This window comes from Antedon mediterranea, chromosome 4 (assembly GCF_964355755.1).
Source record: "Antedon mediterranea chromosome 4, ecAntMedi1.1, whole genome shotgun sequence".
NCBI classification, from domain to species: domain Eukaryota; kingdom Metazoa; phylum Echinodermata; class Crinoidea; order Comatulida; family Antedonidae; genus Antedon; species Antedon mediterranea.
Window position 1 is genome coordinate 23,823,543 of NC_092673.1, and position 562,105 is coordinate 24,385,647.

A 562,105-nucleotide genomic window follows, 5' to 3' on the forward strand; every position below is an offset into this window, starting at 1 on the left:
TGTATGTCGAGTCTAAAAAGATATCAAGACGTGGATCAAGATTATATAACTTATACTTTGTATTGCCTATCTTCTCTTTGTGCTTTGCATGTAACGAGAGGACCCACCAGCATCGCAGGGACTTCCTCAAGGGAGTGGTCTCCCTGCTGCCCAGGAAAGCCTCGAAGGGAGCGGTTAGCCTGGTCAACAGGAAGTCACACACACATGCCTCCCATCGCCTATCCAGCAGGTGGATAGCGATCTTAAGGACAGCAGCACGGGCGGTGGGAGCTAAAGACCTCGTGCTGCGAGCATCAGAAATGCAGAAAACCCAGATGCAAAACAAGAGAACTGAATCCATTTTTCACAATATGAGAGCAAAAAAAAATCTATTTTCTACTGAAACTCTACTCTACGGTAGTTTATGATGAAACTTACAGTGTGATTCGACCTCATGCAAACTCGGGCACTACTATTCAAGGCAGGAACACAAAAACAGGAAGACATATTCTTTTATACATGGGGGTAGGAGAACAACGATATAATTGATGGAACAGTTGCTTCAAGATGGCGTAGAAAGAGATGACAATAAACATCATCACTGTCTCTTCATTTATTGGAGATGACAGTTTATACCTCTTATGCCAAGAACAGCAATAAACAGGAAATTTGCCAACATGAACAGCAGGTTAATTTTTTTCAACATCTTATTGTAGATACCAAAGAAAAAAATACAGACGACTTCACGGGCAATTACACACTTTGTGGGAGAAGTTCAGAGCGGGAACCAGAACTGCTAAGCAATTGCTTCACGCTTGTTCCCATCTGTATGGAAACATTCCCGTGTAAAACATGGTGGGTCGATAAAAGAACGAGTCCTTTCAGGTCGAGCCATACATACACATAAAATTATATTTGAGACATTTGAACAACTGAGATTTCATGCCTATCTTGATTCACTTAAAGGAGGTCAATATGACACTACCATTTCTCAATTGGAAAGAATTGATTGGAAAGATGATAGATCCAACTTTTGACTATAGAAGAAACCTTAAACCGAGATATCAAAAGGTTCACATTGAACAGATCTGCAGTTCAACGTTGGTTGCTAGCCCAACCTGAACGTGCAGAGATTGCCATGTCCTGTGAAAGGATGTGCGAATTTGAAACTGAATTTCTGAATTCAAAAGAAAGATGGCACATGAATCAAAATGATCAGGGACATAAGTTCAGGTGCAGTGGCTATTCAAAAACGTTACAAAACAATTAAAATAGATATGAGACTCCAAAAGAAAAAAATACAGACGACTTCACAGGCAATTACACACTTTGTGGGAGAAGTTCAGAGCGGGAACCAGAATTGCTAAGCAATTGCTTGATTGTTTTTAACTCCAGGACAATTACCTGTCCTCAATTCACCGCACGTCCAAAAACTGGCTTAGAGCCCCCAAAATTTTAGGTTCAACATGTCCTCTACCTATGTAGCTGGGACCGCAAGTCCCTTGTTTTAATTATGATTTGAATAGAAAGAAATAATCAAGAATCGAGAACACAGATAGATTGTCAGTGCAGTCTGTTTTAAAATTATTAGTCTAGTCGAAACTAAATGAAATGTTTTTTCATAAAACAGAAAGTGGTTTAAATGGTCAAAAAAGTGAACTGCCTCTAAAAACGTGAAAAAAGAATGCGTTTTCATGTGAACTGCGATTAAAAAGAATCCGGTATAATAAGGGTTTTAAGATGATTAAGAAGAAAAAAATAACACATATTATCGAGATGGGAACATTAGCATGGTAGAACTAGAAGAAGTGACCGAAGAGTATTTGTAAACTTTATTATTTATTGATACCCAAAAAGAAACACTACAATTACAAGAGGTTATCAGGACGGCACCGGCTGGTGACCAGCGACAAGACCACAGCCCGTCACCACCCAAGCAAAGGCGAATGATGACTGATAAGAACTACCACTGCCCGATAGCGGCATGCACCATGAGGCAGGGCACCGCCAAGGACCATCTGTTGGTGCACGCTCCAGATTTCATGGATGACGCCTATTGTAAGTGAGAGGACCCACCAGGGTCGCTGGGATTTCCTCATGGGAGTGGCGTAGTAAGAGATGACAATAACATCATCACTGTCTCTTCATTTATTGGAGATGACAGTTTATACCTCTTACGCCAGAAACAGCAATAAACAGGAAATTCGCCAACATGAACAAAAGGTCAATTTTATTTATCTTATTGTAGTGCTGTGCATTTTAAGGATTTTTCCGGGCTTACGATCGAAGACCTCCGTAAGCCTCAGTATTACACAATATTGACAGCCATGACGTTATTGATATACTGTAGGGTCAAACGATCTTTACATCATCATCTAATCCACCACTGGACGTGGCTACACAACATATAACAACGGTACGGGTTGACATGTTTACCTTTATAGCACCCACGTGAGGTTATACTACTATGTTCAGCCCTTTACAGAGCATACCACACTGGTGAGCATATTGAAGATTCCAATGATGCAATGATGATGATGATTTAAAAAAAATCAAGATGCATGAGACGCTATTAAAGATACCACATCACCTAAAACCAGAAAACTTCAACAAGTTAAAAGGAAGTTGATACATCATCAGTAACAATCAGAACATATTCAAGTTCAATTATATCATTTATACATAAAATCAACAAATGCCCCGAACATTGCAATTATTAAAAGAGGTGACCAGCAAGCTAAAAGAACTGCTGATAGAGAGCTGTCGGCAAATGGAACAACCAAAACATATGTACTGTATTTAAAAAGTTTTAAACTACTTTTAAACAATTTTAAAGGCTTAATATGGAAAAGAAAGTAAGAAATCCAGTAGGGGCAAGTAAACTATCCATCAAATTGTAAGTATAATTTTCAGTGACATGGTGTAGTTGGGATTTTAAGATTAGAAAGAGATATTAGCATCTACTAAAGAGAATGCTGGGAAATACAAATGAGTATAAACATGGAAAACAGGATTAGCTTTCTTTCTTTCAGATTTTCCTATTTTTTTTTTTTTAATTTGTTTGTATGTAAATTTATTGAAGCTTTATTCAAGCTCCCTACTTTAACAGTTCCAAAATAATAAACTGTCATAATAAATATACTATACAGTTGTCATTTAGTAATTGAGCATTGACTTCTACTCGAGCACTATAATATTACTTTCTAGAGAAAATAAACTAAATGAATGTGTTCCACTAGGTACATTTTTTTTTGTGTAAATCAAAAGCGTCGGCAATCAATTCTAGTTCATTGAGTTTTTAACTCATCAAAATTAGTAGTATGAACATTTCCTACAATTTGGAAGATAGTATATGGGTAACAAATTTGTTTTCTTTGCAAGTGAAAATTAAAAGTCTTAACATTGATGATTGTCATTGCAAATTAAATTAGATACCTCAAGGAACCAATTTTATGAAATTCTAATGTCAGTCAGCAGTTCAGTTTTTTGCAGTTCAGCTGGTTGCATTGTTTTAAATCAAAGTTGACACTGTAATTCCATTGTTGAACAAGACTATCATAGTAACATGGCTTTGTTATTTCATCATATTTGTTTACATTGTCATATATCCAGGTAGTCTGTCAACCTTAAGAAGGTACTGTAGCTGGTATAAGATGTGAAATATTTGCAATTCTGGTTCCATTGTTTTAAATCAAAGTTGGTGCTGTAATTCTATTGTAACATTATAAAACATGGTTTTGTTATTTCATCATATTTGTTTACATTGTCATATATCCAGGTAGCGAGTCAACCTGAGGTACTGTAGCTGGTATAAGATGTGAAATATGTGCAATTTCTGGTTCCATTGTTTAAAATCAAAGTTGGTGCTCTATTATAACATCATAGTAACATGGTTTTGTTATTCTCATCGTATTTGTTTACATTGTCATATATCCAGGTAGTGAGTCAAGCCTTAAGAAGGTACTGTAGCTGGTATAAGATGTGAAATATGTGCAATTCTGGTTCCATTGTTTTAAATCAAAGTTGGTGCTGTAATTCCATTGTAACATCATAGTAACATGGCTTCATTTTTATTTTCATCATGCATTGTGAAATGACGTTTCTCATGAATATTTGCGATAAACCTTATCAGTTGGCCTGTTCCATTCCAATTCCATTGTTTAACATCTGTAGGTCAGTTGGCCTCATGATGCTTCTTGGACAAGACATGAAACAGTGCCATAATAATGAATGTTTAGTACTGTAGATTTAAATCAAAGTTCCTTCTGATCTCCAAATTACTACTTCATGTGTAGGCTTTATTTTCAGCAAATTAGCCCTGTCAAAAGGATGTCTGAAGGAATGGTAACTTAATCCAATACAGCCAAGTCAAGATGATAATCACAGATGTATTTGCTTGAGAGAAAATTGGATAACGCAATTCCATTATTACATTCCTTGAAAAAGTCCTGCTGGCATTAATAACATCTTCTGTGTACTGCTACCATATTTATTAGTCGAGTAGAGTAAGGAATGCAGACAATTTGTAGAAAATGTTGTGTTTTTTTTAAAACATAAAATGGTTCCTTGAGGAATTCATATTAATTTTGCGTGCATCATCATTTTGTTTTAAATTTTGTCAATATTATACAAATAAACCAATTAGTAGAACATTTGATTAACAGGTTCAAGAAAGTAATATTATGCTACTGAGAAGGAGGCAAGGAAAATTTCAGGTAATTCGTCATGCATCCCAACTTTAAACTAAAGGAAAATGATACACTTGCACATTGCTGGGAGGAATGAAAGAAAAGACTCTTCATGTTATAAATCCTATACAGTTATATTAAATTACAGTCATATATTCCACTTGTTACATCTTCTCCAATTTGGCGTTTAAAAAATGAGGTTTAAGACCTAATCGACATTTGAACAGAGCCTGAAATATTGGATCACGTAGAAGACAAAAACTAGAAGTGATAAAAAGATCACAAAATATTAACAAGTAGGGCAACAAAAATGGGCTACAAAGATACCACAAGCAAACATATACGCAATACCTAAGAATGTTCTTTTGGAAGGAAAGATGTCAAGAAACAACAAATATTACTAAAGGTCTAACAGCAGAGGCCACTTCTACTTTTCTGTGCCGGGGTAATTGCTGTAATATTATTATGGCCTAAATGTACCGGTTGCCTATTACAGAAGAATCAAAGCTTGTCTGAGCTGTAATTCTTTCGTTTTATTAGAATCGCTTTCTTCGCCTTTATTTTTCTTGCCGAGATCTTCTCCCGGTAGGTGGAATTAGAAGGATAAATCTGTATTTCTTTCTAAACTCCCATAAGGCATTGCATCACCTAATATATTAAAAAAGAATTTAATAGCCTTAATATTTTGTGTATATATCCCAAAGATAAAGAAGGGTTTTCAGTTCTATTTTATGAATATATAGGAAATACACACATTATCTGATCTCATTTTAGAATAATCAAGATAAGCACTAACACTATGGGTGTTTGGTATGGTTGACAGCTATATGGAGGCAGATTTATTACGACTAGTTTTATTATCGACTGCACCCCAAATTGATAGATTTCGATGCACCAACAAATGACTAAAGATGACCATTTCAATGCAGAGAGAGTGGGACAAGGTTACATTTCAGTAGATTCACTTGCTATATTTATGACTATCATAATTTATTCCAAACTATATTTTCTTTTAAAAAAGACACTGAGAAGAGCTCAAAGAAGTGACCAATCGTTCAGTTTACCCCACCTTTTATAATTGCCTGAAACAATTATAATTATTTGCAGAAATAGATGGGAACATCATGAGTTCTAAGTATTGGCAGACTCTTTTTGGTTTTTCTGCTATTAAGGGAAACACTTTTTGTTTGATAAATTGAAAGAAACCTTTCTATTCTGTCATCTAACATTTAAAATAATGTAATTTTTATCAGCGAGAATCTGAACTGCAAAGAACAAGTGTGTGGAAAAGAATCAGCAAACAATTCAAATGGCCAAGACGTTGGGAAGAAAGGAAACCATAAATCAAAGAAATCTAACTTACAATATTGATGCTGATGCATTTCACAGCATTTGAAAACTATGCAAAAAAGGGCACGATGAGAGTAAATGAAATGGGCTACAAAGATACCACAAGCAAACATGTGCGCAATCAATAAAAATACCACCTAAGAATGTTCTTTTGGAAGGAAACAACAAAAACTGTAATCATTCAAGCTAAAATTAATAAGCAATTGAATATGAATTTTACCTCTTCTTTTGATCTTATTACTAAGGTCTAACAGGAGAGGCAGTTAGAATTATGTTGACCTTGGTCACCATGCATCTTAAGTGATGTTTCTTTTGTTTTTCCACTGGATTAAATGTTATGGAATCACTTCTACGTTTCTGTGCCGGGGTAATTGCTGTAATGTTATTGCTCTTGCTTCTTTTATGGCCTAAATGTACCTATTGCCTAACAAAAGAATCAAAGCTTGTCTGAGCTGTAATTCCTAACAAGGGAAACAGTTTTTGATTGATAAATTGAAAGAAACTTTTCTATTCTGTCGTCTGACATTTAAACAATGTCATTTTTATCAGCGAGAATCTGAGCTGCAAAAGAACAACCTGAAATGAAAAGTTGATGAAATATAGACCAAATCTGTGGCAAACAAAATTTGTTGAACATGCCAAAACATTTGAATAAACTTAAATAGACAATACGCACTACACATCCCGATTTTTGGTATCCATTATGAGTGCCTTAAATTCCTTTTTTTCAAATTCAGTTCCATTATTGGAAAAACTTAAATATCTCCAAATAGAGCAGAATCTTTTAAAAATGTTTGCATTGCTTTAATAGCTGTATATCTACGCCAAAAGTGGCATGCAAATCCTTATTATAAGTGAAACAATAAAAAAATAAATAAGTGTTTACTTTTATTCACAGATTACAAAATACAAACAATGCAGCAAAGTACAGCAACATGCCAAAATGGCATTGTAATCAAAGTGAGTCTGATATGTATTTTGAGGAAATAAGGAGTAGTACTTCCATACACCCATTGAATGAACGAACATTTAAATTGGGTTGTCGTAAAGAATTAGGGCTTTCATTTCAGCAGGGCTTGTTTTTTGTTTTTGTTGTGACTACACTAGCTCACTGGGCTAGATAACTGTTCGTACAACTTTCTCCCAATAACATCTGAACCATAGAAAAATTCCTGTAAAATTCTGTTTTCAGTACAGTATATAGCTTTCGTACAGTGTACATTTGGTACATGCATGCTAAGGTTAATTTTTTTCTTCTCCAAATTGGCGAAATGTTCTCGGTTTCTCCACCAAATTGTAAACCCTTGCAATCACATTTCAGACCATGGAATTCTGGCAAAATGACATTTTTTTGCCACAAGCCATGATGAGAATCCATGGCACTACCAAGCGGCTAGTAGCCAGAGCCAGTCTGCAAGCTACAGAGGAAAACCAAAAATTGAATGCAAAACAGATGGAATTAAGTTCTTCTTCAAAAATCGAAAAATAGAAACTCATTGAGCGGTTTTCAAAATCGAAGACTACTACAGGCACACAGTCCTATCATAGTTTTTTCCCTATTAATGAAGGACAATTAGAGATGAGACGACTCTCAAACGATAATGTAGCCTAGTTTCATTCGGAGATGCAGTGCAATTGGTGGAGATGCAGTGCAATTGGTTCAGCCTCAGAAACTGAAAACATTATTAACAGCCAGAAAAATACATCGCATGACAATGACTGGTATATCGGTACTATAATGGAGAGATCAGAGAAGCAACATGATGTACTAGTTAGGTCTATGAGTAGGGCAAAGGGCTCAAATGAAGCTAAGCAGATGATGGGTATGTTTTCCGCACGACAGACCATGAAATCGAACGCGACATTAGATTTTCTTGCGTGTGGCATCAAGGCTAGAAAAAAAATAAGACAACAGAATTTCTGGCGAACCTTGATCTTCCATTCAAAATCAATCTTCTAAAATTGACTGTGAAAGTTGGAAGGAATCAAAGAACCACAAGAGAAGTGGAGGAAGGAACAAACAGTCTGGTGAAACATATGTATTATTAGGTGGGCTTAGAGGTAGATTTTTATATAATTATAAATCATTTAAATATGTAGGCCTACTTCATGAAGTTGTATTATTATATTATATAATGCACTGCTGGCTGCCGTGGGTCCGTAGAGGGCCTAATCTGAATTGCCACACTTTTTCTAGAATTGTGCAACAATAAAAATTAAGATTTTCATATTATTTATTGTCATACTGTACCAGTAGTTACTATAGTTCCTGTTTATGCTATTTACAAAACATTTCTAATATAGATGATGAATGCACCACATCCTTTGAAGACATTTTGATGTTCGCGACAGGACTCCGGACCCTCCCTCCTATGGGATTCCAAGCCGGAAAGCATGAAATTCATTTCCTCCATGGTGATGCAAGCAAGTGAACGAAAGCAAATACATGCAGCTCTGTGCTACTACTACCTGTAGTACACATGTCATTTGCCCCATTTAAAGAGGCCATGTCTTTTGGCATTGGCAATGCCCAAGGCTTTGGTTTTGCCTAAAGTTGGTTCTACTTTTTATCTTTTACCCAAGTGGTACAATACAAGGTGATAGCGTTTTTTTAATGAACCATCTTTCTCCTCTATGTCAAGGGTGATTGATACACATCTTTAGACATTTAGACTGCAGGAAAGATGGGAGAACAATCAGTTCGAAAGCTAGACTGCTTGTGTATTTTATGTTGGACTGTGGTGTACAAGCTGTACAATATCCTCAAAGAAAGAGCCACTGTAGAAAATATTTCTTGAGAACTAGGCATTGTCAACTGCATGGCAATAGCCGAGTTGTGAAAAATGTTCACAGAAGAAAAACACTCTGTTAGTGCGAAATTAATATGTTACAGAACGTAAATTATGTCTTTGGATAAAGAAGAAATGTATAGTACTCATAATGACAAGGTCAAAAAGAGAAATATTACAGATATAAGTGTAGAAAATAGTTTTACTAATTCAGGCTTACTGAATCAGTCACTACCATGAGTTCAACAAGAAGACAGTAGATCGGAATTGCACCTCCACTTGGGTCGCAATTCAAAGACGATCTCCCACCCACGATCTGATCATTGCTGACATTATTATTGGTGGAAAACATGTAAATGAAATACATACAAGTACTTCATCAAAGGAATCGAAGGTTGTTGCAGTTGATGAATTACTAGGCGGTACTGCCATTGACTATAGTCACATAACAAGGTCCATCAAACACCTTGCAGATGAAGAGTGTTCGGTCAATATGATACATCCTGTTTGTTCATCCCAGTTTTTCTAAATTAAAAGAAAACCTTTTTATTCAAACGTCTGAAAATTTAGTAGATGACCTGCAATTTAAGAACATTATTATGGAGCGACTAATTCTACGATCAACTATTACTTCAATACTGGTGTTGCAGTAATATTATACTTCGTACTGTTGAGGTTCTGACAGTACGACTCGTACTTCAAACTGGACATTGATGAGAAATTGAAACCTGAAACCAAGTCTGCAAAACTGCACAACATTTATGCCGAACAAATTATGGGTATGTTAAGTTAGCAATTAAATGCCCATTTACACTAGGACGATAACGATCGACGATAAATAGATAAATATGTATTTTTCATACATCTAAATCTAAACAATTTTTAACTTTGAATTATAGGAGAACCATGCTGCCTTTGATGAAAATTACATTTTCACAAGTCTAATAAAATGACGTCATGATCAGTAAAGAGCAATAATATTGTAGCAATACAACGATGTCATTTGATTGGATTTTTAAAAATAATATTTTTATCAATAAAAGCATAAATGATTTTCCTATACTTCGTTATCGTTATAGTCCTAGTGTAAGTTGGCCTATTAACCAATGCGACTGTGGACTCCATATCTTGTGGGATCAGAGGTAGAAAAAATCATGCTGTTGATTATTTAATGGACAAAGGTCTGTGAAAAGGAAGACGAAAAACAACTGGAGGAAAAAATCTTGATAGGCACGAGATAAAAGCACAGAAAGGTGTCGATGCCGCAGAGGTTGGTGACCCAATTAAGGAAAGGATCACAGAAAATAGATGATTTCCCTGAAAGTAAGTAAATGATGGACTGTATCATAGAAGGAATGCTTGTTGGGAAATCAATCATGCTTACTTTATAGACAAATGAGACAAACAAACTGTCCTGTATCTTAATAGGGTGGAAGTATGTGATTGGCTATTGGAAACCACATGATTGGGATAATTATTATGAAATAAATAAAAATAGAAACATTTTACAAAAATGTATATTAAAAGAGTTTGAAACGGATTTTGAAAAAAAGTTATTGGGCCATGAATGTCTACAGTCTACTGTCCACCATTTGAGCCTTTACATAAGGCCTCTCTGTACAACCTTTCGCTTAAGACGGCGTTCTTGCTGGCGGTGGCGTCATGCAAACGCCGAGGCGAATTACACGCTCTCTCCTTAGAACCAGGCCATATCAGGTTTGAGCGTGGTGGCGTTCGGTTAGTTTTTAGGAAGGACTTCCTAGCTAAGACGCAGACGTTGAATATCTCGCCGCCCGCCGTTTTCGTCCCCACCATTGCCTCGATTTCAGGGGTTGAGGAAGACATGTTCTGGTGTCCTGTTAGAGCGATTAAGATCTACATCAACAGAACCAGAGCTTTGCGAGATGGTGTTTCACACCTGTTTATCGCTTCAGTGTCCCCATTCCGTCCGGCAGCGAAGTCAACGATCGCAAATTGGATTGTTGCAGCAATTCGCGCTGGATACGAATCCTCGGACACTCCCCCTCCTGCTCATATGCACCAGGCGTGGCGTCTCCACATCTTGGGCGTTGTTCACGGGAGTCCCTCTCCTTGACATTCTGAAGGCGGCTTGGTGGCGGACGCAATCAAGGTTCACTTCGTTTTATCTATCGGATGTATCCGCTAACCAGGCACCAGTGGCGACCTCAATTCTGAAGCCTCGTCTTTAGGTACGTATTCTTCACTTGTCGCCCGCCGCCGACTAGGTTTAGTCCGGTGCTAGACTGGCTATATTGTCGGTTTATCCAGGTAAGCAGGCACGAAATAGACTACACAAACCAACAGTGGTGTTGGTAGTCTATGAGTGCTGCTCACCTGGATAAACGCCCTCCCGCCGTCCCCACTGACAAGTGTACTCATGAATCATGAAATGATGTTGGATGGCTCCCTCTTGAGGGCGTGGTTACGGATGCGTGCATTATCCGATAGGGGTGCTATGTTTATATATACGGATTTTTCTTTTTCGTAAATTGTATCCTCTCTTCGGATTGCAGTCGGCATTATTACACGACTATCAGTCCAAAATGGCAAAAATAGAACTCCATGTTTTGGGACTCATCGGCAAGCTATTAACAGGGCCATGAATGGCAACCTTTTACACTTCAACCACCATTAGATTTCATTTACACTTTAGCTTTTAGCGAGCCCGAGGCCGGCTCCGAGCCAGCAGTGTACAAGTGTAAAAACTCTGGGAACAACAGAGCCGGCCTCGAGCCAGCGCAATTTTGATCCTAGTCTAGAGTAGGCTTTGAGCCGGCAATTGCGGGCTTCGGGCCGGCAATTCATATAGTGTAAACACTCCTGGTCATAAAATTAACGTTCTGGGTCAACTATATTTTAAATTTTACGAAAATTACTGCCGAACAGGAAATGCATGTATGTAAAATATAAACAAACCAAGTTTCCACAAAAATGGCCGAAAAACGAGGAGTAACATGGGGGAAGGAAGAGGTCTTGGCCTTGCTGGCAATCTGGAAGAGAAAATACAAAGCCGGGTGGACGGTAGCGTTAGAAATGCTACAATCTACCGCGAGATCAGCAGTCAGTTAATTGCCCAAGGCATATCGATCCTCTGATACCGTTAAGAGAAAATTGTAGGCCCTGTGTGCATGTTACAAAAAGTGTGCGGACAACAAACACAGTGGTGTAGGGTGGAAGTGAAATCATATCATCGAGCACTCTTCCGCGAGAGCAAGTGTACACTAAACACAATAGTAGGGGCCCCGAGGCCGGCTTTTTGGGTAAGTGTAAACACAATGCAGGCTAAAAAGAAAGCCGACGTTGGGCCGGCTAATAAATAGTCGATGAAGTGTAAATGGGGTCTTAGTCACATTGATGGCATAGCCATCATAAAAGACATCAACAAATTGTCCGACGATGTAATTCGAAAGTTTTTACAACAGAAACCAGTGGACAAGAACTTCAAACGCTTGACTGCCAAACACGAAGATCTTAGTGTTTTGCGTTTTTTTACGAAATCCGGTAGATAGCTTAATTATTGGTATGTACTATAAATATGAACACTATATTCGGTCTGGACCGTCAATATTTTACAATTTGAAAGTAACTAATCTGGTTACGAACGACTGTCAAAATGGTACCTGTCGAAATAACACCGCGCATCACAGTAGCGCGTAGAGCGATGGCTTGGCGCATTGTGTATCGGTCGCGCGCTAGCTATGCCGCCGAAGCATTAAAAAGGTTTTTGTGGATTGACATGTTTGTTTGTTATCTGAATAAAAAATACATTTTCAATATGAAGTCTTTAATTTTATTATTGTATGTATACCCTAATTGTTTTGGTGTTTTACTGAAAGTGACCGAGTTTCACGCAGCAAACTTGTTTTGAAATGGTATGGATATTATCATCAGTTTACTATCTAGGCTAGTAGTACTAGGCTAGCCTAGGCCTAGTCGTAAAACAGTTCCGGACCAACTTTAGGCCTGGTTAACTAGGCCTGGTGTCTTTACTATGTGGATTTTGGCGAAACATCGATGTAAGATTTATGATTTATAAAATGTAATACATTTTTCGATGGTGATAACTTGTTTTTATAGGCCTATCGGTGCCGTGTAAGTAACTTTTTCGTTGTTTGTTGATCTCACCGGGCGATATTTTCATATTGTGATGTCTTGCACAAAATCGCGAATATCTCGACTTTCTTGCGCGAAACTACGAAAAACTAAAAAAGTGGGTTACTTTCATTTTACTATTACGATTTACATATTGCGATTTAAAAATCAGTGTTAATGAAAATAATCTTATTGCTCTTCTCAATCTGGTTTCAGACCCTAACATTCTACGCTTACTGCTCTTACTAGTACCTATGATAACTGGCTTAATGCAACTAACCAAAGAAAACTCACTGGCTCCATCTTCATAGATCTTAGAAAAGCCTTCGACACAGTTAATCATAACATTCTTCTCTCCAAACTTCCCCTCTATGGTTTCTCTTCTCTTGCTTCTACCTGGTTTAAATCTTACTTAACATCACGTAGTCAGCAAGTGCTATATGGCAACACTCTCTCCGACACTAGTTCTGTTTATGCGAGAGTCCCGCAAGGCTCCATTCTTGGACCTCTCTTATTCTCCTTATATATTAATGATCTTTCCTCTGCTCTTTCTAATCTAGATAGTAACATACACACTGACATGTATGCCGATGACACTATTATATATTACAGTAACACATCTCTTTCTACCCCTCATCGAGCAAAAACTAAATATGACTTTTACTCACCTTTCTTTGTGGCTCAATGCTAACAAACTTTCACTTAATGTCCAAAAAAACTAAATCTATGTTAACTGGTTCCTCACACAAACTAAAAACAACTACTAATAGCATAAATCTCAACATTGAAAATACTCCTGTCAGCTCAGTCACATCTTTCAAACACCTTGGAATTATAATTGACTAGCAATTATACCCGCCCCAGGGCGGGTTTCAAAATTAGTTTAAAGCCTTCTCAACACCCGACGCCAGTATCTGTCTATACTCACCAATCTCCACCCTTCTTAAATAACACCCCATACTCTTTTTTAAAAACCAATTCTTCCCAGTGATGGACAAATTCAATTCAACGTAAGCTTCAAATTGAGAGGAGTATACATAGCTATGATGGGTCTAATAATGGTTGAAGTACGTTGTAAATTGTGTAAATGAATAGGTGTCATATTGGCTGATAATTAAAATATCTAATTTAGATACTGCGGGGCCCCAGCCACAATCAACAAACCTTAACTCCTCCCCATGACAGTTCAAATATAGTAACTTTTCCTAGTACAATTCCAAGCATATAGGCTACTTCATTACGACAATATTTTCGCTCTTCCACCTCCCCCTACAAACACACCCCAGATACACTGGGTGATTTGTTGAAGTTATGTTATTATCACTCCCAACCCATAATCCCTCAGTGGCAGTTTTCAAATGTAGTTTAAAACAAACCAAATACAGTTTCGGTCATGGTGATAGGCCCACCCCAAACTCCCAGCCGCTTCCCAGGAATAATTAAATACTTTTTTTCCTTGGAGGCATCGTGATGTAGTTGAACACAGTAACGGTAAACAACGTGTGTATGTTCACACAGGAATGGATATCTGTAATGAGAAAATCCAAGAGACCGATACATAGCTGGATATGGTTAAAGTACTTTGCTAAATGTGTAATTGAATAGGTGTCATATTGGTTAATGAATAAAATATGTATATCTATATACGCCTTGCTGAGGATAATTAAAATACTGTCAAACTTTTGTAGTATAATTTTACAATTCGATAGCCTACAACCCCGAGCCCTAGCAAAAAATGACATCACAAACCACCACACCACCCCCCGCCCCCACCCCTCCCACAAAAACCCCAGGAGTCGGGGGAATTTTTTTAAATGTAGTTTAAAACCTTCCGGGTACAATTGCCATCATTTTGATACCCCATACGTATGGTTACGTGCAGAAACGGAAATTTGTATAACGAACAAACATCGAAAGTGGGGGTTTTGACCACATTTTGGTCCCTAACATGGATCCTAGGTGGCGGATGATGTTGAAATATAGCTTAGAACATTCCCGGTACAATTGCGGTCATTTTGATACCCCATATGTAAGATTACGTGCAGTAACAAAAATTTGTATAACGAACAAACAGACAAACAAACAAACAGACAAACTCTCTCACTTATAATATAGATAACACTCTTACATGGAAATCGCACACTTCTGCTTTATGTAAAAAACTCAACTCAACTCAACTAACTTCCTTCTTGCACGCACCTCTAAATTTGTCAACCAGTCGACATGTCTTCTCCTCTATAATGCTTTATTTCTTTCCCGCTTTGATTACTGCTGCTCAGTCTGGGGTTCCAACTCTAATACTAACCTCTCTAGTAAACTAAAAAAAATCCAAAACAGAGCCCTACGCATTATTCTCAAACTTAATCCTATGTCACACCTCTCTGATGATCACTTTAGACTAGCCCATACCATTCCTCTTCAGAAAAGACTCCACTACCAACTTGGTTGTCTTACTTTCAAAACCCTAAATCTTCTTGCTCCTCAAGGCTTATGCCATCTCCTCACTAAAATTACGGCCAATGGGAGGATGACCACTCGTCAAATCTCAAAAAGGAAATCTTCACATTCCTAAACCTACTCTTGAAATTTTCAAACTCTTTCAGCTACAAGGCCCCTCATTTCTACAATGATCTTCCTCTATCTATCCGCAATTCCTCATCCTTTTCCTCTTTCAAAACTAGACTTATGACTTTTCTCAAAACTATGTAATCCTTTTCCAGATTTTAATTGTAAAATTGTAGATCTAAATTTTTATTTATATATATATATTATATTTTGGTTAATTTAACATATCTGTTATTTTCTATTTGTCAAGAATTTTTAGTCTTGTGTAATTAATTTTTTTTTTTTTTTTTTTTCTTAAGTTTTACTTTTCTGTTTTTGTTGTTTTTTTGTATATTGTATCTGTTCTGAGGGTCCCAAATGATCAGCAAATGCTGGATGGATCACCCTCATTAAATATGGTTAAAATAAAAATAAATCTCTGTACCCACTTGGCCTACCTTACTTTGACCTTTGTCTTTTGGCGCGAAACGCTCTCTAGGCCTAGTAGGCCTAGCAGCCTGGCCCTAGCCTCTAGTCTAGGAAAATAACATTCAGTTTGTGTTTTATCTTTTCTATTTATAGTTACTTTAAAATATATCCCTAACATAATAATGACATTATATATATCATTGATAATCAATTATTTGAATGAATGATACTTTACCAAATGGTATAATCAACTGCTCGAATGTGCTAAGTATAGTACAGTGTGTGACCACCACTCTCTTCTCTCTATCTCTCTCGAGCTAAAAAAACAGGTGGTAACTTTATACCTACCGAGTCACGTGATCGTTTCGTCAATGTCAGGTGATCTAGGGTAGTAGGCCGGCTGCGATTTTTTTTTTCGTACATAAGTTGGGGACCCCTCATGAAACGTCACAAAATAAACATGAATAATTCATCAGTTAAATTTTCCTGTTCCGTGTGCACCCAAGCGTATTGCGGTACGATTCTAGGCCTATCATCTCAGACTCCGCTGTTGTTGCGGCGTGCGATTTCATAGAAGAATAGCTGCGTTTTGTGTGGATTGTCGAAATAATCAGCCTTTAGTTTATGGTGTTTTTAATATAATGTATTACTAAAGAATTACGTGTTAAAACTATAGTTTCTATTAATACTATTAGGCCTAATTATTTGTCTCTAAACCCATGTCTATTCTAGTAGTAGCTGTGTGGGTATGTGTGACGTGTGTGTGTTGGTATGACACAATCCGAGTAATAAGTCCGCAAAATTAAACAATAAACTTACACAAAAATAAATTTTTTATTCTCGTGGGTCTAATCTTCCCATCTTCATGTGTTCATATAAATATACGCGCATTTTTAAAGTTCCTTTGAGTACATGCATATTGTTTGATAATAAAATAGCAGAATTAAAAAAATAAGTACACAAATCATACACATTCTTTATTCTTGTGGGTCTAAGGTTTCTTTGGGCTATGTCCAATGAATTACTACTTAGTGTAATTAAATGTCTTGCCTAGTTGTCGGATTAGCCTCGACTCGACACATTTTGCAATGTGGTGTGTGTGTGAAGAAGAGTGCGCAAAGGCAATCACGTGATTTGACTTAGAATCCTAGGCCTACTGTAGAAAGTATCGTATCGCAGTTGTGTAATCACTTCTTGTTGCTATACGCTTGGGTGCACACGGAACAAGATAATTTAACTGATGAATTATTCATGTTTATTTTGTGACGTTTCATGAGGGGCCCCCAACTTATGTACGAAAAAAAAAATCGCAGGCCGGCTGGCTACAAAGTAAAAATAGTGCTACGGCGGTAGAGTACGGAGGAGTTTGTTGTTCATTGTTTTTGATCAGCAAATTTCAGTAGGTAAGCCCTACTTCCAAACCTACATTATTTGTAGTAGTAGGTAGTGGGTTCGTAGGTAGTAGCCTAGTAATAGTATAGTAGTAGCCTAGGCCTAGGCCTATGATATTACTGTATCTAGACTAGGCAATTAGCCTACTAGGCCTAGAGGTCCTACTACTAGGGCTAGGCAGTATCCTATTTATATAGGCTAGAATAGGCCTAGGCTACCGGCCTACCTAGCTAGGCTAGCTAGGAGGGCCTTACTAGGCCTAGCCTAGTAGTAGTTAGGTTAGGGCCAGCAGAGGCCCCTAATTATAATTATTTTTAATCAATGATTGAGCACCCTTCAGAAATCCATTACCAGCTAGCTTAGCTTTGTGAAATCATTGCTAGGCCTGCCGATAAAAGTATGGAGACCTCTAAGTCTTAGAGTTAGTTAGGACATAATTAATGTTGGCGATATTAGAGGACGCTGTTATGGTCATATTATATGGCTATAACAAATCATATTTTTTACATGTTCCTCGTGTTTTTTTATAACAAAATATTTTTGTGTTTAATTATATTGCTAATTTAAAATGTTGAATTGTATTGCTTATGTTATTGTCTTGTCAAATTATTTTTTTTGTGAGGGTACCTAATGATCAGCTTCGGCTGGATGGACCACCCTCGTAAAGTATTGTTAAAATAAAAATTCAGTGTCAGCAGAAGTAAAATAAATTCTAGTAATATACTTCATATCACGTTTTAATTATAATTATATATCACTGTATTACTGTACATTACATTTTTTTTGCATTTCTTATTTCCATGTACTGTATTTGAAGAGGTATTTCATAGGTGAATAAAAAATGTTACATTAGCTTTAGCTTTTCTAGTACAGTGAACATTACTAAACAATTAAGTTGTCATAAGCTTCTTGTTTATTGTGATATAACATTAACAATGTAGCTCAGGACTGAAGTACTATAATTCTTTTAATTTCATTTATTTATTTGACCTACAAACCATAATGTAAAATAAACTAAAACAGAGGAAACTTAGTCAGTACTGTATGTCAGCAGTCTCATATTTATCTTCTTTCCTGTGTTTGAAATTCTACTATTTAAATAAAAGAATAAATTAAAAATACTAGAAAGCCACTCCGAGAGTGAATACCTCCGCCTACTGTAAAATTCTCCTACATAAGATTTCTCCGGGGAAAAAAAAAATATATATATATATTTGTGTGTGTCTTAATGCTGTTTGTGATTTAGGCTAATTTCACTACAAGCATGTGTATGCGAGTTTGGTGTAATGGTTTGTAACAAGACAATAGCTTCAGTTGACTAACAATAGAACAGCAACGCGAAAATCAAACGAGTGAATTTGAAAAGAAATAGGTTTTTTAAACTACTCGCATCAAAAAAGGTGCACATTAAATCAAATTATGTTTTAAAATTACAAAGCAAAAATTAGAACTATTGCCTCTTGTACAAAAATGAAGTTTTTTGGACAAGTAGTGCAATTTTGAGAAAATGCAATTTTAGTTTACTTGTTACTTCAAGACTGCTCACCGGCTTTTGAAAAATTCTGTCCTATCTTTTAACATTAGCAGGTCTGAAAAGTTTACTAAAAAGTGGTCCAGAATTGGGACGATGTTCCCAAATGGTCCTAACATTTTATGGAATGGACCACATATCTGTATGTATCTATTTTGGTATTAAAGATCTTGTAATTACTTTTTGAGTAATCCTGCTAACAAACAAACAAACCGATTACATATACCTCCTTGGCGGTGGTAAATAACATGATGATGATACCCACAATGATGAATACAACAATTGTATATTATTTCTTTATTAAAAATATGAAATTTATGTCGGACTTTGAGAAATAATGCAAATTATTATTTAGTTTACCGTTTACTCTATCAATAGAGTCATTTGAGGCCTCCGTACTTTTGATTTTCGCGAAGCTAAGCTGGCGATGTATTTCTGAAAGGTGCTCAATATTAATTGACTAAAAATAGTGCTCATGAGTAGTATTGAATTTTGGGTATTTTTTAAGGGGTGGGTACGAAACTGCAATATAGGTCTTGGTAGGTCTAGGTATTTAGGAGGACCCCATCATAGGCTATGGCCATATAGACTATGAGAGGCCTATCTTCTTAGTTAGGCCTAGCCTAGAGTAACTATATAGTTATTAATTATCTACTAGCCTTGTAAGTGGGTATTGTATACAGTAGGACAGGTACAGCAGTAAGCCCCAGGCAGGGAGGGCCTACATTTAGCTGCCACTCAGCACACACCTATACGGCTACATACTGTCTGTGTACAAGCGCAGCAACTTTATCCTGTGTAAAGCTTGGTTACCACTAACGACGCAACGTAAGTGATTTGACCAATCACACGCGATTATTCGAACAGTGCTTGTTATTGAACTTGCTTACATCCTTGTGTTGTGTCTCTAGTGGGAACCATGCTTTAGTGTAAGTTGTGACCGCTACAAAATGATGTTAATCATGTCAAGACTAGTCGACACAGCTAATTCATTTTGCATTGTAACTACTGTACCCTTTGGAATATACCATTGACAGCAATTTGATCCTGTCAATTTCTCCAAACAGTAGCCCAAAAATGCTTGGTGCTCCTTACCAGGTTTAATCACACAAAGAGCCCAATATACTGTAGATACTGTATGATAATTATTTGAAAACATACAGCATTAGATCTGACCATACAGCATACATTGCATTAGAACTGTGTTGTTACAGATTAATCCTAAAAATATCCGTCCTCCTGAATAGATGCCTAAATTATTTAAGGTGTTGAATACTAAATGTCTTCATTGTTATCGTCTTCTTCTTGATCACTTTATTGTCATCACTCCATGGTTGGTTATCATAGTCTATATCCATAGTATTCACTCTTCATAACTATCTTTATTAGAATCAAAATTTAACTCCAAAGTCTACAAAGCACAAATCCCTGTCATACTTTAGTACACACAAGGCACCATAAGAACATTATGAAGTTGGAAAAAGTGTTTGACCCTTTGCTAAATTGTACATTCCTGAATCCAACCTTGAGGAATGGTATTTTTACAGATCTTGTAATTAGTTACGCACTTTAAGTAGTTAATATTCCATTATAAAAAGTATTTATAGTTTTTTAAATATAATCTTGTTATTATTTTAGAAATGGCACTTTTATCACTGGTAAAGATGTTCATCATATCTACACTCATTACCTTTTCATACGCAAGATTTGAAGAGATCAGGAGTCAACATGATGCCTTAAAATACCTTGCAAAACAGAGATATGCAAGCCCAGACCTAGTTGAGGTCAGCCCGATTCTTCAACCTCTTATAAAAAGTGTCATTGACAAATGGGAGTCACAAGATTTATTTCAGCAAGACACTACAATTCAGAATGAAACAACTCAAGAACCAATGCAAAATGATACAACCCCAGAGCCAATACATAATGGTACCACCCCAGAGCCAATGCCTAATGGTACTACCCCAGAGCCAATACACATTGAAACAACCCAGATACCTGTCACAAACTCATATCAACAGTGCAAAGCTGATTTAAGTCAAATGGTTGAAGACTTCTTGATGTACACTACTGATAAAAATTCCTCATATTATTATGCAATAATGAGTAAGTATCTATTTGTTTCACAAAACAAAGCGTCTTTACTAATGGTCTTAACGATTGGTCTTGCGATTAAAGCCATCTTTATTAGATAGACAGTCATTTACCAAAGTCATCCCTGTTAGACCGGTAATCAGTCTTCAGCTCTTTCTACACTTTATTTGACAAAAAATGGACACGATGACATCATATCACTACTATATTTGGACACATCACACATGTTTTTTCAAACTAGTTTGATTGTGTAGACAGAACTTTAGCTAAGACTGCGATCAGTAAACAAGCACATAGAATACCAAATATGGATTCCACAATCATAACAGTATACTATGCACAATGAAATCTATTATTAAATTCTATTAAAGATCATTGTCATATGTGATCTATCTTCCTGTCTTTTATGATCAATAATACCAAGGTACATTATTTGGTGAAGCCAATAAGTGGGCTATGCTTGGCGCTGAATAAGCTGGCCTTGGATAGTGTTAATTTTCATTTTATTGGGTTTATATGTTTCATGGTTTTTCACAAGCGCCTTGAGCACTTTAGTGGATATGTGCGCTGTATAAATCTTATTATTATTATTATTATTATCGGCAACACCATTTGATAAACAATAAGACTTTTAATATTCGAGTACGCTTTTTTGGAAGCTATAATTTTTGGCATGCAGATATCATAACATTCTATAACACTCCTTTGCCATTGTGTCAAACAATTACAATACAAGTTCATATCAAAATACTCCTTAACAGAAACCAAGCTGTTTAAACAAATCAAAGTTCAATAAAGTAATTTAATAATAAAATATCGTGTAGGCTTGTAGATTGAAAGTAGTAAGCTAACATTGCAGTTTCTATAGATTCAGACAAGCATTTATTTGGACAAAAGAACAAGAACAGAACAAAGCAACATTAATAATGATCATGAGAACCACATTAACTAACGTTGCCATCATGTAGTTAATCCATTGATTAATCAGTTAACTCTCCGAATACCGAAACTCTGATAAACTATCTCAAAACTTTTTCTTGCGGTACAAAAGACTAATTTCTGGGAAACTTGTCATATATCATCCAATAAAGTCTCTGGAGAATTGACTATACCATTTTCACACCTTACAACAAGCTGTAACCAGGTTTGTTGTGTGAAGGCAATTTTCTGGAAATTCTACCGAGATTTCACAGCTGACCCAGTGAAATCTCGGTAAAAAAACACACCTGTGAGAGGTCTGTTTTTAGTCCCGGGTTGTTACTGTTAGGTGTGTATTGCCATTGTATTAAACTGACCTGCCTGACCCCAAACCGTGTTTCAATTAACTAGGATAGGAGATAGGAACACTAAAAATTGTCACCATGTTTGTTTTTCTTGCAGTGGTGGATTCATATGGAAAGCTTCCTCCAGGGGTTATGCAAGGTCATACACAATGGATAGGACTGTTTGATCAGTGTCTGAATCAGACACAAGAATACACGCAAAAGAATTTCGGTGCCCAATATTGTATTGCACATACTATAACGGAAGACACGGTAAAATTTAGTAGTCTATTTATAATCAATTGATTATAGTAAAGTATTGTAATTTCAATTTTTTTTTCCAAATTATTGGAACTGTTGAACCAGGTTTGCATAGTGTGAAGAAAAAAACACCAACAAGAGGTCTGTGTTTTTGTTCCGAGTTCTTACTGCACACACATGCATTGCCCTGGTATTAACTGACTATAATCATACAGTAGTAATCGAATAGTACGCAACTGTTCTTTCCTCCCGAGATTTTACAAGGTTCACGTATGCGTGTGTGAAAACATGTAATAAGTCGGTAACCTGGTTACAACTTGTAAATAATTGTTATCCTTATGTTAAAACATAACTTTGTCAATGAAATTGACAGCATTAAAGGTTTACAGTATATTTGAAGTACTGTACTGACAAAAGTTATTCTTCAAAAAGAGATTTGGCTGATACATAGTACTGTACAATATATTGTATTTTGTTTCTTTTCAATTTCAGAAGGCACCACTTCTATCTGTTGGAATATGTGTTCCTGATTCTTGCACTGAATCTGATTTATATGTTCTAATGGAACAAGGTAATGTAACAAAAACTAAATTAATGACAATTTTAAATGTCTTAAAACATCTAGCATACATCAAATTGGATGTTAAAACATTAAATTCATATCTGATGCTTAAGCAATGAAACTGCTTCTACAGGTGTAGTGCAGTTGTAGTGTGTAGTGATGCTGTAGCTTTATGGTTATAATATGCTTGCCCTCCAATCCTGACTACTTCACTCGCTAAGCTTCGAAATGAGACTTACTGTAATGTGAGCCTCTATCGCACAGGTCTAATTAACTAAATCGTCGGCTAAATTGACTTAAACTGGTTACAGTTCCCTCATGGTAAATTGACCAAGTCCAGTAGTTACTTTTACTGCCCACTGCCTGCCCAGAACTTAACCATGGTCTTAGTAAAACTAACCACTCTTGCTAGAAAGTCCTATCCCAACGTGTGACCCTTGTAAAACTGTGGAACAACCTTCCCAATTCGATTCAAAGCCTCTTTAAAAACTCAACTTTTAATTTTGTTGTAATTCAATCTGTTCTCGCTCATCCCAATCTGTTGATTGTTGAAAGTGCTACTGTATATAAATTCGACAACAATAACATTAATGCATAAAGGTGAAGTACTTTAAAACATGTATTTCTTCAAAATCTTTCAGGTATTTTGGAACTGAATATGAAAAATGTCGTGGCATATGCATCCTGTAACAAAGAGATTGAATACAACGCTGGAGCAATATCATGTTTGTAAGTTGTGTCATAATTATGTTTGATATACCTGTGACAGGTTGTTTTTGGTTTTTTTTAATCTCTGTTGTCTGTGGTTAATACGTACACATTTCTCTGGTGTTAAGTTTAGAAAGAGATAAAATCTAATCCACTGGACTTGTTTAGTATTAAACAGAGACGTTTCAGGACCTATCCAGGTCGTATCATTAGGCCGAATGATGGAATTGTGGCATTTGGTCAGTGACCCGTGACGGGGTTAAGGAGCTAGGAATTTTGTTGACAGCTGAATTGAAAGTTCCAGTAAGTAAGTCCAGTGGATTAGATTTTATCTGTTTCTAAACTTAATACTACCTGGATGACTGACAATATACTGATACATATCAGTGTTTCTTCAGTGTTCTTCACTAGATCACATTAAGGTAAAGCTGATCACATTATTTTATAATGTTAAGTTTACATAACATGACTTAATCATGAATGGCTTGACCAACAATGAGTGTGAACCTATACCCTTTCTGGTCAATAATTTATCATACATTTTTCTACAGAGTGTTTCTGTCAATAATTGGAGCATTTATTGTAGCTGGGACAGGATATGAGCTGTTAACGATTTACGGCGTGAGCAAAGACGATCCACTTGGGTTTAAAACCTTGACAGAAGAACCAGATATGACAAATCATGAGAATGGAGTTCAAATTCGACCAACAACAGGGGCTCGGGGGGTGCACATGATGCATACAGAGCCAGGAAATAACTCTTGTAAGAATTCACATATTCACTGTTATTATTTAGTTGAATATTTCATATATGTAAATGAAAATTATGAAGACTAATTTTAAATGTAGCCGAATAATCTGGATTGTGCATACAGTTGTGTGGTTGAATTTCATCTTCCTTAAGGGGTCATGTTGACCAGCACCATACATGTGCTTATTTGTCAGTCTGTCTGTTAATCCTGAGATGGACAATCACTGTACACCATATAAGACATTATCTACTACCACATTGTATGTAATATTATATTTATTCATTTTAGATATTAATTCATCTACTACATTATATAATCCTGTATCATCTTCAGCTAACCCATCCATCAATGGATCAGCTCCACTTATTGAGCCAATCGGAATTCACGATCCACCAGGTATAACCGCATCATCATCAAAATCAACATTTATAACTGCGCCTCCTTTGGATACCTACTATTAATTTAGAATGAATCTGCTTTTATGAAACATCACATTTTTAATTATCACATTGATAGTGTATTTGATGATAATAAAATTCCATCCAAACGAAATGAGGAAATAGATATTTCAAACTTGTACTGCACGCTCTATTAAAAAAGCATGAATATTTATTTATCATATATTTATACTGAATGACACTTTCAGTTCTAAAGCTAAAGATTTCCAAGGTTGTTCAGTAGAGAACATCACCAATATAATAATAAGATAAAATAAAATATAAAACAGTAATTTTTCATTAAAAATAATTTAATAATAAAAATTAATTTTAGTTAAAAATGGAATTGAAGGCATATAACATGAAGCCTAAGTTTATTGTACAGGTAATAAACATTAAAGTCAACACTCAACGTTGTTATCCAAAGTGGTCCATGGTACATAATGTGTATTTATTGACCAAGTGGTTATTGTCTTGAATCCGTGACTATTATAGGCCCATCGTTGATTCAGCATGTGGCAATATATGTTGGGATGGTTTGGCCTGAGAGGAATATTGTTCCTGGGTAAAATGCCGCTACCATTGCCTTGGGTGGTTAATATCTGATTACCAAATTTCTTTCATGTCAGTGCATTACAAAGAATCATTCCTTCCATTAATATTACACTTATAATATATGTTAATTTTACTAGTATTTTGCTGTACTGTATCTGATAATTAATGTTTGTTTTTTCAGTTACCTGTTCAGGTTTTTTCAAGAAATTTATACTGTGTTTTTCACTCGTTACTAATGGCTCCAAGATATTGAGTCCCAAACAGGGACAGGGAAGTCTGCATGCCCTCAATGGAATCCGAGTTCTCAGTTTGTTCTGGGTTATTCTTGGCCACACATACTTCTTTCCACTGACGCTATTCTGTAAGTATTATCACTTAGCTTCTCTATTTAGTAATAGTCTGGTGTCTGTAAAGTCTATCATTTATCCCCTCTCCAGACGCCTTAAGCCCTGTCTACACACCACACCATTAAATATGGTAGTGATATGCCCAAATATGGTAGTGAAATGATGTCATGTCCATATATGGAGTTTTTTGTTTTTTTATATATAACTTTAGGCAATTTGCGAAGAATAACCATAAGCGAATTTATTCATTAAACGCCTGCAACTCATCCAAAATAATGCCGACCCGTGTATGCACGCTCACCCCTGCTCTCCTTAGTCTTCATTGGCTACCAGTTGAAAAGCACATAATTTTTTAAATACTTCTCTTAACCTATAAAGCTCTCTTATTCAAATCCCCTTCATATCTCTCTGACCTTCTTCCTCTTCACATACCTTCCCGTCTCCTTTCAATTCCGACTTTTAACACTAAAACGTATGGCTTACTGTACTTACTCTACATGAATAAAGGAGTTATAATTTGTCATTAGAAAAAATCCTAACATATGACAGGACTTAAACCCTGGACCTTTAGATCGGTAGCCAAGCCTCATAACCACCAAGCCACAACTGTAGGCAGAGATTTATAATGTCCCAATATACCTATAATATAACTTGTTTTAACATTTCTTTAGTGTATTCTTGTTCCATTGCTTATCATATATTTGATCATCATTCTCTATCTCTACAGCAAATCCGATACAAATCCCTGATATCCTGGGAAGATTCTCCTTCCAAGCCGTTGGTAATGCAACATTTTCTGTGGATTCTTTCTTCTTTATGAGGTCAGTAATAAATGCATTGTTTAAACAAAGATTTGCGGTTTGAAAGAATGGTTAAAAATTTGTGGACCAGGTGATAGTAGTCTAGTTTCTTTGTTTGTTTTAAACTATTTAAATTTATTACCCAAGTGACTTTTTAAAAGTGTATTGTTTTTGTTAAAAGTGCCATAGAAAAAAAAAAAAAATACTAGTGTTCTTAAGTGTCTTTGTTCAGAGGATAGTAAAAGTCAGTCAGTAAGTAATAAATGATTGTTAAAGCGTGGTTCCCACTAGAACGTAACACAAGGACGTAAACGCAACGCAAGCGTTTTAACCAATGACAAGCGAAGTTATAGACAGTTAGCAATCAAAAGCGAATAAGCCATCGCTTGTGATTGGTCAGTTCACTTGCGTAGCGTTACGTTCTTGCGTTGCGTCGCTAGTTGGAAACCCCCGCTTTAGCAAAGACATTTCCTGATAAACGATAACACTCTGACAGTCTCTTGGTTGGTTGAAAGAATGGTTAAACGTCAATGGGGCTTTCTAGTTTCCTGATTGGTTGAGAGAATTGTAAAAGTCAGTGTGAAATCACACAAGATACAATACAATCATATGTCACCTTGATCCTGTTTACTGCTGCATATATTAAAGATGTAAAGAATATTTGAAGATAAAATTAACTTTTTCTCTCTGATTTTAGTGGCCTGTTGATCACATACCTTACGCTGAATTACTTGAAAAAGAAGGATGGAAAATTAAATTGGGGAATGTTTTACTTACACAGATTTCTCAGGTAAACCTTGAAATAGTGATCATTAAACAGATTGTTATTGACTGGCAAAATGGCGTAGGAAATATCATGTATCATGTATAACTACCATGTTATGAGCTGTTTGTGTCATTATTTGAATGGGAACTTTCGTTGTCAATGTAAAGATTCGTCGAGTACTTCTTGTATTCAAATTGTAAATTTGTGCTCAACAGAACGTCATTCGAATAGAAAACGTTGACAATGCAAGAAGAACAAGAACAATCTCAATGCTTAAAAAACTCCATTAAATAAGTACTCAACGGAAAACTGTACTCAACGGTAAAAGTCCCAGTCGAATACGACAATTGCTTGTACCCTTATAGCAAATACCTTTCTCTCATTTCCTTGTCCTTCCGATAGGACGTAAAGCTGTTGGTTATGTGTGCAATAAAAAAAAACTTACACGATAAAGTGTATAGAATTTTTTTGCAGTGTGCAGATCATGGTAGTGGAGGTGTTCCTAATCTGTTAACGTAGTAAAATACACAAGTTTCGGCTTGTAAAAAGATGTTTTTCCATTTTTACAGATTGACACCTGTGTATATGATTGTAATTTACATCTATACAACGTTGACTCCTCATTTTGCCACTGGACCTATGTACTCAGCTGTGTTTAATCCAAATCCAGTCGGATATGAAACAGGAATATCTTATTGCCAAAAATATTGGTGGACCAACCTTCTATACATTAATAATGTGTACCCAAATGATTTAATGCAAGAGGTTTGTGTTTTTTTATTTGCGTGTTCACATCGCATGACACTTTTTCACATTAGTTATTGTGATTTCTTAATGAACCTGAGCAATATTTAATTATATAATTGAATCAAACCAAAGTTAACATTATTTTTTTTATTTTATAGTGTTTAGGTTGGTCTTGGTATCTAGCTAATGACATGCAGTTTTTTATCATCAGCCCATTTATCATCTATTTCTTGTACCAGTAAGTTGCAGATATCTGATTGTGATCTTTTACTCTTAAATTGTGAGAAGTTGTGATTAGGCAGAAAATGTTCAGTCATTACATATGAGTTTCAAACATACTAGCAGACGTTCCCAAATTGTTTTGGACACATTTATGATGCCTGTTAACACATGGAGTCTGCAAAGACTGCCATTACAATGTTGCATTCACAAACCTCAGTAGCAGCAAATTAGTTTGTCAAGAAGGTGGATGACCTAATTTTTGGGAACTGGCTTTAGTCAACTGTCTGTCAAGCTAAAGTTTTCTCTAGTTTACCAACTACAGTATTCCTTATGTAATTTTTAAAAAGAAGAAGTTTATTTAAGAAATGAAACAAGCTTTACATTTGTTTTAAATAAATATAGTATTTTTATATTGTCAATTATATAAAATATTTTCTCTCTATAGTAAAGCTCCAGTTGGCATAGGCATATGCATTGGTTTATTGCTAACATGCTTTGGCAGTTTGATTGGTCTGACCATTTCCAAGGATCTTGAAGCAACCCCATTTCCTCAGTATGTGGTTTATTTTGATTGCCTTGCTCTACACTAACAAACTTTATGTGACAAAAATATGTGATGTGTCCATATATGGACATGATGATGTCATATCACTACCATATTTTGGAATATCATTTCCATATTTGGGCACATCACATTTTTTTTGTCAAACTAGTTTGATAGCATAGACAGAGCTAATTTGTACTCAAGTACAATTGAGGAAATAACATTGCCTGGAATTCATACCTTCAGGCCCCTGAGCTTGCCCTGACTGCTAAGGTTAGATCCAAGCCCAAGGCAGCAGCAGGTTTTCACTATATTTTATAAATATACTAGATTGTTAGCTCCAACACAATAACAACCAATCATATAAGCAAGTTTGAAGTAATTTCTCTTAATCACGCTTAACTTATTTGCAATAATACAACTTTGTTTTTATCCACAGAAATGCCTCTCGTGAAAACTTTCTCGGTAACTCAGTTTACACCAAACCTTACGCACGTATCAGTACATATTTAGTTGGTATGGTTTTGGGATACATTTTGTATTTGTGCCAAGGAAAAGTTAAAATGTCAAGGGTAGGTAGTACATTCATGGCAAATATCTTTATCGCACATTTTACATGAGTCTAATTTATTTATTTCACTCCAAACCAACAGCGAATCATCGCCATCGCTGGTTAAAATCTTAATAAAAAACTAATTTGGATAAAAAATATAATTCATACAGATACATTCATACCGTGTAATTCATACAGACAGAAAAACAAGATGACATCGAACATAGAAAAATGTAGTGAATAAATAAAACATGACCATCAACAAACAAACATTAAGATGTTGAGGAAAAGGCTTCCATGATTAATATCCGACATTGTCGTTTGCAACAGACGTCTACCATACTACTAACAATATGAATATTTGAATGAAATTTCATACTGAATATGTGTGTAAAAGCATTTTTTAAAAAACACTTTATAATGTGAATACAGGTATTAGAATAGATTAGAAAAAAGTAAACGTAATTGTTTGTTTATTATTCAGTTTGTTGCACTGTTGGGGTGGTTAGTTGCAACCGTCATTGGTTTATCAGTTGTGTACGGGCTGTATGGAACACTCCATGGAAACGAGCTGAACAAAGGAGCAACCGTAATGTACATCACATTCTGTCGTTTTGCCTGGGCTGTGGCGCTAGGATGGGTTTCGTTTGCGTGCATAACTGGTTATGGAGGTACTTATTTCTTTCTTTATCATCGTCTATATTTTGTTGAATGACTTTCGCAAAAGGTTTAATTTATTCTTCCATAGGCCCATTGCAATCGCCTAGCCCACAAAGCCATACTGACTGTGCTAGTTAGTTGGCCTAGTTCGAACAGGGTACTCCTTATTTTGGGTGGCGGCTCACGCATGGTCAGCTGTGCCAATAGAAAGTAGCATATACTCACTGTCTATAAATTACATGTATGGTTGACATTGCTGACAGTCTGTCTATAAACAAAAACAAGACAATCTTATACCATATGAACAATTGTCTGAAATAAAAGTTAAATTGAATTAAAAAAACAGATTTTACTGTCTACACTAGTTTGACCAAAAAAAAGTGATGTGCCCAAATATGGTAGTCATATTAGACATTATCATCACATCACATAAAATTTGATAGTGTAGACAGAGCTTTAAATGAGACTTTTAACAGTGACTACTCACTAACTTAAGCTCTCTTCCCACTGAAATCATATATAAATTATATATTCGTGGTGCTATGCTATTACTCCATACCAATATACTGTATTGATCTTTTATCATTTCAGGTCCAGTAAATACTTTGCTGTCATGGCCAGTTTGGATCCCACTGTCGCGCATAAATTACTGTGCGTATCTTCTCCACCCGATAATCATGATGGTGTTTCAGTACTCTCTTCCAACTCTGATATACTTCTCTGACTTTTTGTTGGTAGGTATAAAATAGCCTTGTAACTAAAATATTGTAATACTCGCCAGACTACTGTAGCGTGTCGTACAACAATCTTGCAATGTTCACAAAAATCTGAACATGCAATAGCATACAATTAATGAATGCAATAGTACAAATATGTTTACCAAATGAAAATATTTATTATTATAAAATGTTTAAAAAACATTCTTTTTAAATAACATAGATCTGTTTGATTTGAAGTTAGCATAAACAAGAATGAATGCACATAGCAATTAAACTCTCTCCTGATATAGACCAACATCTTTCCCACCTTAAAACAAACAAAACAATGTTTAGTACTGTATTTAAAAATGTAATTGTTTAAAAAAACAGCTATGACTATTATTTATGCATTAGAATATTAAATCCAAAATACACATTGAAATCTTTTTTACTTATTACTTGCCACATTGTGTTATGTTATATTGTATTTTTCCCTACTGTACACAAACTCAATGGGAGTAGCATATGAAAGAAACTTTTTCTTTTTTTATGTTTACAGATTTACTTCTTTTTGGGCAACATTGTCTTATCATACAGTGCAGCTTTCATCTTTTCTGTTTGTGTGGAGGCTCCATTCATGGCACTTGAAAAACTCATTTTTCAGCGGGATAGGAGTGTCTAACTCATACTTTAGCGGGATAAGAGTGTCTGACTCGTATTTCAGCGGGATAAGAAGTGTCTAACTTTACTTCAACGGTATAAGAGTGTCTGACTCAAACTTCAATGGGATAAGAATGTCAAATTTTTACTTTAACGGGATAAGAGTGTCTGACTTACACTTCAGTGGGAACTCGTACTTTAGTTGGATAGTGTCAAACTAATACTTCAGCAGGATGAGAGTGTCTGACTCAAACTTCAATGGGATAAGAGTGTCTGACTCAAACTTCAATGGGATAAGAGTGTCTAACTTACACTTCAGTGGGATAAGAGTGTCTAACCCATACTTTAGCGGGATAAGAGTGTCTATCTCATATTTCAGCAGGATAAGAGTGTCTAACTCATACTTTAGCAGGATAACAGTGTCTAACTCAAACTTCAGCAGGATGAGAGTGCCTGACTCATACTTCAGCAGAATAATACTGTAGTGAGTAACTCATACTTCAGTGGGATAAGAGTGTCTAACTCATACTTCAGCAGGATCAGAGTGTCTGACTCGTATTGGAGAAAGTTAAGTGTTTTTTAAGTGTGTCTTAAATAGTAGGTTATTCTGAATATCTTCTAATAAGAATATTACCAGGTAGATCAAATGATTGTATTGCTTATTTTATATGCCTATCACACATTTATTTCAATCAATTATACCTCATTTTGATGTGTAATTAAATGACTATTATATCATATTTCAATTAACAACATTTTATGTGAATAAAGTATAGAAAAGGATATTGTACACTTTACTTTTCCTTTAGTTACTTTATATAATATTGTCATCCATTTTACATTCCAATTTTACATTACTCTAAACAATATGTTTTTTTGTTGTAAAAATTAAAATTTTTAACTAAATAACTCTAGATGCAATAATTAGTATATACAGTTATTACTGTAATTACAATACAGTTGGGTTTTTTTATATAAATTTTAAAAGTTGATTTATATAGTGTATATTTTTATACAAATTATAGACATAGTTTAAAGGGTAACAAATGTGTGGCTTAACAATTGTATGTATATACTGTCCATAACCTAGCGGCTATACCGGTCAAAAGATTCACCTTTACTTTTGTGACCCTGCCATACCATGAAGAAACGGCTGTTATTGAAGCGGTTCTATTTGATTGGTTTAAAAATAAGAGGAAAAGCGCTTTTACTGAATGTCGTGTATTACCTCTACTATTTGTTAGGAACGGTTGAATACATGTGCTAAAGCTATGAAATGTTTAGTGAACCTTGACATTCACCCTAAGATTATTATTATTATAATGATATAGTTAATCATATAATGATTATATATATATAAAAGATTGTTTTATTCTTATTTTAATGGTTACAAATATTATTTTCATAATTTCGAATTGAAATTTATTGATGTTTATCTATAGTTGTCACAAATATTATTTTATAATACCTCCATTGGTCTTGCATTATTTTTTTCTTAATATTACAGGTATGACACTCCATGTGTGCCAAAAATGTTTTTTTTTACAAATATTAAGACATTTGAGTTTGTAACTGCATAGACACTATAGTTTTACTAAGGGTGTATCAAGACATGAAATAAAAATAACCTTTTTTCTGATAACAGAAATAGTGATAATGCAATAGTGAGGCAATATACTGGAAGTACTAAATTGTTTCAGGGATACTATAGGAAACGAATAATATTATGATAATAATTAGTACCTCTTTTGATCTTGTAATCATTATAAATAAGACCATCATTGAATGAAACATTGAAATTACTATTACACAGTATGTACGCAATATATAGATATTATGTAAATAATTTAAGATAAATATATAACTTGGAAAAACATTTTACATTCTGTAGATTATAGTTCTGTTTTCTTGTGTTTCTTGGTTGTTGCCGAACAAATATGAAATGCAATGAAGAAACCAATCTATGTAAGTAGGAGAAAAACAACCAAGAAAACAAAAAAACAACAAACTCAAATCCTAAAGTTTCTGAAAATATATAAGTGATGGTAACTGAATTGATATAAGATAAAAAATTGGTGAAGACAATACAAATACTGTATATAAATACCCAATTATTACTCATATACCATATATATACCATATACCGTAGTAGATAAGAACATCTGCTTTATTTCATTTTGCATGTTTTGATCACTTTTTTTTATAATTAAAATTACAATAAATACTAATACCAATTTTTTTTATATAAAAAAAGTAAATTGTTATTAAAATCGTTTATATATAATACATAAATCATGTTCCGAATATGAGCACTGTTTCTATAATTTACAGTATAATTTATATATATATATATTATTGCATAGTTAAGTGTGCGTGCTTCTTTGTTCACTACAAAACATGTATTGTTCCCTGCATTTTTTTCCATATGAATGCTGTTTTTATTGAAGGTCATTTTATTGAATAAATTTTGATAATTATAATCACGGATATATTAACTATGTATAACAATGTTTATATATCTGATTTTATTAAAGTCATTTATCATTGCAATCAGTTTTTGCCCTTTCATTATTTTTAAGATACATTTTTAAGAGTATGTTTAAATTTTGTGATATGATATTAAATATATATCGTAATAACTACCGGTATTAAAAAAGAAAGTTAGTAAGAAGATAACATTTCTTTGTATAAAATGTGAGGAACATCTGCAATATCTGCAACAGATAGACCACCAACAAAACAAAGTGACTTGAAGAGGCAACATGAACCTGCTTAAGACTTGATGGAGAGTTAAATAACAGACAAAGTGTCATTCAACACACATACAAGCTAATAGTTAATGGTAGGCATCACCTATAAAAGTAAAGAAAACTACATTAGGATACATATACAAAGAAACACGGCAAAGACATTAAATCACCATGATGGTCTGGTTGAGTTTAGCCTTGACGTGTGTTATTGGTCTCTTCTTGGAACCTATTCAAACACATGGAGCACCTGAAATCCAGGTAAGACTGTAGATATAATAGGATGCATACAATGTTAGGCCTTTATGGGATGCTCAATTAAAAGAGGGGCCTATTATTATTATTATTATTATTTTATTTATATAGCGCTTTTCCAAATTAGTATAAAATGATCAAAGCGCTTTACATCAGCGCACCCAACAATGAGTTACTTCTTAGGAAATAGATGTGTTTTGAGGGCTTATGAAAATAGAATCTGATTGGTCAAAATGGCATAACATGACATGTTATATTTCCCTACCAGGGCAATATAATAATAATAAAAATAATATAATAATGCTATATTGCCCAGGTAGTAGTGCAATATAATCACATAAGAAAAATATACTATAATTGCCTCAGGAATGTCAAATGTTGTATGTCACCATAAACAGCACTGAATATTTTCATATTAAAAAAAAAATCCATTGGAACCCCTTTTTACAATCAATTATACTGTAAAAAGAATACTAATACTGTAGTTTGAATCTTATTAACCAGATATTCTGTAAAGTGCAAAAACAAAAATAATTGTACCTCCATCTTAATGGCAGTAAAATCATTAAGAACAATGTATATTGTGTAATATATATGTATTTTGAATTGCTTTTGTATGTATTATGTATGTTTGTTTATGTTTTACTATATTATTGTTTTTTTCTTTCCCTTCTCTCCATTTTTAGCAGCTTGATTTATTTTTAAAAAAAAACTTTCTTTCATAGAGTTTAGAGAGAGGACATGGTAAAAAAGGAAGCTTCAAGGGAACAGAGGGAGGAAACCACATAAACCAACCAGTAATCGCACTCAAGTACCATGATGATCCTATCATTCACACCGATCCTTTAAAAATTGAAAACAAACATCAAAGTGAATCCTCATACACAAGCAATGAGAGTGGTTTCTCTGAGGGAAGTAGTGAAAGTGGTGGCTCTTTCTCCGGTAGCGAGGATTCATCTGACGGCAGTAATGGCAGTGGTTCCTCCTCAGAAAACAATGAGAGCGGTGGTTCCTACTCTGGTTCATCCTCTGGAGGAAATAGCTACAGTGGTGGATCTTCTGGTGAAAATGATGGTTCTGGAGGAAGTAATAGTGATGGGTCATTTTCTGGTTCAATGTCAGAAGGAAGAAGTGATAGTGATGGTTCCTTCTCTCAAGAAAGTAATAGTGAATCTTTCTCTGGTTCCACATCAGATGAAAGAAGTGAAAGTGACAACTCCTCTGAGGAAAATGGTTCTTCCAATTCAGGCAGTAATTCTTTCTCTGAGAGTGCCGGTAGTGATAGTGGTGGTTCAAATAGTGAAAGTTCCTCTGGTGAGAGTAGCATGTCTTTTATGAAGTCTGACATTAATCACATATCACCAGTAAAAAAATATGAAAAACATCTCGTAAAGCTCTTAAAACCAGTATCGACCAAATAACTAGAGAAGTTCTTGATGTTAATCAAATATCATAACATGATTTGAAATAATAATTTTAAAGAAAATTCATTTGATACCTGCAGCAAATGTTTACTTAAGAACTGTTCATCTTGATAAAATTCAATGGAATTGACTGTTGAAATTGTTACAAATTTGAATAATAATTGAAGTTTATTATCATCTAATTATTAGCGTAGTTCAATATTGTTGTATTAATAATGTGTATACCAATAAATATGTGCATAGTGAAAAATAATTGTATTCATTGTTAATATTGTTTATTGCTAAATCCATTCATGGCAGCTGCACTGTTTTCATAGTGCAAATGGTCAATTTGAGCTTACAAACAATACACAGCATCTGTAATTTTTTCAATTACTTCAAATGATCAAAATGATGAATGACGCTCAAAGCAACGTATGAATTAATGAATTAATGAATTAATGAAAAGAAGATCTGAGGTCACACAATCAGTCAGTCAGTCAGACTTTCTTACAAGGGTGTCTTTTATGAAAGGCGATTGTATATTTGGAGGTTTTAGGGTTAGTTATTTACCCAGGCAAGTTGATGACCTACACACCAAAGTTAATACTAACTGGTCCATGAAGCCAACTTTCCCGCGTAGATAACTAAAGCCTTTATATAAAAAATCTGTGATATATATCAAACCAACAAAATACAATACTGTAATGTAATCAAACATTTTATGGCAGACATTCAATGAACAAGTCATTAATTAACAATTTAATTTTTAAATAATTTATTTTACTATTTATTATCAACAAAATCAAAACATATTTAATACATAATGTCAGTATTTAATAATCATTTGTCTGATTTATTTAATGTCTTCAGAAGTTCTAACCCTTTGTCCAGTGTACTCTCCTCCTGCAAAAAAAAAGTATTTTAAAATCTATTAAAGAAAATAAAGAACAGAAATCTCCCTTTTACACTCCAACGAATAAAATAAAACTGTTCCATGTTCTTTTTACACTGATATAAATGTACAGTATCTGTAATGTTAATCATGGGCTGCTGGTTCTGGCTTAGTCGATGTACCCAGGAAAGTTGGTTCTTACCACCAAAGTCAGCAAATAGCTGAAACTACTTACCTGGGTAAATGAAAAGCCTGAACATAGTCAAAATGTCACTACTTGTATGCATAATAGTACAGGAGAAACATACTAAAGTACAAATGAGTAAGGGTAAATGGGCAGTGAGGGAAGATGAGGGGAGAGAAGCAGCTAATATAAAATGCTTTCTTGTCGTTATATCTCATAATTTATTTTAATAGCACTAGAAAAACATAATCACATCGCAACAAAATAAATCATCATTTTACACAGCATTTTTGTAATTATTTTTATTTGTATTGCAATGTGTAAAATGTTTCCATATTTATGTTTATTTTGCGAACTTGAATTAACAGTTTATACATACCCTGACAAAACAAATTCTAATATATTTCTCTCCAATATATTTATGATCGTCACTAAAAAATGAGCTGGTAGGAATTGTAGCTACACCCTGCGAAATAAAAAAAAACAAGATTTAGATGATGATCCAGAAACCTACATATTTTTAAGTCTTTAAATATAAATTTATGGCAACATTTCAACTTATATCAATTGAAATGTCGAGAAACTCAACAGTTCTATTCAGAACTATATATATGTGTTGTACCGCAAACTTTATATCGACATATTGATTTCGCCATGCAAACCTTCAAACAATATATTATTATTATTATCAACTTGAGGATGCATATTGTCTCCTTTAAACACATATTAAATACCCTATACAACATTGCTATACTTTCAATACCTTGTTTATTAAAATGTTTTGGTAATTTTTGCTTGTAAATGTGTAATAAATAATAAATTGAAAAAATACCAAGGAAGCCAATAATTCTTTTTTATAAACCTGTTCTAAAAATTATTTTGAATGTCATTTTTAATATTTTTATGCAAATTCACATTGATTTTGGTTTAAAAACGTGTATGAGCATTAAAAAAATTGTTCTGAAATAAAACCCCAACATTCTCTGCTTTCTAATTTTCATGTTTGCACAATATTGGGCACAATTCAGAAAAAATTAATCTACAAGCTTTTAAAAGAATAACCATGATAAATAAAATATTTAAGACATACCACATTTTTTGTTAGCCATCGAACAAATTTATAGTCCCTTTTGTCAGAGGTTCCATCATCAAAATCAATATCTAGATTTGTTGAAAATAATGAAAAGGGGAGGTAGAAAGTTTTGAAAAATTAAAGGTGTACATCTATATATAAATTTACGAAGGGCAAAATTCGGTAAATTGCGCCTTACTTCTAGAATTTTTACTCGATGGTATATAAAGTTGGTTCGTACTTTTGGTACTGATTTTAACCACCTGATGTAACCCTGTTTACTAATTAAATTAAGTTAGATAATTAGTTATTGACAATTAAAACGAATTTAGGTTCAACGATTTGCCCCAAATAGGGGTGTTTTCCGATCGTGGTATACACTGTCTAATGGATGTCCATCTTGAAAAATACCCGCCACAAAAATGCGAGGAGGCTTCGCATTTTCCTATCTTCTCCTACGATAATTGTTTTTAATAGCTGAAAACTGGTTGAACAACTAGAGTACAGCATCATAATGTTGAAGACAGGCCGATTTTCTTTAAAAAAATACTATTTTGATAGATTTAATATGATTATACAAATGTATTGATTTGCGATGAATGGAACATCCCAGAGTTTGGTTTAACACAAGTAGGTAAATTTATGAGCCCTTGGTTTAATACATACGGTAGGTAAATATATGGGCCCTTTGAGAATAAACTTGCAATACTTTGACAATACTGTAAATACCTATTAACTATTTTTGGTCCTCATTTGAATCGAACATTTCTTACTGTGAATGTTCGTACTGTTAGATGTAATATAAAAATATATACAAATAACCTTTATTACTGAGATTGTGGTTAGGCTCTACTGTTAAATATATAAACACATTATTATATATTATAGTCCTGCGGTACGTACATTTGAAATCGCCAGTTTTGTTACGCTGAAATTACTGTGTATTCGAGAACCATCTGTGCGCACGACCTAGATATATACACAAATAAATAGTTTGCGTGTAATTTAAACTTACTTATTTTAGACACATCAGCAAGGACAAAATATCCTCCATCAGGAACTATAGGTTCTAATCCGATTTCTTTCAAAACTAAGCAAATTTTGTCTCGTTTCTTTTCCATTTCTTCTGCCAATGACGTCAAATAACAGTCAGGTTGGTCAAACCTTGCTAGTTCCATTTCTAAACCAACTGCTATTGCTTCCTAAAATAATAATTAAAATTCTTTTACTAAACTTCTTTAAGCAGGTTTATTTATAAACATGGTTGTCATATCATTGCAAAAATAACCTCCTAAATGGGCCAAAACCTTCCAGAATCGTCTTCTGCTATGATATCCATTGCAAAAATAAGTAGGCCACTTCCAGCCTGTTAGTAGTTGTTACCTGCAGTGGTGTGGGACAGGAACAAACTGAATGATGATTAACTACACGTAACCCCTCCATTAGGTTCTCTGGTCCAATGGCCCATCCAAGCTAAATTGAATCGAGATAGGTAATTATATGGGTATGATTTCTATATAAAAATAAAAAGTAGTATTATTAATTTGTCTCAGAAGTGAAATTTTTTTTAAACAAATCATGATTTGGGTGCTGGCATGAACTTTCATTTTCTCCATTTAAAACAACTATCTTTCACTTGTTTTTCAGTGATTCAAGACTTTCAATCTTTTGCGCTTTTACAAAACAAACTATTAGTATGATATTTTGTTTAGTGAAACTAATGAATCTAAAAAAGTGCATACAACTAATTATATTAAGATGATTTGCTTGGAATAGTGTAACTAAAACTAAAATTGTTTGTAATTTAAGAATGTATCGTACATTTGATATTAGGCTAAAGGTTAGATCATGTGATAAATGTGAGAGTGGACCACAAAATATGACTCCTTTCTCATTGGTACCTCTTAAGTTCTGTTTACACTATCCAACTAGTTTGACAAGTATGATGTGCCCATATATGACATAATGTTGGCATATGGGCACAGCACATTTTGTTGTCACATAAAGTTTGACAGTGAGACAGAGCTTTACCTTCCAACCTGTTGCACAGAAAATTTTCCCTGCACTGCTTATAGTAATAGTTCGTTCCCACATGCCTGGTAAAGATGCTAAAAACAAGAAAAAAACACATATTTTATTTGCTTGTTTTCATCATTATACCATTCAAGAGTCCTGTTCCCACTTCTGTGTTAGGCCCTTGGCCCATACTGTAGATTCCTCTTGCACAAATTACTAACTTATCTTATGTAACTCTTTCACAATTACTGAACAGTGTCTAGACATTGTCGTTTTAATGGATAATAATAACAATAAAAAAAAAATTATACTAATAACAATAACAACATTAAAAACAATAATAATAATTACAGTATAAACATTTATATTGTGGTAATTCCTGAAATGTGTTAATGACATAAATGTATAAGGTCTCATTGTCATTATAGCTAGGATTTGTTACGATTCATTGTAGCACTCCCTCATCAGTCATTACACCGCTCGGGAATCACAAGTATGAAGACGCTATAGTTCTTAAAATTATACCGATTAATAGATCATGTATGTAGTGTTTGATTCTTTACCAATTCTTTCATGTTTATTTCCTGTGTATATCATCCATTCGTAGACTTCATCGCTGATGCAGATGACATCATGTTTCTTGCATAATCCAGCTATCATTGTTAATTCATCTTTTGTAAAAACCTGAAGAAGAAACAAGAAATATTATATTACTATCACACAATATATTCTTATTTTACTCTAGGAAATATACCCACCCAGCCTATGTGTTGAAAATTGGTAGTGATATGCCCAAATATGGTAGTGATATGCCCAAATATGGTAGTGATATGACATCACCATGTCCATATATGGGCAAATCACATTTTTTTGTCACATAAAGTTTGATAGTGTAGACAAGGCTTTAGGAGATTACTTGACTGTCAAAAAAGACATTGATTCCAAAACTACAACAACTTGTCAGCTTGTACACAAAAAACATTTTCAACCCAAGAAAATATGTAAAATATAAAAAATAAAATATTATACTTCATTAATATTCTTAGACTTGTGGTGGCTTCTAAATGATTTTGAACCCTTAAAAAAAGCCTCAAAACATAGCTGTATTGTGAAAAATTTCAAATAATGTAAAGTACATCTATACAATTAACATCTGCACTCTACATGTATTGTGGACAGTGTAGTGTAGTTCAGTGAAAAATACAGATATTTCAGTAAATATTACCTTGCCTATTGGATTATGTGGATTATTCAAAATAATCATTTTTGTTTTATCAGTAAACAGAGCTGAAAATTCAATTTGATCCAATATCCAGTTTTGTGCACTTTTGGCATTTTCTTTCTATATTGAAAAAAAAAACAACATCATCTGTATTTTTAGTAACATTTAATAAACCAGAAATGTATTTAAAAAAAGACACATATTTTATACATATTACATTTTGGCGTAATTATTTTACATAATTGTATTAAATATCATTATTTTATTTAATACATAAATTATATATCACATATATTATCCACTTATATAAAATACGGTATATTGAGTACGATATTCAGTACTTACTGGCTTTAATGGGATATACTTTGGAACACCACCAGCCAGTAAAACCATTGGTTTGTAGCAATCAAAGAAGGGCTCAATGATAATTACCTATAAGAAAAAAGATATTCATTTTAATACTTTGTGTGTTAAACCATGGAACAAATTTCTGTTAATTTCAGTTTAAATAACTGACAAATAAATATACTATGACTATAAATGAGAGATAAAGATTTGGTATCAGTGATAACATTAAAGAACATTCTAATCTGCTAGTCTATGATAAAGCACTGTTGTTTTCAAACAAACACGCTCTTTGAACATCATGTCTCTTGGGAATAAACTAGTAGTATCATAAGTCATGGAGGAAATCCTCCATGTATAAATCAAGGATAAAACATACCCATGTATAAATTGTATGATCGGTCTGATTGAAATGTATGTTCTTTAAGTTAAGTACACATGAGCCAGACGTGGACCTCCAAGTCCTATCCAAGAATACCTTTTTTTTTATTACATTAAATAGTACAATCAATACTCTTGCTAGCAGATAGGTTTTTTTTATAAATATTTGTACTGTATAATAAATCAAATCTTATATAACTGTTTCTAATTAAAATTATGTTGCTCTTTTGATATAAAACAGTTTATCTAAATAATTAGTATTTTGTTGGATTTTAACTTAGTGAGTTACGTCAAACACATTACACGCTACTTGCCTCATCTCCTGGGTTTACAAGACCCATGATGGAGTTAAAGAGCGAACCATAAGCACCAATTGTTACTAATATTTCTTTTGTTGGCTCAATAGTACGGTTCTGAATGTTACCATACAACGCAGCTATCGCATTGATAAGTCTTGGATGACCCTGAATGAATGAGACAAACAGATAGACCTGTCGAGAGTTCAACTTTTAGTTTTACACATAAAAATAACAAAGTTGAATGTACTCACACATGTATACTGTATATAGCCTACTGGTGGACAAAAGGGTCAACATTATAAATCAAATTCCTACAGTATGTATACTGGTACATAAAGAAAAAATGTAAAATAAAGAAATATTATACTGACAAACGCCCGTGTAGCCTGGTTCATGTAGGGGTTATCATGAGCCGTAGCGTACTTTAAGGCCTCTACAACATGGTCTGGTGGTGCAATATCTGGAATCCCCTAAAAATATTAGTACATTTCTTTATTTCTATAAACATATACTAGAACAGAAATGTAAAGCAGCAATCCAGCCAGTTAGTGTATTTAACTAAAAGCTGCATTAGGTTGAATGTTATTTTGAATAAGTAGCTGACTTATTTGCTGTTTAAGGTCAAGGTCAATATTGATCTAGCTTTTTAAGCACAGTTTATACATGGAGTTTTATATATATTGAAGACTTATGGTTTATTTGACTAAAATCGTATATGAATGTTATCCAATATAAATAATTATTTGCCGTAGAAGTACTGTAACTAGGTCAACATGGGTCCAGTTTGTCAACCATATACAGTAGTTCATATTTTTTTTTAAAGTTGTTTAATTTAATTTTGATATGGAACAATGAACTATACGATGGCGGTTTATTTGAATAAAATAACTCGTATCTAACTCTCCTATTATTACTTTTGTTCAAGTAAATGTACATTTATAGGTATGTATTATAAATATTTGTTTCTTGGGGTTTTCTAAATATCATTTTATTATCGTTTTTATACGATTTTTTTAAAGAAATTTTATTTAAAAATTTTATTTTTTTTAATTCATACATTTCATAAATAAAAATAAATCATACAAATATTCATTATACATCATTTTACAGGAAATTTAATAAGGAATATTTGTTTTTAGAAACATATTTTCATACATTTATAATAAAATGATGAAATTACTGTTTTAAAAATGTCAACTCCCTGGAGTACTATAAAAATGCTGTTCTGAAAAGAATTCGGTTGAGGGGAAATGGCTCTCTCTAGGGAATTCGGTACTAAGAGGGTTAAGACTAGGACACAGTGACTGTAGCAGTTTACATTAGGCGCAGGAGCCCCGGATAGCGTTACGTTTGAAAACCCCAAAAAGTGAGGTTTTCAACCATTAGCGGCATGACTGATGTGAGTGATTAATGTGTTTTATGGACGGTTTCAAGGACTATCCTACCAGTGGGCTGTTCACTGGTCAAATGATTGACACTTTGTATCACCGTTTGTAACTGGAGCTGTGACGACCTTTGTAACTGGAGCTGTGACGACCTTGCAAGAATACTAGGCCAGAATTTTTAATTGAAAAGTGCCTTGGTATTAACATGGAGATGGAAACACATTTTTCTATCTTTCTTTCTAAAATAAATGGTCACTATAGTTTCAAACTAGGCTTCTAGTCCACCACATTAGTAATTACGAATCGAAACCTAAATTAAAATTGTTGGTATTCTTTGGCCGTTGTTTGATTAATTACATCTTCATGCCATGTTTTTTTTTCTAATGATTTGGCGACGCTCCTATATTAATTAGGCCTACTAGCAGAGGGTTCGATGAGTTTTGAAAAGTTATGGAAAAGTGGTCTAACATATAGCAATTCAGTTTTTTAAGGCCCTTCTTCCATGTCCGAGCCTTTGGAAATATTAAAAAGTTATATTAATATAATATATTCTGTGTTTTCATGTTTTGAGAAATTGTATATCATTTCAGATGTTTCGCGCTGCGTTTTTATTTGTTTCGCGCTTCGTCTTGTTGGCAAAAGTAACCTCGACTTCCGCTCGAGCTTTCTCCGTACATACCGATGATTATTCATTTCATTTTTTGTACATTATTAAAAAATAGCATACAGAACCCTATACGGAACATACCCTGCTCTGAGAAAACACTTGTGGGCGATTCCCCGAATACGACATGATGGAATAGCTTTGGAGACTTTGACTTTGGAGTAAATCGAAACGTCGAGCAACTCAACAGTTCTTTTCAGAACTAATATACGTGGTGTACCGCAAATTTATATCAACAAATATGTAACTTGTTTAGCACGTCTAAAATGGATAGCAAAACATATTCAAAATAAAAAACCTGAATTATTTCAAACAGACAGCACATTAGTTCAAACAGATAGCACAATAGATAGCACAATCAAATGGATATAACTGTACTGTACATTATTCTATAAGAATTATCGGGTAGCACATTCTTTCAAATGGATAGCACATTATTTCAAATGGATAGCACATTGGGTAGCACAATCAAATGGATATAATTGTACTGTACATTATTCTATAAGGATTATCGGGTAGCACATTCTTTCAAATGGATAGCACATTATTTCAAATGGATAGCACATTATTTCAAATGGATAGCACATTGGGTAGCACAATCAAATGGATATAGTACTGTACATTATTCTATAAGGATTATCGGGTAGCACATTCTTTCAAATGGATAGCACATTATTTCAAATGGATAGCACATCAGGTAGCACAATCAAATGGATATAATTGTACTGTACATTATTCTATACGGATTATCGGGTAGCATTATTTCAAATGGATAGTCACATTATTTCAAATGGAAGGCACATTAGGTAGCACAATCAAATGGATATAGTACTGTAAATTATTCTATAAGGATTATCGGGTAGCACATTCTTTCAAATGGATAGCACATTCTTTCAAATGGATAGCACATCAGGTAGCACAATTAAATGGATATAATTGTACTGTACATTATTCTATACGGATTATCGGGTAGCATTATTTCAAATGGATAGTCACATTATTTCAAATGGAAGGCACATTAGGTAGCACAATCAAATGGATATAATTGTACTGTACATTATTCTATACGGATTATCGGGTAGCACATTCTTTCAAATGGATAGTCACATTATTTCAAATGGATAGCACATTCTTTCAAATGGATAGCACATTCTTTCAAATGGATAGCACATTCTTTCAAATGGATAGCACATTATTTCAAATGGATAGCACATTAGGTAGCATAATCAAATGGATATAATTGTACTGTACATTATTCTATAAGGATTATCGGGTAGCACATTCTTTCAAATGGATAGTCACATTATTTCAAATGGATAGCACATTATTTCAAATGGATAGCACATTGGGTAGCACAATCAAATGGATATAGTACTGTACATTATTCTATAAGGATTATCGGGTAGCACATTCTTTCAAATGGATAGCACATTAGGTAGCATAATCAAATGGATATAATTGTACTGTACATTATTCTATACGGATTATCGGGTAGCACATTCTTTCAAATGGATAGCACATTAGGTAGCATAATCAAATGGATGTAATTGTACTGTACATTATTCTATAAGGATTATCGGGTAGCACATTCTTTCAAATGGATAGTCACATTATTTCAAATGGATATCACATTATTTCAAATGGGTAGCACAGTCAAATGGATATAGTACTGTACATTATTCTATACGGATTATCGGGTAGCACATTCTTTCAAATGGATAGCACATTATTTCAAATGGATAGCACATTGGGTAGCACAATCAAATTGAGCACATTGGGTAACACATGGGAGCCTACTGTACAGTTATTCTATTCATTCATTCATTCATTCATCTTTTATTTCGGAAAAAAAAAAATCTCCATAGTTCAGTAACAAATTAGTGTACATTATTGTAGCAAATATATAAATATATATATATGTGTGTGTGTGTGTGTGTGTGGATATATTAAAAAAAAAAAAAAACCTACGCCACATAGTCACGTGGTTAGAACAATAGCTTCATCCATCTACTATGTAGATTGGATGAAGGAAAAGCAAATTAATGAATACATTTTATGACAATATTGTCTGACCTCCCTATCCTGCACAACATGCCAAACACCACCTTACGTTGAATTGAATTGAATTGAATTGAAATATATATTTATACTGGGTAACCTCTTCAGACACAGACTGGTCTCCCATAGGGCCCAGTTGATGATCAGTGGCTGTGATGTACTAATACACCGGGGTAACCCCCTGCTCGTCTCGAAAGATTTACTAGGTTTTTTAAAGTGCACACGAGCTAGATGTGTATTCTATTATCGGGTGTAGCACATTAAAATTGAGAGGACATAAGATGGACACCATCATTTATTATTAAGGGGCGAAACAGTCAATCCTTACTGAGGGGACACTCTTATAAAGGGGACATTAAGGGGACGGGGAACATTTAAGCTCAGTGCCAATGTTCACTCAATATTTTTTCCATCACAAAATAACAAAAAAGACGAAATATTTATATCCATTTATCGTTATTAAATAAAAATGGATATCATAATAATTATGAAACGTTGCCTGCTACATTTTAAATTTCCGAGTCCAGATCAGTATATTGGTTTTTTTCTGCGAAACCTCTATGAAGAGGACATGTTTTTTTAGGAATTGTTCCAGGGGCAGTAGAACCCCTATTAAGGGGACACTTTCTACTGTATTTTTAACGGAGGATATCACAAATCAAGTACGTGTTTCCAAGTACAGTACAGTGTTTAAAAAGAATTATTTCATTTCAATCTTTTTAAAAACAGAAATAGGTCTGTTTTGAAAGGTTTTTGTTTTTTATTTGTTCTTTTCCCGTGTGTTACTTGGCAATACAGAGATATGAAGGACAATTTTGGCGGGATGTTTGCATTGTCGCCCCTGAAACTTGTGACCTGAACTGAAGAATATGGTATGTTGTTAGTGCTGAATTCTGTAAATTTTGTGTCATATCAACTGAGAATTTGTATCATTTCTGTAGGCCCAACAGTTAACATCATCATTTTTCAATCACATTGTCAGAAAATGAAATTCTTAATGAAATATTACGTGTAAAACCAAATATAAATATATGTGATGTGAATATAACAATGGAGAAACTTTCATGGAGAAATAACTTACTTATTTATAACTAACTTATTTTTCCGTGATATAACTAATGAAACAATGTTTAGAAAATGATATATCTGATAGATATCATCTAAGTGATGTTTTACATATAACGTTTAACAATTGTTTTTTTTCATTCTCCATACATTCAATTCTTTTAATATAGTTGTTGTATAACACCATATCAAGTAGTAGTAGAAATTATTGTAGGGTTTTCTTATTCAGTCAATTCAGTGTTTCTATACAGAAAAGAGTAGTCAGTGGCCTTAACATCAATTAATTGTATAATTTGCACCCAAGGTCGAATAGCAAGTAACTCAGGTCCAGTTACATTGGTGTTCATTGGTCAATAGGAAATGAACAGCACACTTATGGGTGGTGACAAAGTTTAGTTATTGATAAGTTGTCCTTGGGAAAAACACATTAGTTGGGCTGACCATGGGTTGACAGAGTTAACGACTTCGTAACGCTATCCGGGGCTCCTGCGCCTAATGATTTTACAGATACAGTATATGCTTACCGGTCCTAAATTTACAGCCTTCGTTTCTGTTGCCAATTTAGCAAACTCAACCCACATAATCTTGTCCAAGTTGAGAATCCTTTTTGCTGGGCCATAATTAGACATTTTAACCTGTAAAATAAACAATTAAATCCTAATATGAATGAAAAAAGGTACATTAGAATTGGCGACATTGCTGTAATTGAAATTAAGAAATCATCAACACGTAGTTGTAAAGTAGACTTAATTGACAATGCAATGCAACAGAGATAAGACTGGTTTTCTGTTTAATGCGAACGATAAGGATATGACATCTATTAACTGTAAGTTAATCAACAACACATGCATTAAAAGTATGAAGCAAGCAAATTGAAATACATCAGCAAACATATCAAATAAACTCTACTATAATAGCTTAAATAAATTATTAAACAATGTAAATGTTAATATTATATAATTAATTAATTATGTAATTAACAGCCCATCTAAATAGTCAAGTTTATTTACCGTACAGTTGATCCTTATTATCTCTGTGAAACTGAACATCTACATTGATTATTTCTTCTGTAATTTCTCTTACAAATATTGTAGGGTTTTTATAGCAGTGATGTGGATATCACCAAACACCAGAAATATCAAATTTAACACTGTGAGTATCAACCATGTGTCTTTCAACATTACTAATCTTGATACTAATTTTACTAGAGAGGGTGCAATACCCAAATAACTGACATTGAAAATAAATGGCATCAACAAACGCTGTGGTTCATTTAGAAAAATAAAATTTGTTCTGTCCTATTTTTTTAGCATATAAATCGCCCAACGGTAACAGCCTTTTACAGTGCATATCCTCTACTGCATCTACTGCTTACAGCGGACCACATTACTTGCAGATACTCAGAGAGATTAGAACTGGATATAATGTATATGTGGAAAAATGAACAACAATATTAAACATCTTATCTATCTATAATTTTGCAGCATTTACTACTTGGATTTTTTTTAAAACTCAACCTATTTTTTAAAATAAATTTTTTTTTAATAAAGTAAAAATAATTTCAACATTAACATAGCATAATGCAACAAAAAAACTATTAAATAATAATTTCAGTTATGCGTACTTAAAACATAGGCCTACAATACAAACCTTATCATTATAAAACTATACATTGTAGAGTACATGATATATTTAAGAGAGTAATTGTATCTTTTTTCAATCATTACGATACTTGAATATTCTTTGGTTATTGCAACTCAAATGAAGATCCTGCACAGCCTCAGGCCCCCTTAACTGCTTGTATGTACATGCTAGGAGCAGGGACCTTTTGACTGCCAAATGGAAATATTCTACTTGCAATCAGTGTGGAAGTTTATATAATGTAAAAAGTTGGGCAACATTATTCGCGATATCACCTTAAACACTTCGGTGTAAATCAAGGACTTACAAATTTGGAAAAGCTCTCGAAAAAATCTGTAAAAACAGCAGCTGATATAAACTACTTTAAAAATAATGTAAAAGAAATTACCTTCCTTCTTCCAACTGTTATAATTGAAAGTTCTTTCAATGTTGACAGGAGATATAATTATAATCAAGTGTAGATAACCTTCTACTGTACTTGCAATCAGCTGAATATGGGTGTTTTCTGATAATACTTCTCTTATATAGAAGTTTGTATTCTGGAAAACCAGGGTAGTAAATTATTAACAAACAAACTTCTTGTTTGCTCTTTTGTGATAAGATATTAACCTTTGACACGATGCAAGTAACAACTTTTCAATATACAAATACAAATATTTATTCTTGAGAATATTTTGGCTTTATTGCGGAATTCAAGGAAGACTTTCCAATATAAAAATTATTTAACATCAACATACACTTATTAATTATCTAATAATTCAATAATTTCATAATTACTTTTAGAACCACAAACATTATTTTTCTATTGCATGCAAATTCTTAAATATTTAACCATAATAAAATATTAGTTTTACCAATATGTAACAATATATTTCAGATTCGTATAAAAATCAAAAGAAAATTGAAAATGATGAAAAGGGCTACAAAAAAAACCAGAATTAATGTAGATTTGGGAAATTGGGTGAAGACCTGAAGTTCATATTATTATCAATCAATCACGACTGTATTGTAATAAATAAACTTCATATACAACTAGTTTGTTGCGTCGTGAGGTAATTTCCCGATTGATCGTAATCCAAACGGTACTGGGTTTGGTCTACTAGCGTTCCTGCTCCCAACCAGTACATCCATTCATAGAAGCTTTAATGAAGTAAGCCTACCTGGTGGTAACCATAGAACGGTCCCGAGGTAACGACTATACTTCGGCTTTAGTCGATAGAAGATTGAATAGAGTATACGATGTTTGATTACCGGTATGTGTAGATGTGTGCTTTGTTCTTTTATTCAAATGATGTTATTTATTTAATACATCTTTTATATAAATTAATTAAATTATCGTAGATTGTATATTATGCGATAAATATTATTTAACCAATTTTTGATATATTTATTATTATAATATTAATAAAAAGATATTTGTTAGTATAAATTAAAAAAATGTAGATATGAGGAAGAAAAGCAAAGAGATTATGGAGCGGCTGTACCAGAATATACAACACTAAGTATTGTAAAGTTAATATACCAAAAAATGTTAGACGATCTTGTCAAAGGTCAAGCGCCTTCAGCCTGCCACGTTTCGATATTCAATATTGAACTTGACCTATAAGGATCAATTTCTATGTGTATAGTTTCCTAGAATCAGGTATTAGAATTAAATTATGAATACTGTTTATGTGTACATGACATACCAGAAAAATAGTTTGTGATATCCCATAATCTTTTGGCAATTTATAACATAGTATCATTTAAAAAGGAAAATGTACGTAATTTTGTACCCTAAACCAAATTAAAAGTTTTCTTCCGAAAAATAGACACCAATTTAAAATATATTTATTTTTAAAATACCTAGTAATAATTATTTGGAGAGTTAATAGTTGCTTTTGAAAATACTTAATATTTGTCTTTTTTATTTATTTAATGTCTTCAGAAGTTCTAACCCTTTTTCCAGTGTACTCTCCTCCTGTAAAAAAAAAAAATTTTCTTTTAAAATCTTTCCTGTTAAATTTAAAGGCCGATGCATATTAAACATTTACATACATGCGTGTCGCTTCCTGTGCATGTTGTTCAGCATGCACCCGCCTTAAACTGGGAAGAAATTAAAAAATCAAGTTTGTGAAAAGACCATTTATACGTACCTTAATAATACAAATCCTAATATATTTCTCTCCAATATATTTATGATCATCACTAAAAAATGCACTGGGAGGGATTGTTGCTACTCCCTAAGAAATTAATAAATAATAAATCAGAAATTAATTGTAAGTTAAGAGACGAGACTTAAACTATTCAAATTGTTAATTTTTAACTTAAGTAAAACAATGTTTAAGACATACCACATTTTTTGTTAGCCATCGAACAAACTTATAGTCCCTTGTGTCAGAAGTTCCATCATCAAAATCAACATCTAGTGAGAGATTACACAAAAAAACAATCAAAATCTAATGACAAAATCTGAATTCATAAATTTAATTTTCGTCTTTTTAAAAAGTGAACTATTAAAAAAAAAAACTTTTGTTTTCATGATTAACAATTAAACCTCATAATTATTCTTTAATAATAGCTTACTTATTTTAGACACATCAGCAAGGATAAAGTAGCCTCCATCAGGCACTATAGGCTCCAATCCGATTTCATGTAAAACCTTGCAGACTTTGTTTCGTTTCTCTTCTAGTTCTTCTGCCAAAGACGTCAAATAACAGTCAGGTTGGCCAAACCTTGCTAATTCTGTTTCTAAACCAACTGCTACTGCTTCCTGAAATAATATTTAAAATGCTGTTATTAAACTTCTTTAAACTAATTTGAAAGAAAATTTGAATGGAAATGTTCAATTGATGTATGCCAGCAATAATAAAAAAAAAAGTATTGGAAGCAAATAGACAGAACTTGCAGATAGACGACAATAATAGTGTTATTTTTTTACAATATTAAATAGGTGGTTGTTACCTGCAGTGGTGTTGGACAGCAGTATACTGAATGCTGGTGAACTACACGTAGCCCCTTCATTAGGTTCTCTGGTCCAATGCCCCATCCAAGCTAAATAGAAATAAATGTAAATACGATAGTTTAAAGATGTAATTTCTATACTTAAAAAGTTGCTGCATATGTATGTAGTTTTTATAGACTAATTCTTCATTCTTACCTTCCAACCTGTTGCACTAAAGGTCTTTCCTGCACTGCCTATTGTAATAGTTCGTTCCCACATGCCTGGATACGAGGCTACAAGGAAAAAAAGTTGATCAAGAGCGAGTGGGCAGAGCGGTTATGACAGTGGAACCGTAGTATGTAGCCATTACATCGGCAAGCGTTCAAGGCTCACTCGCTCCATGGTTCTTGTGGTAGAACAAGTCTTCTCGGATAAGGACTATAAACCATACTATAGGTCCAGTGTACACATCATGTGTACTTTAAAGAACCTACTACATCTTTCGAGACGAGTAGGGGGTTACCCTTGTGTACTAGTTCACACACAGCCACTGATCATAACTGGGCCCTCTGGGAGACCAGTCTTTGACTGAAGAGGTTACCCAGTATAAATATATAAGAAATTCAAAGTATTACAACACTTGCAGCACTTTTTATCCAAGCCCTGTCAGTGATGCAGCCAAAAACATGAATGTACACTCAATGCTATGCACACCCATGTTTATGCACTATGATCTCCAATGTCGTAAGCTACAGTACGACCCTATTAACACCCATCTGTCATTACACACAGGTAATGCCAAACATATATAAAAGTATGACAATTACAATAATACTCATTATCATGACAATGTTTATGGATTCTTTACCAATTCTTTCATGTTTATTTCCTGTGTATATCATCCATTCGTAGACTTCATCGCTGATGCAGATCACATTATGTTTCTTGCATAATTCTGCTATCATTGTTAATTCATCTTTTGTAAAAACCTGAAGAAGAAACAAGAAATATTCTATTTTCAATCAAACATGTTCGGTTTCCTTCCTAACAATCGGCATCTGATGGTGTTTTTTTCCTAAGAAATGTAATTTCCATTTTATAGATCAAATATTTGCAAATCTACTGACTACCGCACATGCACAAGTAAATTGATAGTACAGTGTGTGAAAGACAACGACTACAGTACAATATCTAACAAAAGCTACCAAAACAGCAACAAGATAGGAGACAGTGGCTAGACATTATGAAGCTGAAGCCATCCCACATCCATAGTTTTTTTTTTTTTAATGCTTGCAAAAGACAGATAATTCAGTAATAAAAATTAGTGTCTCTCAATCCATTTCAAGTGTGTAGTCTGTCTGTAGTTATTTTAGTGTCACTACATGCATCAGTGGCGATAGGCGTGAACAGGGCCAGATATATATTTAGGTAATTTTACCTTGCCTAGTGGATTGTTTGGGTTGTTGACAATAATCATTTTTGTTTTATCATTAAACATGGCTGCAAATTCAATTGGATCCAATATCCAGTCTTTTGTACTCTCGGCATTTTCTCTCTAGATAGAAAAAATAGATATATTTTAGCAGTAAAAGTAAAACTTTATTAATCCCTTACTGTGGGTAAACTAATATACTCTCAATTTAAAATTATTATATAAATATTAAAAATATAGTATTAATTAAATTAATATTTCACATCACCATGGTGTTTAATGTGAAAGGGATATTAGATTCTTTAAAAGTCAGTGTCTTTAAAGAATTTATTCATTTGGTTATGTGCTTTAAAACCTTTAAAAATACAAATGTTAAAAACTTACATGGTCAACATAATAACATGGATAAATATATATTATTTTATATTTACAATATTGCATAAGTAACAGAAAAAATACAAATCTACTTACTGGTTTTAATGGGATATACTTTGGAACACCACCAGCCAGTAAAACCATTGGTTTGTAGCAATCAAAGAAGGGCTCAATGATAATTACCTATAAAATAATAATAATAATAGATTTGTCACAATTTTTCTTTTACTTTCTGTATCATCAAAACGGCAAAGTATCTAGCAAAAATAAAAACAATTGCACAGAATAGAAACAAAAGGAAAAATCTTGTGAGGTCCTAGGCAGCACAGGCGGAGAAGTACATGGACCTCTCGGCGATGAGGCTGTAAAGTGAAGCAAGTAGTTTCTGTATTATCTATTCAAAGTCATAGAACAAGAACAGTGTTTGGTTTTAATGTACATACTATAAACAGGAAAACGTACATGCAACAATTAAATAAAAAAATATTTATATGAGTATTAATCAATTATTACACAACTAGTTGTGTTATCCTTGTCATTTAATTGGTTGATTTCGTATTACATGCAATACATTATATTCCAACATTGGATATTAAGGTTTTTGTCAAAATTGTGAGAATATTGTGAGGCTGGTTCTTGAAAACCAATCTGTAGTGTGCACCATCTATAAACTGTATACAGACTGTGCGGCCAAAATTTTGTCATATTCGAGTGTACCGTTTAGTAGTTTTTCCGTTGAGTACTTCTTTAACGGAGTATTTTGAGCGTTGAGATTGTTCTTAACGAAAAAGCTTTCGTTGTCAACGTTTTCTATTCGAATGACTTTCTGTTGAGCACAAATTTACAATTCGAATACAAAAGTATCAAAACGAATCTTTACGTTGAGTGTAATAAATTACCATTCCCTAACATATAGAGTAACATAGTATTTACATGAACATTCTAGAATAAGATGTTTTGATTTAAGAAACCATATATAATTAATAAGAACAATCAAGAACATTCCAGAAGTGCTATTAATAGAAACTGTAATCATGTAATAATGAGAAGTATAAAGAATGATCTAGAAGGATAGGAGCATCTTGTATATAAAGGGATGTAAACTATTGTAAGGTTGTTGGATTAGAGGTTGGATTAGAGGTTGGATGTTATATTGTAAAGTCATTGTGAAGCTGTTGTTTAAAGTGCTTACTGGATTGTTAAAAGTTGAAGTTGATTGAAATTAAAGCTTTGTTTTTGAGTTATTTTACAACTTTGTGGATTTTGTGTGTATACTTTTATGTCACAAGGGAGTTCCTAAAGTATTTTCAACCGCTCGGAAACATACGTAAGAGGAGTTCGTGACATAATTTGGTGGCAGCGATGTTCAGCCTAATTTGGTGGCAGCGGTGTTCAGCCTAATTTGGTGGCAGCGGTTATTTCGATCTACTGTTCGACTTAACTGTGTATTTATCTACGGTTGTGATATTTTGTGGTAGCAGTTTGATCTACTGTATTTTGCCATAGATTGGTGGCTGTTTTAGGATCAACTGTACTTTATTGATATTTTGTGAAAGCGGTACTTACGATACTGTGATATTTTACGGAAGCCGTGGTGCTACGTTTTGTTTAATCGTAAGTACACAAACATTGTTTTAAGAACAGTACATTATTTATTTGGAACAGTAGACTTGTGAACGTCTCGGTAACTACGATTAACTAGTAACAAGACCCTCATCCAGATTTAAAATATGGCTGATAAACAATCAACAACAAGATCCGGTAGAGAATACCGCTTCCTCAAAATATCAATAAAGTACAGTTGATCCTAAAACAGCCACCAATCTATGGCAAAATACAGTAGATCAAACTGCTACACCACAAAATATCACAACCGTAGATAAATACACAGTTAAGTCGAACAGTAGATCGAAATAACCACTGCCACCAAATTAGGCTGAACACCGCTGCCACCAAATTATGTCACGAACTCCTCTCACGTATGTTTCCGAGCGGTTGAAAATACTTTAGGAACTCCCTTGTGACATAAAAGTATACACACAAAATCCACAAAGTTGTAAAATAACTCAAAAACAAAGCTTTAATTTCAATCAACTTCAACTTTCAACAATCCAGTAAGCACTTTAAACAACAGTTTCACAATAACTTTACAATATAATATCCAACCTCTAATCCAACCTCTAATCCAACAACCTTCTTCAAAATAAATGCTTCAATCAAAATCCTTCTCCCACTTACAATTGTCATAGTTGGCAACAAAAGTTCCCAATCGAATACGCAATTTGAGTGGCAACTTTTGTAGTTCAGCCAATAGCAATAATAAATGATCTTGCTACCTGCTGTATAGATCTTTCATTGTCATTGTTATTATTAAAGTCAACTCTTCCAATACTGGACACCTTTGGGCAGGACAAATATGTCTGATTTTACAGAATGTCTGGTATTCAGAATGTGTTTTTAATAAAAGAGGAATTTGGGAGCTTTTGGACTTCAAGAAAAGTCTGGTTTTGGTTAAGTTTCCGGTTTTCAGGGATTCCAGTATTGGGAGAGGTGACTGTATAAAGTATTTGTTGAATTTTAATTCGGTGAGTTATAATAATAATATATAAAGTGTACTTGCCTCATCTCCTGGGTTTACAAGACCCATGATGGAGTTAAAGAGCGAACCATAAGCACCAATTGTCACTAATATTTCTTTTGTTGGCTCAATAGTTCGGTTCTGAAATTTACCATACAGTGCAGCTAACGCATTGACGAGTCTTGTATGACCCTGAATGAAGGAAACAAAAAGAATTGTGACAAGTTATGTTTGAATGAGAAACGGATACAAACGGTTGTTAAAGAAGATTAACGTCAGAAATGTATACAAGTTCAAAAGGGTATTAACATGAGAAACTAATACTTACAAACGCCCTTGTATACTGGTTCATGAGAGGATTAGCATGAGTGGTAGCTTCCTTCAAGGCCTCTATCATATAGCCTGGTGTTGCAAAGTCTGGAAAACCCTACAAAAATTGGAGTAAATCACTATAATACCACTTTTATCTCACACCGGATTCATTAACCCGATAATAAACAAACAAAACCAGTATTTTCTCATTGTATGAAGATTAAATACTATAGCAACGAACTGGAAAAACATAGGCGGGACTGTGCAATCATGCAAGTACATTGTGTATGTCCAGGATTTGATTGGTTCAGCGGCTTTTACGTTGTTTATACCGGCATACTACTACTACGTCCCACGTAATATTAAGAATTAGATGATGTCCAATAATTAAGCAAAAAAGGGTTTACCTGTCCCAAGTTTACAGCCTTCGTCTCAGCAGCCAATGCAGAAAACTCAACCCACACGTTCTTGTCTAAGCCGACAATCCTTTTAGCTGGGCCATAACTCGACATTTTAACCTGTTCATAGAATTTAAAATATCATTCAGGGAAGTAGCTAGAAAAGTATAGAAATAGGTAGGAAAAATTGTTTTGGGCGGTTGTGCTACTGTATGTTCAAATTAATAACACTAATGTTTTGTTTCCACAAAATACATTACAGCATTTCACATATGAGTCTTCCTAACTAAGCTCTATCAATCTCTACCAGTATAAAGTATAAATTATTCAAAATAGAATATTTGGAGTGCTAATTATGATTTTTTTCAAATTTATTGTCATATGTCATGTAATTATAATGCAATACAGACATTATTGACGCATTGTGCATTCTCAAAACTAAATACATAGATTTATACAACATTTAAAAAAAAATCAGTCTAAAAGAATTGTATTGAAGAAAATTCGGATCAACTGCCGTTTTGGCTCCGGAGTTTTTTTTTAGGGTTATTCCATTATTAAAGTGGGGGGTGTGTGGTTATGAATATTGTGTGCAGGTACGTCAATAGAAATGACATTGAGAGCCCTCTTCTGTCAGTTGACTGGTTCCCGGTCTACCGCCTTGTAATTGACTTAATCATGATCGAATTCCAACAACTTAAAAATATACAAAATGTTTACATAATTATATAACAATGTAGATCTATCTAATAATGTTTTTATTTTTTTGCAGATAAAGGAGGATCATCAATAAGATAAAATGATAAAAATTCCAGGCATTTAATATACGGTTTACTGATAAAATATAATGTACCAATGAAATAAACCTGGTGTTCTGAAACATATTTTAATAACTTTTGCCGGCCTAGCGCCTTTGTGTATCTAAATCTATCTAAATAATTAAGTTAGTACAGTATTAACAAATAAAGGGTTAGGGTTATGTATAATAAAATGATAGAAATGAGGCATTATCTAATAATGTTTTTATTGATTTTTTTTTCTGATTTTTATAGTTTTAAAATTCAAGTACCGTTTTTATAGCGTTATGTATCCTGTAAATGCTAACCTAAAAACGTTATCTGAATGTTTCTTTTGACGTTATAGAAATGTAATAAAATAACGGTTATAGTGAACCTAAACATTAACCAAACACTAACATTAGAAAACCACTATGTGTTTGCTGGACTGCCACAATGGAACAATAGACCTAGGTATGTTAAACAAAGAAATCACATCAAAGCAGGGTGGAGACGGAATTTTAAGACAAAGGCGTTCTATACAAATGCAAATCATTCATGTATACTTTTTACAAATTTTGTTTAGTTTCTTTATTAAAAGATTTTGATATGCTGTTATATATAAATATTCTAATACATAGAATAGCAAAATTATCATAATACATAGGATAGCAAAAAATAAACCAAACATAACAACAAAATTTAATTGACAATGTATTTTTATTTAGAAATTCATTTCAATAATATAAATATTTTTTATTAAATTACATCATTATTTACTTACAATTAATTAATTACTTAACTTACATTACAGTAACTGAATAAATGGTACATAAAATTACTAAATAATTGCACATAAAATGCAGGTTATAATAAAGACATAAGTATACATATAATGGTACAGGTTATAAATATTAAAATTACGTTTTTTAAATGTAATTATAATAATTAATGATGAGAACACTTACGGTTACGAGTAGACATGTACATTGGTACATTACAGTACGAGCAATCCTTGGCAGTTGGATAAAAACCCCTTCGTTGGAAAAAGTCCAGGTAGTCATCAAATCCATTAAACAAATGTGGTCCTATCTTCGGCAGCATGGTCCTTGGTTTAAATCACAGTAAAATCAAATCGAGAACGCAGTAAAATATTGGAGTTGTAGGCCTATAATATAGTTGAAAGTTTTTCGAAAAATGAGTGATTTGAAGACAACTGATCTTGGTTTATATACATGTGCCATATTTTAGTTTGTATACATAGCTCCATGTCGGCATGAGTGATATTGTTATATGCTTTATTATGTAATATTGTAAGCTTCAATGAGACACCTTTGTGCAGCGATAAAAAAAAGTAAAACTATGCTACAGCGGTTTTTGTTTCTTAACCTGATTACATATATTTTATTAATATTTATTCTTCCCAACAATTTTTTTTTATACTCAAAATTTGAAACACTACCGTTTAGCCTTTTCATTCAAATTGAAGATTGAATTTAATGAAATTTTATGTACTGTACTGTTTAACAAATCAACATAACGGTACAATAGGTTATGATTATTTCAAACCAAAATAGCTAGGTTTTTAAGGACTGATTTATCTTTAAAAAACGCCTAGAAATAAAAGAGAAAGAGAGAGAGAGAATAGCAATTACGTGTTGGAATAATACAGTAGTAACGGTACAATATATAATCATTTTGGTAAAGAAAATCAAATACTAGGTTTTTTAAGGTCTGATTAAACCGAAGTGTGACGTCGTCTGGAAGCAGGAATTTAATATTCATAATTAGGTGATCATTTAGAATAAAATGATCACCTATTGTTATTGTATCAAATCTTTATTGGTTATCTGCAACGAAGTTGCTGATAACCTCTTGTGATTGTACGAAATCATCATCAACATCAACTTTTTATTTCTCTTCTTTCTTTCTGTATGATTTTTGTGTAACGCTTTTCTCTGAAACTTGCAAACATAACATTTTGTGAACTATGTTAACATTTTGACATTTGTGTAACGTTCATATAAAAATTAAGCCTATTGGATGTTTTGATGTTACCGTATGGCCAGTTGAAGTTAAAAAGTATTTTTTTCATCACTTTCGTAAAAGTTATACAATTTTTAAATAGCGCGCACCGCCCTTCTACGTGCCAAATTTTCTTCCAATTGTTATATTTTATTACTCAATTCATTATCTTTCGATATTGTTATCTTCAAGTTTATTTTGACAACGTCATCATACCAAAAAATTAGAACATGATGTGGGTCCCGTAATTTCACCTATGCTACACTGTATATAGATATACACAGTACAGTATATACTGTACATATTGTATATGGCATATAATAGGCACAACTCAGCACTATAAGCGTATAATAGGATGGCATACATCAACATTTTCCGATTGTATGTTAACGTAGGTGCATGTTTAAAAAATATGAATGTCAATAAAATGATAAAAATGATCACCTATAATTCGTCAAAGTGACGAATTAAATTCTAGTTACAAGTTGTACTTGGATATCAAACTGTCTCTATTTGGTCGTCTTGAGCCTCAAGAGAATAGCAACTATGTATGAGCTGTAATAAACAGTAAGTACAGTATAGAAATCATATATCGACTAGCATTAAAATTAAAAGTAGGAGTCTGTAGTACAGTGAAAAATTTCATTTCAAAATTTTAGCAAAATTGCTAATCAAACTGATTTAGTCGAGAAACATAGTTTTGTATTGTATTTTTTGCTACACAATTTTCGAAATGTGTAGCAATAAGGTTGTTTTGTATAGGTTTTTGCTATGCCACACTGGCGAAATTATTCCTTGTAGTAGATAAAAGAGACGTTCAAAACAGGTTAAAAAAGAAAATCATAGTACGGTTATTATTGTACAGTATATTAATTAAACAAGCTGAACATTTTATATAGTGATTTAATACGCAAATAATGTTTCTTTTTTACTGCAGAGTTTACGTGAATTTCTGTCAGCATTGATCATGTTGTATTCCACCACCAGATTTGCATTTGTAAAGAACGCCTTTGTCTTAAAATTCCGTCTCCACCCTGCTTTGACGTGATTTCTTTGTTTACCATACCTAGGTCTATTGTTCCATTGTGGCAGTCCAGCAATCACATAGTGGTTTTCTAACGTTAGTGTTTGGTTAATGTTTAGGTTCACTAATAACCGTTATTTTATTACATTTCTATAACGTCAAAAGAAACATTCAGACAACGTTTTTAGGTTAGCATTTACAGGATACATAACGCTATAAAAACGGTACTTGAACTTTAAAACTATAAAAATTTGAAAAAAAAATCAATAAAAACATTATTAGATAATGCCTCATTTCTATCATTTTATTATACATAACCCTAACCCTTTATTTGTTAATACTGTACTAACTTAGTTATTTAGATAGATTTAGATACACATAGGCGCTAGGCCGGCAAAAGTTATTAAAATATGTTTCAGAACACCAGGTTTATTTCATTGGTACATTATATTTTATCAGTAAACCGTATATTAAATGCCTGGAATTTTTATCATTTTATTTTATTGATGATCCTCCTATCTGCAAAAAAATAAAAACATTATTAGATAGATATACATTGTTATATAATTATGTAAACATTTTGTATATTCTTAAGTTGTTGGAATTCAATCATGATTAAGTCAATTACAAGGCGGTAGACCGGGAACCAGTCAACTGACAGAAGAGGGCTCTCAATGTCATTTCTATTGACGTACCTGCACACAATATTCATAACCACACACCCCCACTTTAATAATGGAATAACCCTAAAAAAAAACTCCGGAACCAAAACGGCAGTTGATCCGAAAATTCAACTGCAGTACAGTTAGTATATTCTTCAATACTTTTATTACCCTTGCCAATACTTTTATCTCCTGTAAGTGTGATTAGTTTATTAGTAATACCTTTTGATCATGTACTGAATTAACTTGATGTTTTACTTGAATATGATTTCTGGTTAAATATGGAAAGCATGAAACTATTTTGCAATTAAATCTACAGTTGCTGAGGAAATTTACAGTAGATCTGCTAAGCATACCCTAAATGGAAGAACAATTATAAAGTAACTAAGGACAAATATTTTATTAATATTTCAGTAATGATTTTAGAACAGGATAATTTTAACATTATATCTGAATATAACTAGAAAAAGGCTGTTCTAAACTTCATTCCGTCTTGGCAAATGGTAAGAAAAGATGATGATGATAAAGACGATGAGTAAAAAAATGAATGATGAAAGATGCTGTCATCAATGGGTTTTGAACCTGGTGCGTGAGCACTGACCACTCACGATATGGAGAGATGTCATAATCAATATTAGTATTTATCAAACATTTATTGAGCATGCATTATAAGGTTTATCGTAAATAGCTTGATTTTATGAGGAATGTCCTTTCAAAATGCTTGTGGGAAGGAGCAGACGTCATGACGCGTACATATACAATACAAACAACAAAACCCTTCCCACCATGCGTCGTGCACGCTATTTGCGATTTAGGGTCCTACTAAACACCACCAGATACCTACTAGAGCAATAAATCCTACCACCAGAGAGCAGCCACCTGTTTGGAATTGATTATTAAGGGTATACTGCAAATTTCAAAGCTTAATTCTTTCAGAAACTGATAAAATTGAAGTTTAAAGTTGAATTTCTCGCCGTCGTATTCCAGAACCGAATGCGTTTGATAAACATTATAGCAACGAAACGAACGCATTCATCCGTGTCTCTTGTGTATTGTATTCAACGGTCAACTATGATTTTTGCAATTTGCAATATAGGCTAGGCCTACCCTTAATAATCAGGTGGCTGCTCTCTGGTGAGTGTTGACAAAGTGCGAGGCAGCGAGGCACGCGAGGCAAGCGCGGCATGCCAAATATTTGTGCGAGGCATCATTTTATCATTTCCAAAAGTGCGAGGCATGCGAGGCATATAGTTTACAATTTCAAAAAGGTGCGAGGCATATCTTAACGTGCTATTATGCTATATTATAGGCCTAATAATCAATCGATACAAGCGTATCTAAATAGATTCGAGTGTTGACAAAGTGCGAGGCAGCGAGGCACGCGAGGCAAGCGCGGCATGCCAAATATTTGTGCGAGGCATCATTTTATCATTTCCAAAAGTGCGAGGCATGCGAGGCATATAGTTTACAATTTCAAAAAGGTGCGAGGCATATCTTAACGTGCTATTATGCTATATTATAGGCCTAATAATCAATCGATACAAGCGTATCTAAATAGATTCGTGTATACACTCATCATGTTGTTTATTTTATTTTACTCACATGTCTCTCGAACATAGCAGAGTGAAAATAATATTTTGTCACACCCCTGCGCCTAGATCCGGTAGACCCGAGAGATGGAAAATCCCTCTTTACTATTTAGCAGGTAGCGGAATGATTCAGCCCTCAGCTCAGAGGATTGTGGTGCATTCCCCTCCTATAGCACGTGGTTTCAGCAGCAACGCACAGACTTCTCTCTGAGCAGCGTGCCAAAGACATTTTTTGACATTCCATTCTCTAGGAACAACACGTGTACCTCTCTCGCAAATAAAGTGAACAGCGATTGCCAGGACAAGTTCAATAACTGGCGTTAACTGATATGCCGATCCAATAACATGCCGCAAAGAAAAAAATTGCAACAGAATTCTGGAGCGCGTGTGAAAAAAGACTTGTAATACTAGGCCTAAAATTAAACTTTAGCTAATATGCTTAGCCCTAACCTAGATAAGAGGCCTATGTAGAAAATAATCTAATCAATTTTGATAAAATAGTAATTGGTGTAATATTTAATAATGATACACTATTCCTGTTTTAGTAAGCTAGGTATATTACGAACGATTTTTATTTATTGTTGTCCATGTACGTACTAATAAACCTGGCGCTAGTTTCCTTAGCTTGTATTTTTACTCCAAATTTGATAAATAACTAACTTTATCGTGTATATACCACACCTTAGAAGTATACCTCATGAGTACTTTAATGAAAGAATCACATAAAAAGTAACAAATAAATCCTTAAATTAATGATTTTACAGTCGTGTTTCTCGCACACTGTTCGCGAATTTCACTTATTCAATGTTCAATATTTTTGTTTCTATGGAGCGCCAAAAGAGCAACGATAATAGAGGACTAAAACTCAGTGGAATGCGTCAATTTCTCATGCATTTATTGGTGAAAAACACGTTTTATTTCAATATATTTGTTAATTTGTCAATAAAAATGTTGTAATATGTTACTGCTGATACTTTTCTGTTTTCAAAGAATAATAATCGATCCTAAATCAACATCACTACCTAGTCTAGACCTAGGACATCCTACTAAGGATATTATGATGAATTTTTCTATTTTATTCTTTAAAAGGTAACGAAACCGTGTACATTATCAACAGTAACATTTTTCCTTACTGACAGTGACAAAATCTATTGAAATTGTACTTGATTTTCACCAAATAATGCGTTAAATATAAATGGATTCCACAGAGTTTTTAGCCCTCTAATTAATTTTGCTCTTTTGGCGTTCCATAGAAACCAAAATATTGAACATTGAGTGTGCGAAATGCGAGAAAAACAACGTCTGTAAAATCACCAATTTAATGGATTTATTGTTACTTTTATGTGATTTTTCTTCATTAAAGTAGGCCTACTAATTCTAATAAGCTGTGGTATTCAGGATAAAGTTGGTTAAAATACAAGGCAGGTGCAAAAGGAAACTAGCCTAGCGGGCCTAGGCCTAGGGTAGGCTACTTCAATTTCGGTGATTTCCTGCCTTGCAATTTTGAGAAATGATAAAATGATGCCTCGCATTTTTTGATGATGGTAAAACGATGCCTCGCATAAATTTCTGACTTGCCTCGCATGCCTTCCCTGCCTCGCGTGCCTCGTTGCCTCGCACTTTGTTGGTAGAATTTATTGCTCTAGCCTAGTTGGTATGGCTGGTGGTATCTGGTGGTGTTTAGTAGGACCGGCGATTTATTATTGATTGTTGTATTGAAAGGATAGAAACTATTAACTATGATGAATTAATTATTTAATATCAACGGTAGGCCTGGCTGGTGGTCATACTAAACAACTAGCTAGCTAGGGCCTAGGCTAGTAGGCCTAGCTAGCTAGGCCTACCCTCTAACTAGTTTAGTAGTAGGCCTAGCAGGCCTACTACTAGCCTAGCCTGGCCTGCCCTAGCCTAGCTAGAGAAGTTGCAATTTTTATATAACAGAAAGTAAAATAATTAATAAAATTACAGTATATTTACGTAGCAGGCTAGGCCTAGTAGTAGTGTAGACTGCAATCCGCCGGTGGTGGTGGTGTGCGAGAGATCGGTGAGGAGGTTTATTTGGTGACGTTTCATGAGGGGGTCCCCAACTTATGTACGAAAAAAAAAATCGCGGCCGGCCGGTCGGAGAGAGAGGGGAGAGAGAGGAGATATATTAGTCCATGGGCTGGAGGGGGGTTACCGTGCACCCCCCCCCTCCCCCACAGTTAAACTTCTTTGGTATCATTTTCTTCCCACGGACATATAGAGTGAAAAAATCGATGTTAACAAGAAAAATATAGGGATGCATTGTATGTACTTGCGTCATTTGTAATGATCATCAGTGTTTTATCTTCAAATATTTTTTGGGGTAGGGGGTAACATTTATCCTAATAACCCAAGAATCCAACATCTAATTAGTATTATCTTAGTAACATTGTGTAGCATACATCTTTTAAAATCTTTTAAAATTTCAATAAAATTAATCGGAAGATTATTAAGGTCAGTAGAGGTGAAAAGGTCATTGACCTTTTGCAAAATGCAAATTTTCCCCAAAATATAGATAAATTTCAATATCGTATCTACAATTTTCAATATTTTTTATCTTAATTGTGTTTTACTTGTGCTTACTGACATATTGAATAAGAAAATATATGTTAACAAGATAAAAATTGCAGTTCATTATATACAAATTGTTATTTTTTATTGTTAAAAATTGCAATAAAAATACATTTTTTGGGGTAGGGGATAACAATAATAGCAATAACCCAAGAATCAAACATCTAATTAGTATGATCTAGGTGTCGTTGTGTAGCATTCATGTTTTTTAATCATATAAAATTTGAATAAAATTAATCGAACCAATTTTAAGGTCAGTAGAGGTCAAAAGGTCACTGACCTTTTGCAAAATTGCAAATATTTGCCATAATGAGATACATTTCAATATCAAATCTCCAATTTTCAATATTTTTTATTTTAATTGTGTTTTACTTGTGTTTAGTGACATATTGAATAACAAAATATGTGTTAACATGAAAAAAATTGCACTGCATTAATACCAATTGTCATGTAATTTTGTTATTCTTCAAAATTACAACAAAAAGACATTTTTGGGGTAGGGGGTAACAATTATCCCAATAACCCAAGAATCCAACACCTAATTAGTATTATCTTGGTACCATTGTGTAGCATACATCTTTTAAAATCTTATAAAATTTTAATAAAATTAATCGGACTATTAGTAGGGTCAGTAGAGGTCAAAAGGTCATTGACCTTTTACAAAAATGCACATTTTTGCCAAAATATAGATAAATTTCAACATAGTATCTATAATTTTCAATATGTTTTATCTTAATTGTGTTTTACTTGTGCTTACTGACATATTGAATAAGAAAATATATGTTAACAAGATTAAAATTGCAGTTCATTATACACAAATTATCATTTTTTATTCTTAAAAATTGCAATAAAAATACATTTTTTGGGGTAGGGTGTAACATTAATAGCAATAACCCAAGAATCAAACATCTAATTAGTATGGTCTTGGTGTCGTTGTGTAGCATTCGTGTTTTTTAATCATATAGAATTTTAATAAAATTAATCGAACCATTTTTAAGGTCAGTAGAGGTCAAAAAGGTCACTGACCTTTTGCAAAATTGCAAATATTTGCTATAATGAGATACATTTCAATATCTAATCTCCAATTTTTTCAATACTTTTCATTTTAATTGTGTTTTACTTGTGTTTAGTGACATATTGAATAACAAAATATGTGTTAACATGAAAAAAATTGTACTGCATTAATACCAATTGTCATGTAATTTTGTTATTCTTCAAAATTACAACAAAAAGACATTTTTGGGGTAGGGGGTAACAATTATCCCAATAACCCAAGAATCCAACACCTAATTAGTATTATCTTGGTACCATTGTGTAGCATACATCTTTTAAAATCTTATAAAATTTTAATAAAATTAATCGGACTATTAGTAGGGTCAGTAGAGGTCAAAAGGTCATTGACCTTTTACAAAAATGCACATTTTTGCCAAAATATAGATAAATTTCAACATAGTATCTATAATTTTCAATATGTTTTATCTTAATTGTGTTTTACTTGTGCTTACTGACATATTGAATAAGAAAATATATGTTAACAAGATTAAAATTGCAGTTCATTATACACAAATTATCATTTTTTATTCTAAAAAATTGTAATAAAAATACATTTTTTGGGGTAGGGTGTAACATTAATAGCAATAACCCAAGAATCAAACATCTAATTAGTATGATCTTTGTGTCGTTGTGTAGCATTCGTGTTTTTTAACCATATAGAATTTTAATAAAATTAATTGAACCATGTTTAAGGTGAGTAGAGGTCAAAAAGGTCACTGACCTTTTGCAAAATTGCAAATATTTGCCATAATGAGATACATTTCAATATCAAATCTCCAATTTTTTCAATACTTTTCATTTTAATTGTGTTTTACTTGTGTTTACTGACATTGAATAACAAAATGTGTGTTAACATGAAAATAATTGCACTGCATTAATACCAATTGTCATGTAATTTTGTTATTCTTCAAAATTACAATAAAAAGACATTTTTGGGGTAGGGGGTAGCATTAATACCAATAACCCAAGAATCAAACATCTAATTAGTACGATCTTGGTATCGATGTGTAGCATACAGTATATTTTTTTGTAATCATGTTGAATTTAAATGAAATTAATCGAACGATTATTAAGGTCAATGGATGTTTGATTCTTGGATTATTGGTATTAATGCTACCCCCTACCCCAAAAATGTCTTTTTATTGTAATTTTGAAGAATAACAAAATTACATGACAATTGGTATTAATGCAGTGCAATTTTTTTCATGTTAACACATATTTTGTTATTCAATATGTCAGTAAACACAAGTAAAACACAATTAAAATAAAAAGTATTGAAAAAATTGGAGATTTGATATTGAAATGTATCTCATTATAGCAAATATTTGCAATTTTGCAAAAGGTCAGTGACCTTTTTGACCTCTACTGACCTTAAACATGGTTCAATTAATTTTATTAAAATTCTATATGATTAAAAAACACGAATGCTACACAACGACACCAAGATCATACTAATTAGATGTTTGATTCTTGGGTTATTGCTATTAATGTTACACCCTACCCCAAAAAATGTATTTTTATTGCAATTTTTAAGAATAAAAAATGATAATTGGTGTATAATGAACTGCAATTTTAATCTTGTTAACATATATTTTCTTATTCAATATGTCAGTAAGCACAAGTAAAACACAATTAAGATAAAACATATTGAAAATTATAGATACTATGTTGAAATTTATCTATATTTTGGCAAAAATGTCTTTTTTTGTAAAAGGTCAATGACCTTTTGACCTCTACTGACCCTACTAATAGTCCGATTAATTTTTATTTAAATTTTATAAGATTTTAAAAGATGTATGCTACACAATGGTACCAAGATAATACTAATTAGGTGTTGGATTCTTGGGTTATTGGGATAATTGTTACCCCCTACCCCAAAAATGTCTTTTTATTGTAATTTTGAAGAATAACAAAATTACATGACAATTGGTATTAATGCAGTGCAATTTTTTTCATGTTAACACATATTTTGTTATTCAATATGTCACTAAACACAAGTAAAACACAATTAAAATAAAAAATATTGAAAATTGGAGATTTGATATTGAAATGTATCTCATTATGGCAAATATTTGCAATTTTGCAAAAGGTCAGTGACCTTTTGACCTCTACTGACCTTAAAAATGGTTCGATTAATTTTATTCAAATTTTATATGATTAAAAAACATAAATGCTACACAACGACACCAAGATCATACTAATTAGATGTTTGATTCTTGGGTTATTGCTATTATTGTTACCCCCTACCCCAAAAAATGTATTTTTATTGCAATTTTTAACAATAAAAAATAACAATTTGTATATAATGAACTGCAATTTTTATCTTGTTAACATATATTTTCTTATTCAATATGTCAGTAAGCACAAGTAAAACACAATTAAGATAAAAAATATTGAAAATTGTAGAAACGATATTGAAATTTATCTATATTTTGGGAAAAATTTGCATTTTGCAAAAGGTCAATGACCTTTTGACCTCTACTGACCTTAACAATCTTCCGATTAATTTTATTTAAATTTTAAAAGATTTTAAAAGATGTATGCTACACAATGTTACTAAGATAATACTAATTAGATGTTGGATTCTTGGGTTATTAGGATAAATGTTACCCCCTACCCCAAAAAATATTTGAAGATAAAACACTGATGATCATTACAAATGACGCAAGTACATACAATGCATCCCTATATTTTTCTTGTTAACATCGATTTTTTTACTCTATATGTCCGTGGGAAGAAAATGATACCAAAGAAGTTTAACTGTGGGGTGGGGGGGGGGGGTGCACGGTAACCCCCCTCCAGCCCATGGACTATATAGAGAAAAGTGAAGTTGATATAATAGATAGGCCTAGGTATGAGAGGCCAAGCATGTCGTCAACCCGTGGTAAGTATGGAACGCGAAAAAAATACCCAATTGCCTAATTACTATTCCGTGACTCAAAATAAAATGTTAACGCGCCACCATTCAATATTATCAAACATTGAACACATCCAGATAATAAATAATATTCGACATTATCATCTGTCATCAATAACTGTCCTGTTGTGCCTTTATTAGCTGTATGTAAATTAGTATATAATTTATAATGTCTTCATTAGAACAGACTGGATTGATTGATTATTCACTCATTACGAATACGAATGATCATCTGTATTATGTTTTTTTTATTAGCGTTCCAGCTCCATCACCGTTATATTTATTCTCAACTTGTTTTCCTCTCGTTGGTGGAGATTTCACCCACTTTTATTTCTTGTATAAAAATGCATATTTAATTAAACATATTTGTATATAATAAATATATTTTTTTCGTTATATGCATTCTTCATAATGCAACGTGTTCATTAAAAATGTTTCTCTACTTTAATACACTCATACAAGTGTATATAACTTTCTCTTACACATCATTAGCCTATGACAATACAATAATAATAATTATAAAATAACTACAGTATTTATATTTTTATAAATCATTTTTCAAATCAATTATTTAAACTCATTTCTCACCTATAAACTTAGACATCATATTATATTTATTAATTTGTCTAAGCATCATAGCATGTGTTTCACTTTCTTCTTACACAAACATAATTTTCTTATCGTATATTATATTACAACGTCGACTGGAAAACAGGCTTTAGGTGTTTCACTCGAGAAATACATGCAATAATCGGCGATTTTGTTTAAATCATCATTGTTAAAGGACACATTTATTCGTAACCCTTCTAAAATATTTTTCTTCGTTCATCTCCACAATAAAACAAATCGTGCCGCAATAACAACGACGCAACGATAAGAAAATACTCTTCAATTTCTAATCGCCGTCTTTACGAGAAGTTTAATCATCAGCTTACGTCGTTTGGTTCCGTTTTGTTTAAATCATCATTGTTAAAGGACACATTTATTCGTAACCATTCTAAAATATTTTCCTTCGTTCATCTCCACAAGTTTCTTATGTTCACCTGGCATTTTATGAGAGTTATTAAACGAATGTCTTGATTTACCATCATAGTGAAATTTAATTTTTCTTCCATCAGGTGAAATTCCAAAAGGATAAAATCCATACAGTGATATCATATCGCAAAACGGCACGGCTGCAGTGTACAAATACAGGCCGGATGAAGGCTTATCTGTCATGTTCCAGAATCTAAAGGGAACAAAAAGATGACAGTAGAATCCCTATAATAGGATAGGGGTTCCCGTTTACGCGGGAAGTACCGGTATGATGTTCCCTCTAAATAGGTGTGTCAGATGGAAGGGATTCTGCTGTAATTTTTCTTTTTTTCGTATTTATATGGTGTTTGGTTATTTTGTAATATCACGAACTTGTGTAAAAACAATCAATGTTGATTAAACACGTTGTACCGTACACATCAGTCACAGAACATTAATTCTAAACCGCCCGGTGATATACTGAAATTTAATTTAATTTGAAACGATAAAGATGAGGAAATGTCAGAATGAGAGGCGCCCCGACCGAGACTCGAACTCGGAACCTTCTGCTTGATATGCAGATGTCCTAACCATTAGACCACTGGGGCTATCATGGTATTGTTTAAACTCGATTGGATAAAGCGACTCTTTAACATTCTCGGCATGGTACGACCGAACAGCACTTGTCCCTCAATTGTACATAATGCAGTAACGAGGCATACTTTATAAACGTTTGTATTCCATAATTCGGTACGTAGCAACGTCGCTACCTTAGCATCATAAATATAGTAGGCTATGGTCGCCAATTCAATCGCAATTTTTGGTTGCGCAGGTTTTCTAAAGCTCTGTCTATAATATCAAACTAGTTTGACAAACAAGTTTGATGTTCCCAAATATGGTAGTAATGTGACATCATCGTGTCCATGGATGGGCACATCATATTTTTTTGTCACATAAAGTTTTTAGACAGAGCTTTAACGGTTTAAGAAGAAAGCTTTCAGTAAAAAAACTTATCCTTTTAATTTAATCACAAGTAAAAGAATTAAAGTAGGCCCAACTCTGGTGATCTATTTATTTGTCAGTAGGCTTAGCTTACTGCTTCCCTGCAACAGTTGGGTGTTCTGCAAACTACATCGTCATCGTCGTCAAAAATGTACCATCACACCAATATGGGAACATCTTACCTTTGTAGATTATCCGCCAAACGCGTAAACGGATAAGCAATTGAAATATTCAAGTTGTTTCTGTCAAAATAATTAATAAGCTCAAAATGGTCAAAAACTTGTGGTCTAGATTGCTTAGAAAACCACAAAATGACATTTTCAAACTCTCTTAATCTTTCCAAATCAAACCTTGCATCACATGGATTAGTTTTTCTAATGCATGTTTGCAAAAAACGCATTGACTCCTGATTGGCAGACATAATGTTTGTTTTTTTCCCAACATCATTTAAAAACCCCTTTAAAGGAGCCATGTTTGATCTCATCACAAAGTCGTGAGCGTCTATTTCAGATCCACATCCACTGTTTAGAAGAATTCCGCCATTGCCGACTACTGCGCATGTGCGATGCTGAGAAATTGTCTTTCCTGTCTTTCTTAGGTATCTGGTGTAATCAGTAGCTTTTCTGAATTGTTTCAAATTCGTAAATTGGTCACGTTGATAATAAGGTATTAGCATACTTGTTTCGAATTCCTTTGTTTTATTCCTGTGAACGAAATAGAAATATATTACCTGGGTACATTAGTAAATTGGCCATGTTGAGACGACAATGTTAAAATAATGTTCATCCGGGCCTATTCTTAATGTATTACCCAAGACATATAAGAAATTAATTGAGTCACGTGATTGTCTAATTACACAGTAAACCGCCTGGCAGCCTATTTAGTGCTGAAAAAGAACCTTCGGAAATTTGTGACGTGATACCTGAAATTCTTTGCTTGTGTGAATACGGTAATACAATTAAATTACTATTTTTTTTAATTATTTATTAATACGCAAAAAATGCAGGTTGACTATAAAATTCACAATTAAAATACAACAAAGTTAAAATAATCATTTAATTTCATTATATCGGCAAGGGTTCGAGGCTCACACATTAATACGACTACAAAATTTAACACAAAAAAGGAGTTTACAAAGAATTAAGATTATGAAGAGAGAAATTAAAGTAAAATTACGAAACAAGATCACAAGGAAACTTAGAACAACACATTTATATGAAAATTAAGGCCTGTTTGCACAGTCTTCTTGACGTTCGGAGAAAAAGACAAAAGGCCGATCAGCTACTTGGCGAATTTAAAAGGCGTATTGTGAAAAAGACTTGAGAGGGAGAGAGAGAGAGTGATTTGTAGGCCTATTGGTGTAGAAATCAAAGCAAAGTTGGATGGGTACTGCGAGTTTGATGTGTGGGGAAGAAGCTGTTACGTCGCAACAAACCCAGCAGGTCTACATGTAAAACTTGGTTGTTGCCACTACTGTAGTATAGGACATAACGCAAAGACGGTACAGTAGTTCGCTTTTGATTGGTCAACTGCGTTGTGTCCTAGATGGGAATTAAGCATCGTGCAAACATTAATGTTCTTTACAAAAACAAGGCCATATACATGGCTGCAGTCGCATGCTCAAATTTGAGTTAGTGTTTACCGACCGACCAACCGACCGACATAGAGCTGTTTGCACGCGACTAAAAACTGAACTTTGCATATTTCAGACAGAGATATTTCAAGGAAATTTTCCAGAGACCCGACCATCGAATCAATGCAGATCCTCCCAAAAGGCAATTGAATCCTCGATGGTAATAATTTTATTTATATTTTGAACAACAAATAATATTATTATATAATATTGGTATATTTTGATATCCCGTAAACAAATTTTGTCAGCTGGTTACAAATGGACAAACTTACCTTAAGTTGAATACTTTGGTTAAATCAATGGTTTTAGTAAATTCTTTTTCAAGTAATTCCTTCATGATGTCTCTTTTTGAGAACAATCTGTGAGTAAAAAATCTTAATTGTACCATATTGTATTTCTTAACAAGCAGCATGAAACCATTTTAAAATTAGGCCAAGCATGATTGTGTCGCAATGTTCCACAAACAAATATGCCTGTAAGCCGCTTGGTTTTCACTAGAGCCCCTTTCTCACAGATGTGCCTGCAATATACCGGTACAGTGCTGGCGTCGTGCCGGTATCGTTACCGGCATATACCCATTCTCATCGGACTATCGTGCCGGAAATATAACTGGTATATACCGGCTTTCTGTGAGAAAGGAGTCGGGCATATTCGGCCAATAAAAAGTCTCTGACAAAATAATTATTGAGGGCGCCCTTTATTGTTATTATTTTTGTCTAGCGATGATATGGCGGCGAATGTTAAGTTACAGATTATTATCTTCCTTTATAGCATATTTATGCAATACATGCTATGTACAGTATATTGTGCATATATTATACAGGTATAGCAATTAATTTGCCGTCATCGGCAATCTGTAAAACACCTTAGAAGGCTGTAGGCCTACAATTTACAAGGCGACGAAAGGTCAGGCACCAACAAACAAAGAGCTAATGCTAATGGCCTAGCCTAGCGGCCTATATAGATTATGCTACAAATTTCTTCTTGTCCCCTTATTTTAAGCAGCTCTCTTATCTCATTATCCCTCCAGTTCGACATTATTATTGTTAATTGAATTGAATAGGCGCCAAAGTGATACACTTGACTGCGCAAGGTGTCAAAGCCTCGACGGGGAACCCCGGAATATAACGGCAATACGTTCTCACAGAATGCCCGTCTGGCATTGCGGGGAATATCCCTAGAATATTACTAGGTCTAAAGCAGGTCATGTCGATGCCGGCATGGTGCCGGCATGATGCCAAGACGACCCGTTCTCACAGAAAACCATACCGGCATGGTAATGGTATATTCCCGCAATATTCCTGGCACACAACTCTGTGAGAAAGGGGCTTAGGACGCAACCCGATGACGTAGAGGCAAACAAGTTGACCAATGGCAACCGACAGTTCGAATAATTCATATCGTCGTGATTGATCAAATCTACATCCTGGGACGCTCGCTGTAACGTAAGGACGTAAGCGCAACGCAAACAAGTTGACCAATGGCAACCGATAGTTTGAATAATATCGCATGTGATTGATCAAATCACTAGCGTTGTGCTTACGTCCTTGTGTTGCGTCTCTAGTGGTAAACCAACCTTTAAATAAGATCACTCATGTACTAAAACTGATATTTTGTACTAACCTTGGACAATACAGTATGTTTGTGTCTTTACTGCGTTTTGATAAAGATAGTAGAGAAAATGTTACCAGTATAGATAATGTTGTTATAAACATGAACACGGTAATCTTTTGATCTCTATCCATGTCTTCTATAAACATAATATACGGTATTTATGGTAATAGTATATAATTAAAAAATGAATACAAGACGGATAGAGGCATGTGAGCCATGATTTTCAAGGAGAATTCTAAAGTAGAGGGGGTTGTAGAGATGTTCAACATATGCAATTATTACCAAAGTGCGAAATATTTCGCACACACATTTAGGAAAAGGGGAAAATACAACTGCTGACACTATGCGGAAAATTAGAGGGATGAAGAAGTCATGGTCGTGTTATACCCCTACCAACCAAACTCATCTCTTAGTTCGCTTTTTAGGCTACTTTGTTTTTTTCCTATGGAATTTAGGGCAGAAATCATGACATGACATAATATGGAAAATTATAGAGGGCGATATAAACAACCGAAATGTTTTGGTCTAGTGGCTTTAAAATTACACTGGAGCCCTCGGTTCAAGGTCTTTTAAAAACATTTTTTTTAATAGTTGAGAGATATTATTTAGAGGGTTAGGTTTAGTATATTTAGGAAGTGGATCAGCTATCTTGCAATTATTTATAATAGAAAATAATTAGGGTATAAATTATTCATGATTTCTGCCTTTATTGTATAGAAAAAAAATAAGGCGTCCGGCTCTTCAGTCATTGATTGTTCTATTGTACGATACCTTTATAATCTATATATAAATTTACGTAAGGGCAAAATTCGGTAAATCGCGCGTTATTTCTAGAATGTTTACTCGATGGTATATAAAGTTGGTTCGTACTTTCGGTACTGATTTTAACCGCCTGATGTAACCCTGTTTACTAATTAAATTGAGTTCGATAATTAGTTATTGACGATTAAAACGAATTTAGGTTCAACGATTTGCCCCAAATAGGGGTGTTTTCCGATCGTGGTATACACTGTCTAATGGATGTCCATCTTGAAAAATACCCGCCACAAAAATTCGAGGAGGCTTCGCATTTTCCTATCTCCTCCTACGATAATTGTTTTTAATAGCTGAAAACCGGTTGAACAGCTCGAGTACAGTATCATAATGTTGAAGACAGGCCGATTTTCTTTAAAAAATACTATTTTGATAGATTTAATATACGTTTATGCAAATGTATTGATTTGAAATGAATGGAACATTCCAATCTCTGTTCCACAAGTGTCTATTCCCTCAGGCGTCGTAAAGGCAAGTACTGTATACCATGGAGGTCCATGTGTATACTCATAACAGAAATTCGATCCATTTTTTTTTTCAATCTGTGCTGCAGAGGTTGGATATAGATTTTTTTTAACGGATAATGAGCTAGCGTTTTCAGTCGCCGTATATTATGTACAAATCTTTATTATTGCAGTTAAACCACCCACGTGACATCATCACCCTTCCCTCACTGACATGAGTAGCGTTGTAAAGCCAGTAGAGGATAGGCCTACGGTGCATCACATGCCCTAAACGCAGAACAACTTCGGTGGGTAGGGTTAGGAACCAACTTAAGTATGAATTGGCTCTAAGAAACAATTGAAAACCATTAGGCCTACTAATTAAGTTGAGTTAGATAATTTAATATTTATTGACGATTAAATCGAATTTATGATTTGCCACGAATAGGGGTGGTTTTCACAAATTGTTTTACATTATATAAACATATTATACACGTCGTAGTGATGTATCGGTACATGTACTATACTATTTCAATCGACTAGGACGGTGATAGTTTCAACAAAGTATTACATCGCAATGTTTTACTGTGTTTAGTGGTATATTATTTGTAAAACATGAAAACAATTAATATTTCGTTACTACATGGATAAAGAATATATTTAAAAATTGTTCCTCTTTGCACCCATCCTCTTTCCCATCCCTCAACCCTAACGTTACATACAAAACACAAATTAAGTTTGTTTAAATTTGACTTAAACAATTGGTCTCATTTTGTGACAAGCTTCTCTTTCGGAAGTAATTCCCAGGGTGCTAATTTTAGTTCAGTACATAAATCACAGTGTCTATTTATTCGTTCCTGTAAACTACATGTATTATTGTCCTGCAATTTGAAATCGCCAGTTTTTTAACGCTGAAATTATTATGTATTCGAGAACCATCTGTGGGCACGACCTAGATGGTACGCGAGCGAAGCGAGCGTTCCATCTAGTGCTACTAACTATGCATCCTCCATGTACATGTACGTGGAAATAAAAACTAATTGAACTGATTTGTCAATAACGGCCGTATGTCATTTCAGAACACCTATACGAACACAGCTAATACAATGCTGCTGAAATGTATTGGCTTTAGAAAGAATACAGATAAATAGAATATAAAAACACAACACTTATCTATAATTTAGCATATTTCATACCGTAATCCATGGAATATGCCTGCGTATAGTCTTAACAATAAAGAAGAAATATACTCTTATATGTTTGTTATTTTATTAGAAATGTGATTTAACGCCTTTCCCGAGAGGAAATAAATAAATAAATGGCATGTATAATCAAATGGGGCGATGATGACTAGAGGGTTATAAAAAGCAATACAAAATGCGTACTTACCGTCAATGTTTTGAAGAATAAACTTACAACAAAATAAACTCACTGACATTGAAATAAAGTGGTGTGTTGACCACACGTTACAACAATATAATTATAAAGAATAGTGGAAAGCCATCGGAGCTTACAATCTATACAATTCTTATTGAATTCTCGTAATGCAAACACAAAGGGGGATTTTGGCAGTGTTTTTTCATAACACATCACATGTATACTGCCGTACTTTTTTTTTCAAATTCGAAATTGAGATTGTTGTCTTATTCGACTCTTGGCGGTATACTCTGTTATCCCAAAATATAAATATGAAATTTATGATAATAATTATTATCATTGGGGCTTATCTACAAACACCAATAGAAATAATTTGACAAAAGGCCTCAACTACAGTAATTGACCAATCAGATAACAGTATGATGAATATATAAGGAGGCAAAATGCTTATAGAAGAAAAGCCTTTTTCCTATATTTTGTAAAAAAAATTACCTGGTCTAAATTACAGTTATAATTTATTTTAACTAAAATTATAAAATGTTTTTTTTATCAAAAATCAAACAAGTGCAAAAGTGCCTTGTTTTCGAAGTATTCCCTGCCATTTTTAAGTACAATTAATTTGAGAAAAGGCTTTATCTGCAATGTGACCCCCCCCCCCCCCCCCCGAAAATACAAAAATAAAAATTGAAAATTATGTCAGATATTTTTTAATAATGTACTTTTGAAATATATTTACTTGAAAATAAAATACTACATTAACTTTTATAATGAAAAACAAAACCACGTTTTTTGGTCAATTACTCAAAAGTAGCTTTTTATAGATAAGCCCTTTTCTCAAAGTACGGCAGTACTGTTATTATTACAATCATCACGCGATGCGCAATGGATCATCCGAACGGTCACCGCCTGCGTTGTGCCCATTGTCCTAGTGAGAACAAAGCTGTAAACAAATAATATATGGTTCTGTATAGTGATTAGTTTCTAAATATTTTATTTTTCTTGTTAGTTTGTTTGAATTGTTTTGACCTTACTAGAGATACTATTATTTTGCTTGTACAGCTGTGCTTTTTTCCTTCTATTTTTTTCATGTAGGCCTACTTTTCGTTGTCTTTCCACACCACCAAAGTGAATTTGTCATTTCAAACAATTTCTTTATTAATTTTTACGCACCTCGGTTAACTTACGTGCGCCATTCGTTCGTATGTTTAAAGAAAATGATTAAAAACGGTGTTTGTTTTTTTCTAAATTAGCCTATATTATTTCTATTAAGGCCAGCTTTTGATAATCTAGTTTGTTTTGTTCAGAGTTAGTTGATAATGATATCTTATCATTTTGTATTACCATGACCATTGTATTTATCATTGAAGGCGACAAGTGTTTGCCATTATTAGGTTATTGTTTGAACAGGTATTTGACGTTTTTACGTAAACACAAGGAGAATATAATATACACTATATAACACAGTATACAATTGCATTGCAATAGGTATTCTTTATACAACCAATAGGTTTTCTTCAACTAGTATAATGTATTTCAATATATTGTATAATAACTACTGTACCCCGATATAATTACTCCCGATTCTGTAAAGTTCGGATTCAACATCAGCAAAATACTTTCTGCAATCTACATTTGAATCTATCAAGATCTGTATCTCATCTTTCAGTACTACGTCGAATTCCAGAGTCCAAAATGGGTTGATGGTCAATTTAAAGGGTGGGTATGATAAGATACGGTAAGCTCAGCGGTAACACATGCGGACACGTACACAGATCGTCATGGTAGTAAAGATGCGAGTTAATAGTGGTACCGTTAAAACTTGAGTCAGAACCCAACTTCTTCAGAAGGTGGATTCCAAATTGAGTCCCAGACACTTCCCTCCTTACATCTACGACTTCCACGATTAATGCTGCAAATAAATGCGATTGATTAATGCTGCAAATAAATGCGATTTCAAAGTAATATTTTTCTGTTAAATTAATCAAGTAAAGCATCTTTAATATCACGACAACATTCTCGTGCATTCAGTAATAATAATATAATTATTATTATATAAATACATTTTCTCTAAAGCGCTATGATCACAATTCTCGAACGGCTACGAAGAACCTACAAAAACATAGTGTGTTGGATGAGTTCAGTCTTGCAAAATGGGATATGTTTTCTTATTGATAGTCGTTAAAATTGGATTCAATAGAGCTAAAATTAATGAACAAATTCAACACACCTTCTAAATGTAAGCGACATGCAATAAGTAACGACATCACGGTCTCACAGTTTCCACACATATCTAATAATAAAAGTGAACAATTATTCAAAATATACATTATTAGTTTTACATACCACCAGGAACATGGTACATTTCGGAAATTCACAAAAGGACAACCGTCTGTTAGCCTCCATCGACAGGGGTAATGCATCAGGGAAGACAGGAGAATCTTTATTTATACCAGAGCTCAGAGTAGCCTAACATGGTCTGGTGGTAGAATATGAGTTGGAACTTTATCTCAGTTTTCTGCTATTAAAGTTAAGGTTAAATAAAAACGAAGCAACTACAATAATACAACAAAATAATTGTTATAGTGAACAAAAAACTACTAATTTACCTGGACATGTTTTTATACATCGAGACTCCAGCGCCATAATTATTCAAATGACATACACTTACTCTCTTGCTGATCGTAGTAAAAACGAAGATAACTAAATGGTCCAAATCCACTGTCTACTGCTTGAGAACACGTTTCATCTATAATAAAAATAGATCTATGTATAAATATTGGTTGTCACTGTAGTGGTTTACTTGCAGTAGGCCTACATGTGATTGTAGAGAGAGAGTTAAAAAGGTAGTAAAACTAAATTGAAAGGTAGAGTTAGCTAAACCAGATGGAGCAAAAACAGAGGTAGCAAAACTACTGGCAGAAAAACCAGTGGCAAAAAAACTAGAGGCAGCAAAGCAAGATACAGCAAAACCAGTGGCAGAATAACCAGGGGCAGCAAAGAAAGATACAGGAACGCAAGAGAAAGCAAAATCAGTGGCAGAAAAGCTAGGGGCAGCAAAGCCAGAGGCAAGGAAATCAAACTTAATGAAACCATCACCAAATGATGATCTAGGCCTACTTTTATTGGATGTTTGATTAAAATAAAGAGAGTTGAATATAGGTTGTACGTAGGTATAAACGATCAAATGAACACATCAGTGTTGAAGAACAAAGAACGCCTTTGATATTTACCGTAATCACCCATACACTGATCTTCGCATTCATCCACAGTTCTAAATCCTTCATCAGATTGCATGCAAAACCCGTCTGCCACTTGTACGCATACCTTTATGTCCGATCTAAAGTAAATTTGGTTCACGCATTGCACATCGCTACGTACGGGATTTGCGTGGCATGATATACCTATACAGAGAAGATAAACAAACGTTTATTTATAATTATATGAAATAGTATTGTCATAAATTAAAAAAAACATGAGCATAAAGAGGCCGCACTGATTTGTAAATTTTTAAAAGATTTTAAGAATCAGCTTATGCCTAACAAATTGTTGCCAAAAATATCTTAATTCACTCAATGCAGTGGGGTAGAAGAAATATTCCTAGGCTTATTGTTTGCTTTTTGTTTTATCATTTGCACATTTCATAATATTATAATTTTCACACATTTTTTTATTGTAGTTATTTCAGAAAATTCATACTTTTGTGTCGATGCTTGTAACTATTAAATACCGGTACCGTGTGATCTTCAATTCTTCATAAAATGACAAGGTGTTATTATAAATGAAGTTTATGAACACGGTTAAAAAATAGGAATACCATTTATGCATCTTCCATTGTGCATGACGTCAATTACTTTTTCTGTACTGCATGCTGTCACTTTTAGTAAGCACTTATTTGAATAAGTCACTGCGTCACTTCCGCAAACTAGCTCTCCAATCAGTGGACAGTCGTCAGACGTTTTGGATATACACGTAGCTTCGCGTTGTCTTACCACGCATTTCTTGTCATCGGTGCATGTGTTATTAGCACATATATCTAAATAAACATCGGTTAGAAAAACATTCAAAATGTTATGAGTCACTTTCGCAAACTAGTTGGTGGGCAGTCTTGGTATTTTACTGTAGATAGATACGTGGCTACTTCAAGTTATCTTACCACGCACATCTGGTCACTGATGGGGATATAATTTAGTAGGCTACAGAAGAACCCATTCAGACGCGCTGTATTAAAGGGAAACTTTGTTGTGTCAGTGTCCTCTTAATATGGTTTCTACTGCATCAAATATTTTGATAAACATCGGATAGATAGATAATTATAAGCAAACAGAATGTGGTTCAACAGACCTTCACATGTTGGTAACGATCCATTCCACATTCCACTTTTTGCACATTCTAAGACAGATTCCCCGACCAGTTGGAAATCTGGTGCACAAGAGTATCTAAGTAAACCACCAATTAAATGTTCTCCTTCTATCTCAACAGTGCCATTCCCGAACGCTTCAAACTTGTCACATCCAAGAACTATACAAGAAATGAAATCATTAAAGTATGCACCGTTCCTTGTGGATTGGCTATGACATTTTCAGTATCTTAGTGGACCATGTACATATTATATCGATACGAACATTGGTTAATAATAGGGGCCTAAGGAACGCAATATGGGAGTGGCGTCAGAACACATTCTATCGCCCACTTACCAACGCAACTGCATTCTTCACCAGTCCATTCTCCATTAGGCAAGCAGTGACGTATTGCTGAACAATTGATGACATAATTCTCACCACACTCGCATGTTACTGTGGCACCCGCACGCCAATTACTGCCTTGTAGAAAGCCGTTAGAAGGTGGTTGGATAATAGAACACGGAACTGTACATATAGAATAACATGCAATTCCAAAAATTAGAGAAACATAACCAAACAAAAATTGCAATACAAATCCATATATTGAAAACGTTTGCAAAACTTTGGTGGAGAACAAAAAAAAAACAAATGTGATGTTGCAAAACAAGAAACATGCAGTTGCTACATTAAAGACTAAAGATTGCCATAAATTGAGAAATGTCATCAGAATAGTCACGAGTACTTAACTGTTAACCTGGATGAACACAGATTTTGATATAATAGGCGATGCACATGTGTACCATCCCTGACTGCCACTTTGTATATTCAAGATCGCCAAGCGAAGGTACTGGCCATCTTCAATTATAAATTCATTAAATCCATCCATCACTCTAAAATTTAAAAAACGACACATGATTGAAACGATTGGATCAATGTTATCAATTGTTAGTTTATACTTTAATGGGCTGTATGCTGAAGAGTCAAGCCTTACACATGGAATTGAGGATGTCATCAAAAGATGAACAAGCAAGGTCAAGGAAAGAAAGTAGTGGAGAGTCACCACGGTTAAACGCGAGTATAGTGCCTGAATGTGAATGCTTCGCACGAAGCTCTTTAAAATCACTAATAGACGGGCCATCTTCTTGTAGAAGGAATTATAAATTACAATCAGGTACAGTGGAAAATACTGTTAATTGTTAATTGTGTTATTATTATTGTTTTTATGGTGCTGCAATATATTAAATCTAAGACAATCATAAGTGCACTAACCTTTGTAACATATGGGTGCTTCAGCCGTCCACTGTGCAGCGCCATTCAAGTACGTACAACGAATAATACTTCGTCCACTTGGAATACGTACTGTTCCTGATTCACACGCGAACACAACGATTCTGCCAACGGTGAAATCATCACATTTTCGAAAGCCGTTTTCTGGAGTCCCAGGATCTTCACATGTTGCTTTAACATACACAAGATCACAATTACAATATTATAATATTTTGTCTCATTTATACATTCATTGTTTCTAAAGTGTGAAATTACAACAGAAATGGATCTCATACATCTTACTGTAGTTCAAATACTCGTCATTGAAACGGATCCTTTAAAAATCGTTTGGAATTAAATAATTCCTCTGAAGCAATGGTCATTCCAATGGTCATTCCAACGAAATTCAAACACATTTGAAACCAACAATTTTAAAGGGTAGCTTTTAAGTTTATAATAACTAAACGACCGGGAAGTCACCAATCTCTCATTAATGTGAATGTGTGACATTTTCTTATTATTGTCGTTACAAAGGTATAATTAACAATATGAATTTTAAACCCGGAACTGCTGATTAAAGATACATCTATATCACTTACCAATAACTTGAATCTCGACTTTTCCTCTGTTCGAATCAAACGCTGAAAGACAAACATAAGTTCCCGCGTCTTCCTCCTTGATGTCCGTCAATTCCATTCGATATACATTAGCTATGAGAGATAGAAGATAGAAGGTACGTTAGTGGGTTGTCGATACAAGATCCTTATAAGCCTGGTTTCCTTAAAATGTCTAGTGCATGTGTGTGGACGATGTCTACACACATGCACTACATTAGAAGTATTTACAGTATATTATCTGGTTAGCTGAATAATTCTGTAATGTATATTCAGCCTCGTATAATCCGGTAGTCTTCACTGGCATAGTCATATTAACATTCTATTTCCGATAAGCTGGTATAACATTTAACAAAAGTTTTTGCCAGGATGGTATGGTATGATCATTGATTTAACAATGTAACATTGGACAATTACCACCCTTAACGGGTATATTTCTTGATTTTGGATACTCAATATTTTTTCAGACAAAAATCGAAATAAAAACAAATAAAAAAAAAAGACAATGAATACAGACTTGGGGCAAGTGTAACTTACCATGATAAATGCAACGCATCCCGCACCGACCATCACAAAGACATTCGCCGTCGCCTGGACAGTACCCATCGCTTTCACACGAGATGAAGCAGACGTGATTATAGGCATAATATCGATCTCGTGTTTCACATTCTTAAATAATAATAACAAAATAATAATAACGGATGTCGTCAGTAATAGAAGATGTTGATATACAAACATGTTGCCTAGACTTTTTATATAAAGCGTTATAGAAACAGACTTGATATTTCATCGATCGAAACTAGAGATAACATGTATTTCTACAGTATAACTCCTTTTAAGGGGACACTTTCTGGACCCCACAAAGTAACCGCTTCATTAGGGGTTGGTCCTCGTTCTTTTTCAAGACAATCCTCAATTTCCAATATATAATTCCAGGGAACTTCCTTGATAATACATTGACGCCAGATTTATTTAAGATACATTAGGTCGTGTTTGATGAATTCCTGATCTTCTTTATCTTTTACTAGTGTTAGTTGTATGCATTTTTTAACTGAATGAATATGATATAAGATGATAAAAGAACAACTCTACTATGTTTATGTTGACCATCTTGTGTATAATACGTTTGTCATGTGAACAGGTAATTACCACCTTTATGGAGTGAATGAATTATGGTTACCGTTGGCGATTTACTTAAATACTTACATATAACGAACATATTTACATTGTTGACAAATCACAGCTACCTTACCTACTAATGAATCCCCATAGCACAGTTGCACTATAGCAATAAAAAACACAATCACTTTACACATCATGTTAACAGCAAAACTAGCACAATAAAAGTGATATGTGTTTGAACTACAGCAACAGATATGTAAAGCACCTGCTCATTTGCATAAACACGTAGATACGATACTAGAGCTAGCGCCCTCTACACATATAAAATACACTCTCTAATCTGTTTTAAAAATGTATTGGATTTGATAAACAGAGAAACTTTGATTTTTTTTTTCGAACGACTTATAACAAAATATATAATAAATTAATAAATCCAAAGGCAAAATATTGAAAAATGACAATGCTGTGGGTATCAGTGGCTGGATCTCAATGAAGATACAAAATAAAATAAGCAAAAAGCTAAATCAAGACAATAAAGTAAAACTGCCAGAAAAAAATAGCCGAGATCAAATATTGAGACAATTTACAAAATGAATTATTTCTGAAACCTGATTTCATTTGTATTTGATGATGATAACTTTAGTAACAGTGACCTTTTTATTATTCTGATATCAACTAGAACGAACCTGTATAATTTTAAATATTTTTTCTTATTATACACCGTACCGGTGAAGAGTCACATTTCTTAATTTAATACCGATAATTTGTTTTACTTAATGTCCCTACACCCCTTTCACATTCACTCAATCCGTCCTTGTTTTCCGTATCGTAAACCATCAAACCGGCACGTGGAGACAAAGGTATTAACACGGAGGAAATAAATAAGAGATTTCCTCCACAGTACTATTAAAATAATTGTCAATACCCATAGGTTTTGTTAGATTTTATAACTAAAAGATGACAAAGTGTATTTTCTTGTGACGATGTTAACAGCCTGGGGCGCATCACTATTTATCATATCTCATCACTAGATGAGGCATACGCTCGTCTCGTCGTCTATCTGTAGCATCTGTAGACCAAAAAAAGAAATCCTAAAATAATAAGTCGACACATTTAATTTCCGGAAATTGACATCAAGATTAAACATAAAACAAGACAACTATTTTAAAATGTTTAAAACTAGATGTATTACAACTGTCCAATTTCCATGTTTGCATCTCCATTTCCTTCGACATTCTACTAGGGTCTATTTAATTAGACGTTCCATTAAAACAACTAAAAGGCGGCGTTTCGATAATAGCTGTCTTAAGATGTGCTAAATTGCTTAGTAATTTAGAAAATTACTTAGTGCATGGTTTTTGAAATTTATGCCCGAAATTTATCTAAAATTTGATGAGATAATGATTAGATTACCGGACTGAATTGAAAATGTCTTGCTTCAGATTGTGCATTTCAAGGCATCAGAAAATTGCAAAAACGTCATTCGATGTTTCAATTTGGTAACTTGAAATAGTTGAATAAATTATCTTTATAATAGGCCTAGTTCATCGATGATTATATTGTTTACTGTCATTTATATTAATAATAAAGATGCTCCGTTGCTTATGTGGGTTATTCATTTCACTAAAAATATCGTCATTGTCACCATTATCAACAACACAAACATTGCCATTATCACCATCAACAAAAACATCGTCATTGTCCCCATTATCATCACCATTAACGTCGTCATTGTCACCATCAACAAAAACATCGTCATTATCATGAATAAAAGCATCGTCATTGTCACCGTCAACAAAAACATCGTCATTGTCACCATCAACAAAAACATCGTTATTATCATCAACAAAAGCATCGTCATTGTCACCATCAACAAAAACATCGTCATTGTCATCATCAACAAAAACATCGTGATTATCACCATCAATAAAAACATCGTCATTATCACCATCAACAAAAACATCGTCATTATCACCATCAACAAAAACATCGTCATTACCACCATCAACACAAACATCGTCATTGTCACAAACTTCCTCATTGGCTTTGAATTTAAAGTTTTGAATTGTTGTATCTTGTGTAGCCTATAGTAACCTTTTATTTTTAAATCTCAGTAGGCCTTTTTAATTGTCACATAAAAACATTAAGTGTAACCACACGCATAACATAAACAAAGCTACAAAGAAAAACATGGCTTTACACATCTAATGTAGTATAATATCCATAAAATACCATCAATAGAATATATTATCTTAAATATCACTACTAGATTGCGAAGGCGGTATTCATTAAATACCTAATCTCTCATGATTTCGACTGCCCACTCTGAATGAAAATTCAATAAATGTCACGAGAATCTCTAAAAAGGTCTCATTCATTCATGTTAACATTAGATGCGACAAAAGTATGTTTGTCATTGGCCTAAAATGTGTAGGCCTATTATACGTAAGGTTAAGCCAACGAAGAAAACAAGATTTCAAGCCCCTCGAATGCCTTTCACATCGCCTGGCAAAACTTGGGAGTTTACACACACCAGCACCAGTACCGGCGTTGCAAATAATTACTTTTAAATATCAAATATGAAACGACAACATTAGAATCCATAGAATTGTATAGAATATATAATTCCTGGTGATGTTATTGATACAAATATATTGAATCTCGTCACGTTACCTGGTACAGTAGGTTCGTACGACAAACTTAGTAATGGCCATTCGTTACGATGCCTCGAAACGCCAGGAACACCATATAGTTCAATGTTGAAATATATAGGCCTACTCTTGAAAGAGGAAAATCTCAGCGTTATGTCTCGAACGGCAAAACCCCATCCTTAGTAGTTTGTTAGGACAGTAAACTCGATATCCGAAATCTTCTATAAAACCTTTGCCAAACATTATTATTAAGTCACAACGATCCTTGTGAAAATTACTGGTTACTTTACATAATTATGTAGGCTTTGTAGGCCCTTTAGTACCAAATCTCTTATAAACGGTTATGGAACAGTGCGTTTACTTAATAAAGGTATCTCATCAAATCAAAGATAAAGTACTATTTAAGAGATTTAATTGGTCGAACAAAGTATAAAGGGCGCAGATAACTCGTCATCATTCAATGGTGAAATGATAAAGAAATGTTTGCTTGGGATTCCAAGCATTCGACACTTTGGGAATTCCATAAATGATAAGGCATTGTAATTGTACTAATTGTACTATTATTATTATTGTATTATTATTTCGTCACCACAGTTGCATAGTTATGTTAGTTACATCAAGGGGTAAGTGTAATTGATCTATCTATTCCTGTTCATAAACTGCACACCATTATATGAATAAGTACAAAATAAATAACAAATATAGGCCAATAAAGAAACGGTTAAAGTTTGGTTGACCACAAAATGGCTCTTTTTATAAAATTTGATTGAATTTGTTAGATTATAATAGTGAACAATTAGTATGAATAATAAAGTAATATGGTTATGACGGCATTTATCTGATCAGATTTTAAAAAGTAGAACAAGTCAGAGTCGGTCGTTCTCGATTTGATATCGGTTGCTGTCGGCCAATCTTTGTTGACTGTCGGTTATTGTCGGAAGAGTACGAGCGATTGACAGAGATCTCTTAACATCATAAGATTCATTCATCTTATGGGCCAAACCTTGAAAAACATGGAATCATCGTGACGCACAACATAATGCATGTGCATTTATTATGTGTATTTATAGTCTGAAAACGTTTACAACACGATAACTCCACATAGGCCTAGTTAAATAACGGGATATTTATTTAACTTCATAACTTAAATAATATAAAAAAAATTGCAATAAATATATTAAATTTATAATTTTCAAAAGATGGAAGATTGTCTAAATGCATTATATACATTATATAAATACTTTATTAAATATTAAATATATATTATAGTTGTTAAATAAAATTTCAAAACATTCATTATATTGCTTCACTAAGTTTAAATATTACATTGTGAAATATAGATATTTATAAAATTGATATAAGTATCTAAAATAAATAATATATAATAAATAACTAATTAACTTTCTCATGTTTTCTCTCTTCAAATACTTAAATTAATATTTTTTGTGGTTTATAAAACCAAACATTGTTGTTTTTAATGCCAGAATGCATTGTACTCCTAAAGTTTACGTATATAGGCCTATTACATATTTTTACTTTTATAATGCTATAAATAATGTTCACATACTTTTTAGCGAATATCGCATACTTATAAAACGTAATTATCTTAAATAGCCATTACCGGCTACGAGTTTTTATCCATACAAAATATAGAAAGTTATTGCAGTTGACTATGATTAGAGGTATTGTAAATATGTCTGAGAACACTTTGCATCCATGTCAAATAATGTTGCATTCCTACAATGACACGCTTTACTCCAGCAGTAGCCGAATGGCAGGATGATATGTCTATTTGCACTCCTTTGGTTTCGTTATCAGAGTCTTCTTGAATGTTGTGGTCTTTCATCTGTAATAAAAGAACACAAACATTTAAAATAGAAAAAAAATAAGGAAATACAATAAGGCGGTATCATGTCTAGTGACACCAAACACAATGCAGTATTGCGTCTTATGACAACAACCCTCATTCCTCTCACTATAATATTAAACAAGTTACCGTACTTACCAACAGTTTGAAACGGTGTAGTAGAACTGTTGTATAATCGGACAGTTCTTCCAGCTTTGTTTTATACTCGTCACTGATGTTAACGTTTGAGGTAATGTTGTTTAAAAAGTTCAGGTAAACTTGCAAATCTTGTATGTGTTTGTTGGCAAGAAATTTTTCCTAAATATACAAAAGTTAATATTTTTATTTATCATTAAAAAAACTTCACATATGTTAACTTGATCTATTTATCTATTTTTAAATAATTAGGCCTATACATTAGATCTTTAATTAGAATCACCACATTTTAATTAAAGAAATATATAATAATACAATATAGATTTTCATGAGAGTATTAACTCGTTAACTTACCGATGAGAAATGTGTTTCCAATCGTGTGAGTCTGTTTGGAATTCCATTAACATGATGACACCTGATTACTTTATTTTTTTCCTATAAATTAAATTCAAAATAAAGGTTAGTCACGTCTGAAGGTGAATATACAGTTGTACAATACTCTGTGTAAAGTAGTAACAAGTTTATAGCTCTGAGAATCAGACAATGAGAAGTAAGAATGGCAGGCAGCATAAATGGTTATCTTAGTTTTTTGAATGAATAAGCTTTACTTATTATACTGTTTTCTGTTCGTTAATGTCCATGGAATAAACGGCCCCTTTGGCTTACAAATTCATATATAATGCCTGGTTTGCGATGTGAAAGCAGTAAGCAAAACTTATATGTTCAGAAAAATCGGATATAAATGTATTCAGCCCCAATGGAGTGAGATTACACCACCGTAAATTAAAAAGACACAGATTTTGCTTGCCGTGTATTTTGTGCAAAGTTCTGTCTACAGTGTGATGTGCCCAAATATGTTACTGCCATGCAAATTTCTTCTAATAAAAATACTAATTGCATAACTTACCAATATCTGTTCAAAGTTGTTCAGTCGATGTTTAAGATGCTTAGCTTCATTTTTTACCGCTGTTGTGGTAGAATGCGTCTGGCTGTATGCTGTTGTTGCAATAATACTTATGACAAGAAGTGTACGCAATCCTAAAATAAAAAAGAAATATATATATAAATATAAATATTCGAATTTAACTTTTGCCGTTTGTAAAAGAAATAGTTTAACATGCACAATTAAAAAATTACAAGAACTTTTCTGTGTACGACAATACATCGTTGGGGGAGAAGGAGAATACCGAATATACCTGTCATAATAATATACGAGATTTGGTTAACGATTTCGATTATCGTTCGCCAGATAGATACGTGAATAAATAATTTGAACTTTATGGTGTAAATTAAGAAACAACATATACATATTATTCGCTCATAATGAAAATGGCTAGAAAAAACAATAACATCCCGTCTAACTGAAGCGTCGTACTAAATTTCTTTTACATTGCTCTCGTGGCTAAAGCTCTGTCTACACTACCTAAACTTTAAAAAAATGTGCATGATGATGATGGTGATATCACTTCCATATTTGGGAATATTACTACCATATTTGGGTACATCACACTTTTCTTGTCAAACTAGTTTGATAGTGTAGACAGAGCTTAACACCAGAAGGACAGCACAATGGTAGAATTCAATACAGAAGAGAAAAAAACAAAATTCGGCGAAGCATCCACATGCAACCATAAGTTCGGGAAAACAACAGCAACTGTGATTTTCAATTTAGGCCTATTACTAATCGGACTGTCTAATATGCAACCCAAAAAATAGAAACATAACCAGATAGGGTATCAGCAATAAAACAAGAAATGCCTACGAAAATAATGATACATATTAAGAATATTAGTTAATATCAAATTAATGCTACGCACTATGTGCTAAACCTGTATAAATATAATATGAAGGGGAAAAGTAAATGCGAGACAGCGGCTAAGGAGAAAACAAAGTAGGGTCCAAGTTAAAATCATAAATATTATCTCAGTCGTACATACCAGCGGTTTTCATCTTTCCTGTAGATTTGTTCACGTATAATTTAAATTGGTCTTTCCTTATAGGATTCAGTTCAGTAATAAATGTTAACTAAAAGCCATAGCTTATATAGATATGTAAAGTGTAGGCCTAACTTTAGGTGAAAATAGATTTCATATTTTGTAAAATAAATTTTCGTTAGATAAAATTTTCGAAACTTTTTTTTCAAATATCTCCAAACCAGGACTAACTATTGCGAAATAGTTGAGCGGAACCCCTTTGTTGTATGTCATTGTACCAAGTTATTTTTAGTGAATTACTATTCAATGAACCATATTACTATTGTGTTTGTTTACAAATTACAAAGATCTAAGATCTGATAAGAATATCGATCAAATATGTAACAGAGGAATACATCAGGTCAGCTACATCTATCGTAACCCACTATATTTTAATGAGGGTGATCCATCCAGCAATTGCTGATCATTAGGGACCCTCAGAGGTTCACAAGATGCATATACACATGATGCTCGACATAAACAAAGTCTTATTACAAGTCTTTGGGAGTGGAGTTGTAATTTTGTCCTTAGAAAAAATCCTGACATGTGACGGGACTTGAACCCAGGACCCTTGGAGTGGTAGCCAAGCATCATAACCACCAAGCCACAACTCCACCATCGTAGTGAAGTGTATTGACAAAATGGAACACTGTATTGAACTGTTTTAAATGGACGCTAGGTTTATTCGGGAAAATTTAATACCATTAAGAGAACGAAAATCTAAGTAAGGTATGCAGCATTGTTCAACACTCGACCTCATCTTCTCTAATATATTGTTAAAAAAGTTGATGTTCTAATCTTAATCTGTGACACATAAATAAGGCATTGCTAAGTATGGTGTTAATGTTGAACATTTGAAAGAAACAAAATTTAAGTTGGATTTTATATTATTTTGATAATAATCTTAATATCTTTATTTTTTTAATGTATTTTTAACGTACGTAGACATTTTTTTTGCCAGAAAAGTATAATAGTTAAATAGGCTATACCAAAATAGTTTTTAAATAATATTTTAAAAAGGCATTTCTAGCCTTAGATAGGTTATGTTTCCTAAAAAGATGTAAACCTAATAACTGACAAGAATATTGCACAATAGGTAGACCTAAAATAATTGGGCTTATAATTATTTTAAAAAAAATACAATTCTTCAGTAAAGAATCAGTTTCGCAGTATAAATTCTGATAAAAAACTGTCTTTACAATCGTGAATGTTTCAGATTTTAACGTATTTTAGTATGTCTATAAATGTATCTATACATTAACTTTTGAAATTATAGACATAGTATTTTCCTCTCATTACCGGAGCTGAAGTTGGTCACTTAATTTACAGCATGTATATATTAATTTACATTGCAAATATACAATAGTATATTACTAAAATCATAACTCTTTTTAGTTGTACTTACCCATATATTTCATATTGATCGACAGAGATTCTTCCAAGTTCTGACTTTAATTGAGGCTTTACGGCAAATAAATGTTCTACTGCCATTATGGCTCCTTTCTTGATATAGGCTACGCTTTCAAAATTCGAAAAATAGAATTATTTATTTTGCAAAATAAGTTTCGTTCGATAAAATTTCTGAAACTTTTTCAAAACAAACTTTGCAAGCGCTGAGCTAAACATTGCGCAATAGTTTACAGTAAATCCCTTGTTATGAGTCATTGTATTCATCCCTTGAAATGTATTTTTAGTAACTAGTGAATTACTATTTATTCAACCATATCATCTGTGTGTGTTTGTTTAAAAATCAGACAGATCTAGAATAAGTACAAAATAAACTAGAAAGCCACTCCGAGAGTGCATACCTCCGCCCACTGTAAAATGTTCGTACATAAGATTTCTCCAGAAAAAAAGAAAATATATATCTTTGTGTGTATCTTAATGCTGTGTGTGATTTAGGCTAATTTTACTACAAGCATGTGTATTCGAGTTTGGTGTAAAGGTTATGTAACAAGCTCAACTAATAATAGTTTCAGTTGACTAACAATAGAACAGCAACGCGAAAATCAAACGGATGAATTTGAAAAGAAATAGGTTTTGTAAACTACTCGTTTAAAAAAACACCTGTACATTAAATCAAATTATGTTTTAAAATTACAAATTACTAATTTTAACTCTTGCTTCTTGTACAAAACTGTTTTGGACAAGTAGTTATTAAAAAATGCAATTAAAGTATACATGTTACCGCTCGCCGGCTTTTGAAAATTCTGTCCTATACTTTAACACTAGCAGGTCTGTAAATGATATTAAAAAGTGGTCCAAAATTAGGACCGTGGTTCGGATTGCCTCCAAAATGTAATGGTGTGGTTCACATATCTATCTGTATTTTCATTTTGGTAAAGATATTGGAATAACTTGTTGAGTAATCCTGCTAACAAGCAAACAAATAGACACACGCGATCGACTACATATACCTCCTTGGCGGAGGTAAATATCAAGTATAGGCCAATAAAGAAATGAAAGTTTCGTTGACCACAAAATGGCTCTTTTTGTATTGCATTTCTCGATTATAATAGTGAACCTTAGTACAAATAGTAAAGTAATATGGTTATGACGGCTTTTATCTTCTCTTCAGATTTCAAAAAGTAGTAAAAAGTAAGTCAGAGAGGGGTTGTGCTTTCGGTTGTTCTCGATTTGTTATCGGTTGCTACCGGCCGATTTTTGGTTTGCTTTACAGGTGATTGACAGAAATCTCTTCAGATCATAAGAGATTCGTCTATCTTATGAGCCAAATCTTGAGAAGCATGGAATTCTCGCGACGCAGGGCATCAGATTATGCATGTGTATTTATTATGTGTATTGGTAGTCTGAAAACGTTTAGGCCTACAACACGATAATAACCACATAGTTAATAAATAACGTTTATTATTTATTTAACTTCATAACTTAAATAATATATAAAAATTGCAATAAATATATTGGATTAATAATTTTTAAAAGATAGAAGATTGTCCAAATACATTAGATACATTATATAAATACTTTATTTATTCATTATGTTGCTTTACTAAGTTTAAATATTACAATGTGAAATATAGATATTTATAAAATTGATACAAGTATCTAAAAGAAATAATATATAATAACTAACTACTTAACTTGTTTTCTCTCTTCAAATAAAAAACAGTACTTAAATTAATATTTTTTGTGGTTTATAAAACCAAACATTGTTGTTTTTAATGCTAGAATGCATTGTACTCCTAAAGTTTACGTATATAGGCCTATTACATATTTTTACTTTTATAATGCTATAAATAATGTTCACATACTTTTTAGCGAATATCGCATACTTATACAACGTAATTATCTTAAATAGCCATTACCGGCTACGAGTTTTTATCCATACAAAATATAGAAAGTTATTGCAGTTGACTAGAGGTATTGTGAATATGTCTGAGAACACTTTGCATCCATGTCAAATAATGTTGCATTCCTACAATGACACGCTTTACTCCAGCAGTAGCCGAATGGCAGGATGATATGTCTATTTGCACTCCTTTGGTTTCGTTATCAGAGTCTTCTTGAATGTTGTGGTCTTTCATCTGTAATAAAAGAACACAAACATTTAAAATAGGAAAAAATAACGAAGTACAATAAGGCGGTATCATGAGCGGTATCATGTCTAGTGACAACAAAAAACATGCAGTATTGCGTCTTCTGACGACAACCCTCATTCCATGGAATACTGTACAGCCTCTCACTACAATATTAAATAAGTCACCGTACTTACCAACAGTTTGAAACGGTGTAGTAGAACTGTTGTATAATCGGACAGTTCTTCCAGCTTTGTTTTATACTCGTCACTGATGTTAACGTTTGAGGTAATGTTGTTTAAGAAGTTCAGGTAAACTTGCAAATCTTGTATGTGTTTGTTGGCACGAAATGTTTCCTAAATATACAAAAGTTAATATTATTATTTATCATTATGTAAACGTTACGTGTTTTAACTTTATCTATTTTAAAATAATTATAGGCCTAAATTAGATCTTTAATTAGAACCCCATTTTGATTAGAGAAATATATAATAATATAAAATAGATTTTCATGAGAGTTTTAGCTCGTTAACTTACCTTTGTTTCCAATAGTGTGAGTCTGTTTGGAATTCCATTAACATGATGACACCTGATGCCTTTACTTTGTTCCTATAAATTAAATTCAAAATAACGGTTAGTCACGTCGGAAGGGGAATAAACAGTTGTACAATATTGTAGTAACAAGTTTATAGCTCTAAGAAGCAGACAATGAGAAATGAGAATGCAAGGCAGCATAAATGGTTATCCTAGTTTTATGAATAAACTTTCCTACTTATTATTCTGTTTTCTGTTCGTTGTTGTCCACAGAATAAACAGGCCTTTTGTCATGTGCCCAAATTTGGTTAATATTATTAATATATGGGCACATCAGGGTTTTTTTGTCACATAAACTTTGATAGTGTAGACAAAGGTTTAAGCTTGGTTCCCACTAGAACGTAACGCAAGGACGTAAACGCAACGCAAGCGTTTTAACCAATGACAAGCGAAATTATAGACAGTTAGCAATCACAAGCGAATAAGCCATCGCTTGTGATTGGTCAATTCACTTGCGTTGCGTTACGTCCTTGTATTGCGTCGCTAGTGGGAACCACGCTTTAGACGCTTGATCTCTTTTGTAAATGGTTATAATCTATAATTTCCTCTAATCAAAATACTAATAGAACTTACTAATATCTGTTCAAAGTTGTTCAGTCGATGTTTAAGATGCTTAGCTTCATTTTTTACCGCTGCTGTGGTAGTATTCGTCTGGCTGTATGCTGTTGTTGCAATAATACTTATGACAAGAAGTGTATGTAATCCTACAATAAAAAAGGAAAAGGTAAATAAGTAAACAATTGGAATTAAACTTTTGCCGTTTGTAAAAGAAAAAGTTTAACATGCACAATTAAACAGTTTTAAACATGCTCGTGTGTACGACACTACATCGTTGATGGAGAATGAGAATACTGAAATGGCCTACCTTTCATAATTTATAAATGCATTTTTGTTTATTAGTATTTTTTAAATTTTGATTTGTGGGAAAAAATCTATCATTACTTGTATTACATTTATGGTATACTGTATAACTGAAATAGGATCGCCTCTCGCAGGAGATTAGGTTAAAGATTTCTATGGAACATTAATAAGGCATTGTTAAGTATGTTATATAATGTTGAACACTTGAATGCAAGAAAATTTAGGTAAAAACTTGCTTTACTTACATTATTAGTTTACATTGCACATATATAATAGTAGGCTATACTACTAAAACTCGTTTTAGCTGTACTTACTTATATATTCCATATTGATCGACAGAGATTCTTTCAAGTTCTGACTTCAACTTAAGCTTTGCAGAAAATAAATGTTCTACTGCCATTGTGGCTCCTTAATATAGGCTATACGCTTTCAAATTTCGAAAAAATAAATATATGTATTTTGCAAAATAAGTTTTCGTTCGATAAATTTTCTGAAACTTTTTTTTAAAACAAACTTTGCAAAGCGCTGAGCTAAACATTGCACAATAGTTGACAGTAAATCCCTTGTTTTGAGTCATTGTATTCATCCCTTGAAATGTATTTTTAGTAACTAGTGAATTACTATTTATTCAACCATATCATCTGTGTGTGTTTGTTTGTTTAAAAATCAGATAGATCTAGAATCTGATAGGACTAATGTACAGGGTACTGGTATCAATGCATGGTCTTTCATTATTTATAAAATGCAATAATTCTTTTCTCAGATATTTAGACAATGTATACATGAATTTCATAGTTTGCGGATATCGTATATTTATGTATGATTATTTATAGTTAATTTAATACCAATACCAGGCTACTTCGAAGCAAAAGTTTAGTTACATTCTAGTAGAAGTGTGAGCATGAGTTCTACAACCGCTTTTACATTCCTTCTGGTCCCGGTGAATATATAAAAGGAAACTAAATCTAACAAGAACACCCCAATCCTACGAGAGGAGCACACAAGCCTCTACCAATAATTGGAAAGTTAAACATTGTATATTTGTTTTGTTCTTTAAATGTTTTAACCAAAATATTTGTCCAGGATTACACAATCAGGTAAAGAAAAAAAAGTTTTACATTGTGGTCCTGTCTAAATTCAAAATATATTAAGAAAAAAAAAGTTTCAGTTTCATGAAAAGAAATGAGATCTAGCTTTAAATGAACCAATTGTTGGCAAAAAGTACCAGGTACCAGGTATTAAAAGTTAGGCCGTAGACCTACATCTTGAAAAACTGGTTTGCTGAGATTTTGAAAAACTCAGCAGTGTATCAAATGCAGTAGAAATGGACACAAATGCAGCCTTCAGTGGGGCTAACAGGAGGAAAGAGAATTAAATTTATAAGTATAGTAAATGAAAAGTATTCATATCTTTCCAATACAACACAGCAGTGTTTCACATTTATACTTAATTTCCATATTTTCTGACAACATACATGAACGTTTCCAAAATATGACATAACTCCGTTCGGTGGTGTATGCTAGTGTTTACTAGTGTTTGTAACAAAGGTGGGTTTTCCAAAATAGATTTCCAAATTACGGACTTGACATTTTAGGCTTGCGACCCACTTTATTGTACGTCACTACATACCATTATTTCCGAAAGTGAAAGAAAAATAAGAAAACAAACAACCGAAACCAGATTATCAATACTATTTACAGTTCAATTGTTATCCATTCATGTATTATTATCTACTATTAATCTACAGCACAGTAAAGTCTTGATAAGATAATGGCATATACATGGCTGCAGTCGCGTGCTCAAGTTAGTGTTTTCCGACCAACCGACCGACCAACTGACCGACATAGTGAGCTCTAGAGTCGCGTTGCACGCGAATAAAAAGAATTATAGTTGCGGCGGTTACAACATAAAGTTACTAAATTGAGGAAAATCGGAATTTATAGCACACATCGCATGTATCGGGTGCTCAGTAGAGCTGAAGTATTCGAGTCAGAATTGGTGACCAAACAGTGTCTGATAACTGAAGAAATGACTATCGAGGTTGGCTGACAGATTAAAGAATAGATTGATTCACTCTAAAGAATGGATTTATTGATTGATAAAGTACAATCTGGATTATTAATAAACATTCACACTATTACCCATTTCAAGTCGTGCAAAAGTGCACAGCTTCGAAGATTTGCAACGTATTGCGGAATATAGAATGAATATAAAAATTGTTTGAAAAGTTTACATTTCTCTCAATTTAAAGTAGGTACTTGGTATACAAATATTGACAAACAACACCATTTATACCTAAAATAATATATTGTATATATATATTCACTTTGACCAAAAATTGGATCGACAAAAAAAATAGTTACCTGAAAAATTTTACAGCAAAAAATAGTCAAATTGTCTGTTAGACAATGGGGGTCTGGTTAAATGTAACAGTTTATTGTGTCTTTAAAGTAAAGTAAAAAAAATGTCTGATTTAGTTTTTTTTAATGAGTTTGGGAAACAATAATAAAAGCAATCAAGAACAATTATTTTAATTGTTTGTACAATCTCTTGAAAACAGTTTCTGGAAATAAACGTCACCTTGGATTGCTAAATTCAGAACATTCTTTTACTAAATTTAGACAAACAATTATCCATAATTATTATAAAATATTTAATATAAAACATTTTCTGAGAGTAATTCAGCACTAAAATATATTTAAACTCATTAAAATAAGTAATGATACACTATAACGAATAACCATTATATTATTAAATAACATATTCTATCACACATGTACTTTATTGATTCGGCGCGCGGGTATATGTATTTAAAATGTATGACCTTACATAGAATAAGATGCTTCTTTTACTTTCTAAGTTACTAAAACTCAATTCTAAGATTGATCCGTGATCAACATTTGGCGTCTGCAAGAAAGAGTTTGTGAAAGGGAAACAACACGACGCATGAATGTTCTGGGGGTGGGGACGATTTCAGAGAGTTTATAACCACAACTACAGTATGAATGGTAGATGGTGATACAGATATGTATTTATATATAATAGTATCGGTATTCTTTCTCAGTTTCAAATGATATAAACGAATAATAAACAAACACAAGACTGAAGAAATTGAAGAAGTCATCCATAATGCCAATAATGTGTGTTTAAGATATTTTTTTAAACTATGCAATCCTTTACACTGAATGCTATATTATTTTATGTTGGTGTTTATTTATCTCCAATTCAAGTGGTTCTTCAATAATAGATTGTTGTATCAATTATGTTGATAAGTAAACATTCAAGTTAAATAGTATTTTGTATCCTGCAATGAACGGGGCGCGTTGACAAAACGGTACAGTACTGTAGGTGACACAGACAAGCAGACAATTACAAAGAAGGGATAGACGCAAATATGATAAACAATTATATTTATTTATTTATGACGCAATAAACACTATAATTTTACAATAGTACAGTTAAACTTAATTAAAATGTCTGCATTGTGAACTCTTACTTATTTTAATGATTATTAGTACATACTGTAATAATATATAACATTCTATTTGAAATCTAAAATATTTAGTTACATGTTTTTGTTATATTAGTTGAAACATTTTTGTAATATAATATTTACTTAATATGAATCTTTCAAGTTTATAATTGACCGATTGAATCCAAGCGGTAGGATGAGACTCTTTAAACCCAAAAACAAATAGATTCGTTAACTCGATCCTTTGTTCCCTTCATTATTATCCAGCAAAACCGCAAGTAGGTAGATAATTCCTATGATTATTTAGTACTGTATACTGTTATAATATATAACATTCTAATATTTAAAAATCTAAAATATTTAGATACATGTTTTGTCATCAATTGACTAGTTTTTATAATACATAATATTTTCTTCTAAATGCATCGATTCTTATATTTCAAAATCGCTAATTTTGAATTACCCTGTTTAAAACACCGTTTTTCTAACATCCGCTATAACCAATAACATTAGTAAATATATGTAATACTGTATTAAAATGACTATTATATAATAATAAAATATGTGTAATCACAGATTACAAACATGTTAAGTTAGAGACGTTCCAGCAAGCTGAGGCAATTCTATGGTTTTACATGACGTAAGTAATCCTCAAACCAGACCGTGTAAGGGACCATCCTTTCAGCAACGTACAGCACGCTGCAGATTGTCTGTGTTTGGTTGGCAGCAGAATCGATTACCGTTTGTGAGGAAGAGTCATTCTGGTATCCATTTTCTGAAAACTAAAAAATGATACTAATATTTATGCACCGTCACAAAAAAACAAAAACATTTTACCGATACAGATTTTCTGCTTTTTAAAATAAATTATTTATACTCTTTTAGATATTAATAAAGTTATGATTACTGATTATAATATGTGAGAACTACTTTCTCGCACCACTTGTATCGTGAGACAGTATTCTTCAGCCAATATTGACAGGTCTTTTCATAATCATGTAATTAAAAATCAGCTTTTCATGTTTGTAAATTTGTTTGAGCAATTTATTAATTTATTTATTTCTCTTGTAGAGATTAATAAGGTTTTAATGATTATAATATCCGATAACTACTTTCTCGCACCACTTGTAGTATAGAAAGTATTCTTCCGCCAATATGGTAGTATAAAGGTATAAATAATATAATAACATGATTTGTTACATTATTTTCTAGTTGTTCCGCTTCCCATAACACAATTAAATCATGAATGGCTTACTATATCAGATATCCTAGATAATACAACTAGAACCTGGTTCCGAAGTTGTCGCAGCATGTTCTTTAAGTTGTCTGCAATTTGGAAAGTTGTCTGGTTTTCAATTCGTCCAAGATAATCTTCATATGCCGTAAAACTACGTCTGTGATAGTTCATTACAACCTAGAGATCATTAAGCAGAAATACCATACAAGCTTCTTATGAGTTTTTAATGTTCTAGTAGATTAATACTTGGATTATATGTCCGGTAGTGATTGATCATTTCTATATAGCCATTAACGACTGAAGGAATTAATTCCCATTAATTATGTAAATCATTTGCATATTGCTAATCAGGCGGTTTTTGAAAAAAAATTTGGGGGGGGGGGGGGAGGGTGGGTTGGTACGGGCATGGTAAGATGCATATTATCTTAGGGGTTAGGAATATCAGATGGTGCAGAGGCAAAAGCTTGGTTTCCACTATAGGACGCAGTGCAATTTGATTATCCGAACTGTCGCTTGTCGTTGGTCAACTCGGCTTCGAAAAAGTTGGTGCCTTTGTATTTCAGCGTACGTATTTTTCGGCTGTACATACGACAGAGATGCATTCACTTAAACTGCATGTTACATTTGACTTTGTTACAATACAACATTATAAGTCTACTGATGTAAAAGCCAAATCAAAATACAGTGTAACTTATATATATATCAGTTTCAATTTAAAAAAAAAGATTAGTGCCAGAAATTGATTGTAAGTAGTTTATAAGCAAAAAAGGCAACTATAATTATTATGTTAAAGTAATATTTTAAAGATCTAGGCACGTCACAACTACTCAAGCTTGCTTCCCAGCTAGGGCGCAGTGCAAGGACGTAAGCGCAACGCAAGTTGAGGGATGGATTATTCGATATGTCGCTTGCCATTGGCAAAATCGCTGGCGTTGCGTTTACGTCCTTGAGTTGTGTCCTAGTATGATCCAAGCTTAATAAGGACAAACTACTTAATAACTGGATTTTATATTAGTCTTCAGCTGCGATACTATATCTAACATATTATACAAAATAATAATTAATATAACTTAGTATGGTGATCATCAACATATACTCGGCAATTATTATCACCGTCATTATAACAATTATTCTTCATAATATACTACTGGACATATTTCATTGACGTAATATCGTAATAACACACTGCTTTAGGGGCTAGTTGAAGTTATATTAATACAACTGTAATGTTCAATGTAATTTAATAACTTAACTTTGCATAATTACCAAAACATGTAGTATTTTCGTAATCAGCCCAGGATTAGGTTCACCTAATATTTAGGTGCTGAACGTCTAACGTGTGCAATGATAAAGAGAAAAGCGTTTGGTTTCCACTAGGACTCAACGTAACGAAGCGTACCAACTTGACCAATCAAAAGTGTCACTTGCTAGAACTTATTATGTATTAAATAACTTCATTTACCCAATGATAGGGTTAGGTTCAGTATGAACATGAAACAGTCTCGCAGTTGATCGACACAGTACGAGATGGAAACAAAACATTATCTGTAGGGCAAATATAATATGTAGGCCTATTACCGAATTTACATTCAATGACATGTGTTTCTTACCTCTTGATCAAGAAAAAAGAATAAAGTACTACTCTTTATTCTCGGAACTCCAGACACCGGCGGTGCTCCTAAGGCATTTCTGCTACAATTGTTTGTCTGTGGATATGCGATAAATGTTTGTTTGTGATACAGTATTATTCTTATCAACGATTCGTTGAGCAAGTTAGTTATACAATTGACAGGTTTAACTGTATATAATGTACATAATAAAAACGTATATTTGTATTAATCAATTGGCTAGATACAACACGTCTTTCTAAAACGAGGTGAATGCAATAAAACACGATCTCAATAGTCGTTCATTATTCGCTGAATGCGGTTAAACATAATCGTCATTTTATAAATGATGGTATTTTTATACAATAGTTATAAAAACCCTAAACCGCTGTATTATGTATAGTTCCAAAAAATCGTATTAATCATGGTAGTCTACTTACAAGATGTGTTGTAAAGTTATTAAGTTGACTTCTCAGGTATATTGAGTGATTTTCAGCATCGTCGTACACATTGGTCGCTCGCACTGTCAAGTTCATTCCAACTAATACGAGTACCACCAGTGCGAGGTTTATTGCTTTGTAACAAACAGGTTAAAATTAAGCTTTATTTTTGTTGTCCAAATCAAACGATTTGTAAAAAAATAATTTATATTAGGAACATGTTCGAGAAGGAGCTCCTTTTCGACAAACGACTCAAAAGTAAATGCAATTGACAAATTTGTGATTAGGGAGAAATATAACCGATATTATATTGTTTTAATATTTAGGTAAAAAAGTATTAGTAAAGTACTAGAAAAACCTAATTAATAGAATAGATTTCACCGGCGGATTTATCGTTGCTAGACATACAACCGTGTACTGGGCGTTTTTACTTACCATAGTTTGGCTTCATATCTGCTCGGCTGTAGAAAATACTTAAATTTAAAATAGACCTACTACTTTTTGTCGCAAAATGATTTTGTGTTATATTTAACGTTAAAGATTCGGCTTATATACTTTTCTGTGTTACCACGTTTCTAATTTTATTATTTTTAAAAATCTGAATGAAATTGTAATATCATTCATTTTCCGGTATCGAAGGAAATGTAATACGAAATAGTAAGATGTGACATAATTGTTACGTTTGAAACTGTTTAATTCCGTATTTCATGCATAAGTTGTATACAATTGTTGACAATTGTGTTAAGTCAGCGTGTTCATAATATATTGCACGTTTACACACACTAACCCAATCAAGATATCAATACTACATGAAACGGAAATGTCATATTGACAAATCAAAACAAGTGACAGCCGAATTTCTACTTTTCTTTGAACTCACTTTATTACCGTTACGAACACACAATACTGTTTAGTATCTTATCATTTTATTAATACAGGTATATGATTATCAAATCAAGGTCTAACGCATGGTTCCCACTTAAAAAATGCAATAGGAAAAAGTACAACGCAAATTATTTGACCAATCAAAAGTGATTGATTATTCGAACTGCCGTTTGTCATTGGTGAACTTGTTTGCGTTGTATTCTAGTGTAAACCAAGGTTAAGAAAGATGCCGTCTGGGTAACGCCATCCATTTAATAATATTAATACTTTTTTTGTAATGTACGAAGAAAAATCAAGATGCAGATCAAAACAAATTACATTGAAGACCAAAAAGTCTTTAATTTCTCCCCAGAATCCATTCACATCGAACCATTGAAGCAGGGAGTTGTTATTAGAGCAACTCTCTGATTGAAGGATATACCACCTCCATGATCGGTTGAACAATGCAACAACCCAACCCCTCACACTCCTCGCTCCAAATTTCCCGCTGTATGATTTTGAAGGCCTCATACTATTTTATTGAATTCTCACAAATATGATATAGTAACAAAATAACTGATTGAATGCTGATGTTGATATTTTTATTTAAATTGTTCTCATGGGGACCAAATTAAAATGTGTTAACGCAACACAATGACGTAAGGAAGCGCAACGCAAGTGGGTTGACCAATCAAAAGCAACAGTTGGGAATGATACATATTGCTTGCGTTGCGCTTACATCTCAGCTTACAAGAAACTGTAGCAAAATAATATATCGCATTTGACCATGTGCTCCGACTTCAGATTGTCTGTCGTCACACAAGAAATTATATTTGTATAAAAAAACGACCAAATCTTATAAACATCCGAATTAAATATGCAGATATTGTAGATAAGAATATAACATTTTATCTGTATTATAATTACGTGTCGTTTTTTAATTAAAAACAAAGTGGTTGAAATCTCCACCCCTCCCCCTCCCCCCCCCACAAAAAAAAAAGGATATGACTTGACAAAATTGGTGTTTATGTCCTTTCAACATCTAAACTAAGACAAATATGGAACTGTAACTATTACTACTACTCTTATATTATTTGTTTTGTATTCTCTGTATCTATGATTTCTGAAATGAAGATGTCATTAAAGGCTTAGCATTGCGTGTCAATGTGGTTAACGTTTTTTTTCTCTTTCTGTACGCCTTTCTGTTTTGTTTTCTGAAAGTTATCATTGCTCCCTTTCTATACCATAAATAAATTCCATTAAATAAATAATTAATATGTGTCATTCTTTTCTATAGTTATTTTTTGGTTTATTTGAATGTACTACGTAAATGTACAACCTCCTTTGGATATGCAAGAATGTAATATGAAGAATGCCCGTGAATTTAATTTGACCAATAACAGGCAACTAATCATCGAACTTTGGTTAGCGATTGAACAAATGACTTGATTTGCGCGTACGTCTTTGCGTTGCGTGGAAACGTAAAGCATTCCTACTAAAACGTGGTTCCCACTACTACTAGCGACGGAACGTAACGCAACCTACGCAACGTATGAAAATGTCCTTCCGATAATTGTGTTTGCCCCCGCCTGTGCGTGAAATCAAATCTGCGATATTTGCAACATTGTTGAGTCGTCGGTTCCCACTTGTGATTACGCAATACAGCACTTTGCGTCAAAACGTCGCTGCGTTGCGTTACGTTGCGTCGCTAATAGGTACCACGCATATAGAACGCAACGCAAGGACGTAAAGGCAACGCAAGTATTTTGACCAATCTCAAGCGATGGATTATTCTAACTGTCACTCGTCATTGGAAACTGAGCTTTTGGGTCGTTACCGTATTCATTCGGTGTAATTAAATCATTTGGTGAACTATTTCGTTTACTTTTCTAGATTAGGTTGCAAGTCAATTTCATTTAGAACACAATTTGCCATCAAAGTCAAAGAACATTTAATAACCTTATATGATGCTTAGTTTTTTTTCTATTTTTTCTATTTAAAAAACAAAAAAAAATGTATATAATACTCTTCTATTACTTATTTCATATTCATATTGATAATGCCAGTGAGTTATTAATTTTCATTTATGTAATTAATTTTCTTCAGATTTTTCTTTCTCAGAAATGATATACGTTCTAGTTTAAGTTTTATTTATTTTAAAAGGCCAAAACTCGATAAGCGAAAGGTTTTTTTTTTTGGTCTTTTGTCTTTAGTTTTGATTTTATGTATGTGAAAAAGAACAAACAAGAAAGAAAGACAATAAAGATTATTATAAAGTAATGTTATAGTTTGCAGTATAACGTCATTGCCTAAGTAAATATCTGAGAGAAAAAGTTTACATAACTTAAGATCAGTCTAATTTCGATCGCTGGTAACGTAATACAACCTATTTGAAAATAAAAATTCACATTCTTGTGTTACCTAATTTTACTTCATCAGAAGTAAGAATACACACAAACGGTACTAAACAACACGCCTACTGTGCGTGTAATTGTTTTGACAATGACAACAACTACGTTTGCATTGCAGTATTGTTGTCCAGTAATTTCTATATATAGTATGATAGAATTGAAACTTACAGAGTAAGTCATCGTACTGTTAAAAATGCCATTCATTAATTCATTTGCCTTTCTTTCAAAGGCTTACACATAATATTTGCCGAACTACAGAATAAATATCTACATATGTTAAACTCATTTTTTTCAAAAATGGACACAAGCCCTTTTGCATATCAGCTTTTCATATAAATAAATAAAATATATCATTACAATCTTACAAGAGTGTAGATATTTAACCACAATAATATATATGCCATTTATTTATTTCCATAATACATTTAGTAAACATAATATTGAATTTATTAGTGTATATAAATATTTAATTTATTTTATTACCATAGCTCTCATTAAACTTGTATTTACCCAATTTTACCTGTTTTTATGCATTATGATACTATACTGTACAGTAATTACCATGCTTTACTCATTTTTCATTGTATTGTTAATGTTGCATTTGTATTTTATCATCTTGGTGTGTCATATACTGTCTATATTTTACCCCCTTTTTATGATATTTATCATGTGATTGTGTTATATTATGCAATTTTGTGTTTGCAGTCCATGACAAGCAAGACACATCTCCACGAGTCAGTGTATTCTTTTATTACAATTCTCCGTTTTATATGTATATATATATATTTACATTTGTGTCAATTAAACATTTGTAATCATATTTTTTCCTTTCGATTGTATTTTACACAAATATTCTTACAGTAGTTAAAAAATACATGCATGCATATTTACATAATGAGATGAATGATTTCAATATAAAACCATAGTTCCTTGCATTTACATTTTTAAGAAGATGTTAATTAACATATATAAATAAAACATGAAAATAAAAGACGATGAACAGTGATTAAAATCGTACTTATATAAAAATCGCTATCTGGTTTGTGTTCGGGTAGAGAGGCTAAAAACTCAGAAAGGATTATAAAATATCTTCCGTTTTTACCAAGACAAAATGGATGAGATGATAAAAGAAGAATGCAAAAATTCGAAAATTCGGATGATAGCTTGGAATGATATATTTAATGAAAACCGTAAGAGTTCATACACTGTGCTAGTCCAATGTGTATGCGTCATAGCCGATGTCATCTTATTATAATACTACATCATATATGTATTCCTCGGATTTTACCTCCTGAAGAAAAAAAACATTTTCGACTTCAATGTTTGTTTTTTTAGACAAGAATGGGTGTATTCTTATTAGTCGACTCTACAGCTCACTATGTCGGTCGGTTGGTCGGTCGGTCGGTAAACACTCAAATTTGCGCACGCGACTGCAGCCATTTATATGGCCTTGTTTCTTGTAGCACAGCTATGTTGGGGGTTTAATGTATGGATTCATCGAATGATGAGTTTTGTAATTTTCCTTTATGATAATAAAACATATGTGTTATATACATTAATATATATAAAGAATTAAGAGAGACGTTATGAGTATGACATTAACTTTTCTAAAATACAAAAATTCATAATTTAAAATGTTATATTAGTCCACCGTGCCAATTTGAGGTTGACATATTTATACGTGAACTGAATTGAATTTACTTTTTCTTATCTACTTTTGGTGACGCGAAAAAACGGCACAACCAATCAGAATTTGATTCGGCCGAATATTTTTTCGTGGAAAAGAGGTTTTAACAAGGACAAAGCTCGGATTCGACTTCCGATTACTGTGGTTTGTTTCACTCTCACAAATCAATGTTAGTTTACGTTTATAGAGTATTGTTATTATTGTCTCTTTTTATGTTATTTAAAAGTGCAACAGTTACTGAAATAGTGTATTAGTAATTTGTCCTTTTCTGTAATCAATAAACACTAGATTGAAAAAAACTTCGATTTAGAATTACACTCATCTATAAACAGCGCACTCACACAACATAGAACGTTTAATTTATTTTTAGCAACAATTACCAATTATCGGTAATTATTTATTCATTCCACTTAAAGTAGGCCTATAGTCGGGCGCCTATCATTGTGTATACTGGTAGCAGGCTGTTGGTTATTAGGCCTGAATAATGTGACTTTGTACGTCTCGGTTGCTAACCCAAACTATGAATGCGAATTAGCACCAGTTGGTTCGGTGCCTTACGGGATTCGGGGTTCTACCCAATTAAGTAAAGGAGTTGATAATACCAATGGTGACGGAGCTGATAATAACAATATTGAAGAAGATGAAGGTGCTGATAATACCAATGGTGATCTGAGGATGCGATGGTGCTGGTAATACCAATGGTGAAGATGACGAAGGTGCTGATGATACTAATGATGAGGCTGGCGAAGGTGCTGATAATACCAATGGTGAAGATGACGAAGGTGCTGATGATACTAATGGTGAGGATGGCGATGGTGCTGATAATACCAATGGTGAAGGTGGTGAATGTGCTGATAATACCAATGGTGAAGGTGGTGAAGGTGCTGATAATACCAATGGTGAATATGGTGAAGGTGCTGATAATACCAATGGTGAGGATGGCGAAGGTGCTGGTAATACCAATGGTGAAGGTGGTGAAGGTGCTGATAATACCAATGGTGAAGGTGGTGAAGGTGCTGATAATACCAATGGTGAATATGGTGAAGGTGCTGATAATACCAATGGTGAGGATGGCGAAGGTGCTGGTAATACCAATGGTGAAGGTGGTGAAGGTGCTGATAATACCAATGGTGAAGGTGGTGAAGGTGCTGATAATACCAATTGTGAGGATGGCGAAGGTGCTGGTAATACCAATGGTGAAGGTGGTGAAGGTGCTGATAATACCAATGGTGAAGGTGGTGAAGGTGCTGATAATACCAATGGTGAGGATGGCAAAGGTGCTGATAATACCAATGGTGAGGATGGCAAAGGTGCTGATAATACCAATGGTGAAGATGGCGACGGTGCTGATAATACCAATGGCGAGGATTGTTTGTTTGTTTGTTTTATTAGTTTCTCCACACATTTTAAAATAAAAGATAAAAATTACAAATTACAAAATAAGATAGACTCATAACTTAAAAAATTACAATAAACATAAAAACATCAAAAATGTGCAGATGGAGGTCAAAATAAGTTGCGGACAACTTTAAGTCATGACCATCAGTTAAAAAGGGTTTAAAAATAAGGATAACAAAGATGGCGAAGGTGCTGATGATACCAATGGTGAGGCTGACGAAGGTGATGATAATGCCAATGGTGAGGATGGCGAAAATGCTGATAATACCAATGCTGATGATGGTTAAGGTGCTGATGATACCAATGGTAAGGATGACGAAAATGCTGATAATACCAATGCTGATGATGGTTAAGGTGCTGATGATAACAATGGTGAAGATGACGAAGGTGCTGGTAATATCAGCTGGGAGGATGGCGATACATTACTTATATCATGGTGACGGTGTGGATACTGTAAGTATAGTAATGCCGATTTATCACGAACGATGATAGTAGAACATCCAGTTACCGTTATGCTAAATGAAATCAACCCCAAACCACTCCAGCATAGGCGACAAGTCAATAGACTTGTGATGCTGCACAACATTGTCCATCAAAAGATTGACCTGAAGCTTGAAGATTACATCCATGATGCTAGCTAATTTGTGGACTATGATATATTTTAGTATTACTTGTTTGGACTGTGTTATACTATGTTTTTTATATATATATTTATTATTATATTTATGTCAACTTCAACACTGTTTACTTGATGCAATAAAGGAAATAAATAAATAAATAAAAATAATGATGATGATGATTTGGATAAATTAGAGAGTACACATAATTAACTAGAAATTAATTCGCCGTCAGTACTCCATGTTTAATCAGAATATTAAATAGTCAAATCGGATGTTTCGTTTTGTATTTTGAATTATTTAATCTAAAAAAAGGTTACTGTGTCTATGCCATTGTGTTACAGTGATTGTTGGTTATACTCTAAGCCGGAAGAGCATAAAGGAAAATGAATAAATAAGGTTTTTTTAATCATTGATGGATATAGGTGTGCGTAAAATGGTCAATGAGAGCGTAGGTTAACATTTTTTACTCGGAACCAACCAGCCAATCAAACAAATTAAAAGAATATTTTTATGTTATTCTCTTTAGTTGAACAAGCTCTTATTTTGTGCTGAAGCCAAAAGCGAGTAAAACCACTAAATGTCAAAGTAAAAGTCTTAATTATGTGAGAAAAAGGGAGCATTAAAGAAATTGTAACTACATGGAAATTGGCATTTCTATGTAGATCAACGGTTTCAAGATGTTTTATTCATAACCTCTCGTTATCCGCATCTGTCTTGCGCGCAAACGAATTAGGATTATAACAAATGCTAAATAGGCAATGTTATAGAGTAAACGCTTGTTTCACCTAATATATCTCATCATTACGTTAATAACGTATTCCCATATATTTATGTCATTATGGTTATAGCACACTTCCGTAACCGCGTGGTTCGGACAACTGGGGTGTCTTAGAAACTACGTGACGGATTGAAATAATAATTATCATCCATTGTTTTGTTTCTCATGCTATCAAGTTGTTTGAAGTTCATGTCGTTCGTACCTATGTGGGATGTGATCGCCGCAGTTTGTAGATAAATAAAGACGCACTTGGATTCTCTAACAAACATGTGCGTACACACCAGGCCTCCCATCGTACCGTTTTAATAGCGTACACTCATCGTTACGTTATTGATAACGTACACTTTTCGTTACGTTAATTGTTGTCGACGGGTCATTTACTGAACATTCATTTCAAGATAATTACACCACAAACAATCTCGTTATGTTATTGCATACGTATATCATCGTTACATTATTGATTACGTGCATTCATCGTTACGCAATTGATAACGTACACTCATCGCCGCCATAATGTTTGAGAAAGACTGGGAATTCACAACATGTACGTTACGCAAAGAGATATTTCCGGTAAATTAAATGTCGTTTGGGGGCGAATTGCTAATTATATCAAAAGGTTTTTACATATATTTTTAATTAAAAAGGCTGGTTATGCTATCAGAGGGTGTAACGGATATACTTTAATATTTAATACTTACGTTAAATAGGTTTTTAATATTTATATATTTTACATTGAGTATTCAAACTGTCTTTATAACATTTTAATTTCCTATGTGACGTCATGACGTGTCTTATAAATGATACGCACACTTTGATGAGCCAGTATTTTATAGATTCTGGAGTAAGTAGCAGAAATATATTAACTTGTTTTTTGACGTGAGAATCTGCGATTGTCTTCAAACAGTACTGTTCGGTGGATAATAATACATGAAATGTTGAAGCGAGAGTTTTTATGCGTAATTGTAATTTTAGGGTTAGCTGCAGTACAGTTGGTTGAAGGAGTGCCAGCTTTCTACCGGAGAATAATTTCTGGACAGTTTAAGAGAACTCCGGAGGTGCACGATAAATTATTTCATCTGGAAAGAGTACTCAACCAAACAGAACTACGACTTAGAGGCTTAGGCTTAACAAAAGTTACTATGGTAAGAAACAATTTAGTTTTCAATGTTATTTTTTTGAATATTTATATTAGAATCTGTTATTTATTTATTACAGTTCTCTTCTCTTCTCGCTGATAACAAAACATGTTATGATAGTATAAATGGATATGATATTTACTGCTTGTTTTATATTTACATCCCAGGATTTCTCCTAGTTTAAGGGTTTTGTTGTTCTGTTGGAAAAAAAAAGTGTTATATCTTAATTATCGTCACAGTGCAATATAACCTGGCATTTAACCTGATACTTCTTGATTAAGAAGATTATTAAATTCATATGAGAATTCATAAAAGAAAATGATCCAACTATTAAACTGCCTACTTCTGTACCAATACATACATGTCGTTATACCTATTTTACAGCATTGCGACCTAACAACCTCCGATAGCATATCAATTATCATATCATCATATCATAAACAAAATGTATTTCCAAAAATGGTGGCATGTCTCAGAAAGCAATGTGCTGTTGTCAAGGAATAAATAGACAAAGTGAAAAACATTATAAATTATATCAAAATAATTATATCAAAAAAACGCCAAAGCGGTAAATTTCAATTGCAGTATAAATCATATTACATTTCTATTGATAATGGTAAGTGTGTTAACAAAAACATGACCACTAATTATTATTTTGCAATCTTTTTTAAACTAGCCGAATGTGTAGGGGAAAACTTACATATTACTTGCTGTATAAGCTAACAGAGAGTATTATTCTTTTTAGCCTCGGGAAACCCAGACAAAAATATCAGATCTATTAAATATTGTACCAGAGAAAGATGTCGAGTCGTGGGTAACTGTCCATGAGACCATAGCACAGGTAAAGTATATTATTGCTCGATGAATTAATTTACGACTTGATTGCACAATCATACCACTGGTAGTTATGTAAAAAGAAACTTCATCCGAAAAAAAAACACGTTTACGGAGACGTGTTATTCAATTGTAGAATTCTCTTTTTGCGTGTGGTGCTTTGTCAGCAGTCTATACATTCGTTTAAAAGTGGGAACTTTTTAAAAAGTACAAACAATATAATACTTGGTAACATGCTTACAAGTATAATGCATAAAGGTTGGTTTGGAAGATAGCGTCATGTTCATGTATTCTTTTTAAATAAAAATATCAAATGAAAGCACTCAGAAAGTGAGTGAAGTAGGCCTACTTGGCAAAATATTGCCACAGAGGGCGCATGTTGATATTTCGGCCCATAAGAAAACCAATTTTTCTATTTAAAAAAAAAATGTTATTAGACATGTTTTTTAAGTATATACCTATTTACATAGACATATTTGAAATGATAACTTGTAGGCGATATCGTGCAAACAAACAAACAAAGCAAGTAGGCTACTATGCTTAGCACAATTCTGTTTTGCCAAGTATTAAATAAGTATACCGTATACCAACAGACCATTTCCATTAAATTTTTAAAAAATCGATATATTTTTGCCCAATTTTTTTTTACAAATCTGTATATTATATTCATTCGTATCATAGAAACATTACGAACGACTTGCTACGTTTAAGCACATTTTGGACAGCTTTAACGAGACTACGTCCAACGAAGTCAGTCGAATAGAAGAAGTATTGCATGAAATAAATACGACATACCAGGTAAGTTTAACATATTATTATTAATTCATATTTTTATCATTACACACCTCAGTGTATCGTTGCCATTTTCACCATTGGTCTTTCCTCGATCAACGTTCTGGTGGTTAAACACATGTTCTCGGATAAAAACTTAAAACTGGTGGTTGAGTGTACAAATAATGAATCGTGTCCAGTGCAATTTTCAAAAGGTAGTAGGTTCCATCTCATGTCATACCCTGTCGTTGAGGATTGATAATTGTTTGGTGGTAGCTTACTACACGAAGGAAGCTTATGGGAGATGAAAGCTCACTGTATTACTGTAAAAATCGCATTATGAAAACTGTTTTGAAAGTTCAGCTTTTTGTGATAAAAAAGTAAAACACATGACTGTTAGACATATTATAACCAAATTCACCGTCAAAATAATAGCGCGGACTTTTCAAATACCGTAGCCCACATATTCAAAACGGAACACACTACAGTGTGTTATAAAATGAAAACAAATAAATGTTCTTATACAAAATCATCATATCATCCGTTACGCTATTCGTCTTGGGTAGACAAAATATTTAACAATTTTATATTAATGTACTTATATATAAATTATGGTTAATTCTGACGTAGGCAAGCACAATGGAAAAACTTCGGTATAAATCTCCGCCTTGGATACCTACCTTATCTATCTTAGATGTACCGAGAAACGTAGATTTGATAACATTAGTTTTCAGTACTACGCTATTGTTCCATATTTCTATCTTAGGAAGATATTATAAATGGTTTTATAACAACATTTTTGATTTCATCAGTATATTTTCACTTCAATTTCAATTGTACGCGGGTGGAAGTAATTTCCGGGTTCACGACAACTTCACACGTTCACCTTGCAACTTCCTGGTTTCAACTAAGTTGGCCGTTCATTTTAGTTTTTTGTCTATTTTCGGATCGGACCGCGAGAACCATCGTCTACGCTTCCTAGAGGGGGAGCGAGAGAAGCGAGCTCACCCTCTAGTACCAATAATTACCAATATTACAACTGCTGTTTTCAGCTTAATTAGTAAATTATTCTTAGCCAATTAGACCTACCCTTTTTTTTTCTAAAAAGACCGTTTATGGTTGTCAAAATAATAATTTGGACATTGAAATATATGTAAAAATGATTCAACTGAATTTATCTTACCTAGTTTGTATTAAAACAAAAGTAACGAACCGTATTTTACGAGACCCCGTCTTAATCTACATGCAATTTTTCCCTTCTGGTGGGTAAACTCCTTCAATGTTATTTATTACGTAGGCCTATATATTGTTGTTGAAAAAACACCATAACATAATTATGTTCTTTTCATTTTTCAGAATTTAACTCTTCCGGAAAAAGTTAAATTGAATCTCACAGGATTGAATGAAACCGAGAAGAATCATGCTTTGCATAGCATAATTGGTGATTTTAATGTGTATGTACAGTCATTGAGACGTGTGTTATTCAAAGACTTAAACCAAAAGAGGCGTAAATTATCTTAACTATTAATTATTTTCTAAAAAACCGAAAACGTTATTTAAGGCAAAGCAAATTCGTACTATTTTATCGAGAGAAAAAAAAAAACTAATTTCAAATTATTTGTATTTTATATTTATTATTTGTTCGATAATACATATTTATAGTAGGCCTAATTAAGTGTTGGTAGTAAAATACAAGACTATATAAAAGTTTATAGGCCTACCACAATTAAAAAAAGACACTCTTTAAGTGTGGTCAAAATTGTAAGATGTACCTATGTTTATTGTAAACTGGTAAAAATGTCACTCGTTGTATGGAGTGAAACTTTTTTCACTCTATAAAGCGCGTTTACACTCTAATGAAATGATGTAAACGGTTATTGTAAACGAGTCATAATTTCACTCGTTGTTTGGAGTGAATATTGCCTGAAACGATGTGAATTTTCACTCTTTTACAGAGAGTACAACATATTATTCAAATTCTTTCTATCCGAATAGGCATACCAGTTTAAATTAAACCTTTCCAACAACATTAGTATTAGGGCCAATAACCCAATACTATTGGGGTATTATTAATGCTGTTGGAAAATGATTTTGCAAAGTATTGTGAAGCAGAACGAGCGCCGTGGAATACGGTAAGCCTTTAAAAAAAGTAGTGCTACAGTACGACAGACGTTTTCATTTTGATTAAGATAGGAATTTTACTGAATTCCAATGCCTTACAATCGCTAACCGTGTACACGTTAAGCTCTGTCTACACTATCAATCTACATGGCCAGAAAAATGTGATACGCCCATACACGATGATGTCATGTCACTGCCATATTTGGGCACATTACACTTTTTTTTTTGTCAAACTAGTTTGATAGTGTAGACAGAGCTTTATATGTTTTGTTAATCAACATCGTTAGTGAGTACATCATCATTGACTGGTTTTCCATTTTCATTAAAAACAATTTTTGTTTTCTTTTCATTTATTAACTTACTAAATTAAATTATAATACTAAAAACAGAATCTGTAGCACCACTTATGGGACGTATCACACTGCTCGTTCTGTTTCACCACGTGCTGTCGATAAACAATAAAGCCTGGAACGAGCCTTTAATGTTACACGTTCAATTTCCAAAAGAGAGTATAGTGAAAATCCGTAATGTAGTACTGATGGTCCGTCGTGTGCAATATTGGTCAAATAACTACCGTACATTCCGTGCAATTTAATCCATTTAGAAAATCATTTTCCATGCATTATTTTTGCCTGCAATTGGCCTAACAGGTCCTTTTTATTCTGTATTCACTTTATACCATGGTTATGTTGGTGCAATGATTTATAAAAAAATTATACACTATTTTTCCAATAGTGCCTTCGAAAGTAACATTGTATTGAAATTGTATACGTAAGTTTTGTGTAGAATTATATATTTTACACTATTTATTCAAAATTACTGAAAACGCTCTAACTACTCGTGTAAAATGTTCAATCATGTAAAATTAAAGAAAGGGATAGAGCGATAACGTGTGGGTGGTAGGGTGTTTGGGATGCCAATATTTTTTTGTTCTGAAGAATATTATGTCAGGATATTATGGCTTTATTTCTATTGTATTTATATCAATTTGCGTTGTGTAGATTTATTGGACAATTTATTTATTTATATTTATAGTAAAAACTATATTCTTACTCAGGCAGTATTATATTTTACACTTATCTGAATTAAAAATGCATTCAATTTAATTTACAGTCTGTTTTGTAATTTACTTTGACTTTTGTTTCGACTTCAAATGACCTGCTGTATTGTTTCTTTGCGAACGCGAATTAAAACATTTAAAATAAACGTACAAAGCATCAAAGAAACACATGTCAGAGAGTTGAATATTTTTATTGTGGGGGTTGGGTGGTTGTGTGGGGAGGGGGGGGGGGCGGATTGGTGTTTAGAAGAGGGAGTGTGTTTTTGGTGCTATAGTGTTAAAAAAAGATGACCAACCATAACTCTGTCTGATGTAATCAACTTTCTGAATGGTCTTGATAGTCGGCCTATATTTATCATCACTGCATTAAGCTCTGTCTACACTATCTACTTTGACAAAAAAGTGTGAAGTGACATTTTTCTGTCACATAAAGTTTGATAGTGTAGACAGAGCTTTTTGTGTTTTTTTTTTGTGTTGATACCGAGATAACCTAAGATCAACCGTGGATTTGCGCGTACACTCAAACTTTCCCCCACTCATAACTAAAACAGTTTACCTTACAAATAACGCAGTTTTTCTATGCTACGTGAATAATAATAATACTCGCCGTTGGCTAGATCCGATATGATTGCCGAACCGAGACATCGTCGGTGTTATTGATGATTAAACGACCAAGTAGGCTACGATAAGAATAATGAATAAATCGGCGCTCGTATCATTTTCTTCTTAGCTTTCATATTAGCTATACGTTTGTTGAGCTCTGTCTACAATATCAAACTAGTTTGATAAAAAAAAAGTGTGATGTGCCCAAATATAGTAGTGATATGACGAAATATGGTAGTGGTATGACATCATTATATGTATATAGCACATCACATTTTTGTCACATGAGGTTTGATAGTGTAGACGAGTCTTAACGGTGTGTTGTGTAAAATAAGAATTATGCCAACATTTTTCGTATTTTAAACGGAGGAAACATCAGAAGTATAACCGTACAACATAATACAAATATCCTTACTTTGACACGTCACATACGGTGAATTGGGGTGGGGGTATAGTGTTTAAACCCCGCTCTAAGGGCGGGTAATTTTGCTAGTAGGCCTACGCTATAAAATACTATTATGTAAGCTATTATAATATCTATTTAAAGAGAGAGCACGTTTGTTCGTTATGTAGTTGCAAACATTCATCGGACATGGGTACGTTTGTTCGCTATGCTAATAGCTGCAAGCATCCATCCTACACATGGGGTAAAAATGACTGGAATTGCACTTCAAATGCTTTAAACATTTTAAGCCGGAAGTGACTAAAAAATGAATATACCCATTGGCTCTACTGCCACAAAAAACTCTATAAATAATCAATTATGGACGAAAGTGCAAATAGGATACCAATACGCATACCTATATTATCATTTTATAATAGTTATTCTATTTTTTATTGATCATGGATCAAACACACAATGATCGAGAACTGTCAACTGAAATACTAGTAATTCACTGTATTATCCTTATATTATACTGATAGGCCTATAGTATTAGATAATTGTTCATGCAATATTTACATTTTCGAAATTTACTAAAATAACTTTTTCTAGGATAAAATGTATTGATTTCAATTGAATAATTGTTAATGTGTCATTATTCTAGCAGGCGCGACATCTTTATCGTTGACGCTAATTTAATTCAAATAAAATAACAATATTGACAGATATTCAAGTTTTATTTATTTGTAATAAATACTAATTTAAATTTTTTTAAACCGTATATTTTTGATATACAAATATACTTAATAAACAATAATTAACTTATAAAGTTAAGCGTGGTTCCCACTAGCGACGCAATGCAAGGACGTAACGCAACGCAAGTGAATTGACCAATCACAAGCGATGGCTTATTCGCTTGTGATTGCTGTCTATAACTTCGCTTGTCATTGGTTAAAACGCTTGCGTTGCGTTTACGTCCTTGCGTTACGTTCTAGTGGGAACCAAGCTTAAGTGAGCATGGAATAACCTTTAAATGTAAGAAAATTACTAGTTCAAATACGTAACCTTTTCGATTTCATATAATTGTCCTCATAGAAAACGTCACTTTTGACTAGGAGTGAAATATTAGGTTTATGCAGATATTAGAGAATTAGGATAACATGTTTCAAAGATAATACAGACATTTAATGGTTTGTCAATTCCAAAATGTATATTGCAATAAATTTTTTTAAGGAAAAAAAAGCAGCAGATTCACAATTTGATATTAACCACAAAATAAGCAAATAACATGGACACACATACTATACCAAAGGTTTGTCAAGTTTGATGGTGTCAATTTAATATATGAATGGATTTGTTTAAGCAAGACTGGGACATAATATAGTACCCGGTGGATTTGGCGTGGGTTTATGGAATTTTTTATGATTAATGACGACAACAAAATTGCAGAAATCATACTTTTACTGAAGCGTAACTTTAACATAAGAAGTATTATATATACTATAATGGCTACGTGCAATTGAAGATAATAGGTCTCTTAATTGACATACTTTACGGTAAGTGATAACATTTATGGAAAGCAATCGTCGCCAAAACGACAACGACAAAACTTCCCGCACAAATTATTTCAAAGTGCCCGTGACGCTGCGTTTGCGTGCATCTTACTCGTTTGGTGTGACGAGTTGAAATCTAGTTAACGACCTGTTTTCTAAACGTCTTAATGCATACTACAGTAGCATTACGTCACTTGTAGTTTACACGACATTTACAAAACAATCTCTATTTAATCTCTTTAATTGGTTGCTTTCCGTATATAATGCACGATACGTTTTAACTATGCACTGGTAAAGACTGAAAACTTTAAAATGGCGTCATGGACCTACAACAACTTACAGAACCTGAAGATGGCCATCTGTATAATAAATGAATAATCACAGTAATACATTTGCATATCAACGTATGCACAATGAAAGCGACAAAAAGCATAAAGTTTGGTAACATTTAGGAAACCAGCTTTAGGCTCCATCGGAAACTGGTTTGATCATTCTTAGAAAGACAAAGATATTATATAATATATCCCACTGCATAAATGAACATTTTCATATCACCTTGGAATTAAAAGCCAATTACAGTAGAGATATGACAATATTCCGCAGAGATTAGCAATAATTTACGGATGTTAATACCCATGTAGGCCAAACAGATTATTGAAAAAAATGCCATTAGATTAACTATCTAAAATTCTCGTCTCCAATTATCTACGTAAATGGTGAAAACGGTAAAAGTCTACGAAGTAAAGAACAATGCACAATCTTACTTTAAAATGTTTTTTAAAAAGACACCTACCATGTCATTAAATCGCCATTACATCAATAAGATATATAAGAAATTAAAGTTCCAGCACTACATAATAATGATTGATAAACAAACAGTAAAGTTTGTATATGATCCAGGGTATGGCATGGTGTTAGGCCAATTTGCATAAAAGTGGTCACATATGGGAGACGTCCGTATGGGAGTTTTGTTGCACACGGAATCAACAAATAAAAAAAAAGACTAATATTCATATAGCATGTTTTCACTTGCAGAGCTAGTGTTGCACGAAAGCTCTACTAATGTTTCTGGCTGTTTTACTTTATCGTTTTGATTTAGCTTTTTTCTTATTTTATTTTGTATCTCCATTGAGATCCAGCCACTGCAATACCTACAGCACTATCATTATTTTCAGTAATCTCCCTTTGGATTTATATAATTCATTCATATATAGCGGCAGCATTGATTTGTTAAACTGGTAAACAAATGGGCCTATACGTTTCACATATTGTCTGTATCATGTAAGGTTATATATACGGAAATATATATATTATCACTATAAGATGATGAATACCAAATATCGTGGCATTTATTTTTCAAAAAAGGAGTATTTCGATCCACAGTAGTTATTTGTTTGAATTTTCAATGACTCTAAATAAAGGCAAGACAAGCGATTACTTTCTGTGGACTAATAACACCAATCAGGACGCTTGGACTGATCGAACTTTTGCCTGTGATTGGTCAACTCACCTGCACTGCGCCTGCGTCATTACGTTTTGTCCAAAGGAAAACAATTTTTTAAAACAATTTTTAATACATTCAACGTAATTTATGTTCTGTATATTGTATTGTGTGAAACAATAAACTTGAAACGTCATTAAATTTCATTATCATTATTAGCAGACGTAATTGGGAGGAAATAAAGCGTGGTTCCTACTAGAACGCAACGCAACGTAACGCAGCGACGTATTGACGCAAAGTGTTCTATTGCGTAATCACAAGTGGGAACCGACGACGCAACGGTGCTGCAAAGTCGCAGGTTTGATTTCACGTTGCGTAGTTTGCGTTACGTTGCGTCGCTAGTGGGAACCAGGCTTAAGGAACCCTTCCAATTATCAATATATAGTTGTAAATATGACAATAAATACTAACTAGAGCTTGGTTCCCATTAGGACGCAATGCAAGGACGTAAACGCAACGCAAGCGTATTGACCAATGACAAAGGACAGTGCAAATAATCCATCACTCGTGATTGGTCATCTCACTTTGTGTTGCGTCTCTAGTGAGAACCAAGTAGTATCGTATCGTATATATAGTGCAAATATATTAAATGTCAATGTACCTTTAACAAATAAATAAATAATCACCATGCTTGTAATAGTATTACCATGATTTAAGTCTGCCACTTAGAACTCTCCATAATTATTATTAGGACTGTCAGTGTCATCAATGTCCGTTTAAGCTTAGTTCCCACTAGGACGTAACACAAGGACGTAAACGCAACGCAAGCAAGTTGACCCATGATAACCAACAGTTTGAATAATCCATCGTTGGGTCCCTCGAGTATGAGGCAGCGCAAAGACGTACACTAAACGCAATTACGTACACGCAACGCAATTACGTACACGGAACGCAAGGACGTACACGGAACGCAAGGACGTACACGGAACGCAAGGACTTACACGCAACGCAAGTAATTTGATCAATCACAATTTCGATATTTACAAAAATTATATAAAACAAAAAAATGTGAATACTAATGCACAAAATGCCTTCAATATTTGAGGCAAAAAAAATATAGTCATTATAAATGTAATACAAAAAATACCACAAACTGATCTAATTTATATTTTGCTTTAATGTACACAGAGAATACATTTATCCTAAAAAATTTTTAATGTACAATGATAATAAGTATAATGGACATAATGTCCACAGAAAATTCATTTTATGATTTTCCTGCTAACACAGAATCTCTTCAATATTAGAATACATTTAACACAGTAACCTTACATTTATTTATATATTATGTATATATATTATATGACCGACAACAGCCTTAATTATTCATTTGAATAACTTGTGATTGATGTTGCATACGGTATAAAAATAAATCGGTGCTAAAGCTTGGTTCCCACTAGAACGTAACGCAAGGACGTAAACGCAACGCAAGCGTTTTAACCAATGACAAGCGAAGTTATAGACAGTTAGCAATCACAAGCGAATAAGCCATCGCTTGTGATTGTTCAATTCACTTGCGTTGCGTTTGGTGTTTTTTGCCCTTTTCAAAATAAATTGAATTGAAAACGCTTGATTGAGAACTTCGCAAAAACCAGTCGAAAACACCTCAATGTACGAAGAGACTGGATTGTGAGAACTACACAAAAACTAGTCGAATAAATCTTATTTAAAGCACAACGTAATGGTTGCATTTTCCCAAGGGTGTGGATATTCTCATAATTTGTTTATATAATATACAAATAATATAAGAAATATGATTCCAAAGTTGTTATTATACAAATTGTTTAAGTTATGAGTTATTATTAAACTCAGAGAATTATAGTGCTCATTCTCCGTTTATTTGTCAATTAATAATTCCTCTATGTTAGGAACTATTACCTACAATGAATAAAATAGCTACTTTGAACGACAGTAATATGCTTACATGGTGTAGTATAACACAAGCAAGGATTGATCGATGATTGGCTAAAACTTCTTTTTGAAGTACGCACTGGACTTGAATATTGTTTAAAGTCTAACGTGTTTAAAGTTGATAAAAAAAATATCATTTAAATAAATAAATAATATAACTGTGTCAATTTAGTTTATAACAGTATTTAAGCCAATTTGATTCGAGATGTACCCATTTGTTATATTAGTCGGCGCTGATTGAAAATTATTAAATTTATGTATAAAATGTGTGTTTAATAACGTCTGATTATAAAGATGGACAAAATAATCTCTTGTAAGTGGTATAAATAACCAAGTAAAAGCAGCACTGAATTGAAAGTACTGTAATACCACTGATAGCGTTACTGTTTATAACAGCCACTTTAAACGCTACGCTACAACCTTAAAGGCTACGCTATCCTGTTCGTAGCATTGTGACAATTTTAAATGCTATACCGCTGATACTGTCAATGTTTGTAGCATTGCGACACCATTTAAATGCTATACTGCTGATAGTGTGACTGTTCATAGCATTGTGACACCCTTTAAATGCTATACTGCTGATAGTGTCACTGTTCGTAGCATTGCAAAACCCTATAAATGCTACACCACTGATAGTGTTACTGTTTGTAGCATTGAGACACCCTTTAAATGCTATACTGCTGAGTGTCACTGTTCATAGCATTGTGACACCCTTTAAATGCTATACTGCTGATAGTGTGACTGTTCATAGCATTGCGACACCCTTTAAATGCTATATCGCTGATAGTGTCACTGTTCGTAGCATTGTGACACCACTTAAATGCTACATCGCTGATAGTGTTGCTGTTCGTAGCATTGTGACACCACTTAAATGCTACATCGCTGATAGTGTCACTGTTTGTAGCATTGAGACACCCTTTAAATGCTATACTGCTGAGTGTCACTGTTCATAGCATTGTGACACCCTTTAAATGCTATACTGCTGATAGTATGACTGTTCAACAGCATTGTGACACCCTTTAAATGCTATATCGCTGATAGTGTCACTGTTCGTAGCATTGTGACACCACTTAAATGCTACATCGCTGATAGTGTTGCTGTTTGTAGCATTGCGACACCCTTTAAATGCTATACCGCTGATAGTGTCACTGTTCATAGCATTGTGACACCACCATTTAAATGCTATAACACTGATAGTGTCACTTTTCAATAGCATTGCGACACCCTTTAAATGCTATAACGCTGATAGTGTCACTGTTCATAGCATTGTGACACCTTTTAAATGCTATACTGCTGATAGTGTTAATATTTGTAGCATTTTGACAAAATTTAAATGCTATACCGCTAATAGTGTGTCACTGTTTATAACATCGTGACCTCAACTAAAATTCTACGCTTCCACTGATAGGGGCACCATTTATTGCATTGTGACCTAAAATAAAAATCTGCAGCACCTCTAAGGCTTGGTGAAAATCACCAAGGATGGAGTGCCTATAGATAATACAGTACACACAAAACAGTTTCAACACAAAAAGGGTTATGTTATCAAACAGACTGCAGCACAACCAATCCAAAATAGCTGTTGCACAATTAATACGTCGCGCCACCAACAATGAGAGCCTAAGGCACCAAAAAGCACTAACCATGCATGCGAACACCAGAGTAGCACTGTGACACTATAAACATCAGGTCCAGAGGTGAGTATCTGATTGCGGAAGTTTCACGACTCCAACTCCGCCCCCTAATCGCCTGAAGTTCATACTGCCACACATCTGCCACGACTTGCTGTCGGGGTCATACACCTCAACCGTTTTCAAGTAAGTTGTTCCGTCAAAACCGCCGACGGCCATTAGTTGCCCGTTGACCACAGCCAATCCAACCTAAAAGAAGTCAAGATAAATTAATCAATTTTAAATAATTTACCAGGAAAAAAATAAAATCAACTTGCAGACATCAAGTAGGTAAAACAATTTATTCATTAGAATTTTCAAAATAAATTTAACAATTCATATTTTACAGAAATGCTACTGAATACTTCTGGCTGGCCAATAATATCTAAAAATGAAGGTTTTGCATATTGGTAGTAAACATCTGGAACATTACAATAACATATGGTTCTTCGGGTTCAGAACATATTTTAAAAAGTAGGGGGAAAAAAGGTTTTTTATGCTCAAAAATACTGTACTACACAAAGATTTGGTTTGACCTACGACCTACGTACGTTGTTGGACGTCACCTAGATCTAGAATCTGCCAAAAGAATCGAGTGGGAAAGCACATCCCAATGTCTCTGATTGCGCACAGCTAGTTGTTAAGTCGTAGGTCATCACAAATAAAATAATTATTTCCTACCCCACTACGTCTAGAATTCATAGCTACAATGGGTTTCCAGGTATTAGAAGCTGATTCATATCGTTCAGCACTACTCAATTCTGTCTGGTCATCTCGTCCTCCTACAGCATACAGCATGTCGTTGAATACTGAGCACCCCAGATGTTTTCTCCGCGTTCCCATTGGTGCCACTGGTGTCCACTTGTTCATGCGAGGGTCATATCTTTCCACTGAAAATGGGAGGAAATATAGTGATACCTTTTATATCTCAAAATTGACACCAAGAAAGTTGGATGGAGGTTTTGTTCATGAATAGCTTAAAGATATATTGTCCCCCTAAACAAATTTTTTTGTTGAATATGTCTTTTTAATGTCACATAATAGTTATTCACTTTGACCAAAAGCTGGAAAAAAAAATGATTAAATGAAAAAATGTAATTCAAAGCAAAAAATACTTTTAAGTTTTAAAATTGTCTGTCAGACAATGGTTTTTGGTTAAAATTAACCGTTTCGTATGTCTTTTTAAAAATGAAATCTTATTTTTTTTGTTTTTTTTACAGAAGTGAATAACTTTATTAAAACTGCAAAATGGACTATTTAAAGTTAGATTTTATTAATCTTCATTTTTCATATTCATTTTTGGGGGACAATACATCTTTAAAAAACAAGTTTGTTTCCAACTTACAATTTAAGGCTCATATGCAAAATATCAGAAAGTGAATATATAGAACCCAGTACGTATCATTATAATGGTGTTATACGATTTTAACTTTTCTAATCAATGCTTTGTGCAGCTTCCTGAATGAGTTAATGTGAATGTTCATATTCTTTAACCGCAGTGTGAACACATAGTTAAACTTTTTGCTGAAACTGAACATACATGTAATTAGAGGGTGATTGATTAAAAAAAGGGTGAAGGTTAAAAGAGCAAAAAAATTACATTCCTGTTTAAAACTATTTTTACATCCAGAATCAGTCTCAGTGTAAATGTAGCTTTAAGTGATACATCATATTGATGGTAACAACATCATAATATCGACATAATCAATTAAATTAATATGGATACAGAAATTAGTACAACTCAATTATTCATTCTATTCATTAATATAATCCAGACATAACGATCAAGTTATTACAACGCTGATTCACACTTTAATTATTTCTGCAAACTTAAATTATTTTGCTCATTTACATAAAATTTAATTGAAAGAGCTCAATATGATTGCACTTGAATGGATATTATTTAATTATAATTGTTTTAGGGTTCTAAAATACCGAAAAAAACACATTACTATTGGATGGTATCTTTAAACCAGAAGCAAATTTTTAATAAAATGTCAACATTATAATTTATATGCATTTTCTACATTTCGGGCAATTGAGGAAGAGACGGGAGGAGATGGTAGAGTGGACACTATTAGAGCCTGTTACTGCTGACAAGGAAAAAATGTCTTAAAACTAATATTTGTTTCCTCTGTCACTAGAAATGGTTTTAAATAAAAAAAAAATTCCAATTGTTTCTGATCTCGAAAAAAAAAAATTGTTAGCTGTAACACAATCATGGTCTCAATTTGACCTCAATTCAGAAAGTCACACTGACTGGAGCAAACATTTGACTACTCTCTGTAGATAATTATATTGAATGTCATTAACATGAACGATCTTATTTCATCTTTGTTATACTAAACTACTAACGGTTTCTTAAAAATACATCAGAAACAGACTATCATTCAGTCATGGTACCAAACCAAACTGTAAATGCCAAGGGTATATTTTAATATACTGTATAACACACCTGATTGTATGGAATTTAATTGATCAATTACGCATCACATGTTATTTGGATAATAAACGGCTCTAATGCACGTTCAACTTTCTGTAAACATTTTGAGAATTGTTGCTACGCAGCATTATTGACTGATCGCAATCGGAAATCAATTTGTTGTGCGCGCCGTCTATAACTATTCTTACTCCACGCCCAAAGTCAGAGCACTGCTTTTTTTAAGGCCTAGCATTCATCAATGATTTAGGATGGATAAATTGAATAAAGGCAGGTGTGTTATTAAACAAATAATGAATGTTTTGTATTCATTGAATGGAAAGAATGTCATAGTATTTTTAACGAGGCGCAATACAGCAGCCAATGAAATATTCTCACCATCCAACTCATAAACATTCATTATTTGTATAATATAACACGCCAAGTGTGTTAAAGATTCGCTATCCAATCAATTTGAACTAAAACATGAAAGCCCCAAGTTCCGAGTTCAAATCTTGGTTGGGCTGTATTTGGACTGTATTTGTGATAACTAGGTTTTTTTTGGCAGGGGGTTGCTATGAGGTGGGGGAGTGGGGATTTTTCAGAAGTACTGCTAATATTTGCTTGGATTACTCATGTCTCAAAACATAAAATAGTTCAAAGAGCTTGTTTGTTTGATGGGCAGCAGTGCTTTAGCATAGGCTAGCATGTTGGATAATCGTTTGTTTGATTTCATCAACGATGCATGTCCTTCTGCTATTTTATCCCTGGTCTACAGTACTATATTCCCTGTGTTAATGGTGTATGGCTAATTTCAATACTATAGAACTTATTATAGAGTTGTGGGCTATGGTTTAACAATTGAAAGCATTCTTTTGTCATTTTAATTTTACTTCATGATAGCAACGAATGTCTAACAAAGCTGCATAGTAATATTCATCCAAGTTGCTGGCTAAGAATTCATTCTAATTTAATCATCATTTAAAAATTCAATTAATTCAGGACAATGATCCTTAATAAACCTGTTGAATAATTAATTACCAACAAAACAGTTTAATGATGATTATATTTTTAGAATTTAAAAAACAAATTTATAAATTTCTATTTAATCAAGAACATTGAAATAAATATGTAAATAAAAACGTCAGGACATGATTTTTACATACCGGTAGTTATATTTATCAGAAATATGTAACAAAAAATGAGTTTATTACCATTTACCGGAAACGATAAATATTGGACACACCTACATTATTAGGGAATGCTTTCTCATGAAATAAACGAGGGGAATATGCTCAAACACTACGGTCAATCCGTAATAAGTGGACACTTTGTTGGGTCTTAAAGTGTTTCTTAGAGGTTCTGTCTGTACTACAAATTGGTCAGATAATATTCCCTACTCTGGCAAAATATAACAGACTATTAACTTGGCCCCGACGCAAGTTGGTGGTCTAGTTATGAACGGCAGGCTAGTGATCGCGAGGTCGTGGGTTGGAGCGAACTGTTTCCTTGGCCTCGACGCAAGTTGGTGGTCTAGTTATGAACGTCAGGCTAGTGATTGGGAGGTTGTGGGTTGGAGCGGACTGTTTCCTTGGCCTCGACGCAAGTTGGTGGTCTAGTTATGAACGTCAGGCTAGTGATTGGGAGGTTGTGGGTTGGAGCGGACTGTTTCCTTGGCCTCGACGCAAGTTGGTGGTCTAGTTATGAACGTCAGGCTAGCGATTGGGAGGTTGTGGGTTGGAGCGGACTGTTTCCTTGGCCTCGATGCAAGTTGGTGGTCTAGTTATGAACACCAGGCTAGTGATTGGGAGGTTGTGGGTTGGAGCGGACTGTTTCCTTGGCCTCGACGCAAGTTGGTGGTCTAGTTATGAACGGCAAGCTAGTGATCGGGAGGTTGTGGGTTGGAGTGGACTGTTTCCTTGGCCTCGACGCAAGTTGGTGGTCTAGTTATGAACACCAGGCTAGTGATTGGGAGGTTGTGGGTTGGAGCGGACTGTTTCCTTGGCCTCGACGCAAGTTGGTGGTCTAGTTATGAACACCAGGCTAGTGATTGGGAGGTTGTGGGTTGGAGCGGACTGTTTCCTTGGCCTCGATGCAAGTTGGTGGTCTAGTTATGAACACCAGGTTAGTGATTGGGAGGTTGTGGGTTAGAGCGGACTGTTTCCTTGGCGTCGACGCAAGTTGGTGGTCTAGTTATGAACACCAGGCTAGTGATTGGGAGGTTGTGGGTTGGAGCGGACTGTTTCCTTGGCCTCGACGCAAGTTGGTGGTCTAGTTATGAACACCAGGCTAGTGATTGGGAGGTTGTGGGTTGGAGCGGACTGTTTCCTTGGCCTCGATGCAAGTTGGTGGTCTAGTTATGAACACCAGGCTAGTGATTGGGAGGTTGTGGGTTGGAGCGGACTGTTTCCTTGGCCTCGACGCAAGTTGGTGGTCTAGTTATGAACACCAGGCTAGTGATTGGGAGGTTGTGGGTTGGAGCGGACTGTTTCCTTGGCCTCGATGCAAGTTGGTGGTCTAGTTATGAACACCAGGCTGGTGATTGGGAGGTTGTGGGTTGAAGCGGACTGTTTCCTTGGCCTCGACGCAAGTTGGTGGTCTAGTTATGAACACCAGGCTAGTGATTGGGAGGTTGTGGGTTGGAGCGGACGGTTTCCTTGGCCTCGACGCAAGTTGGTGGTCTAGTTATGAACACCAGGCTAGTGATTGGGAGGTTGTGGGTTGGAGCGGACGGTTTCCTTGGCCTCAACGCAAGTTGGTGGTCTAGTTTTGAACACCAGGCTAGTGATTGGGAGGTTGTGGGTTGGAGCGGACTGTTTCCTTGGCCTCGACGCAAGTTGGTGGTCTAGTTATGAACACCAGGCTAGTGATTGGGAGGTTGTGGGTTGGAGCGGACTGTTTCCTTGGCCTCGAAGCAAGTTGGTGGTCTAGTTATGAACACCAGGCTAGTGATTGGGAGGTTGTGGGTTGGAGCGGACTGTTTCCTTGGCCTCGACGCAAGTTGGTGGTACCAGGCTAGTGATTGGGAGGTTGTGGGTTGAAGCGGACTGTTTCCTTGGCCTCGACGCAAGTTGGTAGTCTAGTTATGAACACCAGGCTAGTGATTGGGAGGTTGTGGGTTGGAGCGGACTGTTTCCTTGGCCTCGACGCAAGTTGGTGGTCTAGTTATGAACGGCAGGCTAGTGATTGGGAGGTTGTGGGTTGGAGCGGACTGTTTCCTTGACCTCGACGCAAGTTGGTGGTCTAGTTATTTATAAACGCCAGGCTAGTGATTGGGAGGTTGTGGGTTGGAGCGGACGGTTTCCTTGGCCTCGACGCAAGTTGGTGGTCTAGTTATGAACACCAGGCTAGTGATTGGGAGGTTGTGGGTTGGAGCGGACTGTTTCCTTGGCCTCGACGCAAGTTGGTGGTCTAGTTATGAACACCAGGCTAGTGATTGGGAGGTTGTGGGTTGGAGCGGACTGTTTTCTTGGCCTCGACGCAAGTTGGTTGTCTAGTTATGAACACCAGGCTAGTGATTGGGAGGTTGTGGGTTGGAGCGGACTGTTTCCTTGGCCTCGACGCAAGTTGGTGGTCTAGTTATGAACACCAGGCTAGTGATTGGGAGGTTGTGGGTTGGAGCGGACTGTTTCCTTGGCCTCGACGCAAGTTGGTGGTCTAGTTATGAACACCAGGCTAGTGATTGGGAGGTTGTGGGTTGGAGCGGACTGTTTCCTTGGCCTCGACGCAAGTTGGTGGTCTAGTTATGAACGGCAGGCTAGTGATTGGGAGGTTGTGGGTTGGAGCGGACTGTTTCCTTGGCCTCGACGCAAGTTGGTGGTCTAGTTATGAACGCCAGGCTAGTGATTGGGAGGTTGTGGGTTGGAGCGGACTGTTTCCTTGGCCTCGATGCAAGTTGGTGGTCTAGTTATGAACACCAGGCTAGTGATTGGGAGGTTGTGGGTTGGAGCGGACTGTTTCCTTGGCCTCGATGCAAGTTGGTGGTCTAATTATGAATGCCAGGCTAGTGATCGCGAGGTTTTGGATTGGAGCGGACGGTTTCCTTGGCTTTGGCGCAAGTTGGTGGTCTAGTTATGAACGCCAGGTTTTTAATTAATAATTATGGTAAAAATATTTGTTCCCGTTCGATGACATAATTTAAATTTCATAATTATAATGTTTATACGTCAGTATGAAAACCCCTACACTTTCATACTCTTTAATTAATACCAATACTACTAGTTTATTAATATTATTAAGTTTTATTCATTATATGAACATCTATTATGTATTCTTCTTTTTTCTTTTGTTATATGATTTTGTCATTTATTGCCAGATCCATCAATCTACATCAAATTTGTACAGTATATTAATAAGCTTTTTATGGTACGCAATTAGTAAGTAAGCAAATCATGCATCATGCTTTTTTTTATTACCTTCATAGCTTGAATTTTTGTGTGCAGGTGCTTGGCTACCACTCTAAGGGTCCTTGCTTCAAGTCCTGCAACATGTCAGGACTTTTTTCTAAGGACAAAATTACAACCATTCTACTGGGCAGGCAGTGGTTAGTAAAATTCAAAAAAAATTGTTTATATATAAAACTCTTATAAAATTGGGATTTCAGATCCAGTGAGATTGAGGCTTTAAACAACTCTTTATTGCAATTCAACTTCCGGTAGAATAATATGGTAAAATTATTTGTCCTTTGATCGCGTAAGAGAGGAAATTAAAATTTCATAGCTTATAATTAATTATATTATAGTGGTAGAAGACGGTCAAATTATTTATTCATCGATCACGTAATCGGAAGCGCTTAAAATTTAATTATTGTTTATTTATGTCTGTTCACGTCAAAACATTATGAAAAATTTCCATTATATACTTTTTGCTACATAAATTAATTGTGTTATCACCCACTGGTTTATTAATAATAATATATATCCGGTAGAAGATGGCAAAGTGATTGTGGCATAATTTATTTGATAACTTAATTGGAATATCTTATAGCATTGTTTATATTTTTATAATAATATTGTTTGATTGTTTCCGGTAAGCCATCAATAGATTATGGTAAACTAATTTCCTTCTATTCTATGCCCTTAATAATAGTGTTTATTTATAAATTCAGGTACCACTTTGATACTGGTTTATTTAATATTAATAGTGTCTTGTGCTGCATTTATTACAGAGAGTGCAATTTATTCATACTGTAAACCAGGGCAAAACGACCTACAGTAGCATGAAACCTAGATCTACCAGACCTAGCATGTAAAATAAAAAGCACTTTAACTTGAAATTAATAAGCAAAACATGGAGTTAAAATTTGTATGAAGAAACATGTGGCTATAAATGTGTGGTACCTCACGTATGTAATTTTGAAAAGAACTACAATAGTTTAATCAGTCATTAAAGTAAACTCAACCATCTTTCCAAAACAGAATAAACTTAACAGTTCTTTTCAGAACTACATAATGTACATGGTGCTCAAGTACGTATTTATGAAATACAGAATAAATGAATGGATATCATATGTTAGTGTTCCCCAATAAAAAAAAAAGTTTAAAAAATTTGACCCGCTCCTAAAGAGATATAATTTGTTTTGTGTTGTTCAGCTAACACACATCTTGTAAATTGAGTAAAGCTCTGTCTACACTATCAAACTAGTTTGACAAAAAAAGTGTGATATGTGCCCAAATACGGTAGTGATAATGATATGCCCAAATATGTTAGTGATAATATGACATCATCATCCCCATATATGGGCACATCACATTTTTTTGTTTCATAAAGTTATTTTCATTTCTGTGTCTTATATTATATGTTTTGTTTGCTTTTAAATATTTTGTTTTGACGTTTGCTTTATTGGCGACACCACCATTTTGGAAATAAATGTTAATTTTGAATTGAATTTTGAATAGTGTAGACCAAAGATCGTATAGCGCCACGTAGTGGCGCAAGATATGGAACTGACGCTCGAAAAATGATAATTGCATTGGCAGCCATTCCGGCAAGCGGATTACCCAGTAGGCAATGCGGCACGCCACCTAAATCAATGTAAACAAATAGGATTTACATCTACGCGATAAACAGTACGACTTTATTTTATCTTTTGTGTCAAAATGAAAGAACATCTATTATAACATTCGATTATATAAATTTACTCCATTTGATATTACACTTACATATGCGTATATCACTGTCCAACCTCAAACGGCTACAGAATAAACACTGACTGTATGGAGGACGAATTTTGTAGGCAGTCAGTTGAGGCATAGTTATAAATAGTAATAGGACTAGTGAGTATTCAAAAATGTTTACATTAATTAACTAAATATTTTTCAAATAAAGATGAAGAACAAAATAAATATGAGGATCAAATTTATAATTTAAATTTATTAAATAAAAAAAAACAATAACATCATGATCAGGTTTAGTAGACCTACCTACCCTGTGATTTTATTGTTTTATAACGATTTTTTATTTCATTACATTTAATTATTTCTGTTAATGTTATTATTAATAAAACGCCATTTTGTCTTCGTACATTTTTAATAAAAACTCTTAATTCCCGAACAGCTTCAGCTTTTTTCTTAATCTTCCATCCATCCAAGTCATCATAGTCAGCCGCCAATATCATTCATCCTCTCCTCCCAGACTTTTTTTAATAATACTAACTAGTAGTTAGTAGTATTGGGCATTAAATATGCCTAGGCCTACTACTGTACTATCTAGGCCCTAGATCGGATTGCGAAGAAATGCCTGCCTGAACTAAATTTATACAACAATTTAATAATTTTGTTAATGTTTACTAGCAAAAAAATATATATTCTAAAAACTTACCCTTACAATTTACCCGATACAACACGAGAAAACCTCCCGAACAAACACTCAACACGTCACACGTGGATGTGGTTCAATGGTTTATTATACACTTCCGGGGTATGTGATCGCGTAACTTGCTTGCCGGAATGGCTGCCCATGGAATTTCACTCATGCGCAGTGTATAAGAGATAGGACTTCCCTATCTTGCGCCACTTCGTGGCGCTATAGTATCTTTGGTGTAGACAGAGCATAATACTGTACTAATCTTAATTATTTGCATTGATTAAAGTTGAAGTACCTGTATTTAAAGGTGAAGTGCCATCTGAGCCACCAACTGCATAAAGGTAAGAACCAAGTACAGCTACAGCGACTCCCAAACGTCTAGTACTCATTGATGCTACTCGTGTCCACCTATTTGCATGTGGTTCATATCTAATAAAATAATAATTTAATTACCACCATTAAAAACATACAATGAAATTACCTGTTCTATTGCACATTCATTATTTGTTTTATAACACACTTGGTCAAAGCCTAAATTTGTAAATATACATTGCGCAAAGAATGTATACATATGAAGAGTTTACCATTCTGATATAATATACAGTACAAAATTATTTGTTCCATTGCACATTCATTATTTGTTTTATAACACACCTACAGTAGCCAAAGCCTAAATTTGTAAATTGCATAAGAATCTTCCATAAATATACAGTGCACAAAGAATGTATACATATGAAGAATGTACCTTTCTACAATGTTTAAACATGAGACTCCATCCTGGCCCCCTACTGCGTATAGATAACCATCGAGTACAGCGACCCCTACACTGGTCCGACACGTACTTGTCGGGGCAACATCACTGCTCCATTGATTTGTTTGTGGATCGTACCTAAAATTAGAGTAAATAACACATTATATAAACAAATTATCATCCAATTTTCTTCCAATATAAAATTGGACAAACATTAATTTGCAATGTAAACAATAAATTGACATGACCTGATTGTTTGTCACAAATTAAAACTCCTTAATTTCAAGAACAATGAATCATAGTAAAATCATACAATTCCTACCTTTCTATGCTATTTAAATATGAAGAACCATCGTGTCCTCCAACGGCATATAATAAATCATCGAGAACAGCAACCCCAACGCCGCATCGTCTCTTACTCATTGCTGCGACCATTCTCCATTCACCTGCCTGCGGATCATATCTTTCAACACTAGCTATGGCATCGCCACTACACCAACCACCAACTATGAATGAAAAAATGGTTTGATTTTATATATTAATCAAAAAAGATATTTTGCAACTAAGTGGTATTTATTGAGAGAACACTTATGAACAGTAATGTAGTACTTTTTTCCAGAAGAAGCGGTCCTTCTTATGGTGTATTGGGTATTTTGCTAACAACAGTGGAAGGGCTATCAGTGCCCACTGGCTAGATCTAGGGCCCCAGAGCATAAGCAGTCCAAACACAACTACCCAGCATTGGAGGGCCATTAGAAGTGCTAAACCAGGGGCCTTTCCCTTGCGTTATGACGGTTGTCACATAATGCTTTGTAATTGTATTTCTTTGTAAATTTTTTGTTTCATATGGACAGTTTGTCTGAAATAAAGTTGAATTGAACTGATTTGAATAAACAGATACATTATGTGTTGAAATAAAACATTACCAGCAAAAAGGACTTCTCCACATCTAATAGGTTTTCTAGGTCTTGTTCTTGGACCTTGCATGAGAGGGCGCTCTTGTGGTAAAAGTAAATAGTTTTTTGCTTCATCAACTAAATCTCGACAGGCTTCATCACTACGAATCAAAATATCTGAACTAACAGTTCCAACTAGAAACTTAGGTGTTAACAACGGTAAACGAACATGTTGAATAACCTATAAAAACAACAAAGTATAGAAAAAATTTAATTTAATGTGGTGGTTACTAATACAAGTTCAATCTGCGGTAGGTGGAGGGTACTGTATGTTAGTGAATTGATCAAAACGATTCTAAACTACTTGAAGAGAGGAGGTTGGAGCTTTGCGAAGCCGGCGTTGTGTGTTGGGAGTGTGGGATATTAACATAATTGTAATTTGTACTGGGAAGGTTTTAAACTACTGGAGTGGCGTAGATTGGGAGAGAAGTACCGCTCTGGGGTGGGTATTTCATCTAGTTATTTATAACTGTTACACTCTCTGACATGGACGTCAACGAGAGGGAAGTAATACGCAGAATTGAAGCCTTTGAGATAAGGTGCTAGAGAAAAATGTTAAAAATTAAACACAGAGGGAATGAGGACATATTGATTGAGAAAATGAATATGAAAAGGATAGCGGAGCAGCAAAAACAATGGCTTGGACAAGCTTTACTGTACACACACTCTGAGTTGGGCAAAACATCTTCCTTCCTAATGCAAAATAAACAAGGGATTATCAATAAACAAGGGATTATCAATAAACAAGGGATTATCAATAACCATGATTTTTATACAGTAGTAACTGTATAAAACTCTACACTATCAAACTAGGTTGACAAAAAAGTGCCTAAATATAGTAGTGATGTACCCAAATATGGTTGTAATGTAATATGACATCATCATCACATTTTTTGTCACAAAAAGTTTGATAGTGTAGTCAGAGCTTTAAATGAAACATACCTGTGAAATAAGATGCCTTCTTTCTCCTAAATTGTATTTTACCCATGCAAGGCAAGCGGCAAATACTTGCTCCTCTGTCCGAACGTTCAATTCTTCACTTCCAATGATGTCTATTAACTGGCCTACAGGTAACAACAGAAACTCCTCACTTTCCATTACCTAGATAAAAAATGAATGTAATTTAACCAAATAACACAAAAGAACATGATTCAATCAACAACCAACCTACTGTACTTCGAATAAATGATAATTGAAAAATGTCAATGAAAAATTAAGAAGAAAGCATTAGAGTAATCCTTTCGTCCTTTAATGTGCAATACCACTCGATGTAGGAAATCATTTGTCCACAACTCTATTCATGTTTCCAACACAACATTCCAAAGATAGTTTGTTTACTTGTTTACTACTGACTGTATATAGTTTTAATGTATTGTATTGATATTTTTAATGTTGTATGTGTTTTTAAGCATCAAGGAAAACCAATTTCATGTTCGCCTTGTTGTGTTCATGACAATAAAGATTATCTTATCTTGAAAGTTTAAGAATAGAAGACACACATTTTAAACTAGAAAGAACGGCACTCCGAGAGTTCATATCTCCGCCTAAAGTATAATTTCCCTAAACAATTATGATTTTCCCCAATTTTTTTTTTTTTTTTAAATGTTTGTGTCTTTAGTGCAAAGTGTGATTAGGCTAATTTCACTACAACCTTTATGAATGTTAGTTTTGGTAATGGTTATGTATCCAGCCTTACACAGTTGAGGTCCCCAGTTCAATCCTATTATTTTTTTATTATTAATATTATTTTATATTATTTATATTATTATAATACAGTATATTTTAATTTCATTGACTATGACTACGTTAAGACTGCTCCATACTAGATTGCAGGCTTTGAAAATTGTCTCCTATCTTTTAACACTAGCAGGTCTGAAAATAATAGTAAGTGATCCAGAATTGGGATCCTGGTCTGGATTGCTTCCAAAAGGTTCTTATGATGAATGATATAACCTGTGAATGAATTTACATGAGTGATCAATACTCATACAGTAGTCAATACTTGACACACTGTTTAAAATAAAAAATACACCATTTTAAAGCTACACATACACCGGATTTTACCATGGTACAGTACCATTCAAAAAGAAAAAAAAACCATTTATATTGTATTATTTTATATTACTCAATTACTGTACTGTAAAGAATGTGGACATGGCACCCATTCTAGACTTTAACAAAATCTCTTATCTACGTTGCATCTTAAAATGTTATTGTTTAGAAGGAAATTATATGATTGCAAGAGTATGGAGTAAAATAATGAGATTGGTTCAACAGGAAGTGGCTTAACAAGCTGAATTTGTTCAGGATGGGTCTGAATGGTAGGTTACAAATCTGATTAGACTGTTTAAAACTTCATTGTAAGACCATAACAACTGTAGTGTCATGGTTATGTATAATTTTTAGCACTAAAATAAGTCAAAACTTTGTTCATTATCTCCTCCAATACTTGTGTTTTTTAGCTTCTTGGTCACTTTTTTTGGTAAACTTCGTAACTCTCTGCAATTCTCTCTATGTCACATAAAGGTCATCGCAATCGGTGACAGCATATAAACAACAATAACAAAATGGTGACCTGTCTATTGGATGGGTTTACCGTATTTATTAATATTCAAACAATATCATGGGAAGTACTGTAAATAAATTGATATACATACAGTAGAATCCCTCCCTCAGGACCTCCATATACAGTAGGACAGTTTGAGGTGTGATATGTGGCCAACCCCTTTTTATTTTTGTTTGGTTCTGAAAATATCATCTTACTATAGGTTATTCTAAAACAGATTAAAAATAGACTATACAAATACCTGTTGAAAATTCAATTGTGTAAACTTATCAGCAACCCTTAAAAGTTCTTTACAGGAATGAGTATCTGCAAATGCCCTAATTCCAAGACAGTTTGATGGGTCTAGCTGCCGTTTCAAAAACTCGCAGCATGCCTCCTGAATTTCTCCTAACTGTAATAAGCAGGCAGCTGGTAACAGAGTCTGAACGTTACTCTCTTCCACCGTAACGACCGATGTGTACGCAAAATCAATCAACTGTTCCATAGCACGTTCATCTATGTCTCTAATCGTTACCTCTGTTTGTCTGCTCTCTGCAAGTTCGCCTGTGAACATTGCACGGAAATAAGGACTACAGGCGGATAAAACAATTCGGTGGGCAAATATTTTTGTATCGGCAACAACAATGACGACGTCGCAAAGTTCCCTGTGTTTGCGTAACACGCTTATCATCTCCATGGTCTCTCGAGGGTGCTTTTCAGAATTGTAAACATATCGAGCCGGTTGCGGAGGTGTGTCAAAAACTTGGTGAACTCCTGCCATTTTTACTATAAAATAAAAATATTGGAATTTAACGTAAAAGGTCTTATATTATGCTGAATCAGTATGGTACTAGAGTAGGTCTGTTTAAAACAAAAATACAGTCATTGCATTGCCACTTTTAAAACAGGAAATTTTGATGCTCAATTAACAAATTAAAGCAAGTCATGCTGTTTTGATAATTTGAAAAATGACTGTACATATCATATGCTATACAGTACTGTATCAAAAAGTAATTGTAAAAAAAGGAAATTTTGGCATATATTTGTTTGGTGTGATTTAAAAAATAGTTAATTACTATTAGTATTAATATACTAGGCTAAAGTAGTATCAATCAAATCAGCAAGTAGGTATAGCCTACAGTATTTATTATTGATTATAGAAAAATTGATGTAAAGTTTTATTTATTTAGGCCTAGTTAGGCCTGGGCCTAAAAAATATTTCCGGCCTACTAGCCTAGTAGGCCTAGTAGTGTACAGTGTCAGTAGATCTAGGCCTAGCCTATGCCCTAGAGTTTAGTAAATAAAATATTAATTAGGGGGGCCTAGCTAGGCCTACTAGCCCTTGGCTAGGCCTAGAGTATATAGTAATCTACTAGAATATATATACAACTGTGTAGTTATCATCCTCATGTGAGTAGGCCTAGGCTAGACCATTAGGCCTACTAGGCTAGCACAGCATTGTGTAGGCTTAGCCTAGTAGGTGTTATTCCAGCCTAGCCTAGATAGCTAGCCTATACTATATGCCAGCTAGGCCTACTGGAGGCCTAGCTAGGCTAGGCTAGGCCTAGGCCTCCTAGCCTAGGAGGCCGCCGCGCTAGCTAACCTTTTTACAACCAATTTATTATATCATTTAGTGAATGAATTTTAAATAAAATGACAACAATACTTATAATAAAACTAACTGATTCTTTACTTACGGTTTAATAGTCGAAATATATCTTCTAACCTGTTGTTTTAGCTCGGTTATTTAAGGAAGTTTGTTTACATTTTTCTTCGAGCAAAAGATGGCTGCCTAAAATTGTACATGAAGACTATTTTTAAACCAATTTGTTCTAATTTAAATTATAAATAAAAATTCGTTTTCATATTAGGATTAAAAAACTAAAATAATTATTAAGTATTTAAAAAGACATATGAGATTTTTTATTAAAAATAATTTTTTTTGTTCATGTTATGTAACAATACATAGGCCTAGGGTCAAATTTGAAAAGGTCAATTTTCATGGAAACCACTGTAATCAAAACAACTTTTACATTTCTGTCAATTTTTCAACGTTATATACCTGTTTTAAATCGTATACATTCGATAAGTTAACTATGACAGGAACGACTGAAGAGACACCCCCGTCTCGAAAATCATCATCAAATCATAAAAATATTATTTTTCGTTGCATTTCGACAGGAGATTTTGCCAGGTTGCAAGAATGCTTCACAAATGAAGCTGACCCATATTTTGATCGGGTTCAGGACCTGGTGAACAAATTTGAAGATGGGACAACACCAATTGAACTGGCATGCATAAGTGGGGATGAGAATATCGTTAGGTTTTTGATGGAAAGGGGATCTAATACAAATTTTCGTAATAAAAAATCTGGAAAGTCAGCCCTTGATATGTCTTGTATTTTAGGAAGAGAGGAGATTGTGAAGGCTCTTCTTGAGAAGGGAGCCGAATGTGATATGGCATCAAAGAGAGGTATTGACTATTGTTGATTACCGGTACTAGCCTAGGCCTATACAATACTGCTAAAGCCATAGTAAAACATGACCAAATTTGTACAACGTTAATAATACTCAGTATGTGAACACATTTGCATGTGTGGTGACAGAGCAGAGTGTAGCATGGCATGCTGCATATGGCATGTAGCATGCACGTTGTCACAGTAAGTGCAGTGTGCATGTTACAGTTCTGCCACAGACAGTGTAGCATGCATTCTAGGAGGTGCAGTACAAAAATAAAGGGGAAATGTACAATGGAGAGGCTGTAGACCCAACAAACTAAATTTTTTTCTAAATTATTTATACCTGTTTTCTTTATTCTAGGGTACACAGCACTGCATCATGCTGCTGCTTGGGGTAGAATAGAATGCTTAAAGATACTAGTGGATTTTGGTGCAATTTTATCTGTTGTTACCACCCATGGAGAGAAAGCGAGAGATGTAGCACTTCGATATAAGCATGTTGAATGTGCTTACTACCTTGATTTGTCGGGTAAATCTTCATCATAATACTATATTGATATCTGCAATGCATAGTTTATCATGCATACACAGTTTCATAAGAAATTCCCTTTTTCATTGGTCACTTTCAGCAGAAAAATGTGCACAGACTGTAGACTAATGTTAAGTTTTGACTTTCTAACTAATTTATTAAGCTCTGTCAAACTTTATGACAGAAAAAAAAAGTTGATGTGCCCATATTTTGGCCATGATGAATGGTGTCCATCCCACTTTTGTTGTCAAACTAGTTTGATAGTGTAGACAGAGCTTCACAATATCATTTCAATAACTGAGCACCATTTAATACTAATAAGCTAATACTTAATAATATCAGTTTTTGTTTTGGTCTAATTAGAATCTGACAGCATTTGAACCCAGGACACTGGGATTGGTAGCCAAGCATCTTAACCACCAAGCTACAGGGTTATATTGTACTGTATGTTTATCCAGGTCACTTAAAGCGGTGTCTACTCTTAACATTTAAAAAGGAATAATGTTTGTTTTACAGAAGCAAAACGAGCTTTATTAGCTGTCATCAGAAATATGAAAGACACAGTTGAAGATCCGCAGAAACTTCAAGGAAAATTAAGCAAAGATGAAAAGGTTTATTTATAAATAATTAATAGAGATAATATAGAATATCAAACTGTATTATGTGACAAAAAAATGTGATGTGCCCATATGGACAGGATGATGTCATACCACTACCATATTTGGCCATATTACTACCATATTTGGCCATATTACACTTTTTTTGTCAAACTAGTTTGATAGTGTAGACAGATCTGTAGAGAGATGGAATACTAGTATAGGAGTAAATGAGTCAGACTTGAGTTGGAGACTGTCTGGTGTTTGTTTGCAAAGCCACAAGTTTGAGACCTTGTGGTGTTGGGATGTTCAGTACATTTTGTAAGCTGTCACATGACAAGAACCATGTAATATTTAGATAAAACACAATCTAACCAACCAAATTTACTACTTGTTCTTATTTGTATCATACTGTATTGCTTACAGATGACTGCTATAAACCTATGTAGTGAAAGGCAGGAATGGCTTGAGACGGTGGATAAACCATCCGTTGAAGCTATCATGAAAAATAGGGAAAGCTTAATAGAAGCATTGGAACCAATAAAACAAAAACTTCAAGAACCTGGTAAGCCAAACACATTGATACAATTGCATGCCAATATTCATGATTTAACTGTAAGTATCCCAAGTACTAAAACTAGTATCTGAATGAATGCTAAATAAACTTGTAACACTGAGTTTTAGTTCTACATGGCCACCATGCAAGTGAATTAACCAATCACAAGCGACAGTTTGGATGATCCGTCATGTTGTGACTGGTCAAATTACCTTTCGTTTCGTTTCGTTTATTTATTTTTTCCACTCACTTATATATATATATATATATCATTTACATTTATATAACATATATTAAATGTGGGTGGATGGAAGTCACAGTAAGTTCACTGAACTTTAAGTCGTGACTCCCGTATGCCTAAGTATACTAACATTGCTACAGAGTAGACTAAAATATGAATATATGATTGACCTTTGGCTTGCTTATATCTTTTTGTGACATCCAAGAGGGAACCAAGCTTTACCCTGTATCTGGTTCTATTATATTTTTATTGCATATGTTTAAGTAAATTGTTATTTGTAATTTCATTTTCAGCTCCTGAAAAGCCCCACAGAAGATAAAACAGTTGACTAAAGCAGAACACTGGAGTTGTCAGGAATTTAATTGAACTGTATATATGAATTGAATTATTTGAATTTAACTGTATATGAATTGAACTGTTCAATGAATTGACCTGTATATGAATTGAACTGTATATATTCAACCTTTCATAATACTAGTGTAACTTGTTTTAAAATGAATTAAATTGTACAATTTTGTTTTCTAAATTTGACTTAATTAGTCACCAATATAGATTATACCAATCACCACCTACACACAAAAGTTAATCTTATTAGATACACCCACATACAAACCAGATAAACTGCATAATATCTATTCAGAATCATACTTCCGGGTGTGGTAGAATTTAGAGCTGGTTGTTCTATAAATAGAGCTGGGTTAGCTGGACTAAAAGATGAGAACATTTTTAGAAATTTTGCTTCAACATGCCCTACTTTGTTTGTATTAAAAGTTCTTATCATGTATTAGATACCACTTGCAAACAGACACCTCTTTGAAGCATTTTTTACTGTACAATTTTAATTTTTTACCTCCTGTTATCCTGTAGCCAGTGAGGGTTTAAAGGAACCCCTTTTTCCTGAAGTGTCCTTTTCAAACTAGAGACCTGCAGTAGAATTGATAATAAATGGGGTTTTTTTGGGCCCCCCCCCCCCCCCACTTCTTGTAAAAATCTACTACATCAACTGCCCAAAAGTTTTCTTTTTAAACTGATATATTAAAAAGCATTGTATACAGTAGCAGTATAATGGTCTTTAACTGTTCTGTGTCAAATGAACAACGCAATTGTTTGCTGTTGGGTTGTAATTATCATGAATAATGTAAAACTTCAGATTTAATTTGATGAAAACCATCATAGCTGACGATACTAATTACCGTACATGGATAATTCATTTGAATCGGTAATTATGCTTGGATAATTCAGTATTTAAATCAACGTTATGCAAACATTTCAGACTAAATACATTTCTGTTGTTATTATTGGAGTGTTAGTACTTTATATATTTTACACTATATATACTCTTATCTTAATAAACTAAAGCTCGGTCTACACAATGTTATGTAACAACAAAATGTGATGTGCCCATATGTGGACACGATGTCGTCATATCACTACCATATTTGGGCATATCACAACAGAACACCAGGACAACCCCACACCTTACTCTTCCTAAAGATGAACTGGGTTCACAAGCCAGAAGTACACATTGTTCTTATCTGAGAGGACTATGATCTGAAGAGCCTTAAACATGTACCGATTTAATAGTTATGGATCGTGGTAACCCTGACTCAACCACTCGAAACAAAAATTCAATAATACTGTAACAGAAAAACACAAAAGACACAAGACATAAGAAAACTAAAAAAGCATTTTACAATTATCGTTTTTATTTCATACTTCAGTGCCATAACCTTAACAGCCCTGAATATAAATAGAAAAGTACATTTGTATGCACCATATTTTAGTATTAATTTATTAAACATGCGCAAAGCTGAAACTAGAGGATTCTAAAGTTTTAATTAATATAGACAGTATAATACTGAATAAAATAAATATTTTAAGAGATAAATATAAGAATATGTGATTATTTTGTTTAAATCAGATATTTAAACAAAAGAAAAAAGATTCTAACCCATGCTCTTGAGTGAAGATTTACATGGTGGACAACAGAAAAACAGTACAATATAAAAATAGCATAATACACATTAAAAAATAATAGTATTTTAAGCATACAAATGGCAATAGGAATCATAACATGACGGTGGAACCTCTATTTTGAGAATTCTGTATCTTTGGAACTCAACAATCTTTATAGAGGTGTCTCAAGGAGAGGTTGTACTGTATTACTAAAATACTGTTGTTTCCAAGACATTGTAATGAACACTTGTATTCATAGAATATATTGATCACATGACAAAAGGTTTTTTTTCTTATATATTCAGACATCACATCAAGATTTTTACGACCATAAAAAACATCGGCCTACATAAAATAAGAAAGTTTAATTTTGGAATCACATTAAAAAATGTGTTAAGCTCTTTAAAGTCGGATGTCCACCAACAAATAAAACTTTGAATATTTCATGTTTTAATCAAGTTATTCCGTTTGGCGATAATTTAACACAAAAAAAAACAATTTTGCTATTAATAAAAAGACAAAATAAACATTTAACCAGAAACCATTAGTCTCCTGGTCGGCTATTTTGTCTTAATATTTTTTTGTTGTAAATAACTATTATTTGACAATATAAATTGATTAGTTTCACATTCTTTTATTGAAATCATACAAATCATTATGGGGTCCCATAAAAAATAGCACTATGTTAAAGTATACATGTTCTTTTACACTGTCAAAATGGTACATAGGTCTCGTAACATTAACAAACCATAATGTTTGGATCCCACTTGAACGCAACAAAAACACCATAATTTGACCAATCCTGACGTGATGTATCATTCAAACTTCTGCTTGTGATTGGTCAACTTACTTGCGTTAAGCCACGTTACATTGCATCCAAGTGGGATGATGAGGAAGACTTCAAATTGAGGGGATTCCCCCAACAGTATAACATTGCAATGCATTGTAAAATAACACACACACACAGATAAACATTTGATCGAAATATGCATAAGGTAGCAACAATAATAAATAAAGTGGTATTGTGTTTACTGTACATTAAAAAATAAATAAATATAAAACAGTAAAAGTAAATACAGAATAGAGTGCACATAAATAATTAACCAAAACAAATTTAACAAAACGCTATTTATAAAAGTTATGTTACATAATATTAAAGAAAAATAATAAATTGTGTTACTTTTGGAGGTTATAAAACAAAAATCGTAATAATAATTGTTTTACAATATTATACAAAGGAAACAACAAATAATAAATTAAAATATTAAATGATGAAATGTACAAATTACACAAATATAAAAAGTTGGTAAAATATTAAACCTTGTTCCTAATCCTGTACCATTTCTCATTTTTATTACTCTCTGTGACAATTTTATGAATATAAGATAATTTTGCTGCAAAGTTTGTTCGCTGTACTAATGTATTAAAGTACAATTTACATCAGAATAATTTCTCAATTTTCTCTGGTTTCAACAGAAAAGAGAATCATTTCATTTCTAACATTTTATCAATTACTAACAAACACAAGTCAGATAATTATTTGAGGACTTTTCCCCTTGAAACTAAAAGTTTGAAGTGTTTATTTATAATAATAATTATACAAACAAGTCATAAATTGTTAAATTTTTCACTAACAAACTCAGATACAATTTACTTTGACTTTAAAATATCCCAGGTATACAGTGGAACACCTATTTATGGACACTTTCAGGACTCAACAAAGTATCAACTTCATTGGAGGAGTGTCCCTTGAATAGAGGTTGAATGCATTAAAACGTATATTTCTAAGTGTCCCCTTAATAGATGTATCGAAATAATGATGTTGAAAAGGAACGGTTCTACTGTATTGGCTTTTAAAAGTTTATTTAAATGTCATTGAATATTTGTTTGTATATGAGGCAAATGCAGAATATAGGAACACATCTTTATTCATGCAAAATACGACTTCACCATTATGATTTACCTCAAATTAACTCTTTCACCTGCAGTACAGGTTTTCAAATCTATCATTCAACATTGGAAATATGCAAATCAGTATGCAAATATATTTCGGGAAATGGTCAACCTAATCTTTTAGCATGTAAAATGAATTATTGGATTAGTTGGATGCATTTATTTCTAAAATTTAATATATTTAAGGCTAATAATATAGTAATAGATATTACCTTTGCAAACAGGATATCTAATAAATATGTTAATAAATACAAGACAAGAGGAAATACGGTTTATATTCTAATATGATAGATTCATTAACCTAATAATCAACAGAATTTACAGTAGCAATAAGTTATTTTAAAGCTGTATTGAGATTTATGTAGGCCTTGAGTTCAACTTTAGACCAACTGCCCTAGAGGTGATGATCAAAAAATTCATTCCTACTTGTGTGAAAAATAATGAGTATAGGCTGCAGGGGTAATATTCACTTTGTTAGTAGTAGCCGCAACTTTCTAAAGTAGCTTGGTTTGGGGCTTAATTTTTTTTTAATTGATTGCTTTAAAAAGTGCTTAAATGGATGTTAAAAAAACTGTTTTTTGTCTGATGCCGTAAAACTATAGATGGCAGTCATCATTTAACACATCAGAACACAAATCCTGAACGATAAAAACTCAAAAAAGTGTCCTAAATCAGGATGTCTGGAAACCACTGTAAAAGCCTTTTTTTCTAATGAAAGTGATTAATAAATTGGTGATTTTTATACGCATTTCTTTTTCTAAGCATTGAGTAATTTTTTGTATACATACAGGTACTGTATAAATTAATTTGTCAATCAATTTATCTGATTTCCAAATTAAACACAATTTAACTACCTTTTTACACTCCAGACACAAACATTTACACTGTTTACACCTTGTAACAACTTTTTTGTGTGTAAAAAGGAATTATTATGCAATCAAATAGCAGAATTTTAATATAGGCAAGAAAAAGAAAACGGTTATATTTTGGAAATAACTATCATATCAAGGTATTGCATCATTACGCATATTTTCCAGTCTGAAATACACTATCCTAAACTTGTGCATTTTTAGTACAAATAGTTTGGTATCTCAATTTTAACATGCGCTTTTAACATTATACTGTACAAATTACCTACAGGGGGATAAATGATTTTATACATCGGATCAATGCCCAAGACGGAACAGTAAGTTCTCATAAGTACATGTTTCTCACCATGTACCCTAGTTTTATTTTTTTAGAAGGTTTGGTTCGACATTGTTGAACTCCAACTTATATTGTTTATTATATAAATTGCACTCTTGTCTTTTAAAAATGAACAGCACACATGTTACATTCCATATCACTTTTTGGTAATCAAAACTCCTGGCATTAAAATTTGAACACCTGGTATTAACATTTGAACTCCTGGAAATTCGAAATGAAACACCTGGCATCCAGAACGGAGCACCTGCTTCTGCATACTCAAGTTAAATGAGTATACATGTAGTCCTGATGCAATTTGTTAACACCTGGTAACACCAATGTTTGTAAATAAAGCACCATGTATTTAAATCTTTCCATTTGATAATCAAATGATGACAGCTGTATGCAAATAATTTTAGATGACTCCAAATTGACTAAAATGTGTTATTTAATCCCTTACAGCTGATGGAAATAAACCTCCTGGTATGCAAATGAACACATCTCTAAATTTGGTGTTTTATTATTGCTCACATCTTCCAGGTAACCAACCACATCTGGCTAAATTTACATTATTATGTATTCGATTGATTGCAACTGGTATTCAAATGATTGCATCTGGTATTTAAATGATCTGAAATGATTGCATCTGGTATTCAAATGTCCACATCCAAATAAATAGGCTTGTATTCACACTAGTTATTAAAAAGATTGTAATACTTTTTTGGTCTTCTGTCCATCTCTTCTTGCTCTTCTTCTCGAGGTAGTATTTTACTCAAACGACATCAGATTTGTCGGTACCTGAAAATATCAACAATATATTCAAGTACTACACAAAGGATTGTAACTGTCAAATAGCTTTGCATTGAAGTCCCACCCAAAAATTACTTATGTGTTCTTAAATGTACTTAGTATAAAGTACAAATCTCGTCTGAGTAGGGCAAAACATCTGACCAATTACTATACAAAGTAAATCAAGGAATGTAGATTTATTAATCTACAGCTAGGTTTAAATTGCGACCTGATTTCAATTTGAGTAAACTGACTACAGATTAATAGTGACTATTGACAGACATTGACTGTATAATTGTATTCATCATAATTGTAACATCCTGTATGTAAATGGCAATAATGAATACTATAATGAGAGCATCAAAAGGCATAAAATGAGGCCAATTTTATATACTTATTTATATTTATAAAATCTGTATTTCTGTGAAGTTATCATTAGGAATTTCAGCTTAACTTCAAAAATATTAATTATATTTAAATATATTACAATTAAAGCTCATTTGAAAAATAATAACTTACACATACAGTACTCGATATAGGGAACCCAGACATTTTATAGTTCAATGCAACCTCAAGAAGCATACATCTCTGTCTATACTATGAAACTAGTTTGACAAAAAAGTGTGATGTGCCCAAATATGGTAGTGATACATGCTTAAATATGGTGATATAGTGATATGACATCATCATCTCCTTATATGGGTATAACACATTTTTTGTCACATAAAGTTTGATAGTGTATACAGAGCTCTATGCAGAGTTACCATAATTAAATTGCATAAATAAAAAGCATACAGTATCCAAATTCTTATATTGTGCACAAAAGATTCGTAATAGTTTTATGACAGGCAGAAATAATGCAATGCCACCCTCTAACTTGGGTGAACAAAAATTTTGAAGAATTACACTATAATAAACTTCTTAATAAGCAATAAAATAAATTTAATTCAGAAACTCTAATTATTCGAAAAGTTAAAATAAATATTTATAAACAGTTTTGAAATTATTATTAATATTAGTGCATACTAAACAAGCGCCAACAAAAGTAGTGTATCTACTCTAGCCATGATTATAATACATTGAAATTGCACAAATAAACAAAGATATATCCGTTCATATTTATATAGTTCCGTTGGTATTTTAAAGCTTTTTTGTACTTTTCAGTAAGTTTCAACATTTAGTTTCAAGAAGAACTTCTTAATTAGAAATGATTTATGATTGTTAGATTTAAATTTGATATGTTGCAGAATTATTTTCCTTTTTAAAATATGTTCTCTGATTTTGAAGTATTGTATATTATTGATTAAAATGTTGATCATATGTACATTCCCTATTTGAAAATCTCATTTTTCTTTTGGATTGCTAGATTTTATGAATTATTATACCCGATTCACACATAAAACACAAATGTATCAAATTGTAACATGGATCTCACATGATAATCTTACCAAGTTACACCTGTTTGTTATGGTGTAATTTAATGGCATGTATTACATCAATGTAACCTAACAGGCCTCACTTTTTCATTTCTTTATTCGAATTCAAAACAAAATAACATTAAAAAAACAGTACAGGAATGAATTCAGGGTAGCACAAAAAAGTACTTATTTCCATTAAGGATGAAGTAGGTACAGAATATAGTTATATAAAATTAGACATGGTAAAGACTATTGTCATATTCCAATATTTTTCATTGATGAAACACAGAAACGCTTTCGTTTGTTTTAAAGGTTTAAAGTAGACCTACTCTATGTGTTTCCCAAAAGAAAGAAATGATGCCAAAGAATGTGTGCACTGATGCCAGCACATTTTATTGATTACTGATATGTTCCGAGATTTTTCATTGATGCAACACGGAAATGTGTTTCTAAAAAACTATAGAAGGTGGATTCTAAAAAAAACTACAGAAGGTGGTTTTAGCATAACAACCAATGTTAAGATATTCTTAATCCCCTCGATTATATGTGTGAATCAGGTGTTTCAATAACATCACTAACTACTTCCCACATGCTAAAAAGTATGCAGCAGACACAGGCAAGCATGCACAAGCTTAAGTCACTTGGTATGACTTACACAAGTGTGTGTGTGGGTGTTTGAGTGCACAAGAAAGGTGAACTTTACAGAGACGCCCCTACAGGTGGCGATGCTACAACAAATGTAAGCTGGATAAAGCAAAATGGACAGTTAGTTGTTACTTGTTAGTTGTCACTTGGTATGACTTACACAAGTGTGTGTGTGGGTGTTTGAGTGCACAAGAAAGGTGAACTTTACAGAGACGCCCCTACAGGTGGCGATGCTACAACAAATGTAAGCTGGATAAAGCAAAATGGACAGTTAGTTGTTAGTGCTAGTGACTTTGCAAAGATTAGTATCGTAGATGAGGAAAGCAATATTTACAAATGTTGGCAATATTGAGCAGTAAAATGTGGCGGAACCATTTCGACATTGGCGAGCTAGCTTGAAAGGCAAGGGAATAATAAAATAAAACTTTTGGTGGATTTTTATGTTAAGAAAACTAAGCAAAAAAATAAAAGTAAAGTAATGATTACTAATGAAAGCAAATGGGAAACAAATTGGAATAACATGATATAGATATGTTGAACTGATAGGCCATTATCTGGCCAAGACTAGTGTAAAAATAAAATAACAGTGTACATGCCATTTGAACAGTGACAGTGAGCTATATATATGAGCATCAAAATAGTTAAGTAGTAGTAGGTAAATTTGACTGAATTTCTGTATATTGTGACCCACAGAATCTAAAATATATAGCAATATCTGTGTATTAAATGCACTATGGATATGACCAAGTGCTATATGTGTTATTATATTTAGTGCCATTTGCCCACCAGGTTTCTTTGACATATGGTTATGCAGATGACCTAGTGCTAAGTGTATGACTATATTTAGTGCCATTTGCCCACCAGGTTTAACATATGGCTATGCTTTGTGCTATAGTCAGGCAGCATTTGTATTTTACTTCATATATTTAGCCAAGTTTGATTTTTCACTTTTAAGTGATCAAGGACATTACAACGAACAACTTCCAACTTGTTGTCCAAATTCTAAACGCGTTTTTCATTCGCTGGGGGCGCTTTTTCAAAATGGTCGCTTATGCTATCAAGTACTTATATCTCGGCAACCACTAATCGTAGAGACTTGGTTTTAATCTTAAAATATTTGTAAGGTACATATTTCTATTTACTCTAATGGAATATTTTGACCAGAAATAACTGGAAATGCCATTTCTGACCATTTGACCTTTGACCTTCTATCATCATATCTCGGTAACTAATGGTCACACAGACTTGAAATTTGTTTCAAATTGTTCGCAGTATGCCTTTTTATATTTACTGTAATTAAATGTTTTGTTTTAAAGCAAACAGAAATGCCATATCTGACCTCTTGCCCAATGCATGTAATATCCACAACTGAGAGACTATAGATTTGTCTAGTATTGTTTATAACTTGTACCGGTACTTGTGGTTTTGTTGATGATATCCCTTGTTCCAAAATCAATATTTCAAATCACCAATGGAACTGTTATAATAAATAAATTCATACCATAAATATTGAATATAGTCAGATTACCCTCTCCAGTCAATAAAGTTCATCGATATCGTCTACTAGCTCTACATTCAAGTCCTTTGTATTCTCACATCCATCACCACACTCACATGCATCAGTACTATACAGAGAAAGTTGTTTTTCTTACAACTACAGCGATTTGTTGAGCATAAACCATTGCAGGTACATCGACGAATTTCTAGAAGAGCTTCTGGTGCTGGTGGATTGTTGCAGAATACCGGCTTCAAGTGACCATCTTCTAGTTGCCAGGAGTAGTCAGTTGCTGGTGGAATAGATGGAGTTGGCTTGCATGATGAATTCCATACAATAGACATGTAGTATGCTCTTTCGACGTGTGGTCTAAGAGTTCCCATGGTTGGAGGTAATTGTTGTCCTTCCTTGCCTTTCTGTGCAAATAACATCCATCTCAAGTCTGTGACATAATCTGCCTTGATCTTAGAAGTACTGTATAATATGCAAACATATCTTTCCATTTGCCTGAAAATCCAATTTGGTATTTCAGAGGTCAGTCCATATACAGCAAATGCATCTAGTATTTCATCGTCACATTTCATAAGTGCTTTGAAATGGGCGGACACTCCTTTTCCAGCAAATGTACCTGTGTTATCTTTACCTTTAAATGCGTACCATCCAATCAGTGCTGCTGATATTTGTTTTCAAAGTCGGTAACAGCATTCCCATATAGGTATTTTTTCCCCTCTTTTCATACAAAATGTGGTCATTGGAGGAAGTAGAGGATAGCTTCCTGATAAACGGATAAAGACATCAGTATCTACAGAAAATATGTCAACATTGGCACTTGGGTCTTTGTTCATACAATCAAAGGCATTCAATAAGACCAGTTGGTCCCCTTCTTCCAATGTGTGTTGTCCGTGTGTCATCTCTGGCATCATGATAATTTCTGAGAGATTGCAGTTTGCCATCATGGATGTGTGATGTGTTACTAGGACCTTCTTCGTGTTGTTCTTGAAGTGATTAAGTATCTTCTCTGATACTTTTGTAAGTTCAGCTTTGGTCTCTATGTGCGATAAAAATGTCTTAATGTTCTTAATCTCAGTGTTGTCATTGACATGGTAGTAAATGGTAGTTGTTTTCTGTGTTCCCTTATCTCGTGTAGATTCTTTTAAAGATCCTGATAGATATTGATCAAATAAAAGACGAACTTCATCATATGGTTTGCTCATACCAACAATCAGGTTAACAAATTCAGATGCAAAGTCAGAAGCATTGAACTTATCAGACACCTTCTTTACCATATTGACGACACACATTCCATCAATAATTAGGATTGATTCTGCTTTTGTATCATCTTTCTGTACATGCCTGCTGACATTATCTGGTAGAGGGAGTTCTGTTATTGACTGCAATACCTTGGATTTTCCAGAAAGCATTATCATTCTTCCATCTGGATGGAAATTTGATGGTAGAGTGCTATTGAACTCATAGTTGCCTATGACATCCTTTAGAGTGAACTCTGGCCTGCTCTTCGCCACAACTAACAATCTAGACAGCAGCTTTCTCTCTTGCTTAATTGAAACTAGTGGACATTTAATTTTGGTTTTCACCACTGCTCCTACTTCTTTTGAGGGTTCCAAAATGTTACGGTTTTTTCAACCATTCGTGAAGTCACACATTTATCCAATGCTTCTTTTCCTAATTGGTCTCGCTTTTCAGTCGTTTGACTGACATCATCGGAGGTTACCATACCAGGCACTGAGTTGACTTGTCACTGAGTTCCACGGGGATCTCACCAGGCTAGCATTGTTTGCTAGGTGTTAGCGACAAGGCCTAGGCTGGAACTAGTTTATAACTATTTAACTAAGGCCTTTCATTTATCAGCATAGGTACATTATTATACAAGTAAAATGTATATGTACTAATAATAAGTATGATTTCCCAGCAAACACTGTTTAAATCGGTTTAAAAAACACTTACCATTTAAACTCATGAAATCTGATCTGCTTGAACTTTCAGCCAATCACAGGCTAGGATTATGTATGGAGATAATGAGTGGCTTTTATTTATTTTAAAACTTTAATTTCCAAGCTTAAGTGAATGTTTTAAAGCATCAATAATTGAAAAATCAATAATGTGTTAAAAATATGGATGTTCTGAGCAATCTGTCGAAAAATGTTATCTATAACCAACATGTTGTGGATATCACACAGGTTATGGTCAAAGGTCAGATATGGTTTTTCCAGCCATCTTGAAACAAACCTTTGCATTAAAGCAAATAGAAACATGTATTTTCTGAACAATTTGGGATAAATATCAACTCTTTCTGACCAATAGTTATTGAGATATGATAAGATCAGGTCAAAGGTCAAATGGTCAGAAATAGTATTTTCGGTCATTTTAGGGAAAAATATTCCATTATAGTAAATAGAATTATGTACCTTACGAACAATTTAAGATTAAAACCAAGTCTCTACGATTAGTGGTTGCCGAGATATAAGTACTTGATAGCATAGGTGGCCATTTTGAAAAAGCGCCCCCAGCGAATGAAAAACGCGTTTAGAATTTGGACAACAAGTTGGAAGTTGTTTCTTGTGATGTTCTTGATCACTTAAAAGTGAAAAATCAAACTTGGCTAAATATATGAAGTAAAGTTAATATAGTGACAAATGCTGCCTGACTACTATGTGCATGGTGTATATTTAGGCATTTGACCTTTGCCCTCTTTGTATGTTGTGGCTATGTCTATTATCATGCACTAATTTATGTCTTACCTGTTGCCTACTCTTCTTCGTTGCATCTGCTAACTTTCTGACCCACTGGCAAGTATTTGAGTAACTTGTGGCCTTAAATTTGTAAGAATTACCTACAGAAAAGGGTACAAAATTAAGTTTTGCTTGACTATTCATTCTGGTTTTCTTGTAATAGCATTTTCAAAACTCCTCTTTTTGTTTCTTCTCAAACTATCCTTGTTTTCAAATAAACGTCTTTCAAGAAGCACCTATTTATCGTTTTGATTTAGTTTTTTGCTTATTTTATTTTGTATCTCCATTGAAATTCAGCCACTGATATATCCACAGCATTGTAATTTTTTCAATAATTTGCCCTTGGATTTCTATTCAAGACTACTATATTCAAGGATATTTTTTTTTTCAAAATCAATTAGTATAAAACAACCAATATACTGCATTTTCAATTTTGGTTTCAGTATTTTCAACTTTCAGAATGATTAACATTTATTGTTCAAAATTGGCAATGAGTTAAGTCACTATTATTACCTGTTATTGAATCAGCCAATAAAAATACATTATGGCCTTTGGATTCTGGTACAATCACCATCCAATCAACTATTGATGTCATCTTACTGGGCTTGGAACGGAACTAAGTATGACAAACAAATTAGTCATTAATAACGATTAAAATTAAGTTGAAATAGTTTCATGGCAAATTAACTAAGTTTGCTTTTTTAGCCTTTAAAAAGTGTTGCTGTTTGTATTCTTTATATATATCGAAATAAATAAATAAATGTATTTTTTACAGTATAACTATGAAAAATGTTCCAAAATAATGACCTGTCAAAGACATCCTAATTGCATTGTTTTTTGTTGGTTATCTATTGTCATGTTTTATATGGACCAAAAGAAGGACAATAACATCAAGTCATGTCTCATTCTTTATTGCACATACCATCCACAACAATTCTGTTTTATACACACTGTCGGAAACTTACATTTGTTCTCTCAGGACCAGAAAATGTTTTCGCAGCATAAAATATCAGATTTGTACCCCACAGACCAACCCAGAACCTAGTCCAAGATGATACCTTTAAAGAAAAATATTCATACAATTTGCCATTATTTATATACAACATTAAGTGACTGAGTGGCCGAGCGGTTAAGACAGTGGAACCGTAATTACGTAGCTATAACATCGGCAGGGGTTCGAGGCTCAGTCACTCCATGGTTCTGGTGGTAGAACGAGTCTTCTCGGATAAGGACTATAAACCATAGGTCCAGTGTACACATCTAGCTCGTGTGCACTTTAAAGAACCTACAGTAGTACATCTTTCGAGACAAGTAGGGGGTTATCCCGGTGTACTAGTACATCACAGCCACTGATCACCAACTGGGCCCTCTGGGAGACCAGTCTTTGACTGAAGAGGTTACCCAGTATAAATATATATTTCAATATTTCAATTAAAATAACATTTTAATAAAATGACTGCTCATTGGTTGCTGGACCTATTCAGTGAGTGTCAAGCCTGACTGATGAAATCATTAACAGCCGTATGCAGTATTGGATATAAATATTTTGTGAATGTAGAATTCTGTCTACACTATCAAACTTTATGTGACAAAAAATGTGACGTGCCCATGTATGGACATGATGTTGTCATATCACTACCATATTTGGGTATATCACGAGCATATTTGGGCACATCACATTTTTTTGTCACATAAAATTTGATAGTGTAGACAGAGCTTTAGAAAATATTATTTTTTTAAATAATTTTACTTACAGAAACCTTTCGACCATTCTTCATAACAGATTTTTTTTTAAGAGGACCTACAAAAATACAGGATTTTTTAATAGAGTTTACTTTATAGTTTTATATAAATAAATATTACCATTTTTTGTTTTTGCAAAATATAATCCTTGGCAGATCCACATATATCCAATCAAACTTTAATCAAATTGACATGCATTCTAAAGTGTTCTAAAGTGTTTTCTATATAGTATATATGTTTATAAATATGCTCCACTCTGCACAATACAACATTTTTGGAACCACATTTGTTTGTGGATGTCAAATACAGTAGAACACTCCAATAGGATACCTCTCATGACAATAATAATAATAATAATAAACAGTATTTATATAGCGCCTAATGGATCACTGACCCCTCTAGATGCTTTACATAGGACCTTAACTAATGGTAATAAACTATCCCCCGCCGGACACCATTCCGGACAATGATCAATATGTAAGTTTTTAACACAACCAACCCCTATCCAGAGTACAATCCTATTACAGGACACTAAATCTCTGTCTACACTATCAACACAGTATGACAAAAAAAATTGTGATGTGCCCAAGTATGGTAGTGATATGACATCATAATATGGGCACATCACATTTTTAGTCACATAATGTTTGATAGTGTAGACATAGCTTTAGTTGGGTAATGAAGGTGGTGTAATAGGTTCTACTGTATAACAACAACAATTTAAAAGACAGCATCAAGACTACTTACCCTGGACAGTGAATGATGAGTTTGGAACCTCAGGAATATCTTGTACCAAGTCTTCAAGACTTTCTGATATGCCTTCATTTACCCAAACCTCTTGATCATCACTTATTTCAGAATCTTCACTACTTCCACCTAAATAAAACAAGAGACTAATAACCTTTTCACATCTGCAAAATGTAACAACTTTTAACAATTTGTAACCAGGTTTGAATAGTGTGAAGAAAATTTTCTGGAAAATCTCCCGAGATTTGATTTTAATTTAAGAGGCTGTTCTTTTCTTCCGAGATGTCCCGAGTTTATACTGCGCATGTGTGGTGCCCTGGAATTTAACTGACCAATCACAGTACACTAAATTAAATATCGCCCCTAACTATGCAATGACAATGCATTCTCCAGAGATTTCTTGGGTTTGCATATGCGTGTATGAAAGCATGTAATAAATCGGAAGATCAAACCTAGTTACAAGTTGTAACAATTTATGCAAATGTGAAAAGGGTATTACACAATAATCTTCCTAAATGAAGCTACGTAACTCAGACTGTGTTGTGGATTCCGATGTTTATTGTCAAAACCAGTTTTTTAAAACGCAATTTTGATTTCAATTTGAGTAGTTCATGTGACTCAACATTAGGACAAGTTTGGAATTAGACAGGCACTTTTTACTTTATACCCACCTATTGACATCCCATTCATAGATCCTTCCACGGAACTACATGTTGACACAGAAGGCTTAGACTGTGGATTATCCTCTAGGATACTGTCATCTAATAGATGCCGTGATCCATTCCCAAGTTGACCAAATCCTCCGGGTGGAATGCTATAAAAATAACATGATTAATTTTAACAGGTGTCAATTTCAATGTTTTAATTTCAAGAGCGATATGACATAATGATAAGGCAATCAAATTTGTTCCTCTGTGCCATATTGCTGGTATCCTCGTCTTTTACAGCTGATCTGGTATACATACAACACACAGGTGCACAAGAACTATTTGAAAAGAGTTTTTTTTTTCATTTATTTATTCTTTTATACTAGGTAGCCTCTTCAGTCTAAGACTGTTCTCCCAGAGCGCCCAGTGTATATATATTATGAGTTTGTGACAGTAGTAGTGTTTGAACTAGTACACCGGGGTAACCTCCTACGTCTCAAAAGATGTACTAGGTACCTTTAAAGTGCACATGAGCCAGATGTGTACACTGGACCTACGGTTTATAGTCCTTATCCGGGAAGACTTGTTCTACCACCAGAACCATGGAGCTAGTAAGCCTCAAACCCTTGCTGATGTTATGGCTACGTATTAAAGTTTGATAGTGTAGACAAAGCTTAAGTCTCAAATGTGCAAAAATATATAATATGCAAATAATTCCAAAAAATTCAGTACGATATGCAAAATTCATTCACATTATAAATGTACAATTAGTAAAGAGATACAAAATAGAATAGGAATCTCACCTTACATCATTACTTGTAGAAAGAAAACTGAAACACAATTCAAATGACAAATGAGCAAGCAAAACCGTGAGCATGCAACAAACAAAGAATTCACAAGTGAAGCTAAAGCTCTGTCTACACTATCAAACTTTATGGACAAAAAAAATGTGATGTACCCATTTAGACACAATGATGTCATTAACTACCAGATTTGGGTACATCACTACCATATTTGGACACATCACACATTTTTTGTTGAATTAATTTGATAGTGTAGACAGAGCTTAAAGAACAAATACATGATTCAGATATACCATGCGGTTTCTACGTACCTTTTAACAAAATATGCACAATTATGACTTACGGTATTGATGAAATGAAGAGAGGAACAAACAAAATAGGATGGGTAAACAGGAGTAAAATAAGGTAGTACACAGTAGGAAAATGGGTAAAGAAGAGATTTAAGGAAAGGTAAAAAAAAAAAATAAACACATTCTTCAAAATAGGAATTGATACTGTAAGGGTTTAAAAATAGAAACTGATTTCACTTCAAACAAACACAAATGTATTGATTATGAATTTGCTAGAAACTCATTCCCAACACCAAAAAACTTTGACGATAATATGTCACACTAGTGCACAATGTTGTATTGATAATGCACAAGTACATGCATTGTCACAATAAAAATTACTTACTAGGCCCCTAAGCTGCGTGACTTCCGATGACCAGGAACAAATTTAGATGTTGTTGTTGGTGTGCCAGGTGGCTTGGTCGATACTTTCTCTAAAATATAATCATAATTTATATTATCAATATAATAAATAAATAATAGGTCTTAGGTCATCATAAATTGAAATGTCCCTAAAGCTCTGTCTATACTATCAAACTAGTTTAAAAAAAATGTGATGTGCCCATAAATTGACATGGTGAGCATGCATATCACTACCATATAGGGCACATCACATGTTTTTTGTCAAACTAGTTTGATAGATAGTGTCAAAGATAGTGTAGTAGGACTATCTTTGATAGTGTAGACAGAGCTTTACAACAAATGCCATGTCATATGATTGAAATGAAGAGTGAATTCCAATCTAGGAATCATTAAGTTTAATGAGAAACCAAGATAATTAAATAATTGATTACTGCGATTCAATTTAAAATATATTGAAATATCATGACAGAAACCACATACCTGTAATATCCAAGTCTTCTTTAGACTTCACTATCAATGGAACAGTAGGTTCTAGTTGCAACGATAATCTATTAAATTATATATATAAAAAAAACTTAATTTAATCTAAACATGATTTGCATTATCTCAAAATTAATCAAGCAGAATTGAGAATACAAATATTAATATCAAATTTATGAAATAAATAACTTAAGTCCTTTACATGAATTTAATAAAAAAACAAATTTCAATTATGTTCAGTTCCATCAAAAATGTAAATTGTTTGCTGTTTTTTTTTTATTGAAAATTTTCCAGTTTCATATAGTTAGAAGAGGCTGGATTAATATTCTACATATTTGCAGACCGAGTTATTTCTTCCTATTTTTTTTACCAACACCCTATCACCATCCCCAACAATAAACAATATAGAAAGAAAATGAATTATGTTAAGTGGAATACTTACTTGTAATTGTCTTCTTCAACAAATTTTTGTAGTTCCTCTATATACCTTACAGATTTGAGATAATTTTGTACATGTGGTAGAGATTCAATATCATATTGTGATTGTTGGTATTCTGCTATTGTCCGCAACACATTATTCATCTTTAAAAACAAATAAATTCAATTATTTAAATATTTGATACATAATAAACTAATTAATAACTAATCGATTCAATTATTATTTCTTGATTCATGTTTTTCTAGACAAATTACTCTGAAACGGTTACATACACAAGGATTTTTTTCCAGTTAAAGTTCCATATCAATTATATGAATGTATTTTTATTGCCTGGATATTTCAAAAATTGAATTGACATAATATTTACTAACATTTAAACACTCAACAATTTAATTTAATAAACCTATTTCTCTAATTACAAGATATAATATTAAGAACAAAATATCTACAATATTTTAGATACAAAATATCCAGAAATAGATATCATTATCAGAAATATGATATTCAGATATTAGAAATATATATATATATGTATAATCAAAGGCCAAATTACTGAAACAAATTATAATGCTGTGGGTATTAAGGCTGGATCTCAATGGAGATACCAATAAAATAAGAAAAAAGCTAAATCAAAATGAGTAAAGTAATAAAGTATATATATATATTATATATATATAATATATATAAGTATAAAGTATATATATATATAATATATATATAAGTATAAAGTATATAAGTGAAACCGCCAGAAAGAAATTGCAGATTGCAGGTTTTGGGTAACACCAAGTGATACATATTAATATTAGATAATTTAAAAATAAAGTATGTATTGCAAGATATCATGATACAAGAAACAGAACACAAAAGCGTTTTGTAATTTGTATGTCATCCTCATTACACTGATAACTTTAATGCCTGAAGTGTGCAATCTAATCCTATCTACTTCATATCACAAGAAGTATCAAACACGAATCATCATTTACATATTTCAAAAAGAATCTAAATTGATCTTCTACATGCAATAAATGTATTCAATGTGAAACAATATTATTAATAGTGAGAAAGATTCGGTAAACTATAATTAATTTATGTCTATAAAACAGCTTTAAAAATAGGTGCATTGAGAAGAGATCATCATAATAGAAAAATGCTTACATTTTCTCTGATTTGCCATTTGTTTAAACATTGGATTGTGACGCTACTATTGTATTACATTAATATATATCATTTATAATTAATTTATAATATAATATAAATTATTTTTATGAGTTGAATAGGGAGAATATTTTGATAAGTTGAATGGAACAAACAAATGAAAATATTCCCTCAATTCAACAAACATGTTTGGTAACATGATATAGAGCCAACCAATCAAATAGCAAGGCTCCCCGATACTAAGGCTGTGGCTTAAGAGGAGCCTCTGGGTGAAATATTGAATAAAAAAATGTTACTTATACGTTTTATAACAAAGATAAAGGGTAATATGTAAAATTATGTGCTTACCTTAATACTCCTATTCTCACTATCCAATCCCCCGGTACTTGGATGTGCAACATCTATATAAATAAGATCTTGTAAATACATTCCTAAAAAAAACAGAAAAATCATAAACTGTTATTTATAGAATGAGTATAAAAAAATTCTTGACAGTACAGTAACTTTTGGTTTTTCGCGCCATGCCTGGCAGGACATAAGCATGTTACCACACACGAAGATTTTGTACTACAGCTGACAGAAATGAGAATTTTTAAACTCAACTAATTTATAGGTCCATGCTCAACAAAAATAATTGATAATAAATCATTATTTCTGAAGAACAATAATTGAAACTGTTAAGTTAACAAGTCGAGCAGCGTTTTTTTTTAAAACATATTTCTTAAAAACACATTCTGAATACCAGAATTCTGGGAAAACCAGATATATTAGGCCAGCGAATGGGAAAATGGACTTCATTCTATGAAAATGGTATAAAAATAACAGACAGAATAAAACATATAAAATTGAATAAATTTACCTAAATATGGTACACATGGAAGGCGAACATTGTTAAGATGTTCTCGTAACCTTTGACGGTTGTCATCATCTGATACTAACTCCGATAGCTTCTCATAAGTGGAACGTTCTTTCTTGTGTAAAAGCTGTATAGATATGATACATTTTAGATGATGCAATTCAAAACATAAACTGAACCTAAATAATATAAAAAGTTTACTTTGATAATTGAAATATTAGATACATAAAGGTGGTATTTACTATTAGGTCAACTAGTTGACATTAGTGAGCTACTGAACAAAAATGGCACACACATGAGCCCATGAGTTATTTTTTTAAATTTTATGTATTTATATGCACACGTGGCCAAGGATTACCAACAGAAAATCAATCACTGTCCTATCCTATGGAAATCCTCTGATACAGGGGCTATTTTGTGAACCAGTTCACCGGGTTAGCCCTCTATTCGTCTCAAATGATTTGAAGTTATTTTTGGCTCTTTAGGTACGATAAACGGCCTTTCCTGCCTTAACCGCTCGGCCATTTGACTCGCTCAAAAAATAAAGTTGCGTTTAGTTGCTTCTAATTGAACACAACTTTGAGTAGTGTCGCTCGTGGTATTGATCTATACTTGGATTTTTAGTTCCATTTAGATCTATTCAGGTGCTCGAAAATCTTGGCCAAGTTGAGTTTCGACCCAAATATATCTTTAGTTGTATTATGTATTCCATTGCATTCAGCTTTCACTGGTTTTACTACAAAATTACTTAACTTTACTATCCCACCTTCTAAACATATGAATTACAAAAAGTAAACAATTTAATTTCCACTTACATTCCACGTTTTAGTTAACCTATAAACAGATGCACTATGTAGAGCTGATATTACAGCTAAAAGTGAGTGAAAATTATTTAAATCACTTAATTTCTGTAAAGATAAAGTAGAACATGTTATAGATAGATTAATTTGTATAAAAAAAATAAACATAGCAATATAACATTAATAGAATGTAGTTAAATGGCAGTATAAAATTAGTATGATAGCAACTGTATGGCACACAAAGAGAAAATTAATCAACAACAATCTTCACTAACCATGTTCATGATCACATCACTTTTTTTTGTCACATAAAGTTTGATAGTGTAGACAGAGCTTAAAAGATGCACTGGGTTCATTAACATGCACACCAGCCACACTATACCACAAGTTACATCCTTACCCAAAAGACTTGTTCTACCACCAACTATGGTAAACAAGGGCCTTGGAACAATAATGATGGTTGTGGTTTGTGGTATTGTACTTTAACCATTCACATGAATTCCAGGTCATACAGTAATATATTTATTATCATTCATAGGAATATAAAGATGAAAGGTTTTAGCAATGGCTCAAGTTTCAATTATTAGATAAAACAAGGCCAACAGCCATTAAGTCGCGTGCTACAATGCATAGTGATACCGGACCGACAGACAGACCGACAGACAGACAGACCGACAGACAGACAGACCGACCGACATAGTGAACTATACTGACCGAAATTACTGAACATGTTTAAAAATGTTGAAATGTTTAAAAACATTTATATTTTTTTAATTTACACGTGCGTAGCCTGTCACTTTTGACGTGCTCGTATAACGTAATTTCGAGTTGAAAAGTAAGTCAAGAAAACAGAAATCGGGCAAAAAGAGTGCTCAATAACATTTAACGCGCAGTGCGCGCGCAAAAATATGCGCACTCATGGCAATTTTGTAAACGCTTAAAATTGCCTGAAACGTACTCTTATTTCATCGAAAATAAATTTTGAAAATTTTAAGCGCGCGTACGCATGCGTTACATGCGCTACGCACGTAATTGTATTGCCATATGATGATTTATGCCCTGAAATTTATGAGTACCAAATTTTATTTAATTGTGATTCATGGTTGTGAAGATATGATTACAAACGTGATTTCGTTAAATCGTGCGTAGACCGCGTAATTTTTTATTGCGCACCGTGAAAACATAACCCCATTGATTCCTGGCCATAAGGAATATACTGTGAAAAATTGACCTAGCTAGATTAAACTGATATCAAGATAAGGTCAGAAAGCGATAAAACGCATAGTGATACTGGACCGACAGACAGACAGACCGACCAACCGACCGACATATAGAGTCGCTTCCACGCGACTAAAAATTGAATTATCAGTAATTTATGTTTTTATGGAGGTTATTTTCAAACAGTAACAAACAAACCTTTGCAATTTTTATAAAATGTCCTAGAATTTCTGCTCTTATCTTAACCGTCTGACCACTTAAAATCTCTTTTACAACCCAGAAACTAACCTACAAGAAAAAATACAATTAAATCAGTGTTGAATGAATAATCTAGACAAAATTTGCGGTTTTTCTACTGAAGAACATTTTAAAAATGTTGTAGCAGCATTTTTTTCTATGACAAATTAAAAACACATATAAAAAGTGGTTTACTTTTACTTATAATACGTTTATATATTCAGCAGTTTAATTGGAATGCCCTGCCCATAATAATAAAACAAAGTAAATCTATTTGGGTGTCCCCTGAAACTCCTGGACCTGGCTGTAGTGTTAAAGCATATATTACCCCTCATTCATTTCACAAAGTATCCCCTTTAATTTAAATGTCCCCTGAATCCCCTGAGGTTGGCTGCGGTGTTTAAGCATATATTACCCCTCAGTCATTTCACAAAGTATCCCCTTTAATTTAAATGTCCCCTGAATCCCCTGAGGTTGGCTGCAGTGTTAAAGCATATATTACCCCTCAGTCATTTCACAAAGTATCCCCTTTAATTTAAATGTCCCCTGAATCCCCTGAGGTTGGCTGCGGTGTTTAAGCATATATTACCCCTCAGTCATTTCACAAAGTATCCCCTTTAATTTAAATGTCCCCTGAATCCTCTGAGGTTGGCTGCGGTGTTTAAGCATATATTACCCCTCAGTCATTTCACAAAGTATCCCCTTTAATTTAAATGTCCCCTGAATCCCCTGAGGTTGGCTGCGGTGTTTAAGCATATATTACCCCTCAGTCATTTCACAAAGTATCCCCTTTAATTTAAATGTCCCCTGAATCCCCTGAGGTTGGCTGCGGTGTTTAAGCATATATTACCCCTCAGTCATTTCACAAAGTATCCCCTTTAATTTAAATGTCCCCTGAATCCCCTGAGGTTGGCTGCGGTGTTTAAGCATATATTACCCCTCAGTCATTTCACAAAGTATCCCCTTTAATTTAAATGTCCCCTGAATCCCCTGAGGCTGGCTGCGGTGTTTAAGCATATATTTCCCCTCATTTCACCATGGTCCTATAAGTTCCCCTTTAATACAGTAGATGTGCCCTTATAATATTGGTGTCATAAACTTACATGGTTAAATCGTCTTGTGAATGCTACGATATTTGGACACACATTATTCTTGTCTTTACCCGACCATGCGCAGCTACTAAGCTCCTGTTGATAACAAATTAAAAACTATGATTTAAAAACCCAGTTAATACTATTATAAATGTATAATTATAGGAAATTATTTAACATAGACTGTAGCAGAATGTTTTTATGATAACTACATATTTTTTTGGTTTAACTTTTTTATTTTTTTATTTATTATAATTCAATCATATGTACATTATTTACAAAAGATATTTGGTTTCAAATGTGTTACTAAGATGTCCGAGTTTGAAGCTACAGTATTTACTATGGTAGAGGAAGTGAGTTTTATGGTTGTGGTGCTTGTTTAAATGAATTTCATGTTCAAATCCTATGTTAGGATTTATTCTGTCAATTAATAGACTGCATCCAAAGACTGTGTTTATACACTGTATGAGCATACAATGGTTCCAGTTATTACTTCATACCATGGGGGATTTCATACTTTGGGTATAGGCATAGATAGCCGCCAATTAAAAAGTGGAATGGCCTTTCATACAAAGGAATGTGATATCATTTGAAATCATGGAATAATGTTCACTGTTTAATAATGTCTCTTATGATGTTTTATGTGTAATTCTAAACTTTATAACTGTCAGTTCAACTTAATGCATGGATGAACAGGTCAAAGGTTAATGTATTCTTTTATGACCCATAAAGTACAGTGTCTACAGTAATATAAGGGATAGTGTAGGGCTGAGCATCTGCCTATTCATACTGTAGGCAGCTGATGCACCTAGTGATCTCAGCAAGCTAGAAAGGAGGTCAGACTTTCACCCCTGTATGTTTTTATTGTATTTTCATAACAAAAATTCTGACAAACATGTTATGCTGTATCAACAAACTTTCCAAGATACTGAAGAAATTATGATACAGTGGTGTATTGATATTTGTTATTCATATTATATTCAAAATAAATTTCAGGCCAAGATCAACATCGTAAATCCTATACATACAAACTAAAATGTCAACTTAATGAAAAAAATCTTTAAATTTTAAATTTAAAAATCATACATTGAAACTTACCTCAGCTGTAATGTTTTTAAATACTGGGTAATCCATTAATGTTATTTGGCTCTAAAAATAGAAGTAAAAATTATGTTTTAGCTAAAATACAGTACTTCAATATGTAAATAAATTATATTATTTGAACAATGAATAACTTCTGTTTGTAAATAATGTCTATTGTTATTCTGCTGAAAACACACATATTGTAAAACGGTAGGAAGAAAAATTTGCATTAACATTATTTTAAAAGAATAATACATTTAAAAAAATACATATTTATCATTTTGGTTCAATTAAATTAAAAAAGTAAAATAAAATTGAAATTTCAACTGTCATCAGACGGAGACTTTTAATGTATAACCTCTATTAAAGGGACACCTTTGAGGTGTCCACTACAAATTATGGGGTTGGTTACTGTAGTGTTAAAACATACACTAGGAGGGGTTCTAATGTATGGTCCAACTACCTTAAAAACATTATTTTTATTGTCATCAAATCAAATGTTAATTTATTAATATTTAATAACTATAATTTCCCAATAGTTCTTTGTTGGTTTACGCAGCATAATTTTTGATAAAAAAAACTTATTTTGTGTTATTAACTGTATTTCAATTTTGCGTCAATTTAAACTACCTATGTTAGAAAAAAAATTCATTATCTTCAACCATCTTTTACTAAGCTTTTAGATCCACTGTAGATTACAACAGTCTGATGACAAAAATGATTGATCATGAACCAAAACATAGCAATGTTTTTCTAATACTGTTAGTGATTAGTGATATGAAACACTATCAATCACAGTGGCCTTGTTAGCAGGCAAAGTGCATGAACTGTCTTTAAATTGATGCTTCATGGAATGGTTAAAAATAGTTCTAATATTGAGAAGTACTAATATTCTCAACTTGCCCGATTCTAATAGTTGATTATTTTGACAGTATTTTAAACAATTTATAACCTCTTCAGGCCCTACAACATGTCCTCTGATTAGCAGTAAGTAGTGCCATAGTGTTTCCTATTATTATTATTATTTCCCCTTATTCATTTTCATGAGAAGGTTTTCCTTGAATAGGGTATCCCATTAGGGTCTTCTCTGAATAATGTGTCCCCTTTATACTGTAGGGGTGCATCAAAGGCGGTTTTCATATTGGTTATAGAATTAATAACTATATAATTTTCTTCTGATCCACCTGACTTTCACACTTTTGGGAAAATATTGGAGACCGCAACACATCCGTCTAGAGGTGGACATGGCATTGCACATTTACAGCACATTTCCTATTTATATATTAACATAAATTTTGCATTAATTAATTAAAAGAAATCACATTCAATGATTTTAGTGTTAAGTATTTATATTCAAAAATATATACAGTAAGTATGAACTACTACTTAAATCAACTACTGTATCAGTATGTTTTAATCGGTCAAATGTTTGCAGATCAACCAAAAGGTTTATTGGATTCAGAAAAAAAAAATTAAATCAGAACCAATTACATCAGATCCAATTACATAACAAATTATTGACATAACAATAACAGTATTTGTTTGTTGATAATATAGTATTGTATGTCTGAGTATAATTGAAGACAAAGATTACTGTACATGGTCTGAAGACAATTCATCTAGATTACGTGAGTATCAACACGGTATCTGATCAATCTCTGACGTACAACGACAGAACAAACAGGACAAAAACATGTTTTATATTCTTTAATTATTTCCTAATTAACGTCAGCTGTACTTAGAAGTGTTATCCTAAACAAGAGTAGGAAGGATTAACATATTAAAGAATTATGTATCGGCCAATCAAATTGCTTAACAAGCGGAGGACATTTTAGTTTGCAGTTGGTAACAAAACTGGATACAATGTTAATTATACAAATTAAGAGGAACAGTTTGCGACTGAAAAAATAAAAGGAATTATGCAATAATATGTACAGTAGAAATTGTAATAGTATAATTAATAATTAAAATATATATTATAGATTTGTTCTGAAATGTTTCACTTGAATAGAGAATTGTATTGTATACAATGTTATTTACAGTATATACAATTATATTATTATTTTTACGTAATACGTAATAACAAACAAAATTGTAGAATGATCTAGAATTGAAACTTACGGCAAAATGCTCGGGCATAACCCTGAGCATGTCGAACACAACAGCGTCAAACGTCTTCAGACGTGGAAGAGTCCAGCGGATGTCCACCTTATCTTGACCATTTGGCTAAAAATTAAGTAGATTTTCAAATTGAAATTAAACTTCATTTATTAAATATATTATTATTAAATTCTTCAAGTGAGGTATCAGATTAAAATATTTGCCAATGACAATTACTATATTAATTAATACTTAATATTATTAAAAAATACAGTAAGTACTAATACTATACAATTATAATGTTATTTATATGCTTTTATCAGCCGAGTGTACCCAACCTGTAGAAATACAAGAAGATTTGGAATACCTCATTGTGAAATTAATAATTACTGTATAAAAGGAAATAATAAAACCAAAACATCTTGAATAAGTTACTTTAACAATTAAAAAGAATTTTATGAAATTATTTCATAATTATTTGTATTATGAAAATATGATCCTCATTTTCATCAAAGTTTAATTTAAAAACTGTTTCAAACATCACAAAACTTAATTAAACTTACCTTAAAATAAAATACTACAGTAAAACATTACCAAAATAAGCGCATAACCACACTACACAAACATGTGTACACTACTGTACAATATGCTCGGGTCAATTTAAGTCCGGTTTCCCGTGCTATGATCACAAACGCTTTGCCGGAAGAGTTCAATCTATAGCATCTACCACATGAATCATCGACACTTTCAGCTTGCCAACAACAGACCAACAAACCATCTGACTCGCACTCAAAAATGTGATTAGACAAAATTATTTCACACTCATAATTCTACCAAGGGTCCTTATGCTAATTAGTTCAATCATAATCGACACGCATGAGTGAATGTACACTAATCATTTGTCATCAGCTTTTGACATATGTCAATAGACTACCAATGTAAAACAATTATTAATACTGTACTTTTTTTATTTATAATCAGGTGTACATTTGCTACTCAATTATGTTTATTACCTTTCTGTGAACTTGCATTGCATATTGCACAATTAAACCTATATTATTATTAATTAATTAGTGTGTTACTGATGGTAACACATGAATTAATTTTTAAAACTGTACCCGAAATATATCCCAATTTATTGTACAGTAGCCTATTACTAGAGCCCCAGCGTATTATATTACTGTAGACTTGAAATGAAGTTTTATTATTTGATAAAAAGATAAATTCAATTTGTGTAACTGGTACAGTATTGTTGTAAGCAAAACAAAAATTGTTTCCAAATTTATTATTATTGTCGTTATATTCAACTAGAAAATCAATCAATTGGCACACTGAAATGTAGAAGAGTACACAAACCAAAAGTGGTGTTGGTAGTCTATGAGTGCCGGATAAACCTGGATAAACTAATAATAGCCTCTATCCTAAAGAGAGGAAAAAAATTTGGCAATCAAGAAAACACAAGAGCAATCCTGTTGGAATGGTTTCATCTATGAACCACACCCTCTATCCTCTCATACCATTATTTCTATCTGGAAAATGTATATTTTTAAATGCTCAACATTTTTTTCCTTTATTTAATTTTAATTCTGAAACTTTCTGAAAAACACTCTTGGGAGACTATCTTACATAATATTGTTCTATTAATATCAATGGCAATAATAAATCAATTATTACAGTATTTCATGTTGAAAACTAGACACAGTGTACTGCACTATTTATATTACCCACCTCCTTATATAAGGTGTTGGATTTCATAAGAAGTGACCTTGTAATTCTTGCAACCTAATATTTCGGTCACCTACTTACCACTGCTAAATGCCGAATTTAAGTTGTGGAATTTAACCAGGCCTATTTCTACTGCATACCATTTATTTGGAAATAGATAGATAGCATTCATAACACTCATAAATAATATACCTAAAGGCAAGACTGATGTAGATGAGGAAGTAAAGATGTGCTTCTCACTCTTATATTTAACCATTTTTTTTTTTAATTTTTCCGGAAAAGTAAAAAACTAGCTGCTGATAGTATATACCCTTTTATCGATGGTGCCTCAAGTAACTGTACAAATTACTACTGTAAACAATATCTGTCGTCACTTACACCAAATGTGGCTGGCAAAGATTTTGAAGCTAAAGTACATTGTACAGTTTAGTTCTATTCTAGTAAAAATAACAGAAAGCTGCAAATTGTATAATCAATGCCAAATCTCAAACTCAACAAAAAACCTTAAAACCAACATTTGTAAAACATTTTTTTTAAATTTTCAAAATCATACAAATAAATTAAAAAATTACTATAAAAAAAAAATTACAATTCGATGCTGTTTTGTGTTCTGCATTCCATAGAAAAAACTGTGTCAACTCAGATGCGTTGATTTTACAATTTGCTTCCCAATGTCTTCATTAATTTTTTGACTGAACACTATTCACTTCACCTTTCGTCAGATAAGAAAATCTAACAGTGTGAGTCTATACATAAAAAAAAAACCCATTTAAGACTAAGAGTACATACCCCTTTGATAGTCATGTTCTTAAACAAGGCTAGATCTGTTAAATCATCAGACACCAGGTCCTCTTCTGAGCTATTCTGTTTCAGGGGTTTATGAGGATGAGTCATGGCACCTAGAAAACAAAAAAAATTAATTTAAAATAAAGAAATTTAAAAAATTCAATCTTGAAGCTAAACGTCATCAGCGGTAAATCTACTGAAATAAAACAAGTGGGTATTAAAGTACCATACCTGTAACAAGTACTGTATGCTTTTACACTCATAGTGTATGACTGAAGTTGGTTCGGAATGGTTCAATTCAACAGTAACTTGGCAATTTTGCGAATTGGTTTGTATACAATTTAAAAAACAAACTACATTGTGTCACTCATATAAAGGAATTTGGGGGACAATGTCACCAGAGTACAGTACAACAATGGTCTAAATAATAACATTGAATTGTCATTGTTTTCATAATAAACAAATGTTGAATGACTTTACATTACAATACAATAGGTGCATAATTTTGCTAGAACACCACTATATTTAGGATTACTAATTCTTCAGGAATTTTATATTTTTTCAATGTTTCTTTACAGTTGTTAAAACCGGACACACAATGGCAGGATACAGAACTGTTACGATCATATGCGCATGTTGAGGCTTTCCAATTCTGCTAAATTTGAAAGAAAAGTTTTTCCACCAATTTAAAATTTACTTTGTGTAACAAGAACATTGAACTCTGACATTATAGAGTACTTATAGAATATCATATACCCACAATCCTCCAACAATCAAATGAGAAGAATCTATTCAGGTGTGTTATCGTATAATTGATTATTGATTGATTATTGAAATGAAGAGTTCCAGGCATACTTCAAATGTTTGAACAACTTACAGATTACAGTTTAGTTTTAATTTTCTGTGCTGATGAAAATTGAAGACTATTATATAGTTTTATGCTTAAAGACCCCTTCCCTGCAATTTTGGACGTTTTTTGGAAAATAATACATATATATCACTTTAAAAACATTAAACCATGTCACTCCTTGTCTTAAATGTACGTTTTATAGTAAATTATGATAAAAAGTGAGAAACAATGCACTACCTAAGTAGCTCGCGGCGATCGACCTCTCGTGGACGGTCTTAGGCCTAGCCTAGCTATGCTTAGTTTTGTAGGCCTAGCTGGTAAACATCGATAACGTACGAACATCGTACGCTAGCTATATACCTAGCCTGACGTTGTATAGTTGCTGCATTAATTGTCTTTCTATTTTTGCCAGACTCCGTTGATACAATTTGGGGAAAACCCGGTATTTTCGCTGAAAAGTTAGGAGTCTTCCATTTGTTTTGGCTTCACGATCGATCGGAAAGTGGGCGAATTACAGGTGAAAAACAAAAATATCAATCCGCGCGCAATGCATTTTGGGATTTATAGCGGGCCGCTATAATTATTAGAATCGATTTATTTTTCACATTTTTAACCGTTTAAAGACAAAAAAAGTTATGGCAATAGGACCATATAGTATTATTTTTACATTAAATATAGTTTGTGATCTTAAATTAGATCTAAAAAACGTAGGGAATGGGGCTTTAATTATTCGAGTCCATAAATAAGAGCGGCATTTTGGTGAAGTATAGTATATTTATTATCATTGATCTGGTGGTAGAAGAAGTCTTCTCAGATAAGGACTAAAACTGTAGGTCCAGTGTACACATCTGGCTAATGTGCACTTTAAAGAACCTAGTATATCTGTTGAGACAAGTAGGGGGTTCAGTGTACTAGTTCACACAGCAACTCTTCTTGATTGTCAGATGGGGACCCTCTACAGTATAAATAAGTTAAATAAAAATAAATAAAATTGTATTTTGATAACAGTAAAAAAATTATTATTTTAGCATGATTATAATATCCTGGATTTAGATAGCGCCTAATGTTGTGAAACCTCTAACCGTTGAACATTATTACCCCAGTCATTTTGGATCAAACATGTATGGAAACACACCCCCATAATGCAGCTAGTAATCAGCGCAAGGTTGTTTCTTGATCTAACCAGGTTCCCATTTATACACCTGGGTGGAGAGAGGCAAACGTAAGTAAAGTATCTTGCCTAAGGATACAAGCAATGCGGCGAGAGTTGGATTTGAACCTCCATCTCACGATCAGTAGTCAAACATCCAACACACTGCTCCACATGCCCTCACTTAAATTATTCCTGAAACCAGTTTTTATTCCCATACTGTATTATTGATAATACAAAAACATGCTTCATATTCATACACCATATCAATATTTATTGTGACACTACAGAACAACTCAAGTCTCAATCATTTTTCATTAGCTGGCCATATGTTAACAATTGAAATCTTTTGTCACAGGAATTTAAAACAAAACACATTGAAAATATAAAATGTCATTGCCATTAATCAGAGAATAAAACAGATGAGATTTTAAGCATAAAATCGTGCATGTCCAATGACTTATGATTGGCTAGACTTTTTGTAGACAAACATAATAGGATTAACATGGAAAATATTAGATGCATTGTAAACTTTATAACATTTGTAGTAATTTTTTGGTAAAACAAATGTACATTTAAGTAAGGCATTCTAACGGTACATTTGAAATTAATATTATTGGGTGCCAATCCTAAATTTAATCCATCCATCAACAATAACTCATGGAGAAATTACAGTGGGTCATGTTTACTGTTCAGAAAGATCTCAATAAATTAAAGATCATCAACAAAAAATTAATAAACTTATTATAAAATTTGAGGAAAATGAAGAACTTTGATTTTGAACTTCATATGGACAGTACTCTCTTCTAGCGCGATATTTTACAAATATTTTGATTTTTTGTTGAGACATAATTTGCTAGATTTGAACTTGAGGCCCTTATGATCCAAAATTGCAAAGATTGGTTTAATTTAATTTCATTATTTATTCGGTCTATTTCAATACAATATATATTTAAAAAACTGAAATTGGGGAGACTAGGTCAATCTAAGTGAACTTAATCACTGTAGCGGAGCCGGTTGAACCTGCTCTCATTATATTCACTTCATTTGCAAAAATACTAGTACAGTAGGTTCGCCATTGAGCACACAAACAACCATATTTTTAAAGTTATAAGTAAATTAAGAGAACATTTTTCATTAACAAAAATATACTAAAAAAAAAATGTATATTGTATAATGTACTATACAGTACACTGTACAATTGAAGTATCTGAAAGAAAAAAAAAACCAATTCAATTTCTCATGGACGAAATAAAACAATCCTTCCTTGCTTAAGAATCCATACTTACCATTTGATTTTGAAGGACGCAGAAGTGACAATATCTTTCGAACAGCATAACGAGCCGGGTAAAACAACGGCGACGAAAGCATTATGTCCAAGCTCAGAATGTTCAATGAATTATAATTATATCTTCTTCGATGGCATGAACCTATAGAAAGCACCGCATACATACAGCAATAAACAACTTCTTGCAGATTTATTATACTTGGCGAAAAGTATTACATATTTTTAATGTTGATATTTTAATGCTGATATTTCATGCGAAGGGTTACAGATTTGCTGCACATGGAATATGAACTTTCACATTATAATTTTTTTTTTTATTCTGTCCGTAATTCACTGTGTAAAAAAAAAAGTACTCAATATTCCGTGATTTATGTTTTGACTGTATTATTCTATTTCATGTACTGTGCAAAAAAACCAATATAAATCCTGATGTTGCTCAATTTTTCTTTCAATGCACGGTAAAGAATTTCTTCTCCAATTCTTCTGCTGTATGTTTTGACTGTATTATTCTACTGTACTGTACTGTACTTAAAAAACCCAATATAAATCTAGATTTTCTTAATTTCTCTCAAGGCACGGTACAAAATGTCTTCTCCAATTCTTCTGTGTAAAAAATGGCAAAACAATTTAAGATCCAACGAGTCGATATTATATACTTGAAATGTCTTCTGCAATTCTGCTCTGTAAACTTGTAACACTAGACAAATAAAATTTGCTGCACACAATCTTTTCTGGCGTTGTATAAAAATTTAACAGAAAAAAAACCAAACTGTAGTATTCACTGATATCCTCTTAATTTAGCTTTGAATGTTGTACAGTATTTCTTCTGACTGCGACAATGGAAATTACAAATTTACCTAACAACTTTGTCTAACATCCGTTACAAATTGTATTGAAATAACATAGAGCCTTTAGCGAAATACACAACTGCAAATAACAGACTAAACTAAGTGTAAAATGGAAGTGGATTAGTGAGTAATTTTGTTCAATGTCTTCTAATTATTGTATTTATAAATAGTATACAGAATTAGTCATCAAGAAAAGGTCCTAAAAAAACTGCACCTCTGACGTAGCTCATGTTAGTTATCACACTGCTGGTCAATGCCACATGGAATTTCCAAAGTGCCTTGATGGTCCACCAGAAATTCTTTAATACATTGTGATGGAATCTTTAAAGATTAGGAATAATTAAATTGTGCCGTATTTACACTTTGGATGCAAATTTGTTGTCCGATGTTGTTTGTGATTAAATTCAACTCCCTCATTAAACTACTGCTTCTAATGTACCGAGACTATGTAGTAAAATACGGTAGGAAAGAAATCCATAAAACTGCTTTGTGTAACCAAATAAAATTCAGCTGTATACAATTTGACATATTAATTGTAGACAAAAATAATTCAGTAATGTCAGCCAATCCCTGAACTTGTCTCAAAATCCTTTAGAATGGCTGCTTTATCAAAACCTCAAAATCCTAAAACAGTAAAATCCATACTGTATGCAAAGAGAACGTCTTACTCAGTCTTATTGTTATTCACTGTACCCACTGAAACAATTTATAAGCTAAACCAAGTAACCACTATTAAAAAAAATACATCCCAAGTCAAACACAAACACTGGTCACTTGGTGTCTATTCCACAGTGGTGCTTTATTTGTTTCTGAAGTACAATTCACAATAGAACAGTAATGGTTTGTTACACAGAAAAATAAAATATTTTTCCAGGACACTTCAGAAGCAAAGAAACCACAATAGGAAATGTATTCCAAAGCATCCAGACACAAATAAGATGATCTATAAAGAGTTCTTCTGTAATAATATCGACTCACTCTGACGATAGACACTATAACATCTGTAATATGCTAAAAGACAACCATGTACCTCAGGCGTGCTCACGATGTGTACTGTATTGCTCAATGTTAAATAATGAAGTTTGTGTTCAACGCCAAAGCAAAGTTGAAGAAAGGAGCAAGCCAATGGTGGATGGTTGCTTTGTTTGTTTCCAAAGTACAATTCCTTTTCAATGATAAAATGACAAAAGAACTATAATCAATAAACAAACTATTTAGCCCTTTGTTATCTGTCTGTGAACTTACTATTACTATTAAGGAAGTTGATTACATAATACAAGGCAACAGCTGATGTAAGTTTGTTCATTCACAGAGACATGTCAATATCTCTATGGTTAAATTCATTCCAAATTCTACCCACACATGTTCAGTAAACAATAAGTGCAGCCCCCATGATTTTGAAATAAAAAAGAAAGAGGAGGGGAATTTCAATTGTTTAAAAATGATCAAATGAATTGCTGATCTTAAACTAATGTTCTATCTTTTGCATTGTCAATTTTGAAATTTAGGGACACATAACCACCTATATGTTAGGCCAATTTATACAAACGAGCGTTAACGGTAATACAGTACAAATATAGAATCTATATTATTTCTTATTACCATTTACACACAACATGGAGCAGACAAGCGGTTACCGCCCACGAGATAGATACAGATTCTACTGTACGTGGGAAAAGCTATGTGGTTTTCCGCTTATTGTCATCACTCGTCTGTGTAAATTGGCCTTTTAAATTTTAAACTATTGTGCCATGTAGGTATGAGCACAATATTGTATATCATGTCATAATCATTCAATTAATCAACATGAGGTAGACTCACGCTTTAACCTAGATCATTTATCGTGATCTAATCAACACATAAATCATTACCATTCATTATTCACAGTTTAATGAGAGTTAATTACTGTAAATGTTATTGAATTGGCCATAGGTTTACAACAGTATAGACAAAATAATTACACAAAAAAATGCATTTAATATTTAATCTTCTTTACAATCACAACCACCACCATCCCTCCCACACATGACATAAAATAACCTTGCTTGTTTGTTAATATTTGATTTGATTTACAGTAAGAAAATAAATGAATTCACAAAAATAATGTCATACACTACATACAAATGCTAAGGATTGTCTAAAACAAATTGAATTACTGCTAGAGATTATTTTTTAATAAAGAAAATTATAGAAAATTTAACAAAATTCATAGAATTTTTAAAACACTAAACAATTTCATTAATATTAAAGCACTGGGATAAACAGTAAGGCCGAAAACTTTGTTTCTATAGTATCGTTCGTCAATGCCAAGAATACAAAAATGATATTATCACTAGTTAGTATCAAACTAGTTTGACAAAAAAAGTGTGATGTACCAAAATATTGTAGTGATATGCAGGGAATAATTTCGCCAGTGTAGCATAGCAAAAAGCTATACAAAACAACCTTTTTGCTACACATTTCTACAATTGTGTAGCAAAAAATACAATACAAAACTATGTTTCTTTACCAAAAAATCAGTTTGATTGCTAAACAAAATTTTCAAATGAAATTTTTCCCTGATATGCCCAAACATGTTAGTGATGCCCAAATTATGTTAGTGATATGACATCATCATGTCTATATATGGGAATATCACATTTTTTGTCACATAAAGTTTGATGTTAGAGCTAATACACAGTAAACCAAATTGTAAACATGTGTAGACAGATTATAAATGTGAGTGACTAACAAGCTACAGTAAGCTAACCGCTAAAGGTAGGCATGTCCCACACTATAAGTAGTGTACAAAAGTATTAATTAGTTATTTAAAGTGGCACTCTCAAGATTAAATTACTACTACAGTACTGTACAATTACCAACAGCATCCTAGTTTTCAACTCTTTTAATTAAAAGTTCTGTATAACGGCAACAATCAAATCCATTTTTGATAAGAGAATTCCTAGAAAAACTCATTGAATTTTACAAGACCCTACCCATTTTATGGCACTATGTTTTTAAGTTCTTGGGACTGGCAGACACTATAGGTCCATCAGATTCCGTAATAGCTACAATTCAAGTTAGTTTCTAAAGCTCTGCCTACAGTTTAAGTTACTAACACTATCAAACATACATTATGTGACAAAAAAGTGTGATGCACCCAAAATATGGTGTAGTGATATAATATGCTTAAATATGGTAGTGATATGACATCATTGTGTACATATATGGGCACATCACATTTTTTTGTCACGTAAAGTTTGATAGTGTAGACAGAGCTTTACAGTAGCTTTGAAAACAATAGAAACTAAGCTAGTACAGTACAACATTTGCAGTGTACAGTCAGTACACTAATAATTGTAAATTAATGCTAGTAGAGTGTGTGCCTTAAAGGTTTTTGGTTGAATTACTAATGATGATGATCAACGTATTGTTTTCTAGGTAGAATACATTGAAATTCCATCTTCATATTACTTGGATCTTAAATCTTGAATAATTTTGATTCTTATGCAGTAATTAAGTAGTCAATGACCGAATTTACTATTAGGATTGCATTCATACATAATGCTGGATTGCACTTGTATTCAACAGCCCACATGAACTTGTGACTACTTCATTGGCAGCATTCATTGTATTTTCACCAAAGTTTAATAATGCAAAAACATTGGAATGGATCCAGGGGCGTGGAAAATCATGTCAATATTTACATAAAAAAATTAAAAATCAAAAGAAAAAGAATATACAACTTTAATTCAATTATAAAACAAACCAAAGCTTCGGATTATATTGGGAACTAAGTACGACACATATCTTAACGCACTTAAAAGTACTAATCTTCAGACGCTTGATACGAGAAGAATTAAATTATGTTAAGAATTTGCACATCGATGCGTCTGTTCCAATTCCTTCAAAGAGTGGTTTCCTATTAATTCTCGTTCTCACAGTATGCTCCTTAGAAAATCCAACGAATTTCTGATCCCTCGTGCTCGAACTGAAAGATATGCCAAAGGTGCTATACCATTTCTCGCCAAACTCCTCAATGACAAATGATTCTTGTTTTATTGGTCGTCATGTGCAATTTCTCCTCGCGTGTTTGTGTTTTTGCAAATTTTCAATTTTGTATATTTTTTATAGATTCTTGAATTTTGCACCTTTATATTTTTATATATTGTAAATTTTTAGATTTTTGTCCTTTTGATGTGTACATTATCCTGTTAATATTGTTTTAATTCAGCCTTGTGCTGCGATTATGATATATTGAATAAATAAATAAATAAATAAAACCTTTAAAAAATAACAGTTTTATGTTTATAATACATCACAATAAGTTCAATTTCATATCTCTAATCAAACCGGACTACAGTAGATCTAAAGAAAGGTTATACCACAAAATCACTTCCATAACAAACATCGACTGTCATTGACAAACCAACAACAGAGGGTTGTCATTACACCCTAAGGCAGGCGTGGTTATGTTAACATGATCATGAAAACTCTAAACAGTTTATAATATTATAATAATTGACATTAAATATGTTATTTGATGTTAGTACTTGTTATTCCCAGTAAACTTAATTACTATACCGACAAACAAAAAAAGTAATATGGAAAAAATTAACTAAAAATTGACTAAACATTAAAATAAACGTAAAAAATAAAATGTTATGAATTGAGAAAAATGAAATGATAATCAAGAAATATATTTAAAGTATAATTATTAAACAGAAAAATGTTAACACAAACTATAAACAAATACTTACTTATTGATTGTAATTCATTGTGCTTGTAAACGCTGTTTAATTAAAGTCAGATATTGCAATACACATCACAACACATTGCTAACGAGGAGGCAGATCGCATTATGGTTGACTCGGTTTAGACATCATTTTGGATTCAATCTCAATGCTTCAAAAATTGCAAGCTTCAAAAAAATAAATTGTTATGCAATTTCACAGTAGAATTGTTAGTTTAAATGTTCTGGTTTTTCCTCTTTATTAAATGTATGTACGTAGTAAATGTTGTTACTGTGTATTAGTTTAAACTAACTATTTTACTTACATTACAATAATACTTTAATTTACCAGCTTCCGTTTCTGTTCAACATATTTTCCTAGAATTTGTTATGTACTAGTATAGTGTCTAGAAGGGGAGCAATTTTCCAAAGAAATTAAAACCATATTCTACAAATTTTTTTTATTCTAACATTAATTTTATCTCTTTTTAGTAGTAGGTTCTGGGTTTCTCATATTATCCCTTATTTTATTAACTTGCCAAATAATAATTATTAGAAATAAAATAAAACATTTAAAGACACCTACTGTACAATTTGTGACATTTTGTAAAAATAATACATATTAATATTACTTTAAAAACATTAAACCAGGTCATTCCTTGTCCTAAATATACGTTTTATTGTAAATTATGACAAAAAGTGAGAAACAATGCACTACCTAAGTAGCTTGCGGCAAATGACCTCTCGTGGACGGTCTTTAGGCCTAGCCTAGCTAGGCTTAGTTTTGTAGGCCTAGCTGGTAAACATTGGTAAAGTACGAACATTGTACGCTAGCTATATACCTAGCCTGACGTTGTAAAATTGCTGCATTAAGTGTCTTTCTATTTTTGCCAGACTCCGTTGATACAAATTGGGGAAAAACCGGTATTTTCGCTGAAAAGTTAAGGATAGATAGATAGAAATATAGATAGATAGAAATATAGATAGATCGAAAAGTGGGTGAATTACAGATGAAAAACAATCAGTGCGTAATGCATTTTGGGATTTATAGCGGGCCGCTATAATTATTAGAATCGACTTATTTTTCACATTTTTAAAACCGTTTAAAGACGAAAAAAGTTATCGCAATAGGATCATATAGTATTATTTTTACATTAAATATAGTTTGTGATCTTAAATTAGATCTAAAAAACGTAGGGAAGGGGTATTTAAAAAAATCATACGTTAATTAAAAGTAATATTAAATTCTTATTAAGTAGCCTCTCTCTAGACAAAACTTATCAAACTGACTAAGAAAGTGTTACATGATAACAGTAACAATTAATTCTCCGTCGTTTAAACGGGAGCTACGAAATAACACTACTAGGCCTAGGCCTGGGTGCGACTGCTAATATTTCATTTGTTAGATTGCTATCCATCCCGCTGTGCTATGTTTATTGTGCATGCATGTGCCTTCTTTTTTGTTGTGGGGCTTGACGCTAGGCCTAGCCTATCTGGGTAGGTAGGCTATCCGGCTTGTGATGTAAACAAACCTTGAGTTATACAATGGTACAAGTAAAATACAAGTTTATCAAAAACATGAATTACTATTCTATGTAAATGTACTTACCGATGAAATACTATAGTAATTATTTCAGTTGTTCTGAATAATTATATTATTCTATTATATGTTTTCTTTTTTTTCCTCTTCTCTCTCTTCTGTCGTCGCGGTCGGTTGGTTCTCTTTATTTAGGTTTTTCCGTCTAGAGATCACGTCTGGGAAGACGGAGTCTAGTGATAAAATAGATCGAATAAATTACGGCCCAAACCGATTTTTTAATACAAACGTATGGAAATTTATCTGTTTGAAGACTAAGAAGTAAACAACAATAAACTGATTTTCATCCTGGGTTGTGAACCATTCGAAGTCATTCATTGTTTTGTTACAATTATAGGTTAGGAAATATTATTTAGAATGTTTTATAATCATTTTGAAATATAAAGTTATGTGTCTGTAATATTTAGAAACGATAAATTATCTCATACATGCCGACACAACGTGTATGTCCCAGTTATTTCCCCTTATGATTTATATCGTCGTACTCTAGCAGCGCGCAGGGGTGGATGTCCTCCTCCTCCATCCACAGTAAACGTATTGTCATTGACCATGAAATCGTTTATGATATACGGCGTTTGAAATTCTTTGGTATGCGTCATCCTCCCCTGCCTTTTAAGGCCTAGCTAGCCTAGATATGAGTGATCATTATATTTGTATTGTTAAGACATAATAACAGCTACTGAATCATGAATGCTGGCTGAAAGAGACCGAGAGAATTATGATGGATTATTGTGGTGTTGATGTTGATGTACGGAACCAAAACATTATGGTTCCATTGGAATTGCCAAAAAGACGACAAAGAAGAAGGATACATATACCACGGTCAAAGTATGATATTGACCCAATAATAAGTGGGTCCATGGTCTTGCCAGTGGTTACAGTATGTAAGAAACAATTGTTTAATTTAGTTATGTTTATTGGGCCGTACTATTACGTGTAGACATAATTAAAAAGCGCATGTGTTGTGCATGCTGGTTTTCTTTGCATGACATTAATTAGAACTCAGAAAGAAACCAATGGGTTATTTGGTTCTCAATGTAGTCTAGATGGTAAAGATAGGTGTGATGCAGCAAGGAGGTATCTCTTTAATCATGCTTTCATTTAGTCCTTTCTGTTCGTTTGATTTCAAACCAGCTCACCAACATGAGTATTGTACTGTATTTCATATTGTATTTCATCGTTAGTAATAAAATCAACAATTTTATAATCAGGTCGTGAGTAACCAATTTGTTTTTCATGTAGGAAAGTTTTCTATTTACTCCCATCAAAATCTCCCTACCCTCTCTCTTTCTCCCATCAAAATCTCCCTACTTTCTCTTTTCCTCCCATCAAAATCTCCCTACGTTCTCTCTTCCTCCCATCACAATCTTCCTTCCCTCGCATTCTTCCTCCATTCACAATCTCTCTTTCTTCTCTCTTCCTCCCTTCACAATCTTCCTCCCTTAACAATCTCCATCCCTTTGCAATTCCCCTCTACTTACAATCTCCCTACCTTCTCTATTTCTCCCATCACAATCTCCCTACCTTCTCTTTTCTTCCATCACAATCTCCCTACCTTTTCTTTTCCCATCACAATCTTCCTCCCCTCGTATTCTCCCTCCCTTCACAATCTCCCTTATTTCATAATCTCAAAAATATGTTGGTTTATATCCATGAAGTAACTGAAGTTAGCTAAAACTAAAATAGTATAGTTATAATTATATTACAAGTTTGTATGATAAATTTATTGATATTTCAGCCCACACCATGACAGAAACAACAATGAGTGATTCATTTGTAGAGCGAGAAAAAAAGGAAAAAGCAAAACTGATTTTGTCTAACTCTAAAAAACTTCAGGAAGATTTGCATAGGTAAAAAATAATTGTTTTCAATTTTAAACTAGTGTATGATTTATATTAAGCTTAAGCCCATATTTATGAAAGATGACTATCAATCCTGTAACCAGGGAGATTCAAGCATTCAAACAAACTCCATTTTTTCTGAAGTTGTATCACTGTAGGGCACATTCCAACAAAAGAATTTATGTAAAAAGAACCCCCTATAACATTCAGTCTACTGACTTAGGCTTTCATCCTGAACTACTGTAGTCAGTCCAGAACGAAAATTACTCCAGGACTAAAGTTACTCCTTCAACAATTAAGACACTTCACACTCTTATGGATATTATCTAGATTTCTAATAGTATTATTAATGATACATATATTAATTATGTTTATTTATTTATTTATTTTTTTAAAATTTCTTTTTTAGCATTTTTGAACGAGAAGAAAACTTTGATCTAACTTTGATATATAAAGACAGCAAATGGAATTTACACACAGCGATTCTGGAACAACGTGCTCCTGATTTCTTTAAGCATTTAAAAGATTATGGGGAGGAAGTAAGACTGAAGTTTTTACAAGAAGAAGATTATGGTAATTTTGGAAATTGGCTTAGGTAGGTTGGACAAGCCAAATAAGTGAAAGTATGTTTCTTGTACACTGTTCTGATATCATACTATTTAGATATATATCTCCAAAGGCAAATTACTGAAAAAATGACAATGCTGTGGGTATCAGTGACTGGATCTCAATGGAGATACAGTACAAAAAAAAAAAAGCGAACAGCTAAATCAAAACAATAAAGTAAAACAGCCAAAAAAGTTAGCAGAGCACTAGCCCTTTATCAGTGCATTATTTAGATTAAATACCAACAGCATATTATGATAGGAAAATTAATTGCCTCTGTGACATCGTTTAGCAAATAAAAAGTATTCTCAATGACGTAACCTAGCCCACCTGGTTAAATGAACAATATTCCCCTCTCTCCAAAGTTATTATTTATACAAGAAGTTTAGTTGAATACCCGATTAGATAATGGAACATCCCAGCATAAATATGAACCTACCTAAATTTATAGTTACATGCAATATAGGCCTAAACATTATAAAATCAAATATTTACTGTAGGTAAAACTATATTTTTATGTATTTCATAATATTTTTTTTATTTAAAAGGGCACTTTACACTGAGGATAATTTAGATATATATGAAGCAAGTGTAAAGCTATGGATATCAAAGCTAGAGAAAAGTAGAGAAAACAGAATAAATAATAGTGACCAAGATATGACAAATGTGCAGGAAAATGAATCTATACCGACACAGCCCTCCACATTTGAAGATGGAGTTGAGGATGTAACATCCATTATAAATGATAAGTTAAGCATAGACAAACAAAGTGATGTACCAATACAAGGATCGTGTACAGGGGATGTAATGGAGGTTGATGCTTCTAAAAGAGTTGAAACAAAGTTTCCAAGTGTACCAGAGTGTTCCAGTCGGCTTGGAAATGATTTAATATCATTGCTGCTTAGTGGAAAAGGTGCCGATCTAGAATTAAGAGTGGTTGATGGTGCTGTTATGGTCCATAAGTAAGTGACGTTTTTCAGGTTCATCATTCTTAAAATAATATTCTAATATATCATTATTATTGATATTATAATTGATATTATATATTATCTGCCTGGCTATTCCAGAGAATGGTAGTACTGTAATACCTAAAATGTTGAGACATTTCAAATTTTTCTTTTTAAATTAAATGACTGATGAGAAATAATTTGGTACAGTACATAATTTGTTAATCTGGGATTGAGATAAACCTTCTGAGAGGGAAAAGTATATATTGACCCATTCATAACTCACCATTTCTAATTGCATCATGTAGTACAATCATATTATATTCTTTGTTCAGGTTTATAGTCAGTGGTCGTACTCACTATTTTGCTGCAATGTTAAGTGGTGCTTGGAGTGAGAGCTCAAAGCCTTACATTTATCTTCAAAAGTGAGTACAGTACATACTTCATAATCTCTCGGCAATTCTTCTATTTTTCTAAACCAATTTATAACACTATCAAACTATTTTAACAAAAGAAATGTGATGTGCCCAATATGGTAGTGATATGCTCAAATATGGGCACACATCACATTTTTTGTCACATACCGTAATGTTTAATAGTGTAGACTAATTCTTCTGAACTTTTCAGTAAGTAAATTTTCTAAATTGTGCACAGTTTCAGCCTGTCTGCGTTGTTATCTATCTTGTACTATATCTATGGAGGTGTGCTTGATATTCCAGAAACTGCTAGTATTTGGTAAGATTTTTTTATTTATCTCCTTTATTTTATGTTTTTTTATTCTTTAGAATATATTACATCATTTTATGTTTGTTAGTATTCTTGTATTTGTTGTACAATGTGGTATTCCAAAAAAAGACACATGCAGATGTTTCTCTGCTATGTGGCTAAATGTGAATTATTATATACATTCAATTCAAGATGGAAACAGCTGATTAATTTAATTAAAGTTTACTCTAGAAACAGTACTTACAAGATTAATGTTTTGTATGCATTATTAGTGAATCTTCCAACTCAAGAAATTAAATCTCTATCTACACTATAACTAGTTTGAATGTGCTCTTTTCATAATTACTTTGTTATATTTGTCATCCTTTTACTATCATAAATATCACTACCATTATGCTTTTGTTAAAGTGAGGTGCTAGTTCTAGCAGACATATATAATCTTCAAGCTTTCAAAGATGTTTTAATGCTTCGACTAAAACGTGAAAATTGCCATTTCTTTCACAAAGTAAGAATCTTTTTTATTTGGTTTAACTTTATTATATAAATGATTTTGTCAACAACAATTGTTAATATGAGAATATAAATCATTACAATTATGAAATGGTACTTTAATCAAATCGAATTCAATCCAAGTTCTAAAATAAATAAATTTTACATAATATAAATAATTTTTAAAAGATGAAAAGAAATAAGAATACTATGTTGTTGCTCAAAAACAACTGTTTTGTGTCATTTGAATCCACCATTCAGTTAGACAGCCTTTTAGTAAAGTTTGAGAACCGTACATATTAGTAAAATAACTATTGATATTTCAGCCTTGTGCAGAATGTCTAGCTGCTGTACCAGAAGCATTGGCATTATCAGTTCGATTTAGAGACACAAATTTTACTAAGGCGTGCTTAAGGTATTTGCAAAAAAATGTTAGTACTCTAGAAATTGTAAATCCAGGGTGATTATATCAACCATCCATTGAAATTGTCTCCAATATATAAATCCAAATTTTCAAATTAAATTGGATAACTAGAAGGTTGTTAAAGTATAGTGTTCAAAGCCATTTGATTACATCAACCGTCCAAAGAAATGTTTACAATCCTTCCAATCTCCATCATATCAATCCTAATTTACAAAGTTAATTTAAATATTTAATTTGCATACAGGTGGATGACTAAACATTTTGTTAAAGTATGGCGTTCAAAGTCATTTGCTGCCATGGGTAAGCAACTAATGGAAATTTGTTATGAAAGTGCATTAGAAGAGTTGGTAAGTACCTTTATGTAACGTTAATAAATTTGTAGATATGGGGGAATAACCTTTGTCTCGCAGCCTAACTGTGTTTAATTCCGCACTAATGTGGACATTATTTTCTTCTTTCTGCTGACAATCACTTACATATATACATGTTTGTATTGTACTGAAAGTGGCTGCCCTAATCATTTTTTTTTTATAAATTTTTACTTTTAGAAACCTGACACTGTGGTTTCCTTGGTAACTCAAAGTGATAAACTACTAGAAACACTTCCTAGAGTCAAATGGAATGAACCGCTTGTCGAGCTGGTTGAACGACTACGAGATGCCGCTCTTGATTACATCGCTGAGAACTTCACGGTTGTTTCACGGCATAAGAACTTTCAACCATTGATACAAGTGAGTTTTAAGAGAACATGCTTGATAGTTAAGATGCTTGGCTATCCATCCTGGGTTTGAAGCGTGTATAAATTAAGACTTTTTTCAGACAAAAAACAACTCAAAGACTTGTATAATAACAATAATTTATTTGGAGTTTACTCTTTTACAACAGTGGCACTTGACCAAATGGAAGGTGCATCCATAAGAAATATACAAAAAAAAAAACATGATATAGTAAACAACAATTACATGTCAAAACAATTCGACTACAGTAACTACAATACCATTGATAATTGACACCTAAAAATAAAAGAAATAAACATAAGATTAAGATTAAGTTATAAGATTTAAATTTATTATGTGTGATATAGAACGCATTAAAAAAATATAAATAAACAAAATAACAATTTTGTTGATTTTTTAGGGTATGGGTTGGAGTTGCACCCTTCTTGAGCTGATGTTCAACAAAGTTGTGGCAGTTTTAAATGCGAAGACAGCAAACTCGGTTTTCATGTCTGCAAACCAGCTGAAAAGGATGGCTGAAATGGAGGAATTTTCAAAAGTATGTATGATTTTTCGATTTAATGACTTTCTCTTGAGTAACACTTCTCATCTCTATCAAAAAAAAAATTGAAAATTTGATTAGATTATACATCTTGGCCCATCCATCGTTCATGGTAGGCACTGGACTGTTTACTGCCGTGGGTTTGTAGAGGACCTAATCTGAATTCCCTCAATTGACGATGAGGATGAACGATGTAAAGATTTATTTATTATAAATAGGGAAACTCTGTTACTTACAAATTGTTATCAAATTACATTAGAACACCTACCTCGGTACATCCCTGTTTAGGAGGAACTTTCCAGTAAAACAAACAAGATGCAATATATACTAAGGGGCAGTTCCAAGTAAAACAAACAAGGGGGCAATATAGCCTACAGTTTGTTTGCTCCCTAATGTGTCCCTTAATAGAGGTTCTACTGAACTAACATATGAACATTATGAATTATCTTGTTTTAAATGACTTCTTTTACAGGGTGTATGTTCCGTATTAGTTGAGTTCTATTATAAGTGCTATACTTACATGGTTAGTAATGCTAATCATCAGATTCTAAGAGACGATTGGAATAATCTTCCTGAAGAACTTAAAAGCAAGATTAAACAAGGTACGCTCTGTCTACACTATCGAACTAGTTTGACAAAAAAAACTGCGATGTTCCCATGGTAGTGAAAATTAATAAAATAAAACAAAAATTATTCACGTTCTCAAAACAAAAAAAGTCCAAAAAGACAAAAAAGGGGTCACATTTAACCAGAAGCCCATTGTCTTCCAGACAACCAATGTTTTGTCTTTAATTTATGGTTTATATGGTGTAAATAATTTTCTTCTATCACATTTTTGTTTAAAAGTGAATAATTATGTGACATGATAATTGCCTATTCAGCAACAACTTTTTTCCATACTATTTTAATAATATTTACTTAGATGCTGTTTACGTAGATGAAAGAAAGAAAACTGTAGTGCCTAAACCAAAGTTAACAAGTTCATCAAGGGTTAGTATTGTTATAATTTTTTTATATTTTTAAATATTAAAATGTGCCTAAACTCAAGCTTCATCTGAAAAGTAAGTTGCATCTATCACATTATTTTGTTTAGATTCTATTCACAATATGTGTCATTTTGTTTCGAACATTTTCAGTTTTATTGTTGCTTTTTTTGTAGAAAAATGTAATAATAGATAAATGTACCAGTTATGTGGTGGAAATAATATGTAACAGATATAATTTTAAACATAATTAGTTTTGATCAAGTATTAAAACTTAAATATTAATAGAATAAATTCAAATTTATATAAGGTAGTATGATCAAAATATATGTACTGTATATAACGATGTTTTTTTTTTTAGCCAAAAACAAAACCACCACAAATTGAGAAAGCAGACGCAACTAAATCTAAAGGTGCAAAACCTAAAATAAGAGGTGTTCATACGAAACCACCAGAAGTAACTAAAAAAACATCTGTTAAGCCCAAAACTGTGAATAATCCACCATCAACTATATCAGCCAGTGCACCATCAAAATCTACTTCCTTACAACCAAGAGGACTGAAATCAGAATCTACCAAATCAAAGGATTCTTCAGCAAAATCTAGTAAAATCCAGATACAGTCGAGAGTACTTTCTTCTACTTCTACAAAATCTACAGGATCCCCTGCCAAACCTAAAGAATCTTCAAAAAAGCCTTCAGGTTCTACAAGTCTGACGGCTGCAAAGTCTAAAGAAGTTTCTGTGAAAGTAAAAAAACCTGCAAAGGCAAAAGAGCCTCTTAAGGATGCTAAACTTCCTCATCGACCACCTACAGCACCAGGTTCTTTAAATCTTCCAGTTCAACCGAGAAAAACCAATAAGGAAGTCAAATCTCGTGCAGCAACTTCAGTCCAATTAAAAAAGAGTAACTCCTTACAAAAGTTTTCTGACGAAAGTAGGCCAGCTTCTTCCAAAACCAATACTTCATTGAATAGCTCTAAAGCAAGCCTTGTGTCTAATGGAAACGTCTCAAGTAAAACACAGAAAGTTACTAAAACTTCCCATGATAAACTTTTGGATACAAAAATTAAGACAAGGTCGAGAGATGTTACAGCCACAAAGGATAAAACAGCTACAAAAAAGAAAGAAGACTCATTAAAAAATAGTGGTAGTTCAAAACCAGCAACAGAAATCGTGAAAAAGATCGATCCTATACCATCTACTTCCTCAGATGTAAACACAACAAATAAAGAACCTTCTGTAGCAGTGAATGAAGCTAACAATATGACCCAAGATGCATTCGGAGAACAAGAGGATAGGGGTGACAAAGCTGAACAAGTAGATAATACTAACTCTGAAACAGAGGGAAAAGTTGATATGGTTGAAGATTTTGATAAATTGTCTGGCATTACTGAAAACAACGTAACTGTTAGACTTCCTGAGAATTCTGAAGAAATTGATAAAATCGAATTTTTAAAAAATGAACCATCATTTTGTACAGATGGTTTTAAAACACAATGCCCTCTTGAGAAAGAAGATGATTTAAGTTTCTCTACCACTTCTCTCAGTAATAGTGAAGTTTTAACTGGAAATGTAGATAATTCATTGGCAAGTTTGCAGTCTACTGAAGAAAAGAGTCGCAGTAGCAGTCAAATTCCTTCAGAGACTGCCATTAAATGTGATGATGTATTTGATGAGAAGTCAAATAATACTGAAGCAAGTGACATAGCAATGGATGACTGTGATCCTATTATAACATCAGACAATGAAGTCGAACAAGTTTATGAAGAAGAGGAAGGTATGGTTTCTGAAGACACCAATAGAGTTTCAGATGATAACAAAGCTATGGAGATTAAGATAAATGAAATTGAACTTGACTTTGAAGTTCCGATGGACATGACACCAGATGAAAGTGAAGAAGTTGTCAATGAATTGTCTGAAAACAAACATGAATGTGATTATGAGGCTAGTGAAAAAAGAATAGAAGATGGAGTCAAAGAAAAAGAACTAGAATATGTTGAAGAAAATGATATACATTTTGCTAAAGCAGAAAGTAGTGAATGTGCGATAATTACAGATGACGTTCTTGAACATAAAGATGATTCATTTACAGAACATGTATTTTGTGAGATCAAAGACAATGAGCATGCTGGACGCATACCCGAAGAAGACAATTCTGCAGATTTATCTTGTTTTCTGGAGAGATCAAATGATTGCATAGAAGTTGAAATGGATAAAGATGGCCAAATATATACATCAGATCACGGTGATGAAGACAATACAGGTATAGGTTCAGTTTCCAATAAGGAAATTAGTAATGAAAACATAGATAAGGAACAATTCAATGCTACAAATGACAGTATTCCATTTGAGGATGACAATGACTTGGAAAGAGAGGCTGACAATATTCAATATGAACACCTTTCTGAAGACCGGAAGGATGAACCATTACCTTTAGTATGTGAAGTCCATAGCCTTGAAGCTGATAAAAAGATGTTGGATAATTTCTCTAATGATACTACTGAGGGAGAGTCTGAAGAAAGTCAGTATAAAGAAGAATCTTGTGTGGAGACTGGAGGAATTGATTGTGTGCATGTTGAAGCTACTGAAAACAAGATGGCAGAACATGTGGTATATTCTAATGATGATAAAGAAGCAACTAAAGATATTCTCTATAGCCAAGAAGAAAATGGTATTTATACTGCAGAACCTGATGATAGCATGATGTCCAATGGTGCCTCTAATGGAGTGCAGAATGGTGTGGACATAACAGGAACATACAGTGAATTGGATACAGACGAAGGCGAAAGGAGCAATGGCAGATTGATATTAAGTAAAGCACTGCAGTTTGGTTCTTCAAATGGTGCTTCTCTAGAACCAGAATCATAAGGTATTGAGTAATCAAATTGAGAATGGTGTTCATATTACAGATATTCAATTTCAGAATCAACCAATATTTGATGATGATTGATTTTAAGTAATGTGTTCTTCAAATGGAGTATGGTGTTCATAAATACAGATCTGTATCGAACTACAAAAGCAACCAATGGAAAATGATTTTTATGTAAAGTGCTACAGTTTGTTTTTGTCAAGTGGTGCTTCTCTAGAATCAGAATCAGTTATCAATTTAAGAATGGTGTCAATTATACAACCAACAGCATTTTTTTTTGTAAGCCTCTAACATTTGGTTCTACATTGGTCTTCACTAAAACTTGAATCATAAACCCAAACATTAAATTGTATGAAAATTAAAATATTGTCTTTAATTAAATCATACATCTCAAAAGTTTGCCAAAATCATTTCACCCCCCCCCCCCTCAACTGTGATTCAGATCTGAAGAGATGGCATGTTGATTTTACTCCAAAATAAAGCAATGATTTATATATATCGTACTGTACTCTGTTTAGTGTATGTATTGTAAGCTACAAACAATTATGTTGTCATGTTTGTCAATCTATGGAATGGTAACATGTTGTTAACATTATTGGAATAAAATCGTACATGTGTGTGCTGAATACATGTATAATTGCCTCATATAAGTACTGTGTTATGTGTGCATTAGTAGTAGTAGATTGCAGTAGGGCCTGTATTAAGAGGACACGTAACCTTCAGAACCCAACAAAACTTCCCCTGAATAAGCGTTTGTTAAAGTTTATGTATATTCTTCTTCGTTCGTTCCATGAGAAAGTGTCAAAGGGTTGTTCCAAAGCAGTGGTTCTACTTATACTGTAAGTTTGATCTGGACGTAGATTATCAATGTTGCGTAACTTTTACTTTATGTGCAAATAGTATAATACGATATACTGCAATGTAATAATAATAAATCCAAAGTAAAATTTCTGAAAAGTGCTGTTGGTATCTCAATTGAGATATAAATAAATAAATATATATATATATGCTAATTATATGGGTATGTAGAAAATAATATAGATTTTTGTTTTTACTCGAATCATGTTTAATAAAGTAATTACGTACTATTATTATTTAATTACTTAAATTTATTATATGTATATTTGGTTTTGTTTGGTTTTACTGATTTCATTGTGTGCTTTATTTCTTATAATGATAATTTGAAGAATAAGTAAGTATGTAGGTAAATTAGCAATGATTGAACAAATACATATGCTTTTATTTTTAAAAATGAAACAATCATGGGATACATAATTTGTGTGTGACTTAGTTTGTTGTTGCCTTGGTGTGTCTTTTTGTATAAAAAATGTTACGAGATAAAAATGTTGAAAATTATGCCTGTAATTCATGCTGTGGGATATATCTGTCTTGAATCAATATTTAATATTTTTGGAACTGTCATGTATTCAGTACAGTATATGAGAAAATGTATGTAGGCCTAGTTACGGTGTTGTGTCCAAGCCTGCGGATTTTTGCTGTATTCCAATAATTCCAAAGTGCTATATTTTAGGCCTACACTTTTGTTCTGATCTTTATCGTTCGTAAAAATGTTAAAATTAAAATATAATTGTAAGGTGTTCATTGTTGTGTAGGCCATTATTGTGACATTTTTGGTTCGTAAATTTACAAGGAAATTTGTTTTAATATGCATTAAAAATAATACCCCCATAAACGGATTTACACGATTAAGTTTGGCAAATGTCCACCCGTTTGTTAGATGATCTTTGTATAGTCAAATTCGTGATCGTCGAATCAGTCCTAAAGTACTTTAATTCTTATCTTAAGGATGTTAGGAAATTCGAAAGGTGCACATGCACATTTTTGGGTCTATTTTGCTTTCACCTGTTTAGATATTGCCATTGGTGGTTAAGCTGTTGTTAAGTTCCATTTATGTGTTTTATTCTTCTAAAACATTAAATACTGTAAGATCTGTCACCATGAGTGCTCGTAGCAGCCTACTTAATAACCTGCAATGGATAGACCTACACTTGTTATAACTTTGAATTGATAACATATAAATAACCGTAGGACAAAATATGGTGCCTGTTTTTTAATTAAGTGATTTCGAAAATTCCAAACCTTTCCTATAAGATGTAAGTTATTCAATGTTAATTTTGATACAATCATGTTTTGATATAAATTGAGAGTGTGTTTATTGCTGGATTTAATTTCTTTTGCCAATAAAATGTGTTGTAATTATTTATTTCTGGTGTAATGTTTGTATAATTATTCATAATCGGTGCCAATTAATAAATAGAGCTGGGAGTTATTCCAAACAAATGTCCACGTATAGGTGTGGTATGTTTGTTGGTCGTGGAGTGCACTGATCGATCTAAAGCCGAATGCCCTTTAACCAATCTTAGAAATGTGTCCAAAGTAATTTTATAACAAAATAGATACGAATAGTAGGCCTATTATCAGTGTTTTTTTCTTACATTTTCACCAAGTACGACTTTCATCATGAATAAGCCAAAATATAACATCAAAACTAGAAACATTAACAAAAAATAGCAAGATTGACTTTATCGGGAAAATGTAAAAATTACTTGTACTTTTACTCTCTTAAAGAATGAAATCCACTTGATTGGAAATACCGTACCTTTCAGAGGAGTGTTATCATCAGTGATTACATATGTCTACTACAGCTGAGCCTCTTAAAGACTCCTGGAATTACTGAATTATTCTGTGAATATTGATATGTTACATGGTCTATCCTTGCGTATTTTTAAGCTCTGTCTACACTATCAAATTAGTTTGACAAAAAAAAAAGTGTGATGTGCCCAAATAATATGGTAGTGATATTCTCAAATACGGTAGTGTTATGACATCATCATGTCATTTTGTCACATAAAGTTTGATAGTGTAGACAGAGCTTTCGGTGTGTTTAATTTGTAATGAAATTCAATTATTATTAAACGCTTCGAAAGTTCTGTCTACACTACAAACTTGATGTGACAAAAGTGCCCATAAATGGACACAATGATGTCATAGCACTAAGGACATCCATAACCTATTGTATTGTAACAATGTGACAAGTTTTATCGACGTTTTACAGGAAACGTGTTTGATTCTTTAAACATATCTTTGTCGGCGTAGGAGTTATTTAGTAGGCCTACCAGTCTTGAGTTGTTATAATAATAATTTAGTCACAATTTACCAAAGTTAACAATGTCATATGATCTTCATGCTCGGTTAATTAACCATCAAACGTGATATTACAATGATTACGTTTTTTTAAACAAAAGATCCCGGTTAGAAATCTTCTCCAGCTGCCTACCTACTACTAGAATCAATAACGGACACCATGCATTCTCTATTTATTCTTTCTTTTATTTATTAAGGTTTTTCATTTGTATTTAAAGGCCATATTTTTATATTTTATTTGAATTTTTAACTTTGAATAAAAAAATATATAATTTTAAACCATTTAGGGCTGCTATACTTTACGGTGTTTGACCATGAATAAATTAAATTAAATGAAAGAGTGAAAATGTAATAGACCACATCCATCCATGGACCTAGCTCTGTCTACACTATCAAACTCCCAGCAAACACATAACGTTCAGCTAACGTTATATTTTGGTTAGCGTTTGGTTAGGTTTACTACGAACGTTCGTATAACATCCAAATAACGTTCATTCACAGAATATTTTTTTCATAACATCATTTAAACGTTATAAGAACGTTCAGAATAACATTCAAAATATGTTATTTACATAACATTGATGATAACATTTTTCTAACGTTATAAGAACGTTCAAAATAACGTTAAAAAATGATATTTACATAAGGTTATTGGTAACATCTATCTAACGTTATAAGAACGTTCAGAATAACATTCAAAATATGTTATTTACCTAACATTGATGGTAACATTTTCCTAACGTTAGAAGAACGTTCAAAATAACGTTGAAAATGATATTTACATAACGTTATTGGTAACATCTACCTAACGTTAAAAGAACGTTCGGAATAACATTCAACATATCTTATTTACATAACATTAATGATAACATTTTCCTAACGTTAGAAGAACGTTCAAAATAACGTTTAAAATGATGTTTACATAACTTTATAGGTAACATCTACCTAACGTTATAAGAACGTTCAGAATAACATTCATAATATGTTATTTATATAACATTAATGATAACATTTTCCTAACGTTAGAAGAACGTTGAAAATAACGTTAAAAATTATATTTACATAACGTTATTAATAATATCTACCTAATATGTTATAAGAACGTTCGGAATAACATTCACAATAAGTTATTTACATAACATTATTAATAACATTTTCCTAACGTTATAAAAATGTTCAAAATAACGTTAAAATTATAATTACATAATGTTATTAATAAAATCTACCAAACGTTATAAGAACGTTCGGAATAACATTCAAAATATGTTATTTACCTAACCTTATTGATAACATTTTCGTAACGTTATAAGAACATTCAAAATAACGTTAAAAAAAATATTTACATAACGTTATTGGTAACATCTACCTAACGTTATAAGAACGTTCGGAATAACATTCAATATATGTTATTTACAAAACATTATTAATAACATTTACCTAACGTTATAAAACCGTTCAAAATAACGTTAAAAATGATGTTTACATAACTTTATAGGTAACATCTACCTAACGTTATAGGAACGTTCAGAATAACATTCACAATATGTTATTTACATAACATTTTCCTAACGTTATAAGAATGTTTAAAATTATAATTACATAATACATATTAATAACATCTACCTAACGTTATAAGAACGTTCGGAATAACATTTTAAACATGTTATTTTCCTAACCTTATTAATAACATTTTCCTAACGCTAAAGTTAAAAGAACGTTCGGAATAACATTCAACATATGTTATTTACATAACATTAATGATAACATTTTCCTAACGTTAGAAGAACGTTCCAAATAATGTTAAAAATGATATTTACATAACGTTATTGATAACATCTACCTAACTTTATAAGAAAGTTCGGAACAACATTAAAATAGGTTATTTACATAACATTATTGATAACATTTTCGTAACGTTATAAGAACATTCAAAATAACGTTAAAAATTATATTTACATAACGTTATTGGTAACATCTACCTAACTTTATAAGAATGTTCAGTATAACATTCAATATATGTTATTTACATAACATTATTTAAGAAAATAACGTTAAAATTATAATTACATAATGCTAATAATAACATCTACCTTACGTTATAAGAACGTTGGGAATAATGTTAACAATTATACTTTCCATAAAGTTATTGATAACATCTACCTAACTTTATAAGAAAGTTCTGAAAAACATTCAAAAATGTTATTTACATAACGTTTTTGATGGCATTTTCCTAACGTTGTAAGAACATACAAGATAACGTTTACAATTATATTTACCTAACGTTATAGATAACATCTACCCAACATCATAAGAACGTTCGGAATAACATTCAAACAGTTTCCTAACGTTATAAGGACGTTCAAAATAACGTTAACAAATTATATTTACATAACAATATTGATAACATTTTCCTAACGTTATAAGGACGTTCAAAATAACGTTGAAATGAGGTTTACATAACGTTATTGATTGGGCCAATGACGTAAAACAAATACTATGCATAAATGGATTTGGTAACATATGGTACTCACAACAGGTTAATAATATATATACTTTTATTTCAAATTTTAAACAAAGGCTTACAGACATTGAACGACAGAAATTCTACGAAGATACTAGGCTACACTCTAAGCTCCAATATTACAAGCACGTTAAATATAAGTTTGGAATTGAAGAATATCTAACAAAAGTAACAAATTACAAACATAGACAAATTATGACTAAGATACGACTAGGAATTTTAGAATTAGAAATTTAAAAAGGAAGATGGAATTGTATAAATAGAAATGAAAGATTATGCAAATTATGTGCTTTACAATCAATTGAAGATGAATATCATTTCACTTTAGTTTGTCCATTATATTCAGATATTAGAACTAAATATATGTTTTCCTTTTATACAAACAACCCAACTAAATTAAAATATATTTATCTTATGTCTGCCACAAATACTGATCTTATTGTTAAACTTGGAAAATATTTATTCTTTTCATTTAAACGTAGAACAGAATTTCTAAACGCACTCAACTGATATTTATTTAATATTGTATTACATTGTATATTATTTGGGCCAAAGGCCATATATAATAAATGTTTCTTGGATCTCCAAGAAAGAAAGAAAGAAAGAAAAGAAGATAACATCTACCTAACTTTATAAGAACGTTCGGAAAAATTGATAACGATCAAAAATTATATTTACATAACATTTTTCTAGTGTTAGAAGAACCTTCAATTTCTGAAATTTACATAACATTTCTTGAAAACGTTTTACCATGGACAGAATGTTCATAATTATAGGCATTTCAATACAATATTTACACATTTTTCTATGGTTTCCTAACGTTTTACAAACATGCATGGTTAACATTAGCAGATCGTGTGCATATTTCTATGAGTGAAGTAAGAGTAATTGGTAATTCATGTATTTTTTTAGGCGATGTAATATAAACCGTTATTTTGTAAGGTTCAAATTGTGAATGACTCAATACATATTCCATCATTGTAACAGTTGGTGGTTTTAAGTTTTGGAGGGAAGTTGTCGACATTTGTATTCTCTAACACAGCCATAAGAAAAAGGATTTCTACGGTATTTTGATGGTGACGTCTAGATGTATTATTATGGTGACGTCTAGACGTATTATTATGGTGACGTCTAGACGTATTATTGTGGTGACGTCTAGACGTATTATTATGGTGACGTCTAGACCTATTATTATGGTGACGTCTAGACGTATTATTATGGTGACGTCTAGACGTATTATTATGGTGACGTCTAGACGTACTATTATGGTGACGTCTAGACGTACTATTATGGTGACGTCTAGACGTACTATTATGATGACGTCTAGACGTACTATTATGGTGACGTCTAGACGTACTATTATGGTGACGTCTAGACGTACTTTTATGGTGACGTCTAGACGTACTATTATGGTGACCTCTAGACGTAATAGTGATGTCTAGACGTACTGTCATAGTGACGTCTAGACGTACTGTCCTAGTGACGTCTAGACGTACTGTCCTAGTGACGTCTAGATGTACTGTCCTAGTGACGTCTAGACGTACTGTCCAAGTGACGTCTAGACGTACTGTCCTAGTGACGTCTAGACGTACTGTCATAGTGACGTCTAGACGTACTGTCCTAGTGACGTCTAGACGTACTGTCATACTGACGTCTACACGTACTGTCATAGTGATGTCTAGACGTACTGTCATAGTGACGTCTAGACGTACTGTAAGAGTGACGTCTAGACGTACTGTCAAAGTGACGTCTATACGTAATAGTGACGTCTAGACGTAATAGTGACGTCTAGACGTACTGTCATAGTGACGTCTAGACGTACTGTCATAGTGACATCTAGACGTACAGTCTTAGTGACGTCTAGACGTACTGTCCTAGTGACGTCTAGACGTACTGTCCTAGTGACGTCTAGACGTACTGTCAAAGTGACGTCTAGACGTACTGTCATAGTGACGTCTAGACGTACTGTCATAGTGACGTCTAGACGTACTGTCATAGTGACGTCTAGACGTACTGTCATAGTGACGTCTAGGCGTACTGTAATAGTGGCGTCTAGACGTACTGTTCTAGTGACGTCTAGACGTACTGTCCTAGTGACGTCTAGACGTACTGTCCTAGTGACGTCTAGACGTACTGTCCTAGTGATGTCTAGACGTCCTGTCCTAGTGACGTCTACAGTAGACGTACCGTCCTAATGACGTCTAGACGTACCGTCCTAGTGACGTCTAGACGTACCGTCCTAGTGACGTCTAGACGTACTGTCCTAGTGACGTCGAGACGTACTGTCATAGTGACGTCTAGACGTACTGTCATAGTGACGTCTAGACGTACTGTCATAGTGACGTCTAGACGTACTGTCATAGGGACGTCTAGACGTACTGTCATTGTGAGGTCTAGACGTACTGTCCTAGTGACGTCTAGACGTACTGTCCTAGTGACGTCTAGACTTACTGACATAGTGACGACTAGACGTACTGTCCTAGTGACGTCTAGACATACTGTCCTAGTGACATCTAGACGTACTGTCCTAGTGACGTCTAGACGTACTGTCATAGTGACGTCTAGACGTACTGTCATATTGACGTCTAGACGTACTGTCATAGTGACGTCTAGACGTACTGTCATAGTGACGTCTAGACGTACTGTCATAGTGACGTCTAGACGTACTGTAATAGTGGCGTCTAGACGTACTGTAATAGTGACGTCTAGACGTACCGTCCTAGTGACGTCTAGACGTACCGTCCTAGTGATGTCTAGACATACTGTCCTAGTGACGTCGAGACGTACTGTCATGGTGACGTCTAGACGTACTGTCATAGTGACGCCTAGACGTACTGTCCTAGTGACGTCTAGACGTACTGTCATAGTGACGTCTAGACGTACTGTCCTAGTGACGTCTAGACGTACTGTCATAGTGATGTCTAGACGTACTGTCATAGTGACGTCTAGAGGTACTGTCATAGTGACGTCTAGACGTACTGTAAGAGTGACGTCTAGACGTACTGTCAAAGTGACGTCTATACGTAATAGTGACGTCTAGACGTAATAGTGACGTCTAGACGTACTGTCATAGTGACGTCTAGACGTACTGTCATAGTGACATCTAGACGTACAGTCTTAGTGACGTCTAGACGTACTGTCCTAGTGACGTCTAGACGTACTGTCCTAGTGACGTCTAGACGTACTGTCAAAGTGACGTCTAGACGTACTGTCATAGTGACGTCTAGACGTACTGTCATAGTGACGTCTAGACGTACTGTCATAGTGACGTCTAGACGTACTGTCATAGTGACGTCTAGGCGTACTGTAATAGTGGCGTCTAGACGTACTGTTCTAGTGACGTCTAGACGTACTGTCCTAGTGACGTCTAGACGTACTGTCCTAGTGACGTCTAGACGTACTGTCCTAGTGATGTCTAGACGTCCTGTCCTAGTGACGTCTACAGTAGACGTACCGTCCTAATGACGTCTAGACGTACCGTCCTAGTGACGTCTAGACGTACCGTCCTAGTGACGTCTAGACGTACTGTCCTAGTGACGTCGAGACGTACTGTCATAGTGACGTCTAGACGTACTGTCATAGTGACGTCTAGACGTACTGTCATAGTGACGTCTAGACGTACTGTCATAGGGACGTCTAGACGTACTGTCATTGTGAGGTCTAGACGTACTGTCCTAGTGACGTCTAGACGTACTGTCCTAGTGACGTCTAGACTTACTGACATAGTGACGACTAGACGTACTGTCCTAGTGACGTCTAGACATACTGTCCTAGTGACATCTAGACGTACTGTCCTAGTGACGTCTAGACGTACTGTCATAGTGACGTCTAGACGTACTGTCATATTGACGTCTAGACGTACTGTCATAGTGACGTCTAGACGTACTGTCATAGTGACGTCTAGACGTACTGTCATAGTGACGTCTAGACGTACTGTAATAGTGGCGTCTAGACGTACTGTAATAGTGACGTCTAGACGTACCGTCCTAGTGACGTCTAGACGTACCGTCCTAGTGATGTCTAGACATACTGTCCTAGTGACGTCGAGACGTACTGTCATGGTGACGTCTAGACGTACTGTCATAGTGACGCCTAGACGTACTGTCCTAGTGACGTCTAGACGTACTGTCATAGTGACGTCTAGACGTACTGTCCTAGTGACGTCTAGACGTACTGTCATAGTGATGTCTAGACGTACTGTCATAGTGACGTCTAGAGGTACTGTCATAGTGAGGTCTAGACGTACTGTCCTAGTGACGTCTAGACGTACTGTCATAGTGACGTCTAGATGTACTGTCCTAGTAACGTCTAGACGTACTGTCCTAGTGACGTCTAGACGTACTGTCCTAGTGACGTCTAGACTTACTGACATAGTGACGACTAGACGTACTGTCCTAGTGACGTCTAGACGTACTGTCCTAGTGACGTCTAGACGTACTGTCCTAGTGACGTCTACACGTACTGTCATAGTGACGTCTAGACGTACTGTCATATTGACGTCTAGACGTACTGTCATAGTGACGTCTAGACGTACTGTCATATTGACGTCTAGACGTACTGTCATAGTGACGTCTAGACGTACGGTCATAGTGACGTCTAGACGTACTGTTATAGTGACGTCTAGACGTACTGTCATAGTGACGTCTAGACGTACTGTAATAGTGGCGTCTAGACGTACTGTAATAGTGACGTCTAGACGTACTGTCCTAGTGACATCTAGACGTACAGTCTTAGTGACGTCTAGACGTACTGTCCTAGTGACGTCTAGACATACTGTCCTAGTGACGTCTAGCCGTACTGTCCTAGTGACGTCTAGACGGACTGTCATAGTGACATCTAGACGTACTGTCCTAGTGACGTCTAGACGTACTCTCCTAGTGACGTCTAGACATACTGTCATAGTGACGTCTAGACGTACTGTCATAGTGACGCCTAGACATAGGGCCTGTTTCTGCTGCAACTGCTCAAAATACGGTATAAAAATACGGTATAAAATACGGTATTTTTTATACCGTATTTTTTATTACCCCGTTTCTGCTAACAATACTTCTTGGGTGGTCGTGTTAAATTTCATCTTTTTTACCCAAATTGCCATTCATTTATTTGATCGATAATTAAAAGTCGCAATAAAGGAAGTTTTACGTCTCACTTTCAACAGCCTAACCCTTGTGATAGAGATGTTGTGAGAGTACAGAAAACATCGTAATAGGGACAATTAATTCGTTCCCTCCCCGAGTTATTGTATTTTGCAATGTTGTACTGCTTTCGCAGGCTCTTCAGCTTTGAGTTTGCTTTGGAGACAAGTCTATTCCATACTCCTGCTTTATTTTTTTTAGAAATGTCTTTATAAATGTGGTTGTCCCTTTTATTACCTTTTAGTTGGCCAGACATTTTAGCTTCCCCACACACATTTATTTAGTAAAACTGTGACGTCTTCGCTCCACATTTTCGCCGAATATATCTATACACGTGTGTAAAGCAGCTGACAGCGACAGAAAATAAAAACACAAATGTTGACCTTTTGTCATGTAAAAAAAAAATACGGTATTTTTTATTGGCAGCAGAAACGGGTACAAAAAATACGGTATAAATTTGTAAATACCGTATTTTATCCACAAATTTTGTGGGGAAAATACGGTATACAAAATACGGTATATTTTTTATGAGCGCAGTTTCTGCTGCCAAAAATATACCGTATATACGGTATTCAAAAAATACCGTATAATATACGGTATTTAGTTGGCAGCAGAAACAGGGCCATACTGTCCTAGTAACGTCTAGACGTACTGTCCTAGTGACGTCTAGACGTACTGTCATAGTGACGTCTAGACGTAATAGTAACGTCTATACGTAATAGTGACGTCTAGACGTACTGTAATAGTGGCGTCTAGACGTACTGTCATAGTGACGTCTAGACGTACTGTCCTAGTGACGTCTAGACGTAATAGTGATGTCTAGACGTACTGTCATAGTGACGTCTAGACGTACTGTCCTAGTGACGTCTAGACGTACTGTCCTAGTGACGTCTAGATGTACTGTCCTAGTGACGTCTAGACGTACTATCCTAGTGATGTCTAGACGTACTGTCATAGTAACGTCTAGACGTACTGTCATAGTGACGTCTAGACGTACTGTCCTAGTGACGTCTAGACGTCACTAGACTAGATGTCTGAACTGTCTAGACTGACTGTCTGTCTAGACTGTCTGTTTGTCTGAACTGTCTAGACTCTCTGTCTGTCTAGACTGTCTGTCTGAACTGTTTAGACTGTCTGTCTTTCTAGACTGTCTGTCTGTCCGAACTGTCTAGACTGTCTGTCTGTCTAGACTGTCTGTCTGTCTGAACTGTCTAAGCTGTCTGTCTAGACTGTCTGTCTGTCTGTCTGAACTGTCTAGACTGTCTGCCTGTCTAGAGCTGTCTGTCTGTCTTTCTGAACTGTCTAGACTGTCTGTCTGTCTAGACTGTCTGTCTAGACTTTCTGTCTGTCTGTGTGTCTGAACTGTCTAGACTGTCTGTCTAGACTGTCTGTCTGTCTGAACTGTCTAGACTGTCTGTTTGTCTGTCTAGACTGTCTGTCTGTCTAGACTGTCTGTCTGTCTGAACTGTCTAGACTGTCTTTCTGTCTAGACTGTCTGTCTGTCTGTCTTAACTTCTAGATTGTCTGTCTGTCTAGACTGTCTGTCTGTCTGAACTGTCTAGACTGTCTGTCTGTTTGGACTGTCTGTCTGTCTGAACTGTCTAGACTATCTGTCTGAACTGTCTAGACTGTCTTTCTGTCTAGACTGTCTGTCTGTCTGAACTGTCTAGACTGTCTGTCTGTCTAGACTGTCTGTCTGAACTGTCTAGACTGTCTGTCTAGACTGTCTGAACTGTCTAGACTGTCTGTCTATCTAGACTGTCTGTCTGTCTGTCTGAACTGTCTAGACTGTCTGTCTAGACTCTCTGTCTGTCTGAACTGTCTAAACTGTCTGTCTAGACTGTCTGTCTGTCTAGACTGTCTGTCTGTCTGAACTGTCTAGACTATCTGTCTGAACTGTCTAGACTGTCTTTCTGTCTAGACTGTGTGTCTGTCTAGACTATCTGTCTGAACTGTCTAGACTGTCTTTCTGTCTAGACTGTGTGTCTGTCTGAACTGTCTAGACTGTCTGTCTGTCTAGACTGTCTGTCTGAACTGTCTAGACTGTCTGTCTGTCTAGACTGTCTGTCTGTCTGAACTGTCTAGACTGTCTGTCTGTCTGTCTGAACTGTCTAGACTGTCTGAACTGTCTAGACTGTCTGTCTGTCTAGACTGTCTGAACTATCTAGACTGTCTGTTTGTCTAGACTGTCTGTCTGAACTGTCTAGACTGTCTGTCTGTCTGAACTGTCTAGACTGTCTAGACTGTCTGTCTGTCTGAACTGTCTAGATTGTCTGTCTGTCTAGACTGTCTGTCTCTCTGAACTGTCTAGACTCTCTGTCTGTCCAGACTGTCTGTCTGTCTAGACTGTCTAGACTGTCTGTCTGTCTGTCTAGACTGTCTGTCTGTTTGTCTAGACTGTCTGTCTTTCTAGACTGTATGTCTGTCTGTCTGAACTATTTAGACTGTCTGTCTGTCTAGACTGTCTGTCTGTCTAGACTGTCTGTCTGTCTGAACTGTCTAGACTGTCTGTCTGTCTAGACTGTCTGTCTGTCTGAACTGTCTAGACTGTCTGTCTAGACTGTCTGTCTCTCTGAACTGTCTAGACTGTCTGTCTGTATAGACTGTCTGTCTGTCTGAACTGTCTAGACTGTGTGTCTGTCTAGACTGTCTGTCTGTCTGTCTGAACTGTCTAGACTGTCTGTCTGTCTAGACTTTCTGTCTTAACTGTCTAGACTGTTTGTCTGTCTAGACTGTCTGTCTGTCTGAACTTTCTAGACTGTCTGTCTGTCTAGACTGTCTGTTTGAACTGTCTAGACTGTCTGTCTGTCTGTCTGAACTGTCTAGACTGACGTCTGTCTAGACTGTCTGTCTGTCTGAACTGTCTTGACTGTCTGTCTGTCTAAACTGTCGTTTGATGGTCCCAGGACCCCACTTGACATATTCTATGCCTCATACCTTTTGTACTCGCAATGCTAAACAAATCTTCATGGGCTCCCGGACTATACGGGGAAGGATGGCAGGCAATACAAACGATTCACAGATATATAAACATCGTTAGCCTGGACTGGTGGTATGTAACGGGTGTACTTGTAACACAGAATCCTGGAGTCTCTCGGTATAATTCTCCCCCCACAAAATAATAAAAATCAAATGTTTAACATTTGATTGTTATTCGGTCTACATCGCGATCGTGGTTTTGCTGATCGTCTTCGATATCACGCAAATAAACAGCATGCTTTGTGACGTGAATAAGTTTGTCATACTCTAGAGGTCAAAGTGAGGTCAATAATCGGTAAAAACAAGAAATAATCGATTAAAACACGCAATGGATTGAGTGTTTTTAATCGGTTATTTTTAATCGGTTATTTTATTTTGCGCCGTTTCTGCTGCCCAAAAATAATCGATTAAAAAAATAAACGGTTAATAATCGATTATTTCTGCTCAGCAGAAACAGGCCCTTAAGAGCATTTTTAACCGGTTAAATTGCTTTATGCAGCAGAAACAGACCCTAAAGTACCACAGTGTTTTATTTGCAATTTAAGATCACTTTATGTCATCAATCATTTTGGTTAGTTTCTTAAAAGAAAGCTGAATATTCATAGATTCCTTACATACTTTTCTTATGAGCATTGGCTTAAAATAGACTTTGTCAAAATAGCAGAATCTATTTTGAAAAAATCTAAAAAATCCTCAAAATCGCGGCAAAATGCAAATAGGGTTTGCCTGTGTTATCAAGCCTTCACTTGACAGACCGTTGGATTGTAGCTAAGTTTGGGGTTAATTTTTCATTATATATTTTGTAAGTAGCATTTTAATTTTTATATCATTCTAATGTTTGATATATAAGGAACAATTATTAGGTGTTATTTAGTTCTATATGTCATTTTTTATATTCACAATTGCAAAATTAAGATACCAATGTTTGAATGCAAGCGAGCTGGGATCTACCATTTATCACTCGGGTAATGGTTATGTTTATCTTTCTGTGACCTGTTTAATTAATAGATGGTAATTATTACGAAGTCTGGAAATATTCATACTATACTAGTTTATGTCATTTTAATTTCTTTGGTTAAAACATGTAATCAATAATTGTGGAAATTAGTTGTAGTTGTAATGGTTGACCCTCTCCTATATAATGGACGATGACAAGACTTGGGTTGCATGAACTTGGTATGAACCTATAAGTAGATAAACAGCTCAATAGGTACATATTAAAAATCACTGTTTGGTTGCAAAATTTGCACCAAGTGATTCATATTGAATCATTTAGGCCTATACTTTAATTGTTTTTGTATGATATATTCAATTAATACTTTATAAATAAATAATTTCTTTTTAATTAATACAGGTTGAGTATTTTTTATTCTTATTGTTTAATGATTTTGTTATGGTTACCGTGAGATGCGAGATTGGTTCCGAAATTAGTACATCGAAACAGCTGTTTGGCAATGGCCACATTAACAGACAAATTCAGCAACGTTGAGTGTCTTCAATAACGTCAAAAAGGGTTCACGTTATTTGAATGTTATTTCTAAACATTCAAAATACGTAATGGTAATATTCAGCTAACGTTTGGTGAACGTTGGACTCAACGTTCTGTGAACGTTGTTCGAGGGTTAAAACTACGTTAGTCATAACGTTCAGCTGACGTCAAAAAGGGTCCACAACTTAATGTTATTTGAACGTTATTTCAAAACATTCAAAAAACATAAACGGCAACATTCAACTAATGTTCGCTGAACGTTGACTGAACATTAAACTAACGTCAGTTTTGACGTTCTCCGGACGTCACAAAGGGTCCACATCTGAATGTTATTTGAACGTTATTTCAAAACATTCAAAAACATAAACTGTAACATTCAACTAACGTTCGCTGAACGTTGTTTAAAAGTAAAACTAACGTTAGTTATAACGTTCTCCGGACGTCACAAAGGGTCCACATCTGAATGTTATTTGAACGTTATTTCAAAACATTAAAAAAACATAAACTGTAACATTCAACTAACGTTCGCTGAACGTTGTTTAAAAGTTAACTAACGTTAGTTATAACGTTCCCCGGACGTCACAAAGGGTCCACATCTGAATGTTATTTGAACGTTATTTCAAAACATTAAAAAAACATAAACTGTAACATTCAACTAACGTTCGCTGAACGTTGTTTAAAAGTTAAACTAACGTTAGTTATAACGTTCTCCGGACGTCACAAAGGGTCCACATCTGAATGTTATTTGAACGTTATTTCAAAACATTCAAAAAACCTAACCGTAACATTTAGCTAACGTTATTTGAACGTTAAATTTTTAGCTGGGTAGTTTGACAAAAAAAGTTTGATGCACCAAAAGATAGTAGTGATATCCCCAAATATGAGTGATATGATGTCATCGTGTCCATATATGAGCACATTACATTTTTTTGTCATATAGGTTTGATATGATTATAACGAATAGACTGTAGTAGAATTGAATAGGCCCATCCTCGCACTGAAATATAAAACTTGTTCAAACTTGTTTAGGTTTCTGCAAGCCTAAAGTTTAACCCCAAATGACTTTGGCAAAATTCCGACTATTACTAATAATATAGTAAGATAATTAATTGACAAAGTTCACAATGACATTTTATGTTAAATTTAGACATTACGTAACCGAGCCGTCAAAATGATGAGTGAGAAAACTGTATATAAACATTACTGTAAAACACAGCTGTTTATTCAAGCGTAACCAGAGGATAGGCTGCTAAGCACACACATTGTGTGTCGCTCGTCGTGTTGGGGAATAGGGAGTTTTTGAGGACTAACATTTAAATAAAAATGAGTTTTTTTAGACGTATTTATCGCAGAAATCAACCACAATGTGACGATGTTACTTTAAACTGGCTCAGGGAATCAAATATTGTGTTTGGTCCGACGACAAGGTAATTTAATACTCGAATCATTTAAGCCTAAGACTTGGTTAGAGACCACAAGACAGAGTTATGATGAACGGGCAACACTGCAACCAATCCCTGAAAGAAATCTTTGTACGAACTGATCAGCTTAGGCCTAGCTTTGATTGTGTTCTTACATTTTGTTTAGGTTGTCTTCAACCATGATAAATTGATTAGATAAGCTATCTGTTGTTCGACTAGGCCCACAGTACCTAACCTAAAAGTGTTTTTTTGTAGTAAAATATCAACACTACACTACATTACCCCTTTCACACCAAAAGCAAAACTCCGGAGACACCCCGGAGTTGACGTCCCGCTGTTTGGTGTGAAAGGTAAAATCAAGCAACTCTGGAGTTTAAAACTGCGGGGTTGAACAGCTGAACATTCTCCGGAGAGCGAACTGCGGGGACACCCCGGTGTTTTGGTGTGAAAGGGGTATAAGACACTGACAGAATAAAAACAAACAATAGCTGAAAAAAAAGGAAATGCCTGTACTACTACTAGCCTAGGCCCTAGTAGCAAATATTTGTTTGCCTCACTATCCAGTAATAGTATCCTAATTAGACTAGACTAGACCTATGTCTAAATAAAGATAAATAAACAATTGACCTGATAAATATATATTATACTTTATAGGCTTATTATACTGTTCTGTAGCCTAGGCCTAAATATAGTTTGTACAAAAATGACCCTTTTTCTCCATTAATTAATTAATTTAACACTTTTTCAATATGTTTAGAATAAAAACAAAAACCTTTTTTTTTCTCAGTTTTATCAACTTTCCTGGGCATTACAAAAAAAAGCACTGTGTTTTCCAATCTGTGGAGAGTCGATGGAAATTCATTATATTGTGTATTCAACCCCTATATAATATTAACCTCGCTCCTAAGTAATCACTGAACCTAACCCTCTATATACTGTATAATATGCCCCTCGTTAGTACTAACGTTTGTGGTATTATTATGTTGCATTGTGTCGTGTTTATTTCAGTGAAACAACAATTATCTCTTCGCTTTTAATTATTTTGGTAATGTTTTATTTTTTATAGGAATTTATTGAGTGTTTTTGAAAAATATGACAAAGAAACTGGAAAATTAGACAGAAAGTCTCTGACTGAAGCATTAAATGCACTTGATCTGTTTCCAACAAAATCGCAAGGTTAGGACACATTTAAAAAAATCATAAATCATTCCGGTTGGAGCATTCAGTACATATTCATACATATGTCAATATAAATTTATTAATGTATTTACAGTATAATTGATCTTGATTTATTTTTATCAATCGGAGGGCCAAGAATAAAATTGTTAATTTTTCAGTATATGAGATGATCAAAGTTGCCAGTGAGTGTTCACATAGGAAACCCGAGGATCATGTATTGTTTGGAGAATTTTGTATATTTGCTACTGAACTGATTGAACAATATGAGCAACAAAAGTAAATATGTTGTAATGACTCACTCACATAAGCATTAAATGTATCTTCAACATTCTAAAAGATTTTTTTAGTAAATTTTTAGGTTCTTAATTTTTCCCTTGTCAATAATTTATTGGAATTTAAAGTAATACATACTTTAATTATCTATACCCTTTTTGTAATCTAATATTTTAATTGTTCACATCTTAATTCTTATTATCACTTTATGATTTAATAGTGCCTAGTTAAATTCTAAAGGCCAATTTACACTGATCAGTGGGAAAGGTAAATGGAAAACGGCTTAGCTTGTATCATGTAGATTCTGTGATCTATCCTTAGCTGAAACTGCCCCTCCACCCCAAGCTTTGTGTAAATGTTCATAAGGAATAACAGAGATCCTATATTTGTATTTCCGTTACCGCTCATCTGTGTAATTAGGCCTTTGTACTTAGATATCAAATTTCAACTCAAATGATCTACATTACTTATTATAATGTAAAATACAGGGAAATTATCAATATTAAATCTTCCTCTGGATTATTATTTTTTTATTTGATATAAATATACCTATATTTTATACTACTAGCTGAACTTTGAATAAATAAGATTAGGTTATTCAATTTCAATTAAAAGTACAATCAGTTCCTACAAACAAATTAAATGTTTTTATTTGTCTATTGCAATAATAAGATACAAGAAACTTTCTATTTTTTCGTAAAAAAAACAAAACATATGTCAGTTGTCAGCAAATCCAATTAAAAAGATATGACTAGTTAGCAGCCACTTTTAGATATATTAGATTATATTTTGTAATACCATTTTTCAAAAAAAATTTTATTTTACAGACTTTGTCTTTCAACCGACGATGCAGGCTATTCCTCAACACATCCACCTCTACGTCCACCATTTTTGTCATATATGTCCAGTTTTCAAGGTACAGTATCAACACCAATAAAATAACCACTCTCTTTTGCAAAGAGCATTTATGTTACCAATATAAATAATAATAATATACAATGATATTTGTGTGTTTGTCATTAAAATACAGTAGAATTGCTATCAAGGGGACATGTGCATTACCCAACAAAGTGTCCCCTTGATAGGGGTTCCAGAATAGAGGTTCAACTGTACTATGGTCTTATTGTAATGTATATGTACACACTTAGTTGGCCATACTAACAGATAATTTGTATTATACCTCAAGAGTGTATTCATTATCTTTAAAGAAATAATGTTTGTTGTTGTTGATAATTCCTTTTTAATGTCACATACTAGTTATCCATGTTGAACAAAGATTCAATTTTATTTACCTAAAAAACTTTAATTTAGAGCAACAACAAAAATTCAAATTCACTGCCAGCCAATTTGTTGAATTTTATTATTTATTTTGTCATTTTATAATTATGAGAAAACATTATTATGTTTTTCTTGTTTTGAATTAAAGGGATTAACTACATTAAAACTTCAAATTAACCTATTCAAAGTCTGATTTAATTAATGTTCTTGGGGGACAATACATCTTTTTTCGAAAGACAATACATCTTTAAATGTTTACAACAGTATAAATTGAATGTTTTGCAGTGTTTCTTGGTGGATCATGCAACCCAACAACATGGCGACATGACATTGCTATACCCTTACTCAAGCAATATGGGTTAACATATTATAATCCTGTAAGTATAGTTATAACAGATTGCATAGATTTACTAATAACTATTCTTAGCTGGCTTCTTGCATGCTCTTTAGATATTATTATAATTACCGTGATCAGTAATTGTAATTTCCTAAATAAGATGCAAAATCAGTATTCAGCATTCCCTTATGAATATGATATTCATTAACATTTGCTGTAAAAGCAAGTAAAATTTGTAAAATTATGCATTGCTGGGTGCAGCAGGAAAGGGGTGCAGCAGGAAATGGAATATGAGAGACAAGAATAAAAACAATTATAATAATTGGTGTTTCTGCTTTTTACAATTGATAGTAGGTCTTTGTATGGTCCAAAGACCTGCTATGTGTGTCTTTGGACCATACAAAGAAAAGTCTTGTACTTCTTGTCAATCTCTTAATTCATTCATTCCAACATTCATCTCTAACAATGGATGAATTGGAATAGTACAGATAAAGGTACTCTCTTTCAATTAATTAATCAATTTCCCAATAATTAATTCATTCTAAAAAATAATAATAATAATAATGGCAATCATTTTAATTACATTTGAAAAACAAAACAAACTACTGTAGTTATGGATAAAAATGGATGAATTGGAGTAGTAGAAATATTAAATTAAAAATATGTTTTCCATCTTCTCTCTCAGCAAGTAGATGAGTGGGACCCTCATCTCATTGAGGTAGAAGAACAAGCCAAGCAGCTTGCTCAACTGCTTGTGTTTGTCATAGATAATACAACACGCAGTACAGCTTCGCTTGTAGAGGCAGCTTACCTTGCAGGTAATGTGATGAAGGAAAAATGGTAAAGCCACTTTTGACCAACTTTATCATCATTTAACATATTGTAAAGCTCTATCAAATTTTATGTGTCAAAAAAAATGTGATGTGCCCATATATGAACATTATGACATCTATCACTACCATATTTAGGCATCACTATCATATTTAAATGGCATATCACTGCCATATTTGGCACATCACACTTTTTTTGTCGAACTAGTTTGATAGTGTAGACAGAGCTTTAGCCAACAATAAATCCACACATCCATACTATCACGGTGGGCCTGGCAATATATTATACAGTATTGTTGAATGAAATTTGTCTGCTTATGACTACAGTATGTCTGCTACAGCCATGTATGTGTTTAATTTTAAACTCCTTGTTAATTGAATGTGCATTTTTTATGTTTTAGGAAATGACCGTCCAGTTATACTTGTGATCAAAGGTCTACCTATTGAAGTTGCTGGAGAAAAACTAACAGAATCGTAAGGATTTAAACAAATTTACAAACACAATCTGCATTGATTAGTCTTTTAATATTATTTCTAATCTAATAACTAACATTAATCTAATAACTGTAAAAACAGCTTTGTATGTTTGACTGTGAATATTTTTTGTAGAAAGAAATGCACAGAAGTTGGCAACTGTTAGAAATTCAATGTGTTCAATTGGAATTATTATAATTCAATTTCATAGTATCTCTGATCAGCTATCAAAACTTAATTTACTTCCATCGTAAAACAATCATTTCAAATAAATCATTTTAGCCACAAAAAAAAATACCCGTATATTTCGGTGTATAAGTCGCACTTTTGAGACGCAAATTTGACCTCTAAATCAAGGGTGCGTCTTATACACCGAACATAAATGCCTCACCACACAGATTGTACATAGGCGTAGGCCAATAGTATAGGCTATCGTCACCTCGTTTGCTAGGCCTAGCTACAGTAACTAACGTAACGGCAACCTGCTTGTGCCTAGTTTTCAAGGCATTTTAGCATGATGTTATACTAAATATGATGAAAAGATTTGTTCATTATGGCGCTCCGATAAAATTTCATTTGTAAACGTTTACGTACGATCGATTGGAATAGTATTTATTTATACAGTAGTTATACGCACGATCGCCGTACCCCCAGTGCAAGCCCTCCTTTGGCGGCCACATGGTGAACGGTATTCGACTAGTATATTCTCCAGGTGATTATAGCATGGACCTAGCGTACACACTTCTTGGATACATAGATACTGATCGAATACGATTGTCCGTGAAAACATGCGCCCTCTCGAAATGATCGAGCGAGGCTAGCCCACACACGTACATGTTACACACACGGTCATGCACTCGATGTTGCGGCGAAACTCATGAATAACAAGTTAGAAAGAACTTGTTGAGGCTGGGTGCGGCCGAGCCTAGGTAAGAAAAAACCTAAATAAAGGACGCCGTTGTAGATATAACAAAATATATTATTAGAATAATATTGATTACAATTTAAAAAAACATTGTTTTGATGAAATATAAGGTGCGTCTTATACATCGACGATATAAAAAATACCGGTATTTTACTCTCAGTTAGGGGGTGCATCTTATACACAGGTGCGACTTATACACCGAAATATACGGTAAATATAAAAATAGAGTTTGTATTAAATACATTACACTATGCTCAGTTATACACAAACTTGATATGTTTTCTTGTTCATCAAGATACCAAACATCCACACACATTGTTGTATATACCTTTTTTCCTTATGCTGTCTAATGTCACCATTCAGTTCTTTTATTTTAAAATTTCTGCACCTTGTTAGTCTAAAATAATCATTTGAAATTATAAAACTTATATGCACTTTTTGATTTTAAATCTCTAATTTTATAATTTAAAATTTAACTTTATTTTTCTTTCAGTTTTTAACCACAAAGAAATCTTTTTATATGTTTTAATTATATGCATTGTTCATTTGACAGATGCTCACAGAGTCCCGTACTTAATGAATATGATTCCCAATGGTAATTGCATTTTATCACCAAAATGTTGTTTTTTTCATTTGCACGATAAACTAATGATTATATTCATTTGTCTCTGATATGCATAACATTATATTGTCTGAATAAAAAGTAGTTTTTTTATAGGTATTGTGCTTCCAAAACTAATAATTTTAAAATGATTGCTTGGTTATTTTTTATTGTCATCAAGTAGCAAGTACAACTCGCGTGTGAAGGTGTTGAAGAATTGTGTGGGGTGTTATGAGGTTCGTCCAGGGAAGGAGATTCTTTTTTTAAATTGGCCCCTTTTCAACTTTCAAAAGTGTAATATTCATTTGAATAATTGTTGAACTTTGATTCGTAATTGTCTACAAAAATGAATTAAAAAATGTTATTTATTTCATTTACATTGAGAAAGTAAATAGAACATTTGTTGCAACTATACCGTCTTTGCATAAAATATATAGAATGTATATTAGATTTAGATGTTTAATATTTTAAAACAATATTATTATATACATGCATCAAAATATGAAACATATTCTGAAACTAATAACTTATTTGCATTAGAAAAAATAGAATGTAGATGTTTAATCCTATAAAAAAATATATGATATTTTTTATTACATCCTACTCTTGCATAAACACAATGTTAAATAATAATTATTACCATGAATGCTACTTCTTTATACTTATCATTATTATTTATTTAAATTTATGTTGTAATTTGTTTTGTTTGCTTGTATTTTGTTCATTTTTTAAAAACCAAACTAAATCAACACTTTCCAATATTTGTATGCCAACAAAAAACAAAATCCTTATAAGACAAAATCATGACATCATTTTGATTAAATTCACTTTTATTAGTGATGTACCCATTATGTAAATATTAACATATTTTACAAAATAGTAATAATATTTTATAGTTGCTTGGTTTTTGTAAACACTATTTTATGAACAACTATGAAATACAATGGACCCCATACCTATAAAGAAATCTTGAAACATCTTTTTATCTTAATCAAATAATTTCTTTCGGATGATCCAAAGCGAATGAAACCGTAAACTTGTTTTTACTCTAGGTTTTGCTGGTTCAAAGACGCAGCTTAATCATGAGTGAGTCTATGTGACTCTATTGTTACCATGAAATCTCGTATTTGGTATATCACCATCTATGGAACGTTCAGGTTTACCCAAATGGGTACAAAATTATTTGAATACTATACAGAGATCCGGATGAACCTTTTTACTTATATATTTATCTTGTCTTTTCACATTTATTTACGTGCCCTTCTAAACTGCAGTTCTCAAATTTGTGCTGTTAGGCTATAATAAACAGATTTCACTTTGTTTGCTTCCAATGCAATAAAAAGAATTGCCTCTCATCACCCATATATCATTACTTTATTTGGTGTGATAACATTTTTATTAAATCAATATTTACATTTTATCATTGCAATTAAAACAAAATCTACAATGCACTGTCATAAATCGTCATTATCATGATTAATATTATATCATTGACTTCACTCAGAAATCTAAAGTATACAGCAGAACCCTCCTCCATTGGTACACCCCTATTTAGGGGACATGCCTATTAGGGCACACTTTCTTATGGTATTGATGAAGGGAAACGTATGTTTTTAACGATATGGCCACCCTCTGGGACTCTATTAAAGAGACACTATTTTGGATCACAAAGGTGCTCCTTAATGGTGGTCTACTGTCATTTTAAAGATAATTATTTAATTAATATATATTTTTCTTGCAGTGAATTGAATGACTTAAATAGAGGACATCATTTTTTAATAGATCTTGTCCAGCGAAAGTGTCTACCGATATTTGAAGACATCGAAACTGCCGTACATTGTGCGGCAAAGGTCATAAATCAAGGCATTTCGATCTCGGAACTGGACATCAAGGATGGTGCTCAGCCAGTCAAATATCCTAATGTTCGTGTCGGGCAAAAATTAATGTGAGTTGTGCACAATTTAATGGAAAAACAACTCCATTCTTCCTCAAAGACTTAGTGTAAGACATTGTTTTTGCAGAGAATCTTGCGTGTACTGTATGTTTTTCAATGAATTGTCACATGTATTTTTGGACATTCGCTATTGATAGTCTTTGGCCTAAATAAAATAATATATAATACATCATCAGCATATTTTCAATTTGTTTATTTATCAATTTTTTTTCTCTTTCAGTAATACAAAATGTGCCTTCAAAGAATTCCACCAAAAAGATATTAGTAAAATCAGCATAAAAGATGTAAGTATACTTTATGTATACATTGATTGTAAAAGATTACAAAAAAAACTAAATCTCTGTCCACACTATCTCAATCTAGTTTGACAAAAAAGTGTGATGTGCCCAAACATAATAGTGATATGACATCATCATACCTATGTATGGACACATCACATTTTTTTGTCACATAAAGTTTGATAATCTATTTTTTAAGCAATAATTGATGCCAATATGAGAGTTCCCATTATTTGTAGTATAACGAGTATAAACCTCTTTTTAAATAATATAAAAATAGCCATGAAAAAGAGACAAGTGTCAAGTCCATCAAAACACATACTGTATACTCTAACAACTTGTAACAAGTTGTAACCATGTTTGTATAGTGTGAAGACAATTTTCAGGAAATTCTCTCGAGATTTTACATAGGACCCACGATGAGAGACCTGATTTTGTTCTGAGATGTTCCGAGTTGTTACTGCATGCACGTGTATTGCCCTGGTATTACTGACTGACCAATCATAGTAATAAATAACGCTACTATGCTTTCTCCCAAAGATTTCTTATGGTTCGCATGCGTGTTTAAAAACGTGCCGAAAATCGCGAGATCAAACCTACAGGTTGTATATTATACCGTTTTCCAGATACACTACTAAATTATTTTTTTTTATTCAGTCATTATTAGCCATGAAGTCACTGCATCACAAGGAATTCTCTTTCCCCGTCTACTGGCAAATTGAAGAGAGTTCAAGATTTTCAAACGAAGATGAAAAGTGCTTTGATTTCAACGAGTTCTGTTGCTTAGTAACACAGTATAGAAATTACGAACAACCAACTCATCCATTTTCTAGAGTATTTTCATATCTACAGAGTAGTATAAGTAGTAAGTATTTATTAATTTAGTAAATTTAAAACTGAATTTAAAATGTAGCTATTTACACCTTACACATGACATGGTTGTTTGCCTTTGAGTCCAAATCTTACTTCGGACAAACCAATTTGTCCTTGTTGATAATATTTTGGCCACGAAACATCTTGTGCATACATGCTGGAGTATTATAGTATATGTGTATACAACAGACTTTCTGAATGCTCGGCGATTCCCTGTGTTTTAGCAAATTTCAATCTATCTATTGAATATTTCCGACTACTACAGTAAATGGTCAGATGTACTCCACAGTAGTTACAAACGATTTCAAGCCTGTTGGTGCAGTACCTGCTGCTTACTTGGGCTCGAATCTAACCTCTAGCCATCAGCGCAAGCTCGGTGTTGAGGTATGAACGCCAGGCTAGTGATCTGGAGGCCGTTGGTCCCACTTAAGAATTACTTGCATATTTAAGTATTCTCAATGTACTTAGTATGATGAAGTACAAATTACGTCAGAGTAGGGCAAAACATCTGACCATTATTACTCAACTCCCTGACGCAAAGATATTTAACAGTAGTTCCAAACAATTACAATACTACAGTAAAAGGACTTCTGTGGGACACTCCAAGTGAAATGAATGGAGGGATATATGCGTTTATATATACAATAGTAATACTGTTGCCAACACCTCTAATTGTTTTGTGCATTTAATAGAGGTTTTACTTGATTTCAAGTTGTCTATTATTCTATTTAATGTATAATAATATATTTTGTTTGTTTTCATAAGGTGTTGTATCTAGGTGGTCCCATCACCCTCCTACATGTGTACCTGTCCTCAAACGAGACGTCTATCTTGGTGGTACCTGTCGTAATACTACATGGCGAGAAGAAATATCAATTCCCTTACTCAGGTATTTAATGGTAGTGTTATGGAAATCTTTTAGATGGTGCATGTCATTTGCATAGCCAATTTGTATGTTATTATAGTAGTGGAGCTGTAGCTTGGTGGCTAACATGCTTGCTTTCCAATCTCAAGGTCCAGGGTTCAATCCTGACCTAGTGCAGGGTTGTAACTCACAACTCTTTTAACTCCATCCCATAAGCCTCAAATGAGACTTAGTTTATAAGCATGATAAATTTTTAAATACTTTATCTATTCTGTAATTGGCGAGTTACTTGCTGTTGAATGCGTATGAAAAAGGGCAGCATACTTGAATAAGTGCATTTTGTAGAATTGTAAATAATAAATAAATTATTTTGTTTGACAAATCCAGTCAAGAATTTACTCACGTTCTTTAGCTTTCGCTATCTTGGCTGATGGCTTGATCACAAGTGATCCGGTACACTGCTACTTCCTGGAAATCTGTTGTTATAGTTTGAATGTGAGTAAATTCTTTACTGGATTTGTCAAGCAAAATGATTTATTTAGGGCAGTATACTGTTTTCAGTATACTGCCCTCTCCTCATCTCAATTATTATCAGTTTATTATTATTTATTGCATGTGACTACAGCTTTATCTATGTATTACATACAGAAAAAATATCTCATAAATAGATTTAAGTTCATTGTCCAACTTCTTAAAAGCTTGTTTCAGCTGTGGCACAGATCATGTTCAGATTCAGTAACCGTATTCACCATTCACACTTGGCTAATGAAAACACTCTTAAAATTTAAAAAATATCTTATCTAAGAGAATACAATGTAAGGGAAAATACTTATTGAGTTATAAGCGAAATACCTATAAGGGAAATATCTCACTTAAGTGTGATTGGTGGAAAAGGGATTGGCCTCTCAACCCTCTCCACCCCCTTTGAACGAGCCAAGGCCAACCCCTATTAGGGAATACCTTTTTGTGTCCCGCAGATGCCCTATTAATAGAGATTCTAATCGATATTTTTGTATAAAAAAAAAAAGATTAATCTGTCCTATAAACACTACCTCCAGTTTTTGATTACTTTGTTTTGATGGAAGATGACTCATGATAATATTTGCCGTGATCATCATTAATTGAGGAGACACCCTGTAAATTGTCATATTTTAGAAATCTGACAGCATCAAAACCAACACTTTATGTCAGAAAGAGACAAGTCGTAGGTCGATGGATGAGTAATTCTCTGATAACATCTCCCTCGGTCAACATCCTCAACACATTTCTTATAATTATACAGGATGTTGTCAACAAGATTTTAGCAAGTTCTATCAACAAAAAACCTGTTCTAACAGAATTACTAAAAGAAGGTGTTTATAATAGTTGCCATTTGTTAATGAAAGTGTTAGTTGATTTTGAACATAGTTCTGTCCTATCCCCTCTCTACCTTTCTCCAGGCAAACTGATTATATTTGTTAAAAGAAAGCCTACCCAATAGGCCATTCTGTAAAAATGGTAAACAATTAGTAAGTTCCAAAGCTTCTTTCAAAATAAAGGTATTTGTATCCCCAAAATTTGAAATAATCTATAGAAATGTGTCAGGCAAGGTTATGTTCTCATGCTCTCTCTTAAACCCTCAAAGGTATGAAAACATCTAGTAAGAAGCTGAGAATTTTATACAATTAGTAAGTTTCCAATCTTCTTTATCAAAGTAAAGATATTTGCACTCCCCAAAGTTCATGAAATATCTATAGAAATGTGTCTGGCTAGGTTCTGTTCACATTCTCTCTATTAAACCCTCAAAAGTATGAACCTTTTAAGACCTTTCAGTGGTTATCAATCCACTAGAATTAGAGTTTTTTTCTGACTGACCCCTAATTTGAATGGCACTGTGATCAACTTGGTTTACCCACTCCATGTTTATAGTCATACTGAAAATTGAGTTTAAATACAGTAATATTTTAAACCTTAGTGTAAACCATCCCTTGATAATTTGCATCTACTGTTTGATTAACTCTTTCATTCCTATAACTTTAAAGTATTTTGTCATTGACACATAGGATGGTATGCTGCCCTTTATTGCCCTGTAGAGCATTTATTTTTATCCGTACATGACATTCACGCTAGAAAAGGAATTATTTATAAGGAAAATCTTAAGTGATAAAACGGTTTGCAGGAAATTAATATAGACATAAAAAAAGGGGTTTATAAAAAAAAATTGTATTAATAATAGCTTTATCATCACCATGATTTAATTCAAAACTTAAAGCATCAACCCTCTCCAAAATTTATTTATTTTTCTCACGCTTTGTATTTTTTAACTTTCACTGTATACTAAAAGCTCACTTATATCCAAATGCATTGACATTTTTGCTGTATGCATCAAAACTCCTAAACTGTCATTACAATTACTGTGGTGTATTTATAAATGAATTATTCTTTATTGAGAATATAATTGACATCTTTTTCTAGATTTATAAAATATTTATTCCCCCCAATGCACCCCCTCTCCTGTATTCCCCCTCTAAATGTATCCCCCTCCAAAGTATTCCCCTCAATGTATTCCGCCTTCAGGATGTGATGCTTATTATGGTGACTTGTGTTAAATCTAGTTACTCTGATGTACTATTTAAAAATAAGCTTTGATCTTGTACAAAATGTTTGCTAATGACCTCCCAATGAGGAGTGAGTGTTTTGCAAGTAGTGAGTGAGTAGTCTTGAGTCTGCTACTCTCTGCTCTAAATCTCAAACATCTCATACATGTATATTTACAGGGATTTCATGTTGATCGTTTGTATACAACAGGAAGAAATGTCATGTGTACCTCTGTCCTACATTTAGCTACTGAGTTTTACAGAATTAGCACATGGGTCACTAGGTCCTGTGAAGTTGCAATTTGTCGTGTGGAATCCTTTACATTTCGCAACAGCTGAATTTACATTTCTATGTCAATAATAGGCTTAATAACTAGAAGTATTTTAGCAAATGTTAAATGATTCAATATTTAGAGATGGAGTAGATTATTGGCACATTTGTTTTATTCATCATAAATTTTGTTTTATCAGAACTTTTGATTTTTTTAACATGACCAATTTTATTAGTAAATTTATTTCATTGGGAGTGAATGCATCTTAATTTTCTGCAGAAATTGTTTGGGTGTAGCAACACTATACATTTATTTAAAAACTACTTATGCAAAACAGCTTTTATCTATCCTAATATACACAGTAGTAAAAGAAGTTTCTTTAGAATTATTCATAATTCTGACTCTGTATGCTGCTATATGCTGCTGCTATATGTCGAATATCCTACCACTAATGACATGCTTGGTCAAATTTTGTCACTCTAGACTCATCTAGTGCTAGCACTAAATCAGCACTAGGTCTGGTCCCTCGAAATGTATGTATTCAAATAAATTAATTCCTAATTTCATTGATGGCCACTACAGATAATATGATGTATTTAATTCATGTAACCCTCTTCAGCATTTTACATGTTCTGAAGATATTGTCTAGTCCTTGTTTTTAATTAAGTGTATACACTTACTTCACAAGGAAACACACATTATCAATCAAAAACAGGTCTTTATAATTGGTCTAATTGGTCTATCAAAACTCATGGTAAAGAAGTGATGTTGGAAATAGGGCAGCTGACAATTATAGCAAGAAAAGGTTAAATATGAATGATCTTTCTCATTTCTCTTGGGACTCTCTATCGAAAGTTGACTAACGTCCATTAGGATTTTGAACTATTCCTATTGGTCATTTCAATTCTTGGAAAGAAAAACATTATGGTCAACTGCGGCACATTGAATGAAATTGAAAGTTAAGCATAGATTTGATGTCAAACACCTAGGGATCTCAGCTGTTACTTTGTTTTTTCAAGATAACACTAAAATATGGGACCATAATTTATTCTATGTAGAATCCTATTGTTCTTAAGGAGACACCATTGAGACCTTTATACCTGTAGGCGGAGTTGGATTGAACATAAGTGTAAATTTTGTAATGGTTGGTACTTGATTGTTTGAAACATCTTCGATATGCAATTGGTATTGCTACAGTGTGGTGGTTAGAACAGGGAGTAACTCCCTGGTTAGAAGATTTTCACAGCATACAGTACCTCATGTGATGTCCAAATACAACTTGACTAATAGTCAGTCAATACTGGTCATCTAAACCCAATTAGTTTATCACTGTTATCGGTTTAAGAAGGTTTGCCTAAAGGGAGGGCTGAATGCCCATGGGAAGGTAATGTTCTCAATCCTGTGTAAACAGTTTAAATATATGAGTTAATTCTGTCATTCACACGAATATATAGTAACAACCATGTCATGCCTGTGGTGCCAAATAAATCCCCCTACTTGAGTCAGATCTGTTGTAAAAACAAGGCCTTGAAACCAGGAAAACATACTTTAGTCAGTAAGAACACATCTATGAATCTTACGAGTTTGTGATAAAGATGTGCGTGTGGCACGGTGTGTTTGACGTTAGATTACAGATCGTGAGTTCGAATCCAACAATTAAAATTATGCTCAGAATAAAATGTGTACATTTATTTTGGACAAATAACAAAGTAGGAATGAAAAAGTGTGTTCCTTGAACTAAATATGTCAGTATAATAGAAATTACAAAACTGTTTTTCATTTGGAATATCTTTATATTAGATTCTTTCTATCACTGACTGTCATTTTATTCATTAAAATGAATAAAATAAACATTTCATAAAATAAAAGTTGAAGAGTTAACACTGAGATTACAGTATGTGTTGCCATAGACTAAAAAATATTGGTGGTGGTACTGCTGCAGCTCCTACTCTCTTTCATGATCTCTGATTTAGTGTCAATATTTTGACCGGCTTACTGTATCTGCCACTACATGTTTTTTAATTTCATTGATTCTGAATATCTGCTTGAACTGTTAACTATGAAGTGTGTCAATCCCAGTTTTATGACAGTCAATGTATTAGTAAATCTGTCAAGTGAATATGAAATACTTATTGTAGTATTTAGTACTTTAAGCTATATGTCGTCATCAAGTACTTATAAATTATATGTACTAGATGGTACGCTCGCTTCGCTCGCGTACCATCTAGGTCGTGCCCACAGATGGTTCTCGAATACATAATAATTTCAGCGTTAAAAAACTGGCGATTTCAAATGTATGTACAATAATACATGTCGTTTACAGGAAAGAATAAATAGACAATGATTTATGTACTCAATTAAAATTAGCACCCTGAGAATTACTTCCGAAAGAGAAACTTGTCACAAAATGAGACCAATTGTTTAAGTCAAATTTAAACAAACTTAATTTGTGTTTTGTATGTAACATTAGGGGTGAGGGATGGGGAAGAGGATGGGTGCAAAGAGGAACAATTTTTAAATATATTAAATATATTCTTTATCCATTTAGTAACGAAATATTAATTGTTTTCATGTTTTACAAATAATATACCACTAAACACAGTAAAACATTGCTATGTAATACTTTGTTGAAACTATCACCGTCCTAGTCGATTGAAATAGTACAGTACATGTAACGATACATCACTACGACGTGTATGTTTATATAATGTAAAACAATTTGTGAAAACCACCTCCATTCGAGGAAAATCATAAATTCGATTTAATCGTCAATAAATATTAAATTATCTAACTCAACTTAATTAGTAGGCCTAATGGTTTTCAATTGTTTCTTAGAGCCAATTCATACTTAAGTTGGTTCTTACCCTACCCACCAAAGTTGTTCTGCGTTTAGGGGATGTGATGCACCGTAGGCCTATCCTGTACTGGCTTTACAACGCTACTCGTGCCAGTGAGGGAAGGGTGATGATGTGGGTGGTTTAAATGCAATAATAAAGATGTTTACATAATATACTGCGACTGAAAACGCTAGCTCATTATCCGTTTAAAAAAAATTATATCCAACCTCTGCAGCACAGATTGAAAAAAAAAATGGATCAAATTTCTGTTATGAGTATACAGCACTTGCCTTTACGACGCCTGAGGGAATAGACACTTGTGGAACAGAGATTGGAATGTTCCATTCATCGCAAATCAATACATTTGTATAAACGTATATTAAATCTATCAAAATAGTATTTTTTAAAGAAAAGCGGCCTGTCTTCAACATTATGATGCTGTACTCGAGCTGTTCAACCGGTTTTCAGCCATTAAAAACAATTATCGTAGGAGGAGATAGGAAAATGCGAAGCATCCTCGTATTATTGTCTGTGGGTATTTTTCAAGACGGACATCCATTAGACAGTGTATACCACGATCGAAAAACACCCCTATTTGGGGCAAATCGTTGAACCTAAATTCGTTTTAATTGTCAATAACTAATTATCTAACTCAATTTAATTAGTAAACAGGGTTACATCAGGTGGTTAAAATCAGTACCGAGATTCTAACCAACTTTATATACCATCGAGTAAACATTCTAGAAATAACGCGCGATTTACCGAATTTTGCCCTTACGTAAATTTATATATAGATATATTAATGTTCATTATTCAGTCCAGCTAGTTCCAAAATATACAATATAATACTAATAGAGAAAACACAATCATTGGCTCCACTTTATCATCCCTTTCATTTTCAATTTCTCCTTCCGCCAACATCAATATCTTATTGACATTTATTTGGCTATGAGAGTTGTTGTTACCATTTCTTTTAAAATTGATGTCGTCCCAATAGAATCCTACAGACTGTTAGGAAGCTTTGAATAAATTGACAAACCAATCTGGATACAAACAATAGTTGGCACTATGCTAAATGCTTGTCAGTTAATCTTGGCCAAATTTCAACTGGATACAAACATTCCGGATCCCTTCACTTTAATGGTTTGTAATATTTCGTGTAAAGCTTTAAATTACACCGATTGTTGTTTACCTTTTTTTTAAATATGATGATTTAGGTATGATGTTTGATAGAAACCTGTTTTAGAATGATACATTTGTTTTCATTTGCACGCCCGTAGATAGCTTTGTTTGCTGGAGTGTCCTTTTCAAGCTGGAGACTAGTAGAAGAAGTAGTAGCCTAGCTCATGACAATCCTTTCATTTTTTGTGGAAACATCTCTATACTAGCCACTTCTCCCCCTATACAAGTCCTGGTTTAGAGAGGGGACACCCATAAGGCTTATTCAGACAGTGTTGACAAGGAGCCAGGTTGTCTTGAGGCTAAGTTGACTGGAGCTTAGTGGTTTAGGATCAAATTCATTCAGACATTGGTCCATAAAGGTCTGTCTACACTATCAAACTAATAGAAATATGGTAGTGATATGACATCATCACCTATATATGGGCACATCATACTTTTTGTCACATAAAGATTGATAGTGTCGACAGAGCTTTAGAATGGAATTGGAGAAAGGGGAGGCTTTTATTTATTTATTTATTTTTTTTTTTTTTTCAATCTTTCTTTAATACATTGAAATAAAAAAAAAAAGCAGACAGAGAAAAAATAGAAAGGAAGCTTTTATTGGTTTCAGATATCCAATTGGAAGAAATGGAAAAGGAGGGAAACCATTATTGGTCATTAAAAAGGAATTAAAACTGATGCATTGTTGCAATTGTACTTGTTATTTTAGTCCCATCATGCATTGCAAAAGTCCAGGTCCATATCATGAGAGATAGTTTGCGGTATTCCTCCTCATAGTTCACATAAGAAAGTTGGTAGTGTTCAACTAATTAATTATCGCTTATGTATAGTGATCTTTATTAATAAACGATATTGCGCATCTCGGATCATTAAAGCTGAAAAGCTATAAAAATAGCACATATAATGAATAAAAAAATAATTTAATCATCTTACATTTTCATTTCAAAGTAATTAATGATAATTCAATATAACTTGGTTTCATATTTTAGACTCATTTTTAGCTAAAACATGTGAATGTATAATGAATAGCGATGTGTCACAGATAACATGTTACTTTGCACCTTTGGGAATATCACAGCATTGATTTAAAAAAAAACATTATTTAAAGTAAATAATTTTTTTATGTTAGATGAATCATTCCTGCCTGTCATTGGTTATTTGTCTGGAATCTGTCAAGACAACATACAGTATGTCGTTCTAACTTGTGTTTTACTGTAGTCTATATTTCTATTCATTGACATACACTTTAAACATACACTTAATTAAGTATGTGTGACTGTGACATAACAAGAGGAGCAACCCCATATATTTGTTCCATAAGGATATCTGAAATCAGTCTGTTAAAAACATGACATCCCGAGAAGTATTTGTGGATAGTATTTTTGTGGGTCTAGTAACACCATCTGCACATTCTCCAACGTATATTAAAATCATGTTAAATAAACGTATTTAACTTTCTCCAGATTCATATAGTATGTACTTCAAACTGTCTACTTCAATGTTTATCTCTCTCTTTTTGTTGTCGTTCTCAGTAGGACCGTCAACATTCTCTTGCATGCTACCAGAGAATTATAGGGCAATTGTTCTGCTGGAATGTCACTCTGTTGCAGATGCAGCAGGCTGGAATATAGTTTTCTCCAACTAGACATATATACCTATTGGTCGTGCTGCAGCAGACCTTTATTACCATTTTAACTGTCATACAGACATCAAAATATCTGCCTAAAATCATATATATTATGCTATGCTCTGTGTTAGCACCCATTCTCTTTTCACATAGTTCTAAGCTTATTGTATTTTAATTTATTTAAAAAAAATATGTCTATAATTAGGAGGGTTGTTCGCTCCATCAAACCCCTTCTACTGGCGCCTATGACTCTTTCATTTGTTTGATAAAACTATAATGCATTCTCACTCCTGAGGACGATCAAAGTATATTGATCGAAACGTTGAGAAACTCAACAGTTGATTTCACCATGCAAACCTTCAAACAATATAAAACTATAATGGCCATGAGCAATACATATAATTTCATTTAATTAACCGAGTATTTCATGTACAGTATAATTAGAATATTTGTCACGCTTCATAGACCTTGAGAGGTTTGTCAATTTAACGGTATCTCTTCTTTTGTCTGTGGCTTCCAAACTACTTGTGATAAGCCAGCATTTGATTGGCCGATGCTTGGTCCCTGGCACTCACTGGTACTGTACCTTGTTAGTGTAATACTGTACTTTTATACAAGTGCAACAATTTTACTTTTAATTTTTCAATGGCTTGTTTATTATTTCCAGGTTAGAACATTAATATATATATTGAATGATGAAAGGTTATATTTCCACGAGGTACGGTGAAGGTTATATTTCCATTGAATGCCATTATTTGTACCATTCCATGAATATAAAACATTCATTATATGTTTTATATAACATCTAAATAAATTCATTTTAATTAGGTTGAATAAAAGGTACATTTGATTGAAAAAGAGTAACATTTATTTGTTTTTTGAATTTACATAATTAATATATGCCTATAAATTCTCATTTGTTGTTTTTATAACATACTAAATAGATTTATCTGGATTTTTAAAAGCCAAACTTTTTTTGTCTTTAGATTTTTACTTGTTTAAAAAAGTAACTGGCCCATGGAGGTGAAAGTGCTGTGATTTGTAATTAGATTCCTAAATACCATCATTTGATTGGTGTGGAACTTCATTCATTTTTGTAGCAAAGTACAACTCATAGACTTTTTATTTTAATGTCACAGATTGTTTTTTAAAAATGATAACACTGTTATTGAAACAAAAACAAATCGTGGAAGTTGGGTTTGATATAAAAGAAAAATATTATTTTTTGGATGTGTTTTATTAAATTTACAAGATGGATTTTATTCTTCTTTATTTGTTCATGTTTTTTAATACATTTAGAATACAAACAAGATTTGTTTTAAAAACTGATGAAATATTGAAAGCAGCTCTGTAACAATCATCTTTACTTTGATAATTTGGATATAGCTTCCAAATAGGTTAAACATTTTTTAGAAAGAGAGTTGAAGTCACTTATATGTAAGTGGCTGGATAATTAACTTCAGATTTACCCATTTGACTTTACCAATATTGGCAATGATTTTTTTCCGAATTAGTTTGTCACTGTCACCTAATATTGATGATTAGTGGCAGAATCTATTACTTTTCAAGTGTGCCAAGAAAAATGTCAAATCAGATCTTTTCTAGCGCTAAAGATTTTTTTTCCTGAATGTACCATTTCCCACAGATGTTTTTGTTTTTTATTTAATACTAGAATAATCATACATTTTACAAACTAACTTCAGCAGTTTTCTTATCAATTTCCTTATCTACTTATTGGTATACCCAGTTGTTTTTATCTGTCTTCCTGTGACTCAATTTGTTTACACCTGTAATCAATCAAATGTGACACCTGTGACATGTTTAAATCATCACCTGGAATTCTTGACTTTCAACACCTGTAACTAGTTATGAATACTTTTGTTTAGGAAATTGCATAAAGCGAATGGCGTAGAAGCCATAGGTAATATAAGTATGATGTAAAGGGCTAATTCAAATTCATTATATTATAAAAATAATGAATGAATATTTAATATTGCAAATAAAATTGCATCTGAAGTTTTCTCGGCACTTGACGTGGGTATACGCCAATCTTTTTAAATTGATATATGAATGGCTTGTCGCATCATGAAAGCGAAAAGTTGCTAATGATGTACGCGCAATCTGACACAAACCTAAACTGAAGTCAGAGCAGGTATTAAAGACCCTGACTATTTTCACAGGCTGTAAAAACTTAGAGCCCCCCTCCCTCAACAACGTCCAAAGTGTTCCAAAAGGGTTTGACTGCAAAGTATCCAAGTTTATTTATTATGTTCTTGAATATGTCACAGCAATATCATATAGTATAACATCAATTATTACTGAGGCTTGACACTAAATCCCATATCATTTTTTTAATTCATCAATTACTTATTTACAGTATATCAACAAGACTAATATCATTAATAGAAATCACACATTACTAAATGTGTACATTCTTATGCATAATTGAATAATCCATTAGGGGCTTGAGAGGATTATAATAGTGTGAATATTTTGAAAGAAATTCATTTATCCTTGTAAAGTTTGTAATAAAAAAAAATAATCTTGTTACAATATACATTTTTCGTTAGTCATACCCTTTCCTAAGCTCCCAAAGGACTTGCATGTTATTGGTAGCAATTAGTACCATAAGGTTCAGGGAACTTACGAATTTGCGTCGAACCTGGATATTTTGCTAGTTATAATTTATAATAATAAGTTAAAGGAGTTCTCAGCAAGCAGCCTGTTGTTGCATTTCATATGAACCACCAAGAGCTAATTCTAAAAAAAAATAAAGTAGATAAAAGTAATTTTAAGAATGTTGTTATTGCTAAAGCATTATCAAATATTCAGAACACGCATCACACACACAAATAAAATACATTTTAACATTAGATACTGTAGTTTTTAAAAAGGAGTTTCACAGTGCTTGTTCTACATTTCTCAAATTAGTCAAAATACAAACTACAAGCTTGGTTTCTTTTGTTTTTTTTTCACTTATTGCACGCATGCTTTTTGCATCTTGAAAAACCAAAATGCCCTGGTTTTTGAGAACACATTTTATGAGATCTGTAAAAAAAAAAAATTCTTTACAAATCTTTACAGAAACCATGGGCTTTCCAGTTTTAATCCACAATTAACAGAATGGGATCTTCGTTATATAGCAATTGAGGCGGAGGCTAAAGAAAACTCCGACTACATGTTGTATGTGATCGGTAAAGGCAGCCGCGGCGTTGCATCAATGATTGAAGTTGCATACTACGTAGGACAAGGCCGAAAGCTTGTTTTATGCGTGCAGGATTTAGAGTATGGACTGACGATTGGAGGAGAAAAGGTGAGAAACTTTTTAGATTGTCTTTAAAAGAAACAGAGGAAATGCTGACTGGACACTCAACAGTTTCAGAGTAAGGGCTAAAATAACAGCATATTTCTGTGGTTTTGACAATAATAGCAAGTTATTATTTTTTTTTAATAGAGCTAATGAGCTCAATGTCCCTATTTTTGCTTTATGCCTAATTTTTATGATCTAACTTGATATATGATGTTTTTATGAATTGATAAATTTATTTAGTCTCTAGACAAAATTGTCAAGGACACTTGCTTTTTTCTTCCAAAAATATATTAGAAACAAGTTTTCACTAAATAAATTTATAAATTTCTTTATTCAACAAACCTTTGCTTTTTTATTATACTACAAACCATATGAATATTGATGAGGTTTCAATCAATTTATGATTTCCAGTTTATCTATATTAGTTTCATTATTTCAGTTTTTGTTTTGGTATTTGGTTGAAATAATTGCGACCTTTTAGTTTTAGTTTCCTTTTCACATTAGATTTTCCTTTGTTTTCTCACTTCTCTTTTCTTTACAGCTTACTCAACGTGCAATAACAGACTACAACCGAGCTAGACAATATCTTACAGATGTTGTTAGTCGATGTGGTGTACCGATTCTCGACGATATCCAAACAGCGACAGTAACCCTCATTGAGAAAATTGAAGCAGAGAGGGCGCTCAAAGTACAGAAGTCGTTAGCAGTGTGTGAATAAACAAACAAATACTACAATTTTTATTTATATATTTTTTCAATATTACATTTTTATTAAAGCAATTAAAATCGACACTCCCAATATGGATTTTCACTCAAGTATCTCAATCCTTTGTATTTTGTTTTCTGTGCATTTCAATTTAAATTTCAATTTATTTCCACAATATAATAACATATAGGATAATAAATACAATGAAGTAATCATCTGGGGGAGAGTCATATAAGTCAGAAAGACTTTAAGTTTGACCCACCCCAAGATATAACATTTGTCAGCATTTCATCTGCACGAAAACCTCAAAATAAGCTGGTGCTTAAATCAATCCAAATAAATGTAGATGGAGACTTTTCTATTTGTGCTAATAATACATTGCACACTTGTTTAATCTATTATCTCAAATAAACTACAACATAACAACGACAACTTCAGAAGTTCTAAATCGATTTTAATTAATTAAGACTTCTGTCCTCTTTTTTTCTATTTTTTGGCGAGTGTGTGCTTTTGTAATTAATCTGGACATCTGTATTGTAATGTATATATTCTACATGATATTGTGTTTTAACTTTTTTACACATGAAATAATACTTAAGCGAGTGTTTGAACTACAGTAATACATTTCCATTTTCTGGGAAAGTTTAACAACATATGTACAGATGCTTCAAACTCTATTAGGCATTATAAACTGGATGCTACAATGATGACATTACATATATGGAGTTTAGTAATTGGCTGATAACACTCTCAAGAAAACAATAGTTTTTAGTGTCAACAAATGTGGTTCACATCTTATTTCTGGTTAGTATAGATTAGCATACATGGAGTACGCTTGTTTGAATTGATGCTACTGATTATATACCTGAGAAAAACATTAAATCATTATTCTTTCAAAACCTTCAATCCCCCTTCTGTAAGTAAGTAATAACTTACCGATACATACCCATATTTGGGCAGCATGCAAACATTGGTGACGTTTTTATGAAACAATAACACTTTTTCTGACCTAGTATGTTTTACATATTACATGTACAATTATGTTTTGTAGAAATATATTCATGGTTGTTACCCAAGAAACTAGACAAGATTAATAAAGAAGCCAGATATTTGACAGATGATTGAATGACATATAATCTAATTGTTAATCATAATGATTTGTTTATACAAATATTATCATTGTTTTAAATGAAAACATTCTATAAAATAAATATAAATATACTATATATATATTGTTTTTATTAGCATACATATTTTCGTACGTTTTGTAAAGTTGTTTACCGTAGTAAGATTTTTATGAAGAAAATGATGAGTGTATGAAATTCATCAGAAAATTTGACTGATATAGTTTCAGTATTTTATCCTATTACTGTAAGAATTTCCACTTAGGTGACATTTAGAACCCTTTTTAAGGGTTTACTCTGAAAAGAGTTAAGTCCATACATACATTTCCCCTTTCTCTTTGGTGTCCCTAATAGTGGGGGAGGGGTGGTTCCTACTGTAAAAGTATTAATATGAAGTAAATTATATGTCTGTGTGCTTCGGTCAATTATGTTGTCTATTGTGCCAATAAACTTTTATTAATTTCTGTAAATATTTTGATTATTTTTAATGTTTGATCGTCACTGACAGAGTTATCATCAATGTTGTCTTCATAATCTTTATTATCACAATCTGTCATCACTTATATCTGTTATCACGATCATCCTCAGAGTCCTGATAATATGAGCGATTTTTAGACACAAGCCGTCAATTCCAACAATCTGCAGAAAGTTGTCGATACATTTTAATTTTTCTCTATGCAGTTTAATTAACATTGATGGTTTATCTGAATATTTTAATCATGTTTCTTTTTGATATTTCATGTTATTGTACATTTGCATTTTGTTTGCTATTACTCTTATATCATAGCGCCCTCAAGGTCTACAATTGGTATAAGATCTTTGATAGAGATTTTCAACACTTAACATTTATTCCATTTTTCTTGTTCAACATGTTGGGCTTAATATACACACCTGTTGCCTCTCACGCAATGCGAACTTATATCAACTTATATCACTAAGATGCATTAAAAGGTTCCAGGTCTACCACTTCCTACAGGAAGCTTAAACATTGGCTTAAAAATTGAAACGTTGACTATATAATCAGTGGTGTGTTTGATCCAATAAAGCTAGAACACGTATATTGTCATCACTGTCTTTCTATAAATAGCCACTTTCCAAACTAGTACAGTGTTTTAAAATAATTAATGGTATAGCCATGAAGAACACCAGAAATAAAATGAAAATGATCCAATATATTTAACTAAAAAATAGTACCACCAGTCCAGTAGGCATATGCCATCATTGTGTTCTACAGAAATAGCCATTGTCCAAACAACGTTCACCATGCTTAAATTAAAATATAAATATATCTAAATTTAAAGGTTATACAACCAGTGCAGTATATGTATATAAAACTAAGACTGTTATGTTCAAACTAAAAATCTTGACAATGTAAATCCTAGTCTTGGCACAAAAATAGTCATTCACATTCCAATCAGACGCTTGAACCATTGAGGAATTAAAATTTATCCATGTTTGAATTTAGTCCAAAAGAACTAACATACTATGTCATCTGAATTTTGCATTTAGCACAAAACAATCTCAACAAAGTCTATTTTTCAATGTTTGTGAACTTAAGTGTTTCATTTGATTTTTGTCTTATGTGTGGTAAATTGATACTTGTTTTATAGGAACATTAAAGTGATCCACAGCCACACAAAAAAAAGAGAAATTCAGACAACCACTTCCATCCATCTGGAATTTATATTAAATTATTTTTGCCACCTGAACCAAAAAAGTTTATTTGAAATAAGAATGGTACTACAGGTTGCCAAAATGTAATGGAAGGAGGTTTGATGAGTTTATGGTCATTGGTCTCTAGTTAATCGTCGGTTTACTTTTTACTAGAACAGCTTAGAAGTTTTAATTAGACAAACATCAGTAGTTGTCAGTAGGAACATTGACTTTTATCTTAAGCAACATCGTTTTTCTTCTAATTTTGGTAGGATAGGATAGACACCTGAGCTCCTTTGAATAGTGTTCCCGCGAGCTCTCATATGGGAGCTTCGAAGTGATGGAGAACGGAGTAGTGTAAATGGTTCCTCAGTTTTTCTTCTTTTTTTGTCTTGGGATTTTTTATGGATAATTTGTATGTAAAGAAACATTGTGTTATGTGCTATATAAGACTACATTATTATCTTTCTGTGCATATTTATAATAATTGATGATAATAAAAGAAAGTGGGACGTTTGGTGATATACATACAAGGTATAACTTTGTGTTTGAATAGAACACTAATAAATATATCCTTTTTTTCATCATTAGCGGCACGTAACAATTACTGTAAAAATAATCCTTTATAGTGTGTCCTTGTGGCATGATCATTAAATTAATATTCATGATATTTGTAATTTTTACATGTTCATTATTTTTATTTACAATGACAGGAAGCACATGTTGATAATAATGTTGTACGGTTCAAGGTAAGTTCTGTTTACAGCTCTAGTTAATGACATTTTGAACCTTTTTTTACACAACAAAATAGCACAGATATAGCACAGATATCGTTGATTACCGTATATTGGCAAAGCTTCCAATGTTAGGCTCAATATCAATTAAGTATTTGCTTTCATCTGTTTATAGATTAATCAATAACAGGTTGCTTGGCACGTGTGGTAGACTAAGTTATAGAGGAAGCTAAGATAGAGTCTAATTAAGGGGGACCCTAAAAACATTAGACGGGACCAACTTTTAGAAACTTCATCAAGATTTTTTGGTTACCATCAAATACATTTGTTATGTTCTTTTTAGCCAATGAAAAAAAAAATTAAGAAACTTAATTATGCGTATATTCGTAAACATTCTGTTCATGATCAATAGGTGTCATTATGGCAATTATAAGATATATTGCATATTCATTAGATTATTCTCTAAAACTGGTGTTGCCATAGTTTAACAAAATTATACCTGTGTGCTATGTGTAATTATGTAAACACTAAGTAAAAAATGTAGGATGTGATATATTTTGACTATATCTAAGTAATTTCATTAAGTATGTTACCAATAATTTAGGTTTATAAATTGTAGGAAAACCATTCGTCAGAAAAAATTACCAATTTAGAAGATAACTTTGCTGCAGAATTGCGAAACTCATGTTGGGATCCTCCAGATGCGTTATCATATCATTTGATTCATTCACATTGACAGCAGTGTTGTACAGTTACCCCATAATATAATTAGATCATGATTCATCTTATGTCAGAGTACCCTGGATGCTAAAAGGAAGTATGATGGCGTCCTTAAAACTTTGAACTTCTTATAATCGGCATTTGGTTTTGCTGAGCATGTTCTATAATACTGTATTGGATATTTTCCGAGTCAAGCAACCTGTAGTTATTACATTTTTATTTGTTTATTTTTGAAAGTTATAGAGTAAATATTTTATTGATATATTTTACATTCCTATGTGCAATTTAAATAATCCAGTTATGATATTGGAACTAAATCAAATAGTTACTGTAACAAATATGTAATGTAAATATATAAGTATTATGTATAAATGATATTTAGTGAAATCTTAAGTTGACAGGAAATACAAATGAGAACTGAATCCCTTACGGCTAAGAGATTTTGTTCGTCTCTTACCTAGTACAACATATAAAGATAAAAAAAGTATATTATAACACTGTATTCGACATTCAAGTAACACAATGATCTGATGAATACAAATAAAGAAAACAAACTTAAGGCCAATTTACACCGACGAACGGTAACGGTAATATAAATATAGAATCTATGTGATTCCTTATGACCATTTACACAGTGCGGAACGGACGGGTGGTTTCAGCTGAGGATAGATACAAGTTCTACGTGGGACAAGTTACGCTGTTTTCCGCTGACCGTCTCGTCTACGCCTGTGTAAATTGGTCTTTGCTGAGGATGAACTTGAAAAAATAAGTTATCAAATCAAAAAATTAATCAAATTTTGTCATGTTCTTTTCAATTAAAATCTTTTGAAGCGTTCTTTATGGAACAGAAAAACAAAGTGCAATTGTTTGAAAGAACGTACAATGTATTGCATTACGCACATGCCCAAACTGTCCAACATACGAGATAATGACCACTATTCTTGCAATACAAATTGATTCATGAAAAGTGGATGATTAATTAATTCACTTAAGTTTTAGGAACTGTCTAATTTACTTGAGATTACAATGGGATTTCCTAACAGAAACATACCATATGTTGTGTCATGTTTAAATCAATACATGATGTGTTCTTGATTGTATTCTTGTTTGAATTTAAAGATATAGGCCTACATTACAGTATTGTCCCCCTGAAACAAATATTTTTAGAAAAAATGGTTATTAAATAGGCCATAGTTATTCACCTTGAACAAAGATGAAAGAAAAAAAATATTTACCTGAGAAAATCGTAATTTAAAAAAATTCATGAAAACATATACTAATGCCATCATAATTATAATGGCTTTAAGAAAGCAAGCCATGATTGTATTTGGTAAAATTGTATACATCCTTCCACAATAGATTTCGATTGTAAAGAAGTTTCTTTCTTCATTATATCGATTCACAGCTTTTATGTATTATTAAAATTAAACCCTCAGGCTAACATAACATAAGTTTCATCTAGTTTGCATTTTAATGTTATAGTATTTATGATATGAAGAGCTGTTATGAATTGAGAAAATACATGATATAGTACTATACTTCTGCTCAATTTTATCAGAGGTACTTTAACCATGAAAAACACGTATTATGTTAGCCAGAATAATAATAATGTTCAGGGAAGATTTATTTTATACCGTAGCTTAGCAGACGACAAGTGGACTCCCATCATCATTTGTTGCTATTCTTCTTGTGTAGACATTGTGTTGTGTTCCCTAATCGTTTCTATGATTCTGTTTTGTTGTATTTTGTTTTTGTTTAAATGTTTTTGTTTCCTATCCAGGTTTTTGGTCCGCAAACTTGCTGTGAAAATTATGTTGCTAATTTGGCTAGAGTAGGCCTATCAATTGGAACGCCATGTGACCCACATTCGTCCAATCAAATGCATTTATTTTGGTGTTTATATAAAGATTGTTATTTCACTCTAATCCCTGTGGTGAATTTTCAAGCGAAACAAATCCGACATTTATAATGAATACTAGTATTTTACATAAAGCCACGTTTTCTTGATTTTTTTTTGTATAGATATTAGTGTAAAAATAATAAACCACTTACACACTTTCCATCCTCCCTTGATACCGGTACTTCTTTCTTTGTGGTGTCCTTTTCGAGCATTACTAAACATATCAGATGCATTTGCAGTTCACGACTCTATTTTTGTTTTCCATACGCCAATATAGGATAGATCAACTATTTTATAATTATCGTGCTTATAAACTAAGTCTCATTTGAGGCTTATGGAGTGGAATTGAAAGAGTTGTGAGTTACAACCCTGGCACTAGGCCAGGATGGAACTTTGGACCTTGGGGTTGGAAGGCAAGCACGTTACAAACCACTAAGCTACAGATCCACTACAAGATACACGAACAATTATTATCTATATCTTTGTATATAACAAACACAACAGAAATGGCAAGAAGCTGTTTTATATTTCATTTATTGTTATGGTTCCTCTATGTTGTTTATCATGGTAATATCTATGCTCTCTCTTTAAATGTCCAGTTTATCATACAAGTATTCACTTTCTGTACATTTTTATCTTTTTCTATTTATAACATAAAATATACATTTAATATACGCATACACATTAAAATGTTTTGATTACTGTATTCACGTTTAACAAAAACACCTTTATAATAAAAATGCAGTACAGCCCCTATTATCTGAGATTAGGGAGCTTTCGATTTGCGACGACCGACGACGACGTCATGTTTATTCACTCTGCGCATGCGGGGATATTGATAATATGTTTTCCGCTTTCCAACTCGACACGTGTGTGACGGTTTCTAGGCCCAAATGATTGACCTAGGTACAGTAGATCGTCGGTCGTTGAAATTCGAAAGGTCCCTACTATTAAATGATTATGTATTAAAGCACCATGTCGGTCGTTGAGAGAATAGATCTCATGACCTTGAAAATTCCACTATTTGGTTTATATGTAATAACGTTTTTCTTTCTATATACTTGACCTTCATTAAACTTTCTAATTCAATTATTAATAATCTGGCTATAATAATTTATCAATGAAAGATACAGCTGTGATCCTATATGCTGTGTCATGTGTTAATTAACATGTACAACAAACAGACGATCATCAGCCACGTAATCTTTCATTTTTGCGAACTAATTTAGCCTTAGATAAAAGTATCATCAATCGCGAGTTTCACGTATTAATTATCGTATTACCAATTAAACAAGATAATTCATTTTAATTACGCGTAGGAATTAGGTATTTTTCATTAAATAACGAAATCTATAATTAATTGACATTTCGTACTTTTTATCAAGTTTTCATTTAATAGTTAATAGAATTTGACAAGATAGCTGTCTTCTCGTCATCAAGTTTTGAGATGATCTTGATATCTGAAGATAATGTATGTTATATATTCACTTTTCTTTTAGAGGATGAAAAAGCATTTAAAATTCAAAATGAACGAAAAGAAAATGTTTAAACATTTGATAGTATACATTAGTAAAAAGGCATAAGTGTTAGTATATACGGTAGTTATTATAAATTTCAATTAGATGTAGAGGTAACATATTGGATTATCATTAATAACAGATGTCTGTATGCTATTATAATGCCTTTATCTGCAGGCGATTTTCGTACGTCTAAAGACAATAAACTGTGGGACTGTTTTATGCCAATCGACGTAACAATCCCATCCATTTCATAACACACAAGTATCACTATCGTGAATCTTAGCCCTCTAAATAATCTCTCTCATTATTGTAAAAATAACAAACCACATTGTCGGTGTTCGAACCCTTGTCTGATTGGGAAGCTAAAGCACTAAATATTCAGCCAAACACTTGGCATAACCTATTTGAAAGAGGCAATGTGTAGTATATAAGTAAGTGGAGAAATGTCAAGAGACAAGAAACTGCTGTTTATTGTCTATAGACTTAGTACCGTACGAGAACCGGGTTTTAGTTTACACCTTAAGCTGTTGGTATCGTGGGGCTTGCAACAACATTCTCCACAAGTGGGATGACCGATTCGGAAGACGATTGACGTTGAAGTTGTTGAGCACTATGATGCTCCTTCAAAAGTTCGTATTTTTGTTTCATTTGTGCGAATTTTGTCCATATTTCATCAAATCGTTGGTCTGCCTTCATATTCTCATTGTGAAGATTTTCAAATGTTTCGTTAGCCTTTTGGAATTTCTCTTTCAATGACTGGGCTCGTTGTGGTTTTAAAGAAGTTTTTACCTTTTCATGTTCACTTTTAAGCGCCTCTATCTTAATCTCCATTTTTGCACTTTCCATCGCCAATTTATCTTTCTTTACCTCAATTTTTTGGAAGTTTTCTTCACTAAGACGCCATCTTTCATCGAGTTTAAGAGCAGTTGGAGGATTCTTAGCAACTGAACTAAACCCTGAATCCAATGATGTAGCTCGCATCGTTGTATCAACTGGTGGAAACATTGTTGGATCTGCAACTGGTATTGGTTGCAAACTGAGGCCAATGCCGAGTTGCTGCTCAAGATGTTCAACAAATGCAGAATCAAGCGAAATGGCACGATTTGCACGTACACCTGGCACGTGTTTCATTCGTAGCTGTGGGAAAAATGTAAAAGTCTGAGTGTTTTCGTCTTTCATATTTTCCGAAGACGTACTACGTTTGGCTCTTCGTTCGCTCTCTGATCGGCGCACCTTCACGACTGGCTCATTTCCATCTTTATACTTCCGGGAACTCTTCCGTCGCTCGATTCCTCTGGCAACTGGAGAGTACCTAGGTTCGTTCCTTAAGCTATTACCTCTTTTAATAAGATGGCCAACCTTTGTCTCCTGTTCTTCCGGTGTAGTAGTAGGTGATTTCTTTTCGTCAGTTTTTTCGTTAGTTTTTTCGTTATTTGCTTGTAAGCTGATATCAAGGTCTAAATTTTGAGGACGGATAATTCGTTTTTGGTGTACTTTCCGAAGACGTTTGACATCTGCGCATGAACTTTCGTATTTTGCTTCCAGTTCGTCGATCTTAATTACCATTTTCTTTTTTTCCAACTCAAGTCTTTGTAGTTTAAGCTGTGCTCTTTTCAGATCTACGCCTTTTACCGTCAAGTTTGTGTTCTCATGCTCCAACTTTCTTACTCTGTCCACAAGTGTAGTGCGATCCTTTACAAGCTGATCGAAGGTTGACGCAATTTGGCCTAGAATATTATCCACAACTCCTTTGTATTTACTATATCGCGCAGTAGTCTCTGGTACATTGCTCATTAGATTCCGATATGTTTCCTCTTCTAGCCTGTCTGGCATGAACTCTTCCTCTATCTCATTCTCTCCACATGGCGGTTTACCTCTTTCAAATGGATATACCAACTTTCCGTTAGAATAAACACGCCCTCCACAATCTAGTAACGCAACGACTTTTGTTTTTTCTTCCATAGAATAGATCTTTAGACTGCAATTTTGTTTCGTCTGACAATACAGAATTTTAGATTTTCCATCTTTACTTTTTGTTGAAGACCGTAGGGTGTTTTTTCTTAGGCTGGAAGAGCTACGTTTCATACTACCCCGTTTAAACGATCCTCCATCAGACCGAATGCTCTCGTCACTTGAACGAGACTGCTTGTTGCCCATCTTGATAACTTAATCACAAGGCCTAGCACGATGGTTTCACTGTAAAATAGAAATACACACTGTCAAAATAATGAAGTACCTGTGCTTTGGATACTAGCCTTTTGTATGAGCGGCTAACCATATTTCCGCTTCCGATTGTTTAATGGTGTTGTTAAAAAGCAGTTAGGGCAACGACTTTGGTTACTATTAACTACACACGTTACACGTCAGCGATGTATACAATAAGCCTAGATATAGGCCTATACATTTTCATTAAAATAATTAATTAACAGTTATACCTAAATGTTTAAATCTGAACCAACATGTTCTTAAAAACGGCCCTAATCATAAGATGTAAATCTGGATTTCTTAATAAAAATCACGATTTAAAAAAAACACGTTTCTGTTATTGAGTTTAAATTTATTGATATGAAACATTACCATATTAAAATTCTGTTTTTTTTAATCTCGCCGTGGGGGGTAAGTTATCTAAGCATTGAGACAAGTACTCCGGATATATCTATTGAATAACGCGGCCAGTTAGATATCCACAGATAGATTTAATTTCCGTTAGGTTTTTTTCTCTCTCTCTGACGAGTCTTTTGTCGCTAAACATTATGTCAGTTTTATTGTGATACCAGGCTTGATTTATATGCATGTTATTCTAAAATAGTTTGATACGATGAATATTTTATTTAATTATAAATGTGGTGGTCTAATTCCAGAGAACGTTTAGGCCTAGACCACAATGCCTCCATGTTTAGATCTAACACAAACACACACTTTCCTGTATATTTACTGTTTAGCAGATTGTTATTTCCTTATGTAATTAAAATCTATCCTAGAGAAAATGGTTTACTTTTAATGAAACTATAGACAGTGTTGTCACTCCCTTAGAGACGAGATACAGTTGTGGAATGATAGCATTTAAAGATTGAACCAGATCACCACATCAATGCGGCTGTTCTAAGTAAAACCCTATTGAGGGATTTTTATACGATTTAAACTTGCTTAATTGCAAAAATCAGCAGATTTCTTGCCCTGCCCAATGTTCTCAAATTTAAGGACCTTTTATAATGTATAAATTATTAGTAGGTTTATTTCAAATAGTTTAATTTAAGTCAGATTTATAATTGAATGTGACTCAATCAACCTAACACATTAATGAACGATAAAAACACACTTAAATTGAATGTTAATTTTCTAGATTTAATTTCCACAGTGAGCATCAATCTATCACCGATTCTAATTAAAATCTTCACTCTTTACAATTAAGTTATCCTGCTTATTGTTTACTATTACAGCAGTGAATTAAATCAGTGAAATAACACGATGTTTAAATAGACGCTTGGAGTTTATTTTTTGGTGGAACTGTAGGCCTAAAGCTCTGTCTACACTGTCAAGCTTTATTTGACAAAACAAATGTGATGTGCCCTTATATGGACATATTTGAGCATATCACATTACCATATTTGGGCATATTACATTTTTTTGTCACTTAAAGTTTGACAGTGTAGACAGAGCTTAAAACTTCAGCTGTAGAATATGACATTATATGGCGTCATTGTTGATCATTTTATCAGTCCAGTTATTTGTAACCCTCTATATAACGACCACTGTTATGATGATGGTGTCTTGTATGTGACTTGGTTTCTAATTAGAAACAAAACTGATAATCTCGGGCACTGAAGACTTACTTTATTTTTGTTATGGATTGTTTCGGTCTTTAATTAGACATACATCGTAACCTGTACTTTTGATGCGTTTATATTCAAAGAATTGATATCGAAAGTTCAGTTCTTATGTTATTAATACGCTATACTTTATACGCATGCGCAGTTTAATTAAATGGTGACTAAATATTGCGTACTAATTTTAGTAGTAGTATAGTAGGTTTTGTTTTGCCGCATGACGTTTGTTATTCCTTCTAGGCCTAAATGTCCTATAACATTTATTTGCTTCTCCATATACATGTTGGGCTCCACCGAGGCGGCAAATCGTACATAATACACACTTTAATACATACATACATACTCCAACGCATGCGCAAATAATTGGTGACTAAATATTGCGTACTGTTTTTAGTAATACAGGTTTTGTTTTTAATAGATTCTGCCGCATGCATTTTTCTATTCCTTCCTATGACACATTGAACTTCAGGACATTTTAATGTAACAGTAACTAACTATAATACCAAGGTATTTAGCAGCAGATGAACCAGTTTTCTGTCTTTCAATTTTGATTGTCATCAATTTTACTGCTTTACGAACAGTTACATTCATATCGCCTTATTATGTACCTAGTTATTTCGTAATATTTTTACTTTGAGTTTTTAGAGTTTCATGTGAATCAAAACAAAATGTGTATTCAAAATAAATTGATTTTTTTATCAAAGTAAAGTAGTAAACACTTCATTATTATGCCATACATGTAATTTTTTAAATATGAAATGAATCCGTTATTCTTACATTTGTTCGATAAACAGCTGTTCTAATTTTAAATTTCTATTAGGTTTATGACTGAAATTGGCTTGGTATAAAAAACAATAAACCTTATTTATGGAATAATAATAATGATGAAACTATGTTAGAATTGATATGATAACCATCTGACTTGAGCCTAATGTTGCCTAAGAAAGACCTGATTATTTTAATCATAATCAGATTTATTTTATACAGCTGAAGGTGTGCTAAATAACTGTGTTAAAATATTTGTTTACCATTATATGGGGATATTTTAGTTAGTTTTAATATGTTGAATGGTTAAAGAAGGGATTTAATATTACCACCTTGATGAATAGAATAATGTGTTTTTAGTTGTTTTTAAAAACCATTGTATTGTTAAAAAAAACATCTTGTATAATGATTGTCAGAAATTATTGGAAGTGGGTATTTCTAAACAACATTATTAATATGTGAAGTGATTACTTAGTACAGATTTCTGTAGCATAATCTATGAATTGTGAACTTATGATATGAACTATTAATCAAAACAAAACCAATTAATTATGCAAAGACATGTTTCTATATGTAACTCTTTGAACCTTGACCCGTAATTCTAGATTTCCGTGAAAATCAAATGTAGAACAACAAGCGCTTCCTTCTTTAAAGACAGTTATTTACTGATTACAATTAAATTGAAACTAGTATAGAATGAATATGAATTAAATACAAATCATTCAATGTTAAATGAATAAACACTGTCAACAGTGTGTTTTGTTATAGCAAAAACAAACAAAAAACTTTTCCATTTTATTCTACATTTGAAAATTCTATACTGTTTTAAATGATTGTGTTAATATATATTTCGCTAAGATCTAAGCTGATATACTTTAAAGCTAGTGGACAATGTAAGTTGCAGGTATTGCCCAATTAACCTCCATATTAAAATACATAAACGGATATCCTTATAAAACGTACTGCGTTCTATGGAATAAAAATTCATGTTTAGAACAAGATCTTACCTGTTGTATCAGTCAGTATTTATTGTTCTATTCAACCAAAAACTCCATTTCAAACTTGTCTTGTCTGGGACAACAAAAAACAGGCACATTTACCCGTCCTTCTTGGATTGTTACTCAGCTCTTTCAAAAGTGGTTGTCGAAATAGTAGAAATCTTCCGCGTATTCAACAGAAGCAGCACAGGTCAGGATGCAAACGTTTGATAGTGACCTGGTTGTTTTATCCAGACGCCCAATTGCTAGTTTCCTGAATCTGCAACGGCTCCCGCCAAAATCTTGATTGCAGGCGATAAATGTAACACAATGACAATTAATCGCTTTTATGCAAATGGAATACAACGTTTCGTTGCGGCTTTTTGCAGTTTTTTTAATTATTATATATAATAAGATAAGAATCCGAGTTTAAAATATTTTGACTTGATTTTTTTTTATAAACAATACAGACCTCGGTGGTTGAGTCATTTCGAGGGACACTCTTCAATGCCAAGTGCATTTGACAGAAACGTGTCTGCATACATACACGAAAAAAGTGAAACAACGATGAATCCAAAAACGTTTTGAGATTTTGTTCTTGAAAACATTATATATAATATGATCTAGATGAAAGTTCTTTTTTTATTTCTTTATTCGAATTCACAAAAACACAACATATAAAATACAAAGAATGAATTAAAGGTAACACAAAAAAGTAACCAAAGGTCTAACTTATTTCCATTGTGGCCTTTTACTGTTTAAATTTGTATTTTATTTAAGCTATAAACTTATTAACTAAAGGCTAATTTACACAGACGAGCGGTAACGGTAATACTAATTGTCACGCCCAGATTGAAGTTAACTATAATATAGCTACTGGTCAGGATGCAAACGTTTGATAGTGACCTGGTTGCTTTATCCAGACGCCCAATTGCTAGTTTCCTGAATCTGCAACGGCTCCCGCCAAAATCTTGATTGCAGGCGATAAATGTAACACAATGACAATTAATCGCTGTTATGCAAATGGAATACAACGTTTCGTTGCGGTGCTACTGAATGGCTACTGGAGAACGCAATTAAAAGTGTACAGATATATAATGTTAGCAACTGAATGTATTTATTTCTTTGTCCGCCGACCACTTCTTCGTGGACTTGTTCACTACCAATTACAATCCAATCATACATAAACAATCATGTGTATACTCGGCTTGGTTTACTACAAATGGCGGTCAGACAGTTACGTATTGGTACCAACTTCAGCCCAACGGGAAGCATATGGTCAATCTGTATTATTGCTGAGGTGCGACACCTCTCTTCTCTACAAGGTTGATGTGAGGTGTAATTACTACATTCCTCCGCAATTCTTTTATACGGTAATACACCTGACTAGTTTTATGCAAATTACCCTTTGCGTTTAATTTTAAATACCCGTCACTTTTGACTGTGACACTAATATAGAATGTATCTATGTTATTCCTTATGCCCATTCACACACAACGCGGCGCAGACGGGCGGTAACGGTAATACTAATATAGAATGTATCTATGTTATTCCTTATGCTCATTCACACACAACGCGGCGCAGACGAGCGGTAACGGTAATACTAATATAGAATGTATCTAGGTTATTCCTTATGCCTATTTACACACAACGCGGCGCAGACGAGCGGTAACGGTAATACTAATATAGAATGTATCTAGGTTATTCCTTATGCCCATTCACACACAACGCGGCGCAGACGAGCGATAACGGTAATACTAATATAGAATGTATCTATGTTATTCCTTATGCTCATTTACACACAACGCGGCGCAGACGAGCGGTAACGGTAATACTAATATAGAATGTATCTAGGTTATTCCTTATGCTCATTTACACACAACGCGGCGCAGACGGGCGGTAACGGTAATACTAATATAGAATGTATCTATGTTATTCCTTATGCTCATTCACACACAACGCGGCGCAGACGGGCGGTAACGGTAATACTAATATAGAATGTATCTATGTTATTCCTTATGCTCATTCACACACAACGCGGCGCAGACGGGCGGTAACGGTAATACTAATATAGAATGTATCTAGGTTATTCCTTATGCTCATTCACACACAACGCGGCGCAGACGGGCGGTAACGGTAATACTAATATAGAATGTATCTAGGTTATTCCTTATGCTCATTCACACACAACGCGGCGCAGACGGGCGGTAACGGTAATACTAATATAGAATGTATCTATGTTATTCCTTATGCTCATTTACACACAACGCGGCGCAGACGGGCGGTAACGGTAATACTAATATAGAATGTATCTAGGTTATTCCTTATGCCCATTCACACACAACGCGGCGCAGACGGGCGGTAACGATAATACTAATATAGAATGTATCTAGGTTATTCCTTATGCTCATTTACACACAACGCGGCGCAGACGGGCGGTAACGGTAATACTAATATAGAATGTATCTATGTTATTCCTTATGCTCATTCACACACAACGCGGCGCAGACGAGCGGTAACGGTAATACTAATATAGAATGTATCTAGGTTATTCCTTATGCTCATTTACACACAACGCGGCGCAGACGGGCGGTAACGGTAATACTAATATAGAATGTATCTATGTTATTCCTTATGCTCATTCACACACAACGCGGCGCAGGCGGGCGGTAACGGTAATACTAATATAGAATGTATCTATGTTATTCCTTATGCCCATTCACACACAACGCGGCGCAGACGAGCGGTAACGGTAATACTAATATAGAATGTATCTAGGTTATTCCTTATGCTCATTTACACACAACGCGGCGCAGACGGGCGGTAACGGTAATACTAATATAGAATGTATCTAGGTTATTCCTTATGCCCATTCACACACAACGCGGCGCAGACGGGCGGTAACGGTAATACTAATATAGAATGTATCTATGTTATTCCTTATGCCCATTTACACACAACGCGGCGCAGGCGGGCGGTATCTGGTATTCATAACTAAATATACATCAATTTTACAAGATAATCTAAAACGTGATATTAATGTTCTATACTTAAAACTTAAATCATAAACATAATGTTCGTAAAAATGTTTTCATTGATTAAAATATAAAACCACATATAACCACAACCTGATTGTTGTGCGACTTTTTTAACTTATCTTTAGAAAAAGGCATTTTACCAAAACAGTGGAAAACTGCTAATGTTGTACCTGTTTTCAAAAAGCATGGAAAACCTAAAGTTGATTTTAAGAGTTACAGACCTGTGTCTTTAACACCAATTGTTTGTAAAATTATGGAGAAACTTGTGTGTACCCGAATCAATAATTTCTTAGAGGCTAATAGTATATTATCAGATAATCAGTTTGGTTTTAGACATGCTTATAGTACTGAATTGTTACTCACTAAGGCGTTTCATTCATGGGCTCAAAGTTTAGATGCAAAAAATTGTAAGCAAGTAGATGTAATTTTCTTAGATTTTTCATCTGCTTTTGATAAAATACCCCATAATCGTCTGATTAAGAAACTTAACAATATTGGCTTAAACAAAGGTTTAAATAAATGGATCCAGGATTCTAAATAGAAAACAAAGAGTTTTCTATAGAGGTGAAATATCGCATTGGAAGAATGTAATATCAGGGGTACCCCAGGGGTCAGTTCTTGGCCCTCTTTTGTTTCTATTGTATGTGAGTGATCTTGAATATGGTATAGAATCTTCAATTTTTCAATTTGCAGATGACAATACCATTTCAAGACCTATTCATAAATTAGAAGACTGTATAAAGTTACAGAGTGATTTAAATAAGATTTATGAATGGTCAGTTTTAAATAAACTACCATTAAATGCATCAAAATGTGCAGCAATGAGTTTATCCAGGTGTAAAGATCCCATCATATTTGCTTACGATATCAATTCCGATTCAACGGAAAGAGTCCATGAATTCAAACTACTTGGTGTATATATCAACAGTAAATTAACATGCCACTCTCATGTAGATTATGTTTGTAGTAAGGCAAGCAAACTTCTTGGTTTTGTTTCAAGATGTAGTAAAGCAATGTCTTGGATGGCAATGCTAAATCTTTACAAAGCACTAATACTACCTGTTGTGACTTACTGTTGTATGTGGGCACCTACTGAAATATCTCATATGTATAAACTTGAAAGGGTTCAGAGAAAGGCCACTAGAATAATTATGTACAGAAAAGAAGGAAATTGGGACACTTCATATTTATATAGGTTAAAGACCCTAAATATTTTAAGTATTGAAGATATATTTAAAGTGTATAGACTCACATTAGGTTTTAAAATAATGCATGGCCTCTGTCCATCATCCTTTAATGAGTTTGTGAGATCAAGTGAGAGGTGTGAAGGGCGGTTAATACATTGGAAGGCAAAGACCAATACATTTTTAAATTCATCGTTTGTTATTTTCCCTAGATTATGGGAGCAACTTCCCAATGAAATTAAACAATGTGCTACAATTTCAGACTTTAAAGCCCAACTCATCAAACATTTGATCTCAAAATATTAAGTTGTACTGTAATTGTTTATATTGTTTATTCAATGCAGCTTATTTTTAATTGGTGTATCTCATTATAACTTTGTTTTGTTTTGTTTTATTTTGACTTAATTTGTGCTACCTAGTTTTGTTATTTTTGTATTTTATAAGTAATGATGGAGTAAGAGCAGTTTTCTGTTTGGGCTCATGCCTATTACTTGCTCCTGGCAAGATGAATTGTAAAATGTACTTTATGAACTTTTGCCGAATAAATATTATTATTATTATTATTATAACCGAAATTACCCAGAAGATGTTTTATTTCGAACGTTCAACAGTTCTTGCTTTTTTCCGCCCACGATCTTTGAGTTTGGTAGCATATATTTAGTAATCTATTATTTTCCATTTTATAAATTTTATCCAATACTTGATCATTCTCTTTATTACTTATTTCAAACGGTACCATATCTAAAAATATATTGATTAGATTAAATTACCGTAAATGTGTTAAATTGTATCTTTCTTGTGTCCATTTGTATGAGCTTTTATTGTTATGATCGTGAAGCCAAGTAATTATAATGACAACAATTGGATTGCTTTTTTATTATAAACACATTTTTTATTTGAATAGGCATTGTCCAATAAAATAATCCTTTCGATTTATATTGCTATTTTATTACATGTTTGACTCTACTTTATGGATTTTGCATTTTCTACTTGTATTTTGATCTGTCTTACTTCAACAAACAGCTCTTCAACTTCTAAACAGCTCTTCTAACAAATAGATAACTGATAGTAATTTCACATAATATAGCGTAGTGTAGAATCTCACTTCACTCGTACAGCCGGTGATCATGATGCTCGTTCACACAGCAGATATTATGTGTACAATTTTGGTTGGTCTAAGTTTAGTCAGCTCTGTGACATGTAAGTAAATATCAGTATCTATTAATACTAAACTATCAAAGTTTATGTGACACATGATGGTGTACCCATATATGAACATGATGATGTCATATCACTACCATATTTGGACATATCACTACCATATTTGGGCACACCATGCTTTTTTGTCAGACTAGTTTGATAGTGTAGACAGAGGTTTAGTAGCAGCTACTACTTTAGTAGTTAGGTTTCTTGCCATTTTTATTTTTTAATCCAAGACAGTTTTATGGTATAGTTTATTTTTAAATAAATTCTGGAAGTTTTGAGTGTTAGTGGCTTTTTAAAGTTAAGGTTTACCTTAAGAGGCGCCTCTGTGTAAAATATTGAACGAAAAAACATGAGAAAAAAAAGCCCGTAAAATTGGTTTAGAATTGTAAAATCCAATTTACGCTAATGTGGTTGTAAATAGACTATTGAGACTTTGTTTAGTAATTATTAAAGATGTATTGTCCTTAAAAAACATGAAAAATGAAGATTAATAAAATCAGACCTTTAAAGATGTATTGTCCCCCTGAAAAAATAATTCAACAACAAAATTGTTGTTGATTATTCCATTTTAAAGTAACATAATAGTTGTACACTTTTAACAAAAAAATTGGATCGAAAAAATGTATTTATTTGAAAACTGTGATTTAAAGCAAAAAATTGCCAAATTGGCTGCCAGCCAGTGTTTTTTTTTGGTAGAATTTAACAATTTATCTATATATAAATTTACGTAAGGGCAAAATTCGGTAAATCGCGCGTTACTTCTAGAATGTTTACTCGATGGTATAATAAAGTTGGTTCGTACTTTCGGTACTGATTTTAACCACCTGATGTAACCCTGTTTACTAATTAAATTGAGTCAGATAATTAGTTATTGACAATTAAAACGAATTTAGGTTCAACGATTTGCCCCAAATAGGGGTGTTTTCCGATCGTGGTATACACTGTCTAATGCATGTCCATCGTGAAAAATACCCGCATACAATAATACGAGGATGCTTCGCATTTTCCTATCTCCTCCTACGATAATTGTTTTTAATGGCTGAAAACCGGTTGAACAGCTCGAGTACAGCATCATAATGTTGAAGACAGGCCGATTTTCTTTAAAAAATACTATTTTGATAGATTTAATATACGTTTATACAAATGTATTGATTTGCAATGAATGGAACATTCCAAATTATTTGGTTTAACCATACTTGCATACCTCCATGGTTTAAAACAAGTAGGTAAATTTATAGACCCTTGGAGAATAAACAGAAATAGTATTGTAATGCTATACAATACTGCAAATAGGTATTAACCACGTTTGATCGCCATTTGAATCAAGAGTGTGTTGGTACTGTTAGATATAATATAAACAAATATACTAATAAACTTTATCACTGTGAGTGTGGGTAGCCCCTACTTTTAGATTATAAACACATAATAATATAATACTTTAATACTGTCAGTTGTTTCTCAACATTTGTATTAATTAATAATTACAAAAATATAAACGTATTAGTGGTCTTTAAAGGTACTTTACTATTTCAATCGACCATGAGACAGTGACAGTTTTAATAAAGTATTAAATCGGAAATGTTTTACTCTATTTAGTGGTATATTATTTATAGGCCTATAAAAAAATATTTCGTTACTGAGTGGATAACAAAGAAATATAAAGAATAATTTAATATAAAGAATATATTAAAAAAATTTTCCTTTTTGTACCTATCCTCATCCCCACCGCTCAACTCTAATGTTAGATACAAAACCCTAAACTCTAATAGATACAAAATTGGGTTTGTTTAAATCAGTACAAATAACAAATTTGAACTCATTTTGTGACAAGTTTCTAGGTGCTAATTGTGGTTGACTACATAAATCATTGTGTCTATTTGTTTCTGTAAACGACAATGTTTTATAGTCTTGCCGTACGTACATTTAAAATCGCCATTTTTTTTACGCTGAAATTACTATGTATTCGAGAACCATCTGTGGGCACGAACTAGATGGTACGCGAGCGAAGCGAGCGTACCATCTAGTTTAGTAAATTTATAGGTAAAAACATTATTTTTTCTATGGAAGTGATTAACTTTATCAAAACTACAAATTAACATATTCAAAGTCTGATTTAATTAATCTTCATTTTTCATGTTTTTGGGGGACAATACATCTTTAATTGGCCATTTTTCAGTTTCAATTAAGTTATTCACCTCTGTACAAAGAAAAAAAACACCTTGGGAGCAATATATCTTTAATTAATGTAAATTTGTACTCAATTGGGTTATTTTACCGTCTGTTATTTGTTATGTGGAGTTCATACATTAACGACCAAATAGATATCATTACACTTTACATATATTTTTTCTAAGGTGTAACGCCAGGTTTAAAATCAAAGGTTTTTACTTTAACTAACCGAAATAATGATCTGGTAACAAACGTTGTTGAGATACCCACTGCTATTCGCTGCGCTCAACACTGCCTACGAATTGGAGATTACACATGTGAATATATAATAATTAAGGAAGGAAACAGAAATTGTGAATTTAAGAAAGAAGCAAGTACATTTAAATCTGGAGTGTATTTGGAATATAAAGTCACAGTAAGTAATGCGTAAACTATTATATTATTATAATTTCTTTTTAAAATCATAAATACCAAATCAATCATTTCAAATTTAGTAAATGCGTTATGACCTTATAGGTACTAGATGAAATACCCATCCAGAGGGTGTACCTCTTCCATACCACACCATACCTCCCCCTCCACTGCAGTAGTTTAAAAGCTTCCCCTCCCTGGATGCGCAAATAAGAAAAATGTGTATACCTATGAACAAACGTACGTTCGCTTTCTTATATAGGTATGGGACGGAATTGTTGTTAAAATATCACGTGATGTAAATTATGACGAAGCGTCTACTGAATGTCGTCGTTTGAAAGGATTTCTTGCTCCTTACGAAATACTGATATCTGCCATCAAGTACGGAATGAAATTGACGTGTGATATCTGTTGGCTGATTAGTGGTGAGGTAACGTTCAGTAACGACCAGACAACGTGTGAACTCGTTAATCCAGATCTGCGTTGTAATCTTTATCCGGATCGTGCAGCATTATATTCCTGTTTCTATTGTTACATAAACTCTATCATCATGCCTTTTGGAATAGACTACCATTCTAACTGCAGAATACTGCATATTAGCTATGATAGCACACAGGGATATCACTACGCTGATGCAGAAACACGCTGTAGAGATGAGTTTAACGGACACCTTGCGTTACCATTGGAGCTGTATAACGTTAGCGTAAATGGTGTTAAGACGTGCGCGAAATCTTGGTTTTCAGGCAACCAAAAATCGAAAGCTGACTTAGAAAAAGATGTGTGTTGGGAAAACGCAATAACGGGAAATAAATTTAGAATTGTCAATCCCGACATTTATTACCAGCAAGCCTATTGTTCATTGTTAAATGTGGAACCGAGTGCTTACCCATATCCAGATCATGGTATAATACATGTTATTCCGACAGATTCAGATGGTGCTGACTTAACATACTGGCAGGCAATGCAAAAGTGTACAGAAATCGGCGGTTCTCTTGCCTCTAAAAACCAGATGAGAGCAGCTAACGAAGCTGGCTATCAACAACTTAGAAGAGGATGGATCAAAGACAAATACGTTGCATATTCGTGTTTAAGTAACTGTAGCCCAATTGGAGCTGAATTTTCAGGACCGAAATCTGGATCTTTAAAGTATGATGCATTTTGTCACGTTCCAAAATCTTAATAAGTATATGGTACCATTATCAGTTTTACAAATTCACCGATTGGTTGAATTGATTTTTTTTTTAAATGAACGCAACTCAACTCGACGTAAGCGCACCGCAAGTAATTTGACCAATCATGACGCGCGCGTAGATCATCCGAAGAACTTGCGTTGGTGCGCCTATGCGTCGTTGAGTGGATTCAGGTGACATGCCACTTTACTGCGGCTCTTTTGATAAACAATATTTTACAATTTTTCTTCTTTAGTTCGATTATCACCCGGTTTTTTAAAAAACCTTTACGCATGTGAACTAAACTTTGTCGATAATTGTATATAAAATGTATTGTTATTAATAATTGCAATGAAGTATTTCAAAATTAAAATGTAAATCAATAACAATCTATAATGTCTAATTGCCTTCATATTGGCAATATCACAATCCATCAATCAAATTCAATTAAGACTCTTGGTGTTATATTTGATGGTCAGTTAAGCATGTCAAATCAAGTGTCTGGCCTCTGCAGATCTGAAACCTTTATTTAATTATGTATACCAAATTCGTAGGTACGTATATTAACTGTAATGTTGTCTTGGAACGACTCGACTATTGTAATTCCTTACTTCATGGAACATCTTGCAACGGAATCAAACGTCGTTAAGTTTTACAAAATAGGGGCAGCCAAGCTTTATATATATATATATATATATAAACTTTATTTATTCACGAGACTGATGTACAGTACAACTCGTTTAATCAACATTGATTGTTTTTACACAAGTTCGTGATATTACACACTAATCCAACACCATATAAATACGAAAAAATTAAAGAAAAAACATTTTTTAAATTGAAAAGAAAAATTACAGCAAATTCCCTTCCATCTGACACCCCTATTTAGGGAACACAATACCTGTATTTCCCGCGTAAACGGGAACCCCTATCCAGTGTCTCTTTCATAGGGATTCTACTGTAGTAGGCCTACATAATACATTTTTTGTTTTCATTTAATCTTAGAAGAATAGTAATAATTAACACATTTCACATAGTATCAAGCCATTTTATGAGCTGGATGTACACCATTATAGATACCATACTATTATTTTTGCAATGCATTTTTCAGATACGTTTTAAACAACTTAACTGAAGTTGGGAGTGTATCTATATTGAGACCATCCAAGACAAACTTCGTTTTTTTAAATCGATTTTTGGCTTCGGGATGAATATCATTGTATGTAAACATATTATTTAGCTAGTTTTTAACTTGAGAAAGTTTGATTATGTGTCTCATTTATTTAAAGAACTTCAATGTCTTAAAATTGAACAGCGTATAATCTTCCATCGTTTATGTTAGTCATTGGAAATCAGTAAAATTCGTATCTTATAACATTATAAACAATGCATACCATTTTTTTTTTCATATTTCTCGACGCTTGTTACATTGAGCGGTAAAAATAGTTCATGTGCATCAAAATTAATTCTCTCTTTCCGCATTATATTTAGGATATGTCATAATTCTTTCATTTATAAAGCGCGTAGACACATTTGTTTTAGGCATTTGATATAAGCACTTTATTGTCACTATTATAACATAATAACGAAACTTAATAAAATATGACAAACAAGACCAATATCATTTATATTAAGTATTGTACAAGTATGGTTGTTAAATAGTTCGAAATTTGCTGATTAATGTTTGTTTTTGACTTTAACAGAAAATAAAACTGTTTGTGATTAATAGTGGTTGTATTGTTTCGTCACACATTATTATGCATAATTTTAATTACGCTAGCTTATACAGGTAACTCTGGAGTTCAGAACACCTTAGTCTACCAGTAGGTTGATGTTGCACGTGAATGAAGAAGCTGGAGTGAGATTTCTGTTATTGAATGCCTGTGTTGGTTAATTTGGAATCTGGTATGAGCCGTTAAGCTTGGTTCCCACTAGTGACGCAACGTAACGCAATCTACGCAACGTAAGCAAATGCCCTTCTAATAATTATGTTTACCCCCTCCTGCGTGAAATCAAACCTGCGATGTTTGCAGCATTTTTGCGTCGTCGGTTCCCACTTGTGATTACGCAATACAACACTTCGTGTCGATACGTCGCGGTGTTGCATTCTAGTGGGAACCACTCTTTATGCCTATAATGTTGAAGTATTTTATCGTTTTGTGGGAACGCAAGCAATAACTTGTTTTGTTTGATTATGTTTTACAAACTCTGCAACCTGACATGAACAAGTTCACGTAAATTTATTTTATGAACATTTGTGGAACTGAAAACATAACACTTGAATCAATCTGGTATATAAAAGCTGAATAACTATAATTTTGTGTACAATTGTAATGGTTGTTGTATATTTCACGATGCTTAATAATAATTTATATACTTTTTAGTGAAGTATTGTCACGTGTGCTCCTTTTGAAGATTTTACACTTTACTTAAGTGTAAGTTGCTCGAAAGTTGCTGCCCATTCGCGCATGGTGACAGAGATAACCGATAACCACGACTGTCACAACTTTCTTTATTGGTAATTTTGAATTTCGGCCCATATAAGTAAAAAATATTTTAGCCACACGTTTATTGATTGAAAATTATTGATTATGCAATATAATTAGTATTGTCGACTTGTATCTGTATACGGAGAAGGTAATAAGAACTGTAAGTGTATTGTTGCTATTATACCATTGCCGTATTAATATTATTATTATTATATGTATTGTAGTTTTATGAGTATTGGACCTACATTAAATTCTATATTAAGAGTGTTAAATAAACATTTTATTAGAAAATAATACAATAATTACTTTAGTAAATGGAATGAAATTGTAAAAAAAAACCAAATGTTCGTTCTATGAATACGCATTATCTACTTACATTACTTAAATTTTTATCATTTTATTACTACTGACTATTAGGCTTATATATTTTTATTTTTGTAACTGTGGTTTCACCGTTTAATAACGGCAATGTAATTATTTCATACTTAAATGATAATAGTTGCACAACAGTATATATAATACAATGATCTAATGTGTTGACAATAGTATCTTGTTACAAGTACTGAACTAAACAACTATGCAACTTGTTCATATTTGTACAGTTTTAGTTGGCTTAAGTTCAGCAGTGGCTGTGACAGGTTAGTAGTACGATCTAGCTTCAAGTTATTTATTGAAGAAACTTGCTTTGGCGTCAGAATGCCTTTTAGTAAATTCATTCGTTCACTTAAGGTGTTCGATAGAATTGTTCTAGTTCAGACTTAAGTTTATTATACATTAGCCTTCTCTGTTACAAATTGATAGTATTACATTACAGTTTTGGTTATTATAGCTCAAAAAGTAAAGTGTAGTAGGCCTAAGTTCGCCTTTCTTGATCTACCTGCTTTTTTCCACTAAGGTATAACGCCAGGTTTGAAATCAAAGATATTTACTCTAGTTAGCCGAAGTAATGATCTGGTGACAAACGTTACTGCTATTCGGTGCGCCCAACACTGTCTACGACTTGGAGATTACACATGTTCATATATAACAGTTAATGCGAAAAATAGAAGATGTGAATTCAAGAAAGAAAAAAATGAGTCTAGAACTGGAGTGAATTTGGAATATAAAGTCACTGTAAGTATTACTACGTTAACAAATCTATGTTAATCTCTCGATAAATATCAAGTATACAAACTATATGCTATTATTTCATAATATATTTTTATTATGTGTTTTGTCTCTATATAGGTATGGGACGGAATTGTTGTTAAAATATCACGTGATGTAAATTATGACGAAGCGTCTACTGAATGTCGTCGTTTGAAAGGATTTCTTGCTCCTTACGAAATACTGATATCTGCCATCAAGTATGGAATGAATTTGACGTGTGATATCTGTTGGCTGATTAGTGGCGAGGTTACGTTCAGTAACGACCAGACAATGTGTGAACTCGTTAATCCAGATCTGCGTTGTAATCTTTATCCGGATCGTACATCATTATATTCCTGTTTCTATTGTTACATAAACCCTATCATCATGCCTTTTGGAATAGACTACCATTCTGACTGCAGAATACTGCATATTAGCTATGATAGCACACAGGGATATCACTACGCTGATGCAGAAACACGCTGTAGAGATGAGTTTAACGGACACCTTGCGTTACCAATGGAGCTGTATAACGTTAGCGTAAATGGTGTTAAGTCGTGCGAGATAGCTTGGTTTTCAAATAACCTAATATCGAGGCCTGAAAACGCAGAAATATGTTGGGAAAACGCAATAACGGGAAATAAATTTAGAATTGTCGACCCCACCATTTATTACAAGCCAGCATACTGTTCATTGTTAAATGTAGAACCGGGTGCTTACCCATATCCAGATCATGGTGTAATATTTGTAACGCCGAAAGATTCGTTTAGGAATGTCTTGAATTACACGCAGGCTATGGAAAGGTGTACAGAAATCGGTGGTTCTCTTGCCTCTGAAAACCAGATGAGAGCAGCTAACCAAGCTGGCTATCAACAACTTAGAAGAGGATGGATCAATGACAAATACGTTGCGTACTCTTGTGTACATGGTTGTAGTCCACTTGGAGTTACTGTTAGTAAGGGACAAAAATTGGAATCAAACCAAAATGATGCCTTTTGTCACATTCCAAAAACCTGAATTAACACATTTTTAGGCCTTTTTATTTTCTTGCGTTATACAATTATCAATGTATTATGATATTAATATCAATTAAAGTTAATTTAGTTGTTATCATTGATAATTATCAATGATGACCAACAATCTTGATTTGTGAAATCTTTTATAGGGTCTAATTAAGTCGTTGTTTATACAAATTAAATAATTGTGCGTTAAATTCATGTTCTTGTCGTGGCCAGGAAATATTTTTGGATAGTCATAGTCTAGCTCTATATTTATCTTTTTGATTTACTTTATATCCATTTTAATATTTAAGCAAATGTATAATCAGTGTTCAATCAATAATCAAAGTGTAAGGCTTAATTGAATTTATGGTATTTTATAGTAAATTGAATAAAATCCCCTTTAACGTGGCAGCGATAAATAGATAAACATGTATCTTGCATAAAACAAACGAAATTAGAAAAGTTTTCATTCTAAAACAATACGATAACCATTTATGCTGTCTTGTATAAAAATCATATTAAATACAATTTTTTTAAAGGTTAGACAGATATGTCTATGGTTACCTTTCTCATGTTTGTTGTGACTAGGCCTATAAGAAAACGGTTCAAATGCATTAACAATAAATCAATTTTAGGTGATTTTTTTTTGCTTAGGCCTAAAAGTATTAATTTCAAAAAAAGCCGCGGAGAAGTGCGCTTGGCGCAATGTCATAGACGATGGTGGATTAATATAATAATCATTTGTGAGTTTGAATCCAACGTTTGTCGCATCGCTTGTATCATCCTCCAAGACTCTTCCAAGACACGTTGGTTTGCCTCTCTCCACCCAGGTGCACAAGTGGGTACATGGTAAAGTTAAAACACAATTGCGCTGATTTCACTAGCTGCATTTATTATGGTAGTAAGTTTCCGGCATGTTTGATCCAAAAAATGACCAGGGTAATAATGTGAAGCGCTTAGAACCTTTGTGCAAAGCTCTATATAAAATGAGTATTATCATTTTTTATTTATTGTTGTTTTGTGATAAAAAAATATAGATAAAGTAGGCCTACTTTAGATCGAATTTTATCAGAATACTTAATACGTCACATATGAGCATGCGCAAACAACCATGGTTACATCCTCTATGTTTTACGCATGTGCAAAAGATGCTATCACATTGATGTGCGTGTGGTTACCATAACTACACGTATACATACTTGTCCATTCATCGCATACTCGAAAAAACTAAAATAAAAATGCCTTCTTTACTTTGCTGTTGCGGAAACAATAGTTCTACAGTCCAGGTAAAGTTTAAAAACTATAAAATTGTTTGTATGGGGTTTAGACAATTTGAAAAAATCAAGAAAAAACTTGGAAAACTTAACATTTTTCTAGGGCTTCTAGCCTAGGCCGCGCCGCCGCCTTCCGAATCGAGCGTTAGGAGGTGCGTGTGAGAATTAAAGAAACATGGACGTGCTTTCCAATTCTAAGCTACACACCATCATGATTCGTTTGTGCGCATGTGCAAATAGGCTCACAATAATGTGCGCATTGTTAAGTTACCATAAACTACGTACGCGTACATGGCCTATGAAGCAAAGTTTACTACATACTCGTTTAGAAAACCTAAAATAAATGTTATCTTTTCTATGCTGTTGTAAGAACAATACCTCAAGAATCCAGGTAAAGTTTTATAACTATACAAATTGGGAAGTATAATTTTAAATAAACAATGAAGAAGAATGTAAAAATTTGACATTTTGCTTTGCCTCTCCTCCTCCTCCTCCTCCCTCCTCCTCGCTACTAGCTAAGCGCGCCTGCTGAATTGAGCCTTACTGCTGGTGCGCGCGCAAGGATGAAAGAAACACAAGGTCAGCAGCATCGGAGAGGAGAGAGCCTGTTTTTAGTGTGTATAATAATAATATATGAGGCCGGCTGGCTCTCCTACACACTCTATCTTGATTTGGTGGTATGTGCGCATGTGCAAATAGTCTCACAATTATTGTGCGCATGGCAACCATTAACTACGTACGCGTATTATAAAAATAAAATACAAAAAGTTACATACATTTCTTTCACATAAATCCGTACTGTACTCGAAGAAACCTAAAATAAAAATGTTATCTACTCTATGCTGTTGCAAAACCAATTCCTCAAGAGTCCAGGTAAAGTTTGATAACTTATTCTTTTTTTGTTTGTAATAATACATACATTTGAGCTAGGAGCCTAAGTAGGCCTAGGCCTAGCCTAGGCCTAGTACACAACACAGTAGCCTACTAGGGCTAGAGCCTAGGTAGTAGGCTAGTAGTAGGCCTTAGGGCCTAGCTAGTAGGCCTAGTAGGCCTAGGCCTAGTACAGTAGCAGAAAGCTAGGGCCGCCTGCGCTGCTGAAAAAACGAGCGTTTGTACGTCGTTGGTGTTTGGTGCGCGCACGCACGTCTCGTGAGGATTGATTGAAACAAGGTGTCAGGGAGAGCTAGTAGGCTAGCTAGTCTAGGCCTAGTAGGCTATTCTATATATACCCTAACTAGCTAGGCCTAGGCCCCTAGTAGGCCTAAAGGTAGGGCCTAGGCTAGGCCTCTTAGGGCTACTAGGAGGCCCCTAGGCCTAGCCTCCTTTTTGATCCTCTCTCTCTCTCTCTCTCTGTGAATAGAGACAAATTTCCATCCAATTATGTATTGTGGTCGTAATTTAACGAAATAATTTAAAGTATAGGCCTAGGCTTAGGCTAGGCCTAGCCTTAGCCTAGGCCTAGGCCCTAGGCCTAGCTGGGCATTTATTAGAGAAAAAGAAATTTTAATTAGGCCCTATATAGGCCTCAAGCTAGCTAGGCCCCCAGGCCTTCTATGCCTAATAAGTAATAGGCTAGGCCTAGAGGCCTAACTATCTAGGTTAGCCTAGGCCTATGCTAGTAATAATGTATAGGCCTAGATTGTTTTATTTCTTTTATCAAATACAAAATAAAAAAAAAATTAAAATTGCTGTGTGTTCTCTAAAAATTAACAATCCAATCAAACAACAGTGCGCGAGGCCTATAGTATTAGTTTTAGGTATCTAAGAAAAGCTTTTTTTTTTAGATATAAAAATTATTATATCCAAATATTATTAGTTTTGAAATGATATTTTATTTTTATCTGTCTGTTTAATATAATTTTATTCTTTGTCTATATACTTCTTATTTTCCACAAGCATTCTGCTTTTTCTTTATCATACCTTCTTCAACTGTTATCGGTTTTTTTTTCCCTAATGTAGTGTATATTCTTGTTTTTAAAAATCAGCCTTTCTTTAGATGCCTATTATTTATCCAAGGGATATGCAGAACTATTGGTAAATAAAATATGTGTCTAATTTTATGTCACTGTGTGTTTATTTGTTTGTATCCTCATTTAATATATGTGTATTTCTGTATTTTCCCTTTTTATAAAACTTTGTAACATTTAAATGATTTTATTAATACACTGATTTAATTTAATATTTTAAAATTTAATTTTCTAATTAATGTTATTAGATATTATTATTATTTCAATTATGAATATTTTGTATTCTATTAATTAAATATGAACTTGAACTTTAAAAATAATTAGGCCTACTTAATCTAAAATAAATTTATAGCTCATATTCATAATTAAAAATGTTAATAGGTATATACCTATATTGATTAATCTAAAATTATAATAATTATTTTTTTTTTATTTAACTTTCCTCAAGAAATGGAAATTAAAATGTTACTATATAAATCCTTGTTATTTTATACCATATCATAATGCATTGATTACATTTTCCAATCATGGGTTTTTTAATATTAATTAAACCAATAACTGAAAAATATAATAATTACATTTAATTTTAATCAATTTTTTTTTACATTTATTTTTTAAACAATTCAAATAAAGATAATAAATTTCTTTTTATTTAAAATGTGTTAATGTTATTAAATTATTTTTGTTATTGTTATTAACCTTAAATATTAAATAATATAAAAATATTATCACAATATTATATATTTATTGTTATTAAAGTTTTCAACTGTTGATTGATTTGTTTAATTGATTTGTTAATGTTACTAATAATACTAACAATACAATTTGAAATACTTCATGTTGAATTTTTTTTTTATTAATTTGTGATTCATCAAAGTTGTTCATAGTTTGTTTTGTGGTTTGTGTTATTATTTCTTTGAAAAAGTTACTATCAATTAAAACAATAAAATAATAAACCTCCAGAATAATGACCAGAATTATGTGGTTTTACAAAAAGTCCCAAAACTTATTAAAATTAGTGAAAAGTAAATAACCATTATATGACAAAAAATTGTATAAAAACGAATTTTTTCAGGGGACAATCTTTCAATTTAGTATTATTTGAGGGGTTTCAACTTGCATGGAAATATTTGTTTTTGATAAAAATATAACTTTGCACTGACTAAAATTATTGATAAAATGTCAATGATCGTAATTTGATTTTTCTGTCTATCGAAAGACCTGTTTACATGATATATAAAGATAAATTATAAGTTTATTCAAACAACAAAATGTTATGTTAAGTAATGATTGCAATACTAATAGTTTTTATTGGTGTTTAGGTATTAGATACCATTGGACCAGCTGCCGCAGCTAATGCTGCCGCAGCTGAGGCTGCTGCTGCTGCTGCTACGCCAGCAGTGATCGCTGATGACCCCATATTATCAGAAAACCAGCATGTATTCCTTTCGTGGATAAGGAGGAGGCGGAGGAGAAGAAGAGAGAGTAGTAGTCGGCAGAGAGAGGAAAGTGATAGACAGGCTCAGTGGAGGAGCTATTACATGGGTGTGGGACCGAAAGTAGGCATAAATTGTTTTAACTATAATAACTGATCATTCAATTGAACTTCCATTGATAGATTGAGTATTTTTTTGTTATTAATTAAACAAATACAGTGGCAGATCTAGGATTTTGAATTAAAGCAGGTTTGATTTTTTTTTTTTTTTGGGAAGGAAAAATGGGGTTGGGTGAGAGATGGTCTTGCAAGGCTTAATAAATGAAGTGAAGAACTTAACCTACTGTACATATGTGCCATTACCCTAGTATTGATGACATATTCAAATAATAAAAAAAAGGATTTTTTGGTGAAATAGAAGGGCACTCCGAAAATGCTTCGCCTACTGTAAAATTCCCCCTACATAAAATATCACCAGAAAATTAATATTTAAAAAATGTTTAGTGTTAGTGTTGCATGTTAGACTAATTGCACTACACAACCTTGTGAGTTTCTTGTGGTTATATATCTAGCCTCTCACAGTTGAGATCTATGGTTCAATTGCTGCTGTGGACCTTTTTTTTATTACTATTTTTTTATTATTATTAATTATTATTTATTCATTACCACATATCTGTGGTTTCAATTTGGTAAAGGTCTGGCAATAACTTGTTAAGTAATCCTACTAACTAACAAAAAATATAGAAACACACGCAATCGACTACATAACCTCTCGCCATTCTGGCGGAGGTAATTACAGACAGATAATAAAAAGAGTTAGTAGTAATAAAGAAGTAGAATAGTAATTTTGTATTATGATATTGTAACAATTGACTGATCGATTTATTTATAGCCTATTGATGACATCGAAGATGTACCTACCATCAAACCAACGTTTAACACTCCGACAGTGGAACCAAGTGGGTGCCTATCGCCCACTTTCTCAACCACAACATACATTGTATCCTCTGTTGGAAGTGTTGAGAATGTGCAAGTTGAGGAGAGAGGTATAATGCAAAAAAGCTAACTCAACAATGATCTACCCATTATAGTATGATAAACAAAATATTCAAGTAAAAAGTATTCTGTATTATAACACAATTACTAAGCTAACATTAGTGAATAATAAGTTGGAAAAATAACATGTTGTGTGTAATACACATAATGGAATACACAAATTAAATTAATTTCTTTAAAAATAAAAAAAAATAAATTAAAAATATTCAAATGTATAGACAACATACAAAATAAAAAAATTAAACAAAGGATACTTGAAAAAACAATCTAAAATTAAACAAAGGATACTTGAAAAAACAATCCAAAATTAAACAAACAGAGATCAAACAATTTAAAATGCAACAGCATTGACCTAATTTAAAAGAGCATACTGGGCAAGTATTAAATCAAAAATAATTTTCCAAAAATAGTACAGTAGTTATAATTAGAAATTAATAATATTATTTCATCATTAATTTTTAGATAGAACATCTTCAGCACAACCCACCACACCCCAACCTCCTACCAGTGAAGTTGATCCAAGTGCATCCCCAGTGATGGATAGAGATTCCCCGAGTGGTTCGATCGAACCAGATCCACTGGAAATGGCACGGAACATCTTAAATTCTGGAAAATGTGAATTTCCACCAGAGATTAAGGTTGCTTTTCCCCAAGCGCCCACTGAGAAAAGCTGGATCGACGTCCTTAAAGAACGTTTTAACTTAAGAAAGATGATTCTCAGACTAAGGCGACGATCCGGAAGGTCATCCGGTAGGTCATCTGTAAGTATCATGCCTTTGGTGGTGTTTGTTTGTGGTGGATTTGGTTGAATGTAAAAGAAAAAAAGTACAATATGGACAAAGCACTAACTTTGGTTGTAATTCTAAATACATATATTATATTACATATAGGATGGTTGGTTTGGGTGAAATTGGTTTTTTTTCCTGTAGTAGATTTTAACATTCATTTTATTATAATTTTTATTTAAAAAAAATTAAAAGTTGTTTTATATAGTAAAAAACAAATGAATACACCAGAGTACTTTATATCAAAAGTACTTAGAAAATGAATAGATAATTTTTAATTTGTTTTACAGCCCTCCTTCGAAGATGAGCCCAAAGAACCGGATGACTTGCCTGGCGATTTTGAACGTGATTACAACTCCAACTTAAACGTAATCCATATTTCGTCGGGCATCATTCCAGACGAGGATGTAATCCTCCCTGGAATGGTCATGCCATACTAAGTGTAAGGTAAGCAGTCGTTTAAACCACATCCTACATTGTTCTAACTAGCATCAGTTTATTTTTTATGGCAAAGCACTAAATTGTCAAAATTAGCAAATCATACTTTAGGGGGGATGCGCGTCCCTTCCTGGATACGCCACCGTTGCTTAATAGTTATGATTAAGTATAAAATTATAATTAGTTTAGTTTTTGTTTCCAAGCTGTTGTGAAGATAATACAGTGTGGTTCTTTTTAAAATTATTTGCCATGGGTTTTTTCCCCACTACTATCTTCAAGATATAATTGATTCGAAAAAAATCCATTTAAACAATATGATTGTAATACAAGATGTACTATCAACCAAAAATCAAATTAAAAATATTAATTAAGCTATTATGATGATTGTATCTTTTAAAATTATTTGCCATTGGTTTTCTCCCCACCACTATTTTAAAGATATATTTGATTAAATAAAAACCATTTAAATAATATGATTGCAATACGAGATGTACTATCAACCGAAAATCAATTATAAAAATTTTAATAAAGCTATAGAAAAAAAAAATAGTTTACAGCCTATATTTACTGTGTTTCTATTCTTTTTTTTCAGGAATTGTTTTTGTGTAGCTCAATGGCGGTAAGTTTGTAGGGGAGAGAGAGGAGTGTGTTTTTCTTATGGTAGGTGGATGGCGAAACCTGTATATGACTCTTTCTTTCAAATCTCTTTACATATCTCTTGATTTGATGTGAAGTTATGAGCATGGGTTGTGTTATTTGTTTTGTGGTATGACTGATCGGTTATTTTGGTTATTTTTTTTTTACAGTAAGGTTGTGGGGAGTTTTAATTGGTTGCATTAATTAATCCTGATGCTTGAACGTGTTTTTGCCAAACATACAGGTTTATTATCATTGTTGTAACATTGGCTAAATTACATCTTTTATAATTTTAATGAATATAGAAGTACTGCAAAAACACAAAACAGTATTTTAATGGTTACTAGTATAAGTCAGTGCATTTTTGTAACTAAATTGATGTTTGACAACATACGTTTTGGCAACGATAAACCTATAAAACAACTTCTCTGTTAATTGAATGTACAGGCGCTATTTGTTACAGGTAAAGAATAACACACTGTTATTTGTAATTGTCTACAATGGACAATTTGCAAACTATTGTTTTCTATAGGATGTATTTTTCCACAAATTACTGACTATAGTTCAAAGGTCAATAGGGTTATCAATGTGCATGCCTATATTTATCCGAGTGGCGCATAATGCGATTGCGTTCCGAGTGAGTATGTCTTTGCTTATCAATGTTCAAATGAGCTCGTTTGCTGTGTTGTGGTCGGTTAGAGGAGTCTTCGTTTTGAATCTCATGGATTTGTTCGGCTCGTGAGATGCATTCGTAAAGCCTACAAGTGTTGCCTATGTTATGTAAGTAGCATTTGTCGGTAAAAAAATGCTGCAACTCGTGCCCGGTATTGATTTATTTTGTCTTTGACTTGCGCTTACTCCTGCATGGAAATTTCACCTTACGCGTTCTCTGATTGGTTAAATATTTTGAACAATTATCAATTGTGATGTAATCTCACTATTCTCTCATTGATGTATGAGTAAAAGGTACAACAGGTAAACAAATACTAAGAAAAAGTGAATGATATTTAACCAAAAAAAGTAGAAAGTTTATTAGGACATACAATACTGTACACGCTATAAAATAACCTACCTATAGTAAAATTTCCACTTTATAATAATGGCCCAATTAAATCTTGTCTTGTCCCATTATTAGATGACGCGTTTTATGTTCGCACAATGGTCTGTATTTGAGAGAGTGCACTTGCCCTTATATGTCAAAAAACTAGGTTCACTAATACTGTAAAAAAATAATAAAAGACATAATTTTATTCCATAAAAAATTTGATTGGTTTGTTTACATTATGCTTACACACTAAAATATGAAATTAAAATAAACTCTTACAAAATAAATTCAAATTAAACTGATGATGTTGAATATTGTATCTAGATATAATATTACATATCTCATAATTATCTCCATAAAAAAAGTCTGAGAAACCTCTTTCTTAGGTTGAACCGTTCTTTCAGAACGTCGATCCAGCTTTTCTCGGTGGGCACATCGAGAAAAGCAAACTGGTGGAAATTCACACTTTCCAGAATTTAGGATGTTCATTGCTATTTCCATTGGATCTGGTTTGATTCAACCACTCGGGGAATCCCTATCTACCACTGGGGAATCCCTATCTACCACTGGGGAATCCCTAACTACAACTGGGGAATCCCTATCTACCACTGGGGAAGCACTTGGTTCAACATATTCAGTTATTGTTTTTAGCTTCTCTCACTTCTATAGCTAGTTTCCATTCACCATTGTACATGAGAAACAATGCTCTCTTAATACTGTAGCTATTTCCAATCCCTGCCACTGTGAACTTTGCTATTGTTTTAGCTTTCACACCAGTCCCAGCCATGCAATTGTGTTATAATATACAGGATACTTTTTACTTGAATATTTTGTTTATCATACTATAATGGGTAGATCATTGTTGAGTTAGCTTTTTTGCATTATACCTTTCTCCTCAACTTGTAAATTCTCAACACTTCCAACTGGCGATACAACAGATGTTGTAGTTGAAAAAGTGGGCGATGGGCACCCACTTGGTTCCACTGTCGGAGTGTTAAAAGTAGGTTTGATGGTAGGTACCTCTTTGATGTCATCAATAGGCTATAAATCAATCAGTCAATTGTTACAATATTAGTTTCTAGACTTTCTAGTTTCAATCCCTGCCACTGTGAACTTTGCTATTGTTTTAGCTTTCACACCAGTCCCAGCCATGTAATTGTGTTATAATAATTATACAGAATACTTTTTACTTGAATATTTTGTTTATCATACTATAATGGGGAGATCATTGTTGAGTTAGCTTTTTTGCATTATACCTTTCTCCTCAACTTGTAAATTCTCAACACTTCCAACTGGCGATACAACAGATGTTGTGGTTGAAAAAGTGGGCGATGGGCACCCACTTGGTTCCACTGTCGGAGTGTTAAAAGTAGGTTTGATGGTAGGTACCTCTTTGATGTCATCAATAGGCTATAAATCAATCAGTCAATTGTTACAATATTAGTTTCTAGACTTTCTAGTTTCAATCCCTGCCACTGTGAACTTTGCTATTGTTTTAGCTTTCACACCAGTCCCACCCATGTAATTGTGTTATAATAATACAGAATACTTTTTACTTGAATATTTTGTTTATCATACTATAATGGGTAGATCATTGTTGAGTTAGCTTTTTTGCATTATACCTCTCTCCTCAACTTGCACATTCTCAACACTTCCAACAGAGGATACAATGTATGTTGTGGTTGAGAAAGTGGGCGATAGGCACCCACTTGGTTCCACTGTCGGAGTGTTAAACGTTGGTTTGATGGTAGGTACCTCTTTGATGTCATCAATAGGCTATAAATCAATCAGTCAATTGTTACAATATTAGTTTCTGGACTTTCTAGTTTCAATCCCTGCCACTGTGAACTTTGCTATTGTTTTAGCTTTCACACCAGTCCCACCCATGTAATTGTGTTATAATATACAGGATACTTTTTACTTGAATATTTTGTTTATCATACTATAATGGGTAGATCATTGTTGAGTTAGCTTTTTTGCATTATACCTATCTCCTCAACTTGCACATTCTCAACACTTCCAACAGAGGATACAACGTATGTTGTGGTTGAGAAAGTGGGCGATGGGCACCCACTTGGTTCCACTGTCGGAGTGTTAAAAGTAGGTTTGATTGTAGGTTTCTCTTTGATGTCATCAATAGGCTATATATAAATCAATCAGTCATTGTCACAATATAAGTTTCCTGGACTTTCTGCATTCTCACTCCTGACACACTGTACTATGTACATATTTTTTTCTGCGGCCACAGATAAACCCTTTGATCTCAGGAGCGCAGCGTCCTGTTTGCCTTTGTTAAACACAGCATGTTGTTTAGCTTGACAAACTTTCTACCCACTGGCGGTTAATAATCATAAACATTTTCAAATGGTTTGTTCACTTGTCACTTCCCATTCAAGCTCTTCTCTAACATCAATGCGAGATAAGCGAGTTCATTGGTTAATAGTTCAAATATTAGACCAATCGGATTGCAAATAGGGTGTTACTGCACTGCACTGTAGGTAAAAGTTGATGGTTAAATATTTCAAAATCGGGCTTTAGTTGTGGTGTTTTTTTCGATGCATCTTGGGGTCGGATGAATTCCAAAATGAGGTTTGAAGCGGAGGAGTCTCTGGCTGCCCATGGCATGGCAAATACAGACTCATTGGGCATTGAATAGCGATTGATGTGCGCATTCGGAATGCAGTCGGATCATGGGTTACTCGGTTTTTTGTGGGCATGCACATTGAGAACTCTATTGACAATATTGATACAGTGTGTATACATGGTCCTTTTTAGAAGGCCAACTAGGTATGCTTCGTGGTGGCACACATCTACAATTTTGTGTTGCCAATAAGAAACTAGTTATATATTTCTGTACCAAAATAAAGCATCTGAAAAGGTAAAAAAGAACGAGGAGTTTAATTTACCAAAAAGAAACACCTTGATTGCAATAAACATCTTGCATTTAATGTAATTGGTTGCCATTTTGGTTTTAAAATGTTGCCGTTAAATGACATCATTCAGGAAATAAAATGCACCATGATAACAATACATAAAGACCATTATTAACATCTGACAATGGTTTAGCAACTGTTAAAACACTGTTGCAAAAACATCAGCAAAAAAAAAACAGTGCTCTATTAGTAGTCTGTTACAGAATTGCTTTGCTTACAAATACCAAAGCATTTAGCAAAATAATGAACCTACCTCTATTATGGCTTTATCGAGAGTATTGGGTGATTTTGTTGCCATCGATTTTAACTTTTTACAACCTGAATTAAGTAAATAACATCAAAGATTGTCATTAAGCCGACCCGCCTGCTGCATTCATTTACTGTGATTTTATGCAAATTTCTGACCAACTTCGTCTTGAGTTTGAACGGGGTGCGTTTGATTGAGAAGTTGTCAGGCTAGACTGAAGCCTGCCAAAGATTACATAACGAGTCAAACCTACTGCTTGCCGCCACGAGCATACTATTTTAGCTACACCGCCGAACATTGAATAAACTTTGATATACAGTACATATATATGATATATTTTTAGTGTTTTATTTGTTTCGAGTTTTTGAAACATGTTTGCCAGGTCTTTAGATATTGTCCTGCTAATTTTAAACAATATTCTAATGTCACCAAAAATTCGATAATAATAATTGAAACAAAAAATCGGAAACCAATTGTCTGGAAGGCAACAGTTTTCCGGTTAAGTTTATTTTGTCTTTTTAAAGCAAAATCGTTATTTTGGTTTTTATTCCCAACGAAAATGAATAACTTGTTTAAAAGGGTTTGATATTATCCATCTTTATTTTACCTTAACACGTTCTAAAATGATAAATGATGTTTTCAAACCTTTTAACCTTATATAACCTTACATAATGTATTTAATAATATTATTAAGATCAAATATGGATTTATTGACTTTCAATACTACCTATTGTATTGTATAGACTATCATACTATGATACTTTAAATTACTTTTTTTTTGCAATAATTTGTTTAACCTTCAGAACGTTATGTTTATATGAAAATATGTATTTTCAGATATAATATTATTATTTCTATTGCCTTGATATAATTGGCTTATTTTCAATACCTTTATACTTTGTAAATATGTAATAACAAACTAGCTTCTATTTTAATTGGAAACAAACTAATTAGTTGTTCACTGTACAGTCAAATGTAGCTCAAACATAGAGATAGTATAGTATCCGAGTATGTATCCGATTTTAATAAGGTCTGTTAAAACGGGTTTTGACATTCTGAAATAAAAATGGTTTTAGTTTAAAAATATACTGCCCTCTGTCGGCGGAATAAAGTTTGTTTCTTCAGGGATTAGCGAGATCGCGATTTCAACTCCTAGAAATAAAAAATCCTTGATTGACGCCCTATGCTATGATTTAATGCAAATTAATGGTGTACATTTATCGGCGTGGTAATTGTATAAAGTTTCTTTATCCTATGACTAGAATTAATATGATGAAAGTTTAAGCTAAAAATCGTGCTTTTTAACCTTTTGTCACCTGATAAGAAGTTCTGATTCAAACAAGGCCAAATAACACCGAAAACAACACGTTTTTTTATTGACAATATAATACCGGTAATAGCCAGAGTTGTGTATTTCAATGCATCTCAATTGAGGTGTGAAATTATACGATTTAAATGTCTTAGTGAATAAGCCAAAGATTAGGCCTACGATATATTGGAGGTTGAAGTAGTAATTATTTGAGTACCGTATAAATACGGCAACACCTTTAAGTCGATTGCTTGAGAGTAATTCAGTTCGAATGATTTCAAATCACCAAAGGAATTTAACAGAGAGTTGTTGTGAACAACTCTCTGAATAGCTTTCGTTTTTAAGCTACAACTGCCGCTTCCTCCGTCCCCTCCCTCTTCATAACAATTAGGCCTAGTAAATACGATTAGTCACCCGAAACTCGTTTATCTTTCCGGTAAAACGCGACATTTCAATAATCCACATGTTGCATAATACCTTGTGTAAATTACAAAATATGTTCCCACTTCGCTTGCATGCCGTGGGTGTTTAATCATTAAGAGGGCGTCGTTATTATCTGAAACTCTAAAAAATGAAGACGGAGCGTGCTCGAGAGTTAGGACGGGCGGTTGAGCGAAAGCCCGCGCGCCACAGGATAGATACAGAGATATTTACGCCGGACAAGCTACGCGATTTTCCGCTTACCGTTAACGATCGTCTGTGTAAATTAGTCTTAGTATTTCTATGAGAATGCTTCATTTATACTTTCATTACCTATACTGTAAATCCACATTTGGCTTTTGTCAGATCATAGGCAGATTCTATGATAGGCCCTACAGTATTCTGTATAATGCTTAGACTATGGAGTAGGATACTGCAGTACTGACGCGTGTCGTAATATTTTGTGTTTGTTTCTGTTCATCATTTATTAATTCGGAATGTGAGACAGTATGGATCCATGAATCCGTATGAATTACTGGCCCTCCAGTTAACCCCTTTTTATTTTGAAGGAAATTCTCGTGCATGCTTTTAACGATTAAAATATAAGAATTATTGGCACTATTTTTTCAGAAGCACTGTCACCCAAACGTTGTTCACGCGGTTGAGTCATTCAACTTCGTGCTGCTGTCTATAAGACATTTAAGGCCCTGGGAAAAGAGGCATGTTAGCTGCAGAATTGTGCGTGAGCACATGTCAGATTATGGATTATGTTGACATCCTAAGCTCAGGAGTAAAAAAAAACCTTGCATACTGATTCGAAATGTGATAATTAAATGGTTACCAGAGACCATGAGACATTTTGTTATATTAAATAATTATAGCACTTCCTGTTTGATTATTCATATTTTATTGTGTTGCTAGGGTTATAAATAATTAAATTACAAGTTTATCATAAAAGCCTAATTTGAAAAACATATTTGATACAATGATGTCATTTATGTTAACTAAATTATTTACATATTTCTCGTTAGGCACTATTCTTTTTAAAAATACAGAATGAGATACAACAATAACAGTAAGGTATAACGAGGCGCAATAGCACATTACTGTCTTAAGCCTGGTTCGAACTATGACGAACTCAACGAAATAAGTACATTGGTCAATTAAAGTGAGTTGACCATCACAAGCGACTTTGGATGATCGATTCCGTCGTGATTGGTCAAATTACTTGCGGCGTACTCACTCGTCCGTGTGTTGCGTGGGAACTAATTAAGCTTGAGTAGTAACTTGGTTCCCACTAGAACGCAACGCAAGGACGTAAACGCAACGTAAGTGAGTTGATCAATCACAAGCGATGGATTATTCAAACTGTCGTTTGTCATTGGTCAACACGCTCTTCGTTGCGTTTACATACGTTCCAAGTTAAGCTTAAGTAACTGAACTTTTGTTTTGATTTTTCGCGGAAGTCAGCACTTGATTCTCCCTCCTTCTTCTTAAATGTTAGCTGCAGTTGTTGAAAATAGGGTACAGTAGTTGTTCCTTTTTGTAGCCCAAACATTAGCGATTTAAAGCTTGGCGCCAAAACTAGTTAGTTCTTCGCTCTCCGAGAAAATGAAATTTGTAGGCACAACCGTTACAACCTCTTCCTAAACGTAAATGAAATTACCGGGCTTCCTTCGTATTAAGTACGCAGACAACGTTATTAAGTTTTCTGTATGCCAAATACACATTGAAACTCAGACAGAGTTTCAAGAGTATGCGTATTAACTGACATTTATTGCTCGTTTCTTAGTTTTACTTTCACAACCAAGTCTATAAAAAGGGGATTATAAATGTGCGCGTTAATTAACTCTGCGTTGTTCGTACGCTTAGAGATAAATTAAATTAGGCAATCTATAAGTGCAACGTCCTTATTCCATAACAACATAATGCTTTACAAAAAACAGGTCTACTACTGTTTATGAAAATAGAGACCTACTTCGAATGTGAAAGTTGTCCCTTTATAATCCATTTATAATACACGCCCTCTATAGTTTTAAAGTTGTAAACTTTTTTTATACTTTTGAAAGAAAATTTCGTATGCATGGTGCTCAATTGTTTATTTTTTTTATTCAATATCTAAAAATATATTTCGTAAAATGTTCGAATATATGATCAATATATTTGAAAATAACATAAATTTGAAATCTTCGTTAATTTTCTAATACGGTAATAATTATATACAATTATATAAATAATGCACAATGAAACGTATTTAACACACAGTCATGATATATAAAATACTATATAATATTTACAAATATATGAAAATACTTATGCTAATTATTATAGAATACCAAATTCAGATTTTTTTTAAAATATGGTACGAAGTGCGGTTGTTGCGTTTGATATGTATACAGTATAGGTTAAAAATAATTATAGAGATAACCCATTTTAAATCGGTTCTAATACCAGTGCAAGAAGTACAAATCAGCAATTTGCAGCCAGTTGCTGAAAATTCAGTACATAAGAATAAATTAAATTGAACAGATCACTTTAAAGATAATTTAATTTATTTTAAATCTTCACGTGACAATGTTTACCATTAGTCAATGGACTTACTCATCTTTTTGGTAATTGGCTGAATTGGTTGAATCAACATTTTAACCGGTGTCTTATTAAGTAAATCGAACGAAGCCGGTGCTAACAACTATTACAATCTATCGGTCCATTTGACATTCAACCAACACGTCAATCAATCAATCACAAAGGCATTAATTTGTTAACGAGTATACTTTTGATCGACGAGTTCATGAACTCGCATCTATTTGTTGACCGATATTTGACCTATTTGGTCACAATTACAAGCAGTTACGAAACGGCATAACACGATTGGCAACATTCATTATACCAGCATTACGTAACAACTAATTACATTTGATAAATTAAACCAATTATGAGTACAATGGAAAGAGGCTGCCTTTAAAGAGAATAAATCTAAGCCTAAATTGAATGCTTAAGTTATCTTCTCGGATAAAGACTATAAACCAGTGTACACAAAATGCACATGTGCACTTTATTAAAGAACCTAGTACATCTTCCGAGGCGAGTAGGGATGTTACCCCGGTGTACTAGCTCACACAGTCACTGTCACACACAGCCATTACTTAAAAGTAGGCCTTCTGTAGGCCTCCTAGTTCCGTAATAACCAATGTGTTAATTGTGAAACTTACGACGATGAAGAAATTAATTTAACATTCAACCTTGACAGGCGCCATATGTGATATGATACTGAATTACAGAATGTTTCTATGATACATTTGGACTATGTGGAAATACTGTTCAGAGAGAATCTATACATTTAAACACAGACTGTAAATAGAAATGTAATCAACCATGTATTGCATGTTCTCCAGATAAGAAATCAACGCCATTTTGCAAAGGTGAAATACGTCTGAACCCGGTTTAATTATTACGGATGTTTAAACATCAGGTGAAAAACACATATGCACCCGACGACTGACCTTGCGATTATTGCGAGAAATACTTTCAACATGACATCCATCATACAACAGAATTGATATATATTTGTTAGTACTTCCAAATTTGAAAGATACTCGATGGAAATTGATGAAGAGGAACTTGGTGCCCTCTGCTGCACTGATCCACATATGCACGTTTCTACAATAGTTTGAGACTTTTCTTTTACCTTAAGTTTGGCATTCACCTCAGATGAAACTTCCGGTCTGCAATTTACTACCTCTTCCGTGTTTCTTTCTTCCAATTTCGACGTATCAATCCTCTCTTTCCTTCTTCTCCTTCTCTTCCGAGAGTCAATATTCAAAACATCCCCGTTCAGTTCAATCAACCCTTTGCCTTTACGAGTTTTGACTAAATCCTTAAGTTTTAATAACTCGCAATTAACGAATTTCATTTTTTCTGACATTTTGTTTACTTCGTCTTCCAACTGTTTTTTCTCGTATTCAGTTTCTTCAAGCTTGCTTTTAATTTGTTTTAATTCCAAAATATTCCAGCAAAGATGGTTATTTTCGTCTTCAAGTTTTCGCGTATATTGTTGCTCCTCGGACATTGCTCTTTGAAATGTGTCAGTAACCTGTGACATGATAGTATCCAAAGTGAGCTGTTCACCTGAGTTGTTGGTTTGTTCCCCCATTTTACTGCTGCAGACGATGGATCTATCGCTAAATTCAACATCGGCACTATCGCAGCTAGATCTGCTGCCGTTATCATTACCATGTGTGCGTTCATCAAAAGGGTACACTTGTTTCCCGTTTGCAAAAACCTTTTCACCGCAGTCTAACAAAACAACAGTTTTCTTTTTTACCTCCTGGTAGTAAATCTTAAAACTGCAACCTTTAAATTTCTCGTTATAAATTAGTTTCGAACTTCCGCCGCCAAAACTGTTTCCAAACGATTGTGGTCTGGACGCGTGCTGGTGTCGTCTGCCTCTTGATAGTTTGTCTCGTTTGTGTACGCTGTACATCCTCATCGGGGCATCTTGTTCGATACCACTTTCAACCTCACTCATTTTGCTACCTCTGACTAGAGAATGTTGTGAGCCCATCTTGTATCCAGCAACGTGTACAAAAGAAAGTACCGTATCACAGTACACAGCAAAACAAGTTTGCAACCGATCGCTTGAGAGCAAATGTCTGAGTTCCGATTCACATCCGTGCAATATATACCTTGTTAAATGTCAACAACACTGCTTAGATATCCAAAGACTTATACAATTATCAACCGATTGCAGTCGATCAGCCCTGGCTTTTTATCTACCTTCTAATCCAAATCATTCAGTTGGCTGGTCGCCATCATTTTGTTTTTTGCTAGGTCCCATTTGGCGGACGTGACGCGCTTCCTAACCCGTGTTTTGAGTATAAGAGAGAAAAAAATCATCTGTTTTGTCAAATAAAACCTTATGACTTTGATATTAAGAATTTTTTAATGAAAATTTCAAAGTCACGTGATTTAATAATATTCTGAACGGTACCGGGCAGTTCCGTATACGGGTTTATTTGTCAATAGTTACTAATTATAGCAATCAGAGACAGCGAATCTGTTATTTAACCATACGTCTAGAACAATGATTGTAAAACCTTCAAACAAATATTGCATATGTGCATGGTTTTATTCAAATATGCCAGTTTCAGTAACATTAAAACTAGGATTAACGCTGGAAGTTTACTACTGAGCTGGTATTAAAACCGGGACAGAAATTATATTTGACAAAGCACCATATACAAAATAACAATAGCAACAAATAAATGCAAATTTGAAGCATGGTAATGAGGTAAACATGATAAAATAAGAGATTGTTATTGAATGAATGCCATTTCGATATCTTAAGCTGGTTCGCACTGTACTTGGACCAGAGAGATGTAATAAGCTTTCGGCTATATAATATCATTGACTTGGACGCAACTACTCAATGACAAGGGCGCAACTCAAATGAGGTGACCAACTACAAGCCACAATCCACGGATGGTGCATCGCGTCATCGTCAATCATTGGGGTCAAATTACTTGCGTTGCGTCCTAATGGAAACCTACAAGCGTTATCTGCTACATTTCACATACAAATAACTAACCTTGATGTTCTGCGACAGTTGTTAATGCAGGTAAATTAGGCATACGTATGTATCATTACAAGATCATTTTCCCTGCTACAAGTTGCAATTGAAGAATTTTCATCACATAAAAACGAAATATAAATTAGACCTAATCTGAAATCTGATTTTTGTTCTCAGATTTAAATAAATTAAACAAGATCATCATCATCATCTGAGTTATATTAATGAACTCATCAACGTTATCTTGTCATGTTTGACACGATATCATATCCGAGTTAATTTTTCCAACATTTTAAAGAAGATGATAAATTACAGTACCTAATTCAAACTTTCAATTTAAGTTGCTTTAAAAGCCATTAAGTGAAAAGGCACACAGTTGAACCATGGTGTGTGTGATCATCAAATCTGCTAAGCCCTTCAGTTGAAGGGAAAAAACACTTCACATACGTATGGTACAACTTAGAAATACATAATTAATATAATAAAGTAGGCCTACGAATGTGTCTGAAAGTCTTTTGGCCGTGGACAGATGAATTCTTAATCGAGTAATTAAACTATAATGTATTTAGCCTAACGTATTTGCTTTCATTTTCACTCTTAATAACATAATAAGCATGGTCAGCGTTCATTTCCCCGACAGCTGTATTTTTTATCTAATTTTTTTACGTTGCAAATACTATACCTGAAAGGTTGAAATAAACATCAATAGTAATAATAATATTAGAACACCACAACACAATTAGGGACACCTTCGAAACCCAAAAATTGTCCACTGGGGGGGGGGGGGGAGGGGGGTATCCTTTAATAAATGTCCCACTAAGGAGGGGTTTTATACTGTAGACACGGTACTAACTAGAGATTAAAATGAGATTGGAAGTAAAACTAAGTGCTAAGTCCGTCCGTATTTAGTCTTAGTTTCTATTGAATATTTTGATTTAAAACCATTTTTATTTAAAGCGAAACAGACAACAAAGTGTTAAAGGCCAGGTGCGGGCAAAAAATTTCTATTGATCATACATTCCAATAATTATCGATCTATAGTTTCCCCTATGTTTCATAATTTTTGGGATTTTATTTGTGTTTACACAAGCTTTTTGAAAATTACCACTTTCTTATCAGATAGTTCAAATTACACAGTAAAATCTCTATTCTTTTGTACACAAATTTTGAAAATAGAGAGGCATTTTAAAAAGCTATGAAAAATAAACGGTGTGGTAAAAAATGTTATCAGATGACTAAATATAGGTAATATAACTTGAATTTTACATTTCTGGTATTTTTATTCAACTTTAGAATTTTATTTTCATGTTATAGCAAAAATTATCCACCGTATATCCACTATCTTTTTTCACCTTCTAGGGAGTCACCAGACATGTTATTACATTATGTTAACTACCTATCTACTGAAAAAAAGTCTTCCTAGTTTTTTTGGCAGAATTTTGCCAAATTTTGTATTTGACCATAATAGGGGAAATTCATGTTTTTTCGTCTTGATTTCTGTTACAAATATTAGATTTATGTACAATTAACCAGATATTATGTTTAAAATTCATGCCTGTACCTGAGCTTTAAAATGGATTAGGTATTCCCTGTCCATTTTTTACTTCTCACAACCGAGAGGGAGACTTGTTATATTACTACTAATTTCACCATGACCCGTGACTCAACAAGTCAAAGTTTTTATAGCGAACACGCAGAGAGGGCGGCAGTCGGAACTTCCTAATAAAACTCAATGTTGAATGTAACGTCGATTAGAATACCGCAAACATGACTAGTTTGGTTTTCCCATAACATCTATTCTATATTAGCTTTAAATACAATTAGTTTTGGTTTATCTATAGGCCTAATATATTAATAGTAATGACCATTTCACGGACATCGGGATTTATAAAAACAATCGGTGAAGATTTTCCAAACAGGAAATTTTTTGTGTAAATGGTTTACTCTTAAATTGCCAATTGTATCAGGGAAAATTATCTAGCAATGATAATATATACGTATGCCTTTATATTTACCTGTATAAACACCTGTCGCAGAACATCAAGTTATAGTTATACTAATCTTATAGGCCTATTGTTGCCTGGGGCCGCGCGGCTTGTTCCTGTGATGGCTCCTAAATAAGTAAAAGCAGTGTTCACTCTTCCTGGTGGTGGTAAATCATGTAACAGGAACAGTCTTGTTTTCTTCACAAACTCATATCTGCTGACGTTTGTAAAATTAAAATCCTTATGTACATTTAGTAGGCTCATAGTTTATTTACTGGATGTTAACGTTATACTACATTTCAAATGTTAACTAATTATAATTATGTAATTTCCGTCCGTACTTCGTGAAGCATTTGGCGTTTGTTGACCAAATGTCCGGGTAAGAAATTAAAAAAAACCACATGCAATAGACCTCATGCAGTAACACTACAGACAGGCCTACGCATTAAGGATCCGCGCGCTCCTTGTCATCTGACTATAAATAGACCTGAGGAAACGTACTCCTCCATTTCCATTTTACGCCCACAGTATCATCAAAGTAAAATCATTCTTGGTTCGTAGTTTGTTCGAAATTAATGTAAATTTCATGGCGCATTTCGTAAAAAAATGTAAAGAAACCGTAAAAACTGTAACATATCTGACGCGTTATAAATATAAATTGGAAACGGTTGTGAAACGCAATTGACATAGAATCGAACAGCGGAAGTTAAATAAGTGTATTTTTATCGTGCGACGACGACACGATCAGCAGATTATACGTATGGTGCTTGGCTAGCATTTTCTGTTTCGTATACAAACATATTTGCCTTTTTTGTCAGCGAATAGGTAAAGATATGATTTTGTCACCAAATACAACACTGGTAAGTTGACCCCGTAAGTGGTCGTATATGAAGTGTACTCTCAGGCTCAGACATCATGACATGAACTTTATTATTGACTGAAGGCTAGGCCTATAGGCTAGTACTAGTAGTAGTAGGGCTGTATCTAGGGCCTAGCCAGGCCTAGCAGTGAGTTGAGGCTGGGGATAGGCTAGGTCTAGTGGCCTAGCAATGTATAGCAGGCCTGGTCTAGGTAGGCTAGACATTTCACACCTCCCCCTCCTATAATAGAATAGGCTAGATATGAATGACGAGTGGGAAACGTTTGATGTTGCAGCAGTCAATATATGTCTGGATGTTAAGATCTCAATAACGGAAAGTTTAAACCTTTTTGGAATTTATAAATCAAGTTACATCACCCATCAAGTTGCGATGTTGGCCTCCCCTTTCTTATCATTGAACAGGCCCTTAGCCAGGGGGGGTTTTTATGGTTCGGGCGAACCCTCCCTTTACAGCGAACCCCCTTAACCGACTGCGAACCCCCATCCCCGATATGCCCAATACCGCACCCTCATCTCCGAAAATCGTCCAAATACGTGCCCCACAGTACAAAAAGTTGTTCGTAAATTAAAAAATTTCGTAAACTCGTTCGGAATAACTCATACAGTACATTCTTCCCTGTATGAGCGTACATCGAGCGATATAGTCTGTAAAGAGTTGCAAATGAATTGCCGATTTTAACCTGAAAAATAAATGTTTGGTCCCTGCATGTAACATGATATTGACGCGTCTCACACAGCGAGCTGGGGGACGAACGATTCGTACAAAGGACACCGCCAGACAACTGCGTACCAATTGTTTAGATCACTGGCAGTCAGGCAGCATGCATAAAGTATATAGCCTTCCGACATACATCAGTATTTATGTGTGGCTATGAAGTATAATGTATCATAGAGGATTATAGTGAATATTAATATTTTACACATAATATCTATGGTATCATGTACTGTAGTTCACATTATGGCATCCGATTATTTTTTTCTAGACCACCAGCCGATACGTACTCAAATGTATCAATATCACCTATTTACATTGGCATATTTAATTTCCTCAACAAATTGCTGTAAATAAATATTATAGATAGAGCTATAATAAGAATTGCATTTGCCTTCACCCAGTGTGCTTTTTTCGGGGCTTCTCTTAAGCCCCTTTCTCACAGAGCTGAGTGCCAGGAATATTGCAGGAATATACCATTACCATGCCGGTATGGTTTTCTGTGAGAACGGGTCGTCTTGGCATCATGCCGGCACCATGCCGGCATCGACATGACCTGCTTTAGACCTAGTAATATTCTAGGGATATTCCCCGCAATGCCAGACGGGCATTCTGTGAGAACGTAAACGCCGTTATATTCCGGGGTTCCCTGCCGAGACTTCAGACACCTTGCGCGGTCAAGTGTATCACTTTGGCGCCGATTCAATTCAATTAACAATAATAATGTCGAACTGGAGGGATAATGAGATAAGAGAGCTGCTTAAAATAAGGGGACAAGAAGAAATTTGTAGCATAATCTATAGCAGGCCTAGGCCATATAGCTCTTTGTTGGTGCCTAACAACTAGCCTGACCCTTCGTCGCCTTGTAAATTGTACAGCCTTCTAAGGTGTTTTACAGATTGCCGATGACGGCTAATTAATTGCTGTAGGCCTACCTGTATAATATATGCACAATATACTGTACATAGCATGTATTGCATAAATATGCTATAAAGGAAGATAATAATCTGTAACCTAACATTCGCCGCCATATATCCCTAGACAAAAATAATAACAATAAAGAGACTTTTTATTGGCCGAATATGCCCGACTCCTTTCTCACAGAAAGCCGGTATATACCGGTTATTTCCGGCACGATAGTCCGATGAAAATGGGTATATGCCGGTAACGATACCGGCACGACGCCAGCACTGTACCGGTATATTGCAGACACATCGGTGAGAAAGGGGCTTTAGACGTATGTTCGCATTGAACTTGAACGCAAAACAAAATATCGAGTAAATGATCAAACAATCGGCGGTTCCGCACAGAGCACGCGCATCTAACATACGGCAACAAATGTTATCGTTTAAATAGTCCACGAGTCCAAGTACGATCGTTTTGCTCATTGGTAGCATGCTGCATGAGAGTGTCTTTTCTGGCCATCTAGGGGTGTCATTTAACAAAATTTGCTTCGCCTCAGGCCCCACCCCAGGGGGGGGGGGTAGGTATGGGGGTGGGGGTGACCCAAATACTTAGTGTGCGAACCCCCCTTGACAGATCCTGGCTACGGCCCTGTTGAACTTTGTTGACTTTGTAGTTTTTCAATCTAGGTTAATTACAGTTAACCCCCTATAATAATTAATAGTATTAAGGGGAATACTTTTGGGACAAAAACAAATTCATACAAAGCTTTCAAATTCTAGACTATGTACACCATAGGTTACATTGTTAATTGTATTTTAGTACTGTAAAAGGTCCTATAATGTCTGATTTTTTACAAATATGAAGTGAGTCTAATTTTTAAAATTGACACAACATTTCAGATTTAACAGTTCTTTTAATTTAAATTTTTTACCCTAAATTAAAATTATGTTTACTGTTAACCTTCATTTTGACAATGCTTACATTAAAATGCATAAAACCAGATGTTTATACTAACTTTATTGTTATGTTTCCCCAAAAAGTTGTCTTTTATACATTCTCCTTAATTTCAACATTGATTAATTTATATCAAAGCAAGGCTATCAATAAGGTTGAGTGAGTGGCCGAGCGGTTAAGACAGTGGAACCGTAATTACGTAGCCATAACATCGGCAAGGGTTCGAGGCTCACTCGCTCCATGGTTCTGGTGGTAGAGCGAGTCTTCTCGGATAAGGACTATAAACCGTAGGTCCAGTGTACACATAGGTCATGCGCACTTTAAAGAACCTAGTACATCTTTCGAGATGAGTAGAGGGTTACCCCGGTGTACTAGTCCACACAAACACAGCCACTGTCACACACAGCCACTGTCACACACAGCCACTGTGCAAATTGGGACTGGACCGTTTTAGAGGTGTTTACGACCTGTTGGTCCAGATCCTTCACTAACTGAGTTAGTGAGAAGTCGAATAAATAAAAAAAAAAAAAAAAAAGGTTACGAATTATGGATGATACCGTTTTGGTATCTACTGGTGTCTGTTAATAAACATTTAAGGAATCCAATTAGCCAAAAGAAAATCAGTAGTAAAACGTTTAGAAGGCGGAGACTGATTGTTTTGAAACTAGAGGTAAAGCCTTTGATCTGGCAAAACTCAGCATCCTGTTGCCTTGGTCATGTATTTCCCCTTGTTTGTTTCATGGGAAAATGTCCCCTTGAAAGGTTCCGTCTGAAGGGTTTCTCAAAGGAAGCGTTATACTGTATGTCTGAACATGTCATTTTGACTTATCAGTTAGTTAAGTTTAATTTTGTATAAATATTTAAAAATCATGCCCAAAATCCAATTTTTCTTAAATTTATCGCAGTATTTACAGCAGATAGTATTCAGAAGAGACGTAACATTTCCAATTGAAACAGTTTTTTCCAAACCTAATTGTCAAAGTATGCACATTTTGTTTTTGTGTTTTTCATTTAATTTATCAAGTTATTAAAATTTCCAATTTATGAATGAACAAAATTTGCCCCAAAATTTATAGTGTCCAAATTTTTTAGGCATTTTATTATTTGTCATAAAGTTATTATCAAAAAGATGATTAATCTATCCATTCACAAAGTTGGCCCCAAATGTTTGTCACAAACTACTAACTTGTATACAATACAAATCGGCAAATAGGATACTTTTTGTTTACAACTTCGATGACCTTTTCCCATTACATTGTAGCTATTTATAGATGACCTTCAGTAACTTTGTTTATCATATTGTTGAGCAATACTATACAGTTTAAATGATAAAAATCAGTTTTTGGAACTATCTTATTATAGTGTCAAGTCCGAAGTCGCAAGTAATACTACTTCGTTGTACTTTTTACTTGCCTTTACCAATAGTAAACTGTGTTTTTCTGTTTTTAAAATTCCATAATTCAAATTGATTTGCAGGTAAATTTGAGTTTTGTTTACTGTTAGTTGTTTTTCAAATTTTATCTTAGTTGTCAAAATGTGTCTTATGTTATTTTAGTTAGTTCTACTGTAAACTGTTGTTATTTTAGTAAGCCATTTTATTATTGTTCATTTTCAAGAGCAAAACAAATGCTTTACTCCCTTAGTACTAGTACAATTAGTAATTTACTAAATGTATTTATTTATTTTTATCAATTTTATTTTATCAATCTCATCATGGGAGTGTTTGGACACTTGACTTTCTTACAGAAAGACCCGAGTTCAGGTGATGTATACAAAACAAAGGTTAAAGATCATATACAGTAAATATATATTTTAATGCACTGTAAAAATTCTATTAATAATTATGTCATAAAAACACCGTAATATCAATAGTAAAATAAAACTAGAATTTAATTCGTCACTTTGACGAATTATAGGTGATCATTTTTATAATTTTACTAATACTTAATTTTTAAAGAAACATGCACGTACATTTAATATGACCGCAAAATATTGATTTATGCAATTCTATGACCTGATGGATAAATGCTTATGGTGCTGATTGGTACCTATTAGTGTCATATAGAATATAATTATGCTCTATACTGTTACTGTATATATCTATATACAGTAAAAACATAGGTGAAAATTACTGGACCCACATTTTTGAATTTTTTGGTATGATGACGTTATCAAAATAAGCTTGAAGTTGACAATTTCAAAAGATAATGAATTGAGCAACAAAATATAAGATTTGGAAACAAATTTGGCATGTACAGGAGATGCGCAGTGCGCGCTCTTTGAAATTTTTATAAATTTGACGAAAGAGATGAAAAAACTACTTTTTAAATTTAACTGGCTATATCATAACGTCACAAATTCCAAAAAGCTTAATTTTTATATGAATTTATATCTACATTTCATCAGCTTTCATAATCAATTATAATCAACAAAGTCATTTTTAATTCTGAAAAGATGTGAGATATTTAAATATATGCTGATGGTCAAATTACACAAGCTACGTTATTAAAGTTTTTACGCGTGATGACGTCATCGGAATTAAAATAGTGGCAAGTCATGAGAAATTCAATTAATTGAGCAATCACATACTAAACTTTGAGCTAAAATTGGGCACAAAATAACAGAGAAGCATTCTATTGAATTTGATAAAATATGAAGAAAGTGAACAAAAACTTAATTTTAAATTCAAGTGGCCATTTGATGACGTTACAACATTTTGTACGTAAAATGTGTACATAAATTCATATCTACAACTCAATGGCTTCCAGAATAAGTTAAAAAAATTGGGGGTCATCGTGCATTCTTAAGAAATATTTTCATTTTAAAATTGCCTTATTTTTTACAATTTTCAGCACTTTTGTGCAATTAATTTGCGCATTTTGTCATTTATAACGTGCTCGTATAGCGTTGTTTTAAGTCGGAACTGACTCAAATTTGGTGAATATACTAAGGATGGTGAGTAGAATGCGATTTGTAAAAAAAAATCATATATTTTACGCTTTTTAAGTATTGCGCGCAATTTTTTTTTTTTGCGCAGTATTTTTTTTAAACACGCAAATGGCCTAATTCATGCTCTAAATTTATCAAAACTTAATTTTGAGCTTTTTAAATTTTTAACGCGCAATTTCACGCGCATGACCTTGAAACGTGCAAGTTTTTATTATTGTTCATTTTTACCTTTGACTTGAAGTTTATGTGTAGTGAATTTTATTTACATGTGATGATGAATTATGGAGATATGATTGATAATGTGATTTCACAAAATGCCGTATAAATGACGTCACGGATGAGTGATCACGCTGAAAAACTAACTACGACTAAACTAAATTATTTTTAATATATTTTGAAATTTTTGTGATTTATTGACATTTAACTTTTTGAGATAATTGACACACAAAATCTGTACAGAAAGAAATAAATAATATTAAAGATTTTGTACAATAACAATAGGTGATCATTTTGTGATCATTTAATTCTAAATGATCACCTAAATATTTCTAGGTGGGAAAAGGAAAGTGATTGGCTGTCATACAGAAAGACCAGAGTTCAATTCCATGTAATTAAATACTAGGAAGGATATGTACAGTCCAATTGTGTATACAAAACAAAAGTTGATGATGATCATTGATATGATATACAGTATTCATTCAATGTTAAAATAAAATTACCAAAATAACAATATATACAGTTTAAAGTACTGTAAAAATTAATTACAAGATCGATTTCATTAATAATTATGTCATTAAATAAACACCATTAATAGTAAAATAAAAATATTTGTAGGTGGGAAAAGGAAAGTGGTACTGACCAGCTTCAACTCCAATTTAGAAAGGGAAATGATTAACCTAGCTCACTATAAAGTTGTTTATTTCAGAATTGAATGTCCTACTGGTGTCAATCAATTGGCCTACTGTGGAGTATATTACTGTGTTCCCACATACTTTCTACTTTCTTTTAAGTTTAAAAGATGAGGTACACTGTACTGTAACTGTATTAAACGCTTCAATACTCACTAATAGTCAATAGGCCCATACGCCTATTCATGTTCATTGTTTTGGGTTTTCCCCAGTTACTATCTATAGAATAGTTTCAGAGTATCTACTGTTTAGTATCTGCGTCAAATCTATTCTCGATTTTATCGTAATATTGACGAATGAAATATTGGTCAATTTTTATTCTTATGCAATTTTTGTACCTGCTTATTTTGAGATATTTACAATATGTGTCTACAGTTATACCAAACAAACGCAATAAGTATCTGTATTTTTAACTCAATTTGTATTTTTTGTGCCCTCTTTTAACTTTTTATATGACATCTTGTTCTCAGTTTTATGTGATTTTATTCTTTTTTACTGTTGGTGCGACAATGTTTTTAGACAATTTTAATGTGTGTACTTTCAGCCAAAGTTTCAAGCCATTCGTGAGTTTGTCAATAAAGTTTATTGAATTGAATTGAACAGGCCCACCACTGCCGTCCTACAGTGAGTTTCCTGTCATAGTTACTATCTGTACCACCATTGGAAGATTTTATTGGTTTTTGAAACCAAATTTACCTATAGTACTATGTTAATGGTCCACCATCAACTTCAAGTGTATGGAAGTTGAAGCCAATAAATTAAAGTGTTGATATTGTGATAGGATTTAATATTTTGACATATATTACTACACAGTACCGTATATTATACGTCATCAGGAACTCCGCATGACATAACCTACTGTAGGTCGACATAATTTATGTTGAAATTACATGTACAGTATTTTGTTTTGTATGTAATATAAACTGTGCTTTCGTTCCACTTTGTATATAAAGTTTATTATTAAAAAATACCCTGTGTAATTATGAGTGTGGACTTTATTACTGAGAAATACGCATTGTATACATGCATCTATTCTCTTGTAACTCCTTAGAATTGTGTGCAAAATATTAGATTACAGTACTCTTGTGAATTTGTTACTGTACTACGTGATGTTTTATTGCAGTAGCGTTCCCCAATGAATTTTTATTGTTGATGTTTAACATTACTTCAATATTTGAATTTTTTTTCACCCATCTGAAGTTATTTGATTTATTATTTTACTCTACTGTAGGTGTATTGTCCCCCTGAAAAAATAACTGTAAAACATTTTATTGTATTGTCCAATTTATTGCTTACCTTAGTGATGCTTACCTTAGTGACATAAGGAGGCAAAGAGTAATTTCTCGTATAGGCTGCCTCCTCTCATAGTGTTTATGTATTTGTCATATTTTTGTTTGAAAGTGTCAAGTGTTGGGCTTGAAACAATGTGATAAAGTAATCAATTCCATGTTTTTATGATATGTAAATCAAAGAAAGAAGCTGTACTAAAGGTATTAAATCATGGTTTACACAGGTTAAAAGGATGGCCTCGTGTAAAAAGTAAAAAAAATCAGAAAAACAAACATTTTTAAGACCATGAACAATCTTATAAGTTTCAATCATGTCACCTCTATTGTAATGTTTAAATTGTTTTTGTTTTTACGCAGAGGGTTATCCCTATTCAAGACTTGTTTATCTACTGATAACTATGAGCAGAAGACAGAAGTAGCAATATGCCAGTTCAACCACCTCAATGGACGGACTTCCTCTCCTGTCCTATATGCTACACAGTGTTTAATGAAACCGTACACAAACCCATAAGCTTAGCATGCGGCCACACAATGTGCAAGAAATGCCTGGCGACTCTCTGCAAGAAGCAGTGTCCATTTGACCAGGCTATGATACAACGAGATGTGGACGAGCTACCAGTGAACTTCGCCCTCTTGCAGTTGGTCGGGATCGAGATTTCATTGGAGAGGGATGTGGTGCCGTCTAACATTGTAGACCAGTATGTTAAACATTATGCAGCTGCCAAGAAATGTGTGGAGGAGTTAGCACTCTATTTGAAACCACTTGGAAAAGGTAGGTAGAATATACCAGTGTATTTTTACTCAAATCAAAAAGTCCCTTATAGAATTGTTACCATCTTAAAAACAAAGGCTTACAGTCTAAATTTCTGTCTAAACTATCAAACTTTATGTGACAAAAAAATGTGATGTGATGTCATATACCTACCATTGGGCATACCACTACCATATTTGGGCACACTTGTTTTGTCCAACTACTATGTAGACAGAGCTTAACAGTACAATGACATGGCCTATGAAATTACGTGGGATGTTTAATCTTCATACAACAATGTACTTTAAAAAGTTCACGTTGTCTTTTGAAACCTAGTCTGCATGCATTTGAAGAATTTACTGGCCAAAACAGCCTGTAATTTTGAGGTTTTACAGGACATTGACCAGTACTAATAATCTTAAGCTCTGTCTACACTATCAAACTAGTTTGACAAAAAAGTGTGCCCAAATATGGTAGTGATATGCTCATATGGTAGTGATATGACATCATCATGTCCATAGACACATCACATTTTTTGTGACATAAAGTTTGATAATTTAGACAAGGCTTAATACTGTCCAAATATCAACAGTATCTACAGTACCAATAAAACTAGCATACAGTAGGCTATTCCTTTCCTTTTTTAGGTTGTTCTACAAAATACTAACAAGTATTCATTGCCATTTTCAGTCATTTCAGAAGAGTTAAACACGACATGACAATACTGAACTGACAAGATTACAATCCTTATCATATTGTTCCATGTTTATGTGTATATAATATTTTCACAGTTTATAATCAATATAGAGTGGTACATTGTTTAACGTAACCAGCGAAAGGCCGATTTTGATTTTTTGTTACTTCTGTAAAATTCAGTAGAAAAAAATATTCTTCCAATAGATAATACAATCATACAAACAACATACACAATAGCATTATATTAAAGATGGTTGATTAGTTTCAGTAATGCAATTTGAATAATAAAAACTTTATCACATACTGTACACTCATTTTGACAATTCATACAGTATATCGTCTATAGAAAAGGAAGTGGTTCAATGAACACCAATTACTTGATAAAGGAAGTTATACATTCACTGACTAATTGCTTTGAATACAAAAACTATATTTCCTAATCTTCATTTACATTGATAAATATATTGAGTATAACCTTGTTATATTGTCTGTAAGCCTACCTATTCAAATTTAATTCTTATAGGTTTTCCCTCTTTAAATGACGACTTTGTTGAAGTTTGACATTGACTTGTTATAGACGTATGCACTTTGCTGTATCTATTATAAAAAAACTTTGTTATTTAATTTAAGATTTCAAATAAGAAGGATATTATTATGTCTATACAATAATATAATTGTACTGTAGTTAAATTATTTTCCCCACAGTTGTAGTAAACAGTTAACACAAATAAGTTTAACTAAAAGGTAGATTCACTGTACAATAGTACAGTACATAATATAATTTTATTTGTCAGTTGTCTAATATTAATGGTAAAGATTTCTATGTTAACAGTTGTATGTATTGTGCGATGTGAGAACAATCATTTGTTTATCGGCGCTATATAAAAATAAGTTATTATTATTATTATTATTGCATGTATACAATTTATACAAAAGGTGGATTTACATTGTAGATTTTATATTTTGTATATAAAATTAATGTCCAATTTGATTTAAAGCTTGGTTCGCAAGATAACTACAAAGTTTATATCTTTTGTATGAAATCTTTTAACATAAAAACAATACTTTTTTGGTTGTGGGAAAGCTTCATCAATTACTTTAGATTTCAAAATTTAAATAAAAATAAATTAATTAATAAAACAAACAGAATATAATGAAATAAATAGATAAGGAAATGTCAATTTCAAATCATTTTTAAATATTAATAAGTTATTTTTTGGAATAAAGTTTTATTTGTGCTATTTTTTCCTCCTCAAACTGTATAAAGGTTATCCTGTACAAAAAAAAAAGAAAAACCCAAAATAGGACCGGTATGAGTGCAAATGGAATGACTTACTATTTCCTTACATTTTTGTAGTTCCTTGTTCCTTTTACCTATAGTCTATCATTCCTTGTTCCTTGTACATTTTCCAGGAAGTATAATTTTGAGGAGGAAGTCGAATGAGGATACGGTGTTCATCAGAATAAAAGTCATTTGTGATTTGTCACTGTTCATATGTTTATTTTATTAGAGTTTAGCCTAATTCCATTTTGTGTATTTTTTAAAATCCTATTTTTATCCTTTACTGTAGAGAGGTGATGCAAAAATATATTAACAACAGGTTTAAATGGTACATATTATATACTCTATCATTCCTTGTTCTTTGTACATTTTTCCAGGAAGTAAAACCTGAGGAGGAAGTCAAATGAGGATGCGGTGTCCATTAGAATAAGTCAGTTATGAGCTGTCAGACTGACTGACTAATCATTTCATATTTATTTTTTTCCTTTATAATTTAAAGCCAGAGTCCCTGTTATTATTAAAACAAACACACAATATTGGGTTCAAAATTAAAGTTTATAAAAATAGAGTGTATAATAATTTGAACATGTTATTTAAACCTGCCACAGGTGGAACAAGTATCGGAGCTTGTGTACTTAGTCGGCCAATGCAGAGGAAATTAGTAGCACTTCTGAACTGCCAGCTGGTTGAAGACGAGGGACGCTCGAGGGCATTGAGAGCAGCTAGATCGCTGGGAGAGCGTACGGTGACAGAACTCATTCTTCAGCATCAGAATCCTCAACAGTTGTCGGCCAATCTATGGGCTGCGGTACGCGGAAGGGGATGCCAGTTTCTTGGCCCAGGTACAATTTTAATGTACTCTAGTTAAAAATAACTTGTGATTATCGGATATCAATTCTTATTAAGTTATCTTTTTGGGCAAACTTTATATAGAAAGTAGTATACCCCCACCTTAAATAAACGCCTCTCCCAGATATTATGCCCCTCCCTCTATAGAATAGAATTTTCAACCCCCCCCCCCCCTCAAATAAACACCCCCGGGATCTTTATTTATTACCTTAAATAAACGCCCCACCAAATGCATACATACACAATATTGCATTACATCACATTTCTATTTTTAGTAGAATTCATTGACATGAAAAAAATTAAAAATTACCATTAAATTGTTACGATATCACTTCTCGATACTGTGTTTTTTGTTTCTAGAGGGTATTTATACATGTTACCATATTAATAAAAGACTCCTCCAGATAAAGGAGCCCTTGAACACCCCCACACCACCAACAACCCTGGGGCATATTCAAATAAATACGGTAATACGATAAAATGTAAATTTTAATACTTGTTTATTTCAGCAATGCAAGAGGAAACATTAAAACTGGTACTATTGGCGTTAGAGGATGGAACAGCCTTGTCTAGGAAAGTTCTTGTACTATTTGTCGTTCAAAGACTAGAGCCTCAATTCCCTCAAGCATCAAAGACGAGCGTAGGCCATGTTGTGCAGTTACTATACAGAGCGTCATGTTTTAAAGTCACCAAACGTGATGCGGATTCATCACTCATGCAGTTAAAAGAGGAGGTATGCTTTATATACACCTTGTTTAATTTGTAAATACTATATTTGGAAAAAGCCACAAGGCTCGAGCTAGGTGTAAATTACATTATTTCATATGCTATGCAAAAGAGAGTTTTCAGCAACTGTTTGAAGATGTTCAATTTCTTAAATTATGGGCGAGAATATTTATTAATTAAGAATGTGTTTTTGTCTGCTTTTCTAGTTCCGCAATTATGAAGCTCTCCGTCGAGAGCATGACGCTCAGATTGTCCAGATTGCGATGGAAGCTGGACTGCGTATTTCACCAGAACAATGGTCATCTCTCCTGTATGGAGACTTAAATCACAAGTCACACATGCAGTCTATAATAGATAAGGTAAAGCTCTGTCTGTACTATCAAACTTTATGTGTCTATATATGGACATGATGTCATATCAGTACCATGTTTGGGCATATCACTACCATATTTGGGCACATTAAATTTTTTTTTTTCAAACTAGTTTGATAGTGTAGACAGAGCTTTAGATTGTTTACAATGAACACTGCTTTTATTTGTTATGCTTTTAATCACTCTAGCTCATCACTAAAACTGCATGTTTGATCATGTCAGGAATTTACACAATTAAGATATTTATTATAAATTCATTAAAACCCCTACTAAGGGGACATCTTTAGGACCCAACACTGTCTTTTTAATAGGAAATTTTATGGAAATGGTGTTGGCAAGTGTTGCCTGAATAGTAGGATTTCTACTATAGAAAAAGAAAAAAATACATTATTTAAACAAAATAATAGAGTGGCTGAGTAGTTTTGTGCCCTATAAACTTGTCCATCCGGCTGGGTTCGAGTTGCAGACTTGATGTAGTAGTAGAACAATTATTTAAAAACTTTTTAGAGGACTAATTTTAGAGGAAATATTAACCTGTGAGCCGACAATTTTGTTAAATTATGGGATTTCCAACTTTTTTGGACTTTTTTTCTATAAAATCATTGTACTTTTAACCCAAATGAATTCTTTATCACAAGGTAATGACCTTCTGCCGAACACATAGAAACAAGAACATTATGCATTTTCATAATTAAACCTTTTCTTTTACAGCTACAGACACCTGCTTCATTTTCCTCAAGCATCAATGAGTTGACAATAGCATTACAGCGTTCAGGGGATCCAGGCAACTTGAAATTACTACAACAACACCTGGAATACCTGGCAGAGATTGATGGTAGCACAGGTATGCAAATCACAATTTTCTTGTTCAAATCAAGTATACTTACATTTTGGCCATGATTTCTGGCGATGCAGTAGACACCTGTACTGTACACCTAAAAAAATTGATCACTGTTCGTAAAATAATGGAAATGCTGTATGAAATGTGAAGCCAAGTGGTTTTGAGGTTTTCGGTAATTTAAAGATTCTTAGTTAGTCCTATATTACTATTTTATTGTTTTAATCATGCCTCAATAAAAGTTTGAATTCAATTCAATAGAACTTTATTATCCCGCAAACCCCAGGGAAATTCATTTGGTTGTGGTGATACAGTTTCATAAAAACAACTAAAAAGGCAAGAGCACTATAATCATAATAAAAATCTAAAATGTGTTAAAAAACACAGAGAGAAACAAATAGCACACAAGTAAATTCAGGTTTATAAGTTCCAATGATCAATAAAAAGTGTATAAAAAAAGTTAAAAGATTCAGTGAAAAACGATGAGCAGTTTGTCACGACAACCTTGTCGCCACACGTGCAGCGCCATAAGCTGCCAATGTAATTTATTTTAATGAATATTTAGTGAAAAATAATAGGTATAGTATAATATATTGTTCATTATTTTGTGTTACTATTTTTGTTTAAAGAGAGCAGTGTGCCTTCCTGGGAAGAGTGTGAACATGCAATGAGTGCTGTCAAGTTGATTGTTCAGGGCTTTGTAGATTTTGCACAGAATTTTAGTCACACAAGAAAAACAATCAACCAACAGGTAAATAATGATGCTGATTGATACTGATTAGGTTTTTAGTTAGTTTAGTCGATACTCGTTTGGCCCATTTAGACTTAGGCTAACCCTTGTGGTTGTTGAACTGGTAGGGCAGAGCCAGATACAGTTGTTTCTATCTCTGAAAGATGCACTGATTGCACCGCACATGAGTTAGATCTGTACAATGGACTTCCAGTTGGATACATTGATCTAAAGTTGGGGAAGATGGGTGAACTGGACCTCCCTTTAATTCATAAAATGTGACTTATTCTAACAACAGAATTCTAGGCTTTGTATTTTGAAAATGTTTTTTTATATTCTATATATAGACTCCAAACGTTACATTTAAAACGACCATGTGTCGAGACATTCAAAAGGGAGGCTGCCCTCGAGGTTCAAACTGCACGTTTGCTCATTCCGATAGAGAGAGAAAAGAGTAAGTACTTTTGATTATAAATATGGTCGAGTATTTATTGGTTTGAAGTGTGAGGTATGATTTGAAGATGGTAATTGGTCAAATATTATTTCAGACATCGTGCAGAAAGTCGTAGGCTAATGCAGACAATGACGAGACAGACAAGTCAAACAAGTATTGGTGAAAAAATTGAAAAGAAGTCATTAGTGTCACGTGGACTAGGTCATCCAATTAGAACACCATCACCAAATCCAGTATCAGGATTGCCTAATATGGAAAGGTTAGAAGTTGGGTTTGTGTTTATAGAAGTTAAAATTTAGAGAATGTATTACAACATCGTTGTTTTTGTGTTGAATTGATTGCACTAGTGGTGTTTATGGATTATACCATTTATGGATCAGGTGATTCCTTTTTATTTGCTGTTTATCCAGATAAATGCTGCACCACTCAGATTCCCTCTTTTTTTAGACAGGGGTACATTACCAAGGAAATTTTAACTACTATAAATTGTAACGAATGTTATATTTTTATCAGGGAAACAATTTCTCCACACGATATGTCAAAACATCCTACAGCTATTGGACGTCATGAAGAACGCCATTCACCAAGTAATGTGGACGACAGTACAGCCCAATTATATGCACATAAGGTTCAGCAAGAAAGCCGAAGGAGTGAAGGTGTAGCCAGAGCATATGGACACCATCTGCATGATGAACCGCCTTTAGCAAGAATGTTCCATCAAGAACATCAAAGCCAGAAGGAGGAAGAGGAGGAAGCTAGGCTGTATGGACATGGCAGATATCCTCCGCCTCATGCTATGTACCAATATGAAGGCAAGTACTGTATATATATATATATGTAACACAAGGCTTAAATGCATTTTTTATGTATTTCTTATGTGTTGCCAGGTAAATAGTTGCAGTGTTCAAAATACAAATTTGTTTAAATTGTATAAATGAATATTCATTTACTAGAGAAAGGCAAACTTAAGTGTATGTTCCAACCAACATATTATAGGTTTGTATTACAAGTGCAATTATATATTGAATAACTTGACACTTTCCTTTACAAAGGAAGTGATGGCCAGTTGCGCATGCAAGATTCGATTTAATTGGTTGATTTGGTTGATGATGCATAACTTGTTTTTATCATAACTAAATTTAAATTTCAGTGGTTTTTGTTTTGGTTTTTTTACATCACCCATCATTCTACTTTTAAAACATTCCTTTTCAGATCCATACTATTACGAAGCATATTCCCATCAAGGCTTTAGATATCCAGGGATGAAAAGGAGCTCTCCACCTTACAGTTCATCAAAATCTACCTCTGGTCACCCTGTATCAGACATGTATTCACCTGTACAAGGCCAACAGCACCCAGGCCCCTATAGACAATTAAAAGCTAGGCCGTACGAGGCCTACGAAACTTACCCAAAGCATGAAAAAAGTAACTATTTACCATGGTTCAGAGAGCCACCTGACCATCCAATTGACTATCAATACTCGTCGCATGAGGGTAGCAGAAAACGGCAACCGTACCCGATTGAGCGTAATGGTGGGTACGGTGGTTATCCACCTCCTCAGCCAGTACTACCTAAAAGAGGCTGGGAGCAGCATATATATGGCAGAAGGACTGCTGATGTTGCAGACCACCCAGATGCGTATTCGTCACCAGTGGCACGACAGTATTCAAGGGATAAGATGGTAGAAAGTCTACGTTTTACCGAGAATGAAATGGAATGCAGACGAGACGAAAATAAGGATGTTTTACAAAACGATACTGTAGACAAGAATAAGGAAATGACAGATGTTTCAGCTCAGAATTATAATGTAAGTTTTTATATTATATTGCGATTATTATATATTACATAATTATCAAGTTATCGTAACATTTGAAATTAACACATTAAAATGAACATTCATAGGAATTTATTGCTGAACAATTTTCACTTCCAATTTCAAATTCAAAGTTTTATTATTAATTTATCCAGCATATAATATTCTATATACATGTATTTGGTAATAAAGACAATTTCTTTCACAAAATATTTATTTCATTGCTTGCACCTGATCGAATATAAAATCTTCAGTAAAATTAGGATTTATTTAATTCTCTGTTTGGTTATTAATATTTAGTATTACAGTACAGTAACTGTTTAATTTATTTATCATTTTGTTTTTAATTATTAGTTGCCATCTATAGGTGTAATAACACATTTGGTAAGATCCAAAATGAAAGCCGCCTCTATTAATTTCATGTTTCCCCCCCCCCCCCCCCCCCACCCAACTAAGCACAGCACACCTCTATACCTTTCAATTGTAAATCATCTTTTTTATTTTATTTTTCCTTTTTTTCTTATAAGCATGCTTTTCATTATATTTTTATTTCTTTTTAACACAAAATAATATTTTTTGTCAACCTATTTCTATTCTTGTGTGATAAAAAAAAAAATCTTAATTTAGATATTAAAAGTTTTCAATATGCTCAGTTTTATATTCTAAAATGTCTTTAAATCCTAGACAAATTTTTATTAATTTTAATCATGCAGTAAATATCACTTGGTTTACAAATACTGTACACTATTGTTTTACTTTATTTTAGAAAATAACACAGCACAACACCAACTTAGGCTACATAATAATATATTATAGAATTATATTGTATAAGATGATTTTAAAGACAAATTTTATGACACAATTTGTTGTTTAATTAAGGTTCCAAGTATCAATCAGCTGAATGAGAGAGAAGCCAAGCTTATTGATCTTCTTACCGAAATGTCACCAAACGTACCACCAAACACAATATTTGATGACCCAGAAAATTTCTACCACTCTGTCAGAATGCCCCGTATGGCTGAAAATAAACGACCGCAATATAAGGAAGATTTCACACGGTTCTACCGGCAAGATTCATCAAATGATACTTATTCATCAAAACTTTTGGGTAACAATCGCTTAAGCATATCGTCGATTACCGATGATCAACCGGTTTATGAAATGTTCCCAGCTAACAAGGAAGTGTGCACAAAACTAACGCCAACACTCAGTAAAACGCATATACGACATGTTTCTACACGAGCAGAAAAACAGGCGCATGCATACCACGATTTTAATGATTTGGAGAACTTATCATTGAAAGATGTAGACGAACAACCGGATACGTTTTTGTCGGGTCTCGATAATCATAAAGAGTTATCACCGCTTGTTATTTCAACAACAAATTTATCATCTGAAAGATCAGCGCTCCTGAACTCGCCTGTAGAAAATGTTTTTCCTTTAGGTTTCGGGCCGATTTCTCGTTCATGTCGTACGTCTAGTAAAATATCTAATCCGGTTCAAGTGAATGCAGGAAAGGCTGGTTTTACAATACCGGTAAAATTGAACTTAGACTGCCATACTGCACCAGCTCTTCAGGAACCATCTGGCTACTACAGCGGCTTCCATTCTCCATGGTCCAATGAATTTTCAACATTGTCATGGGGTATAGGTGAAAGGTTTGTGATTTTTTACATTTTTATTTATTCAGATTTCTGTACAAAACAAAAGGAAAGGAGGAGAAAAACCTAACAAGTGCTAAGTAATTTCTAATTAGAAAATTGTTGCAAATTTCAATGGATTATTCTACAGTCAGATCTCTGTATACCGGACGTTGTAAAAACTGGAGACTCTCCCAATAACAGACTTTTCTTGAAGTCCAAACATTCCCAAATTCATTTTTACCATTTAAAATGCATTCCGAATACCATAATTTCCACAAAACCATCATATTTTGCCAGCCCATAGATTTCTGGTATTGACTGTATTACGTATTCAATACATAATAACTATTATTAGCTTCGTGAGGTGGTTTTCCGAATGATCGTAAAATAAAAACGGTACTGGGTATGACCAACTAGCGTTATTGTCACCGACTAGTCATCCATTCATAGAAGTACTGATGTAGTAGCCTACCTGTACGGTGACCATAGAATGTGACCCGAGGCATGACTAACTACGACTTTTAGTTTATAGAAGATTGAAAAAATTGTTAAGAAGAGTTGTACTGTATGTGGATGTTTAATGAAATTATGTCAATAATGTTTACACACTAGGCATATAAATAGTAATGTTTGTTAGTAAAAATAATTTTGAGTTAATAAGAATAAGATATAAGGAAGAAAAGCAAAGAGACTATGGAGCGGCTATTCCTGAATATACAATACTAAGTATCGTAGATTTAAATTATAAATTTTAGGCGATCTTGTCAAAGGTCAACCGCCTATAGCCTGCCACGTTTCGATATTCAATATTGAACTTTACCTCATCTCAATGGTGTTTTTAGTTTTTACATTAGTACTAGGTTGAAGCGAGTGACCGAGCGGTTAGGACAGTGGAACCATTTAATATCCATAGAGCATCTGTCTACACTATCAAACTAGTTTGACAAAAAAACTGTAATGTGCTCAATATGGTAGTGATATGCCCAAATATGGTAGTGATATGACATCATCATGTCCATATATGGGCATAAAGTTTGATAGTGTAGACAGAGCTTAATATATTATGTTGATTTATTTACCTATAAAAGATTGCCTTCTTTGGTGAATAGTGGAGAAAATGAGGAGGAACAGAAAAGAAAAATCAAGGAAGAATTAAAATTTGTACAAAATCAGATACAATGTAGAAAGGTAAGTGTGTGTTCTTCATGATACCATCAACAATAAAAAGTGGTTGTTTATGATGTACTTAATTAATCAATTCCATTTGTTGAAAAAAATAAATTCAAGCCATAAAATGTATGGAAGCTTATACTTGTACATTACTGCAGCAACTTCAGTAGATTAATTTTTACATGATCCCTTAATGATTTAAAATAAAATACAATATTTAAACAATAATTATGATTGTTTTTTAAAAGGATGCTACAGACATTCAATTAGTAGAACGTGAATGTAAAGCAATCGCTGAGCATGATATCTCGTGCAAGACAGATTCCAAATTGATGGATAGTGAAGCGTCACCACGAGACACGTCTATGCATGTGCTGATGGAGGAGCATTTGAAATTGACACCTGAAGCAAAGGTATGGTGAATAATAATTACCACATTTCTATAGCACCCTTTTCATAAATAATCATGCTCAAAGGCGCTTTATAACACATTGTTAATCATCACGTATGGAAACATACTCCCATAATGCAGCTCGTAATCAGTGCAAAGTTGTGTCTTGATCTAACTGGGTTCCCATTTTATACACCTGGGTGGAGAGAGGCAAACTTAAGTAAAGTGTCTTGCCTAAGGATACAAGCAATGTGGTAAGTTAGATTTGAATCACGATCTCACGATCAGTAGGCCGACGTGCAATACACTGCGTCACATACTCCCACAAATGTTTTGTTTTCTCTTATAGGACAACTTAGTTTGGGCTAAACACTGTTTTGGGAGAAGCCAAGCAAATTCAGATGGAAATTAAAGGATGTTTTTTATGAAGATTTGAGTATGTTGACAGCAATGGCAGTCAAGCAAGAACTTAGAAAAGCTCATCATTTTGGTATTATTAATTTTTTTAATAAAGTGTTATAATATAATTCACTTTTCACTTAATTAACATGTATAATTTGAATACATTGTTCCGACTAAGAATGTTCCACAGTAGTAGGCAATCCTGCAAAAACAGATATAATTTTTATTAATTATTTATCCTCGCATTAAAACTTATGAAACAGAATTTATATATATTTTTCAAATATTGAATATTTATTTATATATATTTTGTTTCCCACTAGGAATAAAAGGAAATTTAATTCCGTTTTTAAATCATATTTTGTATGTCTTTATAAGACATAGTGGCCATTAAATAAATAATGTTACTGTATACTGTGACACTTAAATTTAACTAGTACTGTACTAATTTTTATCAAGTATAAATTAATAATATTCTATGAATAATTTTTATAAAATTTACATATTATTCAAAAAGTTCTTTTCTTTTTATAAATGAGGAAACTTATTTCCAATTTAATGTTGGAATTATTTTGATGATATTGCAGCTTTATTTCATTGTCTTTCAATGACTAAATATTTCGTTTTTTTTGTTTCCCGAAACATTTGTTTTCCCATTTACAAATTAATGTGACCGTAATATTATTGTTGTTTATGAGAATGAAAAAGAGAATTTATATAATTTTTGCTTTTACAATTTGCTGTGTACAGTCGTAGTAATTTGCTATTGTGTTTGAACAAATTTCAGAATTCCAAAATATTATCTATCGTTATTATTGTTCTTTACTATTAGAACAAGATTATTATTACTACCTGCCATTATTATTTTTCATTTGCAGTTTGCTGTGTAGTAGTTTTAAGAATATTTTAAACAAATTTATTCAAATTTTCTGTCAGTTGTGACTAAATATATACAGTATGACAATGAAAAGGAGAATTCTATTATATTATATATGATTTTTCATCTACAATTTACTTTGTTTTTATTTTTTAATACACATTACATAGGTTTCAATGTTATATTATAAGTATAATGAAGAGGTTTACAAATCACTTGATAATGTATTGTCAGGTCTAGTTATGTGAACATTATGTGTTTTTATACATATTGAAAGATTATTAGGCCTAATTTTATATTAAAATGATATTGATTTTGAAAAAAAAAAATGTATTCAGAAGATGGAGATTATATCATAACAATGTTGCAGACTCGGAGACGTATCCTTCGTTGTGGTAAATGAAATATAAACTACATTTTGATATCAATTTTTGACGGACTAATAATCATGTTAAAAATAAATCCTGGATCCGCCCCTTAGACTTGTATGTACACAACATAGCTCAATGTGTAAAGTAATTTGTCTTCAGTGATCACAGAATGAAATAGTCATTTTAATATTAAGACGATCTGCAAGCATTTGTTTGCAGTATCACCAATATTAAAATTGTGTGAGTTAATGTTGCCATATTTAGAAGCTACGTTCACACTGAGGCCGGATAAAAAATCATGAAATATAGTGTATTTTTTAAGCAACTCTTCACACTAACACATTCTGGATACTGTTATTAGTTAAGTTCATATATACAAATATATTCATCTATATATTATAGTAGCACTCTATAGGGGTGTCTTGAAAAGTTATTTAAGCACCGCTCTGGCTACACTATCAAAGTGTAATGTGCCCAAATATGGTAGTGATATGACATCATCATATGGGCACATCACATTTTTTTGTCACATAAAGTTTGATAATGTAGACAGAGCTTTAGAATTGATGTTGTGGTGGTTGGTCCAAGTAGGTAAGAAATACACTAATTAATGGTGTTTAGAGTAAGTGTTCTATATTAACTTTTTCTTGGGATATTTCCATAATAATATTTGGTTGTTAGACAACATAAAAGGTATAAGGAAGTGTTGACGGTACATGAGATACCAATGTTAAGTGAATTATAACTCCAGTGATGGGAAATGAATTAATAAATATCAACAATAATATTTTTACAACACATATTATCCATTCAAGCCTGTAGCCAGGTGTTCGTAGGTTTCAGATGCTAGCAGTGGCGTAATGCAGAGGCCTGAGTTACCTGGTTTAGGAAACCGAATTGGCCCTCCAAGTTCCAGTGCAGGAGGCGTCTGGTAATTTTAGCCTCTTTTTTAGCATATTTTAATGCCTCTGGGTACTGCTCAGAGGCCCCCATAAGTTCTGGGGCCCCTGGGTTTAGCCAGTGAGCGCTCATAGCCATCAGCCACTGGATGCTAGTATATCGACTTCATAACCTATTCTTACCAAACAAGTGGGAAAATTTCATCTACACTGAGGACTAAAAGAACCTTTCTTTTAGTAGACACTGCCATCCTTTTCCTCCTAGTTCTTTGGCCTCCAGTCCCATATAGTTTTGGAGAAAAAGAACCCCTGTAACAATCCTGGCTATGGGCTTGCCATCTATAAGATATAAATAGAAACACATTTTGTTTACAGTAACTAAATCATTTGAAAACATTTTACAAATGCAATTTATTATAATCATGATTGTGTAACTGTGCATTCTAAATTAGAGTATGTCAAATAGCACATTATTTTATAACACTGTTGTCTAGTATAGCTGGAACTAGTATAGCTGACAATTTAACATGCATTTTTCTATGAAAAATGTGCAGTTTAAAACTTTTTAATTTAAAAATTATGTGTTAAGTGTCTACCATTTTTATAATAGCAAACAACATATGCATTTAAATTTTCTTTTAAAAATAGTACTATACTTTTAGGAATAAGATTTATTATGTAATAGATATTCATATTTTCATCATGCATATTCATTGCCTCATTTCCCATCACTTTGTAACAGATCTATTTATGAGATCTTATGAGTATAGTTTGTAGAGTGAACTTTTATGATATTCAACATTATTCAGATTCAGGGCTTGTCACATTGGTTGTTGAATCCATCTGAGGCAGTTGTCTCAGAATCTGTATTAAATATTTAATCAACACTTATTATCTAAAACTCTTTAGAAGGTTAATCCCTTTTCCTTATATCATACATGTTATACAAACATAATGTGTTTAGGATTTGTAATTATTTTAATTCAATACCCTGACCATTTGTAATGTAATTCTTCAATAAAACTGTTTGTTTGTGCCCTGAATTTGAATAATTGTTGAAAGGTGTTCATCATAAAATCTTTATAGAGACCACTTTTGATAAAAGGTTGTCATATATTTCCTGTTTATTGCTAAATTGTTGCAAGGGAAACTACTAAAGTATATAATAAAGTATGATTATCACTTAATACAAGGCAATGTTTTGTTTTATTATTCATTTATGTGTTTTTTGTTTATAACTGCCAGGAGGAACATTTGATACATCTGTTTCCTTTTAGGAATCTGGAAGATCACAAGATATGTATATAAATAAAGTAGGAAAGAATCTGATTTCAATATATGCAAAAAGAGTGAAATTACATTGAAAGCTATGAAGTGTAAAAACATTTTCACATCTGCAAAATGTAACAACTTGTAACCAGGTTTGCATAGTGTGAAGACAATTTTGTGGGAAATCGCCTGGAAAACACCACAGATGAGAGGCCTGGTTTTGTTTCAATAAGTCCAGAGTTGTTACTGCACATGTGTATTGCCTTTGTATTAAACTGACCAATCATAGTATCAGTAATCAAGTAGCGTGCAACTATGCTTTCTCTCAAAACTTATAAAACGTTGGGAGGTCAAACTGGATTCACAACTAACAATTTATGCAGATATGAATATGAGTATAAGATTCATTGTGAATGGAAGAAAGTGAAAGATTACATTGAATGCAGGAAAGAGTGAGATTATATGAAATGCAGGAAACAGTGAGATTATATGAAATGCAGGAAAAAGCAAGATTGCACTTCATAGCTCTGCTTTAATAGTAATCTTAAGCCTTGTCTACACTATCAAACTGTGTGACAAAAAAATATGATGTGTCCATATATGGACATGATGGTGTCATATCACTACCATATTTAAGTGTATCACTACCATATTTGGGCTAGTTTGATAGTGTGGACAGAGCTTTACCCTTCCTCGATTAGTGTTTATGTAATCTTACTCTTTCTTGCCTTCACAATGTACTCTTCCTTCTTGTGTTCTTCCCTTAAGCTCTGTCTACACTATCAAACGTTATGTGACAAAAAAATGTGATGTGCTCATATATGGTGATGATGATTTCATATCACTACCATATTTGGGCATATCACTACCATATTTGGGCACATCACATTTAGTATAGACAGAGCTTTACTTCTTGTGTTGGTTCAAATAAGCCATTCAAATATGAATAAAACAAATATAGATGCATTGTTTCACATTTATTTGCACAAAACACCATAAATACATTGGTAAAGTAGGAAAATACAATCTTTACTCCTCTTATACATGGTTTTTGAAAATACTCTTCAAACAATGATAGAAACGTGTTGGTTATAGGCGGATCCAGGGGGATGAATACTTCAATAAGTTGGCAAGTTTATAAATTACAACATTTGAAATAAACTAGTTGGTAACTAGTCTAACACTCAAAACATTTAACACCACAAAGTTCAAAATTAAATAAGCTTTCGTAAAAGCGAGTTTTTTTAGGAGTTTCTAACTGATGAATCTTAACTGCCATTGTTAGCGTTTGCCGTTATCTTGCTTCGCAGTCGTTGATGCTCTCGTAGTCTGTGGAAAAAATAATAAAAATAATTCAATACTGTCACGTATTCTATTTCGTTTTTAGATATGTACAGTAGTATATATCGTAAGGTTTGCATGGTGAAATAAATATGTTTAGGTAAAGTTTGTGGTACGTCCTGTGAAAAGAATTGTTGAGTTTCTTGATGTTTCCATCAATATACTTTGATTTGTCCTATATACCGCAAACTATATACAGTAGTATACAAATTAAATGACTGTTTATGAGTGTATTCACCTAATAATGTATTTTTCTGAATATTTTTATGAATGCATAAAAAATGGCCCTGTATGTGTTAGGCATAAAAAATCGGCCCTTCCGGAATGAGACTCACGCATTATGCATGAGAGTTGGCAGGTATACAACAGAATGATAAAATAAGCTTTTGGGTTCACACTAAGACAAAAAACTTCTTTTTTCAAAACACATGGTGTATCACACACAAAGTGCATTTTTCTTTTGTATTCAAACAAGTGTAATGTATGTAACATATTATGTTGCTGTTGCTGAAGAAATAAATTATTATGTTGTATCACTGTACCTGAGAGCATTGACCTTGATAAACCCAAGTGCATCTGTTGGTTCGTAATCGCCTTTCACGTTCATACTGTAAACAAATACATTTATGAATTATAATTACACTTATAACGCATTGATACTAGAAGATGGAGAGCACACATACCGACTCTTCCATTTATCATACCACATTATTATTGCAGTTGCAAAATAGCGCATTGGTACGCGAGAAGATTAAGAAAATGTGTGTTTATACTTTCCTTTGTAAGATAGCGCATTATATACAAGATTTCATAATCAGCACTTCAAACACAAGTAAATTGACAATCATAATTTTATGACTTACCTCACTAACTCTTCATTGTATAATGAATATGCAGATTCTCTGCCTCGGATGTAGATTTGACCTTTGTACACAGAAAGTATCACACGTCCTGCAACGAACTCTTGGCTTTTGTTGATACAGAATCGCGAGAACTCGCATTCTGGACTGTACCAGTATCCACGGTAGACTTGCTCCGAGAACTGTATCGAGAGTCCTTGCTTCATACGCCGTACTTCCTTGAGTGGAAAAACAATAAAAAATAAATTAAGACGAGTCCAGATATTGGGATGAGTTACTGTATATACAACAAAGTCTCCCACTAGCGAACATATCCCTTGCCCCAAAGATTTTTAATAGAGAAATTATCTGCCTCAGAGTGGGTATCCTCACACCCACTCCAGGGTTGTTATCTGCCTCAATCCTCACACCCACTCCAGGGTTGTTATCTGCCTCAGAGTGGGTATCCTCACACCCACTCCAGGGTTGTTATCTGCCTCAGAGTGGGTATCCTCACACCCACTCCAGGGTTGTTATCTGCCTCAGAGTGGGTATCCTCACACCCACTCCAGGGTTGTTATCTGCCTCAGAGTGGGTATCCTCACACCCACTCCAGGGTTGTTATCTGCCTCAGAGTGGGTATCCTCACACCCACTCCAGGGTTGTTATCTGCCTCAGAGTGGGTATCCTCACACCCACTCCAGGGTTGTTTTCAAGTGTTTTAAAACCTTCTAAAGCTCAGTCTACACTATCAAACTTTATGTGACAAAAAAATGTGATCTGTCCATATATGGACATGATGATGTAATATCATTGCCATATTTAAGCATATCAAACTAGTGTAGACAAAGCTTAAGTACAAATTTTGATATATCTATACAATTACAGCATTCAATGTGATAATAATTTAAAAAAATATATAACTAAAGAACAAATGTAAATGTATACCCGATCTAAAGTGAGATTCTCAATATCCAAGTGGGCTTGCATCAGTATAGCCATGGCTGGACATTCATAAATGCCTCGAGACTTCATACCAATGTAACGATTCTCTACAATGTCAATACGACCTATACCATGTTGACCTCTGAAAATCATTACAGAAAAATTTTTTTTTTTCAAAAATTAGTAACAGCTCAGTTATTTTCCCTAACTTACCAAGCTGTACTGTAAATGTCACAAAGTACCGCTTTAGACCACATGTCACAGAGGGATGCTTTTTACGGAAATGTTAATGTAACTGTAAAATTCAAAGAGCCACGTGTCCGTGTGTGGACTGGTATCAGTAATATTTTCACTAAATAAGAATAGTGCGATTACCAATATATAATGGATACAGAACTAAAATTTATTCGGTGTTGTAAAAATGATATAAACATAGCATTACGCTCTATTTTACTGATAAAATATTTCTCTTAAACAAATCACGTCTTACCAAATAACTTAAGAATCTTCTGTTCTTCAATTTGCATTCAAAACACAGTATCGGAAGTATAGGGTTAAAAGGTCAAACTGGGCGACGCCATTTCACAGCATGGAGCAGTGCAGCAGTCAAAACTATTAATTCCTATAGAGGGCTCAGTCAATTACTCTATCCCCCTATAGTATTAGCAGATCCCCTCTATGATTTTGACTTTCTAATTTGATGTGGGCGCGCTACTCCATGGCTCACAATGGCGCCACCCATTAGCTCTATTCTATCCTACAATGCCTTTCGCAATTCTTACTCGCTTTGGACAAACAGGAGATTCTTGTGTTATAAGTTCTTTGGTTTTACTTACCCAATGTCATTAAGGTATGAGTATAACTCAAGTGGGTCTGTCTTGGTAACACCATCAGCTGAATTAGATACTTTAGTAGGTACACCTGTTGAGAAACAAATGCAAAAACTCTAGTACGATAATGATGACATTGGTACAGTTATACAGTATTGATTGCCTGGGATTTTGAATTAAGATTTCATGGAAACCACTAACTAATCCAACATTCAAATTTATTCAAAATACAACAATCACTCCAAAGATCTTTGATCCAAAATTTGTAAATCCCAAATTTAACCTTTATTTATAACAATTTTGTGTCGTCATCTGATAGTAGAGTACTTACCATTTTTAAATTCTATTTCAATTGTTGCTGGCTTTGCTGGTGCTTCTTTTGGGTCTGTTGTCATTTGATAAATATCATCTGGGGCGTAAGTCTGCAAAATTAAAAACAGAAAAATGTACAAAAACAAAACACCAAAAATGTCATTATGAACAAAACTTGAAGAATCTTAGTTCGAAGGATATTAAAAAAATCCAAAATAAGCACTAAGAGTGGAGCTGAGCTTATTAAAGATGCTTGGCTGATCCTATAGTCAAATTTCAAGATTTGTTATGACTTTACTTTTATGCTCTGTCTACACTATCAAACTTTATGTAACAAAAAATGTGATGCGCCCATATATGGACAGACTGTTATGTAGAGCATCTTGTGTGTATGATTGTACTGTGAATGGATTGTCACCTGTATTTGTTCGTTGACAGTTTGAAATGCCTAAATAAAATAATATAATAATAATTAATCAATCTAACCATAGGGTCTTCCAGTATCCCTGACTCGTAGCTAATGTGCATCAGATTGCCATCCATGCTCCATGGCTGTTTGGGTGTGACTGGTAGAGGAATGCCTTTCTTCTTTGCAAACTCAAAGAGATCGTTTCGACCTTGGAAGCGATTGTAGAATTCAGGTATTTTCCATGGAGCAATGATCTATTGACAAATTAAAAATTAAAATGGTAATTTTTTTATGACACTTAGGCACCAGCAGCAAAAGGAGGAGGACCTTGGTTTTTATAAGTAATTTGTCATGAGTTCATTCATGGTTCATTTTTGAAAACATGCAGTATCTCAATAGGTTCTACTTTCAACACAGCATATATCCAAGACAATGTGAATACTGGAAGCAATGTTTCATTTATTCCCATTCGAAATTATATTAATCAGAATGTTTAAATCCTTAAATTATTGAAATATCATACCATACTTTATATGTCATATAAATAATAATAATATTATAAACCAATATATAAATAATACCATATTAACTTCAAATACCATTGATTTTTATTCAAATTTTTGAAATATACAATATAAAACTAAATTTTATTATACAAATAATTTTTATGAGCTGAATGGTGAGAATATTTCATGAGTTGAAAAAATGACTGCTCTATTTTGTTGGATGCTTTAGGCAATGTTTAGTTTTTGTTTTAAATTTTTATAGTTAAAATGATGACTACCGTACATAAACTGGGAACATGCATGATTTACACCTTAATTTCTGGTATATGCAGTTATATGGGTTTTTGTAAAGAATTTGGTAGTTTTTTAAGTTCATGGATTAGTTCCCTTTGGTTTTCCACCTTGAGAACTCCAAAACAATGCACTCTTTGGGTGATTTCTTTGTTTCCTCTACATAACTAGTGGTCCCAGACTAAGGTGCCACAGGCATTATTCCTGCTAAGTTCACCATAGGTTACCTTCAAGTTGTATTGATTGAACCAGGGAAACCTGCATGCAATAATTAGTTTAAGCAGGGAGTTGTAAACCCCCTGGTTTAAGTATGTCTCAAATTAGGTTTAATTTAATTAAAAACAGTAATTTTAAATGAAGGTATCAGGTATTTTTAGCAGCAACAATTTCTGTATGTTTTTCTAATCAGTAGTACAATAATTTTGTAATGAATTTTTAAATAATGATTTTATTGGTAGAAATTGTAATTTTATTTTCAATCTTATAATTTATCTTAATACTTGTTTTTGTACAAATACTACAATTCAGCAATTTTATTGACATTGTTTATCTATTGCTTAGTATGATGTCATGTGTGTGTAATTGTTTGTTTGTCTCAATCATTACCTCAACTTCAGGGTACATAGCATAGCAAGCCAGTTCAAATCTGATCTGATCATTTCCCTGTGAATAAATATAAACATGTTTTTTAATTGTTTTTCAAACATAAACGTAAAAAAATTGAAAGAGCAAATTGACCATTTATGGGTCTATAAGTAGTAGAGTAGTGAGACTACAGTAGAATCCATTTGGCATACCCCTATTAATACTTTCCTGTGAAGGGAATAAGAGGGAACACTGCAGACAACCCCTTTCAGAGACACTCTATAAAGGAAGGTGTACCCTTAATAAAGGTTCTACTGTCAATTAGTTATGGGAACATACAGTAGTTGTGGAGAAAAAGATCTTGATCAAGAAAGAATCTATACATAATACTATTTGGTACTCTAATATTATATAACGGCAGACACTGTGAGTGAGTACAATTATTGGATGAAAATTAGATTAGGTTGGTCTGTTAATATTTCAAGTTCAAGTTCAAAAAACATTTATTTGTTCCACAATGGCATTATACAGTATAATATATAGGTGTGTACATTATTTAAATGAAAACATGGTAATAAGCCATTATTAGTATCATCCAAATGTTTTACACTATTATATATATATATATTATATATGATTTTTATGCTGGGTATTAAAACCAAATTAAAGAAAGGAAATTATAAAAAGGAAATAATATAATAATAATAATATAACTAGAATTTAATTCGTCACTTTGACGAATTATAGGTGATAATTTTTATCATTTTACTGAATTTTTTTTTACGTGCACGTACGTTAACATACGATCGTAAAATGTTGATGTATGCCATCCTATAATACGCTTATAGTGCTGAGTTGTGCCTATTATATGCCATATACAATATGTACAGTATATAATGTATATCTCTATGTGTAGCATAGGTGAAATTACGGGACACACATCATGTTCTAATTTTTTGGTATGATGGAATTATCAAAATAAACTCGAAGATGACAATTTCGAAAGATAATGAATTGAGAAAATAAATATAAGAATTTGAAGAGAATCTGGCACGTAGAAGCGCTGTGCGCGCTCTTTGAATTTTGTATAACTTTGACGAAAAAGATGAAACAACTACTTTTAAACTTCAACTGGCCATATGTTAACGTCACAACATCTGATAGGCTTGATTTTTATATGAATTCATATCTACATTTCATCAGCTTTCATAATAAATAATAATCATCAAGGTAACCTTCAATTCTGAAGAGCTGTAAGATATTCAAATTTACGGCGAAGGTGAAATTACACGACCTACGTTATTCAAATTTTTACGCATGATGACGTCATAAAAATAAAAATAGTGGCAAATCATGAGAAAGTCAAATTAATTGAGCAATCACACACTAAAATTTGAGCGAAAATCGGGCACAAAATAACAGAGATGCGTTCTAGTGAATGTGATAAAATATGATGAAAGAGAAAAAAAAACTTAATTTTAAATTCAAGTGGCCATTTGATGATGTCACAACATTTTGTACGTAAAATGTGTACATGAATTCATATCTACAACTCAATGGCTTCCAGAATAAGTTAAAAAAATTGGGGGTCATCGTGCATTCTGAAGAATTATTTTCATTTTAAAAATGCCTTATTTTTCACCATTTTCAGCACTTTGATGCAATTAATGTGCGCATTTTGTCATTTTAAACCTGTCCGTATAGCGTTATTTTAAGTCGGAACGGACTCAAATTTGGTGAATGTACTAAGGATGGTGAGTAGAAGGCGATTTGTACAAAAAAATCATATTTTTTACGCTTTTTAAGTTATCGCGCGCGCAAAAACATGTTTTTGCGCAGTAATTTTTGGAAACATGCAAATGGCCTAATTCATGCTCTAAATTGATTAAAACTTAATTTGGAGCTTTTTAAATTTTTAACGCTCGATTTTACGTGCATGGCCTTAAAACGCGTAAAATATTTTTACCCTTGACCTGAAGTTTAAGTGTAGTGAATTTCATTAATATGTGATAATAAATTATGGAGATCATTGATAATGTGATTTCACAAAATGGCGTATAAATGACCTCACGGTTGAGTGATCATGCTGAAAAGCTTATTAGGATTAAGTTGCAGTATTTGAAAGATATTGTGAAATTTTTGTGATTATTGACATTTAACTTTTTGAGATAATTGACACAAAAAATCTGTACAGAAAGAAATAAAGAAGAAGAATAATAAAGATTTTATACAATAACAATAGGTGATCATTTTATTCTAAATGATCACCTAATAAATATTTAAAACCCAATGTTACCTTTCCTGTTGCACCATGGGATATATAAGCTGCATCAGACTCTTTGGCGACTTGTATCATGCCCTTTGCAATACATGGCCTAGCGAGGGCGGTACCTAATAAATAACGATCTTCATATATTGCATTTGCTTGCACAGCCGGCCAGATGTTCTCGGTCACAAAATCTTTACGCAAATCGAGGCAAACAAACTAAATGAAATATAAATATTTATAGAAGTCATTATGGTTTAATTAATAGAATAAATATCAATATGTCACTATGAATTCATTTCAGTATTCAAGTAACACGTTCAAGTTGGACTTTTATTTTATTTGCAGTAATTCCTAAAGTGAACAAAATATAATCAATTGTAGTGTCGCATTTGGTGCGCTCTGTAGTTTATTTGTTAGTATATAATAAATCCAAGAAGTAGGAACACTTAATACAAAATTATATTTTATTGTTATCATTTTTTTTTAATTTGACACACATTCTGACTACACAAACTGTCCAAACCTACTGGTGAATCTCCAAATACTTTGAGCATACTGTACTACAAACAATTAATAGGGATTTACTGCATGATTTGCTCTGTGAAATGATCAACTGATTTACTTTTTTCACTCAAAATACCAGAAAAATATTTTTCTGTTATGGTCCAAAAGTTGTGATTAGTGGTATAATTGATATTTACTGTATAGGGCAATTTACACAGACGAGCGGTAATAGTGATAATAATGTTCGTTCGTAGGCCATCTATTCGATCATGTATAGAGGCCTCTGGCCCAATTACAGTATAATTGAAAATTATAATACGGTACAGTTGTCTTAAGTTATAATACACTTTGTCTTTCTTCAGAAGAATCATGAATATATTTTTATATATATATTTTTATTATTTAATATAGAATCTATGTTATCCCTTATGACCATTGACACACACACCGCAAAGAGGACGGGCAAGCGGTTTCCGCTCAGGATAGATACAGATTCTACATGGGACAAGTTACTCGGTTTTCTGCTTACCGTTGCCACTCGTCTGTGTAAATTGGCCTTAACTGGTTTAGAGAAGGTTTTCTTAAGTTTGTGCTGGGTTTGTAAAGTTTAGAAATACCCATTCTTATATTGAATGAAGTTTTAAAGTAGAACACTGAATTGTAAAGAAATTCAATGATGATAAAGAAACAAATTTCTCTCTGTTATTTTAACTAATACCAAATCATATTTTATTTTTATTTTATTCAATCGAAACCAACAGCGATAATTACCGCCAATAACAGGTTTGATACAAACAAAGCCAGGATTGTTTAAAGCACCTTGATTGGTCCTAACATTGATCAAGGGCTTCGCTCGTCCAGTACCAACCTTCACCGAGGAAAGGCAGATACTAGATGCAGGGGCTGCCATAAGAGTCAGCAATGCTGATTTCAAATGCCTAACGGGACCCCAGCTCCATATACAGCACCCGATATTCCCAGATGGTCTCCCATCCAAGCTCTAACCAGGCCCAACATCGCTTAACTTCGGTGATCTGACGAGAACCGGTATTTCAACGGTGGTAAAGCCGTATAGTCAACGGTGGTAAAGCCGTATTGTTGCGTCTCTTTAGTTGTTGTCCACACTCAATCCTATTAAACTATCTTGTTTGACACCCACTCACCATTTCAATTCAAACAAATTAATTTATTAAATTCATGCCTAGCTTACCCAGATTAAACGTAAATAAAAAAAAACAACAAACCAATGATGAGGTATGTGGGAATGGTCCAAATGTTGGGTTTTATATTTTTCAAGTTTGGTCAATCAAAAAAACTTCAAAAATAACTATTTTTTAGAAAATTTTACCTTTCTACTTTCTAAATGAATACAGACTGTTACAAAAAAATATGTTAATATGCGCACTGACAGATTCATAAGGAGCATCCAATCAACTAGACGATTTCGGTTTAATGCTTTTAAAAAGAACAACATTGTGTGTCATATTGACTTACTGTATGTTTCCATACGTGTTTCATCCAAAAATAGTATTATTATTATTATTATTAACATTGGATGATAATAAAAAAAATTGTGCAAAAATTGAATATCGTAACATTTTTAATACACTTTTAGATTACAACACTGAACTGCTCTGGCACAACACAAAGTTTGTGTTTGTTTGGTTTTTTTTTTTACCACCATGGCCATAGTTTATAATACAAGATCCTTCAACAACAAATAAAATATTGACCCACTAGCATGTTTTGTTTGCATACATTATGTTTTTATGAGTGTTGTTAAAGAAAGATGAAGAAAAACACAAACAATTAGATTATAGATTTTAGTGTACGCCTCTACTGAAAGCAGTTTTCATAAAAAATGTAATTATTGGAATCTGAAATATCATCTGCGATGAACACTGCACAAGACATTGAAAATAATTAGTACAAAAAACAACAATTGAGTTTAAATCCAAACATTAGGTGTAGTATTAGTACAACTGAGAGAGCATAAATGATGATAGTGGAGTTGTGGCTTGGTGGTTATGATGCTTGGTGGTTATGATGCTTTGCTACCAATATAAGAGTCCTGGGTTCAAGTCATGTCAGTTTCAGGACAACAAAATGAGAAATTATATCTTCACTCCCCAAAAATACTGTTTATTTACAGCATCTTGTGTACATATGTTTGTCGTGTGAACATGATTAATTTCTAAATATACAGTATAAAAACCAAATTATCCCACTCGTTTATAAACATTTTCAAATAGCGCTTTACACTTATTTTACGATTGTTCTTTCCAATACCGAAGTTTCAGAACTATCCCATTTTCATTATTATCACCAAGTCAGATAGCATCTAAAAATGTATGTTGAACAACAGTAGACAAGTCACGGTATCTACTAATGGGTTGCTGTTTGTTGTCAGTTTAATTATCATTTCTGCGTTTCAATAAATGTCAACATTTATTAGGACTTTACAAATTATGAATGCGAACCTCAATCTCAGAGGTCCGATTCATTAATATGTGCATGAACAAATCCATCACTTTCAATAACTGTCGTTTAGTTGCCATAGCAACATTATAGGTAAATATCTTAAAGTGGCTTTCAAAGTACAGACCATAAAAATAATAGGTCGATGTGGGCATATTAAAAAACATCCTGATTTCGCTCATTTGATTGGCTGATGAAATATAGCTAGAAGACAAGTCTAGTATAAAAAACGCATACATTTCAAAGTACTATGTGTTTGATTGATGGTTTGTTTGAGATAGCTTTAAGAAGATGCGCTTTATATCTCTAGACCAGATCACTAGCCAGGCATTCATAGCTCTAGACCAGATCACTAGCCAGGCGTTTATAGCTCTAGACCAGATCACTAGCCAGTTGTTTATAGCTCTAGACCAGATCACTATCCAGGCGTTCATACTGTAGCTCTAGACCAGATCACTAGCCAGGCGTTTATAGCTCTAGACCAGATCACTAGCCAGGCGTTTATAGCTCTAGACCAGATCACTAGCCAGTTGTTTATTGCTCTAGACCAGATCACTACCCAGGCGTTTATAGCTCTAGACCAGATCACTAGACATGCGTTTATAGCTCTAAAGACCAGATAACTAGCCAAGCGTTCATAGCTCTAGACCAGATCACTAGACAGGCGTTTATATCTCTAGACCAGATCACTAGTCAGGCGTTTATAGCTCTAGACCAGATCACTAGAAAAGGCATTCATAGCTCTAGACCAGATCACTAGCAAAGCGTTCATAGCTCTAGACCAGATCACTAGCCAGGTGTTTATAGCTCTAGACCAGATCACTAGCCAGTCGTTTATAGCTCTAGACCAGATCACTAGACAGGCATTTAATAGCTCTATACCAGATCACTAGCCAGGCGTTCATAGCTCTAGACCAGATCACTAGCCAGTCGTTTATAGCTCTAGACCCGATCACTAGACAGGTATTTAATAGCTCTATACCAGATCACTAGCCAGGCGTTCATAGCTCTAGACCAGATCACTAACCAGTCGTTTATAGCTCTAGACCCGATCACTAGACAGGTATTTAATAGCTCTAGACCAGATCACTAGCCAGTCGTTTATAGCTCTACACAAGATTACTAGTCAGATGTTTATAGCTCTAGACCAGATCACTAGACAGGTGTTTAATAACTCTAGACCAGATCACTAGCCAGGCATTTAATAGCTCTAGACCAGATCACTAGCCAGGCATTCATAGCTCTAGACCAGATCACTAGCCAGGCATTTAATAACTCTAGACCAGATCACTAGCCAGGCATTTAATAGTTCTAGACTAGATCACTAGCCAGGCATTTAATAACTCTAGACCAGATCACTAGACAGGCATTTAATAGTTCTAGACCAGATCACTAGCCAGGCATTCATAGCTCTAGACCAGATCACTAGCCAGGCATTTAACAACTCTAGACCAGATCACTAGCCAGGCGTTTAATAACTCTAGACCAGATCACTAGCCAGGCATTTAATAGTTCTAGACTAGATCACTAGCCAGGCATTTAATAACTCTAGACCAGATCACTAGCCAGGCATTTAATAACTCTAGACCAGATCACTAGCCAGGCATTTAATAACTCTAGACCAGATCACTAGCCAGGCATTTAATAACTCTAGACCATATCACTAGCCAGGCATTTAATAACTCTAGACCAGATCACTAGCCAGGCATTTAATAGTTCTAGACTAGGGTCGTGTTCGTACGGTGGTTAAAATAAGCGCTTAATTTCACCCATGCCTCGGGTTATAAATTGAGCGTTGTTCGTACTTGAAATATTTAACCGCTTAAATGCTTAATCGACGAATCACAAACCGGAAATTACGTTTTAAGGTCAGTTGTCTTTACAACCTACGACCCCATTTTCGCACGCTAGTTTCGTGTTGTATATTTTTTACTCGCGATCTTTCTTTACAATAACAATTACTTGCTACCTTTTACACTGCTTATCCTTGCGACAAACCTTATGCCTCTTAACGCCGATAATCCTGCCGAAATATGCCTTCTCCTGACAACCATTATTTTACTCATTGACGAAGAATTTGAGCCCAATGTTACACGACGGAAACACCACCGACCAGCGGCTCCCCGACCAGCTAGGCCTACTAAGCGGTCTACACCAACAAGGACAGCACCAGCTGACGATCGCTCTCGAAGCGTGTATGGAAGAGCTTCGTAGGATAAATGACGGGCCTAGGCAGCGAACGTTTGTCAAAATTTGACACATTGCCTCTATCGGAGATTTATTATCCTCGAAGGCCGAGTATAATTGGATTATCGCTGAAATAACCTGCAAATTTGGTGAACATTTTACCTCGAATTTTTTGTAGCCTGAGGCAAAAGTTAATTGGATCACGCGAACGGAAATCGGGAATAAGCTGGTATTTTCAACCCCTACGAACAGGCCCTTAATCACTAGCCAGGCATTTAATAACTCTAGACCAGATCACTAGACAGGCATTTAATAGTTCTAGACCAGATCACTAGCCAGGCATTCATAGCTCTAGACCAGATCACTAGACAGGTATTTAATAGCTCTAGACCAGATCACTAGCCAGGCATTAATAGCTCTAGAGCAGATCACTAGACAGGCATTTAATAGTTCTAGACTAGATCACTATCCAGTCGTTTATAGCTCTAGACCAGATCACTAGCCAGGCATTTATAGCTCTAGAGCAGATCACTAGACAGGTATTTAATAGCTCTAGACCAGATCACTAGCCAGGCATTAATAGCTCTAGAGCAGATCACTAGACAGGTATTTAATAGTTCTAGACTAGATCACTATCCAGTCGTTTATAGCTCTAGACCACATCACTAGCCAGGCATTCATAGCTCTAGACCAGATCACTAGCCAGGCGTTTATAGCGCTAGACCAGATCACTAGACAGGTATTTAATAGCTCTAGACCAGATCACTAGCCAGGCATTAATAGCTCTAGAGCAGATCACTAGACAGGCATTTAATAGTTCTGGACTAGATCACTATCCAGTCATTGATAGCTCTAGACCAGGATCACTAGCCAGGCATTTATAGCTCTAGACCAGATCACTAGCCAGGCATTTATAGCTCTAGATCACAGAGCTAAAATACAATTATCAATGAAAGTGGTGGCATTTTATTAAAAGGTTAAAATTGAAAACGTACAGTATAATGTATTTTTATCTATATAAAACCCATTTTTGTCAAGGCAAATTTTGAAAATTGCAATATGAAGGGAGAAAAGTACACAGCGCTTTATCATTAACATTTTTAGACCCTTGGTTTCTCCTATTTCAAAATGGATTTATCAGTTTCACTGTTTGTATTATTTAAAAAAAAGATTCAATGAGTTGACTAAAAAACAAGCTAATTTCAATTATTTATAGATACCAGAAATGATCTCATAAGAAAATAATCAAACAAATGATGCTTTAATGACTCTATTTACTCCAGATACTAATGGGTCCATTTTGTGTGTCAAATACATACATGTATTTCTATCATCACATATAGTTATACCTGCCTTAATGGTGCATAATGTGAATCCTTGATTACTATTGATTGAAGCTAGATGGGGCCACTGTAATCATTGACTTCGTAAATGGTGGGAACCTTTTATTAGCAGTTCGCCGGATGTGAAATAAGATCTTCATGTACGTCACACTCTTATTGGTTCTAGTATAGCATGTCGGATTTAATTGTAAATTAATTAGACATGCATCCAATGTGTATGATTCAAAGTAAATGAATGAAATATAGACAGTACTATAGAACCCCCGGGGGGTTCACTTGTATATAAACCAAACGGGGGGGTGCAGCAGCCACTTCAAGACATGAGGCACTTGCGCTACCTGTTTTACTGAAAAATACTACGAACTTGAACTACCATTTACCAAAATCCAGTGTTCTCTAAAAAGACGGCAGAAACAAGGCCACGCCAGAGAGGGGGCAAAATTTATACTGGTTCCCAGCATGATCTGATCATGAAAAAATCACGAACGTGTTTTGAAAGTTTATCGCGCATCCGCGGGGTGCATGACGACGACAATGATCAAGAGTGGTCACAGTTGAATGATTTTGTCCTAGGCTGGATGTTTCGTGTTCTTCTGCTGATGCGAAAAACTCTAGGCCTATTCAAAGGTATTTAGCGATGGGCTTATAGCATCCAGTATGCTAAAATACCTGCAAAATTTGGCGATAAATCGTGACATTTTGACACGGGTAGGCGGGCTAGGGACTTAAACTACTAATTTCACCCTGTCATTTACCACACTTGTGCTACCAACTCTTCATATTTTCCCACACTTGTGCTACCAGGCCCTCGAAAATATACCCGTAAATGTGGCACCTCCCCGTATGGAAATATTTAAGAGTGACCCCCCCGGGATAGAACCCCACTTTGGAACTCCCCTATTCAGGGAAGACTATATTCTGGGATAGTCATAATTTACAACTCCCTGGTCCTTTTAGGGAACACTTTATTGGGTCATGTTCTACTGTATTCAACCTGGCCCAATTTTGTTGGTTTTCAGTCAGTTCCCAATAATAAAAAATATAGGAAGATTCATTGGACATTATTTTGTTTTAAGGAGATGTTACTGTTGTTACATAGTTACAGCCCAACATTTAAAAGATGAAAATAAGACTTAAGAGGTTTCAGAACATCTAAAACTGAATTATATTTATAAAAAAATTGCAAACAAGATAATCATCAAATGTTTTCTCATTATCTCTCAAATTTGCATCCTCTCTGTAATGTCTGAAATAAGATCACTCATAGAAAGCACTTAAATTTTTCAATACACAAAGATAGCAGTAGTACCTCCACAGAATATAGTATTACAATGCACTGTGACTACTATTGATTTCTACTTCCAAAATGGGTGCCAAAATCAATGTTCAGTGAATCGCTAAACTGTGAAATACCAATATATTGTATTATATAATACCATGTGTGTGCATTCAATGATACCATTCACAGTTTTTAAAGTGTAAATAGGAGCTAAATAATAAGATAAACAATCATTTAAATGTTAATGTATACACTATTTGTAACCTTGACAGTAGAAAAATAATGAACTGCTAGACAGTATTGTTAAACACTATAAACAGTTTGAGCTATTGAACGAACAAAATACAGGTAACAATAGCTCATTAAATTGTTAATGTACAGTATGTATATATTTAAAGCATTTGGTCTTTCAGAAAGTATGAATTTTAGCCAACCTATGTCAACTATGCCTCATCGTAAAGGGTCTTTAATTATTTCTACCACACCATTTCCCCTATTTTATTTATTGCCATTTCTACCCTTCTATTTTCTACATCCTTGATAAAGGATCCTAAATAAAATATGTTACGACTCAAGTGTAGGCTTTTTCCAGACATAATAAAGAAAAGAGCTCTGTATTTTTTTTGTCCACTTGTTAAACAAACAGATACCACTTCACAATATGTTGGCTTGTAAATGTTTAACCTTTTCAGTTTTTGTAACTGTATTACTTTAGGTTAATACTGAACTTATTTGAAGTACTCTCATTACAACTGCCATATGCTGAACCTTTATGCTACATACTTACCTATTTTAAAGAATGTTTATGAGAATGGGAATACAATTTTCATATGAATTGACCGGACATAGCTTGGTTTCATCAAATAAAAAAAAAACGTCAGGCTTTCAACTTTTGAACATCGCACATGAATTCCCAAAAAGTTATTCTAAAATTATTTAAATTTAAAGGCAATGTTTTCTTCTTATAATTTCTATTTAAGAAAAAACTAAACTGTACTTATTTTTTATTTAATTTTTTTTTTTTTTTTCTCAATCTCTCTTCTCAATAGTTAGCTTGTCTATTTTTAGGTCTTCTCCCCTCAATCTTTTTTTATTGTTGAATTGAACTATTATTTTGTAAACCAATTATTGAATTATTTTGTTAAAGTAATCTGGGGTCACTATCATACAAACCTCCTAGTTTTCTGAGACCCTAATTCAACAAGTTTTTGAATCATTGTACATACTATTATTATTTTATTTGTGATTTGATGTATACATATTTTTTGTATTTGAGGTCTGGCATATTTTGTCTTACCTTTTTTGCGCCAAGTTTAATGGCTTTTTCTTCCGCTGCTTTGAAGTCATCGTCTTGACCTACATTTGCCTGTAATCATTAAATATTTCACAACTAAAAGTTTGCAATTAGATAAGAATCCAAATTAGTAAAATAACTGAAAACATGGCAATGCTATGGAATGGATCTCAATGGAAATATAAATAAAACAAGCAATAATCAAAATGATGCAAATAACTTTTAAGCTGGGTTTATATCGACATGGAATGCAACTTATCTCAATTAAACTCAACTGAAATGAACAAGTAAAGTGCAACAGCGCTTTTGCCATATTTCGAGCTGATTTTGGCTAGTCGTGGTATGCTCAAAGCAATATGTAGTTATTTATGAACCAGTCTTCCATGTCAGGGCCGTAGCCAGGGGGTAGTCAAGGGGGGGTTCGGACACTAAATATTTGGGTCAACCCCCCCCCCCTGGGGGTGGGGCCTGATGCGAAGCGAATTTTGTTAAATGACACCCCTAGATGGCCGGAAAAGACACTCTCGTGCAGCATGCTACCAATGAGCAAAAAGATCGTACTTTTTTCCTCCTTCTCAAACACGTCGATAATTTAAAGGACGATAACTATTTGTTGCCGTATGTTAGATGCGCGTGCTCTGTGCGGAACCGCCGATTGTTTGATCATTTACTCCGTATTTTGTTTTGCGTTCAAGTTCAATGCGAACGTACATCTAGGAGCAGCCCCGAAAAAAGCACACTGGTTGAAGGCAAATGCTATTTGCTAGCTCTATCTATAATATTTATTTACAGCAATTTGTTGAGGAATATAAATAGAAATAGAAAAAAATAATCGGATGCCATAATGTGAACTACAGTACATGATACCATAGATATTATAGTGTAATATATTAATATTCACTATAATCTTCTATGATACATTATACTTCATAGTAACACATAAATACTGATGTACGTCGGAAGGCTATATACTTTATGCATGCTGCCTGACTGCCAGTGATCTAAACAATTATAGGTACGCAGTTGTCTGGCGGTGTCCTTTGTACGAATCGTCCGTGCCCCAGTTCGCTATGAGACGCGTCAATATCATGTTACATGCAGGGACCAAACATTTATTTTTCAGGTTAAAATCGGCAATTCATTTGCAGCTTTTAGAAATTTACAGACATGTATCGCTAGTTGACGCTCATACAGAGAAGAAGGTTCACGAACAAGTTTACGAATTTTTCAATTTACAAACAACTTTTTGTACTGTGGGGCACGTATTTGGAGGATTTTTGGAGATGAGGGTGAGGTATTGGGCATGTCGGGGATGGGGGTTCGCAGTCGGTTAAGGGGGGTTCGCTGTAAAGGGGGGGTTCGCCCGAACCATAAAAACCCCCCCTGGCTACGGGCCTGCATGTCAACATTTTAAAACCACCCACCCAACAAAATTTATTTTAAAACACTTACTTATTTATTCAAATTGTACATTTTTAACTATTTCCAAAACCAAAGCATTTTCCCCGACTTGAAATCACTGAATTGGATTCACATACATTCCCATAACTTTCCCCAATTGATTGCACAAAGGAGGCTTATTCACTTTTTTTTTAGTTGAATAGGTATAAGAGTTAAATACAAAAGATTACCTGCTTCTTTTGTAATACTGTATTTTTTTAATACAGTTGTGTGTGTATTAAAAATTAGCAAAAACAGTTGAAAAAATGCATACTTTTATTATAATTGTTATGATTATAAATTAAATTCTCATTATTCCCGACAATGGTTTTTTTTGTATTATTATAATCTGCTATTATATTATAATGAATTACCAGAGGCAATGTGTTAGCTATTGCACCTGTTATAAGGAGACAGATAACATTCCATACGTTTTTCTATGTTAATAAATTTTGCATTCATAATGTACTGAAATATGCAGTCATTTTATCATTGGCTTGGTTTAGTCACCATGCGAGTATGTATTGTACTACCCTATTCTACAGTTCTAAATCTGTCTACACTATTCAATTCAATTCAATTTCTTTATTGCTGCAAATGCCATCAAGGGCTAATATCCGCTTAAACACACTTCATCATAGAAACATAATTATACATATTTACATTTAAATTATAGTCATTACTACTGTAGTAGTTATTATAATTTTAGATTGAAGTTTATTATGTGACAAAAAAAGTGTGACATGCCAAAATTTGATAGTGAGTTGCCCAAAAATGGAAGTGATATGACATCATCATGTCCATATATGGGAACATAACATAAGTTTGATAGTGTACAAAAAGCTTAAGGGTGGTTTGTGCTGTATTCTGAAATATTTAATAATAAACATTTATATTTTTTTTAAATTACAGTTAACACATTAAGTTATAAAAAATGAAAATAAATGTAAATGTAAAATCAATTGTTAAATTTAAAAATGATATAGCTCTGAGTTTGAAACATATTTATAATTTTTATTTACACTTTTTATAATCCTGTAGCAATTTCATAAAAAAATATGTGGAGAAAATATCCCTTAAAATGTCTGGCTATGGATTTACTATGTAATCTTAATTTCCTGGTTAGCAGCGCTTGTAAAATAGTAGACCAGACATAAAAAGTTGTGTATTTTAAGATTATATTGCATACGGGAAAACTAAAAAATTCATCATCAAAGTGCTTCCAGCTTCCAGCGATCCAGATAAACACTTATGTTTTTTTTTTAAATTAGTAAATAATTATTTTAGAATTAAAACAATTTTTTTTTATAATTTGGTTTTATTGCAATTACTTTTATTTCTTGTGAATATTTGTAGACACCAACACACCTCCAAAATGATTGGTGGACAAAATAATCAGACACCAAATTAAAATATTTATTATAGGCCTAGTGTAAATATTATAAATATATAAAAAATAAAATAAAAAATAGTAAATTACCATGTAACAGACAACATCATAGCTCTGTTCCAGAAGCCAGACCAATATACAGGACGTATCAAGGCCACCACTGTAGGCTAGAACCACGGTACGGTTACCATCTGCACGCGATTTCTTTGAGTTTGGTTCAGCCATTTTCAGTAACTGGGCCTATAATGCGGAATACTAAATCCATAACTATATGCTGTAATCTAATATTGTTATTGTATACAAAGTATATGCTTCCCCAAATTTAGGCAAAATATTCACACACAGGATTCATTCTCACTATCAATCAGTATATATAAAAATCACACTTCTCTGTTTCCAATAAATTCTATACCCTAACTGTCCCATGGGACTAATACAACATTATACTCTTTTATCATTTTTGTTTGTTTACCTTGTTATTGATACAACACATTGACAAGATTTGTGTTTATTAATGTGTCTCTATTATATAATTATTAATAGACCCCTCATCAGTGTACAGTAGGGCCTATTCATTGTTGTTGTATCCAGGGAGGATGATGATGCAATACCAATCAATAGCCTACATTCTACAATACATGCATCCAATGCTTTATTGCATCATGCGACATTGTTTATGTATGAGATTTAACAACGAATTAGTTATTTGTGTGTATTACAATGAATGAACAATTCTAATATGTATGATATTGAACACGCATCATGATCTACAATAACCCCACCACAGACAGGTATCAACAAATACACCGGCCGGCTAATGTGTAAACATATCATACAGGCCGGATGCAAAAAAACAACACACAAGAAAACTACTCAAGCAGAACGAGTATTTCTCTAAGCCTAGGCAACAACCGCGAAAGAGTGGATCAAAAAAGCATTTAAATTCTGGGTCTGCACACATAAAAACCAAGTAAATGTTAGAGGATTACTTAATTACACTCTTGTGCAAGTACAAATGCTACATATATGCACTGTTATTACCTAATTATTATTTTATTTAAATGTATACTACTCACTTCGTTTACTCTACAACGTACACTGCATGCACACACGGAGTCTTGAGAATGAATGAATGAAAAAAAAAAAGAAAACAAAACGCACGCTGGCTGTGTGTGTGTATTCGATCGTCTATTTCCGGCATAACCGGCGCTGTTGTACTTAAAGCCAATCAGGAAAGGGTATGGCCTCCAAAATCCTTGAATTGGTTATGTCATTTAATAAAAAGTTTTCAAATTTAAAGTTGATTATTATTATCATTTTCAAGTTATTATGGAGGGAAAAAGAATTTCTCTGACAAAACACAGTTACGCAATCTTTTTTTTCTGTTTTCAACGACCACGTTGGCGCATTATTATTCAGTAGTACTCTCGACGTAATTTTATAAATGTTAGCGTCCACTTCTCTCTCAATGTCTGTCCCTTCCCCAACCAGCCTACTTAGATTGTTAATGAGATACTATACTGTAAACCTACCTACCTTTATTCCTTTAGAGGAAAATGTTCGCACAGACATGGAATTGTCTCGCTTTAGTATATAGAATATCACACAACTTACAAAAACACATAACACACATTTGGACAGTACTAAAATATACATAATATATTATTTTTAAAACACCGATTAGTATTTCTATAATACACGCAGCATTCTCTGATTTAAAAAAATTAATGATGCTTCAAATGTAATTTTCCACGGGTAAAAATGTTTTATATTCACTTAGTACTTCATCTACACTAATATTGCACAACCACACCGGTACTGGTGTCATCCATTGTTGAGATTGTCGTAGTATGGTTGGCATTGTTTCTCGTCTGAACAGGGCTCTATATTGTCGTCCATTCGTAGATATCCTCATGCATGGTATGGATTGCATTGCTTCTTCAAGGTTGGCATTGTTAAAATTTCTTAAATTCGACGGATCCTCCTAATGCAGAAGAATTGATCCAAATAGTCTATTCTATATTATATTCTATCCATGATCCACAAAATACACGTAAATGAAAAGGGGCAATGAAGCCACCGATGACAAGGTGACAAGGTCTTTCCTTGTTTAATTTTTTTTCGATATAATTATCTTCGTTCTGCATGAAACGCTGTTGCAATACCAAGAAGACGTTTTCGTTCAAAGGTATTTGATTCCTTTAGAAGTTTTCTCACCAGAGAAGACCGGTTTTGCAGCAAAGTATAAGCCGTATCAAACTCGACAAGTTCGCCGTCATCAATAACCTATAAGAATTAAACATGATTAGCCATAGCCTTGAGAAAAAAAAAATACAAAAATGTGTGCGTCTGCAATGCATTATTAAAAAGAAATCGACAATATCAATCGGCCGCCTTTCCTGCCGCGTCATTTTTGTAAATCGAAATGTCGCCCTCTATATCGTCACACAATTTGTGCACAAACGGTGGTGACCTACCGCACCACAAGCCAGATACATTACGTCGAATAACTAATTCAACCAGAATCTCAGAATGCTCCGAAATGCAAATAGGCTAAGTGTCTTTTTAAATTTAGGCTTATGATTTCATCTTGATTTATCGTAACAAAATGCAGCGTCACTTACCATTACCCTATCAGAATCCATAATATTGTTGAGTCTGTTTGTGATTGTAAACACTGTACAGTATTTAAAGTGACTTCGAATCGTGGTTTGTATCAATGAAGTTATACTATAAAAATAAATCAGCGTTTAACAAAATTGTCACCATTATCTTTATACGCTATTTTCGGTGTAGATGTGTCTTTGTTTAAATTGACCAGTTACAAAAGAATTATAGCGTATTATCACAAGCAATAACACAGAGAAGATGACAACTGTAATGACACCATGATGAAGGGCCGCGTACTCTAACGTGGTTCATACGCGCGACCTGAAAGAACTACAGGGGAGCGTTAGTAAAATACTACGGTACAAATTTATCTTTAATTACTTATTATTATACAAGATTCCCAATCTTACTCGATAAGTAATTAACAGTATTAATTTACAATATAGATTAATATTTTAGTTACTGAATTTATTTGAAATACTTACATCTGGTCGTCGCTTTTTATCGGTTCCTCTACAATAAGAATTTTATTGCGTCGAAGAATAGCTCTTGCAAGGTAGATCAACTGACGCTGTCCGACACTAAACTGGTTTCCTCCATCTCCTACCGTCATGTCCAGCTTCCCCATGCACTCTCTTACAAACCAGTCTAATCGAACCTGAAAATAATATTACACAAACCTATATTAAATAGGCTTGGGCACCTGTCTTCGTTTGGAAGGGTTTACTTAACTAAATTAGTCAGTCTTCAATTGCTATAATTTAAGACAAACTTAACAACTTTCTGCCTCGTCATTTTTCTTGTTAAGCGTATTACGGCTAAATTTTCATGAAGACGGTTGTAGCATAGCAACCAAAACGTCAAGACCTCCTCAACCATACTGATATTTCCTTTTAATAACACATTACAACTCTATTACTACTATTATAATATGCGCTGTATTAGTATTATTATTATATTTAAAGCAATAAGTTTGTATAAGTTTACTGGGAAGAATATATGAGCTGAAATATTGACTGTTATATTCGGTGAGGTTGAGCCTAGTTGAATTTCTTTGGAATCCTGCAAGTGACAAGAAACTTGTTTTCTTCTTTTACATGATCCTCAATAATGTCTTAATTATATATATGCTATTGTTATTTTGCCATTAATGAAATCAATAAATGTTCTTGAAACTGAATCAGTCAATATTTCAACAATTTTCAAATAATTTCAAAAAGGCAATAATTCTATCTTACCCTTTTCAAAGCTTCCCATAACGCAAAGTCGTTGTATTCTCCAAATGGGTCTATATTAACACGTAGTGATGTTGAAAACAACACTGGATCCTGGAATAAAACAATTTTAATTTTAACCATTCAGCCAAGTTTTTCTTTTTTAAGAAAAAAAAAGTGTTTTACAGACAATTAAATTGCCACGGCCCAAAGTCGGTAATTCACGGCTTCACATAGACATCATCGTGAATTCACTAAAAATCAAAGCAAAACAAAAATGTACGAAGGCCTATTTCTTACCTTTGGGACAATTGATATCTTTTTTCTAAGGTTATAAAGACCAAGAGCACTGATGCTGACACCATCGATCAATATGTTTCCTGTAGGCTCCGCAAGGCGGAAGAGAGCCGTTGCTATTGAGCTCTTACCAGCACCTCTTCTACCCAATACTCCAATCTTTAAGATAAAAAGTAAGTGTAACTTATTGTTTTGAAATATAGAATAGTTAATTATATTTATTGTCATACATTCATTGTCAGGTACATCCCTAACGCCCAAATCAGACAGCGTCGTACGACGGGGCCCGACGAGTGGTCTCGTCGGGAGAAAATTAAATATGCTTAATGTTCTTCCGACGACGACCTAAAAACTACACCCGACGCTATCTCAAGATGTCTCGTCTCGTCGAGATTCAACTCAGACAGTACCGACGAGTCAAGACGTTCCGTCGGGCCTCGTCGTACGATGCTGTCTGAGTTGGCCTTTAGACCCAAGGCTCAAGAAACCCATATTCTTTTACGGACAGTGGCCAAGACAATGATATGGCTGTATAGACACGCTATAGTTCATCTTATGGTTTCATTGTTGGTACTTAAAACAATTTACATACTAAATTATTTGAGTTTTTATAACAGTTTTTGACAAGATTTTTTATAATATGCAACAGTCTTACCTTTTCACGGTGTTCTATATTAAAACTCATGTTCTTTAAAACGATAGGACTTTCAGCCGAATATGACAGAAAGACATTACTGAAGGTTATGTTGCCTTCTTCAGGCCATGATGCCGGTGGTTTCGTATATTTATTGAATCGTGGCGCTTCGGGAAATAAGTGCGTGTAGTCTGTAACTCGTATTACCGATTTCATCTATCAAAACAAAACGTATTTACTTTTTTTACAACGCACTTACATGTTTAAAGCACAAAGTGCCAACTTTACTATTGGTCAGATGTTTGCTCTACTCTGATGTAATCTGTACTTCATGCTAAGAGCATTGACGCAACGTTACTCCGCAGTAGTTACAAACAATTACAAACTATACTATTGCAATTGAAGATTATTTCAGAAATTAGATAATGTTTATCTATATAAGTGTTTTACATTATATTTCCTTACTTTCTGTAATTTATTATTGTTTTGTCACATTAATATAAAATGCATATCAATACTTACCAGTTTTTCAGTATCGTTTATACCGAAAACACTTTTCTGTATTAGTTGCGACAACAGTAGTACACGGCCTACAACAATTCCAACTAAACCAACACTTAATCCTAAAATAACAAGAAAACTGAAAGGTAAGAACTATACTATGGAAGTTAGGCCTATTATTTGTTATTTTGTTTTCTTCCAATTTCGGTCTACCATTTCTACGTTCAAATTACGTCATGTTAATTCATTATGCGCATGCGGAAATATTGGGACGCGTGTCTTCGCTCCTCACCCCGACACAGGTTTGTTGGTTTCTAGGTCCAGGGGCGGATTGCAATATAAAGACTTAGAAACCAACAAACCTATGCCGGGGTGAGGAGCGAATCGAAAGCTCCCTAAAGCTTGTTTCCTACTAGGACGTAACGAAACGTAAGCGCGACGCAAGCAATTTAACCAATCATAAGCGATGGATTATCAGAATTTTCGCTTGTGATTGGTCAACTGGCTTGCGTTGCGCTTACGTCCTTGCGTTGCGTCCTAGTGGGAACCAAGCTTAATGTAATTAATTTGTTTTAAATCAAGTTTGAATTTTCTTACCACTTTTACCGATGAGACTAGCGAATAAAATGCATACTATAAATACTTGTACAATACAGTAGTAACTGACAGACAATAACCTCTGTGACGCTTGATTGGCAATCCATGCCTCATTTAGGCTATCTTGAGCGTCATAGAATGATTCCAAGAAAGCATCGCGCGCTTGATGAGAGCGAATGGTGGTCAAACCACGTATTGCCTTGTCAACATGTTCATCAACAGGCAGTTTCACTGAAAGAAACAAAAAATAAAAGCTGACTTTTTTTTTTATTATATCACAAGCGAAAGTAATACTAATAATGAGTAATACTCATGTAATACAATACGTACACATTTCTTCCAAATTTTGAATTTCGATTCTAGGTTTGGCAGTCTTGTTTCTTACGTACAAAATTAAAGCAAATAGTGGCACAGCAATGAATAGTAAGTACCAGCTCATAATCATATTGACTACAACAATGCCGCACGTTAAAACCATCACTTGGATTGAACCCAACATGGTCGTGGGTAGTTCGTCTTCCATAGTACGCATGTCTTCGTTGAATCGGCGTAAAATACAATCTACAACAGTAGCAAAAGAGTTAATAATGAAACGACGGTTATTTTTTAAACCTTTTGAATATTCCTGTTTAATGAACATTTCTATCGAGGGATAACACGGCCAATTTCCCGTAAAACGAACAAGGGATTTATGTGGTTCAACTCTACGGCACGTGGGCCCGAAAAGTAATTTAATACACATAAGCCATGTGAACTCGTTAAGCATAAAACACAGCAATACTGGGGACACTCATCTTCATTATCAGATCGTATTAAACATTTTAAAAGATTGTATTGAAAATATAAGTGCTTCTATTGAAGAAAATTAAGCTATGGAGACAATTTTATTACAATACCCATATAACATGTCAGCACCCGATAATTACTATCATATATTCAAACTTTGAAAATCACAATGGTATATCGTGCAAACCAAATGTCATTACCTCCGCCAAGGAGGTTATGTTTTCACCCCTGTATGTTTGTGTGTGTGTGTTTGTGTGTGTGTTTGTGTGAGTGTGGGTGTGGGTGGATGTGTGTGTGTGTGTGAGTGTGTGTGTGGATGTGTGTTTGTGTGTGTGTCTGTGAACAGCCTGGAGGCCACAGTTTTTATCCGATTCTAACAAAATTTGGACACAATGATCTATGCCCAAAAAGCTCGGACGAGTTCGAATTTGAGGGGAAAGGTCATAGGTCAAGGTCACAACTAACAAAAAAACTATTTTACTGCCTAGAGACCACAGTTTTGATCTGATTCTCACCAAACTTAGCCACAATGATCAATGACACATCATATAATTGTGGTTACATTTTGAAGGGTCGGGGTCAAAGATCAAGGTCCACCAAAAAAAAAAAAAAAAATTAAAAAAAAAAAAAAAAAACCCTCAGTGGGACTTGAACCAGCGATCTCAACTGTGAGAGGCTGGATACATAACCATTACACCACACTGTCATCCACAACTTTGTAGTGTGCAGTTAACATATTTACACTTAGAACTAATAAAAAAAAATGTAAAAAAAAATATTCAGGGGGCATTTTATGTAGGGGAATTTTACAGTAGGCGGAGGTTTGTACTCTCGGAGTACCCTCTAGTTATTAATAAACTTACCCAGTGGTGTACTGTTGAAGAAGAGCATGGCAGTTTGAATGACTTGGTTGAACACGGTTTCATGAAGCCGTTTGCATGCGTTTAACGTGATGAGAAAAAATAGAACGCCATACAGAATTGTCGTGAATGAACAGGCCCCGATAAAAATGATAAATACTAAAGTAGAATCAGCGTTGTTAAGTTCAACGTAATCAAAAGGGTCAAGGAACTATGGAAGAAATAGAATAAATTGTTAATACTGATCTGCGAAATACGCATGTCTTCTGGTTCCCGTTGGAATTAACCTTATCTACACATAGGCATCTAGAGGCAGAGGTAACATGTAATAAAGTACATAATACACATAGACTTGTATCTCACTGACTTGCGTTAGTCAGTTATTGTGTGTCTAGTAACGGCTGAATGATCAAAATAATACATTCACGTTATACCTTTTCTAAACATAGGCATCTAGAGGTAACATGTAATAAAGTACATAATACACATAGACTTGTATTTCTCAGACTTGCATTAGTCAGTTATGGTGTGTCTAGTGACAGCTGAATGATTGGTTGAACGATGCCATTTCATTACATTTAGTTGTGAGTCTTGACACAACACATCGTGAATATTGCTTACCCTAAATTCGTTACAAGTTGTGTCGTTAAAATGATGTCTGTAACATTGCTCTAAATTTGCCCAATGAGCAATCCAGAAGTCCGCCATAAAATACATCACCTGTGTAATAAGATAATACAATTTAAAAAAAATTTACTTAAAGTAACGTTATTTTTTAACATTTTTCTAAATAAAGTAAACTTTTTATTAGTAGAAATATCATTTTATCATCGCATTGAATTTTAGTGAAAATAAACTAATTAAATATTCATAAGAGAAATATAAAGAAATGCATATACAAATAAAGATTAGGTTTTACTTCTTTTAAACCTAACTAAAGTTTAAGTTGAAGTCACTACAAGTGTTTGCCATGCGATATTGGACAAGTGGAGCAATATCTGTCCTTTTGTTAAAGTTTGATGTACTTTTTTGACGGCTAGAATATGTGTGAGAATGATGGTACAATTAAGATCGGCCAGGCTCAAGTCTTATTAAACCGAGTTGAGGTAGGCCTACTTCACAGAACCCAAGTAGGCGCATCATTCCTATGTAAGATGTTCGATATGTTGTGTAAAAATGTGATGTGCCCAAATATGGTGGTGATATGCTCAAATATGGTAGTGATATAACATCATCATGTCCTTATTAGGCACATCACACTTTTGTTATCACATAAACTTTGATAATGTAGAGCTTTAGACAATGGACTCCATTATTAAACCAAAGTTTATACAAACGAAGTAGCTTTGCGTCAGGAATAGGAGCTAAGTAAATGATCACATTTTTTTTCTCGATGTTGTAGGGCAAACATCTGACCAATCACAAACGTACCTGTGTTATCAATATGCAAATGACCAAAACAGTAAGTCCGTAGTTATTGCTTCCTGCGCAGAAATAGTCTGCGTAGTGCTTGTTGTTAATCTTTTGCTCAGATTCGACACTTTTGGAATCAATAAGCTATTGTATTGAAAAAGAAATGTAGAGAATTATACACAACACGATCTTATTTTCAACATTTTGTTCAGTAATATAGAATTGGTGCTATTGCCGACTTCTTTACATTTACAAAATGTTTATTAGAAATAATTGTGATTTACCGATGTATTTTCATTCGCATCTATTTGAATATTTGCCATGCCACTGTATTTAACATGTGGAGTAGAGTCTGCCTCTTCTTCCTAAATTTAGAAAAAAAAGATACATTATTAATCCATCTAGAACATTATCCAGTTGGGCATGGTTGGTAGAGGTGTTGGCTATACATTAGTTATAATGTTTTAGGTTTGTCTCTATATGTTTTTGATTTGTTTGGGGGCGGGGATGGGGGAGGTTAGTTGCTTGGTTTATTTATGAGCCAAATGATTGTTTGTTGATAGTTGGTTGCTTGGTTGATTTGTGAGTCACATGATTGTTTGTTTGTTGTTGCTTGGTTAATTTTTTTTGCTCGAGTTTTGCTTAGGTATGTATCTTTGTTTTCACATTTGTCAGTTTGTTTCGGATAATACACTTTATAAACACTCACAGACTCTGCATTTGAATACACGGTGTCAATATCGCTAAACGATGAGATGAACGATTGAATAATCCTGACGTCATAGTAGCCACCAATTATTTCTACTTTCCCCTGTAAGTGATAATGATACACTTCATATATTCTTATATTTCACAATACATGGAGTCTGAACTTTAATCACTTGGTTATTAATGTGTAGAATAATAATTAATAAAGGCGCTTGTATTAGATGTTAAAAAGATGCGTTTTAAGTTATTTAAAAAAAATAGCAATAGATGTTGATTTAGTAATTGTTATGTCGAGGCAAAGAATTCCAAAGAGGAAAAGCAGAGAATATAAAAGACCTTTCTCCATAGGGCCTGGTGTTTATTCTAGGAAAACCAGTAGGTTTTGATCAGCCGAACGAAGACAAGCAAGAGGAATGTAGGGAAGAAGATCAAGAAGATATTAAGTAGGTTGTTTAAGAAGTAGCGCTTTAAAAGTTACCTTGGTGTAATTCTATAAGTTACATAGGCCTACCTGTTTTAAAACAAGTATTCTATCCACTTCTCGCATGAATGAAGGACGAGATGTCGTCATGATCCGTGTTTTCTTTTTAAGATATCCCATTATACCACTGTAAAAATAACATTAAAATAATTATAAGACTACTAAAGCTTGGTTTCCACCAGGACGCAAACGCAAGGATGTAGACGCAACGTAAGTGATTTGACCAATAACAAGCGACGGATTATTCGAACTGTCGCTTGTCATTGGTCATCAACACGCTTGCGTTGCCTTTACGTCCTTGCGTTGCGTCCTAGTGGGAATCAAGCTTTATTGAGAGAAGTAAATACAATCAAGTAATTGACAAACTATCATATTATTATGAGAACGTATCATGGCAGTAGATTGTTAATAGAAGAGTAGGGTAAGGGCCTAACATTGTGCTAGGCCTAATCTAATGTTCTCTCTTTTGCAGTGTATTTTTCAAAATTGAGCCGGGTGGAAGTATTTTGCATCTTAAAATCGTGATAATAAAAAAATAATAAATTAAAAATAATAGCACATTTATACAATAGATGTATAGCGTAATGGACGATGGTGATTATTTTTACTTCTACTCCGAAGTAATTGTATAATAATAATAAATAATAATACGTAATAAAAAATGTATTGATGTTTTGTTCAAATCTAGTGTAGTTATACTGTAACACCAAAAAATCCTTAAGGAAAGAAACCTAAAATCCAATCTTACTTTTCAAATATATATCTAGAAGTGGTTGAATCCATGTATGTAAATGGATCATCAAGTAGGTAAATATCAGCATCTTTGTAGAGTGCTCTTGCTAGGTTAATCTTTGCTTCTTGATCGATTGCCAGTCGCAATTTGCTCGTCATAGATAAATCTTTTTCAGGGAGGCTGTTGATGAACTTGAAAAAAAAAATCGATATTGCTGCGGTTAATGTACATGTTAATAGTTCGGGGCTCAACAAAGTGTCCTTTTTATATAGAGGTTTCTCCTGAATAGAGGTTAACCGTAGTGTTGAGGCATATTGGCCTTTGTTTGGGACAGTGACGAATTATAAGTTAACTAACTTACTACAGCCTTCACAAGTGATAGGCCTCATGCCTGACACTATATTACATAATTTGCATACTATGAAAAATTATGTCACATGTGGAGATACAGTATATTATGTATACTGTACATATGGTGAATTAGTAGAAAAAAGTAGACCAAAAATATCTCTAAATTTAACATACCTTTGTAAGCAACACCGTTTCTATTACTTTAAAGTATCGACATTCATCGTATTGTTTTCCGAACAAAATGTTTTGTCGAATTGTCCCCGGAAAAATCGATGGTTTTTGTGAGACATACGCAATGGTACCTTGAATCTTTATGTTGCCTGTAATGATGGGTATCTCTTGCAATAGAGCCATAAGGAACGCTGTCTGTACCGAATAAATATAGAGAATATCATAATATTATGTTTCATGATCTTAAAGGGTAAATAGACCAAGGCTATATATATATATATATATATATATATATATATATAACTAGCTCGCCGTCTATTCGATATTCATCCGCAATGGTACCTTGGATGGGTGTTTCTTGTAATAGAGCCATATGGAACGCTGTCTGTACCGAATAGAAGTAGAGAATACTATTAAGTTGCATATTCTTAAAGGGTAAATAGACAAAGGCTAATAATATAACTAGCTCGCCGTCGATATTCATCCGACAGTTTAAGAAACAAGAAGGTAAAACAAGACCCGGAGAGCATTAACCAATACAGTTCAATCAAACTACAGTACCTTCATAAGAATAAATGACAACAAAAGTGTGATGTGCCCAAATATGGTGGTGATATGCCCAAACATGGTAATGATATGACATCTTCATGTTCATATATGGGCACACAAAGTTTGATAGTGTAGACAGAGCTTAGGAATTAATTATCTTCGGTCAAACGAAGGCACTCTACTCACGTACAATATTAGTTTCTTTCTAAAATGTACGTTAGTTGTTTATTTTGTTGATAAACTACCTAAATACTTACCTTTCCTGAACCACTCGCTCCAACCACGCCCAATATATCCCCAGAACATATATCAATCGCTACATTTTCTAAAGCAAAGTCATCTGAATTCTGTAGACGTCAATGTATTATGTTTTATTAGGTATAAATATATATTGGATCGTATTACGTCATTAGTATATATATAATGAACTTTATTTTAAAATAAGTAATATAAAGGGTGGTAGCACTATTTATGGTCCTAACAATAGCATAATAAATCACTTCAATAAGGAGCCTTTCGATTTGTTTTGGTCGTCGTAGACCTACTGTATATAATCCGCTAATATGTTTATCGACAAAACGAGCCAGGAAGCATGCACACATGCACACAATTAAATAACATGATGCATGGAGGTATAAAAATATTTTTATACCTCCATGCATGACGTAACTAGGTCCTAGCTCGTCGCAAATCGCTTCCATTGTTATAGTCGCATAAGTAGTGTAATAACTATAATAGATCATTGGCTTCCTAATGAAACAATTGGGAATTACATATGTCCCTTTACCTCCCATTTGCATCCTAGCTCATTCACAACGATTCGTGGCTCTTCCTTCGATTCCTTTGAGTACGAATATCGAGTACTGTCTTCTGATAAATGCTCCTTGTCATCGAGTAGCATAAATTCCTGACAATAAACAAATAATATCAAATATTATATGGATATAATGGATAGATAATTTCAAAGCTCTCCTCTGCCGAAGGTCTCTTCGGGTCGACGCTCAATTTTCTATCCAAGACAGAGGCTCAGATGGACCAGTACATCCACTGGGATAACCCCCCGCCCCTTTTTTCCTGAAAGTGCACACTATCCGGTAGTCTGGATTCCAGACGGAGGTTTGTTGTCTAAATATTATTTTAAAAAAAATATTTTTGCACATATGACGTTTCATACATATACTACTTGAGCTTGGATACTCCAGATATTTCCAGACAAAAATCGAAACGTTGGCTGGTGGACTAACATAAAAAAAGACAATAAATACAGACTTGGAGCAAGTCTAACTTTCCGGATGTGTTCTACGTAACTTCCAGTTTTAAGTACTTGTTCGAGAAGTCTGTTCTCGTACCACAGTTGAGGATGGCATTGGAACTGTAAAACACTATAACATATTTAATATCTTGTTATAAATGAGGACCATCGTCTAAATGAAATGTTTGTTTTTATAATGTCAACCGTTGATATTCGTACGAACACAAAATTACATTAAGACACATTAACTGCCAGAGCGTGTGATGTCAAAACAGTGAGTCGGCGTCGGACGAATATCCACGGCGAAAATGAACTTACCTCTATTTTATCACATCCTAGAATGCATTCATTATAGAGGTATATCGCTTTTGGAAAATACTCCAACACCGTTGGGCGAATAATATACGATAAACTAAAAATGACAAATACATGTGAGATCATGTAACGTTCCGCTGTTACAAAGTAGATAGTCAGGTGAACAACTTCCAAAAGTCGATGTCCAAAGAACGTGATCACCATGGCAATGAACTTAAATATTGCAGAGAGCAGAACAGCAGACAATTCAGATCTAAAAATTGTAGAGAAGTTCATTTAGACAACCAACAACCATTTAAAAGATGCAAATTAAAGCAATTTCAGGGTACGGTTTTTACCTATGTTAAGTGAATATAGTGTATTTTCCTATTTAGGGTTTTGCGATTAGGCCTAGGCCTACCTCATTTTCCAAATTGAGGTAAGATCATTGATCAAATTACATTTTATAGCTTTGATCGTCTGAGAATAGTTCGGGTTTGAATCCAATATTTTAACTACCCCAGTACAAACATCAAGGAGGATGCGTATTGCGGTACAAAGTGCAGATTACAATGATAGAATAGATCACTCTTTGGACGTAAGGCGTGAATTGACCAATCACAAGCAACAATTCGGATAATACATCGCTTGTGATTGGTTAAATTATCTGCGTTGCGCTTACCTCCTAGTGGGAGCCTAGCTTAATGTAGACAAGGTGTTCACTATACTTACTCGCGAATCTTTTTGATTATTTCAGAAAAACTTCTTTCTAATACAGACATTTTGATCACACGCATTGATGTAAATGCTTCAGATAATATTGATAATCGATATTTTCTTATTCTTGCAGCCCTTTCTCTAATCAAATGAAATATACAGGTAACAATAAACAATGTTTAGTTCTACAAATTATGAAACTTATAAATAATTACATTTTATGTTTAAATACGGTAATAAATTGGTACTGCCCTAGGCCCATTGCTATGTGGATTAGTATATAGTAGAACCCATATTAAGTGGACATCCTCAGGACGAAAAAGTGTCCCTGAATAAGGGATCACAAAAGAGGGACTGTGCAGTAGTTATAGTAGGCCTAGTTAAAATACAGTACAGAACACGGAAATAAAAAAGCTAATTCGGGCCTACAGTAAATAAGGTGGCTTAAATTATTAGATGATAAAAAAACCAACCTGTAAATAATATGCATTTTCCTTTGAAGAGTTTGAAGAGGTAAGAATATTATAAGAACTATACCAAAGCCAAGTAGCGTATACCCCCATGACAATCCAACGTAGTAGATTAAAATAAAAATTGACACAATACAGTTAATTGGAGCAAGCCACAGATACGGAAATACCGTTGATATCTAGAAGAAAAAAATAAAGTTTATCACTTTTTAAATTAAACATTCCCGATTCTTATAAGTTTCAAATTTATCATTAAAAATATACCATTGTGGAAAGTACATTTTTTTTATTATGGATAACTTGCTGAAATGCAATACAGGTTGTTTAGTGGTTTTGTCATGTATTATGTGGGCCTATCACTTGAAACGGTTTAGGCTTAGCCTATACTTTGAAAACATACCTTATTGAACTTTTCCGTTTCATCAACAAGGGCGGAGTTCTTCAAAATAGTTGAGTTGCTTAACTTTAGAATCTTAAGAAAAACGAATACAATTTACGGTTTATTAGTTTTATTATTGGTTCTGAAGATACATTATCTGCAGCGTATTAACTGTAGCTTTATGTTTTATCATGACTTCGAGAACTTGTGGTTCAAAACTGTTCTGTTTATACCCTTCATATAAAGATTTAACTAAAATTCAGGTAACTGGTTTCTTCGCCTTAAAAAAAACATGTGTATAGGCCTAATTACAATAATATTGTTGTAGGTTGTTGCAACCGACAAGAGCCAATATAAAATGTAGGCCTACTGGGTCAAAGTGGCCCATTAATTTTTGAATTTGTCCCCTCCAAACTCAATAGTGTCCATACGTTTAGAATTATTTAAATAGCAGAAATACTTTTAAAATAAAATAATAAAATGAGTTGTGGCATCACCTTTTTGTAAATTAGCGATCTACACGCTACTTGAATTTTCCTTCCAAAAAGTCGATTGTAAAATACGAACGGTTCACGTATTACGTCTGGTACCATGATAGATGTGGCTAGAAAAGCTAAATGCAATAAGGAGGTTCCAGCTGTAGGCGTTTCACCATGCTCAAATAAATACACAAACATGGAAAACAATATCGGTTGGCACAGTGTAACCATTTCCTACAATTAAAAAGACAAATAGTAATTTCAGGTGAAATAACGATGGTGAGACCAGTGGCGTAAGGCAGAGGCCTGAGGCCCCTGGTTTAGGAAGCCCTCCAAGTTCCAACGCTGGAAGCCTCGGGCGTTTTTAGCCTTTTCGGCATATTTTAGTCCCTAATGCCTATTTTTTCGTAAGAGGTGAATATAAATCTATAGATAGGCCTACGTGATATTTCCATACTATTTAGATAAGGAATGAACAATTATTATAATGCACTGGACCATAATGCTATGTGTGGCCAGTAAGTAAGCTTAAAGAATTTATTTAGGATCCATACGAAATGTATTTACAGTTTATAGGATGTCTCTTTCATGCAAAATACGAAGTTCAAGACTAAAACCATTGATTTAACAATTTTAGTTAGTTTGATGTAAAGACTTCACCAGCATCACAACACCGTGACTCTCATCGAGTTAGAACATAAATAACTTTCCACTAAAAACTATCGACTGCGGTTATTGATAGAAACTGCAAAAATGTGCAGAAATTGGAAAATTATACTAACCATAAAAACTCCAAGTACATTAAACCACAGCAATTGAGGAAAGAACGCATGGAATATAGACCGGCGTAGACTGGGGCGTGTTCCTCTGTCCTTTGCCTTCTCTTGCTCATTATCCCATTCGCTTTATAAACGATTGTAGAAAATTGGATTTACATTATTAGTTGTAGAAGATGCAGTGTCATAATGGCTGTGAGCCTTTACTGGCTAAACCTAAGGGCTCCGGAGCTTATGGGGGCCCCTGAGCAGTGCCCAGATGAAAAACAGGCAATCAAATATGTCGAAAAAGGCTAAAAACCCGAGGCCTTCGGCGTTGGATCCTAAACCAGGGGCCTCAGGCCTCTGCGTTACGCCACTGAAGATTAGTAGTAGTGGTTTATGACTAGCTGGGTTACGTATGTCGTATTCGTCCTTTCTGCAAATAACAACTCTTTGCATGCTTTTTTCATTAGGTTTACTATGATACCCTTTGTCTTAATCAGTGTCAAGATGATTTCTGCCTCTAAGGTAAGGATTTGGAGTTATGCTTTACGGTTAGGCCGATTTGACCCAAAGAATAAACAATCTGAAATGTGAATATACCTTTCTAATTCGTGTACAAGACATTCCGACGATACGTCTGATGGAACATTGTCCAGGTGATCCTGTGTCAATGTTTCATTAGATCCAGTTAGAAACAAGTGTAAACACCATCTTCACAAGAGCAGACAACACAAAGTCACGTGAAATTAATGTCATGTATGAAATTAATAAAAGAGGAAAAATAAAAGTGGGTAAATCATACAAAAAAAATGCAATGCTCCTTGTGTGTGTTTTTTATGGTGAACAAACTATTAGATAACATTATACAGTTGCATGCATTCTGACTTGTGTAGGACAGGTGTAGTATTTCAATAACAATGGATATGGGACTATTATATATAATAGTTTTATCCTCGGAATTTTTAAAGGTTTTGATAAAATGTATGTGTATAATTCCAGATTTATTCTATTATTTGATATAACAACAGCGAAGTTCCAGTTTAACAATCAACTTAAAAAAAGCTATTTATGGGGTACTTCATTAAAGCGTGTAATGAAAATAGGCCTAAGTATGGCTTAAGCGCTTGAAGACGAAATAAATTTATATCGTGTCCTATTAACCCCTCTCCTCGGCCCACAAATCTCTTTCTGCCTTTAAATACCGACAAAGGTAACATTTGTACTAAATATTCATCTGGATTGTAATGTTCTATATTTCAAAGGTAGCTTTTGATTTTACGTTATACCTTAGCCTTAGCTCATTTACAATACTTCTTCTTCTTCTTCCCTAGACTCCTGGTCAAGGGCATTTATTTGTACAGCACATAGACCAGCGGCCCGAAGTACATGTAGGCCTATATATTATTTACAAAAATTGATTGATACTGAAAAATTTCCTAGAATTAAAAGGGCTGTATAAATAGTGTTTGATAGGCCTTTCAAACAAGGGAGTGTGAAGGAATGGTTAATGTAGGTTTAATTGACTACTATTAATCTAGTATGATTATTGTTGTTTCACACGCACGTCCTGACCCCACCCACCTTTACCTACTTACCCAAAAGTTATTTTCAGCAAAGCGTTTGCTTTCTCTAGTCGGCTTGGCTTTAACGTCAAATTACATTCCATACTGCGGCTTACAGGAGTGTCACGTCGAAGACATTACTAGATGTCCCTAATGTGTTTTGCATATATCAATTATTTTGCACATAAATCTGTAACAATAAAAATGCACCGTTAAATAAAATATAAAGTATTCTAAACACTCATCGTATAGTTATATAATAGTTTTTTTCTTATAATAGGCTTACCATAGTTTTCTGTTCTTGTTGAAATTGTTGAGGTAGACAACTGAAATACCAATACTAAATAAAATGACACAATTACAAGTGTAATCAAGCGATAAGTTTAACTGTACTGTATATCATGCAAACTATAATAGCAATTGCTTGGAGTAGATTATATTTAAAAGCCTACCATGGTTCTTCTTTTGTTGCGTGCTGTATTTTTAAACAAAAGTCAAAAGTTGCCCAGTGGACCGATACAGTAAAATCATTGATGCGGTCACTTTAATTGTAAGAAAAATAGTTTAAGTCTCTATTTTTAGTTGAGGGCGTACTGTTCGACCATCACATATATAAATATATATAAAATAGAAATAAGTGACTGAATTTTAATATCCTTTCGTATTTTAATACACTTTGCTCAATTGAACCCTATTTGGAGCCAGGGGAGCACAGTGATATAAAATAGAAATAAGTCACTGAATTTTAATATCTTTTCGTATGTTAATACACTGTGCTCAAGTGGACCCAACTTGGAGCCAGTGGAGCACAGTGATAAAAAATAGAAATAAGTGACTGAATTTTAATATCTTTTCGTATTAAAGCATATTTGAATACCTACCGGTATGGTACCATACATGTTCGACAATACAGTGTCACATATCTCTATTAAAAAAAAAACAATATTTAAAAAAAAAGATCCGTCGAGGTTCGAACCCCAGCCGATAGCACTCAAAACTGAGCATTACCCGTTACGCCACCAAGTTCATGACTAAAAAGCTGATAATAGTCTATTTATACGTGTATTACGTAATTGATCATTACGTCATAAATATCCTATTAACCTTGCTAAAACCAAAATGATCAGTTAGCTCAGTCGTCTGAGCGTCGTGTTAACAACACGTATGTCGTGGGTTCGATTCCCACGCTGGTCGGTGGAATAGAGTTAAGGCTATGCGAGCCACTGTGTTTGGGGTTCACAGATAATACGTCCCCCTTTCCACCACACATCATGAGGCGACAACATCAATGCATCTGGTGATGTGGTGGAAACGACCCCAAAAGGCTGTGGCAGGGCCTTAGTCCTGAGGCAGGGAGAGCACATTTACCATCTTTTTTCTTTGGCTCTCGCAAACTGCTTTGGTGGTTTAAATTTTATGTTTAGCGCCCTCAATTTATTTTAATGTAAAAAAAAGAGAATTAATTCTCTTCGTTGCATGTTTAGAAGAGAATTAATTTTATCTCATCGTAGTTAGGTATGCCGTGAGTTTGTTATGCAAATGAGTGTGCACATGTGCTGTGGGAAAGATGGTATTGTTAGTCATTCGTGATCAACACACAACACTGTTCAATTTTTATTTTGTTAATCTTTTACATTAGAATTGTAATTCTACCATTACACATTATAGTGTACTTTTAAAAATCCGTTTCATGCAAGATATTGTATTGTAGGCCTACTAATATGTTGTGAATAAAAGTTTATGGTAGAATAAATAAATAAATATGTTTTAAGCAGATCTTAGAAATTGAAGCTTAATTATGAAGTCCAGTTTTTTAAAACCCAACCGTAAATTCGCATCTGGATAGTTGAAATTTAACATTATAATTATCAAAGGTGATATGATAAATCAATTGTTTTCTAAATCATAGAAATATTAAAATTAGTAAGTAGGCTTTTGTGTGCTAGCTCTGTTTGTATTTCATAATTTTGTTTTGTTGAATTACCGTCACGGCCGCGTGCATTGCATGTCTCACACTTGGGAAACAATCACCGTTGTATGACTGGTCCTGAAGACTTTTATATTTCGTTTCATAATTTCCGGGGACTCAGCTTTCATTCTTAGCTCTGCCCTAACCATGGTGACTTAATATTTAATTTCATATTTCAATATATATTTTGTTTCAAAATACTATAGGTGTCATTTCTGGGGACCTTGTAGCTATTTTAAACAGTTTGGTAAGCCCTGCGTTGTTATGCAAATGAGTTTGTGCAGGTGTAATGGGGAAGATGGTATTGTTAGTCCTACGCGGTGAACACGCCACAAAATTAAATTTAAAAGTTAAATTTTGATTTTGTTAATCTTAATTAGAAATTTAAATCATGTAAAGATACAATTTTCCGGGCGGGAATCTAGAAACTCCCCTCCTTTAGTTTACAAAAGTAATCTTGAAAAGAACCCCATGTGGAAAAGAAGCTTATCCGTTGAAAAGAAGCCACCGTACCCAAGAGTACTAAAAAATGAGGAACATTCGGGGTTTTATGGTGTCTATTTAATGGAAAAATGAATGCCATACACTTGTGTTTATGATTTAAGGTCCACTTGCCTAGGTCTGACATTTTCAACCCTCCAAATATCTCTCTTTCAACAAAAAAAAACAATATTCATAAACAAAAATATCCGTAGAGGTTCGAACCCCTAGCGAAATGTTCAATTCTGTATAGTAGTTGGAGTGTATGGCCGCACCGTCCCAGAATAAACATGTTTTAAACAGATAGTCTCCGATGGTTTTTGTATGGGGTTAATGGAGAGTGAAATAAGATCAAATATAGAAAATTTGCCAAGATGCCGATTTCCAGATCAATTTCGAAGCTAATTCCGCTAGACTATAGGCATATACGAAGTCGAGTTTTTAAAGTAGAAAACCCCACCTAAAATGTTGAATCTGGATAGTTGAAATTTTAACATTATCATAATTATCATAGGTGACTATGTATAATAAGTATAAGTAAGTGCATTTCTGGGCTCTATTTTCATTGCTCTGCCTTAACCATGGATGGGCTAGTAGAGACTTAATATTTAATTTTATATTTCAATGAATAGGTGCACTTTCCGGGGACAAGGTCATATACTGTCCTGGTGAGTCTTATTTAGTTTGTTTCATTCAAATCATGTAACGCCATTTTTTCGGGCGGGAACCTACTGTATACAGCTCTTTTTTTCAAAATAGTCTTTGCTCAGCCCCAAGCATGGTGGGGTACTGAAGATTCTTATGCATGAAAACATAATAGATGTCTTTTTCGGGTACCTTGTAGCTCTATTTTAAACAGTTTGGTATGTGCGTGCGTTGTTATGCAAATGAGTCTGTGCAGGGGTATTATGGTAAAGATGGTATGTTAGTCATTCGCGATCAACACGCCAGACTGTTAAATTTTGATGCTGTTAATTATTTACATTAGAAGATTTTTCAAATCATGTAAATAAAATATTTTCGGTGCGGGAAGTTAGCAGTTCCCCTCGTTTAGTTTGCAAAAGTAATCTCGAAAAGAACTCCATGTGGAAAAGAAACCCACCCAAGAATATTATAAATGAAGAGGTACATAGGCTTCTATTCGAGGTTTTATGGCAGTCTATTTAATGGAAAATAATGCCATGCAACTTTGTTGTTCCACTTGACATTTACAATCCTCAAAATATCTCTCTTTCAAAATAAAAGAAAAACAATATTCATTATTTTCCATTAAAAAAAATTCACTGGCGCCAAATTGGGTCCACTTGAGCACAGTGTATTAACATACTAAACGATTGAAACTTGAGTGACTTTATTTCTATTTTATATCACTGCTCCCCTGGTACCAAATTGTGTCCACTTGAGCACAGTGTTTTATACGAAAAGATATTAAAATTTAGTGACTTTATTTCTATTTTATATCACTGTGATCCACTGGGGCAAAATTGGGTCCACTTGAGCACAGTGTATTAACATACGAAAAGATAAATTTAGTAACTTTATTTCTATTTTATTTTTTTTTATTAAACCTTATTTTGTGAGGGTGACCCTAAACAGCATATGCAGACAGTCAAAAACATATATGAAAAAACGGATGAACTATGTTCAAAAATATAAAAATATATAATATAATATGTACTTAAATACAAAAATATAGCCTACAATACTATACAAAACGTTGAGTTTTTTTCTTTTGGGATTAAATATATTTTTAGAGCAGACTTAAAATTATTTATTGTTACCGCATTTCTTAGTTTGGTGGGTAGCAAATTTAGGTATGTTAGTGCTCTATAGATGAAGCTGTTCTTAAAAGTTTCAGTTTTAGGGAAAGGGACGACACTTCGGGTACATCGATGATTTGGAATTCTGGCAAGACGCAGGGCAAGGTATTCCGGAGCAAGACCATTTGCAGACCTGTAGGCAAGGCAGCCCAGTTGTAGATGCATCATGCGATTGTATTGTAGGACTGTATGAAGATTTAAGGTGTTGTAAATGTTAGTTCATGGTGTGAGAGGATGAGCTTTAAGGATAATGCGAAGTGCTCTATTTTGAATGGTCTGTATTCGGTCAATATTCAATCTGATTCCCCAAACACTACATCAATAGTAAATGTGTGGGAGGATTATAGTTTTATAGAGGAGTATGGATGTGTGTTTATTAATGAAATGACCAAACACGCGATAAGATGGAGATGGACAAGCTCAGTTTGGAACGGAGTTTATTTACATGAAAAGAAAAAGATAAATTTGAATCAATGTGAATGCCAAGATGTTTCTGTTTGTCAGTTTGTGATATGGGTATATACAAAACGATATTAAAAGTAGTGCATTTTATTTCTATTTGATATCACTGTGCTACCTTGGTGCTAAATTGAGTCCACTTGAGCAGTACCGTGGTACTATTTCTATTATTGAAGTTAATAAAGGCATAAATGGCGCTCCTTTGAGAAGTAGAGAATGCTCCAGTCGTCAGAATGACGCTCTGAATATACCTCCATGAGAGACTAGAACGTTTGTATTGTATTAGGTAGAGAAATTAAACTTTTGATCTCAACACGAAATGTTTGTAATAGTTTTTTGTATCAGTGTTTGAGCATAATTTGGAAAAGACGATTCTAACTATAATACACAAGATAATAATATAATAATAATACACAAAGAAGACATTACACCTGTTTGGTTTGTTGTGCATGTAATTATAACAAATAATGAAATCATTCAGCCAACGTGCTAATTCCATAGCAAGCAATAATAACACATTCCCAATGGGACTGTAAAGTTACCACATCAGTAGAATAGGGTTACCGCACCTGGGAGTATGTACATAATGCGCTTGCATGCATCATTGTGAACTGTATATAAATCGACCTATAGGTTTAGATGCATTCTACCTCCACAACATGTGAGCAGTTTATTCTGAACTGACTGTAAGCAGCTTCCTCAAATCTACGGTGAGTACCAGTACTTAAGTGTTTGTTTTTTTAAATTATTGAATAAGAGCGATATTGAGTTTAGACAATTAACAATATAGGCCTGCACGGCTATAGACATGTTTATGATTGCTCACATGAACGTAACATAATACGGATGTGTAGACCTGGTGGTACAGATACAGTAGTAGCCACATAGAGATACGTTCGCAACATGCATCCTGATGACGAAAAACTGTGAATTTTCAATATTACGATCCAAATTCATAAGTGCTGTCGTATTTGTTACCTTAGACAAGTTAAATCGGGATTAGTTTCTTGTATAGAGACTATATAAAATAAATGAGCGGGTATTATACTTAGTCAACATCGGCGAAAGTTTGAAGTTCACGCGCTCCTCCTCGGAAAAGATACAGTGAACACATCTAGCTCATGCGCACTTTAATGAACCTAGTACATCTTTCGAGACGAGTAAGGGGTTACCCCGGTGTACTAGTACCTCACAGCCACTGATCATAACTGGGACCTCTGGTAGACCAGTCTTTGACTGAGGAGGTCGGTACAAATAATTATAAACAATATGATAATTGAAAACGATGTGATGTCGTTTTTTAAAGTTGTTCATAATAGCAAATCGTAATAACCAAAATATCGTTTTCGTCATCGATCATCTTTAATATTATTTAATGTAATGACTGGATGCTCTTATGACATCTGTAAATTTAATTTAATGGTGAGCTATAATACCGTAATACATTACCTTTTTACGTGACTATCTAATTATCAAAAAAATAGGATGTTAAAATACTATGCTAAATTAAAAGTAGAGTTGTTTTACAATAATCCGAATATTTTTAAATGTATACTTTTAACGTATTAACGGACCTTCATGGTTTTATTAACACATGATGTATATTACTTTGATACACTTATGGGGATCCGATATATATTCTGTAATGCTATAATGACCACATGCGATGATTGACCTATTTATCAAAGTCAATGACAAATTAGTGTTAATCAATACGTATGACTGATATTGTCTGGTTTATTAAAGAAAATGATTTGAGTTCCAGAAATAAATTTATTAAATATTATATATAATTTCAATACCGAACTATTAATTTTAAAACATTATTATTTCTTATACTGAATTAATCCAGTTCTACTTCTAGCCTACTTTGCACTGTATTGATCACAACAAAGATTCGAACCAAAGCCTTTAACATGACACTGTGTAATATAAAGCCTTGTTTACACTATCAAACTTTCTGTGACGAAAAATGGGATGGACATGATGATGTCATATCACTACCATATTTGGGCATATCACTACCATTATTTGGGCACATCACAGTTTGTTTTGTCAAACTAGTTTGATAGTGTAGACAGAGCTTTAGTCTGTACTTATTAATGAATGCGAAATGCATCAGTCGATTAATGTTTGAGTGTGTACCATACCTAATACACTAGTCTGGGCTCCAGATGGAGTTTTGTCTTAATATTAGTAAAAGGATAAATATCTTTGCACATATGGCGTTTCATACGTGTGGAATAACATAAAAAAGACAATAAATACAGACTTGGAGCAAGTCTATTAATACATGTATGATAGTGCAACTTGAATACAATATTTTATCAGCTAAAGCTTGGTTCCCACTAGAACGTAACGCAAGGACGTAAACGCAACGTAAGCGTGTTGACCAATGACAATCGAAGTTATAGACAGTTAGCAATCACAAGCGAATAAGCCATCGCTTGTGATTGGTCAATTCACTAGCGTTGCGTTACGTCCTTGCGTTGCGTCGCTAGTGAGAACCTAGTCTGGGTTCCAGACGGAGTTTTGTCTTAATATTAGTTAAAAGATAAATATTTTGGCACAGATGGCGTTTCATACGTATACTACTTGATTTTGGATACTCCGTCTGGGGAAACACGCACAAGTCACGTGGTTTGACACCAAGAATTCTTGGTGCATACGATTATCCGGTTGACTAGTTTCAGCTGCATGCGATTGGCTACTCACTCGTACAATGTGTAAATATTCATATTTCAGAATTTCAAAGACTCAACAACTAAGATGATGCGCATGCGCTATGTTACGTTTAGACAATGTGTACTTGGGTACATTATGAAAGTTCTGAAGGCTAGAAATTATTTTATATGCCTAGTAGTCTGGTAAACATTTGATGGGATCTTTGAAACATGAAAACTCGTCTTGATATATGATAGGCTAGCTTCTCCGCAAATCAAACATTGAATGGATCATTTATTACGCGGAGATAATTTTGATTTAATTCCCACCGAGACCCTGTCCTGTTCTGTGTGGTGGTGTAGCCCTGTTGTGTGCCGGTGGTATGGATATGTATGTAGGCCTACTTCATTGGCGTTTTATTTGGCAGGTCATACGTGCGAGTTGAGTAGGACCTACGAAAGAGGCCTAGCCAAGGACTAAACAATTAATAAACAAAACAACTTGGCATTACTATTTTATATTTCAACAGTCTCGATCGTACATTAAGCACTGGTAGGCCTACGTACTCGATCTCTTTCATTTTGAAACAAAATGATCATTGGTTGATTCGAAATCCATATTTACATACCGCCCGCCCCATATAGCCAAATACGGTATGATAACCTACGTCATTCTTATCGTATGTTTGCGGTCTGCAAATCGATTTCTATACGTGTTTCACAAGTCTGTATTTTCAGACAAAAATCCCGGTCGAAATAAAAACAAATAAATAAAAAAAAAAGATAATACAGACTTGGGGCAAGTCTAGTGAGAACCACGCTTTACAGGGAGACTAATGTTCCCTCTTACCTTCCATTTTATATCTTTATCTTTACATTTAAGTATTTTAGTCATTTATGTAAATCTAAAATTGAACCACTAAAACCATAAGAAACGCGTGCGCAAGAAATACCGATATCGTTGTCTCATAAATAAAAGTAATTAAAACTCAATCAATGTGGAAAGAGCTAGGCCTAATTATCAAACTAATTGGAAAGACTGTGCTATATAAATATTGAAATACATTCAGCCACATGCATTCACAATATTTAGAAAACAATTTAAAAAGTAATTAAAAGCCGATCGGAAAAAGCTAATTGATAAACTAATTAAAAAGACCGTGTTTTGAATTTTAAACATATTAGTCATCGTAAATTCGGCTTTATTGGCTTTATATATAGGATTACGCCTCAGTATAGATAAGATGACAATTCGCCTATTATACCCACACGTGTTCATACAACAGCCGCCTCTAACATATTTCTATGCCATCATTAACGAAATTGTTAATGTTATGATTCAAAATTTCAACTCATGGGTTAAAAGCAAGTTCAAATTGTGTCATCAGATGATTGGAACCATAAATTACATTTGAACATATCGTTTAGAAATATATCTATATATCTACTAGCATGCGATTGGCGAACGAAATAATCAAACGTTGGCTAAATTCAATTACTGATTATTAATTATTTCCAGCCTATCGAGATACATGGTTGCACACATATCTGTTGATATAGGCTAAATTTGAACACTGTGGTTAAAACAAGACTATTTTGGTACGTTGTAGAAACTTCTTATGACAAATCAGAGTCTTATGATAAGGTGAGTTTAGGAAATTCAACAGACACATGAAAAGTGGTAAGTTAGCTATCTATTAGGTATTTGCTAAAATATCATAACTTTCTTTTCATCTTTCAAGTAAAATGTAATAATAATCCTTAAAAAACACGTCCCGATTTGAATGTGTAATATGTTTTGTATCAAAATACAAGTTTGAAACTTGGAAATTTATAAAATCTGGACTATAAAATGGTCTTCATACCCAAATGAAGATTCTCTGTTTTCTGCCTCCGTTAGAACACAAATAGGTTAATAATATTGGGGCCGGTACTTGTAATAGAATAGACTTAACGTTTAAATTTGAATTGGTATACATATCATTAATTTATTGTTTAAATGTAAATAGGATCACCCCAGGTCGAGTTAAGCTTACACTGAGCATTGCAGGGAACATAAAATGATGACTGAGATAAAGATGTAGAAAAGCAAGAACTAAAAATGTTTTGTACAGTAGAAAACCTCCTTTGGGAATACTATTTCTATTCAGGAGACACGTGATTGTATGGGTCCCAACCGGGTCTCCTTAACAGGGGTTCAACTGATTCAATTTCCCACAACCGTATTACAATTATGAGGTTTTCGACCTGCTAAACCTAAGTGTTGATTATAGATTAATCTAAAAGTTTTGAGATTTGTTTTATGTTTTAATAATCCCGGATTTACCTATATGTTAAAAAAAAACTTTATTGGTCATTGTGTTTAAAACCTACTAATCGAATGAATGACCGATTTATCTTAATTGGTAACATACAGAATGTATCATCCAAATTATAAGTTGATATTCTATAGTAATGATCGTCTCCGAATAACCTTTATAAAAAAAACACCAACAAGTAGTTAACATAAATAAACAATGAATTAAGGTAGATTTAGACCTAAAGGATTGAGACATTTATTTTCTAAGTTATAATTACTATTTTTACTGAAATTACATCCTGAATTCATACGGTATACAGAGTTTTAGCGAGTTACGTGCGAAATAAGCATAAAACGGCATCATGGAATAATTGTATTTTTTGTTGGCCTTGTGCAATAGGCTAAACATTTAAAATTGATGTAATCATACTGTATACAAATATTGAATCGTTTCTTTCACAATTAAAGATTGTTATTCTTTCAATTCATCTTTAATTTATCACGAATCATGTCAATCAACTATATTGAAATGTATTGAAATATATCAAGTAAAAATGAATGATTTTCTGAAAAACGTGAGAGAACATAAATTATTATCTATATCTATCATTTCTTAGAAAAGCTGAATTAGTAATGATTTACATAAACGGTACACCGTAATTTAAAGGAGAAACAGTGTAGTCCTTTCTGTAAATGTAACCGTTCATTTAGACTTGCCCCAAGTCTGTAGTTATTTTGAGTCGTTTCGATGTTTACAAGCTCAAGTAGTACACGTATGAAAAGCCATATGCGCTAAAATATTTATCTTTTAACTGATATTAAGTCAAAACTACTACCGTATATTATGCCTCCTTAAGCGAGACAGTGTTTTATTTTCGGAGAAAGCGAATAACTTTATCAGAATTACTGTACGATTCAAAGTTTAATTTTGTTCATCTTTAGGCCTATTCGTTATATGTTTTGTGAGACAATACATCTTTATTTAATTAATTAAAGCCACAATGTTTAATTGAGATTCAATCCACTGAGCCACAAAGACTACGATTCTAGCAATAAAGACAACAAGGGCAGGTTCCAAAAAAGGCGGCATATTCGCATTGAGCACTACCGTATTTCACTTGAACATTACTGAACACTCATGGTCCATCGATTGGGGGAAGCAATTAGCCTGCCAATGCGTCGGGAATGTTTAATCCTCAATGGGATAATGTATACGATTCTAACTATTTAGAACACAAATTTCACCCCAGGCGTTGGTATTACCTCTAATTATTATATTAAATTTCAATTTAGTAGTCGATAAATTAAGGTGTTTCTAGTAATTATTAACATAACCATATTTACAGCTCACTGAGGAAAGTAAACGTGAACGAACGTATAGCCCAAGGTTGTAATGTATATCAAAACTATATATCATATTAAATATTAGTTATGATAGCTTTATAATAATGCATTGACCTCCGTATGCAAATTTGAACTCGTATTATTTGTCTTACTGAAGGGGACTAACCATAATATTAATTTAGACATAATTAATATAGTCTCTCCTTAAAAAACTAACTGTAAGTGTAAGGTTATACAGCAACACAGGGTAGTAGAGTAAAGCGTATAGCCCTACACAAAAAAAATGTAAAACTGTCACTTAGGCTAATTGTTATATTATTAGTTTCTTGTCATTCTCAGAACTCGTGAAAAGGGGAAATCTTGGAGGAGAACCAAAGACTTTTACAAACAATTGTTATATTATAGGCCTGCGATTGCTTTTAGAGTGTATTTTTGGCAATTTCCCAAAGGGCAGGCCTCTTCTCACACGAATACCTGTGCAGGGTTACAATTCTCCGCTCAATAAAAGTTGTAGGCCTAGAAAATTATATTAAGCCAATGAGACCGCTGAACGAATTCTCTCTGGTTATGTCCGGATTTCCCCTTTCCCTATAATTCATATTATAAGATATCCGGTATACTTTAAATTAACTCTCTCAATTTGATATATAAGATAGATAAACGTTACCAAATGTTAACAGAATGATTCAGCCTGTTTTATCTAGCATTCCGGTCTAAATTGCCTGAGAGAGCATCATCTTCCAACACACACTCTCGGTAAGCCACTCTTTCTATTCAAGTTTTATTATTACTGTAGCGATAATTCAATGCCTACGAAAACTATATTATGAGGTGTAATAATAATACGAATAACTTTTACGCATTAGCGCCCATGTTAATTTAATTCTTGGGTTATAAATTTATTTATTTATTTATTTATTGTATGTCTTTGGGCAATGTGGCCAAGGATTACCAATAGTGAATTAATCACTGTCCTATCAGATAGGTGGTAATCCCCCTGATACAGGGGCTATTGTGTGAACCAGTTCACCGGGGTAACCCCCTACTCTTTTTCGAATAATGAACTGGGTTTCTTTAAAGTACACACAGGTTATAACTGTGTACGGTTTATAGTCCTTATCCGAGAAGACTTGTTCCACCACCAGAACTAGGAGCGAGTCGGCCTCGAACCCTTGCCGATGTTGTTGTTGGCTCTTTAGGTACGGTAAACGGCGCCCCTGCCTTAACCGCTCGGCCATATGACTCACTCATAAAGAAATATGAATTTTCTTCTTTGTACTTTGCTCTGCTCAGTGGTATGGTATTCCAATGCATTCCCATTATGACACACCATAGGTATTATACCTCCATGGACACGCCGAGAGGAATACCGATTTATTCCTATTAACCCCATACCAGACATTGGTCGAAATTAAAGCATTCTTATCTGACATATGAACATTGATTTCCGCAATTAAGAACCAGTATTGGTCCGTTTAAATTAAAGCATATACTTATGTGACATATAGGCCTAATAGCATTTCTGATTTCCTCCATTAATAACCAAGTATGCCTGTATCAAATAACTTTGTCTATACGCGTGATTGAACAAGAATTAGACTGTCTTCATTGATAACGACTATTGAATTTAACATTTCGAGAGTGCACTACACTAGGAGCACTCTTTATAAGGGCACTTTCGACTCGCATTAAAATATCAAGTAAAACATTAAAACATTACAAGACTTAGAATATAAGAGACAAATATTTCAGCAGTTAAACGTCCGGTTTCGCTGCGTCTGTTTGTCCGTCAGGCTCTAACGTTTTCGACATCCAAACTTTCTCTTTGGTGGTGGTGTGCACATCAACCGAAACGACATCATACTGTAGGCCTACCTCTGGAGTGGGCATCAAAAATACGGGATCTTCAGTTTCCCGAATGTTATTGACTTGTAGACATGTCATTCCATGAGCACCACAGTTTCTGACATGTCGTGTTTAGGATAGAAATCCCGGTTCCGTATGATGTGTGTGGATGTCGTATTGAGAATAAATTAATGCAGAACCTCGGCGCCCGTTGGTAGATCTGGTTGATGTGTTGAGGTAAATCACAGTAATTTGGACACTTTTACAGTTTCTTCTTCTAGTCAGATTACATTGGGTATTTAATTAATGTTTAAATCTGATAATATTATTGCAAATTAAAGGTAAACTTCATTCACCTTGAGAATAAAGACATTAGTCTATCTATAAAGTCATTATTTTAAATATCATTGGATGAAAAATATAACCTAAACAACCATTTGCCATCAGTATGCTCAATATATCAAAGTTATCCTTAATTGTATTCTTTTCATCGTCAAAATTGCTTATGTTTATAACGAGCTATTAACACCTGCTTGTGAGCGATAAGATCGTTATTATATTAATGATGTTGTCATTAAATAATTAATACGGGTTAACTTCATAAAGTCTGTATTTACAGAGAAAAAAGCAAAAATAATAATTGTGATAAACCATATTATTATTCTAAAAACAAAATAAACACTTTCCATCTTTCTGACTTAAACAATAAATTGTCTTCTCCTGACGCATCCGTAACGCAATCAAGGGAGAACCTCCTGATATGTAAATTAGCATTACATACCAACGCACGCCACCACCAATCTTTCTTTCTTTCATTAATTTATTTGGCATCTCAATACATAACATCGATTGATATAATATACATTATAGCGCCATAAAACTTTCGATATGTGACATACCTGTATATTTTAATATGTTTTTAAAAACACAAAATAAAAATGAATAATATAATATTGGCGCATTTAAAAAGCAACCTTTAAATTCATAATTTGTTTTTGTTTTGTTTTCAAAGCAAATATTGAACATACTTTAGCATTAAAATTGTATAAAACTGAATTATGACTTTTTTATTCTACACAAACAGTAAAATGCATGCTGGGATTAGATGTACAACCCCGGTGTAACAGCCAATGATCTCTTGCACAATAAAACATCTCCTCCAATATACTGCAGATTGGATGATGTCACTGTATATATAACTGTAGTTAGCTTTTCATCGTATTAGTCCGCCCATCAGCTAATCTTAGACAGAGAGACATTTCGTGATGATCTTCTTTTCGTTAAGTGACGTTCTGTTTCCATAGGCACAGCAGCTGTGAACATTGTCTAAGCGACGTAACGAATTTCTACCAGATCTGGCAAACTGGTGAAGTCAGGTAATACTAAAGATATTTCTGTTTATTTTTAATTAATCTTGGTATAATTACTTTTTCTCACGTTCGTCTTATCTACATATAATAACTAATTTATTTTTAATCAAAATGCTATAACGTAATGTTTAATCAAGGAAAGGTCATATGAGAAATTGCCATGGTCTAAAAGCATGTGACCAAATAGATGTGGTTCTATAATCCAATTCTAGGCCTACCTAATTTTTAAAAGCGTTCGATAAAAAAGTATGGGCAGTACTAGACTTGCTCCAAGTCTGTAGTTATTTCGAGGCTTTTCGATGTTTTTCTGAAATACAAGCTCAAGTAGTATACGTATGAAACGCCATATGTGCGATAATATTGATCTTTTTACTAATATTAAGTCAAAACTCCGTCTGGAACCAAGGCCAGGACAATACGTGGCTATCTAAAACATATTACAAAGTAGAACGTTGACTCATATTTATTCATTTTTATTTATTATTTAACGCTAATAATAGAATCGATAAAATTTAATACGTATATATTCAAATAATAATAGTACAAGAATTTTAAAATGTTAAAATTAAAATGACAATTATGAAATGCATAAAGAAAGATCGTTAAAATGGTAAGGTATCCGTAAATGTTTACGAGTTAGTAGGGGAAAGGGTTATGTTAATATATTAAGCTTTTCAATTCTCAGTGCTGTATATCGTATACATACGAACTTATTTTGCCAGTATCTTATAATGTTAATTTCCTGGTCAAATTGTTTATCTTTTTATTGTATGATTTGTATATGGATGTACTATCCGATTAATAGGCACATTCCTATGTATTGTCCTATCCTATCCTATTGTATCACATGTAGTGCCTGTATGATGGAAAGGTCAGTTTAAAGTTTGTTTGAATGAATGTGCCCAATATGGTAGTTATATGCCCAAACATGGTAGTGTTATAACATCATCATGTCCATATATGGACACATCACATTTTTTTGTCACATACAGTTTGATAGTGTAGACAGAGCTTTGGGTTGGCTTTAGGCCTATGACACGGGTGTCACATTGTGAGGAATCAAGGAATTTTGGATTAATTTAGACACATACATACATTTGACATTAAATCGATCACCTGTTATAAAATACTGTCTTTATATTAAGCTAGTAATTAAGAAAGATCACTTTACACAAGAACATTACACTAACTGATAGATTTAATGACGTGATTTACCTAAATTTAAAAATGCGTACAACGTGCGTAGTACGTTTGAATTAGCATGGTTATCGAGTTTCGTAAATGATGAACGGATTGATATATTTCAGGTTTTTGACATTAAATCGAACACTACAGTAGTTAAAAAATACTGTCTTTAAACTAAGCTAGAAAAATTTTAGAATTAAATGTTCTGACGTTCATAAACAATTTTATTCACAAATACTTGTTGTGATATTTGATAAATCATATAGTGTGAACAAATGGTCACATATATATAATAATAATTAATTTTTGGAAAGTCAATATTTTTCCAATTTTTTGACACATTTCTAGTGCTATAACTATGCTTTAGGCATCCACCGTAAAACGCCTACAGAATAGACAATTTAAAATAAATATCTAATTAACAATTTGTTATTTGTTATCTATATTACTTTGACAAAAAATTATGGTAGTAATAATATGCTTAAATATGGTAGTGATATTATACCATCATGTCCATATATGGGCACATCACATGTTTTTGTCACATCAAGTTTGATAGTGTAGAGACAGAGCTTTATTATATGACAATTTTTGGTCACAAAAGCGGAAGCTACCCCACTTATTGAATTAATTTTCTGCAACAGAGTGACATTCAGCATCAATCTTTACTCCAGAAAATTATTAAAAATGAAAACCTTTCTTGTCCCTTGTGATTGGTCGACTAATTCGTCATGTCCACGTCATTGCGTTGCGTCCGAGTGGGAACAAGCTTTATTTACCACTACGGTACAAGTTGCTTGTTTGGCCGCCTTGATAAGGGAGTAGGCCTATGAGACAAAAAACCTTGTAAAGCCTCTTTGATCTTTCAATATGTAACGACATTCTGTTATCTTCGTCTTTCAGGTTTCAAATCGGAAACGAGTCATCATCCACATAGTTACTTACTGTCAGCATATTCAACGTATCCCCGACGACAGCTTGCATCATGAATGAAAGCGTCACCAACGAGAACGCACAAATACACGCCGTCCTAAAATCTATGACGTACACAACTGGAGATGAGCTACTATTGACAGTTGTTATACCAATATTGTTTATCATCGGTGTAGTTGGAAACGTGTTCGTAATTGTCGTTTTCATACGTTTCAAATCCATGCGAACGGCGCCTTATGTGTACCTATTTACACTTGCCGTTGTAGATTTAATGTTCCTGCTGATAGTTGCGCCTGTCCAATGGATCATGTACTTATCAAGTCCTATACGTGAAGACTTTTCAGGATTGGGTGACGTTACCTGTAAATTCTATCTCGTCATTCAAGATTTTTGTGTACTTTTTTCTACCGTGATTATTGTTTGTGTGACGATTGAACGTTACATGGCAATATGTCACCCAATGTCATTAGATAGGTCAAAGGTGTCAAAAAGGTCAAGTATAACATGTATTGTCGCTAGTATTGCAATCCTGATTTATAAAATCCCGGTATTGAGTTTAGCAACATTAGCCGAGTACCCCGTACTAGCGAACATGGATGAAAACATCACCTCGCAGTACGACGATTTTCCGGACTATGTTCAAGTGTGTTTATACTGCAATGGATTCAAGTCACCCGCAACGTGTAATAGATTCAACAAATCCTTATATTTCGATTTGATACTTAATGTGATAGTTTTACCGTGTGTTTCTACACTGTATATCCGTATACTTTATGTACTTTGTAGTCGCGAAAATATTTCGGACACCGGCGGGTCATCCGCACATCTGAAACAAATGAAGGTCCAAAGTGCGTGTATGATCGTCTTAGTGGTACTCGTATTCATCATTTGTACGATTCCTTTCCGAGTATTTTCATTTTTTTATAACCTATATGCTAACAAACATTCAAGGCCGATTGTTGACGAGGCTACACTAAGTTTGATAATTTATATTAACAGGACTTTGGTATTTCTGAATTCAGCAGTAAACCCGATAATCTATCATATTGTTAGTAGTAAGTATAGGAGCGCTTTTAAGAAAGGCTTATTGTTCAAAAGAGCAGGTAGATCGCTGACTAAGTCTAAGATGACAAGAGAAACGACACTTTCAAGTAAAGGGCGGCAAACTATTCGAGGCGAAGAACATAACAGACGACTAATGAGTTCTATACATTGATAATTAATTTTAAAAACATGTATATAGTACAGTGAAGAATTATAACTGAAATTGTTATTTATTAAAACTATTTGTCCGATAGTAATGAAAGTGTGACATAATTTTATATTTACTGTTTTTGTGAGAGTGACAATCTTGGTGATAAGACAAGCTTATATTATAACGGTGATAATGGTGTTGACTTTATTTATAAAGGATAACTTTGGCATAGGTTCTAGACCGTATTTCTAATTAGTTGGCGCACTTGGAGTTTAATACGTATAGTACCTGTGCCCGAAAAGTATATTTCTCGACAAAAGTCGAAACATCGATTTGTGAACTAACATAAAAAAAACAGACTTGGGGAAAGACTAGTATAACTTATATATATTAGATTCAGCACCTATGGGCCTATACATTAGATATCCGTTTTCCGTGAATGTCTTAACTACATGATAGAGCCCCTGTTTTAAGGGGACACCTCGAAAGCAAAAAGTGTCCCTAAAGAGAAAGGAGTACTACTGTAATAATTATATAAAAACTATACCATAAAATGTGCATTGTGTCCATATTATTTATACTGTATATAAATTATTCTGACATTGGTGTAATGATAAACAACGTCAACCTTTTTAAATTTTATTTTATTTTATTTTATTTTATTCAATTTCCAGGTAACATACAAAAATCATAAACAAGGTACGGCATCATTCAACAAAACAGAACAAAAGTACTATCAGCACCTGCGGGTAACCAAAAGTGGATCAGTTCAAAAGAACTGCACTGTCGAGTGGCTTTCCCAACTAATAGTACGAAAAACGCAATAGACATAAAAACACTCAATTGTTACCAGTAATTCGCAATATCCATCAGCACAATTTAATTATGAATAATTCGTTTTAGGCCTAATTAAATATTAAATTATTATTATTGATTTCTGAATTAGCAGTACGTGAAAATCACTTTAATTATGAATAAAGCTTAGAATAATTGTTGGCCAGCATACATTCATTTAAAAGAACAATGAAGGTTTTTAAGTACATTGACATTGACGTCAAAGAATGGTGTGAAAGACACAAGTGACTGGATTCAGTGGCGTAATGGCTATGAGCGCTCACTGTAGCTAAACCCAGGGGGCCCGGATCTTATGGGGCCCCTGAGCACAGGCATTAAAATATGTCAAAAAAGGCTAAAAACACCCGAGGCCTTCATACTAGACTTGCCCCAAGTCTGTATTGTTTTTTATTTTTATTTATTTGTTTTTATTTCGACTGCGATTTTTGTCTGAAAATACAAGTAATACACGTATGAAACGTCATATGTGCAAAAATATTTATATTTTTACTAATATTAAGAAAAAACTCCGTCTGGAGCCCAGACTACCTTCATACCAGCGTTGGAGGGCCATTTGGGGTTTCTAAGCCAGGAGCCGCGGCCTCTGCGTTACGCCACTGACTGGATTGTTAATTAGTCTTGTTAATTGTAATACAGTTTGTAATTAAAGCGTACCGTACATAACCGTTTGTTTATATCAGGGGAATATGAAACACACTTTCTTGATTTATTGTAATTATTGTTTAAAGTTAATTTTAAATTAATCAGCAAACTCGCTTAATTTTTTAACGACGTAACCTTTAAAATGAAAAATAATCAATTAAAATGCTAAACTGTCTTAAATCTAAATTGTACTTAGAATATGCACTGACGATATTGATTGAACTTTTGAGAATGTGTGTTCTTGACAAAATAAGTAATATATAAAAACGAGTAAGAACACCAGCCCCTACTGATTTATCTTATTTAGTAAATGATATTTAATGGGTTTCCTGTCACGATAATGGTAAATGTCACATAAAGACATTTGACGGTTATTTATGTAAATTAATTGAAACTTATTTTATTTCACTTTTGGTTGCTTGCCGTGCAAGACATCATCTGCTGAAACATAACATGTACTTTCGTTCAAAGTTTCAAATTATATGTTATTGAAAAAAAAATGTTCCTAATTTGTTATCATTCTATAGGCCTAGATATATTGATATTTTACCGTATTTTTCTGTAGCTTAGCGTCTATTTTTAGTTAAGATGTTTACATTACAAACAGGATCATTTTGCAAACCAGATGTACCATCGTATTTCTGAATTCAGTTATTCTGTTAAATATGTTTTGAATAAATGGATCTATTGAGGGCGCTTATTTATCGGATTCATTTGACTTAATTTGCATAATATGCACATCCAGGTGTCAGACCACTGCATTTCAGCTTTTGCTACCGTTGCAGCGGGTTTGTCGTTTCTGGACTGTAAGCTCACTTGTAATGGATATGTTGCTTGTCGGTGATGCATATGGTAAACACATTTTCAAGTTGTCTCCCTGTATAACTCCTCAAAGTAAGTAATTATAATTAATCAATATTGATTAACAGGCTTTTATTTGAAATCCTATCTAATGAATTGCATAATACCATACATTATATTTCCGCATGTTGCAAGGTATTATATTATATGATAGCATTTTGTTCAAATATGAGCTTTTCTATTTTAGTATAAAGTTCACGATATTATTTTTCTTCCATCTGCAATGTAAATTTTTCTGAACAAAACTCAAATTGATTACCCGATTCTCAGTGCTGTATCTCCAAAACACTACAACATGTGCGCAGTATCTTAGGAATATTTGGTAATACAGCACGATATATGTGTATCACATGTTGCCTGTTTGTAAAGTTCGGATAAGGGTTAGGCGTTTGTCCCGTGTACACTCATTATAGTGCAAGTTAAAAAACTTAAGGCCCATTTACACTAGGGCGATAACGATCGACGATAAATAAATAAACATACATTTTTCTTGCATAAAACAAAAGAAATTACAGTTTTCGTTCTAGAACTATAAGATAATACTTTATGCTGTATTTGATAAAAAAATATTTTTTTAATCAAATGATGTCTTGATCAATAAAAACAATAAAATCGTTCTTACTAATCATGACGTCATTTAATTGGACGTGTGGAAATATTATTTTCATCAAAAGCAGCTTAGATGATAATCCTGTAGTTTTAGGAGGAAATCTGTTTAAAATTCTTTTGTTTTAGGACGAAAAATGCATATTTATCTTGTTATCGTCGATCGTTATCGCCCTTGCACTTTTCGAAAAGTCTGTCTTCGCTCTTCGATTTACAAAATCAATCAACACATAATATAATTCACATAACTTCTTTAATTTAAAACATAATTATACAAATAAGAATTCAAGTGTGCTCTAAAATAAAGTTACACGTATGGTTTGTGAATACATAAAACGCTATACAAAAATATATGTATAATATATCCGACCTTCACGTCGAATTCTAGTACATAATAATGAATACAGTAACATATTACATTAAAAATTAGCACTTACGTAAAAATAATATTAAATAGGCCTAATGTAATACTTATATTTGGAACATTTGCAGTATACTTATAATAATTACGTCATTATCTGATAAATGATTTTCAACGTTCGATCACGTATTTAATTGTACTGCTATTGCATTAGGCTAACGTGAATTTTTCGTAATTTATGGCGCAATTATGTACGCAGAGCAGCACGCGCTAATTCAATGGAAAAAGTTTAGTTCATTATTTTTGGTATAGGCCTTGGATAAATATACTAATTTGGAAAATAAGCGTATCCGTGCTGTGTCATTACGATGTATTATACTTAACTTGAATAGTGGCCTTTCAACATAATTACGTTTTTCAATAACATTAGAAGATGTAAATTGATACATTTCATATAGATGTAGGCCTATTGATGTTTATTTTACGCAAATGCCAATGTGATTATAATAGACGCTCTTCGCTGCTCCTATATCCAAACAACTTACCCGTCAACGGGGGTCATATACTAAATTGAATAATTATACATTTTTTTAAAAAATATACTTGCATTACATCATAATTCTATTTTCGTGCCTGCCGAGAAATACTAATTTAAAATTGCATATTATACATTATCAACCTACATACTTAAATAATTACACAAAAAGTAATCAGAATGTGTGAGATATTCTAAGAAACGTCTACAAAAGGTATAATTAGACACAGATTTGTAACAACGCTCGTGTACAAAAGACGGGCCTTAATATCAGCTCTTAAACGCACACATTCATTGAATAGGCCTACAGTTAGAACCTTAAAAGGGACACTTTCGGGACTCAAAAGTTCCATTTAATATGTTTGTCTCCTTCTGTAGTTGGCCGTAGTGTTAACACATATATTTGTCACTCACATTTACACAGAAAGAAAGTAATTTCGATGCAAGTGATCGATAAGTTACTAATAACAAATTACTATTAATAATATTCAACCACTTACTATTATTGGAAAAGCAAGCTTTCGTTAATAATATTTAACCTTGAGCATACATTGTGAATTTTGTTTAAACTTTAGTCAGAACTTAACTTGGTAAATGTCTAACTTACTAAATTAAGAATGAAATTCAACAAGCCAAAACCGATTGAAATTGAATTAGGCCTATTAGTAATAGCTGGTTTATTGCTGGTTGTTATTATAAATAATATTATATTTTTTAAATAATTACCATCGCCAGTAATACCACCGTAATTTTATAAATTCTGAGAACTTTAGATACCTCTAAAGCTGTGTCTACGTACATTATCAAACTAGTTTGACTTTGTGCCCAAATATGGTAATGGTATGACGTCATCGTGTCCATGGGCACATCACATTTTGTTGTTACATACAGTTTGATAGTGTAGACAGAGCTTAAGAGGACACGAATGAGGGAAAATATTTCTTAACACTACAGCCAACCTTAATATTATGGAGACTCTTTGGATGCTGAAGGATTCCACTTAAATGACATTCTAACAAGTGTTGATAATTTAATACAGACGTCATTGTTTTCAATTACATTCTAAATTAATGTATAATGTCTTTTTATATGGACTGCTATTAATAATTGATTACTTTCCAACTTAACAATACACTATTCCTTCTTTAATAACGTATGATTGATTGGGGTAAAACTGTTTTTCGTCAATTTATTGGACGCAGATTAAAACATGCAATTGCGTACGCAATTTTTTTTTAATGAAACCTAAAAATGCATCAAGATGGTAAAATTGGCAAAGAATTTATCATAATATAAGATTATATGCGGCTTTTTGTATTTTACGTCCATTAATGGAAAATGTATATTGAATTTTAAACGTTTTTACGAACGTCACACGAAAGTATAATCGTAATGATCGAGTGAATAGAATCTATTAGTGGGAGTCAAGTAACGTGTGGATAATAAATAAATTGTTATCAAATCTAATAATAGGTATAATTACGAAGGAATTATTAATTATTAAGTGGAATTGACGTCAGAGACAATTAAAGAATATAATTTATGGGGTGTAATAGTTAATCAAATTTAGGAGGTGAATTTTTAGAAGAACACACCGGTGGAAGACAGTAAAATAAGATAGCACATGATAAAAAAAAACACACGCGTGTTTAAACTGATATTTTGATACGCATTGTGTACGCATGCGTCAACGCTGTGTCTCATTATCAATATTTGAATGAACTGTAAAAAAAATATAATTCATATACGAATATATAAAAGAACATGTATAAAAAAGATGATAAAAAGAACGAAATACTGTTACATAAAAATTGAAACGCAAAAAACATAAATTACGAGCATCTTTTCTATTCAAATTTGAAATTAATTCAATCATATGTCTACAGAAAAAATATTAATATGCCAATATACAAGAATAGAGTGGGCTTACCCTACCCCTGGGATATCACCATTCGTCGGAAGAGAGCAAAGAAGTATGTATTTTTCCATCGACCAGGCCTACGAGAAAATATATCCATATGTATTATAGTTTACAGTAAGTTTTGTTCTATCCATTATCTTTTTTCCAACAACAAATTTATATATAAACTGGTAACTTCTGTTCAATGGTGTACAACGGTTTACCTTTATACCCAATCTGGGTCATTTGCGGCTATTGTATTTCCTGGTAGATGCGGAAGGGGCCTTGTTTGTACAGCATTACTAACATCTTGCTCTTTGTCCGGTGTTCCTGGCAGTGGTCGATTACTAAGAACAGCTTGACTCTCTCCAGTTGATGTCAGAGAAAGACTTCTTTGCATACTTCTTCCATGTTTACTGAAAGATTTGGTCTTACTAGAGGTAGAGATACCAGCTGCAATCTCGACTGGTCCTTTAGAAGAAGAGGTATTCTTCTCCGCTGACGCAAACTTTTTCGGTTTGGGTTTCTTTTCCGGTTTTTTATCGTTCTTTTTCTTGATAGGATTGGGACTAGAAAAATGACTAGCTGGTTTTACTGCACACGCGAAGTTCGTTTTCTGAACTTTTGTGAAGTCCGTAAAATGTCCTAACAAATTTGGATTGGAAAGAGATTTTTTAAGTCTTGTGAGTTTATCACTTGTCTTGGGTGATCTTTTGGTGTTTGTTTTAGATGCTGATGTATCTAAAACTTCAGAATACTCCTCTTGCGATATCCCGTTCAAAATGTTTGGGTTTGACAGCGATCTTTTTATTTTTTCTCGATCAATAATTTTCTTCGCTGGTGATGTTCTTTTCACGTCTGCATATATATACCCTGTTTCGTCATCTGCAGTAAGCTTAAGGTTTTCAATATCTTCATAAGCCGTGGAAGGTGCTGTTGAAGAAGCCTTGGGAGTAGGGTTTTGGCTAAGTATAGTATCTTCGTAAGCCCTAGGGATAGTGGAAGGATCTACGTTGCTTACAATATCTTCATATGCTGCACTTTGGACGCGTGACTTAGCTGATTTTGTTTTACCTTTAACTTTGCTATAAACTGTCTTTACAGTGTTCATTTCTGTATATGCTTCTGGTAAAACTGTTTTAGCTTTGTTCACTTCTGTATAAGCTTCTGGCAATATTGTCTTTGCATTGGTCATTTTTGCATACGCTTCTCGTAAAACTGCCTTTGCATTGGCCATTTCTGTATACGATTCTGGTAAAACTGTTTTAGCATTGTTCATTTCTGTATATGCTTCTGTCTTAACATTGCCTATTTCTGTATACTCTTCTGGCAAAACTGTCTTAACATTGCTTATTTCTGTATACTCTTCTGGCAAAAGTTCTGTCTTAACATTGTTCATTTCTGTATACGCCTCTGGCGGGAGTGGAAGTTGCCTTGATCCGAACCAAGATGGTTTAGATAAAGAAGTTCCTGGAGAAATGGATTTGGCCAGATCTAGTGACCCTATAAGAGGTGATTCATCTTGCAACGAACTTGTGGATATAGTATCCAGTAGTGCATCAAGAGAAGGAGACTTTTTAATAGACTTAGTGTTAATTTCAATTGATCGTTTCATGTCAATATAACCTAATTCTGCGTCACTTATTTTATCACGGTTCACGCTTGCATATGGAACACTTGGCTGTCTATGTAACTGCTCGCGTTCTTTTGAAAACATTGTGAACTGTGTTTCTGAAAGAGATTTAGGTGGTTGCGCGTCTTCTGGTTCCGCAACACCACCAACCGCTCCTTCTGGTTCCTCTTTAACCTCCTTTGGTATGGCAAGCGGCACCATTCCTTGTACCATGCCTGGTACCATTCCTGGTACTAGACCAATGAACTGTGGTGATAAAGGTGAAACAAGATAACCTTGATTACTGTGAGTGTGTCCAGGCGAGAAATAAAAACCAGGACTAATTAGGGGTGCATTTTCGTAACTTCCAGTGAGAGCATTTTCATACGGACTTGGTGTACTGACTTGTTGAACAATCGCTGCATGTTTGGCATTTGTCATTGCTTCGTAGGCTTTCATCGATGAGGAACTTGCGCTGCGTGGTATCCCCATAGTAGTATACGCCATATGACCTCCGACTGCACCGTGTAGCGGGTTACTATTGCGTCGATCAGGTCCTACTGAACTAGTGTCGGATGTAATAGAACTTCTATGTGAAAGTATGGAGTTCCGAGGGGACATGTAATGCACAGGAGGCGGTGTTTGATAGTGGTTCATGTCTGCCATGTTTTCTGAAAGAGGTCGTTTACTTGTATCTGGATAATCCTTTTGTAAGCTAGTGAATTCATCTGGTTCTAGTTCGTACATGTGTACAGGTTCATTTGCAAGACGACGTGGAAAGTCCTTTGGCCTGACAGCATCAGAAGGCATTGCGATATCATCATGAGGTAGAGATCCGTCACGTGGAGGAGGCAGTGGAGGCGGGGTTCCAACAACAGTACCATTAAAATTGGAGTGTGCAGAAATTCCTCGTCCTGAGTTTTTTCTTGATAGAACAGGGACATCATTTTCCGTACCATAAGCTGTATATAGAATACAAAGCCATGTGTAAGTTGTGTACAATTATACAATAGTGAGAACCCATCCTTTGGGACACCCTGTATTGAGGGGACACCATTAGTGAGGGGATACCTATATTGAGGGGACACCATTAGAAAAGTGGACACCTATATTGAGGGGACACCATTAGTGAGGGGATACCTATATTGAGGGGACACCATTAGAAAAGTGGACACCTATATTGAGGGGACACCATTAGAAAAGTGGATACCTATATTGAGGGGACACCATTAGTGTGGGCACACTTAACATGAAATAAACAAGGAGAAATATATACACTATGGTAAACCCCTAATCAGTGAAACACTCTATTAAGGGGATTCCATCTTTTTAACATGAAATGAACAAGGGTAATAACACTATGGCTGACCCATATTCAGGGGAACCCTATCAAAAGACACTTTGTTGGGTCCCAAAAGTAGGCATCACCTCAATAGGGGTTATATTGTACTCACATTGTTTCCTTTGAAGTCTATCATATTTAATTCTTTGATTTTGAGCTCCGGGTATTGTTATACATGATGTGGCCATCCCAGGACCTGTTAAATATGCAAACTAAAGTTAATTCAAATCCAAAAAAAATATAAATGACTGAAGCCTAGCAAAATAGTAAGTTTATTTTGTATGGTTTATCAAAAGGAACACATTTTAGTTTAAATTTTTGTTTTAATCCTTATATTTTAGGTTTTTTTGTTGTTGATTGTCTTATACATCATCATGTCCATATATAAGCACATCACATTGTTGATAGTGTACAGTAGTCGGAGCTTAATATGAATAACATTATTAACCCGATATTTTCCTCTGGGGCAACAGGCCAAAAGTAGCAAGCCGTAGTGACTGGTACTGAGTAGCGACTTCTTCATCAGATGGGGGTTGAGGTGGGCCACCCTGTGGACTTGCAATCTGTACCAAAATAAAATTATAGGATACATCAGTATAAAAAAAATGTAGGTCATCATAATAATACAATCCATCATCTATATATTAACCAATGCATCCTGTTAACCCTGTTAATTAAGCAGTTACTTGACCGGTGTCAAGGTCACTAATTAAAAAAGTTGACCACATAATCTATCTATCTAGTATCTTCTGAAGAAAAAATCTTGTCACATAAACAACCAAGTTTTTCAATCTTCCAGAGTGATTTGTTTGTACTATTTTATTAACAAATTATGTAATGAGTTACTGGAATAAATTAATAACAATTGTTCCTTTTTTAATTATTTAATATTTTATTTGGTCAACATGTGGCCAGCCCAAGTGTTCGAGATTGTATGTAGTTACTAAACTATGGAATGTTACATCCAGATTTTTGGTTTAGAAACATAATTTTATTATGAAATTATTTCTTGTGGTTTTGTCAGTGTCTAGTCTGTATTGGCGGTACTGTATGTCGTAGAACATCACATTGGTCCTGGTTCGATTTTTTTTATTGAGGAGATAATTTTTTATTTCTAAACAAGTATACAGTAAGGATACTATGGCATACAGGTTGATTTATATTATGACGATAACTAGATAAATACGCATTTTTCTTACATAAAACAAAACAAAAAATAAAAAGTTTTCATTCTAAAACTATAGGATAACCATAAATGACTTGATGAAACTATTATTTTCACATGTCAAATCAAATGATGTCATGATTAAAAAGAGTAAGAATATTGTGACGATACGATTTTATTGTTCTTTTTGATTGGATTTAAAAAATGTTATTTTTATCAAAGCTAGAAAATAAATGATTATTCTATAGTCTAGAATGAAAACATTTCTAATTTCTTTTGTTTTATGTAAGAAAAATGTACCTTTATAGATTTATCGTCGATTGTTATTGTCCTTGTGTGTACAGTATCAGGCTTTAATATGGTCACATTTAAAACTGGTTAATGCATCAAGGTGACAATTTATAAGGCTAGACTGAGCACATGGCCTTACCAACACATGATACAAGGAAGGAAGTTTGTGATTGTGTTTAACCTGATAGAAACTTGTTAATTGGTTATGAGTATCCTTTCAAAATACATATGAAAGTAAATGAATGAAACAATGCACTATGTAGCTGTGCTTTCTATGTGGTGGTATACAGTATTTGTACATCACTCAAAAAGCAAAAGCAGAATGATTTAAATCTAGAATTCTTCCAAAATTAGATTCACATCATGAAGTAAGAATAAAACAAATCTCTAACAACTGAAAATCTCAATTGAAACTGCCTTGCTTACTAAATGATTGTATTCCTTCCATCTCTAATTCCCTTAATGTTTTAGCTTTGACAATAGTCAGTTGTATATCCACCAAAAAAGTAAGTATTTTCTTTTTATTTATTTATTATATAGCAACATACTGCAGAAATGAATAAAAACAAATTTTAAATTACAATAAAGAAAATTAGGAAGAATCCAATGGAATACATTGTTATTGTTTAGAGCTACCAACAAACAAGGAAAAATAATATAGGCCAACCCATCTTAAGGGGGACATTTGTTGGGTCCTAAAGGTGTCCCTATAAAGTGTTCTACAGTATCCTCACCTTTTCAGCTTGTGCCGCAGCAGTCGTGTACTCATCCATTAAATCAAACATCCTATTATCTTGTTCTGGTTGAGTCTTGAACATATAGCTGCCCTGACCCATCGGTGAATTACGCCCAGCATCAAACTTGAACTTGCCATCATCGGAACTTTCAAATCCACGGACACATTTCAGAGGCCATTGTGAGACAACAGACTTTGTTTTCTGGAAGATAAATAAATAAAAACTAGTTAGTAGTAACTTTTTGTGAGATAAAACAAAAACGTGACATGTTTTAACTCAGTAACAAATGGTTTACACCTTTCTCACAAATATCTTCAACTCCTCCCTAATAAGAGTGTTATCATCCCCATCTTTAGATGTTATCAACCCCCTCTTTAAATATGCTAAGGCCATCAAGTATCCTCAACCTTTTCTCCAACTTTCTTACTACCCTCTCCCTTTCTAAGTATCCTCAGCTTCCCTAATTTTTCACCCCTCTCTCCCTCTCTAAGTATTCTCAACCTCCGCCCAATTTCTCAACACCCTCTCCCTCCCTAAGTATCCTCAGCCTCCTCCCCAATTTTTCACCACCCTCTCCCTCCCAAAGTATCCTTAACCTCCCTCCCTAATTTCTCACCACCCTCACCCTCTCTAAGTATCCTGAACCTCCTCCCCAATTTTTCACGACCCTATTCCTTCCTAAATATCCTCAACCTCTTCCCCACTTTCTCACGACCCTCTCCCTCATCAAGTATCATCAGCCTCCTCCCCAATTTCTCATGACCCTCTCCCTCCCTACAGTAAGTATCTTCAGCCTCCTCCCCAATTTCTCACCACCCTCTCCCCCTCTAAAGTATCCCCAAACCTCTCAACCCTTCTGTAGCAACAGATTTCTTAGTACCTTAGTTGACAAAAGCAAACATTATTGATAGTTCAAACTGTATCTATTTTTTCCCTCAAATATTAATCTAAACAGCACAACTAACCTTAGTTTATGTCCCCAGGGAACAAGTGGGTTAAAAGTGTTTATGGTAGATTGTGAAATACAAAGGGTATAAAAGGAAGTTTGTTAACATCAGCTGACTGACTAGTCTTAACTACTGTATCACTTCCTCATTTATTTCTTGAATTGAAATGATTGAAATATATATTTATACTGGGTAACCTCTTCAGTCAAAGACTGGTCTCTCAAAGGGCCCAGTTGGTGATCAGTGGCTGTGATGTACTAATACACCGGGGTAACCCCTACTCATCTCGAAGGAAGTACTCGGTTCTTTAAAGTGCACACGAGCTAGATGTGTACACTGGACATACGGTTTATAGTCCTTTAAGACTCGTTCTACCACCAGAACCATGGAGTGAGTGAGCCTCGAACCCCTGCCGATGTTATGGCTACATAATTACGGTTCCACTGTCTTAACCGCTCGGCCACTCACTCAATCATTTCTCCTGTTTACAAATAATAATATTGTTTTAAACAATAAAATGCTTACTATTTTAATTGTTTGTTTTTTTTTCGCACTAAGAAAAGTTTGTTACAAACTGAATGATGAGAGCACAAGAGGATGAGCTGAGGAGTAAGTATTTAATTATCATCAACCCCTTCCCAAGTATCATCAATCCCTCCCCAAGTATCACCAACCTCACTCCAAATATAATCAACCCCTCCCTAAGTACCCCTAACCCCTCTTGATCATGCATGTACCTGATACATTTTATTCATTTATTATTATTGTGATAACTTTGGCATACCATAAAGAAAATGAAATATGAATGCAATATGCGTTTCAAAGAAATGCACACATAGTAAATTCCTGCTTGTTACCTTTAGGGCTAATGTAATTCCCCATTTTGAAATATTCACTAAACATTTTGAACTCTTTGCCCCAATTCTCCGCATTTCCTCTGAATCAGCCGGTATCACTTCAAATGTGTCTCCTATGACAACAAAAAAATATCAATACAAATGCATACAATAATGAGATTTATTGTTAAATGACTTCCAAAAGAAAGAATGGTATTTTAAAGAATTTAGTTCAATATGTAGCAACATTTAGGTAAAAACCATGTTTACTTCCTGTAGTAAATGTTAGCTTCTTTGTAACATAATTAGAAATATAATGTAATGTAATATTTTCACATGCTGTTTTTTTAAAACAAGACTTTTATTAAACTAAAGCTATGTCTACACTATCAAACTAATTTGACAAAAAAAGTGTTCAAATATGGTAGTTTAATGACATCATTGTGTTCATATTATGGGCACATTACATTTTGTTGCCACATAAAGTTTGTAGTGTAGGAAATAGGATTATAATTGTAGATTACAAATGAAAAAACATTCTTATATTATTTAATGAAATCTAAAAATTTAACTATTCAACCTTTTCATTTGAATTATTTGTAAATTTCAATTTTTAGAGCAGAAACACAGAAGGTATGTTGTCAGGATGACCCATTTAGAGTAACATTCTTCATAATGACTTACCAGGAAAATCTGGTCTCAACTTCGTCTGGATTTGCAAGTAAAATACCCATAAGTCCATAGTTGGCTGCGTCTCGGCCATCAGACGGTAAGTATCGATTGGCGTCTTTATGTCAAATACATGTTGCTTTCCTTTCGGGTCAAACTTTTTATCAACCCGATAATGAGGCCAAAGTTTGAGAAAACCTAAAATAGTAAAAAAAAAAGTCACAATTCAAGGGTGGGTTCACACTATGTCCAGATACTAGCCTACTAGATACTAGTCAAACCATTTTTAAGAACTTTTTATTGGTTAGTGATATTTGGTAGAAATTTTAAAGCATAACAACCAATCATCTTCTAGTATTCAATTCAGGGTTTTGGCGGCTCCAGTATATTTTCTTGCTTTTCAAACATATTTATGGGATTGTTTGCTTTTTAGACTTTTCTATCTTGATAATGCTATTACTGTCTTGTGTGTGTGAACCTAACCTAAATAGTGGTCAACAGTCTGTTCATACAAGAACTGAGAATTGAGACAGAATAAAAATATTCAGCAATAAAAAGTACATAATGAAAATTTGTATTCTATTCTATTGACTTTCAAACCATTTAATACATGAGAAATGAAACATCATTTCCTTTTCAAAAGAAAAGTACCTAGTGTTTGTTAGTTAATTAATTAAATTAATTAAAAAACAACAGGACAAAAAATCCTATTTCCTGGGTAAGATATGTACATACAGAACACTTGCTACTATAGTTGCCCTAGTAGAAACGTGATCCTTTTCTACATACATGACTTAACAAGTGATTAATTTACAGATACAGTAGTACCCCAAGTGGAAACATGTTATAATATACTTTACACTACTCCAATGACTAATAAGCTAGAGAGAGTTACAATATCAGGGGGGAGAGGGGTGGATTGGGGAATACCAAAACTTCCAAGTTTCGTGAAGACACCCATAGTACCTATGACCGATTCTGGTGGGAATACAGTAGAACACACATAGGATAAACTTCCCTCCAATAAACACAATTTCTTCCCTTCGGTTTTTAGTCATATTCATTTCACTGTCAAGTTTGTAGGCCAAAGTTTGTTGGTTTCCTTATTCTTTTTTTTCGCCTATAATCAATCATTATGAACTGTCATTAAACACTTCTATTTTTTATTCAATGATATTTTTCTTTATCCTGCTTTTGTATTATATTATTATTATTAATATTAATTATTATAGGTAACAAGATGTTTAACTGAAAAACATATTTTAGGGCTTATTATAATTTGACAGTGTAGACAAAGCTTAATACATCTGGATAACTAGTTTGACAAAAATAAGTGTCGTGATGTGTCCAAATATGGTAGTGATGTGCATAAATATGGTAGTGATATGACATCATCATGTCCATATATGGGCACATTTTTTTGTCACATAAAGTTTGATAGTGTAGACATGCTGTACTGTAATTACTATTATGGGTAAAAAGATGTTATACTGAAAACTTAAGCCTTATTATCAAGATGTGTTTAATTCAACCATACTGCAATTCAATTGTTTGATAATAATTATTTACTGCAGCCTGGTTTCCTGAAATTATATAATAGTGATTTCAATCAAATTAACACCATAAGAATACGATTTTGCTGGTAGGTGTTTTTAATGAAGGATTTTTAATAATAAAAAAAAAAATGTAGTGGTGTAACTCAGACTGCAGTATATATGATTGATACTGATTTGATACTAAATTTTATATGATTGACATGGCAATGAAAAATTAATTTATTTTATTTATACGATATATCATATTGAATTATAAGAATAATAATTATTATAAGTTTTAGACAATATCATTAAAGATGTATTGTGCCCTGAAAAAAATAATTCACTAAACAATTTTTGTTGTCACAGAAACATTGAATCGAAAAAGAAAATGTATTTACCTGTAAAAAAACTGTAATTTAAAGCAAACAATGTCAAAATGGGTGTCGGCCAATGGGTTTTTAGTTGAAACTAACCATTATTTTGTCATTTTATAAATGAAAACACAATTTTTGTTTAGTTTTTTTTCTACGGAAGTGACTAATTTGATTAAAACTACAAAACTACCTATTCAAAGTTTTATTTATCTAATCTTTGTTGTTCATGTTTTTGGGGGATAATACATCTTTAAGTTTGTCTAATCAAGTTGTTTTACTTAATTGTTATGAAAATGCTGATAAAAACTGATAATTAATACACAAGCCCAACATGCATGGGGGTATATAATTATCCCCTTTAAAGTTTATGTGCACAGTACAGTTATTTACCTTTTGGTTCATCTTTTATATTTTGTGGCTTCTTTTCATGAAAGGCAAAAAATGCATAAGTGCGTTGCTCCTCTTCCTTTAAGTATAGAACGCAGAATTTATCCTTCCAACCCGGTGACCTTTTTAAAAAGCTTTTCTTGGCCTTTCCATTTTCATCTAAGGGTGTACCTTTCTTTAGAAACCCCTATTGTTATTTTGAAGAAAGCAAAACAAAAATATTTGAAAGTGATTATTACGCTTTTAAATAAAACTGAAACTATTACAAGCCTTTGAAATAACAACTGTGTGGTTTTCAATTCTATGAAAAATAAAGGGAAATTTAAAAGGTAATTTATGGCCAGACATTTATTCTTTCATGTATCATATTCCTACACAATTAATGTATAATAAGTAATGTTTTCAGATACTTTCAATACAGTTTATCCATCCTATTTTAGCAGTAATTGATTTTCTTTTTAAAATCAATATTGTACCTTTTGTGGTATGTTTGCAGAAACAGTTACACATTTATTTTGGTAACATCACATCTAATTTTTGGACTGTGTTAAGCTTTTTATTATTAGCCGGTGGTCGTAACATTACAGGATGTTTGCCTTGGTATTTCTAATGTGGATAATCCTACTATTCTTTATGCAAAATATCTTACTTATTCTTGTAGAACTAGTCGTAAGATGATTCCAAGTATTGTAAACAAAAATGTTCTAAAATTCGAAAAATTTATCGAACAACATATTGCTTTTAAGAATAATAACATTGACTCATGGAACAAAAAATGGAACTTCTTAAATCTTAATTAGTAATTTTTTTTCAGTAATTTGCCTTTGAATGTATAATAAATTATATATTTGAAAATATTATCATTATTACTTATTAGTGTGGTTTTTTAATTCCTACACTATAGAGTAGCTCAAGAACAATCTTATTAACAATCATTATCATCATGATTATGACTTATACTGTAATTAGTCATAGGTAGGCCTATGTTCACCTAACATAGTTTCTAGTATATACAGTATTATACAGTATATCGTTTTACTATTGATATATATTAACTAGTAAATGAAGAATCATTGATTACATAAAATATATGTTCACGTCATAATAAACATCGTTTCTATGCTTAATAAGCATAAGCTACACTTCTTCCTTGCTAGGCCTAGGACAATGAAACCACAAAGGCACGACCGCAAAATACACACTCTTATTGGCTAAACTCCCCTGTATTTCAATGTCAAATCAGGCCTAGGCCTAGGCTTGTGTACAAAATACTTGGGTTTTTTAAAGATGCTACATATTTTCTTGTTAATATAACTGTATGACATATAATTCCAGATCATACAAATAATAATGTTCAGGCCTATTAAAACAATAAACTGAACTTACTTGGTAAATAACTTCAATATGTGTCGTTTCTTCTTCGGCCATCGCCGCCCTTGTTTACTAATTTTTAAATGCCCTTTGACCTTACACGTTTAAAATATAAATATTCATGAAACTTTTTCTTTGAGGACGCCGTACTTAGATTTTAAGAAATAAACAAGAATATTGCAATTGTTATTCTATATGGGTTTTAGAAATTAAATGTATATGTTATTATTAATGATGATTGAAGTAGGTCTGCTGGGATCAGGTGCCGTTTTCGGCCACCTCGACTTATATGGACTATACCATTATTATGATAGGGGTGTGGTGTATTATGTTTTATGTAGAGAAGGGTGTCTATTGAATGGGAAGACAATACAATTGTTCTGTTATGTAACCTACAGTACAAACTACTGTACAAGGAACAATACAGAACATCAAAAACTAGCATGTTAAAAAGGCATGTTATTATTAGGTAGGCCTACTGTGTTAGGGAATGCCAAGATTTTGTAACAATATTACTATATTAACTAAATATATTTTATATAAAACAAATTGTATAGACAAATTTAATGAAGAACCATCTACTATAACTGGATAAAGCCATTTAGGAAAAATAATAAACAAGTTGATCATAACGAGTGGTTTTCAAAGGCCCAAAGCAAAACAAAATTCCATGCAAAACAACGTTAACGGAATATACTATGTATAAAGGAACCAAACCTTGAACAATATTTGTTAGATAAAACTAATTTTAAGAGTATCAATTTAAAATTTAAAGCAAGATCAAACTCTCTAGATCTTGAGGGTCGTAGAAAATCATGGTCAAATCATAACACAGGATTATGTAAGATGTGTACAGTACAAACGAAAAAGAAACAGTAAACCATTTTTTATTTAAATGTCCTTCATTAAACTCTGTTAGACAATAATTAAGTATGTACCGGGATAATTTTAATCAGTGGACCTCAGTTAAAACACCACTTTATGCTAGACAATTTATTCACTGAAAATGAAACATTAGGAAAAATCTTTGATTTTTATTGTAAAACATATTTAATGAAAGCATGGGTTACTAGATCTACAATTTTATCAACATTACCTCTCTCAACTAATTGATTAATATAGTAAACAAGCTACAGACATCTCTATGAGGATGTATCTGTAAGTTTTATTTATTTCTTAGGCCTATCCTGTATTTTTGTTGTTCTGTTTTTATTTTTGTAGTTATATATATTGTACAATAATTATACGTATTATGTATTTTCATACAGATCTAATTAATTAGTTTACATTTTGTTTTGATGTTATAGTATTTAGAACTTTGTGGCTTATGTTATTTGTAATTTTGTCTGTAAATTGGATGCACCATTAACAAAAACAAACAATAAATAAATACTTTAAACAGGGAGATGTATATAGACTCAGATAATAAAGATATATACAAATATAAATTTATATCAATATCTCAATAGCTCAAATTTATAAAACAGCGCCATCAGAATTCAATATCAATGATAGTGTATTAAAGTAGATATATAACTGTGTCTAACTATTTAATTATTACAGTTAAATGCGTGTACTATATTTTTTGTTGAACAGTAACATGTCCAGATGGAAATAAATCGAAAGCGGCGGTTACCAGGAAGTTTCACCCAGTCAAGGAGACGAGTATAGATAACAATGAGTATTACGTAATAACTTGAAGTGAGTCAATTAAAATGTTTAGCCAGGGAAGTGACATTACTTTTATGGATATTGGCTATGGGATGGTTGTGGAAAAGTATGGTAATTACAATGATAGATAAAAATAAATGGGGTGATTAGAAAAATATGGGAACATGAGAAGGTAGTAATAAGCATGTTTAAAGATGAATAGAGGGATAAAGAATAATGATAGGATGCTAAGAGTGATAAAGAGAATGAGAAGGAATATGCTGAGAAGAATATATGAACGAATGAGGATGAGAAAAGAATGGGAGTCATAGGGATAGGGTAAACGACAAGTGTTTGTTATTGAGATGATGTAGAGGAGGATAGAAGGACGACCCAAAAGATGCGAATAATGAGAAGGTGATGACGGTTGTGAAAAGTGATGGGAGGATCAAATCAGTAGGATAATACGAACGATGATGATGAGGAAGAGGAGGGTAATATGAATCATTAGAGGAGATGAGCTTTATTGATAAGGAGGGTGATAAGAATGATAAATCATCAGAGGATGATGAAAAGGTGATGGGTTATGGTGATACGAATGATGAGGTGATGGGTTATGGTGATGTGGAGGGTGATACGAATGATGAGGTGATGAGGAAGGTGATACAAATAATGAGGTGATGGGTTATGGTGATGAGGAGGGTGATGCGAATGATGAGGTGATGGGTTATTTTGATGAGGGAGGGTGATACGAATGATGAGGTGATGGGTTATGGTGATGAGGAGGGTGATACGAATGTTGAGGTGATGGGTTATGGTGATGAGGAGGGTGATACGAATGATGAGGTGATGGGTTATGGTGATGACGAGGGTGATACGAATGATGAGGTGATGGGTTATGGTGATGATGATGATGGTAATACGAATGATGATGGAGTGTCTTAATTGATTTTGAAGGTGATTTAAATGAAGCTTTGGATATGTTTTATAATTTGTTAAATGCTGCCGTCAATGACACAGTGCCTAAAATTAGAAAGCGCAGAAAGCTTCCTCCGTGGTTTGACAATGAGTTGAGAAGTGTGCTTCAACTCAAAGAAAAGTATTATAGATATCTGAAAAAAAATAATAATCGGTTAGCCCAAAGTAATTTCAAATTTGCTCGCGCGTCTTTTAAAAAAATGTGCAATAAAAAGTACAAAGATTACTTGGACTCTTTGGCTAAGCAAATTGTCACTAACAGTAAAAGATTCTGGAGCTGGATGAAAACTAAATACAAGTCAAATAATCTTCCTTCTGTCATGAGTCACGATAACATTTCATTCCAGTCTAATTATGATAAAGCTACCACATTTAATTCTTATTTTCATTCTTTTTTCAGTGAGCCTTCTCCGGACGTTCCCCGGGACTATCCAGGTCTTCCTGACTATGCGGTGGATAACTTAAGTTCTCTGTCTGTGAATCAGCATTCTGTGGAAAAGGCACTTAGTAACATTGATATCAATAAAGCTACTGGCATTGATCAGATTAGTAACGTTGTCTTAAAGGGTGCCTCCTCCTCACTCTCTTATCCGCTTTGCAAATTGTTTCAGCTATCTTTTAATTCTGGGGTTTTTCCTTCATCTTGGAAACACGCTAATATTGTCCCAATTCACAAGAGTGGTCCCAAAAAACTAATCTGTAACTATCGTCCTATTTCGTTATTGCCTACTATGTCTAAGATTTTTGAGCGCATTGTGCATGATGGTTTGTCATCACATGTTGCTAATGCTTTAAGTCCTAGGCAGCATGGTTTTGTCTCTGGGAGATCATGTCAAACCAACCTCGCACTGCTTCTTGCTACATCATACGATGCAATTAACAGCAAGAAGCAGTGCGATGTGATTTACACTGATTTCTCTAAGGCTTTTGATTCCGTTTCCCATGATTTGCTTATTTTTAAACTTTCAAAATTTGGTTTATCCGGTTCACTGTTAAGTTGGTTTAAAAGCTATTTAACTAATAGACAACAGCGTGTTGTCATTGGGGGAGAGACATCTGATTGGCTCCCTGTGTTATCGGGCGTTCCGCAGGGCTCGATCCTGGGCCCGCTTTTGTTTAATTTATTTATCAACGATCTTCCTTTAAAATTTAATCATTCCGAGTCTCTTTTATTTGCTGACGATCTGAAATTGTTTAAAGTGATTACCACTCCACAGGATGCTTTTTCACTTCAGGAGGATCTGGATGGTCTCGTGGAATGGACGGAGAAGTGGGGGATAAAACTTAATGCTAATAAATGCAAATATTTATCTATAACACTTAAAAAAAGGCCTGTGCTCTTCAATTATAATCTGAGTGGACATGATCTTGAGATGGTTTATGTATGGAAAGATTTAGGTATTTTTATTGATAGTAAATTAAATTTTTGTTCACATATTAATCATGTGTTGTCAAAAGCTAATAGAATGATGGGCTTAATATGGAGAAATTGTAGGTTTATGAACGACGGCAGGGCACTTTTATCTTTATACAAATCTATTATACGTCCTCACCTTAAATATTGTTCTGCAATTTTCAATTCAATTTCTCCATGTCAGGCCCGTCGAATCGACACTGTTCAACGGAAGTTTGTTCGATTCCTGTCTTATAACTGTGTTAATTTTGCCTTTTCCATTGATTCTGTCAGCAATCGTCGAACTATATCTGATATGGTTTTTTTATATAATATTTTAAATTCTAAATATGACTGTTCATTAATTTCACTATTTAGTTTAAATGTTCCTGGTCGTACACGAAATAGACATTTATTGCATATTCCTTTTAGCCGTGTCGACTGTACTAAGAGGGGACTTTTTCATTGACTACCTTATACATTTAATAATCTAAATAGCAATCATATCGATATTTTTAATGATAGACTTGGTTATTTTAAGAGGACGATGATGTGTTCACTTCTTGAACAGTCTGCATAACCTGTTTTAATTGAAATTTTTTATGGCATGCCAATCTATGTTTTATATATATATTTATATATTTTATCTGTATTTTATTGTTAACCGTTTTTGATGTTGTATTGTTTTATGTTTCAAACCTGTTAGTGGCGGTATTTATCGCTGTTGGTTTTAATTGAATAAAATAAAATAAAAATAAAATAAAATGAGGTGATGGGTTATGGTGATGAGGAGGGTTGAAACGAATGATGAGGTGATGGGTTATGGTGATGAGGAGGGTGATACAAATGATGAGGTGATGGGTTATGGTGGTGAGGAGGGTTGATACGAATGATGAGGTGATGGGTTATGGTGATGAGGAGGGTGATACGAATGATGAGGTGATGGGTTATGGTGGTGGTGATGATGATGGTAATACGAATGATGAAGTGATGGGTTATGGTGATGAGAAGGGTGATACGAATGTTGAGGTGATGGGTTATGGTGATGAGGAGGGTGATACGAATGATGAGGTGATGGGTTATGGTGATGACGAGGGTGATACGCACGATGAGGTGATGGAATGTGGTGATGAGGAGGGTGATACGAATGATGAGGTGATGAGTTATGGTGATGAGGAGGATGATACGAATGATGAGGTGATGTGTTATGGTGATGAGGAGGGTTGAAACGAATGATGAGGTGATGGGTTATGGTGATGAGGAGGGTGATACAAATGATGAGGTGATGGGTTATGGTGGTGAGGAGGGTTGATACGAATGATGAGGTGATGGGTTATGGTGATGAGGAGGGTGATACGAATGATGAGGTGATGGGTTATGGTGGTGGTGATGATGATGGTAATACGAATGATGAAGTGATGGGTTATGGTGATGAGAAGGGTGATACGAATGTTGAGGTGATGGGTTATGGTGATGAGGAGGGTGATACGAATGATGAGGTGATGGGTTATGGTGATGACGAGGGTGATACGCACGATGAGGTGATGGAATGTGGTGATGAGGAGGGTGATACGAATGATGAGGTGATGAGTTATGGTGATGAGGAGGATGATACGAATGATGAGGTGATGGGTTATGGTGATGACGAGGGTGATACGCATGATGAGGTGATGGAATGTGGTGATGAGGAGGGTGATACCAATGATGAGGTGATGAATTATGGTGATGAGGAGGATGATACGAATGATGAGGTGATGGGTTATGTTGATGAGGAGGATGATACGAATGATGAGGTGACGGGTTATGGTGATGTGGAGAGTGATACGAATTATGAGGTGATGGGTTTCTGTTATGGAGACGATGAGGGTGATACGCATGATGAGGTGATGGAATATGGTGATGAGGAGGGTGATATGATGGATCATATTGATGAGAAAGTGACGATCGACAGTTATTGAGACGATGAAGGTGAAGGTGAATAATAAGCATGTGATGGGTTGATGGTGATGAACAGGGTTGTGCGAATGATAAGTTGATGGAGTATGGAGACGATTGAATTATTACTGTAGCGTGATACGAACTGCGAGAATTATAGGAAAAATTACTTACGATTTATTAAGATGATGTTCTTGGGATGAGGGCTACAATGATAGTGGTGAGGAGGATGATACCGTAAGTAAGACGAATTATCATACGGTGATAAAAGATATAGAACTGACGGTCTTTAATTATATGTCATAAAAATATTAATTGCAGTTGTATATGTAAGTGAAAGTTCAAACGGATTTAGTGTCTGAATGAATATTTTTTTTTTTTAAACCTGACGAATCAGAATAGATTATTAATAAAACGAGTAAAGGTGGACGTAGTAGACGTAGACGTAATAACAATCAGTTGCCATAATGGTAAAAAAAAAGAAAGATAATACTGTAATTATTATTTCTCAAAATACAAATGGTTTTTTTGCGACGTCACACTACACATGTGTAGTAAAATCATTCATTTTACAACACTACCCGCAAAACATAAAATGAACCTTACGTTTTCGGTAATTATCTTATATTACATTTTTATTCCTTTAGTGATATTTAGGTTTTGCAGAAAGTCTTTCCATAGATCACGACAGTAGGACGAGCAGTGGACAGTGACAAGAAGAAGGTGATTTTTTCTGTCTTTCTGATTTCTCTGGTATATAAACATAGTCTGTTAATTTATAGTGAATATTATATATTTTATAACCGAACAGAAACCTTTTTAATTCACATTGATTTAAACATTTTCTTAGGTGGTAAGATGGATGCTGGTTACGCGGAATTAAAGCCGAGCCGTTTCAAACGAGGGAGTTTTGTATCAAAGATATTCTTTTAGTGAGTTTGCTTTCATTTATTTTTGTATTTATATTTATAAATATAACAAAAGGACGATTCGGCAGTACATGCCCTTGTCTTTATAATATGATCTAGAGTGTCTCTAGTACTAGTGAATAAAAATAGCAATTCTTATAAAACAGTAGAACCCTTATTAAAGAGATATCTTCATTTCCCTCATTCGTTTAATGAGGATGTTTCCTGAATAAGCTCTGTCTACACTACCAAATATGGTAGTGATATGGCCAAATATAGTAGGGTATGACATCATCATGTCCATATATGGGCATATCATATAGATAGTGTAGAGAGCAGAGCTTTAGAATGCGGTTTTCTAAGTAATAGCATGATCTATATAGTTATTTATGGATTTAAGATGTACGTGTTTCTCAATATATTTGTGTTGATTTAATGATCTTCAGTAACAATTGGGGTGCAAAACCCGAGCGTAGCATCAGACATAATATAATTGTTTCTAATCTAATAATCACTTCTTATCTTAAAATCTTGCTTAATAATATAATTTAGTTCTTACTTCTTGCTGTTTAAGTTGAGCTCATTGGTAAACATACAGGGTTAATTGATTCTGTGCTGTTTAAATTTTTCAGCTGGGCCTGGTATCTCTTTAAACTTGGTTATCGTGGAGAAATTACACAAAGCAGTTTTGATAACGTTGCCCCTGAGTTTACATCGGAATATCTGGTGGACTGCCTAGGAAGGTATTTATACACTTTGCCTTATTCTTAGATAAACGAACATGTATGTAAAATATTGTGGATATAACTGCCTCGTTAGTAACTACATGTTGGGAATTTCCGTCCATGTGTTGAAAAATTATTGAATCCTTTGAATGCATTTGTGGTAACTATCTCTACCTCACAAATATAAATTAGCTGGTATGGAAATTGAAACGTGTTTATATGAATATAAATGATAACGATTTTATTTCGTTCGTGTACTGTATGTTGTTTTTTCCCTAATAGGCGATGGAATGAAGAGTTGTACAATGAGAAAAAGTATGGGAAAAATCCAAGTTTGAGGCGAGCTATAGTGAAGACGTTTATGCCACAAATAATGATATTTAATATCATTGGGTTTTTTGAGGTAACAACAAACCCTACTTACGTAATACGTGTGAAAATAATTAAGTTACGCATATCAATCAATGTAACGTGTTTCCTTGCCATTTTGGTGTGTTCAAATACTGTTTTTACTAATTGAAAATGCTCGTGAAATATATACTACTTATTATATTAGTGCAATGAAAACATATTGGAAACAATTTTGATTTATTTTCGGACATTGTAGGTCTACCAGTTGATCAAATGATTTGTTGTGGATTTTTTTACGTCACAAAAAGTATATGAAATAAATAAGACACATTGGTATAGTTAAGCTCTATCTACACTATCAAACTAGTTTGACAATAAATGCTGTGTACCCAAATATAAGGTATAGTGGTATAACCAAATATATGGTAGTGGTATGACATCATCAAGTCTATATATGGGCACATCACATTTGTTTGTCACACATAAAGTTTGATATTGTAGACAGAGCTTTTAAGATTGGTCGCTTAATGGAAAACATCATCATAACTAAAACAACTGCTCAGTATAATAATTTTATTTATTTTTTTTTTTCAGGAGGGACTAAAATTAACACAACCAATTGTACTAGGATATCTAATAAACTATTTTGAGGTAGATTCAACAGCCACACTAAAAGAGGGTCTATTTTACGCCGGATTGCTCTCTCTCATCACAATTATTATCAACGTTATCCACGAATTTTATTTCTTTTATAATCAAGTGTTCGGAATGAAAATTAGGATTGCCTGCTGTGGGATAATGTATAAAAAGGTATGTTAATTTGTATCAATGATAGTGTATCTCTAGTGATAACAAAAAAGCATTATGTCAACCATTTATTTGCTTAATACATTTTTCAAATAACACAAAGCCGTAGGATATATATATTTGTTTTGTTTAAAAAAAAGTTGTTTATTATTAACTGTCTTAACTTAAGCAGTGGAGTTGATAAATGACCCTAGTCTTGTAGTAAAGTAGACACAAACATCCCCCAAATCTCTCCCCTCCCCCCTCCCAACCCCACCATGTGAGACACTCTGTTTTCATTAAGGAGAATGAGATGAGAAATGTGTTTGTTCCTGAAGATGTCCTCTTATAGGATTCTACTATTAGCTTAGTACAGTGTGTTTTGTTTATGTTTCTATCAGGCCTTACGGTTAAGCAACGCCGCAATGACGAAAACCTCATCAGGACAAATCAACAATTTGATGACAAATGACGTCAACCGGTTCGATTTAGTAAGAAACATACCATTTATTTATTTTGTTACCATAATATTTTACCTGAACATCAGATATATTCGTTTGAGGTCACTTGGGAAATGAGTCCTTAATGAATTTTTATTTCGATCAAGCTTAATGTTGGCATATGATAAATATTTTGTAATTTTTCCAAGTGACATTGCATTTTTGAATTTTTATTGATTGATTTATTTATTCACCATTAAATATAATAAAATAATGATTATATAATAACTGGTACCAGATCGAGAAAAAAATGCTTATAATTTGGTTAATATAGGCCTATATTTTTACAATTACAATTGTAAAGTCCTGCAGTTTGCTTTTAAACCTGTATGTCCATGCCGTTAACGTTTAGTACCAATGACTGGGCACATTTCATATTTGATTTGTAAATCGTATATTTTATATCCTTTTTTTAATTTATTTGCATCTCATTAAAAATACATACACAGTTTATGATACAGAAAGATATATACAATTCAAAACTGTTAAACAGAAAGATACAGAGATGCAGGATAGCCCATGAAAGTCCCGATGTGGGACTTATTTCCAATGGGGTCCTTTTAAAAGACTCGGAATTGCTATCGATGCTTGAAATAGATTGTTTTTTTAAAGAACTTAAAATGAGTCGCTGATTTTGTTTTAGGTCAGATGTGCCTCCTATTTCTCTGTTAATTATAGATTAACTTTTTTTATAATTTGTATAATTAATAGATATATATTATATTTTATTCTAGATGGCCATGACCTTTCCATATATCTGGCTCGGACCTATAGACAGTGTGATATCGTTGTTTATAATGGTGTACTTCATAGGCATTGAATGGAAATACGTATTGATCGGATATGTTATACTATTCTTTGCTATCGTACCGTTGCAAACATGTTTGGGTGTCGTTTTCGGAATTTACAGGTAGGCTTGGTTGGTTTGCGACGAACTAAACAAAAGATCTTAATAATAACCTTAACAGTTATGGAGAACGCTCTTTTAAGCTTAACATAATGATTTATCTTTTATTTTTGTTTTATTATTTTGACCGTTATATTTTACAGGAAGAAAACAGCAACAATAACAGACAAACGAATTACAATCATGAGTGAAGTTTTAGCAGCTATGCGGGTAATAAAGATGTATGCCTGGGAAAAACCATTTGGAAGAATGGTAAAAGAAGTTCGAAGGTAGGCTTTGGGCTTTATTTTTCTTCTCCTAACTAGTCCTAGTCCCTGGGCACCAGCATACTCGCACTGAACGCAAGCTCTATCCGCAGTGGACTTTATAGGCCTTTATATTATAATTCAGAGACACGTTTCTAACATCAAAAGGTTTTCTTAAAACATAAGAGAGAGAGAGATAGAAACAAAAGAGATGAAAGTAAACACTTTGTTAATATTTTACGTAGGCCTAAACATCATAGGAATAAGTATACGAAGTTTAACCATATTTTTCGTAGTTGGATTCTAAATCATACAAATGGTATATTAATTCAAACCAGTAAATCTATTTTTGCGATTTGTGCCATATTGACTATATCATTATACTGGTACCCTTCTGCAACAGTAGGCCTATAGACTGTATAGAGTAGTATTATGATAATGTTTAAAAAACATTTTAACGTAGATTCGTGTAGGCATATATTTTTTTTAATGTTCTGTCTATGTTGTTACTGCTGTGGCCACATGTATATACGTGTATGTGCAGTCCCATTATTTTGATTTAAATGAGTAACGATTGAAAACAATCTCAGTATAAAAAACCGAAGTTTTATGCCTTTTGAATATGTTTTCTACTATTTTTACCTTCTTATTTTAAGTGTTTATATTTGTTATCTTATTTGCATGCTTGGTCTTTGATTTGATTTGAATTTATTCGGAAGTACACAAATATACATTACAATTGGTAAACAAGAACAATTAAAACATACAGTAGTCTTCCATGGATAACCCAAAAAAGCCGGTAAATATCATTACAGCTTATTTCCATTGGGGTCCATCCATCCATCCTTCAAGCTGTGACCTGGGATGATTGTTGATTGACATTATTATGTTTATTTTAAATAAAAGATGATTTTACTAATACTACTACTAGTTTAAAATGTGTGTCCTAATGAGAAAAAAAACCCACACAACTAACATCTTGTGATGTGCTTAATCATTCCCTCCCAACTAAGGCAATGTATAAACAAAACCAATTCAACAACAAATTACTCTTATTTTCTAGGTCTGAGATTGCAGCTATCATGTTTGCCTCCATATTGAAGTGCATTAATCTTGCAATTGCCTACATTGGAAATAGACTTCTAGAAGTTATATTCTTAACTATTTATTTCTTAACAACGGACAACTTCAGCACATCCTCTGTGTTCGTCGTATCTAGCTTAATGACCGGTATTAGAACACCGCTTTTACGTTTTCTTCCCAACGCCATCCAACTGTTGTCCGAGTGCATGGTTGGGTGTGATAGAATTGAGGTAAGAGATAGTTTACCTAATGCACGCCTAATTTAAAATATCCATTGATACAAGATACAAGTCTAATTTTGAGATATGTTTTGTACCATAGTAGATCATTAAATAATACAAAGTGATAAATATTTAAATAAATAAATACAAGTTACTATCTTTTAAAGTTTTGATTAAATAAATTGCATTCCATATACAGTGTTGAAAATATGAAATGGTTTGTAGAAATTGTTTTCTGTGTCAGTCTAGCCCTTTCAGATCTGCTTATAATATGAGTGTAATGGGTGGGTTGAGTTAATTAAACATTTTATTGATTGAATCGCTGGTACAAATATAATTTTTTTTGGATTGACATTTGACATTTAAGAGCCATTGTCTGTAAGAATCAAAGAAATATCAAAAAAAGTGGCAGACTCAAAAAAATGGATTTCTCTCAAATTTTGCACATGGCTATATATGTGTTGAGAGAAATCAAATATGAAGTATTTTTTATTTCACACGTATATTTCCATGGCAACGGCCAAATTTGTGTTTTTGACAAATTTTGTCCTTTTTTAAGGTTTTTTAAAATGGATATTGGTACTACTTTGATGAACGATATTTTTGTGTTGTTCATTTAATTATAAAAAATAATTAGTGTATGCATAATAACAATGCATTGTGTACCTGTTTCAAATTTTTTTATTTTTTTTTATTTTATATTTTGGGAGATACCATTTATTTAAAAAGGGGTGTTTTTCACTTTTTTTAAATTGTTCAATGCAACTAAACTTTACTTCACCATAATGCCCAAAGTGGTGTATTTTTTTAGCTGATTTATTACAAATAGGTAGTTCTAATGTTTAATAATTGATTTCTAAAATAAAATACTGGGGTAAATTTAAAATCTACAAGCAGTGTTGCGAGAAACATAGGCATTTTTATAAAAAAAAAAACATGGTATATTAGTAAAAACATTTTATTTTCTTTGATTATTTGATTTGAAACTCATTGGTCAGAAAAATTCTTAATGTTTTATATAGTTCTAGTTGTGTTGTGAGAAAAAAAATTAATTTTTAATTATAGATTCTGTAATTCCCAGTTTTAATGTCATTTTATAGGTTATATCCTCTGGAAATTTGAATAAATTATCAGATCGTTGTGAATTTTAATCTTTGCAACAGATTACTCCTCTCTTATTTTGAAGCTCCTCTTTCATTTGTTTACTTCTTTTATTTGCTAACCTAAGCAGATCCCACATGCCCATCCACCACCACTTTCGACTACCACCCCTCTCTCCCCCCCCCCCCCCACCCCGACTATAACCACAAAAAGATAAACTGCAACACTTTGGTCGATCATCCACTATAGAGTGTCAAATGCATGCATTCAAGCACCACCCACACTGCCGCTACCATCGCCCCAATGAATAGACGGATTCAAACTCCTCCATCCCACTCCATCCCACCCCTCCCCCTTTCTCCAAGCCCCCACCCACCCCAAGTTAAAAATTGCAATGCAAAAGATAGGACATAAAGTTAAGTTTTTAGACCCTCGCCTTCAACCACCTAACTATTTAAAAGTCCTTGATCCACCACTTTCCCCTCCCCAAAATAGAACCAATCAAAAGTCAATGATATACTCAGGTATGTTAATGCTACATAACAAATATTGAAGCCCTGATTTGAAATTTCATTTCATTTAAGGTCAGCATGTAAAATATCACACTTTATTATTAAATATTGGTTTTAAATTCTATATTTTTTTTACTGTGATGGTTGGATTCATTATTAGTTATTAATTAATAATTATCTGATAATTATTTAATTTCCCTTAGTTATGAATAGCAACAGTTACTATGGTAACTAAAAATGAGATATTCTTTAGATTTTGCATATTTATCTCATACAAATTTAAATTTGTAGATTATTAGCAGGCATGCCTTATTTGCATTTTCAAATTACCGTTTCACAAGGTCATATTCGTAAGCACTTTCTTCTGTGATTATTTTTATTCATGAAAACCCCATATTTTATTTACAGCGGCCACCTCCCTTAACGGACGCACTTTGAAAAGCCTGTTTGTTCTTCCTATCTAATTAGTGCATTTGGTGCTTACCGTAAGCAGCTGCGGGCACCTTTTTATACTAAAAATGAGATTTTTTGTAAGCGGCCAATCGAAAAATGTGATACTTATTGCATGGACCTATGAATTAGAGGTGCATGTTTATTGTATTTCTTTATATATTAGCTTTATTTTGAAGAGGTTTTAAAAACATTACTGTGAAGAGATGAGAAAACTACACAGATTTTGACCGACCATTTTTCATATGATAAAAGTTTTTAAAATTTGTCTGAAAATGCTAAAAAATACTAAACCACCTGATTATAAATAATAATAGGCCTACAATTAGCTGGAAAATTGAGACGCTCGTTTCGTTAAGAATATCGTATATAGCCATAATAAGTGATTTTGGCCCTTTATCGGCAGAACCTCCCGTAAGGGGTCACCGCCCGTAAGCGGCCACTTTTCCAGGTCCCGAGGGTGGCCACTTACGGGAGGTTCAACTGTATTTAAAAAAACAATTATCCTTAGTTACGCATAGAAACAGGTTCTAAGATAACATAAATAATACATTTTGACATAACTTGACCCAACAAATGACCCTTTCACAAGGTCAGACATTTTCTGGGATTCAGTAGATAAGCAAATTTGGGAAGTTAGTAAAGCTATGTATTCAATTGTTTGTAGTCATGAAACCCCATATTAAAAATATTGTACTTAGTTACGTATAGAAACAGTTGCTACAATACACTATAGGTAAAACGTTGATGTCATTTTACCTCAATATGTAAATTTTTTTTTTTTTCATGAAACTCCATATTTAAATATCATTTGTTACGTAAACAGGTTTAAGATAACACTAAACGCTTTTTTACCTTTATTCAGATTCGTCAAGACTTTCTTTCTGAGATTATTAGGATTCAGTATTTAAAGTAAATTTGGCAAAAAGTAGAAATGTAAAACTATGTAGAAAAAATGTTTTGTATTTATGAAAAACCCCTTATTTTTTTTAAATGTTCGCATAGAAACAGTTACTATGGTAAAATGTTGACCTCAAAATGAATGAATTTACAAGGTCAAGTTTGTCATTAATGGAATGCAGTAGAAGTCAAATTGGGAAAAATTACAAATGCAATCAATTCTTTGTATTTATAAAAACGCCATTTTTTACGTTTTTTTAAAAATTACTTTCCTTAGTTACACATAGAAATGGTTGCTAAGGTAACACTATAGGTAAAATATAAAAATTGTTGAGAATTGTTATGAACTATCTTGTAAATTTTGATCAAACATTAATAGTTGTAGTAAAGTGGGGACCTGTCCTGTTTTGCATTCTGACCCCTTTTGACCTCAAATGACCTATTTACAAGGTCAGATTTTTTGGGAGGTCTTTGTATCTCTTTACACAAAATAGATTTAAAAATTTATAAAAACCATTGACTCAATTATTTCCAAGTTTAACATTATTTTCCATCAACTAAATATTTCAATGCAAAATACTGTTTTTCTGGCAATTAATTGAAATAAACCTGGCAACACATTCTCCTATTTTATCTAAACTATTCGTATGACTCTAGTAGCATTATGACAAGCCATATATACATTTTATTATTGAATTAGCCATATTTAAATTGTGTTTCATGTGTTTTGTTTGTTGATATTTTGTTATATTTTTTGTATTTTTCGTATTTTCCTGGCAACACAAAACCTATGTACAAAATTTACCCCAGTGTTTTTTTCGTGATTATTGTTGACAAACCTATTGACTATCAAATTAAAAAACCTCATTGATTTAAAAACACCACTTTGGAAGTTATAGGTACGTTTATGAGGTATACTTTTATAAAAAAAATATTTTTTAAAAACACCCCTTTTTAAAATAATGGTATCAACCAAACTCCATTTTGTAATTTATTTTTTTTCTACATTAAATGGAACTCAATACATGTTGTTTACACTGCTATAAACAAAAACTGTATACTGTAAGTATTTTTGGTTAGAATAAGTATACAAGTTTGTACTTTTTCACTATAGAAAATCTGTGAAAAATGGCAAAAACATCAAAATTTGGATAATTGACCGTTGTCATGGCAACGGAGGCTAAAAATTAAAATGAATGTTGTAGATATGCTTTTTATTGAAATGTCTATTCATGGTAAAAATTTGAGAGAAATCCATTTTTTTACATCTGCCACCAAATCTTTGATTTTTACAGACAATGGCTCTTAACTGCTGTTTTAATGCAGCTATGAAACGCCAAATAGGCCAAACTATATTTAAATTTAGAACATTCTCAATGCATGATGAAATAAATAATGTTCTATGTCACGTGTTTAGGAAAGACATACAACGGAAGTTGATTTTAAAACAATTCAATGTATTTCTACAGGAATTCATGTTACTGGAGGAACAAAGCGAAAGAATTAGAGGGCTAGAATACAAGAAAGTGACAAACGTTTCTGAGCATAGCATCACAATTAGAAATCTATGTGGCAGCTGGAATGAAGTAAGATACTATCATAATATCCTCATGTTTGTTTTATCGAGGGCCCTGAATGATCAGTTCTATTAGGAACTGGATAGGCTACCCTCAGTAAATATGGTAATAAATAAATAAATAAATAAAAATAATTAGGTCTAAAATGGTTATGTTGCCATAGCCCGACCGATTTAAAATTCGATCAAGTTTAGACTTTCAGGCACATAATTTCCAATCTCATTAAACACAAAATCCGCTTTAAAAAAATCCCAACTGAAGCCCTAACACAACCATTAACGAATTTCTTGACAACATTACTATAAAAGGTAAAGGCGAGTCCCGTGTTCATTCTGAATGTAGGGGAATGAGCTTATTTTACTAAGCATCGACATTATGTAGTAGGGTGGCCTTTCAACCAGGTACTCATTTACAGCTGATTGGACTGGGAGTTGTCGGGTCCTAACCACTCGGCCACCAAACTCCTTACCAGCTTTATCTAATATTTGTATGGAAATAATTTCTTTTTAAACACAGCAACAATCTGAAAACGTTGAATATTTATCTAACGGCAAAGCAATGCTGAACGGACACATGGTTTCCCAGGTAATTTTTTGTTTAACTTTTTATGCATATTTGTAATTAAAGTACAAACGTAGCAAACGAGTGGCGTATTTAAAATTTGTAGAACTATTGTTGATTCTGATAAAAAATAAACTACTGACAGATGTCTAAACAGTACAGAAGAATACACTATGAAGATTTGTCAGAATAGTCAAAACAACTTTGGAGCCTTTTTATTGGTACTGAAAATGATACAGAACGAAAATTATTTTGAAAACACGACGTATAGTTATTTTTTTCTTTTAATTAATGTTGTTTCAGAAATTGAATGCTCCTATCGTCGATGAAATCTCCTTTACAGTTGGGCAAAGGCAGCTACTAGCCATCATCGGTCCAGTTGGCTCGGGAAAAGTGAGTTATATCAAGATTTAATAATGTTTTGATCATAATAATATAGGTTTTAATGTAAACATTTTTCTTATTAAAAATGGAGTGGCAACCATTATATGGTAAAAGAAAGAGAGGTAGACCTCATTCGAGACGGAGGGATGAGCTCGTCAGACAGACAGGTACCACAGCATGGCCAAGATGCGCGAAAGATAGGAACAACTGACCAATTGGGAGAGGCCTTTGCCCAGTGGGACGATATGTGCTGAAGAAAGAAACAAGATGGTTCCTATTTCGTTTAATAATGTTTTATATCTGTTTTTCTTTTATAATAGTCATCAATATTACTAGCATTGCTTCAAGAATTACCGTACATGACCGGACAAATCAAATTGAATGGTAAACTGGCATACGTGTCTCAGAAAGCATGTATTTTTCCTGGAACCATACGACAAAATATACTCTTCGGAAAGCAGTATGATGAAGACTTCTACCAAACTGTTATCGAGGTGTCTGCTCTTTCAAGGGTAATGTGTCTAATATCCATACAGAGGCCTACATTAGAATTGCAATAAAGTATTTCATGTCGCTAGCCCAAAACAGATCACAACGTTTTATATTTATGTCCATTAATTTATTCTTCTTAGCTTGCGAGGATCTTATTTCAATATATTATAGGATTTTGGCCCATCTAGTTATACAGTTTTCCAAGTATACCAGCAGCCATGTGTGTCAAATGCAGTGTTTTTTACATCAATAATATTAAGCCGAATCGCCGCCTAGAACGTAGACAATGCTACCTTAGACCAACAGTGGCTTCCAAAGACATCCGCCTCTTGTTTTGGCAGCTTGTTTCTTCTCAAAACATCGTTCAAAGTTTCTGAAAAAGTAATATTAGCTTTTAAAACTTGTTTAAATACAAAAGATAACATTGAATTTACATACAATGTTGTAAGCTTAGTTCTTCAACCTCTTTCAGGACATGGAAATTTTGCCAGATGGAGATATGACCAAAATTGGAGAGCGTGGCGTAACGCTGAGTGGTGGACAGCAGGCGAGGGTTAATCTAGCGAGGGCACTATATGAAAATGCTGATCTCTACATCTTAGACGACCCGCTTAGTGCAGTCGACGCCAAAGTTGGAAAAGAGATATTTGAGAAGTAAGAATAATGAAACTTTATTGAGTGCTTTTATTAGATTAGATTCCGTATCTGCATTATATGCTGAAGACGTAGACAAACATATACACATCTATTAACATTTATACTTATAGCCTAAATGAACCACTTCAATTAACTTATAATATCACGTGTGTATTCACATTCTAAAATATATATATCGCTGTTGGATGAGTATGAAATAAAAATATAAAAAAAAAAAAAATATAAAAAATATAAAAAAAATATATTGATTTAAATTTGTAGATGCATTATGGGATTTCTTCGAGAAAAACCACGAATTCTCGTAACACATCAAGTGCAGTATTTGCACGAGGCAGATAGAATTCTGCTTCTTAAAAATGTAAGTCCATTTCAATCATATCTGATTTGACACAATATTATGTTCTAAACAGTTACTACTTAATCTTAGCTTAAACAATATTGGCAACTTCGTGTAAAACAGCTTGTGACGTCATTCAAAAGTGGTACTTGTTCTGCTGTTCTAATTCTAAACACATCGAATATAATTTATAGTCTTACTTTAAAATAACTATTCATTTGCACTTGCACTTTCCTAGAAAGCTTTACAAAATATGGTATTTCTAATTAAGAACAATACTTTCATTTAAGGGTAAAGTTGAACAGATGGGAACGTACGATGAAATAAAAAATGCCGATGATTTCATAGCATCTGTCACAAGTGACGAAGAAGCGGAAGTATTTTCACCAAGTGATCACTCGGTAAACAATAAAGTATTACAGTATAATAATATTCCATGATACACCATCACATATGCGTCACATATGAATTATGTATCATGAAATATGTATATTAGGCCAGTTACAGCGTAATACTTTTTGACATTGTATATAATGTAATGCAGTATAAATAAACGTACGTATTAGCAAGCTGGGATACCTGAATTGTTGTCCATATAGGAGTAGGCCTATGTTCATTTAATTTCCGTTGTATTGTATTTTTAAGTCTACAAATTATATATACCTTCCACTTCACGACTAGACAATGCATTCATTTAAATTCATAATTGTAACTGTAAATATTGATTCATTCATTTTAGGAAGAGGACATATCAAAGTTTTTGATAGACAGTGCAGTTACTCCAAACGGTAAAGACAAGGCAAATGAAAAGACACCAGTAAGTTAATTCAACAATAACTAGAGGGTTCCATTGCTTTGCTCGCTCACCCTCTAGTGAGTAATGGTTCTCGTATAATGCCCCGAGGGCGTGGACTCCGAGGCTCGGACAACGTAGGCCTACCTGTATTACATATTATATACCAGTGCTTGAGAAACACTTTTTACATCAATTTCATGTACTGTACTTGTATTTTTATAGCTCACTAGAAATAAAGATTCTGAGGAAGGTCTAGCTCAGGGTCATATAAGTTATAAAGTTTACAGACGGTTCTTTCGTGCCGGCGGCAACTCCCCTCTGCTTTTGTTGATGACAGTGGCCATACTTGCGACCCAGGTAAGATATCTAAAATAGGGTTTGTGATAAATAGATCGATTTTGTTCAGAAATATTAAAGAAATCTTAATTTGAGATATTTTTTTAGTAGGTCAATGACTGTTATCGTATACTATATTTTCTAGATAAATACACTAGTTATTTATGATTAGCATTATCATCATAATTACTTCGTTGGTAGATAATATAGTTTACTAACTTATTATTCACCCTTGTATAAGTATTTCTCTAGGTAGACATTGGACAATAAACTTGAATTGTCTTAAGCTCTGTATACACTGCCAAACTTTGTGTGACAACATGTGCCCATATATGGACACGATGTCATATAATTACCATTATTTGGGTACATCAGACTTTTTTAGTCCAATTAGTTTGATAGTGTAGACGAAGCTTTATATTCTTTTATATAGATTCTTTATGTGTTTGCTGATTTCTGGGTATCACATTGGTCAAACGAAGAAGAATGCAGAACCCTCAATGTGACATGTCCGGACGATGTGGTAAGTTTTCGTAATCCTGATTGCTACACTACACACACTGCCGCCATCATCGTCATCATCATATTATTTATCTCTTCCATCTACAAAAACACTACATTTAGAAAGGTCTTACGACTAGGCCTACATAAAATACACTTTCTCTCCAAGATCCCTGCAATATTGTATGTAACAATGTCAATATATATTGCTGAATAAATGTGAATGAATGAATAGTAACTATTATAACTATTATGTATATGCTTTTTTGTCATTAAGTTTGGTGATCCATACAGATGGATTGAGCTAAGTAATGTCGATTCAGCGTACGTCTTCATAGGGCTCATTGCAGGCGTTTCGGTATTGGCCGTATTACGTGCAATTCTGTACTTTTACGTACTTTTAACGGCGACAAAAAAAATGCATGGTGATATGTTCGACTGTGTCATTCGAACTCCAATTCTGTTTTCTGATGTGAACCCACTCGGTATGTTAACCACGTTATTATTTTCCAACAAACCAATATTTTAATTACAGTTAGAAGAGGACAAACTGTTTAATATCTAAAAAGGTTAACCGTGATTTTCCAGATCTAAAACAGTGGTTAACCTGACTTCACCCCAATACATGTACAGTATTTTTAATAGATTTTATCAGATGAATATAACCTATACACAATTTCGATGACTTTTTCTCTCTAAGCTCTATCAAGCTTTCACCGCATGTTAATGTATTTTGTCATAATGATATCGATTTTCGCAGGCCGAATATTGAATCGTTTTACCAAAGATATGGGCATTATGGATGACGTCTTACCCCAGATGAGTTTCGATGGAATTCAGGTAATGCTTTTTCATATGCAACAGATAATAATTTTAATAAAATACTTTACCTTTTTTGACACAAATAAGTCAGTTCTCATATAATTAATCTGTCAATAATTACAGTAGAAAATTGATCACAGAACAAGACAGACAAGATTAACTAAATTCTTATGTGTTTATGAGATTATTTAGGCCTAGTCAAAATATTTTAAAAGCCTAGCAACTGATGCACAGAATATATATTTCAACAGAGCACCATCGGATTGGCAGACATTGTTTCCACTATGAAGCATATTTATAAACTCCATATTTAACCATTCTATTATTTTGTATCCGCAATACAAATTATCACAACATTAAATTGGCATTGCCGAAATACAGTCTATAGTCTACGGGTAATAAAGTATGATAATGCGCAAATTCGTCATCATCGTTATTAATTATGAGTATATATTTATATATTACAGATCATACTTCTTACGTTCAGCATCATCTTAGTCAACTGTATACTTAACTGGTACCTCGTGTTTATCACGTTGCCTCTATTGGTGCTTTTTTATATCATGAGAAGAAATGGATTACCAACGCTTCATGATGTTAAAAGATGGGAAAGTGTCTGTAAGTTACACATTTACTTTTTTTGGAAAATATAAATTGCGTTTACAATTTTTAAAAGATGCCATGAATTTTAATTAGCCTTAGGGCCTATATAACATATACACCTCATATTCATACTTTCTATGAACCAGAGATTCCGAAATAGAAGATTGAAAGAATGAATAAATAAATTAGCGCCCGTACCGGTTTATTATGATTCTATACTCAATACAAACATGTATGTATGTATGGTCTGTTCACCATATTCATCTATTATTTGTTATTTAAAGACAAATTCAACAGGTGTCACGAAACCTAAGACCACGAAAGCTAAGAATAAATATTGGGAGTTAAAATACAAGGCAGGTGCGAAAGATAAATATTTGTAATCTTAGGTCTTGGGTCTTAGCTTTCGTGATCTTAGGTCTTAGGGGGTCTTATCTTTCGTGGTCTTAGGTTTCGTGACACCCCAAATTCAACAAATATTATGAAGACAATTCTACATTTTCCTACCATTTCCTACCATTTTAAATATCTGTCAATAACGTAACACTGATCTTGTTCCATTTTGTAAACACATTACTTACTATAACCAATTCTTTTTTAGTGCGTTCGCCCGTGTTTGCTCAAGTGACACAAACGATGGATGGTTTAATAACGCTAAGATCGTATAAAATGCAACAACACTTTTTGGACAATTTTTACCTGGTTCAAGACAGTCACTCCGAGGTCTGGTTTATCTACTTAGCTGTAACACGGGTTTTCTCCGTCTGGCTCTATTGTATGATTAACCTGTTCATGATATTTACATCCTTTGGAAGTATCTTAGCTGAAGATAGTAAGTAAACGCATTGATACTTATTTTGAATATTATTGTTGTTGTGTATAAACCTATGAATTTTTATTGTTTCTTTTGCCTATCTGGATAATAAGCGTTAACAGATTAAACATTTTGGCAAATTTAAGTCTAATACAAGTCAAATTAGCAATTGAAGTGACGGTACCTATCTCTTGTATATCAACAACAGTGAAAACTCATAAGGTAGATTTTGCCATGCACTTGTGACGTCACAGCAATTTATGGCGATGGCTGTATACGACGAGCGCGTGCGGCGATATCGTAAATCTCGCGAATGTTTTGAAACCATTTTTACATTCCTAATACGTTGTTAAAATATGGTTCTCGGTATTGTTGTCCTTTAAGTAAAACAATTCCAATGATTAGGCCTATAGAGATTGGATCAAATGCTTGGAATTTAGGCTTATTGTTACAAGTCGATTAATGCACTTGTCGGTTTTATAAACATCACAATTTGATCGTGTTTTTCCTGTTTATTATCAAGTAGAATGTTTTTCAAATTTTTTTTTTTCCTAATTTAGCATTGAATGCCGGTTTGGTTGGAATTATTCTAAGCAGAACTTTACTACTTTGTCAAGTCTTTCAATACGTATTCTTCATTTCTAACTACACAGAAAATCTGGTAAGTAGACATATTGACTAACAATCATATCCATGATCACAATCAGGTAAAAATGTGTTTACATTGTGGTCTTGTCAAAGATTGAAAGAAAACTTGGTAATACAGTACTGTTTATTGTATTAGAAATATTTTCTTAATTTCTAGTTCAATGCATACATGTTGTTAATACATCTTTTTTTCTGGAAGTGATTCCCTTTTCTCATTGCCAAATGTAGGATAGTTGAGATTTTTTTGACATTACATGCCGTTTGACCTGCATGTTCTATTACTTTATTACAGATGACATCTGTGGAACGTGTTTTAGAATACACTGACTTGAAGCCAGAAGCACCATTACGAATCACCGAAACCAAACCTCCTTCATCTTGGCCTTTTGCTGGCGAAATAAGCTTCCGACACGTATACTTGTCTTATTCGGCAAATTCACCTACCGTCCTAAAGAACATGACGCTCGACATTCACCGTCAGGAGAAGGTATAGTAGAATGCCTCCATTGGGACATCCCTAAGCCCTACTCTGAGAGATACCCCTAACCTCTACTCTGAGGGACACCATTATTGACTGGGCACACGTCCATTATTAACTGGGCACACTTTCCTGTAAAACGAACGAGAGGTATGCCTTAAGCTTTATTATTTACTTTATGAAAGTACTTATACCAACTTTTCATCGCCTAGAAAAACTTTTGTTTACACACCATACTAAATGCCGATGTTGACGTCCTCCTCGGTGTGTGTGTAGTTTGCTTGACAATGTGAAAGGGGTATGATTTCATCACCAATGGTCCCTGCCATATATCATATGGACAGATACAATTTACCGAATTAACACAGTAAAAGGACATTCATACGTGTTCCGTTCACGTCGTGTAAATGCAGCTTTGACCTAAATAATTTACAAAATACAGTACATCATCATGGAGAAACTTCTTAAATGCGTTTTTTATGACAATAGATTGGAATTGTTGGTAGGACAGGAGCTGGTAAAAGTTCAATCATCACGACTTTATTCCGTACAGCGGAACCTACAGGAACCATACTCATCGACGGTATAAATATAAGTAAAATTGGACTTCATGATCTACGTACAAAAATATCAATCATTCCACAGGTAAATTCACAATTTGTATTTACAGTATTTGTGTAAATTTTAGGAGCAAAGCTCAAAATAATAAGTTGCTTTGATTTTTCTTGAAGAATCGAGACAAACAAAACAAAACTTGTAGGCCTAGTCATATTGTTGCTAGACCAGCATGTTTTTGCTTAAGTGAAAAACTGAGGCTGTATTACCAAAGCAGTTCTTTTTATCTAAGGAATGAACTTCAGTATCAAAAGAACAGAATACGCACACATAATTGCTGGTTATTTTGAAAAGTTTTATAATTCTGACCCTTATGAGCCTATTGAGACGACTGCCGTAATTTAGCTCATAAAATGTTCTTATATTTCTTTTCACAGGATCCAGTTCTCTTTTCAACGTCACTTCGTCTGAACTTAGATCCATTTAATGAATATCTTGACTTTGAAATGTGGAATGCTTTAGAAAGTGTAAGTTATTGATTTTTAGTTTAGAAAACACTCCTATTATAATAGAACTACTGTATTTTAATAATAGAACCATTAAACAGAACCATTATATCGAACTTACCGTGCAATAGAACTAATAATAAACTGTAAGGCGCGTGATGCAAAATTACCAATCAAAATAAATGATAAGGATACAGTCGATGTACGGTATGTTATCAAAATGTATATAGTTAGGCTACTACTATTATATGTATTTAATTCAATGTTAAATTTTATTTCAGGTAACATTAAATTCGTACATTCGTGAATGCCCTGGTCAGTTAGAAATGTCCGTCGGTGAGGGCGGGGCTAATTTCAGTGTTGGTCAACGCCAGCTTATATGTCTTGCTCGAGCCATTCTGCGTCAAAATCGTATATTGATCCTTGACGAAGCAACTGCCAATGTCGACCAATAGTAAGTCTGTCCTTCCTTCATTTGCATAATCAGACACATGGACCAAGCATCTATCTACACTAAAGTTTATGTGACAACAAAATATGATGTGCCCATATATGGACATGATGATGTTATATAAATACCGTATTTAGGCATATCACTACCATATTTGGATATAATTATCACACATTTTTGTCAAATTAGTTTGATAGTGTAGACAGAGCTTAACGTGTTTATATTGTAAGCAATTGCTATCAGCCAATCTTAAACGCTTTTAACAACATTTGTAAAATTTACACGCTGATATGTCTATGCATATCACCTTGTTGCTAACATTTTCGTATAATTTATATATTTGCACTAACCATAAGAAGATCCTTAAAATTGTTCTAAAAACTCGACTATTTTATTATTTTACAGTACCGATACCTTGATACAAGAAACGATCAGAAAGCAGTTTAAATCCTGCACTGTACTCACTGTTGCCCATAGATTACACACTGTTATGGACTCCGATAGAATAATGGTAAGTGGTAGCATTATTTCAAAATATAGTGGGCTTGATATTTGTAAAAAGAAAACAGGTCTAGACATGTATCTAGATTTTCCTACTTTTCCCCATATGTTCTGCCATCATTTCCATCGTTATGTGGAGCCTTGAAATAGACTTTAGTCATCACGATACATTTCGTCCTTTGGATGGGACGTAAATCCGTTGTTCTCGTGTACGTAGTGCACGTTAAAGGTAACGTTAACTATATTCGCAAAGAGTAGGGGGTCGTCTCCCGGTGTGTTGATCTGGTAGGCGCTGCACTGCTGGCTGCCGGGGGTCCGTGGAGGGCCTAATCCAAATGTCCTCAGTTTCCTGTTAAGATTGTGGACAAATATAAATACCTTTACCTTTATTATACGTTTCGGATTTTTAAAAAACTTTTCGTATAGTTTTGTAACGCGCATTAACGCACATTGTCTTAGCAGAACACTGCCTTTCTTTACCTCTGTCAGTCATCTTCGATTATTCCTTCTCCAAATTTTATACAGTACGGTATCATAATAAAGATAATTTCATTTATAATAATAATTTAAATGAAATATTTATTATTTTCATTATTTTTAAAGGTTCTTGATGCCGGAGAGGTTAAAGAATTCGACACACCATACAACTTACTACAGCAACGAAAGTCTTTCTTGAGAAAATTGGTGAAAAAACTCAGTTATGGAGAAAGAAAACGACTTCTACAAATGGCTAAATTACACAACGATATAAAGCACAAGGATTCATCTTAGTGTTGCTAGTTTACTTGCCAATTTACTGGCATTAAATGGATGGTGTTTTCGGGGACCGTTGTATCCCCATTGATAAGTCGAGTGTAATTTGTTAATATGCCTACTAGAAGAGCGTTTGGAACCATTTAATTGGTTTAAAGAGTGATGATTAGGACTGACGTCTAACGAAACAGTTATCAAATTCAAATTTAAAAGACCATAACAATGAAGATAATTACTTGTATTTGATAAAAAAATGTATTTATTGTCATTTTTACAAATAGGTAAAAATTAAATTTGGTTTGTTAATTTACGTTTGATATACATACAATATACAAATATATAATGAAACAAAAAAAAACAATAAATTCAATAAATCTAACAAACTTGCTATTAAATACATGAATAGAATTATGAACAAATGATTGAACACGTTAAGAGTCTTGATCAATCTACCAGTTTGACTAAGCTTAAAGAATGTCCTGTAATCTGAGTCATGGAATACGAGATAATACAATGACAATGCTCTTCAATATGTTTCTTCATTCTATGTTTTTTTAAAAAGTCTTATATTATAAGGAATCAATTCTTAAAGACTATAGACTTCTTTAAGCCTACATGATTCCTTTCTATCTAACTATTCAGATATGGTACGCGGTTATTGGCGGTTTAGATATTTGTTGCCCAATAATCAAAATTGATTGACAATGAATGCAATTTATTTAAAAGATGCTGTGTTTTCTTTAAAAATAGATATTTTAAAAATAGGCCTATTTTACTAAAGATCATCATTATCATGATCTACGTCAGCTAAAATGTTTTGAAAATACAATTATGAGATTACAAACAAATTTCATTTTTGTTTATAACACATCTTTGTTATATCAGCTAGTTATTTTGCTGAGCGTTCCGGAGTTAAAATATGTATATAATTATATTGAAACTGCTTGTCAATAATTAAATTTATGAAATGTTTACTTTATAATTATATTTTATCTATATCTACCCTATGCCGTGTATGTCTGCTTTTCTTGTGTTATTATTATATTTTCTTTTGCGTATTGTTTGTTTATTAAGAATATTATTATTAAGAAGTCCGCTGTACAGAGATACAGGCCCATGGTGTTTCCCAAACATAATAATAAGATAGACCGCTATCCTACCTTACCCTTTTCCTAGACAGTGTGATAAATTTATACTGTTTCGAATTTTATTTAATCGCAGATAATAACGATAAAAATGCCAACATAATAAATAAAACAATTTAATGTTTACTCAATAATTGGACATGATAAATATTATTTTGAGTATCTTATTTGAAATAACAAAGGTTGTATCATAAATCTCGCCCTCTAACAGAAAAAAATGCTATAAAAATGTCTACCATGCTATTAGTAGGAAGGAATATGTAACTTGCAGTTTTGTGCTTAATCTCCGAACGTTTTCAAGCTTTTAAATGGTTCTATTGACATGAATATGGTTTACAATAATTATGACTGAAAAGTATTTTACTGTGCAGATTGTTTCTGTAAGCAGGCAATCGCGCCAGTTTTGAAAGAATGATTTTACGGCGTGGTTGCAAGATGGACGCAGTGACGACCATGTTAATATGGATGGTAGGCTTCGTTCATTAAAAAAGTTAGTTCAGTATTTTCAATGATTTTTCATGCTCTTATCTTCACCCAATAACATTAGTGGGAAGGTGGTATTGAAATAATTGTATCATTGTTGTGTAATGTACATACTGTAATGTAATGTATGAATGGTATAGGCCTACGATAGACTTGTCCCAAGAACAGAATGTAGTTATTTCGAGGCTTTTCGATTTTGTATTTCTGGTTTCATTCGTTCTACTCATTGCAATATAAAACATTGAATTGAGAGTAAATTACATATATCATTTGTACAATAATAAAAAACACAGTTAAAAACATTAAAATCTCATGCAGAAAAAGCTTATAAAAACAAAACAAAATAGCTGTTTGTTTTTTAGTTTACAAGCTCAAGTAGTATACGTATGAAACGTCATATGTGCCAAAATGTTTATCTTTTTACTAATATTAAGTCAAAACTCCGTTTGGAACCCAGAATAGGTGTACGACAGCGCTGTCCTTTGTTATTCAGAAAACATGTCTACAGTTTCTTGTACAGTATTTTTTTTTTAAGTATTTTATAATTTGTACCTTAACTCATGAAACCCAATGTTTAGATTATAAATGACCTACAGCAGGAGAGAATGAAAGTTCACTTTTCCCTGCCTACAGTAAAGAATGTTATCGTATCAAGGTAGATAACAAAATGGAGACCGATGTTGTAGAAAATAATTGTTTCATACTATTTTTTTTTTGGTCCTATTTTAAGTGACATGAAATGTTTGTTTACTCCGTATATACTTTAACGGTTACTAAAAAAAATGACGACATGTTTAGATATAAGAGGCCTTAGTTTAGTGTTTTATATGCCGTGTATATTTGGGAAAGTGGTAAAATTGATAGACATAATTATGCTGTGTGTGATATGTGTATTAAAGGCTGCGTCGTCAGAATCTGAAACTGGGTCAAAAACAAAGAACATAAAAATGGCGACCCACAAAAAGAAGGAATATTAACAAGATCAGATATTTTAGTTTAGTTTTGTCCGTTTTTTTAACTTACTTTGAAATATCGTGTTTTATATCATTTTATATATTTTAATCAACGCAAGTTGTTAGATTTCCTTGGGTGAATCAGAGAGGTATAAAAAAAGTTTATGAAATATTTCTTACAAAATCGTATACATGTTGACCTTGTTTTGTCAGTGGATTATTCCATTGTATATTGTTTCTTTCTGTCCAAACCCGCTATTGACACCAAATCACAGTTACCCCCCTGATATTAATACCGCCCATAACAATTGTAAGCGAAACAATTAGGTGAGATCTGATTTTTAATAATAACAATGATTGATTACGTCATCGCGCGCGTAGTGAGATCACCTCCTGTCGTTTTCCTTTTCACTAATACCCTTACCCAACACAGGATATTGTACAACATTGTCGTGAGGTCTTACAATACCGGCCACAACGGGAAGTTAGTAGTTGGTTTTTTTGGCATCAGAATACAAGTTGTTCCCAGGATTATTCTTGGAAGGAATAGAAATTGACGATTAGAGGAGTGTTCAATCGGAATTCACACGTGTTATCTATTCTGTGGTGTGGACGGCGTTATAACTTGGTCATAAACTTGTGATTTCCTCAAAATACACTTGAGGTAAAAGAGCTCACACGTCAAGAATATGGCCTCTAAACTATCTCCAATTTTTATCTTTGCTTTTGTTTTTCTGGAAATATCTTTTGCACGTGGTAAGTAAAACCGAATTTTCTTATAAGCCTACAAAATATCTTTGCATATTTTCGATTATTTTGTTTACTAAGAATCTAATAGTTAACATGTTTATGAAATTAATGTTTATGTATAATATAAGTATTTCCTACACTTTAGTATAATAGCGCAGCTTGATATTCCTAATATTACCGAGCGTATAGGCCCTCTTATAATAAATAAGTATATACTTTTAGCTACACACAGTTTCATTGAATGATAATATGAAGGCCTACAAATCCTAAGACTTATATACAGTTATTTAAGCGAGTCAAATGGATGAATGGTCGACAATATCGGCATGGGTTCGAGGCGTACTCATTCCTAATGAGGGTGGTGGATCAAGGTTTCTCGGATAAGGACTCTAGTTGGTCCAGTGTGTTAGGCTACACAGTTCATTATTCGAGACGAGTAAATGATCACCCCGGAGAAGGTTCATAGGTATTGATAGGAAAGTGATTAATTTACTATTGGTAATCCTTGGCCATATGTGCCAAAATACATACAAATCAAACTAAAGTTAACTAATCAATTCCTTCCCCTGTAAGGTAACACAATACGTTTGAAGGGTGGGCGTATTCCACGGGAAGGACGCTTAGAAGTATACCATGATGGTCAATGGGGGACAGTTTGCAAGAAACAGTTTTCGACCGTAACCGCTGCTTCAATCTGTAGACAGTTGGGGTACCCAGGTGTTTATCAAATGTTAAGTAAGCAGAAACAAGCCAGGTAAGTTGGTTTTTTTTATTAGAATGTTCACAAGATACAACAAGAACAAAATGTTGGTTGACAGCGATTCTGATTAAAACCGTATAAGCATAATTTAATATCATTATGCATTGTGAAATGGATATGGTAAAATAAAAATAAACGTTAACGTTATCATTGACATTCAAAATTTCGTAGAAAAAAATATATCTAAAATCGACAAAAATCAAGCTTGGTTAGACTCGTGTAAAGGAGACCAAATGGAAGCATGTAGAGTTAACAGTTACCAAGATCAATCATAATTGATAACAAATTAATCTGTAAGTGTTATTAATTTTACATAGACGAGGTATGCGAACAAATGTTCCAGAGAAGGTTTGGTTGGGAGAACTGAGCTGCGATCTTACTGATGAAACCATCGATGATTGTAGCCATGATGTGTGGGGTAAAACGGACTGTAAACACTCCTACGACGTGGGCCTATTGTGCTTCAGAGGTGCGTGAAATTCAGTTATAATGTAGACATAGGAAGTAATTAATAAATAAATCATTTTGTTTGACAAATCCAAAAGAATTTACTCACATTCTTTAGTTAATAGTAATGTTTTTACATGAAATTAGGAAACTAAATTTGTTTTCTTAATCACAACTGAAATCTCTAGAAAAATATTATTATATCTAATTTTTTTTCCAAATATGATCAATACGTTTTCCCAGAAATAATATAAATATGAAATCGTGCTCATGAATTTGTTGGTTTAAATGAAACAATTAAATTGATATCTACTTGCAGGCAATTATACAGTATTTATTTTTATAATCATAATCTGCTTTCCTTTTATTTTCACAGCTTGTCTTGAAGGTGAATTTGGATGCGTCAGTGACGGAAAGTAAGGCTCATTAATTTTGGAAATTTAATTTTTCCTGTTAAGCTTGTTTCCTACTACTTTAGCTACGCGTCTGTGAAAACGCACATTTACGCACGCCAGCACAGACGCGTAGTGGAAACAGGCTTACTCTGCCAATGAATAAAACACTGCTTAACTGATTCAGTTTTATTTGTAAAATAGCATAATTATAACGATTTAACAAAGATTCAGGGGGAAAAAGTCAATATAAACTATTAATAGGATTTGTGATTTTTTCATTGTATTTTGGTTTAACATAAGTAGCATATCTTTTATAAAGTGCATTGTTTCTACCATATGCTGATGGGCCATCAAGTATTCCTCCTTGTTTTTTTACTGCAATGCATTCAGATTGAAGTAGCATCTTTGTTAAATAGTTTTCTAAGAAACTGTTAAGATAAATAAAACTCCATATAGACAAGAAGATTTCTGTTCGATTTATAGCCTAAAGAAGTTGGAAATAACCTGTCCAACATTAAAAAATGAAAGTAGGGCCTATATGAAAATGATTTGAAATTAGTATTTCTAATTTTAGTTTTGCTCAGTACAATTATTTGTATCATTTCATTTCATTAAAAAAATAAAATTATCTATACCTTTAGGCCAAAGGTAGTTGCAAATTATATACCCACCGGGACACAGTCTATAGTTAGCATATTGATACCTAGTATCATGCATTGTTATAATATAAATTCATTACGTTTTTTGTAATTCACTCAACGTTTATAACCGTAATGGTTTCCTCATCAGATGCATCGACTCAAACTTAGCATGCGATGGTTCACCAGATTGCAATGATGGGTCTGACGAGTTTATATGTGAAAGAACAAGAAGTAAGTCATACTTTCAGTTATTTTTTAAAATTTTAGATCAACTAACAGAGATAAAAACCTCCACTATAATATATTAACCGTGAAATCCCAATTTAAAAACCCCAGTAACGAATACAGAGTAGAACCCTATTAATCAGTATGGAACTCCCTAACAGTTTCCAAGTTTTGGTCAAAGTGATTAACCATGTATTTCTCCTTGTTCGAAAGTGTTAATAGGGCGTTCCCGAATAGGTGTGTCCCTAAATTGGGATGCCCCAAAGGATGGGTTTTATTCTATTATTGTTGCTGGTTTTCTTATAGTTATGTAATTATTATTGTTTCCTTTGTTCCTGCAGATCGTACATCATTCCATGAATTTCGTTATCATGATTCAAACGATATCGGAATCTTTTTCCAGAATCTCACGACAGCTTACCCTAATATTACCAAGATGTACAGTATCGGACAAAGTGTTGAAGGAAGACCGTTGTACGCATTGGAAATAAGCAACAATGTTGGTGTACACGAGATTCGTATGTTATTTCACAATTTTTTCAAACTATTTTGAGACACCGCTCAGTGGACACTCCTATTATGAATGGGATAACTTCCTAAGAACGAGAGGAATATATATTTTAAAACACTTTATTCGGTCACCTGAATCATTTTTCTACTGTAGGCCTATATTAGTTAAAATAATACAGATTTTTAGTATCTTTTAGTGGTCCTATTAACAGTTTTTTTGCTAGACGTAACATGTCATTTGGGTTTTAAGAATAGCAAAAATCTATGAATGTTGAAACCAAATCAAATTTATTATAATATCTGTATATACCATATTTACATGTTTAATTTTAAGAATACTGTATGTATAATTATACAGTATTCAACGCAGAGTAGGTATCAGTGTTTTCCATAAGTGCAGCGTACAACAAGTGACATATTCAGCGGATGTACTTTTTTATTACCATTGTTTGTGAAATGTGTATAATAAATTTAAGATGTTAATATTTAACTTATATTCAATATAACTAGTAACGTATCACTCAACAAACTATAATAAAATCTTATGACTTTGTACTTATAACTTATCAATTTATTTGTTGACAGTTGAACCAGAATTTAAGTATATTGCTAACATGCACGGAGACGAGGTAACTGGACGCGAGTTGATCTTAAAGTTAGCGGAGTACCTTTGTAACGAGTACCATGCTGGTAATGCAACTATTAAGTATCTTGTCGACAACACCCGGATCCATCTGCTTCCAAGTCTCAACCCTGATGGCTTCGAGAAGGCCTTCCAGTTCTACAAAGAATTCGTAAGAAATATTCTTTAATTTCATTATCACCGGTATTAATTATTATCATTTAAATTATCATACATTCAGTTTAAAATTTATTTAGTAATAATTACGTGAATCTTACCAAGAAGAGTATTTTTTCTTTAGTTTCGAGACCCTTTACAAAATGCTCAACCGCGTAGGCCTAACAAAAAATCTTCGTTTGGTTTGTGGAATGCTCTCTTCTAATTGATTGTTAAATTAACTAGACACTGTTTTCAAATGTAGTAACCTTCCAACCAATTACGGATGCGTGCAGTAAGAAAAAAAAACACGCATACATATGAAGTGTAAAGCGTGGTTCCCACTAGCGATGTAACGTAACACAGCGTCGTATTAACGCAAAGTGCTGTATTGCGTAATCACAAGTGGGAAAACATTGTGCTGCAAAATTAGGGGCGGCGGATGACAGCAAACAAACTATATTTTTTTTAGGCCTTATCATACGTTGCGTCGCTAGTGAGAACCAAACTTTATAATGAGTGATCTTGATGTTACTTACTTTAAAACCAATCCCCATGACAAATATATTAAATCTTTTCGCAAGCAATAATATGGTACAGCAACTTGTTTATGTGTAACTACCATGCATCAGTGGACTAGATTGAAACTAAGCCAGAATAAGAACTTAACGTTTGCACCAAAATTATAACTTCCAAGGGCGACTAAATTATTAAATATTGTCTATGATATTTAATGTTTTAATTTCAGGATATGGTTATTGATGCCTATGGTCGTGAGAATTTGCATTCGGTTGATTTAAACAGGAACTTTCCACGGTTAAATACAATTATGTATCGAAATGAAATAATTGGTGGCAAAAATCATCATCTGGGGTACGGCGAAGATATGACGAATTATGTGGTAAATTAATTTTGTTTTTTTTTTAATGATTTGTAGCAAGAAAACTTTAGGACTCGTTTCGGCTTAGTTATTTTACCAGGGTAAGTTGGTTCCTACCCATCCAAAGTATGTATGCCTATGAAACCAGCTTACCCGTGTAAATAACTAAGTCTGAACGGACCCTTAGGCCTATACTTATTATAAAACTTCAAACCATTTTATTGAATTGAAAATCATCGCAATAGTTGACATGCATGTAATTGGAAACTGCCTTTATTATGATGTTATGATTTTAAGCTCTGTCTACACCAACAAACCATTTCAACAAAAACAGTGTGATGTGCCCAAATATGGTAGTGATATGACATCACCGTGTCCATATATGGACACATTACATAAAGTTTTATAGTGTAGACAGAGCTTTTTCCTTTATTTGACGTTACTGTTTATGCTTTGTGTAAATTATCAGTGCCACACATGTTATGTTTAATGTAGCAAATGTTTTGAACTTAGAAATGTATAACTATTTGTTTTTACTATTCTTCAACAGCCTGAACCCGAAGTACAAGCTTACATTGAATGGGTTGAGGAATACCCTTTTGTACTATCTGCCAACATGCACGATGGCGATTTGGTAGCCAATTATCCATTTGATGACGTAAGATCCTTTAACGGGCGACCATCTTATACAATGAGTCCAGACGACTCTCTCTTTAGACATCTTGCACGAACATATTCGCGTTCTCACGCTACTATGTCAACTAGAACACGCGCATGCTCAATATACAGTCGTACATTTGAAGATGGTATAACCAATGGTGCGAGTTGGTATACGGTCAAAGGAGGTGAGTTCTTGTTATATTGTAACCTCCTTAAGCACATTAGATATGATAATGGTTAGGCCTACTATTATGAACTAGACCTAGTGTTTCCTACTACTGTAATATAAACTAGGCCTAGTAACAGACTAGTTTCACATCAGGAAGATGATGTTTGCCCAACTCTGACGTGGTTCTACAAAATGTCCAGTAGATAATTTGAAATTTAAAAAAAGTCGATTCTGATGAGAATCTTACTCATGACATCAGGGCAAACTCAGCGGTTTAGCGATATTAACGCAGATCAACATTTTCCTAAGTTTTATCAAATGTGATTTACATCCGGATGTACATTGGTACAATGATGTCAAGATTTTGGCAAAGCATCATCTCATCACATTCAATACGTGTATGATAGTCCTCATGTAACGTTAGTTTTTGTGAGAGTCAATGCAGTAACACCGGACACGATCACCAAACCAAACAATGATAAACAACTTTTGAATATATTTGTTTGTGTATTTCTTTTAAAGGCATTCAAGATTATGATTATCTACACACAAATTGTTTTGATATAACGCTCGAGTTAGATTGCATTAAATTCTCGTCAGAGTCGGGACTAGAAAAGGAATGGATTGACAACAAAGATGCGCTCATTCAGTACATGTACCAGGTAAGGCAATTGTAGTGGAACATTTCCACGGTAAATTCTTTACCATTCATTAGTGGTTCTTGATGTCATCAATCGGTAGATAGATAGTTTAGTGCGATTTGTGTATTCCTTTCTAGGCACATGTAATGTCTCATAATGGCCTACATTAAAATAAAAAGTATGTAATATGTATATATTTATTTAAAAAAATTTCAGATTCATATGGGAGTTAAGGGTATTATAGCAAGCACTGATGATATGCCTATCAAAGGAGCGGTTGTACATGTAGGAGGACCAGGAATCAATCATGACGTCACCTCAAGTAAGTTGAATTGATTTTCGTACATTCGCTTTTATTTGAAGCAGATTTTGTTTAAATTTGCCACGGCTGATGAGTGGTTAGAATAATTTACCTTGCAATATAAATTGATCAACCTTTTTAAACATTCAACATTTTTCATGTTGTTACGTTAAAATGAACTATATTTATATTATCTATAATTTAATATCTATCTTCTTTTTCTTTAGCAAAAGACGGTGAATATTGGCGTCTATTGCTGCCAGGAACCTACACAATAACCGTATCGGCGGAAGGATATTTTAGCAAAGGTTTCGTGGTTGAAGTAGTAGAAAACTCGGTGACGCCTCTAAACTTTGTTCTCAGTCGAGAGGTACCATAACTTTTTTTTTAGTTGAGGGCGTTTTTTTACGGCTCCAAAATTTGAGATAATTCTCTCGTTTTTTATATTTATTTATTTTATTTATTTTATTTTATGTCTTTAGGCAATGTGGCCAAAGATTACCAATAGTGAATTAATCACTGTCCTATCAGATAGGTGGTAATCCCCCTGATACAGGGGCTATTTTGTGAACCAGTTCACCGGGGTAACCCCCTACTCTTTTCGAATAATGAACTGGGTTCTTTAAAGTGTACACATGTTATAACTGTGTACACCGGACCTACGGTTTATAGTCCTTATCCGAGAAGACTTGTTCCACCACCAGAACTAGGAGCGAGTCGACCTCGAACCCTTGCCGATGTTGTTGGCTCTATATTGCCTTGTTTGATGACTATGCTTTATACTTTTCAAAAGAAGAAGGTATTGTGACTAAAAGGAGGACAGTTTGCATCAGTGTACTGGTGTTTACGTTCATTAATTTTGGCCTTTGAAAGCTAGCCCCTGTCAATACCAATCAATCATTTTGATTGACAGGCTTGCCTTAGGGCTTCACAGGTGTGCTACTCGCTATGACGTCATCCAGCTGCGGCGTTCAAAGTACTACTTTGGGTAGCCAGATGGAATTAACTAATGACATTGACGTGCCATCAACTAGTACCAGTGATCTACTATCTTCTGTAAGTGAAACTACTATTCACCAACCAGGTGATGTTTTAATTAATGAATTGTTGTGCTTTCTCGTTAATAACATGGGTTCAATGACTTTTGACCGTCTTCACGCTATCACTGTTGCAAATTTCACGTTAAATGACATTAAAGCTGCAAAGGATTTACTATGTGCGTGTGTCCCCGATAAGGAAAATAATGTGCACAAACCAAGACGAAAAGGTGATATTATAGTAACTGACATGCTCAGTTACCTGGTAAATTGTGATGCATCGTCTTTGCCTACATTCACCGCTGCAAATCTGTCTAAAATCCCATTTGTAGATGTGGAACACATTGATGCAACTTTGCTGCTCAGAGAGATTCACAAACTGCGATGATGAAGGCAGATATCGCTTATGCAACTAATCAGAGATGCAAATTGGCCCAGCAAGTGAGAGAAGCTATGCAGACACAGCATTCTCCTGCACTGACTACCCGTAAACCTGAGAATTATCCTACAAACCAAATAGTTATTCCTGACGAACCGTATTATAAACCACATGATTGTAAGAATTCTCAAATTCCGTCCGCTGAAGCAATTGTTGTAAATCCAACGAAGAAATGCTAAGAGCGGACATTGAGTCCGCCCTTAGCATTTCTTCGTTGGATTTACACTTTCTGAGGGCATTTTTGTCTTTTGACGATAAGGACTATAATAGTTTGTGGGGTAAGGTTAAGAAATCCAGCTACGCCAATTCCCAGTCTAACGTTATTGGTAGTGCTAAAGGGGAAAATGAAATTTGTGACCTATGGCGTCAACATTTCTCCGATTTATTTAATAGTATTGACTCATCTGAGCATAAGACTTTTGTTAATGAAACTCTTGAAAACTGTACAGATGGTGAAATTGATGTTTCATCCCATAATATTAAGCTATTAATTGACAAATTGCCCAATGCTAAAGCAGCGGGATATGATGGTCTATGCAATGAGCATATCAAAGTGTATGTTTTAAGGCTATGTTTGTGCCGGTAATTAAATCTAAATCAGGGAATATCACTGATAAATGGAATTATCGGCCAATAGCTTTGGCATGTGTAGCTTCTAAACTTCTAGAGCCTGTAATGATACAACATTGTGGTAATTCACTGGACTCCCATGACAACTAGTTTGCCTTCAAATCTTGTCACTCAACCGAATTGTGTATATTTGCTCTTAAACAGATTATCGAGCATTACAACAATCATGGTAGCCCAGTTTCTTGGACGCTAGGAAAGCCTTTGATAAAGTGAACCACTGGACACTTTTCAAGACCTTAATTGACAGGGGTACCCACTCACCTATAGTTAAGATACTGAGGTCATGGTATAGGAATCAGGAATTTGTTGTCAGGTGGGGTAGTTCTGTTTCCGATTCTTTCACTGTTCGTAATGGGGTTCGCCAGGGAGGCGTTATGTTCTCTCTACTTTACAATGTGTACACTGATCCGTTAACTGTTGAACTGACTAAGTCAAAAGAAGGTTGTGAAATTAACAGTCTTAAACTGAATTGCCTAAGCTTTGCCGATGACTTGGTCCCTTTGGCTCCGTCAGTGACTGGCTTACAAAGCCTAATTGGACTCTGTGAAGGTTTTGCTAGTGACCATGATATTACTTTTAATGAAACCAAATCCAAATGCTTGCTATTTTGCCCGAAAGTCCGCAACCTCAAAGGTGTTCCACATTATTACCTTAAATGGGGCACCTCTAATCGTTGATAATTCAATAACCTATCTTGGTCATGTGATCAGTAATAACCTGAGTGGTGAAAGTGACATCAAACGTCAATATCGATCTATTTGCATTTGGGCCAACTCTCTAAATAGAAAGTTTTGAAAATGTTCTACTAAGACTAAATGTTATCTATTTAAGAGTTACTCTGTCATCATGTACTGTTCAACCTTATGGTGTAGATATAATAAGAGCACTCTGAGATCACTGAATGTATGTTATAACAATGCCTTACGTTTGCTGCTGAAGCAGCCTAGACATTGTAGTGCAAGCATGATGTTTGTCTTAAATGACGTCCCATCCTTTGATGAGTTCATTAGAAAATCTGTTTTTAGTTTTAAAAATCGTGTGAACGCAAGTAGTAATTCCTTGATCATGGCCATTAATTGCCACGTTCTTAATGTGTCAAGAATGCACATACAATGGAATGCTTTGTTGCATTGACTTTATATATTTATATATCTTTGTTTTTGTTCTATGAGCTGTTAGAATAAGATTTGTTTTTCTCTCTTTTGCTATGGATATAATATTATGTCACCATGATATTCCTAAATAAAAAAGATAAATGAAATGAAATAACAAATAGTTTTAAAAAATTGTATTATATTTGTACCTTAACATAAGATGTATGTTAATATTATATATTTCCAAAGTATATTATTATAGTTTCCTATTACATTTCTAAATGTTTTATATGAACCATCTTGTCTTTGTGTGATTGAGATATGAATAAATAACGTGTGTGTTATGTACATTTTTATAAAACAAAAGTTTGTACGTGTTCTAATTTGATTTTAATAATAAATTTATAAATGGAATTCCTGTCACAAAATGTTGCGTTCTTCTTTTCGGGGAGGGGGATTTCTTCTTTGATCTGTATTACCCTGGTTACTAATGCAATATACTTGTTTTTTTGATGTGATTGCTATTTCACAAAACAATATTTGTTGTGATGTGAGGATGTTTGTATTAAATGTGGATAGGTAAGGATGGTTATCTTTATTACGTAATATTTGACCCTTTGACCCACATCACTCATATTCCAAATAAATTGAATGGTTTACTACCTTCCACATTTAAAATTAACCTCTGTTGACCAATGTTTAAATATAAAGTCAATTATGAGGACATCTTTAAGAACCAACAAATTGTCCCCTTAATAGGGGTATCCCCTTAATAGGGGTTTCTCCCCGAAGTGAAGAATTCTACCGTCAGTTATTTTGTTCCAGTATATACACGTTTGCTTGACTCCGTAAAGTTACGGTACGACGTTAGTACGAAACGGTAATATAAATTGCATAATCATATAGATATACGGTTGATATTTATTAATGTTACTACTTATATCATATATTTTGCAGGCATGGGTTGAGTTGGAAGCCATCACAGTCCACAACAAGATGTCTCGTGCGTCACTGGATCATTTCATTTGGATCTTGGTCTTATGTACGTGGTCGATTTATACATAAGATTGATGTGGACAAAGTGTACCTTAATTAGATCTATTTTAATACCTATAAAACTATTTTAAAAACTGCCCAAATCTACCTCTATCATAGTTTCTAACTAATTAGTATTTAGAGTTTGTAGAAGTAAGTACAAACAGACTAGGGCAAGTTGTATTGCTGTAATTTCATCCGATGCAACAATTCAAAACAGACTTCAAACAATGAGAAAACTTATTACCAATTTTAATAATTGGTATATTATTATATTGTGGGTTATTAACATTTGATACAAATGAAAAATAACCCAAAATATAATTAAATAGGCCTATAGAAATTATAATAAGTAAATGAAAGCTAAGGTTTCTGTTTTCTTGTTAATGTCGTCGTGAGGTGGTTTCCCGAATGATCGTAAAATCAAAACGGTACTGGGTATGACCAACTAGCGTTATTGTCACCGGCTAGTCATCCATTCATAGAAGTACTAATGTAGTAGCCTACCTGTACGGTGACCATAGAATGTGACCCGAGGCATGACTTTCTTTTCCTCCCCTTAGAAATATCGTATACTTTATTCTTCTTTCTTGATTATCTCCAAATTGCTTTTACAACTGAAATAGGCTAGCTTATATTTATTATTGTTATTATATTTCTTACCAACATTGAATATGTATAATAGTGTTTTAAGAGGAGTTTGTTCAATATTTAGAAGAGCCTTATAAGAAGTATTCCTGAAAAAATGTCTTTCTGTAAAAATTTAAAATGTACTGAAATGTATTTATAATACTCATAGTGTACAATTTAAAACGAAATATATTTATTTATAGTCTTGCATACAAAATAATTTTGATAATAGCACAATAAATAAATATATATTGACTGTATTCATGCTGTTCAGTTGTGTGTTTTCGTCAATCTCCTTTTTTTAACCGCATTATTATAGTAATATTATAAAAAGGACACATTTAATAAATTCATCAAAAATATAAACAATTTTATTCATAATCATAGACAATTCTTTAAAAGAGACATTGGCTTTCATGATGATGGTGCAGATTTATCGGATTTATAGTGAAACCTAGTACTGGTGCAAAATTTGCATACATTTAAATATCTGCCATTTGTACAAGTTCCATTTCCATTGGCATTCTTATTCAATTTGTTGAATGTTCCACCAATAGAAAGAATCGGGAATTATAATAATAATAGATTAGCTGAATTTGTGTCGATTTTGAAAAACTGGTCTCTTAAAACAAGGTACCGTTTCTTTCAGATTTTTTTTTACAGATAATTGTACAGTTTTGAATACGAACGTACATAACTAGGCCTTAGTTTCATGATAGTAGAAATTCGTCACTACTAAAATCTATCGTAATCATCTAAATTGAGTAACGTTAACTCCCATTTTTTATAATACAATTTAATTTCATGCGAATGGGTAGTGAACTGTGTAATGGCTTACGTTACTGTGGATCACTTGGCAATTTTAGAACACTTTTACAAAGTATTCAATACTCTGAATGTTATCAATACAAATAGGCCTACCGTAATATTTATTGGTACTATTACTGTTTTCTGAATGTAGACCTGTTCTTGAAGAAATGTATACTTTAGACTAACCAGTTAACCGATAGCTCGCATGTATAATAGGCCTTTATAGTAACTGCAAATAGCTATATTTATGATTATTTGTTAGACTGTTATCTGCCTATTTAGGGGCATTATTGACGAAATGAACAGTTGCGGTGTACAATAATTAATCCACTGAAGACCACTTACAACCAAGTCAATGTACAGTCAGAGATAGCCTATAGCCTAAGATAAGCCTTTGTCCCTAGAGTGTTAAGCTATTTTAGCTATTAGGCCTCTATGTAATAAAAATAATGCTTTTCTATTAACTTAACATTTTCACATCCCTGTTTGAATAGAATTTTATATTATTTTGCACCTCTAATAATGCAATATATGCCTTAATAACTAATAGGCTATTTAAACATTATCGTGACGGTATGTCTTTGTGTATGTTTTGCTTTCCAGAATATTTCGTTCACCTTCAAAGATAGTTCTGTTCACACAATTAGTTGCTTTTTTCAGATATACTGTAATGCTATAACAGTATTGTAATACTTAAGCCTTTTTACTGTACGCTTTCAAAGTTTGTTTAGTACCAATAATTATCCGTTTATCATAAAGCATTGATAATTCAGTCTATTGTCTTTGTTTTAATACATTTTTGTTTATGGAATGGCCTTGAATTTGTTTGCATCATTCACAGAGTAAAATGGATATGTGTACTTTTTTCGGCACCCTCGGCGTATCATATTGTATATATTGCATCTGTTACGGTACTGCTCTGGCCAGTCATCCTCTTCGCTGCTATCACCATTTGCTCTATAAACTATTGCTGGCCCATATTTTTTCCATCCGGTATTTTTTCTTCCAGCTTTTCCTCCTCCTCCTCCTCCTCCTACTACTTCTCCTCCTCCTCCTCCTCCATTGACTACCGCATTCCCATTTATTCTTTGTCCATTATTTACAGTCTGTTTTTTATTTGTCTGTGTTTCAGTTTTAACTATTGACGTACTACCTCCAGCGTTACTACTGATGACAATGCTATTGTCAGTTGCCTCTTCGGCTGTTATCTGGACTTGAGGTTCTTCAATTTCTGTGACAACTTCTACGTTTGTCTTGTCATTTTGCGTAATGACTTCAATGACGCCTGTTGGCAGCTTAGGTAGAATTTCTGGTGTTGTGATCTCTTCTCGTATCAGCTCAAAGTCTACTACGGTTGCCATATTGCCCAGTACAGTGATTGCTTCGCTTAATGGTCTAAAGCCATGTGCATCAACAGTGATAGTGTATGCACCGGGAGTGAGAAGCCTCCAATAGTCACCGTCAATAGCTAGAAAACATAAACAAAAAATATAATAAGTGAGACTCAGTTTTCGTTATCTATTTTTATTTCAGTGTTTTTCATATTGCGTAATTAACTTTTTAAAAGTGTGTCTGTTATAACGTCATTATATCAAGGAACGTTACATAACCGTAGGCTACTATTACATATATTTTAAAGTACAATATCGGCTGGTGGGGCTAACAGTAATCATCCACACCCTCTAAAAGAGACAAATTGTCCGACATATTTCGTTTGACGGCCTGTACTTAGAAACACTCGAGAAACTAAAATTGTATGTCAATTGGCCCCACGGTGGATAGCCCTTAGGAAGTCCTTATGTCTTTATAGTCACTCAACATTTAATCATTATTAAAAGAAATAAAGGCATGTTTTCTAAAGTACCGTTTTGAGACAAACATGTTGTTGTAGGACCGCCGTTATACCATCAATCCTAGGCCTAATAAAGAGTCAGTCGTTGAACTCGAATAAGGACAATATCAGCAACAGACGACTAGAAACCAATCTAAAACATTCATTTTTAAAGACAACAAATTGTTCCGTATCCGGACGTATGAAGAGGTGTTGATGGAAAAGCTGCGCTAGTCAAGTTCTTACTTTCGTCAAATTCTTTCGTTATTAAATTAAATCCACAAGAAATAAATTTATCATAAATCATAAAATGATAAAACATGTATTATGCCGCAGGTGAATTCACACGCATTTTACACTTTGAAGCTACATGCCTAACCTAAATTTTATATTCGCGTTCCAAACATTTCTCAAAAAGTTTTCATTAACTTTCATTACTTTTTATATTGTGTTTTCACATACCTGTTGTTATATCATGTTGATACCTAGGACCTGTGATCTTGACAACAGCATTGGCAATCGGATTGCCTTGCAGATCTGTGACTACTCCTTTCACGCCCATGTGAATCTAAGGGGGAGAAATAATACTAAAATAAATAGTTTTGTTTGTAACATATACTACGCTAACTAATATTAGGCTTCATAATTTAGAAAAAGAAATGAGGACAATTTAGAGAAATTAGGACCGTCAATTAGGTCATCATTTTTTAGACAGATCAATAAGGGCTCAATGTCCTCTGTGATTGGTCGACGTATTTTTGTCTCAGTCATTGAAGAATCTCATCATTGAAGTGTAAGTTAGATATGAAAGATGTTAAGATAAGAGATGTTTCAAGAGGAATTAGCTAATGTGAACAGGAGTGAGTAGCAGGCTTGCTTCATTCAACTTAATAATTATACTACTTATGAAACTCTTATATTTGTATCAAGAGATTTCCTAAAAGGTATTAGATTCCCAATACATTACTTCTATTCGAAACAACTATTTTCATTTTTTCCAGATAGAATAGATGAAATGTTAAAGTGTTATTTGTATGGAAAATGTCAAATTATAAGATAGTTTAAAGATCCTAATTTAAAAGAAGTAGCCTAATAAAGCATGCATGCATCGGGTTACCATAAGGTGTACTTTGTATCGCAGTAGCACTATTTCCACAAATAAATTATCATCACTTTAAAGCTTTGTCTACACTATCAAATGTGATGTGAAAATATATGGACATGATGTCATATCACTACTATATTTAAGCATATTGGTAACATGATTGTTTTTGTTACTGTGTATATTTTTTCTTTGTTAAATTTTTATGAATAGTTATGTCAACTTAATCATTGTTTACAATAAAGGAATCACACTGCCATATTTGGGCAAATCGCACTTTTTTTTATCAAACTAGTTTGATAGTGTAGTCAGAGCTTTAGCACAAACAAATGTTATACTCACAGCTTCTATATAAGATAACAATGCTTCTTTGTTAGCGTACCATTTATTTTCAAGATCTTCTTCATTCGGAAATTTTTTACATCCAAGTTCCAGGGTGATTTCAAATGCATTTGATGCTAAGTAGTTATAATCTTGCATACCTTAAATTGAATTTCAATAAAGAAAATGTATTTAGTGTTTTAATCGACTTCACCTTTTAAATTACCTTGGACGATTTACAACACGATTTTATAGGCATGTATTTTATCAAAGTATTATTATAAATATGGATTTGAGTTTAAAGAGTAGTTCCAGGTTTAACATTTCTATGTTTATTATAAATATAAACTTCATGATGCTTCTTCTGCTTCACCGCTATCGAAAAATAAGTGGAGTTATTTAATGTTGTTGAAATGTTTCAGAGCATGTTGAACTTTGAGCTATACCATATAAGTAAAGTAGGCCTGCCTATGCCGACTGAGGCTACTTGTGTTATCTTCACTTTTCCTTGTCATATGTTTATTACCCTGCACAACTATTTGTAGGCCTGTAATAGTATCCCTCTCTCAACCGGGTTGTTCTAATTCGACATCAGAAATGCTCAAAGGTTCATGAGGAATACATGGTGAAATAAATGATTTTGTTTTGGTTACATACGTACCTCCTTCTACACTGTACCACGACGCGCCGTTAGTGATTCCGTCTGGAAAGCCTTCTCCATAGCCAAAACATGATTTAGGCCTAGTGCTTAAAGTTTCATGATTTTTTGAATATATCAAAGAAAGATGGCGGAAAACAGCGTCGTCTGGAGACATACTGTAGAAGTAGCGACCCATTGGATCACGTGATTTATCATACGGGTAGTTGACAACCATTTGGCCATCGTGCATGTTCGCTGAGAGCACAAATGGGTGCCTCTGTATCCATCTCATTATTGCTTTTGTCTCTGGTTGAAGCTGTGCAGAAAAACATTAGTAATCATAAATTGAAATGCTTTATCATATGCCTAATATACAATGCTTAATATACAGACACACACATATTAAGCCCATTAAGTGGATACTTCCCTGTAAAAACGAGGGACAATACCGTATATTTTAGCATTCAGGGAACATCACTATAAAGGTTTTATTTTGTTGGGTCCCCAGTGTTTCCCTTTAATAGCTAGGCGTTCTATTGTACTCTTGTAGAACTTAAACGAAATTGAAATGTTCACTTTATGATTTATAGATCATCTTTCTGATATTATTTTCCAGGGACAACATGGATAGTTTTAGGCCCCACACATACCTGGAACCAAAGACAAGTTTAGGAGTAGGGGTGAAATACTGGTCATGCAATGAGACACTTTGGCGTTTGTTTAAGAGTATCGCAAAAAACATAGGGCTTAATTCGCATTGACAGAAATGCGTTTTCATTGAACTTGCAAACTCAACTGAACTGTCTTAGTTCATTTTAATAGTGAGCTTAGATATATAACCAACTGCCTGTCGCGTTACATCCATTGACAGCTGTCTAATTGCAGTTTTATTTGAAAAGAAATCAGCAATAAATCTTTAATTAGAGTTTTAGTTTACTCAGTCCCTGTCCAAAGACTAGAGTGGTAACATTTTAGCAGTACTGAATAGAAATAATAACTCGTTCACATTTTAGCTATATGGTAATGTTTTGCAGAATATCATTGTAAAGACACTAGTGCGATTAAAGTTATCCTAAATGTTCTGTCCAAAGACTAGAGTGGTAACATTTTAGCAGTACTGAATAGAAATAATAACTCGTTCACATTTTAGCTATCTGGTATGTTTTGCAGAGTATCATTGTAAAAACACTAGTGCGATTAAAGTTATCCAAAATTGTCTGTCCAAAGACTAGGGTGGTAACATTTTAGCAGTACTGAATAGAAATAATAACTCGTTCACATTTTAGCTATCTGGTATGTTTTGCAGAGTATCATTGTGAAGACACTAGTGCGATTAAAGTTATCCTAAATTTCCTGTTATTAATTTCAATATTTTCGTTCAGTCAAAAATATTAATATTTTAATAATATCATAATAACAATTAGCATTTGATTATTAAAATACTTCAACTTGCGCAAAAAAATGTAAAAATACACATTTTAGAAATTATATATATTAATTATTTATTGCATAATATAATTTTTTATTTAAATCCGTAAACAATCTAAAAGGGATTTATTATTTCTTTTTAAGATTCTCATCAAAAAATTCGTGTAACAGTTAAAAAGTGATATTTTTATCTGCAAAAATTTCGTATAGGCCTATTATTAGGAATTGATTCCTTACAAATGACTATTCGTTAACTTACTTCATCTACAGGCATTGTATTTGGTTTTAGATGGTGGTTCGGTCCTCCATTTCGTTCATTTTCGTACATTACAGCATTTAAATCCGGGAAATTACGATTCAGATTTATGTCATTAGCATTACTTCTTCCGAATAATGATGGAACTTTACCCTGAAAAATACAATTATAAAAATTAGTTTGCACCATATAATGATTATACGGGTCTATTAAACACTACAGTTATATATTATCACGAGTTTTTTTCCAGTTAGAGGGCCGCAATCTGGACACAGTGTGGAAACTCGTTGAGACTTTTTTGACTGGCAAGAAATGTTACATTTAACATTTTATTCATATGTTACAATACATTTAACAATTATTAACTGATCATAATTTTACTGAAGAAAGGTTTTACACTAAAGTTAAAATCTATTGCTCACAGGTTTATTTATGGTTATACTTTTATCCAGCTAAAAATAAGATTTTAGTTTAGATAAGCTGTTAATTTTGCCTTATCTTTCTTACTCAGCAAACATAAATACACTTAAGCAATTGCTGTGTATAAAGAGTTGAATTATGTTAGGTCAGTCATTACTAACTTACATTGAGTTATGACTTATTATGAGTCAACTAACACATGTTCATAATACATAAGGTGTCTTTATGTTATTCCAATATAATTACTGTATTAATCATAATAATAATAATAACAATCACCTGGCCCAACCGTTCCCCCCTAACATTTCAATGCAAAAGACGGGTCATAGCACTTCATTTTACAATAATCTAGGCCCTCGAGCCTCAATTTCAAAATCGACATTAACGCAGGTGAACTGAGTATTGCAGCACCTTGGATGCCCTTTCTCCCCTCCTCATCAACTCATTTCAATTATTAACGAGCTACCAACATACCGTTTCATTGTATACATTCCAGGCCTTTTCAAATCCATCTGGATTCATTGATGGTAGTAAATGTATTCTAATGCTGTTGATCATTGTTATTACTCTTTCATCCCTTGCCAAATATTGGTCGCATAAATACTCTGCAAGATTTAGAAGTAACTCACGTCCCGAGGGTTCGTTCCCGTGCATGTTGGCTACATATTTAAATTCTGGTTCCCCTGAAAAAATAAACAGAAAGTTATATACACATTTCTTTCAACGATTTCATCGATTGATTCAGAGTTAGATTATTCACTTATTTGTTATGTTATCTCCCGGATCTTGATCGACTTTTAAAACTAGGCTTATGTTCAACTCGCTATTTTCACTCAATCAATGTGTATTTAAACCTGTTTTCAACTAGGCGAATTCATTCGTACGTATCAAGGTGTCATTGGTTGCGCATTTTCCCGTCACAGAAGTGTCCTACTAAATAAGTATAATAATAATATTATATAAAATCGGATACGCATATAAATAAACGCTTTCGATTGTGAATACGCTTTTAACACGATCGACGGGATATTCCAATAATCTTCCACTGCGTAAACTTTGTAGATTTGAACTCGTCACATGGTCGAGTTGGCGAAGAGTTACACTATGTTTAGGAGAGTTACTCATGTTTGGGAGTCTACCTAATACTGCTGCTGTATTTCTAGATTAATAATTCAATACTGTCAATCATAAGTAGAAATAAACAAATTAAAATAATGACAAATACAAAGCGTAATCTAATTATATTACAACCGCATAACGTGTGTTTTTATAATTGTTGTTTTATATTTGATAAAATGCAGGTTTCAAATACTGCATCTTTTCTCATTTTTCAGTTTGCTAAGAGACCATTAACATTTACTTTGAACAAAAAGACCGCTCAGAGTTACCGCCGATAACAGATTTACTAATTTAAAAACGTTTCAAACGCAACTAACACGTCAGACCCACCCTCCAATCGTTTATCGAGTCAGATTATTATATCATACGCATAACAGAACTTGAAGATTCAAGATTTAAGGTTAAGATCCCTGAAGCATGAGTTCTGTCAAACAGCGCCATGCAATTAGTCAGCTTCGCCAGGTTTACCCTTAAATATTCTCTTGGTAATATCCTAAATATATCGTGTCAAACCGAAACTTAAATTGTTTGTAATGTTTAGGAAAATCATGTTATTTTCAAGAGGACTGGTTGCTATTGCTTAGATAAAGCGTACAAAAAACAAATTTTTTTGGTTAAGATTGTTGTATGTTCCAAAAATAAATTTATAGTTACGGGCCTCGTTAGAAGCCCAGAAACGGAACCATACCCAGTTACACAGAGGAGATTTAAATATACTTCAGCACAAAACCTATAATTTTTGTTATGAAGACCAGATTCAACTATATATAGCGCTTTTTTACCACTTGTAGGCCCACACTTGATGCAAAAATAATTAAAATAATAACTAATGTCCTAGTGATGTTTGACGTGTCAGCGAACTTTGAGCACAACTATTTCATACGTGATGTTCAAGAATATCCCAGAATGCATTTGGCGAATGTGGAAAGTCGTGACACTTTATTAATGTTGTTTGATCAGTGCTTGTAGGCTACGTTAAGTTGTTTGATAGACTTTAGGCCTACTCATAATGGCCACGAGTAGGCCTACGATATGTCAACTTGAACTTTATTAATAAAAAGAACAGTTGTCATGAAGCTTGTTGTACTTTGTTTCTTCGGGAATTAGTAGACTTTATTACCGTCTGATTAGCTGAGTCATATTTGAAAAAATGTAACTGTATTTGAAACTGTCAAGTTCCGACCTAAGGCCATCGTTACCTAGGTTACTAAGTCTTAAGATTTAGGGAATTCAGAGATATCGATGATTGAAATAATGCTCCTGAAAAAGACTATTTGTATTTCTAGATTTCTAGTGAAATTGTAAATTGTTATTAACATGGCTGCTGTGTCTTCATACGTTTGATTACTCATGTATTTTTAACCTGTAGTGAACTGTCTAGATATGAATAAGTATTGTCATTGGGTCCCACGTGTGATGAGTGTCACAATTTGAGAGTGGTCCAATCAATCAAATAAATTTATTTTATTTCCGCGTAATTATAAATACATTTTAAAAAAACTAAAAAATATGATTAAATTAAATTTGTAAAACATTGTCTGGGTCTTTAAAAAATATAATACTTCATTTTAAGAAAGAAGCAGATGTTTTGTTCCTCCTGCCTAAACAAAAACATCCTCAATAAGAGGGTCTGTTATTGGAAGGCTTCTTATAAGAATTTCTCTGAAGACTGAATGATAACAAAAACAATACTCCTTCACCCATCCACACCAGGCCGTTTTAAAATGTACTTTAAGGTACAAACTCTCGATAAATCTACCCCACTATTCATCACCAAAACTCCTGCAATCGCTTTTTGTACAGCATGCATGTGTGTGTGTGAGTAGGACACATTTGTCTGTGTTTCTATCGTATAACATAGGCCTATGGTTGATAATGAAGTAAGGTCTTTAATTGGAATGCGTCTAAATTGTCCATAAAGCACATTGACCGAAGAATATTTGATCAAAGTTCTTTATTACGTATTATTAAACAACAATCAATTGTTATATTATTTCCATAGCGAAATACTTATTCTCTATAGTTGTTATACGATAATCGGCCCGCTCTATTGTTTTATCGAATGACATGTTTAGGAGGTGCATTTGGGATAGTGTACGTAATTGACGAATTATGGCTCAGGGGTTACGAATAACTATTTGTCATTATAGAAACATTGTTATGTTCTCTAAATAGATCTATGTATCAGTGTAATGAGTGATACGTAGATTATTTAAGAACTACCTAGGGAGAACATAATGTTCTTTATACGTCATATTTTTTTATCATTAATCAAATTGGTCGTGTTCATCTACTCTCTCACTCTTGCAAGTCGCGTGCCAAATTCTTTGCTACATAATAAATGTATATAATATAATTGAATAACTAAATTAGTACAAATAGGTTTACTCCTTAAATAGATGAGATGTTTTATCTATACGTCTGGTTTATGTCTTTGTAACTTAAATAACGTATTTTGAATTAATACTGTTGGCCAATCGTTTGTATGTTTCAGTAATAAAGATATTTTACACATATATTTATTTATAGAAACACAAATACATTATATAATTGTTTTTAGTATTTGATAAAGATACGTTTTGGAAAATAATTATAATGATTCAGGTTCTATGAATATGGGAACTTAGAAAACAAAATCAGGGTGGAGTTTAGGCACGTCCATTTAAAGTACGGAACGTCCATTTAAAGTATGGCACGTCTATTTAAAGTATAGCACGTCTATTTAAAGTATGGAACGTCCATTTAAAGTACGGCACGTCCATTTAAAGTACGGCACGTCCATTTAAAGTATGGAACGTCCATTTAAAGTACGGCGCGTCCATTTAAAGTATGGCACGTCTTCTATTTAAACCACACAGCGTCGCATGAATCATCTCGATGTACTTTTCAGTATGGACAGTATCATAGATCCTGAGTAGTCTAATAAACCAGACTTACTGCTGTAGATCCACATTTATGTTGACTAATACTTAAAATTCAGAATATTAGCTAATACAATTAATATTTAACTCGATTTCGTGTAACATGTCAGCACAAGGCACTTGCTATGCTATACTGGGATGTCCGAGAGAAATCATACAGATCATGCTAGATATTGTTAAATAGCTAAAAGGGTGATTAATTATTGGCCTATAGGCATGATTCATTATAACGTGGTTATGCCTATTTGCCACGAGCAAACGGGCAATCCCAAGAGTCGTAGTTTAATTTTAGTCCTGTCGTAATAACATGATACTATTTCAGTTATAATTAGGAATATTAAACTATTACTAGGCCTATTTTACGTTGTTTTCATTCATATCATAAAATGAATTACAATATTTACACACATTTAAAAGTTTATTTAAATTATTAATTGTAATATTAACTATGTTATTCTTCTATTTTATTGTTTACTTATAAAGGACATGGGACGAAGAATGATTGGAAATGGAGAGTGATAGGCTATGATGAGGAACGGAAAGTCTTACGTCCAGACGACCAGATGCATCAGACGATCAGAGGGCACACAACTGGCGGGCACACCTATTCCCTTAAATAAGGTAAGTTAAGAATGTGTTTTCTATTTGTAAAGCACTATCACTATTAAGCCCCTTTCTCACAGATGTGTCTGCAATATACCGGTACAATGCTGGCGTCGTGCCGGTATCGTTACCGGCATATACCCATTCTCATCGGACTATCGTGCCGGAAATATAACCGGTATATACCGGCTTTCTGTGAGAAAGGAGTCGGGCATATTCGGCCGATAAAAAGTCTCTGACAAAATAATTATTGAGGGCGTCCTTTATTGTTATTATTTTTGTCTAGGGATATATGGCGGCGAATGTTAGGTTACAGATTATTATCTTCCTTTATAGCATATTTATGCAATACATGCTATGTACAGTATATTGTGCATATATTATACAGGTACAGCAATTAATTAGCCGTCATCGGCAATCTGTAAAACACCTTAGAAGGCTGTACAATTTACAAGGCGACGAAGGGTCAGGCTAGTTAGGCACCAACAAAAACAAAGAGCTAGGCCTAGGCATATATGGCCTAGAGGCCTGCTATAGATTATGCTACAAATTTCTTCTTGTCCCCTTATTTTAAGCAGCTCTCTTATCTCATTATCCCTCCAGTTCGACATTATTATTGTTAATTGAATTGGCGCCAAAGTGATACACTTGACCGCGCAAGGTGTCTGAAGCCTCGACAGGGAACCCCGGAATATAACGGCGTTACGTTCTCACAGAATGCCCGTCTGGCATTGCGGGGAATATCCCTAGAATATTACTAGGTCTAAAGCAGGTCATGTCGATGCCGGCATGGTGCCGGCATGATGCCAAGACGACCCGTTCTCACAGAAAACCATACCGGCATGGTAATGGTATATTCCCGCAATATTCCAGGCACTCAGCTCTGTGAGAAAGGGGCTTTATTGTGCCGCTAAAAAAAACCCCCTCAGTCCCATGCATGCCCAGACCTATGTGTCTAAATGTTGTCGACTTCATTATAAACCATAATGCATGTGAGGAAATGTCTGTGTTTATTACACTCAATCGTGTTTCGACCTAATTATGTGTAGTCGTTTGACCTGTGTTTTCCAATTTCCTAATAAAATAGTTCACACTATGTACAAAGTGACTTGTTTAAAACAAAAATAAATTCAAATATTGTTTCATCGAATATTAAGACCGACAGACAGCAAGGTTGTCTGGAAAATTCGCAGAAAAAGTGTAAAATGGTTATACTAGGCCTGGTTTATGGTTTATTCTTGATATTATCATGCTTAACACAATTTGTGGTTTTATTATAATACTGTATTAGTAATTTTTCCTATTTATGTTGTGATGGAAGGAATATCGGGCTAGCATATGGAATGTATGGATTATTAGAGATGGTTAGATAAAGAACTTGTTACACAATCAGCAAGTCGATTGTGGCTAAGTGAATGCTTGGGACCCAACCAGAATGTTCTGTTTCTAATTAAAGATGTATTGGCCTCTAACCCCCCCCCCCCCCCTCCCCCACCCCAAAAAACAACATAGCAAATGAAGATGAATAAAATCTGACTTATTGCAGTTTTAATAAAGTTATTCAATTCTGTAAAAAAATAATTAATTAGTTAATTTTAACCAAAAACAATATTTTTTTTTTGCGGTTATTACATCTTTTTAGGTAAATCATTTTTGTTTTAGATCCAGTTTTTTGTCAAAGTGAAAAACTATTACGCGATATTAAAAAGGCATATTCAAAAAAAAAATATCTTTAAAGGATGATTGGTAACACAATTTATAAACACATAATTTACACACATACACAAAGCATCTAAATATATTTGCAAAATAAAAAAACACTTTATTTAAATGCTTCTAATTTAAACTATTAGCATTTTCATTATTTTTGTTTATGTATTTGATAAATGTACAAACTACTGTATTCAAGAAAAAATACTGAACTACGTGGTTAAAAGTTCGTTAAACAACAAAAACAACCGGACTTTATATATCGTCGTATATAGCCGAATGAATTACCTCCGGAGGCCATATTAGAGTGGATAATATTGAAAGGAAACATGAACTTGTGAACTATAATTATGTGTCGATAGTTAAATATTACAATCCAAAATATGTATGTAGACATAAACACTGCTTCATTGCGAATGTCGTCATAAACAAATCTTAAACGGTGCAAAACTTGTTAAGACTTTAATTTTTAAAATGGGGTTATGTTATGGCGCTATACCTATAACCTAAATAATGTGGTAGAGTAGGTCTATATAATAAATATGAACAAAATAGCTAGACCAACGCCCTAGGCAAGACGACACCATTAAATCAGATGATAGTCTGATAATAAGGAAGTTATCAGGTTCCCGCCAATTGGGGCGGGATGTTTAGCAACGCTTCCTCTAATCGATGTCAAATTGAGGACTATATTGGTATATTTTAGTAACGTAGTATATTTCAGGATTTTGAAACAGGCAGATATGGGGCGGGGGTGGGCCAAAACATTGTTTAAGTGAACATCCTTTTTTTTTAACTTTAATTTTTGGGAATTTGGGGACGACTTCACCTTCCATTGGATCAGCCTACATGATGACCGAGGTTATAAAATACTTTTGACTGGAGAAAGTAAACCGAAGATGTTTCTAATTGAAGGATCGGAAGACTTAATTTATCCCCATATAAAAACATAACTATGGCCTCTAAAACAAAAAAATGCCTGCTGTTATATTACTGGCTATTATCATTATCAAGATGAAGATGTAATACCTAATAAATGTTTTTGTAATTATGTGTATGGTATTATTAGAGCCATAAAATGAAGGAATCTTTCTCCTGTGGATATTATCTTCTCAAGATATACTTCTTGTTTTGGCACTTTGAAGCGGTGTTAATCATGCATATCGGCCAAATCTGTGGTTGATTGCATGTGTAAAAAGGTTATAAGTTGACATCAACAATACATGAATAGTGTATGCAGAGCAATATGCAGGATTTGATTAGGATGGGTGCGAAATTCTATAATTTATATTGGGCCCAATTTCGTACTTTGGGAGGGAACTGAGTAACCTGGGATATGGGGTGGGAGTGGGTTGTTCATGGAGCAATATACATAATAATTAATTCGATTGATTTTCATGAAGCATGTATTTATTGTGTATTTTTTGGATGTTATCCGTAAAAATCTGATGATTGACTCGTGATTATATTACTTATTATTATTAGAAGGCTGGGATGGTCCTTTTTGAAAATTGAAATGTGGTGCGGGGCCAGTGGTGGAGGTGCGTGAGTGAGGGAGGGAACGCGCGATACGTATGTGTATTTCAACAAAACCTTGACAATGCGCATCGCGTGATGAAGCGCAGTACGTCATGAATGTATCTTAGTAACCGCATAGTAACATTACAACAACTGATCTTAACATTTGAGATTGAACTTTATCTGACAAACTCTTCGTAAAAACCGGCAATGGAATCGAAAAAAATTAAACGGTAAGTCAATTATTACAGGATGATTTGTTACGAATAAACTATTTAGTGTGTTGTACAAGTTTTAAATCAAAATCTTGAAAGTTATAATTATCGGAAACCAATGAGTTGGTAGAGAGATAGATTAGGCCTAAGGCCTAGGCTAACCTCCTACTACTCGCTAACTGCGGTACAAGTATTCTACAATATTATTAAGAATCTTGTTCCATATTTCATTAAACTTGTTTTTTTTTTTATTAACTGTTATAGGAATAAATGTTTTCATTTATTTGTTTTAAATGTATATTTTTATTCAGGTATTTACTTAGTTTGAATTACATTGTAGGCCTATATATGCGCGTTGCTGACAGTCAGTGTATTATAAACATTTTTTTAGATTAAATATTTACCATAACATTATTATTATTATTGAATTTACATTACAGTTCTTCAAGAATCCGTGGTGATTATAGGAGAGAACGAATGGCATCACGCCCTCGAACTGGTTCTGATTATTCTCTACCAGGTAGGCATGGCGTCTTTTTTTCAACCATCAAATAATTATTATCATTCACTTTATGTTCAGATTATTATGTTGTTCATTCGCATTGGTTGGGTTTAATACAAAAATAAATTATAGCCTATATATTTATGACTTTGTAATTTCTTATTTTAAAGAGAGAAAGGAGTCATCTGGTGACAGGACAATCCCTCAAGTTGACAACAACAAAAAGAAAACCCAGAGGAAGCCCAAAAATCGACAGGGAGAAAGGAGTCTTCTGGAAATAGCCAATCCATCCGGGCAGACTAGCCTTCTCCAACAATTACGTACCTCTAGTCTGTCTGGAAGGAATTTGATTACTGCTGCCCAGGAGGAGCAAGGCCATGAATCTAATAAAAGATCAAGTTTTCTTCCAAATATTCAACAAGGCAGGACGTCGTTGATCAATCAACCCACTACGAGTGACATCCAATGTATTTTGGAAAATAACATTAACCAACGAAATTCAAAGAAAAGGGAAAAGAGGTCTAAGAAGAAGGAACAGAAGGCATCAAAGAAAAAACCAGAAGATTTTGAAAGTGTTGAAAGACCAGTTTGTTTCGAAGACACTGACATCGTACTACAGCTCTCCATACCTGCACCACGGCGTGATGCGTATCTTACCAAGACCGAAATAGACCAATGGGGACAACGATCGAGTGACTTGGAACCACTCGAGGTGGTCCCAAAACAACCCGGCAAACTAAAACAAAACGTTTGCTTCAGGCAGAAACCAGGAAGGCAAGAAGCTGTAGAAGACTACTACATGCTCCATTACCTCAATCACAAAATTTCCCCCTGAGTCAACATATTTTATTCCGGCCAGAAAAATACTTTTTAAATCATGTTCTAGTCGATTGGATGAAGTTGTCATGTGCGTTGCACTTATTACTGAAGTTTTGAATTTTTGTTTTACATTAATATCTTGGTTTCTAGTTCAACTCTGCAGTAGTGAACATGAAATGAGCAACACCTACGTATGAAGCGCCAAGGAGAAATTGATTTTGCGCCACGTAATAAAAATAACAATGAACAATTGTATTTACTTTACTTTCTGTGTTACGAATTTTAAAAGATTTTAATAAAGAAAGATATTGAAACTATGTTAACTCTCCGGTTGTTTTTATTTTGAATGCAAAAACTTAATTAATATAGATTTCAACTTAAACTGAACGCTTTCAACGGTTCGTGATCATAGAAGTAATTTAAGAATACATTTTTGGATAAATGCCTATATGAACACAAATCAGCTGATATAATGTATTTTAAAATTGAGGTAGACCTAATTAAATTATGAAATGTAAAAGTTTTCTATTTTTAATTGTTATTATATCAAGTTCAAAAAACATTTATTTATTCAACAATGGCATTATACAGTATAGTATAATTATAGGTGTGTACATAAATAAAAACATAGTAATAAGCCATCATTTGGGGTCTTCTCTAGAAGAAAACAAGTTTCTTGTCTCGAGAAAGACCCCAGAAACAATACACATACATTTAAACTAATACAATTTACTACATAAAATAATAAATAAAAACAAAAACGATGAAATAAAAATAGTTACTTTCAGTGTACTACAATCATAATAATATTAAAATTAGTATAAAGAAATAAGATATTTTTTTAAATTTTTACGAAAAGTATAAAGAGATTTAAAATGCTTTAGTTTATCATCAAGATCATTTCAGATTCGCGGTCCTGAAACAGAAACAAAATATTCGGAAATTTTCAGTCTAAAAGGAGGTACATCAAGATGCTGAAATTTATTGTCGATACGTAAATAATGTATTAAATTCATGCTTTGCCTGACTGCTTTGAAGAAATAGAGATGTGTTAGGCCTTACAGTACAGTAAAACCGAATAAGGTTTCTGATTTTATTTGTTTTAAATATCAATGAATTGCAGCGTAATTAGGCTATACATTCTAAATGAAATTTTTCATTCTAAATGACATCTTGCTCCTTAACTAATGTTATTCCTAAATGTTAAACTCCAATGACATAACATAGAGTATAAAGAGAAATTTATATGGCGGATATTTATAAGGGACGTCAGCTTTTGTTTTTGATTCTATCCTAAACAATACTGTTCGTATCAAACGCCAGCAGAGAAGTAGCTTTAATGGTAGTTCAGCCGTGGCTGAGTTGTTCCTCCTCCTTTGGGTTAATATCAAAAAGTGTGGTTCCTGTTTTTGCTATGACGTAATTCAGAGAGTCTATGACACTTTCAAACAATGGATCATTATTTAACATTAAAAATATCGTGTGTCGTTGACTGCCAATTTGTTTCCTCCTCGTCCGTGAGATGTATTATTGGTGAAAATGTAACCTATACACAAAACTACGATGAAGTATTTTCAAAAACCACCATCCAAACGTTCGGGGGAGAGAGAGAGGGGGTGGTGGGGGAGAGGAGAGGGGGGGGGGAGTGGAGAGAGAGAAGGGTGGGGGCGCGCGATACGTATGTGTGTATTTGAACGAAATTTCGAAAATGCGCATCGCGCGATGAAGCACAGTACGTCAGTGTATCTTAGTAACCGCATAGTAACAGTACAACAAAATTAATGATATTAACGTTTGAGATTGAACTTTATCTGAAAAACTCTTCGCAAAAACCAGCAATGGAATCGAAAAAAATTAAACGGTAAGTCAATTATCATAGCACTATTTGTTAAGAATAAACTATTTAGTGTGTTGTAAAAATTACAGAAGTTTTAAACCAAAGTCTTGGAAGTTATAACTATCGGAAACCAATGAGTTGGTAGAGAGATAGATTAGGCCTAAGGCCTAGGCTAGCCTCCTACTAACTGAGGCATACTGTTATACAAGTATTGTACAATATTATAAGACTGTTGTTTCATATTTTATTAGGCTTAGTTTTATTTATTTGTTTTAAATATATATTTTTATTCAGGTATTTGGTTTGAATTACATCGTAGGCCTATATACACGCGTTGCTGACAGTCAGTGTATTATAAACATTTTAGATTAAATATTTACCAATAACATTATTATTATTATTATTAGTAGTGGTGTTATAATTATTATTATTATTTAATTTACATTACAGTTCTTCAAGAATCCGTGGTGATTCTAGGAGAGAACGAATGGCATCACGCTCTCCAGCTAATTTTGATTACTCTCTACCAGGTAGGCACGACGTCATTTTTTCAACCATCAAATATTATCCTTAACATCAGTCCTAAATATAATTCACTTTTTGTTCAGATTATTATGTTGTTCATTCGCATTGGTTGGGTTAAAATAAAAACAAATTATAGCCTATATATTTATGACTTTGTAATTTCTTATTTTAAAGAGAGGAAGGAGTCATCTGGTGACCGGACAATCCCTCAAGTTGACAACAACAGAAAGAAAACCAAGAGGAAGCCCAAAAAGCGACAGGGAGAAAGGAGTCTTCTGGAAATAGCCAATCCATCCGGGCAGACTAGCCTTCTCCAAAAATTACGTACCTCTAGTCTGTCTGAAAGGAATTTGATTACTGCTGCCCAGGAGGAGCAAGGCCATGAATCTAATAAAGGATCAAGTTTTCTTCCAAATCTTCAACAAGGCAGGACGTTGTTGATAAATCAACCCATGATGAGGGACATCCAATGTGTTTTGGAAAATAACAATAACCAACGAAATACAAAGAAAAGGGAAAAGAGGTCTAAGAAGAAGGAACAGAAGGAATCAACAAAAGAACCAGAAGATTTTGAAAGTTTTGAAAGACCAGTTTGTTTCGATGACATCGTACCACAACTCGCCATACCTGCACCACGGTGTGATGCATATCTTACAATGACCGAAATAGACCAATGGGGACAACGATCGAGTGACTTGGAACCACTCGAAGTGGTACCAAAACTGCCCGGCAAACCAAAACAAAACGTTTGCTTCAGGCAGAAACCAGCAAGACAAGAAGCTGTAGAAGATTACTACATGATTCATTATGTTAACCACAAAATGTCCCCTTAAACTACCCCTCAGACTATACTAAAACAAACTTTTTTAAATTATGGTTCAGTCGTGAACGTGTTTTGGAGTAATAAGTGCAATGCAAATAACTGAAGCTGAAGGATAGAATTATCTTGGTTATCTAGATCAACTCTGCAGAGGACTATGAAATAAGTGACACGTACACCTGAGTATACGTAAAAGAGCCCCAAGAAGAAAGTGATCATAAAGAAAATTTGTTGTTATACATTTATAATAATCAGGCTTTAATGAAGTTGCTTTACTAAACAAGATCGTTTCAAGATCAATCCCGATAGAATATAGCTTAAAATGGACACTGCTATTTGGTAGAATTATAGACCTAATAGAGATCAAGAAGAAAAATGTTATTAACTTTGTGTGTAGTACAGCTTGAGTATATACCGGATGGCGTTTCATATCATGACGCCAATGGCGTTCCATAACTATTTTAAAAATAAAGTATATTCTTGCTTTTCAACTAACAAGTACAGTCTGGAGGTCACAGTTTGTTGAGAATAATTGTACAAAGATATTTAAAAAATACAAGATATTGAAATTGATTTTATTGATTGTTTTTATTCTAAATTTAGAAATTTAATTGAGATAGATTTCTACTAAACTAAACGCTTTCTAAAGGATTTATGTCAAGCAAGTATTTATTTTATTTAAGAATACTTGTTTGCAAAATGTCTATTGTGCGTGGCAGAGCACATATCAGCTGATTTATTCAAAGAATGTATTGTATTACTTAAATCAATATTGTCAACTATGAATAAGGGATCTTCGGCAGTCAAGCGAAGCTTCGACGCCTGTTAATGTAACTAATAATACGAATAACAATGGCGTCATAAAGAATGAAACAATAACCACAATTCTAGGGTTTAGTAGTTGCATACAAGTTCTCTTTTACACAACTCATCCTGGCTTCTTGAGACCCCATTTAATTATTTAATTTTAACATTTTTGTGATGATGAATAAACGTACTCGGATTAAATTGACAATTTTAATGGTTGAGTAAACAGTACCATTGTGATTAAAATCATTTCTCATCTCATCACGTGACTTGCTTTTCTGGAATTTCCCATGTCACACCTTTAATTTTGATGCTTGTCTTCGTTTGCGCTTTTAATCTCTCAACATATCCTGATTAGAAAGCGGCCGATTTTTATAAAGTAAGATCATTTAAGATAGTCGAGTTAATAATAATGTAGGCTTACACTGTAACCGTCGTATTGTTGACTGGCTTGCCTCCTCACCAGCGTGTAGGTTGCTGTTAATAATGTTGTACACTATTTGTCCGTATGTATCAGAGTAAGCTATACTATACGTACGGAGCATGCCTAAATAGCGCAACTTAAGGATGTCTGACGTGCGCTGCACGTAATTTTACTAATCACTAGAAACCTTTTACCAAAGGCCAAGTCGTTTCGCCCCAATAAAATTAATCAAATTTATTTATTTTGATTTAAGGACATAGTAGAAAAAAATGGTATTCTTACATGATGTTAAATTATGTTATAAAGTGTTTTCACTCCTATTAGGTTATTGCTTGGAACTTTTTCTTGTAGGCCTACTTTTTCTTGATATTCTAGCCAATCAATATAAGGCTATAAGATCAGCCTAATATACATTCAAATACACTTATTTTTCTTAGAAAAACACCACTGATATAGTATGACGTCGTTACTAGACTTACAAAATCAACTTCGTGACTTCCCTTGTCATTTTATGTGGGAACTTGAAAAGAAGTCCATCAAACAATTCGGATCCCCTATAAAGCTTATTGACGAGCATATCAGCGATTCTCCTGCTATGGTAATTGAGGGATTGTTGTTCAAAAGCTACCTTTTCTTTTCGGAGTTCAGAGGAAATGCGGAAAAGAAGAAAACCGAATCAATGAAATGTATCAAAGATGTCCGCGATAGAATTCTAAAACAAGATGCATCAAGACAACCTCATATCAACGGTTATTTACTGATTGCTATTGCCCTTGAAGCCTGGTTTGACAGTCGCGACCAGACCAAACTGGAGGGTAACATTTTGGAGCTTCGAAGGCCGCTTGAATCACTTTATGTGAAGGGATCGCCAGAGCATAATATGTTTAAAGGAAGTATCCAAGCAACAAAGGGATTTGCCTTGTCTCGTGTCGGCATGCATCGATATACAGAGAGCATTACAGAGTTTGAAACAGCATTAGAATTGTGTCCAGTAGAAAATAATTGGCGCTTTTCAATTGGCCTTCTGAGATGGAGGTTAGCTAAAGACTCGGCTAAAAACAGAAATCAAGTTTGTGATGGTATGAAAGACGTGCTGAGCATTTTCTCTAAGGTTTTAAAAATGAATCCTAATCACAGCTATGCATTAGTTCTTATTGCAGAAATAAGACGTAGACAGCAGCGTTATGATGAAGCAAAATCCTTTGTAAATTCAGCTCTGGAAAAAATTCCAGTAAATAGAAAGATATTGGGTGAAGCAATAGGAGTTTACAGAAGGATGGCATATTTTCAAGATGCCATAAGAGTTGTAAATTTCGCTGAAAAATTGAAAGAGCCGCCCAGTTCTTTCATTTATCACCAAGCTTATCTTGTATACCGGGATATCTCGACTCCAAAATATCGTGGTGATCCTTCTCTAAAACTAGATTATCTCACAAAAGCAACCGAGGCGAATCCATCGAATCTTTACGCAAGATGTGACTACGCGGAGGAACTTATTGCCGCAGGGAAATACGATGAAGCTACCGATTGTTTCAACCAGCTCCTGGAAAATTTTAAAGACGACTTTGAGTCTGTGATTCGCATCAATCTTAACTTTGCTTGGTTTCTCAAAAAACAAAAGAAATGGAGAGAAGCTAATGCTAAATTTCAGAAGGCTGTTGATGTGGCATTAGATGAATGTAAACAAGATGGTGGTCCACCCATCATTTTCTTTAAAGAGGTTGATGAGAGGGTTAAACAATCAATTCAACAGATCGAGAAGTTCCACGAAGGAGTGCTCAGAAGAGATCCCAGAAATGTTACATCAAGATTACAGCTAGCAGAATTAAAAGACAAACTTGGCAATAAAAATCGTGCGTGTTGGCACTTTCAAAAAGTGCTTGACTTGAAGTTAAACATTGACAAAGAACGCGAATGGGAAATTCTCCAATATTTAGCTAAAGTCAAGACGAAGAATGGTATGCTTGGTGACGTTGATAGCATAATTGAAAATATGACAAAACTGAATATTTCGCATCCTAAGTCTGATGTTATTAATGAAAGCAAGGCAACACTAGCCGTGCAGAAAGGCAAGGTTGCTCTACGTGAGAATAAGAGAGAAGATGCTATTAAGCTGATTTTAGAATCGGTTACACTTGGTAGCCTTACAGGAGCAAAACTTCTGCTCGAAGAGGTGAAACAGATGAAAAGAAACGATAGAAACTTCTACATATATTGTGCCCACATCGATATTTGTAATTGGAAGTAGTCTCGAGAAAAACCAAAAGTTATTACATGAATTAAAAGAGGATGTCACACAATTACTTTCTGCCAATTCTGTATGTGTCGTTTTACAAGATCTGAGAAAGAAACAATTTGAAATGGAGCGCAGCGTACTAAAAAATAGCGCAAATCTCTTGACAACACAACTTGAGGTAGTTCACAAATGCCGAAAAATCCTCAACCAGACAATGGCTAAATTTAGAGATCGTCATTATGGAAACGTGGACCAATGTGACTATTTCAAAATTTCAAAATGTTCCTCTGAAAACATTGAAGAGGAAGTCAGGAAGAAACTCGAGAAGGGGTATAAGTGGAAAAAAACAAAGCCTACTTTTAAAAAGCGAGTACCTTTTACTGTAAATCGTTAACATTTCAATGTTTACGTAGAAGATTGCCGATTATTGTTAACGATAGCATCGAATAACGTCGACAGGAAAACAGGCTTTAATGAATTGAAAGTAAATAAGATACAATATACTTTTGTGTCTGTTTGACGTTTTCCAATCTTAATTCCTGATGATGCTGATTTTCATTTCTAATTTCCTATAAAAATGTATAGGCCTACAGTAGGCCTAGTAAACTTTTGTGTTGTATTTACTTAATCCACTGTCCGTTTTTTACATACATTACTCTACTAGGGACATATCTTTACTTCAACTGTGGAAGGATCTGTTCCCCTTTGTTAAATTATAAAAGGTCTCCGGTTCTTCTACAGCTCTTTATGTTGGTCGGTTGGTTGGTCGGTTGGTCGGTAAACATTAACTTGAGCACGCGACTGCAGCCATGTATATGGCCTTATCCGATGTAATCTGCAATTTTACTTACAAGGGACCAATGTTTAGTGATTCGTGGACTGCGCGGTTTTTCTTTTTCGTACGTTAGGTGTATTATTGGTTAAACTTAATGTAGCCTAACAATGTTATGGATCTCACTAGTTCATTAGTCCCGTTCAGCTATTCGAATTACCATAGCGCTACAGTATTTCAATACCGCATATTAATTGGAAAAGGAAAAAACACATTGCGTATCAGCTACCGTTCATTCGGGTGGATTGGGTAGTCGTTATGTTTTTTTTTTTTGGTGTAATATAAGGGTAACATGTATAGGCCTATAATCAAATAAATACCCACTAGATAGAAACATATTTAATATCAAGAAGTGATACAATACAGTAAAAAATATCACTTGGCAATTTCTATTATCACAAATTACCGGTACAGTACTGTTATAGAACTATACTGGATTGGAATGATTATGATTCGAAAGCGGACACTATACAAAGTTCAACTCTATAAACCAGTCGACTGATGATGTGAGGAGGAAGCGGAAACGCCCATAATAAGTTAAAACGTTCTAATACGTTTGATGAGATGGGTTATAAACCAATTAAACATAGCCGGGTGAAGCAATACTGAAGTTACTGTAGGCCTACATTAGTAGAGTTACTCGTTACTTTAGGCCTAGCATACGGTATTAATGATTACGTTACTGTAGGCCTACATTAGTAGAGTTACTCGTTACTTTAAGTCTAGCATACGGTATTAATGATTACGTTACTGTAGGCCTACATTAGTAGAGTTACTCGTTACTTTAGGCCTAGCATACGGTATTAATGATTACGTTACTGTAGGCCTACATTAGTAGAGTTACTCGTTACTTTAGGTCTAGCATACGGTATTAATGATTACGCTACTGTAGGCCTACATTAGTAGAGTTACTCGTTACTTTAGGTCTAGCATACGGTATTAATGATTACGTTACTGTAGGCCTACATTAGTAGAGTTACTCGTTACTTTAGGTCTAGCATATAGCCTACAGTATTTCAGTAGTGTTATTTTGTTTTACTGTAGGCCTATAGTACGAATAAGTACGACAAAATAAAGAATAAAATACGAAAGAAATTCAAGTACAAGATACAAGTCTACTTTATTTACTTTAATAATATAAATAAACCATATGAATATGATGGGAGCTAAAACATTAAACCGTTTCTTTAATTATATTTCACTTTAAGTATATATTTGGAAATAAACCATTTTTCAGTTTGTTATCTGAAGATTATTAATACACGAGCCTGTTAGTTACTAGTCTAGTTTTCTGCTTGAGTCGACTGATGAAATAAGACGGGCAAGGAAAAATATAAAAAAATGCTACATTGAATTATTCTAAAATAGCTAAACAGGATATTTAAAACGTATGTATTCCAACCCCTCCAACATAACTTGGGTTTTTTAAACCTTAATTCCGGAATGTCTGCTGCATAGTCTAAAGACAAAATTATAAATCCGGTTTGTTAGATGCCAACTTAACAACTTTTTGGTTCAGTAGCGTCAACTACCATTATATCTTTATCTTTACAGTCACGTAGGCATATTTAGGTTATATTAATCCCATAAGTTATAATCTTCCCTACGCTTCCCTGTCCGGGGCTGCAGTTGCTGCCTCTGCCTTCACGCCATGTAACCTAACATGTTAATAAATATGCTTAAGATAACCTATTCCTTTTACATCACTCCTTTATGGATAATCAGAGATAATATTTGTAAATGATTTTATATTAGATTTTATATATTTTAATATTTGGCAAAACTATTGTTTTGTCTGTCAGAAAATAATATATATATATATATAGATAGAATAAAGATATGTTTTTGACCGAAATATAGTTCTTTGTGAGTCGATTGATTTCCCAGTGGAATGTTTTCTTTGTAGTAGGATACTTGTGTTGTCTCTTGAATATTAGATCTTTGTCTACTGTATGAAATTTAATTTTAAGATGCTGTAATCTATGAGAACATCTTAAGGAGATATGACCTTGATCGTGACTTTACACTAGTATCAATAGGCTTAAAATGAGGATGGGGTTGGTTGTAATCATATGATGCCCAATTTTCTTCCGATGTCCGTGCTGGCTTATATAGGTATTTGACACTGTATCACAGAATTTCTTAAACATCTATTTTGGACCCACTTTTTCCACACATTTAGCTTTTAAACACGTAGTTACATGTTTAGCGTGTTTAAAACCTAAACGTGTTTATAGGTACATGTTGTTTTTCTTCACTCGTTTAGCAGTCAACATGTCACTTATGTTCAGTCTACATGTTTAGGTACGTGTTTGGTGTTGCGTGGATATGATTTTACTGTGACCGAAAAAAAATCTCCACACATGAACTCCACACATGGAAAATTAAACACGTTTAAAACATAAACGCGTCCTTATATTGCTCCACACGTCAATGATGTGTTGATTTGGATACAGAGATGCACGTTTAGAATATATTTAAAACCTAAACATGTTCATATATAAACATGTTGAAAGCTAAATGTGTGGAAAATAGATGTTTAAGATCTAAACACTATTTTCACAGTGCATGATACTGTCTGATCATAGATACAGTACCGACCATATTTCATTTCGCAGTCTTTTACATCGTCACTCATTACAATTGAACTCCGTTTTATTACCTTCATAGATCCGTCGATGTTTTCTTCTTAAAATATTAAATATGGAATTATGTACATTTTCCCACAAAAGCTGAAATAGTGTTTAGCGGTTCGGCCGAATTTTAGTAGAAAAAATCGGATCGGTTTGACTAATTTTTATCAAATCTTTCAACCAATCGGTATGTCAGTCAGTAATCCTATGATGTTTAAGCTTTGGACATCCTTGGTTAAATCATGGAGGTATAATACCTCAATGGTTAAATCATACCCATTCATTAGTTTTATTATAAATACGGTACATTTACATTTAATCTCCGCTTACAATAACTTTGTTTTATATTTTGTTAACGCATTGCAATGGTTTCACGTTTTATCCTTGTAAAGGGATTTAACGGTCGGAAATATTTTCATTGGAAATAAACGTATTGCGGAAAACTATATTATATTGCTAATCATTAGACTATTTGACATAATAATATTTTTGCAACAAAAATTAATATATTAATTTATTTATCATATACATAATGATAATTAATAGGAAACGCTGGAAAAGTCAAGACCTCTTTCCATTTAAACATATTAGGTCTAAGACTATATTGAAACAAGCTATTGAGCTTATGGATTTAGTGTTATGTTTTAGTATTTATAAGGACAAAAAAGGTATATATAGCATTACTAATGTCATTCCTAGGGGCAACATCAGTGTGGATTTTTGATAGAGGCCCTATGCCTCCTCAAGAGTTCGTGTCAGTATCACCGACGAAATGACAAAAATGAGCCCACAGAACTTTCAATACATAAACAAAAACGAAAGTTTTGTGTCTGGGACTAGTCTATACATCAACAGCTACTAACTAGGTTGAAGTTGATTTGATTTAATTAAACTATATCACGTATGGCATTAATAGCTGTTACTTTTTTGTGAATGTATTTAGGCTTGGGGCTAACCACCTCATTTGGTTTTAATTGTGCAATTATCGATAACCACAAGATCAAGGACTGAACTTCAAATAACACACCTGAAGAGCTTATGACAATTAAAATATCTATCATAACATCGAAGTTTGACCTTATTTGACATGAGTTAAGTATAAAGTAATTATGGTGTTCATATAAAATATCTATCGAAAATGATGTTTCTGAAGCTGTAGGCCTATTGGTTGACATGTGATTTGTTCTGCCTTTAAATATGAAATGATTGATAGTCTATCTATTCAAGTAGTTAACGTGAAAATGGAAGTTTGAACCCTGTAATGATAACCACATGGTCACAAATATTGGATGAAAATCGTGATTTATACCATTAAAAGTAGTAGATATACAGTCTTGGGGCAACCCTATTCTGGGCAACACCAATGTTAAGGGGACACACCCATTGTAATGGGACAGACCACATCAACGACGATCTTCCCTCACTTTATTACAATTCAAAGCTAATTCTCATCATGTTTATCCATACTTTGTTAGGATATCCTTATTCACATAAGACCCCATAACAAGGAGACCTTTTACGTAAAAAGAATGAGATGAGAGTCCGTCTTATTGTATTTAGTCACTAACTCATATTTTTTTTTTAATGTACACGTAATTATGTTTTTTTCGTTGAATTTTGTTGCTATGTAATTTTATTGTATTAACCTTTTAACTTTGAGCAATTGTATGTCACATGAATTTCCGTATGGACAAATAAAATGAACTATGGACTATGACAAGAGATTCTGAAATTATATATGTAATTGCATTATTTTGTTTTACCACACCACTATCAAGGGGACACCTTGATTGTTGGGTCCCTTAAGGAGATCTGTATATTCATTGTCGTAACGTCTCATTCAGAGGACGTACATTATAATAAATAATAAAAACGCTATAAAATAAAAAAATTGAACAAAATAATATTCTTTGACATACTATGGCGAATAGCCAATTCAAGCATTTAGAATCTTAAAATGCCTTCAAATCAATCAAAATCTAATTCCATGATAACTTTATCAACTTATGTTGTACTTTGATATGAGTAAAGTATTTATTATTTTTAATGTATCAGTATTTTTGCTTATAATGAGTGACGATGCATGTTTAAATCACGTTTATTTTGCAGTATTTGTAATTTAAATGTATTAAATCTAAGACGCTATAAGTTGCATACGTCTGAGTGTCAATGAGTACTAAATTATAGTTTTCTTTGACGTACTAATGTGTATAAAACTCTATCTACACTATCAAACTTTATGTGACAAAAAAAATGTGATGTGTGCATATATGGTCATGATGATGTCATATCACTACCGTATGTGGGCATATCACTACCATATTTGGGCACATCACTACCATATTTGGGCACATCACATTTTGTTTGTCAAACTACTTTGATAGTGTAGACAGAGCTTAAGAATATAATAAACATATGATTATTATTGCTGTTGAATTTCAGTAGACATACTTATTCGCCTCATTAAACATATGCTTTATAAAAAAAATAAATAATACATATGACACCGTGGATTTACGAGGGTCATATATCTTTTAATACTATTTTAGCCAACCCTATTAAGAGGACACGTTGCTGTGTCCCTGGGGTATCCCCTTAATAGGGGTCCTCTTGTATATATTAAATTAGGTTTGATAGATAATAAAGGATTCATTGAAATACAATTTACATTAACTGCAGCTGTCTTAAACGAGTGCTACTAGTGAATTAGATCAAATTAGATTGTGAAGAGACACAATTGTGGTGATGAGTTTGCGTCTCAAAGCAGAGGAGTAATAATTTGTAGAACAGCAACTTGTATTGTAAGAAATGACAAATGTTTCATCTGATTGATTTGTCTGTGACGCCGGAAATTAAATATGAAATTGAGTTGTTGATTTCAAAGTACAACAATCTTCGAATTATTTGGAGACATGTTCTAGTGCATCGTAAATTGGATAGGCCTATATTCGAAAATCAAATCAAATTCTAAATGCTTGATATTGGCAAATTGTGCTATTTTAGGATTCTACTCATGCCACGTGTTTAACTGGAGGGGAAGAGGAGCGTTGTTGTGTGAGGGCGGTGATAGTCGAATGATTTGACCATGTTGTGTGTGTATGAGAATGAATTGGTGCAGCACATTGGTGCAACACATTGTATGATATTATGTTGTTCCCTAATTGATGGGACACTTCGGAACTCAACAAAGTGCCCTTAAGTGTGTCTCCTGAAAAGGGTTTGACAGTAGTGTATACACTCATTTGTTGGGAAAGGGTGTTCAAGGTCTGTTGGGTGTCCCCAGAATATAGGTTTCCTCTTAATAAGGGTGTGCCCCAGAATAAGGGTGTCCCCTTAATAAGAATGTCCTCAAAATAAGAATGTCGCAAAGGATCTACTGTATTCATTTTACAGATAATCATCTTTCTAATTCAATGACTTAAACCTTTCCTCTCACTGTAATCTAAATTATCCAGAGTAATTTTAGCAGAAATTTGCATAACGCCTGCAACCCTGGGCATAATCTTAAAACGAATCAACTATAAGAGCATAAAAACATGCAGATATTAGTGTTAAGGTGAGCTTTTATATACAAAAAAAATTGATTTAGCAAGGGTTTGAGCCTCACTTGCTCCATGGTTCTGGTGGTAGAACGAGTCTTCTCGGATAAGGACTATAAACCGTAGGTCCAGTGTACACATCTGGCTCATGTGCACTTTAAAGAACCAATACATCTTTAGTAGAAGGTAGGAGGTTACCCCGGTGTATGGTACTAGTATAAACACAGCCAATGTCACAGAATGTCTGTGTCAGGCCCCTTGATTGTCAATATATTCTGTTTAGGGTCACCCTCTATAAATAAGGTTGAATAAAATAAAATAAAAAACCGTTAGTTATAAACGTTACTAAAAGTTTTAAAATATCAGGAACACAAAATATTGGGTTTTTTTGTGTTAATTAAAATCACAAGGCTCAACTCTCAAGTGGGACTAATTTATTTTACTTTTCTATCAGATTAAAATCATATTACTTTCTACTAGGTGTTAAAACGGAATACACATCATTTTAATCATTTGAATCCGTTACAACAAGGTCAGAATATCCAGCCATCAGTTAACCAAACGGGGGAAGCTCTCAATTTGCTAAACTTTGCCCGGCTATAAATAATAATGCTTGTTAAGGTCAAAGAAAAAATCCTATTTGAAATACATTACTATAAAAATTTGAATGAAAGAACCGTTTTGTCTATTTATAAAATCAAATAGAATAGGATAGACATGTATTAAGGAAGCTAATATATAGAATTGAACAAAAAGTTTATACACAATATCCGAAATAGACTTTTGCACAAACTTTCATTTTCCATGCTATTTCATTTGAAATATTTTGACCCTAAACAAACTATAGACTTAACCTTAAAGGTATATATTTATTAATTTACAATAGATGATTGTAGAATTGAAGTTTTAGGTGATTAATAATAATAATCATCTACATATATGTATTCATGCTTAAACAGCAGCCATTTTGAAAAAAATATGTAAATGTATCTTTAACTGTTTATTGTTATCGTCAAAATCAAACTAAACTTTGCAAACACATATCAAGAATAAAAATCATATTACAGTGCTAGTTAATGCTATGCAGGAGTATATCTATGATTGATAGAACTCCGTACGGAGTTGCATCTTAAGTCCCTGTAGAGTACGTTACGATATGTTAATAATGGATAGGCTAGACATGCTGAGCAACGCGCGTGTACACATAACTTGTGTCCAATCAGAGCTTGTTTACGTTGCCATGTTGCAATCTATAATCGGTTAAGATATTATGCAGCCCGTGGGGACTGAGCACGCAGATGACTTAGTGCCAAATCCATTTACCCTCGAGTACTCTAAACTGATCTTAGATTGTACGTACGGAGAAAAATTATTAACATCTGAAAAACTGTATTATTTGTCAATTGTTCAGCACGGACACACGTTTCTATACTGTAGTGTGAATCAGAAGTAAGTTATTTTGTATTGATTGATTTGGTGAGTTTATGTTCGCTATACATGGAGATGGCGTCATTACGATATGCTTAAACTAAAGTTTGTTGTCGTGTGAATCCGATCTTGAAAAGGTTTTCGTATTACATTTAAAAACCAGTCCATTAAGAATGTTTATTTGAATGTTCATCGGATGATTTGCTGGTCGGTACCTGGATATGACGTCATACCAGACGCCGTTTCTGGAGGACAATTATATTACAGACTTAGATTCCAAATTAAATTGTTGTAATTGTTAAAACGATGCACAGATCCTACTTATCATTGAGAGGTAAAATACACTGACAAGTGGTATCATTTTTTTTATTGCAATGAGAGCGAGCTGGCTTTCCAAGGTTAAATAACAAACAAATTATGTTATAAAAAAAATTATTAGATTTAATAATTAATCTTATTATGAATATTGGAACCATTTTGATGCATTTGATGGCCAAGTGTAGACATTGCGTGTTGTGTATTTTGCGATGTAAAAATGTTGTCAAGAGGTCTCTTTATGATAGTGCTGCTGTTCTATAGTTTGGAAAAGAGTACTTTGAACCCAACACCCCACCCACCCACTGGCTACAACTTCTAACGTCTACTTTAACCTACGGACGTTTTTATGGTAGGCGCAAACGCCCTAAAGCTTGTTTCCCACTAACGACGCAACGTAACGCATCCTGCGCGATGTAAGAAAATGCCCTTCCAATAATTGTGTTTCCCCCGCCTGCGGGAAATCATAGCACTGTTGCGTGGTCGGTTCCCATTTGTGATTACGCAATACAGCACGTCACCATGTCGCTGCGTTGTGTTGATTTGGGTCACTAGTGGGAACGAAGCATTAGAGCTCAATACATGCGTTTCTGCAAAGTTTGTGTAAAGTGTTATTTTTGTTGCATGTTTCGGGAATTCATTTTGCACCAAACGTATGCGACACAAGTATAGCTAGTTAAGCTGGTTCATACTAGAGTTTGGATTGGTCTGCAGACATACTATTATAGGTGTAAAGCGTGGTTCCCACTAAAACGCAACATAAGTAAAGCCTGGTTCCCACTAGCGACGCAACGCAAGGACGTAACGCAACGCAAGTGAATTGACCAATCACAAGCGATGGCTTATTCGCTTGTAATTGCTAACTGTCTATAACTTCGCTTGTCATTGGTTAAAACGCTTGCATTGCGTTTACGTCCTTGCGTTACGTTCAAGTGGGAACCAAGCTTTATTTGACAAATCACGACGCGATGAACGCGATGATCCACCGCGTCGTGATTGGTAAAATTATTTTGCGTTGCGTCCTAGAGTGAGAACCAACAGCACAAACGTATTATATAACAATTAGTGATTCTCTAGACACCAGTTATTGGTTGTTGCGTGCACGTCGAGACAGGACGCGTCCGGACTATTACACCAGAAACAAACTTTGAAAATTAACTTTTATACTTGATTAGTTTGTGTAATTCCATTATGTTTAGTTATTAAAGCGGGAAATTAAGGAAATCTATGTTTTCAACAAGTGTGAAACCCAAGTTGTCGAACTCAATTTGAAATGACGTTGCCCTTTGTATACCGCGCCAAAACTCAGACACACTGTCATTCCAATTGGTTAAGTTTAACATATAAGGCCCGGGCCTAAACGTTTAGCTTGTGAGAAATTATTTATTTATTTAACATCTTTATACAGGTTTACACAATCGGGTAAAGAAAACCTGTTTTGCTTTGTGGTCCTATCTTAAGCGTGGTTCCCACTTGAACGCAACGTAACGCAACCGACGTAACGTGAGAAAATGCCCTTCCAATTAATTGTGTTTGTTGTTTGCAGCATTTCGTCGTCAGTTCCCTGTACTCGTGATTACGCAATACAGCACTACTTTGCGTCAATACGTCGTAGCGTAGTGGGAACCACGCTTTAAATACAAAATTTGCGTTAAACAAAGCCATACATAAGTACATGTTGGACTTCTTGAAATGAAGGCGTGACTATAGGAGCTGTGGCAATGGATTGGCGCCAAGCATCCCTCACTTGACACAAACAGAACTATGATATAATTTGAATCAACCGTTATAACGTGCGGTGCCCTACGCATATGCGTATTGTCGCAGGGACCAACCGAAACTCCCTCCCGTATCATGAATTATTATTATCAACATTATCATTTTGGCGGTCAAATGAACTACAAAACAAACAATCTAGTACGCGAGATATCTATAAATTTTATTGGCACAATAATACGTGCTAACAAGTGCAATAACATTATCGTTATTGTTCTGAGAATTCGGCTGTCAAATTTAGTTATCACTAGTTAGAGGACATGCGTTTTGTTTTCATTACGACCCATATTACAGAGAGGGGGAATACGTCACAGAGACGCCGTCACGTCACAGAGATGCTGACACGTCACAGAGACGCCGACGAGTCACAGAGACGCCGACTCTCGTTATCTCGTACGTTATTTTTGCATTACGAAGTCCGTATACAGAGGATTTGCTACATTTATTTTTGCGCTACAAACATTATTTCTGCATTGCGAATTCCGTATTAAGAAGAGTAGGGAGATACGCCAATCTCTCGCGCAAGCACGTTTCTCACACCCTATTACTTACCCTATAGCCATATAAACATATTTCTGTCGGTTTGGTACGTTTCACTTAATTTCAACAGTAGGAAATTAGGCGTTTTAAAGGAAATCTGTACCAATTACCGCAACTTGAATCGGAAAGAATCTTTACCCGACATGTTTCAACTATCAGGTTTAGCCGGACTTCACATGTTTTAGCTATGGCGTTCTTCCTGTGTAAACATAACTGACCCATGTTCTGAGTTTAGTTTAAGCCTAATGCGTCAAATACAGGCACGTCTTAAAGATATAGTATCCATACAATAATTGTTAAAAATCAATCAACATAAACTTAATGGTATAATGTCCTATTTTGGATGATGGACCTTTAAATGCTAAACATATTAGGAAATGTTAAGTTCCAATTGTTGAGCATTTATTATGGCGCGCCAAGATGTTTAAAACTAAAATATCTTTATTTCCAAATAAATGACAGCTTGGCGCGCCATAACGCAACGCAAACGAGGGAACCAATGACAGTTCGAACAATAATGACATCGCTTTTGATTGGCCAAATCACTTACGTTGCGTAAGCAAGCATAACAAAAATGCGTCTCTAGTTGGAACCAAATTTAATATATTGCCATTTGTTGGTAGAATTGTTTTCGGTATACAGTAAAATTACTCAAGGCTTTATTACTTATTGTTTTTCTATTCCAGCTCAACATTAATATGATTTAATACTATTGTAACCTGTTATAATAATTTAGACAATGTCAATTTACATAAATATTAATAAAACAATAATGTAGTATGAATTATAATATTCATATCATGGGTACTTTGATAATTCCGTTATTAGTAATACGACAGACTGTTATACCATTTTAAACGATTTATTTCGCCACTTGGGAGTCAAAGAATACAAAATGTATGTCAGTTAAAACAATTAAAAACTTTACAGTTTCCCCACCAATTTCTTCCGATACATGAGTCATGGATTATAGGTATTGGCACCTGCCATTTATATTGGTATATTGTATAGTAATGGCCACTGGCCACAAGGAACACTCCATTCCAGGGAACACTCCTATTAAGGGGACACTTCGTTTAGACCCGAAAATGTCCCTTTAATTGGGGACCTTCTTCGTCCCCCTATATACAGACTATTGCATTTGCTTAATACACTTCTCCAATTTCAAAATTTGTTTCATTGTTAGCTTAATTCCCGACCGTATAGTGTATGTTTTTTTAGGAGTTTTGAAACACAAATATTTTGGAAAATATATATTAACGGTAAGTTTCGTTTTACAAGAAGGATAACCTATGGACGAGGAAATATGCGTGGGTTAAACAATTTAATAAAATTAGTAAAATAGCAATAATGAAAAACACACTCTAAAAACTAAAGAAATATTCATATAACGTGATAGTGCGATAAGTGACTTTCTTCGTTTTTAAAGTGTTTCTGTCTGGTCTTCGAACTATTTTAGTCGCTAGAGTATTAGATGGCTTTTCCTCGTCAGTTCAGTATAGGGCCTACTAGTGATTATTGAATGATAGTAAATGCATGCATTGGCTATTGATCGCATATTGATATTTTAAGATATAAAATAATATATAATAATAATAATTTATTGGAAACTTCACTTTACAACAGTGGCAAGCTTTGATGATAAAGGTGCGTCCAAGCAATAACTTAAAACGAGTGACAAAATAAATTTGGTGTGAAATACAGCATACAAGAATAAATTAAAAAAACAAAACAAACAAAACTAAAGAAAAACAAAACAAAAAACAAACTTAAAATGAATAAAAATAAATAAAAATGTTTAGATACACACATAATGAATATTTACAATTAAATTTATGGTATGAATCAAAATAAAGATTATACTGGAAAACTTGGGAACGTTTTGACATAACAATCGTTTGGAAAAACTAACTGTGCCCTTAACAAATTACCATGCCCACACAAAGTAATTTAATTTTAATTCAGACAGGGAGAGATGTGAGCAGATACCGTATCCTTGGTAAACCTACGCACACGCTATATTTTAATTTCTTTTTAAATAGTATAATTTGGGGCCTCTATCGAGGACATAACAAAGAGGGAAAATACATTTTTAACATTATTTAAGAACATCCATATTAAGGGGACACTTTGTTGGATTGTAATCATATTGGATTTTTTTTTAATGTTTTATTTATTTATTTATTTAATTTTTGTTTGCGTCAGTTTACCAAAGGACGCATCTAACAAAAATATACTATGCCTGAATGTACAAGTTATGGAACGTTTTCTTTTGGTTTATATGCAGTCGTTGTGAAAGTCAAACGACACTTCCTGTCATAACTAATAATCGTAATAATAAAATGATTGGAATGTATCTTATTCAAAACTTATTTGACATTTCAATAATGTTGAAAGTAAATCAAAAATGTTTATATATGCTTTTCCGATTAAGCCCCGAAAATATGTTTTACCCTTCTGTTGAAATGTTTCAGACTTCTCTTCTCGTGAAAAAATAAAAATCTGGAAAATGTTCTTTCGTAATGTGACCGCATCACCTGTTTTTTTTTATACGCGCAATTTTGTTTAATGTATTTTCAGAAGTTGATCACTTATTTTTCTTTATCTCTTTCTTTCTTTATTTATATCCATAAATATAAATTATAAACATTGTAGCGTACAAATAATAATAATTATATCAAGGGAAGGGCTAAAAAATAGTTACAATTAATCAAGTTCAGCCTCTAAACATTGAAATATAAATAGTTATATAAATAAATTACGGCTACCTTTCTAAAAAGTTTTTTTAAACACACTTTCTCTCAAATATACAGTATAATTCTCTCATGAAATAAAATAAATATCCTAAACAAACAAGTAGTATGTTTTCATTTCGTTTTTAAATTTGCTTTTTGTTAGAACCTTAATTCATCTGGGATTTCATTCCAGAGCTTTGCATCAGAATACCTGATGGAATGTTGTCTTATATATATATGTATTTATCAGATATAGCTATGATATAAGTTATACGTGTAATTATGGTATACTTACTGTCCTCTTGATCGTATGATTGTATTCACAATCATTAAAATAATGAATTTAAAAGTCGTAACTTGTGACTTACCTATTTCGTGTACCCCTGGATTGTCCGTAATTTCAAAGACATACAGCGTTCTTCCTTCAACACTTCTTCCAATGTCATAAATGCGCGTAATGTCTGGACACTTCTGGTTTATTTTCTCCAGTAGTCGAATCATCTCTTTATAAGGATGATAAACAAATTCTATTCCATTACTCGAGAACATTAAAGACGAGGATGTCACTAAAAGTACAGCAATGTGGTGTAATTCCATGGTTTATGGTCTTCTTAGCTCTTACTTAAAAGTAAGTTCGTCAGGCAGTAGCTAAGGCCTCTTATCGAGTTATTACCTAAATAAGTTTGCCAGGCAGTGGATAAGGCCTCTTATCGAGTTATTACCTAAGAGGTTCGCTCTTCTCCTGTGGGCTGAGTCATTTAGGATGAAGAGTTCAGACCAGACAGACTACTGTAAGTGGGAAAACTGGAACATTCCATTTCGTTTGATAATAATTATTTCGTTAAAAATAATATGCAAGTGCTGTATCGTAGCCTTATATAGAGGGCAGCAGTTTATGCAAATTATATCAAATATAAAGTTGAAAATCGAATGGTTCTTAAAATGTCTTAAATTATCTTCTTGATGTTTCGTTATTTTTTCTACTGAATGAGTCAGATCTGCCGAAACGTAATAATACTCTTAAAATTAATTGAGTAGGCCTATCTATGTGGTTTTTCATCCATACCTATGTTTATGTTATTCTGTGTTTATAGATCAATACATACGTCCAACCGCCAATGGGTCATGCGTGTATGTTTCATTTTTTTGTAAAATAAAATATATTTCAATTAAATAATGATTAATTCATTTATTTCATAATTTACCGTACATTTCCTTTAAAAAGGCACTTTTTTTTTCAATAAAAAGCACACCCGTAACCAAGAGTGGATTCAGACCTGTCTTTTTGTGAAGCCCCTCAGAAAAACCCCTGTTAGTCTTGATCAGGGACTTTTATAGCCTGCGGACTCATCTTGCTATAATCGTTACAAATTGGAGTGATAACATTAGCTCAACAACCCAAATCAATTTGTCTAACCCATCATTGCAAAGTCCCTTAAGTCTGGTGTTTCCGGAATGGGAGACAGTATTAATGCGGAAATTATGTCAAGTGTTGAAACTTTGGGCTTCAATTGCTACATATTATAAGCGTGCAAGTTATGGCCAATAAGTCAACCCTGGCAAGTATACTGAACTTTACAACAAATTAATAATTACCCATCTCCTACCCTGGAACGTAGATGGAATACTACGTCATGATAAAGAAGTTAAATCACACCCCCTCTCCGATCTTGTTGAGTGGATCGAGTAGGCCTACATGGTCCAGCAAAATCAAATTACTTGCCCTCTCAGACTGTGGAGTACGTGGGGTATAAAATGACCAAGGATCACCCCTCTCCGATCTTGTTGAGTAGATAAGTAGATCGAGTAGGCCTACATTGTCCAGCAAAATCAAATTACTTTCCCGCTAGTCTCAGAATGTGTAGTACGTGGGGTATAGATTTTTTACTAACTTTATTCTTTATTTCAAGCCAACAGTGTAAAACACCAATAACAGGTTGAAAATAAATAACTAAACAATAAAATATGAGCCAATATAATATATACAAAATGAAAAAAGATTATTTAAATAATTTCATTAATAATACATTTAAATTGAGAAAAATTACAGTTAAAAATATCTAAAGAATTATTTTTTAAAAGACAAGAATTGTACAATGACGAGAGTCTACAGAAAATACAATTTTTACAAACATTTATTGACACGAGAATATTTAACATGAAGAAAGGGTTTACTACGAAGATTACGAACAGGAACATTAAAATAAAACAACGAAACAAGATCACAATCAAACTTAGAAGTGACCAAGGATCACCCTCACATCAACATGTGTGCCTTTTATTCCAGAAATAAACGAAATTGTAACAATCAATGTATGGTTGTGTTTCATAATAGACTTCCTTATTATAAATTTGATTTGGAAAAAGTGTGTCTGGTTCCGTTCATGTTTTTTTTTATTTTATACTCCTTTACATTGGGCAAGATGCATCCAGAGACCATAATTAATATAGATCAGTTTATAACACATAAACCGTGCTCTCGAGTGTGAATTAGTGTACTTATTTTTGTATCATGTGACCTACAAGCGTCCAATCAAATGATACGAATCTTGATATAAGTTCAACATAATAAATATAATCATAGCTCAACCGTCACCTTTTTTCACGCTGCTGCTCTAGCCCGCTACGTCCCATTAGGACTTATACTCAATCAGAAGCTAAAGCAAGCAGCAGTTATAGTTCTAAGGACAGACAGTTTTGTGAAAATGGAAACTCCACTATGATTTATTGATTCACAGTAGACCCCAAAAACGTCTGGGAAAGAGTCTATTAGGACATGTCATGCTAAAATTACAAATCCCTAAGCATTTCTGGTATATTCACTGTCAGATATTCATTGAATTATTATCGAAACAGTCCATTAAAGTTTGTGTTTGTAATAGGATACTTCACAATTGAAATATCTAGGGTGATGAAGTGACCCCCAGATTTGACCTTAGCAATAAAATTAACTAAAGTGATAGAAATTGAGTATTCACTTCTGTAACAAAATATAATATTTATTCACATATAAAAAAAGAAAAGAAACCCAAAAACCATTGTCTGACAGACAATTTAAGTATTTGTTGCTTTAAATTACATTTTTTTCAGGTAAAATAACTATTATGTGACAATAAAATGACACATTAAAAAACATTTGAAATAAAAAATATTTTTCAATAAGCGAGCAGCGTTTTTTGTAAGAAATATTTCTTGTCGCATTCTGTTTTTGGTTAAAAATTAAACTGGCTAGCGGCCTCTATAGTTAGCTTTTTACAAAAACTTTTTTAAACCAAAGTGGGCATAGCTTTTTGTACGCTTATACAATTAGGCAATGTTCTTATTCGTGTTGAAATAAAGTAATATTTATTGAATTGTATCAAGGAAAACTTGAATATACAGTCATAGAAATAATGAAGTTAGTAGGCTCTAGGCCTAGATAGATAAATTGACATTGTTAGTTTCAACAAGGTTTTAAAAGTAGTTAAGTTAGTCACTGCCTTTATAATTGTTTTGAATTTGATACTTGGATGCAAAGCAGATGATATTTACATAAAAATAGCTACCTTTGTTTAAATGACATCCGAAGAATCGATATTAGTATTTTCACACGCACAAAACGTATTAAACGAATTGAATAACCAACCTGATACAAAGTATTTTCTATTTAGCGCCCTCTATAGTTTATTTTTTAATAAAACTTTATTAAAAGCGCGGTCCTAAATGTAGTTGTAGGATTTTCTGACTTCACAAGTTAACAAATCCTTTTTTACCTAGTAACATTTAAATGATTAGAGTTTGTATTTGTTACGTTTGATATTATAGCACTCCTTTAATTAAACTTAATATGAAGTACCATTTATGAGAGCACGGAGACACTTCGATACGGTTGAAGCTCTAATTAGCGTTGATCTAGACATCAATAAATCCTATTTGCTATTCTATTTATAGAGCCCAATAGCATAATTTTTAAATTAAACTAATATTGTACGAAAGACTAAACAAATCGCACTAAACAACCTCCAAAGAAAATTTTGGGAATATTACCTGATCGTGGGTATATAATATTAAACGGATGCTGGAAATATTATAATAAAATAACAATAAAAACAAGAAAACAGAGGGCCTACTGAAGACTGAAGAAAGATGAAATACGTAATACAATTTTACTCTTTAGACCGCTGTAGATTTTAAACTAAAGTTATTATATTAGTGTTGAGGAACATATTTATTTTTTTCCTCTGACACTTATCCGTCACAAACACAAGCAGCTAGTGTACATATTTCACGCATCAGTAATTTCTAGTAAGCTGAGTATTCAAGCAAATAACAATTCCCCAGCGTAGACTTGCAGCAACAGTGAGCTGAAACAAGATGTCCATTACGAATTTTAATATCATTCTGCAAGAATTCGAACAATACACGGGAAGATTGCTTTCATTTGGTTTACTTTAAGACTTTATTTACATCAAAATGGCTGAGTCAAGCTTCGGAGGTGTGCCTCCTCTTCCGCCTAGGTATCGTTTTCGGGACCTGGTTTTAGGCGATCATTTCTCCGAGGCTGAAGACAGGTAAGAACCCTGCTTTGGTAGTGTTATATGGTGTGGTGTTAATTCTTATTTCAAACGTGCTTACTGACTCGGAAAAGATTATCACAACACTGATTTATTGCTGTTAAAAGCTGTACCTAATGCATGTCTGTCCCCATGACTTTAATTATATATTTTTTAGATATAAATGGCATTACTGTGTTTTGTCATTCAGGTTATTTCAGGTATTTTTGCCGTTTCTGTATGTCTTCGCGAATGGAGGAAAGAATCGTAGAATGTTCCTCCATATGGCCTAGACCCGATCTGTCACAAAGATCACAAGCCTAAGGTCTTTTACATGTCCATCCACTTCCTATGTTTGTTATGCTTAGTGATGATAAAATAATAATAATACATTTGATTTGAATTAACATTAATAATATGCAATATTTTGTAATATTTTTCTGATGACATGTGATCATCGCTTATTTCAAATTAGTTTGTAAATAATAGTAATTGTCTTTTAAATGGATAAATTTATTTGAATGTTTATATTATTAACTGTTAAATATTGAACAGACTATCAGTGTAACTTTATGATGTCAAAGTAATGTACTGTTTTATATTTTTAGTTTTATATTGCCTAAAGGTGACACTTTAAAGGGAGTCATAACTCCCTCTCAAAAGGTCAAATAGTCTACTTACAGATAACATATGTAGGAAATTATTCATTAATTGCCATATTACTCTACTTAAGATGTCCATTTTTTTTAAAAATCACTAAAAAGTAGAAAAGTCAATAAAGATTAACTATAATTATTTTAATATTTTTACTTTTTTATTTTCTAGGAATACTCATTATTGGTAATACATTTTTTTAAAGATAGATTAGGAGAGAATTTTATTATCATGTATTAAACCATAACAAAGTTTAATGACATATTTATTTTCGTGTCCATTTATCACCCACTTGTTTAAATCAATGCTACAGTATCTGTTCCACATTTTTGTAACTAAATCTTCAATATGGTTGACACAATTTTTCTTTTGTTTCTTTCCTATCGTTTGAACAACTCTTGTGAAACAATCACCCACTCTGAAGCCTATTTTCCAACTAAGCAAATTCATGTGAATCGAACGCACCAGCTTTATACGCATAGATATTCATGTTACCATCTTCCAGATTCCTCTCTACACATTCGTATATAAGCTTTCGATTCATGCAAACAAATTCACCTAGTGGAAAATCAGCTTAATTCTTTTAAAATGAATTAAAAAACTTATCTGCAAAATTCAGGATAGATGTGTTGTTAAATGATTAATTAAAAATGTAAATGAGAGTAAATTACATTACAAAATCACATTTTTATAAAAACAATGAAAAAAAATTGTTAAATTCATCTAAGACTGGTAAAAAGAGTCTGTATTATGCAAAAAAACACATACTGAATACACTGTATTGTTTAAAAATACGCTGATTCAAGATAAACTTGTAATTACAATGCCTTAGAGAGTAAATGTGTTAGAATGACATTAGTTGCAGTGAATGCTAATGATAATAAAATACTTTCTTTGACTTTAAGCCTTTTTAGTGTTCTACCGAAGCAGGTTGTTCCAGCAGGATTTGCTGGACTAAATTGGCTCCAATCGGTATTAAAAATTAAAAAAAATCTAAGAAAACTAACACTTAATCTAGTAGTGGTCGGTTAGGCCATAGCCATTACAAAATTAGACCAAGACCAATCAAAGGCTATATTTTTTTAATTGGATAAACAAAGTACGATATTATTTAGATTTGTTACATCTTATAGTACTGTATATCATGCTAGAATTAATTTGTATAGAGAACACTGCTGTTGTAATATTCATTTGAATTGTTTGAATTAAAAATACTAATTCACTCATTCTATACTTACAAAAAAAAAATGTTTCCCCTTGCTTAGCTTACCTGGATAAACCGAGAAGAGAGCATGCTTAACGTTATAGTGTCTATTGCATGTTACTTCCACTAATATGTTTAATTAAACAAACTCTAACATTGAGGCAAGCCATCAGTTACACACTATGTATTTTCTGTTGTTTCAAATTCTATATTGTATTTTATTTGTGTTATGGGAAACAACAGATTCATTATTCATAAGGTAGTAATTGTTATCCTTGAGTTTAACTGGAAAACAGCTAAGTTTTACACCTTTTACCAATCCAGCAGTAAGGCGGCTTCCAGATCAGCACGCCAGGAGACGATCACCTCTTTTTCCAATAGTGTACCAAGTTCTTTAACTTGCACGTTATGTATATAGAACCAATGAGAAGAAAGGATCCCGCCTAAGGATTTAATCAGTATGATACAGATGAGCTTGAACCCATTGCAATTATAGTCTGATTATATCCTATATTCCTGGTCTATGCAGCACCCAACACAGTATTCCTAGATGGTCGTTGATTAAATTCGGTGATCTGACTGGTGTTTCAATGCAGTATAGCCGTATATGAAAATATCATCAATATGATAATCCTAGGCAAATTACTGAAAAATATGATAATGCTGTCCGTATTAGTCTCTGGATCTTTATTGGCGATACTAATAAAATAAGCTTAATAAAAACGATAGTAGTAAAGTATGAAGATTTTGAAAAACATGCATTCACCTGGGCTAATGAGAGAACTTGGAAAGGATATAATGTGATAAAAAGAGAGAAAAACTAAAAAGTTTCTACTGTTTCGATGGGATTAAAAAAAGTCAATTCAAGCCCTCAAATAAATGTATTTTGGTAGACATGAGTTTTACACTTGCTAAAGATCTTTCATGAAATATTCCTTTAGAAGAGCACCAGGCTACCTTTAGTTTTACAAAACAATTTAAATATCATTTAAATGAGGAGAAATATTAAAAATTAAAAAAAATAAAAATTAAAAATATTAAAATGTCATGTCCATTATTTTGCTGTTCCATCTACGATGCATACACTTTTTAAAATAGTGTTTTTTGTGCAATGCTGTACATCTTTTTATACTTTTATAATTAACATTAACATACTGTATGTGTTCATTACCCATGTTTATTATCACAAACTTGTGGAAGAACACTTATTTCATGGTAACGAGTTTTATATTTTGTACTTTTGTATTTTATAATTTCGTGAATAAATAAAGATTTTGATTGATTCATTCTTTTCTATTTCTAAAATATGGCTATGTTAATTAAAGTTATATTCTCAAAAATATCCTGTCCTTAAAAAAAAAATACTTTGAAATGGCCCTATTAAAACTACTGTATTTGCAGTAATATAATTTGATTTGATACAGATCATTTAATTGAGTAAATTTTATTTATCATCGCGAGTCTCTTTTAAAAGGTTACCAGTAAACTGCGATGTCATTTTCTATTTCTAAGATATGGCTACTGTATGTTAATGTTATATTCTAAAAAATATCCTGTCCTTAAAAAAAAATACTGTGAAATTACTACTGTATTTACAGTAATATAATTTGATTTGATAGAGATCATTTTATTTAGTCAATTTTATTCATCATCACGAGTCATTTTTAAAAGGTTACGGTGTACTGTGATGCGATAATTGATCTACACAGTATAATTTTCAACTCTGCTGATTGTGATTATCAGCATGTGTCTGTACAGTGTAAATTAATGGTTAGCATTACAATACAAGGTCACATGGTCTTCAATTAATTGTTGATGTTTCATACAGTATTTCTGCAGTGAAAAAATAACCAGTTATTACAGGGCCGTAGCAACCAGTACGGTTGGTAAAGTTTCAACCTGACCACTTTTTCACAGAGGTCTTTCACAACCAAATAGCTTGAACAGAGATTGTTCCTTTTCTTGCGAAACTTCTTCTTGGCAGCAAAAATGGGAAAAATTGTCAATAAACGCTTTTAAGCGTTTATTGACAATTTAAATTAATTTAAAATGGCAGCCTTAAAATTATGATTAATAAAACACATAAAATATGTACATTATTTCTTTAATTTGTTGTACAAATTTTTCATTGGACTTCCACATCACTTTGTCATTCTATTTCTATCACATTTGTCTTGTGATTTCTGTGACTCACAATTCTAGATATTGTCGTCATAAATCTGTCTTGTACGCATAATTGACTACTATTCTACCAATGGGATTAATGTTGATGAATAATTAATTCACAATAGAATTCTGTTAAGAAGAGCCTTAACATTTTTTTAACCTTTCCTAGAAATTAATTTAGCTTTAGAGTAGAAAATGTGTAAAAAGTTTTTTAGGTAAAAACTTTATTATAAACAATACCAATACCTATTTTTTTTTTGTGAACATCTAAAAGGGTCAGTGTTCCTCCTTAGCGAAAGTCTGTTTCAGGTTCAATTATGTTGGAATGGAATACTCCGTGTAGGCTGTATTTGTTGTCTTTTTATGTTAGTCCACTAGTTGACGTTTCGACTTTTGTCTGAAAATACAGACTTGTGATACACTTAGAAATCGATTTGCAGACCGCAAACGTCCGATAAGAATGACGTAGGTTATCATATGAGGGGGCTTATGTAAATATGGATTTTTGAATCAACCAATGATCAAGCGGACATCATTTATTATTATAAAATTAAATGAAATGCCATTTGTGCCAAAATATTGATCTTTTTACTAAGTCAAAACTCTATTTGTAGGCATTTGTGTCTTTGCTTTGAGTTTCAGTTTCAGTGTTAATGTTTTACTATACTTGTTTGTCATTTGAATTGTTAAAAGCCATAGGCATAAAGTTTTTTCTTTATTTACACTTCCTTCTACACATACAATGTTTATTTTATAATGTGTGAAGAACTTTCAATAAACGAAAGGAAACGAATAAATGAAGTGTACCTGAATATTTATTGATGATTATTCTAGTTTTTAAATGTTTTCGGATCATCAACCTCTTTCGCCAAAGTTACATTACCATGATCTGTGATAGATACGTGATAATTGATGTGTGCCTTGTTGATCCGTAGGGAATACTCTTGACTCTCCCGTAATTACCAACACATGTTCACACTTGTATAACCTAATGGTAGCTTATTATCCGGACGGTAAAATGTCACAGTTCTCTTTATTAATTATCATTCGCATGTTCTATTTGTCATAAATAAATATTTAGAAGAATACATGTGACCTTTAATATCATCCATGCGTTCTATTAAACAAATTATTTTGTTTATTAATGCAGAAAAATACAATAAAAAAGTAGTATTTGAATTGTTATTAAACTTAATTCACAACCATTATTGGATAAACTCCTTTCTTTTTCTTTTATTCAATATTTCACACTTGAAAAATAATACAAGTTGTGTGAAACAATGATAACAGGTATCATAGTAATAAACAATAAGGCAATGAAACTACTGTAATTAAGAAAAATATATATAGAGTGTGAAAGGAGGTCAAATAAGTATGATACTTTAAGCTTGACCCCTAAAAAGACTGCAGGACTGTGATTGTAGCAGATTTTCGGTATTGTACTGTGTCTATAATATTAAGGCAATTCTACAAATTCTGATACAGTGACACATATGTACCACATGTGACGTCTGTATCATAGTACCAGTCATAAATCATTGAAGCATCAAGAAGTAGTGCTGCCACTGATATTGGTAGTGTTTGCTGGTCAGCATGAAAATCATGTCCAATGATTTGATCAGTAATTTAAAATCACTGATCTCATCAAATTCATGTTTATCGTGGCTCCGCAGATGTTATGCTGTGAGGCGTAACAACTCTGTAACCGCCAATCTACTGTATGGTCTATTTAGTTCAAACAAAAACCTGAAAGCCATTCGTCAGAACAAACCGTTTTAAGACTGAAATTTAAATTCATAAATTAAAATGCATCTTTATTTGTTTTTGTCACATCATTACATTTGTATCTGCTGTTGTTTTTGGTTTTAGAAATAAATACCTAAAAATTACTTTATTAAATATCAGTTTTAATTTTCCAGAATCCAAAATCAAATAAAAATTTTAGATTGACATAAAAATATTTATAATGCATCCGTGTATGTCATCAAATTATATGGAAACAAGGACTTCAATCTTGGCCATGTCACTGTCAATGAATATCAATGCAATCACTTTTACATTGTTATCGTTGCCATGGTGACAAGGGAATCAAATGATGTACCTCTGCAGTGTATATCATCTTTCATAATTATGCAGTAGAAAGTGAAAATCCTATTTTTAATTTATCTTAAATTTTTATGACGATTTTGGTTATTAAACATTTTAATGATGGGTAATAAATAAATGTTTAGCAATAGAAGTTGTTAACCGGTAGATGTAATCGCTTCGTAGTTTAGTAAAGGACTCAGGGATGGTTACGGGCTTGAAACTAGCTTTTCTGTAGTAATTAATTAAATTTAGTAATTGAAATATCTCCAACACTGAAAACAATTAAGAAACATTTATAAAAATCGATCAAAATATAACAAAAAAGAACAGACAGATTTATAATAAAGACATGTAAGGACAAGAAATCAAGTTATCTAAATCTATAAATAAAAACAAATGTGAATAAAATTATAAATCTCTCAATGAATGAATATCATTTATTTATTTGTTCTTTATACTGGGTGACCTTTCTAGAAAAATTCTCCCAGAGGGCCCAGTACACAAAACACAGAAACAGTATAATCTTGGGACTGTTGCAGGGTTGCGATATTATGCACATGTACAATTTGCATAATAGAAAAATCGTATCCTCCGTCAATGCGCACAAAACATGCACATTTGCTTTCAAACGCATAAATGTTATTGCATGGAAAGACCTAGTAGCTCAGCTACAGTGATTAAGTTCACTTAGGTTGATCATGGCCTCCCCAATTTAATTTTTTTTTGTTATGTATATACTGAAATAGACCGAATAAATAATGAAATGAAATATAATATTACTAGTGTCTCAATTCCCTGACATGTTGATTATTGTTGATAATATGTCAAATATAATTTAAAAATATGACATTGGTTCCTACAGACTGCAGCTCAGAATTTAATATCATATTGTATGGTACGGGTACAGTAGATTTGACCATATTCGACTCCTTTTGTTAAGTTGTCACTTATGTTTCATTATTAATTATTTTTCTGTAATCTATATTTTATTTTTAATATTTGTACTTTTTTTGTGACTGTCAATCAATATTTCTAATTTTAGAATAAAGATAGTTCTAATGTTGCTATTCTGCTTTATGCGCAGTCATGCACTCCTCAGCAAAATGAAATTGATCACTGATTGTAATCTAGTAATGTAGGTATACACAATATAATCTTTCAAATAGCAAACTCATACAAAAAAAATAATTTAGGAAAACATTAGTCATAGTCATAGTCATAGTCATATATACTTTATTGTCCATTTAAAAAACAGAAATGTGATTTGAAAACTGGCAAAATAATAAAAACACACACAAAAAGTTAAGAGGCTAAAAATTGTTAAAATTAGATAAAAATTATTATTATTTAATTATATTATATGATTTATTATTATATTGCACTAACGATGATTTAAAGTTTATATAAAAGAATTAAAAAAACTTGCGTGAGCTATAAAAATAAACAAAAGCGGTTACATTTTATCTTTGTACACTGGAGTTATATAAGTGTATACATGTAGCATTAGGTACAAACGAGCACCTAAACCGTTTTGTTTTGGTATTAAGTGCACGTAGTCTTATGCCAGAATTCATGAGAGCAAATTGTTTGTGAAGAGGATGTGTTTCATCATCAATGATACTTTTTACTTTTTTTAACACATTTTCTTTATACAAGGATTCAACATCAGGTAAGTGCTCTCCTACTAGTCTAATTGCTCTATTTCCTATTCGATTAAGTTTAATTTTACAAATTAGTAGTGGCTTATGCATTTTTTTTTTAGAACAGGACTGAGGTCTTGATTAAATACATTATTTGATTAAATTTATTCATAATCGTATTAATTTAGTAAATTCTCCACGATGTAATTAATTTCATCTACTACGATGTTTAATTCATTTTTAAAAATTAATACAGATTATTGTTCTTGTTTATACATATTAATATAAATATTCATGCAAAGTTATGTTATAATTTCTCAATATCTAATTTAATCAATGTGAACATTAATGCACCATAGTTTTTATACGATTTATTAAACTGTTGCTTGATATTTATTATTTATGTTGATCCATGTTTACAATTATTCTGTTTATATCACCATTATTAATGATTGTGTGAGTTAATTGAAAGAGCTTGTTTATTAATCGTTCTGTCTTAAAGAACACAAGTTGTGGAATATATTGAAGTTAAAAGAAACTATGTGCATCGATAAAATTGTCTGTCAATTGCGGTAGACAACACTAGTCATGATCATTCATACCTGCAAGTTGCTTAGCTAAAGAGAAGAGGCGACAGAGTCCTGAGAATTGCAGAGGTTCAACTAGTGGTCTTAGAATTGCCTAGACTCAACTGGTAGTCTGAGAATTGCAGAGGCTCAACTTGTAGTCTTAGAATTGCCTAGACTCAACTGGTAGTCTGAGAATTGCAGAGGCTCAACTTGTAGTCTTAGAATTGCCAAGACTTAACTGGTGGTCTGAGAATTGCAGAGGCTCAACTTGTAGTCTTAGAATTGCCTAGACTCAACTGGTGGTCTTAGAATTGCCGAGATTCAACTGGTGGTCTGAGAATTGCCAAGACTCAACTGGTGGTCTGTGAATTGCCGAGAATCAAATGGTGGTCTGAGAATTGCCGAGAATCAACTGGTCTGAGAATTTCCAAGACTCAAATAGTGGTCTGAGAATTGCCGAGACTCAAATAGTGGTCTGAGAATTTCCGAGAGTCAACTGGTTGTCTGAGAATTGCCGAAACTCAACTGGTGGTATGAGAATTGCCGAAGCTCAATTGGTGGTCTGAGAATTGCTAAGGCTCAACTGGTGCTATAAACCACAGTTCAAACCCTGTCTAGTCTAACTCTATATCCTCATACTTTGATTTGGTTGCTGGGAACTGTCACTCTCAATTTCCCCCCTTTTTACAGTACTTGTTGTCGTAGTTTGTCCAGACTTTTTTCTTTTGCGTTATATTAATTGATAACTGGAAACCTTGAATCGCATTGCATGGGTAACCATGACCGGTAGGACCAGTTCAATGTTGTAGATTGTAGAGCTATTACATTCCTTTCAGCTTTGAATTGTGTTGGGCGTATTAAGCACTATGTCGAACCACAACTAGTTTTGATCATTGGTTTTAGCTTCATTCCATTCAGTGGTTCACATCAAATATTATGTTTTTAAATAACAAATACTTTTTCACAATTGATTGCTGATGCTACAAGGCAGAATGATTTAGATAATTTATAGTGTAATTAGTTAATAATATAAAGTAGATTGTTTCCGGCTGTAAGAATTTAAACACCTGCATTTTCTAAATCGGTTTATGTATACGTAACTTGGTTAAAAGTTTTTATGTTAAATATAAATGTTTAAAAAATTGTATAACTTTATTTACTGTAGTACTATATTAAAATTAGAATATAGATGTTTTGAGTTAAAAAGAGAATATTTTTCATGAGTTAGAATATTTTTCATGAGTTGAAATATTCACTGCCCTTCGACGATGTTGAGTTAGGCTTTTAAGGAATGAAATTATTATAATCCAATTTTTGTAAACCTATTGTTCGAAAATTTACTTTTATTCAATTCATCCGCTGCTTTCATTTTAGCGCAATTTGTGACAAATTAAGAGGTTGGTATTCGAACGTGCACCCATTTTCTACCTTATTTATACATCACGCATTTGTTGCATGCCATACTAATTTTTGTTTGTTCATGTGATCATGCTTTTGTGAGAAAGGTACACTTTTTATACTGTACAAAAAAGGTTTAAAATGTATTGAAAAATTACCATAGAATGTAAGTAAAAACCACTTTGTTTATCTGACTAAATCCAAACATTTTCCCTTTCATTCAGTAAAATTAAATAGATCTAGAGTTTGAGCTACAGTACCATTTAATAGTAATTCTTTAAATTCATAAAAGCATTTTTCTGGAAGTATCTTTTGCCTAATTTAATTAATTTTAAATTAAACCAACGTTAATATTTGATTATAAATATTACCGCGTTGTCATGGCACTGTGAAGATTTATTTGTAGTGCAACGCTTGGGTAGATATTGTAAAATCAAAACGTCCATTATTGATCCACATTCACCAATAGGAAATGCTTCCTGTTGCTTGGCAACTGGTCAATTTGCAATCACCATTTACAGCTAAATATATAAAGTGTCTGAAAAAACACATTAACGATTTACGAGTAATTAAACCTTATCATTTAATTATGACAAACCATTTTTGTTTAATCCCCTTTTCTTGCATTATTATTAGAGTGCAGTACACCACATACGTAGTGAGGACGATTGGGTCTAGTCTACCATATTTAAGCATATCACTACCATATTTGTAGACAGATCTTAATACTGAGACCGCAATTGCTTTTTCAAAACTGACTATTTCACGAGTCTATATTTACGTGTAGATAATATATCAAGAAAAAAATTTACATTTTTTCATGGATATATACTTTTATAATCTGGTAAAATTGAGATGATAAAATTAAAATTTAGTTTTTATATTAATTGATATGGCATGAAATTGCTTTGTGATCTTCAGCGACATATATTTTGTAATATAATACACATTTAGTGGAAATTACTTAACAGTTGCTTAATACGCTAAGCGTATTAGCGATTGTCTACATAGATTTTCCATTAATTAATATTGTGATAGACTCATTGCATTGTTGTATAGTAGGCCTAGCTACTTTTTAATATAACAATGATTCATGAACCTTTATTTTGATGGATTTTCATCTAACTTTATAGTTCAGATTAATTGAGGGCCAGATGTTGACAATAATAGGATGAAACCATATTTGAACATCCTCTCCATGGTTTTTTATCTGCATTTTTTTTTAGATGACACATCTATCACTTTTTATTAGTGTCTGATGTACTTATACATGCACAGACAGCAATAATGATATCCTCAATAGACGCCCTCATTTTCAAAGTTTAAGTTCACCTCTGATCAACAATATATTAAATTAAAACTGTCTGTTGTACTATTTCGTTTATCGCTTATATTCCAATTGCATATTATTATGCACATGAAAACACTGTATTGTTATGATAAATACCCGTTCTCTTGTTAAAATCCAGTACTGTACATACATTATCCCTACAATATTATTTACTGTACTTTATTTGTATCAAATATTGGTACTGAAAACTACAGTCAGTAGAGTATTTTTAAATATGGATATGTCTACAAATTGTATACCATTTAGGTAAGTTTAAGTTTTAAACATAATTATAATTTATTAAACAGAATAGTGTCAACAGTGTCATAAGTATATAGAACAATAATGTAGTTTGAGGTCATAGGACAAATGAAGAAGATTGGTTTTATGAATGTCAACATTGTAGATCTGATACCTGACCATGTACCAGACTGCTAGAAAATAGTTCCCATTAAAAAAAAAAAACAGAAAGACTGAGAGTTAAAATAAAAGAACTGAAATAATCATACAATTGAAGTAACTTAGTTGTAGACATTCATTGTTTCTATTTTGGCTTGGTCAAAGTGACCATATATCTATAGATTATCCTCATATCGCTCACTTCTATCAATCCATTTAAACTATCATCTCAATCCCCATGTATCATAGCACAGCAGGGAGCAAACTGGCTACCAGCTTCTACAACGGCTATTCAATTAGCTGACTTGATCTATACCACATATTAACATAATTCTAACCATTTATGACACTAAAACTAATCAAAAGATATCATATTGCCCCAAAATCAATATGTCATTGTGGTTTACTGAACCGTTCAACACTGTGTTGGAGTGAATGCTTCTGATTTCTAGTCCAATAATATAATATTATTTATGGAATGCTTATCTAAGATAACAATAGGCAGTTTGTTAACAGAAATTTAGTACATTCATAGTTGTTTGATTGATTGTTTATTTATACTGTTAAATGGATTACATGGTGAATAAACAAATAAGTATAAGGTTTGTGTGTATACCATGTTTTTATTAAATGATGATCTATGCGTTTATTCAAAGCAGAGTTTATATTCCAATAATTATGATATATACTTTCTTCCTTAACCTGATATGTTATAGTACTAAAGCTCTGTCAACACATCAAACTAGTTTGAAAAAAAAAACCTGTGATGTGCCCAAATATGGTAGTGATATGCCAAAATATGGTAGTTTTTTTTGTGCTTTAAGTTCATGTATCAAATAAGAATTTCTGATTTTTGTTGGACAAAATTAATGCTGTGAGAAGAATCTATTATTACTGTATGCAGCACTTTGCTACAAAATAATAAGATATGGTTATTTACAGTTAAAGCTACCTCAGATAATCCATCTGGTAATTATATTTTTACGTCAACAAAAGGGACATTAATGATGGAATTTAGACAGCTGAAACATGAAAGTCGATAAAATATTGTCAGGATGGTACATTAACAAAGTATTGTTATTCATTTTCTTCATATAGTTTATTCGTCATTATCATGTTGCAAAATAAATGTATAAAAGTAATAATTTATTAAATCTATTTATCACAGAAAATGGAAAGAAACATCTCAGCAAGTGAGTGTTGAAGCTGCATAGTACGTCCATAATCATTTTTACTTCTTTTTTTCCCTTCTAAAACAAGGGGCTGATACTAAATGCCCTTTTTATTGCTGGGTTATCATCTAATTTCTTTTAGTTTCCACAAAACATTTCTCCATCCCCATTTCCAAATATTTATTAAAAATAGTAATTATACAGTATATGTATAATAAGTGACAGGTTCAAACCGAGAAAATAATCATATTTTTAATTTTAGAATATGTGAATGTAATGGAATTTTATCATATATAGTTATATATATGTGTTCCGTAAGTACACTGAAAAATTGTTTTTCTTTGACATAGAATATTTTTTTTAAACGAACATTTTGGCACGTTTACCAGGTAAAAACAAAGTATGTTGATTGAAATATGTCTTGGTAAATCTAAAAAGATTATTTCTTCCTAATGATGTTTCTTGTGCTTTGAAATGAATCCAAGATGGATCAAAATCCAACTAATAGTATAACATATAAATCCTCTCGCAATGTGTAGAAATATGAATTGATAGATTGATCTGTTTCTAGGTCTGAAGACATTACAAAAATAAGAACAGGATAAAAAATATAAAAAATAGATATTTTAGATATAGGCCAATGTTTTAAAGATTATCACTTATATCATGGCATTTATTGCTTAGCGATTGGTTGAAACAACATCACATGATTGAGGGAAGATTCTCATAGCTCAGAACGTTAGCACGTCGAACGTTGGAACGTCGGTCAAAAGAGTGAATACTACACTAGTAGTAGTGTTTTACTATCAATGAAAATGCTTAGTTTTTTAAATCTTTGTAAGTAGGCCTTTTTTTTTCTTAAACTTTTATTTTATTTACTCTGGACGCACCTTCATTCAAACAGTGTGCCACTGTTTCAAAAGTGTAGCTTCCAAATAAATTATTATTATTACAAAAATTAAAAACATAAATATGTAGACAACAACATAGTGTTTTAGGAGGTCCTTTAATTATAATTTGGAATTACATTATTTCCTAAATGCCAAAGAATTTTCTATGAAAGACTCGTAAATTACAAACGCACACATGTCGATGAGAGTGTGTGTTGCAACTACGTAACTCAACCAGGATTGAAAACGATTGCAAACATACAACAAAATACGTCAATATATTCTGAAACCATTTCAGGATGTATTTGATTATTCAAATATACAGTTGACAAAAACCTCGCGAATCAAGAAACTCTTTCTTGTATGCAGGAAGAGTAATTATTAGGCTACATAGTGATTTTTATTAAAATAATGAATGTTTATGAGTTAAATGGGAGAATGTTTTGTTGAATGGTGTTCTATTCAATGAGGCAAAACCAAGGTGAAGAGGACAGTCGGGTGTACAAATCGTGAACACATGATACAAAATCAACATAGAGTCCAGCTAGGCCCAGCTGCCCCCTACATTTTTTAATCATAATACAAAAGATAGGATTAAGTTATGTTCAGCACATTTTAGGCCATGCTCCTTTCCCCAAATACTATTTCAAAGTCCTATAAAAGAAGTCATGATTAATGATTTGATTTGAATTTATTAGGAAAATCATCATAAAAAATACATATAAAGTGATAACATAAATTACTGACATTTACAAATAAGTACATTTATAAAAGATATTTCAGGATAGCCCAAAAAGCTACTTAGCTTATTTGCATTAGGATCCTTAATTATTAATTAAACTCGTTATTTTTACCTATCCTTTAGCTATCATTTCAAATAAGCAGTTGTTTCGTGTTTAATTAAGTTATTGCAAAAAAATAAATAAGAAGACTTTGAAATAATTTAATTTGAAAACCCATGAATTGTTATGGACAATTAAATTGCATTCAGAACCTATTAATTCTATGCATAATAAAGGGAACATCTGCACATTCTTATAAACTAATCAGGCATTTTGATACGCTCTATTGTTTTGTAAATTTGAATCAGGCCACACAATCAAGAAGTCTTTAGTTGAACGTCTGTAATAATAGAACAAATGTTTTTTATGCCCATTTAGGTCATAGATCTCATTTAAAACTCTTTTATGAAATCAAAATAGTTGATCATAATTTCCATTCCATTTTGCTAAATGACTTTGTATCAAATAGAATTGTTTATATTGTTCCATTTGTCGGTAAAATGAGATATTCAATGTTTCCATTAAATGGTCAGCATGTTATCAAACGATACATTGTCCTATAAATAAATAACAACAATTTAAATCTTTGATAATTGGATTTGGTTTTAGTTTTAAAAAAACATCTTCAAAAAAATAACCATTGATTGAAAATTAAGTCAGTTAGAACAAATATTCAGCTATTTTGAGATTTTTTAATATCGAAAATATAGAATCGGCTTTATGTGAGTTAGGTGGGGACTTCATTGCCTTATAATGAAAACATTTAGAATATATATAATCATGTATAATCATTAGGAAACACATTATGTAAATTATCTACAGTAGCCCTATGAGATTGCAATTTAGATCAATCATACAGTAGTTAGTAACAACTTTAAACCAAAGTAAATTAATGTCTGCAGTTCCAAATAGATGTAAACTTAATTTTGATTGCAATTTCAGCTTTTTTAACACAATGTCAACCCATTTTCAACATGCCATTTTTGTTTACAATTTGTCTCATGGGAGACCATGTTGATAATATATAAATCTTTTCTAATACAGTAGGTTCAGAAACGAATGGAGGAGAAGTACACCAGGCCAACCCTATTCAGGAGACACTTTTTTGAGTTTCTTGTTAATAAGGATTCTACTGCATATTGTATAGTTTTAAAAGTAGAATCCCTATTTGGTAGCACTATTCTTAGCACATTTTCTGAGAAACCAACATAGTCTTGGCCAACCTCTGTTAAGGGGACAGTTACACTGTTGGGTCCTGAAGAGGACAGTGTTTCTCTTCTCTGTATGCATATACGGTCAAATTCGTAATACCAGACACCTTTGGGCTGGCTAAATATGTCTGGTTTTCTAGAAAGTAAAGATTGCAATATTGTAAAATACGCTGACGATACTGTAATAAAATAATTGGTTTTCTTTGCGATAGTAAGCATAATGTAAATGAATTTGTTAATGAAGTTGGAAGATTTGTTAATTGGTGTGAGGGTATGAACTTAATACTTAATATTACTAAAACCAAAGAGATGATAATAGATTTTCGTAAAACCACAGTTGAACATAATGTAATAACTGTTAAAGAAACCGAGGTGGAAAGAGTAACCCAATACAAATACTTAGGTACTATAATTGACAATAGATTAAAATGGGAGTCGAACTCTCTCATGATTTCCAAGAAGGCATCTCAAAGGCTTGACTTTCTCAGAAAACTCAAGCAAATTAGAGTTGATAACACTATTTTAATTCTATTTTATCAAAGTATTATTCAAAGTATTTTATCTTTTAGCATTGGATGTTTTTATGGTAACTATACTGATAATGATAAGAAAAATATTGAGAGACCACGTAAAATTGCACAACGTATTATTAAAACTGAACGCCTTGTTCATTTATCTATGAAAAGAGTGATTTTAAAAAAAGTAAACAATATTATGAAAGACCCCACTCATCCGTTACATTACTGTTATAACTTAAAAAATCAGGTATTAGGCTACGACCTCCAAGAGCAAATCTTTGTAGAACTAGAAAATCCTTCGTTGTAAATAGCATTCTTTTTTTTTAATTCTAATGTAAGACGATAATGCAATTTTTAAATAGTTTTACATTTTTAACAGTTTTTCACGCTGCTGCTCTAGCCCGCTATGTCCCATTAGGACTACTCAATCAGAAGCTAAAGCAAGCAGCATTTATAGTTCTAAGGACGACAGTTTTGCGAAAATGGAAACTCCACTATAATTTATTGATCCCAGCTGCTACAGTAGACCCAAAAAACATCTGGGAAAAGAGTCTATTAGGACATGTCATGCTAAAATTACAAATCCCAAAGCATTTCTGGTATATTCACTGTCAGATATTCATTGAATTACTGTATTATCGAAAGAGTCCATTAAAGTTTGTGTTTGTAACTTGACCTTAGCAATAAAATTAACTAAAGTGACAGAAATTGAGTATTCACTTCTGTAACAAAAACATAATATTTATTCACATATAAAAAGAGAAAAGAAACCCAAAAACCATTGTCTGACAGACAATTTAAGTATTTGTTGCTTTAAATTACATTTTTTTCAGGTAAAATAACTATTATGTGACAATAAAATGACACATTCAAAAACATTTGAAATAAAAAATATTTTTTAATAAGCGAGCAGCGTTTTTTGTAAGAAATATTTCTTGTTTATTTTTAACTTTTTATCTTGTATTTTAATCTGTTATAATACTGCACGTTTTAAATTGTTGCAACATTTTTTATGTTTGTTTTTTATTGTTGTTTTAATCTACCAAGCAAAGTGAATTTCCATTTTTATGGACAAATAAAATTTCTTGAATCTTGAATCTTGAATTCGGAATGTGTTTTTAATGGTAAAAATGAATTTGGGATCTTTTGAAGCTCAAGAAAAGTCTTATTGTATTGGGAGAGTTTCTGGTATACAGAGAGTTCGGTATTGGATGAGTTGACGGTATTCTTAAGTGTATTGAAGGTTACTACATTGCTACTTTTTTTGTGTCCATCAGTAAGACCATGCATCACTGTAACTGAATCCAGAATGTTCTTTGCTTAATTGTGCAAATAAGAATCTAATCGATAATATGCAATTGAATGTTAAGATTCGGTAAACGTTGTTGTAAAAATAATTTACGATTTTCTAACTTGGCTGAATTGTGCACACGGGTGAATCCAGCCATTTCCCCCCTCCTCCTTTCCTTAACGCTATTTGTTTAAAAATTAATGACATTATGAGTAATGTAATTTTCAAATTCTTAATTCATGTATCTCTTTGCGTATTAAGAATAGGGTGACAATGACATCAATGTTGATGATGGTGATAATGATGTACTTTGTCACTGTGATGTGTAGGTGTTATTCAGAGCAATTATGCGAGTTTACTCGGAGTAATAATTTAAACATTGTTATTCTCTAGAATGACAAAACCATTTTCTAATAAAATCTTGTTTGATATCTGCAAATCTTGTAATCAGTTGTCCTTTGCCATAATTAAGTAAAAATAAAGCAAAGCTGCAATATATTTGCTTACAGCTGGTACACTTTGAACTCGCTGTCATTTCCAAAGCCTTTGATCTGAAGCCTCTCTGGGTTAAAAACTTTTATTAGTTTAAAACTTGTACACTTTTTGCATACCCTTAGTCAGGAAGAGATTTTGTTCAGCAGTGAAGCAGAACAAGTTCCTTTTTAAAAAAAAGGGACCTATTTTTACAGGAGGATATGTCTTCATGGTTCACTTCTGTTGTTTATGATAGAACAATTTTTACTGATACTAATTATAGATCTAATTGTACTCGTTTCTGAAAATTCCAGCTCAGTTTTTTTTTTTAAGAATTAATCTAGTGAATTTTCATTGTACTTTTAGTCAAGAAGCAAAAATAATGGCTGCATCAATTGTCAGAGAAATACAAAAACAAGTATAGTACTTGCTTTGTTTGTTAGTACAATAGCTCCTACAATTTAGTTATCATTTTGAATATTCCATTGTAAATAGGTATACTTACAGAATATGCCTATTAAAATTTAAAAAAATATGTAAATTAAAAACTTCACAAACAGAAAAAAAAGGAAAATGTGTTTTCTTTAAACCTGGCCGAAATATCAACATGCACGTCCCTCTCTAGCAATATTTGTGAGTGCTTTCATTATATAGTTGAAGATTAAGCCTAAGCTCTGTCTACACTATCAAATTTATGTGACAAAAAATGTGATGCGCCCAATGGACAGGATGATGTCATACCACTACCATATTTGGGTATATAACTACCATATTTCGGCACATCAAACTTTTTTTGCTGAACTAGTTTGATAGTGTACACATAGCTTAATAAAAATCTTAAGATTCTCTGTTTTAGTCAAGTCTGATACAAAACACATACAACTAATATTTTGAAGATCACATATTTTGCCACTTAATAAACAGCTATTAGTCTTTTGCAATACTCTCGGCTCTGATAGATATTTGATTATATGTAGTTATACAGTTTTAAGTATTTATATTAAAGAGTATAGATTCGTATATAATTCATCTAATGTTCCTCCTAGCAATATGTATGTTCTCAAGTGTTAATCAGTCTTTAATGATCTTATTTATGACTCCTTTACCTTATTACCTTTAATAACCAGTATACCTATAGTATATACAAAATTCTAAATAGAGGATATTAATAATTATATTTGAATTTGAATTTGATAAATGTTGATATATGTATTCGCTTTATCTACATCTTTTTTTCATCGCATACTGTAGCTCGGATATGATGCATTTGTTATTAAATCATAGCTATACAATCTCTGCACTTTTGCAGACAAACTTCAAACATGAATGATTGTTATAGGATGATTTATAACGGAGAATGTCACAGGTTACATTAACGTTTCAATATCGGATATTTTTACCTACAACGAAAAGGTCAATACTCTTATTGGAAACTGTATACTATAAATAAAATCATTATTATATTCCATAATTCATGATGTTCATTTAATTATTAACTTTTCATTAAGAATCGTCTGTTTTGTGTCATAGCATTTATAGATTTTTTTTTCTTAAACCAATTATTCATTGTGAGGGAAGAGAGAATAATCTATATTTTGTAATAGTGCATGCTATCTTTAATCATGAGTATCAGTATTTTTATTGATCTTTCTAATGTACTTAGTATTAAACAAAAAAAATTACCAGAAATTTTAAATAGTAATAGCATTCATTTCATTTTCTTGTTTAGAAATAACATTTATGCAATTGTACAGTGTAGTGGTCATTAGAAATCATTTCATTAAGAAATTAAGTCCACCAATTTAATGAAGATGAGCTATTATCACACAGCATGTACAAAATCAGGGCTATTAGTGCATAACAAATTCCCCAACACATGCCCCAGTAAATGTACCAGCACATGCCCTAGTACATACCCCAGCACATGCCTTAGTACATGCCCCAGCACATGCCCTAGTACATGCCCCAACACATGCCCTAGTACATGCCCCAACACATGCCCTAGTACATGCCCCAGCACATGCCCTAGTACATGGCCCAGCACATGCCCTAGTACATGGCCCAGCACATGCCCTAGTACATGGCCCAGCACATGCCCTAGTACATGCCCCAACACATGCCCTAGTACATGCCCCAACACATGCCCTAGTACATGCCCCAACACATGCCCTAGTACATGCCCCAGCACATGCCCTAGTACATGCCCCAGCACATGCCCTAGTACATGCCCCAGCACATGCCCTAGTACATGCCCCAACACATGCCCTAGTACATGCCCTAATACATGCCCAACACATGCCCTAGTACATGCCCCAACACATGCCCCAACACATGCCCTAGTACATGCCCTAGTACATGCCCCAACACATGCCCCAGCACATGCCCCAACGCATGCCCCAGCACATGCCCCAACGCATGCCCCAGCACAGTACTGTATGTCCCATCTGTTTTTCCATATTAGTATAGGAGAAGTAGGGTATAGTGTATATGTACAGTATATACTTATTTAGGTCCGCCATATACATTACAAACTAGCCTTGTTTTAAATTTAGTTTAATTAAGTGACTATGATGTTTATTTAATAGGGACTCCCAAATACAGTAGTAAGTTTTAATATTAAATTTCAAATCTTAATTTTTTATATTAATACCCAATTCTAGCTGTTTCATGCTGTTATAAATATTTAAATGATTTTTTGGTGGATCTGACTATCGATTTAAAAATTCAAAACATTCAACACTTGGAAAGGATAACTTGTTTACAGTCATGAATATTTCATTTATCAGCTATATAGTTTTCATTGTTAAAAAATAATAGATGTAAAAATTGTCTTATTTAACTATAAATTTATAGCCTTCTCATTAATAATAAAATGATCGTCATAAACGTGCGTAGATGACCAGAGCTGACTCTAAATTTCACGCCTTCATATTGGAACAGAATCTTTATCACCAAAAAGCAAAAGGTTAATTAAGAAAAAGTAGAAAAAAGACCGATTATCTGAATTTGAACTCAAATGTAAAATAATCTTGTGTAACCTACATACTGAAATAAAATTTTGAATTTTATAAATCTATTTTGTCTAGATTGTCTTTAACTTTAGTAAAAAATTATTTTAATTTGTATTGATTATTAATAGGATAGCTTGGAATAAACATTTCCTGTAAATCGCTGAATGAGGGGAAAATTAAACAGTTTTAATTAACAGTGTCCTGTTAATCTTTAGGTTCTATTGTTCTCATGTTGTTCAGTATGTCATGATAGGCTATTGTTTTTTCTGTCAAAATGTATTTAACACAGTTTGTCATATTAAAGTGATAAATAGCACAAAGGCAATCTAACAACAGAACAGTTCGTAGATAGGAACTTTTAACAGTGCTTTGATCTTATGTCTTGCTGCAACAAATACCAACAGTACTGTCATACGGTGTCTGTTAAGGAGCATGGAATTGATCATGCCCCTTTGATCTCCGGAGCTCAGAATGTCTTGATATAACCAGGACTCCCTGATATAACCTAGTATAAATTTTCTATGTGATTTAATAGTAAATTTGAAGCATCATACATCATGTGAAATACTATGTTATGTCATCATTACATGATAATTAATCATGTTTAATATCGTATATTACAACATACCACATGTCACTGTCGACTCTCGAGTGAACGGTTGGCCTGCGAAGCGGTTCCTGTTTTTTGGTGAACCACGACAAGCTGTCCTCGATAGACCTCGTTCTCAATCCATTTTACGAGTTGCTTTCAATTCATGCGAGTATGCTACTTACAAGCTATCAAGCTAGGACACAAATATTTTTTGTCTTCACACAATCACATCAAGAGCAGCTCACGATAGAGGACACATGTGAACAACAAGCATAACAACCTATATTGTAACCTATACATTCTCAACTTTATTTCTAAAAGAGCTTATTTTCCATTCAAACATTACACCAATATTGAACAAGAATGAGGTACTGACTTGGAGAGTATAATGCCTGACTTAAAATTGAGTTATATTTATGTAACATGAGCCCAAACAGAAAACTGCTCTTATATTAATCCATGTCGGATAAGGACATGCATATTAAATTAATTATTTTTTGGATTGATTTTTACTTTTATGGTCATAATAGTCATTAGCACCAACAATATGGCATCTATGAGCTGGTCAATATGAAAAGCACTTAGCGGAGTAGAAAGTTCAAAATATGTTGCAAAATAAATTTTATACACATTATATCTTACCTTTACCGTTTATTTTCATAGCAACAAATGGCTCCACTCTTGAAAGTACTTGACCGTTCACACTGGTCACAATGTTCCAGTAATAAGCTTATAAATGAAATTTTGATGATCAGTTTGTGTAAGATGTGTTTTACTTTATTTTTGCATAGTAAAGTGTTGACATTTGAGTTTTTAAATGTTGAACCCAATGATGAATATGACATGATAATATATTTTTGTCTGCTGGGTGACCTTTTTTAAGACAAAGATCACAATTATCTCTTCAGTTTACTGCTTTCTAGTGTTTTTTTTTTAAATTTTGTTGTGCCATATGATTAATTTACTTGTCAGTAATTCAATCTTGATTACTATGGTACTAATGTTTCCACCTTGTTATGTGTTTCTCTTCTGTGGATCAATAATTAAAGAAAAAGTGTGTAGGCTTTTGTTGTCATTCCTATTTATTTCCAGTATATTAAAGATGTACAGTATTGTCCCTTTGTCAAATTCCAAAAAAATAAAAATAAAAAGATTTCGAAAAAAAGTGGGTCATTTTGAAGTATCATATAGTTATTAACTTTCACCAAAAAATAGTCGGAAAACAAAATCATTTAACTGAAATACAGACGTGTTTTGGTTAAAAAAATAACTTTGACTTCCAGTCAAAGTTTTCGATCAATACATATCTCATAATGCAATGCGCATATTTGGCTGCTCTGTATGCATAATCATAAAACTTCCTCGCGATCTGTGTGAAAACACCTTCTCAACCGTGACAAGTTGTAAACAATCCTAATTAGCATCATGCATGTATACTCATGGTTTGAAATCTTTGTTTACTTTGTTTACCAGACGAAATCTAATCAAATTAATTTAGCTATTAATTACGTAAAATTGTTGTTTTTGTCTAGTCTGGGTTCCAGACGGAGTTTTACGGTCTTAATATTAGTAAAAAGATAAATATTTTGGCACATATAGCGTTTCATACGTATACTACTTGATTTTGGATACTCCGTCTGGGGAAACACGCACAAGTCACATGGTTTGACACCAAGAATTCTTGGTGCATACGATTATCCGGTTGACTAGTTTCAGCTGCATGCGATTGGCTACTCACTCGTACACCGTTTTAATATTCATATTTCAGAATTTCAAAGACTCAACAACTAAGATGATGCGCATGTTACGTTTAGAGAATGTGTACTTGGGTATTTATGAAAGTTTCTGAAGGCTAGAAATTATTTTATATGCCTAGTAGTCTGGTAAACATTTGATGGGATTTTTCCCAAAAACATGAAAACTCGTCTTGATATGATATGCTAGCTTCTCCGCAAATCAAACATTGAATGGATCATTTATTACGCGGAGTTAATTTTGATTTAATTCACACCCAGACCCTGTCCTGTTCTGTGTGGTGGTGTAGCCCTGTTGTTGTGTGCCGCCGATGGTGGTATGTAGGCCTACTTTATTGGCGTTTTATTTGGCAGGTCATACGTGCGAATTGAGTAGGACCTACGAAAGAGGCCTAGGCCAAGGACTAAACAATTAATAAACAAAACAACTTGGCATTACGATTTTATATTTCAACAGTCTCGATCGTACATTCAGCACTGTACGTACTCGATCATTTTCATTTTGAAACAAAATGATCATTGGTTGATTCAAAATCCATATTTACATACCGCCCGCCCCATATAGCCAAATACGGTATGATAAACTACGTCATTCTTATCGGATGTTTGCGGTCTGCAAATCGATTTCTATACGTGTTTCACAAGTCTGTATTTTCAGACAAAAATCGCGGTCGAAATAAAAACAAATAAATAAAAAAAAAAGATAATACAGACTTGGGGCAAGTCTAGTTTTTGTCTTGAATTTTCGACTTTAAAGTGAATAACTTTAATATTACTTTGATATAGCCAATAACAATTTAGTATATTTAGACCTTCATTTTTTTGTGTTTCAAGGGACAATACATCTTTAATAAACAATTTCAGTGAATTAAAGAGAGCTAGAGCTAACTCTTTGCTTCTTTTTTTTATTCTCTCTTTTTTTATTTTATTCATCTAAACAATTTTTACAAAACTGCCATGAAATTCAGTTGCTATGCAACATAGCAACACGTTTTTTACCATTATATTTTTGTTTTGACAGTTAAATGATGCTGAGAGCCATTTGTTTATTCAGTTCATCTATGTGATATTATATTTGTGTATCTACTCTTTTAGTTATATGCATGACCGTAGAAACCAGTAGGGCTACTGTGTAATGAACTTGTTTATGAATTTAAAATGCACACATTTAAAATGGTGATATAAATATATAGAAAATGTTTTTTTGTTCTCGCTTTAATAGGGGTTTCTCCTCTTCTATTTCAAGAACATAAACAATGTATACAAAGTAATATAGAAAGTGTAAAGTAGTAGTAAATTCCATATTTTAATGTTAACTTCCTTTCTCCATTTCAGTTGAATTTTGAATATTTATGTGTATTTGATATTGGGAAGTCTAATTATTGTGGAATAAACAAACTTTAATTATATACTAATGTAGATTGGTTCTAAATGTTGATGATTGTGTTCATCATGAATTTCTAGCAATCCTAGTTGCTTGTAATTTACTATATGAACTATAGTTCTTAGAATACCTATCTTTTATTAAGAGGTCAGCATTCTTCCTAGATCTTTAATTAACATAGATTTCTTAAACATAGAAGTATTAAAAATTGTGCAAAATATACTGCAAAATCACAAAATCAATTTTATTTTGTTACATGCCTATTTATGCCTAACCACAAAATAGTTTGTCACACAAAAATACGAATATTATTGAGAAAATTAAAGAAGTAAATGATGTCCAGTATGTCCTTTTTATAAGGGTTTCTAATTAATAAGGGGTGTTCTTAATATTGAGTGTACTCTTAATATTTAGTGTACTATATTGAGTGTACTCTTAATATTGAGTGTACTCCTAATATTGAGTGTACTCTTAATATTGAGTGTACTCTTAATACGGGTGTCCTATTTATACTGAGTGTCCTCTTTATACTGAGTGTCCTCTTTATACTGAGTGTTCTCTTAATATCGAATATACTCTTAATATTGAATGTACTCTTAATATTGAATGTACCCTTAATATTGAGTGTACCCTTAATATTGAGTGTACTCTTAATATCAAGATACTCTTAATATTGAGTGTACTCTTAATATTGAGTGTACTCTTAATATTGAATGTACTCTTAATATTGAGTGTACTCTTAATATTGAGTGTACTCTTAATATTGAGTGTACTCTTAATAATGGGTGTACTCTTAATATGGGTGTCCTTTTTATACTGAGTGTTCTCTTTATACTGAGTGTCCTCTTAATATCAAGTATACTCTTTATATTGAGTGTACCCTTTATATTGAGTGTACCCTTAACATTGAGTGTACCTTTTATATTGAGTTTACTCTTAATATGGGTTTCCTCTTTATACTCAGTGTCCTCTTTATACTGAGTGTCCTCTTAATATTGAGTGTCCTTAATATTTAATGTCCTCCTTTTGAGTGTCTTCTTTTTGAGTGTCTTATTAAATAGCGGTGAACTCTTAATAGGGGTGTCCCAATATAAGCGTTCAACTGCAAATAAACGAGAAGATTGTACAGATTGGCAGCATTATACATGAAACACCTGTATGTACATTATAATATGTGTTATTCTTGCTTCAGAACTGGCCTAATAGACTGTTTTTTTAAACCACACTCTTAATGAAATATGGTAAGATAGAGATCACCACTACAAATGTAAATAGATGTTCACAGATGAGTTCCGCTAAAAAAAAGTAAAACCATTATCAACACCATAGTGCAATTACTAATAAAATAGAAAACCGCTTTCTTTCATAATAACTAATATCAATTATGCAAAAGATGCTGTCCGTGATTTATGCGCTATCTTGTCCTTATCTCTCGTGGTACCGACATCCGCACACTCCACCAAGGGACAGATTTCAGAAATTTCAAACACATTACAAAAATAGATTTCTTTGCAAGATTGAGAAAAACATTTGCCGCTCATGATAATATAGGTTCATGTAATGACTAAAAGAAAATTAAATGCGTTTTTCTGTAATTTATATAATTATATTGGATGTTTTTATTGTCAGTATTTTTATTGCTATCCAGGTTTTTAAAATATTGTGAATTAATCAAATAAAAATATTAGTTTAAATAAATTATTTATGATTACTAATTTAAAATCAATACAATTTCAAGTTCTAATAAAACAAAAATGTTTTCATAATCCTAATAATTGTCATTATTAAGCATCAAAATTAGCAATTTCGTTAATTTTTACAAAAACTGGAATAAAAAAAAATTACATTATCCTGACTATATTTAGAAGTATAATTTATAGTCAAGTAACAGCAAATCTCACAATTTATTTTAAATAAACTAGGCAGTGGCATTGTTAACTAGACTCACTACGCCATGTCATTGGCGTTATGTACAATAGCTACGTACCCCATCTTAACTAACGCCTCCAAGCTAACTGCCATTTGACCGTATTTCAAGATATTTACCTATTAACCTCATGTATTTTAAATTTGGTTGCTCTAAAAACCGTATGCTCTTGATCTGAAAGTGCATGAATTTGTTTATAGTGAAATAAAAGTATACAAGCTGTTACCGCCGTGCTCCTTCCAGGAATACGTATCGCTAGTTAAAACAACAGCAATGATGCAATAAGTCGAGACTAAACACTGTTTTAATTTGGCGGCATGGTATTTGTAGATCCGGCCATTGCGGTACACAACAGTGGAGGTTACGTAGTTGATAATTGATGTAACAACTCACAAAACATGAGACTTTAAATTACTGTTATTTTTTGCCCTTTTTTAACAGCTGTTAAAAGCCATTTTAAAATCTAAAATAGAGCCTGGGCTAATTTTAAATGTAAAAGGATAAACTCGTGTGGATTACCTTTTACTTGCGTAAGCCACGCCAGTCTTGCCCAGTTAGTAAAGTGTGAAGGTACCCTCTGACTGGCATTCATCTGGCGAGGCTAGACCCATTGTTGAAATAGGAGATGTAATATTAAACAAACAAATAGCATGGATACATTTAATTGTGTCATAAATTGAAATGCTTCTTTAAAATTGACATGTTTGCAAGCGTTTACCTGATGGCTTTGTTTCGCTTTCCATTTACTGATTACAAAGGTTAGATTCGCGGGATATAATTGTGCGATAAATATATTTTCCTTGCATTTAACCTGGATTAAATGACTTTAGTTAGAATCTATTTTAGTTTGACATCTGACAGAGTAAAAATGGATTAACAGAGTGTGTTCTCTGTGGATACGATGCATTATATTGTTGTCATTCTGTATGCTGTAAATTAGTTGGCAACAATACTGGCGATATCCACAAGGCTACCCAATGATCGCCTTTGCCGAGTGATTTATGATGTATAATGGGAATATAAAGCGTGAACAATGTTATTCTTCATCCTGTCTTACATGTAGCATAAGTGCATTTGATAAAAAAAAATGTTGTAATGTTTAAAAATGCATCTTGATTCATTTCGTGTAGTTTTAAAGCCTGTTTCTATTCAAGACTTCACAATACTCTTAATCGGAATCTGTTTTTATAAATCACAATGCAGTTTTTATTAAAACTGAACCAGTTTCTCATATCAATTTTTTATGGTTGGTTTTGTAATATGTAATTGAGTAGTCAAATGTGTGTTCCTTTCAGAGTCCATTTGAGGTGAAGTCAAAGTGACCTAAAAAATGTTCCACAAGAACCAGTTTAAGATCTGTTCTTGCGCAGCAAGACAATAAATCAGGCCGGGTTGTTTGTGGTCCAATTCCAACGAGTGAAAGACTAAAAAACAATGGTTTTAATACAATAATCTCCAGCTCAATAGAAAAGTATTTGTTGACATACATTACCAATCAAGACTGTATTTAATACGAGAATTAGAAATCGTCATCGTTCATTTGCATAACCTTGCGTAACCTATATTCCATGTTCATTACACAGTCTACGACAGTGTAATGCTCCATAACAAAAGCTTATGTATAGTACGTTTGCTAATGCAATAATCTTTTTCAGCTATAGTAATGATCTATTTATACAGATTGTTTTAAGAAATTGCAGATAGAAAATAAGAAGAAATTAATAAACAGAACGAATAAAAAGTAAATGTTCGAAAATCATTAATTTACAGATATGATTATTGTATTAGAAATGTTTAACCCTGTATTAACCTTCTTTAAACCCAGCATATAACCTTGTTGATGTATTCTTTATATCTTTAATTGTCATTGCCATATTTCCTTGTGATATCCCAAAGGAAATGATAGTATAACTGTAACATGAAATCAAATACTATTGTACTCCACAAAATCTGCATATTAATTTCTCCTGAGATTTTATAGATATTTATCCATATCAGTAACAATATGTTACTAACATTGTATTTTCATTAAAATCTTCACTTTATTTTCTTTGTAAAATGGCCGCAATAATTTTGTGCTCTAAAGAAAAATAATTCTGATAAGATAATGCTGGATTATTAATTGAATTTTTAATCAAGGACGCTTTTTACTTAATCTTTTATTATTATATAATAATATATTACACTGACATACTATTTTGTAATATACATTAGACTTTATATTGATAGGCAATATTTATATATTCATAACTACAGGTAATCAGATTGTATTAATTAAGTCAATATCATATGTCAGTACAGTATGAACTATATGTATGTATTCAAAGAAGATTGATACATATATATTGATGTATGACCATGTGAAAGTCCCAATAGATTTGTATAAAGCCATAAAATCAGGGAGGTTTAATAGTTCGAACAAACACTTTTTTTCCTGAACTGCCCTTTTCAAACGTGATATATTCAAGTGCTAGTTAAATGCCTAGCTTATGAACTATGTTGACCGATCCTAGTAAGAATTAATTTCACTTCATCTACTAGACATATGCAAAATAATCTTTCTATACTCGATTTTCACTTAACTTCCAGTGTGTTTCAACATTCAAAACATTTCATTCATATATCGAGCTATTCTATGCATATCGATGCATTTCATTCATCATATCGCGTCATAAAATTCATATCATCGAAATGTTGCGTAAACGGCGTTCCATTACAATCACAAGGGTTATCCGCAAATCAGTTGCGGGATAACCCTTGTGATTGTAATGGATTTGAATTTATCACTACGGACGAGTTATCCGCAGTGCAAACGCCACATGCATGTCATACGTTAGAATATTGCGCACCTCCTCCTCCTGTAAGAATACTGGCTACAGACTTAGACAAAAATGAATTGTGAATCTGTGAATTTCCTATTATGTATATAACCCGCTTTTAAAAACAGCTAAAGTTCTGTCTATACACTATCAAACTTTCTGTGACAAAGAAATGTGATGTGCCCAAATATGGTAGTGATATGCTTAAATATGGTAGTGATAGGCTTAAATAGGGTAGTGATATGACATCATCACATCACTTTTTTTGTCAAAGTACTTTGATAGTGTAGACACTAGCTTAAGGCTTATTTCTCAATGCTCATTCTGCTCTACTATTGACAACAAATAAGTTTTCGTCATTGTTGTTGTTTAGGTTTATATAGATATATAATAGACATTTTAAACTCAGAACTCGTCCCTTCAAGAATCATGCATACTGTATGTTTATTCCTTTTTACCTTTGACCTTTTACGTTGACATTTAAAAATGCGATGGGGGTGTCTCATTAATTCAATCAACGTTCAACATTAGAAAGTTCATACATTTTGAATGATACTTCTTAACTAAACACCCCCATCATCTCAAATTTACAGTGTTTACGTTCTCCAACCGTATGACAATTCTTTTTGTATTTTGCTATTAAACAGCTTTCAATTTGTCCTAAATTAAACCAAATGCCATCACTTTATAGTGATTTCTACCAGTAAGATATACACTTGTACGTAAGTGTAAAGTAAATGTCAGTTTTTATTTTTTATTGTCTTTTGGTGCCATGTCTCTGCTCTGCGTGTGTACTTCAGGTTTTGTTTGTATTTTGAACGCAATCAAACGGAGGATAGTAGTTTGAAATTTATTATACAATTAGTGTGCGTTTATGAAATTTGATGTTCCGGGGACGTCCCTAGATAAGTCGGTCATTAATCATTCCTTAATGGGATTTTAATGGCTGTCCGTCTGCATTTAGCTGGCTTCGGAAGCTGTAGTTGACCAGGCGCATCTTCAAGGTACTAATAGACACTTTTCCTTTGGGAGTTTGAATGACCTTTCAGATATAAACAGAAGATTTTATAACAATTCTAAGAAATTATGCAACTTTCGTGGAAAATTTTAATTATTATCCTGTGGAATTCTGTTTTTTTGCTGACTAGATTTGAAGATGTTCCAATTCTCTGGTGCCAAAAGCACGTTGCTGGTGCCTATTTGGTTAAACACGGCCTATACAATACATTTGTTCTAATGTCCTAAAATTCTCAAATTCAAGACAATTTCTGTTTTGTATCCACTTCTGCTCTCATTTTAAATGTATGATATGTTTTACAAGATGATGGACTTCTATAAACAGACATACATCATCGTAGCTCAATTACAGTAACTTAATACTTGACACAGAGTACTAATTCTGTAAACTCAGATCTCAACATATGTATTTTGTTACTTCATTATATTAAACATTTTCCAATATTCAAATGTGCCCGTGAATTCTTTGTACCAGTAACATGTATTTAGTTAAATATTTGTTTAAAAGAAATTTCAATACTGTAATTGCATTCGAAATCTACAATAAGTGTATCCAAAGTTGATAAGGGCCTGAGTTATGCTTTCGTATCATACTTGGCGTACATGAATCAGGAAAAGATTAGTGGAAGCCACCTCTGATGACACTGATCTTTCATTCGTCACGAAAGCTGAAGGTACAAGATTATTTAACGACTCTTTTGATACAAAAGTAAAGCATCAATGATTTTGACCTCCAACCAATCAAATTTACCCCGGCATCAGATGTTCGCCCAAATCTGTGACACTTCAGTTTTAAACAAAATTATTATTAAAGCGATTTAAAGCAACGTTACGACGCTATAATATGACATTGCTTACGATATGAAAACATAACTCTTTGTATCTGAACATACCCTAAGTCACTGTATGAATTTCTATTGAATAAATATTGTATAAGTTAAATATTGCTCTTTGACTTTATTCAACCTCCTGAGCATAGTATTTTGTGTGCCAGGTATTTAGTCAATACTGTATAATTTGGATATTAATTGTTTATTACTCTTTGATGACAACCTCCTGAGCCTAGAAAACTGTATTTATGCAAGAGATAGTTTTCATAGATAGGATCTGCTGTACAAGTTCAATGTTACATTTTTAACTTGGTTACTTTCTTGAGCCTGTAACTGGCAGTATGCAAGACACAGTTATTTGTATAAATTTGATAGGGTTCGCTGTATAATGAGCTAAAGTTAGTATATAGTATGTGAGGGTTGGTTTTTTTTTCCTTCAGTTTTTTTATTTGAAATTCATAGTATACAAATTAAATTTCGGAGATAAAAACACAAAAAGTCAAATTATATCTATTGTGGTCCTTCAAAGGAATAATTAAAAAAATAGAGTTATTTTTATATAATCAATACTGTATAAATTTGATATTTGTTAGTACTCATTGACTTATACAACCACTGAGGTTAGAATTGCCATTTTCGTAAAACGTAGTTAAAAGAAATCGGTATATATTAAATTTCAAATTATTTTTTTGACCGACTACATAAGTAGATGAATATCTTAGAGAAATGTTAGAATTGATGGATATTTTAATTAACAGGATTCCAAGCCTGATGTTTTATCAATGGATTTAAGCCTAAAGCTATAGGTTTACAGACCCCATTATTGCAGATATGCCAATGAATAAATCAAAATTTAGTATACAAAAAATCGTACAGTGGATAATGATCACCTTTGGCTATTTTTTAGTCGTTTTGTCATCGATAAAAAAATATGCTGTTCTACATTTATTGAGCACGTTTTTCTGAATGAACTGGTTTACAGATATTTTTATATTCTATATTTATATTGAAATTATATATATCGGAAATAAAAATAAAACTTCAAACTACGTTTAATATTACGTGACAAATTTGTTTCGTAAAATTTGTTGTGCAAGATAAAGTAAATAAAGTAACCAAATTTTATTTTTATTTCTAATATATATCTAGCTTTACCACTATTAGAGAGGTTTCGCAATCTTACGAATACGATAACGAAAACGGATACGTCACGCACACGTATTCATTTTCGTAAGCCATAAAAAAATCTGTTTCGCATGGCAACGAAATATTGAGGCGCGTCCAAAATATGACAGCGGTAAATTTGAGCGAAGCGCAGGCAAAGATTGTATAGCGCCGCTACGCGGCGCAAGATAGGTAACTGGGTGAGACCTTTGTAATATCCATTGACGCCATTCCGGCGGACAAATTTGAACCGGAATAAAGTCGTTGTCAAGGCAATATCCACAATGTTTCGGTTAAAGAACGAAGTTGTCTAACCAAACATATCAATGTAAACACACAGAATTAATCGGAAAGTGTCCAGATCTCAAAGAAACTTTTATTTTACTTTGTTTACATAATTTCTTCCCTTTTCCATGAATCACTCATCAAGATGGTTAACCACAGATACTTCGAGGCGGACCGCAAAATTTAAACCATTTACATTTAAATCACAATAATAACCTGTCCGCCCGAATGGCGTCCATGGATTTACTGGGCGCGTAGTGTTATAAGATAGGAGCTTGGCAACAGTTACCTATCTTGCGCGGCGTAGCGGTGCTATACAATCTTTGGCGCAGGTACGTGTCGCTTGGTGCTTGGCTGCCTAGGCCTAGCGTAACATCAAAGCGAGTGAGGACTTTAAAAACTGCTATTTATCAAAATTGACTTGGCATTTTAGTAAATTACTTTAGTAAATTACTTTAAATAAATCTATAATCCCGTCTATAATTATATTATAACAATGAATCATTCCTGATTCAAATGCCAAATGTGCAAAATAGATAAAAACTTTACTCGTTTTGTAGTTACGAAATGACTGGTGATATTCGTCAACACGAATACGCTTTACGAATATGAAATGGGGATCAGCTCAAAAGTTTCACAAATGTATGACGTATCCGTTTTCGTTATCGTATTCGTAAGGTTGCGAAACCTCCCTATTATCAAGTGCTGTAACCAGACAGTCTAATTATCTCTTACTTGTATATATCTAAATTATATATTTCTACATATATTTATTTCACTTTCACTGATGAAGGGCTGGTGTTGCCTGAAGGCTCTGCTAACTTTTCTGTTTTACTTTTATCGTTTTGATTTAGTAGCTTTTTGCATATTTAATTTGTATCTCCATTGAGATCCAGCCACTGATACCCACAGCATTTTCATTTTGTAACTCCATTGAGATCCAGCCACTGATACCCACAGCATTGTCATTTTGTATCTCCATTGAGATCCAGCCACTGATACCCACAGCATTTTCATTTTTTCAGTAATGTGGATGTATTTATTTTTAAATTATATATTTATATCTAAAACATATATTAATATATCATATATTCATATCTAAATTATTGGTTTGGATATTAAACCCATATAATTAATTTTTGTGAATGTTTTTGAGGAGAATAACAGGTTTATGACATTATATTTCAATAAATACCTATTTTTCACTCCTACATGTAATATTTTTGTGTATAATTATCCTCAAATTCAATAACCTACCTTTTATCACTCTTGAATTTAACCTTTTTAACTATTGACAACAAATTCACTCCTACATACAATACAATAAACCGTTTTTATTTTTTCAATCCTACATTTAATATTTATTACAAACTTTGTTTTGTCCCCTGCATATGTCAGAGTTCATTTATTTTAGGCCTGTGAACAAATTAAATAAAAATACATACATTAATTACCTCAGCAGTTTTCTTTAAATATTGAAGTAAAATCCTGTAAATACAAATATAGGGTCCAATTCATATGCCTGGTCATATAGTATGAATTTTAAAGAATTATAAAGAGCAGAACGACAAATGTTTGATTGTGTGGAAACCATTTTTGCAATTTTTTCATTTGTAAGAAAAAATTCTTCATAATTTTTGGAATATATCAAAATTTAGTAAACTTAAGCTATATCTACACTACACATTTTACGGGAGAAAAAAAATGTGCACATGGACATGATGTCATATCACTACCATATTTGGGCATTTCAATACCATATTTAGGCACATATTTGTGGTCAAACTAGTTTATTAGTGTAGACAGAGCTTTAGTAATTAATCAATATTTGCGTCATTCTAAAGAGAAATATCAGTTAATTTACTCAGGGAGGTATAAAAAATATTTTTATACCTCCCTGATTTACTGGTCTTAATAGTAATACATCTGTTGGCATATTGCTATTAGAATGTGCAGGATATAGAGTGATAGGAGCTAAATAATAAAAATATGAATATAATATGGGAGCTTACTATTTAAAGTACTAGCATTGTCATCCATAAAACAATGCATATTGTTGATATTTATATTCTAATAAAAGTATTGGTTTTCAGACATATATATAGCTGTCTTCACTGCTTGAGAATAATAATTGTCATTAAGGCATGACACCTTAACTTGCTGGTTTTTGTTAACATACGTAGGAGGGCAGTATGCATGTTGAGATTAATATCAGATTATACAGAAATTATTTGTATTGAAGTGAGCCCTCAACTGTTCGGATTAGTATTGACAATCACTATTTCAGACGTACATTTGTGTCGCTGTTTGTAACAGGCCCTGGCTAATTCCCTGATTGCTATGACATAATTTTCATAAAGTGGTGCTATTATATATAGCTTTTATAAAAATAATAAAATTGTTTGCTAATTTTATTTTCACTCTTTAGCTTTTATCTTTTAAAAGACCCAAGTGCAATTTCAAAATGTTCAGCTTATGGTGTAATGGACTAAACTTACCTGTTATGTAACTCACTGTTATTGAGTAGATAATTTACTAAATGTCTAGGTCATGACAATAGACTATGGAGGTTGCCTAGGTGTGATGAAAGCTGTTATTATTACATGCATGGTAATACTATTGTTCTAACATGTTAATTTACTTTAATTATAACAATGGGATGTCGCGCTATATTATAATGATAATGTATTGTATTGTTTATTTTTGTTTAATTGAATTTATTTGATTGCACACATATTTGGCAAACTAGGTGCCAGTAAATTATATATACAGTGTGTGCAATGGTTACTATTTTTGTTTGCTTTTTATTGAATTTTATTACAAGATGGTAACCTCAGGGTACCAGTAAATAGTGCTAAAAGAACTCGTATATTATTATTATTATTATATATATACAGTGCACAATTTTTGGTTCGCTTTTTATTTTATCATTAACAAGTTAATAATAAGATGGAACAGCATTCTTTTTAAATATATCTTAAAAATATTTTGTAGAACTGCTTAGTATTTAATGGAAATATTGAAAGACAATTTTCAATGATATGCATTGTATGTGAGATTAAAACAAAGTTAAAATTACCTCTTGTATGCACAGGATATAAAGCTTCATTCCCACTAATACGCAGCACAAGAATGTAAGCGCAACGCAACCGCTGCTAAACTACGGATACTCTATCGCTTGTGATAGTTAGTAGATAAATTACTTATGTTGCGCTTACGTCCCTCAATCAATCAATCAATCAATCAATCGTTCGATTTATATAGCGCCATTCCAACATTCATGGCTCATGGCGCTGTAGAAAAAATCAGAAAAGGTGAGTTTTGAGTAGTGACTTAGGTCGTGTTCGTACGGTGGTTAAAATAAGCGCTTAATTTCACCCATGCCTCGGGTTATAAATTGAGCGTTGTTCGTACTTGAAATATTTAACCGCTTAAATGCTTAATCGACGAATCACAAACCGGAAATTACGTTTTAAGGTCAGTTGTCTTTACAACCTACGACCCCATTTTCGCACGCTAGTTTCGTGTTGTATATTTTTTACTCGCGATCTTTCTTTACAATAACAATTACTTGCTACCTTTTACACTGCTTATCCTTGCGACAAACCTTATGCCTCTTAACGCCGATAATCCTGCCGAAATATGCCTTCTCCTGACGACCATTATTTTACTCATTGACGAAGAATTTGAGCCCAATGTTACACGACGGAAACACCCCCGACCAGCGGCTCCCCGACCACCAGCTAGGCCTACTAAGCGGTCTACACCAACAAGGACAGCACCAGCTGACGATCGCTCTCGAAGCGTGTATGGAAGAGCTTCGTAGGAGAAATGACGGGCCTAGGCAGCGAACGTTTGTCAAAATTTGACACATTGCCTCTATCGGAGATTTATTATCCTCGAAGGCCGAGTATAATTGGAGTATCGCTGAAATAACCTGCAAATTTGGTGAACATTTTACCTCGAATTTTTTGTAGCCTGAGGCAAAAGTTAATTGGATCACGCGAACGGAAATCGGGAATAAGCTGGTATTTTCAACCCCTACGAACAGGCCCTTAAAGTGACTCAATAACGATGTGTGTTTAATGTTCAAGGGTAGGTGGTTCCAGAGCCTAGGTCCAGCAACACTGAAAGTCCGATCTCCCCAACCATGTTTGCTCTTTGGAATGTCCAGTAGCATCTGATGACTAGATCTTAGTTCTCACTTTCCCTTCTTGACTGTCAACAATTCTGAGAGATATTTTGGAGGGCAACTATTTAGGCATCGGAACACCAGCACGTCTCTGTGTTGCATCCTAGTGTGAACCAAGCTTTAAACAAATATACAGAGAGGGAATTTTACTTTTATGTATTTATTTATTTTTTAGTTTTAATGCTTGTAATATTTATTGAATTATCTTATAATAATCTAATAATTATACCATATAATTATTATTATTCTTTGTTTATAGAAAAATAATAATACTGCTACGACATACTGTACAGTCTGTAATATTTTGTCTTGCTATTAAAACTTCAAAACTAGTGCTAGTTGATATTTTTTACAAAGTGATGTCAGTAAGTTTGTAAATTCAACGTTCTGTAGAATAAATTAATTTGTCACTGAATATTAGTTAACAAACTGGGCTAAACTGGAAGTGTTACCCTCTCTAAAAAAAATAGATTTTGTACAACTAGTACAACTTGATGAAAAAAAAAGTGCATAGTCATATACAGTACATGGTTTCTTAGTCTGGACGGAATGAATTTAAACTCGTCACCCACCTCAGCCTCACATATAATCTATATATAAATTTACGTAAGGGCAAAATTCGGTAAATCGCGCCTTACTTCTAGAATTTTCACTCGATGGTATGTAAAGTTGGTTCGTACTTTCGGTACTGATTTTAACCGCCTGATGTAACCCTGTTTGCTAATTAAATTGAGTTAAATAATTAGTTATTGACGATTAAAACGAATTTAGGTTAAACGATTTGCCCCAAATAGGGGTGTTTTCCGATCGTGGTATACACTGTCTAATGGATGTCCATCTTAAAAAAATACCCGCCAAAAAAATGCGAGGAGGCTTCGCATTTTTCTATCTCCTCCTATCCTCGATAATTGTTTTTAATAGCTGAAAACCGGTTGAACAGCTAGAGTACACCATCATAATGTTGAAGACAGGCCGATTTTCTTTAAAAAATACTATTTTGATAGATTTAATATACGATTATACAAATGTATTGATTTGCGATGAATGGAACATCCCAATCTCTCAGTCTGCCAGAGTTTGGTTTAACACAAGTACTGTAGGTAAATTTATGAGCCCTTGAACACATACGGTAGGTAAATATATGGGCCCTTTGAGAATAAACTTGCAATACTTTGACAATACTGTAAATACCTATTAACTATTTTTCATTTGAATCGAACATTTCTTACTGTGAATGTTCGTACTGTTAGATGTAATATAAAAATATATACAAATAAACTTTATTACTGAGACTGTGGATAGGCTCTACTGTTAGATATACTGTAATATGGTGGCGCTAGACCCCAATTTGCATACACACCTGAGTGGTGGCGTGCTAGGTATTACTGTATATAAAGGACGTGTTGTTTTGCCATTAAACACTTGTACTTATCGTAACTTACATGGTTGTCTCTCTGTCTCATTTCTTTCGTTTAACACCAGACTTTACATGGTGTCAGAAGTGGGATTCGAACCCACGCCTACAATCGACAAATACGAAAGTTTTCTGAAGGTTCTAATTGCTCAAGAAATTTCTTGAAAATAGTAGCTGGCTCCTTTCGCTGCTCTTCCGTTAATGTCCATGTATTATATCTGCGAAGACCTTCTTCGCCTACGGCAAGAAGTATCAAAGGGACTTGTCGATCTATTGTATATATCTCGTGTCAACAATGACTGAACACGTTCCACGTTTTGATTGGAGCTCGCCAAATGCGGCAGATTCGTTTAAGTTATTTCAACAACGTGTTGAATTATATTTCCAAGTCAAAGGTACAGACGCAGATCGACAAGTCCCTTTGATACTTCTTGCCGTAGGCGAAGAAGGTCTTCGCAGATATAATACATGGACATTAACGGAAGAGCAGCGAAAGGAGCCAGCTACTATTTTCAAGAAATTTCTTGAGCAATTAGAACCTTCAGAAAACTTTCGTATTTGTCGATTGAAGCTAAGGAAATACACACAAAAACAAGGGGAGTCGTTGGATGAGTTTATTAACCGATGCAAATTGCTTGCTCTGAAATGTGATTTTAACGATAGTGAATTGAATGAGCGATTGATAGAGCAGATAATTGCTAGTACTCCCATACCGGAATTACAGAAAGATCTAATGAACAAACCAAAAGGATTTAATGTTCAAGACGCGCTCAAACTTGGTCGGAGTTACGAAGCCTCCGCCGCCCATATAAGTGAACTACAATCTATGCATGGGCAAGGACAAATCGCTAACGTTTCATCACTATTCTACCAACAACAAAAATGTAGGAATTGTGGCACAGATCACCGTTTAGACCGTCAGGACTGTCCTGCTCGTGATGACGTATGTAGAGCATGTGGTAAGAATGGCCATTGGGCTAAGTTTTGTCTAACCAGTAAATTTAAAGATCATCGTAGTCGACCAAAATATAGAACTAATTATGCTCAAAACCACCAACGTTACCGACGGGGTCAATCCCCAAGACAACGGGGTAGATACCAACGCAACCGCCCTTATGGATATGATAGAAATGTACATTATTTGGAACAGTCTGAACAGACGCATACTGATGATAACGATACTGATTGCATGAATACGCAATTTGAATCATTTTCTTTCTCCTCTATACAAGTATCCAGTTTCTGTTTCCAAGACGGACCGAAACCCCGAGACGAAGCTTTCGCAAATCTCAAAGTAAAACTTGACGGCAGACCAGGCACGCATAACTTACAATTAAAAGTTGATACTGGCGCACAAGCAAACACGCTCCCACTTAGAACATACCGTCACATGTTCCCGTACAATTTGAATACAAAAGGCTACCCACAACCAAATGCATTGGAAGCCACGCAGAACGTTTTGACGGCTTACAACGATACAAAAATAAAATGTTTTGGTACAACAAGAATACATTGCTGTTACGAGAACTCTACATGGTTGAGTACCACATTTTTTGTTGTTGATGTTCCAGGCCCAGCTGTAATCGGTCTTCCAACATGCGAACAACTCCGCATTGTAACACTGCACTGTAATATCAACAACACACCAACCAAATACAATCCCGTAGTTAATAACATCGAAGAACTTATTAAACTTTACCCTGACCAGTTTGATCGTATTGGTGAATTCAAAACGATACACAAGCTTGTTGTTGATCCTAACGTTCCCAGTCGAATGAATGCACCGAGACGTACACCTATTGCTTTAAAGGAAATGATAAAGGCTGAACTTTCAAAGATGGAGCAGTTAAATATCATAAAGCCAATTGAAGAGCCAACAGAGTGGGTAAGCTCACTAACGTATGTGACAAAAACAGATGGTAGCATTCGTGTTTGTTTGGACCCTAAATATTTAAACATGGCACTTGTCCGTCCGCAACACAGAATTCCGACACTTGAAGAAATAAATCATAGATTCGCCAACGCAAAGTTTTTTTCCAAACTCGATGCCAAAGCTGGTTATTGGTCAGTAAAGTTAGATCACGACAGCCAGAAACTTACCACTTTCCAAACACCCTTTGGACGCTATTGCTTCCAGCGTTTGCCTTTCGGATTGTCTGTGAGCCAGGATATATTTCAGCTTGAGATGGATCGAATCATTGGAAAATGCAAAGGTGTTTGTGGAATTGCAGACGACATAGCAGTATTTGGTTCCACTGAACAAGAACATGATGCTAACCTGATTAACTTCATGAAAGTTGCAGAACAAACCGGCCTCGTTTTAAACTCGACCAAATGTCACATCAAACAAGATAATATAACATTCTTTGGTAACGTTTATACCAATAAGGGAATTAAACCAGACCCCAAGAAAGTTCAAGACTTAAGAGCTATGCCTGAGCCTACAAACAAAACAGAACTTCAACAATTTCTTGGAACTATGACTTACCTCTCGTGTTTCATTAAAGACTTCAGCACGAAAACAACAGTGTTGAGAGATCTACTTAAGAAGGACGTTGAGTTCCTTTGGGAAACACATCATGCAAAAGCATTTGAAGCTTTAAAACGCGAAGTTTCCGAAACAACGTTACTACAATATTATGATGTAAACAAACCTGTCATCCTTCAATGCGACGCAAGCATACGTGGATTAGGGGCCACACTGTTACAATATGATTGTAACGATCAACTCAAACCAATTACTTATGCAAGTAAAAGCCTTACAGACACTGAACAACGTTATGCATGTATCGAGCGAGAACTATTATCCATTGTATTTGGAGTACAACGATTTCACACCTTTTTATTTGGACGAAGTTTCCACGTTATTACGGATCATAAGCCATTGATAATGATAACAAATAAACCACTAACATCTGCACCTCCTAGATTACAACGGATGCTGATCAAATTACAAGGATATAATTTTACTATTGAACATTTACCAGGAGTCAAAAATCAACTTGCCGATGGCTTATCACGTTTGCCTAATATGAATAATAATCAAATCATTGATTTGGATGTGCGTGTTGATCTTGTTCGTTTCTCCACAGAAAAAGTAACTCAACTTCAACAACAAACCACCGAAGACCCAATCCTAAACCAACTTAAAGGCATCATCACCAATGGTTGGCCGGAAAACATCAAACAGTTACCGACAGATATGCGACCATATTGGAGTTACAGAGACGAGATGTCAACCGACAACGGCCTTGTGCTTAAAGCTCAACGCATCGTAATACCCTCAACTATGCAACGTGATATACTGCTACAATTACATACCGCCCACCTTGGTCAAGAAAAAACAAAACTACTTGCTAAGGACACTGTATTTTGGCCGAACATCAATAAAGACATTGACCAATTAGTTCAATCATGCTCTATATGTCAACAGCACCAACCATCACAAATGTCCGAGCCTCTCCTGCAACATGACATACCAACTAAACCATGGAGCGTACTTGGAGCTGATTTGTTTACGTTCGACGATCATCAATGGCTAATTATATCGGACTATTACTCGAAGTATCCGATCATTCGCAAACTACCTGAATCTAGTCCAAGCAGAGTCGTCATCGATGTTTTCAAGCAAGTATTCGGCGAACATGGCGTTCCATCTAAAGTTGTAAGCGATAATGGCCCGCATTTTTCCAGTTTCGTGTTCAAAGAATTTGCTAAAGCCTGGAGTTTCGATCATACAACTTCTTCACCCAGACGACCCCAAGGTAATGGGTACATCGAACGTCAAATACGGACGGTAAAATCAATATTAAAGAAAGCTAAACAATCGTCAACCGATTATGAACTTGCACTTCTTCATTGGAGATCTACACCAGTTAGTCAATCTCTTCCCAGTCCAGCTCAATTATTAATGGGAAGAAAATTGAAATGCAGTCTACCAACAAAGATAAGCCTAACCAACACCAATGACTCTGACAAAATATACGACGAATTGAAGAAAAGGCAAGAAGTTCAAAAGCATTATTATGACTTGCATGCTCGTACAAATGAACTAACCCCATTAATTCCAGGTCAACAGGTCAGAATCCAGAACCAGAGTTCTAAATGCTGGGATCCTGCCACTATACATCGGATAGCTGACGAACCAAGATCATTCTTCGTACAGAGTCCTAATGGTAAAATCACCAGACGAAATCGACAACACATCCGAGAAATACCAGTCAGTACGCCTGTACTACAAGAAACAACCGTACCTAACAAACCTCTCAACCCAGACCCACAGGATAAACCAGATGTGAGCAGAACTGAGATCGAACCAGAACAACCTATAATTCGTACAAGGTCCGGACGGGAAGTGAAAATCCCTGATCGATATAAACCATGATACGAACTACGAATACCTCAAAATTGTAACGATATTGCGAACATTTATAACTTAATTTTTTTTTTTTTTTGACTGTATGATATTTTGCTAGTATGTTGTTTCAAGTTTGCTGTGAAGGGGATGTTGTTATATATTCTAAATGTTTATATTCTAAAAAATCTAAAAAAAAACTTTCTATTTTTGTCGATAAGGGGGATGTAATATGGTGGCGCTAGACCCCAATTTGCATACACACCTGAGTGGTGGCGTGCTAGGTATTACTGTATATAAAGGACGTGTTGTTTTGCCATTAAACACTTGTACTTATCGTAACTTACATGGTTGTCTCTCTGTCTCATTTCTTTCGTTTAACACCAGACTTTACAATACAAATAAACTTTATACTGACAGTTCCTTCTCAACGTTTGTATTAATTAATAATTACCAAAAATATAAACGTCGTAGTGGTGTATCGTGACATGTACTTTAATATTTCAATCGATTATGACAGTGACAGTTTTAACAAAGTATTAAATCGCAAATGTTTTAGGCCTACTGTATTTAGAGGTATATTATTTATAGGCCTATAAAACATGAACAAAATATTTCGTTACTCAGTGGATAAAGAATATATTTAAAAATTGTTCCTCTTTGTACCTATCCGCTTTCCCATCCCTCAACCCTAATGTTACATAGCGAGGAGGCTTCGCATTTTCCTATCTCCTCCTACGATAATTGTTTTTAATAGCTGAAAACCGGTTGAACAGCTAGAGTACACCATCATAATGTTGAAGACAGGCCGATTTTCTTTAAAAAAATACTATTTTGATAGATTGCTAGAGTACACCATCATAATGTTGAAGACAGGCCGATTTTCTTTAAAAAATACTATTTTGATAGATTTAATATACGATTATACAAATGTATTGATTTGCGATGAATGGAACATCCCAATCTCTCAGTCTGCCAGAGTTTGGTTTAACACAAGTACTGTAGGTAAATTTATGAGCCCTTGGTTTAACACATACGGTAGGTAAATATATGGGCCCTTTGAGAATAAACTTGCAATAGGTTCGGAAAATGTTAAAAACCAATTTCTATTATTTGAATCGGTAAACAGTTTCCATTTATTATACATTGATAATGAAACATGAAATATTCCTATTTATGTCCCTCGAGGTTCATTACAATTTATATTTAGTAGTCCCACGGACTTCATCTTAGCCACTCCCCCGAGTGCTAAGGCCAAATTTATGATACCCTACTTTCTATGTAAGTTTAGTTACAGTTAGTTCTTGACGATAATACAACGAATTTAGGTTACACCCTTCGGCCGCGAAAACGTTTCTGTACAAATATGATACCGATTGGCTTTATTTCATTCAACAGCGACCATAATCTCGCCAATTACAGGATAGATAAACTATTTTATTATTGATGTGCTTATAAATTAAGACTCATGTAAACAGCTTGATTACATCATTTTACAGACAAACGAAACTTTTTTAAACCTACTGTTTCAATAACTGAGTATAATACTGTATACGTTTTCATAAGTAAGTGCATATACATTTTCGTGTTTTCATTGACGAGATTGTAATAGTAACTTCAGTAACTATTACAGTACTTATTTATTATACGACACAAGACAATTGTATCTGACAGGTACGTACATTATTCTAAAAAATAAGTCTAGATAGATCCCTTAGGCGTCATAAATCACAGGCCAACAAATCAGTACTCATGACAGAAATTCGACCCAGTTTGGTTCACACAAATGTTTACAGGAATTTCAACACCACAACCGATGATTTGCCCTAAATATTTAGGTAGACTACAGTTTAATTTTTCACTGAATAGGAGCTTGCATTTCCGATTTTCATTTCGCAGAATGTCTAGGTCTATTTATTTAGTTTGGTTCTTATAATATATAAATACAATCAACTTTATTACTGCGGTTCCATCACCACCACCACGTGTCGCCCAATTCCCGTACATACATTTCCATTTCTCCCTAATTTCTTTAATCCACATAAATTAATTGTCCTTTATGGAATCCAGTATTGGTTTTGTTGTCTCTATTTCTGAATACCCCAATTAGGGGGACACTTCCGTTTTTGTTTAGTGTCCCAAAAAAGTCCCCGTCCGTGGATTCTACTGTATTCGAGAACCATCTGTGAGCACCCCTAGATGGTACGCGAGCGAAGCGAGCGTGCCATCTAGTAAGACACAATTACCACTACACAAATTGACTTTATATTGTGTATTGTATGTTCATTTATGTTGTACCAAATGCATATTACACTCAATATATAGTATATAATATGTTATGCAAATACTATGGTAGCGAAATTAAGCCTACTCCATTATATTAAATTTGCTACTCTTGGTAATATCATGTTTCATATAATTCAACATGGCTCAAAGAATTTTTTTTGTATTGATAACAATGCTGAAATTATTAAATATATTATGGAATATAAATATAGCCCTAAAAAGTAAATTAAAAGATTTGCATTTTATTGGTAACCAAAAATAAAAATCAGAGGAAAAGCAAAGAGGTTTTAAGTGTTGTTAGTAGTACTTCAATTGCTATGCAGCTGCCTTCATTATGACTGGCTGCTAAGGGAAGAAACAATACAGTCATAGCAGAGCGTGTTCTTATTAGCAGAAGCAATAAACGAGCACAGTGAAAGTTGGCCTTGATGTAGTACATGGTGGTACAGTATTTCTATTCATTTCATTAAAAGCAAGATAGACACTAAAGGATATTAGAACCATGCTTGTTAGTTGATTTATCTATTTTTGTTGGGGAAAAATGTCTTATTCAAATTATTACAAGGTCCCTACATTGGAGGCTGTAGACTTCAGCAGAAGTACAAGTCGGGAGTGAGTAAATCAATTATTGATTATTTCTTTATTTTTTATATACAAATAAGTTTTTGTTTTGCTTTTTTGCGTGAATTATACATGACATATTATTTACAAATAGATCATGAATTGTTTTAATACATTTCAAGTTTGGTCATATTAAAAGTGTATAGCCTACAGTCTTGTCAAACGAACAAAATCTGTCGTGTAAGATAAAGTATATTATGAAGTAACCAAGTTTTAATTTTATTTCTGATATATCTAGCTTTACCAGTGGTATCTAGCACTGTAACCAGTTATCTCAAAAGCACTACAACATCCCAAGTACATCTTTAGTAAATTCATTTCATGTTCTACAATTGTAGTGCACTGAAATTTAGCAAACGAGAAAATCAACTTGCTAATAATATATCATATTATAGAAATAATATGATTATCCGTTTTGTATATTAATGTTTAGCTTTTGTTTTGTAATTTTAAGGCGTCTCTCCATTTCTGGAGGCTTTTTTTTAAATAAATAAATTGAAATTGTTCCGGGAGGTGGTCTCTTTACTTTCTGTATGGCAGCAAAATGTTATATAAATACGTACTTAAATAAGAAGTGAACACAGGTGGTTATTAGAAGTCATTTTGAAAAAAAAATTATTAGATTGGGAGAAGGCCATCTAATCATACAAATTAATATATGTTGTAAGTTTCTTTTTGTCATGTGTATACAGTAGAACCCCTTCTTTGGGTCATTAAAGAGGACACTTCTATGTAAATGAACAAAGAGAAATAATTGACCTTAAAGACCATGCCCTTTAAGCACTTGGTTCTTAAGTCTCTCTTATATGGACTTAAAGCTGGTAGTTCAGTGTACATATTTCAGTCATATTCACCTTAATAAAGATTCCAGTTTCATCTTTTGAAAGAGTTGAAAGCTACCCCGATGTACTAGTCCATTGCAGCCCGTTATTGTTGCAGATAAGAGACCGTCATTTAGTGGCAGCTTGACACTAAGGGGCTCATCTTCCAATGCACTTTGTATATATAAGTACATATAAATAAAAATAATTTATTATTTTTAATATTATACGGTTATTCGGTTGTGGTTCAACCCTCATTTACTTAAAGACCCCTTCCCTGCAATTTTGGACGTTTTTTGGAAAATAATACATATATATCACTTTAAAAACATTAAACCATGTCATTCCTTGTCTTAAATGTACGTTTTATGGTAAATTATGATAAAAAGTGAGAAACAATGCACTACATAAGTAGCTCGCGGCGATCGACCTCTCGTGGACGGTCTTAGGCCTAGCCTAGCTTGGCTTAGTTTTGTAGGCCTACACTGGTAAACATCGGTAACGTTCGAACATCATACACTTAGCTATATGCCTAGCCTGACGTTGTATAGTTGCTGCATTAATTGTCTTTCTATTTTTGCCAGACTCCGTTGATACAAATTGGGGAAAACCCGGTATTTTCGCTGAAAAGTTAGGAGTCTTCCATTTGTTTTGGCCTCACGATCGATCGAAAAGTAGGCGAATTACAGGTGAAAAACAAAAATATCAATCCGCGCGCAATGCATTTTGGGATTTATAGCGGGCCGCTATAATTATTAGAATCGACTTATTTTTCACATTTTTAACCGTTTAAAGACGAAAAAAGTTATCGCAATAGGACCATATAGTATTATTTTTACATTAAATATAGTTTGTGATCTTAAATTAGATCTAAAAAACGTAGGGAAGGGGGCTTTAAATTATATTGATAACATTTTTTAACCATTTGAGACCATGCATGTGGTTGTCCAGTTCACTCTACTCTCCCTACTCCATCAGAGTAAATAATTTATTCAGTATCTTGGCAAATACTATGATACAGTACACATTTTCAAGTTTAATAGCGTAAATACAGTGTATTTTACAGTACATATATCCATCTATATAGAAATTTGTCAAATTACAAAAGGACAAATCTGTTGATGCAAGGTAGGATTTCTACTCTTGAGAATGAATCCTTTGAGTTACAATAGAAACAATTGTAGTCTAATGAGTAAAAATGATCATTAGTACAAAAGGACTATTACACTCATTTAAACGTCAAGACAGATATTTGTTACCATAATGATAAAACTATAATTCTATGCATAATGTCCAATTTGTCTTGTCTAACACAGAGGAAAGGGATTAGGTATTAGTTTCTATTGAATAAATTAATTATATTTTGTATAAATTAAATATAAAGGCAGGCCTACTTTTGTATATTGTTCATACTCGACACTATTTCGTTTTTCTTTAAATTATGAAATGTGAATTTTGCTTTAGTTGTGTAACAAAATACATTTTATATCTATGTTTAAATTGAAACTTATATAGTATTATTTTAATGATTTTAAAAGAATGAAATGCTAAAAACAGTAGAAATATTTTTTGAATTAAAATTAGTACACCTTTTCAGTCTAATACTTAAATTGCCAGAACAAATCCATCATTATGAAGTAAATCCGACAAGCCTCGTTACAACTTGCAGATGTCATGAAAAATAATGGGAAAACGCAAGAAAAAGTACCTTTGCAATCTTCCTTTGGCGATAAGACTAATTTAGCCATTCATGAGGTACTAGTTTAATTTAAAAGATTACTTAAATATTTGATGTTGAAGATCCAAGAAGCATAATGTAAATAGGTTATAGTTGACAATCCTATATCTTGTATTGACTAATATATCGTCTAACATATAAATATCAATATTGTTTGACCAGCTGTACTGTTTATACATTAACGACCACATACTATAAACAATGTCCTCAGTTTCCAGTTAAACTTAAGGACCAGTAATAATACATTTAACATTTATTATTAACACACTATAGCTATATGAACTCTCTATGTTGATAACTCGCTGTACGTGTACGTACTAAGGCTGGTGTAATTTATGCAATTCGTAATGTAATTCGTAATGTAATTCATAGATTAAAATTCCAAAATGTTCATTATCGTCTTAATGTATGAATATAAATATTGTTTGATCAGCTGTATTGTACATTAATCACCACATAGTATAAACAATATTAACACACTTGGTAACCAGCTATGATACAGTCTATTTTCCATTTTATAACTCTTAGGTTACGTCCTCACGTACAGTCGTAAAGGTAATCAACAGATTAAAATGCCAAGATGTTCACACAAACATCATTCGTTATAATTATCACAGAAATCAGAATACCTATTTTTGTTTACACGTGATAGATGATGGCCATCTCTTTTTTTTTTAATGGGGCCATTCCTTGAAATACAACCATCTTATTTAACTTCAATTCTTTCCTAAACGTTAGCTCCAAAATGATCTCTGTTTTGATTATAAAAACTTAGAAGGGACATATTACCAAAATAAAAAATATTTGTGCATAATGATAATGTCCTTAATTAAAATTGGTTCAAGGATTTTGATATTATTAAGAAGTTTTCTAATGTACTGCAGTAATTGTTCTATCAAGGCCTTATTTCAATTTTTATAAAATGAACTTAGAATTTAATTGACTATTTTTATAGTGCCCAATCAAATGTAATAGGAAATTTTATAGCTTTCTATTAGAGAGATTAGGGATAATTTCAGCAACATATTGTGTATTGAAACTAGCACTATTTATGATTCCATTTTTTATAAAAATCGATTGTAGCAAAACAACAAACATCATTTTAGTAACTATGATTGAAATATATATTTATACTGGGTATCTCACTGTACCTAGCTTTTGTTGGTATATTAAAATTCAAATGTATTTACTTCAACAAAGTACACATTGTTGAATATACAAAAGTACATGTAAACAATAAAATATATGGAAAATACAAATATTTTAAATATTACAAAGATTTAAAGTACTATCAAATGTTTTTTATTAAAGCACAGTGCTTTACTTTATAGAAGCTTAATAATTATATGAAGATATGTAAATATCGTATGTTTGTAGAGTTTGACAAAGCCAAACTTGTCATAAATTTGTAAGTCTTGCAATAAACTTATAAATCTAAATGAAACTTGCAATATACTTGTAAGTCTAGATTTAAACTCATCACCTGGGACGTCTTGTTGCAATAATAATAATAATAATAATAATAAGATTTTTAAAGCGCACATACCACTCCAGAGTGCTCAAGGCGCAAACTTGCCATAAACTTGTAAGTCTTGTTGCAAACTTGCCATAAACTTGTAAGTTTGTTGCAAACTTGCCATTAACTTGTAAGTCTTGTTGCAAACTTGCCATTAACCTGTAAGTCTTGTTGCAAACTTGCCATAAACTTGTAAGTGTCAATGCAAACTTGCCATAAACTTGTAAGTCTTGTTGCAAACTTGCCATAAACTTGTAAGTGTCAATGCAAACTTGCCATAAACTTGTAAGTCTTGTTGCAAACTTGCCATAAACTTGTAAGTCTTGTTGCAAACTTGCCATTAACGTGTAAGTCTTGTTGCAAACTTGCCATTAACTTATAAGTCTCAATGCAAACTTGCCATTAACTTGTAAGTCTCAATGCAAACTTGCCATAAACTTGTAAGTCTCAATGCAAACTTGCCATTAACTTGTAAGTCTTGATGCAAATTTTCCATAAACTTGTAAGCTCTCAATGCAAACTTGCTTGAAACTTTAAGTCTTGATGCAAACTTGCCATAAACTTGTAAGTCTTGTTGCCAACTTGCTTGAAACTTTTAGTCTTGCAAAATTGCCATAAACGTTGAAATGAAACTCTGCAATTATCTCAATGGAATGTAGAGATGTAAGATTGTCAATTACCCACCTATTATTCATTGTTTGTGTTTTCAAATAAATTGCAAATTGTGTTTGTGTGTAAATATTAAGGAAGTACATCCATTTTATTATGAATCGATGCTGTTGTATTTTTGATAATTAAATAGAACTCTTAATTAAAAATTGAATTTGACCTTGGTAACTAAGTTCATCACATCTCTTGAAAAAAAATTATTAAATTACTTATGAAATTAAAGTTGATTATTGCCAACAGTAGAAAATATTACAATAAAAAATGTCTTAGTTCCATATTCAAGCCCGTAGCCAGGGGGGGGGGGGGGGGGGTTTATAGTTTAGTTTACAGCAAACCCCCTTAAATGACTGCGAACCCCCGTCCCCGACATGCCGAATACCTTACCCTTATCTCCGAAAATCCTCCAAATACGTGCACCACAGTACAAAAAGTTGTTTGTAAATTGAAAAATTTGTAAACTCGTTTGTGAATAACTGATACAGTACCTTCTTCCCTGTATGAGCGTACTTCGAGCGATACGTGTCTGTAAATTCTAAGAGTTGCAAATGAATGGCTGATTATAACCTGAAAAATAAATGTTTGGTTCCTGCATATGTAACATGATATTGACGCTTCTCACAGCGAGCTAGCTGGGGTACGAACGATTCGTACAAAGTATTTATGTGTGGCTATGAGTATAATGTATCATCATCATAGAGGATTATAGTGAATATTAATATATTACACTATAATATATATGGTATCATGTACTGTAGTTCACATTATGGCATCCGATTATTCTTTTCTAGACCACCACCAGCCGATACGTACTCAAAACTGTATCAATACCACCTATTTACATTGGCATATTTAATTTCCTCAACAAATTGCTTTAAATAAATATTATAGATAGAGCTATAATAAGAATTGCATTTTCCTTCACCCAGTGTGCTTTTTTCGGGGCTTTTCCTAGACGTACGATCGCATTGAACTTGAAAGCAAAATAAAATACCGACTGAATTATCAAACAATCGGCGGTTCCGCACAGAGCACGCGCATCTAACGTACGGCAACAAATGTTATCGTCCTTTAAATAGTCCACCAGTCCAAGTACGATCGTTTTACTCATTTGGTAGCATATGGCATGAGAGTGTTTTTTCCGGCCATCTAGGGGTGTCATTTAACAAAATTCGCTTCGCCTCAGGCCCCACCCCCAAGGGGGAAGGGGTGACCCAAATACTTAGTGTCCGAACCCCCCCCCCCCCCCCCCCTTGACAGATCCTGGCTACGGCCCTGATATTTTTTTTAATTCATTAGTGGAATATTGGTTATTGTGTTTGAGTAGCAATGGAATTCTGAACTCTAATCTAATAAAAAACCACAAATCATATTAAAAAGCACACCCACATAAACAGGAAAAATTAAAACACTTAGTCCAATCACATTTAACGTATGCACTGTATTTTGCTGTCAAGGATATTGTTTCAACTTTGAAAGGATTGAGTAAATGTTTTCCTGCGTCTAACATGTTGCCAGCATTTAATACCAATTATTTTGGCAGATCGTTGCTAGCAGTAATTTCCATTCTCATCTTTATAGCATTTATTCATGGACATGGACACTGTATACTAATATATTTTATCGTCTATTTGTGTTGAATGTGGTTTTTACTATCATTTTGTCTATTGAATTTTATTGATTTTGACAGAATTGTATTTTTAAGAATTTCTTTTTTATCGATTTTTTTCCGCTAATGCATTGTAATATGTTGATACATCGCTGTTTTAAAAATGGATATAACAGACAACTATGAAATGTATGATTAATGGTGTTTATTGGTTGCCATGATATTTTACTTGTCGTCATTCCTCATTGTAATTCCTTATTCCAAAGTTTACTGTAGTTTTGCATGCTTATTTAACGATAGGTCTTACTATACTGAATCATATTTTTGCACATGTACGTATTCCTGAATGGTTTAACGTAAAGAATTATATACAGACTATTACTATAGGGAAGGAGTACATTTTTAAACTAGCAAGGGTTTGAATCACAACTTTGTAATTTTTCTTAATAATCACTAGACTTGCCCCAAGTCTGTATTATCTTTTTTTTAAATTTATTTGTTTTTATTTCGACCGCGATTTTTGTCTGAAAATACAGACTTGTGAAACACGTATAGAAATCGATTTGCAGACCGCAAACATCCGATAAGAATGACGTAGGTTATGATACCGTATTTGGCTATATGGGGCGGGCGGTATGTAAATATGGATTTCGAATCAACCAATGATCATTTTGTTTCAAAATGAAAAAGATCGAGTACGTACAGTGCTGAATGTACGATCGAGACTGTTGAAATATAAAATCGTAATGCCAAGTTGTTTTGTTTATTAATTGTTTAGTCCTTGGCCTAGGCCTCTTTCGTAGGTCCTACTCAACTCGCACGTATGACCTGCCAAATAAAACGCCAATAAAGTAGGCCTACATACCACCGGCACACGACAGGGCTACACCACCACACAGGACAGGGTCTGGGTGGGAATTAAATCAAAATTATCTCTGCGTAATAAATGATCCATTCAATGTTTGATTTGCGAAGAAGCTAGCCTATCATATCAAGACGAGTTTTCATGTTCTTGGGAAAAATCCCATCAAATGTTTACCAGACTACTAGGCATATAAAATAATTTCTAGCCTTCAGAAACGTTCATAAATGTACCCAAGTACACGTTGTCTAAACGTAACATAGCGCTGAGTCTTTGAAATTCTGAAATATGAATATTAAAACGGTGTACGAGTGAGTAGCCAATCGCATGCAGCTGAAACTAGTCAACCGGATAATCGTATGCACCAAGAATTCTTGGTGTCAAACCACGTGACTTGTGCGTGTTTCCCCAGACGGAGTATCCAAAATCAAGTAGTATACGTATGAAACGCCATATGTGCCAAAATATTTATCTTTTTACTAATATTAAGACAAAACTCCGTCTGGAACCCAGACTAAATAATCACCAGTCTTTTCGGGCTTATAGATAGTAACTGTACAAATTTTCACATATGAAGACTAAACTGTAGGTTTCTTCATTGCGTAAATACCCCCCATGCCCGCTAAGAGTAGTTTTCATGTACGTACAATTTAAAACCTTCCTAGTACAATTCCTGTAAATTTAATAACCCTGTGTATGGACATTTACATTTTTACATTGTGCAATTACAAGAATAATTACTATGTACAAAAAAAACGATGGGTTGGACATAAATGTAAGATGTTTACGTTATACTATGGAAAATTAATTGTCTAGACATGAAATTAATGATACTACTTTACAAGTTGGTACATATAAGATAGTAATTATAAGATGTTGTTCTTCTGTAAGAAATTTAAAATTTAATTTTAACTAAATAATATGTTATTTTCATAACTGAAAATTAAAATGATTGAATTCGTTGGAATAGCAAATTCTCTCTGAAAACCAGACATTATGGTTTGATTGAAATTACATTTAGAAAAGCAGAATGTGCAGATATGTGAGAGTTGTTTTACAGTAGTCTGAAAATATGTTTTGCAACATTGTAATTATAGTAGGGAGCCCTCTTTAGTTTCAAATGAATGACATCCATAGTTCATTTATCTAAATATTTCCTCTATGCTTTAACAGTGGTAATAAATAAAATAATAATTATTATTAGTGGGCAATAATATTAGTTTTTATTTGTATTATAATTAATATGTCATAATACGTTGTAATAACATATACCCATCTTACACAACCGGCAAAATATGTGAATTGCATACCGTAACCCTTGTCTTGAAGTAAAGAGGGTAGAGGAAAGCACCAATAGCTGGAAACAGGGTAATCTTGCGCGCATGTAAAATCCATAATATATGGCACCTCTAGTTGGCCGCAATGACGCTTTATAGCATGCTTGCAATCAGCAAAATGATCAGAGCCTACTTTTTCCGCCGGTTAACACACATGACTGAGGATAACAATGTTTTCGTTGAATGCGAATATTATCAATTAATATTAATAAATTAAATTGATTTTCTTGTTAGTCTATAGTTTTGTTGAACAACTTTATGAGTCATCATTTAAAGATTAATAAGAAAGTTTGATGAACTATGACATTATTATACCCAAGAGGTTACTGTACTGTATGTATTAATGAATAGAACTTCAATGACATTAATAATGGTAAACTACAAATTAGTATTCTAGCTTCAATACTAATTACTGGAATAATGGTATGATCCAATTATTTGAGTTCAAAAATTGTTTAATCATCATTATTTTAACTGCTTTGAAATAGCTTTGCATCAGAGAGCGATTAATGAATCAGATGTTTTGCCCTTCTCTCACATAATTGTACTGAATGTTTATAGTTCTTTGCAAAAAAATTGTACAAATGATTCTCAGGTGGGACTCGAACCTATGACCTCCAGTGCACAGGGTAATCAGTAGGCATTAGGTACAGATTTAATGCGAGATCTTTAAACTTTCAATGATTTTAAAAAAATAATTAATTTGGTAGCTGTAGAATAATTAATTGGATTTTGTTTGATGCCCCGAGGTAAAAAGAGCAATTTAAAAATAATATAATATAGTACAGTAGAACACCATATTATTTCCTTTGAAACAAATAAGAGGCAATGTTTTCCACTAGTAAAGCCCTATTCAGGAGATGCCCCTATTAAGGGACACTTCCTTGGAAACAAATGATGGACAATATACACTACACTACAATCAAGCACCTATCAAAGGGACACTCCTAAAATTTCCCCATAAAATAGTACTGTAATTAATTTTTGAAATAATAATAATATAATAATAAATAATTTTCATGATATAGCTGTCTGTAAAAATAAAAAATTAGATATAATTTACATCATAAAATTAGCTGCATGATATGACAGACAAGAAAATGTTATTAATAATGTTCCTACTCAATAATTAATAATGTTATAGCATATGAGAATTATAACTGCATCACTTACAAATTTGTTGTAATAATGAAAAGAACATTAATGTTTAAATTAATAAAAGTTTTAAAACATTATAGTTATGATCCCTACATACAGTAACCTCCACTTTTTTTTATAGTTCATTTGTCATGATCATCGGCAAAACACTTATCTTTAAACAAAAAAAATAATACCTTTTTTTTTATATCAATTCAGACATTCAGACTTGATAAGAATTGTTAAATAAATTCCCAATTTTGTTAATGAGTGTTTTATTAGCATCATCATTTTGCTATGTATCTGCCGGGAATATTAAATTATTGTAAACCTACTGTAATAGCGCCCTCAACACCGAAAACATGGAACTTTTTCAAACTAGAATCTTTACCAACATGTCTCAAATTTGTTTTTTTTTTCCTTGAAATACATTCTGAACATAAAATAATAAAGTCCATTCAATACTGACCATTTTAAAATTCTAATTGATAATTGATGTTTTTTCAAAAAATTTACAGCATGTATGAACTTTCATTCACATTATAATTTAGTTCAATATCAAAAGTTAGAGAATTTTTAAAATGTAGCTGCTAGTTAAAAACCAATAAATACAGAAATATACAGTTGAATATTAATCAAATGATGTACCACCATGACAGTGAGGTCACAGAAGCTATTAGTCATGCTTGATCGATCATGCATGACAATCAGTGATGAAGATCTGAGGAGAAGGATTTGTTGTGACTTGCTTGCTGCCTCATTAATGTGCATCAATTAATATTGAAGAAGTATATTTATAAGATGTAACATACTAGTGTTTATGAATATTTGAAAGTTTGGATTTTGAACACGTTTTACTAATTTTTGTGGATCAGTTCTTGTGTGTATTTTTATATCATTTGGTGAGGTATTACAATGGAGCCTGAGCTCAAGTCAGATACAGGAGAGAAGGAAGTGTAAGTATTTCAAAGGCAAATTTTAAGGATAATGCTACTATAATAATACTGATAATAGGTACAAAAATAAATTATACTAAATATTTGATTGTTAGTTTTCTAGTTTTTTTTGTTGTCTAGATACAACATTATGAAAGTATGTTTCCGTACATGTTTGATCAAAATAGTTGGCATAATTATGTGAAAGCATTATTTGAACACACATATTATTCTCACAGATTTTCTCATCTTTATCGTTTCAAATTAATTAATTAAATTTTAGTATATCACCGGGCGGTTTAAAATTTATTCTGTGCCGGGTTGTGTTTATATAAATAAATAGTATTATCTACCGTTTCCATAAACACCTGTTCTGAACACATTTTTGTATGATAGTCATGACTCCAACCAGTCTATGAAGAAAGTGGATATTAGTTTTATTCATATATTAATCATGAAACGTTTTACCTAAATATCTAAATATAAAATTTATCATAGTCAACTGCTCTGTGAAATAAGTGGAAATATTAAATTGTTGATAAAAAGATGGAAGTTAAGATGGAAGATGGACAAATATGCCAATATTTAACCTAAAATCTATTTAACATTGTATTCACTATAAGTTAGTCTATGAAGTAATTCAATTATTAATAAAGAATTTATCATAGAAACATGCTATGAAATAAGTGGAAATATTAAATTGTTGATAAAGAAAATGAAGTAAAATGTAAAAATATGACAATGTTTTATACCTAATATCTAAATTTAACATTTGTTCACTATAACAATCAATAACATTAAAAATCACAATTATTGATTTGAAGGAAATCATCATACAAACTTTTACAAATGTTTCACCTGTAATGTTTCAATATATTACATTTTATTCACGATAAACAGTAAGTCAAAATCATTATTGATATCATAGAAAGATGTTACAAATGTTTCATCTATAATGTAAGTATTATAACATCATCACTTGAGAGTGAATAAAGCAAACTCTGAATATTATGCATATGATTCCCAAAAGGAATCACTGTCTATCTATCATAATGGTAATAACGTATGCAAATTAACTTGGGAATGAGAGACTCAACGAGAAGTCTTCCAGGATAAATGCATTCTAAAAGCATTATTAAGTATAATAATTATTTATGAATATTTCAAACAAAAGATGTCCTTTGAAAAATGATCAAATGTTTTTAAACAGTATTCCTTGTTTTTTCCTTTTCTGATTTTTAAATTTTACTTTTTCCCTTCTGACATTCTGACTGAAATCTGGAAAACACAGAATTTTTATTAATACATAATTATATACACTAGATGGTACGCTCGCTTCGCTCGCGTACCATCTAGGTCGTGCCCACAGATGGTTCTCGAATACATAGTAATTTCAGCGTTTAAAAAACTGGCGACTTCAAATGCACATGCAGGACAATAATACATGTTGTTTACAGGAACGAATAAATAGACACGGTGATTTATGTACTCAACTAAAATTAGCACCCCGGGAATTACTTCCGAAAAAGAAGTTTGTCACAAAATAAGAAACAAACTGAATTTGTGTTTTGTATGTAACATTTGGGTTGAGGGATGGGGAAGAGGATGGATGCAAAGACGAACAATTTTTAAATATATTCTTTATCGATTTAGTAACGAAATATGAATTGTTTTCATGTTTTACAAATAATATACCAGTAAACACAGTAAAACATTGCGATTTAATACTTTGTTGAAACTGTCACCGTCATAGTCGATTGAAATAGTACAGTACATGTAACGATACATCACTCTAATACGACGTTTATATTTTTTTGAAGTTACATGATTACAAACGTTCAGAAGGAACTGTCAGTAATATATTAAACACCTCTAATCGCGGCAAATCGTAAATTCGCTTTAATCGTCAATAAATAATTATCTAACTCAACTTAATTAGTAGGCCTAATGGTCAAGTGTTTCATAGAGCCAATTATGCTACCCAACTTGTATTGAAAATTAAGTTGTTTCCTAACCACCAAAGTTGTTCTGCGTTTAGGGCATGTACTGATCATTCGTACTGTAGGCCTGTCCTCTACTGACTTTACAACGCTACTCATGCCAGTGAGGGGAGGGTGGTGATGTTGGTGGTGGTTTAGCTGCAATAATAAAGTTGATTGTACATAATAGACGGCGACTGGAAAGGCTAGCTCATTATGCGTTAAAAAAAAAGGATTCCACAGATTGGAAAAAAATGTATCGAATTTCTGTTATGACTGTACAGTACTTGTCTTTACGACGCCTGAGGGAATAGACACTTGTGGAACAGAGATTGGAATGTTCCATTTATCGCAGATCAAAACATTTGTATAAACGTATATTAAATCTATCAAAATAGTATTTTTTAAAGAAAATCGGCCTGTCTTCAACATTATGATGCTGTACTCGAGCTGTTCAACCGGTTTTCAGCTATTAAAAACAATTATCGTAGGAGGAGATAGGAAAATGCGAAGCATCCTTGCATTATTGTCTGCGGGTATTTTTCAAGTTAGACATCCATTAGACAGTGTATACCACGACCACGAAACACCCTATTTGGGGCAAATCGTTGAACCTAAATTCGTTTTAATTGTCAATAACTAATTATCTAACTCAATTTAATTAGTAAACATGGTTACATCAGATGGTTAAAATCAGTACCGAAAGTACGAACCAACTTTATATACCATCGAGTAAAAATTCTAGAAATAAACTGCGATTTATCGAATTTTGCCCTTACGTAAATTTATATATAGATACCAAAGTGGACATTTTCATGTTATGTTCATAGAATTACCAAACTTAACCTTCAGTTGTTGAAATTAAATAACAGTAAATTAAATTATGTTTTCATTTGATAGCCAACTCGCTGCCTCATAGTTGAAGAAGCTTTACAGTTCGCAATTAAATTCTTCATTTCGCAGAAGCGTGCATTACGCATTTGGTTTATGGTTTTAATTTAGTTTTTTCGTAAATGTCGGTGTGTTTGACCAAACACTGCTAAGTCGTTTATTAAGTAATATAATAAGACTAACCCCTGTTAGCTTCAAAATGAAAATCATAGATATACATAAATTTAATTTAATATTTAGACAAAATGGTAGAAGTGTGACGGGAAGTATATTAAGTAACTAACCCCTGTTGACTTAAAAATGAGCATCATAATTGCATGAACTATAGTCGAGAACTACTGTCTTCCACCATACCACATTGATGGTGTAAAATCTCCCTGTGGTCTAAAATTAGGTAAGATATCTGCCTACCAATCGCACAATTCCAAGTTCAAATCTCTGTTAGGGTGGATTTTTCTTACTAACAAATCACATCTTCACTTAATTAATTTCCAGCATATCAGTGGGTGATTTAAGTTTCTCTGCGGCTGCTTAGATGTATTGTTTATCTAATCTTGTCTTGTTTTATTTTATCAAGCTTTCTTTACCTTTGTGTATCAAGCATTCTACATAGAATCTTAAATACGTTTATGTATATCTGAGGAAGAGTTAGTATTACCCGAAAGCTCTGCAATTTCTTCTGGACTGTTTTACTTGATTAGCTTTTCGCTTATATTATTTGTATCTAGCCACTGATGTCCACAGCATTGTCATTTTGTCAGTGCTTATTTTATTTGTATCTCAATTGAGATCAAGTCATTGATACCAACAGCATTGTCATTTTTTCCAGTAATTTGCCTTTTGATTTCCTTATCTTTTATACAATTTATACATCTTTATTTTAGCATATCTTTTGAATATTTATACCTTACGTATGATCTTTACATATAGCCAGTGGTATTTCATATAGTTTATACTTAAAGCAGTTGATTAATATTTTAACTCATTTTCATTCTGCTCCAGCGAGCACCGTTCCGTTCAATTAAGTTATAATCAATGTCTTTTATAAATAATTTAGTGCATTCGGCAGTACTGAAGCAACAGTATTTAAGACGTTGCAATTTATTAAATTTATATTGAATACACGATGTATACAAACTATTCAATTGATATAAAAAATGTATTTATACTGTATATGAAATGAGATTATATCATAATAAATATCAATTTAATATGAATATCCTTATTGATTATAAATATGTGTTATATGTATCAATATGTAAAGTTATTTATCATACTGTTTATCAAATTTGTTCAAAGATGCAATAAATTACAGGCTATCAAATTCAAATATACTTTAAATTTACTTTAAATATTATTTATATTTTAAGAATTATTATTGATTATTGTTAAATTATAAAGTATAAATGTTTTAAAAAATAGTTACAGTTTCTTTTTATAATGTTACCCTTTTCATTCAATTTCAAATAAATGGAGATGAATATTTAAATTATTTTATTATCGTATTAGCCATCTCTTATGAAATTTCTTATATTCACAAATAGAAAAATATAAATGTTACCAAATATTATCTATACTTATAACTGTTGTGTTGTATATACAGCCAACTTTAAAGATGTATTGTCCCCCAAAAACATGAAAAATGAAGATTAATTTAATCAGACTTTGAATATGTTATTTTGTAGTTTTAATAAAGTTAATCACTTCCATAGAACTTCCACGAAAAAAATAATGTTTTCACTTGTAAAATGACAAAAAAAATGGTTAAATTCAACCAAAAATCCATTGGCTGGCAGCCAATTTGACCATTTTTGCTTTAAATTAAATTTTTTCAGGTAAATACATTTCTTTTTTTATCCAATTTTTGGTCAAATTGGATAACTATTATGTTACATTAAAATGGAATATTAAAAATTGTTTTTTTAGGGGGACAATACATCTTTAAAAAAACTGACACATACAGTACGCTCTGTCTACACTATCAAACTAGTTTGACATTAAAGCGTGTGATGTGCCCAAATATATGATAGTGATATGCCCAAATCATGTCCATATTATGGGCACATCACACTTTTTTAGACAGAGCTTTATTTGGAAGGATCAAAATGTTGAATCCAATGAAACTATTTTAGTTATTGTAATTGCAAGTGTAAAGACTGTTTGGATGCAATTAGACATACAATACAAATACATTTACATATAAAATAATTAATCATAAAATGAGAGTAAATACCCAGATTACAAAGAATTCTAAAAATGTAATGAATGTAATAAATTAACCTAAATAATATAATACTTTTATTCTTGAAATATAATATATGTAAATTGCATTTTGTAAAATTAATAAGCAAAGTTTAATCAAATACTAAATAACAAATGAATAAAAATATTATTGTGGTTTAATGGATGTAATTATGCAGAAGTTACGAATATTAATGTATTGCCTGATGACACCAGGCGTTATAATAATCTGAATATACATAAAGTACATGCTTAATTTAACCCAAGGGGTTTTATTGGTGAAGAGGATATTAGTACAGTGATCTGCTATTTTATGTTGAAAACAACTACATTAAAGATATATTGCCCCACTGAAAAAAACATTTTTATTTTTTTTATGCTAATTTAATGTCATGTAATTGTTATTCACAAAAAAAAAATCTTATTGTAATCTAAAGCAAAATAAATTCATATTGACTGATATTTATTAAAACTGCAAAATGGCCTATTTAAAGTATTTTTTTATTAATCTTCATTTTTCATGTTTTTCTGGGTCAAAACATCTTTAATAATATGCTTGGTGTATAATTTACATTTTTTTTTAGGAACATGCAAAATAATTTCAGCTTCAGTATTTCCTTTACCATTTGTACCCAATTCCACTTTAGATCTATGTTTTATCTAACACCAAGTGTGATTCCTGTCCTTTTCTTTGCAACAGAATAAAAGTATATTTCAAATTTATGATGAAATATTTATATACAGAATTGTCTATTTGGTGTGTGTATGTGTGGGGGATGCTATTGTATTCATAATGACATTAATTATTCATAATTACATGAATAATTAATCAGTAACTATTAACTCAATAACTAAGTTCATTATTGATTTATGTATTTTGCTTTTCAATATCATATTTCTTAATTTTGTTATATATAAGTTAAAGATATTATATTGTATACAATTATTTAATTATGATGTTGTATAATTGAATATGATGTTGCTATTCTGATATGTTTTCTATGGTAACAAGACAACACTCGCATTACTTAGTAATGGTTTCCACAAATAAATTGGAGAAGTATAACTATTGAAGGTTTTTAATCAAACTGAATTGGAAATGGATAGTTGTAAGAAAATATCAATTTTATTTATGACCATACCATGGCAACTCCATTCATTTACAGAAATAACTAGTGTAATAATCTTAATCTCTATCATGTTGTGCTATTTGTCTTCGGTTAGACTTGCGTACACTTCATTCGCATTACTTTTTTTTCCTTGGTACGATATCTATCATTGACTGGTCGATTATGAACTTGCAAAAGATCTAACTTTTTAATCAAAGTATTTGCTTTTAGTCTCTGGTCTTTTAACTCTCCTTAAAAATTCTAACCTATTAAATTGGCTAGAGTATCTTTTACCTAAATATGTATAAATAATATATGTAAACATTTCATAGAATACAGGATTTTTTAAGAATTAATGGAGGAAATAATAATTATTTCCTCCATGATTAAACAAGTGTTTAGTTCGATATGGTTGAATGATTCCAGAGCATCATACGTCATGTTTCTCGCTACTCTTTCGGGTCAGACATAGTAAACACACTTTTTAAATAAATCGTAAAAAATATAAATGTTGAATTTTTTTTATTGTTTCTTTTGCCTATCTAGACTAAACATTTAAGCCTATAATACATGTCAAATAAGCAATTGAAGTGACGGTACCTATCTCTTGTATGTTAACAACGGTGAAAACTCATGAGATAGATTTTGCCACGCACGTGTGACGTCACAGCAATTTACGGCGACGGCTTTACTGCGAGCGCATGCAGCGGTATCGTAAATCTTGCGATTGTTCTGAAATCATATGTACATCCCTAATACGTTGTTAAAATATGGTTCTCGGTACAGTTGTCCTTTAAACTCTGTCTACACTATCAAACCAGATTGACACAAAAAGTGTGATGTGCCCAAATATGGTAGTGATATGACATAATCATGTCACATTTTTATCACATAAAGTTGATAGTGTAGACAGAGCTTAAAGCCAAATATAATTCATAATGGGTGTTACTTTGTCCAATATGGTACATTTATTGGATATTTTACGTATTGGCGGCCATCTTGGATTTGACACCCTTAAGCTTTTTTTAAAAAATGGCAACATATTTTTTTCATTACTTTACATCCTAATGACACTAAATCAGCTGGAATTTTGCTTTTAACAAAAAAATGACACGAAATTACATAGTGGCCTACACTATATGTTTCTATGATAATACAATGGTTGATTCAAAGTTGAGTTTAGAGTGAATCTTGTAGTATGTTATTAAATCATAAGGAACGAAATTGATTTTTCTCTTCACTTTTGATGGAGAAGTAACTCTGGTAAAACACTTCAGGATGTATTCTCAAGTATTCCCTTTGATTTGTTAAGAGAGTAAACATACAAACAAAGGCTATTTAAAACATAAAAGAAAAATCTATATTATAATCATTATAATATTTTAAACATAGATGATAATCGATTAATATAAATTACTTTATTAAACAGTTGTTTATGTTGTATTATCCATTGTTTATATATTATTACTTGAATACTTTCAAGTATTATTTGTATTCATTTTAAATTTATTTTTATTGATTTTAATGATGGAATAAGAGTAGTTCAGTTTGAGCTCATATCATGCATATTGTGTTCTTTGTAAAGTTATGTATTTTTTTAAACTTGAAGAAATATTATTATTAGAGAGACAGACCGACTTATTTTGGCCTCCTTCTGCACACTTTTGTTCTTTATTATAAATGTTATATGCCTGCAGAGAAACAATAAAAACAAACTTCAATGGTGTACTTCCATTTTTCTGTCCCGCATACATGTCTGTTCTTAAAAAAACGTTTTTCCATAAAGTACAATTGGTGTATTATTATCTAAACATTTTTAAATTATAAAGATATTAGTTACTGAATTGCTTTTATCTATTGATATCTTACAAATTCAATTCAATTATTTTATTCTGTCAATTCTTTCAATTTATTTACACTTTTATATCTTACAGAGTGCGTGTAGAATTCTTCGTAAATGAACAGTCATTTAAGGAACGATTACATCTTTATTTTATAAAAAACCAACGATCAAGTAAGTTGAATGTATTACTTATTATCTATAATCCTAAGTGGTTAATGACATACAAAAACTTGCCTTTATTATTCTGAGTCTGTTGATGTGTGACATAATATATTTATTTTATTAAATCCTGCAAAATATCAAGCCTAAAGCTGTCTACACTCAATCTATTGACAAAAAAGTATAATGTGCCCAAATTTGGTAGTTATATACCCAAATATGGTAGTATGACGTCCATTGGGTACATCACAAAGTTTGATAAGTGTATAAAGAGAGCTTAAGATTCAGAGAATACTCTTTTTGTTAACAGATAATAATATTATTTAATTTAGATGGCATTTTAACTAGTACAGTAGTAGTAGTAGTTATTTTTATGTAAATTTTGACCATTTTTTTAAAAATGATATTTTCTATGTCATTTGTATGTATATTTTTATCTCTCTATCTCCATCTTGGCGGTAATCTTGAAATTCAAATTAATTATAGAATGATATATTATATACATTACTAATGTTAACTTTTTTTATATTATTGCTGTATTTCTTTGAATTCATATTTATGATGGAAATCGGAATTATATTTTATCATTTAAATTGCTTCTGACGTGTTGTCATAGATACCTTAACTTTCATTTAAACATGTTTCTGAAGAGTTGAATTTCATCTTAACGTCATACATCTGGGTATGATAAAATATAAGATAAGCCACTGAATTGTATACGTTTATAAATTGACTGAAAGCAGGCATGTCATGTATCTGTGTTTCTATTGTATAAGATACATGATGCTAATTGAGTAAGTATATGGGTTTATAACATATAAGGTTTCAGATTTGAATTCCACATACATTTCGCTAAAATTACATTTTTAGGTTATTTTTTTTGTATCTTTGTGGTAAATTTAGAATTTCTTTAAATTGTGTTCATCCTGCCTTTTTATGTTATCCATTCATTGTATGTGCAAACACAGAACAAATTTAAATTACTGATGGGCGAGCATACCATCTAGGTTGTGCCCAGATGGACGTTCTTGAATACACAGTAATTTCAGCATAAAAAACTGGAGATTTCAAATGTACATACCGCAGGACTATAATACATTAATTGTCGTTTACTGAAACGAATAAATAGACACGATGATTTGTGCAGTCAACTAAAATTAGTACCCTTGGAATTACTTCCGAAAGAGAAACCAACGTTTGATTTTTGGACTCATTTTAAACAAACCCAATTTGTGTTTTGTATGTAACCTTAAGGTTGAGGCAATGTACAAAGAGAAACCATTTTTAAATATTCAGCAACTAAATATTAATTTTTGATTTAGGCCTATAAATAATATACCACTAAATACAGTAAAACATTTGCGATTTAATACTCTGTTAAAACTGTCTCTGTCATAGTCGATTGAAATAGTAAAGTACATGTGATGATACACCAGTACGACGTTTATTTTGTTGTATTATTAATTAATACAAACGTTGAGAAGCAACTGTCAGTAAATAGTTTATTTGTATATTATGTGTTCATAATCTAACAGTAGGGCCGCCCACACTTAGTTTATTTGTATGTTTGTCTTCAACATTATGATTCTGTACTTGATTGAGCTGTTAAACTGGTTTTCAGCCATTAAAAACAATTATCGTAGAAGGAGATAGGAAAATGTGAAGCATCCTTGTATTATTGTGTGCGGGTATTTTTCAAGATGGACATCCATTATACAGTTTATACAATGATCGGAAAACACCCCTATTTACGGCAAATCGTTGAACCTAAATTCGTTTTAATTGTCAATAACTAATTATCAAACTCAATTTAATTAGTAAACAGGGTTTTCAGGTGGTTAAAATCAGTATCGAAAGTACGAACCAACTTTATAATACCATCAAGTAAACACTCTAGAAATAACGCGCGATTTACCGAATTTTGCCCTTGCGTAAATTTATATATAGATGGTTATAAAAACCAGAGTTAACATGGTTTGATATTGTATTACCCATTTAGAGCTTTAGTACTAATGTCACTAATCAATCAAAGTCCATTAAATCCATCCAATAACAAGTCTATTTTTTTCACTTTCCTTTCTTTATAATTATTTCATGTTCTTTTGATGTTCAAAGACTCTCTTTCAGCCCCACATTTTTGTATTTAATGAAAATACTGTAGTTTGTTTGGAGACCTAATTATCAATTTATTCTACTTGATTAAGTCAATGCCTACTGGGAATTACTTAAAGATGTGGTCAACTAGCTAGTGAATATATAATTAGCTAATGATGAGAGGCCTATGACATTAAATTCATGATGAAAACAACATGAAAACTAGACAATTGAATTATGCTATTAGTTGTTGGCATAAACCAAATGTGCTCTACCACATGGTTAATACTGTCTATCACCAGAGATGGATTTAGAAGGAGTGTATTAGCAACAAGGTGTTCAGGGCCAGTTTTTCTGGCATAGCAACATATAAGATGTTTATTTCAAATTTAATTTTGAGATATAATTTAGTTATTAAAAATGTTTTCCTGTTTTATTTCCAAAAAAAAGTGATGAATTTATTCACATTCACAATTTTTTCGCAGCAGAAACATGCCCGTAATGACAAAACTGAGCAAAAACTCTGTTAATTAATTATACCCTTTCATCAAAAATATTTATACTGGTTTCCTTAACAACAATGATAAAATCCAAATTTATCATTTTTCTTAAATAACTGGTTTGGTTTTATAAAAAGCCTTTTTTTTATGCAATCAAGTCAAGTTGCGCTTTAACTCTTTTATTAGTGCAAGTCTCATCAAGGTGGCATTCGGTTACTATAGAAACTTAATAATATTCTTCTTACCTAGAACCTTAAGGAGTTTTTTTTTAATCTAGGAAATGAAAAATTTAGCTGTCTTATTATTAAACAAGAAGACAATTGCGATGATATTTAAAGGAAATAAAATTAGATGAAAATGCACTACTTATTAAGGGAGATCTTTTGTTAAACTTCACTTTAATTATCCACACATGGTGCTATGTTGATTAATTAATGCATACGCTTTTTAACATATAACAAAAGAAATGTACTTTCATGTCCTTTCACTTTCATCTCAACATTATGGAAACTTTAAAATTCAATAATACTGCATCTCATGTGTATCACATGTGATGCCTGTATCACAGGAGGTTAGGTTTAAGGGTTTGGATATTAACATGTTTATTACGGAATTTGCTGAATTTACTGGTTACTGTAAACGTTTTACACCTTCTGTTTGTTTTTTTTTCTCGTATGATAATTTGCTAGAGCGCTGTATTGTTTGCAGTTTATTTTTTTATTACATTTAATAACAATTTCTATTGATTTAAAAAAAAATTGATTTTTTTTCCTACAGCTCTTCGAATACGTTTAGTAAACTGTGTCTTTAAGCTACTTACAGTTATCTTATATTTGATTCGTGCGTCAACTGATCAGGATCCAAAAGCGGTCAAATGGTAACTTTATAATTTGTTTTTAATACAATTTATTTCTTTATCTTATTGATTAATAAAAAAAAAAACATCCATTAAAATTATAAACTAATGGCAGTCATCTTGTTGATTGTGACATCATTGATGAAAGGAGGGTAAAGGCCAATTTTTACAGATTTGCGGTAACACTAAGCGGAAAACAAACAAATATCTGTTACAGGTATTTCTTATGTACCGTTTACACACAACACCGTTTACGCGAGACAATAAATTGTTTTTCCGCTTACCGTTTATACCGCTCGTCTGTGTAAATTGGCCATAATTGCGACATGTGATGGTGGCAGCATATTTTTTTTATTTCTTTATTCGAATTCACAAAAACACAACATATAAAAACAAAGAATGAATTCAGGGTAACACAAAAAAGTAACCAAAGGTCTAACTTATTTCCATTGTGGCCTTAAGGATAAATGAGTAGTGACAATGCGGACTTTGTGATAATGATAAATTTAGGAACAATGTTGGAGTTGTCAAGGTTGTCACCGAGAGGTGACAATAATGGGAGTGGTACATATTGATATGCAAATTTCCAGAATTTATTTTCATTTATTATTGCAAGCTTAAACAAACATTTAAATTTTTATTTTTTAGTTTTGGTTTAGAACATCCACACAACACTTGGTAAGTTAAGAACGAGTATGGTTTATTTTTTAAACTAAATTCATATTTTTTAAGAAAAGAATGTAACCATACATAACTTATGTTAATTTTTATGGAGTAGCCAACCTGCTTGCCTTGTAAATGAAAGGTAAAAAGTTTTTAGAATAAATATTCAAAACGTATTCCGTCAGTCCAAATTTAGAAACATGTCCTGTATAATTTGTTTTTCTATTAATTCAACAAATAAAACAGGAGATTATAGATGCAAGATTTTAGATGCACAACTTAAATTCATCAATTTAAATGTAGTAATGCTAAACATCTGTTGCATAAACAGATATAATAATATTTTAACATAAAAAAATGAATATTTAACATTTTTAAATGTTTTTTCTTCGATAGTACGCCAGGAGAAGCAGATTGCATTTATTGGTAAGTTATTATATTGCTAATAAGCAGATAATGATAATTGAAAATCAATAGAATTATCTACATATTTGTTGTCATGCAATAGTGATTAAATATCACTATATATAAATATATAAATCCAAAGGCAAATTACTGAAAAAATGACAATGCTATGGGTATCAGTGGCTGGATCTCAATGGAGATACAAAAATAAAAAGCTAAATCAAAACGATAAAGTAAACAGCCAGAAAAGTTAGCAGAGCTTTCGGGCAACACTAGCCCTTCATCAGTGCAAGGGATAAATATATATATATATATAAACACAACAGGCACAGAACATGCATTCTAAACAGCCCGGTGATATACTGAAATTGAATTAAATAATTTTAAACGATAAAGATGAGGAAACTATATAAATATATATCTATAATTATCTCGTCACAACATTCCTGCTGAAATAATTAGAAAATGAACGTGATTGATTTTACTGAAGTTTTTCAAGTGAAAGGCTAATAGTTGCATATGTAATAGTCCATTGTTTATTACACATAGAGGATTTAACGGCTCCAAAGAACAATTATTTACTCAATAATTCACTCTAAATATTCGTACCACTTTGTTTAATTACATGAACTCCAAAATAGTAGACTGTTGCTATGGAGATTGGTTTGTTTATTACCTGTCTAAATCGTTATTGTTGCTATTAATGGTTGCTATGTAAAACCATGGTTAACCCATGCCTAACAAACATGCCATTTATCGTTGAACGTAATTATCGACTAAGCAGTATTATGTGCAACATTTCAAATCAATGTGTGACAGTTTTATATCAAAGTGTATGCAATTTTATATCCAGTATTGTTATTGCTAATAAGAGCTAAAGTTCCAGACCAGTTAATTACATCAACAAATAATCTGAATTTGAGCAGTCTAATGTTTTTATTGTCTAAATGCATATCTTCTACAGTATTTACAACACATGCAAAAGTCATATTTATGATCGGTTATTTACAACACCTAAAATGCATATATATTTCTTGTGGCCAATGCTATTAGTTCCTTAAGGCTAGGACATCCACATTTATGGTGGAACCGTGTGGAATTCCCTACCTATTTCACCAAGTTCAAACAAGCTTTTCATTATTTTAAATTATTGCCATCATCTATTTTAATTTATGTACAGCGCATTGAGAGCTTGCTTAGATGCGCTATATAAGAATGAACTATTATTATTATTACAATTTGTCCATCAAATCCGCTTATCCCGATGTTGCATACAAAATCCCATGGGCTCATCCTGGTGGGATTCCACTGCTTCCGGATCGATCTGGATCCAGATCTCTTTTTTATGGGGATATATTATCAATCTTGCTCAACACTAGGTTCAAATTCTACAAATTCCACGTATGTCCATGCAATGGACACTTTATTATTGTTGACTATAATTCTATGTAGAAGAAAAACATAGCATCAACCTGCATACGTCATTGCATGCATCTCAGAAATTGCTCCAATAATTATTAGTAAAAATTAATAAAATATTTTATTCTACTTTTATTGACCGTTTTGTATAAGTTTATACATGAGACTTGTAATCAATTCATTTTTATTATTATTGACAAGTTATTGTAAGTTTTAAAAAAAATATGATAGAATATTTATTTTCTACTGTAATATTATTTGTTTGTATATTGTATTAAACCATCATTCCACACATTATTATTATTAAATATTATATTGTTGTTATACTATTACTGTTGTTGGTCCGTAGAGGGCCTAATCTGAATTTCCTCCATTTCCAGTAAAGCTTAAGGATGATAATTACTACAGGCCTTGTCTTTTAAAGCAAGCGAGTGCTTTTAACATTTACAACATGCTTAAATTTGGTAAACTTCTACAAACCAAAATACAAACAGCACACCTACATCATCCCTGAATGTATTGAGGAGTGCAGTTTGTACCACACCTATAATTTTCAAAAGTCAAGGCCTGTTACTACATTTACCTTTTACCTTATAATCATCCTTCAACATTTGTTGTTTTTCACAAGGCCATTTTACATAAAAAAACATTGATGTACAAAAACAATTAATCTTTAGTAACAAAAAACAGAAGTATTTTCTATTTTGATTGATTACATATCTTTTAATAAACGAGTATATGCCATGTAACCAAAGATACAACATGCATTTAATATAACCATCATTGTTATTTTCATCCTCGTATTATTGTAAGCAAGTAAATTGTGTTTTTTTTTACAATGCGCGCATTACATAAAAACATTGATGTAAAAAAAAACAACCTTTCGTAACAAAAACAGATAATTTAATGATCTGTCAAATTGGATTGAAAAATTGCTCCACAAAAACCGGTTTAAAGAAATGTCTACACTATCAAACTTTATGTGACAACAAATTTGATGTGCCTATATAGGGACATGATGATGTCATATCACTACCATATTTGGAAATATCACTACCATATTTGGGCACATCACACTTCTAGTTTGATAGTATAGACAGCTAGCTTAAGAACTGTTCTTAGAAATCAAACTGGAATCGAATGAAACATTGTTTACGATTGGTTGTTTTTGTTGGTTTTGTCTGTACCCATTTGTGCTGGCAAGAAAGCGTTCTTAAAAAGAACTCTTTTTTAAAACCGTGTTCTTCTGATCAATAGAGATGAGCCCAAAGTGTAAGCTCCCGTCTACCTACAACTGTCTCCATTTTAGTATAATAAAAGAGGTTACACCACACTTTTTAGGCCTAGATGTGTTGAAATTGAGCATATATTATATGTTAATGATCTGTATATAATTCTTTACATTAAACCATGGTTTAACGTAAATAATTATTTACAGGTAGTATTTTGTTTGTTTTTCTAGGCCGGCAATTTTATGTGTTGATCGGAAAGACTGGATGTTTGGATTGCAGTGTGCCTTTGCATTAATTAACTTATTCCAAGTGCTTCTTCTTCTATTTTTAAATTATAAGGTGATTTATTGAATAGTTATAGCCAATGAATTATTTGCTGTAATTCAATTCCACAGTCATCATGTTGCAATTTATAATGTTCCATTAAACTGCTGACACTGCACTCAATGCATGTACATAAATACACATTCACCTTGTCAAATGCATACCAATCCAAAATGTCTGTCTAATTTCGTCTAGAGTTAATTTTTTTCATTTTTGTAGGGAAATATTTTACAACAAATAATGAGCATCAGTATGGTACTGGAAGCGGTTACTACAATACCTTTTGTAATCACAGTAAGTGCTACCAAGAATTATGAATACTCTTAAGGGGACACTTTACAGGAAATGAACAATGGACAGTATATGTGTTTTGACACTGTGACCAACCCCTATTCAGGAGACATCCCTATTTAAGTGGACACTCTCACAGGAAATGAACAAGGGGCAGTATATGTTTTTTGACACTGACCAACTATTCAAAAGACACCCTATTAATGGGTCACTATCTTGTGAAATATACGAGGGGCAACATGATTTGATAAAGAGTGGCCCAGCAATATATATTGTTAACACTTGGCCAACCTCTATTGAAGAGGACATCCTATTTAAAAGACCTGGACCTTGGGATTTGAAAGGCAAGGCACAAAGCTACAACTCCATTTAATGAATTACAGCTTCTATTTTTCACATTAAAATATGTCGGTTCACATACATCCAATATTGTCCTTAAATTATAATTGTAAATTTGATGTTATTTATAAAACTGGATAGATGAATATTCTAACTCTAATGTTGGCCTTATTCAAATACGGGTTCTTTCAATCTGGTTTGTACGCGACATACATAATACTCAATTGTCAACATTAATAAACAGATGAATAACTCTGTATTACTTTGTATGCCCATAATATACATAAACATCTAATCCATTAAGTGTTACTTTCATTATTGCAAGAGATATATTCTCTGCTTTCTACAATACTATCTGTACAGTAATTGATGCATTGGACCTAATATGTAGGATTGAAACTTTGGCATTGTGAAAAAAAGATCATATTGGAGAAATCTTTTGGAGCCATTTATTTTATTTCATATTAGATACATCCTGTGTTAAATACAGTGATGTACAATTATGATGAAATGTTGTCGTCATTACAAATCAAGTTGCTCTATAAAGCTCTGTCTATATTATCAAACTAGTTTAACAAAAAAAGTGTGATGTGCCCAAACATGGTAGTGATTTGCCCAAATATGGTAGTGATATGACATCATTATGCTCATATATGGGCACATCATATTTTTTTATCACATAAAGTGTAGACAAACCTTTAGAAACTGGCTTTAATTCTGATCACTGCATGTGTAACTGCATTAATGACTCCTCTGTATAATTTCCTTTATAAGAAATGCAGCATAATTTGAAACGTATTATAATCATACTGGTATTACATCTGCGTATCTATGATATTCAACTTCCTACTCTTTCTAAAAGAAATTCCAAACTATAGCTCAAATTTCTAATAGTAATTTAAAGTTTGCTTTATATAGCTTTGTAAAAAAAGTGTGTCCTCATTGGCCGTCAATTTGAGTACAGTAGAACCCGTTCAGGGGACACTTTTGGTACCCAATTAGCATAGTGTTAACACATATGTTGTCCCTCATTCTTTACAAAGAAATTGCCTCTAGAAGTGTCACTGAATAAAAATGTCCCAAAGAAGGGACACTAGTGTAAATGTCATATTGTATGTAGATGTCGACATACCAGAAAAGATCAACCAGATGAACTTTACTTTTAACATAAGTTTTTAATTATTTATTATTAAATTATATCTGTTCTTTTATCCACAGGTTGTATGGCCAGAGAGCCATGATCTTTTCGTGCCTGTTTTTTTAAATTGCTGGTTAGCTAAAGAACTTCTGGAAAACTTATTTGTAAGTTATTCACTTTAGTCCTGTTTCTGCTGTGAATAACCAGTTATTAACAGTGTGAATAAATTAACCCCAATTTGTTATCAGCAGAAACGGGAAACATTTTCAATAACCGGTTAAATGGCGGCCTGACAATAATGGTTAAAAAAACACCCAATCGATTCGGTGTTTGAACACAATTTAACTGGTGTTATCGATGTGCAACTTTTCGCTGCAACGCAAATTAACAGTTGTTTTCAGATTGACCTTGAATTAACTACACTGTAGTAATGTTTGAATTGATCGCCAGATCTCATTACATTTATTTCCTAAATAGATTCACTGTGTATTTATTTTCATTACTATCTGCAAAAATAATGGCTGCAAACATTTTTATATTCTCAAATTTGAAAAACGCTTAAAACATAGAATAATTATATGTACATGAAAAGGATGCGTTTTGTTACTATGCTATTATTGAGAATCTGTACGTAAAAAAAAATAATCGGCAATTATTTTGAAATAAATGACATACAGAAAAAATTTAAATTTAACAAGACTATATTCTAGTATAGTTTACAAAAATATTCTTTAATTGTTAATTCTAATTTCATTACAGAATGACCTTCATCGTGTAATGCAGCGCCCTCACTCGGCCTTATCACAACAAGTTTTTATCTTAATAGTTACAATTATGTGTTTGATAATCACATGGTAAGTATCAATCATGTGATAAAGATTATTAGAAATTTAGATCATTTCTATGATGGAGATGTTTGTTTGAATTATGTAAGGCCTCACCGGTTCCATTAATTAGACTCGGTGAACTAAAAGTTTTGAAATTAGCAGTATTGATTGTATTGTATCTTGAGAATTGAATGTATACATTACATGCGTTAACATCAAAGCTCTGTCTACTGCCTTGTTTATTATGACTGTCTGTATTCAGAACTCATACATCAAATTACAATACAATACAAAATGCACTTTGGAACATTATGGAATTCCATGGCTAACTTAATAACATTTTTTGTTAATTTTAATGCCATTAAATAGTTATCCACAAATTGGATCGAAAAAATAGTCAAATTTGCTGCCAGCCAACAGGTTTTTGGTTTGATTTATTTTGTCATTTTATAAGGGAAACATTTTTTTGTATTTTTTTTCTACAAAAGTTATTTAATTGATTAAAAATACCAATTAACCTAAGTCTGATTTTATTAATCTTTTTTTTTTCCATTTATTCATTCATCCATTCATTCAATCTTTTATTTCGGAAACTCTGGTCTATAGAAAGTAAAAAATTACATATAAATGAAATAAAATAAACACTAATTACTACTACTCATCTCAGGATGAAATTCCACCTGCATCTTCGACTTAACTAGGACGTTGCTTATAATGTTTGAAAAAAACAATTCTATAACTTAATGTCCAGTCAAAACAGTATTTGATTTTTGAGATATGTTAGTAAATTGTTGTCTGGAAAACTATGCATTGATTTCTATTGCATTTCATTTTTTATTTAATTAAAATGTTGAAAACATTTCAGAAGCAAGAAATCACTTAGCTTGCGGCCGTGATAATAGTTTAGCAGTAAAATATAGTTGTCGCTTTCTATTAGAACATGTAGCAGTATTACTTTGTATTGTCATAATGCCCTATGTATAAATGCAAAACCTTCTTTAAACCTAGATGCAGTATGTAAAGTTATGGCATGTTTGATCTAGTTTCAACTATCTGTTAAAATTCATTAAGGATCAGTATTTCAATTATTCTCCACTGTATTATGAATAATTATTAACACACATTACTACTTGTTTTTTCTTGCAGTGCATGCGGTATTCATCATTTAGAGAGGGCAGGCTTGGAGATCACTGTATTCGAGGCTCTTTACTTCACCGTTGTGACCTTCTCTACAGTTGGGTATGGTGATATTAAAGTAGAAATTTGGCCATCGCAACTCTTTGTAATCTTAATGATAGCAGCTGCACTTGTTGTCCTACCAGTTCAGGTAAAATAACACAATTTTAAGTTTTATTGTCAAAAACAACTGTATTTATATTAGGCTTTTAGAACTCGTAGCTTTTCTTTCTTTTCATCTCTACTGTTAATTAGCAAACTTAAAAAACCAGAACTAGACTCCAACTCGACAGTGACATAAGAGCATAGATTTTTTAGCAAATGAACAGAACTGAAAGAATCAATTGTTCAAGCACTTGTGTGTACAAATTAAACTGAGTGCAACTAATACAATTGTGTGTTACTTTGAGTTGCCAGTTGCATTCAGTTGCACATCAAACTAGTTTGATAAAAAAAGTGTGATATACCAATATATGGTAGTGATATCCCCAAATATGGTAGTGATATGCCCAAATATGGGCATAAACTTTCATAGTGTAGACAGAGCTTAAGCCTACATTTATTTGCGAGAGGCAACATACATTCTAATTTGCTGACTACTCTGTTGCCATGCATAAAAACACAAGCACAAAACTTTTCAGTAATGTTGTTTTTACCAACAACATAATACAAAATAAAAAACAATGTATTGAATATTTTAATTTCAGATAATATTTATTTAGATAATAATGAATGAATATATACAAAATAGAAAAAAGATATTAAAGTGAACATAGATAAAGCAGTAATTGGTAGTCATTATTATCGTGGATCCCTTCTAGAAGTTAAAAACTTGTCTCGTAGGGACCCACAACAAAACACATTACTAAAAAAATAAAAATAACCTAGAATATATAATTAAGGATAAAAAATTACAGTATAATATTACATAACTAACATCTTCTTTATAAAAATTATTTAAATTATATTTCAATAGTTTCATGATAATTATAAATGAAATAACTACCGATATTGGTAAATGAAAAAAAAAATATGTATACATAAATTATAATTCCAGTATATATATAGTATATACTATATATACATTATATATAGTATAGATTAAAGATTGCAATAATAAACAACAACTAATATTTTGTGTAAGACGTAAATAGTATATGAGTATAAATAATGATAATAAGCATATTAACTAAGCAGTATAATATTTAGATATATAATGATTCTTTAACTTTTTTCGGAAAGTAAATAATGATATTGACGTTTTGATATTTGGTGGGATATGATTCCACAAATTAGGACCTGATATAGTTATAAAAAATTTAGTTTTAGTAAGTCTAGCAAAAGGAATGTTTAAATGAGAAGTTCTTAAATTGTAATTGTGAAATTTGGTACGTTTACAGAGCATATCAATCATAGAAATAGGAAGTTGCATCAAATTTCGTAATTTCTTTCATTTGATTACCTGATACACAAGCAGTATCGCGTCTAGTTAAACATCCTGTTGTATCGCGATCTTCATCACTATAGGATATTTGGGTTAAGTTAATATATATGGGTTAAATGCTATGTTTATCCTGACACAATACTGAGGGATTTTTGTTGTGATATCATAGGAGAGTCAGCTGCATTGATTACTCAAATAATTATCCTTTAGATTAGTCTCCCAGTTTAATCAAACAACTATCATTTTCAAATGACATTGTTGGAAATAATGTAGTTCTAATGTTTGTCTAAATTCTAAGATGAGGCAATTTCCATTTCATATCTGATTATGAAAGATATTCTTTGCCCTGAAAACATAACTATTCCAATTTGTCAGATTAGTTTTGAATGAAAATAGGTCAATTTATTTTGAACCTTAACTAACAGAGACTGTGATTTGAATTATTACAAACGATAAATGAAAACAAGATGAAAGTATGACATGTTTTCAATAGAGTATATATCAATTTCAAGACAATTAATTACTTTTATTTAGGCGTATTGCCAAAGATTGCCAATAGTGAATACATACACAAGACATTGCAAACATATGATGTACATAAACACAGTCTTTTCAGGTTTTTTTTCATGTTACCTATAAAATAATTACAAAACATATTGAGCAGCTCAGAGAACAGTAGCTGTTCTGACATATTGAACACTCAATATTGCATCACCTTTATTAACTATAAGCAATTCTACCATGGTTGTTATTTAATTGTTTCATGAATCAACTCAGTTAATTCATTGTCTATAACATTAATTTTGTAGCTCAGTAGTACAATAGTATGTCAACATGAATTTCCTATTAGATAAATAAAAAATAAAATGAACTATATTTACTACACAGATGGAAAAGATGGCATTACTTTTGATAGAGAAGCAAAAACAGGGTGGTACTTACAGCAATCATCGTGCACGTACAGAAAAGCATGTCGTCATGTGCGCATCCACGCTTCATTATGATCTGGTCAACGACTTTTTAAATGAATTTTACGCACATGCCCACTTACAGGTAAATTGGTTATCATTGCAACTTTCAATTTATTTAGTTTCCCTTCTATTTGTTTTGTGTATATATTTTAGGCAAATTGTGAAAGATAACCATAAGCAAATTCACTATCCTTCTTAAAGGTAGCAATCCTGTTCACAAGACAAACATAGACACAATGTACTCTACAAAAACAATGTCTTAAGCCTTGTCTACACTATCAAACTTCATGGGAAAAAAATGTGATGTGCCCATATATGGACATGATAATGTCATATCACTACCATATTTAAGCATATCATAAATGGGTACATCACACTTTTTTGTCACATAAAGTTTGATAGTGTAGACAGAGCTTTATTACAAGTTTTTGGGAGTGAAGTTGTTAATTGTCATTATAAAAATTCCTGACAGAACTTGAACTCGGGACCCTTGGATTGGTAGCCAAGCATCATAAACCACCAAGCCACAACTCAATTGTGACATGACATGCTACATGATGGAGGAAACTTGTACTTGCAGATGAATATATACTTCTTTGATTCTCTTTTAGGACTTCTTTGTTGTAATGTTGACTCCAAGTGAGTTGGAACCAACTGTAAAGTGGCTTCTTCAAGTACCACTCTGGTCACAAAGGGTCATCTACATCCAAGGATCTGTTTTAAAGGACACAGATCTCGTCAGATGCAGGTATTGTAAATGTACAGAATACTCTGGTGTAATTGATAAAAACTCAGTTTGTGTTCTGTACAATATGAACAGTTGTGTTCTGTCTCTGGTTTGATCACAGTATGGATCATTTTGCTTTATTTTAAATACTTTTAAATGTTCAGGTCAAATTAGCATATTATGCTTGTATTAGCTAGTTGGTCAACATAAATGGTTAATTTAATCTCAAAGACATTGAGTCTTGAACTGACAAAGAGCGTAGACCATCTTATATGTTGTAATTTATTTGTGAAAAAAATTTGACACAACATTCAATTGTGTTTTTACGGTTCTTTGTGCCATGGCCATAATTGACCTTACAATCATATTATATATTATTATTGTTGTTATTATTATTTTTTTTAATTAATCATCAGAATGGATCAAGCAGAGGCATGTTTTATTTTGTCACCAAGAAATAAAATGGATCGGATCGAAGCGGTAAGCCAAAATATTTGTTATCCCAGTAGTGAATGATTCCCTCATAAAGAAAAATAAAACATCATGCTGATCATATTCACACTTATGTAATATCATTTCATGTATTGAAATTTATGATTTTTTGATAATGTGTTTGTGTGATAAATTTGTATTTTTATGGTTCATTCTAAATTTATGCCTAGTATTCTTTCTATATCTAGTGTGTCATATACTTCAAAAAGTCTCTCGGTAGCCACCAATCACACATCTCCAATCAATTTCATACAATACAATTTCATATATGTAGTATCTATTAGACGGTAGGCAGGTACATACCCCTATTAAGAAGACACATGTGGGACTTTAACAGAATGCCCCCGTATAATGGGGATGTCCCTTGAATAGAGGTTGGTCATAGTGTTAAAGCATCCACTCAATCATTTCACAGGAAAGTGTCTCCTTAATAGAGGTCTCCCAAAGTAATTGTTCTACTGTAATATGTGTTTTGTTAGTTCAATATGGTCATTCCACTGCAGTGTTTACTCTTCTACAGTGTCTTCTTCTCTTTCACCAAATAGCATTCCAAAACATTCGCAAAACATCATGTGATTCAATGCCTGTGTACATGTTTTGGCATATATTTGCATAATTGATACCAATATGGTAATAAAATTTTGATCAATAGCTATAAAAACAATGTGTGCTAGAGAATTTTGAATAGTGAAATAAAATGTAATCATCTTTAGCTTTTTATAGGCCTATAGCATACTGTAGGTGTAATGAAAACGTACTATTAATTGTCAACAGCAATATAGGCCTATACGGCATATGACGATGTAAAAGTCATCATCACACAGCTTATTGTAGTTACAGTCCTGAAGCTTAATTGGAAATTCATCATTAACAGCGTAGTTATAGGCCTAAGCATACTGTTGGGCCTAATGAAAATGTAATATTCAATGAGAACAGCAATATAGGCATATAAGGCATAATGACGATGTAAAAGTCATCATCACACAGCGTAGGCCTGAAGCTTAATTTTAAAATTCATCATTAACAGCGTAGTTGTAGGCCTAATGAAAATGTAATATTCATTGAGAACAGCAAGCATAATGACAATGTAAAAGTCAACATCACACAGCGTAGGCCTGAAGCTTAATTGTGAAATTCATCATTAACAGCGTAGTTATAGGCCTAAAGCATAATTAAAATGTAATATTGTTGTAATGAAAATGTAAAATTCATCTTCAATACATTTTTATTGTGCCAAAAGCATATCATCCCCTTCATTATATATATTAGAAGCCCAAAGTGTAAAATTCATCTTTAATAGCATAGAGGTCTAATTAAAGCATACTGAAAATGTGAAAGTCATCAACAATGTTGTTATATCCCTAAGGCATAATGAAAACGTAAAATTCATCTTCAATCTCGTTGTCATTCTGTAGGCTTGTGTAATGTTCATATATAAGGTTTTAATAGACCTAAAAAATGATTAAAAAGTACTATTCATCGTCAGCAGTCTTGTTATATCTTCAAATGTATTTGTTGTTGAATGTGTAGAATAACATTTTGTTGTGTATATTAAAATTCAAATTTTACTTTAAGTACATAAATAATTCTCACTAAAGCCTAAGGTTCTGTCTACAGTATCAAACTGTATGTGACAAAAAAATGTGATGTGCCCATATATGGACACGATGATGTCATATTACTACCATATTTAAGCATATCACTACCATATTTGGACATGTCACAGCTCAAAACATGGCCACTACCACATTATAACAAGCACAAATTAAATTTCAAATTTCACTTTAATCGACAATTAATCACGCACAACCATTTTATGTAAAGTTAAAATGTTAACTGAGAAAAAGGTGTGTTCCTTTACATTAATAACATTATTGACTAATACAGACCATATCATCAAATTTTGATGAAGCATGCAATAAATCCATCGTTAAATTAACGGTGATCTACGGCTCATTAGATTATAATCTCGTAAATGTCACATGGAACATTACATTTATTATTTACCATGTTAATAGAATATTTCTGAACTACAAAATGAAAATGTTCTACAACAAATATTCAATGAAAATATTGAAAATGTTAACCTATAAGGCTTGGTTCCCACTAGCGACGTAATGTAAGAAAATGGCCTTCCAATAATTGTGTTTTACCCCACCCGCGAGCTATCGAACATGCAATGTTTGCAGCACTGTTGCATCTTTCCCACTTGTTCCCACTTGTGATTGTGCAATACAGCACTTTACGTCAATATTTTGTTGCATTCTAGTGGGACCAAGGTTTAGTAAAGTCAACAATGTTTTTCGAACCTCTATTAAGGGGACGCCTTTGGAATCCCACAATGTAGCCCCTGGGTAGGAGTGTCCCAAAGGAGGGATTCCACTGTAGTTGCCTAAGCTGGGTAAAACTTGCAGAGTCAAAAAAGCGATGTACAGAAAGTGATATTTCCTATTTCATATATTCTATTGTATAAATCCAGTGCAATTATGACTTTATACTTGCACAAGTATCAACAAATTGTTGTGATGTTGCACTTTGATCATGTTAACTTATTCTTACGAGATATTTGCATATTCAACTTGTGTTTTCATCTTGCATAACCAATAACTATCTGTCTGCTATATAGGCCCTGCTCAAAAATTGGAAGCGCAAAAAACGGTTTGGTGAAAAGTTCAAGTTGATTTTTAATCGATCAATGCGAGATCGGGCTGTAAGCTTTATCATTGCTAGTCGTTATATTTGTTGCTTGCTAGATTCAGAAGGTTTTGAAATATTTGTGCAAATTGTCCTCCAATAGCAACCCAATTTTTATTTTTGCATTTGTATAAAAAAATTATATCATATCAAATCAATATTACTAGTTTATAGCAATTTATATCTTCATTTTTAATTTAGGGACCATGTCAAAATTTGCTTTACTGCAGTAACTATATTTTTGTGTTTACTTTTAAACCGGTTTATCAATATCTTAAGTATCATACGCAGTGTAGGGTAGTAAATGCCTCAAACTTCTACATTAAAAAAACCTAAAATCATATATTATTGCTAGTTACTGCAGTAGCTGCAATAGAATAATTTTGACATGGTCACTTATTATTATTATTTACACGAATATTTCATTCTGGATAAAACAATTTCAATTTCAATTTCAAAAAGAAAAGAAAGAAATAACTCTTCTTCTTCCAAACTCAACAATTTCCTTTACCTTCTTAAATGTATTCACTGTATACTATAGCTTTGTCTTGGTAACAATGTGAATAATTATAGCTTTAACTTTATTAAAAATATACCACAACTTTTTGTTTTCATTTTTCTCCATTATTTTGGCTAGTCCATTTTGATTGGTTAAGAAATATTTTGAAGGGTCTAATATTGATGGACAGACAAACATTTAATTTCTTCTGAAATCATACATTCAGTTTGATGTTGTAAAATTGTCAGTTTTTTTGGTTTTCAACATGTTCCATCTATCCCCGCTAGCACCTGCATGCACCCAATATGAATATTTCTATGTTATATTTAGTTTTGCTTTCCGATATCCACAAAATATCAATACAATTGCCAGATGTTCTAATATCCTATTCATATGCATCTTGAGGGGCTTGATCAATATTGACTATTCATGGCTTTGTGTTATTTGACAAAAGCAATATATTAATTTACATAATTATCTATTTTAAGATCTTTTACTTAGAAAGACCTGGTTTCACTAAGTAGTGAAGACTCTACTTTGGTTTGAAAATCTGAGAGTAAGCCATTACCAAAAGAAATATTTTAGATGATAAGTAATATAGTAAATAACAACAAAAAGCAAACAAAAAAATGACTGTATGCCTACAATGTGGAAAGTTTAAGGCTCCCTGGGTATAACCTAGGGATTGGAAGAGGGGTGGCGTAGGATCCACAATTTTGAAATAGTGTGGGTGGGTAGGCCAGGTTAAAAAACTAAAATGAAGTGCACATAACTTTTTTTACATCTCCTCTTGGAGTATATATTATCATACTTCTATATTGTCCTGGTTTTTTAATAGTATAAACATTTTCAGTCTATCATGACGTGAATAATGTAAAAACTGATCAGTATGATGGTAATACATTTATTACCATCTAATGATATATATATAACTTTTATAACTTGATTTTTCTTGTTATCTATGATCCTAATTCAAATTAAATTCGCTACCATGACAACAAGAAGCAAAAGAATACTTTTGTTTATTTACTATAATGCATTTTTAGTACATATATTTATTATGAATAATATATGATAATTTTATTCTATGCCCGGTTAGCCGACTAATAAGTTAGAGAAGAAGAGAAAGCTCTATGTTTGCTTTAATAAACACATTTTTCTATTGCACGCATCAAAATGACCAGAACATTCAAAATGACCAGAACATTCAAAATGACCAGAACATTATACAGGGAAGGTTTTAAACTACAAACAGAAACAGCCCTGGAGCAAGTACAGTATCTTTCTAGTGAACAAATTTATTATGATTATTTTTAACTTTATTTTTTCATTTTCAGAAATGACTAATATTTACACTATAACATATTTTTATATAGTTCCCACAAGTGTTGAGATGGACAATCAATTGACCAATTAAAATTATTCTTGATTGTGAGGCATTTGATAACAGGCAAACTGCCTTAAAATATCTTGACGTTTTTCGAGAAACGCCTAGAGTACTTATTTTATACTGCATCGACTTGCATTACATTCCTTCGCAATTCCCATATATCAATCATTTTCAATTAGATGAGTCTTCCCAAATGTCCATCTCTTCTCTGCAGACGCCTTTTATAGTTTTTTAATTGTCTATTGGAAACGCATAGAATGGGACTTTTATAATTTGTCGAAAAGGCATTAAAGCTGGTCCAGTTATAAATTGAGTTTAACTGTTTCTTCTAATCCTATTCCTACTTTGGTCAAATTTATTATTCTGTTTCTGTGCAGTCTTTGGAGAGATAATTCTGAATTTTGTATTCTGTTTAATTTAAACACACTAGACAGACCTGCAATGTTTGACGTTTTGTAAAAATAATGCATATAGATAACTTTAAAAGCATTAAACCAGGTCATTTCTTAAATGTGCGTTTAAACATTAATTATGAATGCACTACCTAAGTAGCTTGCTTCGAATATTCTCTCATAAATGTTTCTAGGCCGATCTGAGTTAGGCTTAGTTTGTTAGGCCTAGCTGGTAAAAAAAGAACATCGTACGCTACTGTAGCTATAGTAGCCTGACGTTGTCTCATGAAATTAGGTAAAAAAAACATGGGCCTAGTGTCTTTAAGGAATTGTTTTGTGTTTCAAGTAGTGAATATTATAGTGATGTTTACTATTCAGTGGCATTGAAATAATTTGGATTCACTTATTACCTAGCTGGACAGGTATTTCCACAAAAGTGTTGCATTAATTGTCTGCATATCTCCGAATAAAGCATAATTTATATAAAATTATTTATTTTATAAATCAGTTAGAACCATTGTGAACGATTTATTTTGTCTTTTTAAAATTATTTGATTAATATCACTAATTGGTTGCGAGGACAATATAACACAATTTAGACTTATCTTACACTAATCATGTTCACATTTATAGAAATTACATTATAAACATCATAAAATAATTAATAAATAATATACTTAAATTTCAAAATATGAACTTTTAGCCTACAAGTAATCTTACTGTTCTTTTTTATTTTGAATTTGCATGTTTTAATTTATTTTAGTTTATTATTTTTTACATTATATTTTTTGTTATTTATTTTTATATGTTATTAAATATATTGTGAGTGTATTATTATTTTTGTGCACAATTTTCCTTAGTACATGTCTATTGTTATTTTTAAATGTTGTATAGTAATAATAAATTGCATTGTATAATTTTATTTTAATAATTTTTAATTTTTTTATTATTTTTGTATAGCACATAATTTTAAACACTACACTTTTGTTTTTTGAATGTTTTAACAATTTATTTTTAGTATTACATTTTGTTGTACCAATCATTTTAAAACACCTTTTTTATGTTTTGTTACAATTTTTTGATAATTTTTTTTTTGTATAATGTCCATTATTTGATAATAATAATCATTATAAATAAATTATTGGAACTATATAACTAGAATTATGATAAATAGCATGACCTAAAGATAGAAATCAGTAAAAAAAAAAATGGAGCTGCCATGATATTTCTTTAGATTCTAGATTACTAAAATAAAATAGTATGAGTGAGACTCTAATAAAGAGACAGAACTTTATTTTCAATTCTCAAAATGTGTATCTCTTTATTTGAAATGGCATTTGTACTATTTCAAATTTAGTTGATCTTCTGGTGTTACTAGAATAATTTACTAGACAAGTTCCTACATGACTGGATCACTGTGGGTGCTCTGGTAGAACAGTGCTAGTGAGACTAAATGAGATGGAGCCTACATGATATTCAAATTTGTCATTCAAATTTTTATCTTTCTCTGTTATTACCACCAGTATCGACAGAGATAATTATTATTTGAAAAATAATAGAAATTACTTTGAGTTATTACTGTCCCTTGTGGAATCCCTAAACATATTGGAACAAAAAAAATCTTGTTTATCCACATAAAAACATTTAATTTCAGAATGTTTTTAAGTTTTATTTTGATTGTTTATATTTTATAGGATCAACAAACCATCTTGAGAACTTGGGCAGTGAAGGATTTTGCACCAAACATTCCACTTTATGTCCAGATTATGAAGCCTGAAAATAAGTTTCATGTTCAATTTGCAGGTTGGTAGACCTTCTGAAAGTTAATATCATCATGACAGACAGAATAAGTCTATTTTTGTGCCTAGATACCTGGATAAACTGACAATAGCCCATGCTCTCCTGATAGGAAAGGAAAAAACTTAAACATCATTCTACAATAATTGACTAATCTACCAACAACGTACCATCGTTTCATAACGCTGTGAGCTTGATCAATATAAAATCATATTTACATAATTTATTAGTTTTTGGTTACTAGATCAACCATCACCACCAACATTATTTCAGCTTTTTCACATTTTTAAACTGTTATACTTGATTTACAGATCATGTTGTGTGTGAAGATGAATTCAAATATGCCTTGCTGGCAAATAATTGCCTCTGTCCAGCAACTTCCACTTTTGTAACCTTGCTTATACACACATCAAGAGGAGTGTAAGTTTTCATCTATATTGGTCAAAGTAATTACTACCAACCTCTCAGTTTAAGACAGAAGTTATAGAGTAATCCAATTTACTGAAACAGTTTGTTTGAATAGGTGTTAGACAAAAAAAAACCCATACAATCAATTGGCCGAGTAGTTAAAGGCACAAAATCAGCACAAGTTTAAGGATGTACTTGACTATTTCTGGTGGTAGAACAAGTCTTCTCGGATTAGTGTGTACATGTTGCTTGTGTGAACTTTAGTGCATACTTTTGAAGATTTTCCCTGGTGTATGCCTACTGGTTAATCTCAGCCTAAAAATTCTGGTGGTAGAAGAATAAGGGGTTAAAACTAGAGGTCCAGTGTACACATGCACCTTAAGAAAACTAGTCCATCTGAGCCCCTCTTTAATGAGCATAATCATTTTTTCTATTTTTCTCGTTCTTATTTGATTTCCAACTATTTTTATTATTATTTGTTTACTTTACTTTTTTAATTTATTCATTTTATAATTTCAGTGAAGGAGAAAGTGCAAGTTCCCACTGGCAGAAAGTTTACGGTAGATGTTCAGGCAACGAAATTTACCACATTCAACTGAAAACAAGTCGATTCTTTGGAGAATATGAGGGGAAAAGTTTTACATTTGCAACATTTAATGCACATAAAAAGTAAGAGAGTCATGGAGTTGACAAATTTTGCCTAAATATTATTCATAATATTGTATATGTAATTTCTATAATTCTAAAAAAAAATCTTAATAGTTTTAATATAAACATATGTAATATAGAGACTCTGTGTTGTGTTACCTTGAGATAATTTTTGTTGCTGTTAAAAGACATCAAATAATTATTGTTAATTGTGCAAGTTTGCCTACATTTCCCAGGATCTTATGTTTATCTGATCCATGCCAAAATAATTATGTGTAATAATCACAAAGAATATCTCTTTAACTTGGAGTTTTGATTACATGTTTTTTTTCAATCATAAAGATATGGCGTATCATTAATCGGAATTAAACGTCAAGATTGCGTAGCAGATCTTCAACTTAACCCCGGGCCAAAGCACATACTTAAAGACACAGATACGTGTTATTATATGAACATTACGAAAGAGGAGTATTCATCGTTCATTTTAGCGCACCCACGGGAAGAAAAGGAAAAAGTTGACAAAAAGGACAGTAAATCTTCTTCTCCAATTACTAGTGACCCAAACGTCTCCAAGTTGGAGAGTGCCATTTGTAGTGTAGGTAAGTAATTGCTATCGTAGTTTTTTGATTTAAAACAAAAATGTATTCTCTTTACTCAATGCAATCAAATACCCAATAGGATTTAGAATCAGATTTTTGTGTATTGATCACTACAAAATACATACCATGCATTTATTCTGTATGCATCAGTGACTTAATACAAGATGGTGACATTCAGAAAAACTGAAAGTGAAATTAAAATTCTTATATATAATATTACACTATTTGAAAAAGGTTAGGGGTTTGTCTCCTGGTGTGCTGATCTGAAAGGCGCTGCACTGCTGGGTCCTTAGAGAGCCATAATCTGAATTATTTTACTCATCTACCTTTACTGTTACCTTTTATTGTAATAAAACTAATAATAAATATATTATGTCATATTTTGTAGTGTTTTTAATAATTCTTTTTATATGCTGTATTAATGTTATTACTTCTGTATATTGGTGTAAGTATGGATAACCTATATTCATAATGAACAATAGCATGTTCTAACAAGCTTATTCATCCTCTAATACTTTATATTATATAATACTTTATATTATATAATACTTTATATTATATAATACATCCACATTTATTATATTATGATGAAGGTACATTAGCCCTAGAGATGCACCACTATGGGCCAAATAAGACAGGTGAATCTCCAGAAAAAGAGCGAACTGAACCATCGGGTCAGGAGACCCCCTCCGGCAACGGTATGTCAACAGACTATTGCACAGGGTTATCGGAGCAACACATCTGCAGCACTCATATCTGTAGTCTTGCCATATGTCATGTGTCTTGGTGTTTTTTGTTGTTGTTGGTTTGGTGTTCATCTGTTGTATGCTTTCTATCTGTTTTATGCTTTCGGTATCATTTTTTGGTCAAAGTAAAGTTTCTTTGAGTGCCGTTTTTTTATTTCAGATATAAATTTATTAATGTTATGTTTGTTTGAAGATCATAATCTTATTATTTATGAAATGTTTGTTTATTCAAAGTGAATTTTCTCAACAGTTTTGTTCAGCAAACATAGCCAAATTATCAAAGCTTTAATATCTATTTATTAACTAACAACTCTATCTCTCTATGTGTATTTTCGTTTTCCATGGGGAATAGAATTTCAAATTTAAATGGTAAATGCAACATTAAAACTTGTTCACTTAAATGCGCTGTTAAATATTAACAGAAAATAAACTCTACAGAAAGTTCCCAATCCCAAAACATATTTTTTATAGATGCTTTTTAAATTGACTGAATATTCAGTCATTTTCATTTAAAGGCATGTTTTTCCCAATAATTATTTTGATTTTAAATCAAATCAAAATGGTGAAATATTAGTTGCATTATAAACAATTCCTTTTCTTTGTTTGCAATGTTGATGAGAGTTTGGTATGGCGTAGTAGTAAGACGTATCAGATTAGCATGAGAGAGGCATTTGTTCGAGACCTCCCTGCGTCATAGGCCTAATTGCTTCTTTCCTTAGATAAAGATACTTTACTAAATTTGCCTCGCCCTTTAGACTCCATGTAAGGTTGGTTGTACAGTACTAATACACGTTATTTCAGGATCCCTGTACCACCCAAGTGTCATTTGTTGGTGTTATTGTAAAGAAGATGTATGAGCCTATATAGTTCTTAATTCTAATTCTAACTTTTACTTTTGGTATATATTATTCTCTTCTTCATTAACCTATTACTGTTTACTATAAGTTTTTCTTTTCTCTCTACTCTTTCCTAAAGGATATAGAGGTATGCAATATTTAAAATAAAAACAGCTTTATGGCTTTAAAAGCATGAAAATAAATGCTGGCTATTCATTTAGTATTATCATCATTATCATCATCTGTATCATATACTTCTTTTAATAGCTACATACCACTTTGATGATATTGTTGATAGTCATGTCCGCTATGAATATAATCATGATAGTGATAATGATAATGATCATAATGGGGACGGTAAGTTGTTCTTTCCTCCGCATCTGATTTCATTCTAAAAATATCTTTATATATACTGTACTATTAATATTTGTTGGTAGATTAGAAGTCTATTATCTCTTCACTTTTTTATCTATACACATTTAACAACTGATACTTCACTAAAAAAAATTCTTATTAAGTATACTAACTGGTTTTGTATCAAGGAGTTAAGCCTTGTCTACACTATCAAACTTTATGTGAACAAAAAATGTGATGTGTCCATATATGGGATATTAGGAATCTTACTACAATATTTTGCCATATCACGCTTGTTTTGTCATATGTTTGTCTATAGTTTGGGTTAGCGCGATTCTGCTTAAAATTCATAAAAGAAAAAGTTTTAGCAAATCTACAGTAGCATGCCTTAATTACACTTGGGCTAGAATCTAGTTCAGAACAAAAATTAAAACTGTCGCTGGTGGCACATCAAGGTAAAAAATCACAATAATAGTGACTTGCGTCAAGTCTATTATTTGCCCAACACCATTGTAAACAATCACATCAGAACTGGACAAACATCTCTAAGAAGATATCTAATTATTTTAATTGTACTTTTTGAATGCATAAATTCACTCTCAAAAAGAACGTATTATATTACTGCTTATGTCGATGTGGAACTGAAAGGAACGTGATTAAACTAAATTGTGTTGCCATGAGTACTCTGAACGAAACTTGCATTACTTTATTCATCAACACATTTTCTTAATTTTATTAATATATTATTGATGCATGATTGATTTTATTATTTAACTTCATTAACTTGCTCATGTTGGCACTGTGAATGGTTAAATGAAGAGCTGTTTTTAAAAAAATGGTTTTAATCATTATTAACTTGGCAATTTGCATTTGTGTATATAATTAATAAATAATTTGCTTTTCTAAATTTTTAATAAGCTTATTGTATGGTGATGCGCAATAATCATGAAGATTATGATTATGACAATATGCTGATTTATTGCTGATTATGATGTTATGATTATTTATGATGACAACATTGCTGATTGTTATCATTGATGGCATAAAATGAAAATATTGACAAAGGTTCTCGGAGTGCCTGTATTATTTTACTTAAATTAATTAATTTATTTATTTTATAGGAACTTTACCAATTGAAATGCATGAACAAAATAACCACCAAGTGTATGGGAGATCCAGTACTCTACAAGTTCCATCTGGTGATCGTAACCTTCTAATGCCACAGCCAGTTGGCGAAGAGAGTATCTCGGAGAACGGCCCTCCTCCTGGTGCTCGTCGGCAACGAAGACCATCCATAATGCCAGTATCTGAGGTTATAATGGCGGATAACCTCCCGTTGCGAGATCATAAACCATTGTACGCCCACAAAGAGGTTCAGGAAGAAGGAGAAGGCAGTATTATTTGGGAAGAAGAGGAGAAGTGAGTAATATTCATTACTACAAATTATGCATTTTTTCTTGATGTTTTTAAAAGTACTACACGCAAGATTTTCCATCCAATTCTGTCCTCCATTGTTAGTACTGAAGTGCCACTTATGGGTTGGGTTGGCCACTCTTTTGAAGTGCACTTTCTAGCCTATAGACTTCCAAGTATTATAAAGCTAATTATTTTGTTGCCATCACGCTATCAATCAAATTTCATCCGCTAGGCCTAAAACTAATCCTTTCTAAAATAGATAATATTGATCGTTAAAGTAAGTGCCCTTTTTACTACAGTTTTGCCAGCCTTTGTATATTCTTAATATTGCTAATCATTCATTAACATTATATTATTTATTGTAACATATCTATTGTGTTTGTGTAAATTCATAATATTTGCACAAAATGTCCTGGCAACTAAGCCAACAACATTATTTATTCCAGACTCATTTCATATAAAATTACATACAAATGACTCAAATTTCAAGTTGATCGAAATTAACTTATCAAATGACATTTTGTCTTTTGCCAATATGTGAAAACTTAATTTAAAGTCAAAGGATGCGAGTTGTTTTCATAGCATATTAAGTTCAAACAGTCACAGTTCTTTTCGTTGACTATAGAGGGTGCTACCATAGTTTATTCAAATGATTAGTTTGTAGCATACACGGATACTGTACATAATAATAATAGCATCTTTTACACACACCCTGGGTGTTTTTCACACATGCTCTGATCTTGCTCCAGTTCCAGAAAATAAAATCATCTCAATGTTTCGTTTTTACAATGCTCCACACGGTTATATGACTATGATACATGCGTAGCCGGCCACATGGTGCATTGTGAAAACAAAAAGTTGGTAATACTGTACACGCAATCTGACACAAACCTGAACTGGAGCCGGTCCGGTGCAGTTGTGAAAGACCCTTAACACATTAGTTGGAGGAACTATCATTGGATTGTGTTTTAATACTGTACATGTTATTGTTAAGCAAACATGTATTAAATTATTTTTATTTATTTATTCAATTATTTTAGATGGATAAAAGGTATCCCTCCTGTCATGCCATATATTGGCTATTCTCCAATGATGTGTCATCTTCTGGAAACATCAAAGCAACATTGTTGTCTGGAGCTTGACAAAGTAAGAAACTAATTGAAGACATTCTAAAATGAGTAGACCCAAGTGTTGTGCTTATGGTTCTTATAAAGCACAACGTAGACAGTTCTAAATAAGCATAATGTGTTGTGAACAAGGGTAACTTCATATAGACAGTAAATGTTGTCTCTATAAAAAGCACTACATAGGCTGTTCTTTAGAAGCATGTGAAGAATTGAGATGTGTTTTGTCTCTATAGACATGTTTTTAAGTAAGTTTTTGATTTCATGCAACAATTGATGACCTAACTAGGTCAGGTCAATCATAGAGATCACTATAATATCTATGGGTCAATCAATCTGTTGTCGTTTGTCATCTGGACCTAGAATCCATCAAAACTGTGTCAAAGTGAAGAGTGAGGAAACACATGACATAGTTTGGTCGCTGTTCGTTGAAAATTGAAAGCTTCCTATTTAACAACCTTCCAGGTCTTCTAACTTTAAAATTAGTAAATGATAAAATTTGCTGTATTCCTAGTAAAGGATAACATTTGCTGTATTCCATGCAAATGAGTTTAAAATACCAATATTAATAAGCTCATTTGTACTGTAATTTTGAAGAGACATGTTCAATCCTAGCACTTAATCACGATTTAATCTTACTTTTAGCCATGCGAACACAAGTCATGGACGCATGCAGGAGAATTCAACTGGCCTAACAACAACATAATAATCGCAGCAGAATATGCAGCGCAAGGCATGGTCAACTTTATTGTTCCGTTGAGGGCACACTTTAGGCCGAAGCATACATTAAAACCTATAATTATTATGGTCGAGAAAAGGTAGGCTTACTGTTTCATAAGTCTGTATTGCTCAACCTGGGGACTCGCACAGCAAACTTACTTAATTAACATAAATTAATACAGACATATAGTAAAATTGATGTAAATTTGTGAAAACTTGTATAATGATTTTCTTAAAAACAGGTAGTATATATCTACCTATCAACATTTTATTATGCAAAACCTGCTATAGTAAAAAGAAATTTAATAACGCATAATAACGTATGAATTAGCATTCAATTTTTTTTCAGCGTGGATCATAATTTTCTAGAGTGCATTTCATCATTTCCTATGGTATACTTCATGATTGGATTATTAGAAAGGTTCGTGATTCAATTTACCGATTAGTTTTTAATTTATTGCATAACGACATCAACACAGTTAATTGACATTTTGCTTTAGATTAGTATTATGCAGTAAAATCAATTAATTATTCTGTTTATAGATATTAATTATAGATATTAATTATCTAGTAAATTCAGAAGTACCAATTTGAATTTGCAATATAATTTTCCATAAAAACAGAAATAACTGTTTGGTTGATTTACAGTAGAATCTGTCTGATTTAGGGGAAACCCCTATTAGGGGTCTTAAAATGTCCTCTTAATAGTAAAACCTCTAGAGGATTTACTATTTATATGCTGTCTCTTTCTATTCTATCTTTTATTATCTGACAAAAAAGGTTGATAATTGACGAAATACACTCCATGCTCCTCTGTATGGACTAAACCATTTTTTTACTTTAAGGTTGTTTTAGATCATCTATTCACTTTCTTTTCTAACTATACCTCAATAGCTATTCTTTGTACAGTTATTCTCAATAATTCACTCCTCAAAAAACACTAAAAATGTATTTATAAATATTATTTATTTCCAGTATTTCATAAAACAATATAAATTACATTATTCGTTTACATTACAAATTAATACAAAAAATTAAAGTAACCTTTAAAAGTTACAAAAATATTAATACAGATTTCATTATGTATGGTTTGCTATTTAGTTTGGATGACTTATTGAGGGCAGGAATCCTTCAGTCAGACACGATAGTAGTGGTAGACAGAGAAAGTTCCAAGTTAGCAGAGGAGGACTACATGGCAGATGCTAACCAAGTAGTCGCTGTTCAGACAATGTTCAGGTAATGTTTAAAGCTCAAGTAAACGCATGAATTTGAAATATAATATACATAAAACATATATGTATAACAGAAATCACAACAAAAAACATTAATTTCCAATTAAAATGACTGAATAAAAATTTGACAAAATTTGGCTATAAAAACTCGACAGACTTTTTTTTTTTAGTGTAATACCATATCCAGTGACTCCCTAGATATCTCTATTTGCCTGGTAACATTTGTTTAAAAATAAGTTTATTTCTACACAAAAGAGTACATAAAGGGTTTTGAGTCCCTGATTGTGTCATCATTATAATATGGACCTATTAGATATATAGGTCTAAAGATAATATTATTAAACTTGTTGTTAATGTCTTTTATGATTAGCTTACACTGAGCACAATGTTTTTCTTTCAGACTTTTTCCAAGTACAACAATCATTACAGAATTAACGCATGCAGCTAATATGAGATTTATGCAATTCAGAGCAAAAGATTTCTATGCATTACACATGGCCGAGAAACAGAAAGTAAGGTTGCACAAAAAAACACTGTCTTTAATAAAAAGTTTAACGCCCGTATTCTTAAACCGGACTTTAGTCGTAGTTCGAGCTATTACTTCAAATTCGATTCAAAAACGAAGTAGTCGAAGTTTGCAGTTCGACTTAATGAAGTCGAGCTTTTAGTCGAGTTGCACACGTCTGGGTAACAAAGGCTATACATTGGCCAATGACAAGAGAGTATTTGAGGAGCAGACGAAATTTTGCGCATTGATATCACTTTCCATTTCTTACAACACTTTTTACGCATCAGGACTATATACATGAAAAATAATTTTAATCGTTAATTATTAGAACAATATCAGTAATAATTTAACAGTGAAGTATATTTGATTAACAACAAATAAAATCTTAAAAATATATTTAGGAACCATGGCGGTACGGTAACTTTTATATTTTCTAGGCCCCAACAAAGTATGATCGCCATGAACCACGCACTTCATAGCGTGACAAGAAAGCGCTAGGCCCCCTAAACATTCCACCGCGTGGTGAATTGCCGCATCTCCCATTGTCGCTATGGCGTGACGTAGCTCAAGTCGGACTTGCGCGAAGAAAATAATGTAATTTGTATACAGTTGTAAATAAAGATGATTTTTATTATTATAATTTATACCAATGTATATTTAATTAAGCTAATATAAATATAGATATTTCATTCTTCAATATCTGGCCAATATAACAACTCAATGACTGTTACGTTTTTTATAAACATCGTTTAAAAACCATTTAGTCGACCATTTAGTCGACCATTTAGTCTACCCTTTCCAGGACTAAAAAAATCGATCAAAATCCGTCTCGATTTAGTCAAGGTTGGCCTGATTTAGTCGGTGATTTAGTTGAAGTTCGGTTTATGAATTAAAATGACGTCATTTTTTTAGTTTTAGCTCGAAATACGACTAAAGTCCGGTTTAAGAATACGGGCGTTAGTCTTGTGCCTGTGAGTTGTGTTTTTTTAAGGGTTGCTTAAAAGCATTGCTTATTTTGTGTTCCCTTTTCCATAACTTTTCGATGACATTTTTGTACATATACTTTTTTAATGATTATCTGCTATCTGTGCCAAGAGCCACTCATCTACATAGGTTTCTCAAACAAGACAATAAACTGTAGATCCAGTACACAATTCACTATAGTGTGAACTTTGACACGTGCTACTGCAGTAATCTTTCATGATGAATTTTAGTTACTCCACTATACTATTTCATGCAGTCCCCATGGTATAAAGATGAATGATTGTGTATGGTTACTGGACATAACTTGATCCACACTCAGAGGTGTGCATTCCATCATTGACATCAGAAGTTGACACATCAATCATTCAAGGAATTATTATTATTTCAAAATATATTGTACAGTACTTTGGCCCTTATGTTTATATATAATATATTAATTTTTCCATTGCGAAGAATTATGTTTTTATAATTTAAATAAATTTTCAGTAACCTTGGTTAACTAATGGCCAACTCAGACAGCATCATATGACGAGGCCCGACAAACATATTCTTGACTCGTCGGTGCTGTCTGAGTTGAATCTTGACGAGGCGAGGCGTCTTGAGATAGTGGCGGCCATAGTTTTTAGGTTGTCGAGTTATTAAACATGTTTTATTTTCTCCCGACAAGTTGGTCCTTGTCATACGACGCTGTCCGAGTTGGCCTTTAAATTTCATGAAATGTCAAGTTACATTCCAAATTTTAGTAGCTGAATTTTTTAGATTTACAAGCATGTAAATAAAGTTTCATTAAGCTAAAAGTTACATATTTTGTGAAGCTCCTTTAATCAAGCACTACACAACTTTGTTAACATCTAAAGATTTCTCCACACTTTAACTGACGTAGATTTATTATACTAAACATCATTTGTTTGTTTCTTTTAGATTGAGAAAGAGAAAGGTTCAAATATTGCATACATGTTTCGGTTACCGTTTGCTGCTGGTAATGTCTTCAGTGCAAGTATGTTGGATACGATGTTATATCAGGTAACTATACAACTATTTTGATACTGTGAATTTGTTAAGCTCTCATGTCTACACTATCAAACTTTATGTGATGTGCCCATATATGGACATGATGATGTCATATCACTACCATATTTGGGCACATAACATTTTTTTGTCTAACTAGTTTAATAGTGGTCAAACTAGTTCGATAGTGTGGACAGAGCTTTATACTTTTAGGTCAGAGCAAATGCTTGTAACATATCACGATACTTTTGAGCGTATGGTCAAAGACTAATATTACAAATCCGAACGCAGCACATATCGAAACAGGTTTACGTTTCCACCTACTTCTGCGATTACAGATATTTTAGAATTTGTGTAGATCTGTTGTGCAACTTAGTGGATTGCATGCTTGCCATCATAATTGCACAGTTACTTACACTATAAATGTAAAGACATGTTATACAAAAGGTGGTGTCTTTAGATGTGTACATTTGTTTTACTTTAGCTGAAATTATTCAGGTCTTCTGGTATAAATTTGTATGATAAGTTATTGTGAATGACTTAATTGATCCAGTCTTGCCTATAACTTCTGTCAGCAACTGGGCAGTAGTGTTTACTGTGGCTTGTTGATTGACATTCTCTCTTACCAATCAATTATATTTTATTAAATGTATTTATCTGTACTGTTTCTATCTACTTCTTTCAGTCATTTGTTAAAGACTACACAATAAGTATTGTGCGTCTGCTGCTAGGTCTGGACCAGGGTAATAATTCAGGATATTTGGCAGAGGTATGTAATTTAACTCATCTTCGAATACATAATGCTTTTCCTTTGATTTGGGTGTTGAGGTTCTTAATTAAAGTGTTGTGAAGGTGTGGGGTGTTTAAGTCAGGTGGTCTTAATTTAGATGTTAGCAGATATGTCATTGAACTCATCTTTGGTGGGGTGTTCTGAAGTGAGAGGTTCTTAGAGTGTTGTAAAGGGGATGTTGTCCTAGTGGGGTGTTCAAGTCAGGTGGCTTTAAGTTAGATGTTAGCAGATATGTCATTGAACTCATCTTTGGTGGGGTGTTCTGAAGTGAGAGGTTCTTAGAGTGTTGTAAAGGGGATGTTGTCCTAGTGGGGTGTTCAAGTCAGGTGGTATTAAGTTAGATGTTAGCAGATATGTCATTGAACTCATCTTTGGTGGGGTGTTCTGAAGTGAGAGGTTCTTAGAGTGTTGTAAAGGGGATGTTGTCCTAGTGGGGTGTTCAAGTCAGGTGGCTTTAAGTTAGATGTTAGCAGATATGTCATTGAACTCATCTTTGGTGGGGTGTTCTGAAGTGAGAGGTTCTTAGAGTGTTGTAAAGGGGATGTTGTCCTAGTGGGGTGTTCAAGTCAGGTGGTATTAAGTTAGATGTTAGTAGATATGTCATTGAACTCATCTTTGGTGGGGTGTTCTGAAGTGAGAGGTTCTTAGAGTGTTGTAAAGGGGATGTTGTCCTAGTGGGGTGTTTAAGTCAGGTGGTATTAAGTTAGATGTTAGCAGATATGTCATTGAACTCATCTTTGGTGGGGTGTTCTGAAGTGAGAGGTTCTTAGAGTGTTGTAAAGGGGATGTTGTCCTAGTGGGGTGTTTAAGTCAGGTGGTATTAAGTTAGATGTTAGCAGATATGTCATTGAACTCATCTTTGGTGGGGTGTTCTGAAGTGAGAGGTTCTTAGAGTGTTGTAAAGGGGATGTTGTCCTAGTGGGGTGTTCAAGTCAGGTGGCTTTAAGTTAGGTGTTGGCAGATACACTGAACGATCTGATAAAACCATGCAGTGTACAACTTACATTGATACAATCTATTTTATTGTATGTGTTTGGGCAATAGTAAATTATTCACTGTCTATCAGATAGGCGGTAATCCTTCTGAACAGGGACTATTTTGTGAACCATTGCTATACAATATATTATATATAAATCCAAAGGCAAATTACTGAAAAAAAATGACAATCCTGTGGGTATCAGTGGCTGGGTCGAAAAAAAAAAGCAAACAGCTAAATCAAAACGCTATAGTAAAACAGCCAGAAAAGTTAGCAGAGCTTACGGGCAACACTAGTCCTTCATCAGTGCAAGTGAAGGTACTTGGACGAAGTCAATAGTTAAAAACAGGCAAGCGTTGCCTGAGTGGACAGAAATAAATGAAATACAACAAAGGAGATACAGGCTGGTGAATGAAGAATATATTATATATATAAACGTTTCTTTTCTTTTACTAAATTGTATTTCTGTAGCTACCAATTACCGCTGAAGATATGTGGATAAGGACATATGGACGACTGTACCAGAAATTGTGTTCCACATCTCATGAGATCCCGATTGGAATTTACCGAACCGTCGGCCAAAATGATAACAAATCAGAAGTGAGGAATTAGTTTTTTTTCATAGTACATTCTCTGTTTTTTTATCTTTTTAATGATGTTTCTTATATAAACAAATATTTTATCTGTATTTTATTATCTTCATCTAATTTTCCAAAGTTGAACACCATGTCCAAATTTCTGACTTTATGACAATTGTCTAGTTTATATACATATTAGAATAAAGATGGGACCTTACAACTGTAAGATTTTAGTGAGGAGTTTGGGAGACAGTAAATCAGAAGGATATTATTTATCAAATTTAGACGACTCCTCTTTAATCCACCTCTTCAGTCACCTTCACACGAATAGCCGAAATCGATGTTATCATTGCTTCATGGTCTTCATAAGTTATTCTTTTGACCATCATCTTATTCCTCCAAACTCTTATATAACTGGAGAGTTCCTCCGTGATTGAGATCATCAGACAGTGTTCAAGAAAAATGCAGCATAAAAAATGTTACTATTAAATATTTATATAAATTTATTTTAAATTAGTGTTCATTACCAATGGAAGATGATGATAGTTTGCAAGGTTTTACAGCAGAAAGGAAGGAATTAGCAAATATGGTGAGGATAAAAATGAAAAAGTTTGACTTGCCGGAAGAAGAATATGGTAAGGTTTTCACATCAGATTGTGTTTTTGATATTGGATTTACGAGGTTCACAATTGTCATTTGTTTGAACTATTTTTTATTTCTGTGATTTGTAAAATCAATACTTGATTTGGGATTTTAAGTTTTCTTCTAATTTTATTTAAATATAATTTATTTTTTTTCAAATATTATTTTTTAAAAATTACGGATATTTGATTAAAAGGATTATTTTTTCAAACGCCTCTGATGAAAGTTTAAAGATCGTATTCAGAAAGCGGTTTGCCTGAGAATAAAATAGTGTTAATAGAAGCCATAAGTGCTAGAAAAATGCTAATCGTAAGTTATTTTATGTCGATCATATTTCTGTTTTGATCTTTAATAGATTCTGAAGCTAGCGACAAACGCAACAAGATTTCGTACGTGATGATCAATCCAAGTTTTGATATGAAGTTGGAGGTTGATGACATTATGTAAGTAAAAAAGTTTTTGTGACGACCTATGACCTGAGTACTGTTACTGTTCTTTTAGCCGTCTTCTTCTCAAGACATATGGCAGTCATTGACGGATACTTAGTATCAGCTGACCTCACTGCTGATGTACTCGAGATCTATGTTTATATCATGCTAATACACTTTTATTTTAATTATTGATTTATATTGAGAATAATAGGGGTTTACAAATGGAGGGGTGAACATTCTTTCAGAAAGGATAGAGGGTTACCCCGGTGTTCTAGTCCATTTTAACCTTAACAGTACAAGAGTGGTCATTATGTTGTCTAAATGTAGTACATCTTTCATAATGAGTTTAGGTATACTAGATTTAATAATATAATAGTATAATGGATTAAATAAGACAAATTGATGATCATTTTTCACTTTCTGTTTCTCAAGATATCTGATCAAACCAGCTGGTGGTCCGAAAACTCCATCCCCAATGCCACCCCGACGCAAGTTCAGCAGCCGAAGAAAAACAACTCACCAAAGATTCAGAGCAGAGCCTCAGGGAAGCAACGTGGACACAAAGTTATAGTCATGGTTTTCGAACATTGTTTTGTAGTTTTCATAAAGATGGACAAATTTGAACATTGGTGTATGACTGGAAAAGTAAAGTAACATTCATTCATCATTTATTTTTGCAAGAACTTTCAACATTTTGCCAGCTTAAGCTTTTATATATTCAATTATAAAACTTGGAAATAAGTTATTGCAATTTGTTTGTGCAATACAGGACATATAAATGGACAACTCGGCACCTTCTGAGCTGTGAACAGCTGGTTTTTATTGCTAAATGCATTGATTTGACTATTTTTCACACACTAATATACAAACTTTGTGCAAAACCACATCAAGTTACCAGATGATTGGTAAATGGTAAAGTAATAATATTGATGTGCTTTGAAGGAATATTCCATTGTAATATAGAAGGTGCAATGATTTGTTAAATACAGTATGTTGATATGATTATATATAGGGTTTAATGGTTTTAACAACTCTTTTTTTAAACAGTACAAGAAAAAAAATGTATGTTAGGTTTCCCACTGTTGATCAGATTAGCTAGATCAGTGTGAGAATTTAGGCACGATTTTATGAACACAATAGCTGCCTTAGCATGCATCTTGTGATATTTTACTCACAGCATTGCCTAACCGCTTACGTCATGTGAACGGCTTTTCCATGTGTACAGTATGTGAAAGACAACTTGGTAATGATCATAAGTTGGCTTATGGTTGCCAGTGGCCTGAAAGAAATTTAAAAATGTCTACTTTTTCAATGAATTGCTGTATATTTTTAGGCCTATTGCTTTCATCAAACAAGGAATATTCTACCTTTCTCAGCCCTTGGGCTAGACAACCCAGGCCAATTCTACTCATATAATACGTGTCCAGTATCATTCACATATTCTGTAATACAGTGTTGCATATGTATCGCATGTGATGCCTGTATTTTTTTAACTTTAGGTTAATGTATGACACCATATGTGACACTGTATGATACTGTAATAATTATTGAATACAGTACCGAGAGAATCGGCTAAGCTGTGATCTGATTGATAGTGGGAACCAAACATTAATATAGTGTAATATAAAGATAAACTCAAATTTAAATATTAAAAGCAAAATTTATTTTTAAGTGCTTATTTTTCATTTTTTTCTAATATATTTGCATACATTATTTAAATGCTAATTACTTTTTATATTAGCAAAAAAAGGTATGCAAGCTTTTGTACAAGTTTAATATATTGATAATTATTTATAAATTTGAACTCAGTTGAGCTGAAGTGGTATTTTTGAATGTAGTGAAAAGCCTTCTAGGATAAATGGACAATTTCAGATAAGGGTTTTAAACCGATTAAATGTATATATTTTAAGAAACTTTGGTAAATTGTTTGTATATAATAGTTATTTAAATGTTTGTGTAAATTTATGTTACCAGTGGCAATGCTATGTATATATCGTAGACAATATTGTATTGTATATAAAAACAGTTACTTAAATCCTCTTGTGTGTAATTTTTATGCAAAAATTTATATTCGCTTTACAAATATATGTATTTATTTCTATTATTTTGCACTGTATATAATGTGTGTTCTCACATAAAATAATTTGTTTTATATACAGTACATCCGGTTCACATAAAGACATAATATGAGATTTTTTGGTTTCCTAAAATGATTGCAATCTAATGTACCCCTTTTATCCTGGCAAAGTTTAATAAATTTGAATTAACAATTAAAACAATTTTATTATCCAATTGGCTTATACAACAAGAAAATTATATGATATCGCCTCTACTTATTAGCCTTGATATTTTTTCATACATTTTATATTTTGTAAAAACTATTGCATTACAACTATTGACGAAGGGCCAATAGATAAAAAGATGGTCCGAGTATTGTAAAACCTCCTTTAAAATATTTGGTCATGAAATTTCTATTACTTGACGTTGCAGACAAAAATCATGAATAATTTGTGAGGTTAATATGTCACAAATTAGAACATTATTAGGGGCGGGGGGGGGGTGGTTGCTATACAAGCATAGACTAGATCAAATGGATTCTATCAATGGACTCTATCAATGAATTTTCGCAAGCCAGGTTGTGTAGTTGTGGGCCTGAACCACATCAAAATCTGCGATTATTTTTAGAGGGTACACGGTATAGGTTAATTTATATTTCGGAAATAGGTCCTCTATCTTTAAAATTATTCCCATGCATTATTCATGATTTCTGCCTCGGACGTCAAGTAATAAAATTGTCAGTGCCTGGTCAATTCATTGTGATAGCAGCTGGATTTGCTGTCGCTAGATGTACATATTGCATTTCTATTTTAAAACTACTTCTTCTGATATACAGTAAGGTGCTAGAATGTATAGATTACAACTCAGTTGTACAGGTGCTTATAGGATTTAGCTCTGTCTAATTTTTACTTTTTATTCAGATTATTCTGCAGCAGTATATAAAATGAGATTTCAGTTCAATGTACTGACATATTTAATCAATGAAGCTGTTTCAGTTACCATCATTTTTTTAATGAATTCTGTGATGAATATTCATTTTTTTAATAACATTTTGTATAATGAATATTCATTTTAAAATATATTCTGTGATGAATATTCATTTTTAATATTTTGTATAATGAATATTCATTTTAAAATATATTCTGTGATGAATATTCATTTTAATTACATTTTGTATAATGATTAAAAAATATATTCTGTGATGAATATTCATTTTACAATTTTTACTCATTTTTAATACATTATTTATAATTGATTTGTATATTACATTCTGTATTCATGAATATTCATTTCTATATTACATTCTGTAATCATGAATATTCATACAGATATTACAGTTGTGTATTCATGAATATTCATTTTAGATATATTCAGTAATGAATATTCATATCTAGATTACATTCTATATAATGAATACTCATTTTTTTAATGTTGTGATGGTTATTCATTCAAACAAATAATTACATATATATGTATGTGTAATGCTATAGTTGCAAGTATTTCATGACGGTTACAAACTACCCAGAATGATTTTGTAATGTAATGTTAAATTATACGCAGTGATGCAGTCATTTATGCTGATGCCTGCATTTATATTTCATACATTATGTATGTAGATATTGGTATTACTGAATTTGGCATTAAATCAGCATCAGTAGAATCAATGTAAATATAATTAAAAATTGCATAATTACAGTTGCTTTCACAAGTCCCTGGATTACGCGAATATAATGCAATTGCAAATATTTATGATCGCGAAATTATGCAATATAATAAGAATTGCGGAAATCATGGAGACGGTTTCAAATTAGTTAAATGGTGTACCGTACGGGCTTGTTAGAAATTGTAATGGGAAGAAGGGTGAAGATATTGAGGATGTGTTGATTATCTTTTTTAATCAATTTTATATCACTGATTTTGGAGTGTACTAGTGGACTGTGCTGTACGCAAAATATCTCAACAATATAATTTTTTTCCCAACATGAACACATGTGCATAG

The 562,105-nt window shown here is 33.2% G+C and overlaps 23 protein-coding genes, 1 long non-coding RNA gene and 1 pseudogene across 38 annotated transcripts; 14 read left to right on the forward strand and 11 right to left on the reverse strand.

Annotated features, from left to right (window-relative positions):
* The first annotated feature begins 17,204 nt into the window (after positions 1-17,204).
* Positions 17,205-33,451, forward strand: LOC140046971 (nose resistant to fluoxetine protein 6-like). Its single transcript, XM_072091752.1, has 17 exons — positions 17,205-17,295; positions 20,454-20,921; positions 22,290-22,444; positions 22,925-23,003; positions 23,636-23,723; positions 24,254-24,465; positions 24,743-24,850; positions 25,628-25,807; positions 26,521-26,614; positions 27,291-27,383; positions 27,929-28,124; positions 28,265-28,344; positions 28,774-28,881; positions 29,312-29,444; positions 29,910-30,096; positions 30,677-30,819; positions 31,343-33,451. Exons 2-17 carry the CDS (start codon positions 20,456-20,458, stop codon positions 31,463-31,465), a joined length of 2,445 nt encoding a protein of 814 aa, XP_071947853.1. The 5' UTR covers positions 17,205-17,295; positions 20,454-20,455; the 3' UTR covers positions 31,466-33,451.
* A 911-nt stretch (positions 33,452-34,362) lies between these two features.
* On the forward strand, positions 34,363-35,866 carry LOC140047715 (uncharacterized). The gene is made up of 2 exons (XM_072092751.1): positions 34,363-34,451; positions 35,171-35,866. Exons 1-2 carry the CDS (start codon positions 34,365-34,367, stop codon positions 35,864-35,866), a joined length of 783 nt encoding a protein of 260 aa, XP_071948852.1. The 5' UTR covers positions 34,363-34,364.
* An 809-nt stretch (positions 35,867-36,675) lies between these two features.
* On the reverse strand, positions 36,676-49,578 carry LOC140046071 (kynurenine--oxoglutarate transaminase 3-like). Of its 3 annotated transcripts, none has more exons than XM_072090580.1 (13): positions 49,464-49,578; positions 47,959-48,069; positions 42,634-42,732; positions 42,278-42,427; positions 41,583-41,669; positions 41,241-41,357; positions 40,579-40,699; positions 40,031-40,107; positions 39,383-39,472; positions 39,015-39,201; positions 38,018-38,088; positions 37,307-37,393; positions 36,676-36,754 (listed from the first exon to the last, which is right to left on the reverse strand). In XM_072090580.1, exons 2-13 carry the CDS (start codon positions 48,061-48,063, stop codon positions 36,692-36,694), a joined length of 1,254 nt encoding a protein of 417 aa, XP_071946681.1. In that variant the 5' UTR covers positions 48,064-48,069; positions 49,464-49,578; the 3' UTR covers positions 36,676-36,691. The 3 variants fall into 3 exon arrangements, with proteins under 3 accessions (XP_071946681.1, XP_071946680.1, XP_071946683.1); XM_072090579.1 differs by lacking the exon at positions 49,464-49,578 and adding an exon at positions 48,445-48,567; XM_072090582.1 differs by lacking the exons at positions 42,634-42,732; positions 49,464-49,578 and having other exon boundaries at positions 47,959-48,039.
* A 204-nt stretch (positions 49,579-49,782) lies between these two features.
* LOC140046972 (kynurenine--oxoglutarate transaminase 3-like) lies at positions 49,783-65,216 on the reverse strand. Of its 3 annotated transcripts, XM_072091754.1 has the most exons (15): positions 65,136-65,216; positions 61,803-61,937; positions 57,103-57,213; positions 56,712-56,810; positions 56,426-56,575; positions 53,902-53,988; positions 53,437-53,553; positions 52,867-52,987; positions 52,215-52,291; positions 52,019-52,108; positions 51,641-51,827; positions 51,409-51,479; positions 51,211-51,297; positions 50,982-51,035; positions 49,783-50,930 (listed from the first exon to the last, which is right to left on the reverse strand). In XM_072091754.1, the coding sequence occupies exons 2-14, from the start codon at positions 61,932-61,934 to the stop codon at positions 50,982-50,984; spliced, it is 1,383 nt and encodes a 460-aa protein (XP_071947855.1). In that variant the 5' UTR covers positions 61,935-61,937; positions 65,136-65,216; the 3' UTR covers positions 49,783-50,930. The 3 variants fall into 3 exon arrangements, with proteins under 3 accessions (XP_071947855.1, XP_071947854.1, XP_071947856.1); XM_072091753.1 differs by having other exon boundaries at positions 49,784-51,035; XM_072091755.1 differs by lacking the exon at positions 61,803-61,937 and having other exon boundaries at positions 49,784-51,035; positions 65,136-65,208.
* Positions 65,217-79,067: 13,851 nt separating this feature from the next.
* LOC140046072 (uncharacterized) lies at positions 79,068-83,357 on the reverse strand. Its single transcript, XM_072090583.1, has 9 exons — positions 83,240-83,357; positions 82,718-82,860; positions 82,325-82,495; positions 81,972-82,148; positions 81,445-81,663; positions 80,861-81,031; positions 80,237-80,376; positions 79,858-79,920; positions 79,068-79,539 (listed from the first exon to the last, which is right to left on the reverse strand). Exons 1-7 carry the CDS (start codon positions 83,248-83,250, stop codon positions 80,276-80,278), a joined length of 993 nt encoding a protein of 330 aa, XP_071946684.1. The 5' UTR covers positions 83,251-83,357; the 3' UTR covers positions 79,068-79,539; positions 79,858-79,920; positions 80,237-80,275.
* A 28,567-nt stretch (positions 83,358-111,924) lies between these two features.
* On the forward strand, positions 111,925-117,071 carry LOC140046074 (uncharacterized). The gene is made up of 4 exons (XM_072090584.1): positions 111,925-112,245; positions 112,985-113,080; positions 113,755-113,871; positions 115,201-117,071. The coding sequence occupies exons 1-4, from the start codon at positions 112,036-112,038 to the stop codon at positions 115,363-115,365; spliced, it is 588 nt and encodes a 195-aa protein (XP_071946685.1). The 5' UTR covers positions 111,925-112,035; the 3' UTR covers positions 115,366-117,071.
* Positions 117,072-123,976: 6,905 nt separating this feature from the next.
* Positions 123,977-139,907, reverse strand: LOC140046974 (kelch-like protein 20). Its single transcript, XM_072091756.1, has 9 exons — positions 139,818-139,907; positions 138,383-138,906; positions 136,518-136,676; positions 135,546-135,756; positions 134,942-135,125; positions 134,614-134,757; positions 134,164-134,297; positions 125,327-125,535; positions 123,977-124,855 (listed from the first exon to the last, which is right to left on the reverse strand). Exons 2-9 carry the CDS (start codon positions 138,899-138,901, stop codon positions 124,661-124,663), a joined length of 1,755 nt encoding a protein of 584 aa, XP_071947857.1. The 5' UTR covers positions 138,902-138,906; positions 139,818-139,907; the 3' UTR covers positions 123,977-124,660.
* A 225-nt stretch (positions 139,908-140,132) lies between these two features.
* On the forward strand, positions 140,133-143,962 carry LOC140046976 (ankyrin repeat domain-containing protein 45-like). Its single transcript, XM_072091763.1, has 5 exons — positions 140,133-140,592; positions 140,940-141,107; positions 141,624-141,718; positions 142,130-142,268; positions 142,794-143,962. Exons 1-5 carry the CDS (start codon positions 140,217-140,219, stop codon positions 142,817-142,819), a joined length of 804 nt encoding a protein of 267 aa, XP_071947864.1. The 5' UTR covers positions 140,133-140,216; the 3' UTR covers positions 142,820-143,962.
* Positions 143,963-144,767: 805 nt separating this feature from the next.
* On the reverse strand, positions 144,768-181,835 carry LOC140046975 (ras-specific guanine nucleotide-releasing factor RalGPS2-like). Of its 6 annotated transcripts, none has more exons than XR_011844887.1 (21): positions 174,583-174,758; positions 171,297-171,406; positions 168,804-168,908; positions 166,698-166,748; positions 165,612-165,695; positions 164,470-164,559; positions 163,069-163,161; positions 162,257-162,380; positions 161,746-161,828; positions 160,246-160,385; positions 159,804-159,871; positions 159,307-159,394; positions 158,632-158,658; positions 157,853-157,995; positions 157,182-157,310; positions 156,446-156,492; positions 155,657-155,749; positions 155,205-155,307; positions 154,701-154,792; positions 147,853-148,392; positions 144,768-147,816 (listed from the first exon to the last, which is right to left on the reverse strand). XR_011844887.1 is itself a non-coding variant. In XM_072091761.1 (21 exons), exons 3-21 carry the CDS (start codon positions 171,399-171,401, stop codon positions 148,363-148,365), a joined length of 1,695 nt encoding a protein of 564 aa, XP_071947862.1. In that variant the 5' UTR covers positions 171,402-171,406; positions 180,169-180,329; positions 181,750-181,835; the 3' UTR covers positions 144,768-148,362. The 6 variants fall into 6 exon arrangements, 5 of the variants coding, with proteins under 5 accessions (XP_071947862.1, XP_071947858.1, XP_071947861.1 ...); XM_072091761.1 differs by lacking the exon at positions 174,583-174,758 and adding exons at positions 180,169-180,329; positions 181,750-181,835 and having other exon boundaries at positions 144,768-148,392; XM_072091757.1 differs by having other exon boundaries at positions 144,768-148,392.
* A 186-nt stretch (positions 181,836-182,021) lies between these two features.
* LOC140046977 (uncharacterized) lies at positions 182,022-194,098 on the forward strand. The gene is made up of 14 exons (XM_072091764.1): positions 182,022-182,074; positions 183,476-183,587; positions 183,988-184,173; positions 184,733-185,146; positions 185,467-185,556; positions 185,786-185,866; positions 186,266-186,362; positions 186,673-186,761; positions 187,015-187,117; positions 187,319-187,501; positions 187,908-188,045; positions 188,521-188,650; positions 188,971-189,038; positions 189,393-194,098. The coding sequence occupies exons 2-14, from the start codon at positions 183,484-183,486 to the stop codon at positions 191,898-191,900; spliced, it is 4,191 nt and encodes a 1,396-aa protein (XP_071947865.1). The 5' UTR covers positions 182,022-182,074; positions 183,476-183,483; the 3' UTR covers positions 191,901-194,098.
* Positions 194,099-208,444: 14,346 nt separating this feature from the next.
* Positions 208,445-233,162, forward strand: LOC140046978 (uncharacterized). Of its 2 annotated transcripts, XM_072091765.1 has the most exons (14): positions 208,445-208,617; positions 209,678-209,787; positions 209,949-210,066; positions 210,891-210,979; positions 211,627-211,718; positions 212,364-212,496; positions 212,910-212,982; positions 214,461-214,502; positions 216,250-216,453; positions 216,683-216,746; positions 217,398-217,605; positions 218,379-218,502; positions 230,057-230,285; positions 230,824-233,162. In XM_072091765.1, the coding sequence occupies exons 1-14, from the start codon at positions 208,514-208,516 to the stop codon at positions 230,998-231,000; spliced, it is 1,767 nt and encodes a 588-aa protein (XP_071947866.1). In that variant the 5' UTR covers positions 208,445-208,513; the 3' UTR covers positions 231,001-233,162. The 2 variants fall into 2 exon arrangements, with proteins under 2 accessions (XP_071947866.1, XP_071947867.1); XM_072091766.1 differs by lacking the exon at positions 214,461-214,502.
* Positions 233,163-237,526: 4,364 nt separating this feature from the next.
* Positions 237,527-244,487, reverse strand: LOC140046979 (uncharacterized). The gene is made up of 2 exons (XM_072091767.1): positions 244,239-244,487; positions 237,527-240,835 (listed from the first exon to the last, which is right to left on the reverse strand). Exon 2 carries the CDS (start codon positions 240,794-240,796, stop codon positions 239,159-239,161), a length of 1,638 nt encoding a protein of 545 aa, XP_071947868.1. The 5' UTR covers positions 240,797-240,835; positions 244,239-244,487; the 3' UTR covers positions 237,527-239,158.
* A 12,435-nt stretch (positions 244,488-256,922) lies between these two features.
* On the forward strand, positions 256,923-258,450 carry LOC140046078 (versican core protein-like). The gene is made up of 2 exons (XM_072090587.1): positions 256,923-256,987; positions 257,102-258,450. The coding sequence occupies exon 2, from the start codon at positions 257,228-257,230 to the stop codon at positions 258,017-258,019; it is 792 nt and encodes a 263-aa protein (XP_071946688.1). The 5' UTR covers positions 256,923-256,987; positions 257,102-257,227; the 3' UTR covers positions 258,020-258,450.
* A 3,973-nt stretch (positions 258,451-262,423) lies between these two features.
* LOC140047716 (uncharacterized) lies at positions 262,424-265,055 on the forward strand. Its single transcript, XM_072092752.1, has 5 exons — positions 262,424-262,435; positions 262,567-262,803; positions 263,572-263,725; positions 264,198-264,496; positions 264,811-265,055. The coding sequence occupies exons 1-5, from the start codon at positions 262,424-262,426 to the stop codon at positions 264,958-264,960; spliced, it is 852 nt and encodes a 283-aa protein (XP_071948853.1). The 3' UTR covers positions 264,961-265,055.
* Positions 265,056-279,814: 14,759 nt separating this feature from the next.
* Positions 279,815-300,220, forward strand: LOC140046981 (uncharacterized). Its single transcript, XM_072091768.1, has 15 exons — positions 279,815-279,962; positions 288,058-288,472; positions 291,038-291,271; positions 291,788-292,011; positions 292,211-292,363; positions 293,087-293,219; positions 293,843-293,964; positions 294,291-294,397; positions 294,492-294,656; positions 294,911-295,209; positions 295,610-296,205; positions 297,091-297,869; positions 298,943-299,042; positions 299,273-299,437; positions 299,765-300,220. Exons 2-15 carry the CDS (start codon positions 288,124-288,126, stop codon positions 299,825-299,827), a joined length of 3,489 nt encoding a protein of 1,162 aa, XP_071947869.1. The 5' UTR covers positions 279,815-279,962; positions 288,058-288,123; the 3' UTR covers positions 299,828-300,220.
* A 3,971-nt stretch (positions 300,221-304,191) lies between these two features.
* Positions 304,192-324,592, reverse strand: LOC140046982 (argininosuccinate synthase-like). Its single transcript, XM_072091769.1, has 12 exons — positions 324,552-324,592; positions 323,566-323,715; positions 320,649-320,717; positions 311,588-311,776; positions 309,313-309,369; positions 307,987-308,163; positions 307,520-307,610; positions 307,195-307,279; positions 306,362-306,500; positions 305,438-305,652; positions 305,117-305,182; positions 304,192-304,562 (listed from the first exon to the last, which is right to left on the reverse strand). Exons 2-12 carry the CDS (start codon positions 323,698-323,700, stop codon positions 304,502-304,504), a joined length of 1,284 nt encoding a protein of 427 aa, XP_071947870.1. The 5' UTR covers positions 323,701-323,715; positions 324,552-324,592; the 3' UTR covers positions 304,192-304,501.
* LOC140048168 (5S ribosomal RNA) lies at positions 313,021-313,139 on the reverse strand (annotated as a pseudogene).
* A 515-nt stretch (positions 324,593-325,107) lies between the features above and the next one.
* LOC140046081 (ATP-binding cassette sub-family C member 4-like) lies at positions 325,108-341,621 on the reverse strand. Its single transcript, XM_072090589.1, has 28 exons — positions 341,581-341,621; positions 341,328-341,484; positions 340,333-340,443; positions 339,754-339,874; positions 338,990-339,205; positions 338,514-338,585; positions 338,117-338,292; positions 337,659-337,784; positions 336,951-337,200; positions 336,168-336,287; positions 335,638-335,727; positions 334,835-335,026; positions 334,325-334,500; positions 333,607-333,703; positions 333,097-333,198; positions 332,672-332,752; positions 332,406-332,531; positions 331,596-331,694; positions 330,978-331,185; positions 329,659-329,889; positions 329,329-329,559; positions 328,753-328,853; positions 328,252-328,446; positions 327,600-327,755; positions 327,324-327,413; positions 326,571-326,743; positions 326,100-326,205; positions 325,108-325,761 (listed from the first exon to the last, which is right to left on the reverse strand). The coding sequence occupies exons 2-28, from the start codon at positions 341,396-341,398 to the stop codon at positions 325,606-325,608; spliced, it is 3,873 nt and encodes a 1,290-aa protein (XP_071946690.1). The 5' UTR covers positions 341,399-341,484; positions 341,581-341,621; the 3' UTR covers positions 325,108-325,605.
* Positions 341,622-346,641: 5,020 nt separating this feature from the next.
* On the forward strand, positions 346,642-360,970 carry LOC140046082 (neuropeptides capa receptor-like). Of its 4 annotated transcripts, none has more exons than XM_072090594.1 (4): positions 346,692-346,732; positions 352,985-353,084; positions 355,258-355,549; positions 357,632-360,970. In XM_072090594.1, the coding sequence occupies exon 4, from the start codon at positions 357,714-357,716 to the stop codon at positions 358,875-358,877; it is 1,164 nt and encodes a 387-aa protein (XP_071946695.1). In that variant the 5' UTR covers positions 346,692-346,732; positions 352,985-353,084; positions 355,258-355,549; positions 357,632-357,713; the 3' UTR covers positions 358,878-360,970. The 4 variants fall into 4 exon arrangements, with proteins under 4 accessions (XP_071946693.1, XP_071946695.1, XP_071946694.1 ...); XM_072090593.1 differs by lacking the exon at positions 346,692-346,732 and adding an exon at positions 350,279-350,330 and having other exon boundaries at positions 352,981-353,084; XM_072090592.1 differs by lacking the exon at positions 352,985-353,084 and having other exon boundaries at positions 346,642-346,732.
* A 3,609-nt stretch (positions 360,971-364,579) lies between these two features.
* LOC140047717 (uncharacterized) lies at positions 364,580-375,942 on the reverse strand. Its single transcript, XM_072092753.1, has 8 exons — positions 375,901-375,942; positions 374,518-374,701; positions 372,231-372,413; positions 371,568-371,680; positions 369,761-369,964; positions 368,019-368,133; positions 367,683-367,766; positions 364,580-367,190 (listed from the first exon to the last, which is right to left on the reverse strand). Exons 1-8 carry the CDS (start codon positions 375,940-375,942, stop codon positions 364,843-364,845), a joined length of 3,273 nt encoding a protein of 1,090 aa, XP_071948854.1. The 3' UTR covers positions 364,580-364,842.
* A 6,555-nt stretch (positions 375,943-382,497) lies between these two features.
* On the forward strand, positions 382,498-403,301 carry LOC140046983 (ATP-binding cassette sub-family C member 4-like). 2 transcript variants are annotated; one of them, XM_072091770.1, is made up of 30 exons: positions 382,498-382,564; positions 382,692-382,773; positions 383,382-383,492; positions 383,757-383,877; positions 384,420-384,635; positions 385,013-385,102; positions 385,846-386,021; positions 386,162-386,287; positions 387,327-387,576; positions 392,000-392,116; positions 392,624-392,692; positions 392,972-393,061; positions 393,373-393,564; positions 394,017-394,198; positions 394,463-394,559; positions 394,829-394,939; positions 395,278-395,355; positions 395,557-395,691; positions 396,104-396,193; positions 396,449-396,656; positions 396,932-397,011; positions 397,461-397,611; positions 398,198-398,428; positions 398,971-399,071; positions 399,351-399,545; positions 400,026-400,181; positions 400,529-400,618; positions 400,879-401,051; positions 401,454-401,559; positions 402,153-403,301. In XM_072091770.1, exons 2-30 carry the CDS (start codon positions 382,700-382,702, stop codon positions 402,318-402,320), a joined length of 3,984 nt encoding a protein of 1,327 aa, XP_071947871.1. In that variant the 5' UTR covers positions 382,498-382,564; positions 382,692-382,699; the 3' UTR covers positions 402,321-403,301. The 2 variants fall into 2 exon arrangements, with proteins under 2 accessions (XP_071947871.1, XP_071947872.1); XM_072091771.1 differs by having other exon boundaries at positions 382,527-382,594.
* Positions 403,302-405,367: 2,066 nt separating this feature from the next.
* LOC140046984 (carboxypeptidase D-like) lies at positions 405,368-417,268 on the forward strand. Its single transcript, XM_072091773.1, has 13 exons — positions 405,368-405,639; positions 406,207-406,387; positions 406,711-406,862; positions 407,217-407,256; positions 408,025-408,107; positions 408,443-408,619; positions 409,197-409,405; positions 410,138-410,290; positions 410,820-411,114; positions 411,621-411,760; positions 411,956-412,061; positions 412,268-412,410; positions 416,198-417,268. The coding sequence occupies exons 1-13, from the start codon at positions 405,573-405,575 to the stop codon at positions 416,303-416,305; spliced, it is 1,854 nt and encodes a 617-aa protein (XP_071947874.1). The 5' UTR covers positions 405,368-405,572; the 3' UTR covers positions 416,306-417,268.
* A 1,250-nt stretch (positions 417,269-418,518) lies between these two features.
* Positions 418,519-454,339, reverse strand: LOC140047718 (carboxypeptidase E-like). Its single transcript, XM_072092754.1, has 7 exons — positions 453,936-454,339; positions 424,188-424,396; positions 423,297-423,446; positions 421,631-421,925; positions 420,991-421,130; positions 420,009-420,114; positions 418,519-419,183 (listed from the first exon to the last, which is right to left on the reverse strand). The coding sequence occupies exons 1-7, from the start codon at positions 454,162-454,164 to the stop codon at positions 418,519-418,521; spliced, it is 1,794 nt and encodes a 597-aa protein (XP_071948855.1). The 5' UTR covers positions 454,165-454,339.
* On the forward strand, positions 434,940-435,728 carry LOC140047936 (uncharacterized). The gene is made up of 3 exons (XR_011844997.1): positions 434,940-434,981; positions 435,408-435,487; positions 435,657-435,728. It is a non-coding gene; the product is annotated as an uncharacterized lncRNA (long non-coding RNA).
* Positions 454,340-457,915: 3,576 nt separating the features above from the next.
* LOC140046985 (potassium channel subfamily T member 2-like) lies at positions 457,916-561,187 on the forward strand. The gene is made up of 30 exons (XM_072091774.1): positions 457,916-458,117; positions 522,311-522,390; positions 525,750-525,849; positions 526,477-526,506; positions 526,888-526,917; positions 529,778-529,886; positions 530,091-530,165; positions 531,720-531,803; positions 532,399-532,493; positions 533,613-533,793; positions 535,975-536,139; positions 536,669-536,805; positions 537,201-537,264; positions 543,946-544,054; positions 544,360-544,468; positions 544,976-545,125; positions 545,447-545,703; positions 546,297-546,401; positions 548,761-549,058; positions 550,096-550,201; positions 550,825-550,997; positions 551,249-551,320; positions 552,001-552,135; positions 552,532-552,643; positions 554,545-554,646; positions 555,317-555,400; positions 556,869-556,997; positions 557,493-557,610; positions 557,973-558,060; positions 558,481-561,187. Exons 1-30 carry the CDS (start codon positions 458,020-458,022, stop codon positions 558,617-558,619), a joined length of 3,534 nt encoding a protein of 1,177 aa, XP_071947875.1. The 5' UTR covers positions 457,916-458,019; the 3' UTR covers positions 558,620-561,187.
* The last annotated feature ends 918 nt before the right edge of the window (positions 561,188-562,105 follow it).

Bases quoted from the DNA above. Each gene is read 5' to 3' on its own strand.
- LOC140046979 (XM_072091767.1), bottom strand. From the start codon at position 240,796: ATGGGCAACAAGCAGTCTCGTTCAAGTGACGAGAGCATTCGGTCTGAT.
- LOC140047718 (XM_072092754.1), bottom strand. From the start codon at position 454,164: ATGGAATTACACCACATTGCTGTACTTTTAGTGACATCCTCGTCTTTA. The intron at 421,131-421,630 runs GTACGTATGTAA...ATTCAATTTAAG, and splicing joins GTGGTACAGTGTAGAAGGAG to GTATGCAAGATTATAACTAC. The intron at 420,115-420,990 runs GTGAGTATAACA...TCTCCCCCTTAG, and splicing joins TGTTATCTTATATAGAAGCT to ATTCACATGGGCGTGAAAGG.
- LOC140046978 (XM_072091765.1), top strand. From the start codon at position 208,514: ATGAGTTTTTTTAGACGTATTTATCGCAGAAATCAACCACAATGTGAC. The intron at 210,980-211,626 runs GTACAGTATCAA...AATGTTTTGCAG, and splicing joins ATATATGTCCAGTTTTCAAG to TGTTTCTTGGTGGATCATGC. The intron at 230,286-230,823 runs GTGAGAAACTTT...TTTTCTTTACAG, and splicing joins TGACGATTGGAGGAGAAAAG to CTTACTCAACGTGCAATAAC.
- LOC140046982 (XM_072091769.1), bottom strand. From the start codon at position 323,700: ATGGCTGAACCAAACTCAAAGAAATCGCGTGCAGATGGTAACCGTACC. The intron at 307,611-307,986 runs GTTAGATTGATT...TTAATTTTGCAG, and splicing joins GGATACTGGAAGACCCTATG to ACTTACGCCCCAGATGATAT. The intron at 305,183-305,437 runs GTAAGTCATAAA...ATTTGTTTACAG, and splicing joins TACAATGAAGAGTTAGTGAG to TATGAACGTGAAAGGCGATT.
- LOC140047715 (XM_072092751.1), top strand. From the start codon at position 34,365: ATGATGGTCTGGTTGAGTTTAGCCTTGACGTGTGTTATTGGTCTCTTC. The intron at 34,452-35,170 runs GTAAGACTGTAG...TTTCTTTCATAG, and splicing joins ATGGAGCACCTGAAATCCAG to AGTTTAGAGAGAGGACATGG.
- LOC140047716 (XM_072092752.1), top strand. The intron at 263,726-264,197 runs GTATAATGCAAA...ATTAATTTTTAG, and splicing joins TGTGCAAGTTGAGGAGAGAG to ATAGAACATCTTCAGCACAA. The intron at 264,497-264,810 runs GTAAGTATCATG...TTTGTTTTACAG, and splicing joins GGTCATCCGGTAGGTCATCT to CCCTCCTTCGAAGATGAGCC.
- LOC140046971 (XM_072091752.1), top strand. From the start codon at position 20,456: ATGGCACTTTTATCACTGGTAAAGATGTTCATCATATCTACACTCATT. The intron at 23,724-24,253 runs GTAAGTTGTGTC...ATTTTTCTACAG, and splicing joins GCTGGAGCAATATCATGTTT to AGTGTTTCTGTCAATAATTG. The intron at 24,466-24,742 runs GTAAGAATTCAC...TATTCATTTTAG, and splicing joins AGAGCCAGGAAATAACTCTT to ATATTAATTCATCTACTACA.
- LOC140046975 (XM_072091757.1), bottom strand. From the start codon at position 174,745: ATGTATGCGGTGCTTTCTATAGGTTCATGCCATCGAAGAAGATATAAT. The intron at 159,872-160,245 runs GTAAGTATTCCA...ATAATTTAATAG, and splicing joins GTTGAAGAAGACAATTACAA to ATTATCGTTGCAACTAGAAC. The intron at 156,493-157,181 runs GTAAGTAGTCTT...GTATTTTTGTAG, and splicing joins CTCATCATTCACTGTCCAGG to GTCCTCTTAAAAAAAAATCT.
- LOC140046981 (XM_072091768.1), top strand. From the start codon at position 288,124: ATGCCAGTTCAACCACCTCAATGGACGGACTTCCTCTCCTGTCCTATA. The intron at 288,473-291,037 runs GTAGGTAGAATA...AACCTGCCACAG, and splicing joins TTTGAAACCACTTGGAAAAG to GTGGAACAAGTATCGGAGCT. The intron at 294,657-294,910 runs GTTAGAAGTTGG...TATTTTTATCAG, and splicing joins GGATTGCCTAATATGGAAAG to GGAAACAATTTCTCCACACG.
- LOC140046074 (XM_072090584.1), top strand. From the start codon at position 112,036: ATGTTGAAGCGAGAGTTTTTATGCGTAATTGTAATTTTAGGGTTAGCT. The intron at 112,246-112,984 runs GTAAGAAACAAT...TATTCTTTTTAG, and splicing joins GCTTAACAAAAGTTACTATG to CCTCGGGAAACCCAGACAAA. The intron at 113,081-113,754 runs GTAAAGTATATT...TTCGTATCATAG, and splicing joins TCCATGAGACCATAGCACAG to AAACATTACGAACGACTTGC.
- LOC140046078 (XM_072090587.1), top strand. From the start codon at position 257,228: ATGAATTTGACGTGTGATATCTGTTGGCTGATTAGTGGCGAGGTTACG.
- LOC140046972 (XM_072091754.1), bottom strand. From the start codon at position 61,934: ATGCTTAGCAGATCTACTGTAAATTTCCTCAGCAACTGTAGATTTAAT. The intron at 53,554-53,901 runs GTAAGTAGATTT...TTTTCTATCTAG, and splicing joins AGTATATCCCATTAAAACCA to AGAGAAAATGCCGAGAGTAC. The intron at 52,292-52,866 runs GTAAAGAATCCA...TTTTCCTTGTAG, and splicing joins AAATAAACATGAAAGAATTG to CCTCGTATCCAGGCATGTGG.
- LOC140046976 (XM_072091763.1), top strand. From the start codon at position 140,217: ATGACAGGAACGACTGAAGAGACACCCCCGTCTCGAAAATCATCATCA. The intron at 140,593-140,939 runs GTATTGACTATT...TCTTTATTCTAG, and splicing joins TGATATGGCATCAAAGAGAG to GGTACACAGCACTGCATCAT. The intron at 141,719-142,129 runs GTTTATTTATAA...TATTGCTTACAG, and splicing joins AATTAAGCAAAGATGAAAAG to ATGACTGCTATAAACCTATG.
- LOC140046984 (XM_072091773.1), top strand. From the start codon at position 405,573: ATGGCCTCTAAACTATCTCCAATTTTTATCTTTGCTTTTGTTTTTCTG. The intron at 407,257-408,024 runs GTAAGGCTCATT...TTTCCTCATCAG, and splicing joins GGATGCGTCAGTGACGGAAA to ATGCATCGACTCAAACTTAG. The intron at 411,761-411,955 runs GTAAGGCAATTG...AAAAAATTTCAG, and splicing joins TCATTCAGTACATGTACCAG to ATTCATATGGGAGTTAAGGG.
- LOC140046082 (XM_072090592.1), top strand. From the start codon at position 357,714: ATGAATGAAAGCGTCACCAACGAGAACGCACAAATACACGCCGTCCTA.
- LOC140046983 (XM_072091770.1), top strand. From the start codon at position 382,700: ATGGATGCTGGTTACGCGGAATTAAAGCCGAGCCGTTTCAAACGAGGG. The intron at 386,022-386,161 runs GTAGGCTTGGTT...TATATTTTACAG, and splicing joins GTCGTTTTCGGAATTTACAG to GAAGAAAACAGCAACAATAA. The intron at 387,577-391,999 runs GTAAGAGATAGT...GTATTTCTACAG, and splicing joins TTGGGTGTGATAGAATTGAG to GAATTCATGTTACTGGAGGA.
- LOC140046081 (XM_072090589.1), bottom strand. From the start codon at position 341,398: ATGGAATGTAATTTGACGTTAAAGCCAAGCCGACTAGAGAAAGCAAAC. The intron at 337,201-337,658 runs GTAAGTATAGTG...TACAATTTTTAG, and splicing joins ATAATCAAAAAGATTCGCGA to ATCTGAATTGTCTGCTGTTC. The intron at 331,695-332,405 runs GTACGTTTGTGA...CTTATTACACAG, and splicing joins TTTGCATATTGATAACACAG to GTGATGTATTTTATGGCGGA.
- LOC140046985 (XM_072091774.1), top strand. From the start codon at position 458,020: ATGGCTGAGTCAAGCTTCGGAGGTGTGCCTCCTCTTCCGCCTAGGTAT. The intron at 531,804-532,398 runs GTAAGTTATTCA...ATTTCATTACAG, and splicing joins AACTTCTGGAAAACTTATTT to AATGACCTTCATCGTGTAAT. The intron at 550,202-550,824 runs GTAAGAAACTAA...TCTTACTTTTAG, and splicing joins GTTGTCTGGAGCTTGACAAA to CCATGCGAACACAAGTCATG.
- LOC140046071 (XM_072090579.1), bottom strand. From the start codon at position 48,483: ATGTTCAGTTTCACAGAGATAATAAGGATCAACTGTACG. The intron at 48,070-48,444 runs GTAAATAAACTT...TTTATTTTACAG, and splicing joins TAATAAGGATCAACTGTACG to GTTAAAATGTCTAATTATGG. The intron at 40,700-41,240 runs GTAATATTTACT...TTTCTTCTTCAG, and splicing joins CACATAATCCAATAGGCAAG to GTTTTTACAAAAGATGAATT.
- LOC140046072 (XM_072090583.1), bottom strand. The intron at 82,149-82,324 runs GTAAGTGGGCGA...TTTCTTGTATAG, and splicing joins TGAAGAATGCAGTTGCGTTG to TTCTTGGATGTGACAAGTTT. The intron at 81,032-81,444 runs GTATTCCTATTT...TTCTCTGTATAG, and splicing joins CAATGGAAGATGCATAAATG to GTATATCATGCCACGCAAAT.
- LOC140046974 (XM_072091756.1), bottom strand. From the start codon at position 138,901: ATGGCAGGAGTTCACCAAGTTTTTGACACACCTCCGCAACCGGCTCGA. The intron at 134,298-134,613 runs GTACATTCTTCA...TTATTTTATTAG, and splicing joins TGTTTAAACATTGTAGAAAG to ATATGAACCACATGCAAATA. The intron at 125,536-134,163 runs GTACTTCAACTT...TCCCATTTTCAG, and splicing joins CACTTCACCTTTAAATACAG to TGGAAAGATATGACCCTCGC.
- LOC140046977 (XM_072091764.1), top strand. From the start codon at position 183,484: ATGACAGAAACAACAATGAGTGATTCATTTGTAGAGCGAGAAAAAAAG. The intron at 186,363-186,672 runs GTAAGAATCTTT...TTGATATTTCAG, and splicing joins ATTGCCATTTCTTTCACAAA to CCTTGTGCAGAATGTCTAGC. The intron at 188,046-188,520 runs GTATGTATGATT...CTTCTTTTACAG, and splicing joins AAATGGAGGAATTTTCAAAA to GGTGTATGTTCCGTATTAGT.
- LOC140047717 (XM_072092753.1), bottom strand. From the start codon at position 375,942: ATGGCCGAAGAAGAAACGACACATATTGAAGTTATTTACCAA. The intron at 374,702-375,900 runs GTAAGTTCAGTT...AAATAACAATAG, and splicing joins ATATTGAAGTTATTTACCAA to GGGTTTCTAAAGAAAGGTAC. The intron at 367,767-368,018 runs GTTAATAATGTT...CATATTTAACAG, and splicing joins GCCCCAGAGGAAAATATCGG to GTCCTGGGATGGCCACATCA.